The sequence below is a fragment of the Symphalangus syndactylus genome, chromosome 19, assembly GCF_028878055.3.
Source record: "Symphalangus syndactylus isolate Jambi chromosome 19, NHGRI_mSymSyn1-v2.1_pri, whole genome shotgun sequence".
In the NCBI taxonomy this organism is placed as follows: Eukaryota; Metazoa; Chordata; class Mammalia; order Primates; family Hylobatidae; genus Symphalangus; species Symphalangus syndactylus.
The window spans coordinates 85,864,351-86,428,922 of record NC_072434.2 but is presented as its reverse complement, the minus strand read 5'-3'; the positions used below and the strand labels follow the sequence as shown (position 1 = coordinate 86,428,922).

Here is a 564,572-nt window from a genome sequence, read left to right as displayed (position 1 = left end):
GTCAGGTGATCTGCAGACGGCCAAGCAGCTGCTAAGTGGCCAACAGGCTGGATCTGCATCTCACTTGCAGAGGCCCTGCCTGGCGGCTGGGGCTGCCCTAGAGACTCGTCCTGCCACCTCCTCCTCTTCCCTCCACAGCTATGCCAGCTTCTATCCATAGCTGCGCTCCGGGTGGGAACACCTATGGATGCACCAGGGTACAACTACTCAAAGACTCCAGCGTGCAGAAGGGCCCCTGCTCTGTGTTGTTCCTATATCCAAACCCAAGCTCGTCTAAGGCCTTCAGCAAATCCAAGCCTCCCTGAATTCCCTGCTGAGACCAAACTGAGCCCTATGACCCCCACTATACTGGTTAGCTGCCAGTCCCAGCCCTGCTCCCTCCTGGACCCCTGTCTATACAGTTCTGAAGTCCTACAAGAATGTTGAGATCCTAAGCCGACTCTCACCCAAGGTGGCAAACAACCAGGGGCCTCCAGGGGTAGAGAACATACCCAGACAGGTTCTGCTGCCTGCGGGCTTAATGTCCCTCCCCCACTACCCGCCATGCTTGCCAGGCTGGAAGGGGGACTCCAGAAACTTGGGAAGCCCCAGCCTGCCGCTGGCGTATGAAGAAGAGACCTAGAAGAACACCACTACCGTCCATGAAGCCCCCAGATGGAACCAGGCAATTGGGAAATACATGGATACCAAGCCTGACCCCCACTCAGACCCAGGTGGGAACTGCAGCAGTGACTTGCCCCACCTGCTGCTCCGGCTGTACCACTGGAGGGAGGAACATCGGACCCCATGTGAGAGTGGAGACACCAGGCGTGGGAAGGTCCCAATGGTTACTGCAGGTGAACCTTCCCAACCGGATCCACACAATGCCATCTCAGGTGGCTGCACGCCTGGGCTGGGCTGGGCAAGGACAGTCCTCAGAGGGTGACAGCCACTGAGGAGGGCTGTCACAGAGCCCCCTTTTTGTGCTCTGAGAACAGGTTGGGGGAGTAGGGGGGAACCTCTCCCACCTCCCAGCTGCTTCCAGGAGCTACTTCAAGATGAGGCACTCTCCTGCCTACCTGTTCCTATTTGGCCCAATAGGCCATTGCAAACATTCAGAGAACAGAAAGAAAGGAGCCTCACCCATTTTCCCTGACACATCAGCGGCAGGTGGATATGCCCAGGGGTCCTGGGGTAGAAACCATACGTCTGCCCAACCCCAGGCTATGCTGGCTTCATCTTTGTGTGATGGGGGTGGGGGGAATTACCAAGAGAACATCACACAGGCCATGGACGAGTTCTATAAGAGCCAGGTGAAGAACACTGTCCTGATGGTGCCCAGCACCCAGCTCACACACATCTCTTACTTGACAGCTTCCCCAGAGCAGGCCATGAAGTCCAGGCTCCTTGAGAAGCCTGGGGAGGAGATTTTGCCGGGCTAAAGGGCCCATCCCCAAAGGTGCCACCCTCACCAGTCTCATCCTGACAGTCTTGGATTATATTTGCCCTGAGATTTTGGAGTGCGGGACAGGGAGACAAGAGACAGTGTGCATTAGCCACCTTTCCAGAGAGCATCAGCCCTCCAGGCTGGGGCACGTCAGACCTCCACTCGGGCATTTTTCTCCTCACTGGTTGCCATTTGGGGGAAGCAGCACTTGTGAGCACCTGCCTGTCTCCTCAGGTCCTGCTCAGAAACCCTACCTGTGCCTTTGTAGAGAGACTGCCCGGAACACACAGCCCCAGCAACCGCATCTACGGCCCCCAGGGCTTAATCCCCTTCTACATGGGGTTCAGTGCACGTGAGTACACAGTGGGCTTGATTCCTGCCCACTAGTCCCTGCCAGATACCCCATGCCCACCTCATTAGGAGAATGAGACCACATGGCCCACCCAGGCCATCATGGTGAGGGGTGGCTGGGCCCTACTTGCTCATCCTTCATTGCTGGTTCAGGGCCAGCTGTCTGGCCACATTCCTATCCTGAGGTGGGACGTTGAGGACATTGTCCACTGGGCTCACTGGCCACTTTTAAAGTTCCAGAAACAGAGGGCTAGCTGGTCCCCTGGAAGTTCGGTACACAGGATAAGCCAAGGCTTGCCTTCAGGAGCAGGTTTCCCACCACATAGCTGCCCAAAGCCCAGGGCAGCCTCAAGTTCATGTGAAGCCTTCCCGCCATGTCCACAGCCCATGCTGACCCCTCCTGGAGCCACTGGAATGCTTGTTCCTGGGCATGTGATAAGCCCAAGACAGCTGCAGCCTTGCAGGACCACTATGCCCATCTGGCAGCACCCAGAGGGCTGATAGAAAGAGGTAGGAGGTGTAACCAGATGCTGTTAGGATGCTTTATCAGGTAAAATCACATACTATGAAAACGCTTTAAAGCGAAACAGGAAGAGATGTAAAGACACAAAGAAAAATTGCGTAGTGACACATGGTTATCAGAACACACCAAAGAATCCACACTGCTTCCCCCCTTTACCCAGAAAAGGAAGTTTCTAGTCCACCTCCTCCTCAGCAGACTCCTCAAACTCCTCCTCCTTGGCCGTGGCATCCTGGTACTCTGCCATAAGATTTTTCAGGTTGCTCTTGGCCTCGGTAAATTCCATCTCATCTATGCCCTCGCCCGTGTGCTAGTGGAGGAAGGCCTTGTGCCTGAACATGGCTGTGAACTGCCCCATAGTACACTTGAACAGCTGTTGGATGGCTGTGTTATTACTGATTCCAGTGGCCGATATTTCTAGCCCCTTGGATGAGATGTCACAGGTGGCTGTTTTTACATTGTGAGGGAGCCGATGAGCAAAGTGGCTGCTGTTCTTTTGAAGACTGAGCATCTGCTCGTCCACCTCCTTCATGGACATGTGACCTCTGAAAATGGCAGCCACCGTTAGGTAGCAGCCATGACGGGGGTCACAGGCAGCCATCATATTCTTAGCATCAAACATCTGCTGGATAAGCTCAGCCACCGTCAGGGCCTGGTACTGCCGGCTGCCCCGGCTGGTCAGTGGAGCAAAGCTAGGCATGAAGAAGTGCAGCCGGGGAAATGAGACCATGTTCGTGGCCAGCTTCCGCAGGTCAGCATTCAGCTGGCCTGGGAAGCACAGGCACGTGGTGACCCCACTCATGGTAGCAGATACCAGGTGATTCAAGTCACCATAGGTGGGTCTGGGCAGTTGTAGGGTTCTGGAACAAATATTGTAAAGCGCTTCGTTATCAATACAAAAGGTCTCATGTGCATTTTCTATGAGCTGGTGGATTGAGAGGATGGCACTGTAGGGCTCCACCACAGCGTCTGACACCTTGGGCGAGGGCAGGACGCGGAACGTGTTTATGATCCTGTCTGGGTACTCCTCCTGGATCTTACTGAGTAGAGGGGTACCCATCCCAGACCCAGTCCCCCCACCCAGGGAGTGGGCCAGCTGGAAACCCTGCAGGCAGTCACAGCTCTCAGCTTCCCACCTCACAGTGTCCATCACCGACTCCATCAGCTCTGCACCTTCTGTGTAGTACCCCTTGGCCCAGTTGTTCCCGGCCCCACTCTGACCTGTAAGACAGTATAGCCGGTCACTTGATGGCCAGGTATGCGGTTATCAGTGGTCACTGCCACAATGCAAAAAAGGGCCAAGTGTCACACGTGAGGTGAAAGCACCATTCACCCTACAGGTGGAGCAGGTGGACCCCCTCCCCCAAAGTTACAGGACAGCAGCCTCCCCTGTTAGAAATTAAGTCAGTAAAACGCCAAAAGCAATAGCAACAAAAGCCAAAATTGACAAATGGGACCTAATTAAACTAAAGAGCTGCTGCACAGCAGAAGAAACTGTCAGAGTGAGCAGACAACCTACAGAATGGGAGAACATTTTTACAATCTATCCACCTGACAAAGGGCTAATACCCAGAATCTACAAAGAACTTAACTTTACAAGAAAAAAGCAACCCCATCAAAAAGTGGATAAAGGATATGAATAGACACTTCAAGACATTTATGCAGCCAACAAACATGAAAAAATGCTCATCACTGGTCAGAGAAATGCAAATCAAAACCACAATGAGATACCATCTCACGCCAGCTAGAATGGCAATCATTAAAAAGTCAGAAAACAGATGCTGGAGAGGATGTGGAGAAATAGGAACACTTTTACACTGTTGGTGGGAGTGTAAATTAGTTCAACCATTGCAAACCACAGTGTGGCGATTCCTCAAGGATCTAGAACCAGAAAATACCATTTAACCCAGCAATCCCACTACTGGGTATATACCCAAAGATTATAAGTCATTCTATATAAACACATGCACACGTATGTTTATTGTGGCACTGTTCACAATAGCAAAGACTTGGAACCAACCCAAATGCCCATCAATGATAGACTGGGTAAAGAATGTGGCACATATACACCATGGAATACTATGCAAACATAAAAAAGGATGCGTTCATGTCCTTTGCAGGGACATGGATGAAGCTGGAAACCATCATTCTCAGCAAACTAACACAAGAACAGAAAACCAAACACTGCATGTTCTCACTCATAAGTGGGAGTTGAACAATGAGAACACATGGACACAGGGAGGGGAACATCACACACGGGGGCTTGTCAGGGGTGGGGGAGGGATAGCATTAGGAGAAATACCTAATGTAAATGACAGATTTATGGGTGCAGTAAACCACCATGGTACATGCATTCCAATGTAACAAACCTGCACATGTTCCCCAGAACTTAAAGTATAATTGAAAGAAAATAAAGAAAAAGAGAAAGAAAGAAAGAAAAAGAGAAAGAAAGAAAAAGAGAAAGAAAGAAAAAGAGAAAGAAAGAAAGAAAAAGACAAAGAAAGAAAGAAAAAGACAAAGAAAGAAAGAAAAAGACAAAGAAAGAAAGAAAAAGACAAAGAAAGAAAGAAAAAGACAAAGAAAGAAAGAAAAAGACAAAGAAAGAAAGAAAAAGAGAAAGAAAGAAAGAAAAAGAGAAAGAAAGAAAGAGAGAAAGAAAGAAAGAAAAAGAGAAAGAAAGAGGCCGGGCGCGGTGGCTCACGCTTGTAATCCCAGCACTTTGGGAGGCCGAGGCGGGCGGATCACAAGGTCAGGAGATCGAGACCACGGTGAAACCCTGTCTCTACTAAAAAATACAAAAAATTAGCCGGGCGTGGTGGTGGGCGCCTGTAGTCCCAGCTACTCGGAGAGGCTGAGGCAGGAGAATGGCATGAACCCGGGACGCGGAGCTTGCAGTGAGCCGAGATTGTGCCACTGCACTCCAGCCTGGGCGAAAGAGCAAGACTCCGTCTCAAAAAAAAAAAAAAAAAAAAAAAAAAAAAAAAAAAAAAAAAAAAGAGAAAGAAAGAAAGAAAAAGAGAAAGAAAGAAAAAGAGAAAGAAAGAAAGAAAAAGACAAAGAAAGAAAGAAAGAAAGGAAGAAAGAAAGAAAGAAATTAACGCAGGAGCCAAACCTGAGACAGCCTAACAACAGACCTCGCTGCAGGTGGCTCCTGCCCATTCCCAAGGAAAGCAGCAGCCACTGTTCCCACTCAGCTCCCTGCAGGGAGATTACATCAGCAGCTCCTCTCCTCTGGCAGACACCTGGGCCTTCCTCCCAAAGCCCGTTGAGGAGAGGGAGATAGAGCGACTCAGAGGACAGGAGGGTGTTGAGGGGCCCTGGCTCCGCAATTCCCACGGCCATGACCTTGAGGCACTCCTTGACTTTGAGCTGCCCTGGCTAAGGAGCCGCACCCCAGTCTTTATCCACAACTCACCGAAGATGAAGTTGTCCGGCCTGAAGGTCTGCCCGAAGGGCCCGGAGTGCACAGAGTCCAGGGTGCCCGGCTCCAGATCAACTAGCACAGCGCGGGGCACATACCTGCTACCTGAGGGGGAAGGAAGGGCATCAGCGAGGGGAGGGCCGCTGTGCCCAGGAGGGCAGTGGGGGAAGGACTGGGGTCTCACCGCTGGTCTCACTGTAGTATACGTTGACACGCTTCAGCAGCAGGTCCCTGTCCCCGCGGTAGGTGCCAGCAGAGTCGATGGCATGTTCAACAGAGATCACCTCCCAGAACTGCGAGAGACATGAGGGGCCAGAAAAGCCAGGGCTGAGTCAGGACAGAGAGCCAGAGGCGCCCCAGCCCCTCTCCCACCCCCACCCCCACCCCTACTCCCAGGCCACCGGGTCCCTGAGGGTCCGCCCTGGCCTCCTGGCCAGCCTCCCAGCTCCACCGGGTCCGGGGCAGGGAGCCCAGGGACGGCAATGCAGGGGCGCCGCCCGCGCCACTGCCAGCATCTTCCCCGGCCACCCGGCAGGCCCGCGCTGGGCCCTCATGGGCTCCCCGCCAACCTTGGCGCCTATCTGGTTCCCGCACTGCCCCGTCTGCGTGAGCACAATCTCCCTCATGGCCAAGGCCGGAGGAGCAGACAGACGCGCAATGACAGGACCCGCGCTCCACCAACGCTGAAATAGCCCCGCGCCCACCTCCCCCAGCCTCGGATTAGGCTCCCAGAATAAGCAACAGCTTCACTTCCACACAGGTGTACCCACCTGTGAATCCCTTGGCGTTTAATGTCTGTTGGAGAGGTCAGGTGAACTTGCCATGGTCCTTTCCACGTTGGGGAAGGCTGGTCAGCTGGAGAAATTCCTCCTACGTCTTTAGTAAGACTAAATCCCTAGCTGAGCTGAAACGGAATTTTCCTCCCCTGTGGGAGGGGAAGCCTCTTGTTTCCATACTCACAGATTGCCTTTGCACCTGTCCTAGATTGATGACATATTTTTGTAACTGATGAGTCCTTTCATCTATTAGGAGATCTGTGGTTAGGAAAGACCTTCCATATGACTCAACAGGACTTAATTATAAATTTTCCTTTGAAGCAGGTCAAACCCGCAGGAAGCTATGGGTGTTAGGGATAGTCAGGACTCTGACTTAGCTAGAGTCTTCTTTAGAGTGTGATTAGCCCTTTCACCTTTCCAGAGGACTGTAGCCTCCACGCAGAGTGAAGGTGATATTGGATTCCTAAAGCTGAGGATAGGTGTTGGGATATGCCTGCTATGACAGATGGGCCACTGTCACTTTGCAGGCTTTTAGATGACCCAAACTGAGGAATTATTTCTTCTGGTAAGCACTTCTCAGATAGGGTGGGGAATGCCTCGAGCTAACCAGCGAAGATATCAGTGAGCATTAGCAAATATTTGAATCCCCTGCAGAAAGGCTTCTGAATAAATTAGAGTTGCCAGTCCTCACCTGGATAGGTTCCTTAATGTTGGACAGGTTTAACTGGAGGAGTAAAAAATTGCTGGCTGTTTGGTTATTTCAGCCACAGAGCTTACAGGGCTGAGTCATCTGTTGTAGTGTCTTGAAAAGATTTATCCCCATAGACGAATGAGACATTAACTGAAACAAAGAATCCTTCTAGGGTGAAAAGAATCATGAAAGTGCTGAATTATTTTCCTATGATTGGTACTTGGCATTAGTAATTTATTACCATCAGTCCGCCAGCCAGAGGGGCCCTGGACTAAACTGCAATCCCCGGCCCATTTTAGTTCTTCAGAGAATTCTCACCCAGCTCTATGTATGCTGACCAGCATGCCCATCAGCTTCATTGCCCTTTTCAGTGCGGTGGTCTTGGCTGCCACATCTGTGAGGGCATTTCCTTTGACATGGTCAGTCTCTCTTTTGATGTCCTCTACAATGAATTATAGTCACTTTTTTTTTTTTTTGGCAGCAAAGCAGCATTCTAACAAACTCAAAACCTGAGTGATGTTATCTGGAAAAGCCCTCAGTGGTCAGGAGTCCCTACCCATTCCAAATTGCAGCATAAGCATGAAACGCTAAAATATCACACTTGGAATCGGTATTAATGTTAACTTTTAAATCCCTTCCCAACTGCAGGGTTCTAGTAAGTTCAATTAACTCAAGTTTTTGAGCTGACGCAGAGGCCAGCAAGGCTTGTCCCTTGATTCTCTTGTGCTGACTAAAAATAGCATATCTAGCCCTCCTGTTTTCCTGATGCATAAAACAACTTGCATTTGTTAACCCCTCTTGCTTGGGATGGTCAAGGGGCTCATCTCTCTTCAGTCTGGCCTGCTAGAATAAAAATTTGTTTCATAACCTGTGACATGGTTTGGCTGTATCTCCAGTCAAATCTTATGTTCAGTTTTAGCTCCTGTAATCCCCATGTGTCATGGGAGGGACCCAGTGGGAGGTAATTGAATCAGGGGGTGGGTCTTTCCCATACGGGCCTTGTGACAGTGAATAAGCCTCATGAGATCTGATGCTTTGTTTTGTTTGTTTGTTTGTTTGTTTTTGAGACACAGTCTTGCTCTATTGCCCAGGCTGGAGTGCAGTGGTACAATCTCAGCTCGGTGCAATATCTGTCTCCTGGGTTCAAGCAATTCTCTTGTCTCAGCCTCCCGAGTGGCTGGGATTACAGGCGCCCACCACCATGCCTAGCTAATTTTTGTATTTTTAGTGGTGACAGGGTTTTGCCATGTTGCCCAGGCTGGTCTCGAACTCCTAACTTCAGGTGATCCACCCACCTCGGCCTCCCAGAGTGCTGGGATTACAGCTGATGGTTTTATAAAGGGTAGTTTCCCTAAGCAAGCTCTTTTGCCTGTTGCCATGTAAGAGATGTGACTTTGCTCCCCATTTGCCTTCTGCCATGATTGTGAGGCCTCCCCAGCCATGTGGAACTGTGAATCAATTAAACCTCTTTCCTTTATAAATTACCCAGCCTCAGGTATATCTTTATTAGCAGCATGAGAACAGACTAACACAACCTGTATGCCAGAAAGGGTGGGAGCACCTATGGACTCTGGCAGATAAGTAGCTGGGTTTATGGTTTGGCACACTTTAAGGGTTATGTCTGGAGTGTCTAGCAATAAGACCTGATACTTTAATAAATGTTCCCCTATTATCCACCAGTGCCCTTTAGCTTCTAGGACCACCTTCCCTTGGTGTGGGGTCAAAAACCTTTAGGGGCTATCCTAACGTTTGTTAGTTTATTAGCTTTGCCTACTAGAAAAGTTGTAGCAGCAACAGCTCTAAGACATCCAGGCCACTCTGAGGCCACCTGGTCTATCTGCTTAGAAAAGGAGGCTACTGGCCTTGGAATGTTCCCCAGTTTTGGGATAAGATTACCCAAGGCCTATGCCTTGCTTTTTGGCCACATAAAGAGAAAATGATTCATCCAACTCGGGGACTCCCAAGGCTGTAGCAGAGCCCAATTTCTCTTTGAGAATATTGAAGGTTTGCTTGCAGTTCTAATTACATTCAAGAATCTCTAAATCTTTCCCTTTTAGTGTATCATACAAAGGCTTGGCTACGTGTCCAGATCTGGGCATCCATAAGCAGCAGTACCCAGCCATCCCCTAAAAAGGCCCACAGTCATTTGCTGGACTGGGACTCTTGGATGACTAAAAGAGTTTTTTTTCTTTCTAGGGATGTTGATCAGTTCCAGAGGTTAAGACAGATTCCAAGTATTTGAGTCTTTGAGTCAAAATCTGAGCCCTGTATGCGATACCCTATATCTGCTAGTTCCCAGGAAATGTATCAATTTAACAGTTTTATTATCTGAGTCTTCTTTAGTTGGGCTAGCAATGACCAAGTCATCTACATACTGAATAATTGTGCCCCTTTACAATTGTAGATTTCTTAAGACCTTAGCTAGAGCATTTTCAAATAAGTAGGGGCTATCCCAGAACCCTTCAGAGAGGACTGTCCAGGTGAGTTTTGAGGCTGAATGAGTATCTGGATCAGTCCATTCAAAGGCAAACATATTGTGAATCTGGATGCATTGAGATGCAGAAAAATGCATCTTTCAGATCTAAGAATGTAAACCAGTTTACTCAGTTACTCAGCACCCCCTGGGACTTGGGTAAGGATTGGGGACAATGACGTGTATGAAGACAACAACTGCATTTATTAATGCTCTAAGATTTCTGACAAATCTGTACTTGCCATTAGGCTTTTGATCTGGTAACATGGGAGTATTATAAAGAGACTCTCATGGCCTTAATAAGTCATATGGCAAGAATTTGGCAATAAGGGGTTGAATTTCCCCTCATGCTTCTTGCTTTAAAGTGTACTGTCTCTTCTGATGGTGAGGAGCACTAGGCTGAAGTTGGATTTGAATGCGGGAGGCGTTTAGTGTGTTTCCCAGAGCTGGTGTGGCCCAAACCTCAGGATTTACTTGAGACAACACCTCAGGTGGTAAATGTGACATCTCATCCTTAACTTGTTTTTTTCCCCTGAGGAGTCAGGAACAAAAGTAACACTTTCTCTGCTTTATGATCTGTGAAGGTCACCATGGCTTGGTCACCTGAGTCAATAAATCTCTCCCCAGTAAGAGGTCAGCCAACCAGAGGGGTCAATATGAGATGTGAGTGGGGACACAAAGCCTAACCATATCATGTAGCTATTAATCCCTTTTCAGATGGGTAATTTACAAATATTTTCTCTGATTTTGTGGGTTTTCTCTTCACTTTGTTGATTGTTTCCTTCACTGTTTAAAAAAAAAAAAAGCTTTCTGACTTGCTGTAATCCCATTTGTCCATGTTTGCTTTGGTTGTCTGTGCTTATGGGGCATTATTTAAGAAACGTTTGCCCAAACCAATGCCCTAGAGAGTTTCCCGAATGTTTTCTTGTAAAACTTTGATAGTTTGAGTTGTTAGGTTTAAGTCTTTAATCTATTTTAATTTCATTTTTTTATGTGGCAAAAAAATAGGGTTCTAGTTTCATTCTTCTGCCTGTGGCTTGCCAGTTTTCCCAGCCCTATTTATTGAAGAAACTGTCTTATTTTTCATTGTATGTTCTTGGCACTTTTGTTGAAAAGTTTACTGTAGGTGTATGGGTTTGTTTCTGGGTTCTCTATTCCATTCCATTTGTCTTTATGTCTGTTTTTATGCTAGTGCCATGATGTTTTAATTACTATAGCTCAGTAGTATAATTTGAAGCCAGGTAATGGGACTCCTCCAGTTTTGTTTTATTTACTCAGCATAGCTTCAACTATTATGGTGTTTTGTGGTTCCACATAAATTTCAGAATTCTTTTTTCTATTTCTGTGAGGAATGTCATTGTTATTTTGATAGGGTTGGCATGAAATCTATAGATTGCTTTGGATTGTATGGACATTTTAAAAATACTGATTCTTCCAATCTGTGAACATGGAACATTTTTTGTATCCTCTTTCATTTCTTTTTTCAGTGTTTTTTGGTTTTAATTGTTGAGAACTTTCATTTCTTTGGTTAATTCCCACACATTTTATTTGTGGCTATTGCAAATAGGATTACTTTTTTGAATTCTTTTTCAGTTTGTTGACTGTTGGCAGATAGAAATCCTACTGATTTGTATATGTTGATTTTGTATTCTGCAAATTTACCCAATTTATTAGTTCTAATAGTTTTTTGGTGGATATATTAGGCCATTGTCACATTGTTATAAAGAAATAATCTGAGACTGGGTAATTTTTAAAGAAAAGAGGTTTTATTGGCTCATGGTTCTACAGGCTGTACAGAAAGCAGAGCACTGGCTTCTGCTTCTGGGGAAGCCTCTGACAGCTGACAATCAAGGTGAAAGATAAATCTGGTGCTTGTACATCACATGGTAAGTGAGAGGGCTGGGGGTGGGGAGTCCTACACACTTTTAAATGACCAGCTCTCATGAAAACTTACTATTGTGAGGATGGCACCAAAGGAAATGATACCAAACAGTTAGAAATACTGCCCTCATGATTCAATCACCTCCCCACTAAGCCCACCTCCAACATTGAGGATTACATTTCAATATGAGATTTTGGTGGGAATACACACCCAAACTATATCATTTTGCCCCTGGCCATTCCAAATCTCATATCCTTCTCATATTTCAAAATACAATCATGACTTCCTAATAATCCCCAAAGTCTTAACTCATTTCAGCCTTAACTCAAAAGTTGAAAGTCTCATCTAAGACAAAGCTAGTTTCTTCCTCCTATAAGCCTGTAAAATGAAAAACAAGTTAGGTACTTCCAAGATACAAAGGGAGTATAGGCATTGGATAAATACTCCTGTTCTAAAAGGAAGAAATCAGCCAAAAGAAAGAAGCCACAGGACCCATGCAAGTCTGAAACCCAGAAGGGCAGTTATTGAATTGTAAGGCTCCAAAATAATTATTTTTTTCCTCTATGTCCCATTTCCAGGATACACTAATGCCTTCGGAAGGTCCAACCTTGTGGCTCTGCATGGTTCAGCCCCCACAGCTGCTCTCATGGGCTGGTATTGTGTGCCTCTGGTTTTTCTAGGTGCAGGGTGCAAGCTGTAGCTAGATCTACCAATCTGGAGGACTATGATTCTCTCCTCACAGATCTACTAGGCCATGCCCCAGTGGGAAGCCTGTGTAGGGACTCTAACCCCACATTTCTTCTCTGCATTGTTTTATTAGAGGTTCTCCATGAGAGCTCCACCCCTGCAGCATGCTTCTGCCTGGACACACAGGCTTTTGTCTGCATCCTTTGAATAAAGGTGGAGGCTCCCAAGTCTCAACTCTTGTGTTTTGTATACCCACAGGCCTAACACCACATGGAAGCTATCAAGGCTTATGGCTTGCACCCTCTGAAGCAGTGACTGGAGCTGTAACTTGGCCAATTTGATCTCTACCTGGAGCTGGAGCAGTGGCCAGGATGCAGGGAGCCATGTCCCAAGGCTACCCAAGGCAGCAGGGCCCTGAGCCTGATCCCAGAAACTATTCTCTTCTTTTAGGCCTCAGGGCCTGTGATGGGGGGCTGCCTCTAGATTTCTAAAATGCCTTCAAGTCCTCTTTCCCGTTGTCTTGGCTATCAACACTTGTTTTTGTTTAATTATGCAAATATCTCTAACAAGTGGTTGTTCCACAGCCTGCTTAAGTTCCTCTCTTATAAAAGCTTTTTATTTTTCTGCCACATGGCTAGGCTGAAAAGTGTTCAAGCTTTTACACTGTGGTTCCTTTGTAAATGTAAGTTACAGCTTATTTTTTTGCTCCAAGATGTGAGCATAGGTTGTTAGAAGTAGTCAGGCCACATCTCGAATGCTTTGCTGCTTAGACATTTCTTCCAACAGAAACCCTAAATCATCACTCTCAAATTCAAACTTTTATATATCCCTAGGGCATGAAAACAATTCATCCAACCAATTTGCTAAGACATAACAGGCATGACCTTGCTTCAGTCCCAATAAGTTTCTAATTTTCATCTGAGACCTCCTCAGCCCAGCCTTCACTGTCCAGATCACTATCAGCATTTTGGTCACAGCTATTCAACCAGTCTCTAAGAAAATCTCAACTTTACTTCATTTTTCTGTCTTCTTCTGAGCCCTAAAACTCTTTCAATCTCTGCCTGTTTACCAATTACAAAGCTGATTCCACATTTTCATGTATTCTTATAACAATTTTCCACTCCTTGGTGACAATTTTCTGTAGTAAGCTATTTTTGCATCACTATAAATACCTGAGACTGGGTAATTTATTTTTTATTTTATTTTATTTTTTTGAGACGGAGTCTCACTGTGTCCCCCAGGTTGGAGTGCAGTGGCGTGATCTCAGCTCACTGCAAGCTCCGCCTCCTGGGTTCACGCCATTCTCCTGCCTCAGCCTCGCGAGTAGCTGGGACTACAGGCGCCCGCCAACATGCCCGGCTAATTTTTTGTATTTTTAGTAGAAATGGGGTTTCACCATGTTAGCCAAGATGGTCTCGATCTCCTGACCTCATGATCCGCCTGTCTCAGCCTCCCAAAGTGCTGGGATTACAGGCATGAGCCACCGTGCCCGGCCTCGGTAATTTATTTTTAAAAAGGAGGTTTAACTGGCTCATGATTCTACGGCTGTACAGAAGACATAGCACTGGCATATGCTTCTGCGGAGGCCTCTGGAAGTTTATAATCATGGCAAACATTGAAGCAGAATCCTGAACATCACAGGGCAAAAAGCAGGAACACAAAACAGAGGGGCGAGTTGTTACACACTTTTAAATGACCAGATCTTAACTCACTCACTATCACAAGGATAGTACCAAATGGGATGGTGCTAAGCCATTTACGAGTAATCCACCCTGATGGTTACATCACCTTTCACCAGGCCCAACTCCAACATTGAGAATTACATTTCAATATGAGATTTGGAACGGGACACACATTCAGACCCTATCAGAGAAGTCTTTATGTTTTTCCAAATATAGGATTATATCATCAGCCAGAAAAAAAGATAATTTGACTCATTTTCCAATTGGGATACCCTTTATTACTTTCTCTTGTCTGATTGCTCCAGCTAGGATTTTCAGAATTATGTTAGATAACAGTGGGAAAAGGGGATATTCTTGTCATCTTCCAGATTTTAAAGGAAAGGCTTTTAGTTTTTCCCCACTCAGTATGATACTAGCTGTGGGTCTGTCATACATGACTTTTATTATGTTTAGGTATGTTTACTCCATACCCAGTTTTCAAAGGGTTTTTATTATAAAAGAATATTAAATTTTATCAAATAATTTTTAGTATAATTGAAATGATCATATGGATTTTGTCATTCATTCTGTTTATATGATGTATCACATTGATTGATTTGCATGTTGAACCATCCTTGCATCCCTGGGATAAATCCCACTTGGTCATTATGAATTACCTATTTATGTATAGTTTAATTCAGTTTACTATGTTTTTTTGCAAATTTTTGCATCAATAGTCTCAGATATCGGCCTGTAGTTTGCCTTTTTAATGTGTCTTTGTCTAGTTTTGATATCAGGGTAATACTGGCCTCAAAGAATGAGTTTGGAAATGTTCCCTCCTCTATTTTTCAGTCTGGTCCTACAGACTTTTTTTATTAAGGCTTTAATTTTGTTAATTGTTATTGGTCTGTTCAGGGTTTAGATTTTTTCCTAGTTCAATCTTGGTAAGTTGTGTGTATCTAAGAATTATTTTCCTCTAGTTTTTCTAATTTATTGGCATACAATTGCTGATAGTAGCCACTAATAATCCTTTGATTTTCTGAAGCATTACTTGTAATGTCGCCTTTTTCACCTCTGATTTTATTTATTTGTATCTTCTCTGTTTTTTAGTTAGCCTGTCTAAATATTTGTCAGTTGTTTTACTTTTCAAAACATCCACTTGTTGTTTCATTGATCTTTTGTATCTTTTTATTTCAACTTTATTTCTGCACTAATCTTTATCATTTCTTTTCTTCTAATTTTGGGTTTGCTTTGGCCTTTTTATTCTAGTTAATAAGATGTACTGTTAGGTTATTTATTTGAAGTTTTTCTGTTTTTTTATGTAGGCACTTACAATTATAAATTTTCCTTTTATAATAGTACCTCTTTTACTATATTCTATAGGTTTTGCTATGCTTTGTTTCCATTATCATTTGTTTCAAGACATATTTCTATTTCCTTCTTAACTTTTTTTTTTTTTTTGAGACGGAGTCTCGCTCTGTCGCCCAGGCTGGAGTGCAGTGGCGCAATCTCTACTCACTGCAAGCTCCGCCTCCCGGGCTCACGCCATTCTCCTGCCTCAGCCTCCGGAGTAGCTGGGACTACAGGCACCCGCCACCACGCCCAGAGAATTTTTTTTGTATTTTTAGTGGAGACGGGGTTTCACCATGTTAGCCAGGATGGTCTCGATCTCCTGACCTCGTGATCCACCCACCTCGGCCTCCCAAAGTGCTGGGATTACAGGCGTGAGCCACCGCGTCCGGCCCTTAACTTTTTTATTGCACATCATATCCTCTACCCAGAGTCAGCCAAACTGTAAGGTTAAGGGCACAGTCCCTGAATTTCAAGTCCGCCCAAGACTTCTGACCCAAACTGTAAGGAGTTCAAGTCTGCTAATTGTGTCTCTATCCTCCAGATTTATATAATGAAGCCCAAACACTTCCATGTGATTATATTAGAGACACAGCATTTAAGGAGATAAGAAAAGTTAAATGAGGGCGTAAGGGTAAATGCTAGTCAGCTAATTGTTTGTTACCTGCCTGCAATGAGATTTGTAAAGAAATTGAGAGCAATCATTCAGAAACTTTCATAGAAATTTAATACTCTGGCCTGCCTGCCTGCCTGCCTGCCTGCCTGCCTTCCTTCCTTCCTTCCTTCCTTCCTTCCTTCCTTCCTTCCTTTCTTCTCTTTCCCTCTCTGGCCCAGGCTACAATCTACTCCGCTTGCTGCTGCCCGCGCCGCGGACTGCCTGGGACTGCCGGCGCGCGCGACCACTCCCTGCCTTTTCTCCTTTCGCTGCACGCACGCGTTCGCCATCTTGGCCATGCTGGTCGCCAGCTCCTCACGCCGAGTGCTCTGCCCGCCTCAGCCTCCCGAGGTACTGGGACTACAGACGGAGTCTCGCTCACCCAGTGCTCGGTGTTGCCCGGGCTGGAGTGCGGTGGTGTGGTCTGGCCTCACGGCAGCCTCTGCCCCCCAGCCGCCTGCCTTGGCCTACCAGGGTGCTGGGATTGCAGCCCCTGCCCGGCTGCCGCCCCATCTGGGAGGTGGGGAGCGCCTCTGCCCGGCCGCCCCGTCTGGGAAGTGAGGAGCGCCTCTGCCCGGCCGCCCCGTCTGGGAAGTGAGGAGCGCCTCTGCCCGGCCACCCACCGTCTGGGAAGTGAGGAGCGCCTCTGCCCGGCCACCCACCGTCTGGGAAGTGAGGAGCGCCTCTGCCCGGCCACCCACCGTCTGGGAAGTGAGGAGCGCCTCTGCCCGGCCACCCACCGTCTGGGAAGTGAGGAGCGCCTCTGCCCGGCCACCCACTGTCTGGGAAGTGAGGAGCGCCTCTGCCCGGCCGCCCCGTCTGGGAAGTGAGGAGCACCTCTGCCCGGCCACCTATCGTCTGGGAAGTAAGGAGCGCCTCTGCCCGGCCACCCATCATCTGGGAAGTGAGGAGCGCCTCTGCCCGGCCGCCCCATCTGGGAAGTGAGGAGCGCCTCTGCCCGGCCACCCATCGTCTGGGAAGTGAGGAGCGCCTCTGCCCGGCCTCCCATCGTCTGGGAGGTGAGGAGCGCCTCTGCCCGGCCGCCCCGGCCGGGAGGAAGTGAGGAGCGCCTCTGCCTGGCCGCCCCGTCCGGGAGGAAGTGAGGAGCGCCTCTGCCCGGCCGCCTCGTCCAGGAAGAAATGAGGAGCGCCTCTGCCCGGCCGCCTCGTCCGGGAAGAAGTGAGGAGCGCCTCTGCCCGGCTGCCCCGTCTGGGAAGTGAGGAGCGCCTCTGCCCGGCCGCCCCGTCCGGGAAGAAATGAGGAGCGCCTCTGCCCGGGCGCCCCATCCGGGAAGAAGTGAGGAGCGCCTCTGCCCGGCCACCCATCGTCTGGGAAGTGAGGAGCGCCTCTGCCCGGCCACCCACCGTCTGGGAAGTGAGGAGCGCCTCTGCCCGGCCACCCACCGTCTGGGAAGTGAGGAGCGCCTCTGCCCGGCCGCCCCGTCTGGGAAGTGAGGAGCACCTCTGCCCGGCCACCTATCGTCTGGGAAGTAAGGAGCGCCTCTGCCCGGCCACCCATCATCTGGGAAGTGAGGAGTGCCTCTGCCCGGCCGCCCCGTCTGGGAAGTGAGGAGCGCCTCTGCCCGGCCACCCATCGTCTGGGAAGTGAGGAGCGCCTCTGCCCGGCCTCCCATCGTCTGGGAGGTGAGGAGCGCCTCTGCCCGGCCGCCCCGTCCGGGAGGAAGTGAGGAGCGCCTCTGCCTGGCCGCCCCGTCCGGGAGGAAGTGAGGAGCGCCTCTGCCTGGCCGCCCCGTCCGGGAAGAAGTGAGGAGCGCCTCTGCCCGGCCACCCATCGTCTGGGAAGTGAGGAGCGCCTCTGCCCGGCCACCCACCGTCTGGGAAGTGAGGAGCGCCTCTGCCCGGCCACCCCGTCTGGGAAGTAAGGAGCGCCTCTGCCCGGCCGCCCCGTCTGGGAAGTGAGGAGTGCCTCTGCCCGGCCGCCCTGTCTGGGAAGTGAGCAGCGCCCCTGCCCGGCCACCCCGTCCAGGAAGAAGTGAGGAGCGCCTCTGCCCGGCCGCCCCGTCCGGGAAGAAGTGAGGAGCGCCCCTGCCCGGGCGCCCCGTCCGGGAACAAGTGAGGAGCGCCCCTGCCCGGCCGCCCCGTCCGGGAAGAAGTGAGGAGCGCCTCTGCCCGGCCGCCCCGTCCGGGAAGAAGTGAGGAGCGCCTCTGCCCGGCCACCCCGTCTGGGAAGTGAGGAGCGCCTCTGCCCGGCCGCCCCGTCCGGGAAGAAGTGAGGAGCGCCTCTGCCCGGCCGCCCCATCTGGGAGGTGAGGAGCGCCTCTGCCCGGCCACCCATCGTCTGGGAAGTGAGGAGCGCCTCTGCCCGGCCACCCACCGTCTGGGAAGTGAGGAGCGCCTCTGCCCGGCCGCCCCGTCTGGGAAGTGAGGAGCGCCTCTGCCCGGCCGCCCCGTCCGGGAAGAAATGAGGAGCGCCTCTGCCCGGGCGCCCCGTCCGGGAAGAAGTGAGGAGCGCCTCTGCCCAGCCGCCCCATCCGGGAAGAAGTGAGGAGCGCCTCTGCCCGGCCGCCCCATCTGGGAAGTGAGGAGCGCCTCTGCCCGGCCGCCCCGTCTGGGAAATGAGGAGTGCCTCTGCCCGGCCACCCATCGTCTGGGAAGTGAGCAGCGCCTCTGCCCGGCCGCCCCGTCCGGGAAGAAGTGAGGAGCGCCTCTGCCCGGCCACCCATCGTCTCGGAAGTGAGGAGCGCCTCTGCCCGGCCACCTATCGTCTGGGAAGAAGTGAGGAGCGTCTCTGCCTGGCCGCCCCGTCTGGGAAGTGAGGAGCTCCTCTGCCCGGCCGCCCCGTGTCTGGGTAGAAGTGAGGAGCTCCTCTGCCTGGCCGCTCCGTCTGGGAGGTCTACCACGGAGGCCAGAAGCAATGTGGGGGCTGGACATGGTGGCTCACGCCTGTGGTCCCGGCACTCTAGGGGGCGAGGCGGGTTGATCACTTCGGGCTAGGAGTTCAAGACCAGTCTGGCCAACTTGGCGAAACATGAAGAATACAACAGACAAACCAACCAACCAACTCAGTGACAACAAAACAGGTCTACCCTGGAGTCATACTCTAATTTTTTCTATTTTCCTCCCTTTCTGATCCTTTATCCCACTTTCTTTTTCTTCCTCTTCCTTCTCCCTCTTCTTTGTCAAATAGAGGATTGAGTTATTATCACTGATCCATATAAAGTCCCTCTCTCATTTATTTTAACTCCCACCCCCCATTTCTATTCCCCAACTTCCCATGTGCAACCTTCCTAATATGTTTGATACGCATCTTTTTGTTTGTATGTATTTTTAGAAAATGTTTATTGTTTTTGTATGCAAAAAAAATTAATAAAAAAAAAATACAAAAAAAAAAAAAAAAGAAATTTAATACTCTGGCTGGGCACAGTGGCTCACACCTGTAATCACAACACTTTGGGAGGCCAAGATGGGAGGATCATGAGGTCAGGAGTTTGAGGCCAGCCTGGCTAACATATGAAACCTGTCTCTACTAAAAATACAAAAAATTAGCCGGGCGTGGTGGCAGATGCCTGTAATCCCAGCTACTCGGGAGGTTGAGGCATGAGAATCGCTTGAACCCAGGAGGTGGAGGTTGCAGTGAGCCAATATGGCACCACAGCACTCTAGCCTGGGAGACAGAGCAAGACTTTGTCTCAAAAATAATAATAATAATAATAATAATAATAATAATAATAATAATAAATAAAGTCCCTTTTTTCTAAATTAAAAGAAAAGGCACAGTAATCAAGACAGTGTGGTATTTGTGAAGAAACAGACAAAAACATCAATGAAACAGAATAGAGAGCTCACAAAAAGATCCACATACAGTCAACTAATCTTTAACAAAGGAGCAAAGGCAGTACAGTGGAGAACAGATTGTCTTTTCAACAAATGATGCTGGAACAACTGAACACCCACATGCAAAAGAAAAAAAAAAGAAAACAAAAGAATCTAGACACAGACCTACATACTTTATAAAACTTAACTCAAAATGAATAATAGGCCTAACTGTAAAATGTAAAACCATAAAAATCCTAGAAGATAATATAGGAGAAAATCTAGATGGCCTTGGTGTTTGGTAACGACTTTTTTTTTTTTTTTTTTGAGACAGAGTCTTGCTCTGTCGCCCAGGCCGGAGTGCAGTGGTGTGATCTCCGCTCACTGCAACCTCCGCCTCCCAGGTTCAAGTGATTCTCCTGCCTCAGCCTCCCAAGTAGCTGGGATTACAGGCACCTGCCATCAATGCCCTGCTAATTTTTCTATTTTTAGTAGAGACGAGGTTTCACCATGTTGGTCAGGCTGGTCTTGAACTCCTGACCTTGTGCTCTGTCTGCCTCGGCCTTCCAAAGTCTTGGGATTACAGGCGTGAGCCACCATGCCTGGTCCTTGGTAACGACTTTTTAGACACAATACCAAAATCACAATTCATGAAAGAACTGAAAAGCTATACTTTATTATTAAATCAAAATTTTTGCTTTATGACAGACACTGTCAAGAGAATGAAAAGACAAGTCATAGACTAGAGAAAATATTTGCAAAAGACACATCTGGTAAAGGAATGTCATTCAAAGTATACAAAAAGCCCTTAAAACTCAACAGTAAGAAATAAGACAGGCGGGCCATGATGGCTCATGTCTGTAATCCCACCACTTTGGAAGGCTGAGGCAGGCGGATCACTTGAAGGCCACACAAATTGGTGAAACCCCGTCTCTACTAAAAATATAAAAATTAGCCAGAGGTGGTGGCTGGTGCCTGAAATCCCAGCTACTTAGGAGGCTGAGGCACAAGAATTACTTGAACCCGGGTGGTGGAGGTTGCAGTGAGCCTAGATCACACCACTGCACTCCAGCCTGAGCAACAGAGTGAGACTGTCTCTGTCTCAAAAAAGAAGTCGGACAACCCAACTGAAAATCGTGTTGTTACTTTTCAGAAAAAAGAAACGTGCAGAAGACCTTAATAAACACCTCACCAAAGAAGATATACAGGTAGCAAAAAGCATCTGAAAAGATACTCCGTATCATACGTCATCAGGGAAATGCAATTGAAAACAGCAATGAACTACCACTACACGTCTGTTAAAGGGACCAAAATCTGGAACACTGGCAACACCAAATACTGCCCAGAATGTGGAACAGCAGGAGCTCTCTCATTCATTGTTCGTGGGGATGCAAAATGACTCAGCTACTTTGGAAGACAGTTTGGCTGTTTCTTAGAAAACTAAAGATATTCTTACCATAGGATCCATCAGTTGCACTCTTTGGCGTTTACCCAAAGGGGTTGAAAACTTATGTCCACACAACAACCAGCACACGGCTGTTTAGAGCAGCTTTGTTCATAATTGCCAAAACTTGGAAACAACCAAGATGTTTTTCAGTAGGTGAATGAAAAAATAAACGGTGGTACAGTCAGTACTAAAATTAAATGAGTTATACAACCGTGAAAGACATGGAGAAATCTTTTTTTTTTTGAGACACAGTTTCACGCTTTTCACCCATGGAGAAATCTTCTTTTTTTTTTTTTTTTTTGAGATGGAGTCTCTCTGTGTCACCCAGGCTGGAGTGCCGTGGCACCATCTCGACTCACTGCAACCTCTGCCTCCTGGATTCAAGTGATTCCCGCACTTCAGCCTCCAGAGTAGCTGGGATTATAGGTGCCCACCACCACACCCAGCTAATTTTTTTTTTTTTTTTTGTATTTTTAATAGAGACGGGGTTTCACCATGTTGGTCAGGCTGGTCTCGAACTCCTGACTTCAAGAGATCCGCCCCCCTCAACCTCCCAAAGTGCTGAGATTACAAATGTGAGCCACTGCACCCGACCTCCACGGAGAAATCTTAAACTTACATTACAAAGTGAAATAAACCAGTCTGAAAACGCTGTATACTGTATGATCCAACTTCAAGACATTCTGTGAAGAGCAAAACCATGGAAACAGTAAAAAAAATCAGTAGTTGCCATGGATTGGGGGCAGAGAAGGACGAACAGGCCAAGCACAGGGGATTTTTAGGGCATTGAAACTACTCTGTATAATACCATCATGGTGGGTGCATGTCATTATACATTTGTTAAAACCCATGGAGCGTATACCACCAAGAGTGAACCATAATGTAAACTATGGACTTCAGATGATGATGATGTGTCCACGTAGGTTCATGGGTTATAACAAACATACTACTCTGGTGGGGCACTTTGATAATGGGGGAGATAATGCACATGTGGGCAGGAGATATATGGGGAATCTCTGTATCTTCTGCTCAATACTGCTGTGATTCTAAATTTGTTCTTAAAAATAAAGTATATTTTACAAAGTAAAAGGCACTGTGCTAAGAGATCTTCAGATATGGGCAGGACACGAATGTGGCAGGGAACTGACAGAGACAACATCATAAGGAGATCCTTGTAACCCAATGTGTGGAGTGTAGACCTGGGGACTCGTTAGAAATAAAGAAACTCAGGCTTCACCCCAGGCTACTAAATCAGAAATCCGTGTTTAGGCTGGGCGCAGTGGCTCACGCCTGTAATCCCAGCACTTATACAGTAAGTGCTCAACTTTGGGAGGCCCAGGTAGGCAGACCACCTGAGGTCAGGGGTTCAAGACCAGCCTGGCCAACATGTCGAAATCCTGTCTCTACTAAAAATACAAAAATTAGCAGGGCATCTTAGTGGGAACCTGTAGTCCCAGCTACTCAGGAGGCTGAGGCAGGATAATCGCTTGAACCTGGGAGGCGGAGGCTGCAGTGAGCCGAGTTCTCACCACTGCACTCCAGCCTGGGCGACAGAGTGAGAGAATGTCTCAAAAAAAAAAAAAAAAAAGAAAAAGAAATCCATGTTTAAACATCCCCAGGTGTGACAAATGTTACAGTTGGAGAAATAGCACCGTGAAAGAATGCTCTTTGACATTCCCAAACCTAGGATTTTGTGTGTGGATGGAAAAGAAACTAGAAAAGGAGATTTGGATTAAATCAGAAGAAAGGGTAGGGAATCTTCAGCTCATTTTTCCTGCCATTCCATGATCAGATTCTAAATTATTTTCCATTTGCATGTATCAGTGGGACTCTGCCATTAGCATAAAAAATGCATTTTAATAAACAGTTTCCAAGAATTTATTTATCTCCCAGATAACCTGCTTATGATTCTCTGGAAAGCCTGAGAGCAGGAGGTTCTATCTCTCAAGGATACAGATATTGACTGGACTTTCAAAGTCGTTCCACTAACAGGTTTCACTATGGTTCATGGCTGAAAAACTCATTCATACCTGAAAGAACCCACATCAAACTGTCAACACTGTGTACCTCTGAAAGCTGGGAATACAAACGACAGAGAAGGGAAGAACACTTATTTTTCTTATGCACCTTTGTATTATTTGGCTTATTATAAGAAGTATATATGAGACCCGTCCCTACCACTTCCATACTCCTTAAAAAAACAAAAGCCCCACACCTGTAAGAGGCTGGTTAAAGAAAGTGCCCACTCTGCTCCTGTGGCTTTTTGCATGACATTCTCCATCATCAGCAACCCAAATTATTATTAGCTGTTCTCATGGAAGATTTGTATCTCCACTGCTTAATGGTGTGCAACAGCTGTATACTTAGAGTGACTAGAAGACAAAAGAGAAAAGAAAGCCTGGTTGTCAGATATGACAAATTCCCACAAGGAATGTCTTTTCCTGTCCATCACCTATACTGGTTTGGGGTTTGCTACACAGCAGGAAAGGGCATATCTGCTTTGCTATAAATGCTACAGAAGGTTGAGTCTCCTAAGCATATTAATATTCAAGACTAGGGAAAAGAAGCCTAAAAATACCGCTGCAACACATTTTATGTCTTGCAAAGTATTTTCACATCGTTTATCTCAGTTGTTCTCATAGCAATCTACAGTGTATATTTACAGGCAGATATTACTATTAGCATTAGCCTTACTGTTTTCCATATTAAGAACACGTTAATTAAGAGGAAGAATGTGGGAATTTTTTTTTTTTTTTTTTTTTTGAGACAGAGTCTCACTCTGTCACCCAGGCTGGAGTGCAGTGGTGCAATCTTGGCTCACTGCAACCTCCGCCTCCCTGGTTCAAGTGATTCTTCTGCCTCAGCCTCCCGAGCAGCTGGGACTATAGGAACGTGCCACCATGCCCGGCTAATTTTTTGTATTTTTAGTAGAGATGCGGTTTCACCATCTTAGCCAGGATGGTCTCGAACTCCTAACCTAGTGATCCACCTGCCTCAGCCTCCCAAAGTGCGGGGATTACAGGCAGAATGTGGGAATTTTATAACACTATTCACTCTTGAGTAAATCATATTCAAAAATATTCAGGTGCGAAACAATACAAAAAAGATATTATAATTTATCTCACTACAAAAAAATCCCATGGTATAAAGTATAGAATAATTGCTTGGCTGGACATGGTGGCTCATGCCTATAAAAGCCAGGGTGGGTGGATCACTTGAGGCTGGGAGTTTGAGGCCAGCCTGAGCAACATAGCGGGATCCCATCTTAATAAACAACAACAACAAATTGCTACCCTCAACTAAGCACATGCATATGTCAGACACTGCATATGTATTATTGCTAATCTTTACCAGCAAGGCAGACATTATTATCCCCATTTTAGAGATAAAGAAAATGAGGTTCAGAGTGGTTCAACGTAGTGCCCATGGTTACAATTTGCAATGCTAGATTCAAATCCAGCTTTAACTTCCAAGCCCAAGCATTGTCCCCTAAAACACAGCTTCCTACCATGACTCCTCTCACTACTAGAAGGATCTGGCACTGCAGGAGGATCCTCTACCAGAAGGATCTGGCATTGCAGGAGGAAACATCTGGCCCAAATGCTGCTGCATCCCCATCCAGGCTTCAGTGAGATTGAACTATTTCCACCCTCCATTGTCGGAAATTTCATCCTTTGAACAGAACTATCAGATCTCTTTATCTTGTCAAGTCGCAAACAGCTGATACTGAATTCATTTCTTTCCAAACCACAAAACAGGTTCCCAAAGTGGAATTCACATTGAATCTTGAGGTTATACTACATTGATTTTTTTTTTCACTCCTAGTAACTATCCATCCCCTAGTCACTGAACTCTTGGCTGCATCAGTACTTTTTTTTTTTTTTTTTTTTTTTCTTAGAGACGGAGTCTCACTCTGTCGCCCAGGCTGGAGTGCAGTGGCATGATCTCAGCTCACTGCAAGCTCTGCCTCCCAGGTTCACGCCATTCTCCTGCCTCAGCCTCCCAAGTAGGGGAGCTTCCCAAGTCGGGGCAGCCTGGTAGGAAGTTCTTTCACTCACTTCCCATTTCTTAAATAATGGATTTTCAGGAACAGCACTGATCAATACCAGCAGAGTTCAGAATCTGTATTTCATCAAGCACAGGTTTCCTTTGCCGACTCACTCCCGGGATATAGCACACAGTCCGTAGGCTTCCCTACAGAGAGGAGACTCCAAGTACAGAAGCAAGTGCATTTCAACATTTGTCCGCCATCCCTAATGTATTGGCCTTCGTGTCATCCATCTTTGTTAGTGATCAGGCAAGACATCATACATTGTTTCCGCTCTAATATTTTTTTTCTTTAGATAACATAATGAATATTGATGCAAGGCCGGGTGCGGTGGCTCACGCCTGTAATCCCAGCACTTTGGGAGGCCGAGGCGGGGGGATCACAAGGTCAGGAGATTGAGACCACCCTAGCTAACATGGTGAAACCCCATCTCTACTAAAAATACAAAAAATTATCTGGGTGAGGTGGTGGGCGCCTGTAGTCCCAGCTACTCAGGAGGCTGAGACAGGAGAATGGGGTGAACCCAGCCTGGGCGACAGAGCGAGACTCGGTCTCAAAAAAAAAAAATTAATTCTCCATAGCACAGCCATGATGACCTTTTCAAAACAACTCCCTTGCTTAAAGCCTTCAATGGTCCCTTAAGCTGCCCGGGAATGAATATTAGACCCTAACATGCCTTCCAAGTCCATTCCGGATCTGGCCTCTGCAGCCTCTCCCGTCTCTTCCTACTCACTTCATTCTTTTCCCATCAAATGTGTCTTATTCCTTCTTGGATCTCCATTACCAGGTTCATAGTCAGCCTATGACTAACACTACCAGGTCTGATCATGAGACACCCTTGATTCAATCCCTTCCTGCTCAGTCAGGCAAGTGGACTTTAAGTGTATTGGTGTCCTGTGGCTGCTGTAACCAAGTACAACAAATTGAGTGGCTTAATCAATAAAAATGGATTCTCTCACAATTATGGAAGCCAGAAGTTCAAAATCGAGGTATTGGCAGGGTAAGTTCCTGCCAGAGCCTCAAAGGGTGACTCAGTTCCATGTCCGCCTCCTAGTTTTGGGGCGTCACCGATGCTTGGTCTCCCCTGGCTTGTGGACACATAACCTCCAGCTCTGCTTCTGTCTTCAGACAGGCTTTCGCCTACCTCCCTGTGCCTCCTTTCTCTTACAAGGACACCCTTCATTGGATTGATGGCCCTTCCTAATCCAGGATGACCTCAGCTCAGGATCCTTACTTAATTGTATCTGTGACGATCTTTATTCCTGGGCAAGTTACAGAACCTAGGAAAATATACAAAATAAAAAACAGGCCGGGCACGGTGGCTCACGCCTGTAATCCCAGCACTTTGGGAGGCTGAGGCGGGCGGATCACGAGGTCAGGAGATCGAGACCATCCTGGCTAACACGGTGAAACCCTGTCTCTACTAAAAATACAAAAAATTAGCCGGGCGTGGTGGCGGGCGCCTGTAGTCCCAGCTACTCGGGAGGCTGAGGCAGGAGAATGGCGTGAACCCCGGAGGGCGGAGCCTGCAGTGAGCCAAGATCACGCCACTGCACTCCAGCCTGGGTGACAGCGAGACTCCATCTCAAAAAAATAATAAAAAAATAAAAATAAATAAAAAACATTTTAAAAATAAGGTCAGATGTGGCAAATGATGCCTATAATCCCAGCACTTTGGGAGGCCAAGGTGGGTGGATGGGTTGAGCCCCAGAGTTCAATACCAGCCTGGACAACGTGGCAAAACCCCATCTCTACAGAAAATAGAAAAATTAGCTGGGCATGGTGGCACACACCTGTGGTCTCAGCTACTGGGGAGGCTGATGGAGGCTGAGGTGGGAGGATCACCTGAGCCTGGGGAGGTCAAGGCTGCAGTGAGCCATGATCGTGCCACTGCACTCCACCATGGGCAAGAGAGTGAGACTCTGTCTCAAAAACAAAAAATTTAAAAAAGAAATAAAATAAAAAATAAAAGACCCTTATTCTAAATAAGATCACGTGCTGAAGTTCTGGACAGACATATCTTCTAGGGGTTACACCATTCAACCCACATTATAGGATGGTTTGGGGAAAATGTTTTATGTCCACTTATAGCTCCTGAATGCCTTTACTCAGTATTTCTTGATGTTTAAAATTCTTAAAAACCTTTGTTAGTTTGAAAACCAGAAAATATACAGGGATCATGTTAATACTGGACGGTGAGCTCAGAGGTCTCCTGATAGGCAGTAATCCATAAGCTAACTGCTCCAAAAGCTTTATATTTTTCTGTAATATGTTTTTGTGTTAGTATATTTTAGAAAGCTTAGCCAAGTGTAAATAAACAGCCAGTCCAGGCATGGTGGCTCATGCCTGTAATCCTAGCACATTGGGAGTCTGAGATGGGAAGATCACTTGAGGCCAGGAGTTCGAGACCAGCCTGGTCAAGGTAGCAAGACCCCATCTCTATTTTTATATTTTAAAAATATAAATAAATAAATGGCCATAAGACTTCCATTTCTGAAGCTGACAGTGAGATGATACTCTCAAGCTTTGGAGAATTAAAAATAAAATCTTACTCTAGAAATGCAATTTATTTATTTATTTATTTGTTTATTTATTATCTGAGACGGTCTGTCACGCAGGCTGGAATGCAGTGGTTCCATTTTGGCTCACTGCAACTTCTGCCTCCCGGTTTCAAGTGATCCTCCCCCCTCATCCTTGTGAGTAGCTAGGATTATAGGTGTGCGCCACCACACCCAGTCAAGAAATGCAATTGATGGCAATCTTGCAGATCTTCCTATGTGTAAAAAATGTTTTACCAATCCTACCTATTCGGACCCTCAGGCCACTGGGTCTTTTTTATAGATCTGAAAGGACCTGTTGTACTGTTGCTGCAATAGCCTAAAATACAGAGAACCACTGTGGTTAATAGAATGATATTGAGTGGCCCTTCAGATGAACAAAATTCAATACTGGCTTCCACGCTATTGAGACACACAGACTTGTGCATGCCCCTTATTTTCTATGAGCTTTGGTTTGTTTATAAGACAGAAGTTGTAACTTTCCTCCCGGTGGTAATGTGAAGATTAAATGAGATGATGGGCTAGGCAAAGTGGCTCACGTCTGTAATCTCAGCACTTTGGGAAGCCAAGGTGGGATGATCACTTGAGCCTAGGAGTTCAAGACTAGCCTGGGCAACATGGTGAGAGTCCGTGTCGACAAAAACAACAACAACGAAAACATGTATCTATAAAGGTAAACGAGATGATGTTTATGATAGAGCCTACATAGGGCATCAAGTTCAATAAACGTTAGTTCCTATCCCCTTCCCCTCACTGGGGCCAGATGTACACACCAACATGAAGGGTTTATAATAGACGATCCCTTCCAACTCAGAAACTTTTAACGTACAACTAAAATCAGTATTGGTAAAGCTGCAGGAGAAACATCGCAGAAGTGTATGTTGGGGTAACCTTTCTGGACAGCTGCTGTATGAATGGGTTTAACATGCAAGTTCCTTTTGACCTAATGATTCAGTTCCAGGAATTTAGCTGATGGAAATTATTTGGATTGCTAGTAAAAATTTATCAAAATGTTGATCACAGTATTGTTTTTAATCAAGAGGATAAAAAAGTCACTCTGATCATAGAGTGGTGATTAAACTGTAGAATCTCTAGGCCTCCTGTAGAATAGATATTGTTTTAAAAAAATATATCAACATAGAAAAATCAGTCAGGTGTGGTGGCTCATGCCTGTAATCCCAACACTTTGGGAGGCTGAGGCAGGAGGATTGCTTGAGCCCAGGAGTTTGAAACATCTCTACCAAAAATTAGCCAAGCATGGTGGCACGGGCCAAGTAGTCCCAACTACTCGGAGAGGCTGAGGTTAGAGGATTGCCTGAGCCCAGGAAGTCAAGGTTACAGTGATCTCTGCTCTTGCCTCTGCACTCCAGCCAGGGTGACAGAGCAAGACTTCGTCTCAAAAAAATAAAAATAAAAAATAAATAGAATTTAAAAAGAGAAATATTCATAGCATACTGTTTATCAGAAACTAAAAGGAAATTAAATGCAATATATGCCTTGTGATGTTAGTTTTGTTACATTAAAATAAACATCTTTGTGCAGTGGCAAAAGATTACACATACAAAACTCTAATGCTGGTTGCTTCTAGATAGTAGTTTGGATATTATTTCTTTTCTTTTTTTTTTTTTTTTTTGAGACAGAGTCTCGCTCTGTCGCCCAGGCTGGAGTGCAGTGGGGCAATCTCAGCTCAGTGCAACCTCCACCGCCCGGGCTTAAGCGATTGTCCTGCCTCAGCCTCTCAAGTAGCTGGGACTACAGGCACCTGCCACCACACTTGGCTAATTTTTGTATTTTAAGTAGAGATGGGTTTCATCATGTTGGTCAGGCTGGTCTTGAACTCCTGACCTCGTGATCTGCCCACCTAGGCCCCCACAAAGTGCTGGGATTACAGTCGTAAGCCACTGCGCCCACTTGGATATTATTTCTAAAACTTTTTTATGATAGATGTAGATTGCTTTTGTGAAGAAGAAAGTCACAGAATCTATTTTTAAGTCTTTGCAAAAATAAAACGAAAAATTATTTAATAGTCATTAAGTGATATGTGACGTTAGTCTAGTCTTCTCCATTAAAGTAATCAGCGGTGTTCTGCAGGAACTCAAACCACTTAGGCAGAAGGTCTGATGAAACACTGGCGAGTTCCTGCGCTTCACAGCGGAAGAATGAATTGTGTGGGCTTTGATCTATTAGTTCACTGTAGAAAATGCTGTGTTCCCTAGGGGATGTCCGGGCCAGAGAGAAAGGGACTGTGCTCTGGGGCAAAAGCCACCACAGTAGTGACCCTGCCTGGCCCCCACAATGGGAAAGTGCTTTCTGTAGTCTGAAATGAAAGGCGCCCTGTGCATCTCCCCTTAATGGGCTCTGAAAGCCCAGGCTTCGGGAGTTGACAGCATCCACAACGCTAACCTTAATAAATGGACACAGTCAGAGAAACTTAAGCTCTCTATCAATAGAGATTGCGTGGGTGTTTCGGAGGCAACACAGGTGATGCACACTCATCCGAGGGCAGCCAACCCCTCGCAGTGCCTTATGACGTGCTGTTACCCATTTCTTTGGGGTCCCAGAGCCTTATGCATAGAGCTGGTGTTAACTTCCTTCTCATTTTCACAGTTAACTCTCAAATTCCTGGATACTCCCAACGCTAATCTTGGAGACTTCTTTAATCCAATCAGCGCTTCAAGAGCCTATCCACAAGTTATCGTTGTAGAGACTGAGAATAAAAAGATGAATAACAGGCCGGGCACGGTAATCCTAGCACTTTGGAAGGCCAAGGCAGGCAGATCACCTGAGGTCGGGAGTTCGAGACCAGCCTGGCCAACATGGAGAAACCCCATGTCTGCTAAAAGAAATACAGAATTAGCCGGGCATGGTGGCACATGCCTGTAATCCCAGCTACTTGGGAGGCTGAGGCAGGAGAATTACTTGAACCCGGGAGGCGGAGGTTGTGGTGAGCTAAGATCGCACCATTGCCCTCCAGCCTGGGCAACAAGAGTGAAACTTCATCTAAAAAAATAAATAAATAAAATATACTGTCCAGGGAAAGGACATTACACTGATTAATGCGCATTAATATTTGTTACCTGCCTGGTCTGATGTTGTGCAATTTACACATTGGTAATATCTCACTTGGTCCTCATAACAATCTCAAGTTATTATTTTTCCCATACTGTGGATGAAAAAATGGAGACTGACCAGCTGGGTGCGGTGGCTTACACCTGTAATCCCAACACTTTGGGAGGCCGAGGCCGGTGGATCACAAGATCAGGATATCAAGACCATCCTGGCTAACACGGTGAGAACCTGTCTCTTCTAAAAAATACAAAAAGTTGGCCGGGCGTGGTGGCACATGCCTGTGGTCCCAACTACTCGGGAGGCTGAGGAAGGAGAATCACTTGAACCCGGGAGGCGGAGGTTGCAGTCAGCCGAGATCGCGCCACTGCACTCCAGCCTGGGCGACAGAGCCAGACTCCATCTCAAAAAAAAAAAAAAAAAAGAAAAAGAAAATGGGCACTGACAAAGATGAAGTTACTGCTCAAGGTTATGCAGATAAGAGGTAGAGGAGGCAGTGTTGATAGTCAGGCTTATCTGACTTCTGCGTGTGACACCGGAGGAGGCAGTAAGGCAGCCTGCCAGAGAACTGCAAAGGCAGGGCTCCCCGGCACTTTAAGGAGCTTTGGGAAGTCCACTCAACTGAGAAATGAGGGAGAAGGGAGTAAAATGAAATAAACTACATTCATTTATTATTTTATTTTTTATTATAGTCGGATGCAGTGGCTCACACCTGTAATCCAACACTTCAGGAGGCCAAGGTGAGAGGATCGCTTGGGGCCAGGAGTTCAAGACCAGCCAGTCAGCATAGCGAGACCCTGTCTCTGCAAAATGAAAAATTTTTTTAAAAATTAGCTGAGCGTGGTGGTGAGTGTCTATAGTCCCTGCTACTCAGGAACCTGAGGCAGAAGATTGCTTGAGCCCAAAAGTTTAAGGTTGCAGTGAGCTCTGATTGCAATGAGCTCTGACTACACTCCAGCCTGGGCAATAGATCAAGACCCTGTCTCAAAAAAATGAAAAGAAAATGTTATCACGTGCTCTCTTTGGCAGCACATATACTAAAATTGGAATGATACAGAGAAGACTCGTATGGCCCCACACAGGGATGACACGCAAATTCATGAAGTGTTATTCCTCAAAGAGCTAAAAGCAGAACTACCATCGACCCAGCAATCCCACTGGGTATATACCCAGAGGAATATAAGTCATTCTACCATAAAGACACATGCATGCAAATGTTCACTGCAGCACTGTTCACAACAGCAAAGACATGGAAGCAACGTAAATGTCCATCAATGGCAGATGGATAAAGAAAATGTGGTGGCTGGGTACATTGGCTCACGCCTGTAATTCCAGCACTTTAGGAGGCCGAGATGGGCAGATCACTTGAGGTCAAGAGTTTGAGACCAGCCTGACCAACATGGAGAAACCCCATCTCTACTAAAAAATACAAAATTAGCCAGGCGTGGTGGCGCATGCCTGTAATCCCAGCTACTCATGAGGCTGAGGCAGAAGAATCACTTGAACCCGGGAAGTGGAGGTTGCTGTGAGCCGAGATCATGCCACTGCACTCCAGCCTGGGCACCAAGAGTGAAACTCCATCTCAAAAAAAAAAAAAGAAAGAAAGAAAATGTGGTACAGATACACCATGAAATACTAGGCAGCCATAGAAAAGAATGAGATCATGTCTTTTGTGGAAATGTGGATGGAGCTGGTGGCTATTATCCTCAGCAAACTAGCAGAGAAACAGAAAACCAAATACTGCATGTTCTCACTTACAAGTGGAGACTAAATGATAAGAACTTATGAACAAACACAAGGAAGAAAACAATAGACACAGGGGTCTACTTGAGGGTGGACAGTGGGAGGAGAGAGAGGAGCAGAAAAGATGACTCTTGGGTACTGGGCTTAATCCCTGGATGATGAAAGAGTCTGTAGAACAACCTCCATGACACGTGTTTACCTATGTAACAAACCTTCACATGCACCCCCAAACCATAAAAAGAACAGTGGCAGAGTGCAGTGGCTCACGCCTGCAATCCTAACACTTTGGGAGGCCGAGGCAGATGGATCACCTGAGGTCAGGAGTTCGAGACCAGCCTGGCCAATGTGGCGAAACCCCATCTCTACTAAAAATACAAAGATTAGCCAGGCGTGGTGGCATGTGCCTCTAATCCCAACTGCTTGGGAGGCTGAGGCAGGAGAATCACTTGAACCTGGGGGGAGGAGGTTGCAGTGAGCCAAGATCACACCACTGCACTCCAGTCTGGGCAACAAGAGGGAAACTCCATCTCAAAAAAAAAAAAAAAAAAAAAAAAAAAAAAAAAACTGTAAAAACAGATGATATAGCAAAAATAAAATGGCAAAAAGAGAAAACGCTATCACAATCACCATGTATCTCCCACTGGCTAACCCGGTATTTGACATTTATTTGAGCAAAGTGCTAGAGGATGGAGATACAGTGATGAGCAAGAAATGGAATTAACTGTAACAAGTAGTTATAAGAACTTAAAATCTTTTGTGTTTAACTTAGGTAGCTATGATAGGCAGAATAATGGCCCCCAAAGATGTTCACATCCTAATCCCCAAAACTTGTCAATATGTTACGTTATGTGGTAAGGGGGAACTGGGGTCCTAGATGGAATTAGGAATGCTAATCTAGCCAGGCATGGTAGCTCATGCTTGTAATCCCAGAATTTGGAAGGCTGAGGCAGGAGGATCACTTGAGCCCAGGAGTTCGAGACCAGCCTAGGCAACATAGTGAGACCCCCATCTCTAAAAATTAAAATAGGCGGGTGTGGTGGCTCACGCCTGTAATCCTAGCACTTTGGGAGGCTGAGGCAGGTGGCTCATAAGGTCAGGAGTTCAAGATCAGCCTGGTCAAGATGGTGAAACCCCGTGTCTACTAACAGGCATGGTGGCGGGTGCCTGTAGTCCCAGCTACTCGGGAGGCTGAAGCAGAGAACCGCTTGAACCCAGGAGGTGGAGGTTGCAGTGAGCCAGGATCACACCACTGCACTCCAGCCTGGGCAACAGAGCGAGACCCTGTCTCAATAAATAAATAAATAAATGAGTGAATAAATAAATAAAATGAAATAAAATAGAGGAATGCTAATCTGCTGACCTTAAAATAGGAAAATTATTCTGGATTATCTGGCTGTGCCTAATGTAATCACAAGGATTCTTAAATGACGAAGAATCACGAGAGTCAGGGAAGGGAATGAGACCACAGAAGCAGAAGTCAGAGGCTGGAGTGATATGATTGCTGGTCTTGAAGATGAAAAGAGGCCACGAGCCAAGGAATGCAGACAGCCCCTGGAAAGTGGAGATGACAGAAAAACAGACTGTCCAGCCGGGCGTGGTGGCTCACGCCTGTAATCCTAGCACTTTGGGAGGCCAAGGTGGGCAGATCACGAGGTCAGGAGTTCGAGACCAGCCTGACCAAAATGGTGAAACCCCGTCTTTACTAAAAATACAAAAATTAGCTGGGCGTGGTGGTACGCACCTGTAATCCCAGCTACTCAGAAGGCTGAGGCAGGAGAATTGCTTGAACTCGGGACGCAGAGGTTGCAGTGAGCCAAGATCGTACCACTGCCCTCCAGCCTGGGCGACAGAGTGAGACTCCGTCTCAAAAAAAAAAAAAGAAAAGAAAACAGACTTTCCCCTAGAGCCTCCCGAAGGGGCATAGCCCCACTGACACCTTGATTTTAGCCTGGTGGGGCTCATTGAGACTTCTGATCTCCAGGACTGTAAGAGAATGTGTGTTGTCTTAAGCTGCTAATTTGGGGTGATTTGTTACAGCAGCCATAGGACAATAACACAGTGGGAGGTTGTGGAAATCTTCCATCAAGCAGTGGCTCTTGAACTGAAATCTGATGGAATAGGAGGGAAGGGTCCAACACATTTGACAGGTTAAGTTTGGCACAGCTGGAGGAGGCATGTCCTAGGAGAGAGGTGGGCGAGCTCTGTAGGTTTCCAATCAGGCAGGGCCAGGTAGGCCACATTCAGTATATTGGTCCTCCCTTTTTTTTCTAGAGATGGAGTCTTGTTGTGTTGCCCAGGCTAATCCTGAAATCCTGGCCTCAAGTGATCCTCCTGCCTCAGCCTCCCACAGTGCCATGATTACAGGAATGAGCTAGCACACCTGGCCAGTGCTTCTAAAAGCAACAGAAGCTGGGCACGGTGACACACACCTGTAATCCCAGCTACTCAGGAGAGCGAGGCAGGAGAGCCCAGGAATTCGAGACCAGTCTGGGCAACATACAAGACCTTATCTCAAAAAAAATTATTTTAATTTAAAAACAAAAACAATGGGAATCCACTGAAGGACTTAATTTCGAGGATGGCATCAGCAAAATTTGCTTAATAAAATTGTTAATTTCAGATTAATCCCTACCTCACTACACCTAATTTATCTCACGCAGTACTCAGAATGCAAATTAATATTAACCATAGATAATTAAAAAGGCAAACAGACTGGGAAAATGTCACATGATAAATTCCTAAGTCAACTACAAATTATTTGCACATTATCCCCAGACATTCTCTCCTCCCATAAAAATGAATAATTAAAAGTTGACACTAATTCCAAGAAAAGTCTGGTTGATACTTTGTTTCAAATGGTTGAGATTAATGAATCCAGTAACACAAGATTTGCTTTCATACTAAAATCGAGGTGAAATTTGGAATAACATAGGCCAGGAATTTTCTGTTGACCATCAAGTGTGGTGTGACATCTAGTGGCCAAAGTTACCAATTTTATTTCTTCCTTCTTGGCTTGATTTAAACATACTAGATACAATGTACCTTGAGGCCAATAAACATTGAGAAACCACTAAGCGTTAAAAGTTAAATTGACTGTAGGGAGAGTCAAGTGAAAAATGTGCTGCCTCTGATTCTCTTGGAGCTTGCAGACTCAGTAGAAGGTGGAAAGACAAGTATTTAGATATTCTTTTTTTTTTTTTTTTTTTTTTTTGAAACGGAGTCTCACTCTATCGCCCAGGCTGGAGTGCAGTGGCACGATCTCGGCTCACTGCAACCTCCACCTCCCGGGTTCACGCCATTCTCCTGCCTGTACTAGCTGGGACTACAGGCTCCTGCCACCACGCCCGGCTAATTTTTTGTATTTTTAGTAAGAGACGGGGTTTCACCGTGTTAGCCAAGATGGTCTTGATCTCCTGACCTCGTGATCCACCCGCCTCGGCCTCCCAAAGTGCTGGGATTACAGGCGTGAGCCACCGCGCCCAGCCTTGTATTTAGATATTCTAATAGTGGGCAGATGATTGCAGTACTTGCTATAACTCTTTTTCCACCTTCTAGCAGGTGTTAGGCAACCAAATGGAAATGAGGGAGCCCTGGGCTGGAGATACAGGTTTGAGATCCATTAGTGAGCAGGTTACTGTTGAGACTTAAGTGTGGAGGACACACAGGAACGCTTAGCACTGTGACTGGTACAGAACAGTTGCTCAATAAATATTCGCTACCATGAAAAAGCATCCAATCAAAAGTGTCAAATGCTGTAATTGCAAGAGGAGGACCCATGGGAGAGTTCCAAGTACTACTTGTATGGAAACGCCTGGGCTTGATAAAATAATAGTGTTAAATCGCAGATGCTAGCCAATACACATTGCATTACAGCTGAATTATATAAACTTTTGGTGTTTCTAATATTCTAAATTGGGTTCCTTTGTGGAAATTGCTCATCTTCTCGGAGGTACCTGCCTAACTGGTTGAAAGACAAAAACACCGTCTCAGAAATTCTGTGCAGATCAACTGAGATAATGTGTCAAAAACATTTTTAAGAGACCGGGAACAGTGGCTCATGCCTGTAATCCCAACAATTTGGGAGGCTGAAGGGGACAGATCACTTGAAGTCAGGAGTTCAAGACCAGCCTAACCAACATGGCAAAACCTTGTCTCCACTAAAAACACAAAACAATTAGCCAGGTGTGGTGGCGCATGCCTGTAATCCCAACTAATCAGGAGGCTGAGGTGGGAGGATCGCTTGAACCCTGGGCGTGGAGGTTGCAGTGAGCCAAGATTGTACCACTGCACTCAAAAAAAAGGAGAAAGATTTTTAAGCCATAAACTACTATACTCACATGAAGTGTCTGTATTAAGTCAGCAGCCATGAAGCTTATTGCACATAAAGGAAATGCTTAAATACATCAACTCATAACCCAAAATGAGGCTACACAGGAAAATCATCTCATTCAATTTATCAACTTATCAAAAATGTCTTTTTAAACTCTTGTCAATTTTGAGTATTTCTTGCTGAATTTTTAATATATTTTGTAAGTTCAGGCCGGGTGCGGTGGCTCATGCCTGTAATCCCAGCACTTTGGGAGGCCTAGCCGGGCAGATCACCTGAGGTCAGGAGTTTGAGACCAGCCTGGCCAAACATGGTGAAACCTTGTTTCTACTAAAAATACAAAAAAAAAAAAAAAAATTAGCCAGGCATGGTGGCTCATGCCTGTAATCTCAGCTACTCGGGAGGCTGACACAGGAGAATCGCTTGGACCCAGGAGGCGGAGGTTGCAGTGAGCCAAGATTACGCCACAGCAGTCCAGCATGGGCAACAACAACAAAAAAAAAGTTTGTGTTCTGGAAAACATGGAAATAATATTTCAAATATTTTAAAAGAAATAAGAACTATCTAGAATTAATTCTATCACATGGAATGCCAAATTTTAGGCTGGGAAATGTAATGGAAGTGTTTTATTTCATAACAGAATTTTTGCTTCGAATTTTTACCAATTTTGGGAGAAAATTTTGAAGTATTAACTTTAGTTAATGTTTAGAATTTCATCTTCAGTAACTGAGAATGGAACGTTCATGTCAATGCTGTTAAAACCACAGTCAGGAAATTTGTTCAATGTGATTATTTGTCACTTGGTCCATTTGCAGAGTTGACTGTATTTGCAGTAACTCGATGTAGCCAACATGAGGAACAGCAGAGGGCGACAAAGAGTCAATGGCCTTGGTAGGAAGCCGGGCAGAGGGCGGGGGGCACATTTTACCCATTGTGCACATGTCCAAAGGGCAGTTTAGTCTTCGTGTACCTCAGTAGTATTTTTATTTTATTTTATTTTATTTTATTTTATTTTATTTATTTTATTTTATTTTATTCTATTCTATTCTATTCTAATTTTTGGTAAGCACATGGCCCCATCACATCTGAAGATAATTCAAATTTTTATTTTTTAAGTGTTTTTGTTTGTTTGTTTTTGAGACAAAGTCTCACTCTGTCGCCCAGGCTGTTTTTTTGTTTGTTTGTTTGGTTGGTTGGTTTCTTTGTTTTATGAGAGAGTCTCACTCTGTCACCCAGGCTGGAGTGCAGTGGTGCGATCTCGGCTCACTGCAACCTCTGCCTCCTGGGTTCAAGTGATTCTCCTGCCTCAGCCTCCCAATTAGCTGGGAATACAGGCACGTGCCACCACAACTGGCTAATTTTTTGTATTTTTGGTAGAGATGGGGTTTCACCATGTTAGCCAGGATGGTCTCGATCTCCTGACCTCATTATCTGCCTGTCTTGGCCTCCCAAAGTGCTGGGATTACAGGCGTGAGCCACCGTGCCTGGCCTATAATTCAAAATTTTAGTCTAATATATCAGTCCAGGCTGGGCACGGTGGCTCATGCCTATAATCCCAGCACTTTGGGAGGCCCAGACGAGTGGATCACCTGAGGTTAGGAGTTTGAGACCAGCCTGGCCAATATGGTGAAACCCTGTCTCTACTAAAAATACAAAAATTAGCCAGGCATGGTGGCACGTGCCTGTAGTCCCAGCTACTTGGGAGGCTGAGACAGGAGAATTGCTTGAACCGAGGAGGTGGAGGTTGCAGTGAATCAAGATCGCAGCACTGCACTCCAGCCTGGGAGACAAAGTGAGTGGGCAACAGAGCAAGACTCTGTCTAAATACATATCCAAAGTAGATTGTGTTAGTAATTTTATTCACCAAAACACCAAAAATCCATATACCAAAGCTAAGACTTTAAAGCGAGAGATTTAAAGGTGGCCTGGCTGCCCTTGGGTGGTTCTAAGTACATGCTTTTCCATGATTTGAATCATTCTGTAATACTCTCCACCCAGGAGAGGAACATTCCCAGCTGTGTTCTTGGCTTAAACAGAGCTTCTGAAGCTTGGAAACAGATAACCCAGTTGATGCACAATTGAGAACATAAACAGAGAAGAAATGATCCACTCTTACCTTCCCAATGAGTGAAGAGGCTGTATCAAGCACATCTTTGCATATTGCACAATTCTCACTAATTGTTGGTTGAGAGTAAGCCAAATCCATTCATATTTACTGAGCCCATGAGCACATTCAAAGTTAAATATAAATGCACCTGGCAATGCCATACCTACAGGAGATATTTTAGGATAAAAGATATTCCCTGGAATAAGATTCGTGCAAGAGCGAAAGGAAACACCAAGAGCATCTAAGATGCGAGGATAAAAATTCAAGGTTTGGAGGAGGAAATTGGAATGGGTGCTAATGGGGCAAGGAGGAGCTGGGCTGGAGGGTTTGTTGTGCAGGGTGAGACACAGTGTTGGAGGGATTGAGATCAGACCATGAAGAGTCCTGCCTGGGATTTGCACTTGACCCTAGGTGTGAGGAGTCATATTTAGGAGTTTTGTCTTTTCCTTAGATTTCTCTGTCCCTCAATTTCGTGTTCCAGGGGGCAATGGCTACGTGTGATGAGTAGGAAGATTTATATAGGGATGGCCCAGACTGAGTAGATAGGACTTATATCTCTGAATCTCTCCTCTTTACATCTAATCCTTTCCTTGTTGTAGAGAGAATCTTGGAGGCTCCCAGTAAACCAGACAAGGCCAAACAGGACATGCTGATGATGTCAATGACTGAAGAAAACCTCTTTTCCACCCAGGCGCGGTGGCTCACACCTGTAATCCCAGCACTACGGGAGGCCAAGTCAAGAGAATCACTTGAGCCTAGGAGTTCAAGACCAGCCTGGGCAACATAGCAAGATGCTGTCTCTACAAAAATAAATGTAAAAAAAATGTAAACCTTTTCCACAACCTCTCCTGCCTTCCCCTTTTTCTCTATTCCTAAGTTATCTTTCATTCACCACATCATAGTCTGCAGGTTGAGAACATCCTTGTTATTTTAGAAAGGGTACACAGGAACAGAAGAGAGTTAGACAGAGGCCAGGTCATGGGGGTCTTTGTCAACTGGGATAACAATATGATATCTAAAGTAACCAGCAGTGCTTTTATTTAAAAATAGTATTTATTTGGCCAGGCGCGGTGGCTCACGCCTGTAATCCCAGCACTTTGGGAGGCCGAGGCGAGCGGATCACGAGGTCAGGAGATGGAGACCATCCTGGCTAACACGGTGAAACCCCGTCTTTACTAAAAATACAAAAAATTAGCCGGGCGTGGTGGTGGGCACCTGTAGTCCCAGCTACTCGGGAGGCTGATGCAGGAGAATGGCGTGAACCCAGGAGGTGGAGATTGCAGTGAGCCGAGATCGTGCCACTGCACTGCAGCCTGAGAGACAGAGCAAGACTCCGTCTCAAAAAAAAAAAAAGAAAGCATTTATTTTACCACTAATGGTGAATGATATTGGGGTGGGGTCCATCAGTGATAAAAAGTTTCCTTTCAAAATAAATGTGCCATGTTAAAAAAAAAAAATTAAGCAATTTAAGGCAAAACTTTTTTTTTTTTTTTTTTTTTTTGAGATGGAGTCTCGCTCTGTCGCCTAGGCTGGAGTGCAGTGGCGCAATCTCGGCTCACTGCAAGCTCCACCTCCTGGGTTCACACCATTCTCCCACCTCAGCCTCCCGAGTAGCTGGGACTACAGGCGCGGCCACCACGCCTGGCTTATATATTTTTTTATATTTTTAGTAGAGACGGGGTTTCACCGTGTTAGCCAGGGTGGTCTCGATCTCCTGACCTCGTGATCCGCCCGCCTCAGCCTCCCAAAGTGCTGGGACTACAGGCATGAGCCACCACGCCAGGCCAGGAAAAACTATTAAGTAATAGTATTACAGGGCTACTGCAGATGCCCTTAGCATGATATACAAACGATTGAAGTTTACGAAGCCATGCCTTATTCCATTCAATCTGCAAATATCACCCAACCACATTAACTCCTTCTCGGGACTTAAATGGCCTGCATGCGTTAAAAAAAACAAAAGGGCAGCCAGGCATAGCGGCTTACAGCTGTAATCCTAACACTTTGGGAGGCCGAGGTGGATGGATCGCTTGCGCTCAGGGATTCGAGACCAGCCTGGGAAACATGGTGAAACCCCGTCTCTACCAAAAACACAAAAGTTGGCCGGGCGTGCTGGTGTGCAACTGTGGTCCCAGTTACGTGGGAGGCTGAGTCGGGAGGATCACTGGAGCCTGGAAAGTTGAGGTTGCAGTGAGCTGTGATCATGCCACGCCACTGCAGTCCAGTCTGAGCAACAGGGCAAGACCTTGTCTGGGGGAAAAAAAAGCATTTTCCCTCTCTTTCAGTCCTCAGCAAGATTTGAGGGACAGTCCCTCCTTTGAGGCATACACCTTGCTTCCATCACACACAGCCTCTGGTTTCACCCCTATCTCATTAATTCACTTGTGTCTCATTATCAGGCTCAGCCTCTTCTCTACTGTCTTTGATGATTAGAATTGCTCTAGGCTCCAACCTAGCGCCCCTCTTTTCTTACGAGATATTTTCTCCCCAGGCATCTCAGCAACACCCGTATCTTCAACTCTCTTCAACATGAACTCCAGTTGCTTAAGCCATAAACTTAGAGTTATTTCATTCTATGCCATTGATCTTCTTAAGCCAAACTTCCAACTTTTCTCCACTAAACAATGACAATAGCCCCACCTCCAGTCTATTCTCCACAGTCCTAACCGAACAATTTTTTCAAACTGCAAATTGAATCCATTCTTCTCTGTTTAGGTGGTTTCACTGGTTTGCACTGACTTTACAATAAAAATCACACCGTAGGCCCCTGACACTTCAGCCCCATTCCACATGGCTTTCCTCCTGGAGGTCCCAGTCACAGTGGCCTCCAGTACTTTCTTCTCTTCTCTCTCTCTTTTTTTTTTTTCTTTAACAGATGGGGCTTATGTTGTCCAGGCTGGCTTTAAACTCCTGGGTTCAGGCGATCATCCTACCTTGGCCTCCTGAGTAGTTGAGACTACAGGCACATGCCAGCACGCTGGCTTCTAGCACTTTCTTAAACAACATCCCCTCTTTCCAAAGCTATTATCATTGCCTCAAACGCTGCCCTACCCCCTCTTCCCACCTCACGCCATTGCCTTACTTTGCCTGGTTAACACCATATGAGCTCAAACATCATTTTAGGAAAACTTCCTTGACCTTCCTCTACATCAACTAAGTCAGGTTCCCTAAGAAACTCTCTCCCAGCACCATGGACCCCTCTTCATCACATGTGGCACAGTTGGGTTCCTTTGAGCATCGTCTGCTGCCCCACTAAGCTGTAGGCTCCCTGCTTGACATAAGAGATGCTGTTGGGTATTATTTTTTTAGACAGAGTTTCACTCTTGTCACCCAGGCTGGAGAGCAATGGTGCGATCTGGGCTCACTGCAACCTCTGCCTCCCAGGTTCAAGCAATTCTCCTGCCTCTGCCTCCCAAGTAGTCAGGATTACAGGTGCCTGCAACCATGCCTGGCTAATTTTTGTATTTTTTTAGTAGAGATGGGGGTTTCACTATGTTGGCCAGGCTGGCCTCAAACTCCTGAACTCAGCTGATCCACCCGTCTTGGCCTCTCAAAGTGCTAGTATTACAGGCATGAGCCACCAGGCCCGGCCTAGTTTTTACTTTTCTGTTGTATCCCTATAACATATTAGTATACCTATCACATGTTAGATATGATAAATATTTGGGGAATTAAGAGTGAATGAATATTGTTGTCGGGCTCGGTGGCTCGCGTCTGTAATCCTTGGGAGGCCGAGACAGGTGGACCACCTGAGGTCAGGAGTTTGAGACCGGCCTGGCCAACATGGCAAAACCCCGTCTCTACTAAAAATACAAAAATTAGCTGGACGTGGTGGCACACACCTGTAATCCCACCTACTTGGGAGGCTGCGGCAGGAGAATCGTTTGAACCCAGGTAGTGGAGGTTGCAGTGAGCTGAGATTGTGCCATTGCAATTCAGCCTGGATGACAGAGCAAGACTCTGTCTCAAAAAAAAAAAAAGAAAATATTGTTGTGAAGCCAAAATAATTGTCTCCATTTTTTTAAGAGATGAGATCTTGCTATGCTGCCCAGGCTGGACAATAACTTCCCTTCATTTTTACAGATAGAAAGCTGAAGTTCACTGGCAAGAAGTAAACTCCCAGAATCAGGGAGCTGAGACGTGTCTGACTCAGCTTGCATTAAGGCTGGAGTCAAAGCTGATACATTCCCAGGGCTTCAGAGCAGCAGACTCTTGTGGGAGGTCACTGTTGCATCCTCCTCAACCTCCAAAGGTGCTAGAAGTGGGTTTCCTAGTAGACAACGGACTAATGCCCAGTTTCCTTCAGGTCCAGGCAGATCCTGAGCGCCACAGATGCTGAAAACAAGAAATGCCTCTGGCTCTTGAAAAAAGGAATTTGACAGCTGGCTACCTCTAGGAAAGCCTGCAGTCCTTCCCCAGCCAGCTTCCAGACTCCCTCACCCATCACATTAGATATTTCCCCCCTTTTTCTACTTTCCTGTGTCTAAGGGATTACTAAGCCCTTAATGCCTCCTGATGTGAGCGCATCATTCTTCATCCCGGGTGGTGGTGTGGGGGTAGGATGCAAACACCTGCAAGGCTGAGTCACAGAGCAGAAGCTGGGCTTTCTGGCAGTGGATGGTGGGAGCTGGGAAAAAGGCCACAGCTCATTCCTTCTGGCAGGCAAGGATCTGGAAACAGCCTGCCCCGCCACAGTCTGGGCCACTTGGCCTTCATTTCCAGTGGTGTACTTGTGAGAAAAGTGGTTGGGAGCTGGGTTATTTGTACTTTGGGGGAATCAGGTGCATAGTCTGTTTTAATAAGAAGTTGGGGGTCCCTTCGGCATAAAGAATAGAGGTTTTGTGCATGTAGAGCACTAACCTTGCTGCTAAGAGAATGTTTCAGGAAGTATTTTCCTTATGATGGTGATGGTTCTATTTTAAGCCAACTTTAAAAATTCTAGAACAGAGGCCAGGTGCAGTGGCTCATTCCTGTAATCCCAGCACTTTGGGAGGCCAAGGAGGGCGAATCGCTTGAGGTCAGTAGTTCGGGACCAGCCTGGCCAACATGGTGGAACCCCGTCTCTACTAAAAATCCAAAAATTAGCCAGGCACGGTGGCGGGCACCTATAATCCCAGCTACTCGGGAGGCTGAGGCAGGAGAATCGCTTGAACCCAGGAGGTGGAGGTTGCAGTGAGCCGAGATCGCGCCACTGCACTCCAGCCTGGGCAACACAGCGAGTCTACATCTCAAGAAATAATAATTATAAATAAAATAAATAAATAATAAAAATAAGAATAAATTCTAGAATGGAAAGCATTATGTCATAACGGGTTTCAGTGGCATCAGGTCATAGGCTCAGATCCCAGCAACTGAGTGATCTTGAGCAAATGACCTCAACTCTCTGAGTTTCAGGTGTGTTTTTGTTTCCAGAAAGATTGAATAAGAGAGTGGAATAATCATAGCTCGATACTGAACATGTGTATGTGCTCCATAACGATTAGTTTCCACCTTAGCCCAGTGACTGTACCTGATAAAATCCAACAAATGAAGATAATGACAATGATGGTGAAGACTGTGATGGATGCAGAGTGAGGGTGCCCAGATCCCTTGCCCAGAACTGAAGCACTGATCGCCCAGCTGTGGGGGTATTGGTGAACTAGGTGGTAAACGGTGGAAGGAAGTCACTGGTGGCTTGAGAATTAAAGAAAAAGTAATTATAGCTATTACCAGGAGCTATTGATGCTTTCCAGAAAGTAAAAGAGAGGCTGAAAATGATTAATCATAATTCTTTTTTTTTTTTTTTTGAGACAGAGTCTCAGTCACCTAGGCTGGAGTGCAGTGACATGATATCAGCTCACTGCGACCTCCTCCTCCTGGGCTCAAGTGATTCTCCTGCCTCAGCCTCCCAAATTGGTGAGATTACAGACATGCACCACCACACCCATCTAATTTTTGTATTTTTAGTAGAGACAAGGTTTCACCATGTTGGCCAGGCTGGTCTCAAACTCCTGGCCTCATGTGATCCACCTGCCTCAGCTTCCCAAAGTGCTGGGATTACAGGCGTGAGCCACCACACCCAGCCCTGATCATCAATTCTTTAATCGATGACATCATGTTGATCTAATCAATGACATTATGTTGATTTGATCAGGTGACCAAGGAGTAAGACGTCTTTTGGAAGCCTTGGTAAGATACATATGCCCTAGAGGTAGGACATGAAACCCTCCTTGGCTGAAGACTCATATCCATTATCTATAGGGCAGAAAAAGCTAAGGATTAGGGCCAAAGCACAGTTACAGGGGTAATAGAACACCAGAGAAGGTTGAACTGTCAGTCTAGGCATGTCTTCTATGCCAAGGTCAGGGCGCTGGTTGGGAAGTATTGGAAACTAAAATTTGGGATAGATAAATCTGGGTCAATACACTTGAAAATCGTGGACCCCTTGAAAGACCTGGCCTGTTTTTGAGGGCGAAATGTTAGTACTTTTCTCTCTTGCCTGAAGATTATGTGGACTCATTTGCCTTCCAAGACAACATGTATCCCTGCTTAGGATAAGCCTCACCTCTTCTGCTGGCCATTATGCTAATAACTAGGCTTAGGTTATGACATTACCCGGCTGCATAAATTGTGACCTCTATTTGGTCATTAGCATAATGGCCAGCAGGAGAGGTGGTGCATGTCTTCCTCTCAAAGGAGATGCTGGATGGAGCCAATATGCACCCCCAGGATCCAGAAGAGAACATGAGGACCTGGATTCTGAATGCCCTGGATGGGAGGCAAAAGTGGAGTGGGAAGGCATGGAACATAAAGTAAGGTAAGGGAGAAGTTATTGATATAAGAGCATTTTCCTGACCAGGCGCAGTGGCTCATGCCTGTAATCCTAGCACTTTGGGAGGCCAAGGAGAGTGGATCACCTGAGTTCGGGAGTTCGAGACCAGCCTGGGCAACATGATGAAACCCTGTCTCTACTAAAAATACAAAAAATTAGCCAGGCATGGTGGCATAATTAAAGTAGCTGTAATCCCAGCTACTCAGGAGGCTGAGACAGGAGAATCACTTGAACTCGGGAGGCAGAGATTGCATTGAGTCGAGATCACACCAGAGAACTCCGGCCTGGGTGACAGAGCAACACTCCATCTAAAAAAAAAAAAAAAAAAAAAAAAAAAAAGAGCATTTTCCCATTATATGGACTTTATATCCTGGCAAGGAATTTGGAAGATGCTGCGTTTATGCGAGGGTGGTTCTTGGAAGCTCAGCCAAGCAGCAGCTCCAATTGCAGCTGCTTCTGCCAGATGCTGTAGAATATCTGCTGGCAAACATTAACATGGGCTCAGATGCATGGCATCTGGTTCTTTATCTTGCAAATGTATTCTTTTTCATCCCTACCAAAAAGAACTAAAAACAGTTTGCATTTACTTGGGACAGATAATTATATAAATTAATGGACATGCTCCAAGACCATGTTAATTCTCCCATCCTTTGTCATATTTTAGTCCAAAGAAAAATAGATTGTCTGGACAGCCCAAATAACATGGCGCTAATCCACTTTTTTAGTGACCATTTGATCTAATCAGATGAGCAAGGAGTGAGAAGTCCCCTGGAAGCCTTGGTAAGACATGTGCGCCCCAGAGGTGGGACATACAGTTTCCAGTGACTCAGGAGGCTGCAAAGTCAGTGAAGCTTCACAGATTCAGTGGTCTGTGCGTGCCAGGACATCCTCTCCAAAGTAATGAAAAAATTATTGCATTACGCATCTTTCTTTTTTCTCTTCTTTCTTTTCTTTTCTTTTTTTTTTTTGAGACAGAATCTTGCTCTGTTGCTCAGGCTGGAGTGCAGTGTCACAATCTCGGCTCACTGCAACCTCTGTCTCCGGGTTCAAGTGATTCCCCTGCCTCAGCCTCCCAAGTAGCTGAAACTACAGGCACATGCCACCACGCCTGGCTAATTTTTGTATTTTTAGTAGAGACAGGGTTTCACCATGTTGGCCAGGCTGGTCTTGAACTCCTGACCTCAGATGATCCACCCTCCTCGGCTTCCCAAAGTGCTGAGATTACAGGTGTGAGTCACCACGCCCGGCCACAAAGAAGAAAAGGCAATGCCTGATTGGCTTCTTTGGGTTCTAAACATAGCCACATTTGAGAATTCTGCTTCAACTCATATTCTAGAGGACACAAAAGTTGCCAGCTTTAAGTTGGGCCAGAGTAGGGAAGAGTTCTGTTGAAAGCACCCCTGCCACTTGTACCCCATAACCAGGCAGACCTTATGGTACAGAGGTAGATATGGTGGGAAAAGACGCTGTGTGGGTCTATGGTCAACTTCAATCTACGAAACACAACGTAGCTCACTAGGGTTCAGAAATGTAGTTATGCCATTTGCAGCAGAGAACGATGTATCTTTCAAAAATTAGTTGACCATGAGCCATTTAGAGACAACGTGTCCAGAACCAGCCGTAATGAACAATATTTTGTCTGACTCATGAAGTCATTAGCGGCAGCAACACATCATAAAGTGGAAGTGGTGTTTGTAGGATCAGACATGTGCATGAGTAAATTGCATGATCAGGTGGCCCAGAGCCCCAGGAAATCTACCACTGTTGCACCCATATCGCTTCCTTTGTTCACTACTGGCCATTGTAGGGGAGGGTCGCTTGTGATCAACTGACAGAGGAAGAAAAAGGCTAAACTTAATTTACAGATGAGTAGCTTAGTTGGTGGTGCAAGCCAAACACGGGCTGCACCTGCACCAAGGGTGGCCCTGAGAGACAGTGTTGAGGGGAAATGCTCCTGCTGGGCAGAGCTTTGGGCAACACACCTAGTGCTTTACTTGGGTAAATATAGATTCATGGGCTCTGGCAAATGACTTGATTGTCGGTCAGGGGCTTAAAGAAGAAAAACTTGGGCCGGGCGCGGTGGCTCACGCTTGTAATCCCAGCACTTTGGGAGGCCGAGGCGGGCAGATCACGAGGTCAGAAGATCGAGACCATGGTGAAACCCCGTCTCTACTAAAAATACAAAAAAATTAGCCGGGCGTGGTGGCAGGCGCCTGTAGTCCCAGCTACTCGGAGAGGCTGAGGCAGGAGAATGGCGTGAACCCAGGAGGCGGAGCTTGCAGTGAGCCGAGATCGCGCCACTGCACTCCAGCCTGGGTGACAAAGCAAGACTCCGTCTCAAAAAACAAAAAAAACAAAAAAAAAAAAAAAGAAGAAAAACTTGAAGATCAGGATAAAAAAAAAAGTGCCTGGGGAAGGGGCATAAGTATGGATCTGTAGGCATAGACGTGAAATGTGAAGATCTATGTATCACATGTTCATGCCCCACAGAGAACATCCACATGGAGGAGCCACTACAATTTGTCTAGTTGACCAGTTGACTTTGGTCACCATCCCTTACTTCTCCCAAGACTGGAACAAGAAATGAATGAGGGAGTATCCATGGTGGCAGGGATAGAGGTTATGCATGAGTTCAGCGGCATAGACCCCAACTCACCAGGCCTGATGTAGCTACACTGTTGCCAAATGTCCAATCAGCAGAGACCAGTGCTGAGGCCTTGACATAGCACAATCCTCAAGGAGACAACTCAGTGGCAAGTAGACAAAGTTGGCCTCGTTCTACCCCGTGGAAGGGGTTGCAATTCATTTTGCATTTAACCAACATGTATTCTGGACATGAGTTTGCCTTTCCTGCTTGCTGGACTTCACAAGCAATATCACTCTGTAGCTGGGCACTTTTCCCTGTTAGCAATTTGCATGCAGATAAATCAATTCAACTTTTATAAGCATGTACTACGTGCCAGGCTCTGTGATAGCTACTGGGGATGCGCAGATGAAGTCTTGCCCTCAGTCATGTAATAGCTATTATGGACTTTTTAAAATCCTGCCTGGCCGGGTGCGGTGGCTCACGCTTGTAATCCCAGCACTTTGGGAGGCCGAGGCGGGCGGATCACGAGGTCAGGAGATCGAGACCATGGTGAAACCCCATCTCTACTAAAAATACAAAAAATTAGCCGGGCGTGGTGGCAGGCGCCTGTAGTCCCAGCTACTCGGAGAGGCTGAGGCAGGAGAATGGCGTGAACCCGGGAGGCAGAGGTTGCAGTGAGCCGAGATCGTGCCACTGCACTCCAGCCTAGGGGACAGAGCGAGACTCCGTCTCAAAAAAAAAAATAAAAAATAAAAAATAAAAATAAAATAAAATAAAATCCTGCCTTAGGGCAGGATAGCAAGATTGCCAATTCTAAAACCATTTCACAAGTTTTAACTAAGCAGATTTTGAGCTCAAATGACTTCATGATTCTGTGGCTCACTTGGGACTGGGAACCAGAATCATTTATTTCCTTTGATGGCCTGACTCTTAAATAAAATGTTTTTATCCCATGTTGATCAGATCAATAAGTATTACTGGTAAGTAGCATCTTTGTTTGTTTGTTTTTTGAGACAGAGTCTTGCTCTGTCACCCAGACTAGAGTGCAATAGCACGATCTCAGCTCATTTCAACCTCTGCCTTCCAGCTTCAAGTGATTCTCCTGCCTCAGCCTTCCGAGTAGCTGGGACCACAGGCACATGCCTCCACGCCTGGCTAATTTTAAAATTTTTTTGTAGAGACAGGGTCTTGCTATGTTGCCCAGGCTGGTCTTGAACTCCTGGGCTCAAGCAATCCTTCTGCCTTGGCTTCCCAAAGTGCTGGGATTATAGGCGTGAGCCACCACGCCCAGCTAACCTCTTATTTTAGGTGTACACATTTCACTTCCATGTTGTTAGAGTTCCCAAACTTGTTTCTCCCTATATCAGAAATTGTAGCGAGGAAGGATGAAGGACAGCAGCCACAGGAAGCAAACTTGATCTATCCCAGTCACTCCCTGAGTCCCAGACACCCACACTTGCCAAGAGGCAATCTTATTTTTAATCACATTGCAAAAGCTGAGTCACCTTAGGAAACTCCTCAGGAATGATTAAAATCATCCCAGAAAAGCATAGAGAACAAGGAGAGAATTGTGGGGGAACCAGGGCAAAGCCAACATCAAGGGTCAAAAAGGCCACTCGTGGCTCTCAAATCTATACACAGTAAGGGCTGGCTGTAGCGATGGTTGCAAGGACTGGTGATCCTTTCAGAACCTCATCTTTTTTTTTTTTTTTTTTTTTTTTTGAGATGGAGTCTCTGTCGCCCAGGCTGGAGTGCAGTGGCACAATCTCGGCTCACTGCAAGCTCCGCCTCCCGGGTTCATGCCATTCTCCTGCCTCAGCTTCTCCGAGTAGCTGGGACTACAGGCGCCCGCCACCACGCCCGGCTAATTTTTTCTGTTTTTTAGTAGAGACGGGGTTTCACCGTGGTCTCGATCTCCTGACCTCGTGATCCACCCGCCTCGGCCTCCCAAAGTGCTGGGATTACAAGCGTGAGCCACCGCGCCCGGCCCAGAACCTCATCTTAAAGCTCCATTTGCCTATCAAGTCTGTTGCATTTTCACAAGATTGCCTACTACAGATAAGAATGCTGACGAGTTTTGTGAACTTTTTTTTTTTTTTTTGAGACGGAGTCTGGCTCTGTCATTCAGGCTGGAATGCAATGGCACGATCTCGGCTCACTGCAACCTCCATCTGCCGCATTCAAGCAATTCTCTTGCCTCAGCCTCCCAAGTAGCTGGGACTACAGGCATGTGCCACCATGCCTGGCTAATTTTTTGTATTTTCAATAGAGAAGGGGTTTCACCATGCTGGCCAGGCTGGTCTCAAACTCCTGACCTCATGATCCACCTACCTCAGCCTCCCAAAGTGTGCTGGGATTACAGGAGTGAGCCACCACTCCCGGTCTTTTTTTTTTTTTTTGGTGGGGGGGACGACATTTCGCTCTTGTTGCCCAGGCTGGAGTGCAATGGCACGATCTCGGCTCACCACAACCTCCACCTCCTAGGTTCAAGCGATTCTCCTGCCTCAGCCTTCTGAGTTGCTGGGATTACAGGCATGCACCACCACACCCAGCTAATTTTTGTGTTTTTTGTAGAGACGGGTTTTCTCCATGTTGATCAGGCTGGTCTCGAACTCCTGACCTCAGGTGACACGCCCACCTTGGCCTCCCAAAGTGCTGGGGTTACAGGCGTGAGCCACAGCACCTGGCCAGAAATGAGGACATATCTTAGTCACATATATCAGCTGTCCAATCTCAGACTGGGTTGTCTTGCAGGCCCTAAGGAGAAGTGGTCCTGCAAATAAAGGAGAGGTAGCAGCAGGGCCCAAGAATAAAGGTCAGAGGACAGGGAGAAGAATCCAAAGAATGTGGTGTCTTGAAATCAGACAGAGAGTTTTCAGAATGAGAAAAGAAAATGTTGGCTGGGTGTGGTGGTTCATGCCTATAAGTAATCCCAACACATTGAGAGGCCAAGGCGGGAAGATCCCTTGAGGCCAGGAGGTCAAGACAAGCCTAGGAAACACAGCAAGGCCTTGTCTCTACAAAAAGTAAAAAAATTAAGCAAGTATGGTGGTGCATGCCTGTGGTCCCAGTTACTTGCAAGGCTGAGGTAGGAGGATAGCTTGAGTCCAGGCGGTCGAGGCTGCAATGAGCCATGATTGTGCCAATGCATTCCAGTGTGGGCAACAGAGCGAGATCCTGTCACAAAAAAAAAGAAAAAGACGAAAAAAGAAAATGGGCTGGATGCAGTGGCTCAGGCCTATAATCCCAGTACTTTGGGAGGCCAAGGCAGGAGGATCACTCTCAAGCCCAGGAGTTCGAGACCAGCCTGGGCAACATAGTGAGACCCTTGTCTCTAAAAAAAATTTTTTTTGAAAAGGAGAAAATGGCCAATTCCAAATGTTGAAGAATCAAAGATGAAATAATACGATAAGGACCAAAAAGAGTGCTTGCCGTGTGACTGCTGACCTGCCAGGAGCACTGCATGAGTGCTGGGACAGACTCCAGATGGTAGGAGTTGAAGGAGTGAAGAGGCGGTGAGCTAAGTGGAAAGAGTGAGGTGAGACAGCCCTTTCAAAAGGTTCCAGGAAGTACAAGCAGAGTGGGCTAGGCTCTGAGCTTCACAAGGCATGAGCGATGTGAGAGAACTCCCATTTATTGAGCTCCAACTGTGTCATCCCATACACATGAGTTTATCATATAGATTTCCTCATTCAATCATCTCACAACTCTATGACACAACTGAAAACATCTCCATTCTGCTAACAAATAATATGAATTTCAAAGAAGTTTGCTTTCTTTTTTGTGTGTGTTTTATTTTTTATTTTCGAAATGGACTCTTGCTCTGTTGCCCAGGCTGGAGTACAGTGGTGCGATATCGGCTCACTGAAACCTCTGCCTCCTGGGTTCAAGCGATTCTTTTGCCTCAGCCTCCCAAGTAGCTGGGATTACAGGCCCCCGCCACTATGCCGGCTAATTTTTGTATTTTTAGTAGAGATCGGGTTTCACCTTGTTGGCCAGGCTGGTCTTGGACTCCTGATCTTAAGTGATCCACCCACCTTAGCCTCCCAAAGTGTTGGGATTACAGGTGTGAGCCACCAAGCCAACCTATTAGCATTTGTTGTAGAGACAGGGGTCTCACTTTGTTGCCCAGACCAGTCTCAAACTCCTGTCTCGAAGCAATCTTCTCAGTTCAGCCTCCCAAAGTGCTGGGATTACAGGCATGAGCCACTGCACCCGGCCAGTTTTTTGTTTACTAAAATATTAGTAGACTGGACATGGTGGCCCATGCCTGTAATCCCAGCACTTTGGGAGGCTGAGGCAGCATTGCTTGAGTCCAGGAGTATGAGGCCAGCCTAGGCAACATAGGGAGACTCCATCTCTACAAATAATTTAAAAAATTTGCCAGGCGTGGTGGTGTGAGCCTACGATCTCAGCTACTTGGGAGGCTGAGCCGAAAGGATCGCCTGGGCCCAGAAGGTTGATGCTGCAGTGAGCTGTGTTCATCCCACTGCACTCCAGGCTGGGCAACAGAGTGAGACCCTGTCTCAAACACTCAAAACGAAACAAAAAAGAAATTAAAATATTGATAGACAGACCTCCTAATCCAGCGAGGGCACTCTTGCTCCAGCTGTTCTCCACAGAACTGTTCTTATTTCCTTCCCCATGGTCCATGTAGCATCCATAGTGTGTGGTTTTGGTCACCTCCCAGCCACCTAGGTCTCACTCCACTGCCAGAGGAGCACCAGCCAGGAGCACAATGCCATCAGACGACACACCAGACACTGCTGCCCTCAAAAGATGGCTTTCAACCCCCAAAAAAAGAAAAGAAAAAAAAATGGGCCAGGCACCGTGGCTCTCGCCTGTAATCCCAGCACTTTGGGAGGCCGAGGGGGGGTGGATCACCTGAGGTCGGGAGATCGAGACCAGCCTACCAACATGGAGAAACCCCGTCTCTACTAAAAATACAAAATTAGCTGGGCGTGGTGGCGCATGCCTGTAATACCAGCTACTTGGGAGGCTGAGGCAGGCGAATCGCTTGAACCCAGAAGGCGGAGTTTGCAGTGAACCGAGATTGTGCCATTGCACTCCAGCCTGGGCAACAAGAGCAAAACTCCGTCTCCCTCCCCACCCTCCAAAAGAAAAGAAAAGAAAAAAACGACCCAGCCCATTCCTCTGCCTGAAAGATGATGGATCTGGAAGGGTTGCTGCATTTTGTTTTTTCCCAGTGCTTCATTCTATTACCTCCTTCATCTCCATTCCATCTGAGAGGCAAGCCTGCTTGCATTAGATAGCAATCCCCGTGCCTCAGCCCAGAAAGTCAAACGCAAGGCAGTTAAGAAGCATCTCAAAGCCCTTATAATCATTGACCAAACACCACAGCTGGGATTTATTTTCTCCTGGCCCCAGCTGAGCACTATTTCCTTCTACCTCTGCCTTCAGCATTCAGACCTGAATGCACATAAAGTTTCTTGGGATTATAAAGATTTGGGGGAACCATAGCTTGGGGAAGTGAGGGGAAAATACATATACTGAGGAACAGTGGCAGGCACTATGCTAGCTGCTTTACAGAAACCAGTTCATTTAAGCCTCACATAATCGTTCTGAGTTACAGATTACCATAACCATTAAAAGCCATATTTAGTAAAGTGAAGCCATGTATCCAAGATCAGAAATTAAGGTGCATAGGTGGGAGGGCCAGGCTCGGAACCAGCTTTGCCTGGTCTTAGAGTCTGGGCTGTTCCTGGAGATTGGCCAGTCTGGGTTGGATCCCGGCGCAGTTTGCATTCTGGCTGAATGATCTAGACCAGAGCAGTGTGAGCATCCCGCCTGCCCTTCCCACCTGCAAGGCAACTGGGAAAGTTTACATGAGATTGCAGATTTGAAAGGTACTTTAGCGCAGAGCACTGCACACCTGCTCCTTACTATTCACACCTGACGGGATGCCTTCTTTTTTAAGACAGAGAAAGAGGATGAGGCCACTTACCTCTTCAGTGATGCCATCATTTAATCTCTTGACATCTATTTCTTATCATTGACCTAAAGCCCCAAGAGTCAGGCCCTTCAATTCACCTAGCAAATGTACCATCTCCTTCTCCTTTGTCACATTTTGTTCATTTTAAGACTCTTCACTGCTGAATGACTACAGAAAATCATGGCATACACTGCTAACAATAAAGGAAAGGCAAGCCTTCCGGCCGTGCAGAGTCCGAAGGGCTACCTGGATGGGCATAAATACCGGGAAGCAACCCCTGGCCCTGGGAAATGGAAGAGCTGTGTCTTGCCCTTCCTAGCCCCTTTGATCCCAGGCAAGGGATTAATTTCTCAGGCCCTGTGATACTGAGAAATATATGTTTAGTTTTCATTCAATTTCCTGGCATACAAGTTCTAAAAATTCTTTGAATTTTCTTTTTTTGTTTGTTTCTGTTTTTTGTTTCTGAGACGAAGTCTCACTCTGTTGCCCAGGCTGGCGTGCAGTGGCACAATCTCAGCTCGCTTCAACCTCCGCCTCCCGGTTCCAAGCGATTCTCCTACCTCAGTCTCCCAAGTAGTTGGGATTACAGGCACCTACCACCACGCCTGGCAAATTTTTGTATTTTTAGTGAAGACAGGGGTTTCACTATGTTGGCCAAGCTGGTCTCGAACTCCTGACCTCAAGTGATCCACCCACCTTGGCCTCCCAAAGTGCTGGGATTACAGGTGTGAGCCACCGCACCTGGCAATAAGTGTCATTTTTTAGTTCATCAGTTGACTGACGGCTGGCAGCCCCTGGGTAGCTTCTGGATGGGGTCTGGTCGCCAGAAAGACAAAGGTGAGATTAGAGGGTTGGAATTTTTAGCCCCACCTCCAGCCTCTGGGGAGGGTAGAGGGGGTTGAAAGTTAAATTGATTACCAGTGGCCAATGGTTTAATCAATCTTGCCTACATAATGAAGCCTTCATAAAAACCCAAAAGGCCTACGTTCTGATAGCTGAACACATGGAGGTTCCTGGAGGGTGGCATGCCCTTCCCCCATACCTTACTGTGCATCTCTTCATCTGTATCCTCTGTGATATCCTCTGTAATAAGCCAGTAAATGTGTTTCCCTGAGTTCTGTGAGTCATTCTAGCCAATTAATGAAACCCAAGGCGGGGGCTGTGAGAAGCCTGATTTATGTCCCGTAGATCAGAAGCCACTGAAAACAAGCTAGAGGCCGGTCACGGTGGCTCACGCATGTAATCCCAGCTCTCTGGGAAGGCAAGGCAGACAGATCACAAGTTCAGGAGTTTGAGACCAGCCTGGCCAACATGGTGAAACCCCATTTCTACTAAAAATACAAAAATTAGCCAGGCGTGGTGTCATGTGCCTGTAATCCCAGCTACTCGGGAGAAATCGCTTGAACTCAGGAGGCAGAGATTGCAGTGAGCTGAGATTGTGCCACTACACTCCAGCCTGGGCAACAGAGCAAGACTCTGTTTCAAACAAACAAGCAAACAAACAAACAACAAACACAACTTGGGGCTTGCAATTGGCATTGAAAGTGGGGGACAGTCTTGTGGGACAGAGCCCTCAGCCCGTGGGATCTGACACTGTCTCCAGGTAGACAGTGTCAGAGTTGGATTGGAGGACACCTAGCTGGTGTCCACTGTAGAACTGACTGCTCGGTGTATGGGGAATCCCCCCTCCCCCCGCCCACCCACACACACAAATCTAGTGTCAAAAGTGATCTGTGTTGCGGCAATATAGGAGAAATGGAGTTTGGTTTCCCCTAGGTATGACCAGAGGCCCAGTTTCTTAACTCTAAAAGCGAGATCTTGGGGACAATTGTCCTTCCTTCCTTCTTTTATCCCAGAGAAAACGAAGTGACAGAATATACAGGAGTGTAGTACTTGGACTTCCTTGTAACAACTCTGGGTTTTTTTTTTTTTTTTTTTTTTTTTTTTTTTTTTTTGAGACAGAGTCTTGCTGTGTCACCCAGGTTGGAGTGCAGTGGCGCGATCTCGGCTCACTGCAAGCTCCGCCTCCCGGGTTCAGGCCATTCTCCTGCCTCAGCCTCCCGAGGAGCTGGGACTACAGGCGCCCGCCAACACGCCCGGCTAATTTTTTGTATTTTTAGTAGAGACAGGGTTTCACCGTGTTAGCCAGGATGGTCTCGATCTCCTGACCTCATGATCCGCCCGCCTCGGCCTCCCAAAGTGCTGGGATTACAGGCTTGAGCCACCGCGCCCGGCCAACTCTGGGGTTTTTTTGTTTGTTATTTTGTTTGTTTGTTTGTTTGTTTTTTGAGATGAAGTTTCGCTCTTGTTGCCCAGGCTGGAGTGCAATGGCGTGACCTGAGCTCACTGCAACCTCCGCCTCCCAGGTTCAAGTGATTCTCCTGCCTCAGCCTCCTGAGTAGCTGGGATTACAGGTGCCTGCCACCATGCCCGGCTAATTTTTGTATTTTTGGTAGAGACAGGGTTTCAGCATGTTGGCCAGCTGATCCACCCGCCTCGGCCTCGCCAAGTGCTGGGATTACAGGTGTAGGCCACTGCACCCAGCATGCAACTCTAGGTTTTAATCCATACTGCCTCTCTTACTAGCTATGTGCCCTGGGGCAAATCACTTCACCTTTCTTGGTATAGGTTTCTTTCTGTGATAAAGGGCATGGACCATTGTGAGACTCACACAGCACACTTCAGGCTGAGGTGGATCCAGCTTGGACCCCCCTTGCTACTGAAGGACAAAAATGTCCCAGCACAAGGCAGTTTTACCCCTCTACAGTCCGCTGCCCAGCCAATGATTTTATTACAAACCCTAATTTCTTTTGCAAAGAAACATCTTGAACTGGTCATGAACAAAGTGGCTTTCTCTGACCAGCAAGCAGGTGGCGATTCCATTTCCATCAGAACTGACCTCCTGCTGCCCAGGGAGGGGGAGTGGGGAGAGGGGAGGGAGAGGAGAGGCCTGATGTCACTCAGCCCTACATAAGGGCCTCCTTCAGGCTCCTGCAGGCAGTTTGGAAGCAGCTGGAGGAATGAGTTAGGTTCCTGGTTGCGGGACAGTTTTTTTTTTCTTTTTTAAAACAGACACAGCTGTTGAGTGCAATGCCGCCTCCACAGAAAATCCCAAGCGTCAGACCTTTCAAGCAGAGGAAAAGCTTGGGTAAATTTCTTGGGGTAGCTTTCTGGGTTATCTAAAGAGAGGAGAAGATCTGGCCTTCTCTTGATCTTTGCTTCTTCTCTTGTGCTTGAAATATTCACAGCAATCAGACAAGAGGAAGTTGCTGGAATCCGGGCAAAGTTCCCCAACAAAATCCCGGTAAGACACCACTGGACTTCCGCTGGGAGGCGTGGGGGTGGGGTTCCGAGCCCGTTCTCTGAAAAAACCAAGAGCAGCCAACAGCTTCCCTCTCTCTCTTCCAAGTTCCTAAGACTCACGCTGAGTCACATTCTTAAGGATTGACACTCTTGACAGGTGGTAGTGGAGCGCTACCCCCGGGAGACCTTCCTGCCCCTGCTGGACAAAACTAAATTCCTGGTCCCGCAGGAGCTGACCATGACCCAGTTCCTCAGCATCATCCGGTAGGTGGCGCCGAGCATGCCCGGGGGGAGGAAGGTGCGCTGGGTGCGCCGGGGCTGTTCGGCTTTCTTCCTTTGGCGGTTTTATTTTGCGGATGGGGGCGTGTCAGAGGAAGAGAGGAAAGAGATTTTTTTGAAGTCATCTTTTAGATTCACTAGTACCCTGAAAAGATGCTCTTAGAATTACTCTATTTTAAACCCGGGTGCAGTGGCTCATGCCTGTAATCCCAGCACTTTGGGAGGCTGAGGCAGGTGGATCGCAGAGGTTAGGAGTTTGAGACCAGCCTGGCCAACGGGTGAAACCCCGTCTCTACTAAAAATACAAAAATTAGTTAGGTGTGGTGGCGGGCGCCTGTAATCCCAGCTACTTGGGAGGCTGAGGCAGGAGAATCGCTTGAACCTGGGAGGCGGAGGTTACAGTGAGCCAAGATTGTGCCACTGCACTCCGGCCTGGGCAACAAGAGTGAAACTCTGTCTCAAAAAAAAAAAAAAGAATTACTGTATTTTAAACAGGTAAGGAGAATCCCTCAGACAACAACAACAAAAAAGACCTGCCAACATTTCTAAGAATTTCCTAAAGTAGTTAGTCTTGGCTCTCAAGCTAGTCCGGGAGGTCCTTTCTTTCAGATCTTGTGTGAAACTGAGTCTGCGCGTCCGTTGCAGGGACCAGCACCTTTTCCAAGTGTATGTGCGCCTGGGGGTGGGGACTTCTCCCCAAAGGAAACGTTCCCTGCTCAGAACACTGAGAGAGAAAAGCATCCCCCAAACACACTCCTCCCTTGGTTAAGCCAGAGGTACAGCAAAGAACAGGCAGCTATTCTTAAAGCTTAAAGGACGTCACTTGACACACGGATTCAGTAAAAAATAATTTGGGAGTAAGGTAAATAGACCCGATGAGTAAGTTTTCAACAGGGTTGAAAAGTGCTTGGAAGCTGTGTCGCTGTTGCAGCCTGTTCTTTAAGAACACACGATGAATGAGTGTCTTTTTATTTTGCTTTCTTTAGCTCTGTTGCCCAGGCTGGAGTGCAGTGGCGTGATCCTAGTTCACTGCAGCCTTGACCTCCTGGGCTCAGGCGATCCTTCTATCTCAGCCTCCTGAGTAGCTGGGACTACAGGAAAGCACCACCGTGCCCGGCTAATTTTAAAGATGTTTCGTAGAGAGGGGGGGTCTCACGATGTTGCCCAGGCCTCTTTTTATTTTGTTTTACTGAGTTAAGAGCATTCTGATTTCCTCTCTCTAGGCAAGCTTACATGTTAAAGTTAGTTCAGTGTGAATGGAAGATGGCCAAGGGAGAATGCAAGTTAGGATTAGGGCCAGGCGCGGTGGCTTACACTGTAATCCCAGCACTTTGGGAAGCCAAGGCAGGCGGATTACCTGAGGTCAGGAGTTCAAGACCAGCCTGGCCAACACGGCGAAACCCCATCTCTACTAAAAATACAAAAATTACCCAGGTGTGGTGTTGCATGCCTGTAATCCCAGCTACTTGGGAGGCTGAGGCAGGGGAATTAAAAAAAAAAAAAAAAATGTGAAATGTCAGAGAGACTGTGCATCACCTTTGTACCTCTAGGGAAATAGCTTTAATTTCTTTTCTCTTTTCTTTTTTTTTTTTTTTTTTTTTTTTGAGATGCAGCCTTGCTCTGTCACCAGGCTGGAGTGCGGTGGTGCAATTTCGGCTCACTGCAACCTCTGCCTCCTGGTTCTCCTGCCTCAGCCTCCTGAGTAGCTGGGACTACAGGTGCACACTACCACACCCAGCTAATTTTTGTATTTTTAGTAGAGACCGGGTTTCGCCATGTTGGCCAGGATGGCCTCGATCTCTTGACCTCGTGATCTGCCTGCCTCGGCTTCCCAAAGTGCTGGGATTAGAGGCGTGAGCCACAGCACCCAGCCCAATAGCTTTAATTTCATAGCAAGTAAAAGTTATTTGCTTAGCATTTTTGTGTTGTCATGTTTCCTCATCCTGTTTGTGTTGTCATATTTCATCCATGAAATGGCCTCACCCTTTCGACTCAACTGGGAAGCCTTGTAGTTCCTAAATCTCAGGGAAGAAGAAGGGAGCAATTCAGTCTTCTTGAGTGTCATGAGGCTGCAGATCCCTGGGCTGTCTCGCAGGTCACCCCCTCACCACCCTCCTGCCCATCCCAGGAGCCGCATGGTCCTGAGAGCCACGGAAGCCTTTTACTTGCTGGTGAACAACAAGAGCCTGGTCAGCATGAGCGCAACCATGGCAGAGATCTACAGAGACTACAAGGATGAGGATGGCTTCGTGTACATGACCTACGCCTCCCAGGAGACGTTTGGCTGCCTGGAGTCAGCAGCCCCCAGTGATGGGAGCAGGCTTGAGGACAGACCCTGCAATCCTCTCTAGCCCATGTCGGGAAGGATGTGTGCTCTGACAGACGCGTCAGATGCTGGCAGAAGGGATTGCTTTTCTCCTGTGTATACAGTGGAGGAGTCTGAGAAGCAGGGATGCCTGGGGTGATCAGCTCCAACCAGTGGCAGCAGAGTGGTGGCTCTTCCTAGTTTACTTTTTGTGCTCCGTGCTCTTGTGTCCTTCTAAGAAAAATGTGGGCTGCTCTTGAAAGTTATATAATTATCTTTTTTTTTTTTTGAGACAGGGTCTTGTTCTATTGCCCAGGCTAGAGTGCAGTGGCATGATCTTGGCTCACTGCAACCTCCACCTCCCGGGTTCAAGTGATTCTTTTGCCTCCACCTGCCGAGTGGCTGGTATTACAAGCACATGCCACCACACCAGGCTAATTTTTGTGTTTTTAGTAGAGACGGGGTTTCACCATGTTGGCCAGGCTGGTCTCGAACTCCTGACCTCAGGTGATCCACCCACCTCAGCCTCCCAAAGTGCTGGGATTATAGGCGTGAGCCACCACATCCAGCCATATAACCATATTCTAAATAAGAAATGGTTGACTTGTGGGATGGTTTTGTGTGATGAGCTGGAGATAATATTTTAAGTGTCTTCTGTGGTATATGTGAGAGGGCCATTCAGGAGTGGGTTTCACTCCCTGCATGTGGGCAGGTGTCCCATCTAGGGCTTGGTCCTAGAGAACCTCTGGCCTGCAGGCTGTTTCTGTGGAAGCCAGTGAAGCCAGCATGAACCATGGTAAGCTCATCTGGAGGTGCCCTTATCTGTGTCATTAGAGAGATAATTCGATTTCCCCAGCATTCACTCTCTTTGGTTATTTTCTGTCATTCTCTTTTTGTCCTTCTATACCATACATATTTATGCCAAAGCTGTAACTTCTCAACATAAAGTCATTTAAACCATGTGCATGTTTACTATGTGCCAAGCTGTATTCTAAAATAAATATTCTTTATTTTAAAGGAGCTTTATTCTTTGGCTCCTTATCACAACACTCTATGGCTAACTACTGTTACAGCTAACCCACACAATGGGTGGGTTTGATCACTTGGTGGGTGACGTCCAATGACTACTCCCAAGGAGGACTTAAAAAGGGGATTTTATTAATTCTAACAAGTAAGGAGGACACTGGGGATAGTTCCCAAAGCAGTGCCTCCCCGAACAAAAGTGCACGCAGGGCATTTATTGGGCTGGTTAGCTGAGTCATTGTATGCAGAGGTAGAGTCAAGGAGTACAGGTAGTCACCGGCCATGCTTCCACATAGGTTGCATGTGTAGAAAATGGTGAATAAGCTTCTCCCTAGGAGGGGATTTTTTTTTCCCCATTAATGAGCCTTTCTATTATTGTCTTTTTTTTTTTTTTTTTTTTTTTTTTTTGAGACAGAGTGTCGCTCTGTCGCCCAGGCTGGAGTGCATCATTGCTATCTCAGCTCACTGCAAACTCTGCCTCCTGGGTTCAAGGGATTCCCCTGCCTCAGCCTCCTGAGTAGCTGGGATTACAGGCATGCGCCACCACGCCCAGCTAATTTTGTAGTTTTAGTAGAGTTTTTGTATTTTTAGTAGAGTTTCTCCATGTTGGTCAGGCTGGTCTCAAACTCCCAACCTCAGATGATCCGCCCACCTCAGCCTCCCAAAGTGCTAGGATTACAGGCATGATCCACTGCACCCAGCTTTTTTTTTTTTTCAGTCATAGGTTTCTTACTGGTCCTGCTTCCATGAGTGGCTGTGACCAGGGGAAAAGGAAGAGGAACCAGCCGGCACAGGGAGGGGTCATCTCCACAACATTCCATTTATACACAGAACTAGACAAGCACAGAGTCACTATTGTGTTTAGAAGTTGGCAGCATGGGGCCGGGCGCAGTGGCTCATGCCTGTAATCCTAGCACTTTGGGAAGCTGAGGTGGGCAGATTGCCTGAACTCAGGAGTTCAAGACCAGCCTGGGCAACACAGTGAAACCCCATCTCTACTTAAATACAAAAAATTAGCCGGGCATGGCAGTGCACACCTGTAGTCCCAGCTACTGGGGAGGCTGAAGCAAGAAAATTGCTTGAACCCAGGAGGTGGAGGTTGCTGTGAGCTGTGATCGCGCCACTGTATTCCAGCCTGGGCAACAGAGTGAGCCTCTGTCTCAAAAAAAAAAAAAAAAGTTGGCAGCATGCGAAGGGGAAGGAACAGGTGGGGAGTGGGGGTGTTGTTAAAAAAAATACAGTCGGGGCCGGGCGCGGTAGCTCACGCTTGTAATCCCAGCACTTTGGGAGGCCGAGGCGGGCGGATCACGAGGTCAGGAGATCGAGACCACGGTGAAACCCCGTCTCTACTAAAAAATACAAAAAATTAGCCAGGCGCGGTGGCGGGCGCCTGTAGTCCCAGCTACTCGGAGGCTGAGGCAGGAGAATGGCGTGAACCCGGGAGGCGGAGCTTGCAGTGAGACGAGATTGCACCACCGCACTCCAGCCTGGGCGACAGAGCAAGACTCCGTCTCAAAAAATAAATAAAAAATAAAACTAAATAAACACTACTCCCCTATTCTGGAAACACTTTTTTTTTTTCTTTTAAGAGATGGGGTTTTGTGCTGTTGCCCAGTCAGGGCTTGAACTCTTGGGCTCAAGCAGTCCTCTCACCTCAGCTTCCCAAAGTGCTGGGATTCCAGGTATGAGCTACCGTGCTCGGCCAAAACTCTTTTGATTCCCAGTTGTACACTGGATAATTACTAGCATCCATGGTATGTTATGTGAGGTCCTCAGTGAACTACCTGTCTGGCCTCGTTTCTTGGGTCTCTACTTCTAATGCCAAAGCTACAGACAGATTTTATTTGTGTTTAAGGACTATCTTCAAGTTCGTCTGGCACCTTGTGTCTGTAGCATGTTTTGGTGACTGCTGCTTCTTCATGTGGCTTTTCTTTTTTTGTACTTAACATTCTTCAGAGGCTGGGCATGGTGGCGCACGTCTGTAATCCCAGTACTTTGGGAGACTGAGGTGGGAGGATTGCTTGAGTTCAGGAGCTTGAGACCAGCCTGGACAACATATGGAGAACTTGTGTCAATTAAAAAAAAAATTCCTCAGATGAAACCCTGAGAATTCCTGTTCTAACTAGCCCTCTTCCAAAGACATTCCCAATGAGCCGAAGAAAATGTAGCTCCCTGCCCCATATTTGCTCTGTAGAGAAATAGGTAAACACCAGCTGGGCACATCTGGCAACATTTTCAGCAATAAAAGCAAAAGTTTGGGTTGTGAAAACCAGATTTATTTATTTGGATATGGGACTGGATGGGCCTTTGGAAATTTTTCTAAACCTCAGTACCATTTTTAACATCTTTTAGAGATGCAAAATAATTTAACTTGGTGGCACAGAAATGGATTCTACGTGGCAGAGCCTGGGATGACTGATTTCCCTCCGTGGAACTGGCCTGTATTTGGGGTGCAGCTGACAGCTGCCGCACCTCAGCAAACACTGAGAATTCGAAACAGCTTTGCCCAGAGCAGAGGTCCACAAACTTTTTCCGGAAAGGGCAAAATCATAAATATTTTAGACTCAAAGTTGTCTGCCACCACTCACCGACTCTGCCATTGTAGTTCCAAAGCAGCCAGAGACAATAAGTAAATAAATGGCTGTAGGATAAAATTGTCTTTATGGATACCGAAATTTGAATTTAAACTTTTTCACATGTCCTGAAATGTGATTTTTTCTTTTGTTTTTTCCCAATCATTTGAAAATGCGGAAAGCATTCTTAAAGAGCTGTACAGAAATATGTTATAGGGTGGATTTGGCCCCTGGGCCACAGTTTGCTGACCTCGGCTGGATCAATGGCTCTGAAACATCAGCACTCACCAGCTTCCACGTGGAGGGCTTCTTTCTTTTTTTTTTTTTTTTTTGAGACGGAGTCTCACTCTGTCGCCCAGGCTGGAGTGCAGTGGCGCGACCTCGGCTCACTGCAAGCTCTGCCTCCCGGGTTCACGCCATTCTCCTGCCTGTACTAGCTGGGACTACAGGCGCCCGCCACCACGCCCGGCAAATTTTTTTTGTATTTTTAGTAGAGACGGGGTTTCACCGTGGTCTCGATCTCCTGACCTCGTGATCCGCCCAGCTTCTTTCATTTATTTATTTGAAGCCTACAACTCATAGAATCGGAGGACTTATTTTAAGCAAGATTGCCAGGCCTCACCCTAAGGGTGACTTTCTGAGTCAGAATGTCTAAGACACGTCCCCAGCCCCCAGGCCACAGACCTGTAACCACGAGTGGCCTGTTAGGAACCAGGCCGGACTGCAGGAGGTGAGTGGCAGGTGAGTGAGCATTATGGCCAGAGATTGCATCCTCACGGGAGTGTGAATCCTGTCGTGAACTGCGCATGCGAGGGATCCAGGTTACGCACTCCTTATGAGACTCTGATGCCTGATGATCTCAGGGGGAGCAATTTCATCCCCAAACCATCCCTCATCACACCACCTCTGCCCTCGGACCGGATGTTGTCTTCCACAAAACTGGTCCCTGGTGTTAAAAAGGTTGGGGATCACTGACTTAGGGTGTAGGGTGGGGCTAGAACAACATTCCTACCGCCCCCCCCATAACCATTTCATTCACAGCATCAAGAGCCTGAACATTTTTAACACATTTCCAGGTGACCTGTTGCTACAGGTCTGGCCCAGAACTCTTTTTTTTTTTTTTGAGACAGAGTCTCTGTCGCCCAGGCTGGAGTACAGTGGTGGGATCTCGGCTCACTGCAACCTCTGCCTCCCAGATTCAAGCAATTCTCATGTCTCAGCCTCCCAGGTAGGGGGATCTACAGGCAGCTGCCACCATGCCCGGCTTATTTTTTGTATTTTAGTAGAGATGAGCTTTGGCCTTGTTGCCCAGGATGGTCTCAAACTCCTGATCTCAGGCAATCCACCCAGCTTGGCCTCCCAAAGTGCTGTGATTATAGGCATGAGTCACCGTGCCCAGCCTGGCCTAGACCTCTACAAAGGCTGCTGTCTTGTTTCATTCAACAGCTTGAGGTTCCAGCCCCAATGACAGTCACATTGTATAAGGACTGATCCTTCATCTGCTGTGGCTGTGGTACAGAAAGTCAGGGCTGGGCCTCCACCAGAGAGGCCTTGGGGCAAAAGGGAAGCAAGACAAAAAGAAGTATTCCCATGTAGGCAAGCAGCAGGTCCAGAAGGAGAATAAGAAGTCGATGCTGGAGTAGCTTGAGTCTTCTAGGAATGCCAGTGAATCAACCATCTAACCCTGGCCTGGGATTGGGTCCTGGCTCTGGGTTCACGGCAGCCTCAGCTCAATGTACTGGAGGGTCAGGAGCAGGCTCTGTAAGGGTGGGGCCTGGGATATGTGTGGGGCCAGGAACAATCTCTCCATGATCTTTGCAAAAACTTTCTTCACCAGAGACAAGGAAAACCAAGATTGGGAAAACACATTCTAAGTGGAGTTTCGCTATTGTTGCCCAGGCTAGAGTGCAATGGTGAGATCTCAGCTCACTGCAACCTCTGCCTCCTAGGTTCAAGCGATTCTCCTGCCTCCGCTTTCTGAGTAGCTGGGATTACAGGCATGTGCCACCACACCCAGCTAATTTTGTATCTGTAGTAGAGATGGGGTTTCTCCATGTTGGTCAGGCTGGTCTCAAACTCCTGACCTCGTGATCCACCCCCCCCTCCCCGCCACCCCCCAACCTTGGCCTCCCAAAGTGCTGGGATTACCAGCGTGAGCCACTGCGGCCAGCCAACACAGCAAGATCTTACCTCTGCCAAAAGCAAGAAAAAGAAATTAACCAAGCTCACAGTCAGTGTGCCTGTAGTCCCAGCTACTCAGGAGGCTGAGGTGGGAGGATCCCTTGAGCCCAGGAGTTCGAGGTTGCAGTGAGCTATAATCACACCACTGCAATCCAGCCTAGATGACAGAGCAAGTCCCACTCTGGAAAAATAAGAAAAAGAAAAAGGGGTTTGGGATTTGACAGAAAATAAGTTATGGGGAAGTGACTAGGAAATAGATGGGGAGGCCAGTGAAAGATAAAGGCTATTCTAGGGAGGTGTTTCTCTTTATGCCAATTTACTTCATCGTTGACTCTTTCTCCAGCGGAGAGAGTAACTCTTTGGGGAGGGGCGGGGAAAGCACCATCACACAGAGAAATTGATGCCCGGCTTTTAGGCAGATAAGGGAAGGGCGGAGAACTCTTCCTCCATCTGTCGATTCTCAAGTGCCTTCAACTCAAAATAATCCTTATGCCGAGGCAGTATATTTGGGGTGATGTATCCTAAGCCCCTTCATTCCCATCATCACTGGTTTGGGAATCGGCCTACTGGGACATGAATACTATTTCCCCCACTCCCTCTGTGACTTTGGTAAAGTTACTTAACACCCCTTTTGCCTCAGAACCCCCGTCTGCAAGAACAGAGGTAAAAATAGCACATATCGGCCGGGCGCGATGGCTCACGTCTGTAACTCCAGCACTTTGGGAAACCAAGGCGGGTGGATGACAAGGTCAGGAGTTGGAGACCAGCCTGGCCAACATGGTGAAACCCCGTCTCTACTAAAAATACAAAAATTAGCCGGGCGTGGTAGTGCGTGCTCCTAGTCCCGGCTACTCGGGAGGCTGAGGCAGGAGAATCACTTGAACCCGGGATGTGGAGGTTGCAGTGAGCCAAGACTGCACCATTGCACTCCAGCCTGGGAAACAGAGTGAAACTGTCTCAAAAAAAAAATTATATACTCAGCCGGTGTGGTGGCTCATGCCTGTAATCCCAGCACTTTGGGAGGTTGAGATGGGTGGATCACCTGAGGTCAGGAGTTCAAGACCAGCCTGACTAACATAGTGAAACCCTGTCTCTAGTAAAAATACAAAAATTAGCCGGGTGTGGTGGTGGGCTCTGTAATCCCACCTACTCGGGAGGCTGAGGCAGGAGAATCATTTGAACCCAGGAGGCAGAGGTTGCAGTGAGCCAAGGTCACGCCATTGTACTCCAGCCTGGGTGACAAGAGTGAAACTCTGTATCAAAAAGGAAAATAAATTAAAAAATCATATACTCAAAGGGAATGAAATCAGCATCTCAAAGAGATATCTGTACTCCCGTGTTCACGGCAGCATTATTTACATAGCCAAAATATGAAAACTTGTGTCCATTGATAGATTAGTTTTAAAAATGTGGGGGGTATATGTATACATGTATAGACTTTTTTCTTTATATGTACACAGTGGAATATTAGCCTTAAAAAGAAGGAGATCCTGCCATGTGTAACATGAATGAACCTAGAAGACATTATGCTAAGTTAAATAAGCCAGACACAGAAATAAAAATACGGCATGATTTGGCCGGGCACCATGGCTCATGCCTTTAACCCCGGCACTTTTCGAGGCTGAGGCGGGCGGATCATGAGGTCAGGAGATCGAGACCATCCTGGCCAACATGGTGAAACCCTGTCTCTGCTAAAAATACAAAAATTAGCAAGGTGTGGTGGCGCGTGCCTGTAATCCCAGCTACTCGGGAGGCTGAGGCAGGAGAATCACTTGAATCAGGGAGTCAGAGGTTGCAGTGAGCCGAGATCGCACCACTCCAGCCTGGCGATAGAGCGAGACTCCATCTAAATAAATAAATAAATAAATAAATAAATAAATAAATAAATAAAATAAAATACTGCATGATTTCTTTTATACGTGGCATGTGAATGAAGTTTAATACATAGAAAAGGAACAGAATGAATGGTGGTTACCAGTATAAAGGCAGGGTTGGGATTTGGCGGAAGAATGGGGAGCTGTAGATCAAGAGGTACAAAGTTGCAGTTATGATGGATGAATGTCTAGGAATCTAGTGTACAGCATAAGGACTATTGTTAATATTGCATTATATACTGGAAATTTGCTAAGAGAGTAACTTACTGTAGTAATCATTTAAACTATGCACATGCATAGACAAGCATCATGTTGCGTACCTTCAATATGTACAATATAGTTCAAATCCATGACTCCAGCCACAAGGCCTGGCATGACCTATTCCATTCGCTCCTCTAGCTTCACCTTACACCACTGTCTCCTTTGCTGAGTACTTCCTCTTCTCTGCTTTTTCCCAGCCCCAGGTAGTCCTTATCACCACTGTAGGTCAATTTTAATTTGCGAGCTGTTTGTTCGACCTTTGCTTCTTCTACCAGATAAACAAGTGTGTGTGCTGAATATTCAGCAATCCTGAACACCCAGCATCTGGCACAGCTCCTAGCACCTGTAGGCACTTGGAAAATACATGTAGAATGAATGAAAGAATATGAGTAACAAAAGAAGTCATTGGAGAATTTCCCATACTGCAGGCTTGTTGAGGTTGCTTAGCTGGTACTTTACTGAGAAGGCATTGGCAAGCTGGCTTTACTAACAATTCCTACCACTCACTGTGCCCGCTATCTCTCAACAAGCATTGATTAAACACCTACTGTGGTCAGTCCCCTGAGCTTGGCATTGTCAGAGGCATGTAAACCAGAGCAACTCCATCTTGAATGAAGCTGGGTAAAATGAGGCTGAGACCTACTGGGCTGTATTCCCAGACAGTGAAGGCATTCTAAGTCACAGGATGAGGCAGGAGGTCGGCACAAGATACAGGTCATAAAGACCTTGCTGATAAAACAGCTTGCAGTAAAGAAGCCGGCCAAAACCCACCAAAACCAAGATGGCCACGAGAGTGACCTCTGGTCATCCTCACTGCTACACTCCCACCAGCGCCATGACAGTTTACAAATGCCATGGCAACGTCGGGAAGTTACCCTATATGGTCTACCAAGGGGAAGCATGAATAATCCACCTTTGTTTAGTATATCATTGAGAAATAACCATAAAAATGGGCAACTAGCAGCCCTCAGAGCTGCTCTGTCTATGGAGTAGCCATTTTCTTATTCCTTTACTTCCCTAACAAATTTGCTTTCACTTTTCTGTATGGACTCGCCCTGAATTCTTTCTTGCACAAGATCCAAGAACCCTCACTTGGGGGTCTGGATCAGGACCCCTTTCCTGTAACAGCACTAGCCATAGCAATGGACACAACAGCCAGAAAGCTCTCACCTCATGAAGCACCAGGCATTTATAATCTAATTATTTTGTTGTTACTTTGCATTTTGATAGAATTTCCAACTCAGAGGTGAACTGCAAGATTAGTACAAGGAACTTCCCCATGCTCTTCCCTAAGATTCATAAATGAATTTTATTTTGCTCCATTTTGAGAGAAAATTTTCCTTCTATTGTTAAACATTGATGAATGAGTGTAGAGAAATTTTGGTAAAGAAAACTTTGGGGGTTTAAATGAATTAGCAATATTTAGTACTGTGGCCGGTTGCTGTGGAATGTTTTATTCATACAATTCCTTTTCTTCCTAATTATGAGTCACTGAGCTGACCATATTGCCTATAAAATGGGGTGACTGCACCCTCAGCATGGTGCTAGGGGAATGAATTAATGATAGTGAAGTGTATTTTAATAATATTTGGTGAAAGACATCATGCACAAATGAAATATGCTTACTCCCTTTTCCCTTCTCCTACAGCTCACAGCTGTGACCAATTTTATTTTCATTACCAGGATTAGCGTACATTTTCCTTGCCTGGTTTCCACTTCCCTCATGGTGGGATCTTGCCCTCACTCTCCCCTCCACCCCCAGCCCCAGCTTCCAACAGTCACATGTGCAAGTGTCCAGCTGCCTTTGCAATTGCATCATTTGTGAGCTCCCGTTGCCATGGCAGCATGAGGGGTTTGGTGGCTGTTTTCCTCCATGAAGGTGGCTGCATTCCTCATCTCAGCAGTTCAGCATTCTGAACTGACCAACAATTTGATGCCCTGTGGTTAATATTCATGTCCTATTGGAACTCTTTTAATTTGCCTAGCTGCTTTTTCCCCCAACATTTTGTCTCGTTCAGGAGAGCCATGTTGCATAATGCAAGGGACACAATGGCCAGAAAGCCCTCACCTCATGAAGCACCAGACATGTATGATCTAATTATTTTGTCTCACTTAGGAGAGACAATATGAGGTTTCTATTCTTTTTTTTTTTTTTAAGATGGAGTCTCGCTCTGTTGCCTAGGCTGGAGTGCAGGGGCACCGTCTCAGCTCATTGCAACCTCTGTTTGCCAGGTTCAAGTGATTCTCCTGCCTCAGCCCCCTGAGTAGCTGGGACTACAGATGCCCGCCACCATGCCTGGCTAATTTTTGTATTTTTAGTAGAGACAGGGTTTCACCATGTTGGCCAGGCTGGTCTCGAACTCCTGGCCTCAAGTGATCTGCCCACCTTGGCCTCCCAAAGTGCTGGGATTACAGGCATGGGCCACCATGCCCAACCCAGGGGTTTCTATTCTCATCGTGGTCAGTGGAAGTGCAGCCTCCAGACTTGCGCAGTCCGCTTTCTCGTATGCTGCACACTGCTGCCCTCTCAAACCCGACGCCTATCCCCAGACTGATGGAGGTCCTTTCAGACAATTCAGAATCACTCATTTAGGTTTTTTTAAATGTCAGGCTTTATGATGTGTATTGGACAATACACAGGGAATCTCTAAACTTTAAGACGCTGAGTTAAATGATCTACATTTGCACAAGTATCCAGGTAACTATATTCTACTTCAAGAAAACTTCTTGGTGAGAGATAAAAAAGCATTTGCAGTTGGCCATTTCGTTCATTTTCCTAAGAATAGTTTAGCTTTAAGTGTGTTATTGCAGCTGGGCATGGTGGCTCACACCTGTAATTGCAGTGCTTTGGGAAGCCAAGGTAGGAGGACCACTTGAGCCCAGGAGTTGGGGCTACCCTGGGCAACATGGTGAGACCCTATCTCTACAAAAATATAATAAACTAGCCAGACGTGGTGGTGTGCACCTGTAATCCCAGCTAATCAGAAGGCTGATGCAGGTGGATCGCTTTAGCCCAGGAGTTTGATGCTGCAGTGAGCTATGATCGTCCCACTGCACTCCAGCCTGGGTGACAGTGAGGCCCTGTCTCTAAAGAAAAAACAAAACTACATGTGTTAGTACTCTCCTGCCAAAGGCCACCAGCAATGCACCTATAGTTGAATAAGTTGGGTTTATTACCCATTACAGTGAGGGAGAATACACAAAAGGGGCTATAGGAAATTGGTGATAGAAAGGTGGTACAGGGTTTGGGTCTGTATTACGTAATTTTGGGAGGGTTTGGAGAAATGGTTTTGCTCTGGATTGGATGCTGTCAGGAAGCAGGGGTAATTAGATATATTAATAATTCTTATATATAAGAGAAGAATAAAGGGAGGTAAAGGCTTCAATTGAAAAGAAGCAGCAGGCTGGGTGCAGTGGCTCATGCCTGTAATCCCAGCACTTTGGGAGGCCAAGGCGGGAGGATCACCTGGGGTCAGGAGTTCGAGACCAGCCTGGCCAACATGGAAAAACTCTGTCTCTACTAAAAAATACAAAAACTAGCTGGCCGTGGTGGCGTATGCCTGTAGTCCCAGCTACTTGAGAGGCTGAGGCAGGAGAATTGCTTGAACCTAGGAGGCGGAGGTTACAGTGAGCCGAGATCACACCACTGCACTCCAGCCTGGGCAACAAGAGCGAGACTTCCTCTCAAAAAAGAAAAAGAAAGAAAAAGGGCAGGGCACAGTGGCTCACGCCTGTAATCCCAGCACTTTGGGAGGCTGAGGCGGATGGATCACAAGGTCAGGAGATGGAGACCATCCTGGCTAACACGGTGAAACCCCATCTCTACTAAAAATACAAAAACAAAATTAGTTGAGTGTGGTGGCGGGCACCTGTAGTCCCAGCTACTCGGGAGGCTGAGGCGGGAGAATGGCATGAACCCAGGAGGTGGAGCTTGCAGTGAGCCAAGATCGCGCCACTGCACTCCAGCCTAGGCAACAGAGGGAGACTCCATCTCAAAAAAAAAAAAAGAAAGAAAGAAAGAAAAGAAAAGAAAAAGAAAGAAAAGAAGCAGCATTCACTCATTCTAGCCAGGATGGGGGCTGTGTGGTCATTTTTGTGGCTTGGACAATGTTCATGTTTCTGTCCATGTTCAGACATGATTATGGAGTGGTCTTGTTTTTGTCTTGACTCGGTGTTAGGGTTTGGACATAGTTTGTGTGGCCCTGCCAAGTCTCATGTTGAAATCTGATGCTCAGTGTTGGAGATGGGGCCTGGTGGAAACTCCTGAGGTCAGGAGTTTGAGACCAGCCTGACCAAGGTGAAACCTCGTCTCTACTAAAAATACAAAAATTAGCCGGCCATGGTGGTATGTGCCTGTAATCCCAGTTACTCCGGAGGTTGAGACAGGAGAATTGCTGAAACCTGGGAGGCAGAAGTTGCAGTGAGCCGAGATTGCACCACTGCACCCAGCCTGGGCTATGGAGTGAGACTGTCTCAAAAAAAAAAAAAAAAAGTAATGTCATCTATTACTTTTTATTTATATTCCAGTTTAATCTAGAGATTATATATATGCGCACACACCCTTCCATCCTCCAACACAAGTTCCCATCCTCCTAGGGCATAGCTTCCCTTTATGTGTAATGGAGTTAGCTGAGCTGTGATACTCAGAATAATACTCTGCATGGTTAAAAGCCTGGAATTCATTTCTGAGACAGGGGGATTTGGAAGGATAGGGATCTTTGCATCTTTTGGACCTCATCAGAGATTGCCTCATGGAAAGAGGGTCTTCCATGAATGTTAAATGCATTTGTGGCCATGGGTGTTGAAGGTGATGGGGCAGTGAGGGGCACAGGGTGGTGATCTTTAGAAAGATGTACGTTTACTCCTCTAGATGAGAGGAATTCCTCTCTACCAATCTTTACATGCTTCTAATCAACTACCCACATAGCAGCTTCACTGCTGAATTTCACAGACCGTTCACACCGGGTCCACAATGGCACTCTGGGTGTCTTCCTGAGCATCGTCTCCAGCCTTCTTGTTCTGCCAGTATTTCCCTATCATAAATGACACCGGTGAACGACAAGACAGTGGATGAAGTCAGAAATTTAGGGCCAGGGGTGGTGGCTTATGCCTGTAATCCCAGCACTTTGGGAGGCCAAGGTGGATGGATCATTTGAGGTCAGGAGTTTGAGACCAGCCTGGCCAACATGAGACTCCATCTCTACTAAAAATATAAAAATTAGCCAGGTGTGGTGTCTCATGCCCGTAGTCCCAGCTACTCGAGAGGCTGAGGCAGGAGAATGGCGTGAACCCAGGAGGCGGAGATCATGCCACTGCACTCCAGAGTAGTTTTGTGTCTTGAATATGATAATATAAAATTGAGTCTTGGATTTATTATGAGTCAACAATAATTTTCTGTAAAATACCAGACAGCAAATATTTTAGGCTTGAAGGCCACATGGTCTTTGTCATATTCAACTCTGCTGTTACAGTGAGAAACGTATGAAATTGAGCCTAATATGAACAAGTAAATGTGGCTATGTTCCAATAACACTATTTATGATGACTGATATTTGAGGTTTTTTTTTTTTTTTTTTTTTTTTGAGACAGGGTCTTGCTCTGTAGCCCAGGCTGGAGTGCAGTGGCATGACCACAGGTCATTGCAGCAGGAAATTCCTAGGCTCAAGTGATCCTCCTGCCTCAGCCTCCCAAAGTGCTGGAGGTGTGAGCCACTGTACCCAGACTGAATTTCACATAGTTTTTACATGTCATGAAACCTTTTTATTTTGTACCAACCGTATTAAAATGTGAAGACATTCTAAGCTAATGAGCTATAAACAATCAGACTGTAGACTTGATTTGGGCCCAGGGACATAGTTGGTTATCTAATATCTGCTCTGTATAAGTTTAAAAATTTTACTTGAGGCAATTGTTATTGTATTTCACGTATTTCACATCAGATTAGAAATCTGAAAAAACAGAAAAACCAGTCCTTACAACGTATAGTTTAGGAAGCCTTGCCCTATGTCTCAGATCTAATGCCACCTCCTTAAAGAGGTGTTCCTGAGCCAATATATTAAAAGCAGTTTCAATCACTGATTAGAAAAAGAGGAGCTTGTTTTTGTTTCTGGTATGATGATGGCTTTGTGTCTAGGTCTTAGAATATACGTACGAAAATCTTTTTTAAAAAATAGAGACAGAGTCTTGCTATATTGCCCAGGCTGGTCTCAAACTCCTGGGCTCAAGTGAACCTCTTGCCTCAGACTCCCAAAGTGCTGAGATTACAGATGTGAACAACCACACCCAGCCCATACTAAAATCTTTATGGATGAATTGATATGAATTTGCTTCAAAATAATTGGAGAGGAGTAAATTAGTAGGTGTAGACAGCACAAAATTAGCTACTTATTGAAGACTGTTGAAGACGCATGGTGGATATTTATTATCCTTCTAGAAACTTCTGTGTATGTTTGAAATATTCCATAATAAAAGGTTACAAAATAGACCTGACGAGGCGGTGCCTGCCTGTAATCCCAGCACTTCGGAGTGGCTGAAGTGGGAGGATCACTTGAGGTTACAGTGAGCTATGATTGTGCCACTGCCTTCCAGCCTGGGCCACAGAGTGAGACCCCGTCTCAAAAAAAAAAAAAAAAGAAAAAAGAAAAAAAGAAAAGTCACAAAATTGGTTCCATTCTCTTCCTTTTCCCTCAACCTATGTTTTGTTTTGTTGTTGTTGTTTGAGATGGAGTCTCACTCAGTCACCCAATCTCTGCTCACTACAACTTCTGCCTCTCGGGTTCCAGTGATTCTCATGCCTCAGCCTCCCAAGTAACTGGGACTAGATGTGTCTGCCACCACGCCCGACTAATTTGTTGTAATTTTAGAGGAGATGAGGTCTCTAACTCCTGACTTTAGGTGATCCGCCCGCCTCAGCCTCCCAAAGTGCTGGGATTACAGGCGTGAGCCACCGCGTCTGGCCTCTGGTTTGTTGTGTTAGTTTTCTTTATCGACTCCATCACAATTTAAGATGGTTTTGGTTTTTATCTACCTTCCCCCACACCCGGCCAATTATCCCATTCTTAAAGGAGTCTCTGAACCAAAAAGTTAACAACTATTTCTCTCCTTTAACATTTTTGGACCATCCTGGCTAACACAGTGAAACCCCGTCTCTACTAAAATTACAAAATATTAGCCAGGTGTGGTGGCACGCGCCTGTAATCCCAGCTACTTAGGGGGCTGAGGCAGGAGAATCTCTTGAACCCGGGAGGCAGAGGTTGCAGTGAGCCAAGATCATGCCACTGCACTCCAGCCTGGGCGACAGTAAGACTCCATCTCAAAAAATAAAATAAAATAAATAAAATAAAAAATAAAAATATCTTAATAAATGTTCAATCTATGTGATGGTTTACTGAGGCTCCTTGTATATACTATTTTTCTATTACTTAGCATGCTTTAACATGTTGATTAAAATATGTCTTTTAATGAGGAAAAGTTTATGTATTAGATTTTCATCTCAGTGAGTGTAGAATCTCATTTTAAAAGTTTTCATTTGGGGCCGGGCGCCACGGCTCATGCCTGTAATCCCAGCACTTTAGGAGGCTGAGTCGGGTGGATCACCAGAGGTCAGGAGTTTGAGACTAGCCTGGCCAACAAGGTGAAACCCCATCTCTACTAAAAACACAAAAATTAGCCGGGTGTGGTGGTGAGTCTGTAATCCCAGCTACTCGGGAGGCTGAGGCAGGAGAATTGCTTGAACCCGAGGGGTGGAGGTTGCAGTGAACCAAGATCACACCACTGCACTCCAGCCTGGGGGACAAAGTGAGGCTGTCTCAAAACAAACAAACAAAAAACAAGTTTTTATTTGGGAGAGACACAGATTCCAGAGAAATAGGGTCAATGTTCCATGATCGCATCTAAAAAATAAACTCAGGATCTGGCGTGGTGGCTCACGCCTGTAAACTTAGCACTTTGGGAGGCCGAGGCAGGTGGATAACCGGAGGTCAGGAGTTCAAGACCAGCCTGGCCAATATGGTGAAACCCCATCCCTACTAAAAATTAAAAAATTAGGCCTGGGTGCAGTGGCTCATGCCTCTAATCCCAGCACTTTGGGAGGCTGAGGTGGGTGGATCACAAGGTCAGGAATTCGAGACCAGCCTGGCCAAGATAGTGAAACCCCGTCTCTACTAAAAATACAAAAATTAGCCTGATGCAGTGGTGGGCACCTGTAATCCCAGCTACTCAGGAGGTTGAGGCAGGAGAATCGCTTGAACCCAGGAGGCAGAGATTGCAGTGAGCCGAGATCGCACCACTGCACTCTAGCCTGGGTGACACAGCAAGACTCCGTCTCAAAAAATAATAATAATCATAATTAAAAAATTAATTGGGCATGGTGGCAGGCACCTGTAATCCCAGCTACTCGGGAGACTGAGGCAGAAGAATCTCTTGAACCGAGGAGGCAGAGGTTTCAGTGAGCCGAGATCATGCCATTACATAACAGCCTGGGCAACAAGAGCAAAAATCTGTCTCAAAAATAAATAAAAATAGGCCGGGCGCGGTGGCTCACGCTTGTAATCCCAGCACTTTGGGAGGCCGAGGCGGGTGGATCACGAGGTCAGGAGATCGAGACCACGGTGCAACCCCGTCTCTACTAAAAATACAAAAAATTAGCCGGGCGTGGTGGCGGGCGCCTGTAGTCCCAGCTACTCGGGAGGCTGAGGTAGGAGAATGGCATGAACCCAGGAGGAGGAGCTTGCAGTGAGCCGAGATTGCGCCACTGCACTCCAGCCTGGGCGACAGAGCGAGACTCCATCTCAAAAAAAATAAAATAAATAAAATAAATAAATAAAAATTAAAAAAAAAACTCAGAAAAATGATTCATGCCCTCTGTATCTCATGTTCAATTAAAATTAATACTAACTTTTTTTATAAAAAGAAATATTTAATGAGATCTAAGAGTTTTATGTTACTTATTGTAGGTTGCAGTTTGAAGACCAAATGAAAGACTACTAGAGATCAAATGCTCCAGTTCCCCACCTCCAAAAATCAGGGATCCCCCTTCTCTTTAATTCACTTATTCCATAAAGAGTAAGCAGTATTTTCTTTTTCTTCTTTCTTTCTTTTTTTTTCTTTTTTGAGATGGAGTTTCGCTCTTGTTGCCCAGGCTAAAGTGCAATGGCACAATCTCGGCTCACCACAACCTCCGCCTCCTGGGTTCAAGTGATTCTCCTGCCTCAGCCTCCCAAGTAGCTAAAACTACAGGCAGGCACCACTACGCCTGGCTAATTTTGTAATTTTTAGTAGAGACAGGATTTCACCATGTTGGCCAAGCTGGTCTCAAACTCTTGACCTCAGGTGATCTGCCCACCTCAGCCTCCCAAGGTGCTGGGATTACAGGCGTGAGCCACCGCACCCAGTGTAACCAGTATTTTCACCATGCCAGAGGGGAACAAAATCACTGGAGGGTCTTACATCAACAATGAAATTCCCTGACCAGGAAGTAACACATCACTTCTGCTTATAATACAATGACCAGAACTAGTCACATGATCTCATCCAGCCTAGTGCTAAGAAATACAATTCTACATGGGTGTGGTGGCTTATACTTGCAATCTCAGCCCTTTAGGAGGCTTAGGCAGAGGATAACTTGAGGCCAGTAGTTTGATGCCAGCCTAGGCAATATATGGAGACCCTGTCTGTATAAGATAAAAAATAAAAAATTAGTTAGGTGCGGTGGTGTATGCCTGTGGTCCTAGCTACTCTGGAGGCTGAGGTGGAAGGATTGCTTGAGCCCAGGAGTTCAAGGCTGTAGTGAGCCATGATTGCACCACAGTACTCCAGCCTCAGCTGAACTTCTCTTTTGTAAAACTGATTGCTGACTTCTCTTTTATTTCAGTCACCTAAAATCTCTTGGCCCAGCCGTTTCTGCCATTCAAGTGATTTCAGTGGAAAATGTGTGCCTATGTGAGAAATTTGGGGATGGGGCAGGGGATGAAGGTAGATAGTCTTAAAATGAAACAGAATGATGTAACAGCTGCCTAACTTGGCGTCTATTCACACTCCTTAATCTCTTTTATTTAAATAAAAAAAAATTTTATTAAGATAAAAGAGGCCGGGCACAGTGGCTCAAGCCTGTAATCCCAGCACTTTGGGAGGCCAAGGTGGGTGGATCACCTGAGGTCAGGAATTCAAGACCAGCCTGGCCAACATGGTAAAGCCCCATCTCTACTAAACATACAAAAAAATTACCCAGGTGTGGGGGCACATGCCTGTGATCCCAGCTACTCGGGAGGCTGAGGCAGGAGAATTGCTTGAACCCGGGAGGTGGAGGTTGCAGTGAGCCGAGATCGTGCCATTGCACTCCAGCCTGGGCAACAAGAGCAAGACCGCATCTCAAAAAAAAAAAAAAAAAAAAAAAAGATAAAAGAAATTAAGAATATTAAATACACTTAATTAAGTACTCCTAATCTAGGATTAAATACTAGAGAGTATTTAATAAACCAAAAGGAAGAAAATAAAATGTCCCAGAATCTCACCAGTCAGTATAATTTAGTGATTTATTCATTCAACTATTCATTGAATGTCTACTCTGCAGGAGGCACCATGCAGGCTGTTAGGGACCTAATTGCAAACAAGAGTCCATGACCTGATAGATTCTATCATTTAAAGCAGGAGTCAGCAAATTATGACCCATGGGCCAAATCCAGCCTGCCACCTCTTTTGGTAAATATAATGGCTGCTTTTTACACTATAATGGCACAAATGAGTAGTTGCAACAGAGACCACATGGACCCAAAATCCTAAAATATTTACCATTTGCCCTTTTATTGAAAAAGTTTGCCAAACCCTTTTTTAGAGGCAATTGGTCACTAATTTTGTCAGATTATTCTTAGTTATTTAGTAATTTAAGCCATTTTAGGCCAGACACCAGTGGCTCACGCCTTTAATCCCAGCACTTTGGGAGGTCAAGGAGGGTGGATCATTTGAAGCCAAGAGTTCTAGACCAGCCTGGCCAACATGGAGAAACCCCATCCCTACTAAAAATACAAAAGTTAACATGATGTGGTGGCGTGCACCTGTAGTCCCAGCTACTTGGGAGGCTGAGGCAGGAGAATCGCTTGAACCTGGGTGGTGGAGGTTGCAATGAGCTGAGAGATAACTCCACTGCGGTCCACCCTGGGTGGCAAAGCAAGACTCTGTCTCAAAAAAAGAAAGAAATAAATAAAAACAAATAAATAATTTCAGCTATTTTAATTTTTTTTTCTAGTTGTTGCTTATATAAAGAAATACATTTGAGGCTGGGCATGGTGGCTCAACACTTTGGGAGGCTGAGGCGGGTGGATCATCTGAGGTCAGGAGTTTGAGACCAGCCTGGCCAACATGGGGAAACTCCATCGCTACTAAAAATACAAAAATTAGCCAGGCGTGATGGCAGGTGCCTGTAATCCCAGCTACTTGGGAGGCTAAGGCAAGAGAATTGCTTGAACCTGGGAGGCGGAGGTTGCAGTGAGCCAAGATTGCACCACTGCATTCCAGCCTGGACAACAAGAGCGAAACTCTGTCCCAAAAAAAAAAAAAAGAAATACATTTGATTCTTGTATTAATGTTGTAGCCAATATCTTTCTTAATTAATCTATTAATTCTAATCATTTTATTTGGATTTTTGGGATATTGTTATATGATCATGTCATATGCAAATAACAATTTTATTTATTCCCCTCTAATTATTATACTTTTTTTTTTATATATTGCACTAGCTAGGATTATTAAATAGAAATGCTGATAGCCAGTATCCTGTCTCTTTCCTAATCTCGGGCAGAAAGCTTTAATTTGTTTTTCAAATTTTTTAGAGACAGGGTCTCACTGTGTTGCTTAGACTGGAGTACAGTTTTTTATAACACTATTTACAGGCACATTAATTGCCCATTACAGCTTTGAATTCTTGGTCTCAAGTGATCTGCCTCCCAAGTAGCTGGGATACAGGCATGTGCCAACTCACCTGACTTTTTTTTTTTTTTTTTGAGACAGGGTCTCTTATTTGTCCTCCCAGCTGGAGTGCGCTGGCACCCTCACGCCTCACTGTAACCTTGACTTCCTGGGCTTAAGCGATTTTCCCACTTCAGTCCCCAGAATATCTGGGACTACAGGCACATGCTACCACTCCTGGCTGATTTTTTAACATTTTAAATTTTTTTGTAGAGACTAGGTATTACTATGTTGCCCAGGGGGTTCTCAAACTCTTGGTTTCAAGCAATCCTCCCACCTCAGCCTCCCAATGTGCTGAAATTACAGGTGTGAGCTGCTGTGCCCAGCCCTGGCTTATTCTGAAGTACAAAATTTTCATGGAAATGCCTTCATGTATATCCAAGGAATACATATTATTGGGAACATTTTCCTTCTTTTTTTTGAGACAGAGTCTTGCTCTGTCGCCCAGGCTGGAGTGCAGTGGCATGATCTTGGCTCACGGCAAGCTCCACCTCCTGGGTTCACACCATTCTCCTGCCTCAGCCTCCTGAGTAGCTGAGACTACAGGCGCCCGCCACCACACCCGGCTAATTTTTTGTGTTTTTAGTAGAGATGGGGTTTCACCGTGTTAGCCAGGATGGTCTTGATCTCCTGACCTCGTGATCCGCCCGCCTCGGCCTCCCAAAGTGCTGGGATTACAGATGTGAGCCACCAAGCCCAGCCCATTTTCCTTCTAAATACTTCTCTGAGTTTTGAAACTGCATATTTTATAATCTAATCTTTGTACTTTACATATTATAGAATGCTTAATATGTAGGGGTTATTCTAGGTACATCTGCATGACAGAGTAAAATTAGCCCTCCAGAAGTAGTTTATAGTTTGGTTAAAAGACATTGACACACAGGCCGAGTGCAGTGGCTCATGCCTGTAATTCCAGCACTTTGAGAGGCCAAGGCGGACAGATCACCTGAGGTCAGGAGTTCAAGACCAACCTGGCCAAAATGGCGAAACCCTGTCTGTACTAAAAATACAAGTATTAGCTGGGCATGGTGCAGGCACCTGTAGTCTCAGCTACTCAGGAGGCTGAGGCAGGAGAACCACATGAACCCGGGAGGCGAAGGTTGCAGTGAGTTTAGATTGAGCCACTGCACTCAAGCCTGGGTGACAGAGGGAGACTCTGTCTCAAAAAAAATAAATACATAAAAAAGAAGACATTGACACACAGGGAAGAGCACAGGCAAAGGTGGAGTAATAGGCTTGGCACATTTTGGCACAGAAGGGAACTGGGAGAAGTATAATCTGGGCCTGGAGAGGCAGCAGGAACAGATCTTCTGGGGCTGAAAGCCGTGGTCAGGATTTGAGATTTTATGAGGACAAAGGAGAAGCGGGAGGATGGCATGATACAATTTGCATTTTAAAAGCTTTTTCTGATTGGCTTATTTTACTTTTTATTTTTTAGAGATGGGGTCTCACTCTGTTGCCCAGGCTCGAGTGCAGTGGCCGAGTCGCAGCTCACCTCAACCTGGACCTCCCAGGCTCAAGGGATCCTCCCATCTCAGCCTCCAGAGTAGCTAGGACTACAGATGCACACCACACCACGCCCGGCTAATTTTTTAAAAATATTTTGTAGGCCAGGCGAGGTGGCTCACACCTGTAATCCCAGCATTTTGGGAGGCCAAGTCGGGCCTGTCACCTGAGGTCAGGAGTTCGAGACCAGCCTGGCCAACATGGTGAAACCCCATCTCTACTAAAATAATACAAAAATTAGCTGGGCGTGGTGGCACACACCTGTAATCCCAGCTACATGGGAGGCTGAGGCAGGAGAATCGTGAATCTGGGAGGCAGAGGTTTCAGTGAGCTGAGATTGTGCCACTGCACTCCAGCCTGGGCGACAGGGTGAGATTCTGTCTCAAAAAAAAAAAAAAAAAATTAGCTGGGGTGTGGTGGTGGATGTCTGTAATCCCAGCTACAAGGGAGGCTGAGGCAGGAGAATTGCCTGAACCTGGGAGGCAGAGGTTGCAGTGAGCTGAGATCGTGCCACTGCACTCCAGCCTGGGATACAAGAGCGAAACTCTGTCTCAAAAAAAAAAAAAATTAAATTAATTAATTTAAAAAAATTTTCCTTAAGATGTGGTCACGCTGTGTTGCCCAGGCTGGTCTCGGAACTCCTGGGCTCAAGCAATTCTCCCTCCTTCACCTCTCAAAGTGCTAGGATTCAATCTTCAGCTTTCTGGAAGGGTTCACCTCAAGACCTCTTAATTTATCTACCAGCCAATGTTACCAGTCACTTCCTGGCCACCCCAGCCCCTCACCTCACAGTTAATCTCAACATCACGACACAGTCCAGTAAGACTCACCTCTCACTTTGAACATGTCGAAATTTATTGAAAGTTTCTCAAGGATGAAGAGGAGGGGCTTACACTATGCATCACAACAAAAACGAAAGTTTTGAGTATTCTCTCCCCTGCCCCCGACTCCAATGTTCCATTACATATATCCATGGCCCAAAATGTTTTTAAATTAAAAAACTGAAAACCTCCACCTTGCTCCTCACCACGCCTTCTTTCCTCCCCACCCTTAGTCCGTGCTTTGTGTCCCATTATCCCTTTATGCAGGAATAATCTTAGCCTCTTGTAATTTAATTTTTCCTGTCATTTTGAATGTTCAGGTGGAGAAGGGGAGTGGAAGTTACAGGGAAGAAGGGACAAAGGTGTGTTGGGGAAGATTTATCTGATAATATATTTACAGTACTTTAGAAAAAAAGAAAGTGGGCTGGGCGGGGTGGCTCATGCCTGTAATCCCAGCACTTTGGGAGTCCAAGGCGGGCAGATCAGCTGAGATCAGGAGGTTGAGACCAGCCTGGCCAACATGGTGAAACCCCGTCTCTACTAAAAATACAAAAATTAGCTGGTTGTGGTGGTGTGAACCTGTAATCCCAGCCACTCGGGAGGCTGAGGCAGGAGAATTGCCTGAACCTAGGAGGTAGAGGTTGCAATGAGCCAAGATCATGCCACTGCACTCTAGCCTGGGCCACAGAGTGAGACTCTGTCTCAAAAGAAAAAAAAAAAAGGACGGGTGTGGTGGCTCACACCTGTAATCCCAGCATTTTGAGAGGCCGAGGCGGGTGGATCACCTGAGGTCAGGAGTTCAAGGCCAGCCTGGTCAACATGGCAAAACCCCTTCTCTACTAAAAACACAACAATTAGCCATGTGTGATGGCGGGCGCCTGTAATCCCAGCTACTCGGGAGGCTGAGGCAGGAGAATCACTTGAACCCAGGAGGTGGAGGTTGCAGTGAGCCAAGATGGCGCCACTGCACTCCAGCCTGGGCTACAGAGCAAGACTCAAGAAAGTTACTTTTGATACCTCGAGGCAACCCAGATGAGACTCCACTGGAAATTTATAAGCAGGAACTTGAGTGCCTTCGTCCACAGCTCCTGCGTGTTCAGATGGGTTCTGATGGAATAGCATTCCCCTCGGCCGCTAACGTCCTCCAGCAGGCCTGTCTCCACCTGGATCCTGTAGGGCAGACAGAGGCCCAGCTCACCCTTCTCAGCCTCTTCCTTGAACTGCTGCATGCAGTCCAGGAAGGCCACCATGGCGCGGTCAAACTTGTTATTGAGGAAAACATCCTGCCCCCCATAACAGAACAACGGCAGCTCAGTCCGGTCATCTGTTAAAGACTTCAGATACGAATGGTTTCCGCAGGGGATGAGTCGATACCGCTGAAACTGCAGTCCAATTGCATTGGCCAGGGAAAGGAGCAGCAAAGCCGCCTGTCCCCAGGCAGTGTTAATCTCATTCCAGCCCACAGGGACAGTGGGGAGGCGGCCCAACCTGAAGTTATTGATGACGCCCAAGGGGCCCTCCACCCAGATCTCAAACGTGGCGGTGAAACAGTTGATTTCCTTCAGCCGGTCCATCTGGACCGTGGCATATTGCAGCTGGTTCTCCACGTTCCCCAGCTGGTCAAGCAGTTCCAGCTGCTGCCACTTCAAGGCACTGTAGTCCCTGTCGTACTGCCTCTCCTGCTGGTCCAGCTCCGCAGCCTCTGCCTGGGCTGCCTCGAGATCCGCCGCTGCTCTTGCATTGTTCCTGTCCACATCCTCCAGCTCCTGCACCAGCCTGGCCTCCTCCAGCTCCAGGTCCCGCAGCTCCGCCCGCAGCGCCGCCATCTCGTCCTCGCTGGTTGCCAGCTCTCCGGTCTCCAGGCAGCGTTGGTAGTTCTGACTCTCAGCTTCTGTGCCAGCGAGCTGGTTGTCCAGCTGCTCTAAAAGACTGTCGGTGCATTCTTCACACAGGGGATAGTCCACAACTTCTTGGCCAGAGACTATGTCAAAAATGTCACCAGCTGCCTTCTGGATGCTACTGAGCATATGCATGGCGCCAAGCTCCCCCAGCAGGGTGAAGATGTTGGCATGGTACTTGGACGCACTGCCATCACCTGGAAGGGGTCTGCTAGAGGCACCGTCCTGTTTCTCCTCAGCGTCTGTCACCTCCCTGGTGGTGGCGCCGGGCTCCCGGGTGTCTCCTGGCTCAGCCTGACTGGAGGTGGGCGCCGGGGCTGCAGGGAGGCTCCCAGACTCCAAGGAGCAGCTCAGCTTCAGGGCCTGGTGGCAGCGCTGGCACAGGAAGCGGATGGAAGACATGGCTGAGGGCCTGACTCCCGCCTTGTGTCTAAGTTTCCTCTGGCTCCCAGTTACTTATCATTTTATACCTTTTCAGGTCTTTCTAGAAGAGTGATCCTTTTAAAATGCACATGTCATCTTATCACTCTCCTGCTGAAAAGCCTACAGTGGTACCCTCCCTCCGTACCTGCAGACCTCCTTCAGCTCCTTACGGACCAGGGATTATTTCCAAAAGGAAAACCTGATCATTTCCTTTTCCTCCTGTACCATGTCCCAGGCACGCCTTAAGAGTAATCTTGCTAAAACTAAAATCTCATCATGGCACTGCCCTCCTTAAAATGTTTAACACCCTTATCTAAACTTAAGATCGAGTCTGATCCACTTTGGCCAAGGGCGTTGGCTCACGCCTGTAATCCTGGTACACTGAGAGGCCGAGGCGGAGGGATCGCTCAAGGCCAGTAGTCGCAGAATACCCTGGGCTACATAGGCAGACCCCTTCTCTACAAAAAGTGAAAAAATTAGCCAGGTGGGGTGGCCGCTTACAGTCCCAGCTACTTAAAAGGGTGAGGTGGGAGGATTGCTTCAGAGCTTGAGGTTGCAGTGAGCTATGGTCCACTACACTCCTGCCTGGGCAACAGAGTGAGACCCTGTCTCCAACCCCGACCCCCTCACCCCATGCCTTTTACACACGCACACACACACGCACACACAGATTTTTAAAAAGAGGAAAGTTCAGGCTGGGCGCGGTGGCTCACGCCTGTAATCCCAGCACTTTGGGAGGCCGAAGTGGGTGGATCACCCGAGGTCAGGAGTTTGAGACCATCCTGGCCAACAGGATGAAACCCCGTCTCTACTAAAAATACAAAAATTAGTCGGGCGTGGTGACGGGTGCTTGTAATCCCAGCTACTCAGAAGGCTGAGGCAGGAGAATCGCTGGAACCCAGAAGGTGGAGGTTGCAGTGAGCCGAGATCACACCACTTTCCTCCAGCCTAGGTGACAGAGAGAAACTCCGTCTCAAAAAAAGGGGGAAGTTCAATCATTTTAACCTAACACCAAGGCCGGGGCCCATCTTTCTGGCTTCAAGGCCTGCTCTCCTGAGCCGTGAGCCCCTCTGTGTTACTAGTTACATGCATGCTAGCTACATTTCGGTTCTTCCAGCATGTAACATTGTTCCCTCTAACTGTAACACTCTTCCTTCCCCTCTCCACCTGGCCAACTCACTTATCCTCTAGGGCTGATTAATTGCTAAATCCACAGTAAACAGTAGATTATTGTTTTATGTTTTTTGAACGATTGATCTGTCTCCTAATCAATTGTGGTTGCCTCTCATGCTTGGCCCACTTGGAGGTTCTAGGGAATAATGAAGGACCTGAAAAGGGGTAGGGGCTCTGCAGTCAACTGCTAGAGGATGCTTCTGTTATTGATTCAGGAATATTTCAGAGAGGCCATTTTCTCCAAGAAACTTCCCTGGCCCCCATTTTAAGGCTGTCTGCTCTTGTGACAAACTTTTTTTTTTCAGATGGAGTCTCTCTCTGTCACCCAGGCTGGGGTGCAGAGGCACAATCTCAGCTCACGGTAACCTTCGTGTCCAGGGTTCAAGTGATTGTTGTATCTCAGCCTCCTGAGTAGCTGGGACTAAGGGCGTGTACCACCCCGCCCAGCAAATTTTTGTATTTTTAGTAGAGCTGGGCTTTTGCCATGTTGCCCAGGCTGGTTGAACTGTTGACCTCAAGTGATCCTCCTGCCTCAGCCTCCTAAAGTGCTGGGATTACAGGCATGAGCCACTGCGCACCTGGCCACACTTAACTTTGTTTTTTTGTTTTGTTTTGTTTTTGTTTTTGTTTTTGGTGGAGTCTCCCTCTGTCACCCAGGCTGGAGTGCAGTGGTGCAATTATAGGCTCACTGCAAACTCCACCTTGGGGTTCAAGTGATTCTCCTGCCTCAGCCTCCCAAGTGTCTGGGACTACAGGCACATGCCACCATGACTGGCTACTTTTCATATTTTCAGTAGAGACGGGGTTTCACCGTGTTGGCCAGGCTAGTCTCGAACTCCTGGCCTCAAATGTTCTGCCCACCTTGGCATCCCAGAGTGCTGGGATTACAGGTGTGAGCCACCGCACCCAGCCCCTGGGGTCACAGTTGGAAGGGATCCTCACAGAATCTGTCTTTCCTCACCCTGACACTTCTCCCTACAGGGTCGAGGAGCAGCAGAATGAGGTCGAAACTGCTTCCAATGCCGTGGTCAGTTCTGAGTCCTGATTCATTCTCCGGAAGTAGAATGGCAAAGTAAATTCTCTGGTAATGGCTATGCCTTATTTTAATTATGATTTCATGAAAACCAAACAAAAATGGAGCCACATGCCTTTTGAGCTGGAGTCAGCCCCGACGGACAATGCCACAGGCTAAGGGAATATAGTGGGGAAGGGGAGTGGGAATTCTTTCTGATTCTAGGTTATCCAACTGAATAATGCCTCCAGGATACTCCAAAATCTATGTGTAGAGTCCTTCTCGAAGAAGGGAATCAGTGGAGCTGAATGAAGTGTTGCTCTCAGTTGGAAAGGAAATCCCTTCTTATTTCTGGAGATTTCCCCCTTCAATTCCTGCCTTCTCATGAGATCAGGTGCATTCAGGGTGGTATGGCCATAGACATCAATTCCTGCCTTCTGTTTCCAAGATCTCATTTTTTTTTTTTTTTTGACGGAGTTTCCCTCTTGCTGGCCAGGCTGGAGTGCAGTGGCGCAATCTCAGCTCACTGCAACCTCTGCCTCCTGGGTTCAAGCGATTCTCCTGTGTCAGCCTCCCGAGTAGCTGGGATTACAGGTATGCACCACCAAGCCCAGCTAATTTTGGTATTTTTTGTAGAGACAGGGTTTCACCAAGTTGGCCAGGCTGGTCTCGAATTCCTGACCTCAGGTGATCCACCCCCACCTCAGCCTCCTAAAGTGCTGGGATTACAGGCATGAGCCACCGCGCCCAGCCCAAGATCTCATTCTTGAGGGGTTGGGGGAGCCAAGAGGGAGAATTCTATGGATTGAAGTGTATGTGGGTCAGGGTTTTTGTGCACTACTGTGTTGCCAGCACTTAGGTGAATTATCTTGACCCTCAACTCTCCTTCCAAACTTCACTTATTCCCTTGGGTTCCTTTGCCACAAAACCCTGGGAGGGATTTGTCTATACTCACTGTCTCCAATTCCTCTCTGCACATCTCCTCTTTTTTTTGAGATTGAGTCTCACTTTGTCGCCCACGCTGCTGTGCAGTGGTGTAATCTTGGTTCACTGCAACCTCCACTTCCCAGGTCCAAGTGATTCTTCTGCCTCAGCCTCCTCAGTAGCTGGGATTACAGGTGCATGCCACTACACCTGGCTATTTTTTGTATTTTTAGTAGAGACAGGGTTTCACCATGTTGGCCAGGCTGGTCTCGAACTCCTGACCTCATGATCTGCCCACCTTGGCCTCCCAAGGTGCTGGGATTGCAGGCCTGAGCCACCGGGCTCAGCCTTCTTTTTTTTTCTTTTTTTAATGAGGAGAGAATGGCAATCATTTACAATGTTTAAGAATGAAGAGCCAGCCAGGCACGGTGGCTTACGCCTGTAATCCCAGCACTTTGGGAGGCCGAGGGGGGCAGATCATGAGGTCAGGAAATCAAGACCATCCTGGCTAACACAGTGAAACCCCATCTCTATTAAAAAAATACAAAAAATTAGCTGGGCGTCCTGGCGGGCGCCTGTAACCCCAGCTACCTGAGAGGCTGAGGCAGGAGAATGGCGTGAACCCGGGAGGCGGAGCTGGCAGTGAGCCAAGACCGTGCCACTGCACTCCAGCCTGGGCGACAGAGTGAGACTCCCTCTCCCAAAAAAAAAAAAAAAAAAAGAATGAAAAGTCGATTAAGAAGAGGACTGAGCTTGGGCAACATGGTGAAACCCTGTCTCTACAAAAAATACAACAACAAACATATTAGCTGGGTGTGGCGGCACAGACCTGTAGTCCCAGCTACTTGCAAGGCTGAGGTGGGAGGATTGCTTGAGCCTGGAGGTCAAGACCGCAGTGAGGTGGAATCGTGCCACTGCACTCTGGCCTGGGTCATAGAGTGAGATCCTGTCTCAAAATAAAGTCTCAGAAAAGAGAAGGGAGGGGAGGAAAGGGTAAGGGAAGGGAGGGGAGGGAAGGGGAGATATTCTTACTTGGATTCCAGAGAATAGCTGCTTCAGATTCTTCTAGATCTCTGAGCTTCCATTTTGACCCACTGGCTCTCCCTCCTTATCTGGCCAAGAGATTATGCATTAAAAAAAAACTCTCAAATCTATTTTTTTTAATTTATTGATTTAAACAGGGTCTTGTCTCTGTTACCCCATGTCACCCAGGCTGGAGTGCAGTGGCACACTCATAGCAACCTAAAACTCCTGGACTCAAGTAATCCTCCTGACTCAGCCTCCTGAGTAGCTAAGACTACAGGTGTGTGCCACCACACCTAGCTAATTAAATGTTTTCTTTTTTTGTAGAGATGGGGGTCTCACTTTGTTGCCCAGGGTGATCTCAAACTCCGAGGCTCAAGCAACTCTCCAACCTTGGCCTCCTCAAGCACTGGGATTACAGATGTAAGCCATCACACCCAGCCCCCCAAAAATCTAGTTTTGATATGAACAATTGTTTTTGTTTTTGTTTTTGTTTTGACAGGGTGTCGCTCTGTTGCCCAGGCTGGAGTGCAGTGGCATGATCTTGGCTCATTGCAGCCTTGACCTCCAGGGCTCAGGTGATTCTCCCCCCTCAGTTTCCTAGCAGCTGGGATTACAGGTGGGCCACCACACCCAGCTAATTTTTGTACTTTTGGTAGAGACAGGGTTTCACTGTTGTCCAGGCTGGAACAATTGTCTTTTTCTGAAGCTTGCAAAATGTGAATAAAAGCTTCCGTTAAAAAGTCAAGGCTACGAAGTTTGCAGTTTAGGCATAAAAACTTAAATAACATTTAAAAATAATAAATAAATAAATAAGGTAATTCAAGGCTGTGTACTTCTATGCTCATAGTAGTGTTATTCAACAGTATCTGGCCGGGCGCCGTGGCTCACGCCTATAATCCCAGCACTTTGGGAGGCTGAGGTAGGTGGATCACCTGAAGTCAGGAGTTCGAGACCAGCCTGACCAATATGATGAAACCCCATCTCTGCTAAAAATACAAAAGTTAGCTGGGTGTGGTGGCATGCACCTGTAATCCCAGCTACTCAGGAGGCTGAGACAGGAGAATCGCTTGAACCTGGGAGGCGAAGGTTGCAGTGAGCCGAGATCGCGCCATTGCACTCCAGCCTGGGCAACAAGAGCGAAACTCTGTCTCGAAAAACAAACAAACAAAAACACAATATCTTAAACATGGAAGCAACCCACATACCCATCAATGCATGAATGGATCAACAATAGGTGCTGGATGAATCTGATGGACCTTATGCTAAGTGAAGTATGCCAGTCACAAAAAGACAAATACAGTCTCATTCCACTTATATGAGGTACCTCGTGAAACTCACAGAGACAGAAAGCAGGACAGAAGTTTCCAGGAGCTGGGGTGAAGGGAGGATGGGAGTTAATGTTTAATGGGTACAGAGTTGAAGTTTGGGAAGATGAAGAGTTCTGGGGACAGATAGTGGAGTGGCTGCACAACAGTGTGAAGGCACTGAATGCCACTGAACTGCACACTTAAACATGGTTACAGTGGTACATTTTATGTATACTACAATTTTTTTAGAGACGGGGTCTCACTATGTTGCCCAGCCTCAAACTCCTGGGCTCAAGTGAACTTCCTGCCTCCGACTGCCAAAGTCAGCTTTCCAAAGTGCTGGGATTATAGGTGGGAGGCACGGCGCCCAGCCAATGTATATCATATGACGATTTTTATTTTATTATTTGTTTATTTATTTAATTTTTGAGACAGAGTCTCGCTCTGTCACCCAGGCTGGAGTGCAGTGGCGTGATCTCAGCCTACTGTAACCTCTGCCTCCCGAGTGCAAGTAATTCTCCTCAATCAGCCTCCCAGGTAGCTGGGACCACAGGCGTGTGCCACCACGCCCAGCTAATTTTTGTATTTTTAGTAAACACAGGGTTTCACCATGTTGGTGAGGCTGGTCTCAAACTCCAGACCTCAGGTGATCCGCCCACCTCAGCCTCCCAAAATGCTGAGATTACAGGTGTGAGACACTGCACCTGGCCTCATACAACAATTTTAAAAAACCTCTAGGCTCCCCTGGCTTTTGGGCCTCAGAGTAGCCCTTGTTTCTTTTTACAAACCTTTGCAGACTTTGCCTGCGGCTTCACAGAATTCAGTGTGAGAGATGTCAAGTATCTGAGGAAGAGCTGCTTCTGCCGCAGAGGCCAGAAACCTAGGCCAGATACGCCTCACACAGCTTGGGAAGACAATGCTCCTAAAAACAGGGATGCTCAGCTTTGTGGTTCATGTTAAAAGTCAAAAAGGAGGCCGGGCGCGGTGGCTCATGCCTGTAATCCCAGAATTTTGGGAGGCCGAGGCGGGCAGATCACCTGAGGTTAGGAGTTCGAGACCAGCCTGGCCAACATGGTGAAACCCCCATCTCTACTAAAAGTACAAAAATTAGACAGGCATAGTGGCAGGAGCCTGTAATCACAGCTACTCAGGAGGTTGAGGCACAAGAATTGCTTGAGCCCGGAAGGTGGAGGTTGCAGTGCACCACGCCATTGCACTCCAGCCTGGGAGACAGAGCGAGACTCCATGTCAAAGAAAAAAAAAAAAAAAAGTTAAAAAGGAATGTCAAGCATTGTTTTATTTTGTTTGGTTTCAGACTAACCAGGTATCCTTTCAGATTCTTTGCCAAAAGACTGTAGATGAGTTAATTGGATCAAGCTGGAACGAGAGTTATTTTTTCAAGGCTCAAACTATCAAAAGAGCCAAGATCCTGACTTTTTGTCCCAACTCAGCTGCTGATGTAGGAAGTCATTTAAGCTCACAGTCTGCTTAATCTCTGTGAAATGGGTTTAATGCTAGCAATTAAGTGTTGCTCACAATAAGAAACAATATGTGGCAAGGCCACATACACGTTGCCTCCTCAGTATTTGGCAGAGTGGGTGGTGTAAAGTAAGTGTTCAGTAATTGATTGATTGATTCCACATGCCATGACTAATGCTTCGAAGCACTCAGCCTAAAGGCATGGAGCTCCATCCTCTTCCCAGAGTGCTCATTTCTGGCTAATACCATGCCATAAAAATAAAATATAAATTTACAACAGAGCTAACTTAGGGAAATTATACACATAAAACAAATACGATCTATTTGCAAAAGGATTCACAGAATTTCTACAAATGGATCTTTGATTAGCGTGTATTCCAGATCATTAACTATTTATAATCAATGTTGAAATGTTGAGAGTTAATGCCAATTGAAGGTCGGAAACTTCTTGCAAGCCAATCAAATCTGTGAGGGTTGACACCACTTTCTTTTTCTTCTTTTTTTTGAGACGGAGTCTCACTCTGTCGCCCAGGCTGGAGTGCAGTGGCGCAATCTCGGCTCACTGCAAGCTCCGCCTCCCGGGTTCACGCCATTCTCCTGCCTCAGCCTCCCGAGTAGCTGGGACTACAGGCGCCCGCCACTACGCCTGGCTAATTTTTTGTATTTTTAGTAGAGACAGGGTTTCACCATGTTAGTCAGGATGGTCTCGATCTCCTGACCTCGTGATCCGCCCGCCTCGCCTCCCAAAGTGCTGGGATTACAGGCGTGAGCCGCCGCGCCCGGCTCCAGGTTGACACCACTTTCACTAATGCACTTGCACATGTGTCCCTTGATATCAGCATATGGTACCTGTCGTATGTCCACCCATCTGCTGGATTGTGTGCCTTTTTTTTTCTTATTAAAAAAAATTTTTTGAGAGACAGGATCTTGCTCTGTCACCCAGGCTGGTGTGCAGTGTCATGATCAGAGTTTACTGAGGCCTTGAACTCCTGGGCTCAAGCTATCCTCCCACCTCTGCCTCCCAAAGCACTGGGATTACAGGTGCGAGCCACTCTATCTGGCCTGTGCACCTCTTGAGGACATTGTTGAAAACCATCTTGTATCCTCCACATCTATTTCAGTCTTCCTTTTTTTTCCCCTTCCTTCCTATGGAAGGGCTTCTAGGCACCATGACTGCAATCAAAAAATTAGCCGGGCATGGTGGTGCACGCCTGTAATCCCAGCTACCCGGGAGGCTGAGGCAGGAGGATCCCTTGAACCCAGGAGGCAGAGGTTGTGGTGAGCTGAGATCGTGCCATTGCACTCCAGCATGAGCAACAAGAGCGAAACTCCATCTCAAAAAAAAAAAAAAAACTAACACAGGAACAGAAAACCAAAACACTGCATGTTCTCACTCATGTAGGAGGTAAACAATGAGAACACAGGGACACAGGGAGGGGAAGAACACACACCAGGCCTGTTGGGGGGTTGGGGGCAAGGGGAGGGAACTTACAGGACAGGTCAATAGGTGCAGCAAACCACCATGGTACACGTATACCTGTGTAATACATTCTGTGCATGTATCTCGCAACTTAAAGTAAAATAAAAAATGAAAATAAAAAGAAGTTGGTGACTGATGCCATACTCGATCGACAAAGTCACAGTGAGCCTAGCCAACAGAGACCAGAGTGGACTAGAACAGCAGGAAGCCATGTGGTCCTGGGGCTTGTTAGAGTTACCACGATGGTGGAAAGTGTGTGGACATCACCAGATCTCAGGGCACAAGGCCAAGTGAGGGGCTGCAAAGGAAAGTGAGGCAAGGGTCTGGAATAAGGAATTCAGGAATGGATCCGGGAATGGTGAGGAAGCTGAGAGAGGTGAATCCAGGCACTTAGACTGTCATTAAAGCAAAGATATGGGCTGGCAGCAGAGTTGGCTTATGGTCATTACTACTCATTTATTAAATTCTACTGTAGGCATTGGGGAAGGGGTGGAGGCTAACATCTGTTAAGCACCTAACATAACATGTTCCCGGCCTTAATGTGACAATTGTATTATTAAGCACGTGTTCACCCTTCCTTCCCTCTATATGGGGACTTCTTTTGGACAATGGACCAGGCTGAGGTGACAGCATGCTAGTTCCAAGGCCACCTTTCATCTAGTCCTCTTGTCCTGCTGTATTCCAAGAGAGTATCCTACTCCGTGTAGCAGCTGCCCCTTCAGCCTCATTCCCCAAATGAGAAGACACCTAGAACCCAGCCCAGCACAGCCAATGCCAGCCTGCAAAACGCAGAAATAAATGCTTGGATCATAAACCACTAAAACTGAGGATTATTATCACAGCAAAGGCTGACTAATAGATACAATTACCTTACATATATTTTCTCATTTTAATTTTGAAACAGGCAAAGGATATCAGAATGCTGAATATCAGGACCTCTCAGGTTCTAGGATTTGAACGCATGTGTATTTGACATTGAGAGTTTTGTGCTTTCTATGAGAACATGAAAACTCTTGGATTTGATGAGTAAAGCAAAAGTTGACAGAATAAAACAATGACCTTAGAGAAATGCTAACTGAGTATTACTGGGGTAGCCCTAGGTACATGATTCTCAGCCGGGTGCATGGCTCATGCCTGTAATCCCAGCACTTTGGGAGGCTGAGGAAGGTGGATTACCTGATGTCAGGAGTTTGAGACCAGCCTGGCCAACATAGTGAAACCCCATCTCTACTAAAAATACACAAAATTAGCCAGGCATTGTGGTGCGTGCCTGTAGTCCCAGCTACTCGGGAGGCTGAGGCAGGAGAATTGCTTGAACCTGGGAGGCAGAGGTGGCAGTGAGCCGAGATCGAGACACTGCACTCCAGCCTGGGTGACAGAGCAAAACTCTGTCTCCAAAAAAAAAAAAAAAAAAAAAAAAAAATTATCAGACCCTCCTGCTGAACAGATCTCATAATAGGAGGTTCCACATCAACAAATCAGCCTGAGATGCCCCCAGGATGCAAATGGTCAGCTGCTGATAGTTCCTTCTTTCCCTGTGTACTTTCACATACATAGTGCAGTTAGTGACAGACCAGGATCCCAGAGTGAAGATGATCAGGCTGCTTCCAATAGCTTTGGTGAGAGTGAAAACATCCATGACCTTGTCTCACACTCTTGCACTTGTCTGCCAGAAAGCCCTGGCTCCTGTCCTTTCATGAGTCAACCTTGCAGGTGTTTGTGTGGGACCCTCGGGGATGAAAAATGATGCTCTGGCATGGAGAAGCACTGCAGGGCTTACTAATCCCTTAACACCGTGAAGTAGGAAAGGGAAAAACAGCTAACGGGATGGAAAGGCAGTTTGGGAATTGGTTTGGGAAGGACAGCAGACCTTCATGGAGTCAGCCAGAAAAGGTGGTTCAAACATATTTCTTCAAAGACCCTGAGCAATTTTTCGGTTTTTCGTATTTACTGCATCAGGGTCCGCCTGGCCCCTTGGGCAGTGGAACGTGGCCCTGGAGCCTCCTGAGAAACTTGTCTGGTAGGTCAGGGAGTGAAGGAAGGGTCAACCTCTGCCAGTGCCCTGCTGCTCTGGTGCCTTCAGAATTCCCCCAGCCTGGCCCAGTCACACAGGTTGGGAGGCTCAGCATGTTTGTTCTTAGCTGTGCAAAATTCAGGAGTTTCTTCTCCTCTCTAGAACATATGGAGCTCTCTCACTGAGTCTGTTTCTTACTTTTCCTGGAAAGCTCTTCAAGCACAATTGGCTCTTTCTCACCCTTCAGGCCCCAGCTGAAACTTCACTTACTTGAGGGGGCTTTAAATGACCACTCTGCGTAAGTGGGTCTTCCGAGGTACTCTCTGTTAGAGTACCTTTACCAAACTGGTCACCATCTGTCATTAGTTGTTGTTCAGCTGTTTATCATCTGTCTTTCCATTAGGATGTGAGCTCCGTCAAGCCAGGGACTGCATTTGTCTTCGTTGCTCAGGACTTTATGCCTGGCCCCTTATGAGCGTGACAATGAGTGACTTGAATGAATACATGTGAATGAATGAATGCATGCCTCCTTGTATCAACTCTGAAAGGCAAGTATAATTTTGCTATTAACTGCTGAAATCCGTCTAGACTTTTCTTTTAAAATGTTGCTTTAATTGGTCACATACGCCTTATATGAAGATTTGATCCTGCAGAAGATTCAAGCACTTTTTTTTCTTTTTTTTTTTTTTGAGACGGAGTCTCTCTCTGTCGCCCAGCCTGGAGTGCAGTGTGGTGCCATCTCGGCTCTATGCAACTTCTGCTTCCCAGGTTCAAGCGATTCTCCTGCCTCAGCCTCCTGAGTAGCTGAGACTACAGACACGTGCCACCACACCCAGCTAATTTTTGTATTTTTGGTAGAGATGGGGTTTCACCATGTTGGTCAGGCTGGTCTCGAACTTCTGACTTTGTGATCCTCCTGCCTTGGCCTCCCAAAGTGCTGGGATTACAGGCATGAGCTGCTGTACGTGGCCTAGATTGAAGCACTTCTAAAGAAATGGAAGACAGGGCTGGGTGCGGTGGCTCAGGCCTGTAATCCCAGCACTTTGGGAGGCTAAGGCGGGTAGATCACGAGGTCAGGAGATCAAACCATCCTGGCTAACAGGGTGAAACCCTATCTCTACTAAAAAAAAAAAAAAATACAAAAAAAAAAAATAGCCGGGCATGGTGGCAGATGCCTGTAGTCCCAGCTACTCAGGAGGCTGAGGCAGGAGAATGGCGTGAACCCGGGAGGCAGAGCTTGCAGTGAGCCAAGATCGCACCACTGTTCTCCAGCCTGGGCAAAAAAAAAAAAAAGAAGAAGAAATGGAAGACAGTAACAGCCCCCAAGAGGCAACCACTTGCAAATGTTCTTGTTCTCTTTTCTCTAGCGTTTTCCTTTCTCTGCTATTACATATCTGTGTACATACAGAGATATCTTTTAATATAAATGAGTTTTATTTTTCTTTAACAATGACCGGAATCTTCCCAGTCGTTGCTGTAGTAAGCACTTCTCATAGTGCTTATTATAGATGAACCACGATTTTTTCCACCGGTGTTCTCTGGGTGGAAAGCTAACATAAGGTAAGCAAGCATTTATGATTTATCTCTTTCTGATATTTTGCAATTAGCTCTGTCATCCTGGAGCAGAATTTACTGAGATTGGCTGGTTCACTGAATAAAGGGTAATGGAAGCTGGTGTTCCATAGTGAGCAGGTCTAAGCAAATCTGCCCCCAAAGGCCAAGGAAGCTGAGAAGCCAAAGAAAGAGGCTGACAAGGGCCGGGCGCGGTGACTCACGCCTGTAATCCCAGCACTTCGGGAGGCTGAGGTGGGCAGATCACGAGGCCAGGAGATCAAGACCATCCTGGCTAACATGGTGAAACCCCGTCTCTACTAAAAATACAAAAAGTTAGCTGGGCGTGGTGGCGGGCGCCTGTAGTCCCAGCTACTCAGGAGGCTGAGGCAGGAGAATGGCGTGAATCCGGGAGGCGGAACTTGGAGTGAGCCGAGATCGCACCACTGCACTCCAGCCTGGGCGACAGAGCGAGACTCCGTCTCAAAAAAAAAAAAGAAAGAGGCTGACAAATCCAGTTATCCAGTTTCTGGGAAAGAAACATTTAATAGGCACTTACAAACAGAAATGATGACTCAGGTGGTTGCAAGATAAGATGGTGGAACTCCACGCTTACCTCCAGACCCAGGCTCATATAGATAGGGAGTTTGCCTAAGGGTAAGATTTACTGAAAGTATGTGAAAGTGAAAGTAGAAATCGTAGAGGCATTCCCAGAACCACAGTTAATCAGAAGTCAAAGTGGCAGATTAGCATCCAAGATGGAGTTGCTTTAGCTTCCACAGCTGGTTTGGACTGCTGAGACACAAGTTCGTTTTACTCTATTATTATTTTGTAATTTTCTTTCATCAGAAACTCACTGTAAGGATTGATAATTCCACCATTTAACAAAGTGTTTAATCCTTAATATAGAGGAAATTCATATTCAATAAAAGCCTACTTCAGTGATTCTGTACCTCCTGGGGCTCATAAATGCACTAACCAGCAGTTTCAGGCTGGGGGTCCTCAGTCTCCCCAACCAGTGCTGACAGAGGCCGAGGTGAATTTGAAACAGTGGGAGATCTAGAGATGGTAAGAAACCATTTTTGTTTGTTTGTTTGTTTGTTTTAGAGACAGGGTCTCGCTCTGTTATCCAGACTGGAGTGCAAGAGTGTGCTCACGGCTCACTGTAACCTCAGACTCCTGTGCTCAAGCCATCCTCCCACCTCGGCCTCCCAAAGATGTTGGGATTACAGGCTTGAGCCACCACACCCAGCCAAGAAAAATTTTTGACATCTTCCTAATCCTGACTCTTTGTGACCTCTCTGGTTTCTTTCTGAGAGATCACTGAGCGTTGGGCAGACTTACTGCCTCTGCCGCAAGATAATGATACTCCGGCTTGCCAAATCCAACACAAGTCTTTAGACAAAATGCCCCAAAAAGTGCTTTCAGTCTTTTTCTTCCTCTGTCATTTCTTGGAGTGTCTTTTGACTTAAGGATATTTTGAAAAGCTCGTTCATCAAGTAGTTCTTTTTCTACTCTGATGTCCTGACCAGCACCAATCTTAGATCACATCCTATATAAATTTGCTAGCAGGATTTCGGTGAGGAATGTTATCAAAAACACATGATTTTTCTTTGAGAGTCCTATTTGAGTACAGGATTAAAATTTTCAATCACGTGTCCTCTGTGGATGCTTAATCATAGTACCTAATAGACAATAGGTTTCCCATTAAATAATAATTGAATGAATGAAATGCTAAACCTGAAGCATTCATATTTTTCTTTTTTTTTTTTTTTGAGATGGAGTCTCGCTCTGTCGCCCAGGCTGGAGTGCAGTGGCACGATCTCGGCTCACTGCAAGCTCCGCCTCCCGGGTTCACGCTATTCTCCTGCCTCAGCCTCCCGAGTAGCTGGGACTACAGGCGCCCACCACCACGCCCGGCTAATTTTTTGTATTTTTAGCAGAGATGGGGTTTCACCATGTTAGCCAAGATGGTCTCCATCTCCTGACCTTGTGATCGTCCAGCCTTGGCCTCCCAAAGTGCTGGGATTACAGGTGTGAGCCACCACGCCCAGCCCATATTTTTCTGACTATGTCATGATGTTACTAGTGGTTCTTGTTTTTTTCTATTTTTTAGGTTTGTTTTTTTTCTGAGACGGAGTTTCACTCTTGTTGCCCAGGCTGGAGTGCAATGGCGCAATCTCAGCTCCCTGCAACCTCCGCCTCCTGGGTTCAAGCGATTCTCCTGCCTCAGCCTCCTGAGTAGCTGGGATTACAGGCATGTGCCACCACGCCCAGCTAATTTTTGTATTTTTAGTAGAGACAGGGTTTCTCCATGTTTGTCAGGCTGGTCTCGAACTCCCAACCTCAGGTGATCCACCTGCCTTGGCCTCCCAAAGTACTGGGATTACAGGTGTGAGCCACCACGTCCAGCCTCTATTTTTTAATTTTCAATTTTTATTTTTTGGAGACAAGGTCTCCCTCTGTCACCCAGGCTGGAGTGCAGTGGCGTGATCACAGCTCACTGCATCCTTGAACTCCTGGGCTCAAACACTTCTCCCATCTCAGCTCCCAAGTAGTTGAGACTATGGGTGCACACCACCACACCTTGCTAATTTTTTAAAATATTTTTGTAGAGACGGGATCTCCCTGTATTGTCTAGGCTTTATGTTTGTTTTGAGATAGGCTTGCTTTGTCAACCAGGCTGGAGTGCAGTGACACAATTATAGCTCACTGCAGCCTCATCCTGGGTCCAAGTGATCCTCCTGCCTCAGCCTCCCAAGCAGCTAGGACTACAGGCACGTGCCATGCCCAGCTGACTAGTGGTTGTTTTATTTTAAAACATATTCTGTCTCCCCTCTAGCCACAGTTATATGAATTTGGCCACTCTAAGAAAAATGGTAAGGGGTGTGATTTTTCTTCCTGATGAAAAAATAAAACTTCGAAAAATACATTTTTATTTAATAAATATTTATTATAGTTTCTATGCCTAAGAGTGAATGCTTAAACTAGTTTTGCCAAAAGGAGCTTCCTCTACTATTGCCACATAATTGTAGTGATCTTTTTCAATCTAATAACTATATAATGGGTGAGTAAGATTTGCCTGGTTGGTTACAAAAATAAGTACATGATGTTTGTGTGTTATGCTCTTTTTAATTTTTTTGTATATTTAGGTTTGTATGTATGTGTTTGTGTGTATATATGTATACATTTTCTTGGGTAAGTATCCAGCAAGAGAGTTTATAAAAGCAATACGTTTCTGTTGAAATGCTCTGTGTTGGCCAGGCACAGAGGCTCACGCCTGTAATCCCAGCATTTTGGGACGCTGAGGCAGGCAGGTCACTTGCAGTCAGGAGTTGGAGACCAGCCTGGCCAACATGGCGAAACTCAGTCTCTAATAAAGATACAAAAATTAGCCGGGCATAGTGTCACATGCCTGTAGTCCCAGCTACTTGGGAGGCTGAGGCAGGAGAACTGCTTGAACCCGGGAGGTGGAGGTTGCAGTGAGCCAATATCACACCACTGCACTCCAGCCTGGGTGATAGAGTGAGACTCCATCACAAAAAAAAAAAAAAAAAAAAAAAAAGAAGGAAAGAAATGCTCTGTGTTCATAGCTGCTCTCAAAAACTTTTATTAAATTGTGACATCATCATCAGCATAGGGTATCCTTGTAAACATATACATAATTAAAAGATTAGTATCAAAATATATAATGAATTCCTACAAGTCAATTAGAAAAATCTATAACTTAGTAGGAAAATGGGAAAAAGACATGACTAGTGATTTCTTTTTTCTTTTCTTTTTTTTTGAAACAGTGTCTTGCTCTGTTGCCCAGGCTTAAGTGCGGTGGTGCAATCTCAGCAATCTCCCAGGGTTCAAGTGATTCTCGTGCCTCAGCCTTCCAAGTAGCTGGGATTACGGGCACGCACCACCACGCCTGGCTAATTTTGGTATTTTTAATAGAGATGGGGTTTCACCATGTTTGCCAGGTTGGTCTCGAACTCCTGACTTCAGGTGATCTGCCTGCCTCGGCCTCCCAAAGTGCTGGGATTACAGGCGTGAACCACCGCACCCGGCCTGACTAGTGATTCTTAATTCTGGCTGCCCATCACTGAGGACTTAAAAAAACACAGATGTGGTCAGGCACAGTGGCTCACACCTGTAATCCCAGCACTTTGGGAGGCCAAGGCAGGCGGATCACCTGAAGTAAGGAGTTCAAGACCAGCCTGGCCAACATGATGAAATCCCATCTCTATTAAAAATACAAAAATTAGCCAGGCATGATTGTGTGCGCCTGTAATCCCAACTACTTGGGAGGCTGAGGCAGGAGAATCACTTGAACCTGGAAGGTGGAGGTTGCAGTGAGTGGAGATCGCGCCATTGCACTTCAGCCTGGGTGATAGAGCGAGACTCCGTCAAAAAAACAAAACAAAAATGTGCCCTGCCTTTGCTAGATTCTAATTTAATTTCTTTAGTTTGAGACACTGAATCTGCATTTTCTTAAGCTCCCTAGGTGACTCAGAGTACAATAAGAGTTGAAAACCAGAAGATAGAAGATGTCCTTGCACTGGGTCTTGAAATATCTTTAGATTCACACAGAAAAAAAAAAAAAAAAAAAAGAGGGACAAAATATTCTGAATGGACATGAGAACATAAAATATTCTGAATGGACATGAGAACGTGAGAACATGAGAGATGGGAGCTACTCATGTGCAGGCATGGAATCTTGTAATTTTAGAATTGGAAGTAACCATAAAAATTATTGGGCCAGGTGTGGTGGCTCATGCCTGTAATCCCAGCACTTGCGAAGCTGAGGTGGAAGGATTGCTTAAACCCAGGAGTTGGAGGCTAGCCTGGGAGACATAGCAACACCCTATTTCTACAAAAGTAAAAATAGCCATGCGTGGTGGTACATCCCTGTAGTTCCGGCTACTCTGGAGGCTGAGGTGGGAGGATTGCTTGAGTCCAGGAGTTCGAGGTTGTAGTGAGCTGAGATCACGCCACTGCCTTCCAGCCTGGGCAATAGAGCAAGATCCTGTCTCAAAAACAAAACAAAACAAAGCTCTCTGTTTATGTGTCTCCTACTATGTTTATCATTACTGCTGTTAAAATAGTTGTTCATATACACATATATATATAAATATAGTATTTATCATTTATATAATTTATTATAGATGTGTGAATATATGTATATAAAATTGGTACTTTATAGTTTGTTGAGAACTTTTATGAGTTATTTTGAGTTCCGTAATGATTCTATGAGGTCATGAAAATCATTAATCCTATTTTATAGTTGAGGACACTGAAGCCATTGAAGCTCAGTGACTTTGGCAGCTGCTGGCGTTGAGATGTGCCAGGACACAAAAGAAGTAGGAGAGAGGAAGAAAGATCATTTGAGGGACTTTCATTTTAGGTGGGAGTAGGGGGATTTTTATTCATATTAGTAACCATCCTGATAATGGGTAAAAATGCTGGAAGAAATATGGAAAACTTCTTAAAGAATACAGGGACTAAAATATCGTGAGGAATGACAAGGCCAGTGTCTAGGAGAAGGCAAGAACACAGGAAGGTGAGCAGAAACTTCACAGCTTACTTTTGCCCTGTGAGCATTTGCTGATCTGGATGAATCAGCTGCTGAGCTGAGACGTGGGGAGAGGCTAGCAGAGGTGAAGGCCCAAGGCACTCTACATAGAGAAAAGATGACAAATGTTTCCCTCATAATCAGAACCAGAAGGGAACCAGAAGTCAACCATTCCCCATTTCCCATCTTTCTAGAATTGTAGGAAGAGAAAATTCGTAAATTTATGATACAATAAAATCAAAATAGGTTGGGTGCAGTGGTTCATGCCTGTAATCCTAGCACTTTGGGAGGTGGAGGCAGGAGGATCCCTTGAACCCAAGAGTTTGAGACCAGCCTGGGCAACATGGTGAAAACCTATCTCTACAAAAAATACAATAAATTAGCTGAGTGTGGTGCAGCCCACTTGTAATCCCAGCTACTTGGGAGGCTGAGACAGGAGGATCACTTGAACCCAGGAGGTGGAGGTTGCGGTGAGCCAAGATCATGCCACTGCACTTCAGCCTTGGTGACAGAGCAAGGCCCTGTCTCAATTAAAAAATAAATTAATTAAAAGAAGATAAAAATATATTACCTATTTATACTAAATGTGAATAGACTATAACTCAAGGACAACTTTTAAAAAATCTATATTTTTATTCAGTAATAAGACAGATTGCTGGGTTCAGTAGCTCATGCCTGTAATCCCAGCACTTTGGGAGGCAGAGACGGGCAGATCACTTGAGCTCAGGGGATCGAGACCAGCCTGGGCAACATGGCAAAACCCCACCTCTACCAAAAATACAAAAATAGTCTAGTATAGTGGCTCATGCCTATGGCCCCAGAGACTGGGAGACTGAGGCAGGAGGATCACTTGAGCCTGGGAGGTGGAGGTTGTAGTGAGCTGAGATTGTGCCATTGTATTCCAGCTTGGGCAACAGAGGGAGACCCTGCCTCAAAAAAAAAAAAAAAAAAAAGGAAAAATACATACTGTATCATGCAAATACTAATTTCTCTAAAATCTGTATAGCTATATTAATATCCAACAAAATTGACCTTAAGGCAAAGAGCATTATAAAAGGTAAAGGAAGATACACCGTTATAACAAATGTTCAAATCATTTGACGATAAAGCAACATTAGTCTATGAACCAAAGCGAGGCAGGGTTTATAAAAGCACATTTGGAGTCTATGGAATAGGGACACGCCTCCCGCCCCTTTTGTAAAATAATTAGCTTATCGATGCCCTCCAGGAACACACCTGGAGTTAAACAAAATTGAGTTTCTGTTCTCCCTGCAACAAGGGAGAAGGCACACCATGGAGAACTATGAGGCATCGCAACAGAAGGGCCAGAAAAGACTTATTAAAGGATTTGGGTTTGTGTTAGGTGATCTGGGGAGGGTTTAAGGAAGCAAGGCTTTGCTTTGGATTAGATGCTGTCAGAAAGTAGAAGTAATTCTGTAATTGTTTTTTTTTTTTGAGATGGAGTCTCACTCTGTCACCCAGGCTGGAGCGCAGTGGTGTGATCTTGACCCACTGCAACCTCTGCCTCCTGGGTTCAAGCAATTCTCTGCCTCAGCCTCCCAAGTAGCTGGGACTACAGGCACCCACCACCACACCTGGCTAATTTTTGTATTTTTAGTAGAGACGGGGTTTCACCATCTTGGTCAGGCTAGTCTTGAACTCCTGACATCATGATCCACCCACCTCAGCCTCCCAAAGTGTTGGGATTACAGGCGTGAGCCACTATGCCTCACTTTTTTTTTTTTTTTTTGAGACAGAGTCTCACTCTATGGTCTAGGCTGGAGTGCAATGGTGCAATCTCGGCTCACTGCAACCTGTCTCCCAAGTTCAAGTGATTCTCCTGCCTCAGTCTCCTGAGTAGCTGGGATTACAGGTGCCCACCACCACGCCCAGCTAATTTTTGTAGTTTTAATAGAGATGGTGTTTCACCATGTTGGCCAGGCTGGTCTCAAACTCCTGACCTCAGGTGATGTGCCCACCTTGGCCTCCCAAAGCGCTGATATTATAGGAGTGAGCCAAGGAGCCTGGCCTATAAGTGAGTATCTTAATAATTCTTATCTGCTGGGCGCGGTGGCTCATGCCTATAATCCCAGCACTTTGGGAGGCCGAGACAGGCAGATCACGTGAGGTCAGGAGTTCGAGACTAGCCTGACCAACATGGAGAAACCTCGTCTCTACTAAAAGTACAAAATTAGCCGGGTGTGGTGGCACATGCCTGTAATCCCAGCTACTCGGGAGGCTGAGGCAGTAGAATAGCTTGAACTCAGGAGGTGGAGGTTGAGGTGAGCCAAGATCGTGCCATTGCACTCCAGCCTGGGCAACAAGTGTGAAACTCCATCTTAAATAATAATAATAATAATGATAATAATTCTCATCTGGAAGATGGGAATAACAGATTGTGGCTGAAGCTGTAGCCAGTCAGAGCAGTCACTCATTAGCCAGGATAAGAAGCTACTCGGTCATTTGTGGTCTGGATGACATTCTTGCTTTTGTCTGTGTTCCAACTTGGTGACAGAGTAGTCCTGGTTTTGTCTTGATCCACCTCTGTCACAGAGTGGTCTTGCCTGATTGTCAGTGTTCTATGAAATTATTGTGTTTGTTGGGAGGACGCCACAGCCTGGCTGTGTGTGCCAGGCCAGCTCTTGGTATCAGGGGCTGCTTTCCTCATTTTCAGGCTGAATGCTGTCCGGGAGAGTCGTCTGCCCTTGAGCAGACTGACCGAGTTGTCAGGAAAGGCAACTTCAGTCTTGAGAGCCTTCCAAGAAACCATGTGATTTCAGCTGCAGAGTGGACATGGCGTGCTTGTCTGCAGTTGTTCCTGCCTTCGCCCTTCTACCTTAGCTAAGCCAGGTTTCCAACTGTTCCCTTGCTAAGATTCTTTAGTTTTAATTTAATTTTTTGGTTTTGCACAATCGATGTGGCTTTTGAGAGGTAATTTTTTTTGACCTTGTATTTTTATTTATGAGGTCAGAAACAAATTTGGTAAAACAGAGGGTTTGATTTTGGGGACTCAAATGAGTTTGCAAATGTTTAGCACCAGGGCCATTTCCCATGAAATGTCTTTATTCATATATTCCATGTTCCCCATTAACATGAATCACTGACTCCGCTGCGACACTCCTAAAAATGAAGGCAACTGCTCCCTGAACAAGGTGCTTGGTGTGAGTAAAGTGTTTTCATATCCACTGATGAAAGACACATGCAACAGTAAAATCAATTCAGTGCCTTTTTCCGACTTTTCCAGCCAAAAGCTCTGCTAAAATGTTGTGGCTGTAGCTTCACAGCTGTGAATAATTTTATTCTGTTACCGGCAATTCCATCCTTTTCACTGCTGTGGTTTTCATTTCCCTCCTGGTGGTTTGAGTCCTCACGCCCAGTCTCTGCTCCCGTGGTCCACCTGGGCCACTTGCCCCACTTTGGGATGACCTCATTCAGCCCTCCAGTTGCCATGGCAGCGCCAGGAGTTGGGAGGAATGTTGCCTTCACGGTCTGGGCAGCTCTTTCCTCTGGGGTGATTGATTCGGGATCTTTTTGGTTAGCATTCACATCAAAGAGACTCATTTAATTTTCCCAGCCACTTTTCTCTCCACATCTATACATAACCCCTTGCCCTCCGTGTTGGCTTTTCAGAAGATTCAGATACACTTATTCAGAGCTTTAAAGTTGTTTGGGCTTTAACATGTTTATTGACAAACAATCCACGGCTGGCCCATGTCTAGACCCTCAAATGCTCGGTGGGTACCACCTGGTTCACTGTAGTTTACTTATGGAGAAAATTCTGGATTTCTGTTACTGGTTGGAACTTTCTAGATGGCTGCTGTGACTCTAGGAAGAGTGAGGCTGGAAACTCTGGGAACTTTGAAGCCTAGCTCTTCCTGATTTCCAAGACTGGCTGCCTGCTCTTTCTCAGACCTGTCCTGACGTTCCTCTATGTTCTACTGTTGGACCGAGATAAGGATTTTAAGAGCATTAGCCCCGATCCCAGCATGATAATTTCTAGGCTAAGATTAAGAATGAGGCTGGGAGTGGTGGCTCAGCCCTATAATCCCAGCACTTTGGGAGGCCAAGATGGGGGGGATCATTTGAGGTTGGGAGCTCGAGACCAGCCTAGCCAACTGGTGGAACCTCGACTCTACTAAAGAAATACAAAAATTCGCCAGGCATGGTAGCAGGTACCTGTTGTCCCCCCTACTTGGGAGGCTGAGGCATGAGAATTGCTTGAACCTGGGAGGCAGAGGTTGCAGTGAGCCGAGATCACGTCACTGCACTCCAGCCTGGGCAACAGAGTGAGACTCTGTCTCAAAAAAAAAAAAAAAAAAAAAAGTAGGAATGAGCACCTGGTGGCTCACACCTATAATCCCAGCTACCCAGGAGGCTAAGGTGGGATGGAATACTTGAAGCTAGGAATTCAAGAGCAGCCTGCACTTAATAACTGTAGTTAATACTTTAAATCAAAAGAGACATTTAAATAGAATGTTCTATGCTCTGCTTTGAATAATATACCTTCATAAAAACCTGGAAGGCCAGGTTTGAATTGAGAATTCTTGGAGTCCTTGGTGTTCTGCATCGGGATGTAGTGGGTGGTGGGAAGAGCTCTTCCCGGTTCGCAGATGTGGTGCCGCTACCTGCCTGTCATTCTGGCTTTCAGCTGTAGCACAGCATCATGTGCCTTGCTCAGGCAGGGACGGGGCCCACGTAGGCCCTGGAAGTGGGCTGTGCCTATTTTGGTAGATCATTCTGGGGTTGCAGTACCCTGGTATTGTTCAGAAGGGGCACAGCTTCTGGGTGGGCCTGTCACTCAGCTTGATGGGGACGAAGGCATGTGCTGGGGGGGCCCAGAGCAGTGGCCTCTAAATCAAGGGCCCAGGGCAGGGGCTTATCTCGCCCAGGTCTAAAGGTGACGTTGCTTTAGCCTACATCTAGTTGAGGACAGGCCTTGGCAGAGAGCAGGAGGCAGTTTCCACCTGCGTTATATTTGAATTCAAATAATTGTTTGGAGATCTGTGTGTCTCCGGATTCCTCTCATTTTTTTTCCTCCTATTTCTACTTTCCCTAACTCCTCCCTCCTTCCTAGTTCTTGGATTCTGTTTTTGTTTTTGTTTTTGTTTTTTTGGAGAAAGAGCCTTGTTCTGTTGCTTAGGCTGGAGTGTAATGGCACAATCTTGGCTCATTACAGTCTCTGCCTCCTGGGTTCAAATGATTCTCCTGCCTCAGCCTCCCGAGTAGCTGAGATTACAGGCACCCACCACGATGCCCAACTAATTTTTGTATTTTTGTAGAGACAGGGTTTCACCATGTTGGTCAGGCTCGTCTCAAACTCCCGACCTCAAGTGATCTGCCCACCTTGGCCTCCCAAAGTGCTGAGATTACAGGGATGAGTCACCGTGCCCGGCAGCTCCATACTCTTAAATCCAGTGGCTCACATGGCAGCCTCACTTGGATATTGCACAGATATTTAAACCTAGGAGGCCCAAAAAGAAACTGTTGGTTTTCCCTCTGGAATTTAGACTGCCCACCCCCTGTCCCTGCAGGTAAACTTTCTGCCTTAGTCATGACAGCGGAGTCCATTAAAGCAGTGGGTCGGACCTTACACAGTGACTCACCCTGGATTTCTTGCTTTTCCCCAAACCCACATTCCCTCCCTCAGCAAGCCCTGAAAATTTAACTCGAAATCCTACGTGGAATTGGCGCAGTGCAGCCTGGACTCCTCTGTCCACTCCTGCCTTCTATCCTTTCTTGCACAGTGACAACAATGTCCTTAATGTGTCACTGTGTCATTTGGATTCTTTCACCTCATTGCTTGCAATTCTTTAAAGGCTTCTTTTTTTTTTTTTTTTTTTTGAGACGGAATCTCGCTCTGTCACCCAGGCTGGAGTGCAGTGGGACGATCTCAGCTCACTGCAAGCTCCGCCTCCCAGGTTCACGCCATTCTCCTGCCTCAGCCTCCCAAGTAGCTGGGACTACAGGCAGCCACCACCACACCTGGCTAATTTTTTGCATTTTGGTAGAGATGGGGTTTCACTGTGTTAGCCAAGATGGTCTCGATCTCCTGACCTCATGATGCGCCCGCCTCGGCCTCCCAAAGTGCTGGGATTACAGGCGTGAGCCACCGCGCCCGGCCACATGTGACATTTTATTTCATCTTCCATTACTCATTGATGGACTCATGCCTTTGCCTTCAGAGCTCACAACGGGCCAATGTCAAAACCACAACACAAAATACTACATGAATAAAAACAATCAAATCATCATTGTGATCAGAACATTCTCTCCCTACAGACCTATTTATGTGGGAAATAACTTTATAACCAGAAGATTGTTTGCAGATTCCACGATTAGTACCTTAGAATTCTACTGTGAAGAGAACCAGAATACTTCTTTTGCTCTCTAAAACCTTGGGAAAAACACTGGAAATCCACTGACCTATTACATTCTCTTTTTCCTATGTAAACCTTTGTTTGGCTTTCCAATCCCAGTGCCACAACCATGCATAACACTAGGTTGTGTATCTCCAGATTTTTCCAAATGTTCATTCAAAAATATATGCATACATTTCAGCCTTCATTTATTATAAAAATGAGAACATTAATATAGACACTTATGTCATCTTATTTCCATTTAAAACACCAGGTATGTCAGGTTCCAGAGAAGATCCATGTAGATCTTCTCACTTCTTTGCAGATCTGGAATACTCCGGTACACAGATGATAACAAGAAAAAACATTCTATTCCTTTATTTAATAATGTATATGCATAGAGATGGGGCCTCGCTATGTAGCCCAAGCTGGTCTTCAGCTCCCGGGCTCAAGTGATCCTCCCACCTTGGCCTCCCAAAGTGCTGGGATTCCTGGTGTGAGCCACAGCCCCCAGCCTCATTCCTTTTTCCTTTTCTTTTCTTTCTTTCTTTTTTTTTTTTTTTTTTTTGAGATGGCATCTCACTCTGTCACCCAGGCTGGAGTGTAGTGGAATGGTCTCGGCTCACTGCAACCTCTGCCTCTGAGGTCCAAGCAATTCTTATGCCTCAGCCTCCTGAGTAGCTAGTATTACAGATGCCCGCCACCACATCAGGCTAATTTTTGTATTTTTAGTAAAGACGGGGTTTCACCATGTTGTCCAGGCTGGTCTCGAACTCCTGACCTCAGGCGATCCATCCACCTTGGCCTCCCAAAGTGCTGGGATTACAGGCATGAGCCACCACGCCCAGCCTCATTCCTTTATTAATGGTTGTTTGTTACACTGTGCGATACATATTTGATGAATGGTTGAGTGAGTGAATGAATGTATTTTTACAACCACTGTAAGTATGTGTGTTCTCTTTGGATTGAGATTATTGGCATGAAATTTAGATAAGCATTGCCATATTATTCTTCTAAAATGATGAACAAATTTGTACTCCTCTTCAACGATGCTTGAGAGTGCCTATTTTCCCATTCCCCAGCTAACACTGAATAGTAATTATCCTTTAAATTTTTTCCCAAGTGAGACAAGTGAAAAATAATGATCTCACAACCATTTTAATTTTTAATTCCTTTAGTTATATAAAATGTGAAACATCTTTTCGTATCTTTTTAAAAATTATTTTATTTTTTCCTTTTTCATATCACTTTGTCTTAACTTTTCAGATCTTTATTGGCCATTTGGATTTCTTTTTCTGTCAATTGTTTGTTCTTGTGCTATCATATTCTGAAAGTTTCTTTCTTTTTTTTGAGACTGAGTCATGCTCTGTCACCCAGGCTGTAGTGCAGTGGTGCGATCTCGGCTCACTGCAACCTCCACCTCCCAGGTTCAAGCGATTCTCCTGCCTCAGCCTCCTGAGTAGCTGGGATTACAGGTGCTTTCCACCACACCCAGCTAGTTTTTGTATTTTTACTAAAGACAGGGTTTCACTCTGTTGATCAGGCTGGTCTCAAACTCCTGACCTCAAGTGATCCGCCCTCCTTGGCCTCCCAAAGTTCTGGGATTACAGGTGTGAGCCACCACTCCTGGCCTGGAAGTTTCTTTTTTCATTTTCTTAGAGACATGGTCTCACTCTGTTGCCTAGGCTGAAGTGCAGTGGTGCAATTATGGCTCAGTGCAGCCTTGACATCCCAGCCTCAAGCAATGCTCCCGCCTCAGCCTCCCGAGTAGCTGGGTCTACAGGTGTGCACCACCATCACTCCCAACTAACTTTTGTACCTTTTTGTAGAGACAGGGTCTCCCTATGTTGCCCAAGCTGACCTCAAACTCCTGGGTTCAAGCTATGCACCCACCTTGGCCTCCCAGAATGCTGGGATTACAGATGTGTGCCACCATGCCTGACCTCTTAAAGTTTCTTAACCTAAAAGGTGTACAACTGTTACTCTGTATTCATAGTATAATAACCTAAAACACACCATTAGGCAACATAACTTTAAAATATATGATACTAAGAATATGAATAGCTTACTATGTGCTAAACGCTTTTCTAAGAACATTCCATGTATTACCTCATTTAATCCTCTCCCAAACCCACATCTTAGTCCATTTGGGTTGCTATAACATAAATACCAGACTGGGTGGCTTCAACAACAAACATTTCTCACAGCTTTGGAGGCTGGGGAACCCAAGGTCAAGGTGCCAGCAGTGCACCACCCAAGGTCAAGGTGGTGTCTGGTGAGGGCTCACGTCCTGGCTCATAGATGGACGTCTTCTCACTGTACCTGCCCATGGTGGAGGGGCTGGCTAGCTCGCTGGGGTCTCTTTTATAAGGGCACTAATCTCATTCATGGTGGGTTCCATCTTTAATCACTTCCCAAAGGCCTCAACCTCCTAATACCATCACCCTGGGGGTTAGGTTTCAACCTATGAATTTGGGGGGACACAAACAGGCAGATCACAGAGACTCACAGGATACATATTTTTATTATCTACTCCTATAAATGATAAACCTCAGGCACCAGAGATACTGAGATATTCTTTTCTTTTCTTTTCTTTTCTTTTCTTTTTTTGAGATGGAGTCTCGCTCTGTCACACAGGCTGGAGTGCAGTGGCGCGATCTCGGCTCACTGCAAGTTCTGCCTCCCGGGTTCATGCCATTCTCCTGCCTCAGCCTCCTGAGTAGGTGGGACTACAGGTGCCCGCCACCACGCCCGGCTAATTTTTTGTATTTTTAGTAGAGACGGGGTTTCACCATGTTAGCCAGGATGGTCTTGATCTCCTGACCTCGTGATTCACCTGCCTCAGCCTCCCAAAGTGCTGGAGTTACAGGCGTGAGCCGCCGCGCCCAGCTGGAGATACTGAGATTTTCTAAGGTTGCATGGATGGGAAAGAGCAATGTGACCCTTCACGCATGGTGAGTTGATAGAAACTCCCATCTGTCTGCACAATGAGATGAGATTCTGAGTCTTCTCATTTACAGACTGTAGTTACTGCCCTGACGATGGACTGACCTCACTCACTTGCATGCGGCTCTTTTCACAATAAGACTCCGCTTAGGTGGAGCCAGTGACATCATAGGTAGGGCCCGGTGCAAACTGAAAATGCATGGCTGTTGGTCACAAAATTATTCTGGTCCAGGGACAGCGGCTCACACCTGTAATCCCAGTGCTTTGGGAGGCCAAAGCGGGAGGATCATCTTGAGGCCAGGAGTTCGAGACCAGCCTGGCCAACATGGCAGAACCACGTCTCTAGTAAATACACAAAAATTAGCCGGACATAGTGGTGGGCGCCTGTAATCCCAGCTACCCGGGAGGCTGAGGCAGGAGACTTGCTTGAACCCAGGAGGTAGAGGTTGCAGTGAGCCAAGATCACACCACTGCACTCCAGCCTGGGTGACAAGCAAGACTCTGCCTCAAAAAAAATTATTCTGGGCTGGGTGCGGTGGCTCACACCTGTAATCCCAGCACTTTGGGAGGCCAAGGCAGGAGGATCACCTGAGGCCAGGAGTTCAAGACCAGCCTGGCCAACATGGCAAATCCCATCTCTACTAAAAGTACAAAAATTAGCTGAACGTGGTGGCAGGTGCCTGTAATCCCAGCTACTTGGGAGGCTGAGGTAGGAGAATCACTTGAACCTGGGAGGCGGAGGTTGCAGTGAGCCAAGGTCATGCCACTGCACTCCAGCCTGGGCGAAAGGGCGAGACTCCATCTCAAAAAAAAGTTATTCTGAATTTCAAGACAGCAACAGCGGAGTGTTAAAGTAAGGGGCCCCTGTAAGTGCAGGTCCTGTGTGACTGCCCAGGTCATATACTCATGAAGTCAGCCCTGGGCTGAAAGTATTGGGACACGGTCTACAGTTTTGACAGATAAAGAAATTGACACGAAGAGTTTAAGTAACTCTGCCAAAAGCACAGAGGCAGACCCGACCTTTGAACCTAGGTCTGTCTGATTATTAAGCATGTGTGGATTCTTTGCAAGACTCCACACCATCTCTTCATGTGGTGCCGGCTTATGTATGTGCTCAAATCATCCTGGTGGAATCGATCTTAACTTGAGCTGGAAGCAGGATGGAAGGAGAAGTATAAACAGTGTACTTTTCCAAGGGAGGGGAAGGAAAAGCAGAGTGGTCTTACTGCCCAGGCCTTTGGACTGAGGTACCTTGGGCTCATCTGCTATGAGAGAACTCAGGCTGTCTAACCCCAGAGAGTTTTGGAGAAAATGATGGAGAACTAGGCGCCTCTTTGTTGGTTGAAGAGCATGGTATACACACTTAGAAACCTAACATGACCAGCCAGGTGCGATGGCTATAATCCCCGCACGTTGGGAGGTCGAGGCAGGTGGGTCACAAGGTCAGGAGTTAGAGACCAGCCTGGCCAACATGGTGAAACCCCATCTCTACTAAAAATACAAAAATTAGCCAGATGTGGTGGTGTACGCCTGTAATTCCAGCTACTAAGGAGGCTGAGGCAGGAGAATTGCTTGAAGCCAGGAGGTGGAGGTTGCAGTGAGCCAAGATCGTACCACTGCACTCCAGCCTGGGCGACAGAGCAAGACTGTCTCAAAAAAAAAAAGAAAAAGAAACCTAACATGCCCAACTTAGAGACCAGTGAGAGAAGAGAACGCAGGCAGGGAATGAACTTGAGGAAGGTTAAGAAACCCTATGACCCCCCGAAAAATCAAGTCCATGTACCTGCAAACTCCCCCAGTAGGACACTTGGCCAGATGAAATCAACAGGCAAGCCTGAGGCTACGAACAACTTTCTTTTCAACTCTTAATGGACAAAACCAAATCTTTATTTGTGATTCCACCCTCCCCTCCCACCCTCTCAACCGATTTCCTGCAGAATATCTTGATGTCAGGACCGTTGTTCTAAGTCCAACACTCAGTGAGACCAAGGGCAGCTGGGGACCCCAGCCTCGCTGTGCCAAAAGCCAAAAGTTGCTGTGTTTCTGGTTCCTCGCTGTGTGACTTGTGGGGATGTGGAGGGAAAAGGGAAGGGGTGGCAAATGCAAGGAAGCAAGCACAGGAAAAAGGTGGTTTCCCTCCATGATGCCGTCACTGTGAAAGCACGCATCCCAGATCTCAACAGCACTGCCCTGTTTTCTAGTGATTGCCAAGCAAGTTCTCCTGTTTACCATCTCGTCCTGTGGGCAGTTGTTATATGCTCAGGACGCTGCCAGGTACACTAGCAGGGATCAGAGAGAGCAAAGTCAAACCTTGGCTTTTGCCCTTAAAGAGTTCAGTGTGGTTTCTCCAGCTGGTGCAGCTGAATGCAGCAATTAGAGAGATTCAGGTTGGAGTAGAGAGGCCAAGAGATGAATTCCTCAATACATGGCTTGGAAACATAGGTGTTCAAGCATTTGGAAGCTGATCCTTCCCTCTCTTATTATACTAAAATAAATTCCAGATGGATGGAATATTTAAATGTAAAATAAACACAATCTTAACAGTAGTAGCAAAGCCACAAAGCATTAGTGTATAATCACAAAATAGAACAGTTTTTCTAAGAGGGGCACGAATCCCAGAAGCAACAAGGGAAAAGGCCGAAAAAGTTAATGTCATATAAATTTTAAAATGTCTATTTAAAAAGCAAACCATAAACAAAATCAAAAGAAAAGGCGCATTTTTTTGCAGCAGCCATGGCAGAGGAATTTCTGTAACATAAAAAGACTCTTGCGAGTCAGTGGAAAAATGATGAGTGCCTTCCCAACCCGAAAGAAGCAGAATTCACTAAAAAGAAAGTGAGAATTGCCAGTAGACACTTGACAAGATGCTGGAAAAAAAAAGACATGCAGAATAAAACAGTATCGGGCAATTTTTCCACCTGCTAGACTGATAAATATTTGTAAAGATTTCTATTTCCGGTATAGATGATAAAATGAGGGATAGGCAGTTTTGATGGGAGTATAAAGTACAACAGTTTTGTAGAGAGAGTCAGTCATATTTATCATGCTTTAAAATGTTCATATCCTTTACCCAGCAATTCCACCTTTTCTAGAAACTTATTCCAAGGCAATCCAAATACAAATCTCTGAAGAGGCTAGATGCAGTGGCTCATGCCTATAATCCCAGCACTTTGGGAGGCTGGCAGGAGCATCACTTGAGCCCAGGAATTCGAGACCAGCCTGGGCAATAAGGCGAAACCCCATCTTTAGAAAAAAACACAACAATTAGCTGGGCGTGGTGGCATGTGCCTGTAGTCCTAGCTACTTGGGAGGCTGAGGTGGGAGAATCGCTTGAGCCTGGGAGGTTGAGGCTTCAGTGAGCCATGATTAAGCCATTGCACTCCAGCCTGGGCGACAGAGTAAGACCCTGTCTCAAGAACAACAACAACAACAACAATCTATACAGAGGCACAGAGATGACATTCATAATCAATGTTATGAGTCTAGGCTTGCTTTATGACAGGTTCTATGTACAATACTTTAGCATCGTTTAATTCTCACTGCCACTAAAGCAATGTGTAGTTTACCCTTGAATAACACGGGGGTTAGGGGTGATGAACCCTCCTCCTGTTGAAAATCCAAGTTTAACTTTTGACTTCCCCAGAACTTAACTGCTAATAGCCTACTGATGACTGGAAGCTTTGCTGATAACATAAGCAGTCAATTAACTTATATTTTGTATGTTATATGTATTACATACTGTATTCTCAATAAACTAAGCTAGAGAAAAGAAAATGCTACTAAGAGAATCATAAGGAAGAGAAAATATATTTCCTATTGATTAAGTAGAATTGGGTAATCATAAAGGTCTTCACCCTCATCATCTTCACATTGAGTAGGCTGAGGAGGAAGAGAAAGAGGAGGGGTTGTTCTTGCTGTGTCGGGGTTGGCAGAGGCAGAAGAAAATCCAAGTGCAAACGAACCCACGCAGTTCAAACTCGTGTTGTTCAAGGGCCAACTGTACTATTGTTAGTGTTCACTTTATAAATGATAAAACTGAGGCTTGGAAAGAAAAACATGCTCAAGGTCATTATACTTTGTAATGAGCAAACCCTGGTCAGTGCTTGCTCCAAAGCATGTGCCTGTGGTTCTATCCCACGCATTGTTATTTGCAACAGCAAAATCTATAGGCAGGTCCAGGTTCATTAAGTTGGATGATGTAAATTGTGGCTCATCCAGACAAAGCAATAGTACCCAGCTATAGAAATGAAGGAAGTAAGGCCGGGCACAGTGACTCACGCCTGTAATCCCAGCACTTTAGGAGGCTGAGCGAGGCCAGCGGATCACCTGAGGTCGGGAGTTCTAGACCAGCCTGACCGACGTGGAGAAACCCCATCTGTACTAAAAATACAAAATAAGCTGGGCATGGTGGCGCATGCCTGTAATCCCAGCTACTCAGGAGGCTGAGGCAGGAGAATTTCTTGAACCCGGGAGGTGGAGGTTGCAATGAGCCAAGATCGTGCCATTGAACTCCAGCCTGGGCAACAAGAGCGAAACTCTGTCTCAAAGAAAAAAAGAAGGAAAAAGAAATGAAGGAAGTAGATGTGTATATACTAGAGAGATCAACAAGATACGTAGACAAAGAAAGCAAGATGGTCAAGTGATTATTCTATTTTTGTTTAAAAATAATAATAATTAGTGATGGATGTGATTACCTCTGAATGCTTCATAACTGAAAAAAATTTTAATTTGGAAATAATATTAAACTTTTCGAAAAGTGTGGTAAGAAGCCAAGTCACTCCTGGTCCTGCCCCAGTGCTCAAAACTACAGCCTTCCTCTACCTTCTCTGCCTTCTCTGGATTCCCAGAGGAGATGCCTTCTCTCCTGTTCAGGAATAAGCCCTTACTTTTTGTCTTAATTAGATCCCTTCAGTTCATCAGCCCCCACTCACCCTGCTGTTATTTAACCTTTTCCCTCCTATCCTGACTTCTTTCTCTCAACTTCAAAGATTTTCAGGTCCTTCACTGCTTCAAAACCTTACCCCCTAGCTACCTTCTTCCAGAAAGATCCTTAAAACCTTTCTCTTCTGTCACTCGCTCTTCCTCCTCACTCCTCCCCCAAACTTCTAGTCCCTGCCGCCCTAGGGCTTCCCCTCCAGCATTCCATTCAGTGACAATTCTTTTTTACTGAGACGGAGTCTGGCTCTGTCTCCCAGGCTGGGGTGCAGTGGCGCAATCTGTGCTCTCTGAAACCTCTGCCTCCTGGGTTCAAATGATTCTCCTGCCTCAGCCTCCTGAGTAGCTAGGATTATAGCCATGCACCACCATGCCCAGCTAATTTTTGTACTTTTAGTAGAGACGAGGTTTTACCATGTTGGTCAGGCTTGTCTCAAACTCCTGACCTCAAGTGATCTGCTCGCCTCAGCCTCCCAAAGTGCTGGGATTACAGGCATGAGCCACCGCGCCCCGCTGAAAATTCTTTATAAAATTCCCCGTGATCTCCCAATTGCCAAATTCTTCTTCAGTGCATGTCCACTTGACCTGCCCTCAGCCTCACCCTCAGTGACACTGATGGCCTCTCTCTTCTCAGCATGCTCCTACTTGACTTTTCTGAATCTCTTACTCCAGGTAGACTCTTTGGCCAACTCTCTGACCATGACTACCCAGCTCCCTCTCCGAAGTCCTCCTTCTTGGCCTGTTCTCTTATGTTGGTGCTCTGCAGTCCACCCCCTCTATTGCTTTTACTGCGATTAAAAAAAAAAAATCCGGCCTGGCACTGTGGCTCACTCCTATAATCCCGGCACTTTGGGAGGCCAAGGAGAGTGAATCACTTGAGGTCAAGAGTTCGAGAGCAGCCTGGCCAACATGGTGAAACTCCGTCTCTACTAAAAATACAAAAATTAGCCGAGAGTGGTGGTGCACCCCTACAGTCTCAGCTACTTGGGAGGCTGAGGTGGAACGATCACTTGGGCCCAGGAAGTGGAGGTTGCGGTGAGCTGAGATTGTGCCATGCACTCCAGCCTGGGTGACAGAGCAGAACTCTGTCCCAAAAAAAAAAAAAAAAAAAAAAAAAAAAAAAAAAAAAAATCCAAGGCAGAGGTCTTCCCATGGCTGTATCAACTGCCTTGTTTTGATTTATAACTATAGATTCTCTTCCATAAACTGAAAAATTTGCAAAAATTAGTGTTTCATGGCTTATCTAGGAATTATATAGAAAATGTTGCTGTTATTTTTAGTGTGGCACAATAACTTTGTATACTGTATTTCAATCTAAATAGAATTTTCTTTTTTTTTTTTTTTTGAGACAGAGTTTCGCTCTTGTTGCCAGGCTGGAGTGCACTGGCACGATCTCGGCTCACTGCAACATGCGCCTCCCGGGTTCAAGTGATTCTCCTGCCTCAGCCTCCCGAGTAGCTGGGATTACAGGCACATGCCACCACGTCTGGTTAATAGGATTTTCTAATATTAAAAAATGAAACTAAAATGCAAAGCCATGATTTGTGGTAGCCTCTTGCTCATCCAGCGGGAAGTGTAAACCTAAAGCCCTTTCTCATCTCTCCCTCTTTAGCTCCGTCTCTGCTCTCTCTTTTCCACTTTAACACATGGGGTGAGTCCCACACTAGCTAAACCACCCCTCTTCTTACAAGTCATACTGTTTCTGTTTTTTTTTTTTTTTTGAGACTGAGTTTCGCTCTTGTTGCCCAGGCTGGAGTGCCATGGTGCGATCTCGGCTCACCACAACCTCCACCTCCCGGATTCAAGCAATTCTCCTGCCTCAGGCTCCCGAGTAGCTGGGATTACAGGCATGCACCACCACGCCCGGCTAATTTTGTATTTTTAGTAGAGATGGGGTTTCTCCATGTTGGTCAGACTGGTCTCGAACTCCCAACCTCAGGTGATCTGCCTGCCTCGGCCTCCCAAAGTGCTGGGATTGCAGGCATGAGCCAACGCGCCTGGCCCATGCTGTTTCTTTATGTTCCTCCTCTGCCCATCTGCTCCCTAGACTAAGAATTAATCTCTAGACTCTTCATCATCGGCAGTTACTTCCTCGTCTTGGAAGACTCCACTCAAGCACCACGTTCTGCATGAAAACTCATCTGCCTCTCTACTCTGACTCCAAGCCCAGGCACAACTGGCTACTCTCCCCATTGTGGCCCCACCATTCCATATCAGGCCTTCTGTATCATCCTGCCTAGAACACTCTGTTGCAGTTTTCCTTTTTCTTTCTTTTCTTTCCTTTCCTTCCTTTCTTTCCTTTCCTTCCTTTCCTTTCTTTCTTCCTTTCTTCCTTTCTTTCTTTCTGACAGAGTCTTGCTCTGTCACCAGGCTGGAATACAGTGGCGTGATCTCGTCTCACTGCAACCTCTGCCTCCTGGGTTCACGCCATTCTCCTGCCTCAGCCTCCTGAGTAGCTGGGATTACAGGCACGTGCCACCACACCCAGCTAATTTTTTATTTTTAGTACAGACAGCGTTTCACCATGTTGGCCAGGATGGTCTTCATCTCCTGACCTTGTGATCCGCCTGCCTCAGCCTCCCAAAGTGCTGGGGTTACAGGCGTGAGCCACTGCGCCCTGCCCTATTGCAGTTTTCTGTGTACATGTTTGTCTTCCCCACCTGGATGCAGATACCTGAGCTGAGTCTTCTGCTATAGTGGCCCACAGTTAGGTGCCACAAAAATACAAAAGATACATTTTTATATTTTTTGACAAATGAAAAAATATATCAGCCTGGGGCGGTGGCTCATGCCTGTAATTCCAGCACTTTGGAAGGCCAAGGTGGGAGTATTGGTTGATCCCAGGAGCGTGAGACCAGCCTGGGCAACTTAGCAAGATCTTGTCCCTTCCAAAAAAAATATTAAAAATTGGCTGGGCGCGGTGGCTCATGCCTGTAATCCCAGCACTTTGGGAGGCCAAGGTGGGTGGATCAGGAGGTCAGGAGTTCGTGTTCAGCCTGATCAACATGATAAAATCCCGTCTCTACTAAAAATACATAAAATTAGTCGGGCATAGTGGTGTGTGCCTGTAATCCCAGTTACTTGGGAGGCTGAGGCGGGAAAATCGCTTGAATCTGGGAAGTGGAGGTTGCAGTGAGCCAAGCTTGTGCCATTGTACTCCAGCCTGGGCAACAAGAGTGAAACTCTGTCTCAGAAAAAAAAAAAAAAAATATATATATATATATATATATATACATATATAAAATTAGCTGGGCATAGTGATGCACACCTGTAGTCCTAGATATTCCAGAGGCTGAGGTGGGAGAATCACCTGAGCTCAGAAAGTTGAGGTTGTAGTTAATCATGATCACGCCACTGCACTCCAGTCTGGATGTTGGAGTGAGACCTTGTCTCAAAAAAAAAAAGTAAAAAATATATCATTTGGCATCATGAACAAATGATGTAGTAATAGTGTTTTTTGTGTGCTTCCTCGCGCATTTGTGAGCCTGCCTTCCCCATGGCTGACCCACCCCCTTCTGACCTTCAGCTGCCACCCTGTCGCTTGTTGACTCTGCTAATTCAGTCATGAGCATTGGTGGATGATCAGACACTGGCTGCCCAGCTGGCATTCACCCCCCTCTACCCTCACCTATAAACGACTGGATTTTCACATCCCAACTCCCCACCCTAGTGCATTTCAGAACCAATTCAGGCCACCCCGTCAAACTCTCACTCAGTTTGGTAGAGGACAAGGTTCACTCCTGTGGATTAAAGAGGACCGAGAGAATCCACTGTAGGGGGTTAGACCATGAGCAACAGTGGAAAGAAATTGGGCAAACGTCCTCACATCACATGCAGCTCTGTAAAGTGTGTGTGTTCCTGATGCCTGGTGGATCCAACCATTAACGATAAGAGTTCATCCTTGTTGCCCCTTCCCACTCGGCCAGTGTCAGCATACATGTTTTCTCACGTGGCCACACTATATTTTTCATGCAATATGCAGTGTAGGGCCGGGCACAATGGCTCATGCCTGTAATCCCAGCACTTTGGAAGGCCAAGGCGGGTGGATCACCTGAGATCAGGAGTTCGAGAGCAGCCTGACCAATGTGGTGAAACCCTGTCTCTACTAAAAATACAAAAATTAACTGGGCGTGGTGGCATGCGCCTGTAATCCCAGCTACTCGGGAGGCTGAGATAGGAAAATTGCTTGAACCCAGGAAGCGGAGGTTGCAGTGAGCTGAGATCACGCCATTGCACTCCAGCCTGGGCAACAAAGTGAGACTCCATCTCAAAAAACAAAACAAAACAATATGCAGTGTGCACTCATGAAAATGAAAAACAGACTCAGCTGGATTTCTGAACATGGTAGGGCCTTGGCCTGATGCAAGGCGTGAGTCACAGCTTCACTTCCTTTGTGTCCTCACAGGACATCAGGGAAGGACCCGGTACGCCTCACCAGGGGCCTCTCCACTCCTTCCAGTCTCCTAGAGCTCCCTGGAGGGAGGGGAAAGGACTGATTTGGAGCAGGGAAGGGCCATGGGGCTTTTTGGTCAATGAGGCACAGCATTGTCTCTGTATAATACAGAATTTCCAGACTCAGCAGAGAAATGCACAGGAAAAGTGAAGAGTGGAAAAGTGAAGAGTAGAAAAGTGAGAGGATTTCAGTCTCTGATTTTAGGAGGAAGATGCTGACTTTATATCCCTAAGGCTGGCTCTTCCAGGGCTAATCTCTCTCTGACCCTCTGCTCTCTAAAGCTCAAATTACTTCTTTGAAAATGTATATCGGAGTGTGATGGGGGAGATAAACATAGAAGAAAGTTAAGCCGCAGAATATAACCGTCAAACTGGGTGTATACCGTAACATAATGTGGCAAAGGGTGCAAAGCTGCTTCACTGCTGTTGTGGGATGTGGCCTTTTCTGAGCTGTTGCCAAAAATGGGTAAGGGAGTTAAAGGTTGGTTACATCTTTATATATTTTTAGAAAGTCACTGTAAAAGGGTTGACTTTAGCCCACTGTAATTCTCACTGGGCTCAGACTCCAGATTTTGCAGGTATGGGCTTTGTGGCTTAGTTCTCTTCTCCCATCTACTGACATTTTCTTCTAGAATAAAATATTTGCTTTGATCTGTCACAATGTTAAGTACTTTCACTTGTTCTCACTGACATCTTTCAAATAATTCAGGTGATTACATCACAGCAGGGCTACCCCTGAGGTGTGTGAGCCCCAGCAAGTAGTCTTTGGTGAGGCTCTTGTCTGTAAACCATGTAACGAAAAAAATGTCAGGCCGGGTGTGGTGGCTCACGCCTGTAATCCCAGCACTTTGGGAGGCCAAGGAGGGCAGATCACAAGGTCAGGAGTTTGAGACCAGCCTGACCAACATGGTGAAACCCTGTCTCTACTAAAAATACAAAAAAATTAGCCAGGCGTGGTGGCATGCGCCTGTAGTCCCAGCTACCCGGGAGGCAGAGGTTGCAGTGAGTGGAGATCATTCCACTGAACTCCAGCCTGGTGACAGAGCGAGACTCTGTCTCAAAAAAACAAAAAAAAGAAAAAAAGGTTCAAACATAGGTGAGAACAGGTGCACAGGCTGCATGGGAACTCAAGCTCAAGGCTCAGTAGCCAATCCCTGATCTTACCCTTTGCTCCAAGAACCACCCCAAATCAGGTGTCAGTACCATGCTGCGGTACAACAGTGTACAAAAGAAACGCTGCACCAGCCAGGGGAAGCTATCTTCTCCGGTTGCTCTCCTGGAACCAGGGCCCCACCATAGGTTGGGCCAGGATGACCCAACAGACACAAGCCCCAGAGCTTCTTGGTGCATCTGGTCGACCCTCTGAGGGCGGTGGAGCACCTCGGGAGCTGGTCTGTGTCCCTGGCACCCCGCTGAGACAGCATTGCCAGCACTGGCTGGTTCCAGCCAAAGGAGGAGTCTTAGAACATTTTTAGGAAACATTTCAAAAAGCACAAGGCTTCCTGAGGCGTGAGGCCAAGCTGGGACTAAGGACTCTGCTGCATCCGAGGTTTTGACTTCCACTTAAAAATTGTGTTTCTGATTATAAAAATCCAAAACCTGTATATAAGAGAACATTTTAAAATTACAAAAAATTTCCAGGAACGCCACAACTAAATATTAACCGTTCATTATTCATTCAAGTGTGAAATGACTCCTCCATGTGAGGCACTGTGCTGGGGGCTGTGAGTAGAACTGCATATAAGACAGACACGGGCGTGGTGGCGGGCGCCTGTAGTCCCAGCTACTCGGAGAGGCTGAGGCAGGAGAATGGCGTGAACCCAGGAGGCGGAGCTTGCAGTGAGCCGAGATCGCGCCACTGCACTCCAGCCTGGGCGACAGAGCGAGACTCCGTCTCAAAAAAAAAAAAAAAAAAAAAAAAGACAGACACGGTCCCTTACCTCCATGAAGCTTACGCTCTAGCAGGTTGGTCATATTTCTAATTATGAATTTAAAAATTTTTAATTATAACATTTACTTACATGTTTCAAATTCAAGAGGTACAAAAGAGTACACAATAAAAAAATTTTGGCCAGGTGCAGTGGCTCATGCCTGTAATCCCAGTATATTGGGAGGCTGAGGCAGGCAGATCATTTGAGGTCAGGAGTTTGAGACCAGCCTGGCCAACATGGTGAAACCCCTTCTCTACTAAAAATACAAAAAAATGAGCCAGGCATGGTGGCACGTGCCTGTAATCCCAGCTACTCAGGAGGCTGAGGCAAGGCAATCGCTTGAACCCAGGAGGCAGAGGTTGCAGTGAGCCGAGATCACTCCACTGCACTCCAGACTGGGCGACAGAGTGAGATCCTCTCTCAAAAAAAAGAAAAAAAAATTTCACCCACCCCTTTTCTCTCCCGAAACATAATTACATTTATGTATATGATAAAGTACACTGGAAAGAAGGCATATTTCTTCTGACCCCTTTTATTTATTTTATTCTGTTATTTTTTTCTGGTGAAAAATATATATATATATAACTGATATATATATCTAAGTCTGGCTGGCTAATTCTAAAGATATATATGTGTGTGTGTGTGTGTGTGTGTGTGTTCCCTCTGACCCACTTTTATATATCTCTCTCATATATATATATAAAAATATATATCTCTCTCTCTTTAGAACTAGCCAGCCAGACTTAGATTATCCCAATTTTGTTGACAATATCCAAAGCATTGTAATTAGGATCCAGGTAAACATACGCCTTCTTCTCTCCATCAGCCTGATTGGGGTGTGGACTTTGACCACACTAGTATTACAGAGCTTTCTCACAGCCTGCTTGATCTGGCACTTGTTGGCTTTAACATCCACAATGTACACAAGTGTGTTGTCTTCTCTCTTCTTCATGGCTGATCAGTGGTCTGTGGGAATTTGATGATGGCACAGCGGTCAGGCCTGCTCCTCCTGGAGGTGCTTGTCCGAGGATATCTGGGCTGTCTTCGAGAGGTGCAGTGTGTGGCCGCAGGAAGGTGGGTGATGTGTGGACGTTCCTTTTTGTGTGTGGCTGTGGATGGCTTTCAGCACTGCCTTCTTGGCCTTCAAAGCCTTCACTTTGGCTTCAGTTTTAGGAGGGGGCAGGAGCTTCCTTCTTTGCCTTCCGCGCCATCTTGCACAAAGGACCCCCTTTTATTTATTTATTATTATTTTTTTTAGACGGAGTCTCACTCTGTTGCCCAGGCTGGAGTCCAGTGGCGTGATCTTGGCTCACTGCAACCTCCACCTCCCGGATTCAAGTGATTTCCTGCCTCAGCCTTCCAAGCCGAGTAGCTGAGACTACAGGCACCACCAGCCCCAGCTAATTTTTTTGTACTTCTGGTAGAGAAGAGGTGTCACCATATTGGCCAGGCTGGTCTCAAACTCCTGACCTCGTGGTCCACCCACCTCAGCCTCCCAAAGTGCTGGGATTACAGGCGTGAGCCACCGTGCCCTGCCATTTTTATTTATTTTTGAGACAGAGTCTTGCTCTATTGCCCAAGCTGGAGTACAGTGGCGCAATCTTGGCTCACTGCAACCTCCGCCTCCTGGTTCAAGCAATTCTCTGCCTCAGCCTCCCCAGTAGCTGGGATTACAGGCGCCCACCACCATGCCCAGCTAATTTTTGTATTTTTAGTAGAGACAGGATTTCACCATCTTGGCAAGCCCGGTCTTGAACTCCTGACCTCGTGATCCACCCGCCTTAGCCTCTCAAAATGCTGGGATTATAGGCGTAAGGCATCACAACCAGCCAGGACTCCCTTTTATTTAAAGCAAGTAGTAGCTGATAGGGTTTGGATCTGTGTCCCCACCCAAACCTCATGTTAAAATACACTCCCCAGTGTTGGAGATGAGGCCTGGCAGGAGGTGATTGGATAGTGGGGATGGATTTCTCATGAATGGTTTAGTATCATACCCTTGATGCTGTCCTTGTGATAGTAAGTGGGTTCTGGTGATCTGTGTGTTTACAAGTATGTGGCACTGCCCCCATCTCTTGCTCCTGCTTTCGCCGTGTGGCCTGCCCACTCCTCCTTTGCCTTCTACCATGATTGGAAGCTTCCTGAAACATCACCAGAAGCTGAGCAGATGCCAATATCGTGCTTCCTGTTCAGCCTATGGAACTCTGAACCAATTAAACCTCTTTTCTTTATAAGTTACTCAGTCTCAGGTATTTTCTTTTTTTTTTTTCTTTTTCTGAGATGGAATCTTGCTGTCACACAGGCTGGCGTACAGTGGCGGGATCTCAGCTCACTGCAACCTCTGCCTCCCAGGTTCAAGCGATTCTCCTGCCTCAGCCTCCTGTGTAGCTGGTACTATAGGCACGTGCCACCACGCCCGGCTAATTTTTGTATTTTTAGTAGAGATGAGGTTTCACCTTGTTGGCCAGGCTGGTCTCGAACTCATGACCTCAAGTGATCCACCCTCCTCGGCCTCCCAAAGTGCTGGGATTGCAGGCGTGAGCCACTGTGTTTGGCCTCAAGTATTTTTTTTTTATACCAATTCAACAACGCACTAACACAGTAGCATAGAAAATACAAACCATTTAATATACATGCATCTAAGTTTTTTCCCTCAAAATATGCTTTGGAGATTATTCCAAAAGTTCAAGAAGAGTTTCCTCTTTCTATCTTATAGTTCCATAATATTTAGGCAAATATCATAAATATTTAACAAGTTCTCCGATAGATGTTTTAAACTGACTTTCAAACTTTTTCACACAAAATTGTATTAGTAAGCTCACATATATATTATCTTCAAATGTGTGAGCATATCATAAAATACCCATATAAATATAATTGCTGCATCCAAGGGTATGTGAATTTATAATTTTGATAGGTATTGCCAAATTGTTTTTAATGGAGTTTTACCAAATAACACTTCAGCCAGCAATGTATGAGCAAGGTTAGTGATACTTTGATGTGTTCCCTTCCATTGCTAATTTTTCTTTGACAATCTTAGGCTCATGTGGCACTTACTGTCTTATTTTTTTCTTTGCAAAATTATTTTATTCTCCAAGTAGAAAAAAGTGGTCATGTCTTTCCACAAATGTTGAAACTTATACTAAAGCCACCTAAGATTATAAAAAGCTAAGCTCTGTTATAGCTTTTTTTTATATTCCATTTTCACATATCGGAACCTACTGCATCCAAATATTTAGTAACCAGGACTTCATCAGCTAACCCATCATACATCATATTTCTTTTTTTTTTTTTTTTTTTTTTTTTTTTTTTTTTGAGACGGAGTCTCGCTCTGTCGTCCAGGCTGGAGTGCAGTGGCGCGATCTCGGCTCACTGCAAGCTCCGCCTCCCGGGTTCACGCCATTCTCCTGCCTCAGCCTCTCCGAGTAGCTGGGACTACAGGCGCCCGCCACCACGCCCGGCTAATTTTTTTTGTATTTTTAGTAGAGACGGGGTTTCACCGTGTTAGCCAGGATGGTCTCGATCTCCTGACCTCGTGATCCGCCCGCCTCGGCCTCCCAAAGTGCTGGGATTACAAGCGTGAGCCACCGCGCCCGGCAACCCATCATATTTCTGCTCAAAGTCTTCAGGACATGGTCATAGCCCTGGCCACTTGTCTTTGCATTAGACTGAAGGAAATAGCAGATGTCAGCAACAGAGCAACAGCAAGAGTGAGAGAACCTCTGCTGCGTTGGATACATCATTTCCTATCCTTAGAATGATCTAATTCTTGGAGAAAATTAGATTTGAAACTTGGAGAAAAGGGAGATGCTGTTTAAAATGTAGTGACATAGGCAGGGCGCGGTGGCTCACACCTGTCATCCCAGCACTTCGGGAGGCCGAGGCAGGCAGATCACGAGGTCGGGAGATGGAGACCATCCCAGCTAACACGGTGAAACCCTGTCTCTACTAAAAATACAAAAACAAAATTAGCCAGGTGTGGTGGCGGGCGCCTGTAGTCCCAGCTACTCAGGAGGCTGAGGCGGGAAAATGGCATGAACCCAGGAGTTGGAGCTTGCCGTGAGCCGAGATTGTGCCACTGCACTCCAACTCCAGCCTGGGCAAGACAGCGAGACTCCATCTCAAAAAATAATATTAAAAAAAATAAAATGTAGCGACATAATATGTCACAAGAATAGGGAAAAAAATTAAGCAAAATGCAGTGATAAGCACCTTTCACTTAACTTTGCTTAGACCTAGACACACACTTGCATACGTGTCTGCACACATGCGTGCATGCACACACACTTCCTAGAAAAACAATGCTGCCTTCATTTTTATTTTATTTTTTGAATACAAAATGTTCAGGAATATCACTTCCCCATAAATAATTCCCTAAATTCTTTTTGTTGTTGTTGTTAGATGGAGTTTTGCTCTTGTTGCCCAGGCTGGAATAAAATGGCACGATAGCTCACTGCAGCCTCCATCTCCAGGGTTCAAGCAATCCTCCTGCCTCAGTCCCCTGAGTAGCGGGCATTACAGGCACCACCACAGTGCCAGGCTAATTTTTTGTTTGTTTGTTTTCTGTTTCTTGAAATGACGTCTTGCTTTGTCACCCAGGCTGGAGTGCAATGGCACGATCTCGGCTCACTGCAACCTCCGCCTCTTGGGTTCAAGTGATTTTCCTGTCTCAGCCTCCCGAGTATCTGGGATTACAGGTGTGTGACACCACACACGGCTAATTTTTTATGTTTTTAGTAGAGACAGGGTTTCACAATTTTGGCCAGGCCGGTCTCGAACTCCTAGCCTCAAGTGATCCGCTCGCCTTGGCCTCCCAAAGTGCTGGGATTACAGGCAGGAGTCATCATGCCCAGCCCCTAAATTCTTTAAATTACATAATTTTAAAGAGGCTTTTTTAAAGAGTGGTTTTGTGTTGACAACAATGTTGAGCAGAAGGTACAGAGATTTCCCACATAGTCCCTATCCCCACACATGCAGCCTCTCCCACTACCAACATCCCTCAGGGGAAGGGACATTTGTTACAACCTGTGAACCAACATTGACACATCGTTATCACCCGGAGTCCAGAGTTTACAATAAGATTCACTGTTGGTGTGTACATTCTCTGAGTTTGGACACATGTCTGATGACATGTATATCATATATACCTTTTGTAACATACTTTTTCTTAATGTATCAAAATTATTTTACCATGCCATTACATAGTCTTCTCCAACATCATTTTTAGTGGCTTATAACTTATTCCATTATATAATTAACACATCATTTATTTAACCAATCCACTATTGTTTGGGAGGGTTTTTTAATTTTAATTTTTATGTATTTATTTTTGAGATGGAGTCTCACCCTGTTGCCCAGGCTGGAATGCAGTGGCGTGATCCCAGCTCACTGTAACCTCCTCCTCCTGGGTTCAAGCAATTCTCCTGCCTCAGCCTCCCCAGTAGCTGAGATTACAGGCACCAGCCACCATGCCCACTTAATTTTATATTTTTAGTAGAGACGGGGTTTCACCGTGTTGGCCAGGCTGGTCTAAAACTCCTGACCTCAAGTGATCCTCCTACCTTGGCCTCCCAAACTTCTGACCTCAAGTGATCTGCCCATCTCGGCCTCTCAAAGTGCTGATCTCAAGTGATCCGCCCACCTCAGCTTCCTCAAATGACCTGCCCACCTCCGCCTCCCAAAGGCATGAGCCATGGTTCCCCTGCCTGACTATTATTTTAAAAGCTGTGAAATTAGTATAATAGGTGTGCCTTCACTGAATGTTCTCAATAGATTCTTGAAAAGTGTGGCTTTAAGAAAAATGACATATAGCAGGTCCTCAAATAATGTTTCATAATAACATCGTTTATGAAGACAAACAATGGTTTCGTTATAAGTCATTCTCCTGAAAGTCACAGTTTCCAAGAACCTATCAATGATGTTAAGTGACGGCTTACCGTATTACCTGGACAAATAGACAATTTTCTACTCACACCCCTCACAACAATCACATATGAAGTATATTTTTAGATTCCTTATTATTCACAAGAAATAGTGCTATGTGTGATACAAGAAACAAAGCTAAATTATATGTAAAGGAATTTATATTCTCTTTGGAAAGACAGTATTTACAAATTTAAAGAAAGGGGAAATTTTACCTTTAGTATCTTATTTGACTTTCACACCGGCTGTGTGTAATAGGTGGAAGTGATTAGAATTACGGAAACACAAACACTCCTCTAACTGACATTGGATTGATCCAACACTTAATAGAAATGAAAAGAATGTAGAAAGATGACAAGGGGGACCTTCCATTTTTGATGACAGCAAGCTGTTATTGGGACCACATTCCTATGGGAAGACGAGTTAAAATGAGAGAGTATGGAAACGTTCTTTAAAGCATATACAAATAGAGTTCGAAATTTGGAGGTCAAGAAACAAGAGAGAGCGGGAAGAGCACAGTCCACTCTTGCACTGACAGCATCTGCAGATCTGCCTAGAGGCAGCTGGGAAACCGAGCTGACACTCAGAAGGACGGGCAGAACCAGAAGTATACCCAGCCCTCTTTTCCCGCTCCCTCTTGAATGGGAAGAATTTGGGGTTGAGTGGGGAAGAAGGCTGATCCCCAAACTTGAAAAACAAATGCTGTCCCTGGTGAGTGCTCACAGCCCAACTTCACAGTATTAGGTAAAAGTAACATGTTTACTTAAACCTGGTTACAGATTCCTAGTACCCAGGTTCTTGGCAGTTGTAAATGCAAAACCTCTCTGGATAAAGGCATCTTCATCCCCGGCCTCTGAAAGACCTCACGAATAAATTTCCAAGGGCAAAGGTAGCACTAAATCAAAGATAAATTAGTACAACAAAAAAATAAGATGCAATGAACAAGAACTAACAAAAACCCAGCAGATAACAGACCTCCCCCACAAGACTTCATATGCTAGAATTGTTAGAAGCAGATTACCTCTAATGATTATTATTTGAAACATATGACAGGCTTTTAAAAAATTCTTAGTGAATAGGAGATGATGACATGTGATATAACAGATCTGTAAATGAACCAAATAAAAATTCTACCCATGAAAAAATAAAATAACCCAAATTAATAACTCAGCAAAATGAGGTTTTAAAGCAGATTGAATACAGAAGAGAAAAATAACAGATTTGGAAGGTAGGCCGGAAGATATTATATAGAATGAGAGAGAGAAAGATGGAGAATAGGAAAAAGAGAATAAGAGACTTGGAGAACAGAATTGGAAGTTTCCAGAAGGAGAGGAGGGAGCATTGGCAGAGGCAATATTTCAAGGGATAATGTCGCAGAGTTCTCCAGAAAGGGTGGACAGCACTTATTTATTTATCTATCTATCTATCTATTTATTTATTTATTTATTATTTTTTTGAGACAGAGTTTCGTTCTTGTTGCCCAGGCTGGAGTGCAATGGCGTGATCTTGGCTCACCACAACCTCCACCTCCCGGGTTCAAGCGATTCTCCTGCCTCAGCCTTCCGAGTAGCTGGGATTACAGGCCTGTGCCACCACGCCCGGCTAACTTTGTATTTTTAGTAGAGACCAGGTTTCTTCATGTTGGTCAGGCTGGTCTGGAACTCCCGACATCAGGTGATCCGCCCACCTCAGTCTCCCAAAGTGCTGGGATTACAGGCATAAGCCACCACACCTGGCCCACAGCACTAATTTACAGATTCAAAAGTCCCAATGAATGCCAAAAAAGATAAATGAAAAGTAAATCATACCAAAAAACACAGTAAAATTGTAGATAATCAAAGACAAAGAATATATTAAAATATTGAGGGAAAGAGGGAGAAAGAGAAATAGTGGGAGCGGGTGGAGAGAGAGATGGAGAGAGAGAAATGAAGAGAAAGAGGAGAGAGGGAGGGAGAGAAAGAAGACAGAAACAGGAGACAAATGGGGAGAAAGGAGAGGAGAGATGGAGAGAAAGAGAGGGAGAGATTACTTTCAAAGCATCCATGATGGCCGGGCGCAGTGGCTCACGCCTGTAATCTCAACACTTTGGCAGGCCAAGGTGGGTGGATCGCTTGAGGTCAGGAGTTCGAGACCAGCCTGGCCAACATGGTGAAACCCTGCCTCTACTAAAAATACAAAAATTAGCCAGTCATGGTGGCGTGTGCCTGTAGACCCAGCTACTCTGGAGGCTGAGGCAGGAGAACCACTTGAACCTGGGAGGCGGAGGCTGCAGTGAGCCAAGATCTCACCACTGCACTCCATCCTGGGTAACAGAGCGAGATTCTGTCTCAAAAAGAAAAACAAACAAAACAAAACAAAACAAAACAAAGCAGCCATGGCTACACAAATAGAATACAGAAAGACCTGTTAATACATTGAAAGAAAGTAATTGCGAAGCTAAAATTTTATACTGAATAAAAAGATGTGTAAGAATGAAGGTAAATAAAGACATTTTCAGATAAAAAAACGAGTTCATTGCCAGCAAATCTCAAAATAATAATAATAGTAAAGAAAATAGTACACTTATGGATAGCTCTATATGAATTCTGATTTCATCAGGCAGTAAAATTAATGTCTAGTGGAACTTAAAAAAATGTTTAAATACTTTATGACAATAAGACACACAAGCTGGAGCAAATGGGAAGGTGCCGGTCACTTACCTGTTTTCTTCCTCTGCTCCCTTCTGTGCGCTGCTAATTACTGAGAGGGCTGGGGCACTGCACGCTACAATTCTTAGATTCCCTTTGCCACCTGGTGTCAGTCTTTTGGTCTCCTTTTAGCCACAGCAGTGCAGAGATGGAAGGTTGACAGGACGGAAGGAGAAAAGCACTTTCAGCTTCTGTGGATCTCCCTAAAATAAATAAATGCAACAACAGGCGCTGGCTTGGAGGCTACAGCCCTTTTTTCCTTATCTTAATCTTTTTTTTTTTTTTTTTTTTTTTTTTTTATTTTGAGACGGAGTCTCGCTCTGTCACCCAGGCTGGAGTGCAGTGATCTCGGCTCAGTGCAACCTCTGCCTCCCAGGTTCAACTAATTCTCCTGCCTCAGCCTACTGAGTAGCTGGGATTACAGGCACCTGCCACCACGCCTGGCTAATTTTTTGTATTTTTAGTAAAGACGGGGTTTCACCATGTTAGTTGGGCTGGTCTTGAACTCCTGATGTCGTGATCCACCCGCCTCGGCCTCGCAAAGTGCTGGGATTGCAAGTGTGAGCCCCCATGCCCGGCCCATATCATAATCTTTCTCTCTGTCCTTCTCTTTCTGATCTCTGGGTATCCCTCTTTACCCCCTTTTGTCTTTCAGCTACCCCATATTCTGTTTTGCTCCTCCAGCTTTTCAACATCTTATAACAAATTCCCTGCGTTAAATGCCCCCGATTGTCACACCTAGAGTGGTTTCTGTGTCCGTGCTCCCTTGTGACTCCGTGCAGCTCTTTCAGGAGTCTTCTCCACACCCTTGCTTCCTGGACCATCCTCACCTCCTCCCAGCCCTAGGCCTGCAGCCTCAGGTGCAGCACCTCCGTCTTGTCCTCACTCACCTGCTCCTGGTCTCCAAACAGCGTTTGTAGTTCCGTAGCAGAGAGGAGTGCCCAGACGCTCCAAAAGCTCACACGTGTGCTCCTCACAGGTCTTTCTGAACTGAGAGGGTACAAAAAAGGTCCCCAGTGTTCTTCAGGTTTCTCTGGAGGAAACCTCCTCAATCAGGATAGAACTACTGGGGCATTCTTTCTATTTTTGAGACAGAGTCTCGCTCTGTCGCTAAGCTGGAGTGCAGTGGCCCGATCTCGGCTCACTGCAACCTCTGCCTCTTGGGTTCAAGAGATTCTTCTGCCTCAGCCTCTGGAGTAGGTGGGATTATAGGTGTGTGTCACCACACCTGACTAATGTTTGTATTTTTAGTAGAGACAGGGTTTCATCATATTGGCCAGGCTGGTCTCGAACTCCTGACCTCTAGTGATCGGCCCGCCTAGGCCTCCCAAAGTGCTGGGATTACAGGCATGAGCCACCGCACCCGGCCTGAACTACTGGGACATTCTGTAGCCAGTACCCCACATTTGGGGGAGGGGCCATAGGGATCCCTTCCTGTAGCCAATCAGCACTTTGCCTTCCTCCTAGGGTTCACCTGAGCTGTGGGGGACAATGGAACTGCCGTGCCCTGGGTAGTGCCAGAGTCCAGCGTCTCCATGAACTTGTCCAGTTTTGGGGACTGGTTGAAGTACTGCCCCCAGTGAATCCCACGGAGGACACAGAGCTAAGGCTTAGAGCCTCATCTCCACTCCAAAGCTTCTCCAGCTCCTCAGCTCCTAATCTTTTTATGCTCTCTTAAGCTTCTTCTAGAACATCATAGCTCTAGAATGCAAATCTCATTTTATCGCCCTCTTCCTTAAGACCTTCCAGTGACCTGTTACCATATTTTCATATAACATCTTCAGTAATGTGCAGACAGTGGCCTTTCTAAAAAGGAAATAAAAAACTTCCAATGGCTTTCTCAGGCAGAGCGATCTTTCTAAAATGGAAATGAGACCACAGCACCCTCAACTATAAATATATATTGTGGGTTTTTGTTGTTGTTGTTTCTGGGGGGGGGGACAGAGCTTTCCTCTTGTCGCCCAGGCTGGAGTGCAATGACACAATCTCATTCACTGCAACCTCTGCCTCTCAGATTCAAGCGATTCTCCTGCCTCAGCCTCCCCAAGTAGCTGGGACCGCAGGCACCTGCCACCATGCCTGACTAATTTTGTATTTTTAGCAGAGACGGGGTTTCACCATGTTGCCCAGGCTGGTCTCAAACTCTTGACCTCAAGTGATCCACCTGCCTTGTCCTCCCAAAGGATTGGGATTACAGGGGTGAGCCACTGTGCCCAGCCCTAAATAAGGTTTTCAATCTTGTCTGCCTATTAAGCTAGGTTATAGTTCATCCACAAGGACTCAAATATAAAAGTATGAAGTCCTTCTCAGGCCATATTTAGTTTGCTTTAACAATACATGCAAAAGAAAGAAGCATTTACTGTCCCTTCCATTCTTCTCAGGATAAAGTCCACTCTTCCTAACTGTCCCTCAAGGTCCTTACGCCCCTCCGGCCTCGTATGTCACTCACTGCCCCTTATCTGTTTCACTTCTCAAAGCTCCAGCCACACCGAAATTATTAAAGCTCTTCAAACAATCCACCCTGTTCGCTGTGCCTAGAATATTCTTCCTTGTCTTCTTGGTCTGGCTAATTATTTCTCACCATGTATTTGCTTAGACGTCACTTCCTTCAGGAGTTATTCCTGGACTTCAAATCTGAGTTAGATGCCTTAAATGCCGTCTAGAGTACTGTATGCCCTTATCACATCACGTGGGAATGTGCTCACATATTGTGACTATACAATAGAAACCTGCTTTTTTTTTTTCTTTTTTTTTTTGAGACAGGGTCTCACTCTGTTGGTCAGGCTGGAGTACAGTGGTGCAATCTTGGCTCACTGTAGCCTCCACCTCCTGGGCTCAAGCAATTCTCCTGCCTCAGCCTCGAAAGCAGATGGGATTACAGTCAAGTGCCACCATGCCCAGCTAATTTTTGTATTTTTAGTAGAGACGGGGTTTCGCCACGTTGGACGACTGGTCTCAAACTCCTGGCCTCAGGTGATCCGCCCATCTCGACCTCCTAAAGTGCTGGGATTACAGGCGTGACCCACCGTGCCCAGCCAAAACCTGTTTAATGAATGAAATAAAGTCTGGAAATGTGTATTTTACTATGAATCTATGGTATGCCACTTTCTACATAACATTGACATGTGTACATATATAAATTGTGTGTGTGTGTGTGTGTGTGTGTGTGTGTAGGTAAGTACTACATTGGGTGCACACTTACTCTAGAGCAGAAACCTTCGGAATCTGGTCTCTGAGGATGTTGAGGTGGGTCACAGGGTAAGGACTAAACCTCTGTACACCTCATAAGAACAGAATAAGTTCTGCCTAAACAGCCATACTTACCAAGGGAACAGAGTCAGGGAACATAGTGAGGGTGAAGAGTCATGGGGCATTCTCCTGAGCCCAGCCAGAAGCAGAGTGAAGGTAGGAGGCCGGGGCTGCCCACACCCGCCACCTTGGCTGAGGGAGGCAGAGGACCGGGAGAAGGCAGGAAGGGGAAAGTGGAACGTGGGAATTATGCATTTATTGGTGGAGCTAGACCACAGAAAGTGTAGGTTGTGGCTGGTGGAGGAATAGCTAGGTGTGTTTACTAGAAGATGAGCTGGATGAAATAGGGCCACAAAGTCTTTGAAGCTTTTTCTGTGAAAAGGTGATGTCTATTTGCCTACCTTTGAATCTGGGCTTCACCAAAGAATATAGTAGAAATGGTATCTGGCCAGGTGCGGTGGCTCACGCCTGCAATCCCAGTACTTTGGGAAGCTGAGGCAGGTGGATCACTTGAATTCAGGAGTTTGAGACCATCCTGGTCAACATGGTGAAACTGCATCTCTATTAAAAATACAAAAAAATGGCCTGGTGGCAGGTGCCTGTAGTCCCAGCTATCTGGGAGCCTGGGCAGAAGATTTGCTTGAACCCGGGAGGTGGAGGTTGCAGTGAGTGGAGGTCGTATCACTGCACTCCAGCCTGGGCAACAGAGTGAGACTCCATCTCAAAAAAAAAAAAAAAAAAAAATGGTATCAGGCATGTCCAGAGCCAAGGTCACAAGAGAACTTGCACCCTCCACCTTTGCCCCCTTGGAGTACGGCCCTGACACCACCATATAAGGAGCTGTTCTAGCCTACTGGAGGATGAGAGTCATATCCGGGACTCATGCCCACAAGCAGGGGTGAAATCAGACTCCCTACGGACTGCCCACATCTACCGCAGAAGACAGTAAAATAGATCTCCACCTCATCACACGAAACGATCACACAGGTTAACTAACCATTTCTTGCTCAAAAAAAAGTTAGTACTTAAAAAATTTCCAAGAGCAATCAAAACTTTTCTTCTCAAGAAAGAGCGTAAAAAGCAGGAAACAGCTTCAGTGTCCTTTGCTGAGGCTGCCTCTCTAGGCCATCCTTACTACCCTGTGCCCCTCCCGGGTTCACGCCATTCTCCTGCCTCAGCCTCCCGAGTAGCTGAGACTACAGGTGCCCACCACTATGCCCGGCTAATTTTTTTTGTATTTTTAGTAGAGATGGGGTTTCACCATGTTAGCCAGGATGGTCTCGATCTCCTGACCTCATGATCCGCCTGCCCCGGCCTCCCAAAGTGCTGGGATTACAGGCATGAACCACCGTGCCTGGCCCAGGCTCTCATTTTTTTAAGGTTGGTGAGTCCCCAAGAGTAAAAACTCTGCAGTTTGGTAGATATTTACACGCATAGCCCAGCACAGTGGCTGATACATAATGGATGCTTCTTAATGCTTTCTAATTATGCTAATTAGAGATTATTAACTATTTCTAAATGAACTAATGTAGAAATTCATCTTACTGGGCTGAAGAATGGGGAGTGCATGGAGTTTGGGGTGCACCTATTGGGAACAAAGGGGTAAGTTGTATTAAGACTCACTTTTCGGTGAAACCACTAGAGCCCCCACAGCATCTGGAGTCTGACAGGAATTGGGATCTAAGCCTGACTTTGGTTTTCCTTTAGTCATCCTTAGTCTCCACTGCATTAACCTTAGCAGTTCTGAGAATGTAGAGTGTTCTAAAGGAGTTCATTAAAATATTGTAATAGATGCTCTGAAGAAACTGTCTGCATCAGCCGAAACCTTGGAGAGGTTGTGTCCAGTTCAGGAAGACTGACCAGCCAAGTTTACTATTATTGTTATTATTATTATTATTGTGCGATGGAGTCTCACTCTGTCACCCAGGCTGGAGTGCAGTGGCATGATCTTGGCTTACTGCAACCTCCGTCTCCCAGGTTCAAGTGATTCTCATGCCTTAGCCTCTGAGTAGATGGGACTACAGGTGTGTGCCAACACGCCCAGCTAATTTTTGTATTTTTAGTAGAGACGGGGTTTTGCCACTTTGGCCAGGCTGGTCTGGAACTCCTGACCTCAAGTGATCTGCCTGCCTCAGCCTCCTAAAGTGCTGGGATTATAGGTGTGAGCCACCATGCCCAGCTGAGCCAAGTTTATTTACTGAGCCCCTATCAGCTATTTTGAGTTACATATCATTTTTATTGAGTTCAGCTGGCAAGTGACAACTTCAATCCCTTCAGCTTTATCTGTCAAGTTAGCAGCATTTGGCCTGCCTTGTGTTGTCCTGTGTAGGCGGAAGCTGGGTGAGGGAAAGGCCTGGTTCCTCCGCTCGATAATTCTCGCAGGTGGACTGAACGTTTCCTACTGAAAATTCCCTCCCTGACATCAGAGGGAAAGAACCACTTAGGGGCAAAATGCTGTCAGTGGGCTTTACAAATACCTGGAAACAAAGTTATCTGGACTAGTTTCCAAAGGTTATTTTGGAAACTTATTACAGAAATTTAATAATTTAAATACAGTACCAGTAAAATATTAAAATAACACAGAGAACCTGCTGTCACAGCAACACTGGGAGCTCTTTCTTTCTCTCTCTTTTTTTTTTTTTTGAGATAGAGTCTCGCCCTGCTGCCTAGGCTGGAGTGCAGTGGCATGATCAAAACCCACTGCAGCCTCCACCTTCTGGGCTCAAGTGACCCTCCCACCTCAGCCTCATGCGCACGTACACTGTGTCACCTATGGAACGGTGCTGAGGACCTAGACCATAGTCAGCTCCTGTGGGACCAGGAACTTAGTTTTCGTCCAGCAGTGGCAGGAACGTCTCTCTGGGGGTAGCGCTCCACTCTCACCTGTCAAGAATTTCAGCCTAAATTTCTTCTGAAACAAGTGCCTAAGAATGTGACTCAGAGCTCTACATGCCTTAGGAACTCGGAACAGAGAGAAGGCCATTGGTTGCTTTTTGTTTTTTCCAAGAATAGAATCAGAGGTCCCCCTAATAGAAGTCCAATGGGGTCCCCCTAACAGAAGTCCAATGGTGTCCCCCTAACAGAAGTCCAATGGTGTCCCCCTAACAGAAGTCCAATGGTGTCCCCCTAACAGAAGTCCAATGGTGTCCCCCTAACAGAAGTCCAATGGTGTCCCCCTAATAGAAGTCCAATGGTGTCCCCCTAACAGAAGTCCAATGGTGTCTCACTGGGATCTTCTTTGGGAACTTCGCCCAGATTCCAGCAACTTCCTCTTGTCTGGTTGCTGTGACGATTTCAAGTATAAAAGAATAAGCAAATGGCAAGGCAAGCCATAGCTTCTATTCTTTTATTCCCCTAGTCAGCCAAAAAGGTACCTCTAGAACTTTACTAAGTTATTCCTCCGCTTGAAAGGTGTGAGGCTTGGGATTTTCAGTGGAGGCAGCATTTTACTCAACAGCTGTGTCTGTGTCTGACTTAAAAAAGAAAGAAAAAGTCCTGCAACCAGGACCTAACTCATTCTTCCAGCTGCTTCCAAATTGCCTGCAGGAGGCTGAAGGAGGCCCCTCTGTAGGGCTGAGTGACATCACGCCTCTCCTCTCCCTCCCCTCTTCCCACTCCCCCTCCCTGGGCAGCAGGAGGTCAGTTCTGAGGTTGGAAATGGAATCACCATCTGTATATTGGTCAGAGAAAGTCACTTTGCTCACTATTAGTTAAGAATTTATCTTTGCCAAAGAAATTAAGGTTTACAATGTGGCACTCTAATACTAGTCTTCACTATAATATGGTCTTACAGGCCTTAGCTCAGGAGCTCTGGATAGAATTAGTCTCAAGTGAGGACTTTTTTTTGAGACAGAGTCTTGCTCTGTCACCCAGGCTGCAGTGCAGTGGCACGATCTCGGCTCACTGCAACCTTCGCCTCATGGGTTCAAGTGATTCTCAAGTGAGGACATTTTAATACCACAGTTATAAAGTGGATAGAAGATTGGGTCGCCTTACCCTGAAATATGTTGCCATTTTTCATAGTGAGAAACAGAAAGGTTGAGTAATTTGCCCAGATAAAAAGAGGTGAAACTGGCATTAAAATCCTGGTGTGTTATCAAAGTATCACTGTACTCTGCAGTTTTCCAACATATTTTGTCATACTTCTGCTGTTTCAGGAATGTAGATAGGACCATTATCATAACTAAGATTTTGCATGTAATAGATGATGAAACTGAGGTCCATAGAGATTAACTTACTTGCCTAGGACCAAAAAGATGCTTAGACAGACCCAGTTCTCTTTGTTCCCAGACCAGGATGTTCCATCCTAGTGCACTTCTTTTATGTAGGATGGTTTTAGGACTTAGCTTCCCTGTCTAGAAAAAGATGCTGCTCTTGACGTGGACCACTTCCTTGCCCCAGATCCAGGAGCACAGTGGTCCTTCCATGATTCACACCCATCCTTTTTCTGAGAATAAACAGGATCAGGCTAGGCACATTGGCTCGCACCTGTAAACCCAGGACTTTCGGAGGCTGAAGCAGGAGGATTGCTTGAGGCCAGGAGACTGAGACCAGCTTGGGAAACAGGGAGATTCCATCTCTACAAAAATTTGTTAAAAAAAATTAGCTGGCGTGGTGGCATGCACTGTAGTCCCAGGTACTTGGGAAGCTGAGGCAGGAGGGTCTCTTGAGTCCAGGAGGTTGAGGCTGTAGTGAGCCATGATCTTGCCATTGCACTCCAGCCTGGGCAATAGAGCAAGATCTTGTTTCTAAACAAGTGAAGAAACAAACAAACAAACAAACAAAACAGAACCATTAGCATCTGTTTCATTGTTACTAGATGGCCCACGATCTTTAGAGGTCTCATTGCTGTGGGGACTGCTCTGGGACCATTCCATGCTGAGTTATTTGACATCTGAAGAGTCTTCAGTCAAATGAGGATAATGGAGAGGAAAATGGCCAAACATTTCCAGGTCTGTTGAGGGACAGAAGGAAAAATAGTAGTTTCCTGCTTTTTACCTATTAAAAAAAAATCTCATTTTTTTGTTTAATTTTGCATTTCCTCCTGCCTAGGAAGCTGGGGCAATGGTTTCTGAGCCCACTCTGAGTCCTTGAGCTCCCAGGGAATGGAGAGAACTTGGCCTCTGCAGTCTGAAGGATTTCTTAGTAGGCTTCTATATCCTAGGCCACTCCACCATGAGCAGTGTCTTCCTGGACTCTGCCTAGGCACAGCGGAGTGAGCCAGGGCAGTGACTTAAGTTGTTTCATAAAGCTCTGCACCAGGCTTAGCCAGCTTGGCTAAATGCTGAAGTCCAAAACGGGTCCTGGCAAATCTTGCATAAAGACATGATCGCCCGTTTCTCAGCCTCTTGGGTCCTTTATTCACCCAGTAACATTTAACCAATTGCTTGAGCATTGGAGCTGTCATAATGTTTTGTTGTTATTGTTGCTCAAGAAGAAAGAAATCTCTATTTTTAAATACTAGCTTCATGGGATTTTCCATCTATGGTTATCTATATTTTATTTGAGAAAAACATTATTATTATTAACATTCAATGACCCTGTCAGTTAGGATAGGCAATGCTATGCTGCAATAAGAAACACACCCCCTGCCAAGAGCAGTGGCTTACATCAGTAATCCCAGCACTTTGAGGGGCTGAAGCAGGAGGATTGCTTGAGGCCAGGAGTTTGAGACAAGTCTAGGTAACACAGTAAGACCCTGTCTCTACAAAAAATTTAGTCAGACATGTTGGCTTGTGCCTATAGTCCCAGCTACTTGGGAGGCTGAGGCAGGAGGATCATTTGAGCCCAGGACTTTGTAGTTGTCATAAGCTACTATTGTGCCATTGCACTCCAGCCTGGGTGAGAGAGCGAGACTCTGTCTCTTAAAAAAAAGACATAAAAAGAAGTAACCCCCCAAATTAATAATTAAACATAAAAACGCCATCACAGTTCAATGCATGCTGGGAGTCTCTCTTGTTTGGCCCCTCTCCAGGAAAAATTCAGAAGTTGTTTCAGACTTGCAACCCTGTCATCTGAGTCCTTTGTTTCTAGAAGTTCAGATGAGAAAATAGATGGAAACAACACATTTGCTCTTAACTGCCCCAAACTAAAAGTGCTTAAAGTGACTATTGAGTGTCCACCGGCCTTCCATAGATAAGCATGAATTACATGACCCTACCTATAATGAATGAGCACCTTTTCTCCACAATGGTTGTTTGCTATGTCAAGCAACTACTATGTTCTTTATTGGTTTTATATTTTAACATTCCACCAAAAAAAAAAAAAGAGAGAGAGAGAGAGAATGTGGACTCTGGAATTAGATTACTTGGATGTGAACTCTGGTTCTCTCACCTACTAGCTGTGTGACCTTGGGCCAATTGAGATACTCCTTTCTCTGTCTCAGTTATCTTGTGTATAAAATAATAATATCTACCTATGTAGATGGGGCTATGAAGTGGGGCTATAAGCATCAAATGGGTTAGTTGATCTATGTAAAAAAGACTTAGAACAGTGCCTGGCACCTACCACTCAACAAGTGTGAGTTACTGTTTTCCCCATTATGTTGATGAAGGGCCAAAGAATCAGAGCAGCTCCACGAATCTATGAACAAGACAAGGCTGGGTGAGACAACGGACTTGGCTCATCAACATCAGCTTCTTCAGCATTTAAACTTTCACAGGAAGAGGGAGGAAGTGTACTTATTAAGTATGCTTGACCCTGTGCTAGTCACATATATTTTCTCAATTATTCCTTCCAAAAAAGAGAACTGAAACTCAGAGAAGCAAAATAACATGCATAGTTGCTGGATTTAACCATGTTCATTTCATTACAAAACCATGTGTTCCATTCTTGAATTTTAAATAAAAAACTTGCTGGTGGGAAATCTTGCAGTCTTAGGGAAAATATTTTCTGAGACATCTCTCTAAATAGTCTCCTCCTCCCAGAAGCTCTTACATGCCCAGACCCCCCTGTTGCTTCCACTGTATGGATTGTCACAGATCAAAATGGAGAATGCACCCTCTATCCCTCCAAATGTCAGACTACTTGTTTCCTATTCACCAAATGCCATCACAGATGGTCCTTTTAGAAGTCACGCCATGGCATCCTGGAGTGAAGGCAAACAGGCTGCCTCCAGCTCCTCTGGGCTATCAGAGGAGATAATTTAAGGTCCTACTGGCCAGGTGCAGTGGTTCACGCCTGTAATCCTAGTACTTTGGGAGGCTGAGGCAGGCGGATCACTTGTGGTCGGGAGTTCGAGACCAGTCTGGCCAACATGGCGAAACCTTGTCTCCACTAAAAATACAAAAATTAGCCAGGCGTGTTGGCATGTGCCTGTAATCCCAGCTACTAGAAAGGTTGAGGCAGGAGAATCGCTTGAACCCCATAGGCGGAGGTTGCAGTGAAGCAAGATCGCTCCACTACACTTCAGCCTGGGCAGCAGAGAGGGACTCAAAAAAACCCAAAAAATTTAAGGTCCTACCTCACAGCTCCCACAATCTACGGTCATAGTAGTGCCTTGTCTCCCTTCATGAGTCAGCTTTGCAGGTGTTTGTGTCTTATCCATGGGGATGAAAAAAGATGTCCTGACACCAATAACTCTAACACAAGTCTGGAAAACAATGTGGAATCTGGGCTGCAGAAGGTAGCAGACACAAATGGAGCTCCAAGCCCATTGTTCTAAGATCCTGAGCAATTTCTTGCTTTCTGCACCTCTTGCATTTATTGTAATGTACTCCCAAGAAACCTGGCCATTAGCTCTGAAACTGCTTAACAAACCTCCACTTTCAGAATCTTCAAGGCTGGAAGGAGAATGCAGCACCAGTCAGGCACTGTGACCTGAAGGTTGGCACCTTGGGAATTTTCCCAGCCGGATCCCAGCCATGTCTCTTCAGGAAACATAGGATTTGGAACCTGACAGCTTGAATGGGACATTCGACATTTGGATTCTGAAAAAATCCAAATGTTCTTCAGGAATATTTGCTATAGATAAAAGTTTTATTCTGAATCGTAAGAATGTGGAAGGCTGACCATATTTTACATTAATATTGTCTGACATGTTTATGTTGAACTTTTCTTCTACACATGGAATCTGAATTGCTCTGGCTCATTACCTGTCAACATTTCCTTTCCACTGTGGGGCACATAGAAGTAACCAGGAGGCTGGGTGCAGTGGCTTACGCCTGTAATCCCAGCACTTTGGAAGGCTGGGGCAGGCAGATCACCTGAGCTCAGGAGTTTGAGACCAGCCTGATCAACATGGAGAAACCCCGTCTCTACTAAAAATACAAAATTAGCCGGGCACAGTGGCAGGTGCCTGTAATCCCAGCTACTTGGGAAGCTGAGGCAGGAGAATTGCTTGAACCTGGGAGGTGGAGGTTGCAGTGAGCTGAGATCGCGCCATTGCACTCCAGCAGCCTGGGCAACAAGAGCGAGACTCCGTCTCAAAAAAAAAAAAAAAAAAAAAAAAAAGTAACCAGGACACAGCACCTACCCTTCCTGGGTGGCAACACTGGATCATTCTTTTCTTGTTTCAGTTATCTGCATTCGCTGAGCCATTTGCTACTTGTGTCTAATTTGATCTAAGTCAAAAGCATACCTGGTAAAATGCCCTCGCAGGAAATGGTATCCCAGAATGATTTACATCATGGAATGGAGTAACCTAATGCTTCCAAGGAATACTGCCAAGCATTTTCCCCTCTTTCAGTCTCCTTTCTATGAATTGACTTGATATATTTTTTTTTCTGGCTAGTAAAATTATTAAAACATTCCTCCTTTGTCTTAATAAATTAGCTTTGGCCGGGCGCGGTGGCTCACGCTTGTAATCCCAGCACTTTGGGAGGCCGAGGCGGGCGGATCACGAGGTCAGGAGATCGAGACCACAGTGAAACCCCGTCTGTACTAAAAATACAAAAAAAAAATTAGCCGGGCGTGGTGGCGGGCGCCTGTAGTCCCAGCTACTCGGAGAGGCTGAGGCAGGAGAATGGCGTGAACCCGGGAGGCGGAGCTTGCAGTGAGCCGAGATCGCGCCACTGCACTCCAGCCTGGGTGATAGAGCGAGACTCCGTCTCAAAAAAAAAAAAAAAAAAAAAAAAAAAAAAAAAAATTAGCTTTAAAATCTTAATTATCGCTGAGTACAGTGGATCATGCTTGTAATCCCAGCACTTTGGGAGGCCGAGGTGGGTGAATGACTTGAGGTCAGGAGTTCCAGACCAGCCTGGTCAAAATAGCAAAACCCCATCTCTAGTAAAAATACAAAAAATTAGCCAGGTGTGGTGGCATGCATCTGTACTCCTAGCTACTCAGGAGGCTGAGGCAGGAGAATCGCTTGAACCTGGGAGGCGGAGGTTGCAGTGAGCTGAAACCACGCCGCTGCTATCCAGCCTGGGTGGAGTCTCAAAAAATAATAATAAAATTAAAAACTAATTAATTAATTAAATAAAATATTAATTACCATGAAGTCTTGTGAGGCTCTTCACTTTTTTCAAAGAACAGTACTGAAATATTCAACGCAGCATTGTTTGAATACTGAAAAAAGATAAATAATCTAAATGTCATTAAGAAACAAGTAAATTATGACACATGCATTTTAAAGAGAGTAAAGAGAAGTATATCAATATCTATGTATTTCTTATACATACATAGATATTAATGATGTTCAAATTATATGCAGATTGAAAAAATTAGTTGCAGAAGTCGTGTTTTCAAAAAGTCTCAGAAAACAACCTGCTCACAGGGGAGGAAACTAGGATTAGGGGCACTAATCAAAAGAGACTTGAAATTGATCTGCAATGTTGAACTTTTTATGTGGGAATATATTTGTGTGCTACTTGTACAATTAAGATAAATAAACATAAAACATTGTATAAAAAAGTGGTTTTATAACCTCAAAGGTACCTGAAAGGTCTCTGAAGCCATTCAGGTGTGGAGGAGCTGCCCTCTTGTGGAGTTTTTGGAGTAGTTCTTACTCCTGAATCAAAGCATTTACTGTGTGTTTTCATTCACAGAACACTGGAGTGCCAATTTCAGAGTTAGAGATCAATCCCTCATGATTGTCCTGTGAGAAAAAAGACAGTAAAGGTTTAGTGGCTTTCCAAAGGTCACTTAGAGTTTTAGGCAAGTCATAATTACAGACCAAGTCTTCTGATTCCTAGCTGGAGTTCTTTCAACTATTCTGCCTCCCCTAAACCATAAGCCAGTGAGTGTTAAATAAAACCCACTGTGGCCGGGCGCGGTGGCTCACGCCTGTAATCCCAGCACTTTGGAAGGCCTAGGCAGGCGGATCACAAGGTCAGGAGATCGAGACCATCCTGGCCAACATGGTGAAACACCGTCTCTACTAAAACACAAAAAATTAGCTGGGCATGATGGTGTGCCCCTGTAGTCCCAGCTACTCGGGAGGCTGAGGCAGGGGAATCACTTGAACCCGTGAGGTGGAGATTGCAGTGAGCTGAGATCATGCCACTGCACTCCAGCCTGGTGACAGAGCAAGACTCCGTCTTAAATAAATAAATAAATAAAACATACTGAACTGTGTTTAGAAAGACTTTAGGTGCTATACAACACACAGTACATGGTATGAGAAGTCACTGAATAATAAGAATGTGGAAGACTGACCAGATCACCAAGGTCTTTCTGGGTTTTTGAGAAACAAGGATGGACAATGCTTTTATTTTGTACTGGATTGTAAAATTTAATTTAAAAAATCTTTTTTTTTTTGAGACAGAGTTTCACTCTTGTAGCCCAGGCTGGAGTGCAGTGGTGTGATTTCGGCTCACTGTAACCTCTGCCTCCTGGGTTCAAGTGATTCTCCTACCTCAGCCTCCCAAGTAGCTGGCATTACAGGCACGCACCACCACACCCGGCTAATTTTGTATTTTTAGTAGAGATGGGGTTTCACCATGTTGGCCAGGCTGGTTTCGAACTCCTGACCTCAGGTGATCCGCCTACCTCAGCTTCCCAAAGTGCTGAGATTACAGGCATGAGCCACCACACCCGGTCTTAAAAAGTCTTTTTATTGGGGTAAAATATACATAATTTTTATCATCTTAACAATTTTAAGTGGATGATTAAGTGGCATTAAGTACATTCATATTGTGCAACTATCACCACCATCCATCTTCAGAATTTTCCATTGTAAAATTGAACTGACATATTTAATAAAAGCATTACCCTCAAAGCTGCATCTAGCCATTAAGCAACATCTGAATGTAATAAGTTGAGTATTGGGGTAGAATAGGGAAGTGACCAAGACTTATCTCTAGCCACAGATGAGTCGCCTGTTTCAAATACGTGATTATGCTAGGGCCCAGCTAATTTTTCTGGTCATGTTATAGATAGCTCTATCCCTAGACTTCTCTAGCCTGAGATGATCAAGGAATGAATAAAGGGTGATGATGGGTCCTCTATGACCAGTTAAAAAACAAAGACTTGGGACTTTATTTCTGCCTAGGATGGAGGAAGCTGGAAAAAAGATTCATTCTCACATTAATAACAAGAAAAAATGGATAATCTACAAAATCATAACTTTCCTTTAAATCATTAGAGAGCTGGGCTGGGTGCGGTGGCCTGCAATCCCAACACTTTGGGAGTCTGAGGTGGGCAGATCACTTGAGGTCAGGAGTTTGAGACCAGCCTGGCCAACATGGTGAAACCGTCTCTACTAAAAATACAAAAATTAGCCAGGCATGGTGGCAGGTGCCTGTAATCCCAGCTACGTGGGAGGCTGAGGCAGAAGAATAGTTTGAACCTGGGAGTCAGAGGTTGCAGTGAGCCAAGATCATGCCACCACACTCTAGCTCGGGTGACAGAGTGAGACTTCATCTCAAAAAAAAAAAAAAATCATTAGAGGGCTAAGATTGCAGGGCAAAAGTAGCCTGAACTCTAAGGATAGATGAGAGGGCTCAAGGACAGCCACAATGCTAGCACTGGCTTATCTGGGACACAGCATGGAAGGATGATGGGGCCTCTGTATAACAGAGTAAGAATTCAACTAAAGTTTTTGGTTTGCTTGTTTTTGTTTTGTTTGGTGTTTTTGTTTTGTTTTGTTTTGACAAGGTCTCATTCTGTCACCGGGGCTGGAGTTGAGTGACGTAATCACGGCTTACTGCAGCCTTGACCTCCTGGACTCAAGCGATCCTCCCACCTGAGCCTCCCAAGCCTGAATTTGGCTAGTTGTACACTCATGCTTCAGTTCAACACGTTCCGCCTCCCCTGGATCTCCTGCAATGTAGCAGGCAGCTGAACCCAGAAGCATAATCAGACTCATTTCTAATCTCTGTGGCAAAACTATAGGTGATATTAAGTCTTTTCATTAGCAGGCACAAAATGTCTGGTTTTCTTTTTTTTTGAGACAGGGTCTTGCTCTGTCATCCAGGGTGGAGTGCAGTGGCACAATCACAGCTCACTGCAGCCTCAATCTGTTGGGCTTAAGTGATCCTCCCATCTCAGCCACGGGGGGTAGCTGGGAATACAGGCACATGCCACGGCATCTAGCTAATTAAAACAATTTTTTCTTTTTTTTTTTTGTAGAGATCAGATCTCTGTATGCTACCCATGCTGGTCTCAAACTGCTGAGCTCAAGCAATCCTCCCGCCTTGACCTCACAAAGTGGTAGGATCAGAGGCATGAGCCACCATGCCTGGCCTTTTTGTGATGTTATAGCAATTGATGCACAAAATCCAAATTTATTGATCCACTGGGTATTGAAAAATGATATGATCTTAATTATTAGAACACTAGAAAGAGATATTTCCTTCATCTGCCATTTAGTTACCCAGTTGTACTGTTCATAGAGGAACCACAGGAAAAATGCGTTTTTGCTTCATTTTCAAGTTTTCAAGACAATGAATACTCCATCATCCTCCAAGGTGACCAATTATTCTTAATGTTTATGATGGGTTTCAATAAATTGCAATTATCTTCTTTGAAGACCAAAGTTTCCCACATTTGCACAGTGGGGGCCCCTTTAAGCTGGCTCTTGAATCTTTTGGAAATTACCTAGCAGCCTTTGTTAACCTCTATTTTTGTTTTGTTTTGTTTGAGACGGATCTTCGCTCTTGTTGCCCAGGCTGGAGTGCAGTGGCAGGATCTCGGCTCACTGAAACCTCTGCCTCCCGGTTTCAAGTAAGTCTCTTGCTTCAGCCTCCCTAGTAGCTGGGATTACAGGCATGCGCCACCACGCCTGGCTGATTTTGTATTTTTAGTAGAGATGGGGTTTCACCATGTCGTCCAGGCTGGTCTCGAACTCCTGACCTCAGGTGATCCACCCACCTTGGCCTCCCAAAGTCCTGGGATTACAGCCATGAGACACTACACCCAGCCCCTCTATTTGTTGTGAAAAGATGTCCTAGGCTTATCTTTTACATTTCCTGCCAGATATTTTCCCTAAATCCTCATTTTAATGAAAAACACAAAAAGGTACTTTGAAACCACAAGCTGATGTGTTAAACATCCTGATAGTTATGAATTTGTATTGAACATACTGGTACAAACTCATAAATGTGTATATTCACACATATCTACATGTATTCATATACATTCATGAGTTTATACCACTATGTCTAATTCAAATTCATAGCCATAGGATTTTTTTTTTTTTTTTTCAAAAAAATTACATGTTCTGTATTCTCTGTCTCCTTTTTCGCACATTAAAATCCCTGGTTCTAGGCTGGGTGCAGTGGTTTATGCCTGCAATCCCAGCACTCTGGGAGGCCGAGGTGGGTGGATCACCTGAGGTTAAGAGACCAGCCTGGCCAACATGTTGAAACCCCATCTCTACTAAAAATACAAAAATGAAGCTGGGCATGGTGGCACACACCTGTAATCCCACCTCCTTGGGAAGCTGAAGCAGAATTGCTTGAACCTGGGAGGTGGAGGTTGCAGTGAGCTGAGATTGTGACACAGTGAGACTCCATCTTGAAAAAAAAAAAAGGACCCTGATTCTCAAGAAAACAGGATTTCAAATATCCTATAAATAGTAATTATTCTATTCCACAGTCTACACACAGTCCCAAAATATCAGACTACCACTAGCTAAACCAAATGTTTTTGCATATGCTTTTACATACTATGCTTTAACTGTTTTAATTGTATAAGCAACACACGCTTAATACTCACCACCAGTCTGTCACTATTTCTCTAGTCATTTTGGTTATCTGGAGCTCATTTTCTGATGTTCCTGGTAAAGAGTTTAAGGGAACAACATTTCCCATATTTTTCTATGTTGGATAAGTTTGTGCCAGCCTTTTATACTTATAACTTTATTAGATATGAAAACCTCAGCTCACATTTTTCTTTAGGTAGCTCGAAAATGGTCACTCCATTTTCTTCAGGCATAAAGTATAATTGTGAAGAAAGTCTGATCATCTTCTTACATTTCACCTGGTTTTGCCTAGCCAAAAAGTTTTCTTTCTTTAAAGTATTATATTATTTATGTCCTGGTGTTAGCTGCTGCTTAGGTACCAGAGTTCACTTTTAAAATATTGTTTTATATATTTAAATAAAACCTTTTCTAAGATTATAGGGTTTTGCTGTTGTTTCAAATTCCTATTATCTGTATGTTGGGCCTTCTTTGTCATTTTCTAATTAAACAAAAATTGGGTTTTTTTAATTCCTTTTTATTTTTACCTCTTTTTAAAGGGATTATCCATAGTGTTTATATTGCATCTCTGGTATGCTTTTATTTCCAATGTTTTCCTGAGTTTATCTTATTTCTGATTCTTGTAATCCTAAAGTTGTCATATATCATTTTTCTAATATCTTTTAGCACATTTTAAATGAACTAGTTTTGCTCTGCTCTGTAGACCAATCTTTCTGATAAATCTTCATTGCCCAGAAATCTTATCTCTGCTCTTTCATTTCATTAAAATAACTTTGTATGAGATTCATCTAAAAACTTTCCTTAGTTTCTTTTTAAGTAAAATTCCATTTCCTAAACTTTGAGAAGGAAGCATGATTCATGGGAACTTCTCTAAGTTTCTTTCTAGGTGTTCAAAACCAGTATTCTGCTGAGAGATTTTGGTTGACTATTCCCTATTCTACTTGTATTTGGACCTTCTCTTTATCTTCTCTTCTTCAATTTGGCTTCACCGCAGCAGTTTCTCTTCCGTGGGGAACCCTGTCCTGGAAGAGAACCTTGGTGAACTCAGCGTATCAGTTCTAATACTTCTTAGGGGCTAGCTTGCTTCAGTCCTCCAGACCTTAATACAAGCCTCTTGGACTCACCCACCTTTGAAATGGGCAAAGACTCTCCCCCTTGAGTGCTGCTTTCAACCTGGCCTGCTGTTTCAGTGATGACCCTGAGGTTCTGTTCTCAGGCCATTAGATGCCGTTTCCTCACTCTACTTCACCTGAATTGATGCCAGTGCCAGCTTGTGATCTTGTGGCTATCTTCACCCACTTATGTTGCTCATGGATTTTTATTTTGCTATCCAGTTGCTATTATATGGTGATTTGGAGATTGAAAACTATGGCACTGCTGCCATCTGCCCCTTCTCTCACACTACTTTTAAAGATTTCCAAAACCAATCCTATTTCCAGCCTTATTCTGCACCTCTGGCTTTCGAGGAATCTGCATGTCTCCATTTGTCAAGCTTATCAGATTTTTACCTCTTCTAGTCTTCTGCCACTGACAATTATCATTTCTTTGTGAAATCACTTACCATTCATCCATCAGTTTCCTTGCCTGATGTCTCTTCTTCCATTCTGTTAACGCTTGTGGATTTGTCTTATTCCTTTTCTGTCGTTTAAGCAGCATTTTTAGTGAGTGAGGGGATAAATATTTGTAGACAACATTTGACTCACATTCCTAATTTGTTTTATAACAGGAAACATGCATGGAGAATTCAAATCTGCTTTTGTTCTTTGGATTAGGTCTTTTCCAGATTGGGCCTTTTTGGGTTTTAGTTTTTATTTTGTAATAGCTTTAGTTAGCTTTTATTCCATTCTGATCTCATTTTCCTAGAGTCCTCTACCAAGTCTCACTCAAAAATATAAATAATCTGGCTCTCTTTCCTTTATCCTCTATATCACAAACACTTTTATAATTCCTTTTAATTCCTGTCAATTCAGATCCTCACTTGTGCAGCTGGTTCTCTTTCCAGGTATCCACCCATTTCTTTGCAGAGTGTACGTATCACAGACCTTGCAGCTTTAGTATCTTATGTAGTGTTTAGGCGACTAGTTTTAAATATATGTTAAGAAAGCTTTAGCCTACACTTCAAAATATATATATTAAAACTGAGGCTATTTTGAAGTTTAAAAATATTAATGATATAAGAAGTACTTCCTTTCATATGAGGCTGAAAATTTTCCTTCAGTGTCAACCTATAATCCAACCAAACCCTTCGGAGATAAGAGAGCACTGTCTCATTTGTGTAATGATCTTTAACCCTTCCAACTACCCCTCCCATCTCAACAACTTTATTTTCAATTCAACCCCGAAGGACAGATGGGAAAGGCAAGTGGAAAACTTTAAAGCCTGGAGAAACACAGTGACTTCCTCTAGGATTGTAGTTTCTCCATTTACTATCTTTCTACTTGACAACGTTACAGAAATATTTACAGTAGACTTTTATAAACTCCAGGGGATTTTCCCAATTAACACTAAAACCTCCAAAAACCTGTCAGAAATGCACTTATTCTTCTATTTAGCTTCTTATAAAAATATAAAAAGCTGAGCAAAAAACCACAACCCAATTATAAAGTTGATATACAAAATGTATTCTATTTTTAAAATGGCACAGAATCAGAAAAAATTCTTCATGCTGATAAGTGCCTCACTCCCAAACAGGGACTTCAAATTGATCAGATTCTCTTGCAGGCAAAAGCTTCGCAGCAGTCTGCATTTACTGGAATATTGCTCTTTGAACACGGCCACATTCAGGTTTGTTAAATATATCCTCTTCTGCTTCTGGAGTTAGTTGGATGTTATCTCTGACTGGGGACAGGGGTTTCTTACAAGAAGGAAGCTTTTCGGAATCTCTGCAAAATACAATAAAATAAATTTGGTATTTTTAAGGTACTGATTATTAGAGAAGAAATATTCTACCTGGACAAAATAGAGGGATATGAAGAGGATAAGACCCTTTACTGTATGATCTCTTTCGATTCATTATATAACACAATCAGGTTCTCCTGTGAGCACTCCCAATACATGCTGAGTCTCACTTCTTAGTGCCTCTTCTTGCTTTTTTTATTTGTTTGTTTTTTTTGAGACAGAGTCTCGCTCTGTCGCCCAGGCTGGAGTGCAGTGGCGCAATCTCGGCTCACTGCAAGCTCCGCCTCCCGGGTTCACGCCATTCTCCTGCCTCAGCCTCTCCGAGTAGCTGGGACTACAGGCGCCCGCCACCACGCCCAGCTAATTTTTTTGTATTTTTAGTAGAGACGGGGTTTCACCGTGGTCTCGATCTCCTGACCTCATGATCCGCCCGCCTCGGCCTCCCAAAGTGCTGGGATTACAAGCGTGAGCCACCGCGCCTGGCCTCTTCTTGCTTTCAAAATCACCATTCAGTATAGGTGCTGGGCCACCACTAGATATATTAGCTAAGGCAGGATGATTCCCATACTTTGTTTTCTCCTTAGTGCCCTTCTCAAGTCTGGTTAAGAACTAATAACTGAAGCAGGAACAAATGGTTAAGCCCTGGTTAAATCCTATCTTTTTTTTTTTTCTTTTTTGAGACAGTCTCGCTCTGTCGCCCAGGCTGGAGTGCAGTGGCACGATCTTGGCTCACTGCAACCTCCACCTCCCGGGTTCAAGCGACTATCTTGCCTCAGCCCAAGTAGGTGGAACTACAGGCGTGCACCACCACACCTGGCTAATTTTTATATTTTTACTACAGATGGGGTTTCACCGTGCTTGCCAGGCTGGTCTCAAACTCCTGACCTCAAGTGATCTGCCTGCCTCAGCCTCCCAAAGTGCTGGGATTATAGGCATGAGCCACCGTGCCCAGCCTAAGCCCTATCTTTTATTCCCCTCTCAGTTGTTTTTTCTTTTTTCTTTTCTGGAAGGAAGCTATCTATAAAAATTAATCCTGTTATGAAGATATTACAGGTAATTCTATCTCCTGTCAACAAAAATTAAATACCAGTACATCTTTTTTTCTCAAAGGTATTTAAGAATACTGTTGCACCCTTAATTTCTCTCTAGCAACAGTTTTCAAAGCATGTTCCACAACCCCTGGAGAGTCCCAAGATCCTTTCAACGGTTTCCAAGACCAAAACTATTCTTACAGTATTCACTTTGTTCATCCTTTCCACTGTGCTGACACTTGCACGGATGTTGCTAAAGCAGAACGGAGTGAAACTGCTGACAACTCAGTGTGAATCAAGACAGTGGCACCACACTGTACGAGTCATACCAGGACTATTTGTATTCTCCACCTCTGCACACTTGCAGTTAAAAAAAAGTCTCAAAAATGTTCTTGATGGAAGCAGTAAAAATCACTAATTTTATTAAATCTCAACCCTTTGGTATACTTTAAAATTTTTTTAAAAATTTTTTGAGACAAGGTCTCGTTCTGTTGCACTCTGGCTGGAGTGCAGTGCCGCAATCTCAGTTCACTGCAACCTCCACCTCCTGGGCTCAAGCACTTCTGCCACTTCAGCCTCCTGAGAAGCTGGGACTATAGGCACATGCCACCACGCTCAGCTAATTCTTTGGTATAGTTTTTAATATTCTGTGACAAAATGGAAAGCACAAACAAAACACTTCTATTGTGTGTGGAAGTATGATAGTTTATCTCAAGTAAAAGCATGTGTGACACTAAGGTCATTCAGGACTTCTCTAAAATTTGGAACAGAAAGGGGCCAGGCCTGGTGGCTCATGTCTGCAATCCCAGCACTTTGGGAGGCTGAAGCAGATGGATCACTTGAGGTCAGGAGTTCAAAACCAGCCTGGCCAACACAGCAAAACCCGATCTCTACAAAAAATACAAAAATTAGTAGGGCATGGTGGCAGGCGCCTGTAATCCCAGCTACTTAGGAGGCTGAGACAGATGAATCACTTGAACCCAGGAGGCGGAGGCTGCAGTGAGCTGAGACTGTGCCACTGCACTCCAGCCTGGGTGACAAAGAGAGACTCTGTCTCAAAATAAATAAAGAAAGAAAGAAACAAACAAATAAAATGAACAAAGAGAGCCTGTTACTTTAAAGAAAAACAACTAAGAGTATCTGTTGCTAATGATAAAATTCAAGCTTTCAAATGAAAATTAAAATTTTGGAAAACGTATCTGCCACACAACAGTTTTCCAATATTAAAGGCTTTGTTGATTGTGACTTTTTTCTTATATTGTATAACAAAATATATCAATATTTAGAAGTACATCTCAATGAACCAATATTTTCCAAATGACCAACTCATGATGTTACATGTAAAAGATGCATTAAAAGTACACCAGTGTAGGCCAGGCAAAGTGGCTCACACCTGAAATAAAACATTAAATAATTAACTGGGGGTGGTGGCACACGCCTGTAGTCCCAGCTACTCAGGAGGCTGAGGCAGGAGGACTGCTTGAGCTCAGGAGGTTGAGGGTACAGTGAGCCACGATTGTGCCATTCCAGCCTAGGCAACAGAAAAAAGGTACACCAGTGGACTGTAATATAACACAGAGTACAAAAAGTCAGTTGATATGGTTTCATATTCTACACTATAACTGACCTAAGGGAACTACAAGTTGTTGGATTTAGACATAACAGCAAAGAAGAAAATTTACCACTATCTAAAAAGGCTATCAAAATATATATTTTCTAACAACAAATATGTCTATTTCCTTCATATACTCAACCAAAACACCAAATCATAACAGATCAAATGTAGAAGTGGATAAAAGAATCCGGCTGAGTTCTATTAAGCCAGACAGTAAAGATTTGCAAACTAGACAGTAAAGATTTGCAAAATAAAATGTAAAGCTATGCCACTTTTCTCAACTTTTGGGGGGATTTGGAAAATATAGCTATTTATTTTTTAAATGTACTATCTACATTCATGTAATAGGCTTATCTCTATTTTAAAATAGGTATTTTTAAATGTCTATTTCAATCTCTATGATGGTTAAGTGTTGACAAATATAACCTACATAAACCAAAGTGTTTTGGGGCCTTTAATAATTTTTAAGAGTATAAAGCATTCCTGAAAAGAAAAAGTTTGAAAACTGCTGTCATATGGTTTAATCCTAGACTTTACACAATGTAAAATAAGAAACGATTGTCCAGCACTTACTTACTTACAAAGTGTTTCCCGCTCATACCACCTCATCTATGACAATACTTCTACTAGGTAACTTTTAATCCTATCATTCCATATAATTAAAAAAAAACTTTTATTAAACTTAGCACATTTATTGAGAACGAGAAAATAGCTATAAGATAATGCTACTCTGTGGCTAATTTTGTGGTCTAACAGAAGGAAGTATTATGGTTAACAAAACTTTAACTATATAGAGGATGAATTCTTTTAAAACAGTGCTGGCCACATACACTGCAAATCTGGGAAATTCATCATATAAACTCAATGAGTCTCCCCATTTTAGATGTGATAAATTAGAGAAGTACAATATAGCACTGTACTTCTACCCCTTCTTTAAAATTTTATTCTCGGCTGGGCGTGGTGGCTCACACCTATAATCCCAGCACTTTGGGAGGCCAAGGCGGGCGGATCACCTGAGGTTGGGAGTTCGAGACCAGCCTGACCAACATGGAGAAACCCTGTGTCTACTAAAAATACAAAATTAGCCAGGCGTGGTGGTTCATGCCTGTAATCCCAGCTACTCAGGAGGCCAAGGCAGGAGAATTGCTTGAACCCGGGAGACGGAGGTTGCGGTGAGCAGAGATTGCACCATTGCATTCCAGCCTGGGTAACAAGAGTGAAACTCTGTCTCAAAAAAAACCAAAAAAGACAAATAAAATTTTATTCTCTTTACAATCCTGAGATGATAAAAGGAAGGCAAGAGACTTAAGGCCTAGGAAAGTAATTTGCTTAACATCAGAGAGACCCCAAAACCAGACTGAAAACTGGTTTTTAGTTTGCCATCTTTTTATGAAAAGAAGGTATAGAAATTGAAATTAAGTATAAAGAGTTAGCTAAAGGGAAAAGAGAAAAATAATTATTTTACGGTGAGAGAAACAAAAACTGACTCATACGAAACTAGGAAGAGTTGGGAGAAAGGGATGGAAATTACAGAAAATAACAGTTTATCTTGTTGCAGAATAAGAAACAAGGCAACTCACTTTTTAAATCCAAAGTTTTTCCAGAGCTCATTGAGTTTGATTTGTAATCCCGGAGTGTTCTCGGCATTATGATGCTTTCGTTTCTGGATGCTTGCTGGCTTCTTGCTCAGCCCACTGGCTCTGGCAGGTCCTAGAGGTTTGATCTTGGTTGTAGAAAGAGAGTCTGCAGAACTGGACTTATACAGCCCAGGAACCTGAAGATTAAACACCCATTTTAAGACCATTCTGTTAAAGCAACTAACTTTAATTTCAAGCTATTCTTTATTCTTTATTTATTCATTCATTCATTCATTCATTTATTTATTTTTTGAGATGGAGTCTCGCTCTGTTGCCCAGTCTGGAGTGCAGTGGCACGTTCATTCGTTTGTTTGTTTGTTTATTTATTTATTTATTTTTTGAGATGCAGTCTCGCTCTGTGGTCCAGTCTGGAATGCAGTGGTGCAATCTCGGCTCACTGCAACCTCCACTTCCCGGGTTGACACCATTCTCCTGCCTCAGTCTCCCGAGTAGCTGGGACTACAGGCGCCCGCCACCACGCCTGGTTAATTTTTTATATTTTTAGTAGAGACGGGGTTTCACCCTGTTAGCCAGGATGATTTTGATCTCCTGACTTTGTGATCCACCCGCCTCGGCCTCCCAAAGTGGTGAGATTACAGGCATGAGCCACCGCGCCCGGCCAAACTATTCTTTATACATAAGAACAAAATAACCCATAAGCAATGGTAAAAATGTGCTATTTATAAACGTCTTTTACAGAAGTCATCATAAATTATTTTAACAGGTAATATGTAAACCTGGCATAAAATTTAAAAGTTCTCTTTTTTGTAAAGGAACAAAGAGCAAACTGAATCTCTCTCACTGCCTCCGTTTCCAGAGGCAATTGCTGCTCCCAGTTTCCTGTGCATCCACTGACTTATGCGCATGTACGCGCACGCACGCACATACACACACACACACACACACACACTGGCAGCGTAGTACACACTGTTGTGCACTTCATTTGTCTCAATGTATCTTGATTCCTCTTAATGATGTAACTTACAGATTTTTTTCAGTTCACAGCAAATAGAATTTTATTTTGAATAGGTTGCCTGTTCTTGCATTGTATACATACACCATAACTTACTTAAACAAACCTCTATTGACATTTAGGCTGTTTCTACTAAGGGTTGATTTTTTACCCTGTGGACAGAATGGAGACAATGAAGTTTTGTTATTGTTTCTTAGGATAGTAAGAATGAGGTATATTTAAAAAGGTTTACAATATGAATCTGGCAGTGTGTGTATGAAGAATGAAAAAGTTAAAACAAAAAAAAAGGTTCACACAGTAAAGATGAAATCCTTAAATATGTGTTGTGATGGGGAAAAAGTGAGGGAGAAAAAAGAAGACAAAGAAATAAACGTTAGAATTTGGAGAGGTATCGATGTTTGATTGTTTTTCTCTAACTGCTGTAGAAAGATCAAACTGACAGTTATCAAGAAAAAGGACAACCTTAGGATTTTGAAACTAAGTGGCAGATAATATAATTTTATTTAATAGATAAAACAAAAAACTTTCTGAGAAGAAATAGAGGTAAAAGACACGAGTCTGATTTTAGGTATTAAAGATGGGTATCAGGGAGAGCTCACCTGGAGGGTCACCAAAACAGAAGTGGTAGTTAAATCCCTGACAATGCAAATCTCTGAGAATAATAATATGATGGTTTACTATCTAGACATAACTCCTTTAGGAAAAGTACTTTCTACATCTCCAGTTCTATCCATCAGTGTAAATAATTCTGCATGTACCTTTCCAAACTTAATATGATGCCACAAACATGCAAATGTGTACATGAATATTTTAAAGTATTTAAACAAAAACATCACTATACATATGGTTAATAACATATTTTTCCTTTTCACTAATAATGAATGTCTTTTCAAGTTAGTAGATGATTGCAAAAGACTTCTTGCTCAAAAATTTAAAAAATAATCTCATATTTACATATTTTATATTTGTATCTTTAATGTATTGGAATTTGCTGTGGACTGAATGTTGTGTCCCCTCCACATTCATGTTGAAGTCCTAACCCCTTAACTCCTAATGTGATGGTGGGATTTTTGAGAGGTGATTAGATCATGAGAGTGGAGCCCTCACGAATGAGACTAGTGCCCTTATAAGAAGAGGTACAAAAGAGATATTCTCTCCCTCTACCATGTAAGGACACAGTGAGAAGGCATCTGTCTGCAAACCAGGAAGTGGGCTCTCACTCAGACCTTGGACTTCCCAGCCTCTAGAACTGTGAGAAATAAATATTTATCATTTAAGCAAATCCAGTTTCTGGTATTCTGTTATAGCAACCCATATTGACTACGGTAGAATTTACATTTATATTGTGTGAGACTACATCTTCTTTCAAATGGATAGGCAGGGCCATTTATTAAAATTTTAAAAAGTTTTTATGCTACTAGAAACATAATATATGCTCACGGTAGAAAAACATAAGAAAAAGAACAAAAAAAAGTTCACCTATATTTCTACCAGAAAGAGGTAAAACCAATGATTATTTAATAACTCACTCCCTTATTGTTATTTAGATTATTTCCAATTTTTCACTATTATAACCAATGCAGTATTAAGTATTCTTGTATTTAAATTCTCAATGTTTCCTTACGCTAAAGTTCTAGACTGCACTTACTGGTTTAAATTATTTGAACTCTTTCAAATTTTTTTCTAGAAATGGCAGACCAATACTTACTTTTTAAAATATGTGATTATCTCACTATACGCTCATAAAAAATGAGTATAATTAAAAACTTTTTTTGAAATACAAAGAAGCAAGAAACTATTATTTCAATTTGCACTATTTGATTATTAATGAGGTTAAACATGGTTAAACAAATGAGGTTAAACATATATATTACTATATATAAATATATAAACATATGTATTTATATATAAATATATAAACATGTATTTATATATTAATATATATAAACATATATATTAATATATAAACACATATATTTATATATATTAATATATACATATATTAATATATACACATATATATGTATATATGTATATATACATATATGTATATATTAATATATAAACATATATTAATATATAGACATATATATTAATACATAAACATATATTAATATATAGACATATATATTAATACATAAACATATATTAATATATAAACATATATTAATACATAAAAATATATTAATCAACCATTTGTACTTTTCCTTTTGTGACCTGTTTATGACCTTTATCCATCTTTTGTTAGGATTAAGTTTTTATACTGATGAATAAGAACACTTAATACATAAAATATGCTTTAATTTGTGCTTAATATATAAAATATGCTTTACTATGTAGTAACACAAATATTTATACATTTTGATTTAACAAACCTAGCTTATTATGGGTACACAGTTTCTAGAAGGCCTTTTGGCAGTATATATCAATGTTAAATCATACATGCCTTGGGACCAGTAATACCATTCCATGCAATTCATCCTTACAAACTAATCAAGAGTATGTCCTCAAATATTTATCCAAAAGATCTTGGTTGCAGTATTATTTGCTAGCGCAAAAAAATTTAGGGTAAATGACAAAAATAAGGGGATTGGCCAAACCTATATAATTGCATATTATAAAGTCATTACATTAATGACTAAAAGTACATGGAAAATGATCTTTCATATACACTGCAAGAGAAAATAAGTTTCACAACTTAAATACCTACAGTCAAGCATGAAGTTTTAAAGTAGACATTTTTATATAAATGAGACTACGGGTATTTTGATTTTTAATTCTGCTTGTATTTCTCATTTTATAGTTGTAAGCATACACTGCTTCTGAAATTAAAAAAAAATTAAATAAATGTTTTACCTTGTTCCTTAGAGGTGTGTCTTTTTTTGAGAAATGAGATAAACGTAGCTTGGAGGTCTGGTCACTTTGACTATCAAGTAACTTAATATTGCAATCAGATTCCTAGAGTCCCCAGATCAAAAAATAAAATAAAATTAGATTTTTACTATAGAATTTTCATGACAACAAACCAATATTCAACAAAATGGAAAATAAATAAGAACATGGGATAGAATTAATAAAAGAAAATGACTAATATGGAAAGGATGATGTTTGCCAATTTCATTGAAGAAGGTAACAAGATGTTTCAGCTGGAAAGCTAAATTATATAAAATACCTATTTAAAATTAAAGTCTTTTCTGAACTGTTAGAAGAGGATGTCAAAATGCTGAGTCAGATAAAACAAGAGTCTCCTGTAAAAACGCTGTGTTACACACATGTGGTTAACAGTTTTCATCTTACTAGCTAAAATGAGTTGAACTGGTGCAGCTCCATCCCTTCTTTTAATCATGTAACATGTTCAACTTCAAAGAGAAAAAAGGCATCCACTTTCAAGTGGAATAGTATTGTATTAAATGCACTTCACCTTTAGCAATGACTTTCAGACCTACCCTCTGCCCCCAATTCTATCAGATAAGACTTTTCTATAGATGGAGAGTTCTCTTATAATCTGCATTCCCATGAAAGTCAAATAAAAGAGGACAATGAGGCCAGGTGCGGTGGCTCATGCCTATAATCCCAGCACTTTGGGAGGCCAAAATGGGTGGGTAGATCACTTGAGGTCAGGAGTTTGAGACCAGCCTGGCCAACGTGGTGAAATCCTGTCTCTACTAAAAATACAAAAATTAGCCGGGCATGGTGGCACATGCCTGTTGTCCCAACTACTTGGGAGGCAGAGGGGGGAGAATTGCTTGAACCCGGGAGGTGGAGGTTGCAGTGAGCCGAGATTGTACCACTGCAATCCAGCCTAGGCAACAGAGCAGACTCAAAAAACAAAAACAAAAAACAACAAATAAAGAGCAATAAAAAACTCAATAGTGAAAAGCACTCCATTAACTTGTATTATACCTTACAGAAACTCTAACATTCTTTGCTCATAGCTAACAGTATTGGTGACTCTGGGCTAAATCACTTCCTGAAGATCACAAGGAAGGTCCTAAGAAGACTTCAACCTCAAATATGGTCAATGAACTCAACACAGAATCTATGGTTGTTGCTTTTCACAGTGAACTACCAACAGAAGGCTCGAATATTGAAGCATTTTCTTCTGAACTATAGGATAAAAACTGATATTCAAAATGATGCCCCAATGGCATCACAGGTTTCTGAAACATTTTCTCAGTTAAAGAAAGATTATATCATTTTTATGTCAACTGTCAGCATCAAATTCTTCGAGAATTAACTATTCTAGTAGGAGTTTACTACATCTGGCAGCAATAGAGGAGACTTCATAAATTATTCCTAGTTTTGTTTAGTTTGTTTATTTTTGGGGGGCGTGGCTAGCGGAGGAGGATTCACATTTCTATAACCATTAGTATATAAAAAAAGGTTGGCCCAGAAGACAAAATGTGGAGTTCTACCAGCCTACAGTGTAAACTGATGAGGCTTCTCAGGAAAACATGGCTGAATGCTTCCAAAGTAAATGAAATAGTAAGATGCATGCTGGAAATATAAAAAAGATAACCCCAAAGGAGCTCAGCAGACTTAATATCCTCACAAATTGACAGTGATGTTTTTATGAAAGATGTTCAAGATAGCCACTGCCGTGGTACCCAAGTGGCAGTAAGAGAAGATGCAGTATGAAGTAGAAATGAAAAAGATGAGATAAAGATGGAGGTTCATAGTAAAAGAAACAGAGAGTCTTCTAGACCAGTATGCACACTTGTATTACTGTTTTGTCTTGTCATAAGGAGAAGTTTAGCAGGAATAAGAAGAGTAAATGAAAATATATTTCTGAAGTACTAAAACTTAAGATGCATACCATTGCATTAACAGGGCTATTTCCTTACAAGGTCTCTTTTTTTTTCTTCTTTTTTTTTTTTTTGAGACAGTCTTGCTCTGTCCCCCAGGCTGGAGTGCAGTGGCTCAATCTCGGCTCACTGCAACCTCCGCCTCCCAGGTTCAAACGATTATCCTGCCTCAGCCTCCCGAATAGCTGGGATCACAGGTGCCCACCACCATGCCTGCCTAAGATTTTTGTATTTTTAGGAGAGACAGGGTTTCACCATGCTGGCCAGGCTGGTCTCAAACTCCTGACCTCAAGTGATCCATTCGCCTCGGCCTCCCAAAGTGCTGGGATTACAGGCATGAGCCACTGCACCTGGCCCCTTACAAGGTCTTAAATGTTATCTGAATCCAAGAGCATATTAAGGATTTAAACAGTAAATTGAAATTAATTTTTCATTTCACAGATTATCATTCTGCCTAGGTTTTAACTGTGGCACACCTTGAGATACTCACCAATGGAACATACAGTGATTCAGGAAATATACAGTTAATTTAAATGTATTGGAGTTTAAAATGTGAAAGGTACAGAGAAGTCCTTCAAATGAATAAAATGTGAACTTTCTGCACAGTAGAATTTAGAATGAAAAAAATTAATATAGCTCATCATTTACATGTAGGAAAAATTTCCTCAATTATTTGAGTAACAACCTATTTTTTCTTACACATAAATTTGAAAACAAAGCCTTCAGGATTTGACTTACCTCTGAATCAGAGTCCTTACTAGAGCACTGAGAAAGCTTTGATGCATTTGAACTCTGCAGTGAGAATTCTCCACTTTCCTGGGACTGTGAAGAACACTCCCCTTCTCGTAAGGGATGAGACTCATCATCACTGGACTCCTCGCTCTTTAACTGCGACACATCAGACATATTATTCTCAGGCAAAGAGGTGGGGGAATCGCTCTTTCTTCGGAATTGCTGCAATGCTGTGCCTGGAGAGGGGCTTGGCGTTCTTGAAAGATCTCCAAGACCTCCAGTCCAACTAAAACAACTTCTTAGTGTTCCCAAAGTGGATGGTGAAATGGTCCTTGTGAATTTGCTGCTCTTAAAAGAGTGGGACTCTTCATCTGTAAACACTGTTGCCTTGTCTGGAATATGATCACTTGGAATATGATTATTCAGAATGTCATCACTTGAATTATGTGCTACATTTGTGTCAACCAGCCTCTTGCCTTCTTGGTCTCCATACTCTGATTCATGCAGGTTGTTCTCTTTATCTGTGACAGCAGTTTCATCCAGAGGCTGGCTGCTCCCTTTGTTTGATACATAGTCAATAGAATCTGAACTGCAAAAAAACCTAACAGAAAAAAAGCAATAGAAACAATAAGTAAGTATAAGTATTTTAGAGTTTTCTCAAGGGGTGTCAAGATTCAAAATGGAATAATTAGTTTCTTTTAGAAAAAAGTCTCATAAATACCTAATTTCATAAAGGCATAAAAAATCTTAAATTTTAGCCAAATTCAAATTTTGATATGCCAACATTCACACATTTAGAATTCTATTTATACAATGAATTTTTAGACAGGACTTTCTTTCTTTTTTTTTTGAGACGGAGTCTCTCTGTCGCCAGGCTGGAGTGCAGTGGTGGGATCTTGGCTCACTGCAACCTCCGCCTCCCGGGTTCAAGCGATTCTCCTGCCTCAGCCTCCTGAGTAGGTGGGATTACAGGCATGCGCCACCACACTCAGCTAATTTTGTATTTTTAGTAGAGACGGGGTTTCTCCATGTTGGTCAGGCTGGTCTTAAGCTCCTGATCTCAGGTGATCCGCCCACCTTGGCCTCCCAACGTGTTGGGATTACAGGCGTGAGCCACAGTGCCCGGCCTAGAGAGGACTTTCTAAAAGCAGTCTTCTATATACACATGTATTTGGAACTTCTGTACTTTATTTATACCTAATCATCATATAGGTGTTCTTTCCCCAAACTTTTAAACTCCCAAGTAGAAGATAAACTCTTTGAGGGCAGGTACTTTCCATGTCTTTGTATCTTCCACAGTACCTAGGATGGGGCTAAAAGATGGTCAAACATATGAACAGATACAGAAATATGCAACCAAAAGGACAATTTACAACTATTCTCTCATATTTTGTAGGAAGCAAAATTAAAGAAATTAGCTATTTACGCTTCATCTTAGCTTTGTTCCTAGCATTACACCATCTGGGAACTTGTAGTAGTATACTAATCTACCAGCTTGTTCTATACCCTATAAACTTCTATACTCTTTTAAATATACAGGTTAAGATTTTCTTTCAAATCAATCATTAAATTCTATATTACTAAAGAGGTATTACTTATTTAGTATAGCAGCTTTAAAAAAAACATTCCAATAAAAATGAAAGATCAGTATTATTATTGAGGAGGCAAGGAGAGTTTTTAGGTTTAAAAAAATATCCTAGTGTACATGATCAGATAAATATAAAACTTAAAGAGAATTTACCTCCTTAATAAGCATTAGTTCAAATCCAAGATAATGGACAGAATATTTACTAAATGCTAGAGAGTAAAAATCCTTTGTATCCTTTCACCAAATCCCTAGATTAGTTGTATGGGGAGGGGGCAGGAAGCAGTACATGGAAGAAAAGTTCTTACTAGGCTTTTCAGTAAGCAGAAAACATGAGCTCCTAGATATGATGGCAAATTCATTTTTAAATCAACAGCAATTCCTATGATGCCCAACTATTCTCCTACATATCATTTCACAGGTAAGAGAAGTGATAGTGACGATGCCCAGGGTTATAAAATTACTTGGCTAGCAATAAACAGAATTAAAACTCAGAACCCTTCCCAGTTCATGGCTACTTCCTCCCAAATGGCCTATACTGTTACTTAATTGACTTGTATTTCCCAATCTCGAAACATAAAACTGGCCTGTCTCTGTGATAACTACCTACGTAATAAAAATAATTAAGACTTAAAGCAGGCTTCCAAAATGCAGGCAAATTGGTGACAATGTTTTACATGTTTAGTATCTCCTTTTCATTGCATTCTATTCAAAAGAGAGGAGTGGTAATGAAAGCTTGCACATATATTAATGACTAGGCATTATGGCAGGTGCATGATACGAAGAGTTTCTATTTACCTTCACAACAGCCTTATGTATATAATCATTCATCTTTTATAAAGAAACAGGCTCAGGGAGGCGAACAGTGTGTGAAAGATGACTCAACTAAAAAGATGACAGAGTGAGAATTCAAATCCAGGCCTATTGGACTGTATGCTGCTTCCAATCCATTATATCAACTGTGACTAGGAATCTTCCTATCACCAGTACCAACTATACAACTCTGAGAATGCTTAACCTCTCAGAGCCTCAATCTCTTAACTTCAAATAGTGAAGATAGCATCAATCCTGTGCATCTCATAATATTGTGAGAAATAGAAAAACATGTAAAATTACCTTGAAAATTAACTTTGAAAACTAATTTAATAATATCCAGTTAATTTTAAAAGAAATTTTTTTTGAGATGGAGTCTCGCTCTGTCACCCAGGCTGGAGTGCAAGGGTGCGATCTCAACTCTCTGCAACCTCCTCCTCCTGGGTTCAAGCTATTCTCCTGCCTCAGCCCCCCGAGAAGCTGGGATTACAGGCACCTGCCACTACGCCCAGCTAATTTTTGTATACTTAGTAGAGACGGGTTTTCACTATGTTGGCCAGGATGGTCTCAAACTCCTGACCTCAGGTGATCCACCCTCCTCGGCCTCCCAAAGTGCTGAGATTATAGGCATGAGCCTAACCCTGTCTAGTCATTATCAGATGTTGCTGTATAATGTAAGCCATAAAATGATACATCAAAGACTGACTTACTCCTGATAATTATTTCTCACAGAAAGCTGACAGAAAGAAAAAATGATTTCTGTAGGTATCTCTTAATGCACCCTCTGAACAAGTTACTAGTGAAACATCTAAACTACATAAAGCAGTGATGTACAGTCTCAAACTTGAAGATTTCCTTAAGCTTCTACAATGACTAAATAAGCAAGCCCTGCAGAGACACACAACATTCTCATTTGTTGTCTCCAAAGCAGAACTCAACATGAAGCAGCAGCACAGGGACACTCTACTCTCACCCCAGTGCAAAAACAAAACCAAGCTAGAAAAACTGTTCCAAGTGAGAGAAGTCAACTTTCTAGAACTTTTTAATCAGTGTATTTTTTTTTTTTTTTTTGAGACAAAGTCTCACTTTGTCGTCTAGGCTGGAGTGCAGTGGCGTGATCTCGGCTCACTGCAACCTCCACCTCCCAGGTTCAAGTGACTCTCCTGCCTCAGCCTCCCAAATAGCTGGGACTACCAGTGCCCGCCACCACACCCGGCTAATTTTTTGTATTTTTAGTAGAGATGGGGTTTTACCATGTTAGCCAGGATGGTCTCGATCTCCTGACCTCATGATCCGCCCGCCTGGGCCTCCCAAAGTGCTGGGATTACAGGCGTGAACCACTGCGGCCGGCCCAATCAGTGTATATTATCTAGAACACTGTGTTCCATTTTTGTGGCCAATTTTTCATCATTCCACTGTTAACAAGCACCTTTAACAAGGGTGACTAGCAAAAGACAGATCAAAACTATCATTTAATCATATTGTATTGCAACTGTTTCCTTGAGAAGACTCCATGGGAGAAGGGTTTGAAATATCACCTGAGGTGAAGCTAAGAAACTACTAGTGGCTCATTCCTTCATGCTCATCTCCCATCATCATGGTTAGACAAAGCTGACTGCTGCCTGATTTATTAAACTTGAAAAACAGGGCCGGGTGTGGTGACTCATGCCTGTAATCCCAGCACTTTGGGAGGCCAAGGTGTGTGGACCACTTGAGGTCAGGAGTTCGAGACCAGCCTGGCCAAAATGGTGAAACCCCGTTTCTTCTAAAAACATAAAAATTAGGTGGGCATGGTGGCGGGTACCTGTAGTCCCAGCTACTCGGGAGGCTGAGGCAGGAGAATCGCTTGAACCCGGGAGGCAGAGATGGCAGTGAGCCAAGATGGTGCCACTGTACTCCAGCCTGGGCAACAAGAGTGGAATTCCATCCCAAGTAAAAATAAAAATAAAAAAATAAAAAACTTGAAAAACAAAGACTATTCATTCGAAGTCTTCTAGTGGAATACAGGAGCTGGTAACTTTTCTCTCTTGGTGTTACTCTATCAGCCTAGATCACTTCTGACACTTACATTTCCTTTTTCATGTTGTGGCACCACCATCTAAAGTCAACATAATAGGAGTTACTTACTGTATGTTTATCATCTATCTATAAGGCACTGCTTTAGGGGCATTACTGATAGTAACTCATTTAATCCTCTCATCGGCCCTAAGGCTGTTATAATTGTTAGCCCCAATTTTTAAAAGGAGAAAACTGAAGTACCCAGAGGTTAACTTGTCAAGTCACACATCTCATAATGAACACAATAGGATTCAAATCCAGGGAGCCTGACTCCAGGTTCTAAATTCCTAATCCACAAATTAAACTGACTCTTCACAATCTCATGATTGCTCCCAGGGACTATGGCAACAGCCCAACTGGTCCTTGTGCCCCATCTGTGGCCCTCTTGAACCCACTCTTCACGGGGCGCTCAGAATGGTTGATCTAAAACAGAGATCAAATCATACACCACCTCCCCTGATTAAAACCCTCTCAAAGTTTTCTTTTCTTTTTTTCCTGGAGACGCAGTCTTGCTCGGTCTCACCCTGGCTGGACTGCAGTGGCATGATGGTTCACTGCAACCTCCTCCCGGGTTCAAGCAATTCTCGTGTCTCAGCCTCCCAAGTAGCTGGGACTACAGGTGCACACCACCACGTCCAGCTAGTTTTTGTACTTTTAATAAGGACAGGGCTTCCCCATTTCATCCAGGCTAGTCTCAAACTCCTGACCTCCGGTGATCCACCCACCTGGCCTCCCAAAGTGCTGGGATTATAGGCGTGAGCCATCATGCCTGGCAACCCTCTCAATGTTTCTATCGCCTCTAAAGAAGACTAAAAGTTCCCATGTTGGCATACAAGCCTTCAGTGAATGGTCTCCTGCCTATTTCTGCCCCCCTCACCACCCACCTTTCCCCAGCTTGAATTCTGGCAGAGGTCATCACAGCACTGACAGACAGCAAGGAGTTGTCCTGGGCCCGATGCTGCCCCCCATCTTTACACCTTTCCTCAAGCTGTCTGACTGTACTGGGAAGGTACTTGGTGCTGGTCTTTGCCTGCTTCACCTGTCATTTAAACCTAGGCAGGGACACCCAACACTCATCCCTTCCCTCTTACCCTTTCCAACCATTGCCCCAGCATTAGATGCCCTTTGAATGCCCTCAAAACACCGTATTCATGCCTTTATCTCTGTACTCACCACACTGTACGGAAAGATTTTTGTTTATGTATTTATTTTTCCAACTGGACTACAAGCTTCTGAAAAACAAAAACTGTCTTTCTCATTTTTGAACTATAGCACCTAGCATGGCATCAGGTTCTCAATTAATATTATGGCTCCACAGTCATCTACATTAGAATATATTTCTGAAAATACTTTGCAAAATTGTATGAAGCCCTCAAAGAAAACAAAAAAGTAGAAAAAAAAGAAGGGGAAGGGAACTCCTCAAAAAACAGAATTTCTGTAAAGCAAAATTAATAATAGGGGCTACAATCCTCTTTTATTCTGATTCTGTATGGAGAGATTACAAAAGTACTGGAAGTTAAAGGGGTTTATGTCAGAACTAAGACAATACATGATAAAACTGTAATCAGATTAAGGCAGGTTCTACACCTGCTTCCCTCTAGACTCAATGTTTATTCAATGCTCATCATCACTGGCCATTACAGAAATGCAAATCAAAACCACAATTGGGGGGAGGGAGGAGGGATAGCATTAGGAGATATATCTAATGTTAAATGATGAGTTAATGGGTGCAGCACACCAATAAGGCACATGTATACATATGTAACAAACCTGCACATTGTACACATGTACCCTAAAACTTAAAGTATATAAAAAAAAAAAAACCCACAATGAGATACCATCTCACGTCAGTCAGAATGACAATCATTAAAAAGTCAGGAAACAATAGATGCTGGAGAGGATGTGGAGAAATAGGAATGCTTTTACACTGTTGGTGGGAGTGTAAATTAATTCAACCATTGTGGAAGACAGTGTGGCGACTCCTCAAGGATCTAGAACCAGAAATACCATTTGACCCAGCAATCCCATTACTGGGTATATACCCAAAGGATTATAAATCATTCTACTATAAAGACACATGCACACGTATGTTTATTGCAGCACTATTCATAATAGCAAAGACTTGGAACCAACCCAAATGCCCATCAGTGATAGACTGGATAAAGAAGATGTGGCACATATACACCATGGAATACTATGTAGTCATAAAAAAGGATGAGTTCATGTCCTTTGCAGGGACATAGATGAGGCTGGAAATCATCATTCTCAGCAAACTAATACACGAACAGAAAACCAAACACCACGTGTTCTCGCTCATAAGTGGGAGTTGAACAATGAGAGCACGTGGACACAAGGAGGGGAACATCACACACCCCGGCCTGTGGCGGGGTAGGGGGCTAGGGGAGGGATAACATTAGGAGAAATATCTAATGTAGGTGATGGGTTGATGGGTGCAGCAAACCACCATGGTACATGTATACCTATGTAACAAAACTGCACATTCTGCACATGTACCCCAGAACTTAAAGTATAATAAATAAATTAATTTTTAAAAAAGACAAAATAAATACCAACAGAGTACATAATACAACAGACAACATTCTGGAGACATAACTATACCTGCTTCTGGTCCCTGGAACCACAACTGCACCACTTTCTTCATTTTTCCTTTGTAAAAGTGTTGCAAATTTATTTCTCGTCCTAGGTGGAGTGCTTACGCTCTTTTTGTTAGTAGGTCCATTTGCCAGGTCAGGCACAAACACTTCAGAAGAGCTCAATGATTTATTGCCTTCAGAGCTATTTTTCTTGGTCTTCTTCGTAAATGAAAGGGAATACTGACTCAACAGGTCATCTTCTGACAGCTCTTCTAAATAAAAACAAAATTATCTGTAAACCTTTGTTTCACGCGTACTTAGAGATTTGGCCTTAACTTCAGTCTGTATCTCATTGTCCTAAAAATAAGGACTTTTTTTTTTTTTTTAAACTATGCCTCAGAAAAGAAAACATTATGGATAAGGATGATTCAAAAAAATTCCCTTAGGTCTATTTTATAATTTCACACATTAGTTTAAGATTTAATATCAGTTGTTTATACAATTTCATGTTAAAATAACCCAAATCAAAATTTCAGAGCATAATCAATCCTGGGTGGTGATGTATTCATTATACTAAGGGTCTAATTTTGAATATAAAAAAATCTCCAGGAAAATTTATATGTAAATATATGGTTAATGATCAATCGTTAAAATGTTCCAATAAAACCAGCAGCTATTGATACAGTTTATGTGTTCTGGGTTTTGATGTATATTGTGAATGTCATATAGTCATAAATAGTTTGTGCTGTAGCTCTGATCCTTATTACTTCACTATGAGGCCCAAGAAGATTGCTGTGTGTCAAATGTATTCTGTGGTATTAAAATAAATCATAAGACTAAATAATAACAAAAGTTTAAAGTCTGAGATACGTAAGTACATAGAGACAGCACTAAGGTTCTTTGAATTACTTTGACTAATTCTGAGTCTGAACAGCTTCTTCCCCACAGAGGTGTAAGTGCACACTACCGTAATCTTTGTGAAGTTGATAAGATAGGTTGAGGCTACCAAAATACCAGAAACGAGATGTCTCAAATTTTTAAAAGGCACAGATTTTTAAAAAGCTGTATCAGCAAATTAGATGTTGATTCCCAGCAAAAGTGAAATCTGTTTATTAGGCATGGAATTGTGAGTCCTTGCAGAAGAAGAAAAACAAGTGCTCCAGGGTCCCCAACAAGGCTTTCAGAAGCCACACCAGATTAACCTCACTTTTTTTTTTCAATAAGGTTATTAGCATAGCTATTTGGGGACTCCATAAATTAAGCATATCTTGAATTTGGCAAGACACTTGAGTGTCTCTCATATCATCCTAGCAACAATGCAAAGCCATGTCTACTGTATATTAGTTACGGGGATTTGCAGCAAGTTGCACAGGCCTGGAAGACTACTACTGGCAACTGTTAGTGAAAAGGAAGTCTGTCTCATATACTCCAGATTTCTGTACTTGCTGTGATTGAGTTAAACATTATATAAGCAAACATACTGTAACCAAAACTTTAAGACTCATCAATTTCCAGATGACATACATAATATCCATTTATTAGAAAATACAAAGATTCAAACAAAAAAATTAACAGAGAGAACAATGAACTAAAATGAGTTAAGATTATTGTAAAAGGAATGAGTTAACCCGCATTTAAGTTTAAAATGTAACTATACCTGGCTTAACAGCAACTGGCAAATATCAATTATCAACTCAGCAAATTCCAGCAAAATGCCAGATTCCAAGAATGTGAATGCAATCTTAGTTTGCAACAATAAAAGCACAGGACTGAAATAGTGCCACAATTCTAAATATTTATTCTGTGGTAAGCAGACCACATTTCAATAATCATACTCACTGTAACAACTACACAATTCTTAAAAACCTATATTACATCCAGAGCACAACCTGAATGGCGAAGGAACATAATAGCCTGGAAGAGAAATTTGGGAGTGTCACAATGGCTATCTTTAAATCATCTGAAGGGCTGGTATATGAAATAGGAATTAAATTTACTCTAGTTCTTTTGTATTTGTGTTTGTGTGTGTAGAAAGGGGACAAAACCTATTGATAAGCTGTAGTTATAGAGAAGTAGACTTAGTCTGACATAAAGAACTTGCAAACTTGCTGATAGTGAGCTATCTACATAAAATGGACAGCGTATCTTGATTGTAGCAGAAGAAAATGAAAGAACATGTACAGGCCGGGCGCAGTGGCTCACACCTGTATTCCCAGCACTTTGGGAGGCCCAGACGGGTGGATCACGAGGTCAGGAGTTCAAGACCAGCCTGGCCAACATGGTGAAACCCCGTCTCTATTAAAAATACAAAAATTAGCCAGGTGTGGTGGTGGACGCCTGTATCCCAGCTACTCGGGAGGCTGAGGCAGAGAATTCCTCGAACCCAGGAGATGGAGGCTGCAGTGAGCCAAGAACACGCCACTACCCTCCAGCCTGGGCGACGCAGTGACACACCGTCTCAAAAAAGGAAGGAAGGAAGGAGGGAGGGAAGGAAGGAGGGAGGGAAGGAAGGAAGGAAGGAAGGAAGGAAGGAAGGAAGGAAGGAAGGAAGATGTATGTACACCGTACTTCTTATATAACAAGTATATATTATCTTATATAACATACACAAAAACCTTTTATTTCATATGAAGAAACAAAGGTTCAGAGATAATTATCATGAAAATCATTTAGGTTCATAAGGAATCAGGATATTTTGGCCAAATATGTATAATCTATACTTAAATTTGAAAAATAAAAGCATGAACTAAAATTTGCAAGTCTTTATTTTTATTGTTGCTATTTCATTCACTGATGTAGATGTCTGAGGGAGGGAAGTTAAGAGAGAAGGAAGCAATTATAATCATTCTTTCCATTTTAAACATCCTCTATGGTGAAAAAATTCCCACGTTTCCCCAATACCTAGTATATTCCTCTCAGCACTTCTGTTCAATATTGTACTAGAGATTCTAGTTTCCCTTCCCCATTTAATTGTCTTGGCACATCTGTTCAAAATCAGCTGACCTCATATATGTGGTTCTTTTTCTGAACTCTATTATTCTGCACCATTGCTCTCCTTACCTATCTTTACATCAGACACACTGTTACATCACACACTGTGGCTCATAGGAAATCCTGAAGTCAGGCAGTATAATCTTGAAATCAGGCAGTTCAAAAGAAAACAAGCTCAGTTCTTATACTAAGAAAAAGAAATAAAAGGTATTTAAACTGGAAAAGGAGAAGCAAGATTGTCTTTATTCACAGGCGACACAGTCATTTATATAGAAAACCTACATAATCCACAAAAGAGATACTAGAACTAATATGTGATGTGAGCAAGGTTGCAAATATATGATTAATGCACAAAAATCAATGGTATTTCTATATACCATCAATGAACAACTAGAAAACAAAACTGAAAATACTATTTACAGCAGCATCAAAAATCTGAAATATAAAGATAAATTTGACAACAGATATGTTAAGATCTATACAATGAAAACTACAAAGCATTAAAGACTTAAATGAATGAATCAGAAAACTCAGTATTGTTAAAATGTCAACTTTCTCTGAATTGATGTATGGATTTAACTAAATCTCAATAGACTTTTTATTTTTAATTTGAGACAGGGTCTTGTTCTATCACTCAGGCTGGGGTGCAGTGATGTGACCACGGCTCACTGCAGCCTCCAACTCCGAGGCTCAAGTGATCCTCCCACCTCAGCCTCCTGAATAGATGGGACTACAGACACACGTCACCACATTCAGCTAATTTTTTAAAAATTTCTTTTGTTTTTATTTTTTGTTTTACGATAATGTATTCTGAACTAGTAAGACCCTTTGAGCAGGGAAGCTGCAGCTTTGGAGAATAACCAGCTGACAGCTTTCTTAATTTTTTTTTTTTTGAGATGGAGTCTTGCTCTGTCACCCAGGCTGGAGTGCACTGTGTGATCTCAGCTCACTGCAACCTCTGCCTTCCAGATTCAAGTGATTGCCCTATCTCAGCCTCACAAGTAGCTGGGATTACAGACGTGTGCCACCATGCCTGGCTAATTTTTTGTATTTTTAGTAGAGATGGGGTTTTGCCATGTTGGCCAGGCTGGTCTGGAGCACCTGACTTAAGTGATCTGCTTGCCTCGGCCTCCCAAAGTGCTGGGATTATAGGCGTGAGCCACTGCATCCGGCCTTAAAAATGTTTTTTGTAGAGACAGGGTCTCAGTATGTTGCCAAGCCTAGTCTTGAACTCCCGGGCTCAAGCAATCCACCCGCCTTGGCCTCCCAAAACGTTGCAGTTATAGGTACAAACCACCATGCCTGATCTTTTTTTTTTCTAGAAATTAAAAAGCTAAATTCTAAAATGTACATGGAAACGTGAAAAACACAGAATAGCCAAAAACACTTTTCAAAAGAAAACTAACTTAAGAGACTTACGCTGCCCTACTTCAAGATTTCCTATAAAGCCACAGTAATCAAGAGTGTGTCTGATGTAAAGATAGGTAAGGAGAGCAATGGTATAGAATAAGAGTTCAGAAAAAGATCCACATATATGGGGTCAGCTGATTTTAAACAGCTGTGCCAAGGCAATTAAATGGGGAAAGGAAAACTTTTTAACAAAGGGTGCTGGAACAATTGGACAGCCATATATACAAGGTAAGAAAAAAAGCCATAATCCTTACATCACATCATATTAAAAAAACTAACTCAAAATGGCTCACAGGCTAAAACTGTAAAATGTACGAGCTAAAACTAATGATAATGTTTGGCTGTGTCCCCACCCAAATCTCATCTTGAATTGTATCTCCCATAATTCCTATGTGTTGTGGGAGGGACCTGGTGGGAGATAACTGAGTCATGGTGGCCGTTTTCCCCATACTATTCTCGTGGTAGAGAATAAGTCTCATGAGATCTGATGGTTTTTTAAGGGGAAAACCCTTTCACTTGGCTCTCACTCTTCTCTTGTTTGCTACCACGTGAGAAGTGCCTTTCACCTTCCACCATAATTATGAGGCCTCCCCAGCCACACGGAACTGTGTGTCCATTAAACCTCTTTCTTTTGTAAATTGCCCAGTCTTGGGTTATGTCTTTATCAGCAGGGTGAAAATGGACTAATACAACTATAAAACTTTTAGGAGAAAACAGGAGAAAATCTTCACGACTTTGCGTTGGGCAATGATTTCTTAAATATGACCAATATTCACCAACATTTTGCAAAACAGAAATACGTACCACTTCTTGGTCTTTTCGCAATGGATGATTTTCTTGGGAGATTTAACCCTTTAGTACTAATCACTCGTTCCACTCCCACAGTACTTGGATTTTCCTTCAGTCGTGGGGCATCTGAAACAATACCCGACTCTGGTCTGGGAGAGTAATTCCTATGCCAAATGCTGCTAACATTAGCTGACTTTTGACACGTTTTGCCATCCCAACTACGACTTCTTGAATGGGCAGGCTAGAAAAGGAAAAGGAAAAAGGTTATTTGCAGAAAGAAAATAATCAATTTATTTCCTTCTGTATCAACATAAATTATAAATAAACATCTTAAGTTACCCTTAAAAACAACAGCTGTTGATGAAACAGCTGTCTTTGAATAACATTTCCTACTTTGCTGGTCCTATACTTTTCCATTAAATGTGTCTTATATTCCTAGGCCTGTTTTTCTTCTGATGAGGGTCAAGCAACTTTGTTAGCTCATTTCTAAAAAAAATAAAAAATAAAAAAATAAATAAAATAAAAATCAAGAGTTGCTAGCAGCTGTAGAAAAAAAAGATTAAAAGTAAATAAATAAATAAAAATCTTCCTAATGCAAATGGTGTAAGAAATAAGACCACAACTGAAGAAGTGTGGTCAGGAAAAAGGTGTCTTTAAAATGGAAAGCAGCCAGGCACGGTGGCTCACGCCTATAATCCCAGCAATTTGGGAGGCTGAGGCAGGTGGATCACTTGAGGTCAGGAGCTCGAGACCAACCTTGCCAACATGGTGAAACCCTGCCACTACTAAAAGTACAAAAATTAGCCAGGTGTGGTGGCGTGCACCTGTAATCCCAGCTACTTGGGAGGTTGAGGCAGGAGAATCACTTGAACCCAGGAGGCAGAGGTTGCAGTGAGCCAAGAGGGAGACTCTGTCTCAAAAACAAAACAAAAAAAAAACAAAAAAAAAAGGAAAGCAATCACTTTTAATGCTAATATAAGTTATTCACAATTACTACATATTTTGGAAGACAATGATCTGCTAAGAGGATGTCAATGGTATTCTAATAGAGAAGGACAGCCAAAGGGAAAAAATTAGCAAAGATACAAAAAAAAATTACAATCCCACCTGACAAATATCCCACATGAACTCAGAATCTAATCAAAGCCTTTCACTTAAAGAAAGGACAAAAATAAAAATAAATAAAACAGATGACATTATTCAGAATACCCTTTGAGAATTAATAAGGAAGGTAATTTAATTGAGGGAATGAATATAAAAAAATAGCTTTATCAGTATGGCTCATGGCATTAGATCCCACTGATGGTTTTACTAAATAAAACAGACTAAATAAATTTTAGATAAATAAAAATAATTCATTTGGTGTACAATTACGGTTCCTACAGAAATTTCTCTATGAGAAGGACAAAATTTTGACAGGGATTTGACCTGATGAAGGATGGCCATCTTAGCATTCCATAACATTGCAATTGGTAACGGGACATACTCAACACTGTCAACTATTTTTGAGTTTCTGAGACAAAGGAAAAGCTTAAGAATCATTCTTAATGAAATTATAGGCCAGGTGTGGTGGCTCACACCTGTAATCCCAGCACTTTGGGAGGCTGAGACAGGTGGATCACCTGAGGTCAGGAGTTCGAGACCAGTCTGACCAATATGGTGAAACCCCATCTCTACTAAAATACAAAAATCAGCCGGGCGTGGTGGCACACGCATGTAATTCCAGCTAGTTGGGAGCCTGAGGCAGGAGAATCACTTGAAACTCGGAGGCAGAGGTTGCAGTGAGCTAAAGTCATGCCACTGCGCACCAGGCTGGGCAACAGAGTGAGATTCCAAGTCAAAAAAAAAAAAAAAAAAATTATAATGCTGTGGCCAGGTGTGGTGGCTCCACATGTGTAACCTCAGCAGTTTTGGAAGCCAAGCCAGAATGATTGCTTCAGGCCAGGAGTTCAAGACTAGCCTGGGCAACATAGTGAGACCCCACAGACACACACACAAAATTAGCCAGGCATAGTAGCATGTGCCTGTAGTTCCAGCTACTCAGGAAGCTTGATGCCAGTTACTGAAGATTGTTTGAGCCCAGGAGCTCTGATGGTGCCACTGTACTCCAGTCTGGAGGACAGAGAAAGAGATCCTGTCTGAAATAAAAAAAAAAAAAAAAAAAGAAAGAAATGATAAATACTATCAATAGTTCAGCTGTGTAAAGATAGCACTTTTCAGTCTCCTTCTTTCCATAATCGTTCCTCAAAACAATAAGAAACACAAACTTAATCTGCAAAAAAATTGGGAGATAATCTGTAACTTCTAAACCACAGCGAAGATAGAATATAGATGGAAGAAATTAAAAGACTTTGTCTGTAGAAGAGAATATAAAAGAGAAGCCAATTCCACCTACAGAAACCTGGAGAAAGGCTCAAGAATTAAAGTCTTGGAATTACAGAAGGCCCTGGTGGGGGGATGACTAACTAAAGGGAGAATTATTTGACCCCTGTGTCCCCATCTCCAACCTGACCATACAGTCAACCAACATCTACCTGCCTTCAGAACCAGAACGATTGAACTTTTGAAACCCACAAAGAGTAACAGACGTAGTAGGCATTTCTGAAGGTAGAGAGATTCATTTGTCTGAAAACAGGGATGAAATAAAAGGCTAAATATTGAATGGCAAGGAACCATGCTACTCTTTCCTGGCCTGCCCCACCTCACTTTCCCTATCCTGCTCTCAAAATACAGACAGCCAAAGTTTAGATACCCTAAGCAGACATCTCTTTTTGGAAAAATATAACTATGCAGAGAACATTCCAACATTGGAGAATTCACAAATCAAATCCAATGTGTTACTAACCACATCACCCAAGAATGAAGTCCAACATCATAAGCCCCACTCATTCACACAATGTTCCCCATGAGCTTTTTGGGTCCCCTTCAAGTATGACTGGACAGAAGTTACCACCATGAGGGAGAAAATATCAACACAGGAAAAAAGTACACAGCAGTTACAGAGAGTGGAAAAAAACGTTCAAACAATTATATTCTGAGAGAGAGAGATGACATCTAAATCTTCAAAAAAAAAAAAAGTACAATTAAAGAGTCCCTAGATATAAAAATATGATAGTAGAAGTAAAAAATTCAACAGAATTTCCTGCACTGATAGAAAAGCTCTGTGCTGTCCAATATGTTAGCCACTAACCACTAAGCACTTGAAACGTGGCTACTGTAACTGAGGAAGTAAAATAGCAATTGTATTTAATTTTAACAAATTTAAATAGCCACACACAGCTAGTGGCTACTGTACTAGACGGGGCAAGGTTAGAAAATAGGGGAATAGCAACCTCAGTGTCAGGTTTACATCACTGAAGTTGATAAAGTTCATTTTTAGTGTCGTTATGGATTTGTGCTCTCTTGGTAGGCGTGGCTTATTTCAGCTTACAGTAATGGTTACTTTTCCGTGCTGAATGGATCACCAGTTTGTTAGTGGTCATCTCTTCCAGGCTCACTTCTTTTTTTCTCAAGATCTGGTTCCTTTACATGGTAAACCCTAAGACATTCTTAGTCCATCAACAATCTAAGAGTTCTCTTAATATATCACTGTTTTCTACATACATTTTTTTTTTTTTTTTTTAGCCTGGAATCACCCATCTTGAAAAACTACTAATCCTTGCAAACAGGATACACATCAGTTTCTCTTTGAGCAGACAGTAGAGAACTTGGCTTGGAATCACAGCTCCCCTATTTATGAAAATGGTGAGCTGGAAAAGTTACTTAAGTGTCCTCTAACTGTTTCCTCATCTGTAAAATGAGAATGGTGCTGACTCCAGAGGCTTTCTGAAGAGTAAATGACTTACTATGTCTAAGGTGCTTAAAAGAGCACCTGGAACATAGCAAATGCTCAGAAAATGTTTGCCATTGTAATTATGAAGCATTCTCTTATGTGGAGTGAGGGACATGCTTTTTATTTCCACAGAGCCTGGAATATACCTTTAGTATAGCACTTACCACATTTTTCTCTATAGAATCACATCTCCTTCCTATTTAGGCAATGGGCATTTGACAGGCAAGGATCTTACTTTTCCTATATTTCTTATTTTTCTTCATCTTCCAGAACCCTAGCTAACCTAATTACATTGTTTCAGCACTTGATAAATATTTAGTAAAGGAATAAATTAGTGAGCAAGAATTAAACTGGAAGCTTTGGGAAAGAAGAAAATGTTAACCAGGAGGATAACTCAAAGAGGCAAGAGAATGTAGCAACAAAATGGAAGCCAAAGTTTATTTCCAAGTTTTCCAGTGTGAGAACAAGAGACCTGTGGCTGACGCTCATTCGCTCAACACATAAACATGGTAAATATTATACAGCAGTGAGGATCACCACGTTCTGCCTTTTTGAAGACCACATTCTATTGGAAAGAATCAAAAGAATAGAAGCATAATGTTATACAGTAATAAGTGCTAAGTAGGAAAATAAAAGAAATGTGATTAAAAGTTGATTAAAAACATGAAGAGTTTAGTTTTGCCTATAAACAGACTTGAGGCTACAGGAAATCAGAGACGTAAGAGACAGTGAGAATTCTGTGGTTGGTACACAGGCAAGAGACTGGAGTAAAGATGGAGACGTGAGTTCTTTGCATAAATGGGATTAAAACCCTAAGGACTTACCTAAGGAAGAAATGTAAACAGAAAAGAGAACAGAGGATAAACAGAAATGCAAAGAGAAAGAGAATGATGGGAGGCAGTATCTTAAGGAATATATACAATACTGAAGAAGCAGAAGAAAACAGCAAATTGTGGCCAGGAGCGGTGGCTCAGGCCTGTAATCCCAGCACTTTTGGAGGCCGAGGTGGACAGATCACCTGAGGTCGGGAGTTCAAGACCAGCCTGGCCAACATGGAGAAATCCCATCTCGACTAAAAATACAAAATTAGCCGGGTGTGGTGGTGCATGCCTGTAATCCCAGCTACCTGGGAGGCTGAGGCAGGAGAATCGCTTGAACCTGGGAGGTGGAGGTTGTGGTGAGCCGAGACCGCCCCATTGCACTCCAGCCTGGGTAACAAGAGTGAAACTCTGTCTCAAAAAAAAAAAAAAAAGAAAAGAAAAGAAAAGAAAACATCAAATTGTTTAAAGAAACAGCAGGGGAGTGCATTAAATATTTGTTAAATTGTGCATGACTGAAAAAACAGCTTTAACTCCGGTAGCATTCCTAGGCTTGGGTCTTCAATGATGCCAAATGCCACAGAAGCCGAATGGAGTCAGATGAGAAAAAAAGGCATCAAATGCTTGGTATATTCAAATGAAATGCTCAAGGATAAGGGTTTGATAATAAATAATAGTCACTTCTTAATTTTAAAAAATTAACCAATATACCTATGCTCTAATACATGTAATTTATCTAGGATCAAGTTGTTTTTAATGTACATTCTGCACAGAGCCTGGATATAGAAACACTTAAAAGAAGCCTAGTTTATGAAGATTTGCCTTTAATCACAGCTCGAGACATAACCAAAATGTGTTTTCATAGAGTGGTCATCACAATGTTACCATAGCAGTGTCTGGATTGTAGTCATCGATCTGTTCAAAAGTATTTATATCTTTATTTCCAAGTGCTATCTGAAGAGCTATGGAATCATCAACATATCTAGGTTAGTAAGATTAAGGAAAAATGTATTTATTAACAACCAACCAAATGATATTATACTAAAATGGAAAAATGATTTCTATTGTCACAGAAAATCCATAGGTTTATGACTTAAATGGAGTCTCCTTACTTTACACATAAGCATTACTGAAAGCACACACAGTTTGCTAGTCTCTATCTGTCTCTGCAGGAGTTGGTGTCTTCTGACAAGGGTCCAGGCCATCACTGACTCCCTCCCTTTAAGGGAAACAGAGGGGAAAGTCCTAGCCACCACCTAAGTGACTCAGGGCTCTGCATCAGCCTGCATGAACATGGCCAGTGGCTATGGGAAGGGCATCCTCTCCTGCTGCACTCAAATGCCCAGAATGCTCCTCCTGATAGGTCGAGCTTGCTTGCCACAAGGAGGTCCTCTCAAGAGCCACCTTTGGAATGTGTACCGTAAGTGACAGACCCTGTGCATGCTCTGTCAGTCAATCTAAGTAATCAGGATGCATAGCGGATGAGCCTCGGGTTTATGAACAAAAAGTTGTTCTAAATTTTCACTAACATGGTAATTTAAATGAACAATATACAGATTTCACTATAAAAAAAGAAAAGCAAAAAAAAATTTGCAAGCTTTTTACTAAATGCCTCACAAAGAATATCACCATAAAAATACTGAAGAAAAATGCACAAATTCTACCATTCTGGTTCAGAAAGGATACTGCCCAGCATAGCTTAGTGTTTCAGGATCAACATCATCTTCATAGGCGTTCAGAGGAATAAGTTTCCTTTTGATGGGATCGAAAACTAGCTGATAGAGGAAGGTATTGTTGGCCCGAATAAATCCTTTGATGTAATCCTCTGGTACTGTGATATTCATCTTGAGATAATGTCCAATTTTCTTGATAACCTAACAATGCATGCAAAAATATTTTATCTGCAACTAAAGAACCGGGAACATATTATCCTCAAGGCTGATTGATTTACATTGCAGGGTCATGAAGAGGGATTGAAACATTAACTGCTTTCATCTACATTTAAAAATTCTACCAGCTAATACAACCATGTTATATCACTTAAAATTCTAAGTCTCATAACTAGTATTTTCTTTGGTTTTTCTATTACTAATTTGAAGGATAAAAAAATACAGTTATATAGTACATCAAGTTTGTGTTTCTAGGTGTAACTCTGATACATTATTCATTCATCTTCAAAGTCCTTTTTATCAAGAAAGGAAAAAGCAAAGAACATCCAAAATCTGAGAATTTAAAAAAATCCAAATATTTCTAGATCATATTTTTAAACCAAATTGACATTCTGATTTCTGTGAGAGTCACAGATGCTTAAAGCTGGAAAGGATCTTAAACACTGCATAGTAAATTCATAGATGAAAAAGGGAAGGCCCAGAGAACCAAAGGGATCCTGGAGTCACAGACTAGTTAAGGCACGTGGTCCTATTCCCACCTGGGACACTATCTTCCAACCTAGAGATCTTTCCATTACATGACAGCACTCTTAGCCCTAAGGACTCAGGCCTTGTACTCTTGGAAATAGAAAAATGGAATTTCTGCTCTGCAAACTGTAAGGAGTTAGAGAATATCCAAGGGGGAAAATGAGCTTCTTTGATGTTTATTTTTTAAGAGAAACTACAAAGTAGCAATGTCCAGAGTCTCAGAATTTTCCAGATGATATATGACACATGGTATCAAATGAGGCTTAATGAGCAGCAGATACAGGTTGGGAACACATTATCCAAAATGCTTGGCACCAGAAGTATTTCAGATTTTGAATTTTTTCAGATTTTGGAATATTTGCATATACACATTACGAGATAACTTGGGGATGGGGCCCAAATCTAAACATAAAATCCATTTACGTTTCCACACACTGACAGCAAGAGAGTGAAGAAGAAAAAAAACTCTATTTATGTTTAACATAAGCCTTACACACAAGCCTTACACACATAGACTGAAGGTAATTTTATACAGTATTTTTAATTATTTTGTATACTCTTCACATAAGATCAGGTTTGAAATTTTTCACTTGCCTGCTGGGACTCAAAAAGTTTTGGATTTTTGAACATTTCAGATTTTTGGATTAGGGATGTTCAACTTGTATACGAACACAGCTGTCTTCTATTAGGCCATATTAAAGAGATTTGCATAAATGTATGATTCCTCTCATAATTTGTTTTAAAAAATGTGATTATTTTTCATAAAAGCATGCTATTTATGCTAACATGTAATGAGTTTATTATAAAGTTTAAGTGAATTGATAAACATTTAAATTTTTGTTTTAATTTTTAATTCAGTAAATATCAATAGCTATCGCCTACATAAACAAAAAATATTACCATAAAGGAGCTTGAGGAGTGTAAAGGGATCCTGAGACCAAAAAGTTTGAGAACCACTACTACAGAGTTATAGCACAGAAGTCAAAAGACTCCGAGTTTAATTTTACCCTGGCGTATTTTCTCCTTGAGCCTCTTTATACTAGCCTTTATTTTAAAAATCACTACTTTTTTGCCAATTGCAGAAAACATGATTTTCCCAATATACGTTAGTTGCTAAGGCAAAGTTCTAGTGCCTCAGTCATTTGCTCCTTTTCATAATGTAATATAGGTTATTCACATAACAGAATATTTAAATCCATATTATGATTTATTATTTTATTAAGGAAATGCTTCAGAAATTGAATATGACACTTAGCAAATCACCCTTACCTTTACTATATCTGGATTATTGGCTAGTCTTAGGACTTTGCATGCCTTTGCTAATCCAATCCCACGCAGTGATGACAGGTAGTCACAGCCTGAAAGAATACACATGTAACGAAACTTCTCTTCCGTGAATACATCCCCAAGCTGTCTGCACATTCCTAGCCGAGCTTGATCAATTTCAAGTCCATTTCCAAACTGGTCCATCTTTAAAATCACCTTCAAAAGGAAGGGAAATTGTTAATACCTAGAAGGGCCACTTTTATTTGTCATTTTCTAATCCACTGCAATAATTTTAAGAAATCTTTCTTGTTCTTCACCATAACACTGAAAGAGAGGAGACATAGATAGACAGGCTGATGATTACTAAGTTTACAAATAAAGTATGCTGAAGCATAGGATACGACTAGACAAGGCTATACAGCCAGGACTCAATTGTCACAATTCTGGTATAAAGCAAGCTCTTTTTGCATCTCTTTATTTCCTACTTGTGTTACACGATTGTCGTGATAATCAAACAGTAATGCATACGAAAAACATTTTCTCTTTCTCTGTCACTTGTACCTTTTAAGTAATCTTTTTCCTTATAATTGAAACAATACATGTTTATTGTAGAAAATTCGGAAAATATAGAAATTCAGGAAGAAAACAAGTCATCCCTATTCCCTCATTTATCACTGTAACCTAGTATTAACCTTTTGATAGAGACCCTTCTAGTCATAAATATAGGCATTAACAAAAATGAGAACATCCTGTAGTTTTGTATCTTAATTCTCCCCTAAATAAAGTTTTCCATGAAACAGTTTTATACATAATTCTAAATAACTGCATAGCAACCCATTAGTACGTGTTAGTATATCTAACCTCATCAAGAAATATAAAGCATATGTTGTCATTATTAAAAAATAAAACTGGTACGTCCACATTCTACTAAAGAATTTGCATAAAACAGTAACAAACCCCTCCAACCTTAAGGGCTTACTTTGAAAAAGTATCCAGATTACACAAACATCAAGCAGCAAAACCCTTCTTTTCATTTTAAATAATTATTAACATTATAAAATAGATGTCAGCTGCAAATATTCTATTAAATAAAACCATTTATTTTGTAATATTTTATAAATATTATAAATTATAATAATTTCCTGGACAGGAAAAACTTCAGCTCCTTGATTTACACTACTCCTATCTACATAGAAAAGTAATATATAGTAGTCAGAGTTGAGTACCTTTTTACAGCCAAAAGCTAGGAGATCCGAGTCCTCTGTAATTATGGCTTGCACAATTCCCGCTTTGTTAAGATAGGCCAACTGCGCATCAGCTTCATAGGGAGCCACAAGGCAATCTACCCCCTGAGACCGGGCAGCCTGGAAGAGAGAATCACAGTGAATCTCTAGCATGGCATCTGGAAAGTACTAAACAACTTCCTGTTTCAAACCCACTTTATTACTAGCCTCAGCAGGCACATGCTAATATTACTTTGAGAAATCATTTCCTTTGAAGTAGAGTTTTTCTACTATAAGTTTTAGCATATGTTGAACTAATTATATAGCCACTAAGACATTTTTAAAAAATCAATTTATAAAATTCGGAGAAAAGAAATACTGCTACACAGCCAGAGGAAAAAAGAATCCTACGTGCTACAAAAGTAATTATTTTAGTTTTTGGAGACAGGGTCTGGCTCTGTCACCCAGGCTGGAGTGCAGTGGTGCCAGCCGGCAGGGCGCACTGCAGCTTCGACCTCCTGGGCTCTGGGCTCCGGTGATCTTCCCACCTCAGCCTCCCGAGTAGGTGGGACTACAGGTGCATGCCACCATGCCTAGCTAATTTTTTTGTATTTTTTGTAGAGACAAGGTTTTGCCATGTTGTCTAGGCTGGTCTCAAACTCCTGGACTCAAGTGATCCACTCACTTCCGCTTCCCAAAGTGTTGGCACTGTAAGCGTTCAGTCATTGTGCCTGGCCCAATTATTTTAAATTATAGAAAGCTTCCATCTTAAGAATGGCTATGTTCTGAAAATATACATTTGTTTGGAGTTTTGAATATATGCTCCCCATAAAAATAACAGGTTGTCCTGTCAGGCTACGAAAGTCAGTGTACTGACACAGTATTGATAAAATTATAGACCATATCCAGCAATGTCTTGGGGGGAAAATATATACATAGGTATATGTGTGTATACATACACATACACACACGTGTATATATACACACATATATAACTCTCCTCTAATAATATATCTTACATATATATTATAGACTATAGCACTATATTTAAACCAATGCATTATGAGAAAATACTTTTAAAATAAACTTGCCAAGAAAAACAGCCCCTATCATAGCCTCTGTGTCAAAATTTAGGCAGTTGGAACTGGAACTTCCATGTTCTAAATTATGGGAAAATGGTTCCCAAGGCCTGAAGAGAGGCTTTGGGAAGTTAAAAAAAAAAAAGAGGAAAGAGGTATCAAGATCCTGCTGCTATCAATTTTGGTGACAATTTGCAATTTGCTATTTTTCTCATTTTTTTTCCTTTTTTTTTGTCCAGCAATAGTCCTACTCTCATCCTTTTACACTACGATTTGTGTCCAATCAGGGTTTCTCCTCTGCTTCCGCACACAGTGCAGCCTCTCTTCTCCTGACTACACAGAGCACATATTTCCTTATACTTCACACTCTTTCCTGCATCCCATCGTTTCCTTCTATCTTGACCCATACAGAAAGAGCCAGAGACTCAAATGACAAAGCCAAATTCAGAACTGTAGCTCCTATTGTAGCTCAGGAACTGGATGACAGAACTGTAAGCTATAAAAAGCTGACTCCACCTTTATCATCATACCTTTAACAGGCCAGGCACGGTGGCTCACACCTGTAATCAGAGCACTTTGGGAGGCCGAGGCAGGCAGATCACCTGAGGTTAGGAGTTCGAGCCTGGCATGACCAATATAGAGAAACCCCATCTCTACTAAAAATACAAAATTAGCCGGGCATGGTGGCGCATGCCTGTAATCCCAGCTACTTGGGAGGCTGAGGCAGGAGAATCGCTTGAACCCAGGAGGCAGAGGTTGCAGTGAGCCGAGATCGCGCCATTGCGCTCCAGCCTGGGCAACAAGAGTGAAACTCCGCCTCAGAACAAAAAAACGAACAAAAAAAACCACAACACTTTTACCAAGCAGGCTCTCAAAAGAGGAAAGTGAGGGTTGGGAATGCGGGCACCTTGACACTAAGATTTACAGGAATAAGCAAAGAAGCTGCTGTGAGGAGGAGGTGAAAGGGAACAGAAGTCTGTAGGGTGCCTGGGGCAATGAAGCTAAATCACAGATCTGTCATTCAAGAGTGCCAGTTACAGTAAGTGTTGAAGACTATGGGAGAGTTGGGTGAGACCGATGCCTCCAGGAATTTGTTCCTTCCATCTCTTTTTTTTATTTTTAATAAAATAAAAAATGAGACCCTATCTCATTATGTTGCCCGGGATGGTCTCAAACTCCTGAGCTCAAATGATCTTCCTGCCTGAGAATACCAAAGTGCTGGGATTACGGGTGTGAGCCACCGTGCCTGGCCCTGTTCCTTCCATTGCTATGGAACAACATGACTAAAGAGAGAGCCTTACTTATGCCTTAGGATTTCTCCTTGGAAAGTGGTGAAGTCTTCTCTATCTAATGATGCTGTTCCCTTCTTCTTCTGACATCTGTCCTTTACTTGAGGTTAGGCCTAGAACAATTTTCCACCCTTGATTTTCTTCCTCTCCCATTAATAAACAAGTTGTAACTAGCTTTGGTGAACTTGCCCATCTGCCCCTTTGTCTTCATTTTCTATTGGCTTACTTTAATTACTTTGTGGGCCATGGCATGTGTGATATTGATAGACCGGGTGAAACACTCTCGGGCTTCCGAGACTTTCCCCTCACGAAGAAGCTGCTTTCCCTTAAGAAGATTGGCTTGTCGTCTTCTGCAAGGGAAGAACATTTTTTAAATATAAAACATTTAAGCAGCTGACTCAAGAAACTGTAACAGAACTATAATTCAAGAAGCTTTCCTAGAATTGAAAAAAGTTTTTGACTCATTAGAAAGTACACACCAGGCCCTTGAGAACATTAACCCAGATGATTTGGGCTTCTAAGGCAAAAAGAACAAGTGATTTAGAATGATTATATGCACACACACACACACACACACACACACACAAGATTACCATTAGGCTTTTCCACAGCAATCCTTTATGTCAAAGAAAATGTAGTAACTAAGATACTTTTAAACAAAAGTGGTAATAATGTAGCAGATACATAACATTTAAGGAAATCTGTTCACATACTAGGCTATAAAATAAGCCTCAACAAATTAAAATTGTATTTATTAATTTTTTTTAGGCCAGGCACAGTGGCTCATGCCTGTAATTCCAGCACTTTGAGAGGCCAAGGTGGGTAGATCACTTGAGGCCAGGAGTTTGAGACCAGCCTGGCCAACAGGGCAAAACCCCATCTCTACTAAAAATACAAAAATTAGCTGGGCGTGGTGGCGTGTGCCTGTAGTCCCAGCTACTTGGGAGGCTGAGGCACAAGAATTGCTTGAATCTGGGAGGTGGAAGTCCCAGCGAGCCGAGATTGCACCACCGCACTCTAGACTGGGCGACAGTGAGACTGTCAAAAAATAAAAATAAAAAAAAATTTTTAGTGACTGGGTCTCACTATGTTGCCCAGGCTGGAGCACAGTGGCTCTTCACAGAGATGATCATAGGGCACTAAAGTGTTGAACTCCTCGGCTCAAGTGATCCTCTTGCCTCAACCTCCTGAGTACCTAGGACAACAGGCGCGAGCCACTGAGCCTGGCTTAAAATTTTAAAAATTGGTATCATATAAACTACAGCGTCTGACCTTAGTGCAATGAAGTTAGAGATTAAGTAGAGAATTAACTTACTCTCTTCTAGATCTCTCTACTTCCTTTTTAGAAGGTAAAGTGCATCCATCAAATACGAGAATAGGCTTGATCCCATGAGATAGTAACATATTTACAAATTTCATACAAAATCCTACATACCTATGGAAAAAAAGAAAAACATTCAGTGCTTCACCTTTCTTAAGGTAATACTTCTGCTCTATTTTAAGCTAGATGAGAAAACTATGAAAAGAGAAGGTTTTTTATTTTGTTATTTGAAGCAAATGTTTTCATAGGGATTGGAACTAACTTACTAGACTTGGATTCAAATCCTGCCTTGGATACTCACGAGCCATGTGATGTCTGGTGAACTACTTGACCCTCCAAGCCTTGGTTTCCTTATCTGTGAATTAAAGAGCTTTGATATCCCTTCTAATTCTGACATCTTTGATTTCAAATCTGGTCTTTTCCCCCCATTTATTTATGTTAAAAAATTTCAGATCTATTGAAAAGTTGACAGAATAGTACAATAAACACTGGATTCTTCCAACAATACCATATCACAGCTAAGTAATTTAATAGTGACATAATATTATCTAATACTCAGTTTATATTATAATTGGTACAACTATCTCAGTAATGTTTCTTATATTCAGTGGTGTCCTGGTAAATGTTTAACAACCAGTTCTGGGGGAAGAGGTGCCTGATTTCCCTGAGATAAATATTCCTCAATGGCAGATGAGCTACCTATGTGAACTCAATGAATGCTGAGCTGAGAAGACATGGTATATAAAGAGCTCATATGAGTTGGCTCCGGGACACCACTGCTACTATTTTTTCCAAATCCAGGATCCAATCAAAGGTCAGGTATTACATTAGGTATTGTGACAAAAACAACTGCATTTACAACTTCTATCATTTTATAAAGAAAAGGACATTTTACCTCAAAAACAGGAATGGGAAAACAGAATCTTTAAAGATAATCTTTTTGCATAACACAAACTTAGCAGCTAAAATAAAGAAAAAAAAGATGACCTTTTAAATCATATCTAGTCATCTTGATGAAAGACTCACTACGTTGTTATCCTTATTTTTTCTATTTGTTACAGATCAGTGACAGTGAACTTGCATTGGTATGGAACAATGATTGGGACCTGCTGATCATAAAGCAAAATTTAGGAGAAGGCAAATAAGAAATTATAATGAATTTTACAACACATTTGTTTTTTTGCTAACCAGGATTAGCAGTATGTTTTCTGTACCCAAGAATGTGGGAGTCAGAAATCATCACGGATTTTCAAAGCATTTGTTAAAAACTTTATCTTAGGTTAAGACTTGGGCCAGGCACGGTGGCTCATGCCTGTAATCTCAGCACTTTGGGAGGCCAAGGCAGGCGGATGACTTGAGGTCAGGAGTTTGAAACCCGCCTGGCCAACATGGTGAAACTCTGTCTCTACTAAATATACAAAAATTAGCCAGATGTGGTAGTGCACGCCTGTAATCCCAGCTACTTGGGAGGCTGAGACAGGAGAATTGCTTGAACCTGGGAGGCAGAGGTTGCAGTGAGCCGAGATCGTGCCACTGCACTCCAGCCTCGGCGACCGAGATTCCGTCTCAAAAAAAAAAACAAAACAAAACAAAAAAAAAACAAAAGAATAAAGGACATATTAATAGTCTTAGTCCATCAGTGTCTTGATACTCTGGCTTATTATAAAGAAAGAAAACTAGGTCTATTACCACAGAAGGAAGTCATCCCTGATTTGGGAATATTCTAAAACATACAACTTTCACTTCCTGATAAGTTCTGGCATTGAGCGAAAACAATCCGTTTCTGGGGGGGAAAAAGGCTCTGTAGGTCTCATTCTTAATTGTCAAAGAATGAACATAAGGTCCAGACTTACCTATCAGTAGGTTCACCTTTGGCTAGTTTTTCAGCACAAGCAATAGCTCCTTTGTGAAGCCAGCAATATGTATCCACAGCTACTACCTGCCCTTTATACTTCCTCACATGGATGGGTTCTGAAGCTTCTTTGATAAATTGTAGCAATCCCTGTATCCCCATGGTGCTAAATTCACTATCTGATATGAAAAGAGACAGGGAGAACAGTAATATTTAAAGAAAAATACATTTATCAAAACATTTTAGACAAAGAGAAAACTTGTAGTCCAATGCAGAAATTGTTTAGATATTCAAGAATCACTGCTCTTTAATATTTTAGCGGGGTTCCTCCCTGTCAAACAATTTCCATAGGGTAGAATTTACGTTAATCACTAAAACTACCTCTAATGCTACTTGACAGTTGCTTAATGTTTGTTTATTCTTTCCAAAGTGCTTTTGCACTTTCACTCCTAACACATGCTTTAAGGAACCAGGCACAAACAAAATCATGCGTGCGATAGCATCACATTGCCTCTACAAAGGGCATTAATTATAAGGGTCAACGTGCAAATTCAAATAGGAGTAGAAACTCAAAACAGTTTGTAGGAAGGTAAGTATTTCAATTAAAAAAACAAATGAAAAATTCAAAAAGAATTACAGAAATGATCCTGTACTTTTTTAGGACTGAAATTCACTGCTATTAGAATGCACTATTCTAAGAATGAACATTCTGGTAATAAACAGTGGTGGTGCCTAGGGGCAACTCCATCAGTCTCTCTGAAAGCTACCCCAAAGAACTGTGAAACTGCGTCTGCTATGCAAATACAGCCTCAAGACAAATGCTTTAACTTTCCACCCCCTTCCATTCCGGTTGCAGCCCCCTAAGCCTTTCTATACAGAGATTCTGGAACTGTCACAACCCTTTCTGATGAAACGACCTCTCCCCACTCTACAATAAAAAGTCAGTAATGGGCACTGAGCAGTTGCTTAGCATTTCATAATACAAATCTCTCCTACCAAACGTTAAGTTTGGAAGGAAGGGAAGAAAGAAAGTACAGGATCAGGAGGCAGCTTTATCCTGTTGACACCTTACAGAGCTCTAAAGGTTCTAGTCCAGCAGTTCTCAAATTTCAGAGGTTCTTAGACTCTCAACTCCACTCAGTGACTGGGATTCACTAGTTTTGCTGTGAATGAATTTTAAACAAAGCAGTTAATCTGGATGCAGGTGGTCCTCAAGCCACAGTTTCAGAAAAACAGTCTCTTACCTCTCAGATGGTATCTAAAAAGAGTTTTCTCTCACTCCGAGGAAAACGGATATAACAGTTCATAAAATTTACATAAGTTTCTTCTGGGCCAGGCAAATATCCTCGAATAAGTATTTCTTCTTTAGCTTAGTAAGAATGGCTGAGCGCAATAGTAAGAATGACTGTGTACGTATCTCAAAGAGATCGCATGTGGCACTCGAGGTGACAATAACAGCACCATCTTCACTTTATCCTTCTGTCTCGCGGAGATGTGCAGGCGTGGCCCCCAAGCCCATTCCAGACGACATGTTTCCTTAGGTCTGCAAAATATCATGGGAAAATGTACTTGTCAACATTTAAAGGTGGAGAGATTGCATGTAAAACCTGGACTGCCAGCTTCTGCGGAAAAATGAGATAAGTCTGGCAACTCTGGCGCCTGCTCCAGCCCGGAATCGTCTGCTCTCTCCCTCCGTTCACTGAATTGCAGACCTCTCGTGGCCAGACGTCCCCTCGGAACAAAACACATACTCAGGCTAAGGGCTCTGCTGTTGGGTTGGGAAGATCACGCCAGACCCCCTCCTTCCCTTCCTGGAAGACCCGAATCCCGAGAGGAGGGTCGGAGGTGACGCGCAGGTCGACTCCCAAGGGAACCCACCCATTAGCCTCCGCGCAGCCCGCTCCTCTCACCTTCCGAGAAGGGACTCTCCTCCTCCCCTTGAGCGGAGCCGATTGGGGTTAGAGAAACCCGCTCCGAGGCCCCTAACTCACTGTGGCCAGAGCACCCACAGCCAGCAACGCAGAATACAAGCAACTTGGCTACACAGCGCGCGAAAGGCCGACCTTTCAATTTGCGCGGGTTCCTTGCGGTCCCGCCCAGAGGATGTGACGTCAACGCGTAGCCCGCAACCCGGTTCCGCCTCCTGCGGCTTCCAACTCACAGAGTTGCGTCCTGAGCTCCTCGTCTGGCTGGGTAGACAGCGGCCCGCTGCCCTACGACTCCAGCTGCTCCTGCCGGCCCGAACCCCCTGCGGCTTCTTGAGGGCGCGAGTGGCACTGGCTCTGCTGGCCGATGGTGAGCAACGCCTCGGAAGTTGGGAGTGTTTACACCCGCCGGGGTTGCTGGGCGTTGTAGTTCTCTCCTGGCTGTAGCCCCAGTTCGGGAGGCTGAGGTTGAAAGAGCGCCGTCGCGCGTTTGTGTGGAGGTTTTTCAAACCTGGAAAAGTTTCTCAGTCCCCCTCGGCGTCATCAGTCCCATCCTGATTCCTTCATTCTCTTTAAAACGCCCGGTTGCCTCTGTACAAATCGAAATTGAATTCACTTCACGCTGGGTTCTTTTCCCCATTGCAGTAGTACTAGTGATTAAAATCTGTCCCCGCCATTTTACCTAGAACCCAGCTTCGTTTGTTTTTGACATAAGTCGGGGAAAAATTAGCTATATAACAAGACTTTGAAAATGGGCCTTAGAGACAAAGACTTTAAAGGCATTTTGGACTTTCATGGTCACTTGTGGCTAGGTTTCCAGTCCTCATAACAGCCCGGACCTCGTCGCTGTCCTCTTAGGAATATTGTGATTGTTACTAAAATTGTTGAAAAGGTGCCACATTTGGGGAATGTGTTTGGAAGAGCAGTGTTGCTTCCTCCCTAGTTCTGGTCTTCAGAGCTGGGACTAGGAGAGATGAGAAAAGTTATCTTCCCTCCCTCTTCCAAAGGCTATGGTAGACCTCACCCTAAACTAGCTTGGAGTGGACTCTTGGAGAAAGTGGGGGACAGTTTCAAACTGCAGTAGATTAAAGAGGAACTTCGATGTCGGCAGCACGTGTTTGTAGAGAAGCCTTCTTATACTCATTGGACTATTCAGCTGTAGTAACTGCTTCAGTACCTAGAATCCAACTGTGAATATGTCACACGTGGGGGTCTTAGGAAGGAACCCCAAAATCAAAAAGGTGTCCATTCCAGTGTCATTGAATCTGTCATAAAACTAACATGAGAGTTTGCTGCACTGTGAATAGCTCATGTATTTACTATGAATTTGACTTCCAAGGTTTCAAACTGGATTCTTGGCTGCAGTGTTCAAAGACTAGAATTGAAAAAGAAAACACTAGTTACAATACATTTCACTAACAGAATATTTTTACTCTTTGGGAGGACAAAACCATTTGCGTCAATGTGTGCAGTAATTCACTACTGCCTTAAGTGTGCCTGTCAGTTCCAGGTGGCATGGGGGACATAAAGAGATGACCTGTGTCTTCAAGGAACTTAAGATCTAGTTCTGTCGACAAAACACATGTTTATCAAACAGTTAAGTCACAAATCTTGATGGCATGTTATTAAATGCTGAAATAAATGGTATATCCCATATGTTTCCATCTTAAGACTCAGTTCCAGTGTTACCAGTTTCTAAATGTCTTCCCTAAGTTGGATATTTGTTTGATATGCACAAGCATTCTGTGATGGCTCTTTGGCCCTGACACTTCTCATATTCTCACTGTGTTTGAATTGTCTTTGCCCTTCAATAGACTGAAAACCTTTGGAGGTAGGGTTGCCAGATTTAGCAAATAATAATGTAGGACATCCAGAAATTTGAATTTCAGATGAACAACAGATAAATTTTTAATGTATCTAATGCAATATTTGAGACACATACTAAAAGAACTCCCTGTTTATCTGAAATTTAAATTTATCTGGGCATTGTGTAATTTTATCTGGCAACCTTACTTTGAGGGCAGGGATTATGTCTATGAATTTTCACATCCCAGTAGCACTAGTGTTGATTTTAAACATTTCAAATGTGTGGACTAATACATGAATGTCCTAGGTATGGCACTATTATTATGGGTTTTCTGGGCTGCTCTTACCTTTATTTTTTTATTTTTTATTTATTTATTTTTTTTAAGACAGAGTTTCACTCCTGTTGCCCAGGCTGGAGTGCAATGGTGTGATCTCGGCTCACTGCAACCTCCGCCTCCTGGGTTCAAGTGATTCTCCTGCCTCAGCCTCCCAAGTAGCTGGGATTACAGGTGTGCGCCACCACGCCCGGCTAATTTTGTATTTTAAGTAGAGACGGGGTTTCTCCATGTTGGTCAGGCTGGTCTTGAACTCCTGACCTCAGGTGATCCGCCCGCCTCGGCCTCCCAGAGTGCTGGGATTACAGGCGTGAGCCACCTTGCCCGGCCAGCTCTTATCTTTAAATACTGTATCTTGTTGAAGTATCAGGTTGCCTGATTTTTAATTTGGAAGATACTGTCTCCATTGTTACAGGGCAGTGTTTTCTAAAGTATGGAACCTAGCCAATGACTTGGGGGCCTAGTGACATTTGCAGGTGCTCTCTGGATGGCCTCCTGCCTTTGCCTGGTTTCAGGCAGGGTTGCTAGAACCACAGCTGAGCAGCACCTTCCCCCCGCCCCGCCCACACAAACACACTGATGCATACACCAGTAATTTCTAAGAAGAGACATAGGAGTGGGGGTTCTTTTTAGTTAGCAGCATTAGGAGGCTTTTTCTAAAGTTCAACTTCCCTCCAAATCAGAGACATGAGAACAGGGGACAACCTCAAGTGCTGGGCAAGTCAGCATCCTCTTGTCACCTCATATGGGACTAGGTTTTTATTTTGCTCCTTTGTTGAAATGAATGTGGATAGGTGTTCAAAACAGTATGTATGCAGTGTAAAGGTAAAGATGAAGGAATTGTGCACAGTGCTGGTGACTATTACATATACATGGAACAGAATATCCTTTTTCTTCTGACCATCAACGGCTCTGTTTTTCTGTTTAAGTAACTTATTTTTATGCGCTCATTTTTGTAGCTCAATTTGATTGATTTTGATCTGCATTCAATTATTTTTACATTTTTAAATTATTTTAATCAAATGACTTTGTGTCCATTGTATTTTTATGGTTATTTCTATTATGGCAAGTGACACAGTGTTAACATGAAACTTGCTTTTTAAGTAAATTTAAGTTGAAAATCGATTAAGTAAACAATAGAACAGGTGTTTTGCAGCAATGGTAAATATGAGTAAGTGAACTTTCCGTAACAGTCATTTCTCCCATCTTTAAAATAGCCCTTCAGCATTCCCCTCATTTCTCTGCTCCCATTATAGTAAAACTTTTTGGAAAAAAAAAAAAAGCCTGTACTTCCTATCTCAAATTCCTCCATTTACTATTATAAATAGTAATATTATATTACTATTACATTATATTATATATGTAAAACATACATACAGAAAGCATAAATCCTAAGCAAATTATCACAAAATGAACATATATTACTTCCACTCGGTCCCTCCCAGAAGACACTTTGTAGCTCGTTTCCAGTCAGATATCTCTGTCCTAACTACTAATCTGCCTTTTTACTGCAAGCATTGCCTCGTTTGTGAAATGTATATAAAAGAAATGATGCAGTTTTTATCCTTTAGCATTTGGCCTCTTTTACTCAACATCATGTTTGTGAGATTCATCTGTATTATCAAGAGCAGCTATAGTTTGTCTTTTGTTTGCATTTCAATGTAGAATTCTATTATGTAAGTATATTATAATTTATTGATTCTACTATTGACATAGTTTATTTTTTGTTGCATTTCAATGTAGAATTCCATTATGTAAGTACATTATAATTTATTGATTCTACTATTGACAGATATCTGAGTGGTTTCAAGATTCTATTACTACTGCTTCTGTGAACATTCTTGTAATTTCATGTGCATGTGACTTCAACTCCCACTCTTCTTGCTCTTGCCCACTCTACTTTAGCCATCTAGCCTCTGTGCCATTCCTTGAATATGCCAGGTACATTCCCACCTCTAGGACTTTGCATATGCTGTTCCTTCTTCCCAGAATGCTCTTCCAACAGATAGCCTCGTAGCTTGGTCCTTTACTTCGCTCAGTAATACGGATAGGTTTCTTCTCAGTGAGATATTCTCCAATTATGCTATTTAAAATTGCAATTCCTATCCCTACTTTGGGATACCTAATTTTCCTTTCCCTGATTTATTTTTCTCCATGATACATACCATAATTGGACAAATTATGTATTCTAGTTATCCATTTGTTTATTGAACATCTCTCACCTCACAATAATGAAAGCTCTATAAGAGCAGGGATTTTTGCCTATCTTCTATAACGTTGTCTGGCACATAGTAAACTCCAGTAAACTTCTGGTTGAATCGACAAATGAATATTGAAATTAGCTAACAGCCTGGATCAAAAATAGACACTGATGTTTTTAGAACTTAGATGTTTGGGCAATATAGCTATTTTCAAAGCTGTTTTACAGTGAAACAACTCCAAAGTTATCAGGATGAGTATTATTTGAATAATCTAGGACAGAGAATGCAGAAAGAATAAATGCTGTCCTCATTCCCTACTGCAGAGGGAAAATGATTTTAAATAGCCTTTGTTTTTGTCCTTCACCAAAAAAAAACTATGAAATGCATTTATGCAGAATGACACTTCTAAAAAATATTATCTCTGGCTCCAAAATATACATTTTAGGGAAACTGGCATAGGTCTTTGGCAAAGCTCTCTTGGAGGTGACTGATATATTAGCATTGACATTACCTATCTATCTAAATAATAAGCGTTACTATTAGAGTCTTGAATTATAACACTTAGGGAACAATTAGTATTTTTCAGGTTAGTTGTATATATTTACATCCCTAATTTATTTACCACTCATAACAATGCTATGAGGATGGCACATTTGTTATCCCCATTTTACAAGTGAGACAACTGAAGTACAAAGGGATCTGAACCCTGTGTAGTTTGGCTGTGGAATCTGTGCTTTTAACTTACCTTTGGATGGCTAGCATATGTATTTATCTGTGGAGAGATAGATATTATGTTAACATTTTCAAAGTTACCAATTGACTAAATCCCCTTTGGGTGATTTGGGGAAAAGAAAGAAAAGGAACAACTTTTTTAAAAATCTACTGTGTTTTGCATGTGCTACCTCATGTAATCCTCGTAATAGCTCTGGAAGATAACTATTGCTACCCTCATTTACAGAAGAAAAAAACGGAAGCAGAGAGAAGCAGGTAATAGTGTCATAGACCTAAAGCTGTTATGTGATGTGATTCAAATGTGATTCAAGCTAGTATCTGTCTGACTCCAAATGGCTACATTCTTCACTATGACACATAGTGGGAAGAATGTACCCAGTGAATAGCAAAGATCCAGAGAGGAGGAGGAATACATAGTTCCAGCTGGTAGCAGGCTGTCATGGAGTTGTGGAATCAAAAAGACAATAGGCACAATCCTGAGAATGTTTGGATCCAAAGATACATTTTTCTGACCTTGGCCTTCAAAGCTACTCCCAGGTGAGCTCAAGGTGAATGAGTGGGAGAGGGCCTCTGCAATCACAGCCAGGCTAACTCTTCATTCTTGTATGAGATCTTTAATAAATTATACATCCTGGACCCAGTGGTTCAGACTGAGGAAGCTTCTCTTCTTACGTTGGAGCAGCACTTGCTTCTCTCATGATTTTCAGTGTTACCATGACTTTCTCATGGCCCAAGTGAATTTGCTTATCTCCATGCTTCAACTTTTTGCTTTTGTCTTTTTTAAAAAATTAAAAATACAAAAAGTTCAGAGAATGCTACCCACTTTCTTGGTGAACTTGGGACTTAGTCATAGGCGTGAAATGGATATTGCTCTTTTGACTTTAATGACAAAGTGTGACTTGCAATGGGATATAAGAATAATAGTTCCAAAGTGGTAAGCTGCTGAAGGACACCCACTCACTAGGTAGCAAAAAGGGACATTTCTATTGAAAACTCAGTGAAATATAACCTGGAACAATGAAACAGACATCAATACATCAACACAGTAAGAAATACAACCAGCAACAGAATGCTTAGTGAGGAGAAATACAAGATGGAGAGGCTCGGCTAAACAAAGGTGTCACATTGATTATAAAGCTAAGAGTGGTCCTTGTGTGGTGAGTGCCAGATTCTGCATGAAGCAGCTGGTCTCAGAATAAAAGAGTAATGAATTTCTGTCCACTTATTGGTCTTTCAGCCTCCAGGGGACTTACCCAGCCAGCAGTTCTATTTTCAGAAGCAGAGGATAAACACATGCTTTAATTCCATCATTTAAAATCTAATAAGTATTTTTAACAAACATCTGTGGCCAGTTTTTCCATTGTTCCTTCATATGTCTATATATACATCTATCAGTATATCTCCATAGATAGCTTCCATTATCCCTTATATACCAGCTCAGTTAAGCCTACCTTGCTTGAATTCAAATCTGGGCTGTGTAATGTATTAGCTGTTAATTTGCCGACTTTAGAAAAAGTTCCCCAACTCTTTATTTGATTGGGGTGACCTCGGAGCATAATGTAACCTCTGAAACGACTTAAACCAAGACCACACTAGTCTAAGTGAGCCATTGCACATTGACCCAATAATTTGATCAACAGAATAAAATGAAAATAAATAAATTATTTTCCATTTTCCTTATTTGAAAACTGGGAAGAACAATAGATCTAATTGAACTGCTTCATAAGATCGTGAGGATTAAATGAGATAATCTATTTAAATTGTATAGAGTCTAGTGTCTGTGTTGTGACACTCAGTAGTGAAGTGAGAAAAAGCCCCCAAAACGTAGTCATGGACAGTGATGTATAGTTTGTCAAGAGCTTTCACATGCATTTCCATTTGGTCTTCAGAAGACGAGGCCTGGATCATTTAGTGGCTCACCTAATATCACAGAACAAGTGGTAGAGTCAGAATCTTTTATCTAAAGGAGATGTTTTCATCCTTAGATTAATGTCCTCTTCACAGTCTCATGCTACTTTCCTTTAAAATGAAATTGCTGTTCTTTTTTTTAATTGATTTGGCCAACTTCATTTGTAATGGAAGAATCAAAATTAGAGCCCATGTCTCATCCTACGGTATCTCGTCCTGAACCTCTGGTCTCCCTCAAGAATGACTCAGAAGGAACGGAACTGATTAAATTAAAATTTTGCTCATGCATGTTATCATTCATTTCTGAAAACTTGCTGGGATTTTAAAGAACTTTTAATTACCTAAGGGAAGGAAATTAAATTTTACTGAGCAGAAGTCTTGGTGGTAAATGACAGAAACCTACCTCAACTTGGTTTTTGTATAAAGGGAATGCATTCCTTCTGTTATAGGTTGTATAACAACCGCAGTACCTCAGAATGTGACCTTATTTGGAGATAGGGTCTTTGCAGAGGTAATCAAGTTAAAATAAGGTCATTACTGGAGGGTTGGGGGTGGGGAGCTAATCCAATTTGACTGATGTTTTTATGAGAAGGAAAAATTTGGGCAAAGATACACATGGAGGGAAGCTGTGAGATAACGTAGGGAGAAGACAACCATTTACAAGCCAGGGAGAGAAGCATTGAACAGATCCTTTCCTCACAGCCCTCAGGAGAAACAAACCCTGCACCTTGATCTGGGACTTCTAGCCTCCAGAACTATGAAGCAATACACTCTGATTGTTTAAGCCAATCAGTTTATGGTTGTTACAGCAGCCGTAACAAACAAATACACTCTCTTGTTCCTGAAAAGTGCAGGAATAACTCAAGAATTTAGGCTCAGATGGACTTGAGGGATCAAACGATATCGTTAGGACTGGCATCTCTTCATCTCTTTTTCTTCTGTGCTGGTTTTACCATATCTCATCAATTTTAAAATGCATGTTTTCCTTTTTCACATGTCTGAAATCAAAATGCAATGTACAATTTCTTATTACATTTCTTTATTGTTAGAAGTGTAGAAAATAATGGTATATCTTGTAATTAATGGCATCTTAGGAAACCTTAGAGTGTTCACAGGCAGGCTATTTATGTGGGCAAATTTGCAGCTCAAAGCTTAATATCTAAGTTATCCAGTGACTCCAGAGAACCTTTTCCCAATTGTTTCAGCAGAAGGCCGTGAGCAAATGTTCACCGGCTGTAATTCACCTGGCTTTGCACATACTCAACCCTGGAAAACAGGGCTGGGGAAGGGGCAGGTAGACTTTAGCACACTGAAACCATATGGCATAAGAATAGTAAAAAGGGGATTTCCCAAAAGAAAACAAAGTGCTTTTACCAGGAGAGGAAGGGCTGAATGCCCAGAAGACCTGTGTCACCGCAAGTACCTGCCTGTGCCAAGGGCTGCCACAGGACTCTTGCTCGATTCTCATTATAACTCTGTGAAGCAGGAGGTATTGTCAGATCCACTTCACTCATCAGGAAACTGAGGCTGGAAGAGCCACAGGCCTATAGGCAGAGCTGAATATTGCCAAATGGTTACAGAGTGCTTACAATGTGCAAGACACCCCCTAAGATCCACAAATACAAGGATGAACGTTGCCCTTGTGCCTGAGGAGCTCAGCTTAGAGGGGAGACAGACCCGAAGCACCAAACAGCTTACTATGAAATAAAAGTGTATCACAACAGAAATGGGAACACAGTACTATGAAAACAATTAAATCTTCTTCGGCAGGAAGGGAGACCCAGTATGGAAGCGGGCATTGGGAAAGGTTTTTTTCACACCCTAAAAACACCTTTCTTAGACTTGTGGCAAATTCCAACATCAGAGCACTGGGAAACAGTGATCTTGTTAAACCTTGCAAAGGGCTCGGTACATGGAAAGTGTTTATTAGACAGTTATAGAGTGAGTGATTACAAGGATGAAGTAGGTCTTACTCGACGAAACTAAATGTCACTGGACATGATCTTGCTTGACAGGTCCTGGGCCTCCAGCTTTGTGGGCAGTCATGACATCCAAGGGTGCCATTTTGCTCCAGAGTTTTTGCTCCACATTTGCAAACAGAGGGACTCATAGCTCTAAAGTTCCTACTGTCTTTTCCTCTGAACTTTGAGCAACATTCTTCTGCTTTTTTGAGCTGTTTCATTATGAATCATCTCCCTGTATTAATAAAAATTCATTTTCTAAACATTTGTTTATTTAGCTTTCAAAAAATCTTACCAGGTTGTAATAGAGCTCACTTTTACTCTGCTTTGTTTTCATAAACTAAAAAATATATAATTTTATAAAATATGTAGGTTTTCATAAATCTTTGTGTCTCAGTCTATAATAAAGTGATATGTATTTTTAATTTCTATTGTTTTTTTCTTTTTAAAAATGAAACTAGAAGCAAATCTCATTTATTCTACTAATTTTTTATGATCCAGTTTTATCACAAGACTAGGACAGGTAGCTGACTTGTTCTCACATTGGTGCCCTCTAGTCTTCCTTGCTGTTCCCTCCCCTACTTTCTGGGATCTCCCTTTTCCATCTAAGAGATGCTCAGTGTTCTTTTATTTTTTTTTTAAGTCAAAAATTAAAAGAGATGGGGTACTGGCTATGTTGACCAGGCTAGTATCGAACTCCTGGCCTCAAGTGATCCTCCCATCTCAGCCTCCCAAAATGCTGGGATTACAGACCTGAGCCACCACACCTGGCCTCCACTACTGTTTTGTGAGTACCTTTATGATGTCTAGTATCCTTGTTGGTAGGACCTTTGTCCACTACCACTGCTGATAAACCCTATTACTCTTCTAAAATGAAAATTTGAGCTCATTAACTATCAAGAGTTGTTTAGGAGTTGTATTCCTTTTCTATACACACCACCTACAGCTGATCTCTCTAGGCTGAGATATTTCTGCTCACAGGAGACCAGATCGTCACCTCAGAGGCTTGGGTCAAGAAATGTCTTAGTCACAGTGAACCCACTACATTCCACTGTGTATCTGTCTCCCTTAGGCATAAACTTAGGTTTTCCACATCAAAATTCCTGTAAGGCAGTGTGAAATTACGTAAATCCTGTAAAATTCCGTAAATCCTTTTTGGCAAAAGCATTTCTGGGCTTGTGTAACTCAGATATAAGTCCCTTAATCTCATTGCCATTTTATCTTTATAAGCCAATCTTCAGTAACTCTGCAACTATTATAATGACTTTTTCAAACCTTCAGGTAACCTTCAGGTATCTGTAACTCATACTTGTGAAATGCTGCTATACAGCTTCCTAGAAATGATCAGAACTACTTAGAAATCTTGTTTTGGGTAGAAATTGTAGTTATATATAAAGCACCTTCATTCTTGAAAAGGGCACTGGCTCTATTCATCAAAAAATCCTCAGTTTAGGTGACCTTTTGCGAGTGAACGTGAGCAGAACGCAGACCGTCTATGGCTTAGGTTTTGCTGGCACATTGCAGCCGCATTGAAAGATCTGGCTGTAGCAGTGGGAGTCCTCGTGGACCACGGGTCCTGCCCACCTTTCTTTTCTCCTGTGTATTTTGTAAAGGTCTGGCTCCTACTGATGCTAGGAATTACTTTGTCATCCTTAGGTAGTATTTTTGCTTAGACTAAATGTCACGTCCTTCTTTCTCGAATTACCCACTTATTGCAAGTTAAGATGCCTCCATGCCCCCTAAATCAACACATATTTTTGATAGTGACCACAGGAAAATACAGAAATGTATCGAGAAGAAAACAAAAATCTCCAGTAATCCTACTGTTATATCCAGAAATAACTACTATTAACATCTTCTGTATTTCCTGGCACTGTTTTTAATGCCTGTGTGTGTGCATATTTAAAAAAACTTGGCTTTATAATAGATATAAATAAAATGTTGCATATTTTCTCATATGTCAGTATTTCATGAGTGTTTTCCTGTGCAGTACATGTTCTTTGAACATGTCCTATTATATATTCCTTCATTTTGAATGACCCATAATGATTTAACTCTGCACCTATTATTGGGTGTTCGGCTTGTATTTATCTTTTATTGTTAATGGTAGGCATACTTACTTTTTTTTTCTTATCCAGTAATCTACTTAGGATTAATTCCTTGAAGAGGAATTGTAGAGTTAAAAGCTTTGATTGTTTTTATCTTTAATGTTCTTGATATATACTGACAGATCGCCCTCCAGGAAGGGCTTGTCAATTTAAATACCGGGTCTTAGGCCTGCTTCTTTGAAAATTCTCCCAAAAATGAACAATATTTTTACTAATTTTCTTTTTTTTACTATATGATGGGTGAAAATGTTATTCACTCTTCTTTTCCATTTTATTTCTTTGGATAATAAGAAATTGAACATTGACTTTCATGTGTTTTTTTTCTTATTTACATCTATTTTGTATGTTAATTCTTTATATTCTGTTCATTTTTTTTCTATTAGATTCTTAAGGCTTTTCTTTCTTTTCATTTTTGTTAGACCTCAGCTACAGAGGATTGAGTTAAATGATATCCTCTTTTCATGGAAATTATCAGCATCATTCCCTTTTATCCTGATTCCTGATTCCCATTTTCCTCTCCCGCTGCCCCACAGACACACATATGCAAGCTTCCAAGCTTCCTAGTGTGTTCAGTGAATACTCTTTCAGTTATAAGAGTTCTTGCTAAATGTGTATTATTGTAAACATGCATTTTCAATTTATATAAATCAAATGGTACTGTGTATTACATTTAATTCTGCTTCTTATTTTCATTTAGTGTTCAATAGCCACATGTGATTAGTGGCTACCATATTGGACTGTGTAGATTTAGAACATACTCATTATTGCAGAAAGTTCCATTGGAGAAAACTATTCTAGATATTAGATGCAGATCAGTTTTAGACCTTGAGATGTCTCCTCCTGTTCTGTCATGTGTCTGCTAAATTTGCTCATTATTCCTCTATTGTATAGAAATTTCCAAGTTTGATTTAAATACATTTATTGTTTCCCTTATGATTTGTGCTTTGCAAATTTTGTTTAAGAAGTCTTTTCCCACCCTAGATCACCAGTATATTCTGTTATGTTACCTTCCACTAATTTTTATAGTTTCTTCCCTTTTACATGTAGGTTTTTGGTCTGTTGAAGTTCACCTTTGTTATTTGGTGTTAGGTAGAAATCTAGTTTTATTTTTTTCCATACGTGAATAAGTTTCACTAACATTGTCTGTTTTAAAATCTGTGTCTTTTCTTCATTGATTAGTGGTGCTATTTTTATTATACGTAAGTTCCCATGAGTGTATGGATCTGTTTCTAAACTCTCTATTCTGTTTCATTGGTCTAGTTATTTGTTCTTCACAATTCATACTTTTTATTATTGGCATTGTTCTATGTCTTAGTATCTGACAGGACACTTCCTGTTTTTATACTCTTTTTAAAGGGTTGACCTATTTATGGACATTTATTCTTCCAGGTAAATTTTAGAATAAATTTATTTAGTTTATCTAAAAGAAAACTGGAAGTTTGAATGAGATTGAATTGGATTTAGGTGAATTAAGTCTAACTCAAAAATCTTTGACATCTTGGAAAATTAAATCAGCCTGTTTTAAATCATATATTTATATAATCATCTGTGTCCTTTACTGGCATTTAGAAGCTTCCCCAACCCCAGAGATATTGTATATTTTGGTTCAGTTAGTCCCCATATATTTTATTGTTTTATTTCTGTAGATTGTATCTCCTTTTAAATTTTTCTAGTTGATTATTGCTGCTACAGAGAAATGCTATGGCTTTTGTAAGTTGATCTTATAAGTAGAAACCATGCGAAAGCTTATCCATTCTTATAGTTTGTTGATTTCTAAAAACTCTGAATATATTAAAAATGTTTTGCTATCTGTAGGTCATATTTATTAGAAGTGTTTTCCAGTTTGTTATTTGACTTAGAATTTTATTTATGATGTATTTTTATACTTCTAAGTTTTAAATTTATCAGGTAGCAAATTCTGTTAATGCTATTTTGTCATTTTTATCAATTAATTTATGCTATTTGTCAAAAGGAAGTGTATTTTCCTTTTTTTCTTCAGTACTAGCAATCTGTTTTATTGTTTCCCCAAAATATGGAGTTCTTCACAGAATGCCAAAGTAGACAGAAAGTGTGTTGCACTTTTGATCCACTAGAGGCCAACACTTGCTTGAAAGAAACTGGCATGCCTTCCTAAATCTCCTATTTTTTTCCTCTCTGAATGGGAAGAAACTGGCTGAAAAAAAGCCTTACAGAAAATAACTAATTTCTATTTAAATTAGATGTCTAGAAATGATATAGAAAGAAGAATCTGGACAAAAAGAAAGGCTATTTTCAAAGACAATAAGTTATATAAAGAGGATTCAAAGCTGTTTTTAGTGGAAAACAAAATGAAAGCAGAAAATCCAAATAAAACAGTTTAAAATGTTTTAAAAATTTAACTTAGAAGAAAGAGAAAACTAAAATAGAAATAAAAAAGGTCCAGCTTCTACTCAAAATACACATTTAGTGTCATTAAATAAGAAGTAGGTGACAAGAGGCTGGGCACGGTGGCTCACGCCTGTAATCCCAACACTTTGGGAGGCCGAGGCAGATGGATCACAAGGTCAAGAGATCGAGACCATCCTGGCCAACATAGTGAAACCCCATCTCTACTAAAAATACAAACAATTAGCCGGGTGTGGTGGCGGGCGCCTGTAGTCCCAGCTACTCGGGAGGCTGAGGCAAGAGGATCACTTGAACCTGGGAGGCGGAGGTTGCAGTGAGCCGAGATTGTGCCACTGCACTCCAGCCTGGGCGACAGAGCGAGACTCCATAAAAAAAAAGAAAACAAACAAACAAAAAAGTAAGTGACAAGAAACAGCAAACAATAATGCTTTTTCTCCCTTTTCCTCTTTGCTCTGAAAAACCAGGAGATGGGGCTACCCTGCCTCCCATTCCGTAGGGTTCCTGCACAGATAACTGGGTGGAAAAGAATTCCCAAACTGAAAAAAATCCATTGTTTTAATTCCAATGAGGTGATCTGTAGGAAATAACCATGCTTAAGAACCAAGCTGGCTTACAAGCAGACATTGAAAGTTGATTCTTCTCTGAGGCTTATTCTTAAAATCGTGTTTATCACTCAAAAGCAGACATATCTACAGAGGGAGGGATGAAGAGAAGGAGGGAAAGAAGGAAGGAGGGAAGGAGGAAGGGTGGGCCAATACCAAGACTGCAATTCTCTTATCTATGAAAATGTAAAGAACTGCGAAAAACAGTTCTTTACATACAGACAGAGGTGCTTATAATTTAGACCTGGAAAAAAATGATCACGATTAAATGATAGCCCACACGCAAAACACTATAAAAAGCAAGGTACTATTATTATTATTACAAAGGTGCATCTGCCAGCGGGGATCTTGGCTTCTGGGTGCCCTTTCATAAGTAGGGCAGCTACGTCATATCTAATATGAAAGCCTATGCTATAAAAAGAAGTTATTTTTACATCAATCAAAATAAATGAATAAAAGATTTATGTTTGCATTGAAAACAAGGTAAAATTTTTAAAAATCAATGGAAACACATCTTAGACACGCCAAGTTATATTATAAAGAACATATTCCAAATGAATGTGTTTTCTGCTGGCTTTTGATTTAATACCTATAGAAACAGTACATACAGCAGGAAGGGCACATTTACAAGGATGGACTGAAAAATACCATATGTTATTTCACAAAGTTTAGTTATTTAACTTTTAATGAATTAAATTTATTTTCATTTATAAGAAGTATGTGCACAAGATAGAAAATGCACACACAACTAAGGGGTTTCTTTGGAAAGCACTCTGCTCTCCTAAGCCCATTCCCATTTCCTCACCTACCAGTGTCACCATCCAGTTAATTGTCATTGCCACTTTCTTACCATTGGTATGTCTGATTTTTTTTTTTTTTTTTTTACAGAAATGCTAGTATGCCATATAAATTGTTCCATATCTTGCCTTAAAGTGCCACAACCATCACCGATAACCACTTAACATAATATGGTTTGCTCTTCATCTCAGGTCAGTTAGGTAGGAAGGAGGTATGCTTTATTCTAAGTTACAAAGTATTCCACCAGATGAATGTATCATAGTTGATTTGTCTAGTCTCCTACTGAAAGACATTTAGATTATTTTCAGTCCTTGGCTATAAAAAACAATAATCCAGTGATTTTCTGTGTACTTCTATTTTGTTTGTGAAAATATGATTTATGAATGGAAACCTAGAAGAGAAATTGATGGATCAAAGGTATGAGTTTTGTTTGTTTGTTTGTTTGTTTTTGTTTGTTTTTTATAGTCAGCTATTTAATTAGGTTCTTAAGGCATTTAGAACACCAATTTGTGAGGATAAATTCCATTTGTCAGGGCAAACACAGATCGCAGGTAGCCCTGGAGCTGAGGAATAGCTTTGATTTTTCGTAAAATGTGTGAGTCCACAGCTTTCTGATCAATCTTGCACTGCTCTGTAATCTTGTATTTCTCTTTTTCTGTGTCGAAGATCTCACCTTCCTGGTCTGGACTTCCACAGCTTCTTCTTGAAGTAAGCATCAGTAAGATGTTCTGGGATTTTTACATTGCTGATATCAATTTTGGTTGAAGTGGCAATGACAAATTTCTGGTGTTTTCTTCATGGAGGAACTCAGTTGAGGGCCAGAGGTCCAGTCACAAGTAACAAGCCACTAGCCAGCTGCTTCAGGAAAACCACCCTCTTGCCCATGTGGCCTCCAGTGAGGAGGATCAGAATGGTCCCGGGGGTAATGCTGCCTCGCGGTTTTCTCACGTGCTGACTGAAGGGTTTGTTGCCGTGGCTCAACAGCTTTCCAGGCACATCTTCAGTAGGATAATATATAGGCATTTTGCGAAGTTTAACCACCCGCGTACCACCGTTTTCGTCACCACCAACTGGTTTTGTAACAGTTGCAAAAACCTTCTTCTTTTTCTTTTCAACCTTGGATTTAGTGGCTGAGTACTTCCTCTTATACACGGTCTTTCCGGAATACACGGCAGGTCGGGAATACCTGCCAATTCCTCTGACAAGGACGGGATTGCGCTGCAATGGGGCTTCTCCTTCTTGGGCTTTTTAGCCTTGAGGTGACCATTTTTCACCACCAGCATCAGCCTTCTTGGCTTCGAGTTTCTTCTCTTTGGTATCTGGCTTCTCAGTTGTTTCACCTGCTATCTTGCAAGATGGGAAAGAGTGTGTGTGTGTGTGTGTGTGTGTGTGTGTGTGTGTGTGTGTGTGTGTGTTTGTGAGATGGAGTTTTGCTCTTGTTGCCCAGGCTGGAGTGCAATGGCATGATCTCGGCTCACTGCAACCTCTGACTCCAGCCGATTCTCCTGCCTCAGCCTCCTGAGTAGCTGGGATTACAGGCACCCACCATTATGCCCAGCTAATTTTTGTATTTTCAGTAGAGACGGGGTTTCACCATCTTGGCCAGGCAGGTCTCGAACTCTTGACCTCAGGTGATCTGCCCACCTCGGCCTCCCAAAGTGCTGGGATTACAGGCGTGAGCCACTGCGCCCGGCCTGGTATGAGCATTTTAATGTGTATAGATACTGCCAAAATGGCCCTTCCCTGGGATAGTACCAGTCTGTATTCCCAAGGGGAATGCCTTTCCCACCACATTCTCCCCAAGATTGCTTTTAATCAAATATTTTATTCTTTTCCAATCTGGTAGGAGGAAAAAAAAAAGAATCTCTGGTTTTAATTTGCATTTCTCCTATTGTGGGTAAAAAGTTTGACATCTTTCTATTTTAAAACTACTTGTATTTTCTGTGAATGGATTATCGTGCTTTTGCCCATTTTCCTGTTTACCTATTTTGATTGTAAAACTTACAAAAAGTATTTGTAGATCTTTATGTAGCATAGAAATTAGCCCATTGTCTGTTTTATATGGTACAAAAATTATTTTCCTGAGTTTATTAGCAGGAATTTAAAAGTTTTAAGTAGCCAATTTTTATTTTACTTTTAAATCTTTGATGCAGCTAAAATTCATTTTGATGTAAGAAATGATGAATTTCTTGATATCTATGAGGTTGATATCTAGAATTATTTTCCTTCTCCAGATGATTCCTCAATAATATCCAATTTAGGTCTTGACAGTTCTTCTTCCCCACTGATTTGAAGGGGCCATTTCTCATAATCTGCCTTCCTATATGCATGTACGTCTGTCTAGACTCTTTTGTTAATTAGTATTTTTTTTTTGGCAATGGAGTCTCACTCTGTTGCCCAGGCTGGAGTGCAGTTGCATGATCTTGGCTCATTGCAACCTCAGCCTGCGGGGCTCAAGTGATCCTCCTGCCTCAGCACTTCCCAATACCTGGGATTACAGACATGTGACACCACGCCCAGCTAATTTTTTTTGTATTTTTAGTTGGCCAGGCTGGTCTTGAACTCCTGGCCTCAGGTGATCTGCCTGCGTAGGCCTCCCAAAGTGCTGGGATTACAGGTGTGAGCCACTGTGTCCAGCCTGTTGATTGGTCTTTATATCTATTGATACACTAGACGTTTTGGCTACTATTGCTTTATAATATGTTTAACTTTCTGAAAGGACTAGTACCCTCTTTTTTGGAATATTTTTTCTGAAAATCATAAATATTATTATTATTATTCTCATATGAACTTTAAAACAGCTTACATTTAAAGGTTTGTTGTTATTTTATTGATCACTTAAAATGTATGTGTTAGTTTAGGGAGGATGTTTGTCATTATGTAATAATACTAAGACTCCTGCGTCAAAACCCATTAAGTTCCTTTTAAGTCTTGTTTATCTCTTTACATTTTTATTTTATTTTATTTTGAGACGGAGTCTTGCTCTGATGTCTGAAGTGCAGTGACACGATCTCAGCTCACTGTAACCTCTGCCTCCGTGGTTCAAGTGATTCTCTTGCCTTAGCCTCTGAGTAGCTGGGACTACAGTCCTGTGCCACCATGCCCGGCTAATTTTTGTATTTTTAGTAAAGATGGGGTTTCACCATGTCAATGGTCTTGAACACCTGACCTCAGGTGATCCCCTCGACTCAGCCTCCCAAAGTGCTGGGATTATAAGCATGAGCCACCGTACCCAGCCTCTCACTTTACCTTTTTAAATTAAAAAAAAATCATGCAGATTTTTAAATTTTATACAGGATTAAAATTATTTAATACAGGTCTTGTATGTTTATTGTTAAATATATTCCTAAGAATATTTTAATCACTGTTATATACATCTTTTGTTACATTGTATCTATCATTTGATTGTTGTTTGTATATTGGAAAGCTACTACTTTATTTTACACTAACTTTTTACCTAGCCAGTTTACTGAATTTTTTTCTTGTTTATAAGGCTTTTGAGTTACTTCTCTTGGGATTTCCAAGTATTACAGTCACATCATGTGATAATAATAGCATTTAAAACTTTTTCTGTCTTCATTTTTAAGAAGTAAGAATATACTAAGAGTAAAGTTTGCAAAACTTATCTTTGTTGTACATCGAACCATTATTTACAGAATAAACATCTGGAATACAGAGTAAAGGTTGGGTATATATTAAAATAGTCAGGGTTGGGGGTGAGGAAAAGAGCGGGGAGAGAGAGAGAGAGAGAGAGGGAGAGATTATCAGAAAAAAAGTATAGTGAGCTCTTGGCGGTTATTAAGAAAATTACCTGGGTGATGAAATAATCTGTACAACAAACCTCCATGACACAAGTTTACCTATGTAACAAACTTGCACTTGTACCCCTGAACTTAAAAGTTAAAAAAAAAAACCAAGAGATTAATATCTAGAATACATTAAAAAGGAAAATTAGAAAACCTAGTTAAGAATCAAATACATATAATGAACATGAACACTATGGATATTAACATCTGTTAAATCTTTCATATGATGGCACCTACATTGAACTTCCAGGCTAAAATCTTAAAATTGTGACTGACATGATCAATCAAGTTATGTGGGCACATCCTTTAAGCCCACAGCTGCAGCTGCTCAGGAAAACAGAGGACCCCTTCCCCCTCTTGCTGCCAGCAAACGCTGCTGCTAATAGACAGTGATCACGCTTGCCTGCTTCTGATTTCTCCTCAGCCGGAGATGAAAGAACTCTCACTGTCTCTTAATAAAAGGAAAGGGAAAAAAGGTATGAGAGCACCACTGGATTTAATAGAATATGACTCAGTAATGAACTGACTGTCAGCAAAAGATGACAAACCTTTTGCTATTGTTAAGGTGGAGAACGCTGAGCATGTCATCACTGTTGGGAAGAGTCACCTTCTAATGGGCCAGGCAGTTTGCCTCACTCTGTTGGCGGCCCCTCCTCACTCAGCTGGCTTGCTTTACACTGGTATTGCATTGGCAGGCTGCCTGCTCCCCCTATCCAAAAGTATTTTACATTCCATTCACGTTTTGCTTCCAAATTTATTTTTACATTTCTAAAAAGTTGGATGCTAAATATGTCTATTTATGTGCTAAATTCATTTTATGTGCATTTAAGCTTTTCTGTTAGTCAGTCCAATAAATTCTCCAGCACTCTTTTTATTCATTTTCATGCAGAAATAGACAACCAACCAGACAGAAGACAGATACCAGTGATAGAGTTTTAGTTACATAAATTAGCCTTGTTTGCAGATGACATAATCTTATATGTAGAAAGTTCCAAAGATTCTACTAAAAAAATGAGTTAAAACTAATAAACAAATTCAACCAAGTTGCAGGATATAAAATCAACATACAAAATTATGACATTTCTATACACTGATATCTAAGAAAGAAAGCAAGAAAACTGCCCCATTTACAATAGACTTGTCCTTTTCACTTTAGCAACCCATCTTGACTTTTGCTATCAGTACATGTAAATGGAACTCACTCTTTTAATGACTTACAATTACAATGTCTGCATTATATACCATGATTTAATTAACCACCCCCTTACTGATGAAAATTACGGTTGTTCTGGCAAAAATTTATTGCACTATATTTAACTCCCTTTACTTTATTTATTATTATAATGTTTTTTTTTTTTTTTTTTTTTTTTGAGATGGAGTCTTGCTCTGTCGCCCAGGCTGGAGTGCAGTGGCGCGATCTTGGCTCACTGCAAGCTCCACCTCCTGGGTTCAGGCCATTCTCCTACCTCAGCCTCCCGAGTAGTTGGGACCACAGGCGCCCACCACCACGCCCGGCTAATTTTTTGTATTTTTAGTAGAGATGGGGTTTCACCGTGTTAGCCAGGATGGTCTTGATCTCCTGACCTCGTGATCTGCCCGCCTCGGCGCCCCAAAGTGCTGGGATTACAGGCATGAGCCACCGCACCTGGCCTTTTTTTTTTTTTTTTTTTTTTTTTTGAGATGAGTTCTGCTCTTGTCATCCAGGCTGGAGTGCAGGGCGTGGTCTTGGCTCACTGCAACTTCCACCTCCCGGGTTCAAGCGATTCTCCTGCCTCAGCCTCCCAAGTAGCTGGGATTACAGGCACCCACCACCGTGCCTGGCTAATTTTGTATTTTTAGTAGAGTTGGATTTAATCACGTAGGCCAGGCTGGTCTTGAACTCCTGACCTCAGGGGATCCACCTGCCTTGGCCTCCCGAAGTGCTGGGATTACAGGTGTGAGCCACTGCGCCCAGCCTTAACTCTCTTTAACTTATGAAAGTATCCAGAATTGAGAATGAGGATAGTAATGCCAGAATTTGAGTTTCCCCCAGCCAGAGCAAGAACATGTCACAGTAGAGCAGGATTCACCCTGTGGCAGTTGGATTGGGAGCTCTGGTAAGGGCCACGCGTGTTCGGCTTTGACAGCTTTGATGGCTGGTCTGACACAACAGGCCTGGAGAGAAGCCACGGTACTTGGTTTGGAACTTCAAGCCATCAGGTTTAGTAGCTGCAACATTGGAACAAAATGGCAAAACTCGTCATATTTATTTTTATAACCCTGAAATACTGGCACTAATGCTGGTATTACTAGCAGTATTTTATGAAAAGATACCATCAGCATGGTGCCATCATTTTCTATACTTTGTTCTGAGAAAATAATGAACCTGAGAGACAGCCAGACCAAGGACTGTTGTTCTTCTGCCCTGCCAGCCTAAATCTCTCTAAAAAGGATAAATTGGTGAATAAGTTAAAATAAATTATCTTAGGAGAGAACAGTCTATTTTTAAGAAAATGAATTTGGTGCTCTCAGGAAATAAGAGAAGAAGAACCAGTAATCTGGAAATTTCTTCGTCTTTTCTTCCCCTCTTCTCCCTAATACTTCTATCCTTCTACATTTTCCTTAAGGCCCTCTCCTCACCCACTACCCCCACAACAGTCAAATTCCATTTGAGATTTCTGGAAATTGATTAGACTAAAACTGACTCTGGGGAAAATAAAAATACTGTAAATAAAAAAAGAGGCCAGGTGCGGTGGCCCATGCTTGTAATCCCAGCACTTTGGGGGGCAGAGATGGGCAGATCACCTGAGGTCAGGAGTTCAAAACCACCCTGGCCACCGTGGTGAAACCCCATATCTACTGAAAATACTAAAGTTAGCCAGGCATGGTGGTGGGTGCCTGTAACCCCAGCTACTCAGGAGGCTGAGGCAGGAGAATCACTTGAACCCGGAGGTGGAGTTTGCAGTGAGCCGAGATCACGTCACTGCACTCCAACCTGGATGACAGAGCAAGACTCCATCTCAAAAAAAGAAAGAATGCTCAGTGATAATGGTTTCGCTGTCCTTTCTGAATTTTATGTTGAGATGTGATCCCCAGTGTTAGAGGTGGGACTTAAGTGGAGGCAGATCCTTCATGAGTGGCTTGGTGGCATCCCCATGGTAATGCGTGGGTTCTTGCTCTGGTAGTTCACCTGAGACCTGATTGTTTAAAAGAGCCTGGAACCTCCCTCCCTCTCTTGCTCTCTCAGCATTTAATATGTCTGCTCACCCTTCACCTTCCACCATGATTGGAAGCTTCCAGAGGCTCACTAGAAGCAGATGCTGGCACCCTTCTTCCTAGTCTGCAAAACTGTGAGCCAAAATAAACCTCTTTTCTTTATAAATCACCTAGTCTCAGGTATTCCTTTATAACAAAGAAAATGGACTAACACACTCAGTCTTACTAGTCATTTAGGAAACTGGAATTAATGCCAGATAACATTTTGAACAAGTTTTAAAAGGGAAGTGGTGTAGTCAGAATGCTTTCTATTTAAAAGCAGCTTAATTTGATATGAAATTTAAATGTGGTATATAACTCTCTGAATATACATCATAATGCACATAATTCAGAGTTTAGATTTTTAAATACCAAAATAATGGCACTACATCAAGAAAAATACCAAAAGAATACTTGGTTCTTTAAAAATAGCATCATATTCTGGAATACCAGAATACCACAAGACTACATTTCAATCACTTGTTAAGTCAAGGTTGCAAAGACTAACAGGCAGATTACCAGTGTGAAACACCAAGCTGGCAACTGGAGGAAACCAAGGACTAAGTTGCCTAGGATAGTGAAAAGGGCCTGGGTTTGGAGTCTGAAGACCTGGGTTTGAAGTTCTGAGTTTCACTTTCTTTCACTCACTATGGCCGTTGGATTTTGGCCAGGTTCTTCCAATCTCATTTGGCCTTATTTTCTTCAATACAATGAGCATAGTAGTATTGCTCTGCTTCTCCCCCAGGGCTGTTGTAAGATAATATAAATAAAATATTGATAATAAAAACTATAAAGAGGAGATCCTAGGCTCTAAGGATAGAATTATCCTTTATTTAAACATGTTAATGTTGGGAAAGAAACATCATTTGATTTTGCTCTCAAACATGGCATAAAGGATGCTCTGCTACCACATCACTCTTTCTTGAATATTCCCTTATACTTCTATTTAGATATAAATTGAGAGAAAATTTTGAGGTACAGAATGAGAAGTGTTCTTCTTCACTAACCATGCTAACTGGTATGTTTCATGAAAATCATTGTCAATTTCTAGCTGTTGTCATCTCCATTTAGAAGGAAGTGTTCTGAATTTAAAAAAAAAAAAAAAAGCTTTTTTTTTTTTTTTTTTTTGTGTGTGTGTGTGTGTGTTTGAAACAGTCTTGCTCTTGTCACCCAGGCTGGAAGGCAATGGCACGATCTTGGCTCACTGCAACCTCCGCCTCCCAGGGTCAAGCAATTCTCCTGCCTCAGCCTCCCATGTAGCTGGGATTACAGGTGCCTGCCACCATGCCTGGCTACAAAATAGCTTTTTATACCAGTATTTGAAGTTAAAGGTCTAGTTTTGTTTAATATATACACTGTGCGTCCTCCTTCCATTATTTCGAAGCAAACCTCATGCATCATCTCAATGCAACCTTTGAATGTGATATTTGATTTGAATTGTCTTGGATTCCTGGGTATCTGTTGGCTTTATACCCTGTAGCTGATCCTAGGTCCTTACCCCTCTCCCACATCCCCACCTCTTGTCCCTTCCCTTCATCTTGAAGTTTCACTGCGCATAGAAGCCTTGTGTGGTTTGTTTGCTTGGAAAGGGACGTGGGCTATTTTCTAGCTGTCACCCTGCCTCATTCTTGTTTGGTCCTGTCTTGTTTTGCCCTCTCCCTCCATCTTTGAGCTGTGGCTCCAGGAGTGCCTCTACCCCTTGCTGGTATTTATCTTCCCTGAGCTGGATTGTCACCCTCTTGAAGGGACAGTGGCTTGGACTTGACCTTCTAAGCTTTCCTGACTTTTGCTTCTTCAGGCCGGTCACAGCCTAGTTGCAGCCCCTCAAATCCCAGCTCCTGGTGCCACTGGTTTACCTTCTCCTCAGTAAAGAGGAGAAAAGGACATGCGAGTATGTGACTGCTTTCTCCTGCACTGGGCCATCGCTTCTCTTTCACTGGCTCCTTGATGTGTCCTCTGATGGCGTGCTTCTAGGCAGAACCACTCAGTCCAAAACTTCATGTCGAAGTCATAGTGTGAGCCAGGAAAAAGGCAGGAAGTATCCTTTTCTGTCTGTGTTAAATGCTGCCATCCTTTTCTTTAGCCTTTGCTCTCAGTTTTCTACAGTACTTTTAGGTCAGCAGCTCTTCCTCTTGACTTGCTTTTCAGAATCCATGCAGCCTCCTTTACCCAGCAACTGTAAGGAGGAACTGAGGGAGCACGACTCCCTGGGGCTAGGGGTGGGAGAGAATTTGAGTGACACTGGGTGTGCAGCATTAAAAAATGTCTCTCTAGGCTGGGCGTGGTGGCTCACGCTTGTAATCCCAGCACTTTGGGAGGCCGAGGCGGGCGGATCACGAGGTCAGGATATGGAGACCACGGTGAAACCCCATCTCTACTAAAAATATAAAAAATTAGTCGGGCGTGGTGGCGGGCGCCTGTAATCGCAGCTACTCGGAGAGGCTGAGACAAGAGAATGGCGTGAACCCGGGAGGCGGAGCTTGCAGTGAGCTGAGATCGCGCCACTGCACTCCAGCACTCCAGCCAGCCTGGGTGACAGAGCGAGACTCCGTCTCAAAAAAAAAAAAAAAAAAAAAAAGTGTCTCTCACAGATGCCCTGGCCTCTCCATTCCTGGAATGCCCTAGACCCTCTTCCACCTGGGTGAGTGGCTTCCTGATACACTATACAATGTTGAGGGGAGGAAGGACTGTTATTTCTCAACTGTCCTGGAAGGGCTGTTTTGCCTTTAGAACCAGCCATTAGCCCCAAGATATCCAATCCTTGTCTTATTTTTGAGGCTAGGCCAATAAGCAAACAAAATGGCCACCAGGCCTATCCCCACTTACCACATCACATTACAGGCCCAGCCTTGCTAAGGGTCTTCAGCCCTACTGTGGACTTTGATGATCCAGAAGTGGCTACAGTGAAGATTGAGTGAACTGAATGCAAATTTAGGAGGCCTAAGATGTAGCTCCATTTTTGCCTTTCCCATTCAGCTAGTAATGGTTCTTTCCATTTCAACTCTGATAGAGAGGTAGTGATTCTTTCCTAGGAAGGTGTCAGCATACACGTAAGAGTAAACTTTATTTTTATTTTTATTTATTATTTATTTTGAGACAAGGTCTCTGTTACTCAGTTTGGAATGTAGTGGCATGATCATGGCTCACTGCAGCCTCTATCTCCCAGGCTCAAGTGATCCTCTCATCTCAGCCTCCCAAGTAGCTGACGCTATAGGCACACCACCACGCCTGCCTAATTGATTTATTTTTATTTTTTGTAGAGATAGATCCTCACTTTGTTGCCCAGACTGCTCTGGAACTCCTCAGCTCAAGCGATCCTCTTGCCTTGGCCTCCCAAAGTTCTGGGATTACAGGCATGAGCTACGACACCTGGCCCAGAATAAATTTTCTATGTGTGACTATTTTCCTTCCCCCTCTCAATTCCGTGTTTAGATTCTCTTCGAATAAACTTTTCATCTTATTCTATTATGGATTACAGTTAGGTGTGCCTTTGAACTGAATCAGTATTCATGGGAGAAATGATTTTCTCCCCAGGCAGAGTGCCGTGTGGGTTTGTTTCTGTTTTTGAAAATACATCTGAAGCTGTTCCTACCTTATGACCTAGAGTCTCAGAATTCTAATTGGTGATGCAAAAAGAATATTATCAGTTGCCCAACCTGTTTTTAATTTTCTCTTTGCTATTGCAAGAGTGGAAGAAATGTGAGAAGAATGAATATGGGCAAAAAATTGATAGTTGTTGGGATGTGAGGTTTTTTTTTTCTCTCTTTCTGGTTAGGCTAGTTGTGATCACTTGGCAAAGGGCAGCATAGAATGGAGAAGAAGGATAGGGAAAATGTTAGAATATGTTTTGTATATAACATTTGCAAGGTAAGAACAAAGTCGTGTGAATGCCTATGTGCAAAGAAGGTGAAAAATACAAATGCAGATATGTATATGTATATTTATATTTATTTAGACATATAAATATGCATTAAACAAATATTTATACATATATCGCTAAGCATTTCTACATGCACTATTTAATTTGATCTTCATTGAAAACCCTAAGATGCAGGTATTAGTATAATTTTCATATTGTAGGTGAGTCAACTTGTGCACAGAGAACTTAAATAACTTTCCGAAAACCAGGTATGGTCAGAGCCAGAATTTTTTTTTTTTTTTTTTTTTTTGAGACAGAGTCTCAAAAAGGCTGGAGTGCAGTGGCATGATCTCGGCTCACTGCAACCTCCGCCTCCTGGGTTCAAGCAATTCTCCTTTCTCAGCCTCCTGAGTAGTTGGGACTACAGGTACGCACCACCACACCTGTCTAATTTTTGTATTTTTTAGTAGAGACGGGGTTTCACCATATTGGCCAGGCTGGTCTCAAACTCCTGACCGCGTGACCCGCCTGTCTCAGCCTCCTGAAGTGCTGGGATTACAGGCATGACCCACTGCACCTGGCCCGGAGCCAGAATTTTAATCTGGAGAGGCTAATTCTAGACCTTGTGTTCTTTACCACAAAGATAAGTCTGATTTAGCTGTGTGGATGGTGAGGGTTGAGAGGTCAGGGAATTTCCTTGAGGATTCAGCACCACTTGAGGTAAGTGTGGGTGGCTAGTATGATCTTCAGATGAGAGTAGATCCACTTGGTCAGTCCCCTCTAGAAAAACCTATGGAAGAACCAGAGACAGTCCTGGAAACCCAGATCTAAAACAAATTCTGGTTCTGACTCGAATTGGCCTGGCCATTTGAACAGAAGAGAGATTCTATCACTTGGACTGTTTTGTGGACACCATAAAATTGTCACATGGCACTGGTAAGTATGAAGCATATATTTTTTCTATTGGTCTGATTTCTGATCCAGTTTTACAAGTAACCACTGGCAGTATTCCTTACCATTCTGCTCTTATCTTCACAAGAACATAAAGTAGTAAAATTAATAAACCCCTTTATTTTAACTCTTGCTTCAGCATATAATTTTCCCATATGCGATCAGCTATCTGTAAGATGTGCCTAATATCAAGATCCTTTGTTTCACATTGTAAAAATCTTTTGTTTTTGCCTTCTTCCAAATGTGTATCTCTTTTTATCTATGAATAATTAAGTCAGTATGGCAGAACAATAATTTTTCCAGGCAGTGAACAGAAGTGCAGAAGTGGAATTTACTAGCCAAACACTGCATCTGAGTCATTATGCCACAAATAAATTATGTGCATGCATGAGCAATACATAAACTTATTCGTTCAATTTGTTCTGACATCATAAGACATTTTAAGGAAACGTTAGAGACTTTTAGCTCATTTCTATTCATTGAAAAATTTTACTTAGCCACCTGTGCCTCTGTGCTTTCTTCCAGTCTATGGCCTTTTTTTGTAGAAAAAAAAAATTCTAAAAGTAGATATGCCATTCCTTTTAAAATCAAATGCCTTCTTCAAAGAAGTTGCCGTAATAGAAATAGTGAGTAGTACAGATGGTATAGCTGTAAATTAAAGTTTATTCTGACTTAGATACCACATGCAATCATCTATTATTTAATAATAGAAAAATGGGGACTGGGACTGGTTATATAAACATGAATCCTTTTAGTTGATCCCTTTCATCTCTACCTGTCTGTATTTCTCAATCTTGCAGACCCTGTATGCATTGTTTTTGTCTTCCTGTTTTTAATGTCATGTGAATTTCCTATAAAAATTGCAGAATTGTTTTCATTCAGCTTAAGACAAATATTTCTTTCTTTCTGAATCCTATACAGATGATGCCTGTAACTGGCAAGAAGAGGCATATATATGTTACAGGTGGAACGTTTCCCACGCCCTTGTGTTACTTGTACTGACTTCTATCATCGCACCTCTAACACGTTGTTGCCCATATCTGATTCTATCTTTGTTTCCTTTCTCAGGCAATAAGTATCTGAAGGGCAGAGATCATCTTTTTTGTTTTTTTTCCTGTGTATTTCTAGTTTTTCATGCAATATTTCTTGAGAAAATTAATATCCCATGCCATTCCTTACCTAGTTATTTATACATTGAGAAAAAAACTGATGTCTCTAAGAAAAATATAAATGTAAGCAACTCATAAATAGGTAAGTTAACATTTTGGGGCATCCACGATATAATACTACTGATAGTTAAAAGAGGTATAAAGAAAACACTAGACATGGTCCCTTTCTTTAAGGTACTTCTAGACTAATGAAAAGAGAGGGCTCAAAAGCACATGTGTACACAATGTACGAGTATGTATTTACCAAAATAAGTACAGTCATCCTGTACACAAACACAAGCCATACAAATGCCGTCTATTTCACAATGAAGTAGGCAATATTTGTATCATGTGTTATTCCTGAGATATTTTGAATCCCAGCTATTTTCTACTATCTAGCAAACTTCTAGCCATTTTCCCCCAACTATCCAGCAGTTATATGTTTAGTAGATGAAACATATCTTCAGTGTTAACCTGTAATATAATTCAGAAGGTGTATCCACTATAAAATATAATATATATTTTCAGTGTGAAATAAAAATAATATATGGGATATCAGATTCTCTCTACCCTACTTACTAAGATAGCTTGGCTAATTGCAATCTGACCTGAATTCAAAGCTTTTCCTTCCTTACCATTGCTCCCAAGAGCTTTTAAATTATTCTGCTCTATTCTTTCTGTTTTCTTTTTCAGCTCTTTCCTCAACACACACACACACACACACACACACACACACACACACACACACACACGCTTCACTTACTTTCCCACTCCATTCTCTCACCTAACTTTACTGTGCCTTATCCTTTCTTTTCAGCCTTTTGAAGTATCAGATAGTCTGACAAACTGATCCTTCTGTATGTGTTCACAGGACAGGGATGAAGGTTCTATGTAAGGCATATATCGATTTCAACACTTAGGCATCCAGCAAAAACATTTTCATTGGATGAGCCAGGAGGGTGCTATTCAGGGGTAATTTTTCAGGTAGCAGTCTGGTGGAGGAACCCCTCAAATGCCACTGTGGAAGATTATTTTCTTAACATATAGGTAGCGTTGAATATCTGGATTCAGGAATGACATGACTGATTTGATACTGGAAGACTTAACAGGCTGGAACAATACTGAACAGCGTTATAAATAGGAACATCCATTTATTTGATTGATAAGAACTGTGCTCACTGCAGACACCATTCACATGCATTGTGACAGAGGCCCTCTTGTCTTGACTGTATCCTGACAGGGAGTCTGAATAGTCATTTCAACAGGTGACTTTTTTGCTGACAAAGAGCACATTCTCAATTATCCATGAGATGTCCATCATCAGCTTTTCTTTTATGGTCAGGGAGGTCGAGTGAGGTCCAAATTCAGACCTCAAGGTCTGCCATGTCATAGAGCCTTAGGCTTGGAACTCACCTCACAGATCGTGCAATAAACCCATAGTCCATGTGGGACCACCTCTACAACCCTTCTCCTTGAACACTAATAATCTGCCAACCAGAGACCAGAATATAACAGCAAGGAATATTTCCTCTCAGTTTCAGTAGAGCCTAATATGCTGCTTTGATCAAGATAGGTATTAACACATCATCTTTCACAAGATGATTTGTCTGTGTACTAATATGTCATGGAGAAGTTATGGTTGCATTATTTGTTCGTCAAATTTACAGTTACCTATTATATATGTTTCTATTGTTTCATGTAGTTTTCTGAATATAACAGTTATGGTTTTCTTTTTTTTTTTTCTTTTTTTTTTTTTTTTTTGAGACGGAGTCTCTGTCGCCCAGGCTGGAGTGCAGTGGCGCAATCTCGGCTCACTGCAAGCTCCGCCTCCCGGGTTCACGCCATTCTCCTGCCTCAGCCTCTCCGAGTAGCTGGGACTACAGGCGTCCGCCACCACGCCCGGCTAATTTTTTTGTATTTTTAGTAGAGACGGGGTTTCACCGTGGTCTCGATCTCCTGACCTCGTGATCCGCCCACCTCGGCCTCCCAAAGTGCTGGGATTACAAGCGTGAGCCACCGCGCCCGGCCTATGGTTTTCATTATTACATTTCAAATCTAAAATTATTGGTTTAGAATACATTTATTGGTTTGGTACCTATGCAAATTTCAGTCACCATATACATATTTATTTCAAGGTAAGTAAATACATGCTTCTAGTAAATATTTTAAGATTTTTGCTTAGGTTGAAAGAAAAGGGAGAGAAACATCTCTAACTGGCTGGTACCATAGCAGGCACTGTATGTACCTTAATTTATTTAATCTTCCCATAAACTTGGGAGGAATATTCTGTTCTGAGAATATCCACAGGGAAACTGACTCTTGCAAAGGCTGAGTAATGTGCTCAGTCACACGGCTAGCAAAGGAGCCACTCAGGATTTGAAGCCAGGTCGTTCCAACTTTGTTCTCTCTACTATCTGATGCTTCCTCTTTCAGTACTTTATGGTATTCGGCATCTCCACTGTGCACAGACTTTCTGGGAACCTCTGTTTAACAATTCTTTTGATGAGAAAAGGAAGGCTGCCACCTACACCTCTGTTCCAAAACAAAAGGAAGAAAAAAAAGAACCCACTCTCTGCATCTTATTTGCCCATCACTCTTGCAATCCTATATCTTTCTTTCTGTTTATGGTAGAACAGCTTGGAGGAGTTGATATCTCTGCTTCCTCACCTCCTGTTGCTCCTCCTGGGTCCCTGCAGCTTACTTCTGCTCCCACGACTCGCTTTTTAGGCCACTCCACTCCTCTTAGTTCTCAGAACTTAAAGATAGTTCTCGGAACTTAAAGGACAGCTTTCTGCTCTTAAATATTTGACCTTGGAAAATTAACAGTGTTAACCATTCGTTCCTTCTTGAAACTCGCTCTTTCCTCATCCCTGTGAGTTATTATCTCTCTGGTTCTCTTTTTGCCCAACACCTGTCTTGCCCGCACTCATCCCCAGACTTTTTCTCTACCTCTTTTTGTTTCATCTTTTCCTTGCATGTCAGAAATTTCTTAGAGTTTTCTGCCCTTTCACTCTCCCCACTTCTGTTTTTCTCATTTTATTCCATGTATTTTCTCTATGACGTCTTGCCCTCGCCACAGTCTCAACTCGCTAAATATATCTGCAGTTCCAGACTTCATTTGAAAGTGCATCTCAGTGTGTGTCTCAAGACACCACATTCGCAACCCACTAGCCCCCTTCCCATTGCCTTGCTCAGCACCCTCCCCAAGCCCCCAAACAGTTGATTGCTGTGTACGAGGCAATAATATAATACTTTCAAATTCCTCCTTTATTACTTCATGTATTATGATGATTTATTTACACATCTTCACCTTCTGTGGTTGATTAGCTACGAAAAAGCTCATGTTCAATGTTTACAATAGTTTCTTCCACTTTAGCATAGTTTCTGGGCTAAAGTAGTTCAGTGAATGTTTATTGAATAAGTGACTAATACTGCAGATAGGTCTTTACAGAATCAGTTGAATCATTGTGGAATAAATCTGGAAGCACAATAATAAAACTCTCCTTTCCAGCTCAGTTTTCTGTGATCCATGAAGATAACCTGAATTCCTGAGATGAAAATATGGGTCACCTTTGTTGAACATTTAAGTATGTCACTGAGGAACATTGCTCAGTTGTTGACAGAAGTTGGTCTCAAGATCTCATCCCAATGACAAAAGTTAAATAAACTTAGCTTTGACCACGATGACTCCATACCAAAGCCCACCAGAACACAGTAGAACATTCTAACTCAGGTCCATTTGTTCAGTCCCAGTGCTCAAGCATACTGACCATAGAACCGTAAGGTTACGACAAATGTGATTCATTCCCCAAGTTCCCTTGTCGAGTTTTTTATTTTTATTATTTTTGATTTATCATGATTTTAGTAATAAGAAATGGAGTAAAGGCATTGCAGAAGGCTTCATTCCAGCTTTGCCATCCATGACACCGGCCTTTTCTCTTCTCAATCCTGAATTCATGCTTATAATTATCCCCAGTAGATTTGACTCAGTCTATATGGCATCACTGTGGTGAGTCAGAAAGCTCTTAGGCCTTAGGAGTAGCCTTAAAGATTTATATTTCTTTACAACCCCATTTCTCAAACAAAAGTCTGACTATTATAGAGACGTTTTTCTTAGTCTTTTTTTTTTTTTTTTTGATACGGAGTTTTACTCTTGCTGCCCAAGCTGGAGTGCAATGGCGTGATCTCAGCTCACTGCAACCTCCTGTTCCTGGGTTCAAGCAATTCTCGTGTCTCAGCCCCTTGAGTAGCTGGGATTATAGGTGCCTGCCATGATGCCCAGCTAATTTTTGTATTTTTGGTAGAGACAGGGTTTCACCTTGTTGGTCAGGCTGATCTCACACTCCTGACCTCAGGTGATCCACCCACCTCAGCCTCCCATAGTGCTGGGATTACAGACGTGAGCCACAACGCCCGGCCTTCCTTAGTCTTTTACGGAATACAACTGAATTGGAAAAGATATAATTGAACGGGTATTTCTCGCTATAGTCAATCCATCAATAAGCACTGATTAAGCTCTTAGAGTGAGCAAGGCATTACATTAACACAGTAGGTAATCAAATGAAGAAAAAATGTGGTTGTTTTTTAGAACGTCTGCATGTTGACTCATTTAGAATTTGATCACATGTTATGTAATAACCTAAGTTGGTCCTAACCACCTAAAGCTGTCTGCACATCATAATCCCCTTGATATCTTTAAAATAATAAAGATGCATTAGCACCACACCAGACACAGCTGAATCAGCATTTTTAGAGGATTGGGCCTGAAAATATGTATTGTATTTTTTAAAAACCCAGTTCTCAGCTGGTTCTAATGCAGCCAATGGAATCACTGGTTCAGATTTTATCTAGGTAAAATCCTGTTGAGATAGTTGGATATGGCAAAACCAAAAGAACCATATTAATTTATGTCTACATTTTTAGTGACCCAATTTTTAGAAATTTAGGCAAATTTGTAGTTTATAATTTTGGAAAGTAAAACCTCAGAGAAAAGAAAAATGTAAGTGCATTTATTTTATCCTAAATGCAATGTCTGTTTTTTTCTTATGTGATTTATATACAATTTGCTTATTTTTTTTTTTTAATTTTTTTTATTAATTTTTTTTGCATACAAAAACAATAAACATTTTCTAAAAATACATACAAACAAAAAGATGCGTATCAAACATATTAGGAAGGTTGCACATGGGAAGTCGGGGAATAGAAATGGGGGTGGGAGTTAAAATAAATGAGAGAGGGACTTTATATGGATCAGTGATAATAACTCAATCCTCTATTTGACAAAGAAGAGGGAGAAGGAAGAGGAAGAAAAAGAAAGTGGGATAAAGGATCAGAAAGGGAGGAAAATAGAAAAAATTAGAGTATGACTCCAGGGTAGACCTGTTTTGTTGTCATTGAGTTGGTTGGTTGGTTTGTCTGTTGTATTCTTCATGTTTCGCCAAGTTGGCCAGACTGGTCTCGAACTCCTAGCCCGAAGTGATCAACCCGCCTCGCCCCCCAGAGTGCCGGGACCACAGGCGTGAGCCACCACGTCCAGCCCCCACATTGCTTCTGGCCTCCGTGGTAGACCTCCCAGACGGAGCGGCCAGGCAGAGGAGCTCCTCACTTCTACCCAGACACGGGGCGGCCGGGCAGAGGGGCTCCTCACTTCCCAGACGGGGCGGCCAGGCAGAGACGCTCCTCACTTCTTCCCAGACGATAGGTGGCCGGGCAGAGGCGCTCCTCACTTCCCAGACGATGGGTGGTCGGGCAGAGGCGCTCCCCACTTCCCAGACAATGGGTGGCCGGGCAGAGGCGCTCCTCACCTCCCAGACGATGGGTGGCTGGGCAGAGGCGCTCCTCACTTCCCAGATGGGGCAGCCGGGCAGAGGCGCTCCTCACTTTCCAGACGATGGGTGGCCGGGCAGAGGCGCTCCTCACTTCTTCCCGGATGGGGCGGCCGGGCAGAGGCGCTCCTCACCTCCCAGACGATGGGTGGCCGGGCAGAGGCGCTCCTCACTTCCCAGACGATGGGTGGCCGGGCAGAGGCGCTCCTCACTTCCCAGACGGTGGGTGGCCGGGCAGAGGCGCTCCTCACTTCCCAGACGGTGGGTGGCCGGGCAGAGGCGCTCCTCACTTCCCAGACGGTGGGTGGCCGGGCAGAGGCGCTCCTCACTTCCCAGACGGTGGGTGGCCGGGCAGAGGCGCTCCTCACTTCCCAGACGGTGGGTGGCCGGGCAGAGGCGCTCCTCACTTCCCAGACGGTGGGTGGCCGGGCAGAGGCGCTCCTCACTTCCCAGACGGTGGGTGGCCGGGCAGAGGCGCTCCTCACTTTCCAGACGGGGCGGCCGGGCAGAGGCGCTCCTCACTTCCCAGACGGTGGGTGGCCGGGCAGAGGCGCTCCTCACTTCCCAGACGGGGCGGCCGGGCAGAGGCGCTCCTCACTTCCCAGACGGGGCGGCCAGGCAGAGGTGCTCCTCACTAGAGGCGCTCCCCACCTTCCAGATGGGGCGGCGGCCGGGCAGGGGCTGCAATCCCAGCACCCTGGTAGGCCGGGGTAGAGGCTGCCGCGAGACCAGACCACGCCACCGCACTCCAGCCCGGGCAACACCGAGCACTGGGTGAGCGAGACTCCGTCTGTAGTCCCAGTACCTCGGGAGGCTGAGGCGGGCAGAGCACTCGGCGTCAGGAGCTGGCGACCAGCGTGGCCAAGATGGCGAACGCGTGCCTGCATCCAAAGGAGAAGAGGCAGACAGCGGTCGCGTGCGCCGGCAGTCCCAGGCAGTCCGCGGCGCGGGCAGCAGCAAGCCGAGTAGATTGTAGACTGTGCCAGAGAGGGAAAGAAAGAAAGAGAGAGAGAAAGAAAGGAAGAAAGGAAGGAAGGAAGGAAGGAAGGAAGGAAGGAAGGAAGGAAGGAAGGAAGGAAGGAAGGAAGCACAATTTGCTTATTATACTGGAGTCATTCATGATTCAGTTTTGCTAGTGAGTGCTAATAGGAAGAGCATCTGGCATATTGGAATAGAATTAGTTATAGCAATCATGAAATTAAAATCAAACAACAAATATTATCAAGTGCCTACTGTGTACCAGGCATAGCGTACAAATCACAAAAAAAAATTTTTTAAGCGGAAATGAGCTATTTAAAAAGTGACACCATGGAAAAGCAATGATTTATAAGTAGTAGCATAATATCGGAGTGATTATCATAATCCCTCTGATTCAATCAAGGCAAATGGAATTAAGTCTGTAGTATTCAAGCTAATACCATTGATTTTGGTATTATTAATTTTATTTCTTTACTATTCATCAAAATGAACTTCAAAGATCTTCTAGAGATGCATACATTTAGCAGGGTGTTCATAAGTTTTCAGTACTCAGTGCAATGGTTAATTTTAATATGTCAACTGGACTGGGCTAAGGGATACCCAGATAACTAGGAAAACATTATTTCTGGGTATATCTGTGGGGGAGTTTTCTTAAGAAATTAGCATTTGAATCAGTAGACTAAGTAAAGATCACCCACACCAATGTGAATTGACATTTTTCAATCCTTTGAGGGCTGATATAGAACAAAAATGCACAAGAAGGGCAATTCCCTCTCTGCTTGAAGTGGGACATCAGCACTCCTAGCTCATCGACCTTTGGACTCTTAATTGGGACTTATACCATTGCCCTTAGTGATCACAGGCCTTCAAAGCTGGATGAGAACTACACCAGTAGCTTTCCTGGGTTTCCAGCTTACAGATGCAGATTCTCAGGTTCCATAATTGCATGAACCAATCTGTCATAATAAATCTCTTTCCATAAGACCTTTGGGGTTCTGTTTCTCAGGAGAACTGTGGTTAATACACTTAGGAAAGTAAATTTACTGAGTTCCAAGGCAGCTAAGATAATATAGAGGTGGAATAGTAAAGAATTGAAGGTCAGAATGCTGATCCATGACAATTAACCCAGGAGCAAAATTTAAATTACTCCTTTGGCCAGAGATGAGGTATGGCGAGGGGTAGAGGAATAAGAGAAATAAATGAGTTGATTTTGGTATAAGTCATGCTGTATGGGGGAAATAGAGGGAGTGTCTTTAAAGGAGGGTGAAAGAAAATGATACTTGGAATTCACAATGGCATTCTATACTGATGTTCTAGAATCTAGAAAGATATGGTACTCTTTGAAGTAGATGGGGTAGGGGAAGGAATTGGAAAGGGGTGAGACTTTGATATTTTAAGTGTCTGAAAGCAGATTAACTTTCTCCCTCTTCAGTATCAATCAACAGACAATTTTGATATTTTAATTGAGAAAAATTTAGAAGTTTCATAACCCTTCCTGTATTTTTAAAGAGTAAATAAATTGCATGGTTAGGTTTTCAACATAGCAGCCCAAACTCCAGAAAATTCTTACGTAATAACAAATAATATCTAAAGGAAACTTACTCCTATAAACATAATAAAATATTTATTTTGGGGTATTTTCTAATGGTTGCATATTTATTATAGCCCTCCTAAGTAAGTTAGTAATAACACATTCTCCTTTATTGATTATATATCTTTCAAAATAATTCAGTGGGATTGTATTAACAAAGAAGAATTCATCATGTTATGACAAATTCATTCCCCAACTTCTTTTTTTTTTGGCTTATCATGATATTAGTAATGAAAAGGTTTTGAAATCTTATCCGTTTACTCTGCATGCTTATTTATGTTGAAAGATCTGAGTTTATTTTTGAAAACTCTTGAGGTTTTATGAGTCTCATTTTGTAAAGAGACTTCTTATTACTTCTTCAGTGGCAAGTAAACACTTGCCACTGAAATCTGTTTTTTTTTTTTTTTTTTTTTTTTTTTTTTTGAGATGGAGTTTCACTCTGTCACCCAGGCTGGAGTGCAATGGCGCGATCTCGGCTCGCTGCAACCTCCGCCTCCCGGGTTCAAGCGATTCTCATGTCTCAGCCTCCCAAGTAGCTGAGATTACAGGGTTATGTATGCCATCACCCCTGTATATTTTTGTATTTTTAGTAGAGATGGGGTTTCACCATGTTGGTCAGACTGGTCTGGAACTCCTGACCTCAAGTGATCTGCTCACCTTGGCCTCCTGAAGTGCTAGGATTACCGGCATGAGCCACTGCACCCAGCCCTGCCACTGAAATTTGGATTTTCAAGTAGACTTTGTTTTATTTTGGTTGTACTTTATAAAAAATGGGTCAGCTTTGAGAGAAGCCGACACGATCATTCATGAAAGGAAGCTTATTCAGACACGATCATTCATGAAGAGAAGCTGGAAACTTAGAATAAAATTTGGAAAAAAATTGTGGTTTTTGGTGTAGTGGCTGGCATCTGTAATCCCAGCACTTTTGGATGCAGAGGCAGCAGGATTGCTTGAGGCCAAGAGTTCAAGACCAGACTGGGGGCAACATAGTGAGACCTTGCCTCTAAAAAAAAAAAAGAAGAAATCCAGATAATATTTAGGGCAGTTAAACTACTCTGTATGGTACTATAATGGTGGATACATGTTGTCATACATTGGTGCAAACCTATAGAATGTACAACACCAAGAGTGAACCCTAATGTGTGCTATGGACTCTGGGTGGTAATGATGTGTCAATATAGGTTCATCAATCATAACAAATGTACACTCTGGTGGGGGATGTTTATGATAATGGGGGCCATGCATGTGTGGGGGTAGGAGTAAATGGAAAAATCTCTGTACTTCCTCTGCTCTATTTTGCTGTGAACCTAAAACTGCTCTGAAAAATAAAGCCTATTAAAATGTGTATATATATAAATATATATATATATAATCATCCATCCATATAAACCTTATCCCCAAAAAACTATGTTAATTTACAAAAATGCGTGTAATACAAAAGAATATAATAAATTACTTGTGCAATCTGGGCCAGAGGAATATCTGTGCAAGAATATAAAACATAATCATGTTCTAAAAGCATTGCTGAGGGGAAGATATACATTTGGCTCTGCATTTTCTAAGTTTTCAGAGAAAAGAGGAAACAACATCCAGTTATAGTAATTATGGTGTCCACAAGATCAAAGCAGATTAGTTCTCTAGACAAAGCACAGCATTTCTTAACCCTGAGACCCAAGGGAGGATTCTTGAGTTTTTGTGAAGACTCTGAGTTGGCCAGGTGTGGTGGCTCGTGTCTGTAATCCCAGCACTTTGGGAGGCTGAGGCAGCAGGGTCACTTGAGGACAGGCGTTCGAGACCACCCTCAGCAACAAAGTGAGATTCTGCTTCTACAAAATAAAAACATTACCCAGGCATGGTAGCCCATCCCCTTAGTCCCAGGATTGGGAGCAGAGGCAGAAGGATTGTTTGAGCCCAGCAGGCTGCAGTCAGCTATGATGGTGCCACTGCACCCCAGGCTGAGCAACAAAGTGAGACCTTGTTTCAAAAAAATAATAATTTTTAAAAAGACTCTGAGTGATCTAGGGATGATGTAATCACCATTGTATCCCTGTATTAAGTACAACAGTAGGTTCTGTTTGGCTGTTTATTACAATGTCCTTCAATTTAGATTCAACAAAGCTGAAGTAAAATTTAGTAAATGTAGTTCGATGAGTTACCAAAATAAGATAATCCGAGTATTCAGCTTTCAAACAGAATAATATGATTCAAGAGACAAACCACACTGAATTGCCTTTCCCATATGTTGAATTGTTCTATTAAGGAATGAAATAAGAAAAATTAGGTTATAATAGAAAGTTACATAGAAGAATAACATAAGAAATAGCCTCCTGTATGCTGTACAAAATTATAGCTTTGTTTTCATCCTTCTGTCACTGTAATAATAAATACCTCCCTGAAAGAAAGCAAAAGCCATTGAGAAGATAATGAATAAGGATGTTCTCCATAATATGGAGCTCACCACAGGCATCAAACTCCAAAGACCCAATATTGTACTTTTTTTCTATGTGTTATTTAACACTTGATAATCAATTTGGCTGCTGATAACATAGCTTTTGAAGAGGTGACTGGTAGGCATATTGAGTTTCTGGTTAGCCTAGGAAAGAGGGAACAAGCAGGGGAACTGAAGAGGCTGGGAGTTCAGTAGCCCTCGTTACAGGTGATGGATGTGTTGCTGAATTAAAAGACTGTCTACCAGGCGTGGTGGCTCATGCCTGTAATCCCAGTGCTTTGAGTGGCTGAGGCGGGTGGATCACCTGAGGTCAGGAGTTCAAGACCAGCCTGGCCAACATGGTGAAACCCCGTCTCCACTAAAAATACAAAAAATTAGCTGGGCATGGTGGTAGGCACCTGTAATCCCAGCTACTCGAAAGGCTGAGGCAGGAGAATCGCTTGAACCTGGGAGGCGGAGGTTGCAGTGAGCCAAGATCACGCCATTTGCACTCCAGCCTGGGCAAAAAGGGTGAAACTCCATCTCAAAAACAATGACAACAAAAAAGAGACAGTCATTAGTAACTCAGATTGTCTCTCTGTTCGTCTCTCTGTTCTTCCCTCTCCACTGCCTTTACTCACCACAAAAATACAGTGTAAATGGGCTAACTAGTAACACACAAATAATTTCATTTCCTGTTTCTTCAACTGTAATGCAATGGTTATAGGACAAAAGTCATGCGACAGGACAGCTCTAAATGAGCAGCCACACCATGCCACATACAGGAAAAAAACACATGAGATCAGTACATCACTTTGTGGTTTTTAAGACATTGAGGTAAACAGGGCAGGTGACACTCCTATTTCCAGGTAAGAAAACTGAGGATCAGGAAGTTTAAGTAACTTCTCTGCTGTCACACAGCTTGTGAGTCAGAACAGGCTGGACAATGGACAGTGATGTCCTAATTCCAGGCCTGGTGATGTTCCCGCTACATCATGTATATCAAGCTGCCACTCGCTGATACTTACAGGTGCCTACTCTATGCAGGCACTGTTCTAGACCTTGGGGATGTAGCACATGATCTAACCAGAGTTCCTACTCTCGGAGAGCTTGTCTTCTAGGGAGGAGTAACAGATAATAAGAAAAATAAGCAAATGATGTTATGGACTGGCACTAAGTACTATAAAGTACGAGTAAGGAGGATGGAGAGCTTATGGGTGCATGTGAAGAGGCAGGTGTGGAAGGTGCCGTTTCAAATAGAGATGGTCACATAAGGATTCTCTTATAAGGTGACATTTGAACAGAGATCTGAAGGAAGTGGAGAAATGCCCTGGGGGAAAATGTTCTTGTTTTCTACCAGATATGCCGGCCAAAATATATAACTGTCTTTTCTGATACCTGGCTTATATTGAAAGTACATGCTTTGTCCTATATATTTTAGACTTTTTTTGTCTCATGTAAAAATTATCATTCGTGATTATTATCACATTGGTAATTATTATGAACTGTTTCCAGCTTGGTGGGAGTAAAATCTGGTAGACTAAATCTAATTATGTCATCCTAAAATATAATAAGATATGGCAGAAAATATTGAGGCCACAGACAGACAGGTGGGTGGGCTTGGCCTCAAAATTGGGCTGAATTAAATAGCAGATGGGGTTTCAGGATATTATAGAATAAAGATAGCCAGGGTTTTATAGCCAATATTGAATCCTCTGGTAGATTTAATTCAGTAACTCAATTTCATCAGATTTCTAAAAGTGTACAGTTTCCCTGCTTTCAAAAGGTTTATAATGTAGTTTCGCTAAAAACAAACAAAAGAACAAAGCAAAACACTCGAACATATAAATAAATTAAATAACACATGGTGTATAGCCGAGGTTCATTGTCCAGCCTGTTCCAACTCACAAGCTGTGTGACAGCAGATAAGTTACTTAATCTTCACTGGGAACTAGGAGACTCTTGGCCGCTCTGTTCAAGCACTCAGGGTCTAGTTAATATTTATTCCTTATTTCACCCCAGTATTAAAAAATAATATCCCTTACTCTGTAGTCTTGAATTTCTCTGTTACACAGAGCTACCCAGTGATGACATGCACCTCCTTTGGTCTTAAAATATTTGACCCTCTCCTTCACCCTCCTAGTTCAGTACTTCTTAACCCTGGCAGTAAGTGAGGAGCCCTTACCTGGAGAGATTAAAACAGTAACAACAAAAATGATGCCTATACCTCTTCCCTGAGATTGAAATGTAACTCTAATCCCCAGCCCCCATTAGTTTTTTCCTGCTGCTATAAAAAATAACACAATCTTAATGGCTTAATAAAACACGAACTTACTATCCTAGAATTCTCTAGGCCAGAAGTCTGAAATGAGTGTCCTGGGGCTAAACTCAAGGTGTGGGCAGGACCATGTTCCTGCTGGAGGCTCCAGGGAGTATCTGTTTTCTTGCTTCTCCAGCTTTAAAGGGAGCCCACATTCCTGTGTGGTTTCTTCTAGCTTCAAAGCACCTCACTCCAACCCTTCCTTCTGTCACCAAATCTCTATGTATTGCCTTTAACTCTCTCTCCCCCTTCTCACACTTTTGGGATTACCTTGGGCTCACCTGACTAATCCAGGATAATCTCCCCACCTCAAAATCCTTAATTTAATCAATCTGCAAAGCCCCCTTTTCCATATAAGGTAACGCATGCACAGATTCTGGGGATTAGATGTGGACATATTTGGGAGAAATTATTCTATGCATCCCCTCCCCGCCCCCCTAACACACAGGAAGTGTGATTTTGTGAAATTTCCCCTTGTGATTCCAGTGTTCAGCTATTTGAGAATCATTGTCTTAGTTGATATGCAGAATCTATACAATTTTTATGTTTTTGTTATCTATTGATGCAAGAGGACATAATACAACAACATTAAGAATAATGATAATGGCAAGCACTTGACTACTGCTTCCTATGGGTAGGACACCGAGCATTTTTAGTATATTAACTCATTTAATCTTCACAACAACTCTGTGTATTAAGTACCACTCAAATGCCAGGAGGAATGAAATGTCACATGACATTTTTTGCCTGGCCCCAAATCAGTCCAGTTTAGGACGTCACCAAGTAACTCTTTAGCAGCCTTCATCCTTCTCTCATAGCTCATTATTTAGAAATAAAACACGAAATTAATAAGAGAAACTAGTCTATTTTTTTAAAGGTACAACATGCAGTAATTCTAAACATCAGGTCATGAGAGCAGTTTTGTTCTATTTTTAATGTTGTAACGTAGTTTCGAGGATTTTTTTTTAACTTTCATTGGTAAATATAGCATAGCTACAGATAATTGAACAAAACATAGATGTAAAGCTTAATTTATCATCACCAAGGGACCGTCACTGTAGCCATCAGCAAGTCAAGAAATAGAATGTTCCCAGCAGCCAGGAGGCCTCTTCCATGCCACTTGTTTATCATTCAGTTTCCATCAGAGGAAACAGTGAGGGCTGCTACAGAATGTGGGATTTCTTACGAGGGTTTCACCTTACACAATCGTGGTGGCTTGGTGAACAGTTTATAGACAGCTGTTGCTTCTGGGTCTTATGCTGGCTCTGAAATGAACAGGGCAGGCAGTCTGGCCTAGGAGTTGGAAAAGCTAAAGAAGAAGGTCTGGGGTAGTTGTAAGAGCAGAGATTGCCTCATTCCCAAGTGATTGAGGAAATCGGGGACAACATCCACTAAATGCAACAGTACTTTGCACCTGCCTTTTGTGCACAAAAACATATGGCTGCTGTTTCACTTCTGCCTTCCATATTATACCCAGGTTCAGGTAGCCTGTGCTAACTTAGAATTGCATGGAAGAAAATTCTGGATAAAGTGGTTAGTTACAGCTAAGCTAAGTTGACACAGTACAAATCTACCATACCGCCTCCCAATAACTACACTTTCCTTCTGCTGAAAAGATAACCACTATCCCAATTCTTATTTATTATTATTATTTTTTTTTTTAGAGAGTTTCACTCTTGTCGCCCAGGCTGGAGTGCAATGGCGCAATCTCGGCTCTCTGCAACCTCCGCCTCGGTCCAAGCGATTCTCCTGCCTCAGCCTCCTAAGTAGCTGGGATTACAGGCACCTGACACCACGTCTGGCTAATTTTTGTGTTTTTAGTAGAGATGGGGTTTCACCACATTGGCCAGGCTGGTCTCGAACTTCTGACCTCAGGTGATCCACCCATCTCAGCCTCCCAAAGTGCTCACAGGCGTGAGCCACCGCTTCTGGCCTTATCCCAATTCTTATGGAAGCCACTTCCTTATGGTTTCTTCCATCTCTCTCTCTCTCTCTGTTTCTTTCTTTCTTTCTTTCTTTCTTTCTTTCTTTCTTTCTTTCTTTCTTTCTTTTTTCTTTTCTTTCTTTCTTTCTGTCTCTCCCCCCTCCCTCCCTCTCTCTCTCTTTCTCTCTCCCTTTCTTTTCTTTCTCTTTCTTTCTTTCTCTCTCTTTCCTTTCTTTCTCTCTTTCTCTCCCTTTTTCTTTTCTCTTTCTCTCTCTCTCCCTTTCTTTCCTTTCCTTCTTTCTTTCTTTTTCTTTCTTTCTCTTTCTCTTTCTTTCTTTCTTTCTTTCTTTCTTTCTTTCTTTCTTTCTTTCTTATACGATGCATAATTATTTATTTCTAAACATTTTAGTTTTCTGTTTTTAAAAAAATTTAAGTAGACTCCTTTAGCTTGGGATAATTTGTGTCTGGCTTCTGTTCAACACTGTATTTTTGAGATTCGACCATGTTTTATGCATAATTAATTTATTCATTTTTATTGTATTCTGTTATATGAATATACCAAGAGTTATTTAGCCATTCCACCACTGGTGGACATTGAGATTGTTTCCAGTTCTGAGCTGTTGTGAATAATGTGGCTAGAAACATTCTCTTACATGTCTCTTGGTATACATGTGCACATATTTCTGTTAGGTATACACCAAGGAGTGGAACTGCTGAGTCACAGGATGTTTATTTGTCAGTGTTAGTAGATAATATCAAATTGTTTTCCAAAATGACTCAACCAATTTACACGTCCAGCAGAAGTCCACAAGAATTGCTGTTGTTGCACATCCTTGCTGACATTTGGTATTATTTGTCCTTTTAATTTAAGTAATTCTGAGGGTTTTGTAGTGGTATAGTTGTGTGTGTGTGTGTGTGTGTGTATGTGTAGTTTTTTTTAACAGACTTTATTTTTTAGAACAATTTTAGTTCATAGCCTTTCCCAATATCAGCATCTCCTGCCAGAGTGATATATTTGTTACAAGTGATGAACCTACACTGACACGTCTTTATTATCCAAAGTCCATAGTCTCTATGTTTAGGTTCACACTTGGTGTTGTACATTCTGAATTTGGACATGTATGAAATATATGTATTCACCATTGTAGTGTGACGCGGAGTAGTTTCACTGCCCTAAAAATCTGTGCTTCACTTATTCATCACTCTCTCACTCCCTAACTTCTGGCTACCATTGATCTTTTGACTGTTTCCATACTTTTGCCTTTTCCAGAATGCCATATAGTTGGAATCATACAGTATGCAGCCTTTTCAGAGTGGCTTATTTCACTTACTTATGTACATTTACATTTCCTCCCATCTTTTTATGGCTTGATAGTTCATTTCTTTTTAGTGCAGAGTAGTATTTCATTGTCTGGTTGTACTAGTTTATCTATTCACCTACTGAAGGACATTTTCGTTGCTTCCAAATTATGGCAGTTATGGATAAAGCTGCTATAAACATCAGCATGCAGGTTTTTGTGTGGACATAAGTTTTCAGCTCTTTTGGGTAAATAACAAGAAGTGTAATTGCTGTATAATATGGTAAGAGTATGTTTAGTTTTATTAAAAAAACTGCTAAGCTGTCTTCCAAAGTGGTTGTGCCATTTTTGCATTCCCAGCAGCAATGAATGAGAGTTCTTGTCGCTTCACATCCCCACCAGCATTTGGTGGTATCAGTGTTCTGGATTTTGGTCCTTCTAATACATGTGTAGTGGTATTTCATTGTTTTAATTAGTATTTCATTGATGACATATGATGTTGAGCATCTTTTCATATGCTTGTTTGTCAATTGTATATCTTCCTTGATGAGATGTCTGTTAAAGTCTGGCTCATTTTAAAATTGAGTTGTTTGTTTTCTTACTGTTGGGTTTTTTGTTTGTTTGTTTGTTTGTTTGTTTTGAGATGGAGTCTCACTCTGTCACCCAGGCTGGAGTGCAGTGGTGTGATCTCAGCTCACTGCCACCGTAACCTCCGCCTCCTAGGTTCAAGTGATTCTCCTGCCTCAGCCTCCCAAGTAGCTGGGACTACAGGGATGCTCCACCATGCCCGGCTAATTTTTGTATTTTTAGTAGAGACGGGGTTTCACCATGTTGGCCAGGCTGGATTCGAACGCCTGACCTCAGGCGATCTGCCCACCTTGCCCTCCTGAAGTGCTGAGATTACAGGTGTGAGCCACCACGCCTGGCCTACTGTTGAATTTTATTATTTATATTTATTTATTTTGAGGCAGAGTCTTGCTCAGTCGCCCAGGCTGGAGTGTAGCAGTGCAATCTTGGCTCACTGTCACTGCAACCTCTGTCTTCCAGGTTCAAGCAGTTCTCCTGCCTCAGCCTCCCGAGTAGCTGGGACTACAGACGTGTCACCATGACTGGTAATTTTTGTATTTTTAGTAGAGATGGGGTCACCATGTTAGCCAGGCTGGTCTCGAACTTCTGGCCTTAAGTGATCCACCCATTTTGGCCTCCCAAAGTGCTGGGATTATAGGCCTGAGCCACCATGCCTGGTACTGTGGAGTTTTAATAGTTCTTCTTATATATTAGATAACAGTTCTTTATCAGATGTGTCTTTTGCAAATATTTTCTCCCAGTCTTTGTCTTGTCTTTTCATTCTTTTGACAGTGTCTCTTACAGAGCAGATAATTTTAATCTTAATGAAGTGCAGTTTACAAAGCCAGGCATGGTGGCTTATGCCTATAATCCTAGCATTTTGGGAGGCTGAGGTGGACGGATTGCCTGAGCTCAGGAGTTTGAGACCAGCCTGGGCAACATGGCGAAACCCTGTCTCTACTAAAATGCAAACAAGTAGCAGGGTGTGGTGGCATGTGCCTGTAGTCCCAGCTACTTAGGAGGCTGAGGCACAAGAATTGCATGAACCCAGGAAGTGGAGGTTGCAGTGAGCAGAGATTGTGCAATTGCACTCCAGCCAGGTGACACAGCAAGACTGTCTCCAAAAAAAAAAAAGAGAGAATCTATTTATAAGGTACAGTTTATCAATTCCTTATTTCATAGATTGTGTCTTTGGTGTTGTATCTAAAACATCATTACCAAACTGAAGGAAATTTAAAATTTCTCCTGTGTTACCTTCTAGGAGTTTTACAGTTTTACATCTTACATTTAGGCTTATAATCCATTTTGAGCTAATATTTGGGAAGGATGTAAGGTTGCATCTGAATTCATTTTTTGCACATGGATGTCCAGTTGTTCCAGCACCATGTGTGGAAGTGTATCTTTTTCTCCATTGTGTTATCTCTGCTCGTTTGTCAAAGATCAGTTGACTGTATTTATGTGGGTCTGGTTCTGGGCTCTCTATTCTGTCCCATTGATCTATTTCTTAAGTCTGTTGCCAGTACCACACTGTCTTGATCACGATAGCTTTATACTAAGTCTTGATATCAGTCCCCTGACTTCATTCTTCTTCTTCAACATTGTGTTTGCTATTCTGTGTCTTTTGCTTCTCCATATTAGCTTTAGAATCAGTTCCTCAATATCCCCAAAGTAATTTTCTGGGGTTTTTGTTGGGATTGCATTGAATTTTTAGATCAAGTTGGGAAAAACTGACATCTTGATGATACTGAATCTTCTTACCCATGAACATGGAATATTTCTCCTTTATTTAGTTACTTGATTTCTTTCATCAGTTTTGGGGCTTTCCTCATATAGTTCTTCTACATATTTTGTTAGGTTTTTGCCTATTTTGCCTAGTATTGTGTTTTTAATTTCAAATCCACGTGTTCATTGCTGGTAAATAGGGAAGCAATTGACTTCTGCGTATTAATCATGTATCGTACAACCTTGGGTATAATTGATTATTAGTCCTAGGAGATTTTTTTTGTTTTTGGTTGAGCCTTTCATCTAATATGGTTCTGATTAGCATTACCTTGATTAGCATTAAGAAAGTTGAGCACTTTTTAATATATGTATTGGCTATTTGCATAACCTCTTCAACACTCCAAACATGGAGTGTTCATGTTTTTGTTTTGTTTTGTTTTGTTTGCCTATCCTACTGGATTGCCTTGATTTTTCTTATTGATTTGTTGGAGTTCTTTATGTATTTTAGATATAAGTCCTTTCTTAGTTATAGGTAATGAAAATCTCTGCCATTCTACAGCTTGCCTTTTTTCTTTCTTAATAGTCTCTCTTTGGTAAACAGGAATTTTAAACTGTAATATAATTCAATTTACCTATCTTTTCTTTTGTACTCAGTGCTTCAAGAGATCTTGTAGCTTCTGTTTTTGCCTTCTTGAAACCATCAGATCATTATGTGAAGAATTGTGGTCTCGCCTCTTTGTGTTTTTGTTTTGTTTTGTTTTGTGTTTGAGACGGTTTCGCTCCCTCACTCAGGCTGGTGTGCAGTGGTGCGATCTCAGCTCACTGCAGCCTTGACACCCCAGGCCCATGTGATCCTCCCACCTCAGCATCTCCAGTAGCTGGAACTACAGGCCTGTGCCACCACAGCCAGCTAATTTGTGTATTTACTGTAGAGACAGAGTTTTGCTATGTTGCCTAGGCTGGTCTCAAACTTCTGAGCTCAAGCGATCCTTCCACCTCAGCCTCCCCAAGTTCTGGAATTACAGACTGTAATCTGGCCCCTTGGCTCTTTGGAGATGAGAGATCACGCAGAAAGAGAAGTCCAGCCAGTGGTCAGCATCAAACACAAGGAGGCCATCTTAGACCATTTAGACACTCACTGCAGTTGTGTGAGTGGCACCAGGTGAGACCAGAAGAAATGCCCAGGTGAGGCCAGCCCAAATTGCTCACCCACAGAGTTATGAGCAAATAAATGATTGCTCTTTGAAGCCACTCAATTTTTTTGATTGTTTGTTATGCAGCAACAGATGACTAGTATAGAAAGAACTTATATCTTTCCAATACTGAATCCTCAAAGCCATGAACATAAATATACCTTTGCATTTATATAGAGTTCCTCAAAGGTTTCTCTAAAATGTTATATTGATTTCTTCATTAAAGTTTTTTCCCTCCTCTCTTTTAATATGGAAAAAAATGAAAACACTCAGAGAATTTGAAAGAATTCTTTAATGAATACCTATATTCCTACCACCTAGATTCCATAATTAATGTGGTTTTAGATATATTCTAACACATATCCATCTATAAGTCCATCCCTCTATCCATTACTTCATCTTATTTTTTTGATTCATTTCAAAGTAAGTGGAAGACACTAGTAATCCTATTAGCGTGCATATCAATGAGAATATTAGTTTACAATTCTTAATTTTTTGAAAAAATTCACATACAACAAAATGCAGAAATATCATCCAATAAATTTTGAAATGCACACCTAGCTGTATAACCCAAACTTTATTAAGATAAAGAACATTACCATTCACCCCAGAAAGTTCTTTCGTACCCCTTCTAAATCTCTAAATCTATCTGTGACATTTGCCCTCTCTCCCAGAGGCCATCATTGTTTTAATTTTTTAAACTGAGTATTAGTCTTCCCTGTTGTAGAATTTTATAAACGTGGAATCATACAATATGTATTCTTTCTGTAAAGTTTTTTTGACTTAACATATTCTTGAGATTGGTCTATGTTAATGCACGCATTAGCATTTTATTCCCTTTAATTGCTGAAGATTCCATTGTCCTACCCTACCATAATTTGTTTAGTCATTCTTGTGTTGTGGAAACTAGGCTTTTTCCAATTTTGAGTTATTATTAATAAAACTTTTATAAAGATTATTGTTTATTTTCTTAAAGTGTATTTTAATATTAATATGGCTATATTGATTTTCTTTAGGTTAGTTTTTGCATCATACATCTTTTTTCATTCTTTTATCTTTAAGAGTTTGGTGTCCTTGTATGTTAGATGTGTTTCTTGTAAACAACATATAGTTGGATTTTTTTTTTTATTATTGTACTTTAAGTTTTAGGGTACATGTGCACAATGTGCAGGTTTGTTACATATGTATCCATGTGTCATGTTGGTGTGCTGCACCCATTAACTTGTCATTTAGCATTAGGTGTATCTCCTGGATTTTGTTTTTTTAATCCATTCTGACAACCTTTTAAACTTGCATACTTAACCTATTAAAGGTTTCATAATTGTTGTTATATTTAAGGTTAAATCTACCATGTTAGTATGCTTTTTCTATTTCTATGACCCATTTTTCTTCCTTTCCTTGCCTTCTTTTATATTTATCTGGAGTCAGGTCTGGACTACATATAAATAATTTCTGACTTTAAGAAACTCAGGACATTTTCTTCCAGATAATATTTCTCTGAATGAAGAAGACAAACATCTAGAGATTGGACTGGTACATTTTTCTTTTTAATAATTCTCTTTGTACAACACATAGCATGACTTGAAAGTGCCTTTTACTGCACATGTTCTGACAATCATTCTGGCTGTGGAGTAAGGTGACCAATGGGAGGAAGTGGAAAGCTAAACATTGATAACCATATTATTTTAGACCTACTAATGCTGTTGATTTCATTTGTTTTCTTATGTGTCAGTTTGCTGATAGTAAATAAGAAACATCGTCTAAACTTCTGGCTGCTTGCTGCTTGCTTGGTATTCAGAGTTGAGATCACCAGAACTCCCTAAGCAATCTTTCCCATCAATAGAATGGCCTGACACCAGAGGTGACTGATAGTGTCTGGTGGTTTCTCCCTCTCATCCTGAAATAAAGAGCAGGTATCATCCAAACGTTGCCATTTTATGTGCAGCAGTCATTTCTGATTTTTTCTCCTTACTTGGGTATAGCTGGGAAGAAGGAAGAAGCCAGATTTATTTGTGGGACTAAATTTTTTTTCAAACTTCTTCTTCGTGGTGCCTGTGAAATAAAGAGCATGTAAGTTAGTAACTGGCATTCTACTGACATACACAATTTTCCAGAGTCAAGTTGTATTGCTAATTTACATAGATATTTTAATCCTCCTAGAAAAAAATGAATAGTTATTTACTTAACAATCCTATGTGACTTCAAGATAAAAGTGTGTTAAAAGTAGGAGGTGGGGCTCCTGAAGGATGCGTTGGACAAGCAGAAGCTGAAGAGCTACTTAACTGGGCAGTTATCCATTCTGGGACTCAGCTGCACAGTGTGGAAAGGGTTGGGTCAAAACAAAACCAAACAATACTTGGTTAATTAATAATTAATATTGTATATGTGCTGCTGAAGTGAGCACAATTAATAATTAATATTGTAGATTAATAACATCAGAGTCCATTGGCTCATAGGAAAATAAAATCAAGTGATTATCAGTCACACAAATGAGGAATGAAAGTTTGGCTTTTGTTGTGTTCTGCTCTGTTTTGAGACAGGATCTTGCTCTGTCACCCAGGCTGAAGTGCAGTGGCACCATCACAGCTCACTGCAGCCTCAACCTCCTGGGCTCAAGCAATCCTCCCATCTTAGCCTCCCAAGTAACTGGGACCACAGGCATGTTTCACCACGTCCAGCTAATAAAAGTTTGTTTTGCATTGATTATTTTTGGAAGAAATAGGTATAAAAATTTAAACTAATTTGGTTTAAAAATTCATATCAGTAATGTTCAACCAATATTCACAATACACGTCAATTTGATTTTATGGTCTATTATGGGGAAAAAGAAAGAAGGAAGAAAAAGAGAAGAGGAGATGTAGAGAGTTATAAGGAAAGGGAGAAGAGTGAGTTCCTAAGGTCAAGATTCAACCACTTACGGATCCTTTAAGCTTGGACATTAACAGGTCACATGACTACTCCTCTTTCTCCCACAGACAAGGTAGGAGGCTTAGCTCCCTGGATCAACCTGCTAAACCCCAGCAGAGGGAACTTTCCAAGCTGCACAGATCTTTCTTTTATTTTCTCTTTTTCTTTTTCCACTTGTTTAAAAAGCTAATTCACTATTTCATTCAGCAAAGGTTTCTGCAGTGTCTCTTATGTTCTCAACATTGGCACTGCAGCAGAGAGTAAGTTAGGCAAAGTTTCTGCCTTCATGGATCTTACATTCTAGTGGGATAAAGGCAATAAAAATGACTTTTTAGGGGAAAAATTAAGCTATATGAAAAATACTTTTGGAAAAAATGAATTTTTATATGATACAATGTCATGTAGTGATCAGAGCTATGAAAAAAATTAAATCAGTGAGGAGACTGAAAAAGGTGGGAAGGGTGGGGCTCTCTAATATTCATTGTTAATTCTCATAAGGTTATTCTGACCAGGAGAGACCTAGCAGCTCACCCATCTCTGAATTATGCTGCATTGCATTTAAGTGTACAGGCTCTGAAGTTAAGTGACTGGATTTATCCCAGCTCTATGACTTGCTTTTTTTGTAATCTCAGAGGAATTACTTATCCTCTGTGTTTCAGTTTTCTTAGTTGTAACAGGAGGATGATCATTGCAGCATATCTCAAAGTGTTGTCGCAAAGATGAAATGAAAGCGTGCATAGCAAATGCACAGTATCATACTGGGCAACATTGATTTGAAAATAAAGTTTTGCTGTTATCATTAGAAATATTACTGAGTTACAGTTTATATATTCTTTTAACCTAAAATAAAATTGTGAGAATTTTTCTGTCATTAAATACTTTTTTTTTTTTGAGACAGTTTCATTCTGTCACCCAGGCTGAGATGCTTTGGCATGATCTCAGCTCACTGCAATGTCCACTTTCCAGGCTCAAGCGATCCTCCCACCTCAGCCTCCCAAGTAGCTGGGACTACAGGTACGCACCACCACACCTGGCTAATTTTTTTTTTTTTTTGTATAGACAAGGTCTCACTGTGTTTCCCAGATAGGTCTCAAACTCCTGGGTTCAATCAGTCCAACTGCCTCAGCCTCCCAAAGTGCTGGGATTACAGGCATGAGCCACTGAGCCTGGCCTGTCATTAAATACTTCGGAAAAACTATGGAGTATGTTTTCACATATACCATCTTTCACGTAGACACTTTTGCATGATTGGATGTGTTTCCACAATTTTGAAAATGGGTTACACTTTCCAAAGTTCACTTTCTTCCCTTCTCTTCCTACACTTAAACTGAAAAGGAAATATAAACTCATGTTCTGATTTATCTTTTGTTGTACCGTGGTTAATATTTTATAATGTGTTGTTTAATTCTAAAGAGACGTATAAATGATTTAAAGAAGTTCATATTCAGAATTAGCATTTCTATATTTAAAAATAATAAGTCAAAAGAGGCTAAGATATCTGTTATTGAAGCTTTTACTCAAAGGACTTTCTTCCAACTGTACTGTAAGTTCTAATCTATAAATGGATTCCTGGTGCCCAGAACAGTGCAGGGGACATGATGAATATTTTAAGGTATTCCATAAATATTTGTTTCATAAAAGTGAAATTTCTCCCCCTAAATTTCTGACGTCGTTTTATGCCCACCATTTTGGAAGTGTTTTTATGAAACTAGGCATTTGGTGCCTAACTATTGATTTTATTTCATCCACTATTTTTCCATTTGGGCTCTTTGAAGTTCTAAAATTGTTGACAGTTAACATAGTGGTGCTTTAATCTATCCCAGTTTCCAGATTTTGTCATCTTACTAAGTGCACAATTTTCTAAAAGGGTCTTAATTGTATATTGGAAACCAATTTTGACCCCCTGGCCACACTTAACTATTTCTTTTAGTAAACCAGAAGAGAGTTTTATGTCAGGATTTTTCAATTTAAGCAAATTAAGGCACCTATTTTCTATAAACAAATGAAGACGTCTATTCCTTTTGTCTTTCTGGTGTGATCGACGATCTATCAGAGTGATTAAGAGAAAATAAAGGATCTGTCAGAACATCAGGTTATTTAAACATCTTAAAAATGTCTTTGTGCTTGGATAATTTATCATTCTTTATGATCTCTAATAAAATTAATTATAGTAGAGTCAAATTCTGGTTATTGGAGTGTAGATTAGTCTTTATGTAGATTAACTGTGAATAATTTTTAATTCCATATTGTGTTCCCCCTGGTACCTAAGACATATTTGGCCATCTTCTTTCTGTCACTTAGTATTTACTTAAAGAATGTAAAGTATATTTAACATCAGATGAGATAAAATTTAAATAAGAGTGCAAATAGGCATAAAATACATGAATTATAAAACTTAATGCACAGAGTCATGCAGAAAAAAATACAAATACTTTCTTTATTACCTTTAGATTTGGATTTTTTTTTTCATTTCCAGGTCTCTAGACAAGGTTTTGGATTATTTATACAATTGTGTTTCATCAGTTACATAAAACAATTAAAAGTAAATTATATTTTTTAACAGAAAACTCTTCTAATACCAAAAATTCTTACTCAAATAATTGTCAGAGTTGATGATTAACAGAAATTATTCATATTCTCATTAAGTGCACAAGCTAACGTTATTATGGCAAAGTTTTCAATATTAATTAAACAAAGCAGCCTTGAATATTGTTGTTGTTGTTGTATTTGTTATCTATTACTGAGTTAGGCACAATCAATAAAAGCCAACTCCTTTTTAAATTTTAATCTGACTTCATAGAAAGGAGACTTATAAAAAATTACCATGTGCTATATCTTCCTCCTAAATGTTTGATCTATTTTAATGACTGGATAAATGGCCACAGGTTAAGTTAGGCCCCTGAAAGCTTCTAGAACTAGTAGAAGAGTGATAGGTTATATAGTGATAGCTGTGTAGGCTATCATGGTTTAATTGAATGAGCATGGAATTTGGAGTCAGAGTAGGTATCAGCTTATCACTTCATTTGTATGTGATCTTTGGTAAGGAACTTGACCTTACTTTAGGCTCCATTTTTTTCCCAGCTCTAAGAGAGTCTAATAGTTTCTTTGTTCTTATTGTGAAACTCAAATGAGTCATTTATAAAATCACTGCAAACTGTAAAGCATTGCATGTTAGTTATTTTTTTAATACTTTAGAAAAATTCTTGCAGCTAAGACAGAAACTGATTGATGTCATGGCTTTACTCTGTAGGTACAACCAAATTAAGACACAAGGATGGTTACACAGCCCTCCTGTATGTCGTGTCAAATCTCTTAGTTTCTAGAACAGCTCAGTGAATTGCAGTCATAAAGCTCTAGATAAGCTTCATTAGCTCAGGCTTATTGGTCTTATTTGATTTTTCTCTCTCTCTGTCCAGCAAATTCATGATTTTCATCTCACTGAGCTAAAACACACACATCTGGAATATTCATAAAAAGTATGAACTGAGACCAGGCGTGGTGGCTTACGCCTGTAATCCTAACACTTTGGGAGGCCGAGGCGGGTGGATCACCTGAGGTCAGGAGTTCGAGACCAGCCTGACCAACATGGAAAAACCCCGTCTCTACTAAAAAAAAAAATGCAAAATTAGCTGGACACAGTGGCGCATGCCTGTAATCCCAGCTACTTAGGAGGCTGAGGCAGAAGAATCGTTTGAACCTGGGAGTCGGAGGTTGCAGTGAGCTGAGATCCTGCCATTGCACTCCAGCCTGGGCAACAAGAGGAAAACTGCCTCAAGAAAAAAAAAACAGTATGAACGGAAATGATTTTAGGTTCAGAATGTTTCTGAAAGCAGAGACATATTTTTAAAAAAACAAACAGAAATAGGATACACTGAAATTGGAGTTAACTGTGGAATTAGTACTAACTTACTTTTTCACGTTGAACATGACCTCCCTTCTTCTTTCCTGTAATGCCATCTGAAGAGTCTTTTTGGGCTTCTACGCCAATCAGTGGAAGAAATCTTAGACTAGTGGGGCTTGATATCTGGAAGCCATAAATTAGTCAGTGAGACACACTCAAAGTGATTACTTCTGTAATACGAATTCAGGAGCTGGGATGAGGACTGAGAAGGCCCAGCTGCTTCAAAATACACACCCCTTGCTCAGTATTAAATCTTTATTTTATTTTATTTTTTATTTTTAAAATAGAGACAGGGTCCCATTATGTTGCCCAGGCTGGTCTCGAATTTCTGGGCTCAAGCAATCTCCTTGCCTCTGCCTCCCAAAATTCTGGGGTTACAGGTGTGAGACACTGCATTCAGTCTACCTTTTAGAAATTCACTATTAAATCTTGATAGTTCACCCTTCAGCATCATCTGTTAGCTTAAGTATTTGATACCTATTACAACATGTTCTTAGGAAAGATAACATTTAAGATATAAGTTAATTTGAAATATTTGGTCTCTGGCTTATTATTTATTGGGTTAATTAATTAGAAGCCCAAAAAAAGTTACCTGGGGTGGAGACTGGAAGGATGAGTAGGGATTTGGAGGGAAACAAGAAATGAATGAATCCTGGGCAGGGGGACAGCACGGGCACAGTTTCAGAGGTGTTGGAGAGACCAGTGATGCTTAAGGCACGGAAAGTAATTTCATGTGGTTGGAATATAGGCAGAGTATGAGGAGAAGGTGGTTAAAAAAAGAGGGTGGATCCTAGAGGTTTTGTAAGCCAAGCAAAGGCATTTGGATTTTACCATGTAGTTGACGAACCACCAGAGTAAAGTTCAAAATAACCACCACGTGGTATGGCAGAGACAAGGGACCCGGTCATTGACACACACAGCCCAAGACTTTTCTGGGACTGCACATAATACGTTTTTGGAAGCAACGGTCCACTTGACTGATTTTCTCCAACCTTGCTTAGTAGCCCAGGGTCAGGAATGAGATGGCAGATTCCCTACTGTTCTGTGACCCCCCTACTCCTAGAAACTCCAGCTCACCCTGTATATAGGCAGAGAGCCAAAAACAATCCCTGCCTCTCTGTTTTCAGTCACAAAACCTTCTGAGGGATATCTTCGAATCTGCAAAACAAAAGGATGAATGTTTAATAAAAGGGGCACATCCTATCACTGGTAAAATACCTGGGTCCACATCCTGACTCTGTCATTTATTAGATGTGTGATCTTAGAGAAGGGCATTCCCTGTTACCTAGTTATGAGAATCAAATGAAATCATATGTATAGCAAGGTGCTATTCAATTGTAAGATTTAATACCACTGTATCATCATTCACGATCACAATACATCAAAAAAGAAATTAACAGAAGAAGTGAATAGATAAATATTACATAATTGAAAATGAAAAGGAATGGGCAAAACGAGACTGCTGGTGAAAATTAGAGTCCTAAGGGAAAGGCATTTTAATTTAACTTTAGCATTCAACCTTTGTTGTTTTACCAACCGACTGAGGTAAAAAGAGAATAAACCGGCTGGGCGCGGTGGCTCACGCCTGTAATCCCAGCACTTTCAGAGGCCAAGGCGGGCAGATCACGAGGTCAAAAGATAGAGACCATCCTGGCCAACATGATGAAACCCTGTCTCTCTAAAAATACAAAAATTAGCTGGGTGTGGTGGCAAGTGCCTGTAGTCCCAGCTACTTGGGAGGCTGAGGCAGGAGAATCACTTGAACCTGGGAGGTGGAGGTTGCAATGAGCCAAGATCACACCACTGCACTCCAGCCTGGATGACAGAGCAAGACTCTGTCTCAAAAAAAAAAAAAAAAGAGTAAAGCTTAAAATATGTGGGGCATTCAATTATTTCATTTCAAAGGCTCTAAAACTCATTCTAAAGATTTCTCCAAATTTACTTAATGTTTCAGTTAAGTTACTTAAAAAATGATTTCTTATCTCTAAATTGAAGGAGAATGTTAAAAGTGAATTCCAATCTTTATTTCTAGGTTGTACTATTTTAGTCCTATTCAACAAAATTGAGTATCTGTTACAGGCTATGCATGTGTCTTTGCTCATAAAGAGCTTATGATTTAGTGATAGGGATGGGAAGCAGAGGTAAGTATACAAATAATTCTTTTTTTTTTTTTTTTTTTTTTTTGAGACAGAATTTTGCTCTTGTTGCCCAGGCTGGAGTGTAATGGCGCGATCTCGGCTCACTGCAACCTCTGCCTCCTAAGTTCAAGGGATTCTCCTGACTCAGCCTCCCAAGCAGCTGGGATTACAGGCGCCTGCTACCATGCCCAGCTAATTTTTGTATTTTTAGTAGAGACAGGTTTCACCATGTTGGCCAGGCTGGTCTCGAACTCCTGACCTCAGGTGATCCACCCGCCTCAGCCTCCCAAAGTGTTGAGATTACAGGCTTGAGCCACCACACCCAGCTGAATAATTCTATTTTAGTGTAGAACACGATAATAGAACATGTTATGAGACTCGAAGCAGGGAGACATGGGTGGGGCCTTTGGCGAAAGTGGAACTAATGTTTATTGAGAAACTGAAATGTACCTGGTATGTATTTTCTCATTTAATTCTCGCAAAAACCCTTTGAAGGATTTTCAGATGAGGAAAGAAAGAATGAACTTATCTAAAATTAAACCTAAGTCTGTTAGACTCCATACCCTGTGGCTTCCCTCCTTATCACCCTGTCTTCAGGGAAAAGAAGGTACCTGAGCTCCATTTGGACAGAAAGGTAAAGTTTTTGAAAATTGTTTCATTTGAAAAGAATTGAAGATTAAATATTTATTAAATATGAGGTAGATACTGTTAAAGCATAATGATATACTGAACATTCAGGACATACTGGACATTTGTGGATCTGCTGCCTGTTTTACAAATTGGAACAACACCCCCAACTTTGAAGGTAGATACCGTTAAAGAATAATGACATACTGAACATTCTGTGGACGCTTGTGGATCTGCTGCCCTGTTTTACAGACTGGAACAACACCCCCAACTTTGAGCTTCTCCATATGTGAAGCTCTCCCTCACCTCACTCCTGCTCATCTACCCTCAGACATAAATGACAATCCAGAATTTTGTGGTTTTAATTCTCTTGCTTTTGTTTATATAATTTTACCTTATACATGTTTCTTGCCCAAACAACATTTTGTTTCATTTTGCCTGTTTTTGACTGTTACATAAATGAAATTGTTATGGATATACTTATGCAAAATTGTTCTCATTCAATAATTGCTTCAAACCATCATTCCTGTAGATGAGTGTTACTCTCGTTCATTTATTTTCACAGATCTATCGTATTCCAGTTTATGAGTATGCCATAATTGATTTGCCCATTATCCTGTTGATGAGCACTTAAGCTGCTTTCAGGGGTTTGCTATTGCAAACTGCACTTCTCTGAGCATTCTCGTACCTGTCTCCTAAGGAGATGTTCAAGTTTCCCTAAGGTATACATTTAATAGGATAGGCCTATTTTCATCTTTACTAGATAATGCCACGTTACTTTCCACAGTGGTTGTACCAATTTACACCACTACCATCAGCAGATTAGTGTTCTGATTGTGCCACAAAACACCAGCCCTTGATATTTTCAGACTTTTTCGTATTTGTCAATCTGGCTCCTGTGGAGTCCTCCTCTGCCATCTTGCTCAGCCACCTTATTTTAAACCATTTTGTGGAATCATCTCTTTTTTCCTCACTGATTTTAGGAGTTCTTTCCATATCCTGTATACTAACCTTTTTTTTAATTTTTATTTTATTTTTATTTGTTTATTTATTTTTTGAGACAGAGTCTCACTCTGTCACCCAGGTTACAGTGCAGTGGCACGATCTCAGCTCACTGCAACCTCCATCTCCTGGGTTCAAGCAATTCTCCTGCCTCAGCCTCCTGAGTAGCTGGGACTACAGGTGCACACCACAACGTCCCACTGATTTTTTGTACTTATAGTAGAGACGGGGTTTCACCATGTTAGTCAGGATGGTCTTGATCTCCTGACCTAGTGATCCGCGCACCTCGGCCTCCCACAATGCTGAGATTACAGGCGTGAGCCACCGCACCCGGCCCCTGTATACTAACCTTTCTATGTATTACAAAGATAGGGTGGACTTGGACAGATGGAAGAGGTTATAGATATGGCAAGGACATCACAGGAGAACTAAATTATAGGGCCGAAGACAGCGAGGAATGCTCAGGAAACAGTAATTAGTGCGATTTGTTGAGGGTGGGTTAACTGTAGGTTGGTAATAGGAGATACGTTTAGAAAGGTTCTTTTGGTTTATTTAGTGGAAAACCTTGAGGAAATCAATTTTATTAAGCTAGACCTTAGCCTAAAGAATCATTTTATATCTGTTCTCTAGAAGTGTTAAAATTAGAAATAGAATGAACAGCAGTACACTTTTCTCTCTTAATTCTCCACTGAAGAGAAACATGTCTGTCTGTGAAAGGTAGAAAAACAGCTACCAAAGATGTCCACATCCTTTTCTCCTACTTCCTAACTTGTGAATATATTGCTTTACTTGGCAAAAGAGACTTTGCAGATATGATTCATGTTAAGAACCTTGAGACAAGCAGATTATGCTGTATTATCTAGATAAGCCAAGTCTAATCACTTTAATCTTTTGTTGTTTTTTCTTTTTTTTTTTTTTTCCCAGACAGGGTCTCACTCTTTCGCCCAAGCTAGGGTGAAGTGGTGGGATCTTAGCTCACTGTAACCTCAAATTCCTGGCCTCAAGGGATCCTCCCACCTCAGCCTCCCAACTAGCTAGGACCACAGGTGCACTGTCACCATGTCCAGCTACTTTTAAGACAATTTTTTAATAGAGACATAGTCTCACTACGTTGCCTAGACTGGTCTTGAACTCCTGGACTCTAGGGATCTTTCCACCTTGACCTCCCAACATGATGGGTTTACAGGCCACTGTGCCCAGCCCACATAAATATTTAAAAGCAGATAATTTTTCCTGCTGGGTCAGAGGGCTATGTGACCACATGGTCAGAGAGGGGACACATTTCTGGCTTTTTTTTTTTTTTTTTTTTTTTTTTGAGAGGGAGACTCACTATGTTGCCGAGGCTGGAGTGCAGCAGCGCGATCTCAGCTCACTGCAACCCCTGCCTCCTGGATTCAAGCGATTCTCATGCCTCAGCCTCCAAAGTAGCGGGGACTACAGGTGCTTATCACCATGCCTGGCTGAGTTTTTTACTTTTAATAGAGATGGAGTTTCGCCATGTTGATCAGGCTGGTCTCGAACTCCTGACCTCAAGTGAGCCACACACCTCAGCCTCCCAAAGTTCTGAGATTACAGAGGTGAGCCACCGTGTCTGGCCCATTGCTGGCTTTGAAGGTGAAGGAAGGGAGCCACAAGCTAAGGAATATGGGCTTCTCTCTTACAGCCTCCAGAAAGAAACTCGGCTCAGGTGACACCTCAGTATAGCCCCCATGTAGAACTTTTGGCCTCCAAACTTGTGAGATAATTAATTTGTATTGTTTAAGCCACCAAGTTTATGGTAATTTGTAATACCATCAATAAAAAATTAATGTGTTATATTACTGGACATATTTGAATTCAGAAAAACAAAAGCAAAGGTTTTGTTGTTGCTGCCATTTCTTTTTTTTTTTTTTAAGCTACCTTAGGAAAAGAAAGAGACTGGAAAAACTTGAAATCCTGTTCCACTTCAAAGGCCTTGGGAGGTGTGCGTTTGAAAAGTAAAGACATTGAGCTCATTTTTCTCCATCTGCATATAAAGATACAAGAATAAGTACATACCCATACCTTTTATTGTCTGCCAACTAAACAAAGATCCATTATGTCCTTCGCTGGTGCCCACATTTCTTGGTTCCTAATGGCATCAGTCCCAATGACAGTATCTCTGCACTCAACTCTTATTCCACTTGGTTTCCCAAATATTCCTCTATAGAAACCACAGCAACTCCTACTCAGCCAGAACATTCCATTTATTTATTTATTTTTATTTATATTTTTTGAGACAGGGTCTCGCTCTGTCGCCCAGTATGGAGTGTAATAGTGCAATCTCGGCTCACTGCAACCTCTGCCTCCCAGGTTCAAGGGATTCTTGTGCCTCAGCCTCCCAAGTAGCTGGGATTACAGGTGCACATCACCATGCCTGGCTAATTTTTATATTTTTAGTAAAGATGGGATTTCGCCATGTTTGCCAGGCTAGTCTCAAACTCCTGACCTCAAGTGATCTGCCCGCCTCAGCCCCCTAAAGTGCTGGGATTACAGGCCTGAGCCACCATGACTGGCCATTTCATGTATTTAAATTCACTAATAGCCCTTGGGGAGTGGGAGGGGAAACTGTATATTAGGAACTAGGAAACCTCTTTTACAAGACCAGTGCTTGACTTCTGTATGATTCAAGGAAGCTTCCCCTATAGTCAAAACTTAATTATGTATATATTTAGAAAGTCATAACTTTTTTAAAAAACTTAATTATTTAAGTTCAGTGGTACATCTGCAGGTATGTTATTTCGGTAAACTTATGTCATGGGGGTTTGTTACACAGATATTTCATCACCCAGGTATTAAGTCTAGTACCCATTAGTTATTTTTCCTGATCCTCTCCCTCCTCCCACCCTCCACCCTCAAGTAGGCCCCAGTTGTGTTGTTCCCCTCTATGTGTCCACGTGTTCTCATTTAGCTCCCACTTATAAGTGAGAACATGCAGTATTAGGTTTTCTGTTCCTGCATTAGTTTGCTAAGGATAATAGCCTCCAGCTCCATTCATGTTCCTGCAAAGGACATGATCTCATTCTTTTTTATGGGTGCATAGTATTTCATGGTGTATATGTACCACACTTTCTTTATCCAGTCTACCACTGATGTACACCTAGGTTGATTCCATGTCTTTGCTATTGTGAATAGTGCTGCAATGAACATACACATGCATGTATCTTTATGGTAGAATGATTTATATTCCTTTGGGTATATACCAAGTAATGAGATTGCTGGGTCAAGTGATATTTCTGTTTAACATTTTCAAAAGACAAGAAATACTATGTCCTGAGATGAAGTCATTCTACAGAAGAAGGCCCATTTTGCTACAGATAAGCCATAATTATTTAGCAATAACAACATAACATGAGCACATGTCCTACGCTAAAGCTGTCCTGTATGCACCATACCCTTTCATGCTTCTGTGTCTACCATTCACATCTGCTCCCTGTGCTTGTGGTATTCTCCTTTAGTCATTCTTTATTAGTTCCACAAATATCTTTTGAGTGCCTGCTGTGTGGTGTGCACAGAGCTATGAACTGTTTTATACAAAGATGTATAAAACAAGGTCCTAGTCTTCAAGGAACTCACAGTATAGAGAAGAAGACACATATGGACAAATTGGAATCCTGTCTTAAGTTCTAGGGTATATGAACATTCAAGGCTAAGCAATTGCCCAAAGTAAAACTGAGCAACTTTGCTTGGTAAACTTTACTGCATCTTGAAGCTTGGCTTACTACACCACCTCTTCCATCTCAGCCAGCCTCTTCTCCAGGGCTCCTTACTGGCCAGCCAAAGTAGTCCTTAAACACTCTGATGGGGTCACCTGGAACCCTTCTTGATTGTTTTCAGATTGTTCCTGCTTTGATCCAAATCCTGTGTGGCTTCTGATTTTTAGCTTCAATTCCTATTGACAACCCTTCTACCATCTTTTGAATTAGGTAATGACATTGGGTCTTTCTAGCCTTGAGTGCACTTGGGATTTCCCTAAAGGACTTTAGCTTTGACATCCCTCTCTGATTCTTTCCATTTGGACTCATCTTCCTTGGCTCCCTTAGTGCTGGTCTGTGAGATGTAACCAGTCCAGGCAGGTCTGGTCCCCTGAAGGCTGGACGTTTTGACATTCACCATCTGGGGTTGAGCTCCGCTGATATTGAAAACTCAAGAGTACTGATCTTTTCCATTATGACAAAGGACATCTAAAACCAGGATTGAAGATTGTAAAAGCAGGAAATAGCTTCTCTCTCACATTCTGTACTCTATCCTTCCTCTCCTATGCCTTTAAGCATGCTCAAATTTCCCTCACTAACAAGTTATTGCACCTTTGGTCTTCTTTGGTCAAATCCTATTTGCCCTTCTGTTACTGTCTTAAGAATCAGATGTTCCTAGAAGTACTACAAATTATAGCTTTGTTTACGTACATCTCCCTTCCACTGGATTACAAAATTATTGAAAAGTTCTGGGCCTCTTGCCTTGAATTCTCCATCTCAAGGACAGTGCCACAGCATCTCAACCGTGTGATTCTTGTATGCTTATCTAAAGAAGAGCTAATGATCTTACTTTTCCTGGTCAAATATCAGAGGATATTCATATTTTTGCTTCTCTGTGAACTTGCTTTCTTCTTTTATTTCTATGGGATATTCAGTAACATCACAAGGCAAAATGATATCACTTGTCTGTGATAATTCAAAGAGCCTTCGCTGTCCAAAATATCCACAATAATGTCCATTGAGGGCATGCCAGAGCCTGAGGGAAGGAAAAGGAAGGGAGGAAAAAGTAACTGGAAAATTCGGTCAAAGTTATTCTGTTCATTAGATCGTTTATGTAAATTTGCGCTGGTCATCAAGGATTTTTTTACTTGAGTTCAAGACCCTTTCTATTAAATACTGTGGAGCCAATCATAATGTAAACTTTTTATTTTTTTTTTTTGAGATGGAGTTTTGCTCTTGTCGCCCAGGCTGGAGTGCAATGGCATGATCTCGGCTCACTGCAACCTCTGCCTCCTGGGTTCAAGTGATTCTCCTGCCTCAGCTTCCCGAGTAGCTGAGATTACAGAAGCCTGCCACCATACTTGGCTAATTCTTGTATTTTTAGTAGAGATGGGGTTTCACCACCTTGGCCAGGCTGGTCTTGAACTCCTGACCTTATGCGATCTGTCCACCTTGGCCTCCCAAACTGCTGGGATTATAGGCATGAGCCACCATGTCCAGCCAACAATTTTTTTTTTTTTGAGAAGGAGTCTCACTTTGTCGCCCAGGCTGGAGTGCAGTGGCGCGATCTTGGCTCACTGCAAGCTCCACCTCCTGGGTTCACGCCATTCTCCTGCCTCAGCCTCCTGAGTAGCTGGGACTACAGGCGCCCGCCAACATGCCCGGCTAATGTTTTGTATTTTTAGTAGAAATGGGGTTTCACCATGTTAGCCAGGATGGTCTCGATCTCTTGACCTCGTGATCCACCCACGTCGGCCTCCCAAAGTGCTGGGATTACAGGTGTGAGCCACCGCGCCCGGCCACCAGCCAACATTTTTATCAGTTAGACTGTAGTCTGCAAACTTTTTGGGAAATCTTAGTTTGAATCTGTACTTATGACACCCATTTGTCAAAGCCAGAAAACAAATGTTGTTTCAGGATAATAAAACTGCATTTGGTTGCTAAGGGTAATGGCCTCTAGCTCCATCCATGTCCCTGCAAGAGACATGATCTCATTCTTTTTTATGGCTGCTTAGTATTCCATGTTGTGTGTATACCACATTTGCTTTCTTTCTATTTTCTTTTGGGAAAATAACACTGCCCGTTCAAGCTAATCAGAACACTTGTTGACTAACAGTGTATTCAGTGAATTAGGCCTTAGAATGGGCTGTATCTCAGCTGGCTACTTTTCAAATCAGCATCAACCAAACTTAAGGGAGGAGAGATCTCATGCTGCTTTCACTATTATCAAATTCTCCTCAACCTCCATCCACAGCTGCTACTATTGTGCAAATACCCTGCTAATTTTTACAACTGAGTTCTGAAATAGGATGGCAAGAGATGTGACTCGTTATCCATATGCCTTGTTTCACTATCACCTCACTCCAAGAGGTCCCTCTAGCCCATGTGGTTTAAAGTAATACAGAGTATTATTAGCAGGAGTGTGTGCCCTAGGCCATATGGGAACATAAAATAGTATTTGGAAGATCTTCCTTTTATTTCTTGATTTCGACCTCAGAGTGGCAAATGATGGCAATCATCATCATGAGCCTTGCAGCAATGACCTAAAAGGAGGAGGGCAAGCAAGCTAAAGAAACTAAGAGTAGATTCTGCAAAGTCTGAATAGCCCCCCACCTCAGAGAGGTAGATGTTGAGAAGGAAGCAGAAACAGAGGTATCTATCTGGGACTTCTCCCACTTGACAGTGTCCTGGGGAATTAACATGAGCATCTTCTATCTCTTCCATGTATTAATTCTCCAGCACTATAAAAATGTCATGGCCTGGCCAGAGCCTTTACCAAAGAGAAATAGACCAGCCCTTTAATAGTAAAAGTTAGAAGGGTGAGGGGCTAACTTCGGAACAATTCTAAATTTATTCTGCTGTAGGCAGGACTGAAGAGATTGTAGTATTCTTGTTTCAGTGTTCCCTGCTATGCGTGGAGCTCTCCCAAATAACTGATCCTGCTTCCCAGCTTGATTTCCTGGGCCTCAGATACAGAACCTTAGCTACCTTGAGCCACACTTTGCCTCCCTGAACTTTTGTCTACAGACTGATCACCTGTCCTGTATCCCAGAGTTCAGCCTCAATTATGTTTGTTTCATATTTAAAAACCTCATCTTTTTGACAAACAAGATTTAGAATGTTGAAACTGCCTAACTCTTTAGAGAGTGGCAGTGAGTATTAGCAAAGGGACATGGCTTGGTTATGAAGACAGTTGTGTTCTGAGGTAGCTATTAATAGATCAAAGCACTTTGAACTGAGTAGGGAGATTTTCACTATAAGAAATCATAAAATTAATTTCTCCATGCCAAGGATAACTGGAGTGAGCACTGCTATGGCGTGAATGTTTTTGTCCCCCTGCCAAATTCATATGTTGAAACTTAATCCCCAAAGTGGTGATATTGATGTGAAATGGGACATGCTTAGGTCACAAGGGCTCAGCCTTCATGAATGGAATTAGTGTCTTTTAAAAAGAGGCCCGAGGGAGCTTGTTTGCCTCTTTCACCATGTAAGGACACAGCTAGAGGGCATCATTTATGAAGCAAAGAGCAAGACCTCGGTAGACACTGAATCTCCCAGCACCTTGATCTTGCACATCCCAGACTTCAGAACAGTGAGCAATAAATTTCTGTTGTTTATAAATTACCCAGTCTAAGGTATTTTGTTACAGCTGTCTGAACAGACCAAGACAGACAAGGAATACCTTACAACAACAGTGGCATGTACATATGTGGTTGTGCCGTGTGTGTACCTCTGTCTGTGTGTTACGAACTCAAATGAACACTTCTGCCCATAGGTAGCTGAAAATAAGCTGGAGCAGAGACCAAGGGACTGAGTTGTTAAAAACATCTATAATAATGACATTTAATGTTCTTACTCTTCCCTGCAAATAAAACAGCAGATGCAGCGAATGTCCTTTCTTTTTTTTTTTTTTTTTTTTTGAGACAGAGTCTCGCTCTGTCGCCCAGGCTGGAGTGCAGTGGCGCAATCTCGGCTCACTACGGTCTCTGCCTCCCAGGTTCAAGTGATTCTCTCGCCTCAGCCTCCCAAGTAGCTGGGACTACAGGCACGTGCCACCACACCCGGCTAATTTTTGTATTTTTAGTAGAGACAGGGTTTCACCATGTTGGTCAGGCTGGTCTCCAACCCCTGACCTCATGATCCACCCGCCTCGGCCCCCCAAAGTGCTGGGATTACAGGTGTGAGCCACTGCACCCGGCCCAGATGTCCTTTCTTACAGAGGAAGTAACTCTAACCTTTTGCCTCCAAATAGGACCTTACTCCCAAAGATTCACCTTGAATTCAACATTCTAAAGCTCTTTATCCATCCACATGCTAAACATTTTCCTCTTTTAGAGCCCTGTATCTTAATGAGTGGTTCTAACATTCACCTAGTTGCATAAACCAGGTGTCATTCTTGACATTTATCACTTACCTCCCCTTTGAGTTAAAGTTCGTGTCTTCTTGATTTTACCTCCTGGATAGCTATCATCAAATCTAAACCACTTATTTCCAGACCGTTACCACTCCTCTAATCCAAGCAACTACACTCACCCTGGACTTTAAACCAATCTCTTTGCTCCCACTTTTGCGGCCCTGCCGTCTATTCCCCCACCCATTACCTTCCAAAAATATGAATCGGATCATATTACTCCCCCACGTAAAATTCTGTGCAGTGGCTATTTCTTTCAGGGGAAAGATCCAAATTGTTTTCAGTGCTTCCTGGACACTGTGTGGCTTTGGTCTGTCTAACTCTCTAGCCTCAAGCCCACACAGTTAGCTAGGCTCTCTTGAATTTCAGTCCAGCAGCTTTTGTGCAGCATAAAATATTCCTTCCTTTTGGTTTTGATTACATTGAAATTCTCTAATATATTTCAAAGCCTCTACCTCTCTTAATCTTACCTAACTTCATTCTTTTACGGGGATAATTCATTACCATGATTTTAAGACATTTCAATATGCAGAAATTTGTTTCTAGAAATGCCATGACATTTCCTTTCTTTCTCTTAATATGTGTATGTGTCTTTAGCATTTTGTGTGTATAGGTACTTAGCATTATCTAGGTAACTGAAGACAATAGGCTTTGCAAAATCCATCACAGTGTCAATGAAATAATTAGCTTACCCACTTTCCTCAGCATCAGTTGCTCTTTTCTATTACTTTTCTGTGACTTCTGATTCTGAGTTCCCCTCTGTGACTTGGATCTAACTCTCTGAGATACCTATCTTGCTTAATTCTTTGAAATAATTCTACAAAAAAAACTTCACTTTTATCAAAAGCATTTGTGGTACTTTTTAACATAGATGAACATGACATCTCATTTCCTTGGTCATGAAAGAGAACTCCAAATCAGTGGCCATCTTTTCAAAGTCATTTTGTGTCATCTATTTACTTATTTATTTAAATGAGTTTACCAAGATTGCATTTGAACTATATACTTCAACTTTAGCTTAAAATCCTTTACCTCTCATGCTCACAGTACTGAATTCACAGTATGATGCCATTTGGCCTACCTTACTGAGCCATCGATGGAGGCAGTAAGTACCACTTGTTTTTCTTCTACATAGATTACTTGAATAATTTCCAAAGAATGAGCACGCCAGGAAAGCAGCTGCTTGAATTTCTAGATAGCAACAACAAGGCACATTCCTTGGAATAAGTATATGCTAGTCAAAATGGAATCTTCAACAAAATCATTTCTCACTGAGCCAGGCTTATAAGTGGACGATGCAGACATCTGTGCTAGATGATTAAGTCTTTGCCTCCAATTAGCTCTTCTCTTGCTTGTTGGGGTACCAGAAGTCCTGTTTTTAAAGACTTATTAATTCATACATCTCCCTGGGAGAGGAAGTATCTTATGTCTCTGGCAATTTATCATGTAACTGAGAATTAGCGATTCATTTGATTGATGATTAGCAGATGACTAGAGGAAAGAGATGCTTTAGGAGAAGGTTGGAGGGGGACTGAAACTAAATATAATGAAGAATAGAAGGAAACAGAGCTGGAAGGTAAAAGCTAAAGGGGAGATTGGCAAAAAGACTTTTCCTATATTCAGATTTTTATCTAGAGATAGAACTGGCTGTTTTGTTCTTTTTGGGGGAGTGTGGGATGGGAGATATATGCTATAAGTAAATGAAAAGAATAAAACTCAGCTTATTCTCTTTCAAAAACATCATGAATCATCTGTCACAGGAGTAGAAAACAAAAAAATCATGAGGCTTGATTGTTTATGTTTCTTCAGGGTGTGGCTGTTCTCAAGTTTAGGGCCTCGGGAGACATTCCTAAATTGTGTGAACTAGAGTTGTTAAGTGGAGAGCTTGCTCTGCAGTCACACCCCCTGTGAGTATATTCCCTCTTTATCATTGATAAACTCTAACACCTTACTTTGTCCTGGGTCGTTTACCTAGAAGTGTAATGTGATGACAGTCCTGGCAGTTTAGAGCTCTCCTATGAGTCTTCTATTCATTTAGGCTTTAACAAAGGGTAGGCACAATTCCTCCTAAATTTGTTGGCCTTCTGACTCAATTCCCTCTGGTTGTTTTTAGAGAGCCAAAGTAAAATCTGGACTCTCCTATTTCTTTTTTTTCTTTTGAGACGGAGTCTTGCTCTGTTGCTAGGCTGCAGTGCAGTGGTGCGATCTCGGCTCACTGCAACCTCTGCCTCCTGAGTTCAAGTGATTCTCCTGCCTCAGCCTCCCGAGTAGCTGTGACTACAGGTGCTAATTTTTTTTGTATTTTTAGTAGAGACGGGGTTTCACCATGTTGGCCAGGATGGTCTCAATCTCTTGACCTTATGATCTGCCTGCCTCAGCCTCCCAAAGTGCTGGGATTACAGGCGTGAGCCACCATGCCTGGCCTACTTCTTATTGTCTCAAAGCTATTCAAGAATATCTGGTCATCCAAGGTTTCTTTCTCTGCCTTAGGGTGGCATTCTCTAACACGGACTGTATTTATAGTAAGATACACATTTTGCTTCATGACCCACTGAATATATACATATACTTGCACGTGTGTCTGAAACAAGTTTCACAAAAGTGTACTTCACTTATGTGAAATGTACATCAATATGATCTATTCTGTTCTACTGCATTGCATTCCATTCTCTTCTATTTTTATAAAAATACTGGTTACGACTAATTTAATTGATTTCATGACTCCTTAACAAATTGAAACCTGCACTTAGAAACTAAGACTGCCCTTTCTGTATGTGTGTATATGTAACTATATGTGTGGTCTCTCTTTCTGTGGAAAGGTTTTGACTATCTTATCTTTTAGAATATCTGTATACTATGGAGCTTCTTTTTTTATCAGTAATATTGGGAGAGAACACGATTAACCTTTTTTTCTAGACTGACCTATTAGGTATTCATTGCAATTGTAATCTATAGCCGGACCTGGTTTAAGCATTGGTATATGTTGATCTATGTAATAATGAGGCATTTTATAGCTAGATTCTGTGGTTCTGTTGTATATTTATAAATAGGCAGCCATGTACAAATGGCATGATCCCATTGTCTGAGTACAGAAAAGGTTGAAATGAAGTTGAATATGAAAGAATTTAAAATAAGTTACTAAAGATTCTCTTAGTTTAAATTTGTGAAAATGCTTTAAAATTATTTCTACTATTATTGTAACTCAATATTATTCTATAACTTTGTTTTGAAGATTTTCTCTAAATTTTGACAGATCTCGGTCGCTAGTTTATAGCAATTCCGTTTGCAAAACTGTAGGCTTTGAGTGATATTTTATCTGTTAAAATTAATAATACAATATAATAATCATCAACAGTAGGATAAAACAATTACATAACTTTTCACCTATATATGGTTCAAGCATACAGTTTGTTTTTGTTCAGCTTGCAGCATGTCTTGATTATAAGCAATTTATAGTTACTGGTAAATGAAACTTTGTGTTTCCCAAGTTGTTTGAACCTTATTGTTTTTCGTTTGATAGCATAAGTATTATATACGGAAAGCGTATTGGATTAGCAATCAGAACCCCGGCCCTGGCAGTGACTTCATCACTGTCTATGTGCTCCTAGGCAAGCTGTTCCCTGATTTACCCTCTGCAGGTGGAGATAGTCAAACTAAAGTTGAGTACTGAAACCTTAAAAGGGTTAGAATAGATTCTCTGAAACAAAAAGAAAACTCCATTAATCAAATGAAACAATATTTGAAACAATAACTATTCTGAGACACTCTGCAAGGAATCAAATCCTAATCAACATAAACCGCTTGTTAATACTTGTGATCCAAAAAAAATGTATCTATTTAAGCTAATATTTAGCTTTTGATTTGATGTGTTAAAGAAAAATAGGGCTATGCTAAAATAGCTGTTCCTTGGTATAATATTTTAAAAAATAGAATAAAATGTGCTTTAATGTTAAGGAGAATTTAGACTAGAAATAAGAAAAAATTTCTTAAATGGTTCTGCCCTAGGTTTGCAAGGAAGGTTATGGAATAGCTTATAAAGAATAAGATATAGAAATTGACTGTGGAGGAGTATATAATCTATGAACTTTTTCTAACTCTGGGTTGCTATATAAATTCTCACAAATAAGTCAAAACATGAAGAAGATGCAAAGTGACCAGTGGCTGGCATACTCACTCCCTCTTCTTCACTCACTTCTTCATGCCTTTTCACCAGCAGACCATTGCTATTTGTCATGTAGCTCAAATTTCAATAGTATGTGTGCCTTGACAACAGAGAGTCTTGTATTTCTATCCTTTATGGTGTCTAGCACAGAGAAATGCTCAATAAATATGTGCTGACTCATAAATTAAAGTGGAAAACTAAAGTTCTTACCTTTTCATCATGAGGTGGATCCAGGAAAGAGCTAATATTGCAAAGGATAACATGTCCTTCTGTATAAAATTTAAACATTGGAATCTTTAATTAGATATCATGTTATCTAAATCAATACTATCCAAAAGTTATTTTGATTTAGGCATTTATAATGCTGAATAAAACAGAATCTGAGACAACGGAAATGAAAGCAGAAATTTCATATTCATTTATTTATTTATTTATTTATTTATTTGAGATGGAGTCTCGCTCTGTAGCCCAGAATGGAGTACAAAGGCATGATCTCGGCTCACTGCAACCTTTGCCTCCTGGGTTCAAGGAATTCTCCTGCCTCAGCCTCCCGAATAGCTGGGATTACAGGTGCCTGCCTTCATGCCTGGCTAATTTTTTTTTTGTATTTTTAGTAGAGACGGGGTTTCACCATGTTGGACAGGCTGGTCTTGAACTCCTGACCTCAGATGATCCACCCGTCTTGGCCTTCTAAAGTGCTGGGATTACAGGCGTAGGCTACTCCACACGTGGCCCATATTCATTTTTATGTGTAGAAATTATTTTGTTTCTGTCTTGATAAGTCTTAATGAGATTGCTTCACCCATTTAGAGTTCTTTTAGAGATCAGGGTAATGGAAATGAATATACCACCAAACAGAGTCCAAACTCTTACAGAGATACTCAGCCTACAATTTAAATGATAGTTACAAAAACTACATATCAAAGAGCAACAATGACTACACCTCAACGTTTAAACTATTTAAACTGCAAGAAAACAAAGGTATAAAAAAGAGTCTTGAAAGAAGCCAGATGGAGAAAAAGAAATGAACACAAACATAAGAATGACATCAAACTTCTTATCAGAAGCAATGCAAGCATGAAGAGTGGAGTGAGATATTTTAACATGTTGAGAGAAAAAAGCGACCAACCTAGAATTCTGTACTTTGCAAAATTAACCTTCAAAAGTAAAGGAGAAATAAAGACTTTCTCAGACAAACAAAAATTGAGAGAATTTGTCACTAATAGGCCTGCCTTTCAAGAAATGTTAAAAGAAGTTCGGAAAAAAGAAAAATGATATAGGTTTAAAAAATACTCATCTCTACATAAAGAAAGTAAGAACATAAGACAAGGAATAAGAAAAGTTAAAATAAAAACTTTATTTTTGTTAATTGATCTACCAGATAATGGTTTGTTAAAAATAATGATAGCAACAATGTATTTGATAATTGTAACTCATAAATACTTGAAATGAATGATAGTAATTATACAGGAGATAAAAAAGAGACATTAGGAATACTTCGGTATTATAAGATACAAAGTGGCATAATATTACTTGACAATAGGCACAGGCTAATTGTGAATATATATTATAAACTCTAGGGCAACCACTAAAAAATGTTTAAAAGGAAGTATAATAAATATGCTAAGAAAGGAGAGAAAATAGAATCACACAAAATGCTCAATTAAAATTGCAAAGGCAGAAAAAGACTGGAAGACAAAAACAGGAATAAAGAGCCAGGGCAACAAATTAAGAATAGTAACAAATATGGTAGATACTAATTCAACTATGTCAATAATCAATTACTTTAGATGCCAACAATCTAAATACACCAATTAAAACAAAGAGAGTGTCAAAGTGAATTTAATAACATGACCCAACTATATGTTGTGTATAAAAAACCTACTTCAAATATAGATACACATGGATTAAAAGCAAAGAAATAGAAGAAGATATACCACGCTAACACTAATCAAAAGAAAGCAAGTGTAGCTGTATTAATTTCAGACAGAGCAGACTTCAGAGTGATAAAACTTATCAGGGTTAAACAGAGGGCATTACCTAAAGATAAAAATCTTTAATGTGTATGTCCCTAATAACAGATATCAAAATACTTATAGGACAGCAAGTTGAAATAGATGAATCCATTATTATAGTTGGAGACTTCAACACCCCTCTGTCAAAAATGGGCAGACCAAGCAGGCAGAAAATCATTAAGGATATAGTTAAAATCAACGGCACCATCAATAAACTGAACATAATTGACATCTATAGATTACTTCATACGCACACATTCAGAACACGCATTCTTCTGAAGATCATGTAGACATTCCCCAAGATAGACCATGTTCTGGACCACAGAACGCACCTGAACAACTTTAAGAGATATCATACAATGTATGTTTTCAGACCACAATGGAATTAAAGTAGAAACCAGTAACAGAAAGACAACTGGAAAATCCCAAAGTACTTGGAGATTAGGTAGAATATTTCTAAATTCTTTGGGTCAAAGAATAAATCTCAAGGGACATTTAAAAGTATTTTGTATTAAATAAAGGCGAGGCCAGGCATGGTGGCTCATTCCTGTAATCCCAGCACGTTGAGAGGCTTAGGTGGGTGGATCACCTGAGGTCAGGAGTTCAAAACCAGCCTGGCCAACATGGTGAAACCCTGCCTCTACTAAAAATACAAAAATTAGCCGGCCATGGTGTTAGGTGCCTGTAATCCCAGCTACTTGGGAGGCTGAGGTGGGAAAATTGCTTGAACCTGGGAGGCGAAGATTGCGGCGAGCCGAGATTGTGCCACTGCACTCCAACCTGGGCAACAGAGCGAGACTCTGTCTTAATTTAAAAAAAAAAAAAAAGGTGAAATTACAACTTATCAAAATTTGTGGTATGCAGCAAGAGCATTGCTCACATGGAAACTTATAGCATTCAATGCATATATTAGAAAGGAAGAAAGATCTAAAATCAACAATCTAAGCTTCTACTTTAGGAAAATAGAAAAAGAAGTAAGACCTGTCTCTACAGGAAAAAAAAAAGCATACACCCGTAGTCTCAGCTACTCAGGAGGCTGAGGTGGAAGGATCACTTGCACCCAGGAGTTGGAGACTACAGTGAGCTATGAGCAACCACTGCACTCCAGCCTGGGCCACAGAGTCAGACCTTGTCTCTCTCTTTTTTTTTTTAAAGGCGACAACTAATGATGTAATGATGCCTGAGGGTGTCTGATTTAATCTAGTGAATAGACAGCAGCCCTCAAAGAAGTTCTTTTAACAGCTACTGAGGCAGAGAAAAAGGAAGCCTAATAGAATCTAGGAGCAGTCCACTTTAGTTATAATGCAGATGAGGACAGATTGGATCCCAAACCCACTCTATTTGCTGGATCACAAGCAGAAACCACAAATTTCAGGATGAGAATGGGCTATATGATAGTAAAGTATTCTAGGCATAGGCAAAGAGAGGACTAACCCTAATAGAGGTCCGTGCTGGGAATTCTGTAGTTTCAAATTTTAGTTCTCTGTATTTGTCAGAAAAGGCTTGCCACATACTAGGCAAAGTTAATGCAAGAATAAGCAGGCTATTTTTAGAAAGCAACAAAATTTGACTGATCTTAGCTTCCTCTACAAGTTTTCTGTAAAAAGAATTAGTGTCTGTATAAATTATACAGATTGCTAGATAAGCGAAAATCAGAAGTATAAGAATATCCGAATGTAAAAGGATTGGTGGTAAGCAAAAAACAAACAAACAAAAACCAACAAACTCCAGGAAAAACAAGGATAACCTTAAATAAATGTAAATTTATTTATAATGCTATATACAAATATAGACAATTATTATCAATAAGGTCCAGATGACTCAATTGACAGTACGAAATGGTTTGTTGTAACTTTTTTATAAAATAAATTTTGAGGCTGGGCATGGTGGCTGGCGCCTGTAATCCCAGCACTTTGGGAAGCTGAGGTGGGCAGATCACTTGAGGTCAGGAGTTCAAGACCAGCCTGGCCAACATAGCAAAACCCCATCTCTACTAAAAATACAAAAATTAGCTGGGCGTGGTGGTGCATGCCTGTAGTCCCAGCTACTCAGGAGGCTGAGGCAGGAGAATTGCTTGAACCTGGGAGGCAGAGGTTGCAGTGAGCCAGGATTGCACTACTGCACTCCAGCCTGGGCAACAGGGATAGACTCTGTCTCAAATTAAAAAAAGAAAAAAAATTAAAACAAATTTAGAAATGAGAAAAATGTTTATAAAAGAGAATATGAAAACTTAAGTATGAAAATTAAGTAAATTTGAAATGTAAGCATTTAAGCAGATTTAATCTAGATGCAAATCTTACAGTTGCATTAGCAAAACCACAATAAGCAAAGGGGTAGATATGGAGAAAAGAGAAAGTGAAAGGGGGCTGAGCTTTTTGTTTTAACTGAAAATATGCTGTTTTATTCTAACTAATTGTTTTGAAAAACTTGAAGATAAACACTAGTAAAATAAAAAAACTGTTTTTACACATGCATGTGCATTCACACACACACATAATCTTTCAGACTATAGGAGAGAGGAAAGCAAAGAAAATTTAGGATTAATTCAAACGACAGAAGAGAAGCATAAAGGAAGAATGGAAAAAAGAATTTTGTTAGACTGACCATGTTAATTATAATAAATATAAAAAATAAAGTCCCCTACTGAGAAAAAATCATTCATTTTTTCTCTAATTTATGGCACGACTTCCTTTAATAATTAAGATTAATGCAACATACACTTTCAATGTGAACAAGTAAAACTTTGTATTTTTTCCAACAAAGTAAGGTACACAGATGGGTAGACACATACCCATTTTAAAGACAGAAGAAGGGCAATGCCTTACTCTAAATGAAGAGCTAGGAATGAAACAGGTTCTCCTGACACTCATTTATTCTATTTATTCAGCAGGCAATTTATAACACTTTGTCAGGCTTGAGCATACCTCTTAGTCTCTCTTTTTTCTCAACATATACCATGTATTTTTCCTAAAGCCATTTTTATGGTAAGTTATTAAGACACCTGTGGCTGAATATCTAAGAGTAATGACTCACCCACATTTCCAGCCAGTAGTATCCTCGTACATGAATCAGTATACAGCGATGTCAGAGAAATGGCAGAATGTTTTGTGAAAGGTAGCATATCTTTCAGTAGTCTTCCCTAAATAAAGTATAATGCAAATAAAACTTTTTCTATGCTAGTAAATCTTATGAAATCTTAATATTGAAATTGATTTTTCTATGTAAATAATGCATCTCAAGAATTATCTCTACTACTGAACCACAATTCCCTTGTTTGTAAGGAAAATAATTTTAAACTATCCATAGGGACTTATTTCCTCGAAATTAAATATACTAAAGGTATGGACAACTGTTATTTAGAAGCATCTAGACTCTAAGTATTATAGACTGTTCTACACTTGGGATTGTTTTTGCATATCCCATGACCCTTTTCATGAAATTCCTCAGACTTTCTTTCCGATTACATATTTTCTTATTTCTTTTTTTTTTTAATTTAACTCAAACAGGCATTGACATATTTTCTTTTTAAACAAACTTTTTTCAGAAGGGAGACACACTTTTAAGTGTATGTCAGTTGTTTTAAACAGAAATATTTGCCTTTTCAGAAATATTTATTTTTTCATATTGGTGCTAGATAAAGAATTGTTAAGAGATTTAAATTCAAACAGGTTGTTTTTCAGCACTCAGTATAAGCCAGCACTGGGAAGGACTTTTACACGTATTCTCTTGCTTAGAGAATAACCATCATCAACATCAAAGCTTGTGAAGAGTTTGAATCTGCTACTCCCTTCCTTAGACTGCTTCGACATAATCTCTTCTCCTCCTATTTCTTTTACTCTTTCATTTCTGTATTAGAAAAAAAAGGGCATTGTTCTAACACCAAGATTATCTCAAGGAAAGTTATTATTAGAATACTTTGTATTTTCAAGCCAGGGTTGTTTTCACGAATAAGCTAGGATCTACTGGTAGACTTAGAGTTTTATCTGGCAGAAAGCCATGCGGTTCTGTGTTGTTGGATCCCATTATCTGCCACACAAAACTGTTGTGTGTTCTGAGTTTCTCTGTAGGAAGGAGACTGATCACAAGCGAGGTCACCTCCTCTGCTTTTCTAAGGATTTCATTGTCATCACCTTCAGGCTACCCAAGATCCTTCCTTTCATCATCTTCTGTCCTCTTAATTCCACCCCAAATCATTTTAAATCTTCTGGTAAATGAAAGTTACATTTTTCTTTGTAAAATATTGAAGGACACTCAATACGATGCAATACCTTCTTTCAGCTGTTTGGTAAACTAACAACTTATTGTATACTCAATATTTCAGTGTTCTTATATTATTTTACTCTAATACACCATTAATATCCTTTACTATTATTTTAATATCCAATAAGATATTTAGTGGCATTCGTAGCTCAATTTAAAAGAAAGATTTGAATATTTTGAATGCATGAACCCATCAAAACTAATGCCCTCGGCCGGGGAAAGTGGCTCATGCCTGTAATCCCAGCACTTTGGGAGGCCGAGGCTGGCAGATCATGAGGTCAGGAGTTTGAGACCAGCCTGGCCAACATGGTGAAACCCTGTCTCCACTAAAAATACAAAAATTAGCTGGGTGTGGTGGCACACACCTGTAGCCCCAGCTACTCGGGAGGCTGAGGCAGAAGAATCGCTTGAACCCAGGGGTGGAGGTTGCGGTGAGCTGAGATCACGCCACTGCACTCCAGCCTGGGTGACAGAGAGAGACTCCATCTTAAAAAAACAAACAAACAAATAAGCAACTAATGCCCTCCTCTCCCCAAATAAAAGAATTATAAGCAGGCTCAATAGATCTTTCTAGTAAATCTTCATGCCGGATTCACATTTCCTGCTTCTATTAGGGACATAAGGGATGAGACTGAAGCAGTGTGCCAAAGGTGAAGACCTTCCCAGAAATTCCAACTGCAAGGCTTGCATGACCGGTGGAACATTCTTCTCTCAATACGGGTATCTATCTGTATGCAGGGATCTATCCCAGTGTGGGTATCTATCTGTAATGTGTTTGATAGAAAAGTAGAAGAGCTTCCACAAAGAGAGACAGATTTGAAATAGCTAAGTTAGCAGTTTTGATGATTTGATCTTTTGAGTTACAAAGCCCTTCTCTCGTAAAGTTTGGGTAGCGTTATCAATAAACAGGCTGCAAAATCAGCAATTTGGCTAGAAAGTTGAAAAAATATTAGAATTCAATGCCATATGGAAGAGCACTAAGATTCTTTTAATGATTCTTTTTATCCTTCCCATTCTTTCCTATTCCCAAACTTGCTGGGTTCCATTACCTCCAGAGTCCACAAGCGGAGGTGTCCATCCTCATGAGCAGTGACAAGGATAGGTGGCTGGGCTTTTGGTAAATTGGCATTTTCAGGGTGTTTTTTGTCCACTGGCTGTTGCTCTCCCACCGTGACATCTGTTTGTTCACCTGTTCGAGAAATTAATGAACTATCATGAGGCCAGGCGCGGTGGCTCACACCTGTAATCCCAGCACTTCAGGAGGCCAAGGCAGGTGGATCACTTGAGGTCAGGAGTTTGAGACCAGCCTGGCCAACATGGTGAAACCCCGTCTCTACTAAAAATACAAAAATTAGCCAGGTGTGTTGGTGGGCGCCTGTAATCCCAGCTACTTGGGAGGCTGAGGCAGGAGAACTGCTTGAACCCAGGAGGCAGAGGTTGCAGTGAGCTGAGATGGCACTACTGCACTCCAGCCTGGGGGACAGAGTAAAACTCTGTCTCAAAAAAAAAAAAAAAAAAAGAGCTATCATGGAATTTGCAATACTTGGAATTCCAAATTTTTGTGAAATGTAAAACGCAAGGCAGACAAGAAAATAGCAAAAGCAACACATTATTTCTTCTTCTTCTTTTTTTTTTTTTAACTCAGAGAACTTCGGTCAGGGCAAAGGACAAAAAAAAGCATTAAAAAATTGAACCCTGGATCACTGAAAAAATATAAAAAGTTTATTTTGATCATATTGCAAAAGCTTCTGTACTATACATAACAGCTCACACAAGGTATTTATTCATAAATCTTACACATACAGAATGGTGTATAAATGCAGTATAAGTTTTAGAAAAATGGCTAGAGACTAAGAAGTTCAGTAATATTCTGGATTCTTGAAACCTAGAATTAGTATTTAAGAAGGCATCATCATAATGAAAATTCTGCCATTTAGACTACTGAATCCTATAGCACCTCAACATTTAGTTCCAAAAAGAATATATATACATATGTACGTATATATGTATATGTGTGTGGGTATGTGTGTGTATATTATATATACATATATAATGAATATATAGAATGAATTTATATACTAAGGAATATATATATTCATTAAGAATACTCTGTCACCTAAAAGCCCTGTTGCAAAGGAGTTGCTTTATTATAAAGAAGAGAGGTAATTTCATACTGACCTTTAACCTCACTGTCATGTATGCTTTGCTTGCTTCCCTGAATTATGGGAGGAAAAGAGAAAATATTTCTATGACATTGTAAGAAAATGAGATATACTGGGTGAATAAATTCTCCAGATAGTTGAATTTTCATTTCTAAGCATTACTTTTAAAATTATACTTAAATTTTTTTTGGAAAAAATGTATTGCAGAGATTTTCATGTCCAGAAATAGAGAATTTATAACACAACATTCTTCTAGTGGTTGAGGTACCAGCATAATAACGAGAGTAATTAAAAATGCCTAATGCATGCCCGGTTCTTGGTTGACATGATCTCTAATTGTATTCACAACTATGCATCTTCATCTTTATTATTCCCTTTTTACTGAAACAGAAACAGAAACTCACATTAAGTGACAGCTCTAAAGTTAATCAGATAATAAAAGAAGGACTTGGGTTCAAGTACAATCTGTCTGGCTTTTGCTTCCATGTAAGTTTATTCTTTCCAGTATGCTGGTGATTTAAAAACAGTTTTTGCAGTGACAACTTTCCTTCAAACACAATTCTAGAAATGTAAAGCATAAAAATATGTAAAATTGGAACTGAGAACACAGTTTGAAAACCACTGCATTACAGTACATGTTGTAATGTAATTATATTACCTGGGTCTTTTCTCCCTGTGACATACGTACTTTTTAGCAAAAGAGTACTTACATTTTAGCAAAAGAGATAGTCTAAAATTACGTAATTACTTTGTAAGTATCAAAATAACATGCATAATTTATTTGTGATTGTATATTATTATTCACAAATGTAAAAGCTTTGAAAAAATATATAAAAATTGAAAAAGATATAAAATTGAAAAAACAATTTAGACATTGCATTTTTTTGCAAAATAATGCGTTTTTACATATAAGCATGCACACACAGAATTCTTCCACTGTTACCTTCTATCAAAGGAGGGGCTCAAATATGCTCAATAGTACTATTTTTGAACCAACATTGAGTATGACAGGAAGACAGACTCTCTCTGTGTCTTGCTTACCTTACTGCTCCGTGGACCTTTGCTGGATTCACACTGGGACGAAGAACATATGGAATCCTGACTTAATCTCCTATAAAGGGAGGGGAGAAGCCCAAGGATAAAACGTTAAGATATGCTACCATACTCAAAGGGTGTGCTTCTCTGCTTTAATTTCAGCTGATTGCTTCTTTCATCATCTGTGGATACTGAGCGACTCAGGAAACAAATCATGCCTTACATTTTGTGTAATAAATGTTGACCACTATGATATTGGTGGAGACTATTGGGGAGCCTCAGCAAATAAGGTTTGTTGCTCCCTTTGTCAGAAAATAAAAGTCTTGCCTATCCCACTGCAAAGGCTAGATTTAGTCCCAGAGGCTCTTACACTGAAATGGCAGGGGATGGGGTGGTGGTGGGGGGACCTTATAAGCCTGTCTAACTTCCTGCTTGACAATATCTAGTTCTAACCGGATCCTAGTCTGTGGCACTCCACTGAAACCGGCTGAAAAGTGGCTTAAGGTCTGGTGCAGATGTCTACAGAATAAGTCTTCAAAATATTCTCAGAACAGTGTTGATGAAATTTCATGCCAAGGGGTAGGGAAGGGGTTACATTCTGGCTCACCACTGGGTGACCCCAAACCAGCATGGAAGCTTCTGATTTCTCTCCAAAGCTATGTGTGGCATTATCTATTGCCTGCAAACCAGAGCTGTTATGCAAATATAAATAGGAAAAACACTTTTTCTTAAATCCCTTGCTCTCTCAGAAATGGATGATAATTGCTCAGTTATAGTGGATGGTGGATGAAACCTCCTGCCATATGACCTTCCATGCTTGCCTTGCAAGTCCTTCCTTCTGCTTCACACCAGTGTTAGATTTTGGCGAAAAGTAAAGCCAAGTGAGCATTTTCCATCTCTGCTGCGTGATAAAGGGTGCTGTGAAGCTGACATGGTGAGGGGACCACATAGCACTTTAAATCCCTGAGGAGAACCCCACCTCCAAAATGACAGTTATGGGAAGAAAGCTGAAGCCACGTGTCAACCCAACTGATGTCTTTTTTCAGTTGTCCCTTCTTTAACGTTGGGATGAAGTAAACTCTTTCTATTACTTTCAATGGCAAAAACCACAATTAATTTTGCATCAACCTAATGTCTCAGCCACCTAAGTCCCAGACAGTATTACTGGTCCAGTAAGTAACGAGTTACCTTGCACATTCAGGGGTACGAAAGAGGAACAGTATGTCATTAATTTTAAAGTGCTTGGGATCCAAGTCAGGGTTTACAGTGAAGCAATCTTCAGGTCGGTACCTAGAAGTAAGTATACATTTATATGAGAAAAATTCACAAATTATGGAGCTTACAGTACTAAGATTGTATATCCCCTGCAGAGCTAAGCAGTTCCTCAAATGCTGATATTACTGAACATGAAAAGAAAATGCAAGGAAGTAGAGTTTGAACATACCTTTTTTAACAAGGTTCTGTTAAATCGTGATCATCAGTGGTTTAAAAGTCTTTTAATTCAACTAACTGGTCTAGTCTTCCTACCTTTAGATCAGAGAATGGGCTTCTATAAAATCCTGTGGATAAAACGCTATTTTATTTTACTTTTAGAGATGGGGGCCAACTATGTTGCCCAGACTGGTCTTGAACTCCTGGGCTCAAGCGACCCTCCTGCCTCAGCCTCCCAAAGTGCTGGGATTACCGATGGGAGCCACCTCGCCTGGCTGGTTTCATACAGTTTAAATAATAGAGTTCTAATATTTTTTAAATAAGTGGAGTAATAAATATGAATAAAATATTATTACCCTTAAAGAGCTTATAATGAAGTGGAGAAGAACAGGTAGTCCAGTGAGGACACTGCTCTTGCTGCTCCAGTCTCCTGTTGACCCAGATTCCAAGGTCAACATTGAACTTTCTAGGCACCATCCTAGGAACAGGGGAATAGTCCCTAAATGCCTACCCTGAAACATCATGCTTGGCTCTTAAAGCTGCATTTAACATTCATTATAGCAAATAGACCTTACAGCAAAATTTCCCCTTTTTCTTCAGCGGAAATTACTTCTGCAAGAGATGAAGGAGCCTCCTGGAAAGTGAACCCAAGCTCAAAAGAGAAGTCTACAAGCTTGATGACTTGTTGAACTCAAATTTTTTAAGAGATTTCTGTTGTGCAGATGAGCTGAATCATGAAGTGGATTATTAATTAGCAAGAATAATATTAAGTCTGGGCTCAAAAAGCCTGAGGCTTAGAGCAGGAAGAGAAGAGTTATTTCCTCTGACTGGTGAAGGGGTCTTAGGCGAAGTTTGAGGTAGACAAAGAGATGGACTCTACTGCAAATATGGAAGCCATTTTCAGTTTCAGAACTTTTAAACCTGGGCCTAAATGACCTTCCACAGATCTGTGCTAAATCATATGTTTTGCAAAATATTGCACTGATTCTAAATCAATTGTCTTATGTAATCATCTGCCTATAGGAAAGGGACACTGTTTATGGCCCACACTATACTTGGTTGTTTTCCTCTGATTGGATGTTGGATATGCATGCATCCCTTGGCAAAATAACAAGGCACTTTAACAAGGAGGATCTTCATCTTTAAAGTGGGATTATTATCACAGGTGTTGCCCCCCTCTTTAGGCCGTGGCATCAAGATAATTGTCTTCTTAGTCTATCTGCTTTCCCTTCTTAGGAAAGAGTCATACACAAGCTGACACAGCGTGAAAGCATTAGCAAGAAGGAGAGGAAGTTTGCAGTGCAGACTGGTGTAGGTATCAAGTGGCAGGTAGACAATGTGTGAGAAAAGGCTGGGGGCATGGGCTGAAGTGAAGGAATAGAAGGATGACAGGAATTCCAGGGGCAGGATCCAGGAGTATGTGGACTGAGGTGCAGAAAGGGGGTTCTGCAGAAACAGCTGTTGCAATTAAAGGTTCAAAGAGAAGAAATCCATAGTCCAAACAATAAATGATTATTTCCTCTCAAAAACTGGCTAAAGGGAACGACACAGACTTGGATGGGAAGGAGCAGGCAGACCAGCAGTATGTTAAGTACTGTAAAGAGAGGTGCAGACATTTCTTTTGTATTTTGCTCTTCTTTTCTCTTGTCCTTTCCAATTCTCCCTTCCCTCCTCTTTTATATCTCTTCCCGTCCCCCAAATGCTTAGATAAACTTGATTTTATTTTCATTCATTATTAAGATTCTTGGCCATCTTGTGTCTGTAAGTAAAATTTTCCAAGCCCCCTTGCCATAGGGTGGCCACACATGGCCCTTGCACACGTTCCAATTACACCGCTGGGGAGAACTTATTATTTACAATCCATCCAAACAAACCATTCAGTGTTACTTTAGTTCCTTCTCAACAAATGGGGAAAAAAAAAAACATTGAGAAGTGGATGGTATGGGGAGGGTAAGATCTTGGCCATAGTCCAGAGTAAATCTAATTGGTTGAGAGGAATAATTGAATCTACCACATTGGCCCTTGTTAGCCCCAACCTGTAATAAATCAGACGTGTTGAGATGGTGAATGAGAAGGACGTGCTACCCAGGAGTCTTCTCACCATGTGACTTTGGTGGCTGAGTAGATGATGGTGGCACTGGGGATACAGGAAGGGGAGAAGTTTGGGAGCGGGGAGTAGATTGGGAAGATGTTTCAGGCATGTAGGGCTCTGAGGGTCTTGGTAACAATCAGATGAAAATTGCTAGTAGGCAATTGGTTATGTGTGTTTGAAGCTCTAGAGAGATTAGTGTTTGAAGTTGTTACGTATTTTAATTATTTGTTGAGGTCATAAATTTGGGCAAGATCACACATGAAAAGCATATACTAGGTGAGAATAGTAAAGATTAAAGCTCTTGGGAATATAGGTGCTTACAGTTCACCTTACTTATATCATCCTGGGATTTAGACACTTAGAACACAGTCTGTTCATGAATATAACTTCCAGGAAGGCCTGCCTTGAAAGTTATCACCATTTTTATGTATTGCTTTTTTGTCCCCTGAGGTTTTTTTTTAATATACTGAGTTTCACTCACTCTATCGCCCAGGCTGTAGTGCAGTGGTGTGATCTCAGCTCACTGCTACCTCCACCTCCCAGGTTCAAGCAATTCTCGTGCCTCACCCTCTCCATTATCTAGGATTACAGGCAGGTGCCACTGTGCCCTGCTAATTTCTATATTTTTAGTAGAGACAGGGTTTCACCATGTTGGTAAGAATGATCTCGAACTCCTGGCCTTAAGTGATCCTCCTCCTAAAGTTCTGGGTTTACAGACCTGAGCCACCGCGCCCAGCGCTTCCCTGAGTGTTGCATGCTACTGAGCCCTTCTGCAGTAAAGCTTTTACATTGTTTAAGGATAATACACAACTTACACTTTTTTGACAGTAGATGTCACAAAATTCCATAAGATGATCACACCATTTAATGTTCCAGCTGCTATCAAATTATATCCTTCTACTTGTAGTAAATCAATGCAGTTCACTCGTAATAAATCCATGGCGGGATTCTGAAGAACGAAGGAAACAGAACACCATAAATATAGTATTCGTGATTCGCGGTACAAATGCCATGTGTACACTTTGTAATTGTCATCAACTTAAAACAAAATGCCTTATTATATATATTTTTAATATCACAAAATGAAATTTAGTAAAATCTTATTTCTCTTGCACTAAAATTTTTAACTGGCAGAATTCATTAAAGCAACAAAAATATACTCTTCCTGTTTACTGGCTGCTTTTTCTCAGCCTTATTTATTCTTTCTTCCCAACTATTAGATTAACTTCCTGTCTTCCTCTTCCCTTCAGACTTTTTGAAAGAATATTCTACGTTCGTCGTTTCCACTTACCGACTTTTCTTTCACTCAGCAAATTTCATTGGCTTCTGCTTCATAACACCCTGTGATAGCTTTTCCTATTTATCGTTAAGATATTTTTCAATTGTCTTGCCTCAAATATTTTTTTTTTATTATTATTATACTTTAAGTTTTAGGGTACATGTGCACAATGTGCAGGTTTGTTACATATGTATCCATGTGCCATGTTGGTGTGCTGCACCCATTAACTCGTCATTTAGCATTAGGTATATCTCCTAATGCTGTCCCTCCCCACTCCTCCCACCACACAACAGTCCCGGAGTGTGATGTTCCCCTTCCTGTGTCCATGTATTCTCATTGTTCAATTCCCACCTATGAGTGAGAACATGTGGTGTTTGGTTTTTTGTCCTTGGGATAGTTTACTGAGAATGATGTTTTCCAGTTTCATCCATGCCCCTACAAAGGACATGAACTCATCATTTTTTATGGCTGCATAGTATTCCATGGTGTATATGTGCCACATTTTCTTAATCCAGCCTATCGCTGTTGGACATTTGGGTTGGTTCTAAGTCTTTGCTATTGTGAATAGTGCCTCAGTAAACATACGTGTGCATGTGTCTTTATAGCAGCATGATTTATAGTCCTTTGGGTATATACCCAGTAATGGGATGGCTGGGTCAAATGGTATTTCTAGTTCGAGATCCCTGAGGAATTGCCACACTGACTTCCACAATGGTTGAACTAGTTTACAGTCCCACCAACAGTGTAAAAGTGTTCCTATTTCTCCACATCCTCTCCAGCACCTGTTGTTTCCTGACTTTTTGATGATGGCCATTCTAACTGGTGTGAGATGGTATCTCATTGTGGTTTTGATTTGCATTTCTCTGATGGCCAGTGATGATGAGCATTTTTTCATGTGTTTTTTGGCTGCATAAATGTCTTCTTTTGAGAAGTGTCTGTTCATGTCCTTTGCCCACTTTTTGATGGGGTTGTTTGTTTTTTTTTTTGTAAATTTGTTTGAGTTCACTGTAGATTCTGGATATTAGCCCTTTGTCAGATGAGTAGGTTGCAAAAATTTTCTCCCATTCTGTAGGTTGCCTGTACACTCTGATGGTCATTTCTTTTGCTGTGCGGAAGCTCCTTAGTTTAATTAGATCCCATTTGTCAATTTTGGCTTTTGTTGCCATTGCTTTTGGTGTTTTAGACATGAAGTCCTTGCCCACGCCTATGTCCTGAATGGTATTGCCTAGGTTTTCTTCTAGGGTTTTTATGGTTTTAGATCTAACATGTAAGCCGTTAATCCATCTTGAATTAATTTTTGTATAAGGTGTAAGGAAGGGATCCAGTTTCAGCTTTCTACATATGGCTAGCCAGTTTTCCCAGCACCATTTATTAAATAGGGAATCCTTTCCCCATTGCTTGTTTTTGTCAGGTTTGTCAAAGATCAGATAGTTGTAGATATGCAGCATTATTTCTGAGGGCTCTGTTCTGTTCCATTGATCTATGTCTCTGTTGTGGTACCAGTACCATGCTGTTTTGGTTACTGTAGCCTTGTAGTATAGTTTGAAGTCAGGTAGCATGATGCCTCCAGCTTTCTTCTTTTGGCTTAGGATTGACTTGGCGATGCGGGCTCTTTTTGGGTTCCATATGAACTTTAAAGTAGTTTTTTCCAATTCTGTGAAGAAAGTCATTGGTAGCTTGTTGGGGATGGCATTGAATCTATAAATTACCTTGGGCAGTGTGGCTATTTTCACAATATTGACTCTTCCAACCCATGAGCATGGTATGTTCTTCCATTTGTTTGTATCCTCTTTTATTTCATTGAGCAGTGGTTTGTAGTTCTCCTTGAAGAGGTCCTTCACATCCCTTGTAAGTTGGATTCCTAGGTATTTTATTCTCTTTGAAGCAATTGTGAATGGGAGTTCACTCATGATTTGGCTCTGTCTGTCTGTGATTGGTGTACAAGAATGCTTGTGATTTTTGTACATTGATTTTGTATCCTGAGACTTTGCTGAAGTTGCTAATCAGCTTAAGGAGATTTTGGGCTGAGACAGTGGGGTTTTCTAGATATACAATCATGTCATCTGCAAACAGGGACAATTTGACTTCCTCTTTTCCTAATTGAATACCCTTTATTTCCTTCTCCTGCCTGATTGCGCTGGCCAGAACTTCCAGCACTATGTTGAATAGGAGTGGTGAGAGAGGGCATCCCTGTCTTGTGCCAGTTTTCAAAGGGAATGCTTCCAGTTTTTGCCCATTCAGTATGATATTGGCTGTGGGTTTGTCATAGATAGCTCTTATTATTTTGCGATACGTCCCATCAATACCTAATTTATTGAGAGTTTTTAGCATGAAGCGTTGTTGAATTTTGTCAAAGGCCTTTTCTGCATCTATTGAGATAATCATGTGGTTTTTGTCTTTGGTTCTGTTTATATGCTGGATTACATTTATTGATTTGTGTATGTTGAACCAGCCTTGCATCCCAGGGATGAAGCCCACTTGATCATGGTGTATAAGCTTTTTGATGTGCTGCTGGATTCGGTTTGCCAGTATTTTATTGAGGTTTTTTGCATCAATGTTCATCAAGGATATTGGTCTGAAATTCTCTTTTTTGGTTGTGTCTCTGCCAGGCTTTGGTATCAGGATGATGCTGGCCTCATAAAATGTGTTAAGGAGGATTCCCTCTTTTTCTATCGATTGGAATAGTTTCAGAAGGAATGGTACCAGTTCCTCCTTGTATCTGTGGTAGAATTCGGCTGTGAATCCATCAGGTCCTGGACTCTTTTTGGTTGGTAAGCTATTGATTATTGCCACAATTTCAGAGCCTGTTATTGGTCTATTCAGAGATTCAACTTCTTCCTGGTTTAATCTTGAGAGGATGTATTTGTGGAGGAATTTATCCATTTCTTCTAGATTTTCTAGTTTATTTGCATAGAGGTGTTTGTAGTATTCTCTGATGGTAGATTGTATTTCTGTGGGATTGGTGGTGATATCCCCTTTTTCATTTTTTATTGCGTCTATTTGATTCCTCTGTCTCTTCTTTATTAATCTTGCTAGCAGTCTATCGATTTTGTTGATCTTTTCAAAAAACCAGCTCCTGGATTCATTAGTTTTTTGAAGGGTTTTTTGTGTCTCTATTTCCTTCAGTTCTGCTCTGATTTTAGTTATTTCTTGCCTTCTGGTAGCTTTTGAATGTGTTTGCTCTTGCTTTTCTAGTTCTTTTAATTGTGATGTTAGGGTGTCAATTTTGGATCTTTCCTGCTTTCTCTGGTGGGCATTTAGTGCTATAAATTTCCCTCTACACACTGCTTTGAATGTGTCCCAGAGATTCTGGTATGTTGTATCTTTGTTCTCGTTGGTTTCAAAGAACATCTTTATTTCTGCCTTCATTTCATTATGTACCCAGTAGTCATTCAGGAGCAGGTAGTTCCATTTCCATGTAGTTGAGCGGTTTTGAGTGAGTTTCTTAATCCTGAGTTCTAGTTTGATTGCACTGTGGTCTGAGAGACAGTTTGTTATGATTTCTGTTCTTTTACATTTGCTGAGGAGAGCTTTACTTCCAACTATGTGGTCAATTTTCGAATAGGTGTGGTGTGGTGCTGAAAAAAGTGTATATTCTGTTGATTTTGGGTGGAGAGTTCTGTAGATGTCTATTAGGTCCACATGGTGCAGAGCTGAGTTCAATTCCTGGATATCCTTGTTAACTTTCTGTCTCGTTGATCTGTCTAATGTTGACAGTGGGGTGTTAAAATCTCCCATTATTATTGTGTGGGAGTTTAAGTCTCTTTGTAGGTCACTCAGGACTTGCTTTATGAATCTGAGTGCTCCTGTATTGGGTGCATATATATTTAGGATAGTTAGCTCTTCTTGTTGAATTGATCCCTTTACCATTATGTAATGGCCTTCTTTGTCTCTTTTGATCTTTGTTGGTTTAAAGTCTATTTTATCAGAGACTAGGATTGCAACCCCTGCCTTTTTTTTTGTTTTCCATTTGCTCAGTAGATCTTCCTCTATCCCTTTATTTTGAGTCTATGTGTGTCTCTGCACGTGAGATGGGTTTCCCGAATACAGCACACTGATGGGTCTTGACACCTTATCCAATTTGCCAGTCTGTGTCTTTTAATTGGAGCATTTAGCCCATTTACATTTAAAGTTAATATTGTTATGTGTGAATTTGATCCTGTCTTTATGATGTTAGCTGGTTAATTTTGCTTGTTAGTTGATGCAGTTTCTTCCTAGCCTCGATGGTCTTTACAATTTGGCATGTTTTTGCAGTGGCTGGTACCGGTTGTTCCTTTCCATGTTTAGTGCTTCCTTCAGGATCTCTTCTAGGGCCGGCCTGGTGGTGACAAAATCACTCAGCATTTGCTTGTCTGTAAAGTATTTTATTTCTCCTTCATTTATGAAGCTTAGTTTGGCTGGATATGAAATTCTGGGTTGAAAATTCTTTTCTTTAAGAATGTTGAATATTGACCCCCACTCTCTTCTGGCTTGTAGAGTTTCTGCCGAGAGATCAGCTGTTAGTCTGATGGGCTTCCCTTTGTGGGTAACCCGACCTTTCTCTCTGGCCACCCTTAACATTTTTTCCTTCATTTCAACTTTGGTGAATCTGACAATTATGTGTCTTGGAGTTGCTCTTCTCGAGGAGTACCTTTGCGGCGTTCTCTGTGTTTCCTGCCTTGCTAGATTGGGGAAGTTCTCCTGGATAATATCTTGCAGAGTGTTTTCCAACTTGGTTCCATTCTCCCCGTCACTTTCAGGTACACCAATCAGACGTAGGTTTGGTCTTTTCACATAGTCCCATATTTCTTGGAGGCTTTGTTCGTTTCTTTTTATTCTTTTTTCTCTAAACTTCCCTTCTCGCTTCATTTCCTTCATTTCATCTTCCAACACTGATACCCTTTCTTCCAGTTGATCGCATCAGCTGCTGAGGCTTCTGCATTCTTCACGTAGTTCTCGAAACTTGGCTTTCAGCTCCATCAGCTTCTTTAAGCCCTTCTCTGCATTGGTTATTTTAGTTATACATTCGTCTAATTTTTTTTCAAAGTTTTTAACTTCTTTGCCATTGTTTTGAATTTCCTCCTGTAGCTCGGAGTAGTTTGATCGTCTGAAGCCTTCTTCTCTCAACTTGTCAAAGTCATTCTCTGTCCAGCTTTGTTCCGTTGCTGGTGAGGAACTGCGTTCCTTTGGAGGAAGAGAGGTGCTCTGCTTTTTAGAGTTTCCAGTTTTTCTGCTCTGTTTTCTCCCCATCTTTGTGGTTTTATCTACTTTTGGTCTTTGATGATGGTGATGTACAGATGGGTTTTTGGTGTGGATGTCCTTTCTGTTTGTTAGTTTTCCTCCTAACAGACAGGACCCTCAGCTGCAGGTTTGTTGGAGTTTGCTAGAGGTCCCCTCCAGACCCTGTTTGGCTGGGTGTCAGCAGCGGTGGCTGCAGAACAGCGGATTTTCGTGAACCGCAAATTCAGCTGTCTGATAGTTCCTCTGGAAGTTTTGTCTCAGAGGAGTACCCGGCCGAGTGAGGTGTCAGTCTGTCCCTGCTGGGGGGTGCCTCCCAGTGAGGCTGCTGGGGGGTCAGGGTCCTACTTTAGGAGGCAGTCTGCCCTTTCTCAGATCTCCAGCTGCGTGCTGGGAGAACCACTACTCTCTTCAAAGCTATCAGACGGGGACATTTAAGTCTGCAGAGGTTACTGCTGACTTTTTGTTTGTCTGTGCCCTGCCCCCAGAGGTGGAGCCTACAGAGGCAGGCAGGCCTCCTTAAGCTGTGGTGGGCTCCACCCAGTTTGAGCTTCCCAGCTCCTTTGTTTACCTAATCAAGCCTGGGCACTGGCGGGGTTTCACCATGCTGGCCAGGCTGGTCTGGAACTCCTGACCTCGGGTGGGCGTGACCCGATTTTCCAGGTGCCATCTGTCACCCCTTTCTTTGACTAGGAAAGGGAACTCCCTGACCCCTTCTGCTTCCCGAGTGAGGCAATGCCTCACCCTGCTTCGGCTCGTGCACGGTGCACTGCACCAACTGTCCTGCACCCACTGTTTGGCACTCCCTAGTGAGATGAACCCGGTACCTCAGATGGAAATGCAGAAATCACCCGTCTTCTGCGTCGCTCACGCTGGGAGCCGTAGACCTAGACCAGAGCTGTTCCTATTCGGCCATCTTGGCTCCACCTCTTTGCCTCAAATATTTGTTAGATATCTACTATGTTAGATATTTGGAATACAAAGTCAAGTAGGACATCTGTGATCTGGAGAAACATAATACTTTAAAGTACTCACTAAGTGTTGATTACGGTGCAATGTGAAAGTGCTATATCAGAGGGAGGCACGCATAAGACTTGACAGGATCGTAGAAGAGTGACATTTAAATAAGAGGAGAGGTCTATTACCACTGTCAATTACCACTCTCAGTTGCTCTCCCCTTCCTGAAACTCCTTACTCTCCTGACGTCCTTGACTCCAGGCTTTGCTGGTTTTGCTGTGTCTCTGTGACTTCTTTTTCTGTTTCCTACTTGGTACCCTCTTGCTCTGCCAGCCTTTTAAATATTAATATTTTTTGGGTTTATCTCAAATTCATTTTCTTTTTTCTTTTTTTTTTTTCAACTCTTTCTGAGGGATCTCAGATTATGTTTCAAATATCTCATTGCTAATGACCTAATTATCTAGTCCAGTCCTCTCCTACAAGCTTCAGGCATATATATTTACTTAGACATTTTACAGGTATCTCAATGTTAATATATGTAACTTATCACTTCCTTTAAGCATGTTTCTTTGTTCTATTCTTTTTTTTCAGAGACAGATCTCCCTGTGTTGCCCAGACTGGAGTACAGTGGAATGATCACAGCTTACTGCAGCCTCGACTTCCTGGGCTCAAGCGATCCTCCCACCTTGGGCTCTGGAGTAGCTGGGACCACAGGTGGGTGCCACCGTGCCTGGCTAATGTTTTGGTTTTTTTTGTAGAGACAAGGTCTCACTATGTTGCCAGGCTAGTCTCAAATTCCTGAGCTCAAGTAGTCCTCCTGCCTCAGCCTCCCAAAGTGCTGGGATTATAGGCATGAGCCATGGTGCCCAGCCCTGTATTCTTTATTTCATTGGTTAGCACTATTTTTCAGTTCATCATTCAAGTTAGAAATCCTGGAACTGTCCTTCTTTCCTTCCTTTCTCTCAGTGCCCTCCTCTCCCAACTGCATGGTATCAATTGCAAGTTATGCTACTTCTACTGCCTAGATATTTCCTGAAACCAAAACATTTTCTTCTGCACCACCTCCATTGTCATGACCTTATATCTTTTATTATTTTTTAATTGTAAATTTGTTTAGAGACCGAGTCTTGATCTGTCACTCAAGCTGGTCTGCAGTGGTGCAATCCTAGCTCACTACAACCTCGAACTCCTGGGCTCAAGCATTCCTCCCACCACAGCCTCCCAAATAGCTCGACTAAAGGTGCACGCCACTGCACCAGACTAATTTTTTTAAATTTTTAAAAATTTTTTTGTAGAGATGGGGCCTATGCTGCCCAGGCTGGTCTCAAACTCCTGGCCTGAAGTGATCCTCCCACCTTGGCCTCCCAAAATGCTGAGATTACAGGTGTGAGCCACTGAGCCTGGTCATCCTTATATCTTTTAACTAAAACAGGAAGTAGCCTTTTGTCTGAATCTTCTGCCTTTAGTCTTGTGCCTGTCAAATCTGTCATCCAGGCAGCATCAAAGATGAGCTGCCCACAACACAAACCTGATCGTGTCATTTCTCATTTAAAGCCCTTCCATGGCCTTCCATTTGTTATAGGATACTCAAGCTCCTTATTCTTGTAAGCATGGTCTGGTCCCTACCTATTTGTTTGTCTTCATTTTTAACTACTCCCAGTATTACTCCAGCCACACTGAGATACTTGTAGTTCTCCTTCACAAACCATGCAATATTTTACCTCCATTATTTCGTTCACATTACCTCTTCCACTTGAGATTCACTGTCTTTTCACTACCCTCTAGAAACTGCCTATCTGCACCAAGCTAACTCCTGATAGTTCTTTAGCTGTAATTCAGCAATTATCCTCTTCAAAATCCTCCCCCTCTCCCCAGCCCTCCAGGATCTCTGCTGTACTTCTGTAGTGCAGGTACTATACCTCATTAATCTTGACATTCCCAGTGCTAAGAACAGTGCATGATACGTGGCAGGTATTCAATAAAAAGTGCTTCCTAAATAAAAGAGTTTTAGGGAGAGGATTTCCATGCACAATCAAATTTTTTTCCTAATTGACTTTTGCAAACTTTTCTTTGAGACTGAGTCTCGGTCTGTTGCCCAGGCTGGAGTGCAGTGGCATGATCTTAGCTCACTGCATCCTCCGCCTTCCAGGTTCAAGTGATTCTCATGCCTCAGCCTCCCCAGTAGCTAGGATTACAGGTGTACGCCACCATACCTGGCTATCTTTTGTATTTTTATTAGGGATGGGGTTTCACCATGCTGGCCAGGCTGGTCTGGAACTCCTGACCTCAAGTTATCTGCCCCCCTTGGCCTCCCAAAGTGCCGGGATTACAGGTGTGAGCCACTGTGCCTTGCCGACTTTTGCAAACTTTCAATCTGTAATTTTAAAGTCTGTTGCAAAAAGGAAGTGCTATAATGATAATTATGATAACTACAAAAAATAAAGATTCAGAATTGGAGATAATTTACATTTACATTAAAAGCCTAAAGGGCACTTTATTGTGCCTCAATAGTTTATAATTTATCACCATAGTTTTTCTTTTTTTTTTTTTAAGCAATCATTTTTTGATACCTATGCAATTATTTGCTAACTGCCTGGTTCTGACTCACTATGCAGTCATATTCTTTCTGTTTTTATTAGCTATAAATAAGATTTCATATATCAAATACATATAATTGAACCTAGTGTTTCCAATGATATGTAGAGTTGAAAAGGGAAATAGGCTAGAATTACTCTATGAGGACATGCATTTTGTTCTGTCTTTTGTGCACATTACATGATAACGTTATTATGACATAGTCACTGGGTATATTGATTTCAAAGAGCTTTTAGCTAAGAATAAAACCTACTTATCATTTAAACTAGCAATGAATGACATTCAAATTGCAGTTCCAAACTGACATTTGTTTCAATATGAGGAAAACTAATACAGTATCTCTCCATTCTATGATAAAATAATTGTTTCCAAATTCCATAAACCAGCTATACTATTCTTCTATATTGTTTTTTTTGCAAGGAAGCTTTATGGTTAATAATAATAAAAAGGGAAATATATTATGGTTGTTTTGCTAATGTCAGGGAGAAAAAAACTGAAGACTTTTCTCAATTGGTCCTGCTGTAACTTGCAGTTTTCTTCCATTCTTTAGTGTCTGACCACTTATCTCTCTAAAAACTGAAAAGTGCAAATGGTTTGATTAAAGTACTCTAAGATTAGAGTAAATCAATAAGTTAATGAAGATCCTCATTAAAAAACAATTGGTTTAAATTTTTATAGGAACAAAAAGGTACAGTTTTCTTATTCTCTATTCTTCAGCCTCAAACATATGCCCCAAACACTTCATCCCTCAGACATGCACACATGCGCCTGCCTTGTTGAGGAGGTGTAAGCATATTACAAAAATAGCTTTCTGAAGAGATGTTAAATTAAGTTGTTGAATTCAACATATACAGCTACCTTACTCAGAAAAAAAAAGATTCCTTTCAAAATATTACTGCTCATTGAAAATGCACCCAGGAGCTCTGATGGAGATGTACAACGTGAATGTTGTCTTCATGCCGGTGAATACAATGTTCTTTCTGCAGTCCATGGATCAAGGGGAAATTTGACTTTCAAGTCTTATTATTTAAGAAATACATTTTGTAAGGCTATAACTGCCATAGATAGTGATTCCTATGATGAATCTGGTTGCTCAAAGTAAATTGAAAACTTTCCAGAAAGAATTCACCATTCTAGATGCCATTAAGACATTTGTGATTCATGGGAGGAGGTCAAAATAGCAACATGAACAGGAATTTGGAAGAAGAGGATTCTAACCCTCAAAGATATTTGGAAGGGTTCAAGACTTCAGTGGAGGAAGTAACTGAAGATGTAGAAATAGCAAGAGAACTAGAATTAGAAGCGAGGCCTAACTTGCTGCAATCTCACGATAAAACTTGAATGGATGAGGAGTTGCTTCTCATGGATGAGCAAAGAAAGTTGTTTCTTGAGATGGAATCTGCTGTGAACATTGCTGAAATGACAACAAAGGACTTAGGATATTACCTAAACTTAGATGACTGGGCAGAGGCAGGGTTTAAGAGAATTAACACCAATTTTGAAAGAAATTTTACTGTGGGTAAAATGCTATCAAACAGCATCACATGCTACCAAGAAATTTTTCAAAAAGGACCAATATCCATAATATATCTTCCTAATTATCTATATATACATATATATATTTCTAATGTATCTAATATACAACAAACTTTTAAAACATTAGAAGGAAAAGAACAACAACCTAGATAGAAAAATTGACAAAAGATATGAACAAATAGTCCATATGTGTATTAAAAAGATGCTCCACTCACTCATTATAAGATAAATGCAAATTAAAGTATACCAAATTATATTTTAACAAAAAGCGTAAGTTTGGGGCTATATTAAAGGTCATAGAATGGTTGTTCATTTTTTTCTGGCCAATTATTATTTCACTATTTTTACATCATGTAATTTTAACTAGATTTTTCAATGTCAGTTAATAAAATTCCAGCTTTCTCTTTTCATAGGTTTTTATCTTTTTAAAAATCTTCTTATTTTGCTCTCACTTGTTCAGGTATAAAGGCACTTGTTTTGATTTGTCATCTACATTTGAAAAAGTTCAAAAGTTTGACTATAATATACACTGTTGGCAAGGCTGTGGGGAAATAGGCAGTCTCACATATTAGTGGCAGTGCAGAGCTGTGTAACTTCTGTGAAGGGGAGTTTGGTAATGTCTAGGATGATTATATTAGCATTTACTTTTTGACCCAGCAACCAATCCCTCTTCTTGGAATCTATCTCAAAGACACACTGTCAAAAATGGAAACCAACTATATATATATATATCATAAAGTATATATATATATATCATAAAGTATATATATATATTTCATAAAGTATATGTATATACTTTAATTTGCATTTATCTTATAATGAGGGAGTGGAGCATCTTGCTAATACACTCCTGGACTATTTCTTCATATCTTTTGTCAATTTTCTATCTAAGTTGTTCTTTTCCTTCTAATGTTTTAAAAGTTTGTTGTATATTAGATATTAGGAAGATATATTATGGATATCACTCCTTTTGTGATATAAGTTCCACATATTTTTTCCAGCTTCTTATTAGTGTTTTCATTTTGTGTATGGCCTTCTTTGCCATGGCAATGCTAAGTTCTGGGAAGCTGGGTGTAGATGAGGCTTCTGGTTATCAGGAACTACTTCTTGGAAATAATCATAAGTCTTTTTCATATAAATATAAATATATATATATGGCTATTTGTTGCAGCACTACTTTTAATTGGAAAAGATTAAAAGCAACCCAAATGGCCACCTACAGGGGACTAGTTGAATAAACAATGGCACATCTATTCACATGAAATACTACAGCATTTTCAAAAAGAAAAATGAAATACATGTACACCCATGTTCATGGCAGCATTCTATTAATAGCAAAAAAATGAAAGCAATCCAAGTATCCACTGATGGATGAATGGGTAAACAACATGTGTTCTATGCATACAACAGAATAATGTTCAGCCTTTAAAAGGAAGGACGCTGTGACATACGCTACACATAGACGAACCTTCAGGACATCACGCTAAGTTGAAACAAACCAGTCACAAAAGAGAAATACCATATGTTTCTGCTTATATGAGATCCTCAGTGTAAGTTCATAGAGATGGAAATTAGAATGCTGGTTGTCAGGAGCTGGAGGGAAGGGGAAATAGGGAGTTATTGTTTAATAAATACAGTTTCAGTTTTGCAAGATGAAAGCATCTGGAGATGGATGGTGATGAAGGTTGCACAACAATGTGAATATACTTAATGTCGCTAACTGTACACCTAAAAATAGTCTAAATGGTAAATATTACTTTACGTGTATTTTACCACAATTTTAAAAAAAGAAAGATGAAGATCTGTATATACTGCTTATAATGGTCTCCAGAATAGATTATTAAATAAAGCAAGGAATACAAGGATGTAAATAATATTCTATCATTTGCTTAAGAAGGTGGAGAGGGAACTAAGTATTTGATTATTTTTTTAAAAACAGCATGGAAACATAAACCAAAAACCTAAAAACAAAAAGTTAACTATAGGTTAAGGAGAGAACAAGGTGGAAAGGACAGGAATACAATAGACTTTGTTTTGTGGCTCAGAATAGAACTTGTTTTGTAATTTGATCTTAGAAATATATAAATGTTTTACATAACAATAAAACAAAACTGAATTTTAAAAACCCAATACATTTTAAAAATGAAGCAAACTTAAACTGTGTATAGAGTTGGTGGTACAAGGAATTATTTTAAGCAGTTTTAAAGCACGGTAATTTGACAGTACATTCCACTTGCTATATACCCTAAGGACAAAAAGAACTGCAGAAAAAGCAAGATTTTGAGCTGTGTCAGGTATCATGTTGCTAGTAATTTTATTGTTTTCTGAAACTAGAATATAATGTAACGTACAATGATAGCATATAAAATGACATAAAGAAGCTGTATATTATGTAGAAGAATACATTATATAAATAATAGCATAAAGCAAATAAGTAATGTTGCTTGTATCATTAGAAATCAAAATTTTCTGAGAGATAGATATAAAATAAAATTAGTAAAAGCCATATAACCTTACATTTGAATTGGGAATATCAGTGCAAAATAGTAGTGCATTTTCTCTTAAATGTTTTTTCTTAGCTGTCTATTGAAAAAGTCTAAAAATAAGAACCAACCTAGTGGTAGTGGGCATCTCTAGAACCCAGGTTGTGGTTTTTAAAAATACTATTTCCCACTAAAAAGAAGTAGAATATATTGGAGAAACAGCGGATTTTAGATCTGGAAAAAAATGTACAAGATGAGCCTGGATCATCTTGTCATGCCTGGAAGCTATCCAGAACTCCTGAGGTCACATCGGAGGAACTCAGGAGCCTGAAGAGGCTCCAACCAGTTTCAGATGGGACAGTTTGGGCATCAATAATAATAATAACAAGTTAAATTGAGTGAGACACTTCAAGAACATTTAAATTTGTGAGTCAATAATGATATTAAATAAACAAAATTCGCGGACCACCTTTGGAAGATGCTAGGAAACCTGTTCTTCACTTTAAAACTGATAAATATAAGGAGCAAATCACCAATTAGTTTGCTTTTCTATATAAACTGTACCTCAGTGTAACCAAATATTTGATAAAGGAGAGGTTTTCTTTAAACATTTTCCAGTAATAAATGAAGCAGAAAGGCAGCATGGCAACTTCAAATGAAAATAATAGACCTAGGTAGTGATCATCAATGGCTGCTGAGATACAAAAAAGAAAGACAACCAGTCATTATGAGAATCTTGATGGAATACAGGACAGCACCTATGAAGGAGTCTTGCTAAAGAAAAAAAAAAAAAATCAATGTTGTAGTCAATTAAGCCACCAGATTTAACTACCAGATTGCAGGAAGCACAGCAGAACTTCTTAAATAACACCACGAGGGTGCAATCAGCAAAATCCAGAAAGTGGAAAACTATGGCGTCAACTGTCCAGTTTCTTCAGGACATAAATTGCAAGGAGAGAAAAAAAAAGATATTTAACAGATTATTCCAACCAAATGCAACAAATAAACCTTGCTTGGATCTTGGTTGTTGAAACCAACTATAAGAAATAAATTATAAGGATATCTGGAAAATTTGAACACTGAATGAATATGTGATGAGATTAACAACTACTTACAAATTATTTTTAATATATTTTAGAAAATAATGGCATTATTTTTGAAATAGTCATTATTGTTTAGAGATACATACTGAAATATAAAGGGATGAAATGACACAGTGTTTGAGATTTGCTTCAAAATCCATTGGTGGGCCAGGCACGGTGTCTTATGCCTGTAATTCCAGCGTTTTGGGGGGCTGAGGCAGGAGGGTCACTTGAGCCCAGGTGTTGGGGTCTGCAGTGAACTGTGATTACACCACTGCACTTTAGCATGGGCAACAGAGCAGGACCCTGTCTCAAAAAAAAAAAAATGCATTGGTGGTCGTCATGGTGAAGAGGTGGGAATAAAGAATAAGTCTGGCCATACACAGAAAGTTTTTGAAGCTGAGTGATAACACATAGAAGCTCTTTGTATTATTTTCTGTACCTTTATATATGTTTGTAAATTTCCATAACAAAAAGCAAAAGTTAAAAAGAAACCAAGAGAGGAAACTTACATCAGTAGGTTGAGAAAAGTTCCTCTCAACTATTAACTGGACATCTGGGAAAGGAATAGCCATGTTCCTATCTCTAGTAGACATTCTCAGATGCACAGCATGTTTCCCATCTTGTAGGAAAGGCACAACATCAGGCAGCTCCCAGATCACCGTGAGGTAAATATCATCTTCCTTACCCTTTAATAGAAATCCAGTGAGTACATGAAAAGTTCAATTAATTACTTTATTTTGAACTGTTTTAAAGAGATAGAGAAAATAGAACCTACATTGATGTATCCACCATCTAGCTTTACCAAATCTTCAGCCCCATCTATTCCTTGCTTATTAATATAATTCCTCTTTCTTCCCTCCCTAGAGTAACCAGTAATGTGAATACGATGTTAGTCATGAAAGTTTTAATATTTCTACATGTACATACATATATGGTCTACATATATATGATAGTGCTTTCAGACTTTAAGCCATTTTATGAATGCTGTCCAACTGTATGTCCAACTTTCTTATTTCACTCAATAGGATGTTTTTGAGATTTATACAAGTTATTTCATGGAACTCCAGTTCATTTATTTTTAACTGCTTTATCATATATTATAAACATACTACAATTTATTTATGAATTCCCCTACTGACGGATGTTCAGGATGCCAATTTGGTACTGCTTTCCTTTACAGACAGGTGGCACAGTTTCTAGAGCATATATCTGGGGTAAAATGACCTAACTATAAGATATGCACATCCTCAACTTTACTAGCTATCACCGAACCACTTCTCTAGGTAGTGTTTAGCTATGTTCACTCTCACCAGGAGTAGATGAGAGTTCCCCTTTCTTCATATTCTTGCTAACAATTGGTATTATTTGATTTTCTTAGTTGTTTTGCCTGATGAATATGTAATGGGACACTTTAAAACTAATTTTTAATACCCTATCAAATAGGAAGACAGGAAGTCAAATTGTCTCTGTTTACAGATGACATGATTGTATATTTAGAAAACCCCATCATTTCAGCCCAAAATCTCCTTAAGCAACTTCAGCAAAGTCTCAGGATACAAAATAAATGTGCAAAAATCACAAGCATTCCTATACACCAACAATAGACAAACAGAGAACCAAATCATGAGTGAAGTCCCCTTCACAATTACTACAAAGAGAATAAAATACATAGGAATACAACTTACAAGGGATGTGAAGGACCTCTTCAAGGAGAACTATAAACCACTGCTCAAGGAAATAAGAGAGGACACAAACAAATGGAAAAACATCCCATGCTCATGGATAGGAAGATCAATATCGTGAAGATGGCCATACTACCCAAAGTAATTTATAGATTCAATGCGATCTCCATCAAACTGCCATTGACTTTCTTAACAGAATTAGAAACAACTACTTTAAATTTCATATGGAACCAAAAAAGAGCCTGTATAGCCATGAAAATCCTAAGCAAAAAGAACAAAGCTGGAGGCATCACACTCCCTGACTTTGAACTATGCTACAAGGCTACAGTAACTAAAACAGCATGGTACTGGTACCAAAACAGACATATAGACCAATGGATCAGAACAGAGGCCTCAGAAATAATGCCACACATCTACAACCATCTGATCTTTGACAAACCTGACAAAAACAAGCAATGGGGAAAGGATTCCCTATTTAATAAATGGTGTTGGGAAAACTGGCTAGCCATATATGCAGAAAACTGAAACTGGACCCCTTCCTTACACCTTATACAAAAATTAATTCAAGATGGATTAAAGACTTAAATGTAAGACCTAAAACCATAAAAACCCTAGAAGAAAACCTAGGCAATACCATTCAGGGCATAGGCATGGGCAAAGACTTCATGACCAAAGCACCAAAAGCAATGGCAACAAAAGCCAAAATTGACAAATTAGATCTAATTAAAGAGCTTCTGCACAGCAAAAGAAACTATCATCAGAGTGAACAGGCAACCTACAGAATGGGAGAAAATTTTTGCAATCTCTCTATCTGACAAAGGGGTAATATGCAGAATCTACAAGGAACTTAAACAAATTTACAAGAAAAAAACAAACAACCCCATTAAAAAGTGGGTGAAGGATATGAACAGACACTTCTCAAAAGAAGACATTTATGTGGCCAACAAACATATGAAAAAAAGCTCATCATCACTGGTCATTAGAGAAATGCACATCGAAACCACGACGAGTCACCATCTCATGCCAGTTAGATGGCAATAATTAAAAAGTCAGGAAACAACAGATGCTGGAGAGGATAAGGAGAAATAGGAAAGCTTTTACACTGTTGGTGGGACTTTAAACTAGTTCAACCATTGTGGAAGACATTGTGGCAATTCCTCAAGGATCTAGAATCAGAAATACCATTTGACCCAGCAATCCTATTACTGGGTATATACCCAAAGGATTATAAATCATTCTACCATAAAGACACATGCACACATATGTTTATTGCAGCACTATTCACAATAGCAAAGACTTGGAACCAACCCAAATGCCCATCAATGATAGACTGGATAAAGAAACTGTGGCACATATACAACATGGAATACTATGCAGCCATAAAAAAGGATGAGTTCATGTTCTTTGCAGGGATATGGATGAAGCTGGAGACCATTATTCTCGGCAAACAACACAGGAACAGAAAACCAAACACTGCATGTTCCCACTCATAAGTGGGAGTTGAACAATGAGAACACTGGGACACAGGGAGGGGAACATCACACACTGGGGCCTGTCAGGGGATGGGGGACTATGGGAGGGATGGCATTAGGAGAAATACCTAATGTAGATGACGGGTTGATGGGTGCAGCAAACCACCATGGCACGTGTGTACCTATGTAACAAACCTGCACGGGCTAGGCGCGGTGGCTCACGCCTGTAATTCCAGCACTTTGGGAGGCCGAGGCCAGCGGATCATGAGGTCAAGAGATCAAGACTATCCTGGCCAACATGGTGAAACCCCGTCTCTACTAAAAATACGAAAATTAGCTGGGCGTGGTAGCATGTGCCTATAGTCCCAGTTACTCGGGAGGCTGAGGCAGGAGAATCGCTTGAACCCAGGAGGCAGAGGTTGCAATGAGTCGTGATCATGCCACTGCACTCCAGCCTGGCGACAGAGCGAGACTCCATCTCAAAAAAAAAAAAAGAAAAAAAGGAAAAAAAACCCTGCACATTCTGCACATGTATCCCAGACCTTAAAGTATATAAAAAAGATACTAAAAATGAAAACTATTTACCACTATTAAAAATTTTTTTAAAACAATAAAACTAATTTTTAAACATTTTAGTTACATTAATCATATTTCCCTGATTGTTGTGAGTTGAACATTTTTTCATGTGTCTGCAAGTCATCTGGATTTCCTTACCTGTCCTTTGTTCATTTTTCTAATTTGTGGGGTTTTTTTCTGCATTTTGGGAGGTTCTTTATATATCCTGGTTCCTAACCCTTCTTCAGTTAGCTGGGGTGCAGTGGTCTTTTCACAGTCTGTGACTTGTCTTTTCACTTTGTTTTTTTAGACAAGCTTTTATTTTTAATTTGAATGTAATAATGATACCTTTGCCATATCCCATCTGTGGATGTGGTATATCTCTCCATTTATTCAGATTCTTTTCACATCCTTTAAGATTTATTTCCACACAACTTTTGCATGGTTCTTGCTATGTTTATTTTAGGTACCTTATATTTTTGTTTGCTATTGTGATGTGATCATTTATTCCACCTGTACTATCTTAATGTTTTCTTTCGTGAGTGTGTGTGACAGTGCCTTGCTCTGTCGCCCAGTCTGGAGTGTAGTGGTGCTATTTTGGCTCACTGCAATCTCTGTCTCCCAGGCTCAGGAGATCCTCCCACCTCAGTCTCCCAAGTAGGTTGGACTACAGGCACACACCACTACACCCGGCTAATTTTTGTATTTTTTGTAGAGATGCAGTTTTGCCATATTGGCCAGAATGGTCTTGAACTCCTGGCCTCAAGCAATCTGCCTGCCTTGGCCTTCCAAACTGCTGAGATAACAGGCGTGAGCCACCGTGCTGGGCCATGTTTATATTTTCTAACTGGTTATTATTGATGAGAGGCCATTAATTTTTAATTCTTGAATTGTTATATGGGAATAAAAGTCAAAATTTTAAGGTCAATTATTTTGCTTGCAGAACAGGACTCTTTCTATGTTGAAAAGCAGCTATGGAAAAGTGGGGAGAATATTGGTCTAGGAGTGAAGACAGCCAGTTTCTAGTCTTAGTTCTTGTGGGACCTCGGGCAAGGTACATACCTTCTTTGGCCCTATTTTTCTTATTTTCAAAATGAGGACTTTAGCTAGTTGATGGATAAAAGTCCTTCCATTTTTTAAAGCTTTGATTTTAGGTGTTGCCCTAAGGCCTCTGTTACTTCATATCCATGTTAATTTAAAAGTATGGGCCAATAGTACTCCTATGTACTGGTGGATTCTTTGTTTAGAGTTCGTGCCATTGAGGGATAGAAGGAATGAATCTCAGCAGTATCTCCAGAGTGACCAGATATTGACACTAAGTAATAGCTTAGTTAGATTTATGTGCCCACCTGGTGATATGAGTTATTGACAGTGGTTTGTTTTGTGTGTGTGTGTCTTTTTGAGACAGAGTCTTGCTCTGTCGCCCAGGCTGGAGTGCAATGGTGCAATCATGGCTCACTGCAGCCTTGACTTCCCAGGATCAAGCAATCCTCCCACCTCAGCTCCCCAAGTAGCCGAGACTACAGGTGTGTGACACCATGCCTGGCTAATTTTTATATTTTTTGGTAGAGATGACGTCTCACTATGTTGCCCAGGCTGGTCTCAAACTCCTAGCCTCAAGCTATCCTCCTGCCTTGGCCTCCCAAAGTGCTGAGATCACAGGCATGAGCCACTACACCCAGCCCGACAGTGGTTTTTAATAGGCTTAACCGGTTTCAATGGAACCTCCTATGACAGTGACTCTCAGACTTTCTGAATTCATAGAGCAGCAGAATTTACAAGACACCTTTTGAAGATTGACCTAGAGTTATTAACATTCAATTTTACCAAGTGAAGACATGAGGGAGAAGGAGATGGGAAACTCTACTACCGTTGTTTTATGAAAAGAAAGGCTATAGTAATATAAAACAGTAGGAAAGATACAATATTAACACTTAAAAGAAGTAAAAGTAGCTTTGTGAAAAGTTACCTTTATTTTCTACATTTCATCCCTAGTTGGTGAAATCTTTTATGTTATATTGGAATTGGCTGGTAGGTCTTTAGGAATTGGTTATCTAGGAAAACAGCAGTTCATATAATGCTAAGAGCATTATTATGTTAATTGCTTCATAAAGAAAGATCATTTACTTTAAAGGACACACAAATACAGCTATATGAGTAGATCCATAAAGCACTGTGGATAAAAGGAAGGGAAGTAAGTGGGTCTTTAGAATTTGAATGATTTTGGGGTCAATTAATCATCTTTCTGGAACCCCCATAGTGCTTTATTATGTTAGAACAGTAATCTCTCACCAACCTATGGTTTTGTCAACAACGGCTCGGGGGCAAATTTATCTCAAATTTGCCAAAGGTTTCATATAGGCAGAATGCAATTCTATCCCCTTAAAACTGAGATTATGAGAAGAATTGCTGTTTTCTTCTCTTGTCTGTGAAGTTGTATTAATAGACAGTCAATTTACAGTCTGCCCTCTTGTTACATGCCTGGAAATCATGCCCAGAAGATTCAGCACAGTGATGATTTGTGCCCAGAGCGGGCAGTTGCACAAGCATTTTTCTGAGACTTGAGAAAATAAAACCAAGAGCAAAAGTGTAAGAGAGATATTATATTTAAGCCGTTAAGGACTGTCTGAACACATTTAAAAGTACATGATTCTTTGGAGACCCTTCTCAGCTCGTAATGCATCAGCGATGTTTCCTGAATAACTGAATGTGATCACTGAGGCAGGTTTTGGCTTTTTGGTTTTGTTGTGGGGGGCAGGGTTGTTTGTTTTTTTGTTTTTGTTTTTGTTTTTAAGGCAGCTGGGAATCTAGGAAGATAGAGGTATGGTTTATCTTTCCTCCATTCCACTCTCTGCTCCAAATTCCACCTGCCCACCTTCCAGTTTCTGGGCGAACAGAGAAATGGGGTTTGGAGTTTAGGGAAAGAAATTTATTATAAAGCTTGTACCCTTTTTTAGTTGAAAAAAAAAAAAGGCCTGGCTACCAGATTAGTCTGACAACTATCCCACCATCCAAGCTTCTGAGACACTTTGTGAAAGCACTCACAACACTGGTAGTAGGTGGATCACTGCCCCCTTATTAAATTATGCATTTCATGGTGAAAGGGAATATCCTTCTGGAACATGGCAAATATTTGATAACTGGTCATTGAAGAAAATGAATGAATGAAAGTACTCTAGAAAAAAGTATGTAAATCAAATTATTTTATTTTAAATAGGCAGATATAATAATAAAGTAAATAATAGTAATACACTAATAATAATAAGTAAATAAATATACTTTCAACATTATATTATAAAGCTGCCTGCTCCAACATTAATAAAAGTTCTTCAAATACCCCTGATAAATTTACTATTGTCGGGAGCCAAGATGGCCGAATAGGAACAGCTCCCGTCTCCAGCTCCCAGCCCCAGCGACACAGAAGACGGGTGATTTCTGCAATTCTGCTTGAGGTACCGGTTTCATCTCACTAGGGAGTGCCTAACAGTGGGTGCAGGACAGTCGGTGAAGCGCACTGTGGGCGAGCCGAAGCAGGGCGAGGCATTGCCTCACTCGGGAAGCGCAAGGGGTCAGGGAGTTCCCTTTCCTAGTCAAAGAAAGGGGAAACAGACGGCACCTGGAATATCGGGTCAGTCCCATCCTAATACTGCGCTTTTCCAACGGGCCTGGAAAACGGCACACTAGGAGATTGTGTCCCGCACCTGGCTCGGAGGGTTCTATGCCCACGGAGTCTGGCTGATTGCTAGCACAGCAGTCTGAGATCAAGCTGCAAGGCGGCAGCGAGGCTGGGGGAGGGGCGCCCGCCATTGCCCAGGCTTGCTTAGGTAAACAAAGCAGCCAGGAAGCTCGAACTGGGTGGAGCCCACCACAGCTCAAGGAGGCCTGCCTGCCTCTAGGCTCCACCTCTGGGGGCAGGGCACAGACAAACAAAAACTCAGCAAGAACCTCCACAGACTTAAATGTCCCTGTCTGACTGACAGCTTTGAAGAGAGTAGTGGTTCCCCCAGCATGCAGCTGGAGATCTGAGAACGGACAGACTGCCTCCTAAAGTGGGTCCCTCACCCCTGAGCAGCCTAACTGGGAGGCACCCCCCCAGTAGGGACAGACTGACACCTCATTCAACCGGGTACTCCTCTGAGACAAAACTTTCAGAGGAACTATCAGACAGCTGAATTTGTGGTCTCACGAAAATCCGCTGCTCTGCAGCCACCGCTGCTGACACCCAGCCAAACAGGGTCTGGAGTGGACCTCTAGTAAACTCCAACAGACCTGCAGCTGAGGGTCCTGTCTGGTAGAAGGAAAACTAACAAACAGAAAGGACATCCACACCAAAAACCCATCTGTACATCACCATCATCAAAGACAAAAAGTAGATAAAACTACAAAGATGGGGAAAAAACAGAGCACAAAAACTGGAAACTCTAAAAAACAGTGCACCTCTCGTCCTCCAAAAGAACGCAGTTCCTCACCAGCAACGGAACAAAGCTGGATGGAGGATGACTTTGATGAGTTGAGAGAAGAAGGCTTCAGACGATCAAACTACTCTGAGCTACGAGAGGAAATTCAAAACAATAGCAAAGAAGTTAAAAACTTTGAAAAAAAATTAGAAGAATGGATAACTAGAATAACCAATGGAGAGAAGGGCTTCAAGGAGCTGATGGAGCTGAAAGCCAAGTTTCGAGAACTACGCGAAGATTGCAGAAGCCTCAGTAGCAGATGCGATCAACTGGAAGAAAGGGTATCGCTGATGGAAGATGAAATGAATGAAATGAAGAGAGAAGGGAAGTTTAGAGAAAAAAGAATAAAAAGAAATGAACAAAGCCTCCAAGAAATTTGGGACTATGTGAAAAGACCAAACCTATGTTTGATTGGTGTACCTGAAAATGATGGGGAGAATGGAACCAAGTTGGAAAACACTCTGCAAGATATTATCCAGGAGAACTTCCCCAATCTAGCAAGGCAGGCCAGCATTCAGATTCAGGAAATACAGAGAACGCTACAAAGATACTCCTCGAGAAGGGCAACTCCAAGACACATAATTGTCAGATTCACCAAAGTTGAAATGAAGGAAAAAATGTTAAGGGCAGCCAGAGAGAAAGGTCGGGTTACCCACAAAGGAAAGCCCATCAGACTAACAGCTGATCTCTCAGCAGAAACTCTACAAGCCAGAAGAGAGTGGGGGCCGATATTCACCATTCTTAAAGAAAAGAATTTTCAACCCAGAATCTCCTATCCCGCCAAACTAAGCTTCATAAGTGAAGGAGAAATAAAATACTTTACAGACAAGCAAACGCTGAGTGATTTTGTTACCACCAGGCCTGCCCTAAAAGAGCTCCTGAAGGAAGCACTAAACATGGAAAGGAACAACCGGTACCAGCCACTGCAAAAACATGCCAAATTGTAAAGACCATCGAGGCTAGGAAGAAACTATAGCAACTAACGAGCAAAATAACCAACTATATCATAATGACAGGATCAGATTCACACATAACAATATTCATGTTAAATGTAAATGGGCTAAATGCTCCAATCAAAAGACACAGACTGGCAAACTGGATAAGGAGTCAGGACCCATCAGTGTGCTGTATTCAGGAAACCCATCTCACGTGCAGAGACACACATAGACTCAAAATAAAGGGATGGAGGAAGATCTATCAAGCAACTGGAAATCAAAAAACGGCAGGGGTTGCAATCCTAGTCTCTGATAAAATAGACTTTAAACCAACAAAGATCAAAAGAGACAAAGAAGGCCATTACATAATGGTAAAGGGATCAATTCAACAAGAAGAGCTAACTATCCTAAATATATATGCACCCAACACAGGAACACCCAGATTCATAAAGCAAGTCCTCAGTGACCTACAAAGGGACTTAAACTCCCACACAATAATAATGGGAGATTTTAACACCCCACTGTCAGCATTAGACAGATCAACGAGACAGAAAGTTAACAAGGATATCCAGGAATTGAACTCAGCTCTACATAAAGTGGACCTAATAGACATCTACAGAACTCTCCACCCCAAGTCAACAGAATATACATTTTTTTCAGCACCACACCACACCTATTCCAAAATTGACCACATAGTTGGAAGTAAAGCTCTCCTCAGCAAATGTAAAAGAACAGAAATTATAACAAACTGTCTCTCAGACCACAGTGCAATCAAACTAGAACTCAGGATTAAGAAACTCACTCAAAACCGCTCATCTACATGGAAACTGAACAACCTGCTCCTGAATGACTATTGGGTACATAATGAAATGAAGGCAGAAATAAAGATGTTCTTTGAAACCAACGAGAACAAAGACACAACATACCAGAATCTCTGGGACATGTTCAAAGCAGTGTGTAGAGGGAAATTTATAGCACTAAATGCCCACCAGAGAAAGCAGGAAAGATCCAAAATTGACACCCTAACATCACAATTAAAAGAACTAGAAAAGCAAGAGCAAACACATTCAAAAGCTAGCAGAAGGCTAGAAATAACTAAAATCAGAGCAGAACTGAAGGAAATAGAGACACAAAAAACCCTTCAAAAAATTAATCCAGGAGCTGGTTTTTTGAAAAGATCAACAAAATTGAAGGACCGCTAGCAAGACTAATAAAGAAGAAAAGAGAGAAGAATCAAATAGATGCAATAAAAAACGAAAAAGGGGATATCACGACCGATCCCACAGAAATACAATCTACCATCAGAGAATACTACAAACACCTCTATGCAAATAAACTAGAAAATCTAGAAGAAATGGATAAATTCCTCGACAAATACACCCTCCCAAGACTAAACCAGGAAGAAGTTGAATCTCTGAATAGACCAATAACAGGTTCTGAAATTGTGGCAATAATCAATAGCTTACCAACCAAAAAGAGTCCAGGACCTGATGGATTCACAGCTGAATTCTACCAGAGGTACAAGGAGGAACTGGTACCATTCCTTCTGAAACTATTCCAATCGATAGAAAAAGAGGGAATCCTCCCTAACACATTTTACGAAGCCAGCATCGTCCTGATACCAAAACCTGGCAGAGACTTAACCAAAAAAGAGAATTTCAGACCAATATCCTTGATGAACATTGATGCAAAAATCCTCAATAAAATACTGGCAAACCGAATCCAGCAGCACATCAAAAAGCTTATACACCATGATCAAGTGGGCTTCATCCCTGGGATGCAAGGCTGGTTCAACATACGCAAATCAATAAATGTAATCCAGCATATAAACAGAACCAAAGACAAAAACCACATGATTATCTCAATAGATGCAGAAAAGGCCTTTGACAAAATTCAACAACCCTTCATGCTAAAAACTCTCAATAAATTAGGTATTGATGGGATGTATCTCAAAATAATAACAGCTATCTATGACAAACCCACAGCCAATATCATACTGAATGGGCAAAAACTGGAAGCATTCCCTCTGAAAACTGGCACAAGACAGGGATGCCCTCTCTCACCGCTCCTATTCAACATAGTGCTGGAAGTTCTGGCCAGCGCAATCAGGCAGGAGAAGGAAATAAAGGGTATTCAATTAGGAAAAGAGGAAGTCAAATTGTCCCTGTTTGCAGATGACATGATTGTATATCTAGAAAACCCCATTGTCTCAGCCCAAAATCTCCTTAAGCTGATTAGCAACTTCAGCAAAGTCTCAGGATACAAAATTAATGTACAAAAATCACAAGTATTCTTGTACACCAATAACAGACAAACAGAGAGCCAAATCATGAGTGAACTCCCATTCACAATTGCTTCAAAGAGAATAAAATAGCTAGGAATCCAACTTACAAGGGATGTGAAAGACCTCTTCAAGGAGAACTACAAACCACTGCTCAATGAAATAAAAGAGGATACAAACAAATGGAAGAACATTCCATGCTCATGGGTTGGAAGAATCAATATCGTGAAAATGGCCATACTGCCCAAGGTAATTTATAGATTCAATGCCATCCCCATCAAGCTACCCATGACTTTCTTCACAGAATTGGAAAAAACTACTTTAAAGTTCATATGGAACCAAAAAAGAGCCCGCATCGCCAAGTCAATCCAAAGCCAAAAGAACAAAGCTGGAGGCATCACGCTACCTGACTTTAAACTCTACTACAAGGCTACAGTAACCAAAACAGCATGGTACTGGTACCACAACAGAGACATAGATCAATGGAACAGAACAGAGCCCTCAGAAGTGATGCCGCATAGCTACAACTATCTGATCTTTGACAAACCTGACAAAAACAAGAAATGGGGAAAGGATTCCCTATTTAATAAATGGTGCTGGGAAAACTGGCTAGCCATATGTAGAAAGCTGCAACTGGATCCCTTCCTTACACCTTATGCAAAAATTAATTCAAGATGGATTAAAGACTTATATGTTAGACCTAAAACCATTAAAATCCTACAAGAAAACCTAGGCAATACCATTCAGGACATAGGCGTGGGCAAGGACTTCATGTCTAAAACACCAAAAGCAATGGCAACAAAAGCCAAAATCGACAAATGGGATCTCATTAAACTAAAGAGCTTCTGCACAGCAAAAGAAACTATCATCAGAGTGAACAGGCAACCTACAGAATGGGAGAAGATTTTTGCAACCTACTCATCTGACAAAGGGCTAATATCCAGAATCTACAATGAACTCAAACAAATTTACAAGAAAAAAACAAACAACCCCATCAAAAAGTGGGCAGAGGACATGAACAGACACTTCTCAAAAGAAGACATTTATGCAGCCAAAAAACACATGAAGAAATGCTCATCATCACTGGCCATCAGAGAAATGCAAATCAAAACCACAGTGAGATACCATCTCACACCAGTTAGAATGGCCATCATTAAAAAAATCAGGAAACAACAGGTGCTGGAGAGGATGTGGAGAAATAGGAACACTTTTACACTGTTGGTGGGACTGTAAACTAGTTCAACCATTGTGGAAGTCAGCGTGGCGATTCCTCAGGGATCTCGAACTAGAAATACCATTTGACCCAGCCATCCCATTACTGGGTATATACCCAAAGGACTATAAATCATGCTGCTATAAAGACACATGCACACGTATGTTTATTGCGGCACTATTCACAATAGCAAAGAGTTGGAACCAACCCAAATGTCCAACAACGATAGACTGGATTAAGAAAATGTGGCACATATACACCATGGAATACTATGCAGCCATAAAAAATGATGAGTTCGTGTCCTTTGTAGGGACATGGATGAAACTGGAAAACATCATTCTCAGTAAACTATCGCAAGGACAAAAAACCAAACACCGCATGTTCTCACTCATAGGTGGGAATTGAACAATGAGAACTCATGGACACAGGAAGGGGAACATCACACTCCGAGGACTGTTGTGGGGTGGGGGGAGGGGGGAGGGACAGCATTAGGAGATACACCTAATGCTAAATGACGAGTTAATGGGTACAGGAAATCAACATGGCACATGGATACATATGTAACAAACCTGCACATTGTGCACATGTACCCTAAAACCCTAAAGTATAATAAAAAATAAATAAAAAAAAGACATAGAACAAATAAATGTTATGTGAATTCTAAAAAAAAAAAAAAAAATTTACTATTGTCTACTTTAGAAGAGGTTCTTTATTTTTTTTTTAGTTATTTCAATCCTTAATGAGCACCTACTCTGGGCATGGCCAAGAATACAAATATAAATAAGAGAGGTTTTCAGTTCCTACCAAGATCAATCCGCGGGTTCTAAATGCAGAACCAGAATAATCAAAGTGAAAAATGCTATAGTAGAACTAAAAACAATTTTGGTGAGTGAATAGTTCCATGCCACTTTTTGCAGCCCTTAAAAAAGGAGCATTTGTGACAACAGACATTGTCTGGTAGGAAGGGCATCCTGATGAACAATGGCACTTTGTAAAGCAAAAATCAACATTTCGTTTCATTTTAGAGTGTATTGCTAAGAAATTCCTTTTTACAGTGCCATTTTGGATTACTCAGACAAGAGAAGAGTATATTACATCAGGGAGGTTTTTCACTCCTTTTTCCCCATTCCTAGGTCATCAGTTATCGTAAGCTGGTGCTTCATGATTGCTGTGCTATACAAGACTTCTCTTTTCTGATCTTAGCTTTCAAAAGGGAAATAATAAAGGCAGTGAGTCCTTGAGTTCGAGGTGATGGGGTGAGATCCACTCAATAGCCAGGATAAATGATCTAGTCTTCATTATAAATTTGAAGAGCGCATTAGCATTCCGAGGTGGTAATAGAGTCATAGGAAAAATAAACTAGCCTACCTCAGTCCTCCCCAAACAGCCCTGAGCAGATTGCATCATTAACCTTAAAATAAACAAAGCGATTTTGGTGACAAACTGGAAAAGTGACTTGAGCATCCCTGAATGCATTATGGGTATAAGGGACAGAGCCTGCTGGAAAGCAGTTCTGCCAGTGAATTATTCCCATATGAGCGTATAAAGCATGTCAGAGATGGCAGCTGAGTATAAATTTAACCTTCTTGACACCCGCCTTAGGAGACCCTGACTAACCCTTCAGCGGAAGCTTGATGGGCAGCATGCGGTGGCTGGGCAGCGATTGTTTTTTGCTCTTTGCTTGAACCTGGGCATAGTTAATGAGGAGCATCACAGGAAGGCTGAGGATAAATACTATCTTCAGCTGGCTACCAAGAGCGGAGTTACATGGTGGGGATTATCCACTGACTCATTTGATTTTCCCAAAAAGGGCACCTGCAGTGCGAATATGAAACGGGATTGTAAACCTGGATCATTTTGATAGTCCCGTTGCGCTCCAAGGCCAGGACCAGGTGCTGGTGTTCTTCTTGGGCCTTGAGGAAAATGAGGCGTCGTAGGCAGTGCTCGTCCTCCTTCCAGTCTTTCCCCTCCGGCAACACTTTCATCTCCTGTCCACTGCCAAAGTCCCAGATCCTGACTGTTCCTGAGCATACAGAGAAAAAGACTACGTGGGTAAAAATGGCTTAGAGAAAGCTTGGCTTTTCGCTCAGAGAAAATTCATCCGATCAAAAGCTTTCTGCCAACAATTTATCCTATATTTATTCCCTACTCAGATGGGTGAGTCTTCCCAGGCTTGCTGTGTATGAAATTTATTCCTGTATGCCTTGATTTGTCACAGGCTGAAAAAAAAAAAATAAATAAACAGGACCAGGCAACACCTTGAAATCTACCCTCAGGCTCTCCTACTAAGTTTTTGCTCTAAAGTGAGTCTCTTCTGTTTTTATTCTCCCAGCGCTTCTCAGTGTGCTAAACACCCCGTCCTGAACATGGGAATATTCACTACCATGCCACGACTATTATTCACAGTGAAAGATCATTCCAGTAATCTGTCACATTTCCTAATGTGCTGACATGTTTTAGGACTTTAGCTCTTATTAGATAATAAAAAGTTGGAGGGAATCCTAGCCGGTAAGAAACTGCCAAGCTTGGAGTGGTTTTGTTGGTTACGTGGGAGAAAAGTGAAAGAAAAGTGTCGGGTGTTTTTCTTTTCTTTTCCTTTTTTTTTTTTTTTTTTTTTTTTGAGATGGAGTCTTGCTCTGTTGCCCAGGCTGGAGTGCAGTGGCGATCTCGGCTTACTGCAAGCTCTGCCTCCTGGGTTCACACCATTCTCCTGCCTCAGTCTCCTGAGTAGCTGGGACTGCAGGCACCCGCCACCATGCCCTGCTAATTTTTCTGTATTTTTAGTAGAGATGAGGTTTCACCATGTTAGCCAGGATGGTCTCGATCTCCTGACCTCGTGATCCGCCCTCCTCGGCCTCCCAAAGTGCTGGGATTACAGGCAGGAGCCACCGTGCCCAGCCGAGTGTTTTTCTTACACTTAAAATTATACTTTCTGTTTGAAACCTAATCCTCAACGTGATGGTATTTGGAGATCATTAGGTCATGGGGGTAGAACCCTCATGAATGGGATTAGTGCCTTTATAAAAAAGGCCCCAAATTCAGATCTGCTGTGGCTCAGATGAAAAAAGAAAAGTAAGTAATAAAATGGACCCCAAGGATCTGCCTTGCCCCTTTGTCATGTGAGAACACAGTGAGAATGCACCATCTATAAACCAGGAGGCGGGCCCATGCCAAACACCAGATCTGCCAGCGCCTTGATCTCGAACTTCCCAGCCTCCAGGACTGAGAGAAATCACTTTCTGTTGTTGAAAAACCCCCAGTCCTCCTGCCCTGAGTGGTAAGGCATGTCAAATAGTCTGAGCCCAGGAGGTGTTCCTACCTCCCCTCAAGAGGTAGAGAAGAATTTGCTCAGCTCTTTCTCCCTTACAGTTGGTCTTCGTCTAGAATATCAGGAGGGTTTGCTGCCCTTCTCTCAGTGGCTTAGGCTTTTGCTTTGTCGGTAAGACGGATGCTGGTGGGACTTTGTGTGGCTCCACAGTGTAGGCTGTTCCTCTCCCCAACATCTGCACATGAGGAAGGCCAGCACTGTGTGACAGGTGACGAGCTCTGTGAGCAGCGTGGGAACGGACGCACACTCCCTTTGTGTTTCTGGCTTTTAGAAGCGCTGTACTCTCATGCTATCCTACACTCAGATCTCAGCAATTCTTACAAATGGGACTACATACTCACCCACCTGAATGCCAGCCCCATTCCTTCTCATCACTGCCCTAGGTAAGCCAGTAATTGTGTCCTGTCTTTCCCAGGAAGGGCCTGTGTCTTTCCTTCGATTTCAGGCTATTTTCCTGCAACATCGATTCTCGCATAGGTTCAAGAAAAGTTCTGATTTCATAGATCAGCTTGCTTTTTTTCTAGATGTCAGTAAGGGCCCAACACTCTTTCCATCTTATTACTTACCAAGGAGACATTGTCAGCTCCAATTCTGATAGTGCTTAAAGCATTTTCATTAATCTGATATATGACATTTGAGACCTCAACTAATGTAAAAATTCAAAGATTTATATCAGTGTTTCAGTGTTTGGCAAAATTTGTTAACTTTCTACATTGTTTTGAACTTTGAAAAATAAAAAGAAACAGAAAGTTGCAAAAATAGTAGAGTCCTATGTACCTTTTCCCAACTTCCCCCATTGCTTACAGCCCATGTGACTACGGTATAATCCTAAAACAAGCAAATTGACATTAGAAAATCCCATTAACTAGACTACAGACATTGTCCAGATTTTACCAGTTGTTTACATGCACTCTTGTGTGTGTGTATGTGTCTAGTTCTTCACAATTTTACTGTGTGTATAAATTTGCACAACCAATACACAGAAATGTTCCATCAATCCACAGGAACTTCCTTGTGCTAATCTTCATAGTCACCACCACCCCCGCTGTCACTATTTGGTAATCACTAAGCTGTTTTACTTATCTAAAAGTTTGTCATTTTGAGGACATCATATTTTGTTATTTTAAGAATGTCATTGGCTGGGCGCTGTGGCTCATGCCTGTAATCCCAGCACTTTGGGAGGCCGAAGCGGGCAGATCATTTGAGGTCAGGAGCTCCGAGACCAGCCTAGACAACATAGCAAAACCCTGTCTCTACTAAAAATACAAAAATTAGCCGGGCATGGTGGCAGGCGCCTGTAGTCCCAGCTACTCGGAAGGCTGAGGCAGGAGAATCGCTTGAACCCAGGAGGCAGAGGTTGCAGTGAGCCGAGACCCTGCACCCCTGCATTCCAGCCTGGGCAACAAAGCAAGACTCCATCTCAAAAAAAAAAAAAAAAAGAACTGAAATGGAATATGTAACCTTTTGAGATTGGCTTTTGTCTTCTGTTAGTGCTTTTCAGACTCATTCAAACGGATGCAAATATAACTAGTTTGTTTCTTTGTATTACTTGTAATAACTACAGTATTCCACTGTATTGATGTACTGCAGTTTGTCTAACCAGTCATCTGTTGAAAAATACTTTTTTTTTCAGTTTTTGGTTATTATCAATAAATCTGCTAAAAACTTTTTTTTTTTTAAACACCACCCACTCTATGGTATTCTGTTGTGGCAGCTCAAATGGATGGAGACACTTTCTTTATTGTTAACTTCATTCATTTGCTTTGGGGGACCTGGAAGAAGGGGCAAGAGGGATGATAAACAGTATAGTTGTGGAATGCCTATTTCTAGGTCATTCCTCAGAGTAGAGAATCCTCTTCTCAAAGGGGCTTTTATAGTGGTCACCTCAGGTTCAGACTCCAGTGAACCACAGGTCTTTTCCTCTCCTCCTTTAACCCTACCCTCTTTCTTATCCCTCAGCTCGAATCCTGCTCGACACCCAGAGTGTTTTCACTGCACTATTTTCCTTCCCCTACACCAGGTTCTCCCCATAAGCAACACTCACACCCCCAGTATTTGTTGAGACATCATTAAACATTAATTAAATACTCCCTATATACCCAGCACTGTGGTAGGAGCTGGGGATATTTAATGAATAATCATAGTGCCTACCCTAAAGGACTCTGTGGAATTATAGGAAAACAGTCACAGAAACAATTAAAAGACATTATCGTGTTCTCATACATTCCTGGGTTATGCAGAGGACAATCTCCTTGTCCAGATTTCTTGCTACCTTGGGACTTGGGCAGTCAGATTTAATGGAGCAGAGAGCAGGGAGACGTACTCCTCAGCTTTTCCCAGGTGATGGGTGGGTGGTAATGAGAGGAGACCAGTGGCTTGTGGTTTGAACTTCTCTAGGAGTCAGAGAATCTCACTTCCCAGGGTGTCCTGGATCTCTGTCAATTTAACAGAGAGGGCCTGGCACAGTGGCTCGCTCCTGTAATCCCAGCAACTCGGGAGGCCAAGGAGGGAGGATCACTTGAAGCCAGGAGTTTAAGACCAGCCTGGGCTGGTGAGACTCTGATTCCAAATAAATAAACACAATAAAATAAATTTAACATATGTACCTTTGAGGAGGACAAACTCGATATCTGAAATAATTCTAGGTTCTAGAACTAACAATGTAAAATATGGCTTGCTTGCATATAAACAATACTATTGTCAGTCATATACTGAGTTGCTTAATGCTTCTGCCTGATAATAATTGTGTACATTGCTCAGAATTTCAACAGCCACATATCATGTCTGTGCAGGGTGTGCTTATGGAACAGTTAAGACTACTTTCTCAAGAACTGATCCACGTGAAGGGCAGTTGCATTTTATTCATACCCCATCAACTCAGCATTCATGATTTTATTTCACGTGCTGTTGTCATCTGCTCACACTTAAAAAAGTCAGACTTTCACACATCAGGATGCTCACTCGAGTCGTCAATTGGCTTATGCGTATAGGCCTAGGGTAAATATATTCAGAATAGTGCATGAAATTGGTCATATGGTCTAGATAAAGCAGTTCTTTCATTTAGTATTTCGCGAGTAGGGTGAAAGGTAGGGCGGTCTGTAGCTCTTCAGTTCCTGGAAGTCCTACCAGTGCTCCATAGCGTAAGGCACATCAAACAGCCTAGCCCAACCTGGGCCTGGCATCCTCTCAAGTTTGGCATGGCACATGCCCTCAAGAAGGCTAGACATATGAACAACTCCAATATAGAATTCTAGGAGTAATGTGACAAAGTTGGCTGGATGTTTTGTCTGGTCCAGAAATCTACTGTCGGTAAAACTATTGTTAGCAAGCACTGAATCCGATGTCTGTCTCTTGGCTGATGGTACCCAAAAGTGGAACGATAGGATGAGTCAGTGCAACACAGATTAGATGAGATGTCATATGTGAAAGACTTCTGCAAACTGTTAAAGCAACTATGTAAATGCAATGTGAGGAATTATTTTTAACATCATATCAAGACATCGATGCCTGACCGTTATATGCTCCTGTGGCAAAAAGAAATCCACTTTCATCGACAGCTGCAGAAGTCACTTCAGTATTGAAACCATGAGGGTCTAAAATCTGGTATACTTGGAGCCCAGTCTCAAGTTCCCATACCTATGGGAAAGAACAAAAATATCAAGTAATCCCTTTGAAGAAGCCCTTCAGTTCTCATCAGAATTATACCATATTCAAAACAGCCTCAAAAATGGAACTCTGTACATCTAACACATTTCCTAGCACTCTGCCCTGAATGTTGATTGATCAAAGAAAGTTCTAAAAGATAAAGTGCGTTTAGTAGTTTCTGTGCTCTCCCCGACTATGTCTGCTGCAAATGTAGGGGCTGAGACAGGCAGGGACTCTATTCCAGGCAGCCCCTGGCCATGGAAGAAGTGGTCAGTTGGTACTGTAAGTCTGAAGCAAGATTAGAAATGGAAGAATTGCAAGCTCAGCAGACAAAAGAAATACAAACTGGATTTATTCCCTAGTGACACTCATCCTAGTTATCCAGGGATCATGGGACAGGATCAGTGGTTGATAGCATGGGACCTGAGAGAAGAACCCTGAGGAAAGAGCTCACTGATCCTTCCTAGTAATGTTCTGACTAGAGACATGGGCCCAGCGAGAGAGCGAATGGGAGAGAGAGACACATACACAGAGAAAGAGAAACAGAGAGAAAGAGACTGACCTCAGAGGAGGCCATCTGTGTAATTAGGATGGGTGTAATCAAAATCTGGAGACATGTCAAGACTCAAGAGTCATTTTCTCTCTCTGGAAACACAGTAGAGGCCTTAGACCTGCAGATTTTCTGTCTGAGTCTCTCCTTCTTCATGGAGTTGCCATGTTCAGATGTAAATTGCACTGCCAGTTAGTGACAGCACTGAACTGGCAACACAGAATGATTGCACTCTAGGTATTGTGGTGGAGAGGACAGCATATACCAAGTGCCAGGGGTGAGAAAGTTCATCTTTCTTCCAGGGAATGGAAAGAAAGCCACTGCTGCTGGGTAAGAGAGGGGGTGTGGAGGGGATGGAGCTGACGAAATAGTCTGGGGGCCAGATGATGAAGGGCCACTTGCCGGGAAGTGGTAGAGCTGGGATTTGAGTGAAGTCAGTCTGGCCCTAGAGTCCGTACTTTTAACCTCTGCGTGTCCCTGGTTATAGATGGGGTTCTTAAGGGAGAAAGAGAAATGTGGATCATTGCATGAGTGGGTCTCAGGGGTCACCCATCTCCTGGCCTGCAGTGTGATCCCTCTCCAACCAACCGGGCATGAAAAATCACCTTCATGTAGTCGTTCCACTCTTTTTTCCCACACAGAGATGACATTTTCCCCACAAGAGGTGACTGCACGAAATACTGATTGTACAAAAGCAGGACAGGTTTCAGTTTTCGTTTTCCTCTACCTCTCTCTGTAGGCATTACCAGAAATGCACTAATATAATGAACTCAGGAGATTCTTACTTGAGAAAATCTCCAGCAAACAATCACAGAAGTCAGAGACTGAGAGGTAATTTGAAGGGTCCCCAGAGGAATGCTGTCTGCTAGTCCACATGTCTCCTTTTGGAGAGCATGCATGAAATGAAAGGACCAACATCTGAAGCAAACACCTCCAGCCATCACTGCCGGATGACTTCAGTGGTCATAATGATGGACATGGTTAGCATGGCCAGGAGCCCCGACCTCTAGGAAATGCTGTGATGGCCGTGTTACAGGAAAGGGGTCCGGATCCAGACTCCCAAGAGAGGGTTCTTGGATCTCACACAAGAAAGAATTCAAGGCAAGTCCACAGAGTAAAGCGAAAGCAAGTTTATGAGGAAAGGAAAGGAACAAAGAATGGCTCCTCCATAAACAACCCCTTAGGGCTGCTGGTTGCCCATTTTTCTGGTTACTTCTTTATGATATGCTAAACAAGGGGTGAATTATTCATGCCTCCCCTATTTAGACAATATAGGGTAACTTCCCGACGTTGCCATGGCATTTGTAAACTGTCATGATGCTGGTGGGAGTGTAGCAGTGAGGATGACCAGAGGTCACTCTCGTCGCCATCTTGGTTTTGGTGGGTTTTGGCCGGCTTCTTTACTGCAACTTCTTTTATCAGCAAGGTCTTTATGACCTGTATCTTGTGCCAACCTCCTATCTCACTCTGTGACTTAGAATGCCTTAACCATCTGGAAATGCCGCCCAGTAGGTTTCAGCCTCATTTTACCCAGCCTTATTCAAGATGGAGTTGCTGTGGTTCAAATGCCTCTGGCAGCTGGGCTGGAGGAATGCAGCAGAAAGGGCACGGGTGCTTACATCAGAAAAACTTGGGTTCATATTCTAGCCTTCATGCTTATCCCAGCTATGTTGCTTGATCTCTCTGAGCCCTAGTTTCCTCATCTTTAAAATGAAACTCTTTATCTGTCCACAGAGAACTGTTGTGAAGATTAAAGCAGATCACAGAGACTTAAGGCTCTTGGCACGTATTCTGAATCTACAGGGGTTACAATAAACACCTATAAATTTATTCCCCTTCCTTCTTAACATAAATCCTCTTCCTGTACTCCTTTAAAAAAATCAAAATGCAGACTAGTTCTGTCTCCTTGATATATTTCCTTTAAAATTCCTATTTTGATTGTGAAAACTAGCCATGTTTATTCAATTGAGCATGTGGGTTGATGGCAAGCAGTCTGAACTGGCTTAATTAAAACGCTTGTTTTTCATGTACTCATGAAAGCTTAAAAATCACTCTAATGTATGGTCTTATCATATGTGCCGCTACATTTGCTTAATCACTCAATGATTTATTTTAAGAAGAGAAAATTACATCTGCATTGCCTTTTTTCTGTTTGAAAAGCCAATAGGTACTTACCCTAATTATGGATTCAGAGCAGATAGTGAGTACTTGGTGAAAATATTTGTTGTAAAGCATGACATTGATTTCTCGTTCATGAGTGTGAGGAACCTGTTTTGTATCTTGTATCATCCTAGTCAAAGGATACATGTCCATAACACTAGATCCTGGAACAGAAGTAAGAATCTCATAAATACGCAATATTAGAAGTTTCTAATCACAAAGGGTTTCAGCCAAGCAGTTGGGTTTGGAAACAGCCAAACAGTGAGATTAGCAATATCATTCAATGCCTAGGAAATGTAATGATGTGAGAATATTTTCATTTATTCTAGAACATTTTTGACAGATAAAGCACATACGATTCAGCCACAGAAAAGCATTCATTTTGGACTGGATTTTTTTCAAGTGCAGGCTATTTGGACTTCATTGATATCCTTTTCAGTGAACCTCATTTTCCTATATTTCATAGTCCACTTCTCTCCTTCTTTATTGTGCCTGCAGCATGCCTCTCCATCTGTTACACAGCAATAATGGTGATGACCAGCTTTCTGCTGAAGGTTAGCCTCCACTTAGTGGTGGAAATTTATTGTTAGAGAGCCCCTTTCAACCAATAAATTGATAAAGCACTCTGTAAACATGGTCTTATTAAATGTAACGAATGAGAATGATCACAAGCCAGTGCTTGCAACATCAATATAAAATAAGATTAATTTCTAAATCACCACTGTAAAGTAGAAGTAGATGAGGAGCAGGTATGCTTTACTCGCGTTTTTCTAAGTATGATTTAAGTGTTAAAATTAACTGTGGCTCTGTTTTAGTGTAATGTCTAGAAATATTAATAAGAATCTCAATTAGCCGGGCATGGTGGTGGGTGCCGTTAATCCCAGGTACTTGAGAGGCTGAGGCAGGAGAATCACTTGAACCTGGGAGGGAGGTTGCAGTGAGCCGAGGTCACACCATTGCACTCCAGCCTGGGCGACAGAATGAGACTCCTTCTCAAAAAAATAAAAATTAAGATTTAAAAAAAAATAAGAATCTCAAAGCATTCCTGTGGCTCAAGCAAAACTGAAATTTTTTCCTGATTTTATCGATGTAAAGATTAAGTTAATAAGGCAGATTTTGCATTGAGTTTCTCAAGTTTCTCCAAAGAATTCTCAACTTTAGGAGAAGTTTCAACAGGAGTTACTAAACACTCTCTGAAGTGTTTAAATTTTAAGATAAAACCTGTTCATGTGTAAATATGGACTGAGATGGCTCATCTGGTTGTATTTCTCCGTTCAGATACCTTAATATGGAAATGTGAGCAGAATATGGTAACCAGATAGTCAAATCATACTTGGACCTTTTGGTAGATCCTTTTCATTATAGTGACAGTAACTGACTTCATTCAGAATGGACGTCAACAAATTTTGATATGCTTATGGAAAACTGGCAATCTTCTACTTTTTAGCTAGTTACACTACTGCTATAGAAATGATGCAGTGCCAAGAAAGAATGTGGAGTCCAGAGTTAGAAGCTCTGATATTGAATCTCAGCTCTATGTTTTAACCTTGTGTCCTGCCACTAGTCAGTTGGGCTGTTTGAGATTCAGTTTCTTCATTTATAAAATAGAAAAAATAATTACTACCTCATATGGTGGCTGTGCAGATCAAATGAAAAAACAGATGATTGTAATGGTAGTTGTCTTAATAAAAGTAATAATGATAACAACAGTGACAGTAGCAACAACATATTCTACAAAGCATTTCTAGAACGTGGTGCTACTGTCATTGGATTTAGAGGACCAATGACTGCTTCATTTGAATCAAAGAATGGATTAAAATCCTAGACATAAGCTTCATGTAATTCTGATGTCAAGTTCATGGTTGCAGTAAGTGTCTGCAATTTTGGTGATTAAACAATACACAGAGCTTTATATTTTTGCAAACAAAGGTGCTATCAGAATGATATAAAATTGGGAAGAAATCTTGATCTTTCTGTCTTCTTTTTCTTTTACTTATTTGCCTTACTATTTGAGTCCTTAGTGACTATGATGATAAATGGGATGGAAATGCTAAGCCTAGTAATCAAACATGCAAATTGGGGCACTAAGAGAGAAAATTTGCTTATAGACATTAGTATGTTCCTTTTAGAGGAGGTGAAACAGAGAATAGGTGTTTACAACTAAAACTAAGTCCTGTTTTATAATGTGGAAAGTTCTTTATCAAGTATGAAGTGCTAGTTCACTCCTAATCCAGGAAATAAAAACACTGAATGTCAAAAATAATTACATTCTCCACCAGCAGAGACAGCACCAACCTCTTCCCTGCCTTAATTAATCCCATAGGAACTCAGAGCAGCTGGCCAGTGGGAAAATGCTTAGGAAATTCACTCATTTTGTCTTCTAGAAGGAGGACCTATTATTAATATAATGCATTTTTATCCTGAAGCCTAAAGGTATGTGTATAAAAAGTGCTCAACCTAGATGTCTAGCAGGGCCCCTTGTTTTTTCAGTAGGCATGTCTTTCTAAGAGGCCACAAGAAAAATCAGCAACAAATCTGTTGGCATCAGCACTGGGACTCTATCTTCACTCTCCATTGGTCTTCGTCGAGAGGCAAAGGCTGGTGAAGGTGTCAGCGCTTTTACTACTGAGTAATGACTCGTTATCAGAATGGCATGGGCCCAAATTTCCTCACTGCAGAAAAGGGGCATTGACTCGGTACGCTGCTGGTACGCTGCTGCAGCCACCGTAAGATAGGATCGTATTCCTGCTCCAGAGTCAAAACAGAGCTGTTTGTGGGAGCTGGATTTGCCCTATACACAGCAGCAAGTTACATACATCCCACTTCTTTGCTTAGCCCAGGCATTTCTTCCTAGGTCCAAGAACTTAAAAAAATAACCTGGTGTTTTCAGATTATTAAAACTATCCTTTCAGGGCAGAATGATAACTATAGAATTACTCAAATAGAACTTTCTTCCTAGGTTCAAGAACTTAAAGCAATAACCAACCTGGTATTTTCAGAAAAGTGCAGTTACACATTTCATTCACCCAGCCACAGAAATATATAGGAAGGAGCAGAATTGAATTAAATATCTACTGTCATGAATCATGGTTTGATAAATTGCCCTTCTAGTTTTGTTTTTCTTGTAGTTAGTGCTCAAGTGCTAGTTTAAAAAAAAGGTTAAAAATCAAGACATGAGTTTCATTTGACATTAATTGGGTACACTTACCCGTAATAAGCATGCCGTGATTGGCATCATATATCATAGAGTAAATCTGCATGTCTCCTGGTCCTCCCTGGCTGTCATGGAAGACTTGTAATAGTGAAAGAGTTTGTATATCCCACACCCTGAAAACCTGGAAGAATAACAAACACAGTTCACCACTATTTATACTCACCTTTCCCAACCAAGATATTTAGGTGAAGCATTTTCAGTTTGAAATACGCTCTTATAAACTTATACCAAAGTATTATTTATACGATAAGCATACATTTGCTAAGCTCCAATTTAGTTCTGGGTTGGATAATTGTTCATTAATATCAGAGGAAAATAGCAGCAGTGATTACTTTGCTTAAAGGTATACCTTTAGGAATTGGATTTTTCTGTCATTATAGGGGAGGAACATAGTATTTATTACTTTTTTTTTTTTTTTTTTTGAGACAGAGTCTTGCTCTGTCACCCAGGCTGGAGTGCAGTGGCGCAATCTCGGCTCGCTGCAAGCTCCGCCTCCCGGGTTCACGCCATTCTCCTGCCTCAGCCTCCCTAGTAGCTGGGACTACAGGCACCTGCCACCACGCCCGGCTAATTTTTTTGTATTTTTAGTAGAGACGGGGTTTCACCATGTTAGCCAGGATGGTCTCGATCTCCTGACCTTGTGATCCGCCCACCTAGGCCTCCCAAAGTGCTGGGATTACAGGCGTGAGCCACTGCGCCCGGTATTTATTACTCTTTAAGAATATGGAGGAATAATAAAAGATCATAACTTACTGTTGAATTAAAGCCACATTTCTCTTTGTATTATGGATGAGAAAATAGGAAGAAGACATATTTTACGTGGAAGCTTTCAAATTGCTGTCTTATGACGATGGGAACATCTTACTAAGTGAAGTTACTAAAACCCTCTCTCTCTATTTGCCCAGAGATGTAAGAATTATAAAAGTAGTTTTTAGGAATGGTATAGAAACACTAGGAGTATGAGAATATAGGTTTTTAAAACTATCCTTTGAGGGAGGAAAGATAACTATATAATTACTCAAATAGAACTTGAGTTGATATCAGAGAATAGAAAGAACAATGAAGTACAAATTCAGCAAAACTAGGTTAAGTCTGTGATCTGAAAGAACTGGTCTTAGCCTCTTCACTGTTCTGCTTTTTTAGTAAGTTAGTGTTATTGAATTTCAGAAATAAGTGTTGACTCATCAATAATTACATTTCTTCAGTTGTAGAGGCTGGGGAGAAATTACATTTTCTAGCTATATATCAGCCTTTAAATAATATTTTCATGTTATAGTAAATTTATTAACCTATTAATCTGGAGTATTTGTTGAGTAAATGGGTGACCATTAACAGAACTACATACAAAACTTTAGTAAGTAGTTAAGAGAGCTACTAACTAACTTCTAATTTGAAGCACTTATAATTGAGTTCATTGTAAGTTAATTAGGTTCAAATCTTCACTATTGCTCAGGCAGGTTAGTCCTCATATGTAAGAACACAAAGTTGTCTAGGTCCCGTGACTTGGAGAACACTGGTGAGAAGCTTTTGCTCAAATGTAAACCCTCTGTTGGCTAGTATTACTCAGAACTTGTACCGTTGAAATTTATTTTCTTCGTTCTAGTGAAAATGCCAATTTTGGAAGAGTAGATAGAACATTGAGCCTTTTCAGCCTTTTCTATCATAAAGTAAACAAGCATAATGGATTATATGAATTTCAATCCAGAGCATAGAATGAGAGACAAGTAGAGGAAGAGACACAAAAGTGGATTCAAGGAGTTCACCAAAAAATGTGTTTCTATGCAAACTGTTTTTTATTTTATTGCCTTGGCTAAGGTATGTTCATGGTGGGCAGTCTTTCAGCTGTATGTATATAAACTCTGAATTGTAACTGACAAAAAGAACAAGAGACTAGGCAAAGAAGGATTAGGGTTTCAATTCTAGTTCATCACTTAAACTCCTTGAGTCTCAGTTTTCTTGTTTCTTGAATGGCCATGATGACATCAGCACCACTCACCTTATTTAATTGATGTGATTATGTTTTGAAATCTGTGATGTTCTCTACAGAGTTATTATGTTTGCTTTTGTCTTCTTTCTCTTCTTCAGTGTGCAGTTCTTCGGGTCTTTCCTGTGTGTTTTAGAGAAGTGGCAGTTGCCGGGCTGTGGGAGGCACAAACACCTTCTGCGTCATACTGCTCCTACCCTCTAGGTTTTTTTGCTGCCCCTCTCCCTATATGCCCTCTTTGCTACTGTCATACCAAAGTGTTTTGCATTTCCAAAAAGCTTCTTATTCTGGTCTCTGTGCATTCACACAAACTCTTCCTTTCATCTGCAATTTCCTCTCAAAGGCCGTCTCTATCTAGCTAACTCCTACTCTTTTTTTTTTTAACTCTTTCATAAAGAGAACTAAAGAGTTCAGGTCAGAATAGTGCTAAAAGTTTTTGCTTTGATGAACTATTTCTTCTCCAAACACACAGAAAATATATCTTCAAAAAAGCAAAAAGAAACAGCAGGGCTCCAAAGCAAGATATATATCTCTCTAGATCCAAACAAGAGAGAAGCATGAAGCAATGAATGGGCTGAAGCCTGAGACCTGGGTGCTTGGTCTGGAGCAGGCAGTGGCAGCAGAACAGCTTCTGCAGACAGACAGGACCAGAAGACCTCCATGCCTGGGCTTCATAGCAGAGGTAGCAGCAGGTCTTCCAATTCAGAAAAGCAACAGGCTGTGCTCTGTCCTTATCTGGATGTGTAGCATTTTCAAAGATATGAGACCAGTGAGGGTGGGGCACATCACTTTTTGACCAGGAACTAAAGCAAGGTAACCTCTGGCTCAGGGATGAGAACTATTTCTGAAGTGGGACCTGAAGGACCAGGTAGAGGAAAGTGTAGATTGGAAGGAGTATGCATATAGACACACACACACACACACACACAGAGAGAGAGAGAGAGAGAGAGACAGGCTGGGAGCAGTGGCTCACATCTGTAATCCCAGCCACACACATACACACACACACACACACACAGAGAGAGAGAGAGAGAGAGAGAAAGAGAAAGACAGGCTGGGAGCAGTGGCTCACATCTGTAATCCCAGTCCCTTGGTAGGCCGGGATGGGCGGATCACTTGAGGTCAGGAGTTCGAGACCAGCCTGGCCAACATGGTAAAACTGTTTCTACTAAAAATACAAAAATTAGCCGAGCATGGTGGTGCATGCCTGTAATCGCAGCTACTCAGGAGGCTGAGACAGGAGAATCGCTTGAACCCAGGAGGTGGAAGTTGCAGTGAGCCAAGATCACGCTACAGCACTCCAGCCTGGACGACAGAGCGAGATTCCATATAAAAAAAAAAAAAGAGAGAGACAGATAGAGAACTAAATATTAAAAGGAGACTATGCTTTTTAGAAAAATATGGGAGAGGAGGGTATCTTCAAGAACTTCAGAGTTAGAAGAGATTTCTTAAATAAGCACAAAAAGCATAAGCCATAAAAACTTTAAAAATTAAAATTAAAAACTTCTGTTCAACCAAAGCAACAAGCACAAAGACACAAAGTGTAGAAACTACTCAAATGTTCATTGGCCAAGTTAGACAAATAATAATGTGCTGCGTTCATACAACAGGATTGCATCAGCATTTAAAACAAATGAACTAGAGCTGTATGTAACAACATAAATAAATATCAAAATAGAGTGTTGAGGGAAAAACTGCAGTAGGGTATATTCATTATAATATTTATACTATAAATATTATATAAAACATGCAAAATAAAACTATCAGGGACACTTGCACTAATGATGTAAAAACATGGTGCTGGTTAAAAATTAACAAAAACTCAAAAAAATTAATCTTTAAACAACTTTCATTGCACACCCTTCCAACTAGATGTTCTTTCTCTAGATGCCCATAATATAGCCATGTGCTGCTTAAGGACAGGGATATGTTCTGAGAAATGTGTCCTTAGGCGATTTTGTCATTGCGTGAACATCATGGAGTATACTTACACAAACCTAGCTGGTATAGCTTACCATACACCTAGGCTATATGGTATAGTTATATGATCACCATCATATATGCGGTCCATTGTTGACAGAAACATGGTCATGCAGCACATGAGTGTATCTGTCTATATTAATAGCAATTAGCAATTATAATATGATGACTCATTCAGTGGCCTTCTCTACTAGACTATAACTCTCGTGGGGAGAAGAACCACAGCCTATATGACTCTTTTTTTCCCAATGTCTTATGCATTCTGTTTAGCTTGATTGGTTAGTCAGTTTTTGGTCTTATTCTCTGTCTTGGTCAAATAGGAATTTATATGGCTTCACATTGTACAGACAATACATTTTAAATTTAATAAATCAATTAATAGGACAGCCTCAGAAAACATAATCTATTTACTTTATTCTTAGGTGTTCACAATATATTAGTTGCTTTAGGGAAAGAGAGTAGTGATATTTGTAAAGCCCAAATATCTGAGAGAGGTTAATTCAGAAAGTTTATTTTCCAAGGTTGAGGACACATGCCTGGAGGTCCTCATGACATGTACCCAAGGTGGTCGGGGCACAGCTTGGTTTTATACATTTTAAGGAGACATGAGATATCAATTAATATACGTAAGATGTACATTGGTTAAGTCCCGAAAGGCAGGACAGCTCAAGCAGGGAGGGGCTTCCAGGAGGGCAATCAGATACGCATTTATCTCAGTGAGCAGAGGGATGACTTTGCATAGAATGGGAGGCAGGTTTGCCCTAAGCAGTTCCCAGATTGACTTTTCCCTTTAGCTTAGTGATTTTCGGCCCCCCAAGGCTTACTTTCCTTTCACATGTTAATTAGGCTCTAGTCTTCTTTCACTTATTCCCCTAGAGGTTGTCAGTGTTCTTGTGACAGGTATTAGTGATGCAAAGCTTGGGAGGACAGAAGTGGAGCCAGGTCAGCACTGAGGGGGTTTAGGAAGAAAACAAAGGGCAAAACATGGCAGAAGCAGACTAAGTTGGTATAAAAGGAGACTAAGTGGCTTTACGACAGAGATATGTCGTTAAGACTTGTAGAGAAAATCAAGGAGGACAGGTGGCTTCTACTAAAGAGGCCAGGGCAGAATGGAACATTTATAAGTTATAAATTAAATATTATATGCATATAATATATGTATATAAGTAATAAATTAAATATTATTTTCATATAATAGGTGCATATAATATATGTATATATGCATTATGTATAACAGATGAATTATATGCATATAAACAAATTATTTTTAAAATTTTTCTTCTAGTAGCAGTAAAAATAATAATGATGATTCTCTTCTCTTCTCTTCTCTTCTCTTTTCTTTTCTTTTCTTTTTTTTTGAGACAGAGTTTTGCTCTTGTCACCCAGGCTGGAGTGCAATGGCATGAACTCAGCTCACTGCAACCTCTGCCTCCCGGGTTCAAGCAATTCTCCAGCCTGAGCTTCCTTAGCTGGGATTACAGGCACCTGCCACCACACCCAGCTAATTTTTGTAGTTTTAGTAGAGATGAGGTTTCACCATGTTGGCCAGGCTGGTCTCAAACTCCTGACCTCAGGTGATCCATCCACCTTGGCCTCCCAAAGTGCTGGGATTACAGGTGTGAGCCACCGTGCCCAGCCAATAATGATTTTCAGATAAATTGGGAATGGAGTGAGATGGAGGGATTTTTTTAACAATGGGAAAAACATTCAACTATAAGGTTGATTAAGTGTTTTGAGGGTAATTTGTAATTGAAGTCACTTATCACAAAATATCAAAGAAAAGGACAAGAGAAAGACTCCTGGAGCCTTTTGTAACAATTAATAAATAATGATGAAGTAGAAGAAGTTTAAAAATATATACATGTGTGTACCCAAAGTGAGGGTTGTTTTGATTTAACTGTATTTCCTGGCATTTCTTCCTGCAAACTTTATGCCAATTATTATTGTCCAAATGTATTAATAAAGTATCTGGGTTTTGTTTTGTTTTTGTTTTTGTTTTTGTTTTTGACAGAGTTTCACTCTTGTTGCCCAGGCTGGAGTGCAATGGCACCATCTCAGCTCACTGCAACCTCTGCCTCTCAGGTTCAAGTGATTCTCCTGCCTCAGCCTCCCAAGTAGCTGGGATTATAGGAGCCCGCCACCATGCCCAGCTAATTTTTGTATTTTTAGTAGAGACGGGGTTTCACCATGTTGGCCAGGCTGGTCTCAAACTCCTGACTTCAAGTTATCCACCCACCTCAGCCTCCCAAAGTGTTGGGATTACAGGTGTGAGCCACCACGCCCAGCCAGGTTTCTGTTTTTTGATGGGTGTTTATTATAGAGTGACTAGAGGAGAATGTCTGATTTATAAGAAGATACAACACTAACAAGCCATACAAAATTCATTATACATCAAATAATTATGAAATTCTAGCCTAGGTGTTACAGATACAAAGATTAATAGAAGCCCTATTGTTCTTGAGTAGATCTAAGTCTTGCCAGGAGAGTAGATAGATGACAAGTGGTGATACTGCATTGTAAGAAACACTTGAATAGAAATTTGAACATTATTCCATAATGAAAATTGTACCAGTAGAAATCTTTAGAATTAGAATCACAGTATCATTTAGATAGAGCAAGGGGGTCTGGGGAATTCACCATTTTCTGATTGTAAAGGAAAGTCAGAATTTGGCCTGTCTTTCTCATTTTACCCAACGGCTACAAGGGGCTAATGAGATTTTTAGTCCCCAAATAAATCAAATCAGGGTCACTCAATTGATTACATGATTTTACATTAAGGAGCCTGAAGGTATATAAGATTATGAAACTCTTTTGAGAGTTAACATAGTACTACATACAAATGGTACATTTGAAAATCAGGGTATGTATGACAGTGCAGTATAAATGGCAGGCGCTCAACACTGTTTAGGAAATTCAATGCTAAATGTATTTATTAAGTTCTTACACATTACTTAATAAGAAAAAAATATTTTTAGCACGGTATGTAGAACCAAACCTGTTAATTTTATCATCTTGTTTTCACATTTTTCCTGTGTGATAACTGGCAAATAGAAAATGAAGACATCCAGCATGTCTTTAAAAATTAACTTTTTAATTACTAAACTAATGTACCTAGTAAACAGATTTAAACAGTACAAAAACCAAAGTCCTCCTCCCCACCTACCACTTACCTCTGGACTCCTCAGTCCCACTCCTTAGGTAATAATTGTTGGAAGATACCACCTCAGGGGGCAAACTATCTCAGTTGAATCCTGATTCACCTCCAAAAGCTGTGTGACTTGGGCAAATCTCTCAACTTCTCTGAGCCTTAGTTATCACACTTATAGGGAGAATAATACCAGTACCTATCTCAACCTATCTCATAGGGTTGTTATGAATATTAAGTGAGTTCATATATATAAAGAGCTTACATCTATGTTAGGACATATTTATGTACTTAGATTTATCTCATTCTAATTAGTTCCCTGTTCATATGCATTATATTTCTTTATTTTCTTTTATTAAAGCAGTAGTGAACCTCTTTGCACATATATTTTTGTAAAGTACACTGGCTTTGTAAAGCAATATAGATATAACTGAATGATAAATTCCTACAAATAGAATGTTTGTGTCAAAGGGTGCGAATATTTTGAGTTTTGAGAGATATACCAGATCAACCTTGCCTTTTGAGAAGATTACAGGCCGTTTGCTAACTTCCTGATTTCAAGTTGCACAATCAAGTTCAATTTTCCCAGTCCAATTTACCGGGAAAATTGAACTTGATGTCCGTGTCATTCCTAGACTTGGTCATCAAAGATTTGGGGCAGCTATGCTTTATTTACTCAACTAGATTTTTAGCTTCTTTTGGACAAAGATTACATCAAAATATAAATAGGCACAGAGCCTAATGCACTCTCAGGCATTTAGCAGGGTGTCATATATTGGTTGACATATTAATGCAGTAGAAAGTTGGGATTCCTAGTTGTACAGCCCTGAGACACAGTTTACCAGCCAAGAAACAATGCAAGGGAACCACATTTTGTGAGAGATAAAAGGTTAATGTCAATGGAATACCCAGATAGTTACCTTAGGGAGGCCGTAGTGAATATGTGTATGTGTGTGTGCAAGGGGTCTGAAAGCTGGTAGAGGTGTCTAGAGAAAGTCTAGAGGATAAAATAAAGACACTCAGAAACACAATAAAAATTACAAAGGAAAGAGTCCCAAAGGGCAACAATCACAAAGAGCCTGCCTCATCTTAAGCAAATGTGCAATCATAGCTAAGAGCTCCTGGTTATACAAGTGTGATAGCCACACTCAGAAGGAAGCCTCATGTAGGGACTGCTTCCTGGTCTTGGTAGGCATGTTTGCTCCCAGGACTCAGAGCCATCCACAGGGTCTTCCTTGGAAGGTTGTCAAGGAGCTGTCCTGGGTGATGAACTAAAGAAAAAGCAACAAGACCTGCACATAAGCAAAAGGTATTGCAAGTTGAGAACTGAATTCCAAAGCATGTGCCCTCACCCCTTTTTCTTAGTTTTTATTTTTTCTTCCTAGATGGCCACTCACATTTTATGTTTTCTAATACACAGTATATTTGTCTTCCCCAGAAAATTTTCCTACAGTCACTCAGGAAAGTTTTGAAACAAGTCTTACTCTTAAGAACGTCACAAACAGTTTACTCAAAAGGGAATGTCCCAAGCTGCAGAACGAGGACACACAAGGTAGTAAAATATGAAGGCAGTGAAACAAGATTCTCAATCATGGATGTTTCCAATTATCAAAGAAACAAGAAAAATAAATCTTTGAACTTACGTGATTTACGATAATCCCATACAAACAGAAAGCACAAGGAACTAAAGCAAGGAAAGATTTCAAATTTTTAAAACTTGAAGGTAACATTTTAAAAGGTTAGTTTTTCTGTCTCCAGGTTTATTTCAAATTTACACATTTCTCACTCACCAAAAGGAAAAAAAACTCAATTTTTGTCTTAGTGAAGGCTTTGTGCATGACATGATACTTCACTTAGATGTAAAGGATATATAGGATGGCTGGGAATGGGAGGAGAATTGGTTCAAAGATGGGAATGCACAAAGCCTTTGGAGAAGAATTTAGTAAGGCCTGGAATTTCTGAAGCCAAACAAAGCTGAAAAGATATTCTTGTTCCAGACCCTAGAGAACCTTAAGAACTAGAAAAAATAATTTGAACTCTATTTGTAAGGCGTGAAGGGCCTTTGAATATCTGTGAGAAGGCAATGACAAGGTTATAAATGGGTTGGAGGAGGATCAACATGGCAGTACAATATCTGGATGGTTTGGGGGGAGAAGAAACTGAAGATAAGAGGTCTACAAGTGCTTTCTAATGGGCCACCTGCAACTCAGGGCCCCTGGGTGGATGGGTCTGAACTAAGGCCATGACTCTGGGAAGAAGAATGAGGTAATTTATAGGAGACACATTTCAGAGACTTCAAACTGACCAGTGGCAAGGCTTACAGAGATAGAAGGATCAAAGGTGACTTTGAAGTTGGATCACAGCTCACTGGGAAACAAATGATACCATTAACAGTTAGAGGAAAATCAGAAGTAAGGAAAAGAAGACTTGAAGTAGAAAATAAATTCAGTTTTAGGTATGCAGAATTTTTTTTAAAGATAACTGCCTTTGAAGATATGCACACTCATAATCTAGTCAAACTGCCTTTTCTCAGGTTTCTACATACCACTTCCAAAGTGAAAATGCACAAAAAATAGCAACTTTTGCATACATTTGTAATCTGTTATAAATCATCAAAGTATGTACATTTCTCCCCTTCATAGAAAAAAAAAAAAAAAGAAGAGAATCAGCCTTTTGGTCAATAGAGCTGTGCTTGAGAAGGTTTCCAACCATTGCTCCCATTGGTTTTGCTGATGAAATGAAAGTAAGTGAAGGTTATATTTGTCTCTGCATTTTTCAACATTCGTCAATTCTTCTTCAGGTGTAATAGATGTGGCATATCTGTTCAATACTTGGGCTCTGTGACTAGACATACAATTTTAGCAGTTGGGGAAGAAAGTAATATCCTGGTGGAAAGACTGCAAAATTAGAAGAAAGAATAAAAATCTTGCTATTTTAAGAGCTTAGGAAAAGGCATGTAGTGGGCACACAACTACGCATGGTGATTTATGTGCTTTCTGCTTAATGTGATGAAAGCTAATTTATATGAAAGAGTTTGAAGGGATGTTGTCTGTTCCCTTTTCTGTAAATAATAATAATATAGCTTCAATAAAAAAAACCAAAAACATGTATATGCCTAGTTTACTTTTTTTTTTTCCTTCTTTTTTGAGACTGAGTCTCACTCTATTGCCCAGGCTGGAGTGCAGTGGTGCAATCTCGGCTCTCTGCAACCTCCACCTCCCAGGTTCAAGCGATTCTCCTGTCTCAGCCTCCCAAGTAGCTGGGGTTACAGGTGCCTGCCACCATGCCAGGCTAATTTTTGTAGTTTTAGTAGCAACGGGGTTCCAACATGTTGGCCAGGCTGATCTCGAACTCCTAACCTCAAATAATCCACCCACCTCAGCCTTCCAAATTGCTGGGATTATAGGCATGAACTACGGCACCCAGCCTAGTTTGCTGTTCTTTCTGCCTAAATTGCCCTTTCCTTTTCCTAGATCTTCACGGGTCTGGTTCCCCTGATCATTCAGGCTTCAGCTTTTATGTCACCTCCCCAGAGGTGAGATTGAATCACACTGCACTGCTATGTTTTCTATTTCTTTTCTTCTTCTTTTTCTTTGTTTTTGTAGAGATGGGGTCTTGCTATTTTGCCTAGGCTGGTTTTGAACTCCTGGCCTCAAGCAATCCTCCTGGCTCAACCTCCCAAAGTGCTGGGATTACAGGCTTGAGCCATTACACCCAGCCCTGTGTTTCCTATTTCTTACCATACTTATCATACTGTTTTCTTACGTACTTGTTACTTTGCTTGTTTGTCTATCTCTTCCCCTAGCATGTCAACTTTCTCACTGCAGGGCCCTGGTCCTCCTTGTTCAATGCTTTGTCCCTAGAACTCAGAACTCAGAACAGTATCTAACACAAAAGACACTCAAGAAATAAATAAATATTTGTTAAATAACCAAATGAATGACCTCCTTTCATCTTTATAATGGCCCTCTGGGCTAAACATTCCTACATTTACAGATGAAGAAACCAAGTGGAAAGATATTAAGTAATTTTCCCAAGTGGTGCTACTGAGACGCATGAATGAGTATCATCTTAATACACTCATTACATTTAAAAGAAATAGGAAAGTTTCTCTCTTCTGTCTCTTCATCTCTGAGCATGAGTGATCTCAACTTTTGCTAGAAAGATATCTTATTTCTCTTTAAATTATCTGTAGGAGACTCCAGGTCTCAATCATAGCATGTTTTTAGTTTTAGTGTCTCCAAACCTTCACTGTCTTTCCAGTACTACTTAAATTAAAGTTTCCTAAGCCGGGCACGGTGGCTCACACCTGTAATCCCAGCACTTTGGGAGGCTGAGGCAGGTGGATAACCTGAGGTCAGGAGTTCGAGACCAGCCTGGCCAACATGATGAAACCCCCGTCTCTACTAAAAATACAAAAATCAGCTGGGCATCGTGGCAGGAGCCTGTAATCCCAGCTACTTGGGAGGCTGAGGCAGGAGAATAGCTTGAACCTGGGAGGCAGAGGTTGCAATGAGCTGAGATGATGCCATTGCACTCCAGCCTGGGCAACAAGAATGAAACTTCGTCTCAAAAAAAAAAAAGTTTCCTTATTACAAAGTAGTGTATATTTACTATTTAAAAAAAACAAAGAAAAGAGAAAACAAAAGAAAAAAAATCCATCCATGTATGTCCACAATCTTGTTAGCCTCACTAAAACATCTTGCTATTAATCATTTCCAATAACATATGATAGATGTGTTATGTTTTAAAATTGATTACTTATATATTATTGTATTTTATATATTATTTAGATATTTTCATATGACTATTCATTTACATAATGTTGAATGTCTATGTGATATTTCTATTGTATATGAGGATACAGCATAATTTACTGAATCAAAGCCTTTTTTTCCTCTTGAATTTTACTTTATTGGTACATCACCCTAATTATCTCTCTTTTTCAACTGAAATATTGAGGTGTAATCTACTTACCTTAGAACTCACCTGTTTTTAGTGTAAGTTTCTGTGAGTTTTAGTCAATTTAAATAGTTGTGCAACCATTATCGTAATCTCTGTTTTTAAAGATGGTGTCTCACTATGTTGCCCAGGCTGGTCTTGAACTCCTGGGCTCAAGCGATTCTCCCACCTTGACCTCCCAAAATGCCGGGATTACAAGCCACTACATGCAGTCCCTTGCTCTTTTTTTTAAAATTAATTTTATTAATGTATTTTTTTGACCCTATATAGCCAAATTATTATCACCTTAATATATAATCAGTATGAAAACGATTGGCCCAGTGCCATGGCTCAGGCCTGTACTAGCGCTTTGAGGCAGGAGGCTCACTTGAGCCCAGAAGTTCGGGCAACATAGCAAGACCCCATCTCTACCAAAAATTTAAAAATTAGCAAATTAGACAGACCTACAAAAAAATAAAAGAGAGCTCTCTACAAAAAATAAAAATAATTAGCTTCGTATGGTGGCCCCCACCTGTAGTCCCAGCTACTGGGGAGGCTGAGGTGGGAGGATCCCTCGAGCCCAGAAGGTCAAGACAGCAGAGAGCCCCGAGGCTGCAATGAGCCCCACTGCACCATGCCACTGTACTCTAGCCTAGACGACAGAGCAAGATCCTGTCTCAAAAAATTCAGAGTTTTTTTTTGGAGGGGGGGATACTGAATCTTTGGAGTCTTGTGTATTTTACACTCACAGCGGACCTCAATTCGGACTAGCCATGTTTTAAAAATTTGTGGCTACCATATTGGCAGGTGAGGGCTGCTGGCCAGCTGGGCAATCTTGCAGGTCAGGTCATGTCCTCAGCTATGAGCTGGAGGAGGCAGGTGCCGGGTGCATTTTCCTCTCTAGACTGGGAGGAACCCCTCAAAGATACTTAGTGTCTTTCGCTTGTGGTTGCACATGGCAAGCATGGGCTCCAGGGAGATTCGCATAGTTCCGTGAGCATGGAGGGAACGACTGGGCCTTGGAGATCCCGATTGTTTCCATCGAAGGGTTTTGGGTCGGGTAGAGGGCGTATGAGGGGTAGAGGGTGTACCAGGAGAGAGGTGCAGGGCTGGGGGACGTGGGGCAAAGACGGAAAGCATCCGGGTTTTTTTCTTTCCCTTCCCTTCCGTCTTTCATTTCCTTTCTGTATTTCCAGTTTCCTCCCTATTTTCTAGTTTTTCTTTTTTCCTTCTTAAATCAATATAAGCAATAGTGCAGTGAGCATCTTTTTATACAGATCTTTGCACACTCATCTAGCTATTTTATTGGAACAAATACGCAGGAAGTTTTTGCCAGTTTTATTTCCACCCAGCAGTATGTAAACCTGTCTGTGTTCTTAAACCTTTGCCCTTCACTCCTCTTTCTTTCCCCTACTGATTTGCTAAAGATTTTTGGTATTTGTTCAAGGATCTTATTCCAATTTCTCTGCTTTTTATTACATTTTTGCCCCCTGCCCCCGCTATCTGCCTTTAACTTTGTTTACGAGTATAGGGAGGCAGGCTGAGGAAGGGCAAATATGGGATTGACCACACTTCGGCACTAGATAGCTCTGTGACCTTGTGTAAGTGATTTAGATGTCATTTTCCCTGACGTGTGTAAAATGGGGATAATTACTTTATAGGGTTGTTATTAGCATCAATGAGTTGCATACATAAAATACTTAGCACAGCGCCTGGCACTTAAGCACTCAACAAATGATAGTTATTATAATTTACAGAAAGTTTGAATGTTTATTTAGTCATATTTATTTTCTCCTTAGTCGTAGGTGCTATGCTTAGGAATTACCCAAAAGTTATAAGACTATTCACCGATATTTTCTTCTGGAAATCTAGAATTTCTATGGTTTTGTATTTTAAATTTAATATCTTTATTTCATATGTAATGTATTGTGCTGTGTATTATGAAATGATGATCTGATTACATCTTTCTTTCTTTATGGCTAATCAGTTTTCCCAACACTTATTGAACAAACCATCCTTTGCTCACATATTTGAAACATTATTTCTGTCCTATACAAAATTCCCACATAGACATAAACTAATTCCTGCATTTTCTCCTTTGCTTCATACATGTGATTATTTCTGCATTGACTACTGCTCTGTTTTATTTATTTTGGCTTTATGATATGCTTTAATATTGGATAGGGAAAGTGCCATCTCATAATTATATCTTCCAAAGTGTCTAGGATATTCTTATATACCAGTATTTTTACATTAACTTTAAACTTGGCAAGCTGATACTTAAGTAATTCTGACTAACAATAAATAAATACATTAATCTGATGGAGAATATCTTTTACAGCACAATATTTCCATGTAGGAACATAGTATGTTCCTTAATTTGTGTTCTTAAACAAAAGTACCTCAGTAAAACTTCATAGTTATCTTAATGTTAGTAGTGAATATTGCTTATTAAGTTTATTCCTAGGTATTTCATATTTTTTACTCTTGTGAATGCTATCTCTTTGACTTTTTTCCTCACTAATTATTGTTCTTATATAGAAATTCATTTCCTTTTTTATTTTTTAGAAATTTATTTTTTTATTTTATTTTTAAGTTGCTATTGCAATTAGCCACCTTATTGAATTTATCTATTCCTACACTGAAAGTTGATTTTATTGATTTTTTTCAAGCAGACAGTCCCATTATTTGCAAATATAATTCAGTCTCCTAATTTCTAATATTTATAACTCATTTTTTGTTTTATTACATTGATTAGAATGTTTCAAACACTGTTTAATAACAGCAACAATAACAGAAATCCTCATTTTTTCCTAATGTTCCTATCTATTGAAAGGCCTCTTATGTTTTACTTTTGAGGGTAATATTTGCTGTCTTTTCTATATTGTTTTTCTTTTACACTTGTTTTTAAACATGTTCTTTCTTATGCTATAATCAATAGAAACAGAGAATATTGGCTTATTATTTCCTTTTCCATACTGACAATATTTTTCTCAGTGATTCATGACTATCATTTATTTCAGTCAAAAATTGTATAATCCCTATGCCTTCCAACAGATAATTTTAAGGAGAAAACTAGTTTTGTTTTGTTACTTTGTTTTTGTTACCTTTGCAGAGGAAAGGCTGACAACATGTTGATCTTTTTCACTGGTTACGATCTCGGTGATACTGAACATGTGTCCCACAAGTTTCCCCACTGGCTTGGTGCTGATATTGGGGTGCCACAACCGGATGACTTTATCATCTCCTGAAAAGGAGGACAGGGAAAGATTGTTTGTTTTCTGAGGTGGTGAGAGTTTCAAATGTATCTCTCACTGTATCATACCTGTATCCTTCTTCTAACAGCAAATCACAGTCTGTTTCTGGCAGGATGCGTTATTCTGTGATTGATGTGCTAAGGGGCTGGCCTTGGTTTGGATCTGCTGCTCCTTGTGAAGGCTGTTTTGTAAAGACTGTATTTACACACACAAATGTGAATTCTCATAAATATTGTATGAGTTCTTTTCTTGATTCAATCCTTTCCTATACTTTCATGCATTAATGTATTATTTATACTTTATTTACTTCCAAAAATATTTAAGGCAGCTGTTCTTTTGTTTTCATTCTTAAATTATGCAAACATTATAATAATGAAAGAAATCAAGGAAAGAGGAAACTGCACTTAATCTTCACCATTATAACAAATCAACTGTTGTCATTTTTCCGTCTTCCCTTCTAGCATGTATTCATAGGCATATATAATTTATGTGTAGTTACTACCACAGAATAAATATGGTTTTTTAATTGCTAAAAATCATAGAAGGGTATAATTTTTATAAAATTGTCTTTTCCTCCATAATCTCTAACTCCCTGTAGGAAATCACTGTTAACTTTTTAAAAATATAAATTAGATGTATTTCTAGATACATATTCATACCCACTACTTTTTTTTATTTAGGAAAGGCCATGAGCTCATGCCCGCATAATTATCCTTTTAGTTACTATTTCACAATTTCTTAACCCCTTGTCCATTGATTAGTCCACTAATTCTAGTTTTTTACTTTATTCAACAATACTGCAATGAATGGTTATTGTACTTCTGTGGTCTTTGTTTCCTTTTGGATTATTTACAGTGGATAAAGTCCCAAGTGTGGCATCATTATGTTACAGGCTATATACATTTTTATCACGTTTAAACATATTGCTAGCTTACTTTCCAAAATGGCCATACTAAATCCCAAGGCCATCAGTGATATATTCTGTCAGTTTCATTAAATTCTGGCCAGCACATGAATATTGTCATGATTTAAAATGTTTGCTATGTTAATAGGTCTAAATGATACCTTATTTTTAATTACATTTTATGATAGCTAATGCTGTTGGGTATTTTTTCCCAAATATATCTGCTAATTGTATCTTCTTCTTCTGTAAATTTTTGGACTATATCCTTTAGCCATGATCTATTGGAATTTTGATAGCACTAAAAATAAAAGTTGAACCAGGAATGTATTATCATATGTACACACACACACACACACACACACACACACACACACACAGTTTTATGAAAAAACTGGCTACATGTTCACCAAACCCATATCCTCTCTTCCTGGGTACACATTTCCAGGTTCCTTTGCAGTTAGTCGTGGTCAGATTACTGAGTTTTAGCCAGTGAATTCTGAGAGCTGATTTTAAACTTTACATTTTCATTGTGTCTGACCCATTCACATTTTGGGAGTTATTTTTTACAGTAGCCAGCATTACTTAAACAAATGTGCAGCTGTAATCTAATTATGTTTCCAAAAAGAATAAAAACTGTAATCGTTTACAAAATATAGAATATTTTTAAGATATTAAATTTTATATTTCACAAATAATTCTTTAAATGTCATCCTGGAAACTGAGCCATGAAAACATCAAAGAACTTCAAACTGGGATCCTAGAAGTTGCATAATCCAACTTTCTTATCTCACAAACAAAAGAAACTAACTCCCAAAGATTAAGTAATTTTAACTGAATGATTTAATTATTTAAATGTGATTTGTACATCTGAAAAAATGGAATTGAGTTAGTAATACAACAAAGCATTCCTAAGCACCTTACATATTACCAAGGACCTTTAGGCTACTAGACAAAAAGGCTGTATAAAGGCATTATAACCTAAGTTATAATTTATATATAACCTGAATTATTAACAGTCATAATTTACATATAAAAATCCTAAAATTCAAAATAGTCATTTTACATTCTTCACAGAATTAGAAGAAACTATTTTAAAATTCAAGTGGAACCAAAAAAGAGCCTGAATAGCAAAGACAGTCCTAAGCAAAAAGAATAAAGCAGACGGCATCACACTACCCCACTTCAAACTATACTACAAAGCTCCTGTAACCAAAACAGCATGGTACTGGTACGAAAACAGACACATAGACCAATGAAACAGAATAGAGATCTCAGAAATAAAACCACACATCCACAACCAGCTGATTGTCAACAAACCTGATCAAAACAAGCAATGGGGAAAGGATTCCCTATTTAATAAATGGTGCTGGGAGAACTGGCTAGCCACGTGCAGAAAACTGCAACTGGACCCTTTCCTTACACCTTTTACAAAAATTAACTCAAGATGGTTTAAAGACTTGAATGTAAACCCCAAAACTATAAAAGCCCTAGAAGAAAATCTAGGCAATACCATTCAGGACATAGGCACGAGCAAAGATTTCATGACAAAAACACCAAAGGCAATAGCAACAAAAGCAAAAATTGACAAATGGGATCTAATTAAACTAAGGAGCTTCTGCACAGCAAAAGAAACTATCATCAGAGTGAACAGACAACCTACAGAATGGGAGAAAATTTTTGCAATCTATCCATCTGACAAAGGTCTAATATCCAGAGTCTATAAGGAACTTAAACAAATTTACAAGAAAAAAACCTACCCCATTAAAAAGTGGACAAAAGACATGAACAGATACTCCTGAAAAGAAGAAATTTATGCGGCCAAAAAACATATTAAAAAAGCTCAACATCATTGGTCGTTGGAGAAATGCAAACCAAAACCACAATGAGATACCATCTCATGCCAGTCAGAATGGTGATTATTAAAAAGTCCAGAAACAACAGATGCTGGCAAAGTTGCAGAGAAAAAGAAATGCTTTTACAGTGTTGGTGGGAGTGTAAATTAGTTCAACCACTGTGGAAGGCCGTGTAGCAATTCCTCAAATATCTAGGGACAGAAATACCACTTGACCCAGCAATCCCACTACTGGGTATATACCCAAAGGAATACAAATCATTCTATTATAAAGATACATGGCTGTGTATCTTAATTGCAGTGCTATTCACAATAGCCCATCGATGATAGATTGGATAAAGAAAATGTGGTACATATACACCATGAAATACTGTGCAGCCATAAAAAGGAACAAGATCATGTCCTTTGCAAGGACTTGGATGGAGCTGGAAGCCGTTACCCTCAGCAAACTAACACAGGAACAGACTGCATGTTCTCACTTATAAGTGGTAGCTGAACCTTGAGAATGGACACATGGACACACGGTGGGGAACAACTCACATTCACTGGGTGGTGAGGAAGAGAGAGGATCAGGAAGAATAGCTAATGGATGCTAGACTTAATATCCAGGTGATAGGTTGATCTGTGCAGCAAACCACCATGGCACATGTTTACCTATGTAACAAACCTGCACATCCTTCACATGTACCCTGGAACTTAAAATAAATTTGAAGAAAAAAAAGAAAATAAATAAATTTTTAAAACCCAAAATAGTAATTCTAGTTAATCTGGTATTATATATTGGGCCACCCATTAGGATGTATTTCCTGATATATATTGGATTTTTATTTTGATAGATTATCCACACTGAAAGAGCCAGTCAGGTATGGAGGGATAATTAGGTGACATGTTAGTTGGATATTTATAAACCAGGCAAATTTGATAGATGCTTCCATAATTCTATGATTATTTTATTGGGCCTCATGAAAAAGCATAGTATTTTTCTCTACCTTTTTTCTCTTCTTCGAGTATCCCAATCCATCCATCAAGTCTCAGCATAGCTTTTCCTCCAATAATATTCCAGAATACTTCCATGTTCTCCAAACCTGAGTGCCCTACCTATGTGCCTCCTTCATCGCCATCATCCTTCATAGTTAATTATTTGTCTGGACCACTATTAGACTCCAGGTGCCTTGAGGACAGAACTTGTTCTTGTTTACTGTCACATATAATCTATAGTAAGAATTCAACAGATATTTTTTGAACAGCTTCAGTAACTTCATTGTTGGGATGATGAATCACAGCTCAGAGGTTTAACTATCAAGTGCCAAAAGAGGGGAAAAACATGTATTCAAACAAAAAAAATGGATCTTCATTGAATGTTCATCTAATTTTTTTGGAAGGTCATTTGTTCATTTCAGAGGCTCTCACTTCTTGGAGTGTTATTAAAGGCAAGCTGAAAAAAACTCATTGCATAGCTGATTATTGGTTTCCATTTCTTAAGAATTGCAATGGAGTGAATTCATTCCCTCCCAAATTTATATATTGAAGCCCTAGCCCCAACACGATGGTGTTTGGAAATAGGGGGGCCTTTGGGAGATAATTAGGTTCAGGTGAGGTAATGAAGGTGGGCCCTCATGATGAGATTAATGTCCTTATTAGAAAAGACACCAGATCCTGCTGCCCCAACCCACCCTCTCTCCCCTCTCTCTCCCTGCCATTTGAGAACATGGAGAGAAGGCAGGTGTCTACAAGCCAGGAAGAGAGCCCTCGCCAGAAACTGACAATGCTGGCACCTTGATCCTGCACTTCTAGCCTCCAGAAAATTTCTGTTGCTTAAACCTTTCTGTTTATGGTATTTTGTTAAGGCAGCTCAAGCTGACTAAAACATCAACCAAGATATTTTAGGGTGGTTGATGAGGAAGTGAAATGTTTTCTTAAATTTAAAACTTCCGTGTTGCCCTTATTAACAACAAGAGAGAAAATCTCTTGAGAAGTTAACTGTGCACTTAGTGTTTTTTTAATCTATGCTCCCCCTTGTCTTCTGATACCTTTGTGCCCTTAGTATTTTGCAAGATGTGAAGGATACAAAGAATTTCTAGATATTGTTCCTGCCCAAGGTCTACTTTTTCAGAAGACCCAAGTTTACACCCTTTTAAGACTTAGTTTGGTTATTACTCTCCCCAGTGCCTTCCCTAATCACCTTCCTCTGCCCTAAACAGAGTTCAGCCTCCTTCTTCTGTGTTTTTACTGTGTTTTCTTCAGCTTTCTTTTACAGCACTAATAATTGTCTGTTTACCTATCTGTTTACCCATTATCTGGTGAGCCTAGTAGTTCTCATTCATAGCAGTGTTTGGCAAGTAGTAAGCGCTTAATACATGTTTGCTAAGTAAATGAGTTGGCTTGTAGAGTCACTCATGAAGTGGTTAAGGACACATATTTTGAGCGAGTCATATTTGATTTGAAACCGGGCACTATCACTTAACTAGCTCTATGACTTTGAGTAAGTTGCTTTGCCTGTCTGCATCTGAGTTTTCTTATCTATAAGATGGGGATAAATGGAACTTACAGCACAGTTTTATTGTGAAGATTGAGTGGAGTTGTGCATGTATAACTGAACAGTTTCTGGACCATAAACTAACAATTACTATTACTATTAGAACTAAGTTCCTACAATGCATTTAGATTATATTTAGGGGAGAGGAACTGATACACAGATATATGAAATATGATCCCTGCTCTTGAGAGTTTACAATCTAGTAGTAGCAATAAGGCAAGGAGATATAGAGGGTAAACAAGTATTTGTAAAGAGTATGTCAAATTTGAAGATAGGTCTTTATACTGTAAATATTATGGTTCATAAAGAGTTAATTCCCTGTTTTTTTGTTGCTTTCTATTTTTTTTTCTTTTTTTCTTTTCTGTGTGTGTGAAGCCAGAATTTAGATAAAGTCACATATCAAAGAGAGGATTTTCTTTCCTTTAGCAGATTCTTCTCTCAGTTGGGTGAGTCACTTCATCTAAGTGCATCACTCTTGATGAGATGAGCAGGTTCAGTTCACACAAAAATGCAGGAGAGAGAGAGCGTCTAGTAAACCAGATTTCTGTGGTCCAGGAAGAACACAGGGCTGAGTGGGTGCAAAGAGAACTGACTCAGTCTCAGCTCTGCCAGCTAACTAGTTGTGCGACTTGTCTGGGGCCTCAATTTCCTCATGTAAAATTATAATCTTCAAGGCTCCATCCAGCTCTAAAATTTCATGATTATGTGCTCCAGAGGGAGAGATCACTACAGTGAAAGCAGAGGGCAATCTGGAATTTTTATAGGTAGTAAGAAAGTCACCAGATATTCAGTTACATGATTCAAACTGAATAGTTCCAATAATGCAGTATCTTGCCTGCATTTCCTTTTCATTGGCAATGGCCAAGATGTATCATGCTATTCAGACATGTTCAGAACCCAAGCCTTGCATCCACAGGTGATCTTACATCATGTTGGTGGGGCATCCCCTGAAATGGGCATTATCATTCCTGGACGATGAGGCTAGGCAATAGGCTATATCCCCAGAAGAAAATCTATAACTTCTATATCACACAAAGAAGAATGCAATAGAGATCTGCCACCTGAGAAATATCTAGGCCTCTGAAACTAATGGCTTTGTCCATTATGCATTGTGAAGAAAATCCGATCTTCTGGAGGTTCCCTATTGCCTACTCCACAGATGTCCTCCAGCTCTGCTTGCTTTCGTTGCTTGGAATGGAATCATATGTGGTGGCCTTGTGGAGGCAGAATTAGCAGAAAGGGACAGATGCTAAGCTCTCAAAGCCTATATTATTTCATCTGTATTATTATCACCATCACCATCATCATCATCATATGTTGATTCATGCTATACTTTGTAGTTATCTATAAACTTGTCTTATACTATTAGGCTTTAAATGTTCGCAGGTTAGGAATACAACCTGACCTTTATAAGGCTAATAGCCTAATCTATTGCAATTGTGCAGAAAATATTTGTTGAACAAAACATGAAAAAAATGCATGCAGAGCCCCCAAAATATCTTTTTGGGAGGTAATTGTGTTTCTACTCTGAACCTTCCATACTAAGAACTTAATTCCTAAAAAGGCTAGTGCAAACACTATTCAGCAAAAATATTCTAGATGGTCACCAAAATAATGCTCAGGAAATTTTTAGGTTTTCTTGGTAAACACTCTGTCCTGGTTTGGCCTTTTTTTTTTTTTTTCCTGCAAAAGCTTGTGCTTTTTTGAAGCTCATCAAATGTCCCTGCACATTTAATACATTCAACTCTGCCTAGCAAAGCTGCTTTTATTGTATATTTTGAGTCGTCAGCGGGTACATACCGTACATTTAGCAATGGTGCTTGGCTGAGTCACTAATCAACAAGAGTACTCTCCTGAGAAAAATGTGTTTTCAGTTACTGAAAATTTGCATTTTCTACTAATAGAGGCTCCATAACTGTGACAATTCAATAAATTATGCATGAAGAAAAGTATTAGTTGCTTGTCGGTCATACTACTAAGTGTTTTCTTCCCTCTGTGAGAGAGCTAGAAAACCTATAATTAATACGTTTTCAAGCTGTAGATGAGGGTCTTATAATATAATGAACACTGAGGTTAGTGAGAGTCAGATGACTTAATCCAAAAACACTGAAGTGGTTTAAGTCCTAAAACTTTACCAAACACATTTTTCCCCCAGAAATGATTAAAATACTAAGATTACAAAGCCTATAAAAACTGGTAGATTCTTAACATTTTGTATTCTTTTGTGTGTGAGGGCAAAGGGCTGTGCAGAGGAGTTGGTTAAGATTAATGTGACAGCATAATGTGACAATCAGATTTTAGAATCAAATTTCACATTAGCCATATATTTAAGTACTGCTTTTTCAAAGGGTTTCATGTGCAGGGTTTGCATTGAAAGAGGAAGAGGGCTAATATTTTTGCCTAACTAAAGACATGCAATGGAGAGAGGAGGATTCATTGCAGTTTGATTCTCAAACATGTTTGCTGCTTTATCTTTCACACCAAGGGGCTCTCCCTCCCTCATCTCTTTCATCCTCCTTCTGATGTGTGGTCCAGACAAAAAACTGTGCCCATTTCCGTTGGAAGTAATAAGCCAAGACAGTCATTAACTCAGGAAGGGGCAGTGGGGATCAAGAAATTGGGATATAAGTAACCCACGTCTTTTTCTGAAAGTATCCCACTTCTTTTTCTGATTCTAGCGTTTGTTTCTTGATGTGTTCTAGACCTCAGTATGGAGATCTTTAAATAACTATAATTAGTTTGGTTGAGAGACTTGTATTCCTGTTTTTCTTAGAATCATCACTACCAAGTATCAAGAAACTTGCTCCCTACCCAAGCCATGACTCCCACACGCTTCTTTACAGACTTCTTATCCATATGCCTTCCTTTCTTTTCTTCATGTCCTCACTTGAGTCTTAGAGGTTTGTGGACAATTAATGCTTTGGTTTCTCTGAGTGCACAAAGCTGTAATTATATATTGAGTAGCATCTAGTTGGCAAACTGGGTTCCAAATTTTCGAAAGGACATTTTTAGTTTATCTCCCTGTGAACAGGCAGTTCTTTAAAAAACAGAATCACAGTATTTTAGGCTCAGAGGGATCTTGAAATGTATTTAGTCCCACTTCCTCATTTTTACCAGATAAGGAAAATGAGCAAAAGGGAGTGATTAAGTGATTGCTGAAAAATCAGAGTTGGTGATTGGCCAGGCAATGGCTAAACCCAGCTATTCTAACTTCTAGTGCATTGTTTTTATTTGTTGTGCTTGCCATAGACTACTATATTATCTTTGTAATACTGTTGGAACCGTAAGCTAATTTCAATTTAGTATTGTAGAAGGTCCAAAGCTGAGCAGAGATTTAAATATAAATTTTGAATGCACAGTGCACTTGAAAAAAAAAATTAACTTTATGCCCTTAGGGGAGATTCCCCAGCCATGAAATAGGAGCTTAGCTGTCTTTATATTTAGCAATACAGGCACTTCAGGGATGAGGCAGGACACTTTAGATAGGAAACCAAACCGCCTGCTGTGTATGTTTGAGAGTGAGAAATTTGAAGAAATCTTACTGTAGACAGAGCCAATAGCACTTACTCATTAAACATCATGGCTCCTTTAATAGATATTTTTGCTGTAAACTCTTTTGCCAATGATGTATTTATTGATTTTTTTCTTGATGACAGAGTTTTCTTCTTTTTTAAAAAAATATTTATTGTTTCTTCCCTTTTTAAAGTTTGGGTTTGCAATATAGGCCACTTTCTTGATGTTTGTTTGTGTTTCTGTTTTGCTCATTTAAGTCTTGCAAGCCTACATGCCTCCTGTCTCTTACAAGGCCACCCTGGCCTCCTTGAGGAACCTCTGGGAGCTCATCTTCTCCCAGATCTAGGTAGCCTAGGGAGCCCTGACATCATTCATCTCCAACCAGATCTTTTCCTGTCACCAAAAGGAATCTTCTCTTGGATGTCTAATCAACACTTGACATTTAAGTTCACAGTTGAGCTGTCTTTTGTTCTCCTTCCCCAGGTAAGCACCCACTTTCTAATTTCTGTATAACTATCAATACAATTGCTACTCTTTCATTTCTCCCACCGTACAAACGTGGAGCTGATTGATTTCTCTTACTAATCCCTGAAAGCATTGCATCTCCAAGTCTTATGAATAATTAATTTCCCATGTCTTTGAGGTCGAGTCTTTCTTTTTTTAAACAATAGCACCTACAGTAATTCAGACCCTCTCCATCTGATTCATGTCTCCCCGAAACTTATTGTGTTACCTTTTTCCTTCCTCTTAGCAGATAACCTTTTTTCTTATTTTCTACCTAACCCATCTATCACTTAAGTGTTGGTATTCTTCAAGATTCTCTTCTTGGTCTTCTCATCTGTTAACTCTAAACCATTGGCTCTTGACCTTTTTGGTCATGATCTCCTTTGGAGGATTTGATGAAATTTTGAAATTTTTCTCCAGAAAAAGGCACACACACACACATAAGTGCCAGGGGCTCCAGGTCTCCTGGGAGACCTAGGAACTCATGCTCTCACGCATAAAAATAAGCTCTAGATGGATTAAAGCTCTAAAGGTAAAACAGAAAACAAAACAATAAGAACAAATTCTAGTAAAATACAGGAAAATTTGTCTCACACACTCTTGGGCTGAAGAAGGCTTTTCTAAGTATGTTATCAAATCCCGCCAGAAAGAAAAAGGCAAACAGATTTGACTTGATACAAATTTGTAAATTCCCTAATGTGTTTTTCCCAGCACCAAAACTCAAAGAGAACAATGTTTGCAAAGTAGAAAACCCCTGTGTAATGTGAACCGTCCTCTTACCTCCAGTGACAATCACATTTGCTTTAACACAGTAGCAAAAAGTGTTTGCTCCTCTTGGCATGGAAAACTCTCTGACAGGCCTGGAAAACACAAATTAGATGTAAAACGTATATATTTTTCTTAATCAAGTTAATTCTGACTTATAAATAGATTGTGTTTGATAGACTCATTTCTAAGTTGGTTGTAAATCCATTTGCCCACAGGCCATATTATAAGTAATGATTAAGTCATAATTAACAGTAAGAATCTACTTACTCCATTATGTGGTGATATTCGCATAGTACTTTGTATTGTTCCTGTTCAAAAGAAAATCCAGCCCTCCATGCTGGGTTTGTGGTTTTGCTTGTGGTGAGGATGGGCCAACCTGTATAAGGTCTTAATCCAGAAAGGATATTGGGTGGTTAAGTGAGTCTGTTGGGTAGCATATAATGCCAGGAACCCTTTTGGACACTTCTCCCTTGCTCACCAGCCACATCCAATCTGCTGTCAAGTCCTGTTAATTTTTCCTCCGAAATATACCTGAAATCTGACCACTTCTTCCCACTCCCACTGCAGTATGTTGGTTCAACTCTCCATCCTCTCTCACTAGAACTACTGCAATAAACTAGTAATTTCTCTGCTTCTACTATTTTTTTTTTTTTTTTTTTTGAGACAAGGTCTCGTTTTGTCACCCAGGCTGGAGTGCAGTGGCACAATCTTGGCTCACTGTAACCTCTGTCTCCCAGGTTCAAGCAATTTTCCTGCCTCAGCCGCCTGAGTAGCTGGGATCACAGGCGTGTGCCACCACACCCAGGTAATTTTTGTATTTTTAGTAGAGATAGTGTTTAACCATGTTGGATAGGCTGGTCTCAAACTCCTGACCTCAGGTGATCCACCTGCTTCGGCCTCCCAAAGTGCTGGGACTACAGGCGTGAGCCACGCGCCTGGCCTGCTTCCACTATTGCCCGTTCTTCTTTCCTCATTCCCAACCCAAATCCCATTGTCATGCTGCAGACAGAGTGACCCTTGTAAAATAAGAATTAGATCACATCACTTCTCTCCAGTGGCTCCCTGGTGCTCTAAGAAGACTTCATTTCTTTTACCTGGCTGGCCTGGCCCTGAGTGTTCCCTATCACCCTTCCAGGCTCACCCCATGCCCTCCTCTTGCCCGTGCTGGATTCTAATCCAGCTATACTAGTCTCTGTCATCAGCCTCCCTTCTGGACATACTGAGCTCTTTCTGTCCTCAAGAGCTTTTGCACAGGCCGAAGATGTTTGTCTCCCAGACCCCAGCCCCACTAACAACCATCCTCCTTTGGGTGTCAGCTTAAATGTAACTTTCTTAGGCCTTTCCTGGACATCACCCTCCCACCGTCCCACCCATCGCCACCAGTGAAATTCTGTCTTTTGTCTTATTCTCCCTTAAAGCATGTAGCATCAACCATATAATATTCATATGTATGTTTTGGGTGTTAGTATCTGTGAATAGTATTGTGCCATGGTTAAAAAAGCTCAAGCTTGAGTGACAATGTGTGGGCTTCCATCCTGGCTCCATCACCGTGCTTCAATTGCCTCACTTAGTAGACGCAACAATGGACAATAATAATACCAACCTCAGAGACTAGCAACAGCTGAAAGCTGTTACTTCCATTGATTAGATGGGGTGACAGAAGGAAACAGTTATTGGAAAACAGGGGCCACCCAGAAGGAGCCTAGACAAGATGCCCAGTTGAGGAGGTCTGGGAGGAGGCACTTGCAGATCTGAGACACACAAGCAGGGAAGGGGCAGGAAAGAAGAAACCTGGCCTTGTTGCTGTGTATGTACATGTTTTTCTTTTTTTTTTCTTTTATTTTTTAAAAATACAAAGGATAGCATATACCATTCTGTTCATTGCCTTTTCACTTAATAATGTATTTTGAAGAGCTGTCTACATCATATTTTAAAAATCTTCTCTTTTTTTATTGCCACCAAATACTCCTTTGTATTACTAAATTAGCACTTATTTAATTTCTGAGGGGAACCCGCCTGTCTCAAATTTCCTGTGATTACAAATAATATTGTAATAAACAGTCTCTTGTGAAAGGGCCATTTTTGTATATGTAAGTGTTTCCATAAGATGAATTTCTAGAAATAGTATTGCAAGTTAAAAGGTATGTGTATTTATAATTTTGAAAGATACTGCAGTTCCTTTTTAATTCCCTTTACCCACTGGACTATACTTTTTAAAATGTATCTCTTTACAAAAACTGGGGCTCACAAAGCCTAACTTTCTTTCTTTCTTTAGTAGAGACAGAGTCTCACTCTGTTGCCCAGGCTGGAGTGCAATAGCACGTTCATAGCTCACTGCAGCCTCAGACTCTTGGGTTCAAGCGATCCTCCTGCCTCAGCCTCCCAAGTAGCTGGAACCATAGCATGAGCTACTGCACCTGGCCAAAGCCTAACTTTAACGTAGTTTATATTTTGGAGTTGTGTTTGAGATATTGAACCTAAGGGGTAATAACCAGAAAGATCTTGCATTGCAATTATCACCCTAGACCTCGGGCAAGAATGAATTCTTGCCACAGCAGCCCAACTATTGAACCTTCATATTTCTCAATATGAAAGAAATGGATGCAAATTAAACAAAAGCCCAGAGAGTGCTCAGAGCACAGTCATAAAATCAATGAGACAGCATGGAAATAAAGTCTTAACTGCAAACTTTAGGAGGATGCAGATTTATGATTTAGCTGAAACATATCTTATTAGTTTAATGTCAGAAAAAGATGTCAAAAAAAAGTTTTCTCAACTAACTTTGAGCATCACAAAGGAGAGATCCGTACTCAGCAGTTCAGGCCTTCATCTGAGTCTGTACTGGATACCATGGGTCATATGTAGCTTGTCCAATTAAACGACTTTATTCTTCCTTAAGCCTAAAGTAAGTAGTTGTCCTTAGACAACTGTATATACACCTGTATATACAACTTTATCAACATCTTAACTTTACCTAGGTCACAATGCTCAAGACCTTAGCGTAGTCGTTCCAAAATCTGATTGTGCATCAGAATCACTTTGGATATTAAAAAAGAAATTCCTAGGCTGGGTGCAGTGGCTCATGCTTGTCATCCAAATACTTTGGGAGGCCGAGGTAGGAGGATCGCTTGAGCCCAGGAATTCCAGACCAGCCTGGGCAAATGGTGAAACCCCATCCTTACAAAAAATAAAAATAAAAATAAAAAACATGAACCTCAGCCCTAACTTGATAAATCAGACTCTCCAAGGGTGGAGTCATAAATGTCTATTAAAATTTTTCTTATAGGCTGGGTGCAGTGGCTCATGCCTGTAATCCCAGCACTTTGGGAGGCCAAGGCGGGCAGATCATGTGAGGTCAGGAGTTCGAGACCAGCCTGGCCAACATGGTGAAACCCTGTCTCTAGTAAAAATACAAAAATTAGCCAGGCATGGTGGTGCACGCCTGTCATCCCAGCTACTCAGAAGGCTGAGACAGGAGCCACTGGACCCTTGAAGGGGAAGTTCCAGTGAGCCGAAATCGTGCCACTGCACTCTGGCCTGGGGAAGTCTGTCTCAAAAAATAAAAAATTCTTACAATTATTTTTCATGCACACCTCTGACATTTATTTGTAAATTATGTACATATATTACTGAATTAAAATTATATAAACATCATAAAACAGACAGTAAAATGAGATAATAATTTAAAGGAAAGAAAACTTCTAGAGTTTTCTACCCCCATTTGATGGATCATCTTGCATACCCCCGGGAGTATATTCACCCTGCTTTGCAGACCTCACAGGACATGGGCTGGTTCCTGATACAGCTTCAAGAAAGAACGAGCACTCTTTGGCTCTTCTTATGAAAGCCCCAGTAAAAAGAAGAGGTGGGATGGGCAGACTTCTATAGGGCCCTGCCATAAGGTGGGTGGAGCAGGACAGGGCCCACTGGTAAAGTCGACTTAGAATGACGTGAGGTCAGGAGACCTAGATTCTGGCTGTGTTCTGTTGCTAAATATATGACTTTAGAAAAGTCACTTAATCTTGCTGAGCTACAGTGTCCCCACTTATGAAATCAAGGGTTGATTATGACCTAAATAGTTTCTTCCATTCTTAAAATCTTAGATATTGTTCTTTCCCTATAGTTGCAGCTGGGGCAGGGGTCAAGCTGGGCAACTGTGCAGCCTTTGTGGATGGCGTCCCAGAGCTGTGGTCCCTGGTTGGGGTAGACATACATGAATAAGGACTCTCATAATTCATCATACTTTCTGAGCAGCAATGCACCTAGATGTGGAGGAAGAAGCAAAATCAGAACAGGCTAGTGGGTGGTGAGAGATCTTGATTTCTGGATTCTTTGAAGGTTGCTGGCTATAAAATTTTATATTGGAAAGGCTTAGGCTTGTAATATGTTTGAAAAGTTCTGCTGTGTCTAAGATTGCTAAAAATTTAGTTTTTCATATCAAAGAATGTCTAGGGCTCGTAAGGGAGTTAAGGAGAGAGGACAGTTGACTCTAAGTGCACTCCAAAAGGGAAATACTCAAGGTAGGAAAGTTGCCAGGGGCAGCAAAGCCTATGAAGGAAGTAGAGTTTTTAGGGCTTACTCAGTGGGTCCTCAGTCAGTGTGTCAACAACATTTATGAGTGCCAGCTCTATGCCCAACACTGCCCTAGGGGATAGATACATCAGTGAACTACAAGAACAGAGGTGAGATTGTCCATCAGTTGAGGGTAAAAAACTCAAAGTCTGCAGCAGCCAGGCAGGTAAACTAGCTGGGAGAAGGGGTTGGGTGTGACACCACAGGGAGAAGGGGGGCTGTGGTGGACTGAGAGTGCATGCCCATGAAAAGGGGGAGCCCGGGCCCAGAGCCAGCCAACGTGCACAACAGGAAAGGCAGGTTCACCACAACAAGCAAAGATCAAAAAAATAAGTGATCCCCCAAACACATTTTGTAGCTGCATTTAGCTAACAGGCTACCAGTTTGCAGGAATAGCTCTCATATTTTTTGCAATAGACACTACAATTAAAAATCAATTATTTAAATAAAATTTGTTAAAATGTCTTAATGGGTGAGAATAATCACCTGAAAAAATTTGATTTTTAAAAATTTAATAAAAAATAATGCAAAATAACCAAATTCACTGCTAGGTAGAAAGCTTTACTAAATGGAAGAACAGATAGTATTATCTCTATGTGAAAGAATACTTCTAAAATATTTAAAACAGTTTTTTGAACTAATTTAAATCTACTTTGTAAGTAGTTATCCTTCTATCAAATGCAAAGTTCATAAAGGAGTCTCAATTTAGTAACATAAATCAAAAGTCAGTATTTAGACTTTTGAAAATGCTTAAATGTCCCAGATGAGAAGTAGTTAAGTTCTAACTGATGACTCATTTACAGGTTTGCCAGTGACATACTTTGTCACAATAGCTGCTTGGCTGAATGAACTGAACTGGATGTAGTACAAACCAGGGAGGGCATTATTTTCTTTTACCCTGTCTTATCGTGTCACCTCGACCCAACAGCAAATCTTCTTGGGCCAATTCCCATTAGGATGGCTCCAGCGAAGCTACCTTCTGTGGCCCAAAGGGAATTCACAAGATGCTGGACAGTATCAGTGTGAATGCAGCCTTGCCACTCTGTGGCGGGTTCCTCCAGCCAGGGTCGACCTGATCCTTAGGCACAGCTGGCACAAGGCCTGGAGCCCAAAGTACTTTTAGGGACCTGTGGAAATATTCTAATTGCACTTAAAGTCAGGAGGCAAAAATAAAAGCTTAGGGTCATAGGACATTAGAATTTTTAGGGCCCATGAAAACATACTAAATTTTTCCTAAGACAGAAGAAAAATGTCGAAGACATAAAAGTATATGAAAAATAATGTGTAAGATTGATAATATCATGGTAGGAGGGACCTATAAAGGCAAAAATGCCCAGGGCCAGGAAAGTCAGACTGTGGCCCGGCCTGCAGCCTTCAGAATTCTCCATGAGGGCTGGGCATGGTGGCTCACACCTGTAATCTCAGCATTTTGGGAAGCCAAGGTGGGAGGATCATTTGAAGCCAAGAGTCTGAGACCAGTCTGGGCAACATAACAAGACCCCATCTTTACCAAAATTAAGAAAAATTAGCCAGGCGTGGTGGCACACATCTGCATCCCTAGCCACTCAGGAGGTTGAGGCAGGAGGATTGCTTGATCCCAGGAACTCAAAGGTGCAATGAGCTATAATCATGCCCCTACCCTCCAGTCCAGGTGATGGGGTAACATTAAGACCTTGTCTCTTTTTTTTTTGAGATGGAGTCTCACTGTGTTGCCCAGGCTGGAGTGCAGTGGCATGATCTTGGTTCACTGCAAGCTCCGCCTCCCGGGTTCACACCATTCTCCTGCCTCAACCTCTTGAGTAGCTGGGACTACAGGCGCCCGCCACCATGCCCTGCTAATTTTTTTGTGTGTTTTTAGTAGAGACGGGGTTTCACCGTGTTAGCCAGGATGGTCTCGATCTCCTGACCTCGTGATCCACCCACCTCAGCCTCCCAAAGTGCTGGGATTACAGGCGTGAGCCACCGCGCCCAGCCAAGACCTTGTCTCTAAAAAGAAAAAAAATAAAGAAATTCCCCATGAGGAAGCGAGTAGTGGTCATCGCGTACATGTGTCACATGTCAAGCTTGCCCAAGGTGAGCCTGTGTGTTCTGAGCCTTAGCAACTAGCTACTGGAGAGCTAGATGCATTTCCCCACTTTAGGCTCTTCTGGAGTAGGTCTTCCTGGACTTACCAGCAATTGCTTTGTAGCAGCAGAAGCTCTGGCCCCAACCTCCACTCCCATTTGGGGGAAGGCAGACAAAATGCCCCTGCATTCCCCCATTGGCCCACAGCTAGGTACCTTAATCCCTCTTTTCAATTATTTTAGAATTGCTGGTTGTATCATATTCACATTTGCTGGCAAGGGATGATGGTGTAAAGGTCATGGGTCTAGAACAGTCCTCTCCCAATAATTCTTGAGGATGGTCTACTATACCTCTCTTTAGAATGGCATTAGTTGAAATTCTAAGACAGCAGGAAAAGAGCCATTTAATACCTTATTAACTGATTATGAACAAATCTAACAACCTTTTTACTTAAATTTCTCAGCATGTGGAATTGTGTTCATACTTTCCATTTTAAAATTTTCAGTTTATTAAGGATACTTGCCCTTTAGATGTAATTACTCTATTTTCCTATAAAAAATAATTATAGGAGCCCACATAATTAAATGAACTACAAATGAGTGAGCTGTGCCTTTAAATAAAACTTCTTTCAAGTAGAAAGGCTCATATAATTGATGTCAATTTGGAAAATGAAAGATGGCCTGCTTTCCAGTATTTCATGTTCATATTCAGCTGCATATTCTTTGAAAGACTGCTTTTTCATTCTGTTACTAGAAGTATCTTACTCTAACCAGTATGCATAAAACATCAAACATTTTGTGAGAAATCTATCATGATAATATTAACCAGCATTTCGATAGCGCTTTAAGAGTGAAGAGCGTTTTCTCATATACTTTCCAGTGCATGGAGATATCAGTTTGGTGTTTGGACTTGAGCCCAGGTCCACCACATCATGCTCCCTTCTCAGGATGGCAGGGGTGGGGTTGGGAAGGAAGGAGACTGTCCTCTTGGCCAGGACACCTGAGTGAGCCCCACCTGTAAACACCACCCATAGCAGAGTGGCACCAGACTCACAGTTTCATGTACAATGTGGGCCCATGATGTTCATTCATAACAACATAAAATGTAGATACCATGTGATATGGTTAGGCTTTGTGTCCCCACCCAGATCTCATCTTGAATTGTAATCCCCAAGTATTGAGGAAGGAACCTAGTGGGAGGTGATTGGATCATGGGGGCGGCTTCTCCCCTGTTGTTCTTGTGTTAGTGAGTGAGTTCTCATGAGATCTAATGATTTTATAAGTGTTTGGCAAGTTCCTCTTTTGTCACTTTTCTCTCTCCTGCCATCATGTGAAGAAGGTCCTTGCTTCCCTTTCATTTTCCACCATGATTGTAAGTTTCCTGAAGTCTCCCCAGCCATGTGGAACTGTGAGTCAATTAAACCTCTTTCCCTTATAAATTACCCAGTCTCAGATAGTATCTTTATAGCAGTGTGAAAATGGATTAATACACAATGGTTCTTTGAATATAGAAGCTCCCAATAAATATTTGTTTGAATATCCTTAAGGGACAAATACCTGATTGACAATAACCACTTCCCGGAGTCACACAGAATAGAAATGTATTGATTCTGGGAAGTTCATTCTGAATTTTTCCCTGATCCCCCTGAAATGATAGCAATTTTAAAGAGAAACATTTTCTGACAGTTTCTTCAAAACAGAAAAAAAAAAAACTTTTTGATAGAGTCCCCTATCAGAAGTCCCTGGCTGAATTACCACATGCTTCATCTCATACTTTTCTCCTGTTGTTCTATGAATTAATGAGTGTGATGCAGGGAGAGAAGCAGAGTCATCAGGTAGAAGGTAAAGGAGTGACTCTTTTCAGGGGGCATGTGTTACATGATTGGGGTTGTTCACTGAATGGAAGGCAATGCTGCAGACGGGAAGCATCCCAGGAGAACTGTGTGATTGCTGAAGAAGCCGGGCTACTGAGTCAGCAGAGTCCCTCGATATTTTCTCCCGGTGATGGTGAGGTAGTTGGTGGGGAATGAGGGCAGGAAACAAGGAATAAGGCATTTCTATTTTCTCCTTTATGATATAAGAGGAAAGAAATTTCAGAATGCCTCAGGTAGGGCATTTTTTTTAAAGTGGCCCTAACTCTGTATTACTGCCTCTTATTGATCCGTATTGTGCCCATTCCCAAGGGGCAAGGGAGGGTGCAATAGAAAATTCTACATCAGACATTGGCAAACTTTTTCCATAAAGAATAAGATAACAAATATTGTAGATTTTGCCATAAAGTCTCTGTTGTCACAACTACTCAACTCTGCCACTGTAGCATGAAAACAATCATAGATAACACAAATAAGTATGGCTGTGATTCCCTTACAACTCTATTAATGAGCAATGAAATTTAAATTTCATATCAATTTTATGGGTCATAAGATATTATTCTTTTTTAAAACTTTCGTTTCAGTCATTGAAAAATGTAAAAACCATTCTTGGTTTGCGGATGTTAAAAAACAGGTGACTCATTGGATCTGGCCTTGGGCTACAGTTTGCTAATCCCTGCTCTAGATGCAGGAACAGGAAGCTTAAACCAGTGCAAAAACTAATCTATGATAGCTCCATCTCTTCTCCTTTGTATTCAAGTTCTTTTTTTTTTTCCTTTAAATCTTTTCAGTATCTTTCTTAGGGGAACAAGAAAAGGAGCCAACATTTATTGAGTACTTTGTGTCAGGCATTAAACAAGGCACTTTACATGAGTTAAGTAATTTTTATAAGACTATCATGTAGGTATATTCATTACCATTTAAAGATGGGGAAACTGAGGTAAGAAGAGCTAATGGTAAAGTGTTCAATGGTCACAGGGTTAGTGAGTGCTAGGACAGAAACCAGTTCTGTCTCCACAGCAACCTTACCAAGGGGCACTATACTCTTTCAAATATGATAATCTACCTCTGAGTTGGGTAACTAATAAAAAGTAATGCTGAGTAGTTAGTTGCATATTTCTTGGAAACTGTCAAGCTATCAAAGGGTTTGAAGTTTCAGCTTATGTCTTGCAACAGGCAACATGCTTTGCATGGCATAATTAATTGCAGATGTTTATTTTCTTGCTAGTACAGAACTCCATTTGTGAAATTACCATACAAAATTACAAACAGAATGGTAATCACTTCTGAGATGGAAATTTTTTTGAGAGGATTTTTTTCCTGTCTTCTTGGGAGCTATTGGCTCCCATTTTAACAGCTGGCCAATTACATATTGTATAAATGCAGCTTTATCTGGCTCAACTTAAGATTCATTATAGGAAATTACAAAAATAGGAATATGTTGAGTCTAGGGATGGAGTGGACCCAATTCTCAGTCTATTGAGGTGACTCTACAATGGCAGTGGCTGCTCAGGAAAACATGATTACACTACCTCACTTGAGAAGCCTCTTCAGCTTCTGGATTTAGGAGCATGGCCCAAGTGAGGAAGTAGTTGAAAAGCTCATCTAGAGTTTGACTGAACAGATCAATGACCACTGTTTGCTGAGGTTGTCATTACTACTCAACTGACTTCCTGACTTCTTCTCAGACGAATACATTATCAACCAAATTCCAGGAAGCCCAGAACTGGGCTCAAAGACAAACTCCTGACTATTGCAAAGTAGATGTTGTTCAGAGCAAAGATCAGATTGCACTGGTTAATCAGAAAAGTAAAACCTTCTAGATAATCTAAGTGTTCACAATTACTGAGTACCGAACCTGTGGAACACGATGGAGAGTAGGAAATTAATGCCCCTACAATACCATTATGTAACTTACAAATATTTACAAATATACATTTTGAAAAAAACATATAAACAACAAAAAATTGCTTTAAACCCAAAAAATGGCTGTGTGTGTGTGTGTGTGTGCGTGTGCACGCATGTGTGTGTAAATGGAATGGAGTGAATTAAGAGAAGGAGATTGTGAAAATATGCGTAACTCAACTTTGCTCTTGAGGTTACCCTCTGCAAAAGGTATTATATTTGATTAAATCATGCTAGTTGAAGGGCATATTTTTCTTGTCAAAAAGAAGACGATGTCCAGTCTTTAGATAAAAAAGATTACTACCTCATTTAAAGCCTAACACAAACTTCACAACCTGATTGACAGATCCTAATGCTTGAACAAAGGGAATGTTGGCATCATCATAATTGGTTCCCAGAGGAAAATATGAGTGCCTTTCCTTTTCTCTGGTGTTGGGGTATTTATTATTTTCATGGATTTTGACAGCACACGGAAATCAAAGTCTTCTTTAAAAGTCCATTCTTCCGGAAAGCTTAAATGACTGTAAGCAAATAATAATACTTTCCATTTGTATAGCATTTTACAATTTCCAGAGCACCTTCCCCCATCTCAGCTTATTTGACCATCACAAAAATCCTGTGAGATAAGAAAGTTAGTGCTATTTCCATTCATAAAGGAGGTTATTGAGGTTCAAATAACTTCAATAACATGCCCAAGACCACATGGCCAACAAATAAGTCGGCAAAGGTTGCATTAGAATTCTTTTGCTCCCTTGAAGCAAGTGAGCAAAGTTCTCCCTTGCTCACTTATTTCTATTATAGTACATAGTACCATGTAAACAGTCCTCCCAGCCAGAAGCCTGACAGTCACCTGTTCTCAAACATTCTTCCTCTAGATATTTGTACGATTTGATCTTCATCACATTCAGATCTCTGCTCAAATGTTGTCTTTCCAGAGCAGTCTCTCCTGACCATCCTATCAAATATACTGCCTCCCCTCACCATCTATCCTCTCCCTTCAATTTGTACTATTTATTTAATTGTTTATTATCTGTCTCTCCCACCAGAAGAGGAGCCCCATGAGAGCTGTTAGCCTCTTTTGCATGCCATTATATTATATCATTACCTGGAACAGTTAGTTTTTGGTCTAAAATAGGTATGCGATAAATATGTTAAGGATAAAGAAAAAAGAAACAGATTCCTCCCTCTCCTTTATTATTCTCATCCAGTAGGCCACAAATTCTTGTAAGTTATGCAAGAATATCTTTTCTCTCTCTGTCCCTACTTCCACTGGTTAAGCCCAAATGCTCATCATTTCTCTTCTAAAGTAGTATTGTCATATCTTCATCGATTGGTCTCCCTCCTTTGAGCATGCCCTTCTCCAATCCATTCTCCACTCTGCTGTTAGGGTGATCTGCTGTTAAAAACATTTTTTTACTCTCTTGTTTAAAGCATTTGATGGCTTCTGATAGCTTTCAGGTTAAAATCCCACTCTTTAGCATGGTATGCAGGTCTTTTCATGTTTGGATTGTCTAGCCTTATCTTTCCCAACTCTTCTCTCACTCAGTTCTCCAATTATATTGAACCATTTGCAATTTTGAGAACTCACCATCTTCTCTTTCTCTTCCATATCTTTGTGAACACCACTTCTGTATTGTGTCTATTTATCCACTCTGCTACCTCTCAATCGTTTTGCCTAATTTTTACCAATTCTTCAAAACTCGGCATTTGTGACATCTTCAGGAAGCCTTCCCCCATTCCCCCGCAACCCACACAATCCTATCCTAAGATGTTCTAAGCACTCCCGTCATACCCCTGTCTTACATCTGTATCATGGCACTTATCACCCTCTGTGGGAATTCATTCGTTTTCTCCCTCATTACACATGAGGTCGACAACCTAGTCTTATTCATCTTTAAATTCCTAGCACCTAGTACAGTGTCTTAAACATAGTAATTCATCAATAAGTATGTGCTAAGTAAATACATATACAGATGGTTGCTGTAGAGTTTCTTCTGGAATTATTTCTGTAGTTTTGCTCAAATAATGGAGTAATCAGAAAGTGAATGTTGCATGTATTGGTAACCCTCACCAATCTTAGTGTCTTATAAAGACACATCTTTCAACATAATTAAGATGCAATAAATAAAAATTGAAGCATGTGATATGGTTTGGCTGTGTCCCCACCCAAATCTCATCTTGAATTGTAGCTCCCATAATCCTCACATGTCATGGGAGGGACCCTGTGGGAGATAATTGAATCAGGGGGGCAGTTACCCTCATGCTGTTCTTGGGATAGTGCATGAGTTCCCATGAGATGTGATGGTTTTATAAAGGCCTTTTCCCTCAGTTTGCTCATTCTTCTCTTTCCTGCCATCATGTGAAGAAGGACGTGTTTGCTTCCCCTTCCACCATGATTGTATGTTTCCTGAACCCTTTGCAGCCCTGCAGAACTGTGAGTCAATTAAACCTCTTTCCTTTATAAATTACCCAGTCTTGGGTATGTCCTTATAGCAGCAGGAGAATGGACTAATACAGAATGAAAAGCGTATCTAACCTATCTTGGAAGAAAGGTGCTGGGGAGCGGTCAGGAAAATTCCTTGGAGTAGGTACCATCTGATCCTTAAAGATTTCTGGAGGTTGGGGGACAGAAAGAAGAGGAAGAATGGGGAGGGTATTTCAGGCTCAAAATATGTACAACGTTCCAGCATGGGGGTTTCAAGGGAACAGCAAGCAGTTCAGATTTACAGGAAGCTAAGTACAAGGCAGTGAAGGGCACTGAAGGGGATGAGGTGAGGGGTATGCGGGGGGCTAGATCATGGAAGTGCTGTGGGGAGGGGACAGAGAACTGTGAAAAGTATTGAGATGTTTGGATGTCATCTTCAGGAGAATACCCTGGAAGATTAATGAACAATAGTTTTGACAGGGATAATATTGAGGCAAGAGGGCAGTTGGAGATAAGGGCCAGGAGAGTGAAAGGAATAGAGATAAAGAAGATAGGACAGATTCCATGAGTGGTTATGAGGCAATATGGACAAATTTGGTGATTACTGGTTTGTGGGGATCAAGGAAGAGAAGAGAATCATGTGAGGTGACAGGTTCCCAGCTAGAATGATGGATGGACCATAGTGCCACCAAGCAAAATACAAAATGCTATAGAAGGTATATATTTTAGAGTGGGGGAAGTTAAGCTCAGATATGATCATATGAGTCTGAGGGACTATGAGATATCCAAGTGCAGATGTTGAGCAAGAATAAGTCCCAAATTCAAGATAGCTTGGGTTTCATCAGTATGTAGGTAGCAGTGTGTTGAAGAATACAGCTATCACACAAGAAGAGGATAGAATGTAAGAAGAAAAGTTGGCTAAGGACCGGATGCTAGAGAATGCCACCATTAAGAGAAGGCATGAAAAGAGAATCACAAGAAAAAAGAACCAACAGTAAGACACTGGAAGAGAACTCTGGCTTCCCAGAAACCAGGAGAATAGTTTCAGGGTGGGTGAGATCAGCAATGCTGAATGTCCTGAGGCTTTCTGATCCCACAGAGTAGATAGGGAAGAAGCGACATTAGAGAGGATTATGGAGGGAATGAATAACATCAAGGAACTGAGGCAGTGAATGCAGAGTACTCTTCTGGGAAGTTAAAATAAGAAGGAAAGAAAAGGTGTAGTGTGATTGTTAGGAGGAAAATGTAGGTCAAAGGAAGGGTTACTTATATCGTCAGAGACTTTAGCATTATAGTTTGAAAATAAGAGTTTTAAGCTGGGCATGGTGGCTCCTGCCTGTAGTTCCAGCCAGCCTGTTCAACGCTGGAGGAGTGAGCTATGATTGCACCACTGCACTCCAGTCAGGGTGACACAGTGAGACACTGTCTCTAAAAATAGAGAAAGAAAATAAGGAGACAGTGGAAGAGCTGAGACAGCAAGATCCTGGAGAAGATGGAAGGAGTTGAGCATAAGGTCACCAATGGAAGGTTTGATACTTTAACCTCTGAAACAAAAAGAAAAGAAGAATAGGTACGGCCAGAGATAATTTTGAAAGGTATGATGCGTTGAAGAATTCCCCTTGAGGCTCCAGGTTTTGTCATCATATAGGAGGACAGGATATCAGTGAAGAGTGAAAGGGGCAGAAGTCTGGAATAGTCACTGGAGAAAATGAGACAGGAAGTAGAGCAAAGGCATGTAAAGGGATTAGGAGTCTAGGCTAAGCGCTCTGCTAACAGAAGGGTTGGGGTTCTGCAATCAGATGCAGTGAGCAGATAGGGATGCAAGGCCAAGAAAATGCTGGTGAGATATTATCTCAGATGATTAACCTGGGGTCCAGGTCAATAGGAAGGGAAGAAAGTAGAGGAGAGGGCTGACAAAATTTGAGATAATGAAGAGATCAAGGTGTCAGAGGCATATGAACCAGAGCAACTCCATCTTGAATAGGGGCTGGGTAAAATAAGGCTGAGACCTGCTGGGATACATTTACGGAAGCTTAGGCATTCTTAGTCACAGGATGAGATAGAAGGTCAGCACAAGATACAGGTCCCAAAGACCTTGCTCATAAAACAGCTTGCAGTAAAGAAGCCGGCCAAATCCCACCAAACCCAAGATGGCCATGAGAGTGACCTCTGGTCATCCTCACTGCTCATTATACGCAAATTATAATGCAGTAGCAGGCTAAGAGACACTCCCACCAGTGCCATGACAGTTTGCAAACACCAGGACAATGTCAGGAAGTTACCCTATATGGTCTAAAAAAGGGAGAAACCCTCAGTTCCAGGAATTGCTCACCCGTCTCCCAGAAAACTCAGAAATAATCCACCCTTTGTTTACCATATAATTAAGGAGTAACTATATGTGTATTCGGTCAAGCAGCCCATGTCACTGCCTGGCCTATGGAGTAGCCATTCTTTTATTCCTTTACTTTCTTAATAAACTTGCTTTCACTTTACTCTATGGACTCGCCCCAAATTCTTTCTTGTGTGAGGTCCAAGAACCTTTTCTTGGGGTCAGGATCAGATCCCTTTCCAATAACAAAGATATTTGAGACTTCAATGAGGTCATTGAGTAGCTGTAGTGGGAGTTAGAGTGTTCAAGAGCTGATAAGATAAAAGAGGAGGTTAGAGAAAGGAACTTTCTCTGAAGAGAACTTTTTTCTGAAAGAAAAAATTCTAGGTGCTGTAAGTTAGGGTCTTATCAGTGTTATTCAGACTAATGGGTTTTTTTTTGTTTTTTTTTTTTTGATACAGGGTCTCGTTCCATCCCGCAGGCTGGAGTACAGTGGTGTGATCATCACTCACTGCAGCCTCGACCTTCTAGGCTAAAGTGATCCTCCCATCTCAGCCTCCCGAGTAGCTGGGACCACAGGTGCATGCCACCTTATCTGGCTAATTTTTAGATTATTTGTAGCGACAGGATCTCCCTATGTTGCCCAGGCTGGTCTTGAACTCCTGGGCTCGAGTGATTCTCCCACCTTGGCCTCCCGAAGTGCTGGGATTCAGGCTGAGCCACTATGTCTGGTCTCAGAATAATGCCTTGATTTCTATTTTATAATCTTAGCATCAGCAATAGGCAATTAAATGCACCAGTATAAAGATACTCTTTAAGAAAGTAGAAATAAGCCACTTCATCCCCCCAAATGCAGACTTGGTATGTTTATTGTGGCTGCTATAATATTTCTTGTTAATGAAATCACTGCCAAGTTTATTTTTATAGTCCTCTAAATAGGATTTCTTATTCTTATCTCTTTAGGCTTGCTGAGAACTATCGTTTATTACTCCCTTTTCTTAACTTCTACTGTGCCTATAATTCTAAACCATTCAACTGATCTTTGATATATCCTGCTTTGCATTGATAATTATCATCCCATGCAATGGTGTGCTGGTAAATGTGTAATATTCAGTTGCAGCTAGGGAAAGCGGGGTGGGTCGACTGATTTTTAGAGTTTGCTGTTTTCCATGCTATAAATATGGTAGCATGGCTGCCTCCAAATTACCAATGTGACATCTCTAAACATGTAGTTAGGAAAAAAACATATAGTTGTGCGCCATTGTACTGTGTAGTATTTTCTGAGGATATTTAAAAAAAAACCCTCAAGAACATAGACAATGGTAAATTGTAATAAATAAAAAAGAAGTGACGTATTTTGAGTATTTACTGCCTTTGTTCTTTATATAATTGAATTATTAGCTTATATAATTCAATTTTGAATGATGATAGTGATTGTTTGTTTGATTGTTTTTGGCTTAGGTTTGACATCCCAAGATGACAATGTTTAACAACAGGCTTGCCTAATTCCTGAAATTTTAACAATCAACTCTCATAAGCTAATATGAACTGGCTTCAACATACCACTGACTTTCTGTCTGTATTTTTTATCTTACCTCTTAAATTTTAAGCATGTAGAGGCAGGCATCATGGCTTAGATATATTTGTATTGTCCATAGTGCTTATCCCATAGTGACTTACTAAATATTTGTTGGATAACAGATATATTTCTGGACTAAAAGCTATGTATGACCTATATAAGTTTCTGGTTGCTACATTAGTTGCTATAATCACCCTGGTAAATGTGCTAGAAATGTTTGCCCTGGTAAAATCGAGGCTATAGATTTGTGTATGTTGGAAATGAACATGTTTTCTCTGGATGTTGAAGTAGAATATATCTTCTGTAGGACTACAAGGGCATATCAATCTGCATATGTTTTCACAGTGTTCCTTTATGGTTATGAATGTATCATGAATTGCCAGCACAGGATGCAATCACGTTGGATATAAACTTGCATGTATTTCTTAATTAAATGTTTCAGAAATGCACTCCTTTAAAATGCAAGAGTATAATCACTAGCAGTTAATTATATTACAGAAACTAAAAGAAACTATGCAATTAATTATGCCATATAAATGATATTTGTGGAATCCAATCTGGTGTCAAGAAATGAAATGTTTTTAATGTGCTGTGAAGGGTTTTTAATTTGTCTCTCAGTGCAATATGTTATACACCAAAATAAATATTTCGTCCTTTCTAAATGAGTGAAAAAAAAGTATCTTTCATGAAGTCTACAATTTTCAAGAAAATCACATCTTAGAAAAAATCACATCTTAGAGATGTGATACGCTGTTCTTCCATTAAATTTCTAATTCTGTTATTTCATTGCTTAAATTAAAAACCTCAGAATTTAAAGGAATTCTAAGTCTGTATATGCAGAGGCTATTTTTTGTGACTCTTTTTTTGTGTGAATTTCATTTAAACAACTCAAGAGCACCTAAAGGACATCATGCATGTTGTTAGGGGGACAGGCTACTCACCATTTTTCCTAGTATTACTTTTAGTTGTTCTCTAAATGTAAAGGTGGGGAAGGAGACCAAGTTCTGTAGCTAACAATCAATCTCATTTCGACTCACCTGTTTTTTAGATTAAAAAGCTGAAATTCAGAAAAATTTATTAGGGTTTTGAAAATAAATTGTTAATAATGGAATTAAATCACCAGAGAAGGGTTATATGTTTTAACCAATCTTTTTCTTAGATAGGTTTATGCTCATCCTTAAAGCTAAATCTGAATAATATGACTGTTGTTGTTGCAACAAGTCAGATTCTTGTTTGTAGCTCAGCACATTTTTAAAATAGATTTTATTTTTCAGAACAGTTTTAGATTCACAGCAGAACTGAGGGGAAGGCACAGAGATTTCCCATATACTCCCTGTCCCCACACATGCACAGTCTTTCCCGAAATCAAAATCCCACACGACAGTGGTACATTGGTTATAATAATGGACACATTATTATAAACCAAAGTCCATAGTTTACATTAGGGTTCACAGTTGGTGTTGTACACTCCATAGATTTTGATACATGTGTAATGACAGTATCCACCATTACAGTATCATACAAAGTAGTTTCAGTGCCCTACAATTCTCTGTGCTCCCTCCCTCCCCTCAAAGCCCTGGAAACCATTGATCTTTTTACTGTCTCCACAGTTCTACATTTTCCAGAATGTCATATAATTGGAATCATACAGTATGTAGCCTTTTCAGTTTGGCTTCTTTAACTTAATAGTATGCATTTAAGGGTCCTCCATGTCTTTTTATGGCTTGATAGCTCATTTCCTTTTAGCACTGACTAATATTCCATCATCTGGATTACCAGAGTCTGTTTATCCATTCAGCTACTGAAGATTTCTTTGTTGCCTCCAAGTTTTGGCAATAATGAATAAAGCTGCTATGAACATCCATGTACAAATTTTTGTGTGAATATAAGTTTTCAACTTCTTTGGGTAAATACTAAGTAGTATGACTGCTGGATCATGTAGTAACGGTGTGTTTCATTTTCTTAAGAAACTGTCAAGCGGAATTCTAAAGTCGCTGCACCATTTTGCATTCCCATCAGCAATGAATGGGAGTCCCTTTTGCTCTACATCCCACCAGCATTTGGTGGTGTTAGTGTTCTGGATTTTGACAACTCTAATATGTATGTACTGGTATTTTATTTTAATTTACATTTCCTTCATGACTTAAAGTCTTTTGCATCCTTTCTTATGCTTATTTCCCATCTTTATATCTTAGTATTTATTCGGATCTTTTGTCTATTTTTCAGTTGGGTTGTTTGTTTACTTATTATAAAGTTGAAGTAATTTTTTGTATATTTTGGATAACAGTCCTTTACCAGATATGTCTTTTGCAAATACTTTCTTCCAGTCTGTGTCTTGTCTTCTGATTCTCTTGGCAGTGTCTTTCGCAGAGCAGAAGGTTTCAATTTTAATGAAGTACAGCTTATCAATTATTTCTTTGTTCCAGAACCATTTGTTAAAAAGAATATCTTACTCCATTGTATTCCCTTTGCTCCTTTGTCAAAGATCTGTTGACTATATTTATGTGGGTCTATTCCTGCTTTGTTGATCTATTTTTTCCACTGTTTTACGATACCACACTGTCTTTATTACTATAGCTTTATGTCTTGACTTGTCAGACCTATGATATTTTTCTTCCTCTTCATTATTGTGTTGAATACTCAAGACCTTTTGCTTTTCCATATAAATGTTAAAATGAACTTGTCAAGATTCACAAAATAACTTTCTGAATTTTGGGTGAGATAGCATTGACTACATATCAAGTTGGGAAAAACTGGTATCTTGGCAATATTGAGTCTTCCTATTCATGAACATGGAATATCTCTTCATTTAATTCCTTGATTTCTTTAATTGGAGTTTTATGGTTGTCCTCATTTGGATCTTGCATATTTTGTTAGACTTATACCTAAGTATTTCATTCTCAAATGCTAATGTAGATGGCATTGTGTTTCTGTTTTGTTTTGTTGTTTGTTTGTTTTTTTTTTGAAATGGAGTCTTGCTCTGTTGCTCAGGCTGGAATGCAATGGTGTGATCTTGGCTCATGGCAACCTCTGCCTCCTGGGTTCAAGCAGTTCTCCCAGCTCAGCCTCCCAGGTAGCTGGGATTACAGGCACCCGCCATCATGCCTGGTTAATTTCTGTATTTTTGTAGAGACAGGGTTTCACCATGTTGTCCAGGCTGGTCTTGAACTCCTGACCACAGGTGATCTGCCCACCTTGGCCCCCCAAGGTGCTGGGATTACAGGCATGAGCCACTGTGCCCAGCCTATGTTTTTAATTTAAAATGCCACTTGTTAATTGTTAGGATATAGGAAAGTTATTGACTTGTATACAATAACCTTGTATTGCACAAACATGCTATACCTGATCTTAGTGGGAAAACTGTTTGTCCAGTACTATAGATGATGTTAATTGGAGGTTTTTTGTAGATGTTTTTTACAAGTTGATGATGTTCCCTCTATTCCTACTTTGCTAAGTGTTTTTATAGTAACTCCTGTTTTCTTTTGATAAGTGTTAGCATGGTATATCTTACTCTATCCCTGTACTTTCAATCTATATGTGCCATTATATTTAAAGTGGGTTTCTTATAGACAACATAGAGTTAGGTCTTGTTTTGTGATCACTCTGACAATCTCTGTCTCTTAACTAGTGTATTTAGACCATTGACTTTTAAAGTAATTATTGACATAGTTGGATTAATATCTACCATATTTGTTACTGTTTTCTATTAATTGCTCCTTTTCTTTGTTTCCATTTTTGTCTTTTACTCTTTTTCTGCCTTTTGTGTTTTAAAATAAACACTTTATGTGATTTCATTTTCTCTATTTTCTTTTTTTTTTGAGACAGAGTCTCGCTCTGTTGCCCAGGCTGGAGTGCAGTGGCGCAATCTCGGCTCACTGCAAGCTCCGCCTCCCGGGTTCACACCATTCTCCTGCCTCAGCCTCTCTGAGTAGCTGGGACTACAGGCGCCCCCCCACCACGCCCGGCTAATTTTTTGTATTTTTAGTAGAGACGGGGTTTCACCGTGGTCTTGATCTCCTGACCTCGTGATTCGCCCGCCTTGGCCTCCCAAAGTGCTGGGATTACAAGCATGAGCCACCGCACCCGGCCTCATTTTCTCTATTTTCTTAGAATGTGTTACACATTTTTTAAAAATCAATTTTTTGTGGTTGACCTATCATTTGCAATATACATTTACAACTAATCCAAGTCCACTGTCAAGTAACACTGTACTACAAAGGCAGTACAAGTATATTAAAATAAACAAAAATCCTAATTCCTTCCATTATTTGTATTATTTCTGTCATTTATTTTGCTTACACATAGCAAATATACCGTATATACATACATATATGTTTATATGTGTGTATATTGTGTATATAATTGAATACATTGCTGTCATTATTATTTGAACAAATTATCTGTTAAAAAAGTTAAGAATAACAAAAATAACAATTTGTATTTTACCTTTACTTTTTCTTCCTCTGATGCTGTTCTTTTCTTTATATAGATGCAAGTTTCTGACTTACGGCTTTTCTTTCTCTCTGAAGAACTTCTTTTAACCTTTCTTGAAAGGCAGGTCTACTGATAGCATATTTCCTCAATTTCTGTTTGTCTGAGACAGTTTTATTTCTCCTTCACTTTTAAAGGGTAATTTCACAGTATACAGAATTCTAGGCTGGTAGGTCTTCTAACACTTTAAATATTTCACTCAACTGTTCTTGCTTATGATTTCTGAGGGAAAATCACAAGTAATTCTTGTCTTTGCTTTTCTACAGATAAGTTGTTTTTTTCCCCTCTGGCTCATTTCAAATTTTTTTTTTTTTTTTTTTTTTTAGACAGAGTCTCCCTCTGTCGCCCAGGCTGGAGTGCAGTGGTGCGATCTCAGCTCACTACAACCTCCGCCTCCCAGGTTTAAGCGATTGTCCTGCCTCAGCCTCCTGAGTAGCTGGGATTACAGGCGTGCGCCACCATGCCCGGCTGATTTTTGTATTTTTAGTAGAGACGGGGTTTTACCATGTTGGTCAGGCTGATCTCTAACTCCTGACCTTGTGATGCACCCACCTTGGCCTCCCAAAGTCCTAGGATTACAGGTGTGAGCCACTGCGCCCAGCCAGTTCTTTTCTTTATGTTTACTTTTCTGCTGTTTGAACATGATATGCCTAGGTATAGTTATTTTTTTGGCGTTTATCCTTCTTGGTGTTTTCTGATATTACTGTATCTGGGGTTTGGTGTCTCATTTTAATTTGTGGACATTCTTAGTCATTACTTCAAATGTTCCTTTTCTTCCTTTCTCCCTTTCTTCTTCTGGTGTTCTCATCACACATATGTTATACCTTTCACAGTTGCCCACAGTTTTTGGATATCCTATTTTTTTTTTTTTTTTTCAGTTTTTTTCCTCTTTGCTTTCTGTTTTTGAGTCTTCTATAAATTCTTTCCTCAGCTATATCTGGTATATAATGAGCCCATCAAAGGCGTTACTCATTTCTATCAGTGTTTTTGATCTTTAGAATTTTTTATTCTTAGAATTTTCATCTCTCTGTTTACAATGCCCGTCTGTTCTTGTCTGCTGCCTGCTTTATCCGAGCCTTTAGCCTGTTAATTATAGTTGTTTTACATTCCCATTCTGATAATTCCAACCTCCCTGCCATGTCTGCATCTGATTCTGATGCTTGTTCTGTCTCTTGCAGTTTTAGTTTTTGCCTCATTAATTTTGATGCTCTGTTGTTAGGTGCATACGCATTAAGGATTGTCAGGGCATCTTTAAGAATTGACCCCTTTATCATTATGTAATGCCCTTCTTTATCCCTGATAATTTTCCTTGCACAGATATCTGTTCTATATAAAACTAGCATAGCTTCTTCTGCTTTATTTTGATAAGTTTTAGCATAGTATATCTTTCTGCATCTTTTTATTTTTAGCCTATATGTGTCTTTATATTTAAAGTGTGTTTCTCATAGACAGCATATAGTTGGCTCTTGTTTTTTGATCACTCTGACAATCTGTTTTGTGCCTTTTAGTATGCCTTGTAATTTTTTTCTTGATAGCTGGACATGATTTACTGGGTAAAGGAACTGCTATAAATAGGCCATTAGTAACATGTTGGTAAACTGTGGGGGAAGGTGAATCCTGTGAGTAAGTCTTGTTTTTTTGATGAGCCTGTGTGTCTGGATTGCGAATTTCACAAGTTCTTCTCAGTCTTCCTCACCTTCCCTCTTAGGTGCGACCAGAGGTTAGAGTGGATATTTTCCTCCCCTCTGTGAGTTATTCGCTGACAAAGTTCCAATAGCTTAGACTGTGATAACATAGTTTCTCTTGAGGGCAGACCTTGGAAAGAACATGTTCTGGCACATTTCAACATGGTGCCTTTTCCTTCCCCTCCACCAGAAGCGAGAGAATTTTTCACTGATACTCACTTTAAGAATCTGTTGAACTCCTGGAAGTAAAACTCACAAAAGCATAGGGGCCCCTATGACTGGGCACCCCTGGAATTTTTAACTCTAAAATTGTCCATGCTGAGTACTTGTCCATTACAATTTAGGTTTTCCTGCCCTATACTGGTTATTCAGGGGGTTCCTGCCCATGAATTTCTGCTCCAGTAAGTTGTGATTGTCAGTGTTTGCCCCTCTATCTCTCCAATGTGGGGGCAACAAAACTGCCTTGTGACCTTATGTCTCTGATGGATCTAAGAAAATTATTTATTTTTTAGTTTCTTACATTTTTACTTGTTAGGATGGAATGGCAACTTCCAAGCTTTTTACATGCCAGACTGGAAGGCAGCCAGGAGTCCCAATGAGCTTTTCTGAGACATCTTTATTAGGGTATGTAATACCCCAATAGGTACCATAACATTTGCATGTCATAAAATTCACTCATTGTAAAGGTACAACTCAGTAATTTTTAGTAAATTTAGAGAATTGTGTAACAATCAATAGTCGCCACAATAAGTTTAGAACATTTTCATCACCCCAGAAAGTCCCCTTGTGCCCATTTGGGATCCCTGCTTCTACCACCAGTCCTAGGCAACCACTGATGTAATTTCTGTCTCTATAAATGTGCCCTTTTTTGATATTACATATAAATGGAATCATACAATATGCAGTCTTTTTGTCTGGCGTCTGTTATTCAGCTTAATGTTTTTGATATTCATTCATGTTGTAGCATACATCTCAATGCAATTATAAAACCCCAAATTAAGATACAATAACGGTTTTCTAGTTATTAATACATATTTAACCAGATTGCAAATAAGACAATATTCAAATGAACCTTTCTATGAGAATGCCAACTTGTATATTGCACATGAAACATGATGACTGGTCTACAGATCATACTCACAAGCTCTTCGTTAGCCAACTGACCTGTAAGACTGATTTTAAAATTATAAAGTTTTACCAACAGAACTATATTTTGAAATATGTTATAGATGCATTCGTATTGATTAATTTCAGTAGATGATAGAAATAAACAACAAATGAGCACAGTTGATGTTAGGACACATCATGTTCAAATTTGCATAAGTGGCTTCAATTTCTTCCTGAGAAACCTAATTAACCTTCCCAAACAAATGGAATAGTTAATGTCCAATTTTTTTAAAGCCAGTTTGAAGGTTTCAAAGCTGTCATGGTTTTATCATTGTAAAAAGTTTGAAATTCACAGACTGTTCATGTATATAAATTACTGTACTTACAAATTATCCTCGAGTCTCTTCAAGGATTCCAAAACTAATGAATGATTACTGTCTAAGGAGCAGGATCCAAAACAATTTAGGGCCGAAATATATCTAATTTTCATAACCCAGTCATTATGTAGCTTCCTTTTAACACTGGGGATTAAGAAAAGGCAGGGGAGATTTATGTTAGACACACAAACGTATAATGTAAGTTTCTATTCAGCAATTTATTTTGACTGTAACTAAATTGTGCTAAACCCGAATGTAGAATACAGCCCAATGCATTATAACACTGTTTTTGTTTTTTTTTTTTAGATGGAGTCTTGCTCTCTCGCCTAGGCTGGAGTGTGCAGTGGTGCGATCTCGGCTCACTGCAACCTCTGCTTCCTGGGTTCAAGCAATTCTCTTGCCTCAGCCTCCCAAGTAACTGGGATTACAGGTGTGCACCTCCATGCCTGGCTAATTTTGTATTTTTAGTAGAGACGGGGTTTCATAATGTTGGCTAGGCTGGTCTCGAACTCCTGACTTTAGGTGATCTGCCTGCCTCGGCCTCCCAAAGTACTGGGATTACAGGCGTGAGCCATTGCACCTGGCCCACTTTTAACTGTTTATTTACAATCAAGCATACTTAAAATGGAAAAGTAACTTTAAGAGACTCATCAAAATTTGAGCTGTGAATTCAGAATTAAAAGAATAATCTAGAAGAATCCCAATTCAATAATGGCACTATGAATTTTATTTTACTAGAAAATTTCTAATGATCCAAATGGAGCAGTATGCTTCATATTCTTTTATATCTTATTTGAATCAATTCATTTGAAAATATATTTTCCATTAATACTTTTCAAACTGAAGTACTGGGTAATGTAAAATCTCAGATCACTGGTGAAGCTGAGTGGGGGATAGTGATAATATTCCTTGTCAGAGTGTTGGCCATCAGCTCACAAAACATTTGAATGTGGGGCTTAAGGTTACAGACAAAACCTCTGCCTCAAAATTCTTGTCTTCATGGTGTTATATTTACCAATATTTAATGGCTTGTCTCCTCATTCACATCTGTTGAACACTTACTGCATCCCAGGTACTAAGGACACAAGGATGATTAAGGTAAAAATTCTTGTCACCAAATTGTTTAAATTCTAGTTGAGGAATAGAAATGTTTACAGCTCAAGGCATGAAAGTTCTACAACATGACATTAAATAGAGTGGAGAGGGAGCTTTCTATTCTCATGCCAGATGTGTTTGAACTCTGGATGCTGGCTACTTCTTTCTTTAATTTGTATAATGGTTTGCATATCAGTGTTTACTACCCCCATATCCACCCATTCAACAAGAATGAATTCTATGGATGTCAGCTGCAGGAAAACTTGTATGATAGCTCCAGAATTTAATTATCTCTTTGGCCTTAATACTTTTCATTCTGGTGAGGTTTGAAGATCTCTTCGTGTAAGAAAATGCCGCAACACTCAGCCTATATATACACCGCAGTCTTGAATGATTTAAATCATCTGCATCATTAAATCATCTACATGAGTATAATAACCACAAGAACCAACGTGAATTAGCATTCGTTTAACCGTACCCAGATTCCTTAACTTCCTCAGATTTCTAAATCTCATTTTTCACATATCTATCTAATGAAAACAGGGACTGAAAAACAAGCCATGGAATTTTCTGACAGGTGGCACACATATTAATAAAAAGCAGATTCATGTCTCAGCATCTATTCTAGGAGCCCAGCATAACTAGAATGAAATGCTTAATAGTATAGAGAGCAGCACATCACAGACTGGGGAAGTCCTCCATCAGGTCTAATTCTTTGTTGGGACTAAGTAATACTGCTTATATGTGAAGGATGGAAAATGGAGCCAGTTAATTTTATTGTATCATTCTTAGGGTTCCAGCAATGGGACTAGTCTTAATTCCATATAGTATCAGTTGTAATGAGCTTTTAATTGCATATTCTAACTCTGGGATAAAGTATTTGTTACATAATAACGAAGTATAATCCATTTTTTAATGTCTTTAACTATAAGGAAAAAATGTTCATTGTACAAAATTTAGAAAGCAAATAAAATTTTAAAAATCACCTCTTTGAAGTCCTATAGAAATCATTTATTAAAGTTTTGGATACTTATACTAAATATTTTTCTAAGTAGAAATACACATACATATATATTTATAAGACTGGATTCATATATACATAAAAAATTGATTAAATTAAAATTTTTTTATCCCCCAAATTCATGTTGAAAGATAAATAATTTTTACTTGACATTATGTCATAAACACTTTTCATGCTATTAAATATTTTTCAAAACAATTAAATGGGTGCATGACATATGGTTATACTGTGATTTACTGAACATCCTTGAAATCTGAAGTATTTTAGGTGTCAGACAAAAATGTATTTTATATATAAATATATTATATATCATTTATGTTTATATTATATATTATATGTCTGTATTATTTATGTAAATGATTAATATCTAAATTAATCATTCCCCTTTTGTTGGACACTAGATAATTTGCCATCAGAAATAATGCTGTGGGCCGGGCGCAGTGGCTCAAGCCTGTAATCCCAGCACTTTAGGAGGCCAAGGCAGGCGGATCACGAAGTCAGGAGTTTGAGACCAGCCTGACCAACATGGTGAAACCCCGTTGCTACTAAAAATACAAAAATTAGCCTGGCGTGGTGGCACGTGCCTGTAATCTCAGCTACTCAGGAGACTGAGGCAGGAGAATCGCTTGAACCCGGGAGGCGGAGGTTGCAGTGAGCCGAGACTGCACCACCGCACTCCATCCTGGGCGACAGAGTGAGACTCCATCAAAAAAGGAAAGAAAGGCAAGGCAAGGCGAAGCTGTGATAACCATACTTATATTTTTGAAGATAGGGATACCAAGTCCCAATGTATTAATGGTTATGAAGGCACTTGATGCAGCTTCCGAAATTCTTTCCAGAAAGGTGGATCCAACTCATACTTTTGCCACCACCTAATGTGAGAATGCCCAGCTCACAGCGTCTTCCCCATTTTTAATCATTTCTGATTTTATAAGTGAAAAATTGTATCTGATTTTAACTTGTACTTCTTTGATAAATAAGGAAGACCATTTAATATAAAGTGTAGGTTTTTCGGCTAATAAAAGTAATACATACCTTTCTCAAAAACTTTAAAGACATTGCAACTATAAGGAAGACAATAATTATCAGTAGGGGATAATTATTGTTAACATTTTTTTCTGATGATCACTTTGAAATGTTTATTGACCATTTATACTGTGTGCACATGTTTGTGAACTACATGTTCATGACCTTTGCTCATTTTTCTCTTGGAGGATTATATCTTTTAATTGAACTCTAAGGCCTATTAAAAATATCAACCCATTATCTGTCATATTTGTCATAAATATTTATTCCAGTTTGCTTTTAAAATACTATCTTTTGATGTCCAGAGGTTTTATTTTGTATATAGTCAAATCTGTCAAACTTTTTTTTAAATTCTATATCCATTGCTTTTATATTTAGAATTTTTCCTATATTCAAGTGCTAGTAACTAGTCACATGTATCTTTTATAGTTTTTTTCACGATTTAATTTTTTCATTTAACTTTTCAATCTACTCAAGTACCTATAAGTTTTAGTTGTCAGTAGCACTTAAATTAGGAGCTATTACACTGACAGTTTCTTGAGGCCAGAAGCATTTCACTCTGTGTGTGTGTGTGTGTGTGTATACATGAACAATGACTATAATTAATTGTTTATATAACTTTAATTTTGTCTTAATTTCTTATTTTCTATAATTTAAATCTCATTTTTCACTTTTTACCATAAAGCTTACTTGCAAAAGACTATGATTATTAAAAGAATTAAATTAACCATATGATACTCTTACCTTTTAAAGTTCTTTGAGTCTAAGACCTGATTTTGTAATTTTCTTTTGAATTTTGCCTGCTTTATTCCAAAGTCATCACTGTTGACTGTGAATCTGTTCACAAAACCCCCATCATCCCCCAAGAGGATGTCATCTCGGCAGAGATGGTCAGACAAAGGCACCACACACACACACAGGAGGCAGTGATCCATTGGCTTTATGACAAAATAATTTTCCTAGAAACAGAAAAATGACTTTAATGAATTGCTACTTTGCTCTATTCAATAAATATTTCTCCTATTATTTGACAAAAATTTCACTTTCCGATGTTTCTTATTGTAGATACACCTGTCATATAAAACAATTTGAGAAAAAAAAGTTAACCAAATAAAAGTTATAGAACACTCGCTGTGAGCCCAACATTGTTATTTTGGGTGTTTTGTGGAGAAAGGAGTAGAGTGCCTACCCCTGGGTCAATAAGTAATGAGATTTTTCTGATGCGTGACTGTAAATGGCCCTTTTTTTGGATTTGTAAGAAAATATTAAAGTAAGCATTACAAGGTTCAGGTGTTGCCAGACTATTGACATAAAACTGGGTGGCAAACAGGAAAATCAAATATCAAAGTCCCAAGGAGTCACTAGAAGAAAAATTATCCTACCATCCAAGTTTATTCAGAAATATTTAGCATTTGTCAAGCTTATTTTGTACTACTGAATGGGGCCACTAAGTTATACAGCTATTGCTCTTCCAGGATTCAGTCTCTATAAATTTGTTCAGTCAACAAACATTTATCTATATATTTCCTTCTGTGCGCCAAGAACTATTGCAGCACGACTGTGCAATGATGAACAAGACAGTTTCTGACTTTGTAGAGCTACCATTCTGGTAGAAGTGCATTTAAGGAAATAAATTATAGTGCTCTGATACATAGTGACTGAAAAGGCCACATCAGGTCCCATGGCCAGAGAAAGTGACATTTGATCTGGGACCTGAATTGATAGAGAGGAAGATTAAGAGAAGGTTGAGAGGAAGGAGTCTAGCAGGAGAGTGAAATCATTCTTCACTGAACTAGAAAAAAAAATCCTAAAATTCATATGGAGCCAAAAAAGAGCCTGCATAGCCAAAGCAAGACTAAGCAAAAAGAACAAATCTGGAGGCATCACACTATCTGATTTCAAACTATACCATAAGGTCATAGTCATCAAAATAGCATGGTACTGGTATAAAAATAGGCACATAGATCAATGGAACAGAATAGAGAACCCAGAAATAAACCCAAATACTTACAGCCAACTTATCTTCAACAAAGCAAACAAAAACATTAAGTGGGAAGAGGACACTCTATTCAACAAATGGTGCTGGGATAATTGGCAAGACACATGTAGGAGAATGAAACTGGATCCTCATCCCTCACCTTATACAAAAATCAACTCAAGATGGATCAAGGACTTAGATCTAAGACCTGAAACTATAAAAATTCTAGAAGATAACATTGGAAAAACCTTTCTAGATATTGGCTTGGGGAAGGATTTCATGACCAAGAATCCAAGAGCAGATGCAATAAAAAGATGAATAGCTGGGACTTAATTAAACTAAAGAGCTTTTGCACAGCAAAAAGAAGCCAGCAGAGTAAACAGACAACCCACAGAGTGGGAGAAAATCTTCACAATCTATACATCTGACAAAGGACTAATATCCAGAATCTACAAGGAGCTCAAACAAATTAGCAAGAAAAAAAAATCTCATCAAAAAGTGGGCTAAGGACCTGAATAGACAGTTCTCAAAAGAAGATATACAAATGGCCAACAAAAATATGGAAAAAAATGCTCAGCGTCATTAATGATCAGGAAAATGCAAATCAAAACCACAATATGATACCATCTTACTCCTGAAAGAATGGCCATAATCAAAAACTCAAAAAATAATAGATGTTGGTGTGGATGCAGTGAAAAGGGAACACTTCTACACTGCTGGTGGGAATGTAAACTAGCACAACCACTGTGGAAAACAGTGTGGAGATTCCTTAAAGGACTAACAGTAGAACTACCACTTGATCCAGCAATCCCACTACTGGATATCTACCCAGAGGAAAAGAAGTCCTTATATGTAAAAGCTACTTGCTCACTCATGTTTATAGCAGCACAATTCACAATTGCAAAAATGTGAAACCAACCCAAATGCCCATCAATCAACGAGTGGATAAAGAAACTGTGGTATATATATACAATGGAATACTACTTAGCCATAAAAAGGGATGAATTAATGGCATTCACAGCAACCTGGATGGGATTGGAGACTATTATTGTAAGTGAAGTAACTCAGGATTGGAAAACCAAACATCGTATATTCTCACTCATAAGAGAGAGCTAAGCTTTGAGGATGCAAAGGCATAAAAATGACACAATGGACTTTGGGTAAGGGATAAAAGACTACAAATTGGGTTCAGTGTATACTGCTCGGGAGATGGGTGCACCAAAATCTCACAAATCACCACTAAAGAGCTTACTCATGTAATAAAACACCACCTGTTCCCCCCAAACCTATGGAAATAAAAAAATTTAAACAATTTTTAAAGAGAGAGAGAGAGAGAGGAAGCTGTGGAGCCTTGTCCTGGCCGAGACAGGAGGGGAGGGGGTGTCAAATGCAAGGATATTTTGCCTTCAGAGAGAGGACAAAAGTAAGATGTGGTTTCCCATTAAATCTGTAGGTGAAAGCACTGGAATTTGAAAGAGGACAAGTCTGATAGTAGACTCAGTTTTTGCAGGAAAATAGAGTGCAGGTCCATCTACTAGATGGAGAAGCCTGAGAAGAATACTGAAATTGTGGATGACTTACAAGAAATGGTCCAGTGAGTTGGTTAGGGCCAGAAAGAGATTGATGGAAGCCACTGAGAGCCCAGCCGAGTCTGCAAACCCCAAGTTCGTAATTGTGCCAAATAGCACTGGTTTTTTTCAGCAGTGCTTAGCCACTGTGAAGGAGCAGAGAAGGGCTAGGGCATCTCTCCAGGTTGAAGGACAAAGATTGAAGAGAATGAAGGGTGAAGCTGACAAGCTCAGATGATATCCCCGGAGGGTGTAGGCAAGAAGGGAAGAAGAGAAGAGTTGAGGGGGAGTGAAGACTGGAACATGATGTTTTCAAGGAACTAAAGGCTTCTATTGGATTGAGAAGCAAGAGTGAAAACAGAACAGTGTTAGGAGAAGAGGTTATGATCAAAGTTCAGGATCTTGGAGTTTAGGGATTTGGAAATTAATAAAACCTGGTCTATAACATAGCACATAATAAAGTACGTTGACCAACAAGCTTCTGTCTTTAAAATTATTCTAGCATCACTAGTTGGTTACAACATTATAAACAAATAGCAGAAGGTTAGTTTTTTTTACCAAGGCTAGGAACAAGCAAAGCATGAAGGAAGGTTAATTTATTTCTTAATCCTCCATGTCCTTCGAAGTCAGTCTGCTTCCTGAAGACATTTTTAAGTAACCTCGGTGCTCAGTGATCTCACCCTCCCTAAGTCCCCATTGCACAGTATAATTTGCTGTATCATCATATTATATATTATGTTTATTCATGAGGAACTTCAAGACTGAGTTTTGTTTGAGTGCAGAGAACATAATCCTTACTTCTAAGTGTCTGCAAATGCTCAATAAATACTATAGATTAGTTAAGTGGTAACATCTCAGCCACTGAAGGGCTGCCTCGTTAGATGTTTTTGCCAGACTTAGACATTTGATTTTAGTAATTTTCTTACCTAATGAAGCTGGACTTGGGAGAAAAGATTTGAACTTGATCACATGAGTATACCCAAAGAAAGATAATACTTGGATTCAGAGAAGGGCATAAAAGAAGAAAGGAATTACCCCCTCCCTCAAAAACAACCCAACCCCCACTGAACTAAATATACACTAAATGAAAAGAATAGTCCCTTTTAATTAGAGAGTATACATTCTGAACTTGATCTAAGAGATTACTTACTGAAATCCTCTCATTTTATAGATAAACTGTTGTTCAGTAGAGAAAGTGGATTGCTCATATCGTACCACTACTGAAAAGACAATCTCATTTCTTTGAGTATTTCTCTTGGCACAATACCTGGCTGCTCCCTTGAGCTTTATAATCCCAGACAATAATGGTCCTTTCGGTTGTGGCTACGATTCGTTTTAGCTGCAAGAGGTAATCACACCCTGTAATCCAGGAGGTGTCCTGATAGAAAAGCAGAGAATTGGGGGATATAATGCATTTCCTTCTATGACCTGGTGATGGTCACCAAAGAGCAGGTTAGTCACACTAAAATCCCCATTTTGCTGCCTTATTACGAGAAGCCTTGCAGTACATCCTGTCTGAGTGTCTTGGATACAGGCTCCCATCTTTTCCCCTTTCACTCTTACCCTGAGTTTCTCAGTACTGTCAGCTGGAGAATGATTCAGTTAGTGATAGGATTGCTCCCTGGAGCACACAGCAGTTGGTGGAGCATCTTTGTTCACTATTCACTGCTGTGAGACTGCTTCTTCACATGGGCAGTAGGAGACTAGATTTAGGGAACTGATTAAGTGAGCTCTCAGCCCTGTCCCCATGCTAGAAAACAAAGACCTTAGTAATTACCTGGTCCATGATAAGTGGAGACCAAGGAGAATTTCTTGTGTCCTACCTAAAGACACCAAGCTGGCATGGCTAGGATCTGTAATATCAACAACACACTTCTGAACAGAAACATAAGCTTCCATTTATGAGTGCTACATGTATTTCAGGCATGGCCTCCAACTGTCTGTAAAACCTGTTAGAAATTCCAGCGTTGGCTTTCTTTTTTTTTTTTTTTTCAGTTTAAGAAATGGAGGTTCACTATGCAGCCATAAAAAATGATGGGTTCATGTCCTTTATAGGAACATGGATGAAACTGGAAACCATCATTCTCAGCAAACTATCGCAAGGACAAAAAACCAAACACCGCATGTTCTCACTCGTAGGTGGGAATTGAACAATGAGAACACATGGACACAGGAAGGGGAACATCACACACCAGGGACTGTTGTGGGGTGGGGGGAGGAGGGAGGTATATATAGGAGATATACCTAATGCTAAATGACGAGTTAATGGGTGCAGCACACCAACATGGCACATGTATACATATGTAACAAACCTGCACGTTGTGCACATGTACACTAAAACTTCAAGTATAATAATAATAAAAGAAAAAAAAAAGGAAAACACATTTTAAAAGTCACACACAGCCAGGCGCGGTGGCTCATGCCTGTAATCCCAGCACTTTGGGCGGCCGAGGCAGGTGGATCACGAGGTCAGGAGATTGAGACCATCCTGGCTGACGCGGTGAAACCCCGTCTTTACTGAAAAAAAAAAAAAAAAAAAGAAAAGAAAAAAAAAGAAATGGAGGTTCAGAAGTTTACAGAGAATCCAGACTCCTTTGCCAGGCAGCATGGCTCCCTCCTTTGTAGTTCAGGGTATTCAGTGCATGCAAGCAATGAAAAAGTCCAGCATTCTCCCAGCTCTCATAAATCCATAATGAGATTCTGCAAGCAAGTCACTGTAGCTTTACAACATCTGCTGCAATTACTATTCCGATTAATGATGTGGATTAAATAAATCACAAAATTATACTCAAACTTTTAATGTTATTTTCAACTTTAAAATAAAAATATTTTCTAATTATTTCCATGGGCTACCTCCTTGTTCTTAAAACTTGGGTTGTGTCCATTCTTTACATTCTCCAATAGCAGATGCTCAGAAAAACTCAGAACCTTTTAAATTGAAGCTTCCAAGGAGTAACCAGTTTCCAAGCAATTCTCTGCAGTCAGTTTAACTCCAGAAAGCAAGACCTGGGTCCTCTTTGCTGTTGCTCAAGGCTTAATTTTGATCCTAGTCGGTAAACATAAATTTATAATATATGAAACATACACCCAGAGCCTATTCAGTACTTCATTGAGATTTTAATTAATTGTGAAGGAACCATCATCATAGCCCTAACTTTGACTTAATTAGGAATTTTTAAAGTGTACTTACTGTAACATTGGTGCTGGTCTGAACTCTCATCTACGAACAAAGGAAGAGAATAGTGAAACCTAGTTGGCACTACCATTAAAGATGAGAATGCTGACTCTAAAACGACACAGTATCTTCTTGGTTTAATCTCAGTTGTCATTCTACCTTCCGTAAGTCTCCTCCCTGTTTCTCCTTCTGAAACGTCTAGCTCTGCGGAATAATGCACACTGTTTGCTGTGAGCAAGGCTTATACCTCTGTGGCTCATTGTTAAACCTGGTGACTGTGCTGTTAAGAGTCTTACACTTCACTAATCATTTTCTTCCTTCTTTATGCAAACTACATCACATTTTTTTTAATTGTTTGGAGCAACATTTGATGCCAAAAAAATAGGAATGCAAAATAATCTAACAGCAATGGCAAGAGTAGTTACATGAATGCTAAATTGATCAATATTTAATAGAGTGATGGAGAAAAACTACCATTGTTTCATTTAAAGTTGTCTCTCCAAGTTGAGACTTAAAAGAACATTTTACCCAGTGGGCCTCCTCTTTTATTCAGTAAGCACCTATTGAGTGAATATCATGCACTGGGTACTATACCAGTTAAGAACCACAGATTTATCCCATGCAGAGAGCTAGTGTATATATGAGCAGCCTTTCATACTCTTGTGGCATGGAAATTGCTCCCAAGATGAAGGCAAGTAGTTGAAGTATTTCAATGACCTTGTTTCTTTTACATGCTCAGGTGGCCTTGAGAAGTATCTAGGAAACAGCGGCCCAGAAGAAACGGATTATGTGAAACAGAGAAGGTAGATCAGAGAGATCACTAAAGCTGTTAGTCATGGCTACCCACAGACTGTCTTTCATCTGAAGAGTTCAAAAAGGCTTTTCTAACCCGGGACTGACTTCTAGATGGAAAAAATACATCGCTGTGAGAAAACCGGTGAGTAGCAGAATCGAACACCTGTGGTTTCTGCTTCTCTTTCTCTATATATATCTTTAGTGGAAGTCACCTGTTTAAAGTCCTCTCAGCTTCTTTAAAAGTTTCATAATCCTTATAGATATATTTTGAATTTTTAATTTCTTACTTTGGTAAGATACTAAAAATTTACTTTTATTAACAACACTTAATGTTTATATCACCAAGAAAATCCTGAACTATATTTATTGTACTTCAGATAGAGCCTAAATTATGAATTAATCCGAGATATTTTGAGTTGTTAATAGCTACCTTTTAATAAATTACTCCTGTGACCTACACTTCCAGCTTAACTTTTTTCACATGATGTGTCATATTTATAAGGCTTGCAACAATCAAAACAATATTTATTCCTGCTGTATCAAATCTTAAAATAATTAATTTGGGGCTAGGCGTGGCTCACTCCCGTGATCCCAGCAATTTGGGAGGCCGTGAGGTGGGAGGATGGCTTGAGACCACGAGTTCAAGACTAGCCTGGACAACACAGCGACACCCTGTTTCTACAAAAAAACAAGAACAAAACAAAACCATTAATTTTTTAGCCATTTTTTTCTCCAGTTACATTATCTTTTTTTTTTTTTTTTGAGACAGAGTCTCGCTGTCGCCCAGGCCGGAGTGCAATGGTGCCATCTTGGCTCACTGCAGGCTCCGCCCCGCGGGGTTCACGCCATTCTCCTGCCTCAGCCTCCCGAGTAGCTGGGACTACAGGCGCCCGCCATCTCGCCCGGCTAATTTTTTGTATTTTTAGTAGAGACGGGGTTTCACTGTGTTAGCCAGGATGGTCTCGATCTCCTGACCTCGCGATCCGCCTGCCTCGGCCTCCCAAAGTGCTGGGATTACAGGCAGTTACATTATCTTATAAAAAACATATGTGTTTGCACGTTTGTGAGTATACATGTGCCCATCTGTAAGCTTTTGTGTGTATGTGCATGTTTGTGAAGCATCTCTGGAAATGTGATAATGCCACCTGACTTATTTCGCATCATTCTGAATATCTTAGTATGCACACAATTATTTTCCTTCTCCTATTATTTTTTAGATACCATCTTAGTTCTGTTTTTGAGGTAATAAAGGTAACAACAGAGAAGGGAAATAATGCACCAAGAGGAAAAGATCGAGAAGGTTTTAATATTTAAATGAGGCAAATTCATTTTTGTTTTCACATTATTTGTTTATTATAGCAATTGCCCACATTTACTGAGGAACTCTAATGATGCTAAGCCCTTCATGAGTATTAACTCACTTAACAGCAAGAAAGAAGGTCTATGATTCGGGAGGAGGAACCAGGGCATGCAGATATTAAATAACACGCACGGCTGTAAGTGTTAGTGTGAGGCTGGAGCCCAGACTCCACGCCCACACTCTGCATCCCTCACTGCACCACCTCCAGGGCCCACACAGCCCCTCCTCTGACAGAATCTGGCTGTCTGTGACTTCAACTTCTGAAAGATTCCCTGAGCTGGAGATTACTGAAGAACTGAAAATTATGATAAAATTTTAATCACATAATGATTATTTCAAAGGTATTTTACTTGCATAAAGGTTGTTTCTAGTTGGAAATGAACTAATCATTAGGATTTTTAAAATAATTAACACCAAAGATTCATCTTTTATTTTCATAGCAAAATATTATGTAGGGTATATTGTAACATATTCCATTAAAGTGAAAATCCAAAACTTACAACTTTAGAAAGGACATTGATAATAGCAAAGCCTTACATTCATGTAGGAATTTATTGTTCATAAAGTGTTTCTACACTCATTCTCTCATTTGACCCTCACTACAATCCTTTGAGGGAGGACAGGTTTTATTGTCCTCATTCTACAGATGTAAAAAAAGAGATGTGAAAAATATAAGTGGCTCACTAAGCTCCCTACTTAATGACATAATTAGTAAAACAGTAGGGCTAGAATTTGAGCAATTAATTTTTATTTCAAGTCCAAAGTTCCTGATGGGACCTTTTATTAATCACTTGGCTTGTCAGTGTTTCTGATTTTAACTGAGATATTATCCAGGATCATCTTTTAATTGTGTTGATGCCACATGGTTCCATATGACACCCTGAGGAACAATGCCAAATGCAGTCACCGGTTTCAAAGAATTGCCACAGGGCAGAGCAATCTCCTCATTACTAAATATTTGGGCTTATTTTTTGGAATAACTCTAAAATATAATGTATGGTTTCCACCGTACCTGATACATATGCATAATGCAGAGACAAACCAAAAGAGAGAAAAGGAAGGGAGGAGGGAGGAGGGAAGAAGAGAGGAGGGGAGGAGGAGAGAGAGGAAGGGAGGAAGGAAGGAAGAAAGGAAGGAAGGAAGGAAGGAGGAAGGGAGGGAGGGGGGAAGAAGGAAAGAAGAAGGGAGGGGGAAGAAGGAAGGAAGAAGGGAGGGAAGGAGGGAGGAAGGGAGGGAGGAACGGAGGGAGGGAGGAATGAAGAAGGGAGGGAGGGAGGAAGGAAGGGAGGGAGGAAGAAAGGGAGGGAGGAAGGAAGGGAGGGAGGGAGGAAGGATGAAGGGAGAAAGGAAGGAAGACAGGAAGGAAGGGAGGAAAGGAAGAAGGGAGGGAGGGAGGGAGGAAAGGAAGAAGGGAGGGAGGAAGGAAGGAGGAAGGGAGAAAAAGGAAGGAAAGAGGAAGGAAGGAGGGAGGGAGGGAAGAAGAAAGGAAGTAAGAGAGGGAGGGAGAAAGGGAAGAAGGAAGGAAGGAAAGAAGGGAGGAGAGAGGAAGGAAGGAGGGAGGGAGGAAGGAAGGAAAGAAGGAAGGAAGGAATAAAAGAAGGAAAGAAAGAAGGGAGGAAGGAGGGAGGAAGGAAGGAAGGAAGGAAGGGAAGAAAGAAGGGAGGAAGGGAGGGAGGGAAGGAGAAATCCAAGCTTTTAAATTACCTGGTTATTGTAAAATGAGTCATTCAGTTAACAAAAGAAAAAGAAAAAGAAATTACCTGGTTATTAAAAACTGTTATTAATCCTTTCTGAGTAGCTGTTATTAGTAAATCCAGGTGAGGTATCTTGACAATGCTCTTAATCACATCTCGTCTTCTACTACCTGTCAACAGCATAATATTCATTTCAACTTTCAGCAGTAAAGGTGCTGAAACTCATTTGTTAGATTTGTTTTTTAAAAAAAGGTATGGCCAGGCACAAGTGGCTCACTCCTGTAATCCCAGAATTTTGAAAGGCTGAGGAAGGTGGATTGCTCAAGTCCAGGAGTTCAAGACCAGCCTGGGCAGCATGACAAAATCCATCTCTACCAAAAATACAAAATTAGCTGAGTGTGATGGGTCATGCCTATAGTCCCAGTTCCTCGGGAGGCTGAGGTGGGAGGATCTCTGGAGCCCAGGAGGTTGAGGTGCAGTGAGTTGTGATTGCACCACTGCACTCCAGCCTGGGTGACAGAGCGAGACCCTGTCTCAAAAAAAAAAAAAAAAAAAAAAAAGATAAACAGCCAGCTTTTTTGCTAGAAAGCCCCAAGTTACTTAAAAATTAAAGTAGAATAAAACCTAAAACCCAGCAACCATTGTGTTTTAATGATCCTCAGAGATACTAATTTGCATATATAGAGCTTTCTAACTAAATGTGGTAAATTAATTCCCAGAGAAAAGGCAAGACACACACCCACCCACCCCCTACACATACACGTGCATGTGCATATTTCACAGAGAACACGTTTTCTAAACATCGTTTGGAATCATTTCTTTTTTGAGATATTTCACATCTTTTAGGACTCCTTTCTTTGAATTCTCACCATTGTGGTTTACGCATGATAAAAACTTAATACCATCTTAGGCTTTTCAATATAAAAGAATGAAACTAGGGCTGTCATTAAGACATAAAAAAAAACATGCATTTTGAAAAAAAAAGACTAGCTAGACACTTTTATGTTTCTATGGCCATGTACTGAATGATAAAGCCATATATATAGAATTTCTTCCAGGGCACTTAATTTTTATAATTGCAAACTCTTAGGAAAGAAAGGCAAATGAACAGGTGTCATACCCTAGTATTACCACCCTCATCCGTGTATCTCAACAGAGAAGATATTGCCCCCAAAGGGGTACAAATTAGTTCTTGGAGGGAACATGAATCCATTTTACTCTTTTTGTGCAGAAAACACAGATATGCATGTAGTATATAATTGGATACACTTAATAATTCATACCTGAGGCATTAAAATGGCATGGAGCGGGATAAGGCAGAGGGGAAGGCAATTAGGAACAAAAAATCTAAAAAAGCTCCTTAGGGGTTAGTAATTTTAAAAAAAAGACGGATAAACACTGCCCTATTGCAAGCCGCCATCATTCTCTCTGCTTCCACCCCTTCCACACTACAGACTATTTTAAATGCAGAAGCTGGAACAGAATATAAAGGATAACTCAGGTTACTCCTCTCCTCTATCCACAGCCCCCTTGTAGCTTTCTGCCTCATTCAGAAGTCTTCAGCATGTCATACAAGTCCCAACACATCTGTCCCCACTCCCACTGTTGCCTCTCCAACCTTAGCTTCCACCACTCCCCCCACTACCTGAAATGCATGCTTTGTTCTCTCTTTCTACATATCTTTTTCACCTTCTCAGTGGGGACTTCCCTGACCACCCTATCGAACACCATGCTCCCATCCTCAAACCACCTTCTCCTTCCCACATTCCTGCTTTATTTTCCCCACAACCTGCTTACTTTTTGTCCTATAGTATGTATTAGCATCTGACATACTGTATATTTTACTTGTTTAATTTTTGCTATTGTCTGCCTCTCCCTATTGTAATGTAAACTCCATGAGGTCAGGGATTTGTGTCTGTTTGTTCACTGCTCTGTCTCTAGCATTTAGAAAGGTACTGGCCTACATAGTAGACTTTAACAAATATTTGTTGAATGATGAATTATAGAATGCAACTGCTATCTAGAAAAATACTTGCAAAGCTCTAACATAGACTGCCAGCAACACTTCTCCCCTGCTCTGGGGCCCCTCCTTAGCTCAGTGTGGTGGCAGCAGGGACAGCCCTTTTGTGTCTCTGTGTGTGTGTTTTTGTTTTTTTTGTTTTGTTTTGTTTTTGTTTTTGTTTTTATAGTTCCCGTGGCCAGAGGCCAGGCTCTGTTGAGGTCAGTGGTTGGACTAAGGAAGAGTCAAGGATGAAGGTGGGTTTGGCTCACAAAGCATTCCAGGTGCTTTGTTTGTTTGTTTGAGACAGAGTCTCGCTCTGTCACCCAGGCTGGAGTGCAGTGGTACCATCTCAGCTCACTGCAACCTCCACCTCTGGAGTTCAGGCGATTCTTCTGCCTCAGCCTCCCAAGCAGCTGGGACTGCAGGTGGGCACCACCATGGCTGGCTAATTTTTGTATTTTTAGTAGAGACAGGGTTTCATCATGTTGGCCAGGCTGGTCTCGAACTCCTGACCTCAGGTGATCCACCCACCTTGACCTCCTCAAAGTGCCAGGATTACAGGCGTGACCCACTGTGCCCAGCCTCCCGGTACTTTTTTAAAAGACATCACATTTGACCTTCATCTCAGAATACAGGAGGAAATGCTGGAAGAAGGAGGAGGTTTGAAGGTTTGTCTTCCCTCTTCCTGATCTCCTCCCACCATGGAGGGAAGAAGAGGAAGAAACCCCAAGGTGTTAAGAGTGGAGAGCGACGGGAGGTCCTGGGTCCCAGGCTCAAAGTTGAAAATGAAGAACACATACATTAGAGACTTCCCAGACTGGGACAATGCCCCTCCATGACTGGCCCAAGCTCTCAAGAGATGTCAGGTTAAACTTCTTTAAGATAATCCCGGGTAGATGAGAGTGAATGGAAGAGTCACATTTAGTGAAAACTCAAAAACTTAATTTTAAGAATACTTTAAAAGAAACATGACTTCTTTTACTGGAGCATGCATTATTGTGACATCATTGCAGAGAGGTTTAACTGGAAGTCTGAGCCTTTTCAGGAAAATGTGAATTTTCTCCCATCACATTCTCTATTTAGTGTCCTTCAAAGCAATTATAATATTTCCATTTCAACAGTAGCAGAGTTTCTTGATACTGCATATGAAACTCTCACCACCCCCGACACCCAGTGATAAAGTATTGAACAAATACATAAAATGAAAAGTGATTCTATGGAAACATATAGTTCCAATATTCTTGAGGAAAATATTAAAACTCTTACTAATTCGGAAGAGAAAACTAAAATGTCACCTGAAATTAAAATTCGCCGTTTTCTAGACACAAAGAAAACCAAATTTTCTTCATCCAACTGGGAAGCAATAGGATCTTCTTCAGAGGAGAAGTATCCAAAGATCTGAAATCCCAAACAGCACATATAAATATGCATCATGCCTCAGAATTAGCTATAAAGTAGCAGATTTCATGTTGGCTGAATTTAAAGTCTAATTAGGATTAACAGCCAGCACCTTGCTTTGTGAATGTCAGGGGGTTCCCTATACCAGGAGACAGTTTAATACAGCGGTCCCCAACCTTCTTGACACCAGGCACCAGTTTCATGGAAGACACTTTTTCCATGGACCAGGGCAGGGGATGGTTTCGGGATGAAGCTCTTCCACCTCAGATCATCAGGCACTAGATTCTCATAAGGAACACGCAATCTAGATCCCTTGCATGCACAGTTCACAACAGGGTTCACACTTCTATGAGAATCTAATGCCACTGCTGATGTGAGAGGAGGCGGAGCTCAGGCAGTGACGCTCACTCCCCCGCTAATCACCTCCTGCTGTGCGGCCCAATTCCTAACAGGCCACGGACTGGTGGGGTTGAGGACTCCTGGTTTAATATATTCAACAAACTGTATACTGATAATGCATGATTTTTGAGCAGTTACTGATTTTTCTTTTCAATAGAACTGACGCTCAGACTGATAGGTCTATTCGGAGCTGGCAATTATTTGGAAATCAAATCAGTTTTCATCATGCAGGGCCCCACTAAGACCTTTGACACTTGAGTTTGGCCACTCTCAAATGACTATCTTACCCATTTTCCATGAATTTTTCGGGGCTAGATTTTTTTTTTCTTTATCCCTGTTAGGGGGAGTTTTTATCCCTGTTGGTGGGAATTTAAGAGTTTAAGTGTTCCAAATCCTACTCTCTAGGCATTGCATGAGAGTAAATTATTATGAAAAAAAAAATTGTGAGGAAGAAAAGAGCTCTTGTGAATAAACTGTCAAATTATATAACTCTGAAAAATGAAGAAAATAAGATAGCTGTACTTTGTCTTTTTAACCAACAGAAATAAAATTCTTATAAATTAGTGAGCAAACTTAAAAATAAATATGTATTTAAATTTTTTAATTAATAAAATGTTTATAAAAGTCATATAATTAGTATATCAGTATTTCTCATAAAGTTGAATGCACGAAGTGAACTGAGGAGTCCTTTTGAAATTTCAGTGTAGATACTAGCCACCCGGGTATCTTGTTAAAATGCAGATTTGGCTTCAGTAGGTCTGGAGCGGGTCTGAGAATCTGCATTTCTAACAAGCTTTTCATGAGAGACTACTTTGAGTTTAAAGGAACTAGTGACTGAATGACTGAATTGGAAATAAATCAAAACCAGCAATGTGCCAGTTTGTTTTAATAATATTGATTTAGTTGCTAGATGATGGCTTAACATTATATTAATATTTTAATATATGTCCTGTCATCAGTTGCTTCACAAATGTTACTACTTCTTCATTTACATTCCCCCACATTCAAACCTCCCAACATCCAATTGCCCTAATTATTCCCCACAGTTAGATTCCCTTCTGTGGGAAAATCAGGCTCATCGAGACTTGATTGTATTTTCCCTTTTTCCCACCAGCAAAATTAGCACTCAATAAAAGCTTAACTTATTATCTTCTCAGAAATCATTGCTCATTTTTTATGGGTGCAAAACCCTCTAGGTTTAATTTCTAATTCCCTCTGAAGGACAGAGAAAAGGAAAATTAATAGATCTATGTTGTAGTGGACAGGAAGGTTTTGTTACTGCAATCTTTGTCATCATTCACAGATGCACTATTCAGTTAACAATTATGTATCAATCTGTACCTCAGCCCTGTGTCATTGGAACCCACAATACCACTTTATGGCAAAGAGCACGTGCGGTTGAGTCAGGTGGTCCAGGGTCAGGGTTCAGACTGTACAACGAATTGATAGTAATTACTTGGAAAAATACCTTCACCTTCTGAAGTCTTAACTTCCTCATCAGTAGAATAAAAGAACAAACTTCTGAATTTTGTTTTTGTTTTGTTTTATTGAGGTTTAAATGACATAATAGATGGCATCATGTCATGTCAAAATGAGCATTTTGCACCATGCCCAGCATATAGTAATCGTTTTAAAACATTAGCTATTGTTATCATTGGAAAGCCTACATTGAGAAGGCCTCATGGGAGAGAGAAAAATAAATGATATGTTATATCCAGACCACAGCCTCTAATGAGAACAGTAGGCTGTCTTTAAGGGTAGTGGTTTTGTTTTGTTTTGTTTTGTTTTGTTTTTTGACGGAGTCCTGCCCTGTCCCCCAGGCTGGAGTGCAGTGGTGTGATCTCAACTCACTGCAATCTCCGCCTCCTGGGTTCAAGCAATTCTCCTGCCCGAGTAGCTGGGACTATAGGGCTGCGCTATCACACCTGACTAATTTTTGTATTTTTAGTAGAGATGGAGTTTCGCCATATTGGCCATGCTGGTCTTGACCTCCTGACCCTGTGATCCGCCCACCTCAGCCTCCCAAAGTGCTGGGATTACAGGTGTGAGCCACCACACCCGGCCAAGGGTAGTATTTTAAAACCATCAGTCCACTAAAGGATGAGACTGTTTTTTTCTGATAAGATTAGTCAGGTGGGCACGTGAATAAATTGACAGTGTGTGAAACTTTGCTGAGAAAGTTACATGACTCCTACAGACAATCAGACCCTGAGAGGGAAATTCCTTCCTAACCTGTCATTTCCCTGTGGTTACTGCTTCCTTTCTTACCCAGTTTAGAATTGGTGATCTGTCACCTCAATCATATATTTCCACAATCCTGCCACCATGCCCAGCTAATTTTTGTATTTTTAATAGAGATGAGGTTTCACCATATTGGACAGGCTGGTCTCGAACTCCTGACCTCGTGATCCACCCCTCCCCTCCCAGCCTCCCAAAGTGCTGGGATTACAGCATGAGCCACCACGCCCAGCCCAGAGACTGTCTTCTTTTACTTTCCCCAGAATCTTCAACATATTTCTTTCTACTGACTTTTCCTTTCAGTATTCAGACAAGTGCAGATCTCTCCCATCTTAAAAACAAAAATACAAAAACACCTTCCGAAGTCAATTACAGATAATACAGTAAAACTGCGTCCTATTTTTGCTTTTTGTCTCCTCTAGCTTCCTTCTCCAAGTGCTGCACCTCCTTACATTGCTGTTGAGTTTGAATTCCTCTTTTAGCTACATTTTGTTTTCTGTTGGTTGTAACAGCAGACATATGTTTTTTGAACTTTGACACTTTTCCTCTATGAATTGGTTTTCTATTGCTGCTGAAACAAATTACCACAACAGTAGCAATTTAAAACAACAATGGTTTCAACTTATTGGCTCTCAGTTCAGTAGGTTAGAAGTTCAGTATGGCTCTCATTTTCCTAATATGAAGGTGTCAGTAGAGATGTATTCTTTGCTGGAGACTTTCAGGAAAGAATCTACTTCCAAGCTCATTGGGATGGTTGGTCTGAAGGCCTGTTCCGGGCTGGCTGTCAGCTTGTACTGCCCTTAGCTCCTAGAGGTCTCTATCTAGTCCTAGTACATGGGCCCTTCTATGTCTCAGCAACAGCAATGGAGCTTCAAGTCCCCCATCATGCTTGGAATCTCTCTTCTTTCTTCCTCTTCTGTTTCTAAGGACTCATATGATGAGTTTGAACCCACCTAGATAATCCAGGATAATTTTCTTATATTAAGGTTAACTGATTAGTACCTTAATTCCATCTGCAAAGCTCCTTCCCAGCAGTGTCTATGTTCATGTTTGATGGAATAACCAGGGGACAGGAATCTTGGGGAAGACGGGCACCTTCAGAATTCCGCCAGTCACACCCTCATTTTATAAACACAACTTGGTACAATTTAAAGGACTTATGCAAAGTAGACAATTGATAAATGTTGGCAGCAAATGTAACCTCAGAGAATAGTGTGAAATAATAATTTTCAGAGAATGTGTAATGATAATGGTGATGATGATTCTTTGTTTCTACATTAATGAATTCCAATGTTTATCAGAGATGAGAGAACTCCACACCATACATGCTGTCATCCAATTTGAAATTATGTCTCCTACGTCAATGATACCCATACTCAAAGAGCAGTTTACAGACAGTCGTTTAACTTTATTTTAATTTTTGTGGGGATAGTGCCAAGGCATCAAGTGTCTAACAACAGATGTGAAGAAATTCAGGAGCAATGTCCTATGCGAGGAAGTATTCAGTGCTTTAGGAATTGGTCATGGGTCCAAATCTTGGTTCTACTGTCTACTAGTCACATGACCTCAAGCAAGATCCTTAAGTTCTCTGTACTTGAGTCTTTCCCGTGTGTAAGATAAGGATAATCAGTAATAATCCCCATGTTATGCTCTGTTGTAAGGATTCACTGAGGAAGTGCATGATTAGATTACTTAGTAATGAGAAAGATTAGCACGTACTTAGATTGCACCAAGTGCCAGGTAGGAGCTCCATCAATGTCAACATTTGAGTAACTATAATTCGTAATTTTTCCAGAGACAGTACAGGAAACAGAATTAAGGTATCTTCCTTGCTAATTTAAAACTGCACGCTAAGCATTTTTGTTACTTACCCAAACAACACATCAGCTATGCATTTTATCATGCATATATTTTATAATCACATCTACAGGTAGGTAGATGGCAGACTGTGGACATATGCTCTTATGACAATAATAAATTTTGTTACTTTCACTTGTAAATAACACACTATTACAATGCTTACCAAAAAATAACTTCCAAAGGATACGAAAAATATCAAATTACTTGAATTTATTGAGAAAAATTTAGGTATTATACCAGATAAACTCCTTCAGAAGCAACAGTGAAAGTTTTACATTTTGAAAGGAAATGTCTCAAGCAAATAATGGTGTTAAAGAGCAGCAAATACCCGTTTCTCCTGTGATGAGACATAGCCTCGAGGTCTCAAATTTCTCTTTCGACCTTTTCAGTTTCAGTATAGTAATTTTGCCTGCGACAAGATTTGAGTATTTTATCACTTATATATATATTATGACTATTAGAGTGTTAATTTTATTTTAACTATGCTATTTAAAAGTCTTGCTCCATGCTTTAAGTGATTCATTTTTTAACTTCATTTTTATCTGATTATATAAGGAACATATGTTCATTGTAGAACATATGGAGAAAATAAAAAAGCCAATAGAAGAAAATAAAAACCTGCATGCAGCTTATTTTTTAACCTATCCTGGAACATTCTTTTAACATTTTTGAAGTTAGCAAATATAATTTTAGATTCATAATAATTCACTGAAAATTCACTTTTGGGAGGGAACATAATTATAGGCATTCCATATGGTGTCGTATGCCTCTTCTTTGGATTAATTTGTAGTGTGCTCCTAAAAAAATGTGTTTATAAGTTGCCCACTGGAAACCCAGACTAACATGACATTGTAAGAAAAGTAGACTGTGTCTGCGCCAGACTCTTCCATTAACTAGCTTTATAAATTTAAGGCAGTCGTATTTCTTTGATCTCTTTACATTAAATTTTTTTTCATTATAAATTGAAGGAGCAGGTCTAGATAATGTTTAGGTGAGTTATAAGATTTCATTATTCTATGAATTTCCAATTCTCCAAGTGTCTTTGCATAGAAAAATCTTGAAAAAGAAAGTTAAACTTTTGTGGCATTGCTACCACAAAGAGATTTATATTTGGAACAAGATGGGTATGTCTGTGCCTGAGTTTAAAAGAATAAATTGTGTTTTTATTACCTGATAAGATTAATATTAACTGATTAAGAAAACGCTAGGTAACCCATACTGAAATGAAGTTAGTCTCCTCGAATTGAATTTCCATTTTACAGATGATGGATCTGAAGCCCAGAAAGGTTAGGTCACAGGGCTTGAAATAGAAATGCCCCTAGGAGCATTGACACAAATAGTTTGTGAGAAAAATGACAGGACAATGAAAGAAGAGCCTTCCTGCCCCATTTTTCTTAAACCTCAAGTGATTCTTTATATACACACAGTGTGCCAGAAGCTGGCCATGAGTTTTTCTATTAAACTTGCATACAATTTATAGGAACCCAAGGGATGTAACAGAATAATGTCATATGTTTTGTTTTTTTAAAGTCTTCTTCTTCTCTCTCCTTCTCCTTCTTCATAGAGACAGGGTCTTACCATGTTGCCCAGCCTGGTCTCAAACTCCTGGGCTCAAGCCATCCTCCTGCCTTGGCCTCTCAAAGTGCTGGGATTATAGGCATTAGACACCGCACCTGGCCCCAGGATGATGTCACATGAACTTACTACATAAAGAGGGAGAAAAATCTCAGCTCCAAGACCAAAACAGACTTTCTGTCCAGCTTTAGATAAGTCAGTTAACCTTTTTGTGATTTTTCTCATCTTTATCATTTCAATAACATATCCTCCATAATCTACATTGCGTGGCTATTGTGAAGATTAAATGAGAACCTGAAAAGAAGGTTCTTGAAAAAAAGAAGACATTTTACAAATGAAGGAAGATTATGATGTTCTAACTAGAAAGAGAAAGAGGAGCAGACGTCAGAGAGAATGAGGCTTGATTTCCTCATCTGTAAAACAAACAAAAAAAATCTGATTTACTTTAGTATTTCATTCAGAGACCAAATTCTCAGTTACTGTAGAATTCCATGTAAATGGATTTATCACAGAGTGCTTTGTCTCATTTGTTGGCATTTATGGGATATCTTCAGAGCGTTGCTTTTCTCAATCTATGTGTGTAATAAAATATGAACAGACTTTTCTACCTTCCAAATGTTCGTAATTTTTTTATATTGACATGAAACATTGGTTAGATACACATTTTCATATTTTAAGTGGTCCAAAATGATTGCATTAGAAATTCATGCACATAAACCACTGAGTGTGTGAGAAATATTCATAAGAAAATAGAGAACATTGAGAAAATGTGATTCTCAAAATCACATCTATCCCAAGTTTAATGACATTGCATTCAAGTTACCTATCTATGGGGGAATATCCACAGGGTTTACAAAGTGTGATAGAGATTAGATCCTGGAACAAAAAAACAAAACAATGCATTCATGTTGTACACTTACACAATTTAGGATAAAAACAGTCATTTCTGTGTGGCTGCAAAGTAGCTGACTGTTTCACTCTTCATTTGATTTCTCAAAATCTTTGGGTGGCTAAGAGCTCTTGTTAAATACATATATGTCTTCTACTTTATTGAATCAGTATATTTAGGAAAACAAAAACAAAAACAAAAAACAAAAAAATTAGCTATGATTCCATTTGCAGTATTGCTTTTAGGCCCAGGCCGAGGGGCCTAGGCTTTTAGAGTGGCGCTGTCCAGTTGAACTTTCTGCAATGATGGACATACTCTGTAATCTGTCCTGTATAATACAATAGCCACTAGCCACATGTGAATATCGAGCACTTGAAATGTAACTAGTGCAACTGTGGAGCCGAATTTCTAACTTAATTTAAATGTAAGTAGCACATGTGGCTAGCAGCCACTTTGTTGGACAGCACAGCTTTAGAAGGCCCCACTCTAGTTTTTTCTGTGGAAGCTAATGGGCCATTGTCTACCAGGGGTCCATAACAATGCTTTTAAACCATGCTGTAGATTCCTCGAACCCCAGAATTCTCTCCCCAAAGGGGCCAAGTCTACTTTCAGGCCTGTGAAGCCTCTTATCCACCATATGAGGGTGGGTTGCACACCATTGGTGTGTACACCTCTAGCTCTGAGGGGGTGGCCAAGGGATAGTGTTTGTGGAGGTGAAGGTATGGAAGAGATTAGACATGTGGGCTGGGGTGCCCATATGTGAGCACATGGCCCCTCATGATGTAAGATGGAGCCAGTAATGGCAAAAGAAGGGACGGGGGTCAGGGCCAGCCTTCCCCTTTTCTTCATGTTTCAGTGTGAAACAGCAAGGAGCATGAGATTAAATTTTAAGTCAATTCGGGAACAGTTGGTATCTTTACAAACTGAGCCTCTCAATTATTATTCTGCTGTCTTTTTTCAATAGAGTTATCCCATGATACTTTCTCCTATTTGTTGCTTTTGTGAGTGGAATCTTTTTATTTTCTAGTTAGTTTTGGTGAGAGAGAGGGGTGGTTATTGCTGGTGTTCGTGGAAATTATTGATTCTTTCATGTATCTTTTTCGAACTCTTTTGAAACTCTCGGTTCTAATAGTTTGCCATATAATTCTGTTGGATATTCTTGGTAGAATATCCACAAATAATGAGAATTTTGTATTTTTAAATAATTGATTACATATCAATTCCATTTCTTGCCCTTTTCCCCTCTCTTTGCATTGCTTACTACCTCCAATAAAGTGTCGAAGATTAGTGGTGAATAGGCATCCTTTTCTTGTTCTTGATTTTAATGGGGTTGTGTCTAGTATTTCAGCAATAAATATGATCCTTGCTTAAATATGTTTCTGGTAAGTCTCTATGGTGGACCTATTCTAAAATGTCCTCCTCTTCCCTCCCACACACACAAGTCACACTTTTGTGTAATCTCTGTCCCTTAAATATGGTGGAAACTGTGACTTACTTCTAATTAAGAGAATATGACAAATACGATGAGCTGTTTCTCCCATGATTATGTTACATTATATAAAATTTCCTCTTATCAGACTATGGAGGGAAAAATTCTCCTGCTGGCCTTGAAGATGCAAAGTTGTGAACTGCCAGTAAAGAGGGCCACATGGTGAGGGCTGCAGGCAGCCTCTAGGACAAGAGGGACACCTGCAGCCTCCAGTCAATAAGAAGCTGAGGCCCTCAGACTTACAACAGCAAGGCATTGAATTCTGCCAACAACCTGAATGAGCTTGGGGGCAGATTCTTCCCTAGTGGAGCTTCCAAATGAGAACCCAGCTTTGCCAACACCTTGATTGCAGCTTTATGATACCCCGAGCAGAGGACCCAGTGAAGCTGTCCCAGACTCCTGATCCATGCAAACTATGATATGTATTTCTTCTCATTGCTAAATTTATGATAATTTAGTACAGTAGCAATAGAATACTATTACAGTCAGTTTCCTTTCTCAAATTAATGGAATTTTCTATTCCTATTCTGCTAAGATTATTTTTCTTTTTAAAGCAAGGATGGCTATTGAATTCTTATTAGACATCTTTTTTACTTTTAATTTTACTTTAAGGTTGGAAGTCTGCAAACATTTTTCAATGAGGGCTAGGTAGTAAATATTTTAGGCCTCCAGGCCATTCAGCCTCTATCAAAACTACGTAATTCTTCTATTGTAGCACAGAAGCAATCGTGGCCAATTTGTAAATGAGTGAGCATTGCTGTGTTCCAGTAAACTTTATTCACAACAAATGTGGCTGTCTATCCAGATTTGGCCCATAGGCCTTAGTTTGCTGACCTTGGATTGACATTAGCATATTATTTTTTCTCCCCTGACTTGTTAAATGAAGTATGTTTCTGGCTTGTCTAATATTGAACCACCCTTACTTTGCTGGGGTAAATTGTACTTGGAAATAATTTTTAATGCACTGCAGGATTCAACTTGTTAACATTTTATTTAGGAGTTTAGAATTTATATTTATAAGTAATATTGGCTTATAGTTGCCTGACATTTTGTCTATGTTCAATTCAGTGTTATTTTAGCTTCATAAAATGAGCTGGATAGCTTTTCAGCTTTTCCTACATTATAGAAACATGCATACAACATGGGAATTATATATTCCTCAAAGGCTTTGTAGAAACTTTTTTCGTTTGCAATTTTTTCCTAAAATTAATTAATTTGTTTTTTATTTGGGTGATGTGAGGGATTTGGCTATCTTTTATTTTAGGCTTCTAATTTATTATATCAGAATTTATTAACATTTTCTTTTTAGCCTGATGTGGTCAATTTTGAAATGGCTCCATATATATTTGATAGAGTTGTATTTTTCCTGTGTCTTGGGTTTAAATTCTCCTTATACATATCCATCGGCTTATAAAATGTGGTATTCAAATCCCTTAGATTTTTACTTTTTCTTTTTTCTACTATTTCTATTTATTTTTTTAAAGAACCAGATAATTTATAAAAATTATTTAATTTCTCTGTATGGATATGTGTAATTCTTTAAGAATAAATACCATGGTGATCAGAAAACTCAGGGAATATAACAGGTAGTCAATTGTAGCCTCTTCTCTTATATTAATAATTTGGATGCACTGAAAATTTGTGTACATTGAACCCATTGAAAAGAAATATCTCATATAAGGTGAAATGAAGACCATTAAAATCTTGGTTGTTGTTAGAGGTGTATAGCTCTTCCAACTGGCAGCTTGGTCTGAAAATATTTAAGAGTTGTTTATTAATATTACAGCTAAATAGTTACCTACTTTACCCACTTTCATTTGTGGGCAGTGGCCATGTCTTAATGGGTGTAGGTATTGAAACTGACACATGCCCGTTGTGATTCAACCCCTGTGGGAGTAACACTTTGTTTTAATTATTTATTCCAAACTTAGAAAAATAATACCTGGATTTCATATTATGAACATGAAATGAGTCTACCTCACACCAGTCTGCAGATGCATCCGTGTTGTTGCACAGTTTCCTGTAAAAGCGTTTCACATCTTGATTCTGCACATCTGGACCAAAGAGCTTCTGTACTGATGCATAAAACTTGTCATAACCAATTGCATCTGCATTGAAAAAAGTACAGTACATTTTCATCAAATTCCAAGGACTACCTTTTGTATTTCAGCTACATTTTTTATTTCCTAACCTTCTATTTTCTTATCTCAATCTATAAAAACCAGATTTATTTGCATTTTAAAGACCTCATCTTTGCACAATCCTAAGCAAAAAGAACAAAGCTGGAGGCATCACACTACCTGACTTCAAACTATACTACAAGGCTGGAGTAATCCAAAGCATGGTACTGGTAGAAGAAGACACACTCAGACCAATGGAACAGAATAGAGAACCCAAAAATAAGACTGCACACCTACAACCATCTGATTTTCTACAAACCTGACAAAAACAAGCAATGGGGAAAGAATTCCCTATTTAACAAATGGTGCTGGGAGGACTGGATAGCCAAATGTAGAAAATTGAAACTGGACCCCTTCCTTATACCATTTACAAAAATCAACTCAGGATGGATTAAAGACTTAAATGTAAAACCCAAAACTATAAAAACTCTAGAAGAAAATCTAGGCAATACCATTCAGGACAGAGGTACAGGCAAAGATTTCATGATAAAGATACCAAAAGCAATTGCAACAAAAGCAAAAATTGACAAATGGGATCTAATTAAACTTAAGAGCTTCTGCACAGCAAAAGAAACTATCATCGGAGTGAACAGACAACCTACAGAATGGGAGAAAATTTTTGCAATCTATCCATCTGGCAAAGGTCTAATATCCAGCATCTACAAGGAACTTAAGCAAATTTACAAGAAAAAAATGAACAACCCCATTAAAAAGTAGGCAAAGGACATGAACAAACACTTCTCAGAGAAGACATTCATGTGGCCAACAAATATATGAAAAAAAGCTCATCATCACTGGTCATTACACAAATGCAAATCAAAATCACAATGAGATAATATCTCATACCAGTCATAATGGCTACTATTGAAAAGTCAAAATACAACAGATGCTGGCAAGGTTGGGGAGAAAAAGGAAGGCTTTTACACTGTTGATGGGAGTGTAAATTAGTTCAACCATTGTGGAAGACAGTGTGGTGATTCCTCAAAGACCTAGAGGCAGAAATACCATTTGACCCAGCAATCCCATTACTGAGTATATACCCAAAGGAATAGAAATCATTGTATTATAAAGATACATGCATGCATATGCTCATTGCAGCACTGTTCCCAATAGCAAAGATATGGAATCAATACAAATGCCCATCAATGATAGACTGGATAAAGAAATTGTGGTATATATACACAATGGAATACTATGCAGCCATAAAAAGGAATGAGATCATGTCCTTTGCAGGGACATGGATGGTTCTGGAGGCCATTGTCTTTAGCAAACTAACGCAGGAACAGAAAACCAAATACCACATGTTCTCACTTACATGTAGGAGCTGAATGATGAGAACACAAGGACACATGGTGGCTAAAAACACCCAGTGGGGCCTGTCACAGGGTTGTGGGGGTGTGGAGGGAGAGCATGAGGAAGAATACCTAATGGATGTTGGGCTTGGTACCTGGTGATGGGATGATTTGTGCAGCACCACCATGGCACACGTTTATGTAACAAACCTGCACATCCTGCACACGTACCCCTGAACTTAAAAAAAAAAAAAAAAAAGATCTTGTGTTTGCAAACATAATCAGGCCTTTGGCTAAAATATTACTAAATAAGAAGAAAATATTTTACTATGGTGTTTGATACATTCTCCCTGGTTTCTGTTTAAGATATTTTAGGAGTTTTGTTCAGGAATGCAAAAATTCAAGAATGAATTGCCTTTTTCCTGTTGTAAAAAGTTTCACCATTGGAGTCTTTGGTAGAATTCATCTTGAGTGGAAGGTGGAAGTGAACAAAGAGAAATTCTTTTTTTTTTTTTTGAGACAGGATCTTGCTCTGTCACTCAGGCTGGAGTGTAGTGGCACAATCATGACTCACTGTAGCTTTTACCTCCCAGGATCAAGTGATCCTCCCAGTGCAACCCCCCAAGTAGCTGGGACTACAGGCACCCACCACCACGCCCAGCTAATATTTTATTTTTTGTAGAGACAGGGTCTCACTATGTTGCCCAGGCTGGTCTCAGACTCCTAGCTTCAAGCGATCCTCCCACTTCAGCCTCCCAAAGTGCTGGGATTACAGATGTGAGCCACTGTGCCTGGCGAGCAATTCTTAACTGGTTCTTGAACTCTATGTAAACACATACACACACACACACACACACACACACACACACACACACACACCATTGCTTGAATCTTGATTTTGTCAAATTTTGTAATTCCCTGGGGTAAGACTATTGAATCTAAGGACAGGAAGGAATTAGATGTGAGGCTTTCTCAAACTGTATAGACAAGATCAGATGGTTTTATTTAGTTAAAAATATAATGAGTATCTCTTAGGTGTAAGAACTGAGCCAGACATTGGGCTTAGAATAGAAAATTAGATAAGCAAGATCCCTGCCCTCAGGGAGCCTATATTATAGCGGGAAATCAGAAAAGTAACAAGTGAACAAACTATTTACAGATTGTGACAGGCAAGGCTAATTAATAAAGATAGATGTTACATGAGTGGTTACCTGTGTATAAGGTGAAAAGCAGTATTGCTGCAAAAGGGCATGAGGGAACTTTCTGGGACTCTAGAAATGTTCCCTGTCTTGATCTGGATGGTGGCTAAAGGTGTGTTTACCAAGGTTCAAATTTACAGGGCTACCTACTTAAGAAGAGTACATTTTACGGGCTTTATTATACGTATGTCAAGCTCAGTAACAAAGTTAAAATAAACAAGTTGTTGTAGAATAAGCACAAAAAAGGAAAGCAGTAGGGAGCTGTGATAGAATTGTATGGCAGTGGCAAGTAGGGGTAGACCTCAGGGAAGGCCTCTTTAAGGAGGTGGGTAAAAAGTTAAGCTGAGACCTGATGAGCAAAAAAAGAGTCAGCCACATAGAAAGCTAGACAAGAGCCTTTTAGGCAGAGGCTGATCAACATGAAGGCCTGTTGCTGCACAGGCTTGGCATGTTCCAAGAAGGTCAGTAGGTATGAAGTACCTGCAGTGAGGACTGCGGAAAGTGCTGTGAGGTGAGACCAGGTGCGAAGGAGGAAAGAGCTAGAGTCAGAAGCGGGTATTTTCTTTTAAGCATGATGGTAAGATGTCGTTGGGGTGTTTTATAGGGTGAAATGATATAATATGCCTTTAAAAAAATTTAAAGCACACTTGCTGCTGCTAGGAGGCCAGATGGAAAGACGTAAAACTAGTGGAGGGCAATTGCATTAGTGTAGGCTTCAGAAAATGGAGGTTTGGGCCAGGGTAACACTGAGGGTGATTGCACATCCTGGGCTGCCATGGAAAGTCTCATTTATGCCTCTTTTTAAAATTATTAATAACATTCCCTTTCAGTCTTGAAAGTGTCCCCAGTTGGATGGTAAGTGGCACCCTAGGATACAGGCACCCTAGAGATAGTAGTGGAGATGGTAAGATATGGTTGGAAGTAGTAGAATTATAAAGATATGCTAGTGGGTTGGAAGTTTTGGGGGCAGAAGTGGTAAGCGAAGGAAAGGCAGAAATCTAGAGCAGTGGTTCTTATCCAGGGGAGATTTTGCACCTCACCTCCATCTCCAGACACACACACACACACACACACAACATTTGGCAAAGACTGGAGACATTTTTGACTGACACAACTAGGAGTAGGTGTGCTACTGGCATCTAGAGGGTAGAGGCCAAGGATGCTGCTTAACATCCTACAATGCACAAGACAGCCCCCACCCTACCCCCCTCAACTCCACACACGCACAAATATACAAATAATTATTTAGCCAAAGCATCAATAGCGCCAAGGTTAAGATACCTGGTTCTAGAATGACACTCAGGTTTCCAGTTTCAAAACTCAGCAAATGTTGATCTATTTACCAAAAAGCAGGGCAATGGGAAAAAGATTGTTGGGGAAAATAAAGCACTCTATTTTGGTAATATTGAGTCAGAAATTCTTATGAGGCATCTAAACAGTTACTTAGCTGTTTTATATTTATTTACACCAACTGGTACAAGATATGAGTTTCATTGTAAATATCACTGGATGAGGATAATGAGACTTTTTTGTCCTGGGATAAAATTAATTCCACCAGGTCATTCACAAGATCGAAGAGCATTACTTTTGAACAAATTCCTTCAATCTACTTGATATCATTTTTGAGGTAGACCCTGTTCCATTAAAAACATTCTCTCTAATTCTTAGTTCCTTGCCTGTAATAGTGAGAGGTAGACCTTATTTTCCAATATTTGTTAATAAATATGAATTTGTGCCAGACAGTATTAACAGCCTGACAAAAGTTAAGATTACATTTCTCCCTTCTCCTCACTCTTTTTAGGCCACTTGAAAGTAACAAGTTTACCACTAGAAGGTAACTTGTCTAGCAGTATGTAGTTTTCATCAAATCTTAAAAACTATAGAGAAAGGAAATTTTCAGTGTGGCTTTGTGATTATAAGTTTCTTAATGAGAGCAAGGTCAACTTGTGCATTTAGAACACATTGAAGGAGTACCTTCTGGACACCAGACCCTGTGCCAGCCTGAGGTTCAGAAAGCCTTCAAAACAACCGCAGGCCAATGGTGGAGGATAAGGGGCAGGAATGAATGAACACATTAATATCAATTTCAGCAGGTTAAATGCAGCAGGTAAATTCCCCGAGATGGCAATAAAGTGCATTAACAGTGCTGAGGATGGCTTTGCTTAGGGAAAGTTCAGAAGTTTTTACAAAGAGGTGACATTTGATTTGGGTCTTGAAAGATGAGCAAGAGTTTACAGGCACCAAAAAAAAAAAAAAAGGCACTCCATATTGGGGAATGACATGCGCAAAATCAGAGTCATTAAGAGCATGTTTGGAAATGCCAAAAAGTTTGTTTTAGGGCAGAAGGTGCATGAAGGGAAATGCCAGGAGTTGAGACTAAAAAGCTGGGCTGAGGCAAGCTGTGAATGGCCTTGCATGCTTTGTTAGTATATATGGATTTTAGAGGTGAGCTAAAAAACCAGGAATATGGCAGATCAATAATTTTTAAAATGAAAAATTCTTGGCAGAAGTATAGAGAAATGATTAACTCGGCAAAAAGACTATTTTTTGGGGGGTGAGGGGGACAGAGTCTCACTCTGTAGCCCAGGCTGGAGTTCAGTGGTGCGTTCTTGGCTCACTGCAACCTCTGCCTCCCGGGTCCTGGTTCAAGCAATTCTCCTGGCTCAGCCTCCCGAGTAGCTGGGATTACAGGCACATGTCACCATGCCCAGCTAATTTTTGCATTTTTAGTAGAGACAAGGTTTCATCATGTTGGCAAGGCTGGTCTTAATCTCCTGACTTCGTGATCCGCCCGCCTCGGCCTCCGAAAGTGCTGAGATTACAGGCGTGAGCCACCGCGCCTGGCCAAGAAGACTATTACAGTAATAGGCTGTTGTAATAAGCCAAGAGATAGATACCATGACATAGTGAAAGGTTACAGAGGTTGAGTATCCATTATCCAAAATACTTGGAACTAGAAGTGTTTCAGATTATGGATTTTTTTTCAGATTTTCGGATATTTACATATACTGTACATAGTGAGATGTCTTGGGAATAGGACACAAGTTTAAACACAAAATTTATTTACACTTAATATACACCTTATACATATAGCCTGGAGGTAATTTTATACAATAGTTTTAATAATTCTGTGCATGAAACAAAGTTTGTGTGCATTGAATCACCAGAAGGCAAATATTAATATGCCCCTATCTCATGTCAGCTCTCAAAAAGTTTTGAATTTTGGAGCATTTTAGATTTTGGATTTTTGGATTAGGGATGCTCAGCCTATACCAAGATATCTGGCTTAAGAAACTAGTTAGATGGTAGCTATGCTCTAAGACTGAGAGAGAACACAGTAGGCAAAGCTCAAGGAGAAAAAGAAGCAAAGAAAGAATTGAGACAGGGGAAAAATAAGAATGATACGATGAAAGACGCAGGACAAGTAAGTTTCTTGAAGGAGAGGCAGCTAACAATGTTAATCTAGTGCAATGGCCAAGTAGGCTGGAAAATGAAAACAATTTATTGAATTTGGCAACTATATTAGGTTATCAGATAGCTTGGTTAGAGCATTTTCAGCAAAGTGATCAGAGAAGCCAGACCTGAGTAGATTGAAAGTTAAGTGGTGATATTGTCAGGAAATTCAGTGGAGAAGGAAAGGAGAGGCATACAGTGGTAGCTAAAAGAAAAGAGAAAGTCAAGGTCATGGTGCTTGAGTATATTTTTAGACTGAGAGGACAAATCCATTAGAAAAGGAGATTTTGAAGCTGCTGCAGCAAACCGATAGCCTTGAAGGGGAGGAGAAATAGAAAGGACAGCTGCTGCTTTCAGTGATTCAGAAGTGGAAAAAGGGGGTTTGAGAAAATTCTTGTCTTTTGACTTTGCTTTCTTTTATGACATAGAAAACTTGGCTGAGAGAAGCAGACATCCCACAGAGAATTCAGAAAAAGTGTCAAGGGTTTGAAAAACCAATTAGAGAGAGGTAAAACAAACTGACTAGGAAAAAATGCAAGTTTCATTGAGTAGTTTAGAAAGCCCAGTCAAGTTCCCAATCACCGAAAAAGCATATCCAAAAGGTCCAAGTCTTAGCTTTAACACTTAGAAGTTGGCTGACTTTGGCTGGGCGCGGTGGCTCATGCCTGTAATCCCAGCACGTTGGGAGGCCATGGCAGGTGGATCACTTGAGGTCGAGAATTCAAGACCAGCCTGGCCAACATGGTAAAACCCCATCTCTACTAAAAATACAAAAAATTAGCCAGGCGTGGTGGTGGGCACCTGTAATCCCAGCTACTTGGGAGGCTGAGGCAGGAGAATCGCTTGAACCTGGGAGGCAGAGGTTGCAGAGAGCTGAGACCACACCATTTCACTCCAGCCTGGGCAACAAGAATGAAACTCCGCCTCAAAAAATAAAAAAAAGAAGAGAAAAAAAAGAAAAGAAAAGAAGTTGGGTAACTTGGGCAAGTGATTTATCTTCAGCTCCCATTTTTTCCACAAATAAAATGAACATAATGACATTGATTAACATGACTATAAATTATTAAATACAATTCAATTAATACCAGTTTGGGTTTGAACACCCAAAGTCAAGATTTTCACTTACAAATTACTATGCAGCCTGGCACACTCAGAGGCTGGCTATACTATCCCTTTAGCAATTATATGGGCTCTGCTCCTTTCATTGCAACAGCAGGGTTTGTTCTGTTAGTGTTTCACTCTGCCATGTAGCTTTATTTTTCACAGCTGTCCTCAATACGCCAAAGCTGTACACTACACCACTCCCCTTGAATCTCGTCTATGCACTGGCATCTCTGCTGCAAATCCTCCTGTAAGACCACTGTCCACCATATTCTCCTTAGCTTGCATCCTCAAGATCATTCCTGCCTAGAGATATGGAGAGTGGCCAAGACAATGGAATCATGGTGAGGCAGGAAGCTGCACTTCTTATGAAAGTCTTTATGGTCTCATGATATCTTTAGGCTAAGAAAGAGCAGTGCTATACACTACTGAGCATCCCAGGGCAACCAGTGAGCCATCAAATGGCAGCGTCTACAGAAGAACACTGGACGTCATTTAATCCAATCCCATAGTTTTACAATCGAAGCAACTTAGGTTCAGAGAAGTAAAAACAAAACAAAACGAAAACAAAAACAAAACAAAGCAAAACAAAAGCTTCCTCATGTCCGCTTTGTTATTTAGGGACACAGAAAGAACAAGAACTCAGGTCTTCATGCCCTTTCAGCACCCATTCTTTCACATTAAACTCTGATGCTTCTCTCTGATGGCTTAAAACATTTTCCATTTCTAACCAACAGACCCAATTGGACTATCGTGTAATCACTGATCTTACCTTCTTTATGGATAAATAAGCCTGCTCTTTCATCTCTTTTCTGGGCTGCTATTTGTTCAACCAATTTTTCAAATCTTTTCAAAGCCTTTTTGAAATTGCTGATCTGAAGTGCCGTGTTGAGACGCTTTTCCTTCCTGATATCCATAGGGTCATAGGGGATCTTTTACTTCTGTACAGAAAGAACACTGCAAGTTTACCAATTTGGAAAACTTTCCAGTTGTTACAATGCCTCCCTGCTGTCTCAGTTTTTGCCCTAGGTCTAATTCCTTTGATCTTAAAATCCCATACTGCAGGTAGGAGTAAGAGTTGCCACGAGGATGTTAGCAGGGAGGAAAGCTGATTTAGGTCTGATGCATTTCATATAGACAAACATTTCAGTAAAAATCCTGACCTCACAATGTTATCAGTGTACTTCATAGGGTCCTCATTGCATCATAATATCTCTGTAACATCCTACATCCTTCATAAGGAGGAGATTGAGATTTTTTTCCCCACAGACTGTGTGTGTGTGTGTGTGTGCGCATGCACGTGTGTGTTGTGTATACTGCTTGAGAGGGAAAAGAAATGAGTAAATACCAAGTAAGAAAACTGGGTAATATTTTCTCCCTCTTGTATCTCTTTTTACCTCAAACCTTTTGCCTTTGCCTTCCTCACAATATCACAGAAAGTAAAGTTTGGCTGGGCACGGTGGCTCACGCTTGTAATCCCAGCACTTTGGTAGGCCAAGGTGAGTGGACCACCTGAGGTTAGGAGTTCAAGACCAGCCTGGCCAACATGGTGAAACCCCGTCTCTACTAAAAATACAAAAATTAGCTGGATGTGGTGGCGGGCACCTGTGATCTCAGCTACTCAGGAGGCTGAGGCAGAAGAATCACTTGAACCTGGGAGTCAGAGGTTACAGTGAGCTGAGATCACACCACTGCACTCCAGCCTGGGTGAGACAGTGAGACTCCTTCTCAAAAAAAAAAAAAAGTAATATTCATACTTATTCTTGCCACTATACTGGATATGGAAATCGAACTTCTAAAGATGAAATGTATTTCAACACCTGTCATTTCTACCACAAACATTTTTAGAGGTCATAGGGAATACAAATGCTCTTCTTCCTTTGTGCATTGTCCTTCGATTGAAATAATAAAGTGAGCCAAGGATGAGGAAGGAGTGGCTTCCGATTATGAGGACAGCTTTTCAAGGTAAGGGGTCAGTTGAATTAGAAGAGGCCTTTCTGCACATCTCCTTCCCAGTCATTGCAATCTCCAATCCGATTTAGTCCAATTGCTATTGACTCCAGTTTTCCAATTTTCAACTTTTTATGGGAAGGAGAAGTTGTTTAATGTTTCTCAACGATTAGTTAACTTCCTATGGCTTAGGTGAGTTAGATAAATTTCCTACCCCTTGGTAGTCCATCTTTTAAAACATTCTTCAAGAACTTGCATTCAGAGATGAAGCAGATGGCATTTCAGAGCACCTCCAATTCCAGTACTGTCTTCTTGGTGTCCACCTCTAACTATCTGTTAGGAGAGCGCAGTAAGGTTTTATTTAAAGAAAAATCCCCCAACCCCATTTGTTTCTCCTCCTTTTTCCTTTAAAGCTTTCAAACCACTGTACAGTGACGTCTGGAGAACCACTCTTCCTACAATTCTAACACATTCACCATTAATTCATCTAGGAAATATTTACTCAATACACACTTCATGCTAGAGGCTGTTTTAGACACTAAGGATACAGCAGTGAATAAAATAGCTTCTCAAGTTTATAGACTAATGCAGAAGACAGACAAACAAATAAATAATGTATCAGTGGGCAATTGTGCTACAAAGAGAGAGGAATTTTGTGTGTATTAGGGTGGGGGGTAAAAATCAAAGTAAAAGAAGTAGGGAGCTCAGGGAATTCCCCATTAATAGAAAGATTTCTGGGCAGAAACCTGGAAGAAGTGAGGTAGCAAGTCATGTGGATAAATGGCAGAAGGATGTTCTAGGGACCGTAGGCGTAAAGTCCTGAGATCAGTGTGTGCTTCACATATCTGAGAAACAACAGAGGCCAGTGTGACTGAGGTGGCATGGGATGAGACAGAGAGGTAGAGAGAGAAGGCAAGAGAGTCAGGGGGTGGCGTCCAGATCACATAGGATCTTATAGGCTGTTTTAGGACTTTGGCTTTTACTCTGAGATGGGAAGTTTTTGAGCAGAACAGTGACATGATCTGACGTGCATTTGAAAAGAATCATTCCAGCTGCTTTGAGGAGAATAAACTGAAAGGGAGAGAGGGTAGAAGCCAGGAAGGCAGTTAAGTGGAAATTTCAGTAATGCAAGTAAGAGATGACAGTGGTTTAGATTAGGGCGCTAGTGACGGAGGCTGTGCGAAGTGGTCAGATTGTGTGAAGGTAGATGTGACAGATGTGCTAATAGATCAGACGGGGGTATGAGAGCAAGAGAAGGATCAAGGATAACTCCAGGGATTCTGGCCCTAAGAAATCAAAAAGATGGAATTATCATTTACTATGTTTGGGAGGAAGCCAATAGAAGGGGCAGATTGTGGGGAGCGGGGGAAATCAGGAGTCAGTTCAGGATATGTTAAGTTTGAGAATTCTATTAGAAAAACAATTGTGGATGTTGAATAACCAGACGTAAGAGTCCAGGGTTCAGGGGAGAGCTTGGGAGTCATCAGCATTCAGATGGTATTGTATTTAAAGCCATTAGGCTGGATGAGATCACCTGGGAATCCATGCAGATAAAGAAGAAGGCAAGGTGAGGATCAAACCCTGAGCATGCCAGTGTTGGAGGGCAGAGTGATCAAGAAGAACCACTGAGTAACATGAGTGGCTAGTGAGGTATGAGGAGAACCAAGAGAAAGGATCATCCTAGAAGCCAAGAAAAAAAGCTGTTTTGAAGAGGAAAGAGCCATTGGATGGACAGTCCAGTTTATTCAATAAAGAAATTGCATAGGAGGATAAAAGGAAGGAGCAGGGGAGCTACAGATTAAAAAGGACTTTAAAGAAACACCATCCAACCACAGTGTGTGGACTGTATTTAGATCTTGACTCAACAACCAAACTTAAAAATAGTTTAAAATACGTGAGACAATTGGAAATTGGAACGCCAAGTAGATATTTGATGATACTAAGAAATTATTGTTCATTGTTTAGATTTAATAATTATATTTTATGTTATATTGTTTGTCTTAGTCCATTCCTGCTGCTATAACAAAATGCCTTGGACTGGGTAATTTATCAACAACAGAAATTTCTCCCAGTTCTGAAGGCTGGGAAGTCCAAAATTAAGCCTCCAGCAGATTCAGTATCTAGTGAGGGCCTGTTCCTCATAGATGGTGCCTTGTAGGTGTCCTCATATGGTGGAAGGGACAAACAGGTCCCCTCAAGCCTTGTCATGAAGGCACTAATCCCATTTATGGGGGTGAAACCCTCATGACCTAATGACCTCCGAAAGATTCCAACTCTTAGTACCATCACCTTGGAGTTAGGTTTCAACATATGAATTTCGGAGGGACATAAACATTTGGACCATAGCACTGTTATTTATGTGATGTTGTATTTTAGAACCATATACTGAAATATCTATGGATAAGCATTAAAGTGTGAAGGAGCAGTCAACCTTGCCAAGTACTGCTGAGGGCCTACATAAGATGACTGAAAATTAACCATTGGAATGTGGATGCTAGTGACCTTGAGAAAGGCTACCTCAGTGGAATGGTGGGCTAAACAGAGAGTAGGAGGAGGAGACGTGTTGATAGTACGTATAAATGCACATTATGGCAGAAGCTTTTGGGAACATCTTAGCTGTTATATGCAGGAGCAACTCACAGCTATTATGGTCATTTATAGAGCTACCGGATGCATTTGTACTTATATCTTCTCGGTTGCGGAAATGATGTGGCCACAGATTTAAAGAACATTGAAAATCACTCATGTTCCTACACTCTTACAAAACTATTAATTTTAGAAAATTGCCTTCTAAGCCCAGACCACATACTTTGACAATTTTAGTTTCAACAGAACTATGCACATTATTTAAATTTTAACGTACAACTTCATAAACCTGTCTCGTGTTTCTAATGTCCTTCATAAGTGTATATTTTTTCTTTTCTACCTGTTTTCTCAATGAAGTATTTCACTATTTTATTATTTTTTACATATAAATGACCATGAAAGGCAATCATTTTAAAGAGTAAGAGGCAAACACACACCTAGCTCTGTAAGCAAAGAAATGATATTGGCACTGTCAGAAAAAGACTCTAGAAAAAAGCATGCGGAGTAATTGCTGTGAGTTAGTTTGGCTTCAGCTTCCATGAATGTTATAAGGGCCCATATGAGGAAGGAGTGCTACTATGACATAAGGCCCATGGCTGGGTCCTCAGCTGGTCTGTTGTGTAGGCCTGGTACCAGTCATCTGGCAGAAATGCTGTTGGTGCAATAGGTTGCTCTGGATTTTCTGCTTCTGGGTTCATGATGGCCAACTCTAGTTTCCAGGATAAATCAATGAAGAACTCCTTTGTGGTGAAATGAGTATACTCAGCTAATGCCTATGGCAGGGGAAAAAGAGGTAGGCAGGAGCTTCAACAGTACATGGCCCTTGGTGACCAGGTACTGTTAAGAATCTGGGCCAGGCTCACCCTTACATTTTCAGAATAAAAAGATGACACAAGAGTAGAAGCCATCTTGGTGCCCACACTCCTCAACACGGCTGTCTCTTGAGTCATACCCCTGCAGTCTGGACTGATGCCTTATATACATAGGGGCATGGCTGTCCTGCTACCATCCCCCTTCATCATCATTTTGAGAATTCCCTCATCCTCAAGCTTATATACTATGTCTTTCTTCACCATGATTTATTCCCTCATTTTGGTGACTCATATTCAGAAATAGGGCCTGGAAGATAGACATGTTTTTGATAGTTGCATATCTGAAAATATCCTGATCTTTCCTTGCACTTTGTTGATATTTGGTTGGGTACAGAATTTTAGGTTGGAATTATTTTCTTTAAATATTTTGAAGATATTACTCCATTGTCTTTTTGCTTCCAGTGTTGCTGTTAGAAGGACTGTATTCTGATCAGCTTCTGTTGCTGATTATAAGCTATTCTGATCCCTGATGCTTTGTCCATAGCTTGTTTTAATTTTCCTCCCTCAGGAAACATAAATGTTCTCTTTGACCCCAATGTACCAACCTTTCACTATAATGGGTGTTGGTGTGGAGATATATATATGCAAATTAGTCATAACTTCACTAACCAGTTTCTTCTTGAAATTAAATGTTTACTCTTCCTTACCTCCTCTGTCATGTAAACTGCTTTTTTTTTTTTTTTTTTTTTTAGACGGAGTCCTGCTCTGTCACCCAGGCTGGAGTGCAGTGGCGCGATCTCGGCTCACTGCAAGCTCCACCTCCCGGGTTCATGCCATTCTCCTGCCTCAGCCTCCTGAGTAGCTGGGACTACAGGTGCCTGCCACCATACCTGGCTAATTTTTTGCATTTTTTTAGTAGAGACGGGGTTTCATCGTGTTAGCCAGGATGGTCTTGATCTCCTGACCTCGTGATCTGCCCGCCTCGGCCTTCCAAAGTGCTGGGATTACAGGCATGAGCCACTGTGCCCAGCCATAAACTCCATTTTTTTAACGGCAATGTAACAAGTGAGATTTTATTTTAAAAACAAATGTATGTATTTGGGGGTTGAGGGGACATGGACAGATACACAGTTTATGTATTAAGCTGATCCCTACATCTCACCCATCTGAGGAGCTGTATGCACCAGGAGCATTGACATTCAGAACCTTAAGGCATGCTAGATTCTCCTTTTTTTAAAAAAAGTTCGATCACATCCATTAAATTGCATTTCCTAAGGTAGGAAAGGTGCATACATGTTTCGCAAGATTTTCAGTAAGGGCTCTTCTGCTGCTCACCAGATACCAAGGTTAGAGGGGCCAGGGAAGAATGTGTCTCAACCCTGGGAAAAGGAATGCTTGATTGAAGTTCCCTCTCTGCTGTCACGTTATGATGCAGAAGGCTAGGGGTTATCAGTTTCCAAACAAGAATGTCAAATGAAACGTGTCTCCATTCCTCGCTCCCCTATACTTTGTGAAGGACTTCCTTGGAGTATAGGTATTGTGATAATTTAATGTTCCAACGTAAGAGGGTGTTTAGAGGGTTTTCAATGAACCTCTTTCTGTCTAAAGGACAGGGCTAGATGGCCCATGCAGGAGGATGTGTGCAGGCACTGGGAACCAGTTCTGCAAGCATTAGCTCCTGCTCACCTTCAAACTACTTAAGAGAAGGCAACGAGTTCATTAGGAGCTCAAGGATATCCTTAATGAGCACTTCCACAGGGAGAGTGTTCAGCATGGAGGAGCCATGACATCTCCCCATTTCTTTCCATCCCAGGGGCACTGACAGGGAGAGTCTGGGGCTGGCCAACTCTCTGCAGCAGACCACTTCCAGAATTTGGCAGGGCAAAAGATGCATACATATGTACAGAGGAACAGATGCTAGACTCTCAGTAGAGGGGCCAGACTGGGTCAGCTTGGGAGAGTCCCCAAGCAGGGGCAGAGAGCGAGATCCCAGCAGCCAGCTACTAAAGGCATTGCCTCTGCCGAGAGAGTTGTGTGAGAAAGATGCCAGAGATCTCAGTTTCTCTAGAGAACCTGAAAACCACCCTAGAAGAGAAAAACCCAACATTTAAAATTTGCTACAACCAGAGAGCACCAATATCAATTTTTTTTTAAAAAGACAAAGTCGCAATCTGTTGCCCAGGCTGGATTGCTGTCTCCTGGGTTCAAGTGAGTCTCCTGCCTCAGCCTCCCGAGTAGCTGGGATTACAGGTGCATGCCACCTCACCTGGCTAATTTTCGTATTTTTAGTAGAGATAGGATTTCACCATGTTGGCCAGGCTGGTCTCGAACTCCTGACCTCAAGTGATCTGCCCATCTCGGCCTCCCAAAGTGCTGGGATTACAGGCATGAGCCACTGTGCCTGGCAGAGAGCACCAATATCAGACTACAACTTTACCAATCAAGGAAGACTTTTTTTCCCTCACAATCTCAAAGGGGCCCAGAGCAGCATCTACAGATAACGGATCAAGAAACTGGGGGAAGCTAAACTTGTTTTCCTTCCCACCTCCACCCTCACAGAAGTTCTCCAGGCCTGACATTGGCTCTATCTTGGAGGGTGTGGACAAGCGAGTTTTACGTTGAGTTTTAGCTTTTCAGCATTACAATGTTGTGGCCTTGATGTCAACTGCAAGGGAGCAGAAAAGCTTTGGAAGCTGCCAAAATTCCATCTAAGGGCAGGAAGGAGCAGGTAGTCAGAAAACATTTGAAATGAGTAGGGAGAACAAGTTGCTTTTTGGTTGCAGCATACTGAGTTCAGCTTGCCTCATCAACTGGTTATAGTAGTTTACTTCTCCCACTCTGAGAGAGTGAGATGCAGGCACAATTTGCACATGCTTTTTTCTTTTTTAAAAAAAAATGTGGTAAAATATACATAACATAAAATTTTCCTTTCTAACCATTTTTAAGTATACCATTCAATGGCATTGTGTACATTTACAATCTTGTGCAACCATTACTACTATTGATCTCCAGAATTTTTTCATCATCTTAAACAGAAACTCTCTACCCATTAAACACTAACTTCTTATTCTTCCCTCTTCTCAGCTTCTGGTAACCACCATTCTACTTTCTGTCTCTATGAATTTGCTTGTTATAGGTACCTCATATCATTGGGATCATATAATATTTGTCCTTTTGTGTTTGGCTTATTTCCCTTATCGTAATGTTTTCAAAGTTCATCCATGTTGTAGCATGTACTAGAATTTCATTTCTTTCAAAATATGCCTGTATAATATTCCATTGTATGTATATACCACATTCCATGTATCATTCATCTGTTGATAGGCATTTGAGTTGTTTCTATTTTTTGGCTATTTTGAATAATCCTATTATGAATATTAGTATACAAATATCTGTTTGAGTCCCTGCTTTCAATTCTTTTGTGTATATACCTAGGAATAGGATTGCTAGATCATATGGCAATTTTTTTTGTTTTGAGACAGGGTCTCACTCTGTTGCCCAGGGTGGAGCACAGTGACACGATCACAGCTCACTGCAACCTCAAACTCCTGGGCTCAAGGGATCCTTCTGCCTCAGCCTCCTGAATAGTTGGGTGAGACTACAGGTATGTGCCACCACACGCAGCTAATTTTTTATTTTTTTCTGAAGAGATGGGGTCTTACTATGTTGCCCAGGCTGGTCATTGTACTCTTGGCCTCAAGCGATCATCTTGCTTAAGCTTCCCAAAGTGCTGGGATTACAGGAATGAGCTCACAATAATACTATGTTTAACTTTTTGTGGAACTACCAAATTGTCTTCCACAGGAGCCACGCCATTTCACATTCCCATCAGCAGTACCACAGGGTTCTAATTTCTCCACATCTCCACACAAAAACCAACACTTGTTTTTGTGTTTTGTTTTGTTTTGTTTTTTTGATGATAGCCCTTCTAGTAGGTGTGAAGTGGTATGTCATCGTGGCTTTTTGCATTTCCCTAATGACTAATCATGGTGAGTTTCTTTCCATGTGCTTTTAGGCCATTAGTATATTTTTGGAATAATGTCTACTCAGATCCTTTGCCTATTTCTGAATTGGGTTGTGTGGAGTTTTTTGTTGTTGTTGAGTTGTAGGGGTTCTTTATATAGCCTAGATATTAATGCCTTATCAGATATATGATTTGCAAGTATTTCTCCCATTTGGTGTGCTGTCTTTTCACTCTTTTCATAGTGCCCTTTGATGCATAACAGCTTTTAATTTTGATAAAGTCCAATTTATCTATTTTTCTCCCATTGCCTGTGCTTTTGCTGTCATACCCAAGAAGTTTTCTTCTAAGAGTTTTATAGTTTTAGCTTTTACATGTAGGTCTCCAATCAATTTCGAGTTAATTTTTATATATGATATAATGTAAGGCTCCAACTTCATTCATTTGCACATGGATGTGCAGTTTTCCCAGCATCATTTGTTGAAAAGACTGTCCTTTCCCCATTGAATGGCCTTGGCATCCCTGTCAAAAATCAATTGACCATATATGTAAGAGTTCATATCTTGGCCCCTTTATTCTATTCCATTGCTGTACATGTTTGTCCTTATGCTATGTATTAGGCTGTTCTTGCACTGCTATAAATACCTGAGACTGGGTAATTTATAAAGAAAAGGGGTTTAATTGGCTCACAGTTTTGCAGGCTGTACAGGAAGCATGGTGTTGGCATCTACTCAGCTTCTGGGGAGGCCTCAGGGAGCTTTTACTCATGGTTGAAGGCAAAGTGAGAGCAGGCATCTCACATGGCGACAACCAAATAGGGAGAGAGAGAGAGAGAGAGAGTGGGATGGGGGAGTTGCCACACACTTTTAGATGAGCAGAGCTCACTTATCACAAAGGGGATGGCCCAGGCCATTCATGAGGGATCCGCCCCCTATGACCCAAACACCTCCCACTAGGACCCACCTCTGATATTGGGGATTATATTTCAACATGAGATTTGGGTGGGGACAAACATCCAAACTATATCATGCTGGTGTTTTTTGTTTGTTTGTTTTTTTGTTTTTGTAAAAGATCGTAATGTTCTGCCATTATCCTATCATTACATAATTCTAAAATTAAAAAAGAAACATATATCCTTATCATTGCCTGTTTCTGTCAAGCTCAATAAATGTCCTTAATGGTTCATAGTATTGTAAAATTACTGTATCAAAAATTCTTAAACCTTTCTCAAATGCCTCTTACTCCTCCTTTGCATTCACTGCTAGTAGGCATTGCCCTGGACTTTACTCTGATTGAGTAAAAGCCAAAGTCCTTTTATTGAAATGGCCAAGGTCCTGCATATTCTGGCCATTCACTGCCCACCCACCTGACTGGCCGCATGTCCCAATTCTCATTCTTGCTTCCTTATTGTTCCTCCAACATACCAACTACAGTCCTCCTGCCCATAACCACCCTGTCTAAATAACAACCTTGACAGAGCAGGGGCATCACCATCTTAGACAAGCACTGCCATTTTAAAGTTCCCCTTGATCAAAAACCACCTAAATCCAAACAGCATCAGCCTAATGGCTAAGGTCAGCATGACTATACACCACAAAAGACATCTCTGACCAGAAACATTCCAACCCTAAGATAAACCCCTAAACCCCTCCCTGACCAGAGACATGCCAGCCCCGAGATAACCTCCCCTCCGACGGAGACATTCCAACTCAGCAATAAACTTCTCCTCCAAACAGAAACATTCCACGCCTGTGATAAGCTCTCTCACTCTAAAATCCTTAAATACTCTTAGTCTGTAAGAGAGTGCTCCTGACCGAAATTGGCCAGAAGCCCCTCTTAGGTTTATTCTTCCAAATAACCCTGTCTGACTGTTGAGCTGCTATTCGTGTTTCTTTCCTGTTTCTTTAACTCTTACAAACTCCTTGCCCCATCTCCCATAGCTCCTGGCTCAGCCTCCTGAGTAGCCAGGACTACGGACATGTACCATCTTGCCTGGCTAATTTTCTATTTTTTGAAGAGTTGGGGGGCGATTCTCACTTTGTTGCCCAGGCTGGTCTTGAACTCCTGGGCTTAAGCAATCCTACTGCCTCGGCCTCCCAAAGTGCTGGGGTTACAGGAATGAGCACCACGCCTGACCCCGATTTCTTTATGACATTTGTCAGTGGCTGACACCCTACGTATTTATCTAATTTTTGTTTGTTCTCCCAACACTACTGGAGTGTAAGCTTTATAAGGGCAATGACTCAGCAATGATGAATAGAGAAAAATATAGCGAGTTCTTTATTCATTCATTCAAATTACTATTTATTGAGAACTTACTGTAGACTAGACACAGAGGACACACTCCACATTAAACATATAGAACTTGTTAAATCGTTATGTTTTGTTCAATGTTTGTACAAATCTAAAATTAACAATTAAATGTGTGTATGTGTTTTTTAAGGAGTGGGTGGGTAGGAAGTCTCACAGATGGCTAGTCCAGAGCAGAAACCTTGAAGGAAAATCAAGGTGTCAAAGGCAGAGCACACTGCCCCTTAGCTATTGCTCTATGCACCAGGGTGGAGAACTGCTGCCAGCCTATTAGATCCTCTCTCCAGGGAATTCGGAATGTGGATTGATCCAAGCTAGTCATTCCCTACTGATCTTTCAAACAGAGGTGAGGGGGGTAAACGCCTGCAATGGAAAGCAGTTTCTTTAGCTTGCACAAACCCTGTGTTCGTCACCAGTGTCCAGGACGATATGCAGGTGTGGCTCGGGACTGTGATCTTCTTGTAGGGCCTCTTTAGGGATTGTGCAACCACAAAGGCAGAAGCGGCTCTTGCAGAGTGTGATGACGTTCACAACCTATATTTGACTTGTACTATATTCTCATCACTACAGGGGAAGAGGCCCAGTGGGAAATGTGTGCTGTTCTAAATATAGCACCTGCCTCCTATACCTGCTAGATTTAGGTTGAATCTTTCACTGCCTGTGAAGGACTTTAGCAGGCCTCAGTGACCGGAAAGATCTACCCACACTTTCAAGCACAGGAAGGACGGTATTGGAAGGCCTTGGGGTCCAGCCCAGGGCTTAAAGTCAGTTCCATTGGAATGCCATTTTCAGAGAGTTTTCATCCCAAACTTGCCGAGGGTGGCAGGCTCTTGTATCAGCCCTGGGACATGTGTCCTCTAGCAGTCAGGTAGTTAGGCAGGCACCTGTCTATCAATTTGTTGTTTTTCTTCTCAGTTTTCCGGTAAGACTACCCCGAGCTCTTCAATTTTTCTTTGCTTTTGTTTACATTAAGTGTATGACGCGGGATGGGCTTCGTAGGCTGGATGTGGGTTATTACAGCTTCCCAGGAAGGGGAGAAGCCTGGGGAGAAGCCCAATTCTTGCCAGCACGTGGTGGGCGCAGGCGCTCATAAATACTTAGGAATAAATGAATGCATAAGTGAGTGAATGAATGGGTGAGTGGACACGAAGCTTTCAAGGTGGGTGCAGGGAGGTGGGGGTGTGAAGAGATATCGAGGCTACCCTACGTCCCCCGGCCCCCAGGCTATCCCGCGACGCGCGTCCACGCCGACCAGCTGAAGGTGCCCAGCCAGTGGGGGCGGGGCGAGCTAGCCGCGAGGACGCGCCCGCGGGGGGCGGGGCTGAGAGGACGCGCCGGGAGCAGCGGAGCGGCGAGAACAGGCCGCGGGGAGGGGCGGGGCCACGGGGGTGCGCCGGGCGGAAGGGGCGGGGAGAGGGCGGGCCCGGCGCGCGATAGCGCGGGTACCTCAGTGCACAATGGCCAGAGCCGGCGGCGGAGCCCCAGCCCCACCCAGTGCGGAGCGCGCCGCGAGCTCCGCCGCACGCTGAGCGCCTCCGCCCGTCAAGAGCGCCGGCGCCGGGCCATGTACTCGGAGAACCGCAGCGGCGGCCAGGGCTACTGGGACGGCGGCGGGGCCGCGGGCGCTGAGGGGCCGGCGCCGGCGGGGACACTGAGCCCCGCGCCGCTCTTCAGCCCCGGCACCTACGAGCGCCTGGCGCTGCTGCTGGGCTCCATTGGGCTGCTGGGCGTCGGCAACAACCTGCTGGTGCTGGTCCTCTACTACAAGTTCCAGCGGCTCCGCACTCCCACTCACCTCCTCCTGGTCAACATCAGCCTCAGCGACCTGCTGGTGTCCCTCTTCGGGGTCACCTTTACCTTCGTGTCCTGCCTGAGGAACGGCTGGGTGTGGGACACCGTGGGCTGCGTGTGGGACGGGTTTAGCGGCAGCCTCTTCGGTGAGTTGGACTGGGAGGAGAAGGCAGCCTCCCCTCTGCAAACTTCCACTCCCCGCCTCGCCGCCCCCTCCGTGCGTCCGCCTGCCCCCAGCCTGCCCCGCACGGCTTCCCGCTCGGCCCCGCGCCCCCCGCCCGACACCGCCCCGCTCCCCGCTCGCCTCCTCACGCTGCTCGACCCCAGCCGCATGGCGGGTGCCTTCCTTTTCCTCCCCCCTCCCGCCGCACGCTGTCCACGAGTCCATTCCTGTGTTCTCTCATCTGCCCCCCACGTTGACCCCAAACCCCAGCCCGTCTCCTTTCTTCTCATTTGTTTTTACCTCCTAAGATCACTCAACAAGGCACGAAACCACGGCTTTTTACACTTTGAGGAAAGAGACGAGGGCCTGTAGAGTCAGGAGATTCAAGAAAAGAAGTGATTAACTCGTGAAAGTTGGAGGGAGTGATGAGATTAGATTCATATTCTACTATTTCCTAAAATGAGAGTAGAAAACTAAAATAGCAATATGTAAAAAAAAAAAAAAAAAAAAAATTCTCGTTAGTACTTGTAAATCTTTGAATGCTTTCTAGGGAGTGAGACAGTTTCATTTAGATCCTCAGAATGCAAATTGGCATGTGCCCTGTAAGCTATTTTTACTATTTTCCTTCTTATAGATGGGTTCCAGCACACCAGAATCTCGGGTGAGATTACAAATGGCTCAGCCAATACCATCTCAGGTGAACAAATACTGTAATTAGCTCTGCAGTCGGTAGATTTCATTAAAGTAGAACTTGATTGTTGATTTATTTCGGCAATACTCTTATTATAGAAGATTTAAGTTTCACTGAGACATGATGTTTTGAAGGATGATCAACAACTCAGCAAATCATTGAAGGAAGCGTAGGAAAGAAATTATTTTTTGTGTGCCTCAGGAATTTCATTTGTAGGGAGACTTGAAATAGAAATGTGTATTTCTCGAGGCTTAAAGTTCCTTTTTTAAATCCTGAAATCCATTGATACTTTATTGCTTTAATCTTGGTGGGTTTGGGAGAAAAATCTTTGTAGAATTATCAAAAATATTTTCTTATTCAGTAACCTCTATGCTATGACAAACCCAAATATTATATTTGTAATTATTCATTTTTTGGCATTTTGAAGGAAATAAGAAAATAGATTTTATTTGATTGCTTCAGAGGTTATAATATTTTCCTCCCCGCCCCTCATAAGCTTTAATCTGATAATTTCATTTGAACAAACATTTGAAAATTAGGGAGGGGACTGTAAGTGTATGCAGGCTGTGGTATGGATGGCTATGGGATTACACACCTTATATTAATTAAAAAATACCTATCAGGCAGTTTCTTCGGCAGTGCTAAGAAGGTTATTCAAGCCCAAGCCTAAAGTATCATCAGTAGTGTTCTCCAGGGTAGTCAACAGATGTTTGTTCACAGACATCAAAGTTCTTTTTTCCTTGAAGTGCCTTTTCTGTGCTGGAAAATTCTATTTTCATGCCCGGGAGTTTGAACACAAGGGTGTACTCAGTTCTTTATAAGTGCTAGCTGTCATCCACCCTCTTCCTCACCTCTTTCCTCTGCTGATCCCACCCTCCTGTGTCTCCTAGTCACTTCTCCCTTCCTGTTTTTCTTCTTCACCATCCCTCCTAGGGTCCCAGCCCAGTGATTTTCTAAGTTCACTTAGGTTTTTGCCTGAGGGCTGTCCCATTTTTCAGGGCATGTAGTGCTTTCAACCATGACTTTCTCCCTGTTTTTAATGTAGAGGTGGAAACCCTGGGATAAGAGATTCAGATACTTACTTAAGCCCTGGGGGGCAAGTTAGTAGTGAAGTTACTACAGAGTTTAAAAAGTTTTTAGCAAAGATAATTTCTTTGCCCGGAGTAAATTCCAGAGTTTGTGCTTCTAGATCCAGGTTAAGGATGAAGAAAAGGAGGGCACTTCCTGCATAGTTATCCCTGAGCAAGAACTACCTAACAGTGGAGTATTGAAAGGGAGGGAGTTAAAAATGAGGGAAGTAGCTTCTTGATGCAGAGGCTTTTGGAGAGGCTTGCCCTATCTGTTGGAAAGACCATTGGCCTGATGGCACAAGAGTGGATCCTGTTCCTGATCCTGCGACTCATGCATTGTGCGGGCTTTCCCAAGTCACTTAATCTCTCCAGCCATCAGTTCTCTCATCTGTATTATTGGGTAGTTCAGCTTAATGCTCTGTAAGGCCATCCTACTTGCTTTGCATTTTGATGACCCCTTTGATATCTGTAGGTTAGAACGTGCCTGATCTTAGCGCTTATTGATTGTGTCTTCTGCTCCTACTCCTACCCTGAGCCCTATCTTTCTAAGCCAAGAAGCAGCATATACTATGGTTACACCTCTTCAGATACCATCATAGATTCAGTCTCCGTCTTCACACCCTGCTGGAAGAAGCAGAATAAGTAATTCAGACATACTTATATTTATACTTGAGTGGGCCAGGCAACTGCTGCATTCTGTACTTAGTTCCTGGCTTCTTAGGGAATGCCAAAAATGAGTGGAATCCTTGATATTTTTGAGACAGAGGCTTTGACTAGACAGGACTGTTAGGATTGCCATTTTAGTTAAACTAAAGGTCTGTGCCCTACGCAATTTAATCTAAGTTCCAATTGAATGGCTTGTTTTACCAATATCCAAGATTATTAGTCATCTTGGGCTAGATAGGTCCAGCTTGTACTGATTTATATTTCAGTAGGTTTAACAGTAGTGAAAACCAGAGCTCAAAACTGTACAATGATGAATACTAGAAAGTTTAGCAGTATTATGTATATAATGCTTTAGCCTAAAGACTTTCAGGTGAGTATGCTCTTCAGCACCTTGGCCGTTCTACCTCGGGCCACACAGGGCATCACACAGATGTCTTCTGCACATGGAATGTAACCAGCATTATGCTCAAAGTTAACAGGAGAGCCTTTTTTTTTTTTTAACTTCTCCTTCAAAAATAAGAACAAACAATGTTAGTCTTGGCAGAGGATGTTTAGATAGACCTTTTGCTTGGGATGCAGAGATTCAGGGTTGCAGAGACAGTGGCGAAATGCAAACATCATTGTATTCAAATGTTAGAAGTAGGTATTATTTATGTTAAGATATTTTAATATGAAATCGGAAGTTTTCCTTTTTTACTTACACTTACACTTTTCCTTTTTTATATGCATGTGTATATTCATATACATATTTTTAATACATTTTCCTCAGGCCTATTATGAGCCTAAATATTTTTAAATGGCCAGTTGTTTTACTGAATTAATCCTTTTGTAATAATCTGACTAGTAATTGAGTAGAAATAGTCTCATGTTGCTAACATGAGATCCTAAGGGTGGCTGTGGCATGGAAAGGTCTTATATTCAGCTGTTCTGGAATCACACTCAGACTGTAATGGCCACAGAAATATTTTTAATCATGGCAGTATGCACATAGTGTATAATCTGTTTCTATAAACAGTGGAGCCACGCGTTCCGTTTAGTCTAAGCTCACAGCTGTGTATAGATTTATTCACATGATAGTTTTCTTAAAAGCTAAAGTTAGAGAATTGTATTATGTTATTTCTTCTTTATTTTTGTGGAACATTATGTTGATTCTGTATTACTATGTTGCCTGATTCTTGGGAGGGCTGTTGTATCTCTATTGTCCATTTTCAAGAAATTAGAAAATATGTGAGAAAGCATTTAAGACACGCTTTAGTAGAGGTTTATGTCCAAATAAGAAGTCACACTCCAATGGATTGTCATTGTTGCATGAAATTATTTTTCTCTTACATTGTTTACAATGTATTCTTTCTTGAATTTTCTTCTTTCAGAGAAGAGTTCCAGTCACAAATGCATATATGATGCATTTTGACATTTACTGCTAAGATGAAATGCAGAAATGAAACCACACATCCATTTTAGTATTCTCAGATGTGATTAGATGTACTTGCTCATGCTTTGATGCTACTGACTTATAAGAAAAAAGATGTTTTAAAAGGGTAACCGTTAAACAGCTAGGACCTGCAGCTTCAGTGCTTCTGGGATAACTGGAACATCAGAAGGACAGATTTTATTACAGCATAATCACACCTCATTTCTTTCATCAGCAGTTGTCACCAGACACTGTTACTTCCTAGAATGGCGGACAATCTTCCCACAGAGTTTGATGTGGTTATAATAGGGACAGGTTTGCCCGAATCCATCCTTGCAGCTGCATGTTCAAGAAGTGGTCAGAGGGTTCTGCATATTGATTCAAGAAGTTACTATGGAGGAAACTGGGCTAGTTTCAGCTTTTCAGGATTGCTATCCTGGTTGAAGGAGTATCAGCAAAACAATGACATTGGGGAAGAAAGTACTGTTGCATGGCAGGACCTGATCCATGAAACAGAAGAAGCCATCACTCTTCACAAGAAGGATGAAACTATTCAACACACAGAAGCTTTTTGCTACGCCAGTCAGGATATGGAGGACAACATTGAAGAGATTGGTGCTCTGCAGAAAAATCCTTCTTCGGGGGTGTCTAATACCTTCACTGAAGTTCTGGATTCTGCATTGCCTGAAGAAAGCCAGTCATCATATTTTAATAGTGACGAAATGCCTGCCAAACACACTCAGAAAAGTGATACAGAGATTTCACTAGAAGTAACTGATGTAGAGGAATCAGTGGAGAAGGAAAAGTATTGTGGAGATAAAACTTGTATGCACACAGTTTCAGATAAAGATGAAAGCAAATCTACAGTAGAAGATAATGCCAATGAACCAGTTAGAAATAGGATTACTTACTCTCAAATAGTTAAAGAAGGCAGGAGGTTTAATATTGATTTGGTATCAAAACTGCTGTATTCTCAAGGATTGCTAATTGATCTTTTAATCAAATCCGATGTTAGTCGTTATGTAGAATTTAAAAATGTCACTAGGATTCTTGCATTTCGGGAAGGAAAGGTAGAACAAGTGCCTTGTTCCAGAGCAGATGTCTTTAATAGCAAGGAACTCACCATGGTTGAAAAGAGGATGCTAATGAAATTTCTCACATTTTGTTTAGACTATGAACAACATCCTGATGAATACCAAGCTTTCAGGCAGTGTTCATTTTCAGAATACTTAAAAACTAAAAAACTAACTCCCAACCTTCAACATTTTGTACTGCACTCAATTGCAATGACATCAGAATCATCTTGCACTACAATAGATGGTCTTAACGCAACTAAAAACTTCCTTCAATGTCTCGGACGGTTTGGTAACACTCCCTTTTTATTTCCCTTGTATGGCCAAGGAGAAATTCCCCAGGGTTTCTGTAGGATGTGTGCAGTTTTTGGTGGAATCTATTGTCTTCGTCATAAAGTACAATGCTTTGTAGTCGACAAAGAATCTGGACGGTGTAAAGCAATTATAGATCACTTTGGTCAAAGAATAAATGCTAAATATTTTATTGTGGAAGACAGTTACCTTTCTGAGGAAGCATGCTCAAATGTGCAGTATAAGCAGATCTCTAGGGCAGTACTCATTACAGATCAGTCTATACTAAAGACAGATTCAGATCAGCAGACTTCCATTCTGATAGTTCCTCCAGCAGAGCCAGGAGCCTGTGCTGTACGGGTCACAGAATTATGTTCTTCAACCATGACATGCATGAAGGACACCTATCTGGTACATTTGACATGTTCATCTTCTAAAACAGCAAGAGAAGACTTAGAATCAGTGGTGAAGAAATTATTCATTCCGTATACTGAAACAGAAATAAACAAGGAAGAACTTACAAAGCCAAGACTCTTGTGGGCTCTTTATTTTAATATGAGAGATTCCTCGGGAATCAGCAGAAGCTCATATAATGGCTTGCCTTCCAATGTTTATGTCTGCTCTGGGCCTGACTGTGGCCTGGGAAATGAGCATGCTGTCAAGCAAGCTGAAACACTTTTCCAGGAGATCTTTCCAACTGAAGAATTCTGCCCTCCACCTCCAAATCCAGAAGACATTATCTTTGATGGTGATGATAAGCAGCCAGAGGCTTCTGGAACCAATAATGTAATAATAGCCAAACTAGAATCCTCTGAGGAAAGCAAAAACATAGAAAGCCCAGAGAAGCACCTTCAAAATTAGAAAAGAGTAATCTGGAAATGCTGTTTTGGACCTCCTTCATGGCATCAGAATTTTCTCATTTAAAGGACAATTTCCCATATGAGTAATTAAAAGTGGTTATATATGATGAATGCTATGCAGATGTTGTCTTTAACTCTCAGACATTCAATGAGTGATTTATTGATTATTGAACATTTTGTTTAGAATGGGCTACATGACCCAGAATCTTAAAACAGAGTTAGCTTTATTTTAGTATTGGGTATGTATGTAAGTGTTCCATATTAGCAACTCAGCTTAAAGGTAATGTATTTGCTCATGATCTTAAGATTTTATCTTTGTCTATAGAACAATTAGTAATACCCAAGTAATATTTTAATTACTTTTGCAGCTATTACAGTTGCTGTGGCCTGTTCGAATAGTGAAACACACACAAATGGTAAATTATGTGGATCTTTTGCATATAATGTAAATGTGTAGACATGGTGGTAGGAATAGCAACTAATACAAATGCCAATATGATAATAAAATACATTTGTCTATCATCGTTAAAAGATTAGCTTTGCATGATGCTTTATTCACTGTGAAGGTCTGAAGTTTATAATACCCACTTGACCCTTGTAACTGATGAGGCAATGACGCCACCACAGTGTTCTAATTTACAAAAAGAATTGGAGTTCAATTAGTGGTTGAAAAGCTCATTTTGGGGAGGTTGATTGCAAAGAAAATTTGAAGGATAAGATTTATTCTTATTTAATACTTCAGAAAATTTCTGCAGAGCCCTGCTCTGGCACTTAAAGAGCTTCCAACAAGTAACTTAGACCAAAAGGAAAAACGAAGTGCCCCAGGAGAAGATACTTCAGAAGGGCTATTCTGAAATTCCTAAGGAGGAATTCTTAGGAATTCCTAAGGAGAAACAGAGTGAGGCCTTTTTAACCTGGGATTACAGATAGTTATAAAACCCTCTATAAATAGATTACCCAAGTTTTTTCAGTGAGAATGAAACATACCACCTTGTTGGCTCTACCACTTTAATTAATGTCACTAACATAACTGATAGGAATGAATCAAAGGAGGATTTACCATGCCCTTTTGGTTGTGTCCCACTTAACAAATTGTGAAGTAACAACCTTCTGTAATCTCTCTTGCCTCTTAGCTGTTATCCAGAGTATAGAAACTTTTTTTCTCCCAGAACCACCCAACGTCATAAAACTGGTAGTACTCTAATGGTGAAAACCTGTGGAGCTGTCAGAAGACATGAACTTGCTTTTCCTCTAGTCCAGTTTCCATTCTTCAGTCAGAGAATGATGATCCCTGTGACAGTTTTTGCTCTGAAATAGTATTTATCATGTGCTTAGTACCTAGTATTATGCTTTCTCATAACAGTTTCTCAACAATCCTGTGAGGCAAATTTGCATGTACCTTCTGTATTAGTCTGTTCTCATGGTGCTGATAAAGACATACCCGAGATGGTAATTTATAAAGAAAAAGGTTTAATGAACTCACAGTTCCATGTGGCTGGGGAGGCCTCACAATCATGGTGGAAGGTGAAAGGCACGTCTTACATGGCGGTGGACAATAGAGAATGAGAACTAAGTGAAAAGGGAAACCCCTTTTAAAACCATCAGATACCGTGAGACTTATTTACTACCATGAGAACAGTATGGGGGAAACAACCCCATGATTCAGTTGTCTCCCATGATCTCGCCATGATTCAGTTGACCACAACATGTGGGAATTATAGGAGCTACAATTCAAGATGAGATTTGAGTGGGGACACAGCCAAACCATATCACCTTCAAAGAAGAAATAAGAGAATTGTTAGTAATTTGCTCAGAATCTGGTATGTGGAAGAGCCAACATGGGGACCTGGCCTTTTGTGATTCTAAAACCTTTGATCTTTCTACTAACATTCACTGTTAGAAGAGTGTAGGCGCTGCAGGAGAAAGAGAAAGTGCCCACGAAAATTAGTCTAGCATTGCCGGGGGTGAAAAGCACACACTGGTCCTGCAGCTTATTGAATCAGAGAAATGTGAAGATTAAGATGAACTAAATATATTTTAGAGCATGGATCTCATTGAAGCAGAATTTGGCTAAGTTTTAACAAAATGTTCTTCAGTAACACATCTCTGATCTGAAGATTGTGTTATAAAAAATATTATCAGGTCAAAATTTGTTCGGAATACACTAATTTTTGCTCCTCTATATGTGAGGAAAATGAGACCAGACAGATTTAAGTAATTGACAACTTGAGACTTAAGGTAGCAAAGTCATGGATTGTATTGACTTTTAAAAATATAGTAAAGTGATATTTAAACTTTATCCTAAAGTTTAAATCTAACAAAACAACTGAAATACTTGAAATAGACCTATAAAATAGTAATTGAAATGAGAAATACATAAGATGATAAATAAAATGAAGGTGAAGTTATTCCAGATCTACTGAAAAGATTTTCAATATCACAGATTATTCATAAGAAATTGAGAAAAGGAACAATAAGAAGTTGCAAAAGATGGTATAGCTGAATATAATGGAAATAGGAAAAATTAGTCCAAGATAAAGTTTGCTTTAAAAATGAAGAAAATGAATATACTTCTTAATACAAAATAAGTGGGAAATGAGAAGTTATACCAATAAAAAGCATTTAAAAATTTAGGGGATATTGTAACCCAGTATAATTTTCTGACAGGTTGGACTTTGACCCTAATGGACTTATTGGTGAACTTTTTCAAATGTTTAAATAATGTCTATCCATGTATCATGAAAGGCAATATGCTTCAAATTGTCTTTTGAGGCAAACATGTTCTCAATACTAAAAGACATTTTTAGAAGGATTTTATTCTCAACAGATGCAAAATGCAAAATAAAATATTGGCAAACAATAACAGCGACAAATAATTTACTATCACTCAGGATTGTAAGGCTGGTGTTAAGCAGAACAGCCATTAAATCAGCATCAACAGAACAAATAGTAAAAATCCAAAGTATTAACTACAGATAACTTCTCAAAAATTCCTCATTCACCCTTGATTTAATTATTTCTCTGGCAATGATTTAATAGACTTCTCGGAGTCTGTTAAGTACTTAAACCAAGAACTACCATTATTCCTACTGGGAAAACAAACATTTCTCAAGTGGAAAGTAAACAGTGTTGGCACCATTTTTATATATGGTTAAAGAGACCTGTCATTGCAATAAAAGCCAGCATTCACAAAATGAGGAAGATAGGGAAAGTAGCATAAATATTTTCTATTAACATGGCTTTACAACTGCTAAAACTTATAGTATAAAAATGTACTAACAAAGACTAATTCAAGAAGTTGCAGGATATACAATTTTTAAAAATCTCATTTCTACATCTTAGCAGTGACAAACTGCAATTTAAAAAGTGTGTTTGGTTATTAATATATATGAGACTTTTAAAGAAAGTTATATAACTACATTGAGATAAATTAAGAAAGATGCCTAAATAGAAGCAAGTTTAAAGAGCTATATTTTTAAACATGAGCAAACTCCCATAGGAGCCATTCTGGTGTAATGGAAAAGTAGTACATGGGGAGATAGGGAGTTTTTTGAAAACCAGAATTACAGTTCTCATTTCACTACTTACCAGTTGTATTCTCTTGGGAAAGTCACTCCTAGTATCTATTTCACCATCTACAGAAGAGAAATACTTCACAGAATTATTGTGAGGATTAAGTTAGATAATCTGTATTAAAATATAAAGCTACATCCAAAGGAATGCCAATATGTGACATTAGTATGAAATTTACTACAGTTCCATTTAACATTCCAACTGGTTGCTTTGTGGAATATGGCATAATTGTAATAAATTATTTAGGAAAGCAAGCAAAGATGTAAGCTTTTTTAATTTAGGGGGAAAAAATGGGAGCCTTGCTCTCCAAATCCATAAAACATGCTATTAAGCAACCTTTCTGAATATTCTGTGGTGCCAAGTAGAAAGTTTAACTAAAACTAATAAGCCAATGGAAAGAAAGAAATATTAATAACTGCTGGTGGAAAGACTAGCTAGATGTCAGTGTGGAAGGATTAGATCCACTTTACATGTGATATTCCAAATGAATTAAAATGTTAAGTATAAAAAGAAAAATAAAGACTACAAGTCTCACACCAATAGTGGTAAAAAGGAACTTCATGGCAGTTGATAAGGTAGGTCAACTAAGAGAAAAAATTTTAAACGTGTAGTAAATAGGAAAAAGACAAAACAAGATGGAATTTAAAAGAAGCTATTTGCATTACACATGGATGCACTCAATTTTTGTAAAACTATATGCATATCCATAAGGGTTTGTACTCTTAGGCAAATTTTAAAGAGATCATGTATAAATGGTATAAAAAATCAATTTGAATGGTATTCAAATTTCCTAATATTAAAAATGCAACTTTGACTTAGTTCATGCTATTGTATTAGCAAAATGGTTTTAATTGCATGTGTCCTCATAGCAGCAGCATTGTATATTAGTAGCCTTTTAAGAGAACTATGTAGAAGACTATAAAAAGGGCTTTATAACTGATCTATCTATTGACATACTCACTTTGAGTGGCATATGCCCAGGAAAATATTTAAAAGAAAGAAAAGCTATTTGTACAAAGTTTTCTAGCAATTCCACTCAGATAACTTTAAGGGGAAAAAAAGCCCAACGATTGGGAAATGGTTAAGTAAATTTTGGTGTATTGCTAGTGCTATTACAGAATGTTATATAGCCATTCAATAATATTGATATATGTAAAATTGTATGCAAAAAAGTGAGATTCAAAAATGTTAATAAGAACATAAATTATGTTTACTGATATATGTGAAAATTTAGGTCTACATTGAAAAGAATCAGAAGATAACATGTAATTAACTTCAGTTTAACATTAGGGGTTCTTTATTTTTCTTCTGTTAAATATTGATGTATGCAATAAAAAATAAAAGATTAATTGGTAAAGTGGTTTACTGAACTGGTGAGAAAATTACTGATTTCTTAGAAGTTTCTAAAATTCTATTTTAAATTAAAATACACATTTCTAGGTGTTAAAGTCAAAAAAGATCATCTTCAAATATGTGTGGTAGAAAGTTTTACAAATAATGGTGGGAAGGAATTCTTGGTCAAGATGGACTTCATAATTTATTTTTTCTTAGTTGATCACCATTAAGGAATAGTAATAGAAATAGTAGTAATACATTCTAGGACATCAGCATGAAGACGTCATATACTAACTAAAGTATGCCCCTAAATGCAAACATGTCACTTGGGAATCTTAAAAACCGTGGAGATGAAAGTTGGATTCATAGATGTGACCGAACCTGGTTTGCAGAGAGACCTGTGCAAAGGCCAGATCTTGGGGGACTGAGGATGCGACAGACCCTTTCTTCCAGTCAGCGTGAGAGATCCAAATCAAGGTGATTTAATTTAATAAACATCCATTGAACACCTACTGTGGGTTATGAATTGGCATTATTCTGGGAAATTAGAGATATAAAAATAAGTGCTCTGTACCTGACAAACATTCTGTTGGAATGTTTTCCTTAAGGTAAGGTACCTTTTACCTTAATGAGCATTTAAGACATTTTTTACCCATCTCACTCCCCACTGTAACTAGCACTTCCTGTTTCCTGGCAAAAGAAAAAACAGAAGTCTCTGCCTTGTGCATGGCATCCCTTTTAAAAGGTGCCAAAACTTACTACACAATTGAAAACAGGTGGCTTAAAGGTTAAAAGCCGAATCATTTAACACTCTCCGAAATCTATTTCAGATGACATTCAGTGAGTTAAGTTTTTCACATTAATCAGAAACTTTTTCTTTTGCCTGGGGAAGGAGTCAAGAGGAGTTCCAGGGGATTGGGTCTAGAAGCCCAGGACATCATGGGCTTAGAGAGAGGAAGTATAAAGAAATTAGATCATAAAGTTTCAATACCAAGAAATTCTGATTTAAGATTAATTTTATTTGCCTTCATCTTGATGGATCAAGTGAAAGTCATGCTCCTATTGCATAGAGGTAGCTGCTTCCTCTGAAGATTTTCAGATTTTTATTTTAGTATTTTTACCTTCATTATAAAGAGGCATTTGTAGTGTAGTTCATCTCCTTTTAACCAGCAACCAAATGTATTCACATTTCAACAGCAGGGGACACAGTACTTCCAGCTTTCTGTAAGGCATGAACAGTACCAAAGCTGAGTGATTCACCTGAAAGAATTTGGCTATAACAAAAATATATGACAACAGTTCTGCTCAGCATATGTAGGAACGCTTTTCTCTTGACAACTACATTTTCTTACGTGATCCTCAGGACAACTGTGTAAGGTAAGAAAGGGCAGGTAGTTATACCAGTTTTTTTTGTAGATAAAACCTGGAGGAGTTAAGTGACTTGCCTGGACTCTTGTACTTTGTATTTAGACCCATTAATGAGAAGTGAAATGCTACTGTTGTGCTTTGCTTGCATCTCAAGAGTGATTTATTACATGTAAGGGTATGTAACACATAAAGCACTATTTAAAAAGTGGAGGCTTCTGGAACTTTAGATTGGCTTTTCAACAAATAGCAAAATAATCCTATAAATTACAATTTTTATAATTATAATAAAATGGGCCAACTGTGATTGAAAGAAGGGAGTTAAGTTCACTCCTGAAATCAGAAAAATGATTTCTTTATTCTGATATGTCAAGAGCTTAAAATCTTTATATATAATACCTTCATTGGTCCCTGCTGATGTCCTATGATTCTTGGCATTTGCTTGTTGCTAAATATATATTTAATTCTAATACACTCAGGACAACTATTTAATATTAATAAAGGCATACATATCAGAGGAATGACTGGATTCAGAGGTGCAGAGTTGACAAAAGTGTAGCAGGAAAATGAATACCTGATTATAATTAAGTCAATGATATACATGTTTAGGCATTTTATAGTTTTAAATAATCCTTGATACTAGTACAGTGTGTTTTATGCCAGTTCTTTATTACACATCATATAATTAAAGCCCTTGAGTTCTCTATTTCTGCTCACTTGAGACTTTTACTCATTCCTTATACATCTCTGACATAAAAATAAATATTACCTAGTATGGGAAACTTTATTTTTTATCATTACTAAAAGTTAATTTTACTATATTTGTAAGTTAAGTTTACAGTTAAAGCTTGTGTAACCATTGCAGTATTTTACCAACTATAAAGGAAAAATTTGGGGGAATGTATTGGCTGAGGAGGTGCTTGGAGTCTTGTTTTTAGGCAATTAATAATACGGTTAATTTCCTAAAATGATTTAAGTGAAGTATTATGGAGAAATGAGCTGTACATTGTTCTGTTCTCATTTTATAGCTACATAACATTATTTGTAATGGCCCCTGCTGTTGAAACATAAGTACCAACCAGATACTAAAAGTAAAAAGCAAAAGATGAGAATTGCACTGGAAATAGTTTGTCAGGAGATTGTGATCTCCTTTCAAACAAAGACGATGTGTATGGTACCTCTGCATTCCCTGCAGTTGCCTACATATCACAGGTATCCCCACAACGATTTGCTAATTGAAAGACCAGCTAGCAGTTTCCAGTGGCTCTTTTCTTCCATGTCATCCTCTTGCCTTCACACTGTTCTAGGTTCCAACCTGAGGAACAGAGGACCACTAGGACCCATCTCTGGTAAAATCTATCGCAATCATAGTCCTGGCTTCTTGTATTATTAGTACAGATTATTAGTTTTAGGGTAAGCCTATATGAGTCAATAAAGCTACTTAAAAATAGTGCACATTTAAATATAAGAGGTTCCATCTAAATAATTTCGCTAATTTTCTCCCATTAAGGCAGTGATTCTTAAACCAGAGTGTTTGGCCTTTTATTGGCAAAGTCTGGAGACATTCTGGTTTTCACATCTGGGAATCAGATGCTACTGGCATTTAGTGGGTAGAAGGCAGAGGTGTTGTTCAACATTCTGCAATGTGCAGGTCAGCTCCCTCATAACAAAGAATTATCCAGCCTCAAATATCGATAAGCACCAAGTTGAGAAAAACTGCACTAGAGCAAGTGTTGAATATTCATAAGGAGTCTGCTTTCCTCCTCAGGTTTTCTGACCCTATCAGTGCTTCTTCGACAGGGTCATTGTTGATGGGAACTGCTGTCTTTGCTGCTCCCATATAGATCCCCCAGTTCTCCACCCCTTACCCTCACCAATCCACAGTGACTTCCTTCTGGGATTTATTATAACACAGATTCCAAAACAAAAGTCAGAGAATTCGAGAATATTTTTCATCCTGCCCCAGTTTGGTATAGGTTAGAAATTTGCAAATTTTGGTATTTTTAAAATAATTTTATCCAGAAATACAGTTCCTCTGCAAAGCAATTATGTTAATAGAAATGAGAGGTAATCTTTCTATGCATGGCAACTACCTCAAAATCAATGTAAAAACATTTTAGCATACTGTTTTTGGAAGGGGTGCTATTCACTTGACAGGCTATTGGCAAATTAATCAAATTACACATATATAACAATATTATGGCTTCAGAGAAGCCTATTGAAGACTAAATAAACCATCCATAATTGTACACACATTTGCACTCACTGGTGGTTCACCAAACAATGAGATAGGCAGCAGCTTGGTATTTTGTAGATGGGTGTTAACTATAGAAAATACTTAATTGCGATGGAATGAGTCAGTACGCTTAATGCAGATAAGAACTTTAACTAGATACTGCCAAGTGAAGCATAGGGTTCATTACAATGTAATATTTATTGAGCATGAGCCTTGTCCCAGGTTCTGTGCTAGACTCTGGGATACAGAGATAAAATTGTAACTAACACTTAGCACTAACTGGATGCCAAGTACTGCTCTGCATGGTTGCTATATTTATTTTATGTTATCCTCATAAAAACCCAATTGGGTAGGTATTTTATTGTCCCCATTTTGCAGACGGGTAAACAGACAATGTGAAGACAACGAGCTTGACCAAGATCACACAGCTGGTAAGTGGTAGAAGTGGGCTTCAAACCCAGGCAGTTTGATTCCATAACCCCCAAGCTTAGTGCACATGCTATACTGGGATGTGATGTGGTGCCTTCAGAGGTGTCCGGTGAAGTCCAGGAACACTAGTAACGGCTTATGTGCCAGGAACTGTTCTGATTTCTTCACACGTTTTATCTCAATTTTTAAAGCAACTCTGTGAGGTAGGTATTAATGTTTCCACATGTAGATGAGAAATAAGGCTCAGTAATTCTCTGGAAGTCAGAATCTGTAAGTAGTGGAACGCTGAAACCATTGGGCCTGACATTGATGCACAATTAACCACTATTAATCAGGCTGTGATCATTTCTACAGTATATAAACAGAGTAGTCCTACTAGGGAAATCTAGGAATGCTTCAAAAAAGAAAAGGTGTTTCTGCTTGGCCCTGATGATTGAGAAGGATTTCCATGGGCTGATATGAGGAACAATACCCCATGTAGGAAGAATAGCAGAAACAGGCATGGGGGCATTGAGGACAGTCTGCATGGCTGGAGCATGGAGTGCCTGGCCTGGCGTGGAGAGGCAGGACAGGTGGAAGAGGGTCCACGGTGTCTGGAGCATGGAGTGCCTGGCCTGGCGTGGAGAGGTAGGATAGGTGGAAAAGGGTCCACGATGTCTGTAACCTTGAATAGCTTGCTAAGATTTGGGGGCTTTTATTCAGTGGATGAGGTACTGTGGACGGTTTTTCTTGATAAGACTTATGTTTCAAAGGTTAGCCTGGTGACATTGGAGAGGAGGCTGGGAAAAAGGTGTGGATACTGGAGGCAAGGGACTGGCAAGGAGGAAGAATGTGATAAGGCCTGGATAGGGCAGAGCGAAGGGAATGAAAGAGGCAGAGACCAATTTGAAGACAGAAATACAGGATCTGGAAAATGTCTACATTACAAGTTAGGTAGAGAGGGAAGGGAATTGAGAACGTCTAAAATTTCAGGTTTGGTGTCTGAATGTATATAATTCATTTAACTGGAAACAGGGTTTGAGGAAAAGCAAATGGATTTAGTTTTGGTTATACAGGGTGATCAGTATATGGCTCTGGAAGATCTTGGAGGGCTTTGTATGCCATTCTAAGGAATTCTGACTACTTTATCCTAGTGGAGAAGCACCTAATGGTATTAAATAAGGAAACAGATTGCATTTGCTTATCTTTGTGTCCGTATGGAAGATGAATCAAGGAGAGGCAAGAATGGAGAAGGGTGATCAGAGAGAAGGCTATTAAAATAGTTTGGCAAGAGATGGTGAGAGTCTGAATTAGGGCAATAGTAGTCAGGACAACAAAGGACAGATTTGAGAACTGTTGAGATAAATTAGCCTGACTTAGTGATTGACTGAATGGGAGTACTGCAAAAATGTAAGAGAAATCAGAAAAAAATTAATAGCTGTGGACTTGGTAATGCAAACATGGTGCCCTGCCTGATTTGGCAAAGTAACTCCCACCCCTGGATTAGTCCTGAGCCAGAAAGAGGTTTTTTTTTTTTTTTTTTTTTTTTTTTTTTTTTTTTTTTAAGATTTCTAGGTATAGACTCTTTAAAAAAACAAACTTCCTGGGCTGCTTAAAGCTCAGGGATTTGAGTCAGAGCATGCCAGTACTTTGATTGCCAGGGAGTCTGTCCAAATACAAAGAAACTAAGCCAGTGATGGGAGGAGAGAGCCAAAGCCCTGATGACATTGCTTCAGGCCCCTGGATGATGCGGCCCACATATTTCTACTGGACACTATGCTTGAAGCCAGTGCCACTTTGGACTTGCCAGTTACATAAGATCACCCACTTACTTGCTCCTTAAAGGGAAAAAACATACGGTATAGAAATAGCAGATGATGCAGAAGAGAGAAGTGTTATAGAAGCCAAGAGGAATTTCAACAAGAGCGTGGGCCAAAGTGTTAACATTGCAAAGAGGCTGGGTGAAACCAATGTTTTAGCAATTGATTTATCAATTGATGAAATTCTAGAACAATGGTTTTAAACTGAAGAGTGCTAATGAATTGAATGGGCATTTCTTTAAAATGCGGATCGCCAGGCAGCACTCCTGCATTCTGGGTCAGTAGGTACACAGAGGACTATTGTAATCGATTGCTGGGTGGGTGGTGGGTTGTCATGCATTGTGACATAAATAAGAGGGAATCAAACAAGTGTCAGATGATATGGTAGTGAGATTTAATTTCTCTTCTGGTGAGTATTTTGGCAAGTTATATGAAAGCATTAAAATTTTGCACACCTTCTTACCTAACAATTATATTGTCAAGAATTTAACCTAAGGAGATAATCATGAATGCATATAAATATATAGCTACACTGATTATAATGTCCATAGCTAACAGTAAGTGTGTACCATATGCCAAGTACTATGATAAGAGCCTTATGCATATTAATGAACTCTATTTTTGTCTCAACTCCATGAGGTAGTTAGTTACATCAGTACTCCATTTTACGTTTAGAAAATTAAGGCACCAGGAGATTAATTTGTTCAAGGTCACACAAAAAGTAGAGGATGTGGAACCTAAACCAGTGCCCTTGATCACTATGTCTCACTCTCTCCCCACTGCACTGTTAGAAGAGTGAAACATTGAAAGAAATTCAAAAGTCCACAGTTTGAAGCTGAGAGAGCACATATTCCAGAAATCAACATACCACCAAGCAAATCATTCAGGACCTACACCTTGGAAACACTCTTTACCCTGCCTCTTCCCAGGAGATGATCAGAACTGATCCCATAGTACCTCACACTCCTGCGAAAATCAGTTGATGCCAGAAGGGAAAACCTCTCCCGTTGGCCATGCCTGGGCTCACATCTCTTTATGACCCATTATATTTATTGATCTGTTCCAATCCTGAGCTTCCACTGGATCCTCCCTTCATGAGCAGTACACTCCCCTATAACTTCAACATCTTTGAACATTTCTCTACCTCCTTACTTTAACTTAACCCTGGCTGCCCCCAAGAACCCTACTTTCCCACCTGTCCCAGCTGTGTTTTCCTTAACACCAGGTATACCCCAGGACCAGGTAGTAGAATAGGTGACTCATTAAGTATCACTGCTGCTTCTGAAGCATTACTCCCTCATTCTGTAAAATCCTTTGCTTCATCAACACTCTCCTAAGGTGAGGTTGCAAAATTGAACTCACATTTGTCACACAGATGTGCAGGGAATATCAAACTTTAGCTGTCACCTCTCGTTCACAGCCTTAACTCTCCTTTCTGGATCATTCCCATCAGTTGACAAGCTGAGTCACCATCCCGTTGTCCCTTATGACTGTCTGTATTCTTTCTTCAAAGAGCCCGTCTTCTGATTGTCTACTACTTGCACCTCCATATCCTCAGTGAATTTTATTTTGTAATTTACTTAAAAGCTTTTAAATACAGAAAAATGCAAAGAATAATACAATAAGGGTCCATGTATCTATTATCCATTGAGCAAAGACTGGTATTTCTATATTTGTTTTAATCTAAAGAATTAAAATATTGCAGATAAAATTCACACCTATGTATTTCCTCCATTCCATTTTACCTCCTTCCCCCAGAGGTCACCAACATGGATTTAAGGTGAATCCAAGCAGTGCTTCCATACTTTTGTTCACAGTTTATTTACACATTTTTCCCTTGTGATGAAGGTCCATTTCCTGTTTTTCACTATAATATAATAAACAATGCTTCAGAGTATATCTTTATACACATTTCTTCCTGCCCAATATGCACAGAGTTTCTCTAGGGTCATGCTGTCTAATATGATAACTACTAGTCACATATGTCTCTTGAGCTCTTGAAATGTAGCTAGTTTATACCGAGATGTAAGTGTAAAATATTAATTATATTTCCAAGACTTCATATGAGAAAAATATAAAATATCTCAATAATTTTATATTGATTACAAATCGAAATAATATTTTGCATATATTAATGTCTTAGTCCAAGCTGCTATAACAAAATACCCTAAAGTGGGTGGCTTGTAAACACAGAAATTTATATTTCACAGTTCTGGAGGTTGTAAGTCTGAGATCAGGGTACCAGCATGGTTGGGTTCTGGTGAGGGCCCTCTTCCAGGTTAGTGTGCTTACTTGTGTTATCCTCACATGGCAGAAAGAGAACTAGAGTTAGCTCTGTGGCCTCTTATAACAGCACTAATTTGATTCATGAGGGCTCTGCCTTCATGGCCTAATCACCTTCCAAAGATGTCATCTCATACCATCACTTTGAGGGTTAGGGTTTCAGCACATGCATTTGGGGGGCCACAAACATCCAGTCCATACCAGTTGGGTAAAATAAAATATGTTATTAAAGTTAATTGCATCTGTTTCTTTTTACCTTTTAAAAATTTAAAAAATGTTTGTGGCTCACATTATATTTCTACTGAACCATGCTGCTCTAGGGTTTATAATTAAACCTGAAATTGCTAGGCATGTACATGCTGGGCAAATTTTCCGATTGATTATTTTCAACTTCCCTCAGTCCCACCCCTTTATTTAACACCCCCCCGCTACCCTGCCCCGCCCCGTATTCTCCAGTACTTGGTGAACTTTCCCCTGTCTGGGCTCTTCTGGCACTTAACATCTGTATGTCTCATTTGACATTTCAAATACGCAATTTTGTATTTTAGTTTGTTCTTTCATATTGCGTTTTCCCCTTTACATCAAGGACCATATTTTATGACTTTGCTTCTCCAGAACTAAGCTCAGGGCCCTATACGTTAGAGCCACTCAAATATTTAAAGAAGATTAGACATGCCAGCCTGGTGACTGTCTGCTGTTAGGCTGTGATTTGTCCTGGAACAATTTTATCTGATTTCCTTAGAATATGCCGCAAGTTTCTTGTACAGCCAGGCTTCTGCTCTCCATAAAGTGAGAGAATTCCCTAAGAAGTAACATCAGTCTGTTTCATGATGAAACTGCCCATGTCTCCCCAACAAGCTTCTCACTTTGTGATGGATCTGCAGTCTAGGGAACTGGTGAGGCCAGGGTAAACCTCAGGGGCATTTAGTTAGATTTTTAAGAGCTTTTCATATGACATCACTTTCAGCCATTTTATGATATGCTGTGTTAGGTTCTATAAAATATGGCATTATTATAGCTTATTGGACTATAAGAAGCAGCAGAATTGCAAAAGACAAGGAGATAGGTAAAGAGGAATAAAAGCTAGAAATGAGTAAAGTACAAAAATCAGAGCTGCCTATATAAGCTAGAGAAGATGCCCTTTCATCAGGGCTGGCTCAGCCTGGTACCTGGACATCCGTACTGACTCTCTCAACTAGGGAGCCTTGTGCACAACATTGCCTTTGGTGTCCCGTGCAGTACCGTTTTGTGAAATGTTAACGCAAATGAATGGTTCAGTTCTTATGTTGGGGCAATTTCCAAATTCCTAATATGCAGCCACTGAGCAGCAGATAGGGACAAAGGCAAGCAAGTTTTAGAGCCCAGTATGAAACAACCAGAAGGTTTTCCTGAAAGTTCTTAAGTTCCAAAGGATAAAGGAGTGTTGATGTAGAAAGATCTGTGAAGAATGAAGGATTTCACACATAAAAGGCACCATAGCACTGAATTGTAAGTATGTACTGTTTCCTTGCCTGGAGTGATCCTTAATTATATCTGAAATATATATATATAAACTAGCCTGCCCACTGGAGGCTTGAGGCATATCTCTTTATTCTCTATTTCTTAAAGATGTAGAAGAATTCTTAGATAAGATGAAATAGGCAAAAATAAATAAATACAAAAGTGGGTATGCAAAAAAAATGATAGAATGAGAAAAGAAGAAAGCCTTAAACCACTGAAACTCTAGCATATACATGAAAGTCTTCTCATTGAACGTAACTGTCATAGAACATTAAGGTCCTTAAATATATTCCCAATTCTGTGCTGCTCCCTGGACAAAGAGACAGAATGATGGTGTTGTTGCTTTGCTGAAAACGATGGAGGTCAGCACAGACCAGAAATGGGCTGGCTGCGGAATCCGTCAGAGACAGGAGAGAGGGCCACCCCCCTGCGCTGCACCTCTTGGTGTGGGATTGAGACTGAAGGCTTCAGAGGCATCTGGAGTGGTTTCTTGTGCTCCTGCACCAGTGATGGGAATTGAGGAAAACCTGGGAAATGAGCAAATAGTCATAGAGATTATATTAAAGGAAATCGGATTTTAATCTTGACCCATCATTCTGAAAGTCAGTCAGAATCATCAGTGGTAACTTTTAAACTTACAGATATTCAGGTTCTGTCCCAGGCCTACTGGATCAAGTATTTTCAAGGGCAGAGCCTTGGAATCAGCGTTTTAAACTGTCTCCTCAGGAGTTTTGTATGTAGCTATTTCAAAAGCTGGCATTTGGAAACAGCATTCTTATTAAGGGAAAGAGACATGCTGCTCTGATCCAGAAGGTGTTAAATTGAACATCAAAGAGATGAGTTAAATTCATGTTAACCCCAATTTGACAGTGTGGAAGAGAAGCTTGAAATAGTAGAATGTGAATGGGTCTGGGAACTAGCCTTGTTCTAACACCTACTTTGTGGTCTTGGGGAAAATATCTCATATTTGTAAAGTTTCCTTCTCCCACCTTCTTCTTTTTATTTTTATTTTTTTTTAGTTCTTCGTTACTTGACATTCTCAGATCAGGATGACTAAGACTTCTAAGGAAATGAGATTTTTCTTGCCTGTCCAAATTGTTCCACACTGGTCACCAATATGGGTTTTGCTTTATACTCCAACGCCTCCACCTCACAAGTTTGTTTTCAACTTAAAGCATTTTGCCCAAGTATAGAACTGCACAGGCTATATAGCAATTATGTGTTTCCTTAACACGTTATATATGACAAGCTTCTTCTCTCATTCTCCTCATATGGTCCTGAGGTATCATATCACATTTTCTGGTTGATTAATTACTCACACACAATTATAGTGGAGCGTGTGATAGTCATTCTTGAGAGAAGAGTCGCACTTGCCCTCTGTGTTTCTGTGCTCTCCATTTGCATCAGCAGCAGGGTAATAGAAAATGACTTAAATGGGATCAGTGTTGTTATCACCTGCTCTAAAACCTAAACCCTGAGCTCCCTTGAGAGCTTTGTAAATTATAAGTGATGGAATGAAGATTTAATTCAGTGCCTCTGAGATTCCTCATATTTTTCATTTGCTCTTCTGGGATGCCAGATTTTTTTCATTTGCTGTCAGGTTAATAATCTAGGAAGGAACACTTAGAAACTAGACTCATCATCGCAGGTCACAGAGCTATTCTATAATTTATTCATGTGTTGAATGTTTTCATAGAATTAAAAAGACCTCAAGCTTCACCATTGCTGAGAAACAACTTGCTTTGTGTAATCTTTTTGGGGAAAATCCAAATAGAGCTCCACACTAGCAGTCAGAAGGTCTGGGTTCACATTCAAACAGAACCTTCCTAGTCTTGTGACCTTAGGCTAGTCACAGATATCAGCCCCTTTTTCACACTCATCAAATGGGGACGATGAGACTTTCCTGACTGACATGTCTGGAAAGATCTAATTAGAAAAATACATTAAAAAGTACTTTGAAAATTATAAAATATCATATGAAATAAAGTTATTATAATGTATTATTTTGATTAGAGAATAAGAGATGATAAATCTAACAGGATTGTCATTTGACTTTGCAACAGTCATAAAAATGAATATTTTATAGATTTTTTAATAGCCAAAAATTATCATGTAAGGACTGTCAAATCATATTTTGAGTTGAAAAAGTGATCCTTTAGGTAAAATAGCAGGGAGTTGGCCTTGTTTTACGTTCTTCTAACTTGTGTATTGCTAGTTCCCTGAGGAAAAAAAAATTTTTTCATTGAAATGTCACTGTGGCTATTTCTAAGCAACGTTTCACCTGAGTGTTTGGTTAATTACAGGGATGACCATGTTTACTCCAGGATTTTTCCTTGTTATTTGGGAAGAAACATGGTCATGTGTATATAACTTTTATCAGCAACAAATACATAATAATCCCTTGTACTATTCTCGGTGCCAAAATGATGTCAAAATACAAAGACATACTTAAGTTTACAATTTAATTGGAGAAGTAAGACATAAGTACACAGAACTGTACCAAAATATAGTAAGTAGGAAATAGCAGCCATGAAGATGGTCTGTTTGTGTTGTGGATGGACAGAGTGAGGTATGCACTAAGGAAGTTATAAATGGTGAAAGAGAAGGTTGACTAGGTAGTGCAAGAAATACATAGTTTCTTAATAGCCAGCATGCTACGCGAAGGGAGCTTTGCAGGTCATTATTCTAGAAAGGGCTTTGTGAAAGTAATAAGATGATTATCTTAGCACACGTTCCCTGCATATAAAGCCTAAGGCAAAGCATATATGCTAATGCTTTATTGGGAAGCATAATCCCAGGGAATCAAAAGTAAGGGAATAGAGGAAGAGGCAGGGAAAGGAGGAGGCCAAATCTTAGAGAGAGGATGTACCATCGAGCTGGCCACAGAAGGTCACTGGGTCTTGCAGGGCATCTTCAGAGAGACTACCTGATACTAATGCAGCTTGAAACAACCCACGGGATGCGAGGAGAGTGCAAGCAGTCTAATCTCTGGCTTCTTCCTGTCTCCTGACCGTTGGTCCCACTCTGCTCCATGAGGTGTTAATGTCCCTTTCCCTCTAGGTTGGATCAGCCAGCTTCAGGCAGCCACTAGGGAAGCCAGAGCCTCCATGGGTCCAGTGCAGCAAGGCACTATCTGCATGCAGGTATGCACTGGTGGTGACAGTGGCAGCAACTGAAGCTTTGTAACTATAGTCATAGAGCCACCGCTGCCGGGAAGCAAGGCAAATAGGGCACACAGTTGGGAGTAGGAGCTTGTGAGTGAGGTCACGGAGATCTGGGATGGCACATAAATAGAGTCCAGTCAATGATTAATCTGGTATGTGGTCCCCAGGAGGATGACAAAGGCTGTACAAACAAAAGAAATTTAGTCATAGATGGCTGACAGCAATCATTTATGGAATATGAACTTGCACTAGAATAGTGGGAATGGTATGAGGCACAGAAATGAATTTAGAAATGTTTCCCAAGAAAGGCTTTCTGTTGGCCTTAAAAGCAATAGGAGATAGGGGAGAGAGGAATGGGAAAACTGAGCAAAACAATGTGTTTCTAAAGTGGATCAGAGTCTGATGCAGTTTTTTTGAGCATACTGTGGTAAGTTATCATAAAACCTAGATTGCTGTGTTCACGAAATAATTTTAAGTGTTGGAAACAAAACGTATGCCTCCCATTTTATCTGTGGTACCACACTTCACACTTTTATTCTATGAGTGCAGTTGATTTAGGATTAGAATTTAGAATTCTCAGTTCCTGTTAAGTGCTTTCATCCAACTGTTTTGTTGTTGTTGTTGTTGTTGTTGTTTAGACTTTGGCCCCACTGTGCTTATGTTTGTTACTCTTCTGAACCTTAATTAATTCCACAGAGAAGTTACTTTATATTCAGACTGTTTTTTCCCACTCAGCCCATAGACTCTGGTCATACTGGATATTTCTTGGGTCTCTTAGTGTAATGGTCCTTTTTTCATTGTTAACCATCTTGTTCAATATCCTTTCCTGATGAGCAGAGGCATAAGTGTGGAAAAAGTTCTAGTGAGGTCCTATTCCGAGATAGGGCACTCCTTTTCCTTCGTTATGGTGTGTGGAGTTTAAGCAATTACTTGGGGGAAACGAACGCCTAAAACTTTGTCAAATCAGAGGCAAGTCAAAGAGTCTAAGGCTAGGATATCTGTCCAAATGGGACTATAGGCAGAAAAGAAGCCAAGCTTGAAGCCAGAATGGTCAGAGAACAAGGGGAGCTGATATTAAAGGAACCAAAGATAACAGAGGGGAGATAAGCCTGGCACGATTTCCAAGCTACTGCACAGGGGCCCAACGTAGCCTAGGAGGAGATGCTCACGGCGAAAAATGTCCGTATGTTTTAACAACTATGTCAACTATTTGCCCCGTGTATCCTATTTTTAAAAAAGTCACTAAATTTAATAGAAAACATGCAATGCATGTGAAATACCAGTGAAGGATAGCATGAGTGAACACAATGGAAACAACAGTGCAGCATCTTAAACTGTGAGCAGCTAGCCACAGACCACAGCATGTGGCCTGCCTCATTCAATCGTTCCCTTCTGGTAGTTCACTGGCGCTCTCTTAAGGGGGCTCTCAGTTTTAAATGCACTGCAAGATTTGGGTAGCTATGACACACAATGGTCAGAAATAAATTTCTATATAAGTTGATTACCTGAAATCATAATTTTTTTCTTTTTTTTAATTTGGAGATGGAGTCTCACTCTGTCACCCAGGCTGGAGTGCATTGGCATGATCTTGGCTGACTGCAACCTCCACCTCATGGATTCTAGCGATTCTCCTGCTTCAGCCTCCCAAGTAGCTGGGACTACAGGTGCGCACCACCAAGCCCAGCTAATTTTTATATTTTTAGTAGAAACAGGGTTTCACCATGTTAGCCAGGCTGGTCTCAAACTCCTGACCTCAGGTGATCTGCCTGCCTTGGCCTCCCAAAGTGCTGGGATTACAGGCATGAGCCACCACACTGGACCCGAAATCTTAATTTTTTAACCCATGGAAAGGGTTTTAACTTTGATGTTGTGCTGGGTTTCCTTTGAAACTGAGTCATTGTGCACGAAATATGAAGACTACTGAACATGAAAAATGTAATAGAATGGGGTTTCCACATCCTGATGTGGAAAACATATATAATAAAAACCAACCACCACTTTGGTTGTTCTAGCAAACTGCTTTTATTGGTCAAATGGAAATCACTCGTTCTAACAGCTGAGAGATATTATTCAAATGAAGGTAGTCTTTCATTTTCTCTAAAATTCTTCAATTTAAGAATATTGAGTTTAAAAAAATGACTTCTGCTGATATCAAAGGTAGACATGGTTACAGAACAGATGTAGCAGGCAATGGATTAAATATGCTTTCTGTAGAGACTCTACATCACTAATTTAAAATTTTTGATAATTCTCAAAGAAGAGTTAGAAAACAAGTATAGCACAGCATGGACTTTGGAAGCAGACTGTGTGATTCGAGTCTTAGCTCTTTTATTTTTTAGCTTGTGACCTTGGCAAATGACTAAACCATTATTGCCTCAGTTTCTTCATCTGTAAAATGGGAATCGTAATTATAATTTCCACATGTCTCACAGAGTTATTATGAAGATTAAATAAGATAACACAGGTAAACTGCTTAGAACAGTCCCTGACTCATAGTAAGTACTCTCTATAAGTGTTAGTGGGCTGAAATTACTATTGTTAATTAAATAAAAAGGAGGAAGGAAACTTTCTCAACAAATAAGCAACATAAACAAGATTTCAAAGAAGCATTGGTTACTTGCTTAAAAGAACAAACTTTTTCAGGCATATTAAATATACTGGTTTTCTTTAATATTGTTTAATATGAGTAGATATTATAGGAGCAACAGGATGGTATGCCCGCTGCATGGTAACAGCCATGATTGAGTGGGCGCTGAGCGAGGAAATGGGAGGAGACCCTAAAATTCATCTCCCTGAGGAGTTCTGGGCTGGGATTTTTAAGGGGACCATGAGGAGAAAGAGGATGGGAAATTGGGGTCATTGATTGGTTGGGTTTTGGGGGATGAAATCATCAGGACGTGGAAACTGCATTCTTTGGTGAGTCAGCTTCTCGTGGGATCCTTCAGGCAAGCTGATGTCAGTAGTTTCACTGGTACGTAGGACCTGAAAGAATATCTCAAATGGAAAACTTAACATTATATAATGTTCAAGCTGTTATCCATAGAGCAGTTAAGGGGAACTATAATTTTGTCACAGGGTCTACGTGATTCTGGGACAAGAGGCAAACAGCTATAAGGAAGCAGGTCAGAGAGCAAGCTGACCTCATAATCCATGCTGAATGTACCACAGGCTTGGTTTATTTTACATTCCCCTTGTCCTTTTTTCCTTGATTAATTTTATAGATCTTCTAGTGATGATTTCATAAAGACCACTACTTAGTAAAGTAGTATCTTTATTAAGCATTCTTCATAGAGTTTTACTATCTGTGAACAAAAATAGTTAAACTGCATCTTTTAAAATTTCTACAAATCGATATATTTTTGAATGAGCAAAATTTTCATTAATTTGAGAAAAATGCATCCACTTAGTTTGGAAGATTTTACTGTGTGCTCATCCACCCAGCCAACTCTGAAGACCACAAGACAGGTATTTACAGTTGCCCCATTTTATAGGTAGAGAATTTGAAACACAGTCCATCCAGATATTGTTCAAAATGATCCAGAGAATCTATGATGACATAAGTTATCCCCAATCATCTTCTCTTCCAAATTTACTTCTCTCCCATTTCTTTTCTAAGTCAATGCAACATCAGCTATTAATTATAACAAACCAGTAACCCAAGACTTCCTTTGATTCTTCTTCATTCATTCCCACAGCCAACAAAGATTAACTTCCTTAAATATGGTGGACTTTCCTCGTCTCTCCTTCCCTAGTGCCACTGCATCAATTTCATTCCTTATCACAGTAACCATATTTCTCCACTAGGTTTCCCTAGATCCAGGCTTGGCTCACAATCTATTTTCCTCATTGCAGCCCAAGGGAACTTCCCATAAGGAAAACCTCCAAAAGCAAAATCAAAAGAAAATAAAATTCTCTAGAATTGTATAGTAATGGAAGTGAACAAAAACAGCTTAATGGCTCCTCAGAGCCCTCGGGACACGTTCCAAGCTCCACGCATGGCATTTAAAGGTTTTCCTAGGAGAGTCCTTAGTCTTTTCATTCTCTGTTTAGAACTCCGTCCTACCATTTTGAATTATTTGCAGGCACCCAAATGGTGCAAGCTCTGTCAGATCTCCATGTATTTACACAAGCTGTTTTCTCTTCCTGGAATAGGATAAGAGGATTGGCTGTCACTTCCCCATCATTTTTTTTTTTTTTTTTTGGCCTCGTTAAAGTGTGCTTTATCTTTAAGACTCACTCAGGTGGTACCTGCTTCCCACAGAAAATCTCATGAGTTGGGTATTCTTCCTCCCACTATAGGCAGAGTTTCTCGTTCTACCTCCTTCTCTGGATTGTGTGCTCCTTGAAGACATGGGTTTTGTCATATTAACCTTTTTATACAACAGATAAGGATTGACAGGTCTGGGTCATGGCCTTTTTTGAAGCACGCTCTTCTGTTTAGTGTGAACTTGCTTACCCCAGTCTAGAGACTTAAACTGTAAATAAGCTATTCAATGTGGCCATCTAGTGGCCAAAGTGAGAAAATAACTGTATTATTGGGTAGTTGTACATTGATAGACACACCTTGTATTAATATTTAAGCTCCAGAGTTGTATTGATATTTAACCTCAGAGCCCTGTCCACTCCCATGCCTTCCACCCACTTTCTACTACTTAAAGCAATTTTGCTCCCAGATATTCAACTATTCAGTAATAATAATACCTTATGCATTGCCACTTCACTAAACATATTTATATTCTCATTTAATACACCCACACACCCACACACCCACACGATGAGAGAGCATTTTGGTACGATTATCTTAATTTTACTGGTGAGCAAATTGAGATTCTGGGATGTTAATTTTCCCATGGTCACATAGTAATTATGTGAAAAAAAATGAAATTGATCTGAAGTCAGATGACTTATTCATTAGGTAATATGGAGAAAACTGGAATTGAATACAGGGCTTTTGGCCTCAAACGCATTTCTCTATTATTGAATTTATCACATTGTTTTATAGTAGTTTACTTCTCTGTTTATAATTCATCTTTTTTTCTTATTGCCTAGCACAGTGCCTGACACACTATGTGTATGACATATGTTTGTTGATAAATATTGCAAATGAGTGTATAATCATTAAGTTATATCAGAAAGAACTATTTGACTCAAACTGATGCACAGAGTAGACATTTAAATATATATTTTCACTTCTGTGCTTTTATACATACTATATCCTTGGCCTTGAAATATCCTCACTCTTGTCAACTTAATAAAATTCTCCCGTTCATCAATTCAAATGTTGCTTTCCCTTAAAACCTTCCCCAGTGTTTCCCCAGGCAGAGATAAGTACTTCCTCCATTGCATTCTCCCCGACACAGCTTTGTTTAACTCTTATCACATTCCTGTAATTATTTGTTTACACATCTGTCTTCTCCAGACTGTGAAATCTTTGGCAGCAATTCAGGCAGAAGGAACAGCAATATCAAAGCTGCCAGCTCTGAGTGAACATGCCGGGCAGTTTGCAGCCTGGGCATGGTCTGTATCCCAATTCAGCAAGCTTAGGCAAAGCCTAATGATATGCCAACGAGATTTGATTTTACAGACTGATGTCTTCAAAACCGTTGGGGGGTACATAAGCCCTTTCCAATGTTTCCAATTTTGAAATGTTTATATTACACAATTCTTTAAACTTAAGACAAAAAATGTAGATGTCACAGTTTAAATATGGTTGTATACATAGTTTTTCAAAATTCTATTAGGGAAAACAGTAAGAAAAAGATGGAATATCCCTGCTGTGGACCATGGACAGCCATGGAAGGCAGATCAGCTTTGTGCCATCCTCTGTAGTGACTGACCTTACCACCTCTTGATCCTGGCTCCACACCCAGAGTCCAAGGCACTCTTGCAATAATTCAAGGAGGCTTCAGCTAGAAATGCCCATTTCATTCCTTTCTGTTCCTTAACACCTATTCCATCTTTTATGACCCAACTTAAGCTTTATCTCTGAATGAAGCCAGCAGTCCACTGGGATTTTACTTTTTCTGGTTTGTTTTGGCACCATGACTTTGACATATGATCACATATCATCTTACATTGTTCTCTAATGTTGTGTGTGATATAAAAATACAGTATTGCAGTCCTCTTGAGAGTAGGGACCACGTGTCTCTGGTTTCTCCAAAAGACCTACTCAGCACAGTGATAGGCACATACCTGATCCATCTGCAGCTTTGCAGCAAAGGCACAGACATCACTTTACCACTGGTAGAATTTGTGGAGAGGTAGAAGTCACCCTCTAGTGGCAGCAGGTGGTATTAAGACAAAATCACAGGATTTGGAGTAAGTCTTGGGTTCTCAAACTGTCTCCACCACCTGTTGGTGGAGACATCAATTCCTTAACCCTTGGAGCCACAGACCTTCTTTCCAAAGGAGTGCATATCATATGTGGAGTGATGATCATGGGACCTGGTGCATAACCGGCACCCAGATTGCAGCACTCATCATTCCCATTGCTTTTTAGTGTTCACGGAAATGGATGCACCATTTGAAGTAGAATTTGGTTGTCTTCCTCATATCTGCTCATATACCATGTAGTTTTTATTTCCGTTAATAAGGCTCAACATCAGTTAAACGTCTAAAGTAGTTGTAAGACAGTCCTTTCATTCTCATCCTCCTGGTGGAGTGTTGTGGGAATCAAATAGAATACGGCAATTAATTCCAACTCAAGACCAAAATTTGTTAGTAAATAAAGCATTGATGGGAGAAGGGCTGCATATTTTGCAAGGAAGATGTAGATTAGATCATTTCAGTTGGGTTATCCTCGAAGACTAAGTCAGTCTGACTAACGCTGCCACTCAGTTATATGCTCATGCTATCAGGGAGGACTTAGGAAATACAAGGTTTGCTAGATCTGTACTAACATGTCATGGTACATAACAACTGAAATCAGGCACCTGAAACTCACTGTGCTTGCTAAGACACAGGCATGATCAAAAACGATATTAGTAAATGTTAAAGTCTCTTTGACCAAAATAACCAGAAGGAAAATGTTACTAACCTCTTGCACCCTGACTTATCACAAGGCTGGGATTTTTCATACTTCAGCTCTGAGTGCAATGGGTCTTTTCCTGACACCCTGCCAATACCGGCTGCATCCCTTTCTGTGTCCTTCCCACCATGCCTCACGTTATCCTCTATCCCTGGACTCTCTATTCTTCATAGCACTGCACTGATTTGCTTGTTTGATTTGTTTTTTTATTGTCTCTCTTACCCACTGGACCTTAAGGCCATGAGGGTTGGTTTCACTCACCTCTTTATATTTATTTTCTAGCACAGTGACTGAAACATCACAAGCAATAAGTAATGACTAAATGAATGAATGAATATATGAACATGATATGCTCATACCAGCTTATTTTACCAGCTTATTGCTTTCACCATAAGAACTCATTTATTCCTCTCTAAGGTATATTGAAATTTACTAATTTACAACAGTGCAATTATTTGTACTGAGTTTTCTTGCCTATGAAAGACTAAATCATATTCAATGTAAATTAACTAAAAGTTGAATGCCAAACTATGTTTTAACACATAAAGGCAGTTATAAAAGTAAATACCATTATACTTAATAAGAAAGTTTGTAAACTACGTAAAACCGACAGTATTTCATTAGCGTCAACTTATGCCATTTTCTTTAGGTGTTTAGATTTTTTTCTAGGAATATAATCAGGTAAAGAAAGGATAATATCACTTTTTAGATAAAAATTTAATAAGGTAAAAGTAGACTTCTGAATACGAAAGCCATCCACCTTGATACTTTCATTGTCCCAATAATCACTACTGTGATTTGAATTTAAATCCATTATTTGCTATTATTTGCTATTATATCATTACTTTCTTTCCTTTTCTTTCGTTTTCCCTTCCCTCCTTCCTTCCTTCCTTTCATCCTTCCTTCCTTCCCTCCTTTCTCTCTTTCTTTCTCCTTTCTTTCTTTCCCTTTCTTTCTTTCTTCCTTCCTTCCCTCCTTTCTCTTTCTTTCTCTGTATTTCTTTCTTTCTTTCTTTCTTTCTTTCTGTCTGTCTGTCTGTCTGTCTGTCTGTCTGTCTTTCTTTTGATGGAGTCTTGCTCCATCGCCCAGGCTGGAGTGCAGTGGCACAATCTCGGCTTACTGCAACCTCTGTCTCCAAGGTTCAAGCAGTTCTCCTGTCTCAGCCTCTGAGTAGCTGGGATTACAGGTGCATGCCACCATGCCTGTCTAATTTTTGTATTTTTAGTAGAGATGGGTTTTCACCATGTTGGCCAGGCTGGTCTTGAACTCCTGACCTCAGGTGGTCTGCCCACCTCAGCCTCCCAAAGTGTTGGGATTATAGGTGTGAGCCACCACGCCCAGCCTTATACCATTATTCTCTGAAGTATTTTCTTCCACTCGATTCCAAAACCCAATCTTCCGGTCACTTGAGTATTTAATAAATATTCGCTTATTAATTCAAAGAACATTTATTGGATGCCATGTGTGTGAGACACTGGGAATAATACTGCTCCCCACCCTCCAACTCCCACAGAAGAACAAACTTGTCATGGGATAAATGAATATTAACTATGTTATGCCAATTGCTTTCTGAGTCCAGCACCTCTGTATTTCATACTTACGAATTGCAGAATCATGAAATGTTAAAATATGAAGCGATTTTCAATTTTATGAAAACAAAAAGGTCTAAGAGATTGTTTGATTTGCTGAAAGTTACAGAGCTATTTCATGGGGAGCTGGGACTTGCCTCCAGACCTCTTAACCTGTTTGCTGCCCACACTCTTTTCTCTCTTACTTCTCATTCTTCATTTGAACTGCTTTTCTTTCAATCTCTCTGCATCCACTGATTCAACAAATATTTATGCTCCAGGAAGCTCACAATTTTATTGTCTTCCCCACATCTGTTCATACACCTTGTGGTTTTTACTTCAGTTCATGTAATCACTCGCTATTCCTTAGGCAGGTTAGAAACCTCCAAGTTATTTTATTTATATATTTGTTTATTTATTTATTTTGAATCAGAGTCTCACTCTTGTTGCCTAGGCTGGAGTGCAATGGCACGAACTCGGCTCACGGCAACCTCCGCCTCCCTGGTTCATACAATTTTCCTGCCTCAGCCTCCCAAGTAGCCAGGATTACAGGTTTCTGCCACCACGCCCAGCTAATATTTTGTATTTTTAGTAGAGACAGGGTTTCGACATGTTGGCCAGGCTGGTCTTAAACTCCTGACCTCAGGTGATCCACCCGCCTCGGCCTCTCAAAGTGCTGAGATTACAGGTATGAGCCACCACGCCCAGCCAAAAACTTCACAGTTACTTTTAACTCCTCTCTCCCCTCACGCTCACATTCGATAAGCAGATAGATTCTGTTGATACCAGTTGCTAAATGTTTCTGGAATCCAGACTTTGTTGTTCATGCCTTTTAATGCCATCCTAGTTGAGGTCCCATCATGTCTTGCCTGCTGTTGCAGTAGCCTTCAAGCTGGTTTCCATGGCCTCCAATCGTGTTTTAAATTCTCTACCACTGCTAGAATGAGCATCCACTACTGAAGAAAAAGGAGGAGGAGGAAAAGGGGAATCTAACTGTGTAAAAGGACAGAGAGTAACAGATTTATAATTTACTATTCATAGAGGAAAATGTTAAAAAACAAAAAAATTAAAATAACACAAACGTTAGCTAGAAATTAAAAGCCTTTGTCAATGTGGCTCTCTCTAAATTTCTCTTTCCATCTCCTGTGAGCCCTGGCATCTTTGAATCATCGTTTATAGACCCCTTGGTGTCCTTTTACGTCTCCACACTCCACTGCATATTTCTTCACTCTTCCTGGAATGTGCTTCTGCCTTGTGCGCAAATGCTTCCCTTTCTGTGTCTCCAGTCCATCGTGTGGCAGTTGTGGCATTCACACATTGCATGGTCATTGTCAGTGTTTATACACGTACATTCCCTGCAGACATCTAGAGTTCTGCCTCTTAGTCACTATTGGCCATCCACTGCACAGTGCCTGGCACACAGTAGGTGCTTGTTAAGTGAGTACCTTACTCTCTGAAGGTGACAGAGAAATAGACAGACAGTATCATTAAAGCGTACTTGTTGCAAAAGCGGTATACGTGAAGACCACGGAAGCCCAGAAGACCCCCCACCACCCTTGTCAGCAATCCTTGCATGTGAACAGTTTGTATGCTGACATCTGCTGGTAGTAGGCGGGTTATGGCAGTCCTCTGCATCATTTGACTGCGACTTCATTCAGTTTGAGCTTTTGCAACCCCTTTTGACTTTATCTCTAATAGCTGAGTCAGAGACAGCCAAGAGAAGGTGAACTAAATGAGACACTTGCACTAGTGACTCTCCCTTACTCGTTCCGGAATTTCTCTTCAGAAGAAAGTCTAATACAATAGGGGCATCTTTGGGGTGGGGCTGATTTAGGGCTTTTAATTTTTGTCTAATCTTTTTTAAATCTGCATGGCATTTTCCATTTTATGGTTTTTTTTTTTTTTTTTTTTTTTTTTTTTTTTTTTTTTGAGACAAGGTCTGGCTCTATTGCCCAGGCTGGTGTGCAGTGGCGCGATCTCAGCTCACTGCAACCTCAACCTCTCTGGGCTCAAGCATCCCTCCTGCCTCAGCCTCCTGAGAAGCTGGGACCACAGGCGTGTGGCACCACATCTGGCTAATTTTTGTATTTTTTGTAAAGACACGGCTTGCCATGTTGTCCAGGCTGGTCCCCAACTCCTAGGCTCAAGCAATCCTCCCACCTCAGCCTCCCAAAGTGTTAGGATTACAGGCGTGAGCCACTGACTGCCCTTCTATGGTTCCTTTTATGGATAACTGTTTTCAATAGAATTTCCTTGGGACTATAAGACACTATTACTCTTGGCTTTTAGAGCAGCCAGTCTCTGAGCACAGAGTCTCAGATACTCTGTAAGGTATTTCCAGTGGAGAATGTATCACGTCTCTTATGCCTGGTTTCCCCCTGCACCATGCTATACTTTTCCACTTTCTCTTCTTGCAGGGATTGTTTCCATTGCCACCCTAACCGTGCTGGCCTATGAACGTTACATTCGCGTGGTCCATGCCAGAGTGATCAATTTTTCCTGGGCCTGGAGGGCCATTACCTACATCTGGCTCTACTCACTGGCATGGGCAGGAGCACCTCTCCTGGGCTGGAACAGGTACATCCTGGACGTACACGGACTAGGCTGCACTGTGGACTGGAAATCCAAGGATGCCAACGATTCCTCTTTTGTGCTTTTCTTATTTCTTGGCTGCCTGGTGGTGCCCCTGGGTGTCATAGCCCATTGCTATGGCCATATTCTGTATTCCATTCGAATGGTGAGTTCAAGATACAGATGCCCCCCCGCCCAAATCACATCCAGGGCAGAAAATTTTGTGTGGAAAATAATGAAAGTCTTCCTATGTCATCAGTAGTTGCCCAGAGGTAGAGCAGTTCTAGGGGACTTCCCTTCGGGTTGAATTTTATGCTATGAGTCACTCTCTGGAAGGATCAATGCGGAATAGCATTTACTGTCTCTACTTCCCTGTCTCAACCAAAAGAAGGAAAGAAAAAGCTTCTGACTGACAAAATCTGCAACCAAAAAACCCTACATTATCCAACACTCTTAAAATTTAAGAATTTAAAAAAGGGAATTCCACACTTCCCATAACTTTGTTTATTCAAAGGTCATATAAATTTGACTAGAGAACAGCACAGATGTTTTGTTTGGCAATCACACCAGAGTCATAAAGGGTAAGAGAACTGACCACAGACAATTTCACGCTGGGTGCCAACAAGAACTTTCCAGTTTGAACTCAAGCCCAGTGTGGAGCAGGCTCCACTTCCCGGTCTCTAGCTTTGGCCATGGATGTTTCCTTCCTCATTCACTGATTCTTCCAACTCTGTTCTCTGCTTCCGTCTCTAGTGTCTTGCTCACTCCGTCAAACCTTTCTAACTTTCACCTTTTTAAAAATCAGACTTAGCGGCCGAGCGCGGTGGCTCACGCTTGTAATCCCAGCACTTTGGGAGGCCGAGGTGGGCGGATCACGAGGTCAGGAGATCGAGACCACGGTGAAACCCCGTCTCTACTAAAAATACAAAAAATTAGCCGGGCGTGGTGGCGGGCGCCTGTAGTCCCAGCTACTCGGAGAGGCTGAGGCAGGAGAATGGCGTGAACCCGGGAGGCGGAGCTTGCAGTGAGCCGAGATTGCGCCACTGCACTCCAGCCTGGGTGACAGAGCTAGACTCCGTCTCAAAAAAAAAAAAAAAAAAAAAAAAAATCAGACTTAGCTACATGCATCACTTTAAATCATTTGTTTCTACATTCTTTACACATGCCAACTTTGTTAAAGACAAAATCCCTAGATCAGTTCAATCATCTATTTTCTCCATGCCTGTAGTCAAACTGCAAGGAGGAGCTGGAAAAAAAACAAAACACATCTGTCTACACTTAGATGTCCTCTCAGCCTTGTTCTAGCAACCTTTCTATCCCTGTATGTGTGGTCTACTGTCTCCGCACTGTGACTATTACACAGCCTCATTTCTCATTTTAATTTCTCGCCCTACTGTCTCCTCTCATTCTTATCAAATAAGCCTGCTTCCAATCTATCGGACAAAACAAAGCCATTATCAAGGGTTCCTTTGACTCCTTACCTCTCTTTACACAAACCACTGATTCTTACGACTCTCTTCAGTTACAGGGCGACAGGAGAGGTCTCCCAGGACCAACTCGATTCTGTATTCTGATTGCTCCCCCAACCCCTTCCATGCCCCAGAGACACTTCTTAATAATTTTCTCTTTCACTTGTATCTTCACACTTTCCCTTACCACTGGTCCTTTCCCTTTAGCATATTACCAGGCTATTTTTTTTAAATCACAGTCTACTCTCAGCTCCCTCTAGCTATCACTTTATTTTTCTCCTTTTTGTCACTGCTAACTCAAAGAACCATTGGTGACCCTTGGTGCCATACTGTCACTCACTAAGCGTTCATTTACCCAATATTTATTGAGCATATAAAATGTGCCAATTTCTTGCTGTTATAGACTGAATGTTTGTGTCCCTCTCAGATTCCTATGTGGAATCTCTAACCACCGATGTGCCAATATTTGGGGATGGGTACTTGGGAGGTAATTAAGGTCAGAGGAAGTCATGAGGATGGGGCTCTGGTCTGATGGGATTAGGGGATTAGTGTCCTTGTAAGAAGAGACACCAGAAAGCTTGCTCTCTCTCTCTTTCTCTCTTTCTATCTCTCTCTCTCTGTCTCTCTGTCTTCCCACGTGTGCATAAATAAGAGATCATGGAAGCACACAGTGAGATAACGGTCAAGAGAGGAGGCCTCAGAATGATACCTACCTTGCCAGCTACTCTACCTGGGACTTCTCAGCCTCCAGAACTGTGAGAAATACATTTCTGTTGTAGTTCAGGGAGTTGGTAGTTTAGTAAGTTTATCTAGCATTCATTCCTCAACTTAAGGCAAACTGATGACTCCTTCCTCTACCGCACTGCCACTAATACAGCCCTCATTTCAGGTCATTGATGAGCTCCCAGAGATGTGATCCCATGGACACATTTTTATTCCTTGCTAGCATCCTCAGCGTTTGAGACTATTGGCAACTTCTACTTTCTTGTGATGGTCTCCTGCCATCGATTCTAGGGCGCCTTTCTCTGCTGTCTTTGTTGCTGACTCTCTGGCCCCATCTTCTTATGTCTTCCAAGGGCTTCTCTTCTTTGGGCCTCCCCAGCATCCTATGTTTAGCTCTTGTCCCATGCTACACACTGGCCTTGGGTGGTCTTTCATACTGCCAGGATTTCTCCTTCTGACACAAGCTTGATAACATCTCCATTTCCAGTTCAGGTCTTTCTTCCAGCCTCTAACAGATCCTCGTAGTCAATTGCCTATTGAACACCTCCACTTGGATGGTCCACAGACTCATCAAATTTAACAAATGTAAAGATTAATTTGTCATAATTTCCCTAAAATCCTCTGCTCCTCTATTTGCTTTCTCATTGAATAGTCATCATTCCTAGCTACCAAGACCAGAAATTAGGGAGTAATCTTTGACTATGTGTCATCCATGTCTCCCCCAAACCCAACTATTGATCGGTTCTTATCCATGCCACTTAAATGCTTTTTTGTTTTGTTTTGTTTGTTTTTGTTTGTTTGTTTTGTTTTTTTGAGACAAATTTCACTCTTATTGCCCAGGCTGGAGTGCAATGGCAGAATCTCGGCTCACTGCAACCTCCGCCTCACAGGTTCAAGCAATTCTCCTGCCTTAGCCTCCTGAGTAGCTGGGATTACAGGTGCCCACCACCATGCCTGCCTAATTTCTAAAATATTTTTAGTAGAGATGGGGTTTCACCACATCGGCCAGGCTGGTTTCGAACTCCTGACCTCATGATCTGCCCGCCTTGGCATCCCAAAGTGCTAGGATTATAGGTGTAAGCCACTGCACTGCGCCCAGCCCTAGATTTTTTGGTATATCCATTTTTTCCTCTCCCACTGCCACAGACTCAGTTAAAAAAAAAACAAAACTTAGTTCTCCTTTTTAAAATTTTTGCTTTCCTCTATTCCATTCTTTGCACACTGCCATCAGAGTAGTTGTTCTCAAGTATTACCTTCAGAAGTTCCACTGTCTTTGTGATTAAAAATAAAGCCCTTAGGTGCGGCCAGCAGGTCCTGTATGGCATCTCCTGTCTAGCTGCCCAGCCTCATTTCTTGACACTCCCCTCTTCTTGACACCTCAGGATGTGGCCAGTGGTAATATTTCTTGTTTTCAGAAACTGACTTGTTATTTTGCCTCTTGTCTCAGCACACTTTCTTTCTCTGGAACATTCTGTCTCTCCTCCTTACTTGACTAATTCCTCATTCCCTCACAAGGCTAACAGCAGGATTTTCTTGCTCTAACCCACCCTCAGAACCAGTTACCCATCCTGTGTACTACCATATCCTCCCTGTTTACCTCCCTCATGGCTTCTACCTGCTCAATGTGCATCATCCTCACCAAATAGTGAATTCCTCAAGAGCAGAGACTGGGTCTTATGTATTTTCTCACCTGTGACTGGAACAGTGTCTGCATGTAGTAGGTGATCAGTGACTATTTTTGGAATGAGTTACAAGCAGAGGGCATAGAAAGGGGAAGACAGGAGAAGGGGTGAAAGTATGAAGAGATTTGACTTTAGCTGCTACCTAAACAGAGAGCTCACTGCAAGTAATTTGCCTCCGTTTCCTTATTCAGAGAGAGGTGACTCATAACAATGATGGAGACACTTGAGAATGAAGATTCACAGTGAAATTCTTTGAAAATCTACAGATGTCTTGGATTAAGGAGCACTAGGCATCAGCCACTTATGCAGCCAGAGAACACTTTCATAGAGAATTCTGAAGAATTTGTTTTAGGTGGTTCATTCTTTAGGACAGATTTGTGCCTGTGCCAATCATTTCAAAATTGCTTCATCAATAGCAATTTTGAAAACTATCCTCAAATGATTGAATAAAGAGGGTAAGACATGAAATCAAGTTTTTTATTTGGAAAATATTTAATGAGCAGACTGAAGGAATAGAAAGTAATGAAAGAAAGAGGCCTGAAAAAGCTAAATAAAAAATAATCATGAAAACTTCACATGTATAAACCCAAATAATCTAAAACATTAGTCAAGATCTTCTCCTTATACCAAAGACGAACTGGGGACGTATAGAACAACATTTATTTAAATTAATTTCTCCAGCATGCATGTAATTCCAAGATGGACAAATGAGTGCTCTCCTTTGATAAATGGCGAGAGGGGATAAAGACTGACCTGCCCAGAAAATGGTACAGATAAAACGATTGGACCTAAATACCAGAGGTTTGGGAGGCAGATAACTGAGATGTGGTTATGTTACTTGTTAATTGAAACTCTGAAGAGTCAATAATGATTCTAAATATCCTATAGTATTATAAATGTACATATACATGCAAGTGTGTTAGTCTCATATCTAGTTCAAATATAAATAAGTACTTAACCTCAAAAACAACCCCACAACATCATACGTGTGGAAATGGAACTCAAATTCTGTTAATTCTAATAGGTTTTTTGTTTTAACCTCCTTTCTTCTTTACTCTTAGAGGAGGTTATTGACTTGCTCAATACCACACTGCGAGCAAAAGTGGTGAATCTGGGATATAAACTTAGATCTTCTAATTCCAAATCTAGAGCTTTTTTCAAAACCCCACAGCCTTCCTATTAACTCTAGATAAGCTACCCCAAAATGATGTTTTGAAAATAGAAAAATATTCTATCCCATTAAATAAAACAGTTTCATTTAAAACAGAATTGCACACACAGAATAGTAGTATTCGGTTGGTGCAAAAGTAATTGCGGTTTTTGCCATTAAAGGTAAACCTTTAAAGGTAACTTTATTTAAAGGTAAATTATTTACCTTTCTGCACACCAAAAATATGTTCCTGAATAAAAATGGTTATCTCTGAACATTGTAATAAGTTATACGAATTTTACTACAAAAACACAAATACTTTATATACTGATTTTTTAAAGTAATTGGCATACTGGTAAAGGAATATTCTTTACCTTTAAATAAGGTTACCTTCAAAGGTTTACCTTTAATGGCAAAAACCACAATTACTTTTGCACCAAACTAATACCAGAAATTTAATACCCACTCTTCCCCGCACAGTCTCTCTACCCTAAAAAAATCAACTATTTAAATTTGTCCTATTTCTCTCTATTCTTTGCTAATCTGAATACATGATTTTGATAAGAATATAATTTCTTAAATACAATTTTGGATATCAGTAATTTGAGAATTTTAATTAAAATATATTTCTAAATACTCTAAGCACATGTTCTAAATGATTTCTTTGGAAATTCTTTCTCTTAATTTTTGTGATAATGCTACAACTAAAAGGTACACTTAGAGTTCATTGAAACACAGTAAATTTCCCGGCATAAAGTAATCAATACTAAGTATTAACTATATGCTAACTACTTAAAAAATCAATATATAAAGTATTTGTATTTTTGTAGTATAATTTTTATAACTTATTACAATGTTTAGAGAGAACTATTTTTATTTAGGAACATATTTTTGGTGTGCAGAAATATTCTTTGCCTGTGTATTATTATGACACATTTATAATAATAGGAGAAACAGCAAAAAGAAACTTGTATTCAAGAAACTCAAAGAACTTTCAGACTGTACATCATTACTCCGCCATCCCTTTAATGGGAACAGACTGCGAGTAGACAGGCTGATTTTAGAGGAAGGAGTTGTTTTACCAAGTGCTGTTCTCTGCAAGTGAGCCCCTAATGAAACCAATCACAAACAAATTTCTCCTGAAATTCTACTTTATAGTCACTAGCAGTGAATTGAAAAGCTGGTTTTCAGTAAGAATTCACTCGGGGATTAAGTTCTCATCAAGGCCAGCTGCAAGCTTAATCATGCAGAACACCTGACATGACATGGGTATGCAGTCTGATTTGAGAACTCGAGGACTAACATTCTAGAGTTTCCAGGATCATGGGGAAATTCTTTCCATTTTATCGTGACTCTTTCAGGCTGTCTTTTAGAGACTTGAAGATCTAGGCAAAATAATTTTATTCTTATTAGGTAAATTAGAGAACATTAAACAAACACTGAAGGATGTAGGAGGCTATGTAGCTCAACCACCCTATGTTGTGAGTGGGGAGACTGAGGCCCAGCAAGGTTAAAGCTGGACTCAGCTATGAGTCTCGGATCCGAAGTCAGCCTGCCGAGCTGCCATTCAGTTCTCTTTCCATTTAGGTGGGGCCAAGAATGGTGTCTGAATATCTGTTCTAAAAACAACAAAAGAAAGCCTTCTTTTGTTTTTTTAAGGCTTTTCCTTTCTTTCTCCTTTCCGCAGCTTCGTTGTGTGGAAGATCTTCAGACAATTCAAGTGATCAAGATTTTAAAATATGAAAAGAAACTGGCCAAAATGTGCTTTTTAATGATATTCACCTTCCTGGTCTGTTGGATGCCTTATATCGTGATCTCCTTCTTGGTGGTTAATGGTCATGGTCACCTGGTCACTCCAACAATATCTATTGTTTCGTACCTCTTTGCTAAATCGAACACTGTATACAATCCAGTGATTTATGTCCTCATGATCAGAAAGGTAAGCTTTGCAATTAACTGATTGTTTTCACCCTGGGGATAGAGTTGGAAATGACAGTGTAATACTTTTACAGAGGTGATTCAGAGTCGCTTCAATTAAAAAAAACAAGAATTTTGTAGGAAAGTAAAGAGATCTGGAAGAAATGTAGAATATTTCCAAAGAAAATCATAACATTCTAAGAACTACCCACAGGGATTCACACTTGTTAGGTAGAATTCTAGTAAAATTAATATTTAATTCACCAGAAAATAGTTTATGCCTAGTAATAACAGCTACAATGTTAATAATACATTTAAAATTCCGACTGTACCAAGCAAGTTACAAGCAAGTCACAAGTTACAAGCCAGTTTACAAAACTCCACAAAATAGGCACTAATATATTCCTTGTTTTATTTATGGGTTATGAATAGGTTCAGAGAAGTTAAATAACTTGCCTAATCCAGGAAGTATTGGTGCCAGGATTTGAACCTAGTTTGCTCAAATCCCCAAATCCAGTGCTTATAACTCCTCACTTGGGGTTATAGATACTTGTAGCAATTGGTCTGGGTTGTTATTCACATGCCACAGCAAATGTCTAGCCTAAATTAATTTGGTTCAAGAAACTTCCTGGGCCTGGTGTGGTGGCTCAAGCCAGTAAACCCAGCACTTTGGGATGCTGAGGCAGAAGGATTGCTTGAGCTAAGAGTTCAAGACCAACCTGGGCAACATAATGAGGCGCCCCTCTCTCTCAAAAAATAAAAATAAAATAAAATAAAATAAAATAAAATAAAATAAAATAAAATAGCTGGGCATGGTGGCATGTGCCTTAGTCCCAGCTACTCAGGAGCCTGAGATGAAAGGATCTCTTGAGCCCAGGAGGTCAAGGCTGCAGTGAACCATGATCGCACCACTGCATTCTAGCCTGGGCGACAGAGCAAGACCCTGTCTCAAAAAGAAGAGGAACTTCCTTATCATCTGTTTCTGTAGTTGAAAGGTTTTGACTTGATGGCTATAAGTCATGGCTAGGAGAGCCCACAAAATGATTATTATAAACCTGAGCCTCTAAGTTTCAGAGAATTTGAAAGTTAACGATAATACTTAATTACTCCATTGGAATTTTAAAGATAACAGGTCATAATAATCACAGGTAATAATAATCACCGTGACTTCTAATGCTCAAGCATGTGGAAGAAGAGGGCACTTTTGTAATAACCTTATTATGTTCAGTGCTAAATCTCTCTGCCTCTTCTTTTGCCTTTCTTTCTCTTTGAATATTATTGGCTTACACTCTCCATAAACTCACTTTCATGTGCCTTAATCTCCTCTCACTGACAGTGTTTCTTTCCCTTTTTTGTTGCCTTCAGTTGGTCTATTTCCTTTAACCCAGAGATTTTAAACTTGGAGTCCGTAGGACCTAAACATTCCTTGAGTTGGCCTCAGAAGAACCATTGAAACCCTGGAAATTGTTTATAACAATTTTTTAGTATGCACACATATGAATTTTTCTAGTGAGATGGTTTATAAATTTAATTTTCTATCAGAGGTTAAGATATTTTAGGGACCACCCTCTCAACAGACAAAATTAAAATACATTAACTAACAATTATTTGTTGCACTCTTTCTCTCAGCCAATGGGCTATAAATTAGTGCTTCTGGAACTTTACTGTGCATACCCCACCCCTGGAAATCTCGTAATAAATGAATATTCTCCTTCAGTATGTATGGTTGCCCAATATTCTGCATGTCTAACAAGCTCCCACATGGTCCTGATGTTAATGGTTCCTAAGGGCATACTTTAAACAGGAAGTCTAAAAGATACAAACAAAAACAAATAAATAAAAACAACGGTCCTATGGAAAAACGTTTTTTGGCATACATACTCTATTTAACCTTTATAGTAATGTATCTTCAACACTTAACCAAACAATGGTTTAGTGAGTAAAGTCTCAAACAAATATTATTTTTTAAATTTTTGAATCAGATAGAAAAAATAAATATTTTTAAATGTGAGTATAAACTAAATGCTAACTTGCATAAGATTGGAGCTCAAAGAAGACATTATCAGGCAGTGTTTGCTGTAAAACAAACCAAAACAAAAAAGACAGAAATCAATGTAGCTATTTATTATATTTTTAATTGATATTTCCTGATCTGAGAAAGTCCATATATTCAACATTTATTTCGCTCTAAATAATGGGATAACAATTACATTAACTTTTGATTTATGTTTTACTGGTCATGATGGACCGACTACTATAACAAGCAACCCCAGCATTTCAGTGAATTAATACGGAGTTTATTGCTCATTCAGGTCACAGTTCAGTCTATTAATGTATTGGATGGAGGAGATGGGATCTGTCCTATGCAGTCATTTAGGAATCTAGGTTCTTTCCATTGTGTGATATTATAATCTTTAGGCGTTGGCCTCCCAGGTTCTTGTAGAGAGGAATAGCAGAGAGGAGAAGCCGAAAGGAGGCCAAGAAATATTATTCGATGTTGTACCCAGGACACAGAGAAGAATAATGTTTGTTGATGACATTAGTGCTGTCTGCTATAGTATTTTTTCCCTAACTGATTAGTAATTTCGATAGAAAAAAAAATTCTTCACCTAATTAAAGAGACATTAGCAAGTACACCAGGCTGTAAACTCTGCCAGGAAGAGCCTTGTCTGTTTTTGATGCTTACAGTAAAAAATCTCTAATTATAGCCCAGTGGCTGTCACCTAGTAGATGCCCACTGAATATTTGTGGACTGACTTAATGTTCAAAGTCTCTTAATAGTTGTAACTGCCCTCACAGAAAGTGTGTGCAGATTGAAGCTTGGAGGATTACAAGGTATTGAAATGGTCCTACATGTTCTGGTTAATAAGAATTAGAATGAATAAAAGACATAAAGCTCTGAGGTGATTTAGGTAGATCTGAGCATGACCACATAACCCTACATCCATACCTGCTAACAAACAAAAAACAACTTAAATTCAGCTCAGCTGATTTCCTTGAATGTTAATTCATATTAGTGCCCAACTTTTACTTAATATTCCACTTTATTTTTTCTCTGCCCAGTTTCGAAGATCCCTTGTGCAGCTCCTGTGCCTCCGACTGCTGAGGTGCCAGCGGCCTGCTAAAGACCTACCAGCAGCTGGAAGTGAAATGCAGATCAGACCCATTGTGATGTCACAGAAAGATGGGGACAGGCCAAAGAAAAAAGTGACTTTCAACTCTTCTTCCATCATTTTTATCATCACCAGTGATGAGTCACTGTCAGTTGACGACAGCGACAAAACTAATGGGTCCAAAGTTGATGTAATCCAAGTTCGTCCTTTGTAGGAATGAAGAATGGCAACGAAAGATGGGGCCTTAAATTGGATGCCACTTTTAGACTTCCATCATAAGAAGTGTCTGGAATACCCGTTCTATGTAATATTAACAGAACTCTGTGGTCCAGCAGGAAATCCGAATTGCCCATGTGCTCTTGGGCCTCAGTAAGAGGTTGAACAAAAACAAATTCTTTTAATTTACAACGGGTGCTTTACATAATGAAAAAACCACTTGTGGCACACAATGGGCATCTAACATCATCATCTTCTAATGTGTTGGAGATTTTCATTTCAAATATATTTTTAAAATTACTCTATTTTCCAAAACACGTAATACATTTTCCTCGAAAATACCTTACTGTAAAAATAACTGTCGCATACACATGTGTGAAGTAGCTAGAACATACTGAATTTTTTTGTACTGTTGGACTCTATTCAGTGTCATGTCCTACATCTGATCAAGTTATCAAGGAGATAATTCTAGAATGAAAAAGAAAATCCTCTTGTTGGAAACAAAAGACGTTTTATATGTGCAGTATGACAAAGAGGAGTTTCAGAGACAACTTTGAATCCTTGTCAGCCTGGAGACCAGCACCAGAGGAATCTACAAGGCAAACTCCCATATATTTGCTTCCCCCAAATTGCTGCCCCTACAGACTCAAAGCTCTTTTTCTTTGTTTTGTTGTTTCTCTAAAAATTTACTGTTCTTTGTCGATGCTATATAAGCCAGGGAGTTCTAAGACGCCAGCTCTTTGAGATTTGCTCATTCCCCTGTATTTCCACCTGTATTTCCCACATATATATTATATATACCTGCTAATAAACTTATGCTTGTTTTTCTCTTGTTAATCTGTCTTTTGTTATAGGGGCCCCAGGCAAGGAACCTAAAGTGGGTAGAAGGAAAAATTATTTTTTCTTTCCCTACAAACTAAACATGGATTATTAGAACTGAAGAGTTTCATTGACAATATAGAAGAGAAACACTGAATCATTTTATTTTATTGCCCAATTTTTATTTCTTATGACTCTAGTGTTTCATCTTCATAATTAATCATGTTTGAAGGACTTTTCAGTGACTCAGCAGTCTGTTAAAGAAGGATGAACCAAAGAAAACATTTTCACTAAACGTGCTTTTAAAAATCAAGTGTATTGCTGGTTCTGCTGCAGTATGTAGTCGAAAAATAAATTAGTAAATCACTTCTGAGGGTCTGAAATTGAATAAAATAATGGCTTTGTATTTCTATAAAAGTTGTCTCCCCTTGTTTCCTTTCCACTCTTGCATATGTAGACATTTAATTTATGAATAAAACCCTTTCCTGTCCTTCACTTAGTCTATTAATAGCCTTGTTCTTATCTTTAGAGGGTAACTTTGGGCTGGCAGCAGTGGCTCACAACTCTAATCCCTGTGCTTTGGGAGGCTGAGGTGGGCAGATCACATGAGGCCAGGAGTTTGAGACTGGCCTGGGCAGCATGGCAAGACCTGGTCTCTACTGAAAAATACCAAAAAATTAGCTGGGCATGGTAGCCCCAGCTATTTGGGAGGCTGAAGTGGGAGGACTGCTTGAGCCCAGGAGGCAGAGGTTGCAGTGAACCAAGATCTCACCACTGCACTCCAGCCTGGACAACAGAGTGAGACCTGATCTCTAAATACATAAATAAATAGACATAGATAGATAGATAGATAGATAGATAGATAGATAGATAGATGATACATACATACATACATACATACATACATACATACATACTAAACAGATAGATGGTAATACTTGTATTTGAAGATGGGAAAATAAAATGGTTCATTTTGTAAGTCTCTGGAACTCCCCTGAATTCCTTATTTACATTTCTGGTTTTATCCAGTAAGTCTGAGCCCTGTGATTAGGTAAGTTCCATTCAGGTAATGAAAAGTGCAGTTAACATGCTAGGTAAGTTGTGATTTTTAGTCCCAGGTGTTGAGTCAATGCTATTGAGTCCTATTGTGTCTTTTAAAGAAAAGGCATGATTACTGTCTTCCCTGGGGCATCTTGGGCCTTACTTTCTGAGAAGTGAAAGATCTTAGTCATTGCACTTTTATAGTTAGAATGACTCAACCTGAGTGTGTATAATGTAGGGAAGCTGCACGTTTCAACTTTTAAAATGTCCCCCCCACCAGTAATTGCAGTTAACATACAGAGATATTCTACATTCAGTTTAATTATAAGCAGACCACTGTCTTCCACTAGTGAATCAAATATGGCAATGGAAACATTTTTTTCATGCTTAATTTTGGTCATAGAGAAATCATGCATTTGCTACCACAAAACCTTTCTATCACCTGCTAATGAGACTGGAAATTTGTTCTAGGGAGTCCATGGCCTTCGCGGGGAAACACGTTGTATTCCGGAAGTGAGCTATCCAGTTCCATGGTCTTCTCAAGCAGAGGAAAGGTCGTGGTGACATGTAGTGCATAAGTAGGTAGGTACTGCTGATGGCTATCAGTGATCCCAAGAAAAAGAGTCCTTTGTTTATTACCTGTAAGACAGCAAGAACTCTCATTTCATTTGTCCAGAGATTAAAATCTGAAAATAGACTTCATTTTTTAACGACAAAGGGGTAAACAATGTCCTCTTTGTTCTTTAACCTGAAACAACAATTTAATTGCATGACCACAAGATCAGGAATTGATAAGATCAAGATAAAGTCAAGGATTGGGAGCCTCCCTTCTCCCTCTCTCCCAAGAAACTCATGAATCCAGGTCTTCTGTATGAAAAAAATTTAGCAGTCAGCTTTTGTCCAGCCATTAAAAAACCTTTGCAGTTTAGAAAAAGAGCTGTGAATTCTTAGAAGAGTACTGCTGTGCTGGGGCCACACATCATTCATTCCTTCTCAGAAGCTTCCCAAAAGTCTCCAGGAGAAGAGTGGTGGCCTGGTGGCCTCTGTGACTAAGACTCATGTGGAGACTGAACACCAGCTGTAAACAGCGGCCTGAGGCCCATTCCAGCCTGAGGCAGGTGCTTTCCCATGGCATCCTGGCCTATTTCTATCCCCGCACTTACTGTCCTGCATTCTAACTGCCTGCTGGTATCTTTTCCCCTTTTAGACTTTCAGCTCCTTAAGGGTGAAGGCCCTGTTTTATTCATCTTATATAGATAAACCTTGATTTCTTCCAATCCATTCTCCATATAGACATCTTTCTAAAATCCATACCCGAGTCTGTTGGCCTCCCTGGGCTCCCTGTTTCTCTCAAAAGAATATTCCAGGTGTTTAAAGTCCTGCCTCCACCCTCTGACCATTCTCACACACTAGTGCTGCCTTCCAGCTCCACTGAAATACGTTTCTCATGTGTCTTCCGCCTTCCCCTGTCCTGGCCCCTCCTGATCTCCTCGGGGGCAGTTTATCCCTCTCCAGTGCAACTGTCTCTATCCCCCACTAGCCTCTGAGCTTTGTGAAAGGTGTGAACTGCTCATGTTCATCACCATGCCAGCTCAGTGCTATGTACTAAATAAAACTGTCTGCTGAATAAATGACGCTGTAAAATCCCCAAAGTGGAAGACTAGGGAATCAGAATTCCATTTAATGGCATCTCTAGGCCAACTGCCCAAAATGAATGTATTACAGCATTCCATTGGAATAGGTCTTTTAAAAGTGATTCAGTTCTGTCTAATTTTACAAATTAAACTCATAAGAATATTGCACGAAGCAAAAATCAAGAACAGTACATCTTGCTAAAATAAAGTAAAAAGTTGAGAAATATTAGCATCAGTTTCTTTCTTGAGATACTTCCCTTCAAAAGCTCTCTTTGCCACCTCCTTGTAATGTTGTTCAGTAACCACTGTTCCCTCTCTGTACTCAGGACAGTTTCTGTTTGGAAGGCAAACAGTTGGTGTCTGTCCCATTATTTCTGTATTTGTCGGAAACAAACATAATCATAATACGATGACATTTCAACACATCACATTAAAAAATAAATAAAATGTAATCTGTTCCAACCTTTTTTTGCCAATGCCAACGCTGCACAGCCTCATGGTATCTTATTCTGGAAAAAGTGACCTGCAGAGAAGTTTAAAACGTATTCTTGTGTATTCTTTAACAGCTAAACAGAAAATTAAAATGAGGAAAAGTCTTCAGTCCAGACCTTACCATTGTATAGAGAGGGATAAAGGTCGATGGCATAATAGCATGAAGAAATCTCTCCATGTTCTTCTGAAAAATGAACCAGCTTGAGTTGACATGTGCTCGCATCTGCAATAATGAGAGTCTTAAAGAATGCTTTTGAACAAATACAGTTATTTCTCACTGCGACTTAGTATTATTCTTCATTCCCACTCATCGCAATGCCAAACACAAAGTAGTCAAATAATTTTTTGTTTCCTTAATGTCATTCCCAATCCATTTTGGTAAATGTCGGTCATATAGGACGTTGCCTCGAAAATGTACAGCAATTACATGAAACTTGCTGGGGAAGTTTATTTTGCTCAGGGGTCAATAGAGGAAGTCGATTTCAGCAGAGGGTTTGTTTAACCAGATCTGCAGGCAATCTGTGAGCTCAAAGATTTGTCTAATTTTCTGTTGCTTCCTGGTTGGTTTGTAATATTGCTTATGGCAAAAAGAGATTGTTTAAAGCTATGTTTGTCTGGACCTACTCTCTTTTTTAGGACAGATACTGTGTTGTAGCCATCCTGTTTTTAAAGGAGAAGACAAGATACATCAATGAAGCCTCCAATATCTTGTAGGACATCCTCTACCACATCTAATGTCGTTTTGCTCAAGCCAAAGTCCAGTTTCTTTCTGTCTTCAGGAGAGATGGAAAATAGCTGGTCACTCTGCTTTAAACTTATCTTGTAAATCCTTTCGTTTTATTATTTTAAAAGTATAATCACTATCACTTACCATGAGCTTTACATGTGACTGGTTCAAAATGGAATTAATGTGTTTTTCCTCAAAGTACTAATCTTCCTGAACATGAATTTCTTTTTGGTATGATGCATTTTTTTTTTTTAGTGCATAAGTTTCCAAAGGATAATCAATGCTACTCTAAATATGCAAGTTATAATGTTATGAGTGAAAAGGCCATTCAACATTTCTTAGATTTTCTAAATATGTTGACACATCTGAAAGTTGTATTTTCATTAAATTAACATATTGCTAAATGTCTAAGATAACAGCATGTGAATTATCAGAGGTTTTGTTACCTCCTAAATGTCCTTAAAGTGTAGATAGAGATAATGTGTGTTGGTCATTGCCACTGGCCAGAGTCACAATCCACCCAAGTCTAAGGAATGCTATGTGTGTGTGTGTTTTCTTATCTGTAGGTATTCTTATATAGCATGCATGAGATGGGGGCTGAAGCAAAGAAAAAGAAAAGAACACTAGTTAGGATATCAGTGAACCATCTCATGGAATAAAGCCAAACCTTCTCACTCACCTCTATGTAATTGTACATGGATAGGTCTGAAATCGCGTGATCGTCTGGGACTCTCAATCTTGAGAATGCAGGAAGACACAAACCTGTAAGTTAAATAATACATCTTTCAAAAACCTTCTATAAAAATGTGCTGAACTCTACACAGGTCAAATTAAATGGTATGTTCACTACCAATGCTCTCACTAATTTTTTTAAACCATAAATAACCATTCTGTATAACCAACAATCTATGACTATTAATAATACACATAGAGCATTTCCTGTAAATAAAAATTACAACAAAGTTAATCTATATTATTGCTTTATCTTTGTTCTCTAGTGCCCCAAACCAGCGTTGACAGTGTGTTCTTATGCATAAACCCTCTATCCACCTCCAGCGTCATGTGTAAACCAGTCACACAAGCGCTAGGAAATGAGGAGACAAAATATCTTTGGCTGCTGAGCATCTGAGAGAGACGACTGGGAAATAACCAAAAAAAAACAGATGAGAAAATTTGTCCTGGAACTCTATAATTTCTTCAGACTCAGGCATCAGTGTCCTTAGACTTCCTAAAACACCACAGCAAGCATATACTATGAACTCACTTTATGGTAGGCTTTTTTTTTTCTTTTTAAAACTTGATAGAAATTATTCAATGTTCACAACTCTGAAGTTGAGAGTATCATCCCCACTTTATAAACGAAAAAGAACAGAGGCTTTAGAAAGATGAAGTGATTTGCTTAAGATCACACAGTTAATAAGTTGGCAAGTCAGGACTTGAAACTGGGTGAAGTTTAAGGCCAGTTCTCTAGTCTATCCTTTACCTGAAACAAGTGTAAAATCAGAGGTGGCCTTTGAAAGCACGTGATGCTGGGAAGCAGGAAAAGGTTATCCAGTTCTTAGGCTGTTGTTTGCACCTTCTTTTATATATGTAATATACAAACCTTCCATCCACCTCCATGGTCATGTGCAAACCAATCACACCAGGGCTAGGAAGGAAAGGAGGGAACAAAATGCCTCTGGCTCTTAAGTATTTAACAGAGATAACTGAAAAATAATTAAAAAAAAAAAAAAGGAATTTATGCCGGGCACCGTGGCTCATGCCTATAATCCCAGCACTTTGGGAGGCAGAGGCGGTGGATCACTTGAGGTCAGGAGTTCAAGACCAGCCTGGCCAACATGACAAAAACCCTGTCTCTACTAAAAATACAAAAATTAGCCGGGTGTGGTGGTGTATGCCTGTAATCCCAGCTACTCTGGAGGCTGAGGCAGGAGAATTGCTTCAACCCAGGAGGCGGAAGTTGCAGTGAGCCAAGATTGAGGCCACTGAACTTCAGCCTGGGTGATGGAGTGACTCCATCTCAAAAAAAAAAGTATTAGATGCAATCTTTGACAGGGCAAAAAACACTGGAGCTTCTAAGAGTGTTTCTGAGGATGTGTTGTAGGGTGAATGTCCCCAACCCTCCGTCCATGGCCTGTTAGGAACCAGGCCGCACAGCAGGAGGTGAGTGGCAGTTGAGATCGCATTACCGCCTAAGCTCCGCCTCCTGTCAGATCAGCAGTGGCATTAGTTTCTCACAGGAGCGTGAACACTATTGTGAACTGCACAGGTGAGGCATCTAGCTTGCATGCTCCTTATGAGAATCTAACTAATGCCTGAAGATCAGAGCAGGAAGTTTCATCCTGAAACCATCTTCCCCCACCCCCTGTCTGTGGAAACATTGTCTTCCATGAAACCCGTCCCTGGTGCCAAAACGTTGGGACTGCTGCTAGGAGACGCAGGCAGAGGGTGTTACCTAGGCTGAAAAGGGAGAGAAAGCAGCGTTATCTCTGCCAAGCATAGGTACTCTGAGCTTTTATCTTTGAGTGAATCACTTCATGGACCTCCACATAGAAACTTCAAAAGAAACTATGTTTCTTTTTCTGGGTGCTAGTTGTTGCTATGGGAGAATGGTGGCATAGACTGTTAGTAGAAAAATATGTAATCCTGGGGAGATAATATACATTATACGTCACAGGTTTGTGATCATTGAGGATCAGAAATAAGCCCACAATTAGTCAGAAGAGCTAGTCCATGTCCAGTTGAGAAATTGACCTTACTTACTAAGGTCATTATTGAATTTATCCATTAACTCATCAAATACCAAGCAGTCTTCAAAGCCCTGAAACAAGAAAAAAAAATCAGAAATAAGAAACTAGAAATAATTAAAAAAAACCCTTATTATTGATTTTGAACAGATCTTCCATTGGTGAAGATAATTCATAGATTGTTTATCCTCAACTAGTACATAGCAGTTGAGTTGTCACATGGTATTGAATTAGGTTAAAAATGACCATCGGGCCTGGGCGTGATGGCTCACACCTGTAATCCCAGAGCTTTGGGAGGCCAAGGTGAGCGGATCGCTTGATCTCAGGAGTTTGAGATCAGCCTGGGCAACATGATGAGACCCCGTATCTACTAAAAATACAAAAAAATAGCCGAATGTGGTGGTGTGTGCTTGTGGTCCCACCTACTCGGGAGGCTGAGGTGAGAGGATCACTTGAACCTGGGAGATGGAGGTTGCAGTGAGCCGAGATTGCTCCACTGCACTCCAGCCTGGGTGACAGAGCGAGACCCTGTTTCAAAAAAAAAAAAAAAAAGACCATAGACTTCATGCTTGGCATTGTTATCTTTGTCCAATTTATACATATATGACACAGTGATTTGAAATTCGACCAAGATTTTACATTACTGTTTTAATTTTGATAGATTCCATTACTTCTTTGAGAAGAAGAAATTATTATATTGCTCTACCATAAGTTTTAGAATTATATTTAAACTCATTCAAGTCTTTAAGATTCACATTTAGAGCAATTTAATGATAGGATAAAACTACTTACGTATTAATTTAGTTCCTATAACTCAGATTAAAGCAATATTAAGAAGTCCACAAAATTAATAATGTACTATGCTAAATACAGAGAGGATAGAGAATTGAAAACAATGTTTCCTGTTTTCTAGGAATTCAAGCTACAGCTTTAGAGGTAGTATAAAGATTTTTTTTCTTTTTGTTCCTTTTTTTTTATTTTAGATGGAGTCTTGCTCTGTTGTTCAGGCTGGAGCGCAGTGGCGCGATCTTGGCTCACTTCAGTCTCCACCTGTTAGGTTCAAATGATTCTCCTTCCTCAGCTTCCCAAGCAGCCAGGATTACAGGCGTGCACCACCACGCCCAGCTAATTTTTGTATTTTTATAGAGGTGGCATTTTACCACATTGGCCAGACTGGTCTCAAACTCTTGACCTCAAGTGATCTGCCCAGCTCAGCCTCCCAAAGTGCTGGGATTACAAGCATGAGCCACTGTGCCTGGCCTAAAGATATTTTTTAAATAAAATATTTTTCACCTCGATTATAAAGATTACATCTGAAACAAGCAGATTTATTTGTCAAATCAATTATATAGTCTCAATACTATACAAGTGAGAGATACCATATGGGGCTGAGATAACAGTTTTATATTCTTTTGTTTAAGTTAATTCATTTACTCTTCACAACTCTCTGAGGTAGACACTATTAAAATTCCAATTAAATTAAATTAATTAATTAATTAATTTTGAAATGTAGTCTCGGTCTGTCACCCAGGCAGGAGTGCAGTGGCACGATCTTGGCTCACTGTAACCTCCACCTGCCAGGTTCAAGCGATTCTCCTGCCTCAGCCTCCCAAGTAGTTGGGACTGCAGGCACCCACAGCCACACCTGGCTAATTTTTTTTTTGTATTTTCAGTAGAGACGGGGTTTCACCATATTGACTAGGCTGGTCTCAACCTCCTAACCTCAAGTGATCCACCTGCCTCGGTCTCCCAAAGTGCTGAGACTACAGGCGTGAGCCACCACACCTGGCCTAAAATTCCAATTTTATGGATAAGAAAGTAAAGATAAGGTAAGTAAATTGCACAAGAATATATTTGCAGTAAATTCTGGAGCCAGGATTAAAATCAAATATTCTAATGCCAGGTCCTGGGCACTTATCCACTGTGCTACAATTAATGTCTTGTGTTTTTATAAAACAAAATGTTTACCACTGCTTTGTGGAGAATATAATTGATTAGATTCAAAAGCTATTTTTACTTGGAATATATGCCAATAACCAAAATAATATATGATTAATGATTATGAAGCTGTTAGCACGTACACACACACATACACACACACACACAAATTAGTTTAGGATTCCTTGAAATGAATGTTCAACTTTTAAATACTATTTTTTCTGAATTCTTTTTCTAGCCAAAATAGTAACATTTCCATGAAGGCAGTAGTGTCCAACATCTAATCAGCTCATAGTTTTACTTAACCTTGTCTCTCAGGTTTCACTTTCCTTTGGAAAGAAAAGTAGAAAAGAAAGAGATCTTTGAGGAATCGCCACACTGTCTTCCACAATGGTTGAACTAGTTTACACTCCCACCAACAGTGTAAAAGTGTTTTTCCAGCGCCTGTTGTTTCCTGACTTTTTAACAATTGCCTTTCTAACTGGTGTGAGATGGTATCTCATTGTGGTTTTGATTTGCGTTTCTCTGATGGCCAGTGATGATGAGTTGCAAGGACAGAAAACCAAACACTGCGTGTTCTCACTCACAGGTGGGAATTGAACAATGAGAACACTTGGACACAGGGTGGGGAACATCACACACCAGGGCCTGTCATGGGGTGAGGGGATGAGGGAGGGATAGCATTAGGAGAAATACCTAATGTGAATGACGAGTTAATGGGTGCAGCACACCAACATGGCACATGTATACATATGTAACAAACCTGCACGTTGTGCACATGTACCCTAGAACTTAAAGTATAATAAAAAAAAGAAAAATAAATAAATAAATAAAAGAGATAATTTTTGATTATTTTTTTTCTTTGAGGCTAATGTTACAAATTTATGCATAGTACCTAGAAAAAATATATTTAAAAAATTAAGTCTTGAATTGCTGATAGCCAAGTTTCCAAATTTTGAGCTATTGGTACATTTTTTCTAACCGAACAGAATACTATATGGTCAGCCACATATACCCAAGTTCTGGATATATGGATTCAATCAAGTTTGGATTGGAAGTATTTTTTAAAAAACAATAAAAATAATGCAACAAAAAAGAATACAAATAAAAATACAGTATAACAATTATATACATGGCATTTATATTATATTAGGTATATGTATTATAAGTAATCTAGAGATGATTTTAAGTATGTGGGACCCTCTTCTTCAACTCCAGGCAGTGCAGCTTGGGGAAAAACTCCCTTCACTTGGGGAAAGGAGAAGAAAAAGTATAGAGGTCTTTGTCTTACTACTTAGTTAGGTACCAGCTAAGTCACAATAAAATAAAACACCAAGTAGTTTCCTGAAGCCCATGATTCCAGGCCTTAGCTCCTGGATGGCATTTCTAGACCCACCCTGGGCCAGAAGGGAATTTTCTGCCTTGAAGGCAATGACTGAGTCCTGGCAGGGTTCACCACCTGCTAACTAAAGAGCCCTTGGGCCTTGAATAAACATCAGTGGTAGCCAGGCAGTAGTCACCATGGGCATTAGGCAAGACACAGTACTGTGGTAGCTTCAGGTATGACCCAGCACAGTGCCAGCTGTGGTGGCCACAGGAGTGCTTGTGTCACTCCTCCCCCAACTCCAGGCAGCCCAGCATAGGGAGAAAAACTCCTTGTGGTTCAAGGAACAAAAGAGAAGAGACTGAGATACTTTGCCTAGTAACCCAAGGAATTCTCCCTTTAGGACAATGCTTCATTTAGAAGCATCATTGTACCTCTAGGACTTGGCAAGAGTTGTAGCATTCCTAGGCTTGGGGCACCTCCTAGTACTGATACAGCTACAGTGACCATAAGCTTAGATCGCAACACTCATTCCACTTGGAATACCTGGAAAGCTATCTCAAGAAGGACAGGTACAAAGAAGCCCAGACTGTGAAGACAAAATAGACAAAATAGAGACCTAATTCTTCAATGCCCAGATGTCAACAAACACCCACAAACATCAAGAACATCCAAGGAACATGACCTTAACAAATGAACTAAATAAGGCACCAGTGACCAATCCTGGAGTGACAAAGATATATGACCTTTCAAATAGAGAATTCAAAATACTCGTCTTGCAGAAGTTCAACAAATGTCAAGATAATACAGAGAAGGAATTCAGAATCGTATCAGATAAATTTAACAAAGAGATTGAAATAATTTTTAAAAATCAAGCAGATACTTTGGAGCTGAAAAATTCAATCGAAAAATGCATCAGAGTCTCTCAATAGCAGAATTGATCAAACAGAAGAAAAGATTAGTGAGCTGGAAGACAGGCTATATAAAAATACAGTCAGAGGGAAACAATAAGAATAAAAAAGAGTTAAGCATACATATAAGATCCAGGAAATAGCCTGACAAGGGCAAATCTAATAGTTATTGGCCTTAAAGAGAACATACATAGAGAGGGACATCAGGGTAGAAAGTTTATTCGAAGAAATAATAATGAAAACTTCCCAAACCTAGAGAAAGATATGAATATCCAGCTACAAGAAGATCATAAAACACTAAACAGATTCAAGCCAAATAAGGCTACATCAAGGCATATATTAATGAAACTCTCAAAGGTCAAGGATAAAGAAAGGATCCTGAAAGCAACAAGTGAAAATAAGCAAATAACATAAAAGGAGCTCCAATATGTCTGGCAGCAGACTTTGCAGCAGAAACGTTATAGGACAAAAGAGAACCGATTGGCATATTCAAAGTGCTAAAGGAATAAAAGCTTCCAATTTAGAATATTGTATGCAGCAAAGTTATTCTACAAACATGAAGGAGAAATATGTTCACAGACAAACAAATGCTGAGAAATTTCATCAACACCAGATCCATCTTACAAGAAGTACTCAAGGGAGATCTTCAATATGAAAGACAAGGATGTTAACAAATGGAAAAAAAGTCACCTGAAGGTATCTAATTCACTGGTAATAGTTAAGTATATAGACAAATACAATATACTATTGACACTGTAACTGCGGTATGTACATATCTTTAGTAGAAGGACCAAAAGACACATTTATCAAAAATAATAATTACAAGAACTTTTTAGAGACAGTATAAAAAGATATATAGAGAGACAACAAAACGTCAAAATGCAAAAGGGGGAAGGAGTTAAAGTGTAGAGTTGTTTAGTTTTCTCTTTGCTTGTTTGTCTTTTCTTTTCTCTTTTTTTCTTTTTTCTTTCTTTTTCTTTGTAATCAGAGTTAAGTTGTCAACAGTTTAAAATACTTGGTTGTAAGATGTTATTTGCAAGCCTCATGGTAACCACAAAGCAAAAACCTATGATAGGTACACAAAAAATAATAAGCAAAAACATAAAACATACTACCAGAGAATATCACTTTTACACAAAGGAAAACAAGAAGGAAGAAAGAAGAAGAGGACCAACAAAACAACCAGAAAAGAAGTAATAGTATGGCAGTCGTGAGTCCATACCTATCATTAGTAATACTGAAACTAAATGGAATAAATTCCCTAATAAAAATACATAGAGCAGTTGAATGTATAAAAAGATAAGACTCAACTATATGCTGCCTACAAGAAATTCACATCACCTATAAAGACACACATCGACTGAAAATAAAGGGATGGAAAAAGATATTCCAAGCAAATGGAAATCATAAGAGAGCAGGAGTTGCTATACTTATATGAGACAAAATAGATTTCAAGACAAAAACTCTGAAAACAAACAAACGAGTTCATTATATAATGACAGAAAGGTCAATTCAGTAAGAGAATATAATTGTAAATATCTACGCATCCAACACAGGAGCACCCAGATATAGAAAACAAATATTATTAGAACTAAAGAGAGTGATAGACCCCAATACAATAATAGCTGGGTACTTAACACCCCAGTTTCACCTTTGGACAGATTATCAAGAAGTAAATTAAAGGAACAGTATGTAAGAAATGGACCTAATATGTATTTACAGAACATATTATCCAAAAAAAGGCAGAATATATGTTTTTTTCCTTAGCACATGAAACATTCTCAAAGATAGATTGTACGTTAGGTCACGAAAAAAAATCTCAAAAAAATTTTAAAAATTGAAATCACATCAAGTATCTTTTCTGACCACAATGAGATGAAACAAGAAATAAATAACAAGAGAAACTTTGTAAATTATACAAACACATGGAAATTAAGCAATATGCTCCTGAATGACCACTGGGTCAATGAAGAAATTGACCAATGAGGGAATTTAAAGATTTCTTGAAACAAATGAAAATGGAAACAGAACATACCAAAACCTACGGGATACAGCCAAAGCAGTACTAAAGTTGAAGTGTATGCAATAAATACCTACATCAAAAAACTAGAAAAATTTCACATAAACAAGCTAACAATTGTATCCTAAAGAGCTAGAAAAGCAAGAGCAAACTGAATCCAAAATTAGTTGAAGAAAAAAAAATCTTTCCCCCTAAGACAGTGAATTGGAGGCAACGTTAGCATGCCTCTCCCACATGGGAAGATAAAATGTGGTGTAGAAATATGTAGAGATACATGTGGAGAATATGTAGAGATATACACTGTGAACTTTTTTCCAGGAGGCAACACAGGAGCTTAACAGGAAAACGGAAGGAAACCATAAGACCCTTTAAAAGGAGAGATAGGCTGCAACCTATACTATAAGCCATGTGAAAAATTGTAAGTCCTCAAAGTGTGAGAGGGGGAGAGCCTGCCTCCAGGATATAAATCCCCACTGGGGAACCTGGCAATCCAGCCCATGGGGGAAGGCGTTAACCCCACCAAGCACTGGAACTGATTTAGTGAGCAGTGGGGAATATAAAAGCAGGAGCAGTAGCTGGAAGAGACTTTTGGACATTCCTGGCCTCCAGTACAGACCAAGGGAGGTTATTCCTGATTCTACATCACTGGGAACCTCATGGAAGTCTGCAAGCTAACTCAGGCAGCAGTCACAGGTTGACAGAAGATCCCAACTAAAATCTGTGATATAATCTCGAGTGGGGATGAACTCTCTTGGCCAGAACTGGGAGGTGAATGGGAAGTGTGCTACAGCCACGAGTGCAGAAGCTGGGTGCCCTGGATTTGTGGGTTGACTGGGAGGGGAGTGGCCTGAAAGTCACAGTTGCTGTGTCTGAGGAGAAGGCTTATGGCCTAGGACAGTTTTGAGCGTAGACTTCCTGGAACTTAGCTAGCTGTTGCCAGCAGAACACTGTGGGTGTAAAACCTGCCTTGCCAAGTGCGTGGAAGCTGGGTGGAGCTTACTGCCGCCTGCTACTCCCTAATTGCTGGGCAAACTCTTCAGTGAAGCAGAGGCAGTTGTCCTCGTCCCTGAATCATTACCCTAGTGGCCAGAGAACTGTCTCCTGGCCCCCACAGGGAATGCTGCTTGCATGGACCTGCCCAACACAACTCTGACCTGGCTTCAGCCCTCCACCTACCCTGGTAGCTTAACACAAAGGACAGAAACTTTTGGGAGCTTTATAACCCTGCCCATCATGTAAGAAACCAGAATATCTCTCCTAGGTAACATAAGGCAAGCAGATATCCCACTGCTACCACCACAGCTGGTGCTCTTTTGCAAGTACCACCACCTGGCAGAAGCCAACTGACACAGTCCATTACAGCATCTGCAGGTAGAATAACCTGCACCCAGGAAGAAGAAAATTTGTGTGTGACCTCAGCTATCACCATGATATGGTTTGGCTGTGTCCCCACCCAAATCTCATCTTGAATTGTATCTCCCATAATTCCCACGTGTTGTGGGAGGGACCTGGGGGGAGATAATTGAATCATGGGGGCAGTTTCCCTCATACAATTCTCATGGTAGAGAATAAGTCTCATGAGATCTGATGGGTTTATAAGGGGAAAACCCTTTCACTTGGCTCTCACTCTTCTCTTGTTTGCTACCATGTGAGAAGTGCCTTTCACCTTCCACCATAATTGTGAGGCCTCCCCAGCCATATGACACTGTGCATCAATCAAACCTCTTTTTCTTTATAAATTACCTAATCTTGGGTACGTCTTTATCTGCAGCATGAAAATGGATTAATACACACCATTACCTGCACCACCCTGGCTAACCAGGAGGTCCTAAGTCTGTCCACATGACCAGTTAATTACTCCTACAACCAGCATTTGAAATAGCCAACACACTAAGCCTATTTATAGCCAAGGAATCACAGAGTCTATGTCACTCCCCACCATCTGAGCTGGTACTGGTACCCACTGCTGGAAGACTTAAGGACAGGTCACATTACTGGATCCCTTGCAGACATTCCCCACAGTGGCCTCAAGTGTGGCAGCCCCACTGTGTGGCTGGACCTAGAAAAGCAACAGCATACACACTAGTCTAGCTCTCAGGGACTCCTATTCCCAGGGGAAAGAAGAGTGTACCACATCAATGAAACATTCCATGGGACAAAAGAGTCTGGAGAGCAGGCCTTGAGTCCCAGATCTTTCTGCTGGTGGGAAGTTTATTTCATCAGAGTCATGTTTGCAGTGCTGGGCTCAGCAAGAAAAGTCTGCAGTTCTAACCCAATAGTCAGGCAGCCCTGGTGCTCATGAAGAGTCTTGGAGAAGAGGACTTCTTTTCCTCCTCATCCGCCACTGCAAACACAGTGGGGATGGGGCTTCTCCCATGGAAGTTTGGTAAGGGTGCCCTATAGACTGCCATTCTGGAACACTTCAGGGTGACTGCAGCCCCACATGAGGGAGCACCCTTCAGGCTCAGGCTTGCACAAAAGGTAGAGTCAGAACTTTTTTCTACTTGGAACATCAACATTCCTGCAGATGGAAAGAGGTGCCTGTCTGATCTGAATAGCCAGAACACTGGGTCAGGGATGTGTCTGGGAGGTGGATCATTTTCCGGCTGGCCTGGCAGGGGAGGCCAGAAGGAAAGGGGGAGGAGAGGTGGCTCCCACTCTTTCCCCTGAAAAGACTTCAGTGTGTTTCACTGAGAGCTCCCCTAACCACCTCTGTCAAGGCTGAGGCCTCTGCCCACCATTTCATATTGCATTTACCCACCTGCTTTAGCCATAAATAGTTTCTGCCTAGGGATACCTTATCTACTGGCCTGAAACCTGAACTATTCAGCCCAGTAAATAAAGTACTGGGGAAAAAATAAATAAATAAAAAAGTGCACATCATGGGAAACGAGATGAGCTTCAAAATATCTCTACCATTCCAACCCCATAGGAGACAGTGAACTTGTACACACACCAAGCACATTGCTACTACAACCAGCATCTGAGAAAGCCAGTCATCAAACAAAGACTCTCCATAACCAAGGAACCCACACGGAGTCTTCAACTCTGAAAGCACCAAGAGCAGAATTAGGCTACAATAAACTATAACCATTAAAATCACATCCTTAACAGGGTAAAAGGAAATTAAAGAAAAACACAGTTGAATCAAAAATACATTTAAAAATAATTAGAAGAAATAGTCTACCCAAATTAGAAGGAACCAGAAAAATAATTCCGGTAATATGACAAAACAGGTTTCTATAACAACCCCAAAAGATCACACTGGCTTTCCAGCAATGGATCCACACCAAGATGAAATCTTTGAAATAGCAGATAAAGATGTCAAAACATTATTAAGTTACTCAAGAAGATGCCAGAGACAGGTGGAAAACAACATGAAGAAATTTAAAACATTCAGAATATGAATGAAAAATTTTCTAAAGAGATAGATATTTTACAGAAAAACCAATCAGAATTTCTAGAAATGGAAGACAAATTTAAGGAATTACAAAATGCAGTGGAACATTTTAACAATAGGCTAGAGAAAGTAGAAGAAAGAATTTCAGAGCTCAAAGACAAGGCTTTTGAATTAACCCAATCAGACAAAAATAAAGAAAATATACTCAAAAGAAATGAACAAAGCCTCAAAGAAATATGGGATTATGTTAAATGGCCAAATCTAAGAATAATTGATGTTCCTGAGGGAGAAGAGAAAGTAAAAAGTTTGGAAACTAATTTGAGGGAATACTTTTCTGACCCTGCTACAGATTGAGATATGCAAATACAAGAAGCTCAAAGAAGTCCTGGAAGATTCATTACAAAAAGAACATCATCAAGGTGTATAGTTATCAAGCTATCTAAAGTCAACATTAAGGAAATAATTCTAAGAGCAGTGAGGCAAAAGCATCAGGTAACTTATAAAGGAAAATTAATGCAGACCTCTCAGCAGAAATCTTACAAGTAAGCAAGGACTGGGGTCCTGTCTTCAGCCTCCTTAAACAGAATAACTGTCACCCAAGAATTATATATTCAGCAAAACTTAGTTTCATAAATGAAGGAGAGATAAAGTCATTTTCAGACAAATGCTGAGGGAATTTTTTACTACCTAACGAGCCATACTAGAAATGCTAAAAGGAGCTCTAAATCTTGAAACAAAAGGTTGATATGCACCAGTATAGAAACTCTTGAAAATATAAAACTCACAGAGCCTATAAAACATAACACAATGAAGGAAACAAAGTATCTAGGTAACAATTAACATGATGACTGAAACAGCACCTCACATGTCAATACTAATGCTGAACGTAAATGGTCTAAATCCTCCTCTTAAAAAATATAGATTGTCAGAATGGATAAAAACATCAGAAACCAAGTGTCTGCTGTCTTCAAGAGACTCACCTAACACATAAGGACTCATACAAACTCAAGGTAGAGGGGTGTAAAAAGATATTCCATGCAAATGGAAACTGAAAGCAAGCAGGGGTAGCTATTATATCAGATAAAACAGACTTTAAAACAACAGTGAAAAAAAAAAAAGACAAAGAAGGCCATTACATAATGATAAAAGGATTGATCCCACAAGTAGATATTACAGTCCTAAATTTATAGGCACCTAACACTGGAGCTCCTAGATTTATAAAACAATTGCTACCAAATCTAAGAAATTAGATAGAAAACAACACAGTAATAGTGGGGACTTTAACACTCCATTGAGATCTGTCTAGTGCTGTCAATGGAATTAACCACACTCTAGAAAGTATAGATCTAACAGATATTTACAGAACATTCTATCCAAGAACTGCAGAATGTACATTCTTCTCATCAGCACATGGAACATTCTTCAAGATAAACCATATGGTAGATCATAAAACAAGTCTCAATAAATTTTAAAAAATCAAAATCATATCCAGTTATCTTTTCAGCCCACAGTGGAAAATTAACTCAAGATTAATTCCAAAAGGAAATCTCTAAACTATACAAATACATGGAAATTAAACAATCTTCTCTTGAATGATTTTGGGATTAACAATGAAATCAAGGTGGAAATTTAAAAATGCTTTGAAATGAATGATAATAGTGACACAACATATCAAAACCTCTGGGTTACAGCAAAAACAATGCTGAAAGGAAAGTTTATAGCATTAAATGCCTACATCAAAAAGTTAAAAAAAAATCACAAATTGACAACATCATGTTACACCTCAAGGAAATAGAGAAACAAGAACAAACTAAACCCAAAGTCAGCAGAAGAAAAGAAATAACAAAGATCAGAGGAGAACTAAATGAATTTGAAACAAAAAAATACAAAAGATCAACAAGACAAAAAGTTGATTCTTTGAAAAGAGAATCAAAATCAATAGACCATTAGCTAACAGACCAGATGCACTAAAATCTCAGACTTCACCACTATATAATTCGTTCATGTAACCAAAAACCACTTGTACCCCAAAAGCTATTGAAATAAAATATATACATTAATTTAAAAACAAAATAATCTCAATAGGAATTTTTTAAAGTTTCTTTAAAGAATAATAAAGACCAGAGCAAAAATGAAGTTGAGGCTAAAATATGATACAAAAGATCAATGAAACAAAAAGTTGGTTTTTTAAAAAGATAAACAAAATCAACAAACCTTTAGCTAGACACAGAAAAGGGAGAGAAGACTCAAATAAATAAAATCAGAGGTAAAAATGGAGACACTGATACCACAGAAACTCAAAGGATCATTAGAGACTATTGTGAGCAACTATATGCCAATATATTTGAAAACCTGGAAGAAATGAATAAAGTCCTAGACACACACCAACTTACCAGGATTGAATCATAAAGAAATTCAAAACCTGAATAGACCATTAACAAGTAACAAGATAGAAGCAGTAATAAAAAGCTTCCCATCAAAGAAAAGTCCAGGACCTGATGGCTTCATTGCTAAATTCTACAAAACATTTAAAAATGAACTAATATAGGCCAGGTGCGGTGGCCCACGCCTGTAATCTCAGCACTTTGGGAGGCTGAGGTGGGCAGATCGCGAGATGAAGAGATCGAGACCCTCCTGGCCGACATGGTGAAACCCCATCTCTACTAAAAATACAAAAATCAGCTGGGCGTAGTGGTGTGTGCCTGTAGTCCCAGCTACTGGGGAGGCTGAGGCAGGAGAATCGCTTAAACCCGGAGGTGGAGGTTGCAGTGGGCAGAGATCACACCACTGCACTCCAGACTGGCAAGAGAGCGAGACTCTATCTCAAAAAAAAAAAAAAAAAATTATTCCTACTCAAATTATTCCAACACATTGAGGAGGAATACTTCCAAAGTAATTCTAAGAGGCCAGACCTTACCATAATACCAAAACTAGACAAAGACATAACAAAAAAAGGAAACTACACTCAATATCTCTGATAAACATAGATGCAAAGATTGTCAACAAAATGCAAGCAAACCAAATTCAATAACACATTAAAAATCCGTCATTATGATTAAGCGGGATTCATCCCAGGGTAGCAAGGATGGTTCCACAAATACAAATCAATAAAAGTGACACATCATATCAACAGAATGAAAGACAAAAACCATATGATCATTTCAATTGATGCTGAAAAAGCATTCTGTAGAATTCAACATCCCTTCATGATAAAAATTCTCAAAAAACTGGGTATAAAAGGAATATAGCTCAACATGATAGAAGCTGTATATGACAACCCCACAGCTAGTATCATACAAAATGAGGAAAAACTGAAAATCTTTCCTTTCCTCTAAAATATGGAACAAGACAAGGATGACCATTTTCACCCTTTCTTATGCAATATAGTACTGGAAGTCCTAGCTAGAGCATTTAGACAAGAGAAAGAAATAAAGAACATCCAAATTGGAAAGGAAGCAGTCAAATTATTCTAGTTTGCAGAAAATATGACCTTATGTTTACAAAAACCTAAAGACTCCCCCAAAAACACTATTAGAACTGATAAACAAATTTAGTAAAGTTACAGGATACAAAATCAACATACAAAAATAAATAGCAATTCTATATGCCAAGAGCAAACAATCCGAAAAAGAAACCAGGAATGTAATCCCATTTACAATAATTACAAATAAAATAAGACACCCGGGAATTAACCAGAGAAGTAAAAAATCTCTATAATGAAAACTATAAAACGTTGATGAAAGAAATTGAAGAGGACACAAAAAATGGAAAGATATTCCATGCTCATGGATTGGAAGGATCAATATTGTCAAAGTGTCCATATTACCCAAGGCAATCTACAGACTTAATGCAATACCTATAAAAATACCAGTGTCATTCTTCACAGAATAGAAAGAATAATCCTAAAATTCACAGAATTTAGAAAGAATAATCCTAAAATTTATATGAAATAGAAAGAATAATCCTAAAATTTATATGAAATCACAAAAGACCCAGAATAGCCAAAGCCATCCTGAGCAAAAAGAACAAAACTGGAGGCATCACATTATCTGACTTCAAATTATACTACAAAGCTAAAGTAACCAAAACATCATGGTACTGGCATAAAGACAGACACATTGACCAATGGAACAGAATATAGAACCCAGTAATATATCCACATTCAATTTTAGCAAAGGTGCCAAGAACACACATTGGGGAAAAGACAGTCTTCAATAAATGGTGCTGAGTAAACTAGATATCCATATGCAGAAGAATGAAACTAGACCACTATCTTTCACCATATACAAAAATAAAATGAAAGTGGATTAAAGACAAATCTAAGACTGGAAACTATGAAACTAGTAGAGGAAAACATTGAAGAAACCGTCCAAGACAGTGGTCTGGGCAAAGATTTTCTAAGCAAGACCTCAAACACACAGGCAGCCAAAGAAAAAAACAGACGCATAGACCTTTGGAACAGAATAGAGAACTCGGAAATAAATAGGACAAATGAGATCGTATCAAGCTAAAAAACGTTTCTGCAAAGCAAAAGAAACAATTAACAAAGTGAAGAGACAACCCACAGAACAAAGTAAAATATTTGCAAACTACCCATCTGACAAGGGATTAATAATCAGAATATATAAGAAGCTCAAACAACTGTCAGAAAATAATGAATAATCCAATTTAAAAATTGATATTTTAAAATTGACAGTATAAGTAGGCATTTCTCAAAAGAAGATAATAATATCTGATTATTAAAATAATAAAAATAATATCTAAGTAGGCATTTCTCAAAAGAAGACATACAAATGGCCAGTGGGTATATGAAAAATTGCTAAACTTCACTAATTATCAGAGAAATGCAAATCAAATCTACAATGAAATATTATCTCACTTCAGTTATAATGGCTTTGATCTGAAAGACAAGTGATAACGAATGCTGGTGAGAATGTGGACAAAGGAGAACTGTCGTTTGGTGGAAATATAAACTAGTACAACCACTATGGAGAACAGCATGGAGGTTCCTCAACAAACTAAAAATAAAACTATTATATGTGCCAGCAATCCCACTGTTGGGTAAATATCCAAAAAGCAAGAACATCAGTATATTGAAGAGATATCTGCACTCCCATGTTTATTACAGCACTATTCACAATAACAAAGATATGGAATCAACCTAAGTGTCCATCAATGGATGAATGGATAAGGAAAATGTAGTACATATTCACAATGGAATATTACTCAGCTATAAAAAAAGAATGAAATACCATCATTTGCAACAACATGGATGGAACCAGAAGACATCAGTGAAATAAACCAGGCATGTAAAGAAAATTATCACATTATTTTTTACTCATTGAGGGAGCTAAAAAAATTAAACTTATGGAGATAGAATGATGCTCCCCAGAGACGGGGAATGGTAGTAGGGTGGAAGTGTAAAGTGGAGATAGTTAATGGATACGAAAATAGTTAGATAGAATGAATAAGATCTAGTATTTGGCATCACAATAGGGTGAATGTGGTTAACAATAATTTATTATATATTTTAAAATAACTAAAAGAGAGGAATTGGGGTGTTTCCAATGCAAAGCAATGATAAATGCTTGAGGCGACAGGTGTTTCTAATACAAAGAAATGATAAATGCTTGAGGTCACAGATACCCCAATTACCCTGATATGGTCATGTACATTGTATGACTGAATCAAAATATTGCATGTATCACATAAACATATAAAACTAGTATATATCCATAATAATTAAAAAAAATTTTAAAATTAGATGTAAAAATGGATACAAGAGATTCTCTGTAGGTTATATGCAAAAACTATGCCATTTTACACCAGGGACATGAGCATCCATGGATTTTTGTATCCACGGGGGTCCTGGAGCCGATCCCTTGGTGATACCAAGGGATGGGTGCATTATGCTTTGTGCTTTTTTCTACTATGGATTACTGGATTGATTAATCCAAATTCTGATTAGAGTTGGTGATCAATCTAGCTACACAGCTGGTATGATTGCTGAATTGATTGTGCTTTCAGGGGTTATGTGGGGATAGTCTTAGACATATTTTTTATGTAAGACTTGTTAGCTAAGACTGACCCAGGAGTATTTCAGGGACTTACCTAGGGAAAAAGAACTTACCGCATTCATGCCTTGCCCAAAAAATGGCACTATAGCATGAGCTGCATCTCCCAGCAGTACACAGTGAGATTTAAAGTGAAATGAAGAGCACTTTACAGATATCATGGGCTGGGCAGGCAACAGGAAGAAATCTTGCACTAGGCGTTTCCTTCAAAGGAAAATAATCCGAATGTAAAGACATCAAATTAGGTATTAAATCCTGCTAAATTCTTTCAGATTTACTAAATTAACTATCATGAAGTTTTTTTGAAAAATACCTTTTACAAGAAGAAAAGAGAAAAGGGAAAAACTGAAGTTTTTCCAGTCCTAAAATTCCGTTATTCTAATTACCTTCTTGGTCTGCAACAATGTTAATCACATTAAAAATAAAAGTTTGGCTGTATTTGAATAATTTAAATATTTCTGTATCATATGTTATTAAAACTTTGTTAACATGCACCTGGGCCATGAGAGTTTCAAATACAGCAGTGGATTTTAGGTTTCCATAAAAAATTGAGCAAATGCTGCTGTGCATTTGATTAGAAGACAATAAACCAAAATTGAAATTAATGTGAATCTTTACGTATTTGGAAATAGATAACAGTAATAAAACTAGAATTTGGGGGATGGGAATAATTTGGTCAAATGGTACAAACTTTAAGTTAGACAGGAAGAATAACTTCAAAAGGTTTATTGTACAACATGGTGCTTATAATAAAAAACAAACAAAAAACCTAATATTTGTAAAGCATCTGTAGAAGTGTTGAGGAAGCTCTAGGTAGACAAATAGTACCTAGCCTCAAGAATCTTACATCTGACTGGAAAGGCAAAAGATAGCCATGAAACCAGCTTGAAAGTACATAAGGGCTAATTCTGGTGTGCAGAGATTTCTCTTCACAGTTGGAGAAGGAGGGACCCATAGAGACTAAACTAGTCTTCAGGAAAGAAGGTGACTAGCAATTTTTAAAAGACCTGCTATGGGCCAGCAGTGGGTTATCATAATTTTACATAATTAGCTCATTTAATTTTCACAAATGCCCTATGGTAGATACCCATTTTAAAGGTGAAACTCAGGGAAGTAAGGGGCAGAAGTGGTATGAAAATCTTGCTCTGCTATAGACTGTTTATGCTCTGGAATCCTAATCTCCAATGTGATGGTATTTGGAGATGGGGCCTTTGGGTGGTGATTAGGTCTTGGGAGTGGACCCCCCATTAGTGGGATTAGTGCTTTTATAAAAGGGACCCCAGAGAGATCCCATGCCCCTTCCGGCATGTGAAGACACAGCAAAAAGACTGTCATCTATGAACCAGGAAGTGGGGCATCACCAGACATCGAATCTGCTAGTGCCTTGATCTTACACTTCTCAGCCTTTAGAACTGTGAGCAATACGTTTCTGTCATGTATAAGCCATTGAGTCTATGGTAGTTTTATTATGGCTCACTGAACTGACCAAAGTCTATTCTCTGTAGCATTGCGCTGCCTTCATGAAGACATCGTTGGAGGTGTCTAGATAGACAACTTAATATGCACCAAGCCTTGTGCTGAATGATTTATAGACATGATCTCATTTAGTCCTCATAACAACCCTTTGGGATAGGTTCTATTATTTATCAACCTTTTCCCATGAGTGGAATATGGGAAAGCTTACGTGTCTAGTAAGTGTAGGATCCAAGACCTGAGGCTGCCTGATGTATCTGCTGTGCCAAAGATTTGTGTATCTACCAGTAGAAAACAGTTCAGCCAGTTCCTGTGGCACGCCAAGCCCCAAGGAGCCTGAGGAGCCTGCATAAGATGCACAAAAGCCTTGGGACATTGGTGGCTCATCTTTCCCGGAGGAACTGGCCACGGCAAGGGTGTTTTTCAGAATTCCTGCTTGCAGCACAATACCCACTTAGACTTTTGCTCTAATGTAGGTTTCTGTCCAGGTTACCGCATGATCCATTGTGTTTAACCCAAACTGAAATCAGGTGCAAAACCTTTATTTGAATTTGGAATAATTCAAACAAATGGAGCAAAAGGCACATCTTGCAACTTACTCTCCAATTAGAGGGATGGCATCTGGAAAGTATTTCTGGAAGAAATCTACCACATCATTACTGGTTAGAAGTTTTTCAAACTCTTCAAAGGGCATGAACAAAGTACATGTGAATGATTTGTTCTGTGAGAAGAAGAGAAACAGAGTGAAAGGGGATGGGGGCCAAGTGATGCTGGCACTGTAGGTGGGTCTCGAAATCACAAGACTTCTTGCTGTGACCAGGGAGCTTTTGGAAGGAATGTCCAAGCAGACAGGAAAGGCACTGTCACTTTGTTCCCCTGCTCCCAAAGAAAAGCTCTGCCAAGTCCCAGGGGTGCTCTCCAGCTTCTTTGATTATTTGGACAATTTCTATATTGTAAACTCTCCATTTTCACACAGCAAATACTACACTCTTTTTTTTTTTTTTTTTTTTTTTTTGAGATAGAGTCTCACTCTGTTGCCCAGGCTGGAGTGCAGTGGGGCGATCTCAGCTCACTGCAACCTCTGCCTCCCGGGTTCAAGCGATTCTCCTGCCTCGGCCTCCTGAGTAGCTGGGATTACAGGAATGCACCACCACACCCGGCTAATTTTTTGTATTTTTAGTAAAGACGGAGTTTCTCCATGTTGGGCAGATCGGTCTGGAACTCCTGACCTCAGGCGATCCACCCACCTCGGCCTCCCAAAGTGCTGGGATTACAGGCATGAGCCACCATGCCCAGCCTACACTCTTTAAATTACTAATAGGTCGGTTAGATTTGACATCTCTTTTTCTTCCTTTTAGGATCGTATTACTAGGCCCTGGACCCCAGGACAGATACCAACAGAAAGAAAAAGACCCCAACCAGAGACACAGCTATATCTACCTAGGAAAAAAGTCTTTCTAATGAAAGAAAAGCCATGCTGTCTTTCTTTTTTGAAACAGGGTCTTGCTTTGTTGTCCAGGCTGGAATGCAATGGGATGATCATGGCTTACTGCAGCCTCCATCTTCAGGACTCAAGCAATTCTCCCACCTCAGCCTCCTGAGTAGTTGGGGATGCGCGTGTCACCATGCCTGGCTTTTTTTTTTTTTTTTTTTTTAGTAGAGGCAAGGTCTTGCTATGTTGGCCACACCAGTCTTGAACTCCTGAGCTCAAGCAATCCTCCCGCTTTGGCCTCCCAAATTGCTGGGATTACAGGTATGAGCCGTTGCGCCCATCCCCATGCTCTCTTTTGCTAATGCATATTCCAATGTACTACAGACCTTAAAGGCTGAATCGATTCCTAATAGATAACCTAAATCTCTTTGGCTTTACTGGGAGGGCCATTTCCTCCTAAATTGTCTTTAGTGGCAATGACAGGCACCACCACATATAAACTCTTGTTATCCGTTCATGTAAGTTAAATCTCCTTTCCAAAGTAAATCATTAGAAATCCTTCAGATTTTTCCTCAGTAATCCCAAAGTTTCAAAGCTATAATCACTAAATAGATTAAATAATGAAGTGATCAATTAGGTATATACATTCTAAGTACAAATGTAAGTAATAACATTAATTACAAATGCAAAATTACAGTTGATAAAAAATTCTATATTACCATGTTAGGAAGTGCAATCATCATAAAGGTATTTCTAGGCCAAATATGCAGATAATTAGGTTCCATGGCATACTGCAGAAAAAAGAATATATGATTGATTGATTAGTGCATTCATATAGCAAACCTATAAAACGGACTCAGCTTTATAATAGTTTCCACAGTAATTAAAACCAGTAGCATCTACACGATGATATGCACATCTATTGCTACATAAAATAGAAGTTGTCTTAGAAAACACTTTGTGTTCTTTCTTTATAAACTCAACCTTAGGTAGGTTTTTGATACCAGGTATAATTCAAGATTTCGGCATACGTGCATGTGTGTGTGTGTGTAAGGAAAAAGAGAGAGAGAGAGAGAACATCTTATGTTCTCAAATCTTGAATCATACCTGGTATAATTATACCTGGTATATATGTACACACACATACACATATCTAGATGTGTATGTGTGTGTATATACACACATATATAATGTATGCACATACATTATATATATTTATATAATTTTTTTTTTTACTTTATCTTTTGCCTTATTTCAGAACTTATCTATACTGGACAGAAAGGTCTTACATTTAAATTTCATGAGCCAAACCAAAATTTTAGAAACAAGCTTCTTATCATTTGTTTCCTATAAGATAAATAATAGAGAAGAGTCTTATCTCTTTAGTGGGTCCTCTGTAATTACTATTAATACAATAACAGCCTGAATAAGTATTAATTGCTTGGGTAGATCAATTGACCCAAAGACCCAAGTGACCCACATTTTTGAAGGTTCCCAGGGGTATTATATACATAGAAATATGCAATCAATTTTCCAATTATTTCAAATTTGTATTATTTTCTACAGATGTTTTGAGAGCACCTTCCATGTATAGCTTACATAGTAAGAATATCGAAAAAACAGCATAGTCTTGGAGCTGACATTTTTACACTGTATCATAGTTATTTGTGTCTTAGGTGAAGGGACTGTGTCTTCCTTGTTTTTTTAGCCTCAGACTCCCAAAGAAAGCCCAACACACAGACACAGGAATGAGTATGTGCATTAACTCTTGACCTTACAGGGCAATCCAATAGGCAAGAGGAATACATATGAAAAGCAATTATTTCGTTTTAACAGTAATGCTAGTGGTAGAAAGCCATTTACCCAATCTCTTGCCCCCACTCCAATCATCAGAAGAGCGCAAGTGTCTATTTCATACATTACATTAAGAACAAAAGAAAAAGCAGACACAAAGAGAAATAGAGAAAGTCTCACAAAGACTGTTTTTGGGCCATGTCAAAATGTTCCCATGTCTGAGTCACATTGCTATGCCTAAACAATGTTCTTAAAAGAGTGGAGATATTTTTTAAAACCATCAGTTACTACTATTTATTATGTATACCTAGAAAATAAAGGGCTTTCTTAAATCTACTTTAGCAAGCACAGTTCTTCTTAAGTCTGGAACAATTTTTCAACAGAATTCTGTTATCCTATATCCAGAGTTATCAGATTCTGGGCCATGAGAACAGAAGCTATCTGAAAACCAGTAAAATAAGTACTAAAAAATTAGCAAATACATTTTGACCATGAAGATGAAACAGAAAGGTAATGAAATGTGAAAATATGGATTTTACTGGCAGATATTTAGTATTTAACAACACTATCCCATATTGACTAGCTATTTTACACTTGTCTGGATTTCAGAGGATAGATTAAATCAGCATCTTAAAAATGTATGCTTTATATGCAAATCAAGTATTTAATGTTGTTTGCATATCCATACTTATAAGCCAATATCCTTATTGTTTCTGTTAGCATTTTTTTCTTAAGTTCCTACACTTATTTGCTTATGACAACATGAAAAAATTACATATCACTTATTTGCCTCCAGTCACATATAGTTTAACCAGGAAATGAGAAAAACACAATAGAAATCACTTTACAACAATTTTCTAGTCATTTTATTTAATAACTATTATTTGATTTAATCATGCTTATAAGAACCCCTGATTGTCAGTATACTGAAGGATTCATCATCAACCTGTTTTTTTCTCCCAAGAGAACATAGACAAATGATATTATTCAAATCCTTTATGTGTTTCCAGTAGGAGGGTTGTAACTTCCCCCTTCCCTTCCTCTTCCCCTCTCCTCCCCTCCCCTCCCCTTCCCCTCCCCTCCCCTTGCCTTCTCCTTCCCTTTCCTTCCCTTCCCTTCCCTTCCCTTCCCTTCCCTTCCCTTCCCTTCTCTTTCCCTTCCCTTCCCTTCTCCTTACTTCCTTCCTTCCTTCTTTCAAGACAGGATTGGGCTATGTTGCTCAGGACAGAGTGCAGTGGCATGATCTCGGCTCACTGCAGCCTTGACCTCCCGGGCTCAAGAAATCCTTCCACCTCAGCCTCCCAAGTAGCTGGGACCACAGGCGTGTGCCACCATCCCTGGATAATTTTTGTGTTTTTTACAGAGACAGAGTCTCCCTATGTTGCCCAGGTTGGTCTTGATCTCTTGGGTTCAAGCGATCCTCCTGCCTTGGCCTCCCAAATTGCTGGGATTACAGGCATGAGCCACTGTGCCCAGACTGCTCCTTTCTTTTTCACTCCAGAAAGCATATCCAAAAAGAAAGGACTTGAGAATTGTATTATTAAAAAGATACCCATGCATCCAATTTATTATTAATTACAAAGTTCTTGTGATAGGCCTCAAAATGGATCAAGACATGCTGCTGAGAATGACTGCGTTAGAATATGCATTTGTGCTCATGAAGCAAGGGTTGTGGGAAGGGGTTGAGAAAGGGCAAGGACTTACATCTCCATTCTTAGGTGGAATAGTCAACTCCATGTACCCATGAGGAATGTACTGCTGACTGTAATCAAAACGAGGTTTCTTCATCAGGTGAGATCTGACAGTTGAATAGGCTCCATCACATCCTACAATGAGGTCACAAGTGACATCTTTGGGAACTTTGTCAGATCTGAAAAATAGAACAAAACATCCAAAAGAAAAATATGTCTAGTGGTGAAAATGATGATGTACCTCTGGGTATGAGAAGTAGTGGCTCCATAGATAACTTAGAAAGCTCACTTTTACATGTTTGACTTGGAGCTTTGAGTTAATAGATGTAACATTTAGATGAAAACACTTGTCCCAGTCATATGTTTGCTTATGAGAATAGCACAACACCATACTGATTAATAAAGACATGGTAGGCCACAGAAGTGTGACAGGATTTGAGACTTCTGCATGAAGGAGGAGAATCTTGAAAACAGGGCAAACGTTCCAAGTGTACAAATGAATGTACGAACAACCAAAGGATTTTCTAAGAACAATGCATTTGGCTTGAGCACAGGTATTAGAAGAAAAGCTTAAGAAAAGAATACAAGGTAGGGAGAGAAAGGAAGAGGAAAAGAAGAGAATCTTGAATGTTAAGATAAAAGATTTTAAAACATTATTCTGGCAAAAGGGAAACTGAAATTATCTATTAGGGGAATGATGTATGAAGAGTTGCAATTTAAGAAAACTTCCTTGGCAGTTTGAAGTGAAGGCAGAATGCCAAAGGGAGCAGAAAACAGGGATGAGATGATGGCAACACATTATATTACCTGTGCAGGGATGAGAGCCTGAAGTACTGTCCTGCAGCTAGAAGGAGGAAGACAGGCTCTGAAGCCAGCAGAAAGTAGGAGAGATAGGGGAGTGTTATAGATTTAATGGGAGAGGACAGGGGAAAGAACACATCATGAATGATTCTAATTATTCAGGCATTAGTTCTGGGTAAGTCAAGAATGGGATGTGATTTGGGAGAAGTAGGTGATCAAGGTTTTAGGTGTGTTTGAGATAATGGCAAGATGTTCCAGCAAGGATGTTTGATGAGAAGTTAACATAAATTGATTTGAGCTTCTGTAAGGATTTAGAACGAAGAAAGAGGCTTGGACTGGAAATGTTCATCTTGGAGATGTGGTTGTTGAACCCATGCGTGTGGATCCGTAGCATATCGCAAGAGTGGGATACGAGGCTTGGAACCTTAGAGGAAATAGAATCATCCAAGGAAAGGCAGAGAAATAGCACCTGGAAAGAGAACAGGAGGAGAGCAGTGGAGGGTCACGTATATTTGAGAGAGGAGAGAGTTTGAAGCACATTAGAGTCACCAGTGTGGAATACAGCACAGGAGGAAGGTGAGCGAGTGTGAGAATTAAGAATTATTGGCATTGGTGTTCAGATGGCCATCAGGCCCTATTTGCAATCTAAAATTCCTTGAATCTAGAAACTATTTGGATGATCCTTTCAATAATCTTTTAACTCTTTTAAAAGAGCCAACAAAGTTTATGGATACAATTCTCCACTCCCAGCTTTCACCTCTGAAGTCCAAAATCTGACCCATAGTTACCCAAGCACTGTGATCATTCCTTCCTCTGGGTTACATTTCAACAGCCTGTGGTTAAAGTGCATTTTCACATTGGGGTATTTCTCAGCAGCTGAGGAAATGGAGAAAGAGGCAAACGGAAATGAAATTTCAATTCTTACTTCACTTAATCAAATTGAAATATTAATTGTTTTCTGGGAACAGTATGGTAGAGAATTTTATTCATAACAATGTAAAAATAAGTTCACTTAAATGGTAATTTGACAACTGTTTGGTAACTATTTCGGTTTAATTTGGTTGTAAAACAGATGAATAAAAATCAATTATCCTCATCTCAAAAAGAAAACACCCAACTGATTCCATTGTGCAAACTCTTGCATTGCTGTAATTATTAGCACCCTGGGAAAGAAGCAAGCATCACATATTTCAGAAGTCGCCTCTAATCCGAGGCTTTGTTGTGACTGGAAATATTCAAACTCCTTTCCTCATGCTATGCATGTCTCTATATCTCTTTTTAGCTAGTTTTCTGGAATTCTGATTGAAGTTGTCACAAATAGAGATCGTTGATTTTAAATCTCTTTGCAATCAAACACTGGAATAGTTAGGGGGAAAATGAGTAAGAAGCTTTGAAACCTCTTAATAAACTGAAACAAATTATTTTCATAATTTTCTGTTTTGCCTGCTAGCACTCGAGAATTGAGTGAATTTCAATTTATGAACTATTATGTCCTTGTTACAACAGCAAAATATGATTTTGTCCCTATTAATGCTCATGTATTCATCTATAAATATAGCCTATTTATTGTTCTTAAAGGTATAAATCAGAATACAGGTGTTAGAGCTGGAATAGACCTCAGAGATGATTTAGTTCGAAATCCTTCATCTTAAAAAGGGAGTAACTAAGATTCTGGAAGTAAAGGTAAAATGCCTGAGATCACACAAAGTGAAAAAATTAAGGACCAAGCTCATCAAGTTGTATACATTAATTATGTACAGTTTTTTGTATGTCAAAAAAGTAAGTAAAAAGAATGTTGAATTTGAAAAAAATAGGGAAAATAAGGCAGGAGTTCTATTCCTGCCTGTACTTATCTCCCGTTTTTATCTCAATCTTGTCTTATTTTACTCTTTTTTGTTTCAGTTTGATTTGGGGTTTGAAGATTTTAACTTTCTTGCAAAATCTGAGAGACCCTAAACCAAAGAAATTCATCTATGTATAAGAAGTAGTTTGGCAAATAACTTTGAAGTAATCAGAATTGACCCGATATACCAAGGATATATTTTAGAAACATAACATGTGTTTGCGAAATAAGCTTTTTAAAAAATTATGTTTATTTTTTCCATAAGTATATAGTATTACATCCTAAATAATTTTTTGTAGAACGTTAGTCCTGGGATATACTCCCTAAAAAAACTGTTCTGTTGTCAAAGACTAGAGTCATGCTGAATACTCTGTCTTGGGCTGTGCTGCCCTGGTGTCCAGCCACATGTAGTGTTTGAGTGCTTGGAGTGTGGCTATCCTAAATTGAGATGTGTCGCCTGCGTTGGATTTTGGCAAATTAGAACAAAAAGTATACATAAAAAGAATGACAGTGAATAACTTTCTGATATTGATTACATCTTGAAATAATATTTTGGATATATTGGGTTAAAATATCTTTATTTTTTTTTGAGACAGAGTTTCACTCTTGTCACCCAGGATGGAGTGCAATGGCACGATCTCAGCTCACTGTAGCCTCCACCTCCAGGATTCCAGAGATTCTCCTGGCTCAGCCTCCTGAGTAGCTGGGATTACAGGTACCCACCAACACGCCCAGCTAATTTTTATATTTTTAGTAGAGAAGGGTTTTCACCATGTTGACCAGGCTGGTCTCGAACTCCTGGCCTCAGCTGATCCACCCCCTTCGGCCTCCCAAAGTGCTGGGATTACAGGTGTGAGCCACTGTGCCTGGCCTAGGTTAAAATATCTTATTAAACATAACACCACCTGCTTCTTTTTTTTTTTTTTTTTAACATGGTTAGCATAAATTTGAAAAGTATACACGTGCCTAGTATTTGTGGCCACATGTTGGACTGTGCTGCTTTGGAATATCCACAATGCAGACCAAGAATATAATAAAAGCCCTGAGAAGTACTATAAGAAAACTTGTTTGATGCAGGATTTGTCAAACTTATTTGGCCACACATCCTTTGTCTGTTTGCTTTGGCTTAATAATTACTAACATCTCACAGAACAGCGGATGAACCATGAAACAATCCCGCAAGAAATGCCGACGCAGGGAAATCATGTAGCGACAATGTTTTCAGAGGGAGGTTATGAAGTTAGGGAGAAATGAGCATTTACAACTGATTAAATGTGTGGAATGAAAACCTCCCACATTTGATGCCTCATAAAGAAAGAATGAACTTTATATGCCCAATAAAGTCTAAGAGTGAAGAGATTCAGCATTCATTTTATTGATGTATTTATGGCATTTATGAAATTGTGTGCCATGCAGCACATTCCTAATGAAAGACAATTTGGGGAACTTCTGGTGTGTACACCAAGATTGTACCTTTCCCATGTTTTAAGTTCCTTAGTATTAGCAGATGTTTTATATATAATATTGGAGGCAGAAGTCATAATAATTAAAAGCATGGACTTTGGAATAAACAGACTCAAATTTAAATCCAGATTCTACCACTTATTAACAGTGTGATCCAAGCTCTCTAAGCCTCCATTTCACCATCTATAAAACAGAAATAAAAGTAATTTCCCCCTCATAGAGTTGTTGGAAGGTTTATGCAAATCTATGCATGTAAAACACTTAACATAGAGCTTGGTGCTTCAATGAATGTTTGCTATTATTTTTATCTTGATAAATTGAGAGGATTTTTGAAAGACGGTGTCATAGTTCTGCTATACTGCTTTTCGTAAAAGCTGTTTTGTGGAGTTTTCTTGTTGTTTTGTTTTGATTATTTAGAGTTGACGTCTTGCTCTGTGGCCCAGGGCTGGAACGCAGTGGTGCAATTATACTCCTGGGCTCAAGCCATCCTCCCTCCTCAGCCTACCAAGATGCTGGGATTACAGATGTGAGCCACCACACCCGGCTGGTTCATTTGCTTTCTTGAGATCAACCTGAATATACCTAGCAAACTGGCTCCACTCCACCCATCTACCCATCCAAAAGGCAGTCTGACAAATATAACTAAAGAAATACAATTAATAATAATACTAAACCCTCTTTCTTGTATCTGGTGAATCAACTAAAGTGAAATTCCTCATAGCCCTCCTCATCCCAGTTTAATCCCATTAGATTCAATTACATTCAGTAGATATATTGAGGAGATTGTGGAGAAACAAAGATAAATCATGTACAGCCTCTGTTTAAAAATCAGAGTCTACTGGGCTCCATCACGAGGGACTAGTTTAAAAGATAGTAGAAATATTAAGTGGCATGCTTTGCTGGGAGTCAATCCGTTTAATACAAATGCTGAAGGGAGGAAAAGCAACTACAATGTAGGCTTAAACTTAGTAAGGGATACATGGGGTGTGACTGGATCGACTATGCAAGCTCCAAATTTAATTTGTAATCCAGTGGCTTCTCCATGAATAGGTAAGCTTTTTTTAGTTACACAAATTCAAAACTTCAGGGTTATATTTACACCTTTCTCTTTCTCAACTTTCTATATCCCCTATCGATTTGTTCTCTTATGAATATCACGAATCTACACCCTACTCTCCAGCCACATTACTATAGCTTTATTCTTGGGCCCTTCTGTGCCCAGAGATTATGGAAACGCCTTGAAGATTGCAACCGTTTCTCAGTCTTCACACTATGGCTTTTCATCTCTCTAAAAGACAAATCTTTATTATTATATTATTATTTTATTGGGACTGAGTCTTGCTCTGTCAGCCAGGCTGGAGTGCAGTGGCATGATCTCAGCTCACTGCAACCTCCGCCTCCTGGGTTCAAGCAATTCTCCTGCTTCAGCCTCCCGAGTAGCTGGGATTACAGGCATGTGCCACCACACTCAGCTAATTTTTTTTTTTCTTTTTGTATTTTTTAGTACAGACAGGGTTTCACCATATTGGCCAGGCTGGTCTCGAACTCCTGACCTTGTGATCTGCCTGCCTTCACCTCCCAAAGTGCTGGGATTACAGGCGTGAGCCACCATGCCTGGCCCAAAAGGCAAATCTAATTGTGTCACTTTGCAAATTGTTTGAGTTCATCTATCGTTCCATTAGAGTGTGAGTTCTTCATCAGCGTGAACACTCATTCACTCAGCGCCTAGGAGACCGTGGGGATTCAGTATATGTTGAACAAATGATTTCAATTCAGAGAATTGTCAGTGAAGTGGGTGCTAGCACCTGTAATCCCAGCTACTCTGGAGTCTGAGGTGGGAGAATCACTTGAGCTAGGAGTTCAAGACCAACCTGGACAACATAGAAAGACTCTGCCTTTAAAAAAATTTAAAAAAATTAGTCGTACGTGGTAGCATGTGCCTGTAGTCCCAGCTTCTCGGGTGGCCAAGGTGGGAAGATAGCTTGAGCACAGGAGTTTGAAGTTACAGTGAGCCATGATTGCACCACGGCATGCCAGTCTAGGTGACAGCAAGACTTTGTCTCTAAAAACTTTAGGCAATTGATATTTTCAAGAAGGACTTCGTTTATTTATTTCTTTTTTTGAGACAGGGTCTTGCTCTGTTGCCCAGGCTGGGAGTGCAGTGGCACAATCACATCACTCGTATCTCACTGTAGCCTCGACCTCCCTGGCTCAAGTGATCCTTCCACCTCAGGCTCTTGAGTAGCTGGGACTATAGGTACATGCTTCTACACCCAGCTAATTTTTTATTCTTTGTAGAGATAGGGTCTCTCCATGTTGCCCAGGCTGGTCTCAAATTCCTGGGCTCAAGCGATCCTGGCCTCACCCTCTCAGAGTGCTGGGATTACAGGCATGAGCTATCATACCTAGCTTCAAGAAGGACTTTGTAATGTACATAGTCTTGCTCTTCGTAACCCATAAAAAGGAGAAGCACAGCATTAGGAGATATACCTAATGCTAAATGACGAGTTAATGGGTGCAGCAAATCAACATGGCACATGGATACATATGTAAGAAACCTGCACATTGTGTACATGTACCCCAAAACCTAAAGTATAATAAATAAATAAATAAATAGCCTGCAATTATGAAATGAAAAAAAAAAGGAGAAGCAAACAAATCCAATAAATCATATGACAAGGTTAGTGTCATGTGCTTTACTCAAAATGACAGCTGGTGAATCAAACATTAGACTTACCAGTCAATAGATCCTTGTTTAGATTTTCTCTGCTTACAGAAAGAATATACTGCAAGAAAAGTAGAGTAGATACTGTTTGTTTCTGGTGAATGGACAAATATAATTCTAAGTTATTCACTCAGCAATAAAACATATTTATTATTTAGCAGAGGGTTGCAAGCTTAGTTTTATAACCATTTCACTAAGTGACCTTTGATTTTTTTGTTTAAAAAAGAACACTTTAACCACACACATACAATATAATATCCAAGTTTACACTTAGCCTTTTTCAAAGTTTAATACTTTAAAAATCAAATCCTTCTCTTGTAGCTAAAATATAATTTTCATCAAGAGAGTTCTGTTTTAAAAACACATCATAAATGTAATATTTTCAGCTTAGGTCTCCAAATTTAGCTCTTAGAAAAACTTCAGTCATGACAGTATCACTAGAATCAAAGTGCTATTTCCTGAAGAGACAACTTTGAAGGATTTCATTTCATTGTAAAAGGTGTGTGTGTGTGCACGTGCGCATGTGCGTGTGCATGTGTTTGTGTGTGTGTGTGTTTGTGTGTGTGTTTGTGTGTGGGTGTGTGTGCGTGTGTGTTTGTGTGTGTTTGTGTGTGCGTGTGTGTGTGTTTGTGTGTGTGCGTGTGTTTGTGTGTGTTTGTGTGTGTGTGCGTGTGTTTGTGCGTGTGTTTGTGTGTGTGTTTGTGTGTGTGTTTGTGTGTGTGCGCGTGTGTGTTTGTGTGTGTGTGTGTGTGTGTTGGTTGTGGTAGGGATGAAGATTGATAGGAATAGGACCAGTCCTTGCATGGAACATGTGCTGGTTGTTTCTGACTTTATAGGACAATTCAGCAAAGCTGACCCTCCCCTGAGGCAAGGTAGGCACAGCGCCTATGGGCCTACAATACTTTATTTTTTTTTTGAAACAGAGTCTTGCTCTGTTGCCCAGGTTGGAGTGCAATGGCGAGATCTCAGCTCACTGCAACCTCCACCTTCCGGGTTCAAGTGATTTTCCTGCCTCAGCTTCCCAAGTAGCTGGGATTACAGGTGCCCGCCACCACACCCAGCTGATTTTTTTTTTTTTTTTTTGTATTTTTAGTAGAAATGGGGTTTTGCCATGTTGGCCAGCCTGGTCTCGAACTCCTAACCTCAGGTGATCCACCAACCTTGGCCACCCAAAGTACTGGGATTACAGGGATGAGCCACAGTGCCTGGCCACTTTTTTCCTTCTGATTTAAAAATGAACTAAAATCAAAACATTTTTATGGACTCTTAAAAGTATTGTAAAAATGTTTTGATTTTAGTTTATTTTTAAATCAGAAGGAAAAAAGTGGCCGGGCATGGTGGCTCATCCGTGTAATCTCAGCACATTGTGAGGCTGAGGCAGGCCGATCACTTGAGGTCAGCAGTTTAAGACCAGCCTAGCCAACATGGAGAAACCCCGTCTCTACTAAAAATACAAAAATAAGCCAGGCGTGGTGGCACATGCCTGTAGTCACAGGAAACTGAGGCAGGAGAACTGCTTGAACCCGAGAGGCAGAAGTTGCAGTGAGCCGAGATAGCGCTACTGCACTTCAGCCTGGATGACAGAGTGAGTGAGACTCTGTCTCAAAAAAAGAAAGAAAAAGAAAGAAAGGAAAAAAAGAAAAATGTTAAGTATTAGATAATAAAAAATATGTAATAATAAATCCAGCCTGGATTTTATTAATCTTTATACCAATGAACCCATAAAATCTAATTTTTAATATTTATCATTTTTTTAGAAAAGGAGCCCATGGAGGCCAAAGTGCCCACTTGGGGCCCATTAAAGTCATAATGCAAGCTGGCAATTCAGGGTGAATCGATTCTTTAAAATTTTAAAGCATATAATTTTCCAAATTGTGGGACATAACAAATATTTTTAACACATATATACTAATTTATAAATCTTCACCTCATCCAAAAATAGAAGTATACATTAGCAGCTAAATCTATACTTGGTGTAAAAATAACTTGGTCAGTGGCAATGACGAAGAGGAAATTCCGGTCTTTGTATAATTTAAAATGAAAAGAAACATCTTCATTCTCTGCCTCAGAGCTAGGTTATTAATAGACTGTATTTCAACAGAAATCAAACTTGCTATTTAAATTATGTTAGGGAACATTCAAATTATAAAGGTTTTTTAATTTTTAATTTTTTTTAAATTTTTGAGACAGGGTCTTGCTGTTCCCCAGGCTGGAGTGTAGTGGTGTGATCATGGCTCACTGCAGCCTCAACCTCCCGGGCTCAAGCGATCTTCCCACCTTAAGTCTCCCAAGTTGCTGGGACTACAGGCGCATGCCACCATGCCCGGCTAATTTTTAAATTTTTTTATAGATACAGGGTCTTGCTCTGTTGCCCAGGGTGGTTTTGAACTCCTGGGCTCAAGCAATCCACCTACCTTGGCCTCCCAAAGTTCTGGGATTACAGGTGTCAGCCACTGTGCTTGGCCCGAATTGTGAAGATTAATTTACATGGGGAAAGTATTTTCTTTCCACATCAGTCATCTGGGAACTGATAGACTTGTCAGCCCTGCAGGAACACCAGAATGTCCCTTTCTAGTCTACTCCATATCTTTGGACAGTATTATATCATAAGCAAATATTTGAGTCGTTCCCATCAAGTCTTACTTCTCCAATATTTATTCTACAAGATTGGTCTGATAAAGAATAAATAAGAATAAAGAAGTCAAGCGCTATAAAGTGGCCTCTATAACCAAAAAGATAATAGTAAAACCTAAAAAAGTTTAGATATATCCTTTGGAGATCTGTAAGACATTAGTTGTAGTACTGACTACCTCAGACATATTAGAAAAAAAAAGTTTATTTTCTCTATTCTCAATGCCTTCAAATGAGAATGTTTTCTACTAAGGGGGAGCCATTTCTCTATTTTGAGCATAAGAGGTTAGGTTAGGATTCAGAACTGAGGAGCTCTGACCTGCTCTGTATATTAGGGAATATTTTGACAGTTTCCAGGGCAATTTGGGGAGAAGATGGGGGGACCCAGCAAGACAAGAAGAATCTGGACATCACATTGGAGAAAGTTCAAAAGAAAAATCAGCCGAAGGAGGGAGGCCAGGGAAGGGAGTCAGAAAGGATTCTGGAGGTCAAAATTTGCAGATTAGAGATTTCTAAATCATTGCCCGTGCCATCCACAAGGAGGTCTCTTCGTGACCCATAGGTCTTCAGCAGACTCATGCATCTTTTGAGTGAGTGTTGTCTGTGGGTGTTGGTGGAGGAGGTGTATTTCAAATCTGGACCCCATGGTACATGGCCAATACCAGGTGAGAGGGAGTGGGGTACCGAGAGGCAAAGGAGGCCAAGAGAACGTGGGCTCCCCAGGGATGTGAAGAAATGCCAGAGTCATGGGAATGGCTTTGTGCTCCCACAGGCTGTGGAACTGACCAGGTAAAGCAATTTTATGCAGTTCTTAAAGGGCAAGGAGGCCACCATATCTGAGAAATAAAAGTGACGATAAAGAAAAACTGAAGTATGTGGGGCCCCTGTAAATTTTGCATAAACTCAGTTCTTAAGAATTGAGAAGTAGCAGGAATGATTCGAGAGCGGCCATTTCCTCCTTGTTATGCATTGAAGGCCGCAAAATGGGAACTCACACCAACGCTTTCACTCTCTTGGGGAATGTATGCACGCTCTTTCTCTCTCTCTCTCTCTCACACACACACACACACTCACACTCACACACACAGACAAGGTGGTGGGGGTGATGGTGTCAGCTCCAAGTCCCTCTCCTCATTTAGCTTTTCTGATACTTGAACCGTATCTTATCTATGGATACATTATTCGTTCAGTCTCTGAAGCGGGGGCGGCTATGATGACTTGGCCTTCCTCAGGACATTCCTTGTTAATGCAAGTGAACAGTGAGACGATTACGTTGATTTCACTCTTAACTCAGTGAAAGAAGTAAACACCCGGAAGCTCGTTAGAAATGTAGAACCTGCGCCTCCACCCCAGTCCTAATGAATCAGACTCCGCATTTTAACAGGATCCCAGGTGAGTTTGAGAAGCACAGGTCTAGTTTCAATGAGGGCTCTGCTGAGGGTCAGAGACTTAGAAGAATATGAATCTCACGCAGACTCTGCACTTCATAAAAGGAGGCATGGCTGGTTAAAAATAAAGCAAGTCAGAGTTTTTCTCTTGTCGATGGATGTTTGGTGCATTCATTTTCTCTCAAGAAACAGAATCAGAAGGCCTAATTAGATAAAATACAAATACATATTTCCCCTGTTCTGTGTGTTACTGTGTGAAAGATAAGGAAAGCACAGAGCAGGATAATGAGTCTCCTTTCATAAACTCTCCATCATCATCTGGCCTCTGTTGTTTTAGAAATCACGTAGTACTGAAAGCATTTCTGGATCATTCTATACATTCTATTATAAGCCCAATTTTGAGCAAGAGGGTGAGTTAGGGAAGGGCAACAGCATCATGAAACCTTCTAGATTGTTCTTGTACATTATGCTTGATGACAAATAAGATAGTCATCATCTCTATCTAATTGAAAAGGAGAAAAGAAGGAAAGGGTGTCCCAGGTAGCAGGGCAGCGCAAAGGCGAAAAATGACACAATAAGAACAGTAACAGCTAATTCTTCTTGAATGTTCTGGGCTGGGGCTTGTTTTGAGCATCTCCTCTGAATAAACTTGCTAACTAGTATCTGTATTCCTGGGGTCTAGACTGAGCCAAGCAATGTCAGAGATAGGGCTGGAGAGAGAGGGGCCATCAAGCAAGAGGCAAGTTCCAGACATTGACTTCCTTATAATCAATGCACAATGATCTCTGGGGTCAACCTACCTGAGACTTTGTCCCATAGGGAATTGCAGACTTTTTTCCTGAAAGAGAGTGGATCATTCTTGCTCTCATGGGAATACCTTGGGATACAATCTGAAATGAAGCCAGAAATATTGACTTCAATGACAGTAACATGGCGTTATGCAAGAAAGATAGAAGTTGATTTTTAAATGTAATTTCATATATTCTCCAAGAAATTTTAAAAATTGTGAAAGACCATAGAAGCCCAATGTGGTAGAAACTCCTTCAGTGAAAATGGTGGTCCTGAAGCTTTTAGTTTGTTTTTTTAATCTTAGATCTTAGAACCGGCTTAAAATTTATCTGATCTAAATCGAATATCACAGATTGAGGAAAGTGATTTGTTGTTACAGAGGTTAAGTGATTTTCTCATCATGACAAAAAGGGAGACTATGAGGAGTAAAACCCAGGGCTCCTAACATTCAATGCAAAGTGTTTTCTTACACATGGCTGCTGCTATCTGGGAGAAAATAATAGGAACGTAAATAGCACTCATATTTACATGTATTATCAGCTCAGAGACACATTGTCACTGAAAGTAGTATCAAGAAAAATACATCTATCACGTCTGTTTATATTACCAAGTGACACGTAGACAGTGAAAATTTCCACAACATTAAGCTCCTGTGATGAAAATCTACTATAGGCCCACCATTCTTTATCCAAACCCATGGGGCCTGATGGTTTCAGAATTCAGAATTTTTCAGTTTTAGAAAGTAGTGTAGCACACATACGCTGGATATCACATAAACTCACCCCATAATCAAACACAAAATTTCTGTAGCAAAACATATTTATGCTAAATGAGATTTTTAAAAGACTACAAAGAGTCTCATGTCAGGTCAGGTTTTGCTACTCAATGAGTGATGAGAAGCTTTCTATTTTCAGAGTCTTTTTGGAGCATAGAATTGTAGATAAGAGATTACGGGCCCGTGCAATTGAAAAAAAAAGGAATTTGGCTCCTTTTATCCTGGATGCCATCTTAACTCTCACTCTCTACAGGCAGTGATGCCCCATCCTGTTAAGAACCCAGTATTGGAAGCAATCATCCGGTTGCAGGGTCCCCCTCGGGTGCCTCGAGTGTCCAATGTTCACCCTCTTGCCAAATTTCGAATTTTAAAAGCTGTAGTAGAATGAGTTTTCATGCAGAGATTCTTGGTATTAAATGGTACTTTTTAAGCCAGGATGAAATCAAATCCATGCAATTGTTGAAAAATACCAGGTATTATCTTCTGTAAGAAAGATACATTAAGTACCTGATCTTCCAGGTCAACAGCTTTCAAGGCTTGTCGTCCTCTGTGAGAAAGGGCTAAGTTAATGCTTCTTCCACGTGTGAAGTTAGCCACTCGAGTATCTGAGACATTGGAAGCAGACTCCATGTTACACACACTTTATATCCTAGTCCAGGATGAGCAAAATTACTTCACCTAAACATTTGGTTCATTCAGAACCAAATTAAAGACCTTCTTAACTCTTCTAAAGAAAATGCTAATAGCAGTAAATTTATATTAAATTAAATTTAGATAGTTGGTGGTTTTTTAAAAAAACTAGTTTTTTTTAAAAAATTGTTTTATTAAAGAAACTTTTTAAGTTCAGAAAATCTAAAGAAAAATAAGTCAAAGAATTAGAACCACATCCTGCAATTAATTCTTTCTTTTCTTTCTTTCTTTCTCTTTCTTCTTTCTTTCTTTCTTTCTTTCTTTCTTTCTTTCTTTCTTTCTTTCTTTGCTTCTTTCTTTCTTTCTTTCCTTTCTTTCTCTCTCTCTCTGTCTCTCTCTGTCTCTTTCTTTCTTTCTTTGGGTCTTGCTCTTTCACCCAGGCTGGAGCGCAGTGGCACGATCTCGCTTCACTGCAACCTCCTCCTCCTGGGTTCAAGCAATCCTCCTACCACACACCACCACACCAGGCTAATTTTTGTATTTTTTGTAGAGATGGGGTTTTGCCATGTTGCCCAGGCTGGTCTCAAACTCCTGGCCTCAAGCAATTCACCTGCCCTGGTCTCCCAAAGTGCTGGGAGCCACCATGCCCAGCCTTCATCCTGCATTTTTCACCAAGGACGTACCTTCCCTAGCTTCATATACATCAATCTGGAAATTCCTCTTTGCAAGAAAGCATGCTTGTAATGAGCCAACCTAGAAATTTAAAAAAAAATTAAATATTTATCTGACTCCACAAATACAGGGAATTTTTAGCAGCAAAATGAAACATCATGTATGGCTATATTTTACTAGCCTCACATCGTGTGTGGTCATATTTTACTAGCCTTATTTATCACATTGATTTACTGAGTTTCTGCTGAAAAGTATCAGTGCCAAAAATAGCAATATTTATTCAAAATTAAGTAATATAATTTTAGAAGTAGTTTTTTTACTTTTTTATAATGAGGCAATTTTCAAACAGAAAAAACATAAAACATATAATCTTACAGAATAATTAGAAAGCAATTCTTTATAACCTTATATCCCTTATAACCACTACTCTGGTCAAAAAGTAGAATAGCATCATTCCTCCAAAACTCCCCCCACCTCCTCCCCAGTTACCGTCCCCTTCCTTTCACATAGACGTAAACATTATTCTGACTTTTGTGATAACCCATTCTTGCTTTTTTATATTTTAGCCTTTAGGTGTACATATTTCTAAGCAATATACTTTAATCTTACCCATTAAAAATTTTTTTAAGTTTTTTTGGAGAGGTGGGGTGTCACTATGTTGCCCAGGCTCGTCTCAAACTCGTGGGCTCAAGTGTGATTGCCCCACCTTGGCCTCTCAAAGTGCTAGAATTATAGGCATGAGCCACTGTGCCCAGCCATTTACCCATTTTTTTTAACCATATAGTTAGAATCACACTCTGTGTGTGTCTGTGTGTGTGTGTGTGTGTGTTTTGTTTGTTTGTTTTTGCATCTTGCTTCTTTAAGACAACATTATGGGATTCATTTACATGATTACATGTAAACTTAAGGTCATCCATTTTTTTATTACTGTATGATTCTTCATTAAATGAAAGATCACAGATTATCTATCCTACTGTCAAAGGACACTTGAGTTGTTTCTGGTCTGGGAATATGTTAACAATCCTTCAAAGAACATTTTCCTGTGTGTGCAGGAATTCTGGTACATATATGATGATTTTTTTTCGAGGGTTCTATGCATGGAAGTGGAATATCTGGTCAAAAGTTTATGTACCTTCACTTTTATGATGCCAAACTGTTTCAAAATTTGGTGGTAATGTGTTTTCCCACCAACAGCTTCTGAGAATTTATCTTTGCCAGCACTTGATGTTCTCAAACTTTTCATTATTGTGGAGTGGGAGGGTGGGAGCTGGTAAGTCGGAGAGGAATGTAGTTTTACTTTGCATATGCTTAATTACTAAAGAAGTTGAGCACTTTATTTATTTTTATTTTTTATTTTTTGAGACAGAGTCTCGCTCTGTCACCCAGGCTGGAGTGCAGTGGGCGCTTTTTCATATATTGATTGGCTGTTTGGATCTCCTCTTTCACCAAGTGTCTGTTTAGGTCTTTTGCCCATTTTCTGTTGGGTTGCCTATCTTTTTTCTTTTCTTTCTTTTTCTTTTTTTTAGTTGTTCATAGAGTCTGAATATAGAGTCTTTGTCATTTTTAAACATTAAAAATATCTTCTTCCATTCTGTTCCTTGCTTCTTAAATGCTATAGTCTATTTTGAGGATGAGAAGCTGTTTATTTTAATGTAACCATATTCATCAATCTTTTATTTTATTATTAATGCAATTGCAATTGTCATTTTATTTTTAATGCAATTACAAATGTCTTGTTCAAGAGATCTTTGCCTATTCTGAGATCATAAAGAATTTTTTCTTATCTATTGTCTTCTTAAAGCTTTAGAGTGTTGCCCTCCCAGTAGCTTTATATAGGCTGTGGTAGTTTACTACCTCATCGCTAGCAACTTGTATTTGGCAAAGTCATCAGTATACAATTATCGCACTTGAATTTTCAACAGTAGTCAATACCATTAACTAGACCTTCTGGAAACATTAACCTTCTCTTGTTTTCTGGTTTTCTTCATACGTCTCTGGCCAGTCCCACTTTTCCTCTTTCACCATCGCAAAAACAGACAACTATTGGAGTTTCTCAAATCTCCATCCAAGTCTGTCTTCTCCATCCATGATGATGTGAAAATTTATATGGCCTATCCAGATCTGTTTTTTGAGCTCATGCATACAAATGTTTAAGTGACATAGCTTCTTGTATGTCTCAAAGCACTTCAAAATCAACAGATCCGAATTGAAACTTGTGATCATCGCCTCCCATCTCATCAATTCTCTCCACATATTCCCTATGTAAGTGAATGATATGCCATCCTTCCAGTTGCTCAAACTAGAAAGCTAGGAGTCACCGTCTCTCCTTGATACTCCATTCCCAGTTCTACCAATTCTACCTTACAATGTTTTTCCATCTACCCATCTCTTTTCATTTTCACCTTTCTGCCTCTAGTAATTGGAATCATTATGCTTTGCTAATATCAAATTTTCTGTGTATTCTACCAGCATTCATTTTGCCTCTTTCCAATTTATTTTCCACAAGCAGTAATTTAGGGTGATGGTGTAATAGGTCGTTTGAACTAATACCTCTACTGAGAGGAAAAGGAGACACAGAGAGATGACCTGACATTTGGAGCCATGCCTACAGGCATCAACAAATGCAAAAGAGGCTGAGTACTTCAGTAGACAGACTCATGAAACTAGAAGTACAAAATTTGGAGTGTGGGACACTCCCGCACCCCTTGCTCAGGAGGGCAGGTTCTGATAAACCCCTTAGGTTTTAGATCAGGACCCTAAATAGGTACATCCCAGGAGAAGGGCAAACTGGAAGGAAACCAATGGTCCAAGGGCCTGTCTAGAAATTATCTCTAGTCCTGATCAGATTGCATTAATTTTTGATTGCTGGTAATCACAGCCACCCAACAGAAACAAACATAAATCCTCTCTGGAAAAAAAAATGACATCACCATAGGCCTCAGATTTTCCCCACATTTTAAAATATACAAATCTGATCATGTCACCCTTCTGCCCCAGCCTTGCTATCCTTCTTTTAGCCATTGTATTCACCACGCTGCTCCTCACTGAGGGGTTTAGCGTGTATTATATCGATGGCCAGAAATGTTATCTTTCTTCTTTACATAGTAAATTTCCATTCATCCTCCAGGTCTTCACTCAGCTTCACTCTCTAAAAAAAGATTTCCTGGGCCACCCTACCTCAAATCTCGCAATTATGAGTTCTCACAGCACTTTGAACTTTATCTTTGGGGTAAATTGCATCCTTCCAACTTCATATGTTCAAGTCCGAACCCCCAGTACCGTAAGAATGTGACATCATTTGGAGATAGGATCTTAATATAGGTAATCAAGTTAAGATGATATCATTAGGGTGGGCCTTAGTCCAATATGACTTGTGTCTTTATAAAAAGGGGAATCAGACATGCATTGAGGAAAGATGATGTGAAGAGACACAGAGAAAAGGCTTCTATCTACAAGCCATGCAGAGGGACCTGGAACAGATCTTTCCCTCACAGCTCTCGGAAGGAACCAACCCCGCGGACACCTTCATTTTGGACTCCTAGCACCAAAACTGTGAGACAAGACATTTCTGTTTCTTGAGCTACCTGGTTTGTGGTAATTTATTTTGGCAAGCCTAGCAAACTAATACAAAGAGCTTACAACAATGGAAAATTTACATCTTTAGAGTGATTCTATAATCAATATCTGTCTATCCTTCTAAGCTATCAACAGGTTTTGCTCACCATTTTATTCCTAGCATCTACCATTGTGTTTGTAACATAGTAAGTGCTTCATATATATTTGTTCACTGTATAAATAATGGTAGAGATTACATTTTTAAGTAAAGTTTGTAACCAAGTGAAGCCAACATTTATTGAGCACCAACTAAATGTAACTTAATCTGCTAAATTTTAGGGACTCAAAGGTTACCAAGATAAGTCCTTGTGCCCAATAAACACCCTATTATTAAAAAAAGACAAACATATAAACGTATCCATGCTTAGTGAACCAGTTTTGAGTATGGAGGCCCACTTCTTACATTAAAAATTTTCAGATTCTTTTATATTATTTGAATTTCTAACATGGATTGTTTAAAAATATATAATAAATTTAGTCACAAATCATCTACATACACTTTAAAAATAATTATGTGTTTAAGTCATATAATTTTATCCTACTTACTCAAAATTTTGTAAGCATGTTATTTCATAGACCCCTTGCAAAATAGCTCTGGGCTCACAGGTAAAAATCAATGTAAAAAACAAAAAGAATAAGTGAAGTTCTAGAAAACACACATGAAAAAGATTAATTTTGCCTTGATGAATGTGGCAAATTGTATTTTTCAAAAATGGTCATGATGATGTCCTTTATCCTACGTGCTCTTCTCCAGTGTGATCTTGATACACCTTCATCAATGCATGGGGTTTATTTCTGCAATCTCTTAAATCCAGAAGGGCCTGTGGTAGCTTTGACCAAAAAAATGCAGTAGAAGTTACCCTTGAGCCATTTCCAAGCATAGTCCTTAACTGGTCCAGAAGCTTCTGCTTCTTTGTTTTAGGAAGTCAATTATCACAAAAGACAACAGGGTCAGGAGAGTTGAAATGAAGACACAGGAGGTTCATTTATTAGACTGGTGCAAAGGGAATCACGGTTTTTACCATTAACCACAATTACTTTTGCATCAACCTAATAGAAATGTGTCTCTCTTACTGAGAAAACAGGTAGAGAGAAAGGCAAGTAGGACACTAAAGCCACAATCTAAACAACAAGTGATCAGTGAAAATCTAATGTAGGGAAATGGCCTAAAAGGAGAGATCCTGGGATTCAGAAGCAAGAAATCCATTCATCCATCTCCTAAAAATTCAACCACAGTAAAGGAGCTACAATATATAACGCCGCAAACAAAGCTCTCAGTGACCGTGTTGGAATCGGATCAGCTCTGAGCCAATGATGGGCCAATGGTCTGGTTGCATGGGTTTGTTATGTTCCTTTTCTTTGATAAAAATTGATTCCAGGATCTCAGAGGAGGAGGGCAGACCAAGGTGGAGATTCTGCCTCAATCCTTCTAAGGTTGGCAGATGCCAATTCATACCTTTCCAACACTTACATGTTTGCCAGTTGAACATGTATTAATGGTTTTTATGGGAGAATAAGGGATCTCGGGTAGTGTAGGCACAATAAGATTAAATCTGTCTTAGGCTCATGAAAATATTAAGTGCTAGAGAAGACGAGGCCTAATGGGATCTCTTACACATTGCTTGTGATTATCTTTTCAAGTTGAATATTCACATATTGAACAAACCAACAATTCCTCTTAAAGGCATATACACAAGAGAAACTTTTGCTAAATGTATATTGGGTGACATGTGCCAGGTTGTTCAGTATAGTGCCTTTCATAACTAAAATAGACAAACAAAAAAGCAGGGAATAGCCCAAATGACTATCAGAGAGGAATGAACGAACACATTATGGCATATTCACACAATGAAATATGATATGAATATATTAACAAGACTATAAGTGAAAAAATAAGACTCAGATAATTTTATATTGCATGATACAAAATAAAAACAATCAGGATGAAACTATAGATATATGCAAATACATAATTTTTGAAACACATGAGTAATATTTATATATACATGTATATATGAGATAAACATGTAAATAATATATGATAAAACTATATGTAAAAAGGCAAGGGAGTGATAAATACGATTTGGCATAATGCTTCTAATGGGTGGGGGAGAAGCACAGAGTTGATGAAGTCACTGGCAATCTATCACTTCTTGTGTGGAGTAGTAGATTCATGGCTGCTTATTATTATTATTAATAATAAATAAACAAGGAAGTAAAAGTGTTTTCTCCAAGACCAGTCATAATGGTGTGTAATGAAATAAAGCTTGTATAAATATGATCCCAATTCTGTGTAACAGAGGTTCAAATAAATTTAAAGAAAAAATACATTGGTAGGTGTTATGTCAGTTCAGCCAGAAGGCGTACTAATGTGCCTGGGTAACAATATAGCTTTCAGACTGTAATTTTCTTTCCTCTCTCACTTTCTGTAAAAAGTGCTTAATTGAGAATAACTGTCAGTGCCATCTTGAGTTGTTATGCTGGCAGGAAGGACTACGACATAAATATATAAGTGGAAAGAAAATGTGGTGTGTAAAGAATGCTAAGCCCACCACAAACTCTTGGTTAGGCACAGCTGGGTTCCTGAGCATAAATAGTGAAGGAGGATGGCACAGGAGTGAAGAAATTGGGCAGGGTTAGACAGCCAGGAGAAACAAAACGATTTTTTGATTCTGGTTCTGAGGGTAAAGGCTTAATAGAGACAGGACAGTTCCCAGTAAGGACACGAACAATTATGAAAAATTTCTGTATTTGTTTTGCAGCACCAAGCGTTCATGATAGTGAGATGTTTGCTCACAAAATAGTTTTGCAAATTAAACATTTTATGAATAGCCAGTCTAGCCTGTTTGTGTATACAAGACTCTGAGGGGAGAGGAGAGGAGAGGAGAGGAGAGGGGAGGGGAGGGGAGGGGAGGGGAGAGGGGTGGGGAGAGGGGAGGGGAGGCTACACAATTATGGATTTACCCAATTTGTCATTCTCTCACTTCTCCACTTTCTTCTTCTGTCTCTTCATACTTCCTTATTTACAGGTCATGTGCTGTATAGGGATGCCTAACTACCACTTAAAGATATTATTTGAATATTTCCTTTCTATAAATGTTGAGGTATGCTTCTCCTGTCTTCTGTTGCTGAGCTTTTCTGTCAGTTCCCATGTGACTCCTCTAGCAGCAATTGTTCAAGTAGCCAATGATCATGAGAAAACTGTAAACCATTTAAATTTATAAATGTTGACTCTTGAATCTTACATTGAACTGATAAGCAACAAAAAAAAAAAAGAAGGAAAGGGAAAAACTGTGATCCTATTAGGAAGAGGAAACAGGACTATAAAAATTCCATACATTTTATGTCTTTTGATATAATATGTTTGAAATTAATCTGATAGTGCAATATTAAACATGTGTCAACTACTTTTGACTTAATGAAGCATGTAACACCTCTAATCCTTAAGAATCATGAATGTTTCTGAGTTTTCTGTGCATCCAACTTCAAAAAATCTTGTTAATAGTTTTTGAAATCCATATTTGGTCATGAAACTGTAGTTTGATGTCTCAAGAATTTGATCTTTGGGTATATCAATGCAATGAGAAGAATCAGATTGTTAACTCTACTTACAATGCAATAAGCACATCAAAGTGTCTTCATACTTTATTAGTAAATATTACATCTTCCAGAATTTCATATGTTATGCCAAATATTGTTTTATTATTTAATCCTTACCCTGAGTTCTCTAATCTGTGTCATCTGGAATTGGTCTCTAAAGCCAAGCAGTGGTCTTGATTTTTCCCTCTTATGAGAAGGTGAATGACCCACATTCCATGAGTGCTCTTAAGAAAATTTATGACTTTTACTCTAGTCTTGATCTTCATCCTGAACTCCATCTGTGAGTACTGAACCTGTCTATAGGCATCTCCCTCTAAACATAGCTAAAATTTGACTTATTCCCATTCCTCAACCCTCTCATTCTCCTTCTTCTGTATTCTGTATTCCATGAACTTTCTTCCTCCTTATATATTTCATATCTTAGAGAATAGCAATTGCACTCACTAATTCACCCAACCAGGATAGCTTGGTGAATATTTAACACCCCTCTCTACCTACCAGTATACATGAAATTAGGCAATACGTCCTATTGATTGTTCCTCTTCAGTCTCTCTCACAACAGATCTTCTGCTACCCACAGCTCTGTCCTTATATGGGGCCCTCATTAGCTTTTACCAGGCTACTGCAACAGTTTTCTAATAACCCTCTTTCCCCAGTCTGTATACATTCAATCTGTACTCTGCATTAGAACTAGTCATCTTCTTTTTATTTTCTTTTTAGACAGGGTCTTGTTCTGTCACCCAGGCAGGCATACAAGGCTGAGATCATAGTTCACTGCAACCTTGAACTCCTGGGCTCAAGTGATCTCCTGCCTTGGCCTCCCAAGTAGCTGTGATTACAGGTGTGCTGCTATGCCTGACTAATTTTTTTAATTTTTGTAGAGACAGGATCTTGCTATGTTGCCAAGGCTGATCTCAAATCCCTGGGTTAATGTGATCCTTCTGCCTCGGCCTCCCAAAGTGCTGAGATTATAGGCATGAGCCATCATGCCCAATCACTAATTATCTTCTAAATCAGACATTGAATGATTATTTTTGTCTTACTGTTGTTTATTAGCTCCTCATCTTTTCAGGATAAAATTCCAAATTTTCAACATGACATAATAGATTCTTACATGTGATCCTGACGTCTTTCTCCAGTTCATGATGCACTATTCTCATGCACTATCTCATGCACTATTCTCTTGCACCATCTGTAATAGGCATACTAAATTTATTATATGTTTTCTGAATATGCCACGCACTTTTATTCTTCCATGCCTTTGAATACTATCCTTCCCTGCCTTATATTCAGTTTTTGGAAAATGTCTACATTTCCTTTAAGACTCATATCCTCAGTGTAGTTTTTCCTGATACCTCTACTCCTCCAAAAGACTTGTTTGCCTTTTCTTCTGTAATTTTATATATATATATATATATATATATATATATAGAGAGAGAGAGAGAGGTGTTTTAATGTCTTAAGTACATTGAATTATTTATTTATATTCTTGTCTGACTTCCACCAGGCAGTAAATTCCCAGAGAGGAATAATATTTGTATGGCTTGTATTTTGTCTATCTTTTTATCTCTGATACAAACCACAAATTCTAATGAATTAGAAAATGCAGGTAAATGTGAAGAAAAAAGTAATTTCTCACAATTTTACCACCAAGGGCAACCAATATTAACATTTTCTATGTATACAAAATACATGATATTTCTTTTCAAAATGGTAACAGGTTGTATATTTTCTTTCATAATTTCTTTCAAAAAATGAAAAGTGTACCCTAAATACATTTCCATGTCAAAAGACGTCTGAAGTAAAAGTATTTAATACTTGCATTACATTTTATTGTAGGCAGTGTGCTTATATTTGGATATTCAAGTTATTTTAATTCTTTACCATTATAGACGATTGTATGATGCATACACGTTTCTTTTGATAAAATCTCACTAATGAAATGGCCCACCAAAGGGCACTTTTGAATAAAAGGGCTTGAAACACTGGCCAATTCGGAGCTCCACACCCTCTTTCTATCTGCCCCGTTGGCTCCTGGGCCTTATTACTAATGGGGGAATGGAGTAAGGATAACAGGGGAATGAGAAAACAAAGAGGGAAAGAAGAGAGTCTGAAGTGAGCTGGGGAGAGAATATTGATGGTCTAGAGTGTAGGAGGAGCCTGCTCAATCTTCCTTTGTCTTGCTTTTGGAATAACTGCAAAGCACATGAAAGAGATTCAGATTGACTGGGGCAAGATCATTTCAGAAGGTTTTGTTGCTAGTTCTGAATACACTCCAGATTTGATGTTTTTGAGAGCCCACATTAGATTCTATTTGCTTTTAATTTCTCATTGGCTGAAGGACAGTTGTTTCTCTGAATGCAATGCCATGCTTAGGCCAACTTCAAGGGTGAAGTAGCTATTGCTGCTTTCTGGAATTTTTTTTTTTTTTTTTTTTTTTTTGAGACGGAGTCTCACTCCGTTGCCCAGGCTGGAATGCAGTGACACGATCTCAGCTCACTGCAACGTTTGCCTCCCAGGTTCAAGCAATTCTCCTGCTTCAGCCTCCCGAGTAACTGGGACTACAGGCACACAGTGCCATGCCTGGCTAATTTTTTTGTGTTTTAGTAGAGATGGGGTTTCACCATGTTGCCCAGACTGGTCTCGAGCTCTTCAGCTCAGGTAATCCACCCACCTAGGACTCCCAAAGTGCTAGGATTATAGGCCTGAGCCACCGTGTCCAGCCAAATCCCCACTATTTTTAAGACTACAGATGTGTATATTTTCAAGTTGTTTTCCAGGAAAAAAATACCAGCTTAGATTACCATCAACAGTGTATGAGGGTGCTCTTTTTCTTTGAGGGGACAGATAGAGGACTAGATGAATGCATGAGTGAATATAGACAGAAGGGAAATAATCTGAGAGTATTTAGAAAGAGGATGGGCCAAATGAGAAGGAATGAAAGACACACTCTTTGCAGGCACTTAACAAAGTTTGGAGCTGTCTAAAGTTGTTGGTTCCATTCCAGATACTTCCCACCAGATAGCAAATGAAGGAATCTCTGAGGGATGAATTCCCTGAGGTGAGAGTGGGATTTACGAGGCACAGCCACAAAGAAATCCATTCCACCTCTGTTTTTAGAAGGTGCTAGATATGGGCCACTAATGAGAGTTTTTCATATTTAAGAAGGCTCAGAGCCTATGAAATAAAAAACTGAAACCCGGGGCTAACATAGTGAGGCCCACCAAACAGCCTGCCTTGCTTGCTTTTTATTGCTTACTTCTAGTTGATCTCAAAGCCCATATAGCTAAAAGTCATGTAGTCAAACAATATACATCTAATGTGTCACTAGCTTCCTTGTAGACAACATCTCTGGCATGTATGTCACTCGGTAATAGTTGCTTAAAGTTTTTGTTTTTGTTTTTCTTTTCAGGAACTAAGCAGGCAGCTCTTACCCAGTTTAAACTACTTGAAAGAGACCACCAACCCTCTTTCTACCTCCCCCATTGACTCCTGGGCCTTATTACTATGGAGTAAGGATAATAGCAGAATGAGAAAGCAGATAGAAGAAGGAAAGAAGAGAGTTGCAGGCCCTTCAACTGGGCCTGCACAAATGCCCAAGAAGTGACTTTCTGATACTAGAAGGCCAAAAACTTCATCTTCAGAGCATGCTAATGCCACCATTTTCTGAACATGTGTCCTATGAAGAGTCGTGAACCTTGATTATGCTTGCTCAGACCACCTATTCATTTTTCCCCACTGCTGATCACCTTTCCCCACACCTTAGACCACCCCGCTTCTTTACCCCATAAATATCTCTAAGCCCTATCTTCAGAGAGGTGGATTTGAAAGCTATTCTTCCATCTCCTTGCTGGGCTGTCCTGTGAATAAAATCTTCTCTTTACTGCAATACTTGTTGATATGGTTTTGTTGTGTCCCCACCCAAATCTCATCTTGAATTGTAGCTCCCATAATCCTCATGTGTTATGGGAGGGACCCAGCTGGAGGTAATTGTATCATGGGATCGGGTCTTTCCCATGCTGTTCTCGTGATAGTGAATGAGTCTCATGAAATCTGATGATTTTATAAAGGAGAGTTCCCCTGCATGCCCTCTCTTGCCTGCCACCATGTAAGACGTGCCTTTTGCCTTTCATCATGATCGTGAGACCTCCCCAGTCACGTGGAACTGTGAGTCCATTAAACCTCTTTTTCTTTATAAATTGCCCAGTCTCAGGTAGGTCTTTATCAGCAGCATGAAAACGGACTAATACACTTGTTATCTCAGTAACTGACTTACTGCATGCTGGGCAGAACAAGCCCAGTTTGGTATCAAAACAAAAGTAGAGTGAATAGAGCTTAGTTTATTTTCATATCCATAAAATAATAACAATAAAGGTTAACAGTGATTATGTCTTTTTCATGGTATAGCTCATTAATATTTGCAAAAAATAAAAAGTATGCACTTGAATCAAATTCTGTGTAGACCTCAACCCAGGATTATAAGCCATTTGATGGTTCATATGCACTGAGGACGTTTACTTCGGGGAAAGTGAAAAAATTCTGGGTGACATTTGATTTCTGCTTTTAGAAAGGAGTAGGTTGAGAACAAAGCTAGAGATCTGTGAGCGAGAAAGCGTGAAAAAGAAGCAGTAGAATTTTAGTGTTAAAAGACTAGCAATCTAGTTTTAGCCCAAGAGGAAGAAACTGAGACCCATAGGGTAAGATTTCCTGAGCGTCCAGCTGGTTGCAAACTCTGCTATTCCCAGTCTCCTCACTGAGTAACACTGTTTCCATCCCATGAAGCTGAATGAAGAGTAAGTGGTGAGGTGGAAAAATCCTAAGAACAGAACAGAAACACCATTTGGGGACAGTTTGGCATCAAGACCATTTTGAGCCTATAAATCCATGACAGGATTTAACATCTATAGCTGTGAGACATAAACTCTCATAGAGTCAAGGTCAAGTTGCTTCAAAGGCAATTTCATCAGCAGAAGCCACTGACTTGACTTGAATTCCGGGGGCAGGGCACAATTATCAACAATAAGTCGGAACATGTACAAATCTCCTCACCCTCTAAGTACTACTAAATGGAGAATTTTGCTGGGTCAAACATAGGGAGAGTAGATCACAAAACCCTCTACAATGGGATTTCTTTTTTGCAGAAAGGAACAGAAGAAATATTTGAATGATATCCTAAATACATCTCCAAAATATATTCTAGAATATTGGACATACATTGCGACAGCAGGAGACAGCTGAGACTGGAATGCTTAATAGTCCTTTTAGCCAAGGCTCTTGGCTTCAGTCAAAAAATGACGTCTTGAGTAGCTTTAGCTGTCACTGAAATGGTGCCTTTTTGTTTTGATCACTTTCATCATACCTGTAAACACTGAGAATAGTTATCAAAAGCAGTATTTTTCTGAGTCTTGAGGACTGAATTCAGACATGGATTAGGGACACCTGTTTAGGTTAGATGGCCTTTGTTTACTTCTCTGGCTTGTCTACTTCTCTCTCACTTCATAAAGAAAAGAAAACATATTACTCTAACATGAAGTAAGGCAGTTTGTATGCCAATTTTTTTGTAATGTAGGTTTTTCTTGAAATGATGTGCTAGAATTGAAAAGCTACACCTGTAGAACTCCTTCCAGCATGCAAAATTGAGATTATTTTCCAAATCCTTTTTTAAGTTACTCACTAAAAGGACTACATTCCTTATGACATAATTGTGTTAAAAAAAACCATTAAAAAATTTCCCGTAACTTCTAAAAGAGTGATTCTCCACTTTGTTCTGAAATCAAACTCACGCACAGAAAATATTTTAGTGTGGTTCACATTATAAGGCATTGGGAAACCTTTATAAAAGTAGTAGAAGCCAAAGATAAAATAATCTTTAGATCTACGAAGTAAAAAGCTTCTATGGGGAATAAACTATGCATAATAAAATTTTAATAGAAGGCAGCATTTGATAATGGCAAACAAAGCCCTGTGGGCATTTAAGGAGAGGAGAAGTCTTCACAGGTTGATCATCCTGCAATTACCTTCTGGAACTAGCAGGAGGTAATCCCATTGGCCGCAGAAGGGTTGGGGGAGTTGTAATTCACACAAGGAGGAAAATATCAGTCAATACAGTGGTTTTTCTAAATATTTAGGTCAATGTTCTTGAAATGCTATTTTAACATCTTTTGCCACTCTTTTTTCAATATTTAAACTTTACCTGGTTTATGATTATGGTTTAGTTTCTTTTACCTTTTGTTTCTCATTAGGAGTTTCTCTACTGATTTGTTGATCTCTTTGACTGAACATGTCTTCAAAGAAAGGAAATCAGTTGGTTTAACCCAAGATCAGATGATCACTACATCAGAGCAAGAACAACTTCTCAGGGTGACTTTTCATTAGGCAAGGTTACTAGACATGGTAAGCTACCACTGATAAGAATTGAGGGAAGTTCACTATATTTTTTGGACGTCTAAGTAAAGGTTCTCAACTCTCATTTTTTTTTTCTAGGGGCCAGGAGAGAGCCTTTAATGTGTTTGACAGTATAAGGTACTGGGATATGGTTTATGGAAAGGAGGAGGTAGGAAGAGAGGGTGGAAAAAAAAACAGAAGAAGATGGGCAAAAATGTAATCTTGTCCTCTATGTAAAGACATTAACCTTCTTGAATTGCTCTATTTAGTTAATACTTTTAAAATAATTTTCTCATATTCAAACATGCATCTGTTATTATTTTTTCACCTTTATATCATTAAGTTTTCTCATTCCTCTCATTTATTCATCCACCCAATACATAATGTTAGGTATAATTCCAGCCTCTGGAATACATTGGTTAATAAGAGTTTATATCCTAGTTGGAGTAGATATCTAAGAAACAGGTAAAAAAAAAAAAAAAAAAAAAAAAACCCAAAGTGTGTAATTTCCGATACTGGTAGATAAGATTAAAAAATAAAAAGGAAAATGGGTGAAGCCAAAAAGGCAGATAGGCTCAGTTCAGACAAGACCTTTGGTAAAGAGTTTGGGTTTTATTTTATTTGTAATGGGAGATCATTGGAAGATTTTAAGCAGGGGATGATAATGATCAGACTCATGTTTTAAAAGGGTGTTTCTGGCTGTGGTGTGTAGTACGGATTATAAGGGAACAGGAGTTAAAGCTGGGAGACTAATTTGGAGCTTTTTGCAGGAATATGGATGGCGGATGATAATGGCTTGGGCCAGGGTGGTTGTAATGGCTAGAATTTAAATGTATTTTGGATATAGAGCCTCAAGGCTTACTGATGGAGTGAAAGAAGAATAAGCGTTTGCATAAAATGACAAAAGGAATCAAACATGATGCCTAAGCATGGACTTGAGCAATAGGATGGGTAGAATTCTTTTGCAGAGGAATTTTAGTTGCTTCCTAACACACGAGTAGTAATTTTTGTCTCCTATTTTCCAGCATATGTATGACGTGGTTACATGATGACGATCTCATGTTATTCAGGGAGAAATCCATGGATGACACCCACATTTTTATGCCCCCTAAAACCATATATCCAATCACATATTTGTTATCTCTCCCTTGGATTTCTAAGAGACAGTTTTTAAAATGAGACATCACTGCTGCCACCTTAGTCCAAGTCTTGAATGAATGTAACAGCCTCCTAACTGGTCTATCTTGTCTTCTTAAAATGTTCCTGGTCATTCTCCACATAATGGTCCAAGGAAACTTTAAAAATCACAACTTAATTTCCTGCCTAAAATCCTCCAATAGTTTCCCATTGTAATCGGAACAAAATCTGATCTTCTTGCCTGGACCTCTAAGATCCTACAAGATCTGGCTCTGTCAGCTTCTCTGGCCTCATGCAGCTCCTGCCTTTCTTTCTGCTCCTTGAACTTGGGCAGCTCATTATTGCCCGAGGGTTTCTCTTCTTGCTGTTCCCTCTGCCTGAAATGCTCTTTCTCAAGATTTTCACGTAGTTAGTTCTATCTTATCATTCAGGTCTCTGGTCACATGTCCCTTCAGCAGAGCGACTGTCCCTGACCACATTCTAAACAGGTACTCCCAAAGATACTCTCTACAGCATTACCCTGTTTTTATTTCTTTCATAGTGCTTCTCTTTAACTGAAATTATCTTATTTGTTTTCTTCTTCCTTGTCTTTTTCTTCTCTGGAATTCTCACCCTTGCATCCCTACTACCTAAAACAATATTGGCACATAGTAAGTAATCAGATTTTGTTGAATACATGAATTCTGATTTTGTGCAACATTTTGATAGGACAGATTGGACACAAACCTAGTATGAAGCAGTGACGACACGTGTCCCAACCAGTGACTGACACATCATGTGACAGCATTTCTAAATGGAAATTTAGAATGAGAAATGTTAAAAGAACTGTTCTAGCACTTTGGGGAAAAGACACTAAGGAAGGCAGAACAAAAGACAGCATATACTATATAAATACATGTGTGGCATAAAATATACCATCTATATTCAGCTTAGAACAGTGTTACGCCCTCAATAAATTTTTTGTTGAGTGGATATATGAATAATTAATGAAAAGTCTCCAAATGATTTGACCAAAGGTGATAGGGAAATGATTTAACCTTGACTAATTGGGATGTTTGTATTCTGAAACAGAAATTCTGCTGAGAGGGGAAAAAGCAAAGTTGAATCGAAGCAGACCCATGTTAAACAGAACTACCTTTGGCACCTTGACTATGAAAGCAGAGAGTGACCCTCCTTCCGTCTTGCTAGGTGTGGGCCAAGTCCCAGCACCTGTATGTCACTTGCTCACTGAGAAGTGAACACCTCACTCTACTGCCTTAGGTGCTTCACTGGAAGAGTCAAGTAAGTCAGGCGACCACATAAATCTTATTCCCAATTACTCATATAACTAATGAACATTCAACATGATACTTTGACGTTAGCTTCATGTTTCTTGATCCTTTTATTCTCATTAGACAGCATTAACTGAGTTATTAAACAAAGCGGGACCAATGTTTTTATTAAAATGAATATTGAGATTAAGTCCTGTTCCTAAAAACATAGCCAATTTGGGGATAAAATCAAATTCAATTTGCATTATTTTTGCTTTTTAACAAATCCTAAACCAAAATGATGAGGGAAAACAGAAACCTTTGTATTTAATGGCTATAAAATACCTTTCCTGAAAAAGAACAGATTAAAACTCCTACTATATTAAATCTATGAAAATAAAAATATTTAAAAAATAAATAAAATAGCTGTTTTTAAATATCAGAGAAGTTTTCACAAGAAAATTAACAATTTGCAGAAGTGACGAATAATAATCATTATGAGTAATAATAGTTAATATAATACCACAAACAATAATAATCCATCTGAAAATTCTTACCAAGCCACCACCAATGACAGCTACTTTTTTCCTTTGAATGACAGATGAGTCCATAACTGCTGAAGTATTTTTCACAATTGTTGTTGCTTCTGTCACTGAGTGACACTGATTTGTGTCTCTCCTACACATTGATTTCTCTGAGTTTTTATACTGCCCCAAGCCCAGTGCATTTATGAGCCAGCGGCAATGTTTAGTCAGGGCTAATTTCCCTTGACAGTATTAACCCATTAGTTGGCTAAAGTACAATCAGCTCAGCTCTAAGAAAAAATAAATTCATTACAATAACCAAATTTTTTAAAAAATCCATCCAATTGGAGACACTCTACTTCTTCTATCTTCTGTGTAAGACATGGAAATTTTTAAGCAGTCTTATGGCTTTTCTTCTTCTTTTTCTACAGCATATATTCTTAGTTTCGTTTTCATTCATGATTAACCATGAATGGAACCCTGCTCATCTGAAGTCCAAAACCATCTTATACCTCCCTTAGAGAGTAAGATGACATGGTTTCATAATTCATCTGTGGATCATTTTTGTGATTAAGACCAATCAAAAATTTCATCTAAAGGGTCCTCATGGATTGTTTTTAACAGGCTCTACCAGGGAAAATTTTCTACAAGGTCTTAATATTCTCCTGATCAACATTTTGAATTGTGTAACTGACCATACTTCCCCTTTCTTTTTTTCAGCCCAGATGCTAGAAAATTTAGAATCTAATTTTAGAATCTAAAATTTAGAGTCTAATTACCACTAGGGGAGATGACTGACACAATGCTTCTGTAAACTCATTCCTGACTTCATATTATCTATTCACTTTTTTGTCTTTTTCACTCCATTTTAAATGTTATACTTTTGTGCTTGCTTTGTGAATTGCAGTTGTTTTCTGGAACATGATGTGGTGTAATGTAAAATAAGAACATAAATGAAGTTGTTCCTTTTTTTTTTTTTTTTTGAAACGGAGTCTCGCTCTGTCGCCCAGGCTGGGGTGCAGTGGCGCAATCTCGGCTCAGTGCAAGCTGCGCCTCCCGGGTTCACGCCATTCTCCTGCCTCAGCCTCTCCGAGTAGCTGGGACTACAGGCGCCCGCCACCACGCCCGGCTAATTTTTTGTATTTTTAGTAGAGACGGGGTTTCACCGTGGTCTCGATCTCCTGACCTCGTGATCCGCCCGCCTCGGCCTCCCAAAGTGCTAGGGTTACAAGCGTGAGCCACCGCGCCCGGCCTGAAGTTGTTTCTTCACTTCCTGTTAAGCACATAAAGAATTCAGAACGTTTTTTACCCTGGTTAGGAACTAGAGTTAAATGGCATTCAATAGCGACCCCTTGTGGATAAGCACGATTAGGTATTTTATTTATTTTGAATAGGTAATACATTAACATGGTATGAAATTAAAAAGACACAAAAGAGTACACAGTGAATAGTATTCCTGCTAGCCTTGACCCTTGGCCACCTATTCCTCCTGCCCACAGACAACAACTGTTTTGGTGTGTGGGTTACCATATTCTTCTACACGTTGATTATGTCTTTCTTGTTCTTTCCTTGTTTTCTATCTTCTCCCTCTCTCTCCTTTTCTCTCTTTCTCTCGCTCTCTCTCTCCTTCCCCTCCTTCCTTTCTTTTTAAACGTACATTTAAAAACTTTTTCCACACCATATTTCTCACTTTACAACATATAGCTTGAGAATTCTTCAATATCAATATGTAGAGAACTGTATCATTGTTAAAAAATCTTTTAAAAATTATGAACTATAACACAAATGAACAGTATAATAAGTTACTGTAAAGCAAGTATCCATGTAACTACCATTTAGGTGCAGAGAGAGAATATTGCCAGAATCCTAGAAGTCTAACGTGCCCCTTGTTAATCACCCCTCCTTCATAGAGGTAACTGTCATACCGACTTTCTTTGCTTTTATGTATAATTGTACCATCATAGATGCATCCCTAAAATAGTTTAGTGTTGACTTTTTTTAACTTTCCTATAAATGAACTTATGCTGTTTATTTTTTTACAACATGCTTCTTTTTCTCAATATTATATCTCTTAAGATCCATTTGTGTTGTTACATGTTTTTCCAGTTCATTCATGTTTATCTTCATATATTATTTGTCCATTGTACTGTTGATGGACATTTGGGGTGTTTCCAAATTTTTAATATCATGAATAATGGTGTTGCCATAAACACTCATGTGTATACAATGTCGTGTACATATGTATGAGTATCTCTAGGTTTCATATGCTGTTTATGCTTTTTTGTTTGTTTGTTTGTTTTTTGTTTGTTTTTGAGATGGAGTCTCACTCTGTCACCCAGGCTGGAGTGCAATGGTGCAATCTCGGCTCATTGCAACCTCTGCCTCCCAGGTTCAAGTGATTCTCCTGCCTCTGCCTCCCGAGTAGCTGGGATTAAAGGTGCCTGCTACCACACCTAGCTAATTTTTGTATTTTTTTAGTAGAGACGGGGTTTCACCATGTTGACTAGGCTGGTCTTGAACTCCTGGCCTCACGTGGTCCACCCGCCTGGACCTCCCAAAGTGCTGGAATTACAGATGTAAGCGACTGCGCCCAGCCATGTTTATGCATATTTTTTACCTTTCTGAATAAATGAAAGTTACATTCCAAAGTGGTGCATTAGCTTTTACTTGACACAATGTGTAAAATTTGTCTTCTGCTGTATCCTCCCCAATGTATGTATTGCCAAGAATTTTTAATTTTTGCCGGTCTGGTAGATGTGCTTTATATTTCATTGTTCTTTTAAATTGCAGTCCTTTGATTATTAGTGAAGTTGAGCACATTTTTACCTGTTCATTCACAACTTATTTTTCTTCTTCTGTATAGATAGTGTTAATTTTTGGGGGGAGGGTGGGAAGTTTTTTCCTTTTTTGAGTCCCATTGCATATGAACTTTAGTATTTATATACGGCGCAAATAACATTTCATTCACTCTGTGGCTTGCCTTTTTGCTTTCCTAGTGGTGTCTTTTGATGAAAGAATATTCTTCATTTAATATATTCTTTTTCCTTGTGGTTAGAGTTTTTCATGTCATGTTTTATCATTTTTAGTATAACCTTGAGGTCATGAGGATATTCTTCCATGTTGTCTTCTAAAATACTTATAATTTACCTTTCATTTTTAGGTCTATGATCAACATGGAGTTAGTTTTTTTGTTTTTGGAATGCTGTGATATAGATGTCAAAATTTTATTTGTTCTCCAAATGAATACCCAGTATTCCCAGTACCACTAAATGAAAAGACTTTCCTTTTCCCACATTGCCTTCGGTGTAGGTCCAGTGTTCATATATGTGTGGGTCTCGTTCCAGGTTTCTACTCTACTTCATTCCGTTTAGTCTATACTGCCTATACTATACCTACTAATGCCAGTTCCAAAGCCAAATTACGATAGCTTTAATACAATCCTTAATGTCTTCATTAATTCACTCACCTTGTCCTTCATTAATAATGTATTGACTCTTCTTGGTGCTTTGTATTTCCATCTGTTTTAGAATCAGCCTGTTAATTCCATTTTAAAAAATCCCTAAAATAAAAATGTGGTTGGGATTTTTGACTGGGATTGCTTCGAAGTTATACATCTATCTGGAGAGAATAACTATTTTGACTACTGCGTCTTTCTATTCAGAATATGATATGCCCCTCCCCACCATCTGTTTGTCATCTCCAAGGCTTACAAAGTTATATTCTTTCCCTGCAGAGGTTTGATCCCCTATTATTATGTTTAGGTAATTGATTTTTTAAATTTTATTGTAAATAATATCTTTTATTTCATTATCTACTATTAATAGTATTTAGAAACATTATTTTCCATTTTGTGAGCTTGTATCCAGCAGCATTGCAAAAGTTATTAATTCTATTAATTTTGTCTGTAGATTTTTTTATTTTTCTTTTCACCCAATCACAATGATAGTCCTTCCTTCCTTCCTTCCTTCCTTCCTTCCTTCCTTCCTTCCTTCCTTCCTTCCTTCCCTGTCTTTCTTTCCTATTGACTGAATGGTGGATTTTTCTCTTCACCACAATCATGGTAGTTTCTCTCTCTCTCTCTCTTTCTTTCTCTCTCTCTCTGTCTCTCCCCCACTACTGACTGATTGAATGATTCCCTTCCGTGCTGGCTAGTACCTCCAGTACAGGGTGGAATAAAGGTTTATTTCTTAAGTTCCAAATGCATGGGACATCCTAGTTTTCTTTTTTTTTTTTTTTTTTTTTTTTTGAGACGGAGTCTTGCTCGGGACCAGGCTGGAGTGCAGTGGCGCGATCTCGGCTCACTGCAAGCTCCGCCTCCCGGGGTTCACGCCATTCTCCTGCCTCAGTCTCCCGAGTAGCTGGGACTACAGGCGCCCGCCACCTCGCCCGGCTAATTTTTTTGTATTTTTAGTAGAGACGGGGTTTCACCGTGTTAGCCAGGATGGTCTCGATCTCCTGACCTCGTGATCCGCCCGCCTCAGCCTCCCAAAGTGCTGGGATTACAGGCTTGAGCCACCGCGCCCGGCCCCTAGTTTTCTTATTGTTATTGGTTTTTAGCAAAATTCAAGTGAAGCCAGCTAATATGTGCTATAGATTTTCAAACATGTGAAACTGGTTAAGATTCATTGTATGGCCATAAAGTGGTAAATTTGTGTAAATGCTTTGTGTGTACCTGAAATATATATATATATATATATTTTTTTCTGAAATTAGTGTATATATTTTCCTATACATATCCATTAGGTCAAGTTTATTAATCATGTGTTCAAAACTTTTGTATTCTCGCTAACTTTGGGTATGCTTGTTTTGTCAATTACTGAAAAAGGTACGTTAAATAATCTCACGCTGTGGTTGGTATTTGTCTGTTTCTTCAGCATTCCTATCTATATGGAACAATCCACATTTAAAGCTGCTATCCATTACTGGTAAACTAAAGCTTTTATTATTATGAAGCAAATAATTATTTTTGCCTTAAAGTTTATTTGATAGTACTATTAGCTTTTATATTTAGGTTAGCATTTACATATTATATCATTTCCAACCTTTTGGTTTCAACTTTCTTTTATTCTTATGTGGCCTTTGTAAACATCATTCTGTTGAACATTTTAAAATCCAGTCTAGTCTTTAATCTTTATCTTTTAACTTGAGTCTTTGGCTTTCTGTCATTTCACTAAGATGTATCTACATAAAAATTTATTTTTATAGATCCTAGCAGGAAATCATTGGGTTGCTTAAGCAGAGACTGGTTTCTTCCCTTGTCTCGTATCCTTTTATCTGTATTTGCATTGCTTGTCCTTTTGTGCTTCACTATGGACAGTTATTTTAATGCATTACGTATTTTAATGTATTATTCAATTTCCCAATTCTTTTTTCTGCTGTCTAGTCAGCTGATAAACTCATCCATTATGTTAACTTTGATTATTGTAATTTTTTAGTTCTGGAATTTTTATTTTTCATATATACTACAATATTTTTAGTTTCCAGCACCCTTGCCAAAATCCTCAAGCTTATGTTTATTACTTAACATAATGAACATGAATGTCTTACGGTCTGTGTCTGATAATTTCTACTGTGGCTTTGTTTTGATGGTTATTTATCTTTTGTAGACACTTATGTTATCTAATTTCCCTGTGAGCATTTTAAACTTTGAGTGCTCAAAATGGTAGTTGGAAAAAAAAAAAAAAACAACTTGTAAGTAGTTTGGGGTTTCAGGCATCAGTGTATTGCTTTAGAGAAGATTTATTTTTCCTTCTGCCTTGTGCTTATGGGTGATTCAGCACTAACTCCATGTGCAACACCAGTGAGGTCTGTCTTAGGAATGGCTGTTCCTTTGGTATCTACATAGCCCATATGGGACAAAACTAGAGATCGTCGTGCTATTTGCTCTCTTTAAGCCTAGAAATTCAAAACCCTTTTCCACAACACATGACACATTCGTTTTAAATGTTATTCATCTGAAAGATGAACTCTCATGGAAGTACTAATATTAGCAGTTTGGGCACAGATGAGATAGCCTGAAGTTTACATACAATTCTCTGCTTAATAGCTAGAAACTTACCGTTTTTCTTTGACTCAAAGAAGCACATATATTAATACTATATTATCTGAGTAAAAACATGTTGCACCTGCTTTACTTATTTTTAAAATAATTTTCAAATTTTGATACTTTAACTCCTATGTATAACAAATTGTGACCCACCTCACAAATAATCTGGCTAAAACAGTGTTTATGACATTAAAACTGACTATAAGGAGGCTGATAACTATTGTTCTATGATGTTTCTACATCACTTATTAGGTGGGTCAAATAACTCTCCACTTAAGGGCCAAAAAATTATGTCAAGTCAATAGTTGAGATAAAAGAGATTAACAATGAATCATTAAGTCTATGCAGCATGTAAACAATATGCTAATAGACTGATAAGTAATGATTATTATTACTTTTATAGTAAGTCCCAGTTTTCTCAGTTCATTCTTAGAATAGATAATTTTGTTATTACCTCTCAGAAATGTCCTCAATTTCTGTTATAGGGAGAGTCAGTAATAAATGACTGTTTCTCCAGAAAAGTGACAATTTTCATATCTCATGTTGCTTTTATTTTTTTTGACAATCCAAACTAAATGAAACTTAAATTGATATATATTATTTTTTAATTTATTTTATCTTATTTTAACTTTTACGTTCAGGGATACATCTGCAGGTTTGTTATTTGGGTAAACTTGTGTCACAGGAGTTTGTTGTACAGATTATTTCATCACTCAGGCACTAAACCTAGCACCCAATAGCTGTGTTTTCTGAGCCTCTCCCTTCTCCCATCCTCCACGTTCAAGTAGGCCCCAGTATCTGTTGTTCCCCTCTTTGTATCCATGTGTTCTCATAATTTAGGTCCCACTTATAAGTGAGAACATGCAGTATTTGATTTTCTGTTCCTACGTTAGTTTGTTAAGGATAATGGCCTCCAGCTCTATCCATGTTCCTGCAAAGGACATGAGCTCATGCTTTTTTATGGATGCACCGTATTCCATGGTGTACATGCACCATATTTTCTTTACCCAATCTGCCACTGATGGGTTGATTCCATGTCTCTGGATAGCTACATTTTATAATAACATCTGAATAATTTGGATTTGATGATCTTTGAGTTGGAAGAGGCAGGAAGAGGTAATCAACTTTTGTATAAGGTTAGGCAGGAGAAAACAGATCTGAGTAGAATGATCCAGTTGGTGACTTTTAGAAACTGTAGGATAACATGAGAGTCCAGAGTGCCCGAAAGAGAATGGGCAGCAAAAGCTTGAACAAAGCTTAATTATTATAAACTTACAATTTTGACTATGGCTACTTATCCCTCTGTTCTTCCTAAAAGTCAGGTAGAAAGCATTGCGTTGGAGGAGCCTCAGGAAGGTTCAAGATCACAATCACTTCTTTCTCTGGATGATGTTCTTGAGGGAGAGAAGAACTGATAGACTAGCTTCCCCCATTCTCTGAGCCTGAAGAACTTGAGACTGTAGGATAAGTAGGGATTTATAGAGCAATTTGTGTCAATAGCAGTAAGCAATTCATCCTCGTTGGGATTCAGCTATTTGTTAATCCCTAAAACTGGCACTTTTACAATAGAATGACTCCAAGAGGAGAATACTTTACATCACACACTGAATATTTCCACTTTACTCTACACATATTTATATATTTAACAAATCAGCATTATTGGAAATAATAAACATTTATGAAAAGAAATTAAAATTTAGCAAAGGATTAATTAAAACAATATTTACTCCGATGTTTTCATCATTCTCAGACTGTTGAAACTGACAGAATATTATCTCCCTTTGACGACATCAGCTTGCTCAACAATTGTTTATTCGTTTAACCAAGCCCTTTGTACTTGCAGCGGTCTGCCTAGAATACCCTTCTGTCATTGTATAGCCGGCTCTCATCGCTTAGTTCTCAGCTCAGATACAATATCCTTAGCTTGATCACCTTATCTAAAAGAAGCAACCTCTCAATAATTCTCTAAACATCTTATTTGTTTCCTTTATTGTGTTCACTATTCTAGGAAACTACCAGGCTTATTAGTTTACTTGTTTTATTAACAAATAGATATTGATGAAAGTAAAAAGAGAGGAAAGTGAATGGATTCAAGACATAAATTTGTGGTAAAATGACGAGGATCTGCTGGTAAATTTGGCATAGTGTATGCATATGTTTGGGAAATGGGGGCAGAGTTCAGGAATCAAGGAAGACTTGCAGGTTTCCAGCTTGACTAACTCGTGGTAGTTTACTGAGCATGAAAGACTAGGGTGAGGTGCCAACTAAGATTTCTCATTTAGGGTATATTAAGTCTGAGATGTGAGTATTGAGTTAGACACATAGAGATACTAAGCACACAGTTGGAAATGTAAATCTGGGGCTTGGAGAAACCTAGGTTGGAAAAACAAGTTTGGCATCATCAGTATATCAACATCAAGATGGTACTGAAAATCATGGGAGTGAAGATTTCACCTACGGAAAGATAACTGATTGAGAAGATGGTTAAGAATGGGAATAGCATGCATAATTCAATACTGTTTACATAAAAATTTAAACTGCACAAAACAACTGTACAAATTTTACAATAATACATCTAAACAAAAGGATACAAAGTAGACACATTATAATAGTTTTCTAGGGGTTTGAAAGGAGAAAGGGTATAGGAGAATAAGAAGCTAAGTGAAGCTAAGCTATGAGGACACAAAGTCATAAGAACCACATAATGGACTTTGGGGACTCAGGGGGAAGGATAGGAGCGGGTGAGGGATGAAAAACTTACACATTGGGTACAGTGTACACTGCTTAGGTGATGGGTGCACCAAAATCTCAGAAATCACCACTAAAGAACTTATCTAGGCAACTAAACACCACCTGTTCCCCCAAAACTATTGAAATAAAAAAGAGAGTAAGAATATGAACAGAAAATAGGAATAGAAAAGAAATATTTAAATAAAACAAGAATGGATCTTACACTCCATAACATGTCATAAGGTCAGTGTATTTACTCAACCCTCTGTACCTGAGGTCCTACTGTATTCTTTAAAATGAATTAAAAAGGAAAGACTATTTAGGAGTGAGCCCTGAGGCCCTTCCCTATTTATAAGTGAAAATCTGTCAAAGAACAGTGTGAAGGAGTAGCTAGTGAAACAAAATGGAAGTTTGGGAGAGGGAAATAAGGAGAGTTTGATATTTCAAAGAGCGAGAAAGAGGTATTTCCAAGGAGAAGGGGTGTCAATTGTGTCAATGCTGCTACAAACATAGGAAACTAACTGTTCATTGTATTTACACCTTGCAGGTCACTGGTGACCCTGGAAAGGGCAGTATCAATGGAGTGACATGTACTGAAGGCAGATTGTAATAGGATGAAGAAAGAATGAGAAGTGAAGTGAAGATGGTGATCAAATATGTCCTGGAAATGAGGAGGGAGTTGAAGTGGGATGCAAAGTCAGGGCAGCTTTTGTTTGTTTTTAACATGAGAGCTGAGACAGCAAAGTTACAGTATTAACTTATTCTATGGGTCAATTAAGAGAAATAACCAGATGAAGTAAGAAAAAGAGTGGGTGGTGTCTTTGAGGGGTAATGGAATCCAGCACATTGAGGAATTGATGTTTTTCTGGAGAATGGAGAGAGAGGTTGGTTAATTTTTTGAGTTGGTAATTTTAGTGTTTTGCAAAGTTTCTGTATGTGCACATAGTCTTAGGAATAAAAAAGTTCTGCAAGACATCCAACCTAAAGAGTCATCACCCTTTTTACCTCTCTGCCACTTATCCTTGCACAGAGGCATCCCTTTCAGTTCCTGGGTATATACGTCCACATCTCTAAAGATTACTTCTTGGTTTTTGTTTCTGTCTGTCCAGTTTATGGTTTTAGGTATTAGATCATGACTTCTCACTACTGAAGACGAAGATTAATGTTTTTTCTTCACCATGTCCGAATCTCTCCAAACTTCCACATTCTTTCCATCTCCCCATCCTTTCAGTATAGTTACATCAACATTTCAGTTAGATCAATATTCAACGTTTGATTTATTATAACTATGGCCATTCAAATTTGATAATGATTATTTTTCCTTTCCTGCAAAATACAACTATCTTTGTCAGTTTAATAACTGTCATGCTTTTTCCCTTTGGTTACTTTTCTAAGACTTATCAAACTCTCCCCCGATCAGCTAAATTCCTTCTCAATATATTCAAGGCATTAGCAATTTTATCTTTTGGAGTAAATCTATTCCAGAGGCTGTGACCTGCTTCCATCTGAGATGGTTGCTCTCTAAGGTAAGTGCACAGCTGTCATAGCCTCCTCCAGGCAATATGCCACATCTGTCTCTTGTGTTGAAGACCATATGTTCTAAGTTCGTAATTTCCTCTTCCTTTGTTTACTCCTAGTTACAGTGGAGCACTTACCTGAGGCGTTTTCTTGAAAAGTGTAGATAAGAAGTAAATTTTTTGACATCTTGATAATGTGAAAACATTTTAATTCTCTTCACACACTTGATTTCTCTGGGTATAAAGTTGGAAATAATTTTCCTTCAACAATTTGAAGACATCATTCAACTGTTGTCTGGCTTCTGATATTGTTGTTGTGAAGTCTAAGGATTTCTAATCCTTTGCTTATTTATTTTTCTCTCTGAAAGATTCCAGTCTCTTCTCTTTGCCCTTGGTATTCTAACATTTCTTGTTGACATAACTCATTCTGGCTAGTTCATATCTGCCAGTTCTACAATATATTTTTTTGAATTTTTTTTAAGGTTTATTCCATTTTTTCCTGATGTTTCCCCTATATTATTCACACATTGGACATACTGAAATGTTTCTCTAATTTTATTTACTTCTTTTATTTTCCTTCTCTTTGAATATTTGCTCTACTTTCTGGGAGACTTTTATGGCTCTATCTTGCAAACTTTCTATTAAGCTTCCTCTAGGAAACCCTCTGGTAACCTCCCAGGCTGGGAGGTATCCTAAATTAGAATTTGCAGAAGTCTTTATTTTGAATAAGGAGAACATTTTGATTGATACAATTTGAACCTTGCAATCAATTTTGTCAGCCAGGTGTTGAGATTTAGAACATAGGCAAGAGAAAACCACTGCACTTTTCCCTTGTCCCTCAGCAGGACACCAATCACATCCCCTACCTTAAACAGAAAGCAAAGTAAAACAAACAAGAACAAACCAGGCAAGTATCAACAAGAAGAAAGCAGGTCAATATTATTATCAGACAAGTCCAAAGATTAAAAAAAAACCCAAACTCTAAGCAAAGTAAAAACATTATTTCAAATAGATAACATAAGTCATTCTAAAATGAAGATGTCTAGCCTTTATTAATTTAAAGGCTTTATGTACATTCTATTACTAATTAATAAAAATAAATTAGCTAAGTTAACATTTCCCAAATTTTAGTCATTTATATAGCATCTTCATATTATACTGAATATTTTACTTCAAATAAAATGAATAATTAAAAATGGAACTTTATATTACTGCTGCAGATAGAAAATCAGTTTCACTAATAAATCGAAGTAAAACACACAAATAAATACTTGGATGTTCCTGGGCATCAATTTTTCTCTTCTATGTACAGGAATAATAATAGGACCTATCTCATCGGGTTGTTTTTGAGTGTTCCAAGAATTAATACATGTAAAGTGCCTTGAAAAATTCTAGAACATAATATGTGTCATAGGTGATTTTTAAAAGGGATTAAAATAACCTATTTATAAAAAGGCTGTTTGGGTTTTGAAAAGTTAAACTGTATGGTAGAAATGAGAGACATGCTCGAAACAAAAATGAAACAAAAAATAAAATAAAATGAGAAATATACATCAGGCAAATAATAGCCAATACAAAATTGGTAGAGAAATATCAATATTAAAAAAAGTTTAAAATGACAAGCAACAATAACAATAAAGAGGGGCACTACCCAATGAAGAAAGAGATGAGCTATGAAGAAATGACAAACATATGTTCATTAAAGAATTTTGTGTGATAGCAAAGAAAAATGTTCTTTATTAAGAAACTGGATAAATAATTTATATTCATGTGATCCAATATGATTAATTTTAACTATATCTTAAAAGCATAGAGTTCATTATACAACAGTAAAACTTTAAAGTAAAATATTAAAACCATTGTTTGTATATTAGTGCACGAAGCAAAAAATATACAGAACTGAAAGGATGCATCAAAATAATGACATACACAATAATGCTACCTGCTGGGACGGTGCAGAACAAAAACAAAATGTCATTCCATTATTAGCAATGTCTTAAAGAATTTGCATTCAGTTTTCTAGTGTGTTTTGATTGTAGTTCAACTATTACAATCTCATTTGAATTTTTATATTTTAAATATGTGTCAAATTTATAAGTCACAAAATAACATAATGTTACCAAAAGGTTTGGCAAGTTTACAAGTTTAACTCATAAATTTGCTTTGCAGGTTCTAGACTTTTGATTTTAAGAACATCCGATCGCTCTCTCTTTACTGTCATCTGGTTCCAAGCAATAGAAAAGAGAAAAGATAAAACCGTGGTTCAGATGCAATTTTATATCAATTCCTGCTTTTCTGTAATCAACTATTATATTAAAACAATATGTCTTTAATTCGAAAATGTATAAATTAGCCATGCAAAAAACTGGGAGAACTATATGCAAATAATAAAAATTCCGAGGTTGCCTATAATTGTGTACATCTTCCACAATTCATTAAAAAAAAAAAGAGTTCTGAGGTTACAGGCTAAGAAGAGAAAGGAAACTAGCGATCTCAAAATGATAAGTTAAAAGAAATAAGTAAGTATCTTATTTTTCAGTTGTGGGATTATGAATAATTACTATTTCATTATCTACACTTTTCTGCACTTCCCAAAAATTCTACACAGAAGATACAATCTGGAAGAAATGAAAAAGGATTTCAGTAGCAAGAATATGTAATGAGTGATTACATGATAAATAAAATAATAAATATTTCTTTCTAGGATATTTCACCAACCAGACACGACCTGATTCACCAGCTAATACTCCCGCCTTCTAACAGCCACACGTAAAAATCAGACCGGCTCCGAGAATAACCGGAGCCTCCTTTCCCATAATTCCCTTCTTTCTAGTTTCCCATGAATCCGTGGGCCTTACACCCCACACTACTACTAGAAAGTTAACCCGCCCCCCTCATTCTTTACTGGTCATTCACTATTGGTCCCGCCCCACCTGTTGATTTGAGGCTGTTGATTGGATAAGAGCGGAGGCCGGTGGGCGGAACGGCTTCTGACAGCTGGCGTGGAGGCGTGGCCACAGCCGCCCAGAAATTTTACCCAGGCTGCCTCAGCATCATGTACCGAGCACTCCGGCTCCTCGCGCGCTCGCGTCGCCTCGTGCGGGCTCCAGCCTCAGCCTTAGCTTCGGCTCCCGGCTTGGGTGGCGCGGCTGTGCCGTCGTTTTGGCCCCCGAACGCGGCTCGAATGGTGAGCGCAGGCCGCCATCCCCCGGCCTCCCCGCGGTGACCTTCATCCCACCTGCCTGCCGGCCCGGGCTCCCGCGGCTTGGCGGGAGAGATTCCCCGGGCGTCCGGGCCGCGCCAGACTCTGGGCTCGGCGCCCGCGCCGGCGTGGCGGGCCTCCCGGCCTCGGGACGCCTCTTCTAGCGCAGGGATGGCGCCGCAGCCCTGGAGAGCGCTTGGGGAGGGACGGCGGCTGGCAGAGAGGGTCCTACTGGGCCCGCTCTCGGCGCCTCCTCAGAGCCGTCCATGGCGGGCCGAGGCCGGGGAGTTTTGGGGTAACTTCGCTGCTGCTGGCGCGCAGGCCCACAGCCCTGGAGCGCTGCCCTCAAGGACAGTGGCAGTGTGGGCGGAGGGTGCTGGGAGAGGGGCAGCTCCTGCACCGTCCTGCCCCTTAGCTGGGCCTTCCTGGCCGGACACTGGCCGCCTGCGCATCTAGTGGTTTCTGAACTGTGGTTTGTGTCGCCAAGGGGCACTGCACTGCTTTCAGGCCCTCCAGGTGGGGTAGAAGGTTCTTCGAAGATTTTACTTCTTTTGAAATTGCATGTTCAGTTTGTTAGGCTGACTATGGTTTCCCCCACAACTTTTGTAAAACTCTTCAATTCCGAATACTGCGGGCATAGTATTCTGAAGCGTGTTTGAGCAGATTGGCTAGGAGCTGAATCAGTACTTTTTATTCAGAAAGACAGCTAAGAACTTAAAGATCCAAGTTCAGGTTATGACATGCTTACGTAAGTCTTTTTGCTCTTTAGAGTGTCACCTTTAGGAATGCAGGCTTTTAAAAAGCTTTAAATACATATGTATATTGTTAGGAAACGTTTGAGAAATGATAGTTGAAGAGTTACAGTTCTGCTCTCTGGTGTAGCATGAGGTTTGCAATCTAAGAGATGTGATTTCAAATCTTACTCTGCTTCTCCTTTGAGACTTTGGGCAAGTTGTCTTTGTGCCTCGGTTTCCGTATGCAAAGTTGAAATACAGCTACTCAGCAAAACTGCACATGTGAAAATACCATGTAGTGAGTGCTCATTAAATAAATGCTCCGTCTAGGGTATTTAAAAGGGCCAGTACTTTTTCTGGACTATAAACGTGAAGATAATTTGATTGGATCACTATACCTACGATATACCACTATACTACAGAATCAGAGATATTTTGTATTCCTCGAACTCCCTGCTCGAATAATTTTAGGGCATTTTAAAACCTTTACATATTTTTAAATTTATTTATTATTTATTTAGTGTTTTGTAAAGGGAAGCAGACTGGAGAACTTCTGAATCTATCCTGTTGATGCAAATGTCAAAAAATAGCACTACTTTGCTCTTAGAATTGTAATGTTAGCTAAAATCAGATGGAAGTAGTTTTTGTTTTTTCTAGTTCTGGTATTTTTTGCCCTCTAACCATTCTCAGGTCCAAAATCTCTGTTGGTTTTGTTAAAAGTTCTTCCTGTTGCTAATGTTGAGAATTTCACATAACCCTTGATGCCCTAAGGTACCTTTTATTTAAAAGAACACATACAAATTCATTCAATAGAAAGATACTGTTTATTGAGTGCCTTCCGCTTATCAGGCCCTGTAAATAGACCGTCCCTATGGGGATAGGGTTTTACAGACAGTGTTTTATTCTTGTCTTTAGGGGAGATTAAATAAGCAAAGCAGTTAAATAAGCAAATAAATCACACATGAGTAATTAGTGTGATCATTGTTTATTAAAAATGCATTAAAAAGTGCATTGAGAATGAGAATATTTAACAGGCAGACCAGCTGTGATACTGACTTGGTAGCATGATGACATATATATAAATAGTGTTTATATATATGAATAATGTTTATGCATTTTTTATATAAATGAATATACATATGTAATATATATGAGTAATGTTTATATATAAATAATGTTTATAAATTTCAAATCATCGTTCTTAGACCATTTTCAAAAGTTCCCAGTAAAATAAGCATTAAACTAAGTACATTGAACTGGCCAAATCTTGACCAATAATAAGCATACTCTTGAAATGGAAAAGATTACTATTTGTATTTCAAAGTCTTTATGTTTATCACCACCATAGTATATTAGTTCTACAATCTGTCTTTAACTCCTGCATTAATAAGTTTGTGTGACAAAGAGCTCTCAAGAAAAGACCTGAAAGTGAGGAAGAGAATGAGAATCCAAATAGTATTTTTTTGTCTTTGTGATACTTATTCAGGGTTCTTTCTCTTTAACAGCTGATAAGATGCAATTACTTTTGATCCTGGGTTTCTTTTCAACTTGTAACAGTGTTGTATCTTGTCTTTAGGCAAGCCAAAATTCCTTCCGGATAGAATATGATACCTTTGGTGAACTAAAGGTGCCAAATGATAAGTATTATGGCGCCCAGACCGTGAGATCTACGATGAACTTTAAGATTGGAGGTGTGACAGAACGCATGCCAGTAAGTGGCATTTGTGGAAATGTTGGCTTATTTTGGATGAAGTAGGCTGTATTCATGAGTCACTTTATAAATAAATATTTTTCAGAGTTAAAATGTAAAGTTATTAGAAAATATGGCTTCATGAGTAATAAGAGGTTCTCTTTCACTAAAATGTTAAAGAACTTTTTGAAGTTTTACCATGCTATTATTTTGAGCCATCACTTTGAATATTTTGGATTTTTTAAAAATTTAAGGCCGGGCATGGTGGCTTATGCCTGTAATCCCAGCACTTGTGGAGGCTGAGGTGGGCAGATCACGAGGTCAAGAGATCAAGACCATCCTGGCCAACATGGTGAAACTCTGTCTCTACTAAAAATACAAAAATTAGCTGGGCACGGTGGCGCGCACCTGTAGTCCCAGTTACTCGGGAGGCTGAGACAGGAGAATGGCTTGAACCCGGGAGGCAGAGGTTGCAGTGAGCTGAGATCGCACCACTGCACTCCAGCTTGGCGACAGAGTGAGACTCCGTCTCAAAAAAAAAAAAAAAAATTAATTTAATTTTAAGTTCCGGGATACACATGCAGGATATGCAGGTTTGTTGCACAGGTAAATGTGTGCCGTGGTGGTTTGCTGCACCTCTCAACCCATCACCTAGATATTAAAACCCCACGTTAGCTATTTATTCTGCTGCTCCCCCTTCCCCCACAGGCCCCTGTGTGCTTTGTTCCCCTCCTTGTGTCCATGTGTTCTCATTGTTCAGCTCCCACTTACAAGTGAGAACATGCGGGTTTGGTTTTCTGTTCCTCTGTTAGTTTGCTGAGGGTCACAGCTTCTAGCTCCATCCATATCTCTGCAAAGGACATGATCTCATTCTTTTTTATGGCTGCATAGAGTTCCATGGTGGATATGTACAACTTTATCCTTTATTGATGGACGTTTGGGTTGATTTCATGTCTTTGCTATTGTGAATAGTTATTTTGGATTTTTATTTGACAGAACTAAATGATTGTCTTCTCATTCTTGCTGAGTATTTACAGATTTTTACTACGATTTTACAGTTTGTAAACATTTTTATTTCAATATTCATTTTTTTCCCCCACTAATTTAAAACTGAGATTTTTTAAAATTACACTTTGTAGTTTGGTTTCAGTTTCCTAGAAAGTGTATAGTACACAAACACATCAAAGTATTACTCTTAACCATGTCTGACATATAATAGATAATATATAAGTATTTATTCAATTCCATATGAATGATTAAATGATGAGAAAACTTTCTACCACATTCAATTAAATTTAAGATGCTATCAATTAGAAGATGCACCAATAGGCACCACTAAAAAAGAAAAATGCTACTAATTAAGGTTGTGACTTACCATTGAATACAAGATACATCTTGATTTCAGAGATGTTAAAGTGTGAAAAGAATTGAGAAATGCATAACATATTCTACGGGAGCCCAACCGGAGTATGAAAAATAGTCAATGCAGGATAGGCTAGTAAGCCTAGAAGTAGCCAGGCTTCATCCGGTGAGATATTGTTTAACACTTATCTTATAAATATGCTTTTATTTTCAATAATGTTAAGTCATTCCTAAGCCTTCAGACTGCCTCGTGACAGGTATATAGAACTTTACAACAGGCAGCTGAATCTTTGATGAGAATATCTTTGTCATTGCCATCTACAGCCTTCTTGGCGGTGAGGTAAACATAGTTTGACTACGTGGTTGGGTGAAAAAGGGTAGTGACCAATCCTAAAATAATCTCATATTATTCAACTCCAGAGACTAAGATGGAGGTCAGCCCCAGCCAGTGTTGGTGGGAGTGAGCATGGCTGCCGTTTTCATTGATCTGTGTCACCAGCATGTTTTGTGGTTCTGGTGGTGCATGGTTCCTGCTGCTGCTGCTCCAGAGACAGCACAGCCATTGGGATTGCACACCTGTGAAAGGCAGACACCTGGGGTCTCGATTTTGTCATACTTCCTGAACTTTATTACGTGTAAAACAGTCTGTATGTACTCTAAACTGAGTAGTATGATTAAACTCAACCCTTTTTACTTGAGGTCCAGAGGAAAACAAAGCTAAAAAAGATTATGAACATCTAATGTGAATAAATTAAGAATAAAGTGACCTGTCTTTTCTCTCTAGTGATACATTTTGCCATTTTATGGTGTTTGTTGAACCTCTTTCTGCTGTGAATGACCCTTTTTTATTTTTATGGTCCATAAACACTGGGGGTCATTCACTCCATTCAGATGGCCAACGTTGATTGGCATTGACCTTTGCCCCTGGTAGTGGTTCAGCCCACTACTGCAGTGTTTGTTACTGTGGGGATTTAAATTCCCATTTGTTTTCATGTTTAAAGTTTTTAAGTTTCTAATCCTGTGTGCCATCTGTCGCCATTTTGTTTGAGTAAAACATTTCTAATGTTTTAATTTTAGTTACTTAAAATTGAAATTTAAAATTTTCTCGTTTTCCTTTTCTATTTACCCCTCAGCTTATACTTCCTGTGGTCAAAGTTTATGTTTTTAATGTGTCTTATTTCTTACTTTTCTTTGTTTTTTCTACTTTGATTCCAGAGATAACAGGTTCTCTTTTATATATTCATCATTCTCTTCCTTTCTTCCCTTTCTCCCTTCTGCTCTTTCCCCATTCAAACCTGGTGTGGGATCTATACAGCAATCTATATTATTAATTTTGACAAGAACTCACAATTCACTTGTCTTACAAAAAACTAGGTTTTCATTTCAGTTTATCCTTTTCAAGCGTGGTGAGGTGATTTGGGATAGACAATGAAAAGATCTGCACTAATGGGGTTTTATATATATCGGAAGCTGTCACCTTTAGGTCTGGAGAATCTTGGGTTTAAAAAAATAATTCTTCTGAGAGAAATGTCCAGGGAGTTACTGAGTATTAAGGCTTTACTAGCTAAGTAGAATAGATTGCTTTTTGGCCTTGGGGTGAAATGATAACCCAGTCAGTAACTGGTAGTCTCATACTGATTGGCAGTTAAATATATCCCTTATTTATTTATTTTTTTAAGAGGGGAAGGAAACAATTATAATGTAATGTGGGATCCAGTGAGAGAAAATAATGGCTCTTGCTGGTGAAAAGATTGACTACTATTTGTTTTTATTTATAGTATCTGAAATAAACACATATAATTTATTGTGTGTATTTGTGCATAGGATTGTATACGTGTGAATATGTGTGTATATGTATATGTATGTGGGAGACATACATATATATGAAGAGTCAATGTATTTGTTTTTATTTGGTTCCTTAAACAAATAGATCCATGATAATGTTGATTCTTGGTTCATGAATTCCTGTCTATAATCTTTCTCTATAACCTAAACGTTTTAGAGCTATAATGTTACCATTTTATTGTTATTGTTTTATGTATAGCTTTTGCATCTGCCAAAATAATAAATTTCCATGCTTAAGTAAAATTGCAAATTTGAAATATTTTTCTGATTAATTTTAGACCCCAGTTATTAAAGCTTTTGGCATCTTGAAGCGAGCGGCCGCTGAAGTAAACCAGGATTATGGTCTTGATCCAAAGATTGCTAATGCAATAATGAAGGCAGCAGATGAGGTAGGAGGTGATAAGTGTGTTTACTTAATAACATCAGACCCATGCCATACTCTGGATGATGATATGCTCTGGCAGAAGGAAAGGCGAACTGTGAATTCTTGAATTAATGAATTTCAGGGGAGGGTGGTAGCATGATTTTTAGTGATGATATTAATATGGTGCTTAAAATGTTACATTGTGACAAAATTTCTGGATGATTTCATACCTTTTGTTTTTAAGCCTTTTGACTTTCCTTAATTTGTATAGTTTTAAGAAATTTTTTTGAAAAGATATTGTTTGAACTTTACTTGATTTTTTATTTTATATATAAATCTTTTTAAAACCAGTTGATTATTTGATAATGCATATTGAGAATGTAATTTTACTAATGTGCTAATAACATTGTCTTAAAGAAGCAGTCAGAGGTAACAACTGTATATATAGTATTGTTAATTACAGCACTATTTATAATAATGAAAACAAATTAGACAATTGCGTAACTATAATAGCTACTTATATACTTTATATTTATATGGTAAATTATAGAAAATTCCTTTTTTGAAGATTGGCATGAACAAAGCCTAGCCTATGAGAAATAGGGAGGAAAGTTTGCAAAAATATATGTATTTTACGATCCTAATTTTGTTTAGGAAAAAATGAACAGAAAATGTGTGTTTCTCATACACACACACACACACACACACACACACAGACCCCTCATTGCATGAGATAGAGACTAGGGATGCCAACATGCTAATAGTCATAATTACTGAGCAGTAGAACTATAGTGACTGTTTTACTTTTCTCAGTTCTCAAAATTTTCTACACTAATCACATATTTTTATATAACTAGAAAAAAGTTTTATTTTAAAGTGGACCAGTTGTTCAAGGTAATAAATTTCTCAAGCGCATTCTGATTTTTTAAGCTAAAATCATTGCAGAAGATTGTTAACCACCCACATTTTACAAAGCACACCATCCAAAAACTAACACATAAGCTGAAAGTATAAAAATACAACAAAAATAGGGGCAAATCTGGGCAGTGTTTATTTCTACATTTGGTGATTACTGCTCAATGGACATCTGTGCAATGAAGTAGCTATTAGTGAACTCACATTTTCAAGTCACTAGCTCATTATCATGCTGACTCTGGCAATAACATCTGTTGGATATTCCTGCTGAGCACCAGCAACAAATATATCTAAAGACTAAACGTATTTGCCAGCCCTAACAGGTGGCCCTATATTAGAGGAGGCAGTTAGAGAAAAATAAGAAAGATAGTTTTGATTCCCTTTTTATTTGAAACCAGTGAATTGTCATACCATTCACTATAGATAATATTTCACTTTTTAAAGTATCTGTCGTTGGAGCAAGTGATGCTTCAGAAGCTTAGATATGTGGGTCAACTGTATGCAAACTCTGTGGCATAATCAGCAGGTCATTTAGCATATGAAAACAATGAACGTATTTAAAATAGTTTTATAAATGGAACTTAATTTTGGTTGATTAAAATAGTGGAATGAATATTATTTCCTTTTTTAAAATACTCATTTTTAACATTTTTTCTGCAGGTAGCTGAAGGTAAATTAAATGATCATTTTCCTCTCGTGGTATGGCAGACTGGATCAGGAACTCAGACAAATATGAATGTAAATGAAGTCATTAGCAATAGAGCAATTGAAATGTTAGGAGGTGAACTTGGCAGCAAGATACCTGTGCATCCCAATGATCATGTTAATAAAAGCCAGGTCAGTATGTGAGCTTTGCTTTTTTTTTGTTATAAATTGAAAAGCATACCTGAGATTTTCCTTGTAAAACGAGCATTTACTTTTTGACGAGAAGAGTTCATTATTTAATGGATAAGGCTTCTGATGGTTCTTATTTCTTTAAGGAATCTTGGCTTTATGTTTCAATCCTTATAAAAATTACTTTTAGGACACTTGAATTTAGTATATGTATTTTTTATTGTTTAAAACTCTATTTTGAAATAATTTCAGATTTATAAGAGAATTGCAAAGATAGTTCAGATAGTTTCTATATCCCTTCACTTAGCTTCCCTTAATGTTAACATCTTACGTAACCATGGTACATTTATGAAAACTAAGAAATTAACATAGATACAGTACTATTAGCTAAGCAACAGACTTAAAAAAAAAATTGAGGCTTTCCTCAGTTTTTCCACTCAAGTTCTTTTTCAGGATCCAATCAATGCTATACATTACATTTAGTCACATGTCCCGTTAGTTTCTTCCAATCTGTGACACTTTCTTGGTCTTTTGCGATTGTCTCAGTCCTTTAGGGCTGCAGTAACAAAATACAATAGACTGAGTGGCTTATAAACAATAGAAGTTAATTTGTCACAGTTCTGGCAGCTAGAAGTCTGAGGTCAGGCCACTGGCCAATTCATTGGCTTGGTGGGGGCCCACTTTTTGGTTTGTAGATGGCCATCTTTTCTGTGTCTTCACATGGTGGAAGGGACAAGGGAGCCCTCTGGGATCTCTTCATAAGGGCACTAATTCCGTTCATGAGAGCTTTGCCCTATGAACTAATCACCTTGCAAAGGCTCCATCTCCTAATACTATTACCCTAGGGGTTAGCATTTCACATAGTAGTGACCTTGACACTTTGAAAGCAGTGGTCAGGTATTTTGTAGACTGTCCCTCAATTCTGGTGTGTCTGATGTTTTCTCATTAGACTGAGACTTTTGAATTTTTGAGAAAACTGTCACAGAAATAAAGGGCCCTTCTGATTGCATCATATCAGGGGTTCATGATAGCAACATGACTTTTGCTGGTGATGTTAACCTTAATCACTTGGTTAAGCTGGTGCTTGCCAGGTTTCTCCATGGTAAAATTATAATTTTTCCTCTTCTATACTCTGTTCATTAGAAATAGGTCCCTGAACCCTGCCTGCATTCCAGGCACTGTATTTCAGTTTCTAGAGGGAGGAGTATCAAAAAGTTTTTGGGCTTACATTAAAATCACTGTAATAATTAATAGTGCTACCTTGAGACTACACAAACATCTTCTTTTTCCTTAAACTTTTTCCCACTATTTTTAGCATTCATCAGGGAATCTTGTCTAAAGCAATTACTTCCGTGGTGTTTTAATAGTGATTTTCAGTTTTCTTTATTCGTTCTACATTTGTTAGTTGAATTTTTCTGCAAGGAAGATTTGTTCTCTCTGTCCCATTTATTTATTTATTCAGTTATTTGTGTATATCAGCATGGATTCATGGTTATTTATTTTATTCTTCAGGTTATAATCCCATACTTTTGTTTATATTGTTGCTTAAATTCTTTCAGCTCTGGGAACCCAATGCATTTGGCTCTTGTGTCCTTTTAGGCATGCCACCATCCTTTTACTTTTCTTAAGTGTGTTCTTTCTGGTACTTTAAGATGCTCCAAGCTCATTGTCTTGTATTGTTTCTGCCCCAGCCCTAGAAACAGCCATTTTTCAAGGAACTGTTGGAGAATTTTTATTGGAAAATGATATTTAGAAACTGAGATCTGGGTGCTAGGTATAATTTAATATATTTTTAAGTAGTAAGGAAGAAGTTTTTTTCATATACATTCATTGTATAAGGGATTTTCCCAATCTAATACTTGCCTTTATGAATTTATGTTTTCTATATACTGAAGTGTGAATTCTGCCTCAGAAAGGTAGAGTTGTAGATGTAACGTGATTGGCTACATGTTGATAATTATGTAAACTATTTTAATTAAGGTGACAGGTACATAAGTGTTTATATACCATTCATCCTACTTCTTTTGTGAGTACTTTATATTTTGCATAGTAAACGTCAAAATATATAAATAATGTATCTTTTTGAATGACAGTATACTTTTATATATATCTGTGTGTGTGCACACACACGCGCGCGTGTGTGTGTGTGTTTAGAGATGGTGCTTCACTCTGTCACCCAGGCTGGAGTGCAGTAGAGTGAGCATAGCTCACTGCAGCCTCGAAATGCTGAGCTCCAGGAATCCTCATGCCTTAGCTTCCTGAGCAACTGGGACCACAGGCATACACCGCCATGCCTGGCTAACTTTTAAAATTATTTTAGAGACAGGGTATTGCTCTGTGTTGCCCAGGCTGGTCTTAAACTCCTGGCCTCAATTGATCCTCCTGCCTCAGCCTCCCAAAGTGCTGAGGTTATAGGCATGAGCCACTGCACCCAGCTTGATATTATGTTTTAAAAGTACAGGGTCAACAGTAGAGGAAAGAGCACTGAATTTATAGTACCTGGTTAGGTCTCAGGTTTGCCAGTTGCTAAATATTTTGGCATTTATACAGTCTCTTTGAGGGCTTGGCTTTCCTATTTTTAAAGTGGTAAGCTACCTCACAGAATTTTTCTAAACTTAATGAGGGCTTGGCTTTCCTATTTTTAAAGTGGTAAGCTACCTCACAGAATTTTTCTAAACTTAATAAAGAGCTGTTTATGAAAGACTGTATGCACTGTATAATTGTAAGATATTCAATTATAAGATTTTGAATATATAATTCAATAATTGATGTAATTTGATATAATAAGATATTCAACTACATTGAAGATATTACTGCTGTCTTCAAGTGTAGTTGTTAACTATACTTCTCTGTATTTTGCTGTCATTTATTAGCAGCAGATATAATACGTATTCTATATAATACATAATACATTCAGTATACTTAATGTGTATAATACAATTCTGAGTATGTGTTAGAAACCAGGATGCTGCTTATTTGATTCTATAATAACTTACCTATGACATGCCACACATAAATGTAACTGAGCTGGGTTTTGAGTAGTTAGTTGGAGAGTTTTTTAATTGAGAAGTTTAATTCAGAAGTTTGTTTTTGTTGCCTCTGATTTAACATTTTATATTTATTTTGAAAAATTTCCAACAGAGCTCAAATGATACTTTTCCCACAGCAATGCACATTGCTGCTGCAATAGAAGTTCATGAAGTACTGTTACCAGGACTCCAGAAGTTACATGATGCTCTTGATGCAAAATCCAAAGAGTTTGCGCAGATCATCAAGATTGGACGTACTCATACTCAGGATGCTGTTCCACTTACTCTTGGGCAGGTATAGGAGTTTGACTAATTTTATTCAATTTAGAGCTTAGTACAAATGGCCAGTGTGTCGTCCTTGAAATCTGACTGGCTTAAAAGGCCAAATTTGTAACCGTCAACTTCAGTGACAGAGGTTATTCTGTTCAACCAATCAGTAATTTTTATTGACATCCACTTAGAAGAAAAGCAGAGTGTACTGGCTGTAAGTCAGATTCAGTCAGACTGCTCGGGTTCAAAACTTAGCTTTGCCGTGTACAGGCTATGGGACCATAGGAAAATCATTTAGCCTTTCTGTGCCTCAGTTTTCTGAGCTACAAAATGAGGAAAATAATTTCTCTTTCATAGGATACTTGTGAAACTCTAATAAATTGATTTATGTAGAGTGCTTAGAAGCATGCCTGGCACACAGTAAGTACCCGTTAATGTTAGCTACCATCATCACCACTGTCATCGCTGTCATCTCCGTCAGTATCATCATGGTTTTTCTTTTGTCTTTCTTACCTAAATTAGTAGGTTATTTAAAATTTAATCTTAAAGTGATTAAATAAGGTAGATCTTTTTAAGATGGCTCTGGCCGCATGTGAAGGAGATACTACTCTCTTCTCCAAGATATTAGAAAGTATTTTCATGTTTCTTTATCAATGCCTTAAGGAATATCTAATAGTATACATTGTGAAGGAAATGTAAGGAAATACAGGGAATGACTTTTGTCTTAGTAAACTCACACTCCAATTGGGGTAGCTTAATTTCCTTATGGAAGGAATGAGGAAAACTCGAAATGAGTAATTGAAAAACAAATGATGGGACTAAATTGAACTCACTGGATTGAGTTGCTTCTTAAGGCTATGTCTCATTTCTCTTTGCATCATTAGTACTTAGGACCATGCATAATTTCTAAGGAGGAACAGTATGTGTGTTTTGAAACTTTTGAATGTTCCTCAAGTTTCTAATTTTAACCTTTTTTTGGTGTTGAAAACCACAATACTAAATACCATTTGGGCCATGACTCAGCCTCCTGTGTAAAATCATCATTCTTCCTGTTAAGACAGAAAATTATATTTTTCTGTTTGACTTTATCAGAAGCATTTATAGTTGCTTTTATTGGGCTTGTCTTTTGAGTTCGTGCATTGTTCCCTGTCAAAGTGTAAATGAATCTATGTCGTGTGTTTGTGTGTGTGTGTATACACACAGTCGTGTTGCTTAACAATGGGGATGTGTTCTGAAAAATGCATCCTTAGGCAATTTAATAGTTGTGTGAACATCACAAAGTATACTCACACAAACCTAGATGGTATAGCCTTCTATACACCTAGGCTATATGGCATAGCCCCTTCCTCCTAGGCTACAAATCTGTGCAGCATGTTACTGCATTGGATACGATAGGCAATCGTAACACAATAGTAAGTATTTGTGTATCTAAACATATCTAAATGTAGAAAAGGTACAGTAAAAATACGGTTTTATAATCTTAGGGTCCCACTGTTTATGTGATCTTTCGTTGGCTGAAACATCATTATGTGGTGCATGACTGTATATGAGTGAAGTTATATCAGATGCATCAGGTCTACCCATAATGAGTTATATCTTTTGAAATGTTTTCTTTAGAACAGTATGGCATCCTATCACTTACGGTTTTTTAGTGTTTTCAGGCAGGAAAAAAGGATAGATTTAGTGTAACCATGTATCTTGGCTTGCCCAGTTAACTCCCAGTTTATGCCTTTTGTTTCTGCATAACTATTAATAGAGCCCTTTCTGTGTTCAAAACATAAATTCTGTGGTTGCCTTAATTAAGGCATGTCAAAATTTGGAACCAGAGTTGACATTGGCACACTGATGCTATGATCTGACTCTACTGTTATCTCCTATTCTTTTTGGAAGGTCCCTGAATGCAAACTGTTACCTTCCTGTGCTATTCAGTGAGTCATTAGCTTCCCGAGTCTCTGTAGAATGTCTTCATATTTCCTGTAACGTTTATACACTGAAATTGTATGGAGAATATTTCTGTTTGCATTTTTTGGGGGGAGATGAGTTACTATTTTTTCTTATACCAAGTTGTCTGAGACATCCCAAAAAATAAGAAATCACTTCAGTTTCTTTAGTAGACTGCAAGTAAACCAATAATTTAGTGTAGTAAAGTTGTTCTTTTTAAAGTGTATTTCCTGTGCTGTTTTTCTTTGCTTCCTATTAAAAGACTAGATTATAATAAATAGGCTGCATGTTATCAGTGGCATTGTCGTACCTTATGGTTCTATAAACCCTCATCCTTCCCTATACTTTGCTCATCATAAGATTTGAAGTAGTATAAATAAAACTTGATTAGCTTGTAATTTAGTATTCTGAAAGGTATTTTTAAAAATTTCTATTTAATGCAGTTAGAGTCACTTGTAAGCTATTAGGAATTACTTATTCTTACCTTAATTTTCTTTTCTTTTCAGGAATTTAGTGGTTATGTTCAACAAGTAAAATATGCAATGACAAGAATAAAAGCTGCCATGCCAAGAATCTATGAGCTCGCAGCTGGAGGCACTGCTGTTGGTACAGGTTTAAATACTAGAATTGGCTTTGCAGAAAAGGTTGCTGCAAAAGTGGCTGCACTTACAGGTTAGTGATCATGTGAATTATTTCTCATTTTCATTTCTCATTATATGTGGTCTGTATATTTTCTGAGTGTTCCTGTCTTGAATTCTTGTGAATTTAAAGTTAGAAATGATATTTTTCCATCAAACATGTGTTTTGAGTCTGTTTCTGAAGTTATAATGTTAATTATTTGCCTTTTAAAAAATGTTCCATATAGGAGTTTATACAGCATGCCATTAAAATCTACCAGTGTTAGCTTTGTTTACTAGTTAGTTTTCAATTATTTTCCCTTTAAAGTTTTGAATAGCAGTTTTCAAAATAGGCAGAAAAAACTGAGTGTTGAGTAAGTTATTTGAATAGTAAATATGTTGTAGACAGACTTAATTTCTTTTTTTCCTATGTCATGCTGTGATAATTCTTTGAATTATTGACCTTTTTGAACCATGTCTTTCCTTTAGTAGAGAGAGTACTATACTTTAGATAATGATAACTATTATTAGAGCCAAGTTGTCATCTTCAGAAAACTCTTATTAAGATGTAGATGTTACCAGACGGTTAGGGTAGAGATAATTATACACTGCACATGATACCAGCTGATATGTCTTTAAACCATATTTTAATAGGAGAGAACTCTACTTTTAGGGTTTGGCAAATGTAGATTTATAAAATTTTTAACATGGGGGTTATTAACTGAGAACATCTAACTCATTTTAGCACCCTGTTTTTACAGGGGATCTTGTGGGCTCCTGGCTAGGGGAGAGGATGAAGCACAGTAAAGTGGACAAAGAAACTTTAAAAAATTGTATTAGGGGCCGGACATGGTGGCTCACACCTGTAATCCTGGCACTTTGGGAGGCCAAGGTGGGCAGATCACTTGAGGTCAGGAGTTCGAGACCAGCCTGGCCAACATGGTGAAACCCTGTCTCTAGTAAAAATTTAAAAAAATTAGCCGGGCATGGTGGTGGGCGCCTGTAACCCCAGCTACTCGGGAGAGTGAGGCAGGAGAATCGCTTGAACCCTGGAGGAGGAGGTTGCAATGAGCCAAGATCGTACCACTGCCCTCCAGCCTGGCTAACAGAGCAAGACTCTGTCTCAAAAAAAAAAAAAAAAAAAAAAAAAGTATTAGGAAAGGAGTGTGGAATAAACTAGAATGAATTCCCATATACTTTTTACTCAAGCATAGTCAGGCATCATATATGTGTGTCTACAGTAGGATTGTGTTTTTTCTTTCGGTACATTTATTGTACTTGTTATTTCATCTTTTAAATGTAGTGCCTGGCTAAGCACAGTGGAATTACACACCTGTAATTCCAGCACTTCAGGAGACCAAGGTGGGTGGATCACTTGAGCCTAGGAGTTTGAGACCAGCCTGGGCAACATGGCGAAACCCCATCTCTACTAAAAATTAAAGAATTAGCTGGGCGTGGTGGTGTGCACCTGTAGTCTTAGCTACTCTGGAGGCTGAGGTGGGAGGATTGCCTGAGCCATGGACATTGAGGCTACAGTGAGCTGTGATTGAGCCACACTGCACTCCAGCCTGGGCAATAGAGTGAGACCCTGTCTGAAAAAACTTCAAAAATGTAATACCAGATTCTTTCTGCTCCTTTAGGACTTCTTTTAAAAATGTGGACAAAATTTGAGTCTTAAGTAAACTTTTTTCTGAAGTAAAATTTTTATTTTTTCATATATTGGAACTTTCTGTTTAACTTGATAATAGTAGAAAAATGTTTAATTCAACTTGTTCACCCATATAGGATATTTTTTCTTTTCTTTAGGCTTGCCTTTTGTCACTGCTCCAAATAAATTTGAAGCTCTGGCTGCTCATGATGCTCTGGTTGAGCTCAGTGGAGCCATGAACACTACTGCCTGCAGTCTGATGAAGATAGCAAATGATATTCGATTTTTGGGTTCTGGTCCTCGGTCAGGTCTGGGAGAATTGATCTTGCCTGAAAATGAACCAGGAAGCAGTATCATGCCAGGTAATCACATAGCTAGTAAATGTTGGAGCTAGAACTTGACTAGGTCCTAGGCATTTTTAGCTATGGAACATGTCTCTTTGTTTAAAGTTATCCCAAAGCTGGATACGCAAGGCACACTGTTTCAGCATGTCTGTGGTCCTCTGATCAAGACTTCTGGGCACATCACCTAACAAGATAGGAAAAAAGAATCTTACTTAGCAGCAAGTATTTTGAATCCCACATTAGAAAATGTAGAACAGGCTGTTAAAGTGATCAGCATGGGTTGAATCAAAAGAAGTCATACCAAACTTCACTTATTTCATTTTTTGCATTGCGTTATGTGCCTGTTAGATATAGCAAGTGACACAACAGTGTATGTCCGGATTTCAGCAAGTCATTTGATAGATTCGCATGATAGTCATTGATTCCAGTGGAGAAGCCTGGGCAATGCTGGCAGATGAATGTAGCTGGGTGAACAGTGACATTTCAGAAGTGACTAATGAAGTGACTTCAGTCTAGAAGAATATATTGGTAACGAGCTGAAGGGCTCTGCCCTTCAACACTTTACTGGTGACTGAGGGTGAAGGAAGAGAATACATGCTAATCATATTAGCAGTTAACAGAGTTGAGGTAGCAATACTATGGATGACAGAACTGAGATCCATAAAGGCCATTGTAGCTTGGGCTAAAACTGACAATGTAACTTTTAATAGTGAGAAAGAAAGGCCTGACTCTAGATTTTTATAAAAATTATGGATCTGTAGAATAAGAAGAGATGAAATTTTGTTTTAAAGTCCTTCATGTTGAAAAATGACATAAGGGTTTAGTTGATTGCAAATCCAGAGTGATTGCAGAAAGAAAGAGAAATGGGGAGTCACAGATAAAGGAAATAATCCACCCAATAATCTTTCCAGTTTGTTAACTTGTACTGGTCAGAGGAATCTGGGTTGTTTGATTCAAACTTGGAGCTTGTCCAAGGAGTATGAGCAGGGTAGTGGGGTTCCAGAGACTCATGTGATAGATAGGAAAATTTTAGCTTAGCATCACCTTCCCCTAGGAAGCCTCCCAAGTGTTAGTGAATGGTCACTTTTATAAGTGTTCTGATAGCAGCATGCACTTCTCTGTATTTACCCCTTATAATTGCCAGCTCTTTCTCCCTAGCCTCCAAGTTCTGCAAGGGCGGGGCCTGCATCTTTCTTATTCACTGTTGTATATTGAGTGCCTGGTTCCATAAATATGTATAGAATGAATGAAAATCATGAAGGTGGAGAACTATATTTAATGTGTAGTTGTGGCTACTCATTAGCCTTTGAATGATTCAGTTTGTGGCTACCCATCCCGCCTTCCTTGGTTTGTTTCATTAAATTACACCGATGGTTGGGCCTTGCTTTGTTGTATATCTTACTCTATTTAATGAAATTAGATTTCTTTGTTCTCCTGATTATTTGCATAAATTCTAGTCTTACTCTGTCATTGGTGGTTTTCTTGAAGGCAAGGTGAACCCTACTCAGTGTGAAGCAATGACCATGGTTGCAGCCCAAGTCATGGGGAACCATGTTGCTGTCACTGTCGGAGGCAGCAATGGACATTTTGAGTTGAATGTTTTCAAGCCAATGATGGTAAGCTTTAAATCTGATTTTTAATGTTTTTTGACCAAAGGCTTATTATCTTGGTTTTGTATTTCATAAAGACTTCTAGTGATTCCACATTGGGTATTTGGGTGACATAAGTAGCAGTTGGAAGTCAAGCATTTATTAAGTTACCAGAATAACCCTAGATAATAGAAATTAGTTGACTTTTAACCTAAGGAATTTGATGTTTTTATAACAGCCCCAGTTTAAGAAAAATAAAACGCCTCCCTACAAGCCTGTCTCCTTCTCATGCTGCTGCTTTCTTCTTCAAATTCAGTCTTCTTGAAAGGATAACACATACTCACTTTCATTTATGCTATAGTCACCACAGCCCAGCATGGCCCCCTCCGTGCTTGAATTATTCTCCCAGTCATTGGTGACTACCTCAGTCCAGCTGGCATTGCACAGTTAGTTCTTCCCTTACTAATAGTTGATGTTGACTGTCCCTCCTTGAAACATTCTTCATCCCTGCTTTCTTGAACATTTTTTCACCAGTTCTCTTTCTGCCCCCTGTCAGACTTTCTTTCATTGTTTGGCTTTACCTTTCCACATACTTGAAAACATTGTGTCCACCTGAACTGTTCTTTTTCTTTCGTCTTTACGAAGATTGTTAGACGCATTGCGTCATTTCTCATCAGTTTCCTCAGCTTCAGATAGTGGAGCTGTTGCCATAATTTAGAGTCCTTCATTTGGGCAAAGTGTTATATAGCTAACGTATAGTAGGGGCTTACTTTCTCTTGGAATCTGTTGTAAATTCTAATTTTAATTTGATAAGAATATGCAAATGACAAATATTGAGTATATTTAATATATTCACTAAATATTTATTGAGTACCATTTTCTATCAGGCACTGTACTGGATGCATAATAGAGATAGAGCAATGAACAAGACAGATTTCTTGCCGTCGTGGAATGTGTGTTCTAGTGGTAAATAAAAACACAGGCCAGAGCAGAATTCAGACTGTTAAAATTTTGCTCTCAGGTCAGATTCAAAACAGTTAACACCAGATACCCAGCATTTATAGGTGCATAACGATAAATGCCTTGTTAATCTTTTTAAAATTTTATTTTTAATATAAAATAAAGATAATATTTGCCTTATTACAACGTCATTAGTAGCAAATTAAAACTTAGATTATGTGTCTTAGAGTCCATTGTTGGAAGTCTTGTTTTCAGACTGTGGAGTTTTAGACCAGAGGATATTAGGATGTGGATATATCTTCACAAATATTGGAAATGTTGCCAAAAAAAAAAAAAAGCCAAAACAAACTAATTGATTTTATACTGTTTTTAATATTATATGAAAAGTTATTTTACAGTGGCTGGAGTATTTGTTAAAGCATAGAAAACCTAGAAATTTGGTGATCATTAGATTTTGCCCTAACTTTACTAATTGCCTCACACTCATGTTGAACTTTCGAACCTCTGCATCTTTGCTCCTCTTCCTTCTGCGTGGAAGATTATTTTTCCTTCTCTGGCCAAGTCCTCTCCATAAAATAGGATTTCACCAGTTCCAACAACTGTAGTTAATTTTTCTTTCTCTATAGTCTCTAACACTTCAGACCTCTGTTTTAAATACTTGCTATGGGCTATTTTGTGTTTTAGTCATTTGTATTTATGTCTTTTTCACCTTTTTTAGATTTCTGTGCCTTCAAATGTTCGTGCTTTCTTTCACATTTGTTTCCTTGGTTATAGTGCCTTAAAATTTGTAGGAGTTCTATGTTTATTGAATTGTATATTTACTATCAACCAGAAAATAATATGTTATTGGACAAAAAACATGTTGCCTTAGTAATGTCTCTCTCTCTCTCTCACTTGCTCTCTCTCTCTCTGTCTCTCTCTGTCTCACTCACTCAAAGATTAAAAATGTGTTACACTCAGCCAGGCTGCTGGGGGATGCTTCAGTTTCCTTTACAGAAAACTGCGTGGTGGGAATCCAGGCCAATACAGAAAGGATCAACAAGCTGATGAATGAGTCTCTAATGTTGGTGACAGCGCTCAATCCTCATATAGGTAAGTGTTTAAGGAATAGTAATATCACTTTGAATGCAAAATTAAAAAGCTAAAACATTTTTAAGAGACAAGTGGATCAGTGTTGGAGAACAGCAAATTTCTTTTGAATATAGTATTAGTAAAATCTCAAAATATTTGAAATTGTGTGGAAAGATACTATATAACTTGTATGGTGTCATAGTTCTTTCAAAACTTGATCTATCATGCCTCATTTTATTTGAAATGTATAGAGAAGTAGTAGTTCAAACTTATTTTAATTTTAATGGAATTCAGATGCCAAATACTCTATGCAGACCATTGGGGAAGGTTATTTGTAAGACCTTCAGGGGCCGGGCGCGGTGGCTCAAGCCTGTAATCCCAGCACTTTGGGAGGCCGAGGCGGGCGGATCATGAGGTCAGGAGATCGAGACCATCCTGGCTAACACGGTGAAACCCCGTCTCTACTAAAAATACAAAAAATTAGCCAGGCGTGTTGGCGGGCGCCTGTAGTCCCAGCTACTCGGGAGGCTGAGGCAGGAGAATGGCGTGAACCCGGGAGGTGGAGCTTGCAGTGAGCCGAGATCGCGCGCCACTGCACTCCAGCATGGGGGACAGAGAAAGACTCCGTCTCAAAAAAAAAAAAAAAAAAAAAAGACTTTCAGTGGGTAATGTCACTAGGTGGCACTCCTGATTAGCAACATTGAATGAACTCATTTTTCTACCTTCCCTAGATCTCTACAATGCTTTAATTTTGTTGTTTTATTCAATTCAGAAATGGAAAGTTACAATTAAAATAAAAAGTTTATGTATTCATTGCTTATAGTGAAAGGGAGGAAGGAAAATGCAAATATTTTGTCTAAAACCATGCTATTGTATTATAAGTCTTTTTCGGAACTGTAAATATTTCATTATGTAGAATCAAACATACAGGTTTGGGTAGTAGACTGACCATAGAGATCCCCATTAAATGAACTGTTTTCACTTTTGTAGATTTTGAGGCATTATGTTGCATTATATTATGACGTGTTAAAAGCTTTTTACCCATTCTTCCTTTCTGCTAAGCAGAGGTTAATATATTTTCTGACTTTCTATTATAGAACAAGTTGTGGTTCATGTATTTGGCATAATATGGCTACTGCTTCTTCTATAATCTTGAACTTTCAAGGCAAATTTTATATTCCTAGTTTCACATCAAGCTATAATTTCAGTTTTTTTTTTTTTTTTTTGGAGACAGTCTCGCTCTGTTGCCCAGGCTGGAGTGCAGTGGCGTGATCTCGGCTCACTGCAACCTCCGCCTTCCAGGTTCAAGCGATTCTCCTGCCTCAGCCTCCCAAGTAGCTGGGACTACAGGTGTGTGCCACCACGCCCAGCTAATTTTTGTACTTTTTAGAAGAGATGAGGTTTCACCATGTTGGCTAGAATGGTCTTGATCTCTTGACCTCATGATCCACCTGCCTTGGCCTCCCAAAGTGTGGGGATTACAGGCTTGAGCCACCGCGCCCGGCCTAATTTCAGTTTTTTAAAATTAGAGCTCACTTGACTCTTTTAGGTAGCTCTGAGCCCAGTATGATATCAGTTTTTTGGTATGGCATTGAGATTGGTAATAATGGTTGATCCATTTAAAATTATGGTACATCAACTACATCTGGAAAAACACAAAGGGGAACCCAGAGGCTTGTGTGAGCAGTTTTCATCAGATCTTTACTTCAGAATATGTTGCCAAAACTTTTAAATTAGAGGTGTCTCCTAAAGTTGAATGATTGGTAAATCTTTATTGGAATCAACTTATTGTGACATAAAAAGAATTGTTAGAGGCCATATGAGAATGAGATGGGTCAACACCACCTCACTAGTTGACTTGGTGTGAACCTTACAACCCTTTGAATCATGGGTTCCCTATATTCTCATTATGTACCAGGCTGGTTGCTAATAGTGTCCTGTTGGACTTGACAACTGAAATGCTTAGACTTTAAAGCCATTATTAAGATAAAAGTACTGCATATATTTTGATCTCAAGAGTTTAACATGCGAATTCTTTCTCAAAGCATTTCTGCTTTAAGAAAGATGCCCTTTTCAGTAAATGGCATCAATAAATGCCCTTTCAGATCAGTAAATGCCCTTTTCAACATATTTAGCATTCACAAATTCAGTTAAGTAATAAAAGTAACTATGCCTATGCTTTCTTTTATAGCTGATTAATAATTGCATATGGACACATGCCATCTTGTTGATGATGTATACTGCCTCAGCAAGCTTCTTCCTTTTGGTCATATTTCTCTGATCTTGTTTTGTTTTTTGTTGTTTTTTCTCCATCATTGGTTTCATTTTCATTCCTGCTTTTTCTTCTTGACTTTATATATATATTTATATATATGTTATATATATATTTATATATGTTATAGATATATTTATATATGTTATATATATTTTTATATATGTTATATATATTTTTTATATATGTTATATATATATTTATATATGTTACATATATATTTATATATGTAACATATATATTTATATATATGTTACATATATATTTATATATGTTACATATATATTTATATATATGTTACATATATATTTATATATATGTTATATATATATGTATGTTAAGACAAGACAGCTTGCAGAACTGCCCTGCCCCCACTTTTGTTAATTTGAAAAGCAAATAACTCTGAAGTAAACACTATGCCTGTGATCTTTTGTGCAGTCTGTATTTCTGCCCAGACTCCCCATTTGTGTCCCTGTAACGTCTGGGAAGAGGCCAGGGTATAGAAGCCATTGCAGTGGAGAGCCACATAGAGAAGAGCCATTGGAAGCAGCTCTGGAGGCACCTCTCCCCAGGCCCTGCCTGCCCCTGCCTCACTGCGAGGACTTCTCCCCTCTCAGAGCCACTCACCACAGTTGCCAGATGTGCAGTGCTGTATTTTCTGCTGGACTGGAGCATTTAGCTTGTTAATGTTTCTTTAGAAATATAATTGTTTCTAGATAAACATGTTGTTTGAAAAATATACCCAGATGTATATTTTTATGTCTTGGTGCTATAATTTCTACTTTTTTCCCCTTCAAAATATCTAAGTTAGTGGAAAATTTCAACTTAGGAACAAATCTGTTAGAGAAAGTGAGGTATGTTTAAGTGTTTATTTCTTAAGAAAAGTAAATGTTCTATGTAAAAAATGATTGTTAAGATAATCACTGTTAACTATTTTTAAAAACAAAAAATGTCATTTAAGAGGCCCATATAGCATCAATATCAAGTAAACAATTATGTTACCTTTTGCTTTAGGAAACCAAATATCACTACTAACCTGTATGTCATCTTTTTATTTTTTCTTCAGGGTATGACAAGGCAGCAAAGATTGCTAAGACAGCACACAAAAATGGATCAACCTTAAAGGAAACTGCTATCAAACTTGGCTATCTCACAGCAGAGCAGTTTGACGAATGGGTAAAACCTAAGGACATGCTGGGTCCGAAGTGATTTAAATAAATTTATAATGAAAATAAACATGTATAAAATTTAAAAAAACAGACTCCCATTTCTTAAAAATGGATAAGTTTGAAAGGAAACTTCTATTGAACTTAAGTATCTCTAGCAGAGCAATTTGATCAGTATATAAAACCCTAGGATGTGCTAGGTCTAAGGTGGATTAAGCAAGTGTAAAATAAAATACATTTATAAAATAAAAAGGAAAACAGACTTAAATTTTCTCCCATGTTAATTGACTTGTATTATAGTTGAATCTATGATATTTGTGCATGTTGTCTTTGTGACTTCATAAGTTACCAATTTCTAAAGGGTTTTAATTTTGGAGGTTATTGGTGGTTTAAAAAATTGTCCGATTATATCTTATTATCTCATTCCCAAACCATGTCCTTAGCCATCTTTTATTTTCCTTTGATTTGGAGACACAGTGACCAAGCCCTTCTGAGTGGGGATGTATATGTGTGTGTGTGTGTGTGTGTGTGTGCATGCGTGTGGGTGTGTGTGATAGAATAGATTAAGAAAATTGGGACATACATGTCCTGTGTGTTAAACACACACGTATCCCTCCAACCTTGTTTCTGTTACCACAGAGGGACCAGATAAAGGCCAGGCATGGTGGGTCAGGGACACTGACTTTGGGAGACCGTGCTTTGGGAAACTGAGGCAGAAAGGTCATTTGAGCCTAGGAGTTTGAGACCAGCCTGGGCAACATAGTGAGATCCCTATCTCTACAAAAAATTAAACAAAAATTAGGCAGGCTTGGTAGTGTGTGCCTGTAATCCCAGCTACCCAGGGAGCTAAGGTGGTAGGATTCCTTGAGCCCAGGAAGTTGAGGCTGCAGTGAGCCAAGATTGCACCCTTACACTCCAGCCTAGGTGACAGAGTGAGACCCTGTCTCAAAAGAAAAAAACGACAAAAAGACTAGGTTAAGAATTATAGGACAAGGGTTAGAAAGATAAAGGGAGCAGGCAGGAAGATTGGAAGGAAAGGAAAGATGTCCTGAAAGTGAGTCTTGTTCATCATCTCAAGTGCTGAGATTTTTTAGCAGAAATTCATTTGAAACAACCTTAGGGGATTTTGAATTAGCAGTTATAGGGAGATGCAGAATAGGGTGACCCAAATCCAAAGCTAAGGAATGTATTTAAAATAGAACCAACCTCTACTATGCAGGAAGTTGGAACAGGCATTTGGTTTATTTTTTCTTCTGCCTCGTATAATAAATAACAGGATCGTAAGAGGAACTCTCATTAACTAAAACATCTCATCTATAAGTATTACTCTATCAGGTACATTTTTAAAAATGGGATATTTACCCCCTAATGTTCTTGGGAAATCAGTCACATTAACAGCAGCTCCTCTGTCGTAGTTTGAAGTAGTTGCTTTATATAGAATTTAAAAGTGTAATTTAAAAAGTTCTAGAAACATTGTGATGAAAGATGAAATTTATATTTTTATAATTTCTTAAGCGTGAATGGTCACTATTAAAAGGGGGTTCAAACTTTAAAAACTGAACTATAGAGAACCTATAGGATCTACTTTTTAGCCCATGCAATACTGTTTCTGCCAGTGTTTTTCAGAGGGTGATGGGATGATGCTTGTGTAGCTTGCTTTAAAACAAAGCATGCTTTCCCTTGGCCCATTCTGTTTTTTTTTTTTTAGAAAAAGATTTTTATTGGAAAATAAAATCAATTAGACTGCATAGCTGTGTCTGGACCCCAACAACCAAACTGGCAACTGATCTGTAGTTGTAAAACAATTTATCCACTATGATGCTGAATGTTTTGCCTTAGCAGGCATTCTCAGTCTAAATAGGCTGTTATTTGAGGGTCACTAGAGACACAATGACTTATGTAATAAAGATTACAGCAGATCAAGTTCCTAGCCTCAGACAGTCTTTGCACAGCTGTCTGATGTATCCCAGCATATTATAGGGCATCATGGAATCCTTTGAGTTGGCAGTCATCTTTGTGTGATGTTAGTGAAGTGAAACTGCTTTATGATGCAATCTAAATAAGGCTTTTAGAATTCCCTGTTGGAGGGTTGTATCGAAAGTCAACTTCCATGTTTTTTCACTAGGGGCACTTTTGTCTCCCAGGGAACATTTGGCAATGTCTGGAGATACGTTTGGTTGTCATCGCAGAGGAGGGGGGTGCTACTGGCTCTAATTGGGCAGAAGCCAGAGATGCCGCTAAACGTTAATGCACAGGAGAGCCCCCCCGCCCACAACAAAGACTTTTCTGGCTCAAGATGTCAATAATGCCAAGATTGAGAAACTTAGAACCAAAAAGAATGTCTCTGTAAATGCTCGCCATTCAGTTAGGCTTCACTACTTGTAGGGAGAGTAGGGACAGGGGGAGTGTCCTGGAGTTGCTGTGACTTTATTCATTGAAATTCTAAGGTGTCTTAGAAATAAGCAAGAAAAAGAAAGTGAAATACTAGCTGATCACGGTGCTCATGTCTTAGAATGACTTATTCCCAGCAGATTTGTGCCAGATAAACTCCATGGGGGTCAACGCCTTGCAAAAATGTCATGCTAAAGATAGAGACAAAGATAATTCATGGATCCCTGTAAGCAAACCTGAAGGACCAGGGGCTTTTTTGAGCAGACAGATTTCAAATGGTGAAAGTCCTGGGATTTATGAATGAACTGGTTGGTCTGGGACTACACCCAACTCAACACACAAGTAGCAGGGAATTCATAGAAAGCCACCAGCCAAATTTACTCTTTCTTTTAATGGTTCAGTTTGGTAACAAAAAAAAAAAAGAAGGAAAAAACATACATACATATATACATACACACAAAATTTTTTGAGAATATTTCACTCTCAAGATTATGCTTTTGTGCATGGCTATGTTTTACTTTTCTCTTCTTCCTCCTCAGTGTCTTTTTGGTCTTTGCAGCAGAAAGAAATCTGGGAGACACAAAAGTAATAATAGAAAAAGGGTGGTATTATAAAGACAAGATTAAAACTGGTAAAGTGAATTATTTTTCTTTTTAAATTTATTGAATTGGCCACTCAGCAATTAATTTTTGAGCAATTGACGTAGAGCTTCCACATGCAATCTGGGTCAGGAGAAAGAAACTGCTGATTATCGTCTGCCATTTATGATGTTAAGAAGCAGAGCGCTGAGGTCATCTGTGTCAAGCCAGGTAGGTGAGAGACCCTTGTATTGGTATCTTCTGATCATCCTGGAGGGCTTTCCCAAAAAGACTAACATTGGGTTCCCAGTCACAGGCCAGGGTGCTCAGACAGGTACCACAGAGCTCGTTCCATCCCCACTGTTGTTTCAGCATCAAACGTAAGCCTATGGAACCAGAGCATGAGAAGCCCTGGGTCCTTACGGTTAAGAGATAGAAGAGAATGAGATATGGCTCCTATAGCAAACATTGCTCTCTCATAGATGAGCCTTCTCTTAAGAACTTTGGGTCATGCATGCTTAATTGGGCCTTAATCTTAATCAGGTGAGGAAGTGAATTTAGAAAGCTGAGTTCTTGATGACAGCTACATGTTTTCATCAGTAACCCAGGGCAATTCATTATATCAAGACTTCAAGACAGAGGTGAGATTTGAAGGTGAAAACAATGGACAAGAAAAAGACAGAAGGGAGATGAGAGATAACCACTGAAGGAGAAAAATGTGGCCATGGAGGTTAAATTGGAGTGGCTTATATTCTAGATGCTAAGAGAAGACAGGGAAAAAGCTGGTAGATTGGCTAATCCCAGCACTTTGGGAGGCTGAGGTGGGAGAATTGCTTGAGCCTAGGTGTGCAAGACCAGCCTGGGCAACATCTCCATTTGTAGAGACCCCATCTCTACAAATAATTTTAAAAATTAGCCAGGCATGGTGGCTCATGCCTGTGGTCCCAGCTACTTGGGGAGCTGAGGCAGGAGGATTGCCTGAGCCCAGGAGGTCAAGGCTGTAGGGAGGCATGATCATAATACTGCACCGCAACCCAGGCAACAGAATGAGTGAGACTGTCTCAGAAAACAAAAACAAAAGCTGGTAGATCCAGTGGACTTAAATTCCACCTCTGCTGCCTGCTAGTTATGATTTGGGGCATCACTTTAGGCCTACAAACCTGTTTCCTTGTCCTCACAATAGAGCTATGGGTACATATTTCATACTCATATTCCTAAGTTCCTATGTATATCTAAAGTACCCAGCACAATGCCTGCCCTAGTTAGCTTTCTAATTCCCTGGAGACAGTGGGCAAAATTGCTAAATGCTAAATTGATTTTAAGAGGGTGAAACAGGTAAAATGGGATTAGGCCATTTTTTTTCTTCAAGAAGAGACTATATAATTCTTCAAGAGAATTATGTTACTTAATGATATAATTTATCATCCAAACTTGAAGCCTTTGAAGAATAAAAAAGAATAAAATAATTCAAGTTGTGTAATTTTTGAAACTTATTGACCAAAAAATTGGTTTTATCACATTAGTGGTGCTCTAAATAGTGCTACTGAAAAGCTAATTTCAAAAATAATTATCTCCAGGTTGAGGTGGGAGGGTTGCTTGAGCCCAGGAGCTGGAGGCTGCAGTGAGCTATGATCACGTCACTGCACTCCAACCTGGGTGACAGAGGGAGACCTTGTCTCTAAAAATATCAACAAAAAACACCAGTTTTCTCTCCAGTAGGGTCTTAATATTTTCACTTCTTCCATAAAACTGCCTACAATCTTCTTGAAGTTGCATTTATTGTTAATAAATGTAAAATGTTGATATTTTCAATGAACTCCTCTGTAGACTACAATATTTTTAATTGGGCAATTAGTCTCTCTACAGTTGCTGATGTACCTGAAAACCTCAGAGAAAATTCTACTAAATGAAAGATACTTTCAATACCATTTTTTGTACTGAAATGTATAAATTACTTATTTTCTTTTTGCTTCCACTCAGACTAACTTAATTTGATGATTAAAAAAAAAAAAAACCCAGAACTTGTCAAATAAAGTGTTCCTATTTATGGTTAATTTGCCATATTGAAATGCTGCAAAATTGTAGGGCTTCTCAAGTGATTCTATTCCAATAGAGAATACAAATTTGCACAACATTATAAGTCAGAATTTCATCAAATAATTTTTCTCAAACGTAGAGATTTTTCAGGTTAAATCTCATGTATGATTTGACCTCTCATCATTTACTTTGTTCAGTTCTTGTTTTTGTTGAGACAGATTTCAATGTCTTCCTGTTTGCAAGCTTTTTCTCAATCATTGCGATTCAAATTTAAGAGAGAAAAAACCCTGAAATTTTAGTGCTACATTTGTTAAATACCTAGATTAAAGATTTCCAACTGTATTAGTTTCCTGTGGCTACCATACACATCACCATAAATTTGATGGCTTAAAACAACAGAAATTTTTTATCTCACAGTCCTGGAGGCCAAAAGGCTGAAATCAGTTGCATAGGGATGGTGCTTGTGGCAATCCTTCACCCATGGCTATATCACTCCAGTCTCTGATCTCATGGTCACATTGCCTCCTCCTCTTCTGCCTGTGTCAAATTTTCCTCTGTCTCCCTTATAAGAATAAGGATACATGTGATGGCATTTAGGGTCCACTAGGATAATACAGGACAATTGCCCAGTCTCAAGATCCTTAATCACATCTGTGAAGTCCTTTTTGGCCATATAAAGTAACATTCACAATTTTTAGGAGTTAGGACTTGTATCTCTTTGACAGCCATTATTTAGCCTAATACACTAAATAATATTAAGCAAATTACTTCTGGGCACAGTGGCTCATGTCTATAATCCTAGCACTTTGGAAGGCTGAGGCGGGTGGATTGTCTGAGTTCAGGAGTTCGAGACCAGCCAGGGCAACATGGTGAAACCCCCATCTCTACTAAACTACAAAAAATTACTTGGGCAAAGTGGTGTGCACCTGTAGTCAGCTACTCGGGAGGCTGAGGCATGAGAATTGCTTGAACCCAGGAGGCAGAAGTTGCAGTGAGCCGAGATTGCGCCACTGTACTCCAGTCTGGGCAACAGAGCGAGACTCTGTCTCAAAAACAAACAAAAAAAACCCACAAAACTAAAATTTAGAAGATACATTCACAAAACTATTCCACTGTAGGATGCTTAAGATGATTTATGAAGTAATTCTAAAAGCTGGAGGAAATGTGTGTACCACCAACCTATTTTGTTTTTGACATCAGCTTTATCACAAAGCTTTTTGATTCAGTTACTCTAAAATTGTATATAAAAATAGTTATACACATTGACAAAGACAGTCTCTATTTCAATTGGGAAAATATCACAGCTTGTTTGAATTGTGTTTGGACCACAACCAGTTCCAAATACACTTTTGTTCCACCGGCTTCTTAATTTAGTAAAAACATTGCTTTTACAACAACTGTGTGCTCCACCGAAATAAGTCTCTATTACTTCTATATCAACTTACTTTATCTTCAGTATCTTCAGTGTTGAAGTTTTTAATAGAACTTAACAATAACATTCACGATATTGTTTCACCTTCAACACCTCAACAAAAATAATTTCCAGCTATTTCTGGAAATAATTGACTTTCTATTTGAAACATGATGACTGACATAAAGATGGCATTATTTATCTCTTCTACTAATGAGTAAAGCATCATGAATTAGACCATGAACAGGACATGTATTTATAGTCTCAAAGCTGACATAAAAAGGCAGAGGCTCACCTTGCTTGACCCTGGCTGGGAATGTGCACGTCAAATGGCCCACGTTTTTTGCCACTCTGTGCATGTTCATAAATGACTGCAAAAGCGCCAGAAATACCGATTTTGGGGTAACAAATTTTTGTCAGTAAGTGAATTAGCAAATACGGAATCTACAAATTTTGATGATTGGTTGTATTACCGAGCTCTTTTCTAAGAAACAGGTGTAAATTGATGGTGCTACTAGCAATTGTATGAGGATTCTTTTTCAGCCAACAATTATCATTGTCATTTCAAAAAATTGCTGAACTAAAATTTTAAGTACCTTACGGTTTTTGTTTGAATTTCTTTGATTACTATCGTAGTGACAAATTATTTTCATGTTTATCAGTCATTTGTTTTTCTATAAATTTCCTGTTCCTTAACTTTATTTTTCTCTTAGGATGTTAGTGTTTTTATATGCATTTGAATGAATTTTGTATGTATCAAGTTCATAGACCCTATGACATATTTCATGTAAATATTTTTTTCCGAGTTTTCTGTTTGCTGTATAACTGGGTGTGCAGAATGTTTTGGCATGCAGAAAATTTGCGTTTTTTGTAGCATTCTCAAATCCATCAAATTTTTCCTTAAGCTCTTTCATGATATTTGGAAAGAAAGGAAAGAGGCAGGTCTTTAGCTTGAAGGACTAGGAAAATCCAGGAAAGTTCTATTCCTGCTTATTTTCCCTCTTCCCTTCCTTTCTTCCTTCTCTTCCTTTTTTAGAAAGATACTAAACCCTGAACTTTTTACTGACAAAGAGACTTGAAGTGAAAATACACGGAAGATAGAAGAGAAGGGATGTTTGATGATGTTCCAGAAGAAACAAGAATGATTACCACAGAGAGCTTAACTTCAATTCAGCAAGAAGCATGACTTTTATTTTAAACTGGGGATGCTGAAGTAAGGAGCAATGAAGTGACCTAAGGATAGGTATTTTATTATCTTCTGTAGTTTCTGTGCCTCAGGGAGCCTGGAGTGTGGAGGGTGCTCAACAGTTCTTCAGTAGCTGACATTTGGAGGCATAGCTGGGATCATAATCAAGAACTCTCTTCTTGGGAGGCTGAGGCAGGAGAATTGCTTGAACCTGGGAGGGGGAGGTTGCAGTGAGCTGAGATCGTGCCACTGCACTCCAGCCTGGGTGACAGAGTGAGACTCTGTCTCAAAACACAAAAACCTCTTATTACACCTTTTTTTCTTTTTTTTTTTAAATGTACTACAATGAACTTTTAGTTTCTTTGAGTACCGTGCCTTACCAGTACACATTTGAAAGAGTATTTTTCTGATTGAAACAACATAATAGATACACCTTTAGCCCCGTGATAAGAAGAGTCTTGGTCTCTATTGTTATCTCCTAAAATTTTCTTTGGAAATCAAGAATGAAAGGAAAACACTTCTATTTAGGCCATGTCTGCTCAATGGCAGAAAGTTAACTGCCTTTCCTGTCAGAAACTAACTTAAAGGACTTTAATTTTGTGTTGAAAACTGTATTGAAGAGTGAATTGCCGAGAAAACCGCAACCCAGAATTCTTGTGGATCAAGCCAGATTGACTTATCATACCAACCAACGCTTTGTGGTGTACAGGGAAGAGGCTTGTTTGAATAAAACTTGTATGTTCTTGTGATTGTCAAACCAACCAGCGAAGGTGATGGAAATGGTCACCTTCTCACAATAGTAGCTAAAGATGTGTTACTTTTTTTTTTTTTTTTTTTTTTTTTTTTTTTTTTTGAGACAGAGTCTCGCTCTGTCCCCCAGGCTAGAGTGCAGTGGTGTGATCTCGGCTCACTGCAACTCCACCTCCCGGGTTCAAGCAATTCCCCTACCTCAGCCTCCCGAGTAGCTGGGATTACAGGTGCATGCCACCACGCCCAGCTAATTTTTATATTTTTAGTACAGATGGGATTTCACCATGTTGGTCAGGCTGGTCTCGCACTCCTGACCTGGTGATTCAAGATGTGTTAATTTTAGTTAGAACTACTTCAAATACATTTCACAGTTTTTACAAGGTGGAAAGTGCTTTGCCAGAAAGTATCTCAATAGAGGATTGGTTTTTGTTTGCTTTTTAAAACATTGATGCATTAATCAAGAAAATTGTCAGGGTAACTTACAAATTTTTGATTTTTGATGGTACAGCTATATATGGTTTCATTTGGTATGTGAGTAGACACACAAAACAAAAATACAGGTTTGGAGTTACACCTTGTAGTCATCTTTTTAGGGGGAAAGAAAAATTAAACCAAGAACATTTCTTACACCAAAATAATCTTAAATGAAATTAGATGAATCCTTCTGATTTTGTTATTTTTGGTTATATTTGTAAGTGTCATCATTTAGATTCAATTTATTTAGCGTATTTTCTGGCATCCATTTCTATTAAAGATTAAGAATGCTGCTTCAAGGACTGAGTTATATATCTTGCCAAAATGTAATTTTGATTATAATATTTATCTTGTATATCCAATGATGGATATATTTGAATAAAAAGCACCTGTAACAGTAATTCTCACCCTAGTTGTTGGAGAGGGACACACTAGAATCTCTTGGGGAACTTTTAAAACATTGATGCTCAGCTTCACTTGTGAATTAAGTCGGAATTTCTGAGGGGAGGGACCAGCTCCTGGCATTTTTATGAAAAGCTCCCCAAGTGATTTTTATGTGATGTAGCCAGGATTGGGAACCAGTAATCTG

General features: G+C 40.6%; 9 protein-coding genes, 1 non-coding gene and 2 pseudogenes across 27 annotated transcripts; 6 read left to right on the top strand and 6 right to left on the bottom strand.

Moving 5' to 3' along the window:
- Nucleotides 1-2,472: 2,472 nt before the first annotated feature.
- LOC129458439 (tubulin beta-8 chain-like) lies at nucleotides 2,473-6,344 on the bottom strand (annotated as a pseudogene).
- Nucleotides 6,345-31,798: 25,454 nt separating this feature from the next.
- On the top strand, nucleotides 31,799-31,904 carry LOC129459043 (U6 spliceosomal RNA). Its single transcript, XR_008649859.1, has one exon. It is a non-coding gene; the product is annotated as a U6 spliceosomal RNA (small nuclear RNA).
- A 23,209-nt stretch (nucleotides 31,905-55,113) lies between these two features.
- On the top strand, nucleotides 55,114-61,162 carry MAP1LC3C (microtubule associated protein 1 light chain 3 gamma). Its single transcript, XM_055234088.2, has 5 exons — nucleotides 55,114-55,150; nucleotides 57,386-57,461; nucleotides 57,562-57,617; nucleotides 57,774-57,880; nucleotides 60,024-61,162. Exons 2-5 carry the CDS (start codon nucleotides 57,404-57,406, stop codon nucleotides 60,244-60,246), a joined length of 444 nt encoding a protein of 147 aa, XP_055090063.1. The 5' UTR covers nucleotides 55,114-55,150; nucleotides 57,386-57,403; the 3' UTR covers nucleotides 60,247-61,162.
- A 22,242-nt stretch (nucleotides 61,163-83,404) lies between these two features.
- On the bottom strand, nucleotides 83,405-84,700 carry BECN2 (beclin 2). The gene has a single exon (XM_055234087.1). The coding sequence runs from the start codon at nucleotides 84,698-84,700 to the stop codon at nucleotides 83,405-83,407; it is 1,296 nt and encodes a 431-aa protein (XP_055090062.1).
- A 66,702-nt stretch (nucleotides 84,701-151,402) lies between these two features.
- On the bottom strand, nucleotides 151,403-191,957 carry EXO1 (exonuclease 1). 6 transcript variants are annotated; one of them, XM_055235204.2, is made up of 15 exons: nucleotides 191,741-191,957; nucleotides 191,075-191,373; nucleotides 189,832-190,009; nucleotides 187,973-188,092; nucleotides 186,884-187,007; nucleotides 184,293-184,430; nucleotides 183,070-183,282; nucleotides 181,070-181,257; nucleotides 180,269-180,365; nucleotides 174,749-174,974; nucleotides 169,569-169,815; nucleotides 162,500-163,094; nucleotides 159,813-159,914; nucleotides 155,927-156,120; nucleotides 151,403-151,684 (listed from the first exon to the last, which is right to left on the bottom strand). In XM_055235204.2, exons 3-15 carry the CDS (start codon nucleotides 189,990-189,992, stop codon nucleotides 151,549-151,551), a joined length of 2,541 nt encoding a protein of 846 aa, XP_055091179.1. In that variant the 5' UTR covers nucleotides 189,993-190,009; nucleotides 191,075-191,373; nucleotides 191,741-191,957; the 3' UTR covers nucleotides 151,403-151,548. The 6 variants fall into 6 exon arrangements, with proteins under 6 accessions (XP_055091179.1, XP_055091180.1, XP_063469555.1 ...); XM_055235205.2 differs by having other exon boundaries at nucleotides 169,569-169,812; nucleotides 191,741-191,933; XM_063613481.1 differs by lacking the exon at nucleotides 151,403-151,684 and adding an exon at nucleotides 154,043-154,262 and having other exon boundaries at nucleotides 191,741-191,941.
- Nucleotides 191,958-191,966: 9 nt separating this feature from the next.
- Nucleotides 191,967-376,523, top strand: LOC129458870 (uncharacterized). The gene is made up of 6 exons (XM_063613566.1): nucleotides 191,967-192,125; nucleotides 269,186-269,291; nucleotides 283,336-283,458; nucleotides 342,057-342,124; nucleotides 354,096-354,164; nucleotides 376,326-376,523. Exons 2-6 carry the CDS (start codon nucleotides 269,197-269,199, stop codon nucleotides 376,391-376,393), a joined length of 423 nt encoding a protein of 140 aa, XP_063469636.1. The 5' UTR covers nucleotides 191,967-192,125; nucleotides 269,186-269,196; the 3' UTR covers nucleotides 376,394-376,523.
- LOC129458298 (large ribosomal subunit protein eL6-like) lies at nucleotides 207,086-215,005 on the bottom strand (annotated as a pseudogene).
- WDR64 (WD repeat domain 64) lies at nucleotides 240,880-401,596 on the bottom strand. Of its 8 annotated transcripts, XM_055235195.2 has the most exons (28): nucleotides 401,283-401,596; nucleotides 393,263-393,393; nucleotides 382,733-382,835; nucleotides 379,502-379,605; nucleotides 375,602-375,631; nucleotides 373,679-373,789; nucleotides 369,610-369,824; nucleotides 365,733-365,867; nucleotides 341,332-341,411; nucleotides 331,093-331,232; nucleotides 315,930-316,056; nucleotides 312,737-312,885; nucleotides 309,879-310,002; nucleotides 304,886-305,061; nucleotides 290,953-291,129; nucleotides 276,107-276,240; nucleotides 272,957-273,058; nucleotides 271,775-271,844; nucleotides 270,750-270,786; nucleotides 269,621-269,760; nucleotides 267,345-267,450; nucleotides 262,507-262,565; nucleotides 259,216-259,325; nucleotides 254,574-254,759; nucleotides 251,910-252,015; nucleotides 247,321-247,401; nucleotides 246,253-246,366; nucleotides 240,882-241,487 (listed from the first exon to the last, which is right to left on the bottom strand). In XM_055235195.2, exons 1-28 carry the CDS (start codon nucleotides 401,425-401,427, stop codon nucleotides 241,404-241,406), a joined length of 3,276 nt encoding a protein of 1,091 aa, XP_055091170.1. In that variant the 5' UTR covers nucleotides 401,428-401,596; the 3' UTR covers nucleotides 240,882-241,403. The 8 variants fall into 8 exon arrangements, 7 of the variants coding, with proteins under 7 accessions (XP_063469542.1, XP_055091171.1, XP_055091174.1 ...); XM_063613472.1 differs by lacking the exon at nucleotides 254,574-254,759 and having other exon boundaries at nucleotides 240,880-241,487; XM_055235196.2 differs by lacking the exon at nucleotides 382,733-382,835 and having other exon boundaries at nucleotides 240,881-241,487; nucleotides 393,268-393,393.
- Nucleotides 401,597-413,539: 11,943 nt separating this feature from the next.
- On the top strand, nucleotides 413,540-460,089 carry OPN3 (opsin 3). Of its 4 annotated transcripts, none has more exons than XM_055235211.2 (4): nucleotides 413,545-414,066; nucleotides 448,842-449,161; nucleotides 455,707-455,958; nucleotides 459,000-460,089. In XM_055235211.2, exons 1-4 carry the CDS (start codon nucleotides 413,694-413,696, stop codon nucleotides 459,261-459,263), a joined length of 1,209 nt encoding a protein of 402 aa, XP_055091186.1. In that variant the 5' UTR covers nucleotides 413,545-413,693; the 3' UTR covers nucleotides 459,264-460,089. The 4 variants fall into 4 exon arrangements, with proteins under 4 accessions (XP_055091187.1, XP_055091188.1, XP_055091186.1 ...); XM_063613548.1 differs by lacking the exon at nucleotides 448,842-449,161 and adding an exon at nucleotides 437,726-437,808 and having other exon boundaries at nucleotides 413,557-414,066; XM_055235212.2 differs by lacking the exons at nucleotides 448,842-449,161; nucleotides 455,707-455,958; nucleotides 459,000-460,089 and adding an exon at nucleotides 418,157-420,676 and having other exon boundaries at nucleotides 413,540-414,066.
- Nucleotides 418,188-420,676, top strand: CHML (CHM like Rab escort protein). The gene has a single exon (XM_055235206.2). The coding sequence runs from the start codon at nucleotides 418,188-418,190 to the stop codon at nucleotides 420,144-420,146; it is 1,959 nt and encodes a 652-aa protein (XP_055091181.1). The 3' UTR covers nucleotides 420,147-420,676.
- Nucleotides 460,090-461,428: 1,339 nt separating the features above from the next.
- KMO (kynurenine 3-monooxygenase) lies at nucleotides 461,429-520,258 on the bottom strand. Of its 3 annotated transcripts, none has more exons than XM_055235208.2 (15): nucleotides 519,044-520,258; nucleotides 502,512-502,581; nucleotides 501,706-501,803; nucleotides 500,435-500,524; nucleotides 495,628-495,676; nucleotides 490,372-490,459; nucleotides 488,796-488,961; nucleotides 486,017-486,088; nucleotides 484,465-484,586; nucleotides 482,449-482,596; nucleotides 466,742-466,799; nucleotides 464,658-464,740; nucleotides 463,373-463,474; nucleotides 463,223-463,282; nucleotides 461,429-461,764 (listed from the first exon to the last, which is right to left on the bottom strand). In XM_055235208.2, exons 1-15 carry the CDS (start codon nucleotides 519,170-519,172, stop codon nucleotides 461,564-461,566), a joined length of 1,536 nt encoding a protein of 511 aa, XP_055091183.1. In that variant the 5' UTR covers nucleotides 519,173-520,258; the 3' UTR covers nucleotides 461,429-461,563. The 3 variants fall into 3 exon arrangements, with proteins under 3 accessions (XP_055091183.1, XP_055091184.1, XP_063469599.1); XM_055235209.2 differs by having other exon boundaries at nucleotides 463,373-463,435; nucleotides 519,044-519,807; XM_063613529.1 differs by lacking the exons at nucleotides 482,449-482,596; nucleotides 484,465-484,586 and having other exon boundaries at nucleotides 519,044-519,805.
- A 12,030-nt stretch (nucleotides 520,259-532,288) lies between these two features.
- FH (fumarate hydratase) lies at nucleotides 532,289-555,424 on the top strand. The gene is made up of 10 exons (XM_055233701.2): nucleotides 532,289-532,490; nucleotides 534,816-534,950; nucleotides 538,415-538,525; nucleotides 540,076-540,252; nucleotides 543,391-543,573; nucleotides 545,996-546,161; nucleotides 547,913-548,116; nucleotides 549,587-549,714; nucleotides 551,586-551,739; nucleotides 555,057-555,424. Exons 1-10 carry the CDS (start codon nucleotides 532,359-532,361, stop codon nucleotides 555,197-555,199), a joined length of 1,533 nt encoding a protein of 510 aa, XP_055089676.1. The 5' UTR covers nucleotides 532,289-532,358; the 3' UTR covers nucleotides 555,200-555,424.
- Nucleotides 555,425-564,572: the final 9,148 nt, after the last annotated feature.

Excerpts from the sequence above, each read along its gene's own strand:
- MAP1LC3C (XM_055234088.2), top strand. The coding sequence starts at position 57,404 with ATGCCGCCTCCACAGAAAATCCCAAGCGTCAGACCTTTCAAGCAGAGG. Across the intron at positions 57,462-57,561 it reads CAAGCAGAGGAAAAGCTTGG|CAATCAGACAAGAGGAAGTT; the intron begins GTAAATTTCTTG and ends AAATATTCACAG. Across the intron at positions 57,881-60,023 it reads CAGTTCCTCAGCATCATCCG|GAGCCGCATGGTCCTGAGAG; the intron begins GTAGGTGGCGCC and ends TGCCCATCCCAG.
- BECN2 (XM_055234087.1), bottom strand. The coding sequence starts at position 84,700 with ATGTCTTCCATCCGCTTCCTGTGCCAGCGCTGCCACCAGGCCCTGAAG.
- EXO1 (XM_063613481.1), bottom strand. The coding sequence starts at position 189,992 with ATGGGGATACAGGGATTGCTACAATTTATCAAAGAAGCTTCAGAACCC. Across the intron at positions 174,975-180,268 it reads ACAATCCAGACACTGCTATG|CCTGCCCATTCAAGAAGTCG; the intron begins GTAACATTGTGA and ends TTCCTTTTCTAG. Across the intron at positions 169,816-174,748 it reads TGCGAAAAGACCAAGAAGTG|AAGAGCTGTCAGAAGATGAC; the intron begins GTACGTATTTCT and ends GTTTTTATTTAG.
- LOC129458870 (XM_063613566.1), top strand. The coding sequence starts at position 269,197 with ATGAGACTGAAGCAGTGTGCCAAAGGTGAAGACCTTCCCAGAAATTCC. Across the intron at positions 269,292-283,335 it reads ACATTCTTCTCTCAATACGG|AGACAGATCTCCCTGTGTTG; the intron begins GTATCTATCTGT and ends CTTTTTTTTCAG. Across the intron at positions 354,165-376,325 it reads CTTTGCAGCCCTGCAGAACT|GTGGCCTTGAGAAGTATCTA; the intron begins GTGAGTCAATTA and ends TTACATGCTCAG.
- WDR64 (XM_055235195.2), bottom strand. The coding sequence starts at position 401,427 with ATGGATATCAGGAAGGAAAAGCGTCTCAACACGGCACTTCAGATCAGC. Across the intron at positions 305,062-309,878 it reads TGCCACAGGAGCATATAACG|GAACAGTCAGGATCTGGGAC; the intron begins GTCAGGCATCGA and ends CTGTATGCTCAG. Across the intron at positions 252,016-254,573 it reads CTGATATTTGACCAGGAAAA|ATGGAGAAAAATGAGCTCAA; the intron begins GTAAGATCATTA and ends CTTTATATGCAG.
- OPN3 (XM_055235211.2), top strand. The coding sequence starts at position 413,694 with ATGTACTCGGAGAACCGCAGCGGCGGCCAGGGCTACTGGGACGGCGGC. Across the intron at positions 414,067-448,841 it reads GTTTAGCGGCAGCCTCTTCG|GGATTGTTTCCATTGCCACC; the intron begins GTGAGTTGGACT and ends CTCTTCTTGCAG. Across the intron at positions 449,162-455,706 it reads TTCTGTATTCCATTCGAATG|CTTCGTTGTGTGGAAGATCT; the intron begins GTGAGTTCAAGA and ends TCCTTTCCGCAG.
- CHML (XM_055235206.2), top strand. The coding sequence starts at position 418,188 with ATGGCGGACAATCTTCCCACAGAGTTTGATGTGGTTATAATAGGGACA.
- KMO (XM_055235208.2), bottom strand. The coding sequence starts at position 519,172 with ATGTGTAGGAGAGACACAAATCAGTGTCACTCAGTGACAGAAGCAACA. Across the intron at positions 495,677-500,434 it reads CCTATGGGACAAAGTCTCAG|TATATTCTTTCTGTAAGCAG; the intron begins GTAGGTTGACCC and ends CTTTTCTTGCAG. Across the intron at positions 488,962-490,371 it reads GGAATGATCACAGTGCTTGG|ATCTGACAAAGTTCCCAAAG; the intron begins GTAACTATGGGT and ends TCTATTTTTCAG.
- FH (XM_055233701.2), top strand. The coding sequence starts at position 532,359 with ATGTACCGAGCACTCCGGCTCCTCGCGCGCTCGCGTCGCCTCGTGCGG. Across the intron at positions 534,951-538,414 it reads GTGTGACAGAACGCATGCCA|ACCCCAGTTATTAAAGCTTT; the intron begins GTAAGTGGCATT and ends GATTAATTTTAG. Across the intron at positions 540,253-543,390 it reads ATCATGTTAATAAAAGCCAG|AGCTCAAATGATACTTTTCC; the intron begins GTCAGTATGTGA and ends AATTTCCAACAG.